Here is a 514863-nt window from a genome sequence, read left to right as displayed (position 1 = left end):
CTTCTCCTCCTCCATGGGTTTCTGTTAAGTTTCTCAGGATCCACATAAGAGTGAACACATATGGTATCTGTCTTTCTCTGTATGGCTTATTTCACTTAGCATCACACTCTCCAGTTCCATCCACGTTGCTACAAAGGGCCATATTTCATTCTTTCTCATTGCCACGTAGTACTCCATTGTGTACATAAACAACAATTTTTTTATCCATTCATCAGTTGATGGACATTTCGGCTCTTTCCATAATTTGGCTATTATTGAGAGTGCTGCTATAAACATTGGGGTACAAGTGCCCCTATGCATCAGTACTCCTGTATCCCTTGGGTAAATTCCTAGCAGTGCTATTGCTGGGTCATAGGGTAGGTCTATTTTTAATTTTTTGAGGAACCTCCACTCTGTTTTCCAGAGTGGCTGCACCAATTTGCATTCCCACCAACAGTGCAAGAGGGTTCCTGTTTCTCCACATCCTCGCCAGCATCTATAGTCTCCTGATTTGTTCATTTTGGCCACTCTGACTGGCATGAGGTAATATCTGAGTGTGGTTTTGATTTGTATTTCCCTGATGAGGAGCGATGTTGAGCATCTGTTTATGTGCCTGTTGGCCATCTGGATGTCTTCTTTAGAAAGTGTCTATTCATGTTTTCTGCCCATTTCTTCACTGGGTTATTTGTTTTTTGGGTGTGGAGTTTGGTGAGTTCTTTATAGATTTTGGATACTAGCCCTTTGTCCGATATGTCATTTGCAAATATCTTTTCCCATTCCGTTGGTTGCCTTTTAGTTTTGTTGGTTGTTTCCTTTGCTGTGCAGAAGCTTTTTATCTTCATAAGGTCCCAGTAGTTCATTTTTGCTTTTAATTCCCTTGCCTTTGGGGATGTGTCAAGTAAGAAATTGCTGCGGCTGAGGTCAGAGAGGTCTTTTCCTGCTTTCTCCTCTAGGGTTTTGATGGTTTCCTGTCTCACATTCAGGTCCTTTATCCATTTTGTGTTTATTTTTGTGAATGGTGTGAGAAAGTGGTCTAGTTTCAATCTTCTGCATGTTGCTGTCCAGTTCTCCCAGCACCATTTGTTAAAGAGACTGTCTTTTTTCCATTGGATATTGTTTCCTGCTTTGTCAAAGATTAGTTGGCCATACGTTTGTGGGTCTAGTTCTGGGGTTTCTATTCTATTCCATTGGTCATGTGTCTGTTTTTGTGCCAATACCATGCTGTCTTGATGATTACAGCTTTGTAGTAGAGGCTAAAGTCTGGGATTGTGATGCCTCCTGCTTTGGTCTTCTTCCTCAAAATTACTTTGGCTATTCGGGGCCTTTTGTGGTTCCATATGAATTTTAGGATTGCTTGTCCTAGTTTCGAGAAAAATGCTGGTGCAATTTTGATTGGGATTGCATTGAATGTGTAGATAGCTTTGGGTAGTATTGACATTTTGACAATATTTATACTTCGAATCCATGAGCACGGAATGTTTTTCCATTTCTTTATACCTTCTTCAATTTCCTTCATAAGCTTTCTATAGTTTTCAGCATACAGATCTTGTACATCTTTGGTTAGATTTATTCCTAGGTATTTTATGCTTCTTGGTGCAATTGTGAATGGGATCCGTTTCTTTATTTGTCTTTCTGTTGCTTCATTATTAGTGTATAAGAATGCAACTGATTTCTGTACATTGATTTTGTATCCTGCAACTTTGCTAAATTCATGTATCAGTTCTAGCAGACTTCTGGTGGAGTCTGTCAGATTTTCCATGTATAATAGCATGTCATCTGCAAAAAGTGAAAGCTTAACTTCATCTTTGCCAATTTTGATGCCTTTGATTTCCTTTTGTTGTCTGATTGCTGATGCTAGCACTTCCAACACTATGTGAAACAACAGCGGTGAGAGTGGACATCCCTGTCGTGTTCCTGATCTCAGGGGGAAAGCTCTCAGTGTTTCCCCATTGAGGATGATGTTAGCTGTGGGCTTTTCATAAATGGCTTTTATGATCTTTAAGTATGTTCCTTCTATCCCGACTTTCTCAAGGGTTTTTATTAAGAAAGGTTGTTGAATTTTGTCAAAGGCCTTTTCTGCATCGATTGACAGGATCATATGGTTCTTATCTTTTCTTTTATTAATGTGATGTATCACATAGATTGATTTGCGAATGTTGAACCAGCCCTGAATCCCAGGAATTAATCCCACTTGATCATGGTGAATAATTCTTTTTATAAGCTGTTGAATTCGATTTGCTAGTATCTTATTGAGAATTTTTGCATCCATATTCATCAGGGATATTGGCCTGTAGTTCTCTTTTTTTACTGGGTCTCTGTCTGGTTTAGGAATCAAAGTAATACTGGCTTCATAGAATGAGTCTGGAAGTTTTCCTTCCCTTTCTATTTTTTGGAATAGCTTGAGAAGGATAGGTATTATCTCTGCTTTAAACGTCTGGTAGAACTCCCCTGGGAAGCCATCTGGTCCTGGACTCTTATTTGTTGGGAGATTTTTGATGACTGATTCAATTTCTTCGCTGGTTATGGGTCTGTTCAAGCTTTCTATTTCCTCCTGCTTGAGTTTTGGATGTGTGTGGGTGTTTAGGAATTTGTCCATTTCTTCCAGGTTGTCCAGTTTGTTGGCATATAATTTTTCATAGTATTTCCTGATAATTGCTTGTATCTCTGAGGGATTGGTTGTAATAATTCCATTTTCATTCATGATTTTATCTATTTGGGTCATCTCCCTTTTCTTTTTGAGAAGCCTGGCTAGAGGTTTGTCAATTTTGTTTATTTTTTCAAAAACCAACTCAGTTTCGTTGATCTGCTCTACAGTTTTTTTAGATTCTATATTGTTTATTTCTGCTCTGATCTTTATTATTTCTCTTCCTCTGCTGGATTTAGGCTGTCTTTGCTGTTCTGCTTCTATTTCCTTTAGGTGTGCTGTTAGATTTTGTATTTGGGATTTTTCTTGTTTCTTGAGATAGGCCTGGATTGCAATGTATTTTCCTCTCAGGACTGCCTTCGCTGCATCCCAAAGCGTTTGGATTCTTGTATTTTCATTTTCGTTTGTTTCCATATATTTTTAAATTTCTTCTCTAATTGCCTGGTTGACCCATTCATTCTTTAGTAGGGTGTTCTTTAACCTCCATGCTTTTGGAGGTTTTCCAGACTTTTTCCTGTGGTTGATTTCAAGCTTCATAGCATTGTGGTCTGAAAGTATGCATGGTATGATCTCAATTCTTGTATACTTATGAAGGGCTGTTTTGTGACCCAGTATGTGATCTATCTTGGAGAATGTTCCATGTGCACTCGAGAAGAAAGTATATTCTGTTGCTTTGGGATGCAGAGTTCTAAATATATCTGTCAAGTCCATCTGATCCAATGTATCATTCAGGGCCCTTGTTTCTTTATTGACCATGTGTCTAGATGATCTCTCCATTTCTGTAAGTGGAGTGTTAAAGTCCCCTGCAATTACCACATTCTTGTCAATAAGGTTGCTGATGTTTGTAATTGTTTTATATATTTGGGGGCTCCCATATTTGGCGCATAGACATTTATAATTGTTAGCTCTTCTTGATGGATAGACCCTGTGATTATTATATAATGCCCTTCTTCATCTCTTGTTACAGCCTTTAATTTAAAGACTAGTTTGTCTGATATAAGTATGGCTACTCCAGCTTTCTTTTGACTTCCAGTGGCATGATAACTACTTCTCCATCCCCTCACTCTCAATCTGAAGGTGTCCTCAGGTCTAAAATGAGTCTCTTGTAGACAGCAAATAGATGGGTCTTGTTTTTTTATCCATTCTGATACCCTATGTCTTTTGGTTGGCGCATTTAGTCCATTTACATTCAGTGTTATTATAGAAAGATATGGGTTTAGAGTCATTGTGTTGTCCATAGGTTTCATCCCTGTAGCGATGTCTCTGGTACTTTGTCTCACAGGATCCCCCTTAGGATCTCTTGTAGGGCTGGTTTAGTGGTGATGAATTCCTTCAGTTTTTGTCTGGGAAGACCTTTATCTCTCCTTCTATTCTAAATGACAGACTTGCTGGATAAAGGATTCTCGGCTGCATATTTTTTTCTGTTCATCACAGTGAAGATCTCCTGCCATTCCTTTCTGGTCTGCCAAGTTTCAGTAGAGAGATCAGTCACGAGTCTTACAGGTCTCCCTTTATATGTTAGAGCACGTTTATCCTTAGCTGCTTTCAGAATTTTCTCTTTATCCCTGTATTTTGCCAGTTTCACTATGATATGTCGTGCAGAAGATCGATTCAAGTTACGTCTGAAGGGAGTTCTCTGTGCCTCTTGGATTTCAGTGCCTTTTTCCTTCCCCAGATCAGGGAAGTTCTCAGCTATTATTTCTTTAAGTACCCCTTCAGCACCTTTCCCTCTCTCTTCCTCCTCTGGAATACCAATTATGCGTAGATTATTTCTCTTTAGTGTATCACTTAGTTCTCTAATTTTCCCCTCATACTCCTGGATTTTTTTATCTCTCTTCTTCTCAGCTTCTTCTTTTTCCATAATTTTATCTTCTAGTTCCCCTATTCTCTCCTCTGCCTCTTCAGTCCGAGCCGTAGTTGTCTCCATTTTATTTTGCAGCTCATTGATAGCATTTTTTAGCTCCTCCTGGCTGTTCCTTAGTCTCTTGATCTCTGTAGCAATAGATTCTCTACTGTCCTTTATACTGTTTTCAAGCCCAGCGATTAATTTTATCGCTATTATTCTAAATTCACTTTCTGTTATATTGTTTGAATCATTTTTGATCAGTTTGTTAGCTGTTGTTATTTCCTGGACGTTTTTCTGAGGGGAATTCTTCCGTTTCGTCATTTTGGATAGTCCCTGGAGTGGTACAGAACTGAGGGGCACTTCCCCTGTGCTGTCTTGAATAACTTGCGTTGGTGAGCGGGGCCACAGTCAGACCTGATGTCTGCCCCCAGCCCACCGCTGGGGCCACAGTCAGACTGGTGTGTGCCTTCTCTTCCCCTCTCCTAGGGGCGGGATTCACTGTGGGGTGGCGTGGCCCGTCTGGGCTACTTGCACACTGCCAGGCTTGTGGTGCTGGGGATCTGGCATATTAGCTGGGGTGGATCGGCAAGGTGCACAGGGGTGGGAGGGGCAGGCTCAGTTTACTTTTCCTTCGGAGATCTGCTTCGGGAGGGGCCCTGCGGCACCGGGAGAGAGTCAGACCCGCCAGAGGGATGGATTGGCAGAAGCACAGCGTTGGGTGTTTGTGCAGTGCAAGCAAGTTCCCTGGCAGGAACTGGTTCCCTTTGGGATTTTGGCTGGGGGCTGGGCTAGGGAGATGGCGCTCGCGAGCGCCTTTGTTCCCCGCCAAGCTGAGCTCTGTGGTTCGGGGCTCAACAACTCTCCCTCCCGTTGTCCTCCAGCCCTCCTGTTCTCCCAGCAAAGCTGTTAGCTTATAACCTTCCAGATGTCAAGTCCCTCTTGCTGTCAGAACACACTCTGCCCGGCCCCCCTGCTTTTGCAAGCCAGACTCGGGGGCTCTGCTTGGCCGTCGGGCCGCCCCTCCACCCCGGCTCCCTCCCACCAGTCTGTGTAGTGCGCACCGCCTCGCCGCCCTTCCTACCCTCTTCCGTGGGCCTCTTGTCTGTGCTTGGCTCTGGAGAATCTGTTCTGCTAGTGTTCTGGCGGTTTTCTGGGTTATTTAGGCAGGTGTAGGTGGAATCTAAGTGATCAGCAGGACGCGCGGTGAGCCCAGCGTCCTCTTACGCCGCCATCTTCCCAGGATCTTGAAGAACTTTTAAAAATAATACCATGCGTGGGGCGCCTGGGTGGCGCAGTCGGTTAAGCGTCCGACTTCAGCCAGGTCACGATCTCGCGGTCCGTGAGTTCGAGCCCCGCGTCAGGCTCTGGGCTGATGGCTTGGAGCCTGGAGCCTGTTTCCGATTCTGTGTCTCCCTCTCTCTCTGCCCCTCCCCCGTTCATGCTCTGTCTCTCTCTGTCCCAAAAATAAAAAATAAAAAACGTTGAAAAAAAAATTAAAAAAAAAAAATAATACCATGCGTGATACAAAAATGCAGATTCGAAGGGGTATATGCACCCCAATGTTTATAATAGCATTATCAACAATAGTCAAACTATGGAAGGAGCCCAAATGTCCATTGACTGATGAATGGATAAAGAAGATGTGGTATGTAGATGTAATCAAATCAAAAAGAATGAAATCTTGCCATTTGCAATGACATGGTTGGAGCTAGAGTGTATTATCCTAGGCGAAATAAGTCAGTCAGAGAAAGATAAATACTACATGATTTTACTCCTATGTGGATTTTAAGAAACAAAACAGATGAATATATAGGAAGAGGGGGGAAAAAAGAGAGAGGAAGACAAACCATGAGAGACTCTTAATGATTGAGAATCAACTAAGGGTTGATAGAGGGAGGTTAGTGGGGGATGGGCTAGATGGGTGATGGAGTATTAAGGAGATGGTTATTATGGAGGGCATGTTATGATAAACACTGGGTGTTGTATGTAAGTGATGCATCACTGAATTCTACTCCTCAAATCAAAACTGCACTGTATGTTAACTAACTAGAATTTTAATAAAAATTAAAAAAATAAAAATATAATAATACCATACCTAACCCCCAGAGAAGTTGATTAAATTGGTTTGGGGTGAGGCACAGGCTTCTTATGGTCTTAAAATTCCCTACGTGATTATAATAAGCTGATAGAGATGAGAATTGCACTTCCAATAAAGTGAAAAAACGTGAAGGCTTTTGAATTTTAAAAAAAGGCAGCTTTTTATAATAGGGCAAAAAGTTACACATAGAAAACAGTATGTTCTGAGGCATCTTGGGTGGCTCACTTGGTTAAGTGTCTAGCTTTTGATTTTGGCTCAGGTCATGATTTCACAGTTCATGAGTTCAACCCCTGGTAAAGGCTCTGTGTGTCATGACAGCTAAGAGCCTGCCTAGGATTCTCTGTCTCCCTCTCTCTCTCTGCCCCTCTCCCACTTGCGCACGCACATGCAGACACACACTCTCTCTCTCCCTAAATTAATAAACATTAAAAATATAAACAGTATTCTCCAAACCATTTGATTATTATACCCCATTAGTAAAATATTTTAAGTATCTTCCAAATATATGTGTATTTATTTTTGTGTAAATTATATATAACACAAATTCTAAAATTTTTAGAATGATATAAATATGACATAAGCAGTATTTCTAAGATAGGTTTTATTTTATTTTTTGTTTGTTTGTTTTGTTTTGTTTTGGAGTTGTGTTTATTTAAGTGATCTCTACACCCCATGTGGGGCCCAAACTCACACCCCAAGGTCAAGAGCTGCATGTTCTTCTGACTGAGGCAGCCAGATACCCGTATTTTACTTTTAATGGTTTAAAAAGCCTGGGGTGCCTGGTGGCTCAGTTGGTTAAGTATCTGACTTTGACTTAGGTCATGATCTGGTGGTTCATGAGTTCAAGCCCCACATTGGGCTCTGTACTGACAGCTCAGATCTGGAACCTACCTTGGATTCTGTGTCTCCCTTTTTTTCTGCCCCTCCCCTGCTCGTGCTTTGTCTCTCTCTCTCAAAATATAATAGACATTAAAAAATTTTACATTAATTTTTTTAAAAATGATACAAAAAACCTTTTTACTCCTTCCTGTTGAGAGCAATGAGACAGAATAGGCTTCATTCTTCTTAAACAACTTGTGAAACAGTAATTTGAAGATCCAGTTTTAAGTTTAATTCATTTCTATACTTGATTTTAATGCATATTATAGTTTAAAAAGATAACTCAGAAAAGGACCCATGAGTCCTTTCACTAAGAGATGTGAATAATTGTATTAGCTATCTAGTGCTATGTAACAATAATATCATGAACTTAGTGGCTTAAAATAACACACATTTATTCTCACTGTCTCAAGAAGTCAGGAATCTGGGCATGGCTTCATTGCATCCTCAGCTTCAGGGTCTTACAAAATTATAATCAGCTTGTTTAGCAGGGCAGTCATCTCATCTGAGGTTCGACTGGATAAGGATTCACTTATGTGCTTGTTGATAGCATTCAGTTCCTGGTGAACTGCCAGATTGAGGGCCTCTTTCTTGCTGGCTGTCAACAGGAGGCCACCCTCAGCTCTTTGCAAGGTGTCCCTCTCCATATGGCAGTTCACAACATGGCAGCTTGTTTCTTACAATCTAGCAAAGGAAAGATAGTCCCCTCGCAAGACAGTTTTAATCTTATGTAATGTAATCACAAACAGATAACCACATGTATATACAGTCACTTTCACCATATTCTATTGGCTAGAAGCAAGTTACAGGTCCCATTCACCTTCAAAAGGAAGTTACCACATAAGGCAGTGAACTTTGGGAGGTAGGGATCATGGGCACCACCCTAGAGTCTGTCTACTACACAAATACCAAAATAGATGAGTGAAAGAGGAAAAAAGGAAAGAAATTTTTCACGGTAACAGACCAACAAATAAATGTAGAAGAGTGATATTCAGAAAATTACTATTTTCAACCATCACAGCAATAAATGGTATAATAAGAATAGTCAATGGATGCTAAAAACCATTGCATAAAAAGATGTCAGAGAACAGGATATCTATATGATCTCAAAGTATCTCCACATGGACTTTCACTTCCAATCATAATTTACCCTTCAGCATAAAACATGTAACACTTTGGGCAAAATATTTGGAACATTTTTCAGATATTGGAAAACAGGCAGAACAAGAGAGTGATCCTTGAGAGAAGGGAATCAAAAGCCGTGAGTTCTATAATTGCCCTATCTCACTGCATGGAGAGAATTTCTTGATACAGTTCAAGGAGGGAGAACACAGAATCCAGCATACCTACTGGTTGAGGAGACAAAGTTGTTTCTTTTTATTTATTTATTTTTATTTAAAAAAATGTTTAGGTTTATTTATTTTTGAGAGAGAGACAAAGAGAGACAGCATGAGCAGGGGAGGGGCAGAGAAAGAGGGAAACACAGAATCTGAAACAGACTCCAGGATCTGAGCTGTCAGCAACCCGATGTGGGGCTTAAACCTATGAACTGTGAGATTATGACCTGAAGCAAAGTAGATGCCTAACCGACTGAGCCACCCAGGTGCCCCACAAAGTTGTTTCTTTTTTTTTTTTTAATTTCTTTAAATGTTTTTATTTATTTTTGAGACAGAGAGAGACAGAGCACAAGCAGGGGAGGGGCAGAGAGAGAGGGAGACACAGAATCCGAAGCTGGCTCCAGGCTCTGGAGCTGTCAGCACAGAGCCTGACACAGGGCTTGAACTCATGGACTGTGAGATCATGACCTGAGCCGAAGTCAGACGCTTAACCAACTGAGCCACTCAGGCACCCCCAAAGTTGTTTCTTAGTAGTAATTTACCTTGTTCTTCTAACCCTTATATTTCCTGTAACTGACAGTTGTAGCTAAAAATTTGCTTAAATTCAATTAAACATTTAGGTAAAAATATTTAATAGGTTTTACTGTGTACTTTATACTGTATCACATCATGATGCCCATAATGTTGGGTTGTTTCATTAATAGTGATTCTAGATTTGTTCACTTGATTAAGTTAGTGATCTCCCAGATCTCCAAATTGTAAAGATAGGGTTTTCTCTTTGCAATTAGCAACAGAATAACCTGTGAGTGATGCTTTGGTAAGTGCAAATATCTTGTTCCCAAAAGCCCTTCACTCATGGTTTCAGCATCCACTGGTTTTTCTTGCCATAAGCAAGTATTTTATGAGTAGAAAAATGGCTGTTTTTACTTCAATTGTTCCTTTTACATTCACTAGCTGACATTTTCCCATAAAGAAAAGCTTTCTCTTCTCTACTGGAATTATCCACAATTCCTCTTTAAAGGTAGGGTAAATGCTTAATTTCTTTTTGTTGCCCATTTTCAGAATAGTGTGTATAAAAGTTTATTTTCAATTAATCCCCTCTCTTTCTCTGTCTCTCTCTGAGCATCACTGTGGACTTATTAATTTTTATTTGTTCAATATTTTAAAAATGTTTATTTATTTATTTTTTCAGAGAGAGGAAGAGGGAGAAGGAGAGAGAGAATCCCAAGCAGGCTCCATATTGTTGGTGCAGAGCCTGATTTGGGGCTCGATCTCACGATCTGTAAGACCATGACCTGAGCTGAAATTAAGAATCAGAGACCTAACAAACTGAGCCAACCAGGCTTCCCTCTTTGTTAAATATTCAAAAATCACAGTCATTATTCTTTTTGATTCTAAAGTAATCCCAAATTTGGCCAATGAGAATTCCTTCAACATGCCTCACGTGCTTGTGATACGTTTCCAATAGTCTTTGAGAACTTCCTTGTTTTCTGCCACAATAAGATAACCCAAGTTTACCTTATGCTTTCCTTGCCCTATACCTGTCATAAACTATTTCTTTAGGAATTGTGGCTTATTTTAGTGAAAGATAGTAATTAGAGATCACAATGTGAGTGCTAGGTATACTGATTACTATTGGAGTTTGTCCTCATTTGGATTCTCCTAAAAGCAGACCCCAAGACAAGGATTTGAGTGCAAGTATTTTCTTTGGAAGATGATCCCAAGAAGTTTAAGTCAGGAAGTGGGGAAATGAATCAGGAAAGGGAAAAAAGCCAGTAAAGGGTGTATTAATGAACACATTGCTGTTGTGAGCAAATGGGGCTCAATCCTGTTGGGAATCCTCTAAGGAACAGCCTAAAACGTGTTCCAGAACCCTCCCACTCAGGGACAGAAACACTGGGATATTTATCCACTAACCTCCATCCCTTATTGTTTGAGGAATTGTCTAGATTGTTAAATCCAAGCACTTGTGTCAGACGTATGACTTCATAAGCATGACTTGAAGTGTTTACTGCAGCTTCAGGTGAACTCCGAGCAGGCAGAAGGGAATATAGAAGAGGGCATCCATAGAATCTACTACAAGCTATAGCTTCTAGGTGCTTTTAAAAGGCAAAGCTGGGAGATAAATTTTTTAAAAAACTGAATCCATACTGATTTCCAATTCAAAATGAACATTATAGGATTTTTGTCTTTATTTTTAAATTTGTATCTCCCTTCTCTTTTACTTGTTTTTGGTTTTCAATACTAATAGTATTTATTTGTTTTATCCTACAATATACATCATTAAATTCAAAATTGCATTACCAATATTACTACCAACATTAAAATTATTAATAACATTGAATATTTCTTTGAAGTTTTTTATCCATTGGATATACCTTCTGATTATATACTGAATGTATAAGAACTTTTACAACTCAATAATAAAGAGATAAATAATACAATTTAAAAATGGGCAAAGGATATTTATGAATAAGCATTTCCCCATAGAAGGTATACAAATGGTCAATAACACATGAAAAGTCATTAAAGGGGGTACCTGGGTGGCTCAGTCAGTTAAGTGTCTGACTTCAGCTCAGGTCATGATCTCATGGGTCATGGGTTTGAGTCCTTCATCAGGCTCTGTGCTGACAGCTCAGAGACTGGAGCCTGCTTCAGATTCTGTGTCTCCCTCTCTCTCTGCCCCTCCCCCACTTGCACTCCCCCCCCCCCCCACTCTCTCTCTCTCTCTCAAAAATGAATAAACATTAAAAAAAAAATTAAAGGGCGCCTGGGTGGCTCAGTCAGTTAAGTGTCCAACTTTGGCTCAGGTCATAATCTCGGGTTCGTGGGTTCAAGCCCCATGTCGGGTTCTGTGCTGACAGCTCAGAGCCTGGAGCCTGCTTCAGATTCTGTCTCCTTCTCTTTTTGCCCCTCCCCCACTCGCACTCTGTCTCTGTCTCTCTCAAAAATAAATAAACATTAAAAATAACAATAATAAAAGAAAAAAAAGAAAAGTCATTAAGGAAATGAAAATCAAAAACAATGGGGAGTGGCACCTGGCTGGCTCAGTCAGTAGAACATGCAACTCTTGATCTCAGGGTTGCGAATTCAAGCCCCATGATAATATACCCAATAATCTTGGGTATAGAGACTATTTAAATAAATAAACTTAACAGCAACAAAAACAAAAGCACAGGGAGATGTCACTTCACAGCCATAGAGTGACTAAAACAAAAGACAGACAATAGCAAGTGTTGGTGAAGATGAAGAGAAATTGGAACCTTCATTCATTGATGATGGGATCATAAAATGGTAGAGCAACTTTGGAAAATTGTTTGGCTGTTCATCAAAATGCCTGGGGGGGCCTGGCTGGCTCAGTCAGTAGAGCACATGACTCTGGATCTTGGGGTCATGAGTTCAAGCCCCATGTTGGGTCTAGAGCTTACTTAAAACTATAAAGAGTAAATAAAGAAAAAAAAAAGTTAAAAACAGAGTTACCACATGATGAAACTATTCCACTCCAGCAGAAACGAAAACATGTGTCTGCACTAAACTCGTATATGATGTTCATAGGAGCATTATTCATAACAGCCACAGAGAGAAAACAATACAAATGTCCATCAACTGATGTATGAATAAACCAAATGTGGTATCTCTATATGATAGAATATTATTTGACTGGAAGAAGGAATGAAGTACTGATATATGCCACAACATGGATGACCCTTGAAAAAATTGTGCTCAGTGAAAGAAACCAGTCACAAAAGACCACATATTATATGAAATGTCCAGAATAGGCAAATCTGTCATAAGCACATCTCATCAGAGAAGTTCAGGCTCAACTCTTCCTCCATCCTCTTTGCTTCTCTTCAATTCTTCTTCCTCACTTCAACATATACCAAGCTATCCTTACCTATGGGAAGCTTGCTCTTATGTTGCCTTGAAACCTAAAGTTTAAAAACATTTTTTTATTACATTTATTTATTTTTGAGAGACAGGGTGAGACAGAGCACTAATTGGGAAGGGGTGGAGAGAGAAGGAGACACAGAATCCGAAGCAGGCTCCAGGTTCCAAGCACGCATTCAGCACAGAGCCTGATGCGGGGCTCAAACCCACAGACTGTGAGATCATGACCTGACCCAAAGTTGGACACTTAACTGACTGAGCCACCCAGGCGCCCTGAAACCTAAAGTTTTAATTCTCAGAAGTCAAGAAACAATTTTTGAGTCTGCTATGTCATTTCCTTCCAGAGGTAGTAAGTGAGGCAATAAGCTCACTGAATGGTAGAAGAACAAAAGGTACAAGGAAATGTAGAAAAATAGTCTCAATTAATTTATTCTCCCACAATTTAGGATTTTTCATTTTAAAAATTTTTTAATGTTTATTTTTTGAGAGGAAGAGAAAGAGAGAGAGAGAGACAGAGAAAGAAAATGAGTGGGGGAGGGGCAGAGAGAGAGGGAGATACAGAATCTGAAGCAGGCTCCAGGCTCCCAGCTGTCAGCACAGAGCCTGACACGGAGCTCGAACCCACGGACTGTGAGATCATGACCTGAGTCGAAGTCTGATGGTTACCTGACTGAGCCACCAGGCGGCCCAGGACTTTTCTTTCTTTGTAATCCAAGTATCTTTTAGAAGAAAATTACTGTTTTCATAGCTAGGAATTAAGAGCATCCAGGTCTCTTGCTGGGACTGAGGTACTTGTACCCTGATGGAAGAGTTCTGGAGGTGTTTCTGCCTTCCTTCTTTCTGTCTGAAAGGCCCAGGTGCATACACTGGACACCTCCTGAGATATTCTGTTCCCAGATTCCCTCTATCCCAGCTCATACAAGTTTCCCTGGATGAATTGGCAGGAGGAGCATCATGTGACTGAGCTGAGGACCATATCTGCTTAAGGACAATCAGGTTCTTGGGTTTTTTAGGGCCCAATGAAGTGGACCCTTATTTTCTCAGGAGCATTTGTATGTCTCTAGGAAGGGAGAACTGAGGAGACCAGTTTAGGAAAGGAAACAGAAAAGACAGAATTTTCTGGTTTTGGAAACAGACAAACCTAAATTCTAGTCCTAGCTGTGTCACTAATCAGTTATATAGCCATGGGAAAATCACTTAACTTCCAAGTTTACATCACTTTATTTCTGCAGTGGATATGACACTGTCCCCAGAGGCCCAAACGAGGCTCAAATGAGATCATACAGTTAAAGGGCTTCATAAACTGTTTGTCCCTATGTAAACATATGCCATTGTTATTGTGAAGATGATTACTTCCTGTATGGCCAAAGTGGCTAGTGAATTTCCTGTACATGGAGCATGCATCTGCTCAGATTCTGGCTGCTATACTGGGTCCCAGGGAAACCATGCTGAGTTTCCATCTTCATCCAAGCAATTTATTTTGTAACTTGGCCCTGTTCATCTTGGATTGGCATTGAACAGGGACTATCCAGGAAGTTCTGCCTGGCTAATCTGGGCCTCCTGAGATAATAGGTTGGAAAATCATCTTATATCATAGAAAAGGGCTTCTCAGTTCTTGGCTCTTGGTTCCAGTATACACACACACACACACACACACACACACACACACACATAAAATTGTGTATAGTGGACACACAATATTATATTAGTTCCAGGTGTACAACATAGTAATTCAACAACTCTATACATTATACTATGCTCACCACAAGTGTAGATACCATCTGTCACCATATAAGACTATTATACTATCATTGACCATATTCCTTATGTTATACCTTTCATCTCCATGAATTATTCATTCTGTAACTGGAAGCCTATACCTCCCACTCCCCTTTGCCCAGTTTGGTAACCACCAGTTTGTTCTCTGTATTTATGGGCCTGTTTCTAGTTTTTTTATTTGTTTCTTGGTTTCAGTTTTTTGTTTTCATTTTAGAGAGAGAGCGCGAGTGGTAGGGGGATAGGGGCAGAGTAGGGGGGAGAGAGAGAGAGAGAGAGAGAGAGAGAGAGAAAATCCTAAGCATGCTCCATGCTCAGCACAGAGCCCAGTCCGGGGCTCAATCCCACTACTCAAGGATCTTGACCTTAGCCAAAATTAAGAGTCAGATGTTTAACAGACTGAGCCACCCAGGCACCTCTTTTGGCTTCAGTTTTTGAGCTATCTGCTTCTGCTTCACTTCTCTCTGCTTTCTCTGTTTCTTGTCCCTGCTTCCCCTGATCATGTTCACAAATGTGGTTTTTAGGCTCTGGCCCAGGCTGTGCCTGGCTGGACAATCAATCATCTATTTAGCCCACTACCCGGGCCCTGTGCAGCTGGCCCCAAGAACAAGGGCTGCCTGAATAATTTGTGCCTTTAATTTCCCTCAAATTCAAAATCACAGGGCAGCTTGGAAGCAGAGACCTCTGGGCTTGTTGCAAGTTGCACAGGAGAACAGGGCATTATCAGCCCTACCCCTCAACCCCCACAAAGTGACACAGATACCCACAGACATGCACACATGAACATATGCACATTGTACACACATATCATGGACATACACAGAAACATGCACATTGATGTGATCACACACACACATACATAAATATACACGGACGCAAATACCTTACAGGTCAGAAGGTCTAGATGGGGTAGGGAAAGTGATTGGCTCTAATTCCCTTTTACTCAAATTCTGAGACAGGCCTGTAGGAACTTTACTCAAAGGACTTGGCATTCTGAGAGATGTGCCTCTGTCTTTGATGAACACTTTCACTAAATGAGATCACAAAAGTAACCAAAATTGTCTTTTATTGAATGTGTCTCTGTGTTCACTGCTGCCCTAGCCCCTTCATATATGCTATATGCCATCTCATGGAGCATCACCACAGCTCTATGCAACCAGAATATTCCAGGCCTCTATGGGTTCAAAAGAAAACATCTTAATATTAATGTCCAATCACATTGGTACTTAGCTCTCATTTTGCCATGCAAAAGCCTTCCTAGATATTCCAAGTAGTACTCAGAGGTGTCTGAGGAATTGAGGGAAATTTGCTTGTATTCTTCTGGTCCAGAAACCTCTTCAAGGAGCCATTTAATTGCCTGATACCTTCGCCAGAATTCTCCAGCAGGCATAGGTTGTCTTCCACCTCTGGCCTTGGCACTACAGTTTATAGTAGAGGAAGGAAAGGAAGGAAATTATCAGCTCCCTAAGTTTGTTACCAAAGCCCCAAAGCTTCCCCAAGTTTGCCCCAAATCTCACAAAGATCTGATGCACACCTAGCTCCAGCCCTTTTGTAGCAGATGCTATTGGTGCCCTGTCTTTACCCTTTGCACCTTATCACTTAAGAACTCACTAATAAACTACCACTAGTCTGCATCTGCATCTCTTTGCATGAAGGTCACTCAGCCCCTGTATTGGGCAGGCTGCAAGTGCACTGACAGGGGTGGTAGTGAAGGGAATTAATACTCCCTGGAGAAGTCCTCAACCAATGACTGATAGGAGTTGGTGTATATATACCCCAGTTCCTTACCCCTGACATGCAGTAACTCTGAGACTTGTATTCTATACAATTTCCTACAGTTTTTCCGTGGGATTAAGCTCTAGTCACTATAGTGATAAATTGTTGGATAATTTGTTCCTTATTGACTTTTCCTTCCCTTTCTAACTCCTCACTTTCCTACTAATGTTTCCTGTACCACCTAATGATCTACTTGTTGTATTTTTGTTTCAGGGTTTGTTTCAAGGGGAATTCAAATTAAGACACCTACTCTCCAAGGAGACATCTGTTCCTCTGGCAAATATAGGGACTAAGTAAGTCTCTGCTGTTCCCTCCATTCATCTCTGACCTCTCCCCAGGGAAACTTTTCATGTGTTAACTCATACACGAGCCCATGAATTCCACCACAATTCAGACTCTAAATTCAGTTTGGGCTAAACTAGGACATCGTGCTATACCCGGAAGTAGAGGGAACTGAAGGTCAGAGAAGGAAAGTGATGTTTCCTTCTGGCTGTATCTGTGCTGAGCTTTGGCACATCTGGTCTTGGTGTAGAGCTAAGAGGCTATTTATAGCTGCTCTTGGGTGGGAGCTTTGAATGTGGAAATGTAGATCACCATGCTGCCCTTAATGCCAGCAGCATGATGACAGGAGGCCGAGACTTTTGAAAAGGCTTTACTAAAAGATTGAAAGTGACACAGGAAGTACACACAGAGAGTAGCATGATATTAGACCATCTGTCTCGCAAATAATAGTCTGTTCTCTTCACCCAGAAACATTCATTTCCATTATAACTCTGAGTTACCTCCATGTAGCATACTGGACATAATCTCTCCTCTTTTGACCTGCTTGGAGGCTGGTCTGCAGGTTTTTCATCATCTGGATACTGGAGTGATTATGACTTTCCCAACTTGTTGTCTCTATCAAAATATCTATTGGCTCAAAACGGCACATAATCCCAATTTATCTACAAGCAATAGAGACTTCCTTACACAAGATGAGGCTTCATCAACTTTTCTTTTCTCAATCCAGTCTCTTGGCTAACTCTGCATACAACGGCTACTGGATATCTGTGAGGCAGCTCTGGCTACTCCTTTTGCTTTGCCTGTAGGATTGTCTCAGTTCCCCCTCATCATCACTGACCAAATGCCCGGATTTTCTAAGCAAAGCTGTAATTGGCTCAGCATTAGGAATCCTCATTCTGTCTTTCATTCACCCCAAGGCTTTGGGGAAGATTTTGTCTTGTATCATAGGGAGATTACAGAATGGTCTTTTCTACCCTTATAAGGTTTTGACAGGTTGAAATTTCACCCTAGAATACATAGCTGTATGGTTGAACAACCAGTGCCATTTGTACTCCTGTCACACACAGAGCATGGGCAGGTTTGAAGGTCCACACTGAGTTCTGGGGAGATACCAGAGAGTGCTATATGCTCCATTTAAAAGCACCTGAGACCTCTTAGCTCTCATCAGCTATTATTATTCGGAAAGTATTGTGGCTGGGGAGTGGCTTACACTAGCCTGGGAAATTGTGTTTATAACTTTCTCTGACAAAAGAACAGAACAGAGATGAGGAAGCCCAAGGGGACTATTTCTGCAGCATTACTAAGAAGCCATAGTTCTCAGAGATACCCTTGAACAGTTGACCCTGCTATTGGGCTAAGCTTGCTATTGCTGTTGTTGCTAAGTTACAGAGACAGAAAATTATCAATGCATGGATAGCTGGTGAGGTTAGAACCATCCAGCCTTGGGCCAAAGTGCAAGTTGAACACATATGTGTACATGTGTAAAGTCAGTTATACTCCACTTCCAGAAAAAAAAATGCAGCCATATTTTTCCCCAAGTCCCCAATTATTTATACGGATCTATTAATTTATTTGTTTGATTGAAAAAAATTGTCCTGTGGCTGTGTATGCGTGTGTGTGACTGAATCAGAAAGAAGATGGGTCAGGACACCTGGAAACCACACATAGTAAGTCACACCTGCCTTGTTCAATGTTCTGCAGACCTGAGAATCAGGATGGGTATGAAAGGACTCAGCAGAAGGCTTCATGTGGTCAGGTTGACATCTGCAGATTCCATCCCCTACAGGTCTTGTATTCTTAAAGTTTTTTAAGGTGCCCAGCATAGTCCTAGTACATAGTAGATGTTTAATGAATTATTTTTGAAGGAATGGATGAACGAATTTCAAGAGCAAGTTTCTTTTAAAAAGTGAATGGAGAAAATGACTAGAGGAGGAGTGAGTTTCAAGGTCAAGTCACCGTTAGCAGAGGAGGACTGAGAACGGAGTTGGCCAGATAAATGAGGTATGACTGTGTTTTGGCCTCAAAACAACCTCAGTTAGCTTGGAGACTAATAAGGATTCTATCCAAACCTGAAATTTCCTGTCTGAACACCTAGTAATAGGAGCAGATCCATCCAGATGTGCTGATTATCCAGTTTTCTTGATTATTTCAGACCAGGCCCAGTATTCAAGGTTTGGCTAAAAAAGCATGTTCTTTCTCACCCAGAAAGCTCAGAAGTTCCCTTAAGATTTTTGAATCCATCGCCTCAGGGTACAAGAAAGCAGTCCTTAGAGTATAATGGTTAGAGTGTTAGAGGAGAGGTTCCCAAGGCAGATAATGACTTCATCAATTTTTTAGCTCTGGTAGCTAATCCTCTTGGCTGTCCAGCAAACTTTTACATTCACCTTCTCCAGCTAACAAAACTTGCTTCTCTTTTAATGGGAAACATATAATGGGTTTGAGCCTGGCATAGGGCTCTGTGCTGACAGCTCAGAGCCTAGAGCCTGCTTCAGATTCTGTCTCCTTCTCTCTCTGTCCCTCTCCCACTCATGTTCCCTCTCTCTCTCTCTCTCTCTCTCACTGTTTCTCAAAAATAAACATTAAAAAAATATTTCAAAAAATAGGAAACATAACTCAGCCATGGCCTGTCACAGTATTCCATCTCCCTGGCTCAGTAATTGGTCCACAGGGGACATGTGACCTAGAAGAGCTAATCAGAGTCCTAGCTTAATCTATATACCGTAAGAGAGAAGCACGTTCCTTTTTGGTGGCAGGTTCTTCTTATCTGAGGTAATGTAAGTCTGGGGCTGCTGGCTACCATCTTTCCTACAATACAGAAAACCTGACAGTTGTAGGAGAGAAACCACGTGAGCGAAAGAGTACTGAATAATACAATTGCCTAGCACTTAGTAGGTTCTTAGAAAATGTTAGCTTCCCTTCACCATAAATGTAATGTAAATTACATTACATAAATGTAAATTCAGTCTTCAGCCAAATCTTTCAGTTCTTGAGTTACCTGGGTAGCTTAGTCAGTTAAGCAACTGACTCTTGATTTTGGCTCAGATCATGATCTCATTTTTTTGTGAGATTGAGCTCTGCTTTGGGCTCTGTGCTGACAGCTTGGGATTCTCTCTCCTCCTCCCTTTCTGCCTCTCTCCCACTCACTCTCTCTCTCTCTCTAGTAAACTTAAAAAAAAATTTTTTTTAAAAAGGAGTTGATACTTTAGGGAGGAAAAAGAGAGTAGCACAGACAATGACAATGCAATATGACAAATGCAATGACAGAATTATGCACTAGAGGCTGTGGGTGGGATGAGTGCAACTTCATGGACAGATGCAGGGAAGGGGAATGAAACTTTGGTCTTCATAGTTTCACGTTCCATCCACAAGGTCAGCACAGCTAAAATCTCCAGGTACCTGTTTCTGGTGCCACATGTAAGTGTCTATCTTCTATGCTGCAGTACAGACTGCTACAGTGTTGACTCCTGCCAATGGGGACTTCTGAACTTTCTCTACAAGTACCTACTTCCCAGAAGACAGAGCTGTCCAGACAGCCCAGGACTTCTGTCCATACTCAGCTATGGCTCTTAAGGAGGAGAGGAGGACCAGGAGGGCTGGTGGTGGGACAGGGAGTGGAACCAGGCAGGAGACAGCAGTGGCTGGAGAGCAGGTGTGGGCAGCCCAGAAGAAATGCAGATATTTGTATAACACCTCCAGAGAGAGCCTGACTCCTCAGCTCTGCAGGGGAGATCTTCATACTTTTTACCAAGGAGATGGGAAGAAACTACACATAGGAAGCATCAGTGTATAAATACCTGAGAAAATGCTCAGCCTCACTAGTGATAAAAAAAAAAAAAAAAACCAAACCCAAACCCACAAATTAAAACAACAATGAGATACCACTTTTCCCCTTTCAAATTAGCCTCCATTTCCTTAAAGTTAACAGGTGTAGGCAAACAGGAACTCCCAGTTACTGCAGGTAAGAGGGCAGGTTGGTGCTCTTTCTGGAAAGCAATTGGCTTTAAAATGCTTACATCATTTTATCTGATGATTTCATTTACCTATCTATTCTAAGGAAAGTTGACATATGAAGGCCATAGTAGACCTTTTTTGAGGTATATTCCCAGCTCATAATGATTCACCTTTCTCTGAAAACAGAGGGTCCTATTCATGTCATCACCCTCGTTATCCAGCCTCAGAAGTGGGGCCTTGATCCATTGGCTACTTTTGACTAGACCAGGGTAGGCACCTGGCGAAACTAGGTTAATTATCTTTCTCACCTAGGAATTCCAATTTAATTTGAGCTGACATCTTGAATGGAAGGAGTATAAAAACTCAGGAATGTGTCAAGGCTATTATCTGCCAGATAGACTGTAGAGCAGAGCAGAGAACATCAGTTTGTAGAGAGAGGAGAATGAAGGAGAGAGAAGAATGTGGAGAGAAGCAGAGGTAAGAGACAGATAAAACTTTCTTCAGAGCATTCTATTGCACATTCTAGCTATTTTATGCATTCCTACCTCTTCATGCTATAAAACACAGCATCCTTATAACAGCTTATAATTTTTCCTTTAAGACAACTTAGGTGAGGGGTGCCTGTGTGGCTCAGTTGGTTAATCGCCTCACAGTTTGTGAGTTTAAGCCCTGCATTGGGCTGTCTGCTGTCAACACAGAGCCTGCTTCAGATTCTCTGTCCCCTTCTCTCTCTGCCCCTACCCCACTTGTGCATGTGCACACACACTCGCTCTCAAAAATAAATAAACATTATTTAAAAAAAAAGACAACTTAGGTGAGTTTAAGTACTTGCAACCAAGCATTATAATAACTTTACAACTAAGGGAATGATTGAGTAAATAATTATACATTTTTGTATGTAGATTATCTGCTATATTTTTTTTTTAAGTAGGTTTCACCCCTGGCACAGAGCCCAATGCAGAGCTTGAATTTATGACTCTGAGACCAAGACCTGAGCTGAGATCAAGAGTCAGATGCCTTGGGGCGCCTGGGTGGCGCAGTCGGTTAAGCGTCCGACTTCAGCCAGGTCACGATCTCGCGGTCCGTGAGTTCGAGCCCCGCGTCAGGCTCTGGGCTGATGGCTCGGAGCCTGGAGCCTGTTTCCGATTCTGTGTCTCCCTCTCTCTCTGCCCCTCCCCCGTTCATGCTCTGTCTCTCTCTGTCCCAAAAATAAAAAAAAAAAAAAAAAAAAAAAAAAAAAGAGTCAGATGCCTAACTGACTGAGCTTCCTAGGTGCTCCCAAAATATTGTAGAAGACTATTTAATGACATGTAAAGTGTTTATTGTGTAATGATAAGTAAAAATACTAGGATATACAAGTTTCTGTGCACAGAAAAAAGTTTGCAAACACACAAAACATTTAGTAGTGGTTCTCTGGGGTAAACTTATTTTTTGTAAGATTTTTATTTTTTTAGGTAATCTCCACATCCAATATGAGGTTCAAACTCACAACCCCAAGATCAAGAGTCACTTGCTCTACTGACTGAGCCAGCCGGGTGCCCCTAATTTTCACTATTCTAAACAATGCTGTGAAAAACATCTTTTAGTTTTAGGTTTTTTTATTTTAAGATTTTATTTTTAAGTAATCTCTACACCCAACATGGGGGTTTGAACTTGCAAACCTGAGATCAAGAGTCGCATGCTCTACTGACTGAGCCAGCCAGGCACCCCTGAAAGATATCTTTAATGCATAAGGGTTTTTTTTCTCCATATTTTGGATTTTTTGCCTAATATCTTTTCTCAGAAGTAGAATCATTAAGGTGGAACATTTCTATGGTTCATGAATAATTTGACCACAATGGTTACTCTAAAGACTGTAACCTACTTCCTTGCCATCTGAAACACAGGTAAGTACAAAGGCCTAACACTGCCTTAGCAGCCAGCCTATTTGCTAATCTAATAGGTTAAAAAAAAAAAAAATAGTACATCTCCTTGTCTTAATTTGCATTTCTTTGGTCACTAATAAGTTAGAACATTTTTCATGTTTGTTAATTCTTTTAATTTCATTCTTTTGTGAATTATCTGTTCCCTGCACTCTGCTCCTTCATTTATTGGAAGCTTTGTGATTCTCACATTGACCTATATTGAATCTGTGTGGAACTAAGGTCAAAATCTGGTGTTTAAAACCATGTAAATTTTTTTAATCAAGATTTTATATTTATTTATTTAAAAATTTTTTCAATGTTTATTTTTGAGAGACAGAGAGAGATAGAGCATGAATGGGGGAGGAGCAGAGAGTGAGGGAGACACAGAATCTGAGTCAGGCTCCAGGCTCTGAGCTGTCAGCACAGAGCCAGACCCAGGGCTCGAACCCATGGACTGCGAGATCATGACCTGAGCCGAAGTCAGATGCTTAACCACTGAGCCACCCAGGTGCCCTGTTAATTAAGATTTTATTTTTAAATAATCTCTACACTGAATGTTGTGTTCAAACCCACAACCCCGAGACAAAGACTTACCTACTCTACCGACTAAGCTAACCAGGCACCCCTAAAACCATGTAAATTGTGTGTAGAGAAGAATCAACATTGTTCAGACCAAAGTTACTATTTATGATAAGTCAATTTGATTCAATAATCAGTTCTTTTTTTTTTTTTTTGGAAGAAACAAACTTTGAAGTCATTCTCAACTTCTCCCTTCTTTTCAACATTCCCTCTTCTTTTTTTCTTACTTTTAATTTAAATTTTATTTTATTATATTTATTTTTGAGAGAGAGAGAGAGCACACGTGAAGGAGGGACAGAGAGAGAGGGGGACAGAGGACCCAAAGTGGGCTACATGCTGCCACTAGACAGTCCGATGCAGGGCTTGAGTCACGAACCATGAGACCATGACCAAATTCAGATGCTTAACTGACTGAGGCACCCCTACTTTTTATTTAAATTGTAGTTAGTTAACATACAGTGCAAGATTGGTTTCAGGAGTAGAATTCAGTGATTCATCACATACATACAACACTTAGTGCTCATAATAATAAGTATCCTCTTTAATACCTGTCACCTATCTCACCCATCCCCCACCCTCCTCCCTCCATCAATCCTCAGTTTGTTTTCCATTGTTAAGAGTCTCTTGTGGGTGCCTGAGTGGCTCAGTCAATGGAATGTCTGACTTTGGCTCAGGTCACGATCTCACAGGTTGTCAATTTGAGCCCCACATTGGGCTCTCTGCTGTCAGCACAGAGCCCATTTCATATCCTCTGTCTCCCCCTCCCTCTGCTCCTCCCCTGTTCACACTATCTCAAAAATAAACACTAAAAAAAAAAAAGTCTCTTGCAGTTTGTTTCCCTCTCTCTTCTTTCCCCTCCCCCTTCTCATATGTTCATTTGTTTTGTTTCTTAAATCCCACTATGAGTGAGACCATATGGTATTTGTCTTTTTCTGCTTGACTTATTTCACTTAGTAGAATACATTGTAGCTCTATCTACATCCTCACAAAGGACAAAATTTCATTCTTTTTGATGGCTGAGTAGTATTCCATATACTGGAATATGGATATATGTACCCACATATATGTATGCATATATGTATGCCACATATGTATGCCACATCTTCTTTATCCATTCATTAGTTGATGGATATTTGGGGTCTCTCCATATTTGGCTATTGTTGATAATGCTATAAACATTGGGGTGCATGTACCCCTTAGAATCTGTATTTTTTTTACCCTTTGGATAAATACCTAGTAGTGCAATTGTTGGACCAGAGGGTAGTTCTATTTTTAGTTTTTTGAAGAACATCCATATTGTTTTCCAGAGTGGCTGTACCAGTTTGCATTCCCACCAACAGTGCAAGAGGGTTCCCCTTTCTCCACATCCTCACCAACACCTGTTGTTTCTTGTATTGTTAATTTTAGCCACTCTAACAGGTATGAGGTGGTATCTTATTGTGGTTTTGATTTGTATTTCCCTGATGATGAGTGATGTTGAGCATCTTTTCATGTGTCGGTTAGCCATCTGGATGTCTTCCTTGGAGAAGTGTCTATTCAGGTCTTTTGCCCATTTCTTCTCTGGGTTTGTTTTTTAAGTGTTTGATAAGTTCTTTTTTTTTTTTTTAACATTTATTTATTTTTGGGACAGAGAGAGACAGAGCATGAATGGGGGAGGGGCAGAGAGAGAGGGAGACACAGAATCAGAAGCAGGTTCCAGGCTCTGAGCCATCAGCCCACAGCCCAACGCAGGGCTCGAACCCACGGACCGAGAGATTGTGACCTGAGCTGAAGTCAGACGCCCAACCGACTGAGCCACCCAGGCGCCCGATAAGTTCTTTATAGATTCTGGATACTAACCTTTTGTCTGATATGTCATTTGAAAATATGTCATTTGAAAATAACCTCCATTCTGTAGGTTGCCTTTTAGTTTTGTTGATCATTTCCTTTGCTGTGCTGAAGGCTTTTTATCTTTTTTTCAATTAAAAAAATTTTAAATTTGTTATTTATTTATTTTTATTTTTGAGAGAGTGAGAAAGAGAGAGAGTGGGGGAAGAGGGGCAGAGAGAGAGGGAGACACAGAATCTGAAGCAGGCTCCAGGCTCCATGCTATTAGCACAGAGTCTGACACAGGGCTCAAACTCATGAACTGTGAGATGAAGACCTGACCTGAAGTCAGACACTTATTAATGGGGCCATCCTGGTGCACCCTGAAGCTTTTTATCTTGATGAAATTCCAATAGTTAATTTTTGCTTTTGTTTCCCTTTGCTCCAACGATGTTTCTAGTAAGAAGTTGCTCAGGCCAAAGTCACAGAAGTTGCTGCCTGTGTTCTCTTCTAGGATTTTGATAGTTTTCTGTCTCACATTTAGGTCTTTCATCCATTTTGAATTTATTTTTGTGTATGGTGTACGAAAGTGGTCCAGTCCTAACACCATTTGTTGAAGAGCAACATTGCAAGACAATTCTTCCAAGACAATCGGTCACTTGTGGATTATCCTTTTATTTATTCCTTGGGTCTTTCTTCTTTTTTTAAAATTTTTAGTGTGTATTTATTTTTTAGAGAGAGGGAGAGAGAGAAAGTCAAGAGTGAGAGGGGGAGGGGCAGAGAGAGAGGGAGACACAGAATCCGAAGCTGGCTCCAGGCTCTGAACTGTCAGCACAGAGCCCACATGGGGCTCTAACTCATGAGCCATGAGATCATGACCTGAGCTGAAGTCAGATGCTTAACCGACTGAGCCACCCAGGTGCCCCATATTCTTTGAATCTTTCTTATCTCTAACTCTGGTACCACCTCCCTAATTCAGTCTTTATAGTAAGCATCTATTGTTTTGTCTGTTAGGCTTTCTTTTTCTTGTGAAAACTGCTCTCCTCTAATTCTATTCATATGGTTCTTGCTGGAGATTGCATGTCTCTATATGACCTTGTGCACATGTTAAGGGTTAATTGGTCCAGGGGCAGTCATCTGACCCATGCTGGGCAAATGAGTTTCTTCTTATCTTTTTATATTTAAGACCAAGAAAGTGAGGTTGATCTCTTTTCAGTGACTGTCAATATTTAATATAAAACATAGAAGCTGTTGTTGGTCATGTTTTCTGCTATATGGATTGAGGAGTAGAGAAAGCTGGATTAGACAAGAAAAAAAAATGTTAATTCAGCATGCAGAGAACAATAATGAGATAAAGAAGGGAGATCTACAGTACTTCAGCTTCTTCCAAGATCCGTTTATTGAACTCCAGTTCAGTTTGTACAATCTGTGAGTTACTTTAGGATCCCTCCAATACATTCCCTTTATCAGTGAGGGATGTATTCAGTTGTAAGTAATTAACATGACTTACCTGTATAGGAATTTATTTTCCTCTTATGAAAAGATGCTTGGAGATAGACATCTAGGTAAGAGCAGCTGCTTCAGGTTACAGAATTTCATAAAAGACTAGGCTTCCTGTTCCACCATCCTCAGTGTGAGGCAAAATAGAGGCTACACCTCCCAAGTAGAGTCTACTGTCTTACCAAGAAGAGAAGGAAAGGATAAAGAACAGAAGACTGAAGGAATAAGCATAGTATCCACATACCCCTGGAAGTAGAACTCTGAAACTTTCTTTTATTCTCTCTTTGGCCAGAGTTGAGTTATATGGCCATCCCTTAAGTACAGATTACCCCACTTGCACTCTAGAAAGGTAAGAATTTTTAGCTGTTACAAGTACTGCTGTCCCATACAAAATTAGAATTCCTTCATGTGGAAGACAGAGGAATGGATATCGGATAGGCAACCAGTGTGTGTTCCATGTTCACTTTTGCTTTCCTGATTGAGTTAGGTTTTGATGACTTGCAACCAGATACTTTTTGACTAATACAGCCTTTATCATCTCTTTCCTGGGTTACTGTATTGAGGTCCTTTAAAGTCTCCCTGCCACTGATTTCCACTTTGCTTGAAATGATGATGCCAATGCAACCAGCCTTCCCAAAGTACATCTCTGAGCCTAGCTATTTCATTGCCTGTTACAGAGGTCAGCATACATTTTCTTTTTTTTTTTTTAATGTTTATTTATTTTTGACACAGCGAGAGACAGAGCATGAATGGGGGAGGATCAGAGAGAGAGGGAGACACAGAATCTGAAGCAGGCTCCAGGCTCTGAGCTGTCAGCACAGAGCCCGACACAGGGCTCAAACTCATGGACCGTGAGATCATGACCTGAGCCAAAGTCGGACGCTTAACTGACTGAGCCACCCAGGTGCCCCAGCATACATTTTCTATAAAAGATCAGATAATAGATAGTTTAGGCTTTGTAGACTAAGGAAAAATTGAGGATATTATATAGGTGTTCACACATTTCCACAAACCTTTATTGAAAAAATTGAGGAGCTCCTGGATGGCTCAGTTGGTTGAGAATCTGACTCTTGATTTTGGATCAGGTCATGATCCTGGGATTGCAGGATGGAGTCCCGTGTTGGGTTCTGTGATGAGTGTGGAGCCTGCTTAGGATTCTCTCTCTACATCTGCCCCTCCCCTACTTGAACTCTCTCTGTCTCTCTAAAACAAAAGCAAGAAAAGCAAGCAAGAAAAGGAAGAAAGCAAGAAAGCAAGCAAGAAAAGGAAGGAAGAAAGCAAGCAAGAAAAGGAAGAAGAAAGAAAGAAAGAGAAAGAAAGAAAGAAAGAAAGGAAGGAAGGAAGAAAGAAAGAAAGAAAGAGAAGGAAGGAAGAAAGAAAAGGAAGGAAGGAAGAAAGCAAGAAAAGGAAGGAAGGAAGGAAGAAAGAAAAGGAAGGAAGAAAGAAAGAAAAGGAAGGAAGGAAGAAAGAAAAGGAAGGAAGGAAGAAAGAAAGAAAAGGAAGGAAGGAAGAAAGAAAGAAAAGGAAGAAAGAAAAGGAAGGAAGGAAGGAAGAAAGAAAAGGAAGGAAGGAAGGAAGAAAGAAAAGGAAGGAAGGAAGAAAGAAAAGGAAGGAAGGAAGAAAGAAAGAAAAGGAAGGAAGGAAGAAAGAAAAGGAAGGAAGGAAGAAAGAAAAGAAAGAAAGAAAAGGAAGAAAGAAAGAAAGAAAAGGAAGAAAGAAAGGAAGAAAAGGAAGAAAGGAAGGAAGAAAAGGAAGAAAGGAAGGAAGAAAAGAAAGGAAGGAAGGAAGAAAAGAAAGGAAGGAAGGAAGAAAAGAAAGGAAGGAAGGAAGAAAAGAAAGGAAGGAAGGAAGAAAAGAAAGGAAGGAAGGAAGGAAGAAAGAAAGAAAAGGAAGGAAGGAAGAAAGAAAGAAAGAAAAGGAAGGAAGGAAGGAAGAAAGAAAGAAAAGGAAGGAAGGAAGAAAGAAAGAAAAGGAAGGAAGGAAGAAAGAAAGAAAAGGAAGGAAGGAAGAAAGAAAGAAAAGGAAGGAAGGAAGGAAGGAAGAAAGAGAAGGAAGGAAGGAAGAAAGAGAAGGAAGGAAGGAAGGAAGAAAGAGAAGGAAGGAAGAAAGAAAGAGAAAAAGAAGGGAGAAAGAAAGAAAGAGAAAAAGAAGGGAGAAAGAAAGAAAGAGAAAAAGAAGGGAGGAAGAAAGAAAGAGAAAAAGAAGGGAGGAAGAAAGAAAGAGAAAAAGAAGGGAGGAAGAAAGAAAGAGAAAAAGAAGGGAGGAAGAAAGAAAGAGAAAAAGAAGGGAGGAAGAAAGAAAAGGAAGGGAGAAAGAAAGAAAAGGAAGGGAGAAAGAAAGAAAGAAAAGGAAGGAAGAAAGAAAGAAAGAAAAGGAAGGAAGAAAGAAAGAATTGAAAATACAATAACTGGGTTTGTTGTTTTTTGGGGTTTTTTGTGGTTTTTTATGTGTGTTTTTCTTTTTGTTTTTGTTTGTAATACAGTTCTACTCATGACGAGGATGGGATTCTTTTTGAGAGGAGCTAACATTTCATTTAATTGGGGTTCAAGATTAGTGTTTTCTATCATCAAATAAATTGCAAATTTTGACCTGTAACATGGTTCTAACAAAAATAGGCAGCAAGCCAGATTTTGCCAATGGCTTATAGTTTGCTAACCCATGGCCTGGTGCCTGAAGCTTCTATATTCTGAAACTTGGTACTCAAAGATTTTCCAAGATTCGGGTATTTACTACTTTTCCATGTATATTGCTCACTACTTTTTTTTTCTTTTTAATTTTTTTTAACATTTATTTATTATTGAGAGACAGACACAGAGCATGAGCAGGGGAGGGGCAGAGAGAGGGGAAGACACAGAATCCGAAGCAGGCTCCAGGCTCTGAGCTGTCAGCACAGAGCCCGACATGGGGCTCGAACTCATAAACCGCGAGATCATGACCCAAGCTGAAGTCAGACGCCCAATGGACTGAGCCACCCAGGCGCCCCTTTTTTAAAAAAATATTTATTTATTTTTGAGAGAGAGAGACAGAGTGTGAGCAGGGGAGGGGGAGAAAGAAAGGGAGACACAGAATCCGAAGCAGGCTCCAGGTTCTGAGCTATCAGCACAGAGCCCAATGTCAGGCTTGAACTCATGAACTATGAGATCATGACCTGAGCTAAAGTCAGATGCTTAACCAACTGAGCCACCCAGGCGCCCCTATTGCTGACTACTTCTATTCACATACTTCACTAGTCAAACTAAAATACTTACCATTCAGTATAAGCCACCTACATTTCCCCAAGTCTACTCCTTTGTTCATGCTGTTCCATCCACAATCTCTCAATATCAAAATAGTTTAAGGTTCTGTTCAAATGACATTTCCTTTTTTTTTTTTACAGGTTTCATCTGAATACATATTTATTAGATAAATATTAGAGGTTGTCACATCATCTACATACTGCTTTGCAAGACTAGAAATTAGGTTTCTGGGGTGGCTCAGTCAGTTAAGTGATCAGCTCTTGGTTCAGCTCAAGTCATGGTCTCACAGTTCATGAGTTCGAGCCCTGCATTGGCTGTGCACTGTAAGTGCACTTGAGAATCTCTCTCTTCCTCTCTCTCTGCCCCTCCCCCACTTGCACGTGCTCTTTCTCTCTCAATCTCCTCTCTCTCAAAATAAATAAATAAAAATTTAAAAAATTTTAAATTAAAAAAATTAATTTCTGAGCAGTTCAAAGTTTGAAATGATTGCATTGTACATAGATATAAAAAGACAGTGACAGTTTCTGTGGTAGTTACTTGAGGCTGCACTGTGGGTGTGTTTATGTGTGTAGGTGTGAATCACCTGCAATCATGATATTAAAAATTATACAAAGTATGAATTTGGTTATAATTTTCTTCTGAAATTCCAGTTTCTTTTCATTATTTCCATAGCACATAGGTGACTAGTACACTGAATCTAAATAGTGCATGTAGATAAAATAAAAACAAAAAAGAGCAAACATTTCTTCCACACAGAGTCAGAGTATGTTACCTGAGACAAATGTGGAGAGAGACCTCACAAACGCTAACAAATAAGATCTAGTTTTTCCACGTTAAGATGGAGTTCTAAGCCTTTTGTTTTGTTCTGTAAAATAAAAACAATACACATTCCAAGGGAAATTAATGCATCTGTTACATGTCTCTTTCTCATTTACATATGTACACACATCCCTTGAGTCTACTGCTGACATCATCCTGTCTAGATGGTCGGATCAAGGGAGCTCTGGTGGGGATGGGGGGTTAAAGCTTCCATTAGGGAGAAAGTATTAGAAATTTCTTTAAAAATAAAATGGCTACAGGGAACATGATACATGTGTAAAGCTTTGAACCAAGAAGAGGGGGTGAGTGCCTGTATTCGGGTCTTCCCACCTGCCAGCTGGCGCCTTGTCCATTTTGTGGAGTGGCAGCAGAAATGTGTCTATGGCCTGGGTGGATCCTTGTCATAGAGAAGTGGCTTGCTGAGACCTTGTTTCTGTTGAGGTTACTTATGGCTCCAAGTAGTCATCCAAAAGGATGCAGCATCTCCTTGCTTGGGGAGGCTGTTGTCACCTGAATCTGTCACCATCCAGGGCTTGCTCCAGCCCTGGACACCTTTCTGCCTCCCTCACCACCTGGCCTGGTTCCAAAATCCTTCTGGAATAGTATGTCCCCAGAGCACGGGCTTCAGGTATCACGGTTCTGGAAAGCTTTTTGCCCAGCTTGCTGCTGGAGGTTTGCAGGAAACCTGCCTCAGGTGCTGAGCCCTGGCTTCCTCACAGATGGTTATGGGAGGTGCCCAGAGCCTGGGCTGTGGGGAGCAGATCGACCCTCTGTACTAGAAAGCTGTGGGTAGGCTGGTGAGCAGAATGGGGACACCCGATAAGAATGAGAAAGGATCCCAGGCCTTTCTGGGAAAAAGTAGCACAGCAGCAAGCAGGAACTACTACTACTACTACTACTACTACTACTACTACTACTTCTTCTTCTTCTTCTTCTTCTTCTTCTTCTTCTTCTTCTTCTTCTTCTTCTTCTTCTTCTTCTCCTTGTCCTTTTCCTTCTCTTCTCCTTCTCCTTCTTCTTCATCTCCTTCTTCTTCTCCTTCTTCTTCTTCTTTTTAATGTTTGTTTATTTTTGAGATAGACACAGAATCTAAAGTGGGCTCCAGGCTCTAAATCAGATGCTTAACCGACTGAGCCACCCAGGTGCCCATATAAGCAGGAACTTCTAAGGGAGGCACTTGTAAGTTTGTCTGGGGCAGAACATTCCCAGATGGCCTAACACAGAGTGTGCCCACCTATCAGGGCTATCAGTCACTGGGCAAGGATGCCCACATGCTGCCTGGCATCTTTAGAGATGGTTCTAAACAGGGGGCAGCCTGATCTAACTCATGGTACAGTCACCCATGTACTTTGTCCCTTCATGTGTACAAACAGCCCTGGTTGCTTTTTTGTTTTTGTTTGCTGGGGTTTTTTTTTATTTTTTATTTTTATTTTTTATTTATTTTTTTGTTTGTTTTTTAAAAGGACTCAGTCCTGTTGTTGAGTCAAGGTATTTTAAAAACACCAGCAAAGGCTATATAACCAGGTCATGAAAATGTTGAATATTATCAAAGACAATAGTAAAATATTCACAAAGATATTTACAAAAGCAATTTTTATTTTTTTTATTTTTTTTTCAACGTTTTTTTTTTTTTTATTTATTTTTGGGACAGAGAGAGACAGAGCATGAACGGGGGAGGGGCAGAGAGAGAGGGAGACACAGAATCGGAAACAGGCTCCAAGGCTCCGAGCCATCAGCCCAGAGCCTGACGCGGGGCTCGAACTCACGGACCGCGAGATCGTGACCTGGCTGAAGTCGGACGCTTAACCGACTGAGCCACCCAGGCGCCCCTAAAAGCAATTTTTAAAATAATTGCTTTGAATACTGAATACCATGCTGTTTGAAAAAACCTCAACAAAGGAAAAGGGGGCGGGGACATTGGCAGCTTTCCTACAGAAAACCTTGTGCCAGCTATCTGATACAGTGATTAGAAATCAACAGCTGAGGCCACCATTCTGGTCAAGTCCAGAGGAGTTCTGGGGACCAGCCACCACAGGGGTAGACAGAGATTGAGATCACAGACAGTGGATGGGAAGTAGGAGACCCCAGACAGCAGCAGGGAGGGGTGCAATGAATTCAGAGATGTGACCCAAATGACCTGACTGCCCTGCAGCATCACAGACCATGCGGCTTAGCAGGACACAGATGATCCCAAAACAAAAGGGGCACCCCACAGGCTGGGAGACTGAGAGAGCAGTAAGCCTGATGGAGTGAAGCAGTGGAAGGAAAACCAGAGGCTGCTTCTGCTCCAGTGAGCAGGAGTGTGGGCAGCTTTGCAGGGCAGGGGGACACAGAGGGAAGGAGAGGTCGGCAGCCAAGTGCAATACAAAAATACCACGTGATGCTGGCAGGCACATCCTGGCACATTTGGTGACAGACCGGGGTGCAGCTGGGGAAGTCTTGAGCAAAGGGACAGATGGGACAGCCAGGCCAGAGAGATGCCTGCTGCCAAGCCTACACAGGTGCTGGAGTCTCCCCTGCCTCTCCACGGGCCCAACTGACTATCAGGGTGGTCAAAGCAGAACTGGGGCAGAGGTAAGTAAGTTTTCCATTAACAGTCTGGGAGAGGTGAGTGGAGGCAGGAAGAAGGAAACAGGGTGCATGGAGAGAAATGGTTTACTTGCCATCCAAGTCTACTGTCCCTTTTCTCAGATGACTTTGTAGCTTAATAAAATTATCATTTCTTTATTTATTTTGAGAGAGAGAGAGACAGAGTGTGCAAGCAGGGGAGGGGAAGAGAGAAGGAGAGAGAGAATCCCAAGCAGGCTTCAGATCCTGACACAGGGCTTGAACCCTCAAGCCGTGAGATCATGACCTGAACTAAAATCAAGAGCCTATGCTTAACTGACTGAAGCACCCAGGTGCCCCTAAATTGTAATTTTTTTTAATGTTTAATTTATTTATTTTTGAGAAAGAGACAAAGAGAGAGAGAAAGAGGGAGAATCCCAAGCAGAGTCCAATGAGGGGCTTGAACTCACAAACCTGATTCCCAGATCATGACCTGAGCTGAAATCAAGAGTTGGACTCTTAACCAACTGAGCCACCCAGGCAACCCTAAATTGTCACTTATAAACAAGGAGTGGCTTGGAGCAAAGTTATAAGTTGCTGTTCCCATCTGACTCCAGCTGGCAGCATCCCTCTGTCCCCCAACTAGAGGCACAATAATTTTGGCTGGGAATGCTCTCTCTCTGTCCCCCCATACCAGTGCTGCCTGAGTCCAGAAGCCGTGGGGCCAGCTTCACTATCTTGGCTCTGAGGAGGCCTTAACCCCCTTTCCCACCAGAGGAATGGCACACCCTCCCTCAAATACAGAATCTTGTCTTTTTTTTCTCTGCTTTCTGAGAGAGTATTTACAGGGTATCTTGGCTTAGAGGTCAGAGGTCAAACCTACAAACTTGGCCCTGAGGGAGTTCTCTTTCCCAGAGGTTTGTGCTTTTCTGTGGTGGGTAATGGTGGTGGTGGGTGGGCTGTTTTAACTGCCACCAACTGTCACTGCTCCTCCAAGGCTCAGTGCCTGCCTTCCCTCAGGCTCAGTCATTTGAAGGAGGCTCTGAGCCAGGAAGCAGGGAGGCAGGGTTACAGTTTAGAAACCGGAAGAACCTTGGGGGGCACTGGAGGGTCCTTTGGAATTAGCATGCAGAGAGGGACCAGGAGGGCTTCCTCAGCATATATACTCTCACCAGGCCTGTTGTCACCATGAGGGTCATCTTTAGAGTATGCTCTGGGCATGGGCCCCAGACGCACACAGCCTTCACAGTGCACTCTCCCACCCCTCTGCTTCGAGAAGGCCACAGTAGGGGTGGTCTGGGGGCATGGGCTCCCAGTGGTAAAGTGTGTGTGGGACAGATGGGGAAGGAGGCAGAGTGGGGAGGGATGGCCGCAATGGAGGGGTGGGCTTCAGTTGTTCTCAGAGAAAGGAGATCATCGTTACTATTGCTTGGTATGTCAGAGGGATCCAAATATGAGAGGAGCTTATCAGGATTTGTGAGTTCTGGGGGTCCCTGGTGGCTCAGTCGGTTGAATGTCTGACTTCAGCTCAAGTCATGATCTTGCTGTTCATGGGTTCAAGCCCTGTATCAGGCTCTGTGCTGAAAGCTCAGAGCCTGGAGCCTGCTTCAGCTTCTGTGTCTCCCTCTCTCTCTGCCCCTCCCCTGCTCATGCTCTGTCTTTCTCCCTCTCAAAAATAAATAAACATTAAAAAAAAAAAGAATTTGTGAGTTCTGGAAAGGAGATCCAGTATGGCTCCAGCATGTCTTCATGTCGGATGCTCCATGAGCTCCAGCCTGACCCTCCAAGGCTGAGGAGGGGTTAAAAGTCAGGCCACTGTGTGTATGGTTGCTGGGAACAGCCTGTTGCAATTGCAGGGGAAACTGGGAAGGAAGAGGAGGAGCCCTACTGTGATGTAATGGAAGCCTTTACTAGCTGCTGGAGTGCAGGATGTGCAAACCTTGTCATATGGAGAGATGGGGCTGGTCAGAACTGCCAGCTTGCGGCAAAGCTTCTTACACAGGGTGACTGAGGGGTTTCTTGAGGGTGGTCATGTTGTTGGGCATGTTTGGAGAGTGGGAGAGCTGTGGCGGGGCCCGTAGATGAAGTCGTTCATAGACATCTGGCCAGGGTTTCCATGGGGGAAGTCAAAGTTGCCATGGCCCTGGTAGTTGTTGCTTTGGTTGTTGTGATTGTTGGAATTGGCACCCTCCCACCCCCTTCTCCGGCCCCAGTTAGAGGCAGGATTGGGTAGGGGGATCTGCTGGGCCCAGGGCTGTGATCATTTCCGTGATGTTGGGCATGATCATCTGGCTGGGAGTCATCTTTAATGTGTAGATCTGATTTGATGGGGATTGGCCCCCAGGTGCATGAAGTCAGTGGGTAGCCAGGTGTGCGGAAGGGTGCCCGTGTCTGCAGGGGCATTAGGACCCAGGGGGTAACTGGTCCCGAAGCCCCTGCTGCTGGAGTCATTGGGCTGGCTATACATGCTCTGCTGGTTGTAGGGCTGAGCAGGCCTGGCCTTGCCCAAGAACTGCTGCTGCCACCCAACAAATGGGGGGAAGTTGAGGTTGGGGTTATTGGTGGTCATGCCTGATGCTATGGGATTGCTGCCTGGATTTATGGGGTTGTTGGTATTGGCCATAGGAGCTGGCTCTGGGATGTGTCGGTTACTCCCCAAACTATAGTGACCACAGAGAGGGAGACGGGAGACTGATTGGTGTTCTGCTGTCAAGGAACAGAGTCATAGGGGAATGGCCCATCACTGTGCGATAGACTGGGTTTCATGGAGCTCATGGAGTTGAGGGAGGGCTGCATGGGGAGTTTCCTGGGGTGGGGGGATTGCCCTGGTTGCTCTTCTGAGAGAAGCAGAGCAGCAGCAGGTAGCAGAGCTCCTTGCACCATGAGGACAGCAGGGTCATGTGCACACGAAGACCGTAGGCCCAGCCACTTTGCTGAGAGGCAGGACAACTGACAACATTTCCTTCTTGAGGTTCTTCTTGAACCTTCAGCAGAAATTGATCCTTTCTTTGAATTCTCATAGAACAGGTGTTGTCTATTTCTGATCACTTGTACATGTTTTATTTTTTATACAAAACTCTGATGTCCCTGAGCACAAGTATCATGTTTAGTTTATTTTTGTGTCTCCCTCAGGATATAGCATGAAGAGATATTCAATAGATAGTTGTAGAACGTAGGATTGGATACTGAGGGAGAATGATTCATATTAGGGGAAATACCCTCTGGAATTCCATATATAAAAAATATTTTATTTTATATGTATATATTTTATATTTATATATAAACCTGTGTGGTAAAACTCTTATCTAACTCACTGCTCTGGATACTCTTTAGTCTTGGTGCTCACCTTTCTTGTCCTTTGATGGATGATTGAGTAACATTAATTCTCATGATTTATATATACTACTTAGATTAATTCTATCTGTTAAGGTTCAGTCAGAGAAACAGAGCCCATGCCAGCAGTTAAATAGAAGGAATTTATTTTAGGGAGCTACTTAAAAATGTATTAGTGAAACAGGGATGGGGAAGCAACTCAGGACTTAGCAACAGCAGGAAACCTCTACCACCTCTAGGGCTGGAGAGTGAGAAGAGTAGGTGGTGTTAATAGATCCCATAACTTGGGATGACTCAGTGGGAACTGAAACCATACAGGCAAAGACTGTCCTGTAGGAGCTGAGGTGGAAGGAAGGGATGCTGGTGAGACCTGAAATTATGGAAAAGTTGGTGATGCTTCCTGTAGCAGAGATCCTTCAACATCCTTCCCACTGACCAAAAGTAACCAGGTTAGGGAACTTTAGATATATAATTCATATGAGCCAATCCTCTGCAAAATAGAGCAAAGTAGAGGAAGGCCAAGAAATGGATTTGAGACTAGTATAGTTAATAATGGCTGAAGTTTACAAAGATGTTCCCAAGTCCATTAGGATTTTTAAAAATCCAACCTAAAAGTTATAAAACGTTAATGACAAAAGTAGAAGTGTCAGGGCTAAATAGACTTTCTTATCCTATTTGCCATTGATTGCTAAAAGATAGGCCACATTTTAAATTTGCTTCATCTTTCAACTATGGCTTTTTGTTTTTCTGGAGATTCTAATAGCTCTTCTTTTTTTCTTGTTAAGAAACTTTTATTTTCTTTACCATATATTTTTAAATTTTTAAGTTATTTTTTTATTTTAGAGAGAGAGAGAGAGAAAGCAAGTACAAGTAGGGGAGAGGGGCTGAGGGAGGGGAGATAAAGAGAGAATCTTAAGCAGCCTCCACGCTCAGTACAGAGCCTGACACAGGGCTCGATCCCACAATCCTGGGATCATGACCTGGGATCAAAAGTTGGATGATCAACTGACTGAGCCACCCAGGCACCCCTTCTTTACTATATCAATAAGATCTTTCATCTTCATAAACATGTATAATTTAAATGGAATTAATTTCATTTTAACTTTTGACTTCTTATTCTAATTTGAACAATTCATTTTAGACCTACTGTACAAGTAAATCCTGATATCTATTTTCATTGTACTTTTATATTAGTCAACTGTTTCTTCCCATAGCTGTCTCTTTCTTTTTGGACTCCTTTATAATTTTTTCTGGAATACACACTTGTATTCAATTATATATATATTTTCAAGTATTTACATGAAAGATCAAGTTTCTGAATTATTACATATATGAAAGTAAAGATGATAAGTTTGATGCCAGAGTTTATTTTCTGAGGAAGATATATAATTAAAATGGGGAGAGGGTTAGCTAACAAGACTTCCCTCATCCAAATACCAAAATAAGGAGTCTAGGCCATGAACTCCCCTGTGCAGATTCTTCCATTTATTCTCAGGATGTATTTTGAAATAACAGGGAAACTAGTGGATGCCTGTGGAGAGAGAGAAGATGCTAAATAGTGCACCTGTTCTATAGATAGTGTTTCAATTACTATCTTAAATTTTTTTTTAATTTTAATCACCTCGTGTTTCAATTAATATCTTTATTTCTGCTTCCCTTTCAATGCTCTTTGCTCTAGCTCAATCCAATTTAGAAATTCTCTGTCTCACAAGTTGATTTCCACCTCCATTAAAAAAATTTTTTTTTAATGTTTATATACTTTTGAGAGAGAGAGACAGAACACAAGCAGGGGAGGGCAGAGAGAGAGGGAGACACAGAATCTGAAGCAGGCTCCAGGCTCTGAGCTATCAGCACAGAGCTCGACACAGGGCTTGAACTCACAAGCTGTGAGATCATGACCTGAGCAGAAGTAGAATGCTCAATCGACTGAACCACCCAGGTACCCCTCCACTCCCATTTTAGACTTTTCTGTGCATGTTCTGGGCTGTGGCTTTCTCAGCTCCAGTTTATCTGTCAATATGATCCTATCTGTAAAAAATGTTTTTGTTTTTTGAAAATCATATACTATAAGGTATTGTTTTGTCAGGTCAAGTTAGGCTAGAGAGTAACCGTAAAATCTTAATGGCTTACAAAAACAAAGGTTTGTTTCTTGCTCATTCTGATGATTCTAGTCTGACTCAAAAGGTTAGGTGTCCTCCATGTGATAACTGAACAATTCCACCTTTCCAATAAGTCTCTGCAGTCACCTGTAGGGAAGGGAGAACATGACAAAATTACACTCTCTCTTTGACACATTGAAGTTTACTTATCTCTATTCCTTTCATAGCTCATTGGTCAGTTCTGTCACATGATCCCACCTAACTGCAAAGGATGATGGGAAATGTAGGGGATCATATGGATATTTAGTGAGCAATAAATGTGTCTTGCACAGATACATGCAAAATAATGTATGTAATATGTATGTAAGTTTGAAGCATGATAAAATAAACCCTAGCAAATTTATCACCCAGCCAAATAGCTAGAACGTTATCAGGACCATTGACCCTGTTAGCTTTGGTCTAGGAATTTGTCACAAACTGGAATTTATTCATTGATCAAATTCAATGAAATTTTTGTTTATTTATTTATTTTTAAAATTTATTTATTTATTTTGAGAGAGACAGAGAGTGTGAGCAGAGGAGGGGCAGAGAGAGAGGGAGAATCCCAAGCAGGCTCCATGCTGTCAGCACAGAGCCTGAGCTGAGGCTTGAACTCATGAAACTGAGAGATCATGACTTGAGTCAATGTCATGAGTGGGATGCTTAACTGACTGAGTCACCCAGGTGCCCAAATTCAGTAAAGTTTTTAGAAATAGAAATTGTCAAAACATATGCTATAGGGAGACTGCGTGGCTCAGTCGGTTGAGCATCCAGTTCTCGATTTTGGCTCAGGCCATGATCCCAGGGTTATGGGATTAAGCCCCACATTGGTCTCCATGCTGGGTGTGGAGCCTGCTTGGGATTCTCTCTCTCTATCCCTCTGCCCCTCTCCCTACTTGTGCTCTCTCTCTCCCTCTAAAAAAAAAAAACAAAACACAACAACAACCCACAAAAAATGTGCTGCAGTAAACACAGCCTCTTGACTTACATTTTCAGAAAGCCAGTGCTGGTTGTGGAACAGATTTGAAGGGGCAATAGAAAGAGGTAATCTATTTCAGATTTCTTTTGCTATTTCAGTTGTACAAATGAAAGATGGTAATGGCCTGGACTAGAGAGATAGCAGTAGAGATAATAAATGAACAATTTTAGATTTTTCTCTATAGATAGACCAAAGAGGATTTGGTGACTGACTGCATGGAGGGGTTAAGAAAGTCAGTGGCATCAAGGATGACTTTCAGATTCTTGGCTTAAGCAACTAGACAGATAAAAGTGTCATTTTTTAGGTGTTAGTTAAGTGAAAAAATATAACAACAAGGAAGGAATGGACTGATTCCAGGCTTGATGCAAGAAATGTGCAAGATTATCATGGGATGTCCTTTTTTCCAGAAAGGAAGAAGACTACCAAAGACTACTGGGGTTCGTCAAAAGAATGAAAAGATACAGGAGTCAACCTAAATCCTCTCCCACTGTCCAAAAAAAGAGGGATAATTTGAACACTAAGAATATGACTAACATGGATTGAAACTATGAGCCCGTAACCACTATAAACCTCCAATACCCATTGGTCTCCTTTGGCGAGAGCAGGGCAGTCATTACTCTGAAAATTGGTGAACAAAGAGAATCAGGCACATATATTGGCTTTTCCATAAAATGAAACGTTAGACTTAGATTCCCTAATGATTCTCATTGTCTCCTAAACCATTAGGTGAATAGTTGATGGGAAAACCTATAGTGAATGGATCAAGTTCGTCAGTCTTATTATCATCATTGCAAATAAGAGCACAATTTATTGTGTGTCTCCTCATAGGATGCAGTGAGAATTACACGGCACCACTTATGAAGTATTTTTGCCAAGAAAAATAAAACCGAATCTCATCAAGCCTCCAGATATAATTACTAATTTACAGGGAAACACTAGGGATAGGGGAATATATAAATGACACCACAAGGATCCAGTCAGCTAAATGTAGAATGTGGGAAATTCTATAGGACAAATAACATGGTTTCTTCAGCAAATAAATGGCATAAAAAGGGGGGAGGGGAAACTTTTATATTAAAGGAGACTTAAGAGATATGTCAATCACATAATTGTGTAGATGTTGCTTGGAAAGAATTTTCAAAACAACTGCAAAAAGATATTTTTTTTGACAAAAGGGGGAAATTGTACACAGATTGTGTATTAGATGATATTAAGAAATTATTATTAATTTTTTTAGGTGTGAAAATGCAATACGGTTATGTTGTAAAAGTCCTTATCTGTACAGATATATATTGAAATTATATACTGTCTAGGATTTCCTTTAAATACTCCAGAGGAGCATAAATAAACAAGAATGACAAAGTGTTGATAATTATACAACCTGGGTGGTAATGGTACTTTGTTTTATAATTTTCTGTGAAAACAAAAGAAGTATGTCATGAGCAAATATATAAAATGCAACTGAGAAACCAAATTAAATAAAAACTGATCTTTGGGTTTAAAAGCATGGTAAGTACTGATAATCTTGACCAGAGAAGTTTTGGTGGAGTGGTGGTAGGGGAAGCTTTTTCTTTTTAAAGTTTATTATTTGTTTTGAGAGAGAAAGAGCACATGCATAAGCAGGGAAGGGAAGAGTGTGGAGGGGGGGGGAAGGGGGAGAATCCCAAGCAGGCTCTGCACTGCCAGCGCAGAGTCCGATGTGGGGCTGGAACTCACAAACCATGAGATGACCTGAGCCAAAATCAAGAGTTGGGTGCTTAATCAACTGAGCCACCCAGGTGCCCCATGTTTGTAAATTTAATAATAAAACAACTTTTAAAAATAGGATGGAGGAGTGGGATTAGATATAGTATATATAGACAAATATTCTTTCTTAAAAAATATAATTTATTGTCAAATTGGTTTTCATACAACACCCAGTGCTCATCCCGACAAGTGCCCTCCTCAAAGCCCATCACCCACTTTCCCCTCTCCCCCACCCCATCAACCCTCAGTTTGTTTTCAGTATTTAAGAGTCTCTTATGGTTTGCCTCTCTCTCTCTGTAACTTTTTTTCCCTCTTCCCCCCGCCCACATCCCCACCATGGTCTTCTGTTAAGTTTCTCAAGATCCACATATGAGTGAAAACATATGGTATGTGTCTTTTTCTGATTGACTTATTTCACTTAGCATAATACCCTCCAGTTCCATCCACATTGCTGCAAATGGCCAGATTTCATTCTTTCTCATTGCCAAGTAGTATTCCATTGCATATATAAACCACATCTTCTTTATCCATTCTTCAGTTGATGGACATTTAGGCTCTTTCCATAATTTGGCTCTTGTTGAAAGTGCTGCTGTAAACATTGGGGTACATGTGCCTCTATGCATCAGCACTCCTGTATCCTGCTATTGCTGGGTCATAGGGTAGTTCTATTTTTAAATTTTTGAGGAATTTTAATGCTGTTTTCCAGAGCAGCTGCACCAGTTTTCATTCCCACCAACAGTGCAAGAGAGTTCCCATTTCTCCACATCCTCACCAGGATCTATAGTCTCCTGATTTGTTCATTTTAGCCACTCTCACCGACGTGAGGTGGTATCTCAGTGTGGTTTTGATTTATGGACAAATATTCTTAGAAATTATGCTGCACAGAGGAGCAAAAAGTATTAGGAGGAGCTGATGGTAGAAGTGGGGACAAGAGAAACTTTAAGTACACTGAAAGAATGATCCAGAACAGAGAGGGAAAATTATGATATAGGAGAGAAGGGGCAGCGTTTCTGGAGTGATATTCTTGAGTAAATGAAAGGAAATGGAATTATTGAAAATAACAATAAACAACAATACTAAAGAAATCTGAACTGAAATTATTAATTTGAAAGTCAACAATACACAGTATTTTGTCATAGGGATGTATGAGATTACCTAAGGAAATTGTATTGAGTAACTAAGATCCTACTGTTGCGTAGAGAGGTCTACCCAACTTGAAAAATTATATAACGCAACAGTTGTCAAAGCTGTCTGGTACTACATTACTAATGGAAGAAAAGAAAGCAGAACTTAATAGAAATTCAATACATAGACTTAAACCCTTATAAAAGTTGAAGTCTCCCTTAAACTATAAATTCAGTGGGGCCAAGAATTATATTCATCTTAGCTTGTTCAACAGAAATAAGGCCTGGCATGTAGTAGGCACTCTTTTAATATTTGCTGAATGAATGAATTAAGGAACAAATAGAGGTAACATGGTAAAATACAAAGAGCATGAGCTCTGGAGATATTCACCAGACTAACATGTATTCAACCATCAGATTAGCTCAATTGTTATTTCCTCAGAGGGCCCTACTCAGCACAATACCTAAAACAAGAAAAAGTCAAATTTGCATTTTTTTTTAGTTTATTTATTTATTTTGAGAGAGAAGATTTGAGCAGGGGAGAGGCAGAGAGAGGGAGAGAGAGAGAATCGCAAGCAGGCTCCACACTGTCAGTGGAGAGCCCAATGTGGGGCTCAAACTCACGAACCATGAGATCATGACCTGAGCCAAAATCAAGAGTCAGATGCTCAACTGACTGGGCCACCCAGGCGTCCCAATAAATCTGCACTTGTAATAAATTTCCAGGTAATGTTGCTGCTGCTCTAGGTCAGTTCTTCTCAACTATCTGAGACTTAAAATATTTTTTTTAATTGCATAGGCTGATATTTTTGTAAAATACAATGAAACAACTTGAAAAACAACCACTGTGGAAGACAGAATGGAGGTTCCTCAAAAAATAAAAAATAGAACTACCACATAATCCAGTAATTCCACTTCTAGGTATTTATCTAAAGAAAATAGCAACATTAATATGAAAAGATATAGGTATCCCCATGTTCACTGTAGTGTTATTTATAATAGCCAAGACGTGGAAACAACCTAAATATCCACCAACAACAGATGAATGGAAAAAGAAGATGTAGTACATATATATTATGGAATATTATTCAACTGTACTTCATTTAATTAAATTAAATTAATTTTTTGACAGAAAGAGAGAGAGAGTGAGAGCTTGCAAGCACAAGTAGAGGAGGGACAGAGGGAGAGGGAAAGAGAGAATATTAAACAAGCTCTATGCCCAGCACTGAGCCCAAACCATGAAATCAAGACCTTGGCGGAAATCAAGAGTTGGATGTTTAACCAACTGAGCCACCTAGGCATCCCCAGTCATACTTTAAAAAGAATTAAATCTTGCCATTTGCAACAACATGGATGGACCTTGAGGGCATTCTGCTAAGTAAAATAAAACAAAGAGAGACCAATACCATGTGATCTTATGGATATGTGGAACCTTTAAAAACAAACTGAAAGCCAGCCAAAAAACTGAGCTCATAGATAGAACAGATTGGTAGTTGCCAGAGGCAGGGGATGGGCAAAATCAGTGAATCAAAAGGCATAAATTTCCTGAGGCGTCTGGGTGCCTCAGTTGGTTAAGTGTCCACTTTGGCTCAGGTCATGATCTTGTGGTTCATGGGTTCGAGCCCCGAATCAGGCTCTGCACTGACAGCTTAGACCCTGGAACCTGCTTCAGATTCTGTGTCTTCCTCTCTCTCTGCCCCTCCCCTGCTCATACTCCCTGTCTCTCTCTTGAAAATAAATAAGCCATAAAAAAAAGGCATAAATTTCCAGTTATAAGATAAATCTGTGGAGATATAATGTATAGCATGTGACTCTAAGTGAGTAGATCTTAAAAGTTCTCATCACAAGGAAACAAATTTTGTAACTATGTATGGAGATGAATGGAGACTGTGATGATCATTTTGAAATATATACAAATATTAAAACATTACCTTGTACATCTGAAATTAACATAATGTGGTATGTCAATCATACCTTAGTAAAAAAAAAAAAAAGGAAAAACTGGAAGAAAATGAAATAAGACAGACATGTAAAATTTCTTACAATTAGATTCACAGACATAATATTACTTTGCCAAAATATTATAAATGTTTTTTTGAGAAATTGCTGTCAGTTTCTTTACTTATCACTTTATAGACCAATAACAGTTTGCCAACTGGCTCATGTCTGAGGACCACACTTGGAATAACCCTGTTCCTGATGATCTCCAAATTTCTTTCTGCTCTGAGCAGTCAAGAATGTTTTTTGTTTTGTTTTGTTTTGTTTTGTTTTGTTTTGTTTTGTTTTGTTTTAAGATGACAACCTTTTTATGTTTGTTATATAATTTCTTTTGCTTTAAGATTTTATTTATTTATTTAATTTTTTAGTCATATCTTTTTAATTTTTATTAAAAACATTTTTTTAATCTTTATTTTTTTTAGCAATTCTTTTTTTTTTTATTTTTTTATTTTTATTTATTTTTGGGACAGAGAGAGACAGAGCATGAACGGGGGAGGGGCAGAGAGAGAGGGAGACACAGAGTCGGAAACAGGCTCCAGGCTCCGAGCCATCGGCCCAGAGCCTGACGCGGGGCTCAAACTCACGGACCGCGAGATCGTGACCTGGCTGAAGTCGGACGCTTAACCGACTGCGCCACCCAGGCGCCCCTCTTTATTTATTTTTGAGAGAGAAAGACAGTGAAAGGGGAGGAAGAACAGAGGGAGAGGGAGACCCAGAATCTGAAGCAGCCTCTAGGCTCTAAGCTGTCATACAGAGCCTGACATGGGGCTCGAATTCACGGACCGCGAGATTATGACCTGAGCCAAAGTTGGAGGCTTAACCAAATGAGCCACCCAGGAGCCCCAGAAATCCTCTTTTTTTTAAACCTCTTGTATTTCCCAACATCTTTAGTTATATCATTATTTCACATTGCCACAGATTATAACATTAATTTTATACTCTGAAATTATAATGCTTATTTTAGTCTCAAGCTGCCATTTGTTTATAATGATGGAGCATCTGTGAGTTTAAGATGCTTTGGAAGTTGCAGGCTTCCTCACTTTCCTTAACCAACTTTTCATACACACACACACACACACACACACACACACACACACACACACACATTTATATATTTATATATACACATACATATTGCAACAACTTCAAATTTATACGTGACCCTCAATCAATGAGGGAGGGCTACATGACTCAGTATCTGCAGGGAATCATATTTAGAGAAGTACATAGTTCAGCAGTCAAAAGTAACTTCAAAATGATGCAAGTCCTTTACAGGCATTGCTTGGGAACTGAGAAGAGGATTTGTAGCAATACTCATTACAGCTCCTCTTCCTCTCTTACCCACTTCCCTCACCACAAAACAAATACTCCCAGCCACCCACACAGTTTTCTTTTCTTCTCTTTGCTTCCTTACCTCCTGTCTTCTACCCTCCTCCCTTTCCTCCCTTCTTATAGCTCTTTCTTAAGTAGATCAACTTAGCCCCTTGAACTAAATTCTAATTCTTTTATCCCTTAAATTATTATTTCTCATTCTCCTTATCCTGCATTCCCAAAGTCTGAAGAAGCAATCTGGCATCCATAAAACTCTCAGGGGAAGACTTGGGGGTGGGAGTGAAGATTGTGAGCATTTGCTTGCTGGTTATTTTCATTCTTTTTGTTTTTTTAAAATATTTTTAAATGTTTATTTTTGAGAGAGAGAAACAGAGCATGAGCTGGGGAGGGGCAGAGAGACAGAGACACAGAATCGGAAGCAGGCTCCAGGCTCTGAGCTGTCAGCACAGAGCCTGACGCGGGGCTTGAACCCACGAACTGTGAGATCATGATCTGAGTTGAAGTCGGACGCCCAACCAAATGAGTGACCCAGGTGCCCCAGTAATTTTTATTCTGTCACATGTATATCTGGCTGAGAGTGTTCCCTGAACTTTAGACCTATTTATCCATCTGGTATATCTCATAGATGCTGCAAAATCAACATGTTCCAAAGTTGTACTTCTTTATAACATCCAGTAAGTGCATTTGTTCAATGTTTCCCTTCCATGCAACATGAAGCAAATACTTGTTGAGTGTATAAATAAATGAGTGAACAAAATTATAAAACTTGCTCTTCCTTCAGTATTCTCTAGGACAATGAAAGACATCACCATCCACCTGATTATTTAAAGTGGAATCTTGAGGGGCGCCTGGGTGGTGCAGTCGGTTAAGCGTCTGACTTCAGCCACGTCACGATCTCGCGGTCCGTGAGTTCGAGCCCCGCGTCAGGCTCTGGGCTGATGGCTCGGAGCCTGTTTCCGATTCTGTGTCTCCCTCTCTCTCTGCTCCTCCCCCGTTCATGCTCTGTCTCTCTCTGTCCCAAAAATAAATAAAAAACGTTGAAAAAAAATTTAAAGTAGAATCTTGAAAATCATCCCTGACTTATCCCATTTTCTTTTTTCCCCTTTCTGGCTACTCCTCAAGTCCTGTGATTCTACATCTTTAATACTTCTTCAGACTCTTCTTCAGTCCCTTCCTCTCTAGCTCCACTACTATAAAACTCTGATCACTTTTGTTTATTCTTTTCTAATAGACTTCTATGTGGTTTTTGGTCTCCACTTTTATTCCCCTCCAGCATATCTGTCCAAGACATGTTACTCATAACTCCAGATAAGTCTGTCATTCCTTTTTATGGAAAATTATACTTCCCATACTTCTGTTGAGGGTTAGCCCTAGGCAGTCATATTCTGTACCACAAGACACCATCTTCCCAATTCGTAGACATTGCTGATTGGACCACGGAGGTACCCCTGACTAATAATGTGTAGGTTATCCAGTAGCTATAAAGTAACTCGACAGGTAAAGTTTGGCCAGTTAGTTTCCCAACCTTAGGCAAATGAATTAGGAAGTAGGGAATGGATCAGACATTAGAAGCAGGAAGTGATTATTTTAAAATTGCATAGAGAGGTCAGTTAGTAGAGGTCATGATCAACACAAAATTTTGGCTAAGTAGAAAATATTGGTAGGCAGAAGTGATGATATAAAGAAATAATAGGATAAATAAACTGATTGATTCTGGGAGGAAAAGCAAAACGCCACATGAATTAAAGCAGTGCTCAACAGGGAAACTTAGTTAAGATAATGACAAAGCATAGAATAAAATGCCCTAAACTACTACTGAAGGTCCTGGAAAAATGCTTCCAGTTCCAAATTCCCTGGTGTCAGCTATACTTTTATTCTTGCATTTCCATAAGACTCCTGTCTTTCTTATTGCCAAGTCTATCCTAATATATTTAATATGGCTTCAATTTACATCTGTAGCTGGTATGCTGCTTAAGATTACATTTGTGATGCATCAGCTTTTCTAACACAACAGATAGTAGAAATCACCATATTAAGTGATAACAGTGGAAGTTTGGTTACATATAACACACATACAAATTTACTGAGACAAGGTAGAAGTGTACTTGTCTATCACATAATAGTACAGAAGGCAAGGATGCCAGCTGTGCTCCATGAGTTCATCTTGGAACTTTCTACATTGCTGCATTGTCATCCTAGGATGTCTTCTCACCCCTTCCCTGTGGTCCAAGATAGATTTTACCCTGACCACTTTCTAAGCAACAGGATAAAAGAAGAGAAAAAAGAAGAAAGGGAATACATGTGTTTTCCCTTTAATAGCATAATTCAAAAGTTGCACCCATCTCTTACGCTCACTCTCATTGGTCAGAGCTTAGTCAGATGGCTGAATGAGCCACCAAGAAGGCTGAGGAAATTTGTCTTTATTTTAGGTGGCCATATGTCCAATAATAGAAAAAGGGGAAAATGGATAATAGGGAACAAGATCTGGTTTTGCCATTATTATAATAAAGAATCTTTGAAGCTGACTCTTAGAAGTAACATGGACCCCTCTGAATCACCTGGGAATCTTTCATGGAAGAGTAGAACATTTTAGTATCACTGAAAGCAGCCTTCTCCAAGAGGATATGTGTAGATTCTCCAGTCCACTAGAAACACTGAGAATATCCTCCCTTAGGAGGATTAGCAAGCAATCCTTCCCTAGGGAAAGGGAGCATTTTGAGTATTTGAGAAGAAAAACTGCTGGTCCCTAGAATGTGGGCTCCTTGGGAAATTTTTCCTGGGACTGCTTATTTTTTTGGCGCTTGATGATGCTATGTATGGGACCTGAGCTTCCTGTGGAAGCTTATAAGTTCCCACAAGTCCTTGTGGGAACTCTGATCTGGGTATCTTTGGCTAAGTTTGGCACTAATGGAATGGAGTTGTCCTCCCTCAAAAAAACATTTGTTGGATTAGGAGGACCTTGTTATGTGGTCTGTATTGGTCAGCTTGGGTTGCCATAACAATATGCCATAGACTGGGTGTCATAATCAACATAAATTTATTTTCTTATAGTTCTAGAGGCTAGAAGTCCAAGATCAGAGTTCCTGCCGATTCAGTTTCTGGTGAGAACTCTCTTTTTCGCTTGTAGATGGCTGCTTTCTCCTTATATAGTTACATGGCCTTCCGTGGTGCGTGCATGCCTGGGGTGAGGTAGAGCAAGCACTCTCTGGTGTCTCTTCTCATGAGGATAATTATCCAATTGGATCAGGGCCACACCCTTATGACTTCATTTAACCTTAATTACTTCCTTAGAGGCCCTGTCTCCAAATATAACTGAACTGAAGGGTTAGAGCTTCCACATATGAATTTGTGTGTGTGTGTGGGGGGATATAAACATTCAGTCCATAATATGGCCCCAGGAAGGAATGAAGCTAATTGACTAATTTAATTCTAGCTAGACTTGACTGTGGCAGTTGGACTGATCTTCCTGGAGTAGGATTTCAAAGATAGTCACAAATTCTTCCCCTCTCTGAATTTACTCCCTCTTGCTATATAACTTTAGTCCCTTCCCACACTGACTTGCTTTGGCAATGACACAATTGCCAACATGACGGTAAGAAAGACCTGAAAAATGCTTTCACATTGAGGCTTGCTGTTTTTTCCTGCTCTTGGGACTCCTATCACTGCTGCCATGTGAAGAAGTTCAAGCTAGCCTGCTAGAGGATGAGAGATATGTGACTTAGTTTCTCCTTTTACCATGGCCGATAGCATGCCAACTGCCAGATGTGTGAGAAAGGCTGTTCTAGATTATCTAGCCACCAGCCAATCCTCAGCTGACTGAAGATACATTTGCAAACCTGGCAGTAACCAGTTAAACTCACGCAGACCGTAAGAGCCACCCAGTTGATCCACACAATTGTCAGCTAAAATCAATTTTTTTTTTGAGGTACAAATTTTGGGGTGGATTGTTATATAACAATAGGTAACCACCATATCTTTTGGAATATAAAAGAACTTTGGAGTTTTTAGATAATTAAAGAGGAGATACTAGACTTCCTGATAATATGACATGAGGGGCCTGTCTGACTAAATAGAAAAGAGAAAAGAGATGTGATCACATTTATACTCTAAGATTATGGAACAGTTTATATTATTTACACATGTAAATACTGGTAGCTTTTAGTTCTAAGCTCTAAGTCAATTTAATCAATAACTCACTGGACATTTTCACTTGGGCATCTCACAGGCACTTAAGAGCAAACACATCTAAAACAATAATAATCACCTTCAAATTTCTACTTCTCCACTGTCCCCTACCTCAGTTGCCCCGCCAGAAACTTGGAAATGTTCTCATCTTCTTTTTCTCCACCCAGATATAATCAATAGGTCTTATTTCTCTACTTTCTGAGTCTCTCTAAAATGCATCTACTTTCTTCCTTCACCACTATCACTCTGTTAGTATTTGTCATCATCACCTCTCTCCTAGATATTTGTAATATCCTCTTAATTTGCATAGGAGTTGCTAGTGGAATGGGTATGATGTGTATGAGAAAGAGAAGACTTGAGGATCATTCTGAGGTCTTGGCCTGAGAAACTGAAAAAAAATGGTTTGTCATTCATTAAGCTGGGGAACACAGGGGTAAGGGTAGTTTTGGGCAAGATTGTATCACATGGTCATCTCTGGCTGACTGTTTGTTTGGCTGTTGTTTTCTATTACTGTCCAATAAATTACCACAAACTTATCAGTTTAAAATAACATACACTTAGGGATGCCTAGGTGGCTCAGTTGGTTAAGCATCTGACTTCGGCCCAGTCATGATTTCACAGTTTATGTGTTCGAGCCCCGCGTTGGGTTCTGTGCTGACAGCTCAGAGCCTGGAGCCTGCTTTGGATTCTGTGTTTCCCTCTCCCTCTGACCCTCCACAACTCTGTCCCTCTCTCTCTTCCTCTCTCAAAAATAAATAAACTTTAAAAAATATATCAAATAACACACACTTAACTCAGTTTTTGTGGATCAGGAGTCTAGGTATGGCTGGGCTGAGTTCTCATCTGGAGACTCAACTAGAGAAGGATCTGTTTCCAAGCTCATTCAGGTTGTTGGTAGAATTAATTTCCTTTGGTTGTAGGATGGAGCACTTTGAAGTTTTTTGTTTGTTTGTTTGTTTGTTTTTCTGGGCTCTTTGGCTCTTAACTCCTAGAGGGTATCTGCAAATTCCTGCCACATATTCTTCTCCATAAGCAGTTCAGAATATGTAGCTTGCTCCTTCAAGGGCATTAGGAAAGTGAGAGCGGAGCTGCTAGCAAGACAGATCCTTATATAGTTTAAAGTAATCAGGAAAATGATATCTTATCACCTTTGTTATGTGCTATTGGTTATAAGTAAGTCATGGGTCCCACCTACACTCAAGGGGAGGGGATCACACAAAGGCATAAATACTGAGGAGGAGACAGATCATGAGGGCCCCCTTAGAGTCTGTGTGCTGCACTGACTTTCCTAGTCCCCATAGTGAAAGGTGAAAAGTTGGAATGAATTCCTGGTCCCTAAGGACTAGACTCAAGGCTGAGTCAGTGGATTCTCCTGCTCAAGACAGTTAATCTGGAATGGTGATATAATTATGAAAAGATTAGAATCCTTTCACAGAGGTGTGTGGCAGCAGCATAGTACATTGTCTGGTGGTAGTGCAGGAGTGGTGGTGACAGCAATGTCCTGAAATTGTTCCTGGTTTTCAGTTTGTAGAGGCCTCTTGTTTCCTGCCAATTTTATAAGCCTGCTTCTTCAATCTCTGTTCAATTCTGTGAACCCTTCTATCCAGCATTCCAATAAATTCCCCTTTAAGTGTAGGATGTGGTGTTTGTTTCTGTGGTTTGTACCCAAGAATGTGGCAGATCCTGTACATACAGGTCATATAGACAGTTGGTGTAACTGTAAATAGTTGATACAGCACAGATTAATAGGAGAAGGGGAGGAAGGCAGAGACTAGATTTTGGATGGCCATGTCAACTATAGTAAGTTTACATTTCATCCTGAGGGTCGTGGAAATCCATTTAACTCTTTTATTTTTTATTATTTTTTTTTAACGTTTTATTTTATTTTTGAGACAGAGAGAGACAGAGCATGAATGGGGGAGGGTCAGAGAGAGGGAGACACAGAATTGAAACAGGCTCCGGGCTCTGAGCTGTCAGCACAGGGGCCCGATGCGGGGCTCGAACTCACGGACCGCGAGATCGTGACCTGAGCCGAAGTCGGCGCTCAACCGACTGAGCCACCCAGGCGCCCCTCTTTCTTTTTTTTTTTTTTTTTTTTTTTAAGTTTATTTATTGGGGCACCTGGGTGGCTTAGCCGTTTAAGTCTCCGACTTCGGCTCAGGTCATGACCTTGAAGTTTGTGAGTTTGAGCCCCGCATTGGGCTCTGTGGTAACAGCTTGGAGCCTGGAGCCTGCTTCAGATTCTGTGTCTTCCCCTCTTTCTGCCCCTCCCCTGCTCACAATCTGTCTCTCTTTCTCTCTGTCAAATAAACATTAATTTTTTTTTTAAAGTTTATTTATTTATTTTGAGAGAGACAGCCAGCGTGAGCCCAGGACGGGGAGAGGAGAGAGGGAATCCCAAGCAGGCTCCATGCTGCCAGCACAGAGTCTGATGCAGGGCTTGAAACTGCAAAGCTGTGAGATCATAACCTGAGCTGAAATCAAGAGTCAGACGCTTAACCTACTGAGCCACCTAGGTGCCCCTCCATTTAACTCTTTTAAACAAAGGAGTAACATCACCTTTAAAAAAAATTTTTTTTTTTTTTTACATTTATTATTGAGAGGCAGAGAGACAGAGTGTGAGAGGGGGAGGGACAGAGAGAGAAGGAGTCACAGAATCCGAAGCAGGCTCCAGGCTTTGAGCAAGCTGTCAGCACTGAACCTGAGGCAGGGCTTTGAACCCACGAACCATGCTATCATGACCTGAGCCAAAGGCAGACGCTTAACCGACTGAGCCACCCAGGTGCCCCGAGTGACATCATCTTATGTGAAGATTCTTGGAAAGGCTTTTTGGAGGATGCGTTTGAAGAGAAAGGGAGTGGATGTAGGTGAACCAGTTTAGAAAGTTTCCCAGTCAAGTGAGACAAGGTAGGACTTGAGCTAAGGTGGTGTCATTGGGATGGAAATAGGAGACAGACTAGATACACAGAAGCAACAAGGACTTGTTGATTACTTAGATGTGGGGGCAGAAGGGAAAGAGTCTAGGATGACTTCCAAATTTCTGGCTGAGGAAACTGGATGGATGATGGTGAGGAACTGAAACAGGGAATACAGGGGCAGACTGATAATAGGCTGTATGCTTGGTTGTGTGCGTAGGCTCTGGTATCTGACAGACTTTGGTTTGAATCCTGGCTTTGCATTTATGACCTATGTCATATTGAGCATGTTATGCAACTTGAGCCTCAGTTTCCTCAGTTGTAAACTGGAAATAATATAACTTACCTCTTGCTTGTGTATGTGTGAATTGAATGCACAGTGTCTGGTATCCAGTAAGTAAGTACTCTATAGTGCTGGCTATTACTTCTCAAAGAGGGTTCAGGGAGGAGGCCCAGAAAAATGGGTGAAGCCTTTAGGAAAGCCTTATGAGAAAGAACTGTGTTCAAGACAAAACAGGAAAAATGCAACATTGTGGCAGACCAGCTAAAGCCAGAAGGAGGAGGCCAGACAGGGCTGAACTTAAGCCACGTTGCTGAGAAGATGAGTCACTGGAAGTGCAGGCAGGGCTGCCCAGGCCACAGCTGGACTGGCTGTGGCCAGGCTAGACTGGGCTATAATATGACTTCATTGTCAGTGGGGAATCATGAGGATTGTTCCAGAAGCTTTTTTGTCCTCCTCTTCCTCCCAGAAGGAATCCATTACTTCTTCCTCTTTTATAGGACTTTCCATACCTTGTCTTACTTTCTGGAAGCAGCAGGAAACAGTAGAAAGGGACAAAAAGTAAGAATCTGAATCCTGTCTAGTTTGGTCACTGATTTGCTGAGTGACCTGATGTATGTCACTTCACCTCGTCCTTATTTGTAACACGAGAATGAGCAAACCTGCATCCAAAGCGCGAAGTGAAGACAGTTGGTGGGTGGTCAATAAAAAGGCATACGTTAGTATTCTATTAATTAATTGCATATTTTGTCTCCTTGTTCCTGTTCCCACTCCCCCTAGATCCTTGAAGACACTAATCAGTTCTAACTCACTTTCAGATCCCTAGCACTTAGCTTGGCCAGGCACACAATTTCATGAATGGATGAATGAAAAGATCAATGAGCGTCCCCAGCCGCAGCAGACGCGCCAAAGGCCCGCCCCCTTCCGCTTTACCCACCAAGCAGGGAGGCCACGGGCGCGTCTCTCGCGACCGTTCGCTGGCGCGTGCGCCGGAGGCCGCGCGCGGCCGGAGGTGGCGGGCGGGTTCCCCGTGCGCGCGCGCGAGGTGGGGAGGACAGGGGCGGGGCCGGACCAGAGGCGGGCGCGCCGGCTGGCTGCTGGCTGGGGAGCCGGCGGCGGTGGTGGCGGCGGCTGCGGCGGCGGGTGGCCGGCCAAGCGTGTGCCGGGTGGGAGAAGACGGGCGGCGGCGATGCTGCTGCCTCCCTAAGGAGCCCCGAGGAGGTTGCTGCGCTTGAAGCCCCAGAAAGCGCGGAAGAGCTGCGAGCTGGGTCGGTGGCTTCGGGCGCCTGCCCGGCCATGGTGGCCGCGGGCGGTGGTTGGCGCGGCAGCGCTGCGGCCCGGGGCCGTTCGGGGCCGGGACAGTCGTGGCGCTGACGCCCGAGGGGCCCAGCCACAGATATGAAGCGGAGCCGCTGCCGCGACCGACCGCAGCCGCCACCACCGGCCGCCTGCAGGGAGGATGGGGCTCAGCGGGCGGCGGAGCTGCCCCAACCCCAGCCCTTGCCGTCGCGCCGGCGAGCGCCTCCTGGGAGGCAGCTACTGGAGGAGCGGACCGGGCCCTCGGGCCCCGAGGTGAAGGAGCAGGTAAGGCGGGCCGGCGTCCGGGAGGGAAAGGATGGGGAGCGAGAGCCTGAATGGGAGCGGTGGGGGAGGGGGATCTCAGGCGGGAAGACTTGGGCTAGGGCATTTGAGGGGTGGGGACTGTGTAGTTCTGCCGGATTAAAGGAAGGTCTGGAGCGGCAGAAAACTGGGGAGTGGAAAAATGGAAGTCATGGCCTGGGGTTGAATGGGAGGGAAATGGGGGAATAGGGGTTTGGAAAAATGGTCCTATGAGCGTTTGTAGTCCGGGATTCTGGATGCGAAGAAGGGACGCTGGAATGTGGCCTGGGAGTAAATGAACTGCAAAGAATAGGCTTACTAAAGGATACTGAGGAGTTAGCCAGAAGGGTAAATAGTACAAAGTAGGGAAAATCAGTATGATAGAGTAAATGTTATCCTATTTCCTAGAGGTTGTCCTGACAGTTATAAAAACAGTTGCCATTCCTAAGCATTCTTTTATTTGGCCATCATTATATAGTGTTGTGGAGTGTGTTCAAATATTCAAGATTCCCTTCGGTAACGATCTATTTCACAAGAAAGCACTTTTTAAAACACCTGCATATGTGCAATTCCAAACCCAGCGCTGTGAACAGAATTTATAGAGAGATAGGCTCTGCCTTCTAGGAGTTTACCACTGAAAACACCTTAATGGGAAAACAGAAAGCAGTGTAAAACTATTCATGGAGTTTCTGAATGGATAGGATGTGTTTGTATAATTTATTAATCAAGCATAGAAATAGGGGATAAAGGTCAGTTTTATGAGGCAGGAGAAGTTGCCACTAGTAGCTGTAGGAGGTGCAGTGAAAGGAGAATATGTGGTCCTTGACCTTGTGCGACTTGCAGAAAAATATTCTGTAGTAGTGAACTCTAGTGACAGCTTTCTCTTTGCACAGCTCTACTTGAGACCCTAGTAAATTCATCCTTGACTCATTCAAGACTTTTATTAGGACTCCTGCCTCTTTTCCATCAGTTCAATAAGTATGTTACTTAGATATCATTCTTCATTACATAGTTTCATTGATGCACACGCTAGCACTTGGATTTTTTTCTACGTTTTGTTCATCTTTTATTCTGCACCCAGCTCTGAGTAGACTGCACCATCCGCTATCTCTGCCCTTGCTTTCAGGCCACTGAACATTGTCCCTGGATGTAATTTCCCCAGTTTTTTATATTGTTTTTTATATTCTCTCCAGTACCTACTTGAAACTTTTATTGTACTTAAAGCTCTGATCCTTTCCTGATTCAGTTTACTCAGTTCAATTGGCCTTATTGCATGGTTCACAAAAGAGTTCAGGGTTATTTGATTTTCCCTTCTTCTCTATCTCACAATTTTATTTGTTTGTTTATTTATCTATTTAGTAAGTAAGAAAGCAAGCTCTCTGCCCAACGTTGGACTTTAACTCATGACCCCAAGATTGGGAGTCACATACTCTACCAGCTGAGCAAGCCAGGTGCCCCTCTAGCTCACAATTTCTGTGTTCACTCATCTTTTGCTTCAATTCTAGAGAAAGAAGTATTCATCCTCCTCTTCAAGGCTTATCCCTGTACTTCTGTCCTTGATTTTATCCTCTCTCATTTAGTGGAGGCCTTTGTTATGTATATTATTTTCTCTTTGTCTTATACCTCAACTAAAAAATGAAACAACAGTTTGCCTGAATTGTGTAACCCACCTAAGCTAATTTGTTTGCTTTGCTTTGCTTTACCAGCAACCCTCTTGGGAAATGAGTTTGTATTCACTGTCTTAGCTTCCTCACCTGTACACATTCCTCATATTACAGTTTGGTGTTTTTTTTTAAAAGTATGTTTATATTTACACCCAACATGAGACTCAGCCCAGGACCATGAGGTCAAGAGTTACATGCTCTTCCAATTGAGCCAGCCAGATACCCCTTATAGTTTGGCTTCTACACTTATACTGTTCCAAAACTGATGTCTTCATGGTCACTAATAACTTTATATGCTTTTTGCTTTGTATGATATTTACTTTTTTATTGAATGTGACTTAAATACAGTGCATAAATTGAAGGTTCATTCAGCCCATGAATTTTTACAGATTGAATACATCCATGTAACCACTGTTCAAATCAAGATGTAGAACATGTCCAATACCCTAGTATGCCCCTTGGTGTTTTCTCCCAGTTATTATGCTTCCCCAAAGGTAACTGCTTTCCCAACCTTCATCGCCATGGATTAGTTTTGCCCCTTCTTGAGCTTTGTATACATGGAATCTCCCGGTTTGTACTCTTCTGACTAGATTTCTTTCATTAAATCATGGCTGTGAGATTCATTTATGTTGTTCCTTGTAGAAATGGTTCTTTTTCATTGTTGTGTAGTTTTCCATTGTGCGAATGTCCACAATGATACTAAAACTTCTTTTTCAAATAAAAAAATAATGCATGGCACTTGTGTAAAGTTTTCATTGTGAAAGAATTATGCAGAGAGATATGTAGCAGTCCCAGGGAACTTTAAATGACTAAATTTGATAGTCTTCAGCCCAGTCTTCATTCTCTCTGACTTCTGTGAACTATTTATCACTGTTGCTCAGGTGTTCCTTCTTGATATTTTCATCTCTTGTCATAACGACCACTGCACTCCTTTTTCTCTGACTGCGTCCTGTGTGTCTTTTTTTGTTTTCTTTTCTCATAAATGTTTCTTGAGGATATGTCCTCTGTTCTTAGCTCTCTCATTTATTGTACTCTTGTGTTTTTGCAGGCCTACCCTATTCATGGCAAGTATTTAGGATGTGAAACAAGGGTCTCTGATCTTCTTTTATTCATGGCCTTGTGTCACAGAACCTCCTTGTAGAGTGATCTGAGTTCCCAAGCTTGACCTTTTCCCTTAGCTCTACATTTCCATTTCTTTCTCTGATGTTTCCACTATAGTATACTCAGCATTTGTGATCTTAACATTGTAATTTTTATAATTTGATAGTGTCCTTGAAAGTCCATAACTTGTAATAATTTGATTTTGAAAAGATAAAAATTTCAGTTGTGTGTATTATGAGGCTGAATGGATTATGTCCATTCAGGGAGTAAGCTTAGCTGATCAACAAGCATTGACTCTCACAGGTGACTTTGTTCTCCTTTCCTCATGACGTGGAGCAATGCTTGTTATACTACATACTAGCTGGTGTTTTGGAGTAAGTTCTGAAGAGGATGCATGACTTGGATCTCTAGAAGATCAGTGGCTTGCTATATCCTTAAAATAGAATTCATTATTTCTCCTTTGAAATGTGCTTTTCCCTGTCATTCCTTTTCCTTGTCATCCAGCTTGAAGTTGTATCCTTGGTGTTTGACTTCCCCTCTCCCTTGACCCCCTAACCCAGATTTTGCTGATTCTGCCTTCATGATGCCTTTCAAATCTTTATTCTCACTGTCATCACCTTAATTAAGCATTTATAAACTTCTGTCTTGGTTGTTGTAATACCTTAAGTGCATTTACTCTGCTTTTAGTCTTTTAACCTCTAATTTATAATGCATTCTGGTAAAAAAAAAAAAAAAAGAACCCAAAAGATTATAACTCATTGCTTACCTGAGTTCCGGTAGTAGATAAATATTTGTTAAATGATCATTCCATTTCTGTATCTTCGGAAACCTTCATTAGCTTTTTACCCATAGAATAAAGTCTGGAGATCTTGGCATTCAAGGTCTACTTGATACCACTTTTTATTCGAAGAATTGGAGTTAGATGCCGCTTCTCTTGTTTCCCCAAGACTTTGCTTTATAAATTCTTTGAGGCCTACATTGTTTCATTTACTGTTGTGCACCTAAGGCCTACTGTGGTATTTGAAACATAGTTATTTGTCTGAATATTTATTAGAAACATAGATATGTGGCGGTGTCTGGCTGGCTGGCTCAGTGGGTGGAGTATGTGACTCTTGATTTAGGGGTTGTGAGTTTGAGCCCCACATTGGGTGTAGAGATTACTTAAAAACAATAAATCTTAAAAAAAAAAAAAGAAAGAAACGTGGTGGTGCTTGAAACAGATATTTGCTCAATGAGCATGCTAATTGGTTGTCAGTCTCTCATCAGAGAAAATACTCCTCAGAGACTGTCTTATTCATTGTATCACCTTAGTGTTTTAACTGGTTGTAGTAGTTGGCGGTCAGTAAATATTTGTTTACTGTTGGGCCCTTTCGTATACTTATTTTAATTAATCATCCATCTGAAAAACTCTTCTCTGCCTCTGCCCATTGAAATTCTACTCAAGGTTCCAGGCCTAGCTCAAATGCTACAGAAACTGTTCTTTGAAGTTATTTTTCTAGGTGAGATCTTCCGAAGAGGAACCTTGATTAGGCTTAATAAATCTTTAAATCTCCTGAAATTTTAGTTCTCAAAAATCTGTGATCCAGAAAGTGAAAGCTTTGGTTCTATGATATTAAATGAAAATGAAAAAATGATTAGAAAGCACATTAGATAGGGACTTAATAAATGCTAATTCTTAAAAAAATTATTTTTAATGTTTATTTTTGAGAGAGAGAGAGAGAGAGAGAGAGAGCGAGCACAAGCTGGGGAGGGGCAGAGAGAGAGACAGAATCCCAAGCAGGCTTTGCGCTGTCAGCAGAGAGCCTGACACAGGACTCGAACCTATGAACCGTAAGATCATGACCTGAGTCGAAGTCGAATGTGTAACTGATAGAGCCACCCAGGCGCCCCAATAAATACTAATTCTTATCTCATTTTGTTTCTATAACATTGTTTTGTCCACTACATGGTATATGGTAGGTTCTGAATAAAGATTTGCTGAATGAGTGGGTGAATGAATTAGAGTTTTAGCACTTTTATCCTTCTGTATTCATTTTGTATTATTTCATTTCTGCTTTTAAGTTGTAAATGGTTAAATGTAAGAACGATATAATTTTTCTACTATAATGCATAGACAGGGCTTTGCTCACATTAGTTGGTAAGTATTTATTGATGAATAGAAAATTCTTCAAATATTTTGAATTTGGGGGGATTCGAATAATAATAGCATGATAGAAATAGCCAATTAAAGGAAATGAGACATTTTTGAGGATGGAAGAAGATATTCCCTCAGCACCATTGAGAAATTTGCAAAATTATTTTCATGGAAATCAGCAACATCTCTTTCCTCTGCAGTATAATGTTAGTACATTGGCAAAAACATAGGAAAGAAAGACAGAGGGGAAGCTGCATATTGTATGTAGGGAACTAAAATCAACTTGGTATTGCTGGAGCATAAAGTTAAAGGCATAGATGGTTAGTTAAGAGACTGAAGGAGCCTGGGTTATAGAAGCTCTTTAGTACTATGTAAACGTGTAATAAATAGGGAAGCAAGATGGTCTTACTTGTGTTTTAGCTGGATTACTTTGGCAACGGTGTGGGGGATAGAATGTTGGACATGGTGATTGAGACATAGACATTTGAGAATTCTTTTGAGTTTCAGTATAGAAAGTTTATTAGCCTTCCCTTGCCTCTTATCCACAAGTATAATGGGTAAAGGCCAGCTCCTGAAAACGTGGTGGCTTTGGAAGATTTGATTTCATCAAAGGTAGTGGGAGTAGAGAGCCTGGGATGGTTGAAGTGGGTTGGACAATGTTCCTGATTTTTCTGTCTCTGTTCTACTGGATGCCTCTTAACCTAATGATCAGCCTAAAGGCTTTACCACCCCAGTTACTGATGGTGACCTATAGTCATGAGTATCAAAGGCAGCTGAATCTTGCAATGATTGTTACCTTCTTCGTTGCTGGTCTTAGCTGCTGTGTGATTCTCTGCTAAATTTGTTACCTAGCTTTGTATTTTCTTGATTAAATCCCTATGGTACCTTGGTAATTATTACTTTTCATTAGCAGGTGATGATTGTTTTTCATCATTAATATACCTACTTGAGGTTCCAAATAAGTTGAAAACTGGGGTTGTTGGATCAAGGCCTAGCCCTGGGTGAAGAAGAAAAAGCCCTCAAGGGAGAGTAGAGGCTAGATGTTATTAGGAGTAAGGACTTCCACAAAATGCAGTTAGTGAGACATAGTTGGCAACCTTTTGTTTTAGCTTTGAGCCTCATTATTAACTCCCAAAGATTCTTTCCTCTTCCCTTTACCACAGCCATGAACGCAATGGATATATAGTAAATGATTGAGGGGAGAAATTGACATCAACCTGAACCTTCTACTTCCATTTTCATTAGGTATATTTCATCCTTACCAATAATTGTTCCACCTCTAAAATCTTTGTTTTTTTTAAATGTAAGATTAAAAAAATATTTATTTTGAGAGAGAGTGAGCAAGCAAATCAGTGGGGGAGGTACAGAGGGAGAGAGAATCCCAAGCAGGCTCTGCGCTGTCAGCACACAACCTGATGTGGGGCTTGAACTCATGAACTGTGAGATCATGACCTGAGCCGAAACTAAGAGATGGAAGCTTAACTGACTGAGCCACCCAGGTGCCCCTAAAATCTTAGTTTTGATCTTACCACACTCTGACCTTCACATCATCCTCCATTTTTTCTATTTCACACTTCTTTTAGAATGTCCTCTTCAAAAATGGTTCAAGGTCTTTGGAACCTCTAGTTGATGTTTTTTTTTTTTTTTTTTAAATTTTTTTTTTTTTTAATTTTTGGGACAGAGAGAGACAGAGCATGAACGGGGGAGGGGCAGAGAGAGAGGGAGACACAGAATCGGAAGCAGGCTCCAGGCTCCGAGCCGTCAGCCCAGAGCCTGACGCGGGGCTCGAACTCACGGACCATGAGATCGTGACCTGGCTGAAGTTGGACGCTTAACCGACTGCGCCACCCAGGCGCCCCAGATGTTTTTTTTTTTAAACCATCTTTTCATTGTCAGTCACCTCATGCTTCGACTTCCCTCCTATTCAACTTAACATTTCATGGGCTATCATAATCATTCCTGTGCATGTACCTCCAGTTTTTTGCCATTTCCCCTTTCTGGCATATGTGCTTGACTAAATTCCAACCATCATTACACCAACTCTGGCTATTCTGCACCTGTGTCTAAGCAGCTGAATGTGGCTGGAGAAAAACATGACCATGGTGACATCCCAGTTTGTGATTAGGAACCTCAAAGAGTCTGTCAGCACTGCCACTCAGTCCTATGACATTTCCCTAGTCCATTCACTCTTAAATGATAGTTTAATTTTTCTCCTCAAATCTCCAAAACTCTCTTTGTTCTCTTTACTCTTAGTTGATATCCTTGTTTCCTGTTTAACTGAAGGGGAAAAAAATCCGAAGAGAACTTCCACAAGCTCCCATTATAAATTACCCAACCTACCTGTTTCTGTACCCATATTCCATGCCCTCTCTCCTATTGCTATGGATAATCTCTTCCTACTCTTACCAAGGACAACCTCTACATCAATTAACAGTTTTCTTCTTGAAATCATTCCTTCATACTCCTGAATCATTAGTTTTTCTTTTCTGTTGTATGCTCTGTATGTTTTGTTCTCATTAATATGGCTATAATATTTATATTATTTTCCATCTTAAAAAAATTTTATTAATCCTACACTGCTCCTTTTTTCATTTATTCTTTGATTCAACAGTTTTTTGTTTGTTTTCAGTACTCTTGGGATTACAGCAGTGGAAAAGGCAGGCCACAAACCCTGCTTTTATGAAGTGTCTATTCTAGTAGAGGGAATGTCATGTTTGATCTTAGCCAAAAGGCCAAGAAATTATAGTAGAGGGAACATCAGGTAATAAAATAAAATATGTACTATGTTATATGGTGATAAGTACTATGAAAAAATAAAGCAAGGAAGGGGGATAAAGAATGAAGGGGAGAGGGGCAGCTGGGTGGCTCAGTTGGTTAAGTGACTCTTGATTTCGGCTCAGGTCATGATCTCACAGTTCATGGGATCAAGCTCTGTGTTGGGTTCTATGTTGGCAGCATGGAGCCTTTTTGGGATTCTCTCTCTCTCTGCCTTTTTCCCTTGTTTTCTCTCTCAAAATAAATATTAAAAAAAAGAAGTTGGGCACCTGGGTGGCTTAGTTGGTTAAGCATCCGACTCTTGATTTCAGCTCGGGTCATGATCTCTGTTTGTGAGATCGAGCCCCACCTTGGGCTCTGTGCTGACATTGCAAAGCCTGCTTGAGATTTTCTCTTTTCCTTTTTCTCTGCCCTTCCTTCCCTCTCTCTCTTTCTTTCAAAATAAATAAACATTTAAAAAAAATTTTAAAAATAAAAATAAGGTAACACGTAGTCATTCCCTTCTTTTTATGCATGTCTTCTTTTTTTTCCACCTGGTACTGTTAACGTGTTTGCTGTTTATTGTCATCCTTCCACATTAGAATATATGGTTCATGAGGGCAGGAATTTGGGTCTGTTTTTCTCACTGCTATATTTCCAGCTTCTAAAATTGTGTATAGAACACTAATAATGAAGCAACAGAAAGACAAATAAAGAAACTGATCCCATTCACAATTGCACCAAGAAGCATAAAATACCTAGGAATAAATCTAACCAAAGATGTACAAGATCTGTATGCTGAAAACTATAGAAAGCTTTTGAAGGAAATTGAAGAAGATATAAAGAAATGGAAAAACATTCCGTGCTCATGGATTGGAAGTATAAATATTGTCAAAATGTCAATACTACCCAAAGCTATCTACACATTCAATGCAATCCCAATCAAAATTGCACCAGCATTCTTCTCGAAGCTAGAACAAGCAATCCTAAAATTCATATGAACCACAAAAGGCCCCGAATAGCCAAAGTAATTTTGAAGAAGACCAAAGCAGGAGGCATCACAATCCCAGACTTTAGCCTCTACTACAAAGCTGTAATCATCAAGACAGCATGGTATTGGCACAAAAACAGACACATAGACCAATGGAATAGAATAGAAACCCCAGAACTAGACCCACAAATGTATGGCCAACTAATCTTTGACAAAGCAGGAAAGAATATCCAATGGAAAAAAGTCTCTTTAACAAATGGTGCTGGGAGAACTGGACAGCAACATGCAGAAGGTTGAAACTAGACCACTTTCTCACACCATTCACAAAAATAAACTCAAAATGGATAAAGGACCTGAATGTGAGACAGGAAACCATCAAAACCCTAGAGGAGAAAGCAGGAAAAGACCTCTCTGACCTCAGCTGCAGCAATTTCTTACTTGACACATCCCCAAAGGCAAGGGAATTAAAAGCAAAAATGAACTATTGGGACCTCATGAAGATAAAAACCTTCTGCACAGTAAAGGAAACAACCAACAAAACTAAAAGGCAACCAACGGAATGGGAAAAGATATTTGCAAATGACATATCGGACAAAGGGCTAGTATCCAAAATCTGTAAAGAGCTCACCAAACTCCACACCCAAAAAACAAATAACCCAGTGAAGAAATGGGCAGAAAACATGAATAGACACTTCTCTAAAGAAGACATCCAGATGGCCAACAGGCACATGAACAGATGCTCAACATTGCTCCTCATCAGGGAAATACAAATCAAAACCACACTCAGATATCATCTCACGCCAGTCAGAGTGGCCGAAATGAACAAATCAGGAGACTATAGATGCTGGAGAGGATGTGGAGAAATGGGAACCCTCTTGCACTGTTGGTGGGAATGCAAACTGGTACAGCCACTCTGGAAAACAGTGTGGAGGTTCCTCAGAAAATTAAAAATAGACCTACCCTATGACCCAGCAGTAGCACTGCTAGGAATTTACCCAAGGGATACAGGAGTACTGATGCATAGGGGCACTTGTACCCCAATGTTTATAGCAGCACTCTCAACAATAGCCAAATTGTGGAAAAAGCCGAAATGTCCATCAACTGATGAATGGATAAAGAAATTGTGGTGTATGTACACAATGGAGTACTATGTGGCAATGAGAAAGAATGAAATATGGCCCTTTGTAGCAACGTGGATGGAACTGGAGAGTGTGATGCTAAGTGAAATAAGCCATACAGAGAAAGACAGATACCATATGTGTTCACTCTTATGTGGATCCTGAGAAACTTAACAGAAACCCATGGGGGAGGGGAAGGGAAAGGGAAAACAAAGAAAAAAAAGGTTAGAGTGGGAGAGAGAGCCAAAGCACAAGAGACTCTTAAAAACTGAGAACAAACTGAGGGTTGATGGGGGGTGGGAGGGAGGGGAGGGTAGGTGATGGGCATTGAAGAGGGCATCTTTTGGGATGAGCACTGGGTGTTGTATGGAAACTAATTTGACAATAAATTTCATATAATAAAATAAAATAAAATTGTGTATAGAAGGTACTCCCCAGATCAGGGAAGTTCTCAGCTATTATTTCTTCAAGTACACCTTTAGCACCTTTCCCTCTCTCTTCCTCCTCTGGAATACCAATTATGTGTAGATTATTTCTCTTTAGTGCATCACTTAGTTCTCTAATTTTCCCCTCATACTCCTGGATTTTTTTTCTCTCTCTTCTTCTCAGGTGCTTCTTTTTCCATAATTTTATCTTCTAGTTCCCCTATTCTCTCCTCTGCCTCTTCAATCCAAGCTGTGGTCGTTTCCATTTTATTTTGCAGCTCATTAATAGCATTTTTAGCTCCTCCTGGCTGTTCCTTAGTCCCTTGATCTCTGTAGCAATAGATTCTCTGCTGTCCTTTATACTGTTTTCAAGCCCAGCGATTAATTTTATGACTATCATTCTAAATTCACTTTCTGTTATATTGTTTAAATCTTTTTTTTTTTTTTTTTTTAACATTTTTTATTTATTTTTGGGACAGAGAGAGACAGAGCATGAACGGGGGAGGGGCAGAGAGAGAGGGAGACACAGAATCGGAAACAGGCTCCAGGCTCCGAGCCATCGGCCCAGAGCCTGACGCGGGGCTCGAACTCACGGACCGCGAGATCGTGACCTGGCTGAAGTCGGACGCTTAACCGACTGCGCCACCCAGGCGCCCCTGTTTAAATCTTTTTTGATCAGTTCGTTAGCTGTCGTTATTTCCTGGAGGTTTTTTTCAGGGGAATTCTTCCGTTTCGTCATTTTGGATGGTCCCTGGAGTGGTGCGGAACTGCAGGGCACTTCCCCAGTGCTGTCTTGAATAACTTGGGTTGGTGAGCGGGGCCACAGTCAGACCTGGTGTCTGCCCCCAGCCCACCGCTGGGGCCACAGTCAGACTGGTGTGTACCTTCTCTTCCCCTCTCCTAGGTGTGGGATTCACTGTGGGGTGGCGTGGCCCGTCTGGGCTACTTGCACACTGCTAGGCTTGTGGTGCTGGGGATCTGGCATATTAGCTGGGGTGGATCGGTAAGGTGCACGGGGGTGGGAGGGGTAGGCTCAGCTTGCTTTTCCTTCCGTTGTCCGCTTTAGGAGGGGCCCTGCGGCACCGGGAGGCAGTCAGACCCGCTGACGGAGGGATGGATCCACAGAAGCACAGCGTTGGGTGTTTGTGCAGTGCAAGCAAGTTCCCTGGCAGGAACTGGTTCCCTTTGGGATTTTGGCTGGGGACTGGGCTAGGGAGATGGCGCTGGTGAGCGCCTTTGTTCCCCGCCAAGCTGAGCTCTGTGGTCCGGGGCTCAACAACTCTCCTTCCCATTGTCCTCCAGCCCTCCTGTTCTCCGAGCAGATCTGTTAACTTATAACCTTCCAGATGTTAAGCCCCGCTTGCTGTCAGAACACGCTCTGTCCGGCCCCTCTGCTTTTGCAAGCCAGACTTGCTTGGCCGGCGGGCCGCCCCTCCACCCCGGCTACCTCCTGCCAGTCCGAGTAGTGCACACTGCCTCTCCGCCCTTCCTACCCTCTTCCGTGGGCCTCTTGTCTACACTTGGCTCCGGAGAATCTGTTCTGCTAGTCTTCTGGCGATTTTCTGGGTTATTTAGGCAGGTGTGGGTGGAATCTAATTGATCCGCAGGAGGCGGTGAGCCCAGCGTCCTCCTATGCCGCCATCTTCCCAGAAGCCCTTAAGTTTTATTTTAGAGAGAGCGAGTGAGTGAGCAAGTGAGGGAGAGTGGCAGAGGGAGGGAGGGGGAGAGAGAGAGAGAGAGAGAGAGAGAGAGGAAGAGTATCTCAAGCAGGCTCCATGTTCAGTGTGGAGCCTGATGTGGGGCTCGATCCCACAACCCTGGGATCTTGCCCTGAGCTGAAATCAAGAGATAGATGCTCAACCGATTGATCTACCTAAGCACCCCTAGCTGTCCCATTTTAACATTGCTACCAGCAATGTGCAAAGGTTCCAGTTTTACATGACCTTTCAACACTTATTATTTTGGATCAAAAAAATTTTTTAGCCATCTTGTGGATGTAAGTGATCTCTGATTGTACTTTTAAAATTTTTTTAAGTTTTTAAAATTATTTTTATTTCTTAAAGATTTTATTTTAAGTAATCTTTACACCCAGTGTGGGTTTGAACTTACAATCCCGAATCAAGAACCATATGCTCTCCTGACTGAACCAGCTAGGTGCCCTTTATTGTACTTGCTTATGTATGTATGTATGTATGTATGTATGTATGTATGTATGTAATCTCTACATCCAACATGGAACTTAAAGTCATGACCCCAAGATCAAGATCATTCTCTTCTGATTGAGCTAGACAGGCACCCCTCATTGTGCTTTTTGATTTGCATCTCCCTATAGGCTAATGATGTTGAGCATCTTTTTATGTGCTTGTTGACCATTTGTATATCTTTGTCATAGAAATGTTTATTCAGGTTCTTTGCCCATTTTTAAATTGGCTTGTTTGTTGTTGAGATGTAAGAGTTCTATATTTATTCTGGATACTAGGATATCTAGATATCTGATATCTGACATCTAGAATCTGATATCTTATCAGATATGATTTACAGGTATTTTCTCCCATTTGATAGGTTGTCTTTCATTTTTTTTTTTTTCTTTTTTTAAGATTTTATCTTTGGGTTGCCTGGGTGACTCAGTTGGTTGAGCATCCAACTGTTGATTTTGGCTCAGGTCATGATCTCATGGTCGCGAGAGCTCTGACTGAGCCAGCCAGGTGCCCCTGTCTTTTACTTTCTTGCTGGTGACCTTTGCACAAAAGTTTAATTTTGATGGAGTATAATTTACCTTTTTTGTTGTTGTTGTTGCTTGTGATTTTGGTCACATCTGAGAAACTATTGCCATAGCCAAGGTACCCATGAAGATTTACCCCTATGTTTTCGTCTAGGAGTTTTATATGGTTTTAGACCTTATGTTTAGGTGTTTGATCTGTTTTGAGCTATTTTTTGTATATGGTGTGAGGTAAGGGTCTAACTTTATTCTTTTGCATGTGGCTATCCAGTTCTAGCTATGCTTTTTCTTAATTCCTGAGACTGATCCATTTAAGTGAGCCTAACCCATTTATTTATTTTTAAAAAATTTTTAATGTTTTATTTATTTTTTAGAGAGAGGAGAGAAAGAACAAGTGAGCAAGCAGGTGAATAAGCAGAGAGAGAGGGAGACACAGAATCCGAAGCAGGCTCCAGGCCCTGAGCTGTCAGCACAGAGCCCGACGCTGGGCTCGAACTCACAAACTGCAAGATCATGACCTGAGCAGAAGTCGGACACTTAACTGACTGAGCCACCCAGGTGCCCCAGAGCCTAACCAGAGCCTCACTCTTTTGGGGTATGGGTGTGAACTTCTTTGGGCCAGTTATTTTCAGTCTTCAGGGCTAATGGAATTACCTGGAAGGCTTGTTAAAGCAAGGATGGCTGGGCCTGACACCCAGAGTTTCTGATTGAGTAGGGCCTGGAGTCTGCATTTCCAACAAGTTCCCAGGTGATGATGAAAGTGATGCTGCTGGTCTGGAGACCACACTTTGAGGATCAGAACCACTGCTTTAGGCAAAATAGAGTAAAAAAGTAATAAGTATCAGGGTTTTATTTTGCTTAGGTTTGTATTCCTAACATACTTTATGGAACATAGTAGATACTCAAATGTTGTTAAAGTGTTTAATTTTGAGAGAGAAAGAGAGAGAGCAGAGTGCGTTTGTGCTGAGCAGGGGAGGGGCAGAGAGAGAGGGAGACACAGAATCCAAAGCGGGCTCCAGGATCTGAGCTGTCAGTGTGAAGCCTGCTTGGGATTCTCTCTCTCTTTCTTTCTCTCTCTCTCTCTCTTTCTTTCTCTCTCTCTCTTTCTTTCTCTCTCTCTCTCTCTCTCTCTCTCTCTCTCTCTCTCTCGATTCGGGCTGGAACCCATGAACTGTGAGATTATGACCTGAGCTGAAGTCTGAAGCTTAAGTGACTAAGCAACCCAGGGACCCTGCTTTAGATTTTAAAGGAGTAAAATGTTATATTTAAAGGAGTAAAATGTTACAGTTACTTTTAGCATCCGTTCCCTCCCCACTATCATTCCTGAAAGAAACCACTGTTAAAGGTGGTGTGTATTTAAATGCTGCATTAATAAGGAAGAAAAACAATCCATTACTAAAGATATTTATAAGTAAGATGAAGCTGTATTTGTTTTTAACTTTTATATAAATTATATATTACTGTATAAATCTTTTTGCTCTTACTTTTTTAATTTAACATTGGTTTTTGTTTTAGTTTATTTTTGAGAGAGAGAGAGAGTGGGGGAGAGGCAGAGAGAGAGAGAAGGAGAGAGAGAATCCCAAGCAGGCTCCACACTGTCTGCACAGAGCCTGACATGGGGCTTGATCTCATGAAATGTGAGTTCTTGACCTGAGCCTAAATCAACATTTGGATGCGTAACCAACTAAGCTACCCAGACCCTGGTCAATATTTTTTTGAGAATTATCTATGTCATGGATCGGGAGACTTTTTCGGTAAAGGGGCAGATAATAAATATTTTAGGCTTTGTCATACTTTTTCATAACTACTCATTTCTGTTGTAGCATGATGGCATACCTATGATAATATGTAAATGAGTGAATGTGGCTATGTTCCAATAAAACTTTATGTATAGACACTGAAATTGGAATTTAATGTAACTTTTATATTTTTCATATTGAGAATATTTCATGAAATAATGTTCTTTTGATTTGTGTTCTAGCCATTTACAAAATGTAAAAACTACTTTTAGCTTTCTGACTGGACATAACAGGCTATGGTTAGGATTTGGCCTGCCAGCTGAAGTTTGCCAACCTTGATCTATGTTAATACATTTAAATCAGTTTCATTAATTTTTTTTAAAGTTTATTTATTTATTTTGAGAGAGAGAGAGAGAGAACAAGCAGGGGAGGGGCAGAGAGAGAGGGAGAGAGAGAATCCTAAACAGACTCTGTGCTGTCAGCATGGAGACTGATGTGGGGCTCGATCTCACGAACTGTGAGATCATGACCTGAGCTGAAATCAAGAGTAAGACACTTGGGGCACGGGTGGCTCGGTCGGTTGGGCGTCCAGCTTCAGCTCGGGTCATGATCTCACTGCTGGTGGGTTCGAGCCCCGTGTCGGGCTCTGTGCTGACAGCTCGGAGCCTGGAACCTGCTTCAGATTCTGTGTCTCCCCCTCTCTCTGCCCCTCCCATGCTTGTGCTCTGACTCTCTCTGTCTCTCAATAATGAATAAATGTTAAAAAAAAAAAAAAAAAAAAAGAGTAAGACACTTAACTGACTGAGCCACCCAGGCGCTCCAAATCAGTTTCATTAATTTTTAAAGGCTATATAGCATTCCTTTGAGTAAATGACAGTTTATCCATTCTTATAATAATGGACCCTTAAGTTATTTCCATTTTCCCTATTATAGTGCTGCAGTAAATATCCTTGTACTTATCTCCTTGTGCCCATGTACAGGAATTTCTCTTGCTGGATATTATTGCCAAATTGTTTTCTCCAGTGATTGTACCAATTTTTACTTTGACCAGTGATGTTTCTCTATGTCTTTGCCAACTCTTGGTTTTATCAGGTTATTACTTCTGGTAATTTGTTAGGTTTGGATGACTTGTCAGTGTTTTAAATATATTTCCCTAATTGCTAGTGAATTTTATTTATTATTTGGATTTATTGTCTTGTGACTTTCTTATCCATATACTTTCTTGTTTTTCTTATAACTCTTTCGTTTTATTTTTCTTATTGTTATGAGTTCTTTATTAATGTAATTTAAATATAATAGGAGAAAAAACAATTTGGACTAGGTGTGAATTCTCTCAGTAGCTTAGTAGATTTGAATATGAAATGAGGATAAGAATGTCTGCTTTGGGGGCACCTGGATGGCTCAGTCGATTAAGCATCTGGCTCTTGGTTTTGGCTCAGGTCATGATCTCATGGTTTGTGAGTTTGAGCCTGACATTGTGCTTTGTACCAACACTGTGGAGCCTACTTGGGATTCTCTCCCTCTCCCTCTCCCCCTTCTGTACTCTCTCTCTCTCTCTGAAAATAAATAAATAAACTTAAAAAAGTTTTTTAAAAAAGAATGTTTTGCAGTGTTGTTTTTGTTGTCAAATCAAGATTTAGAATTTCTCATTTGTACTGGATCTCACTAAATGTTTCTATGTTTATTATTGTGCTTGTTTTTTGTCACTGCTCTAACTATGTGTGGCAAAATATTCCCTTACTTTTGCAGCAGGCCACTTGTTTTGTGATTTTTTTTCCTTTCCTCTTTTTCTTTTTTAGCCTTTTTATTGTAAAATATAAGCAGCACAGAAAAGCAGTCAAAACAAATGTATAACTTAATGAATTGTAAGATGAACACCCTTACAAACTATTACCCAGATCAAGAAAAACAGTTTTGCCACCCATTCTATAAATGTGTCCCATCTCAATCATAGCCCCACCTTCCCTTCAAAAGTAATAACTGTCCTGACTTAAAAAGTAATAATTTGCTTGCATTTCCTTGTAAGTTTGCATCTAAAACATTACATTTTAGTCCTGCCCCTTTAAAAACATGAGATAGGGGTGCCTGGGTGGCTTAGTCCCTTGGGCATTGGACTTTTGATTTTGGCTCAGGTCATGGTCTCACAGGTTTAGGAGTTCGAGCTCCACTTTCAGCAGAGAGCCTGTTTGGGACTCTCTCCCTCTCTGCCCCTCCCTTGCTTGTGTTCTCCCTCTCTCTCAAAATAAATAAAAACACTAGATATGTTTATTTTTTTAAAGAGTATCCATTTTGAGAGAGAGCGTGTATGTGCATGCACCTGCGCACCCGTGTGAGCCCAAGCGGGGGAGGGTCACAGAGAGAGGGACAGAGAATCCCAACCAGGCTACCTACTGTCAGCACGGAGCTGGATGCGTGGGCTCTATCCCAGGAACAGTAAGATCATGACCTGACCCGAAATCAAGAGTCGGATGCTTAATCGACTGAGCCACCCAGGTGCCCCAACACAAGATATGTCTTAAATCTTTTTTAATCTGTAGCTTTCCCTTCCATGTCTTCCTTTTCCTTAAAATTTATACGTAGAAATATCTGGGGCATTTGACCTGTAGGTTTCCTACTATATAACCATGATGCATTTCAAAATGTTTCCGTATCCTTTGTATTTCCTGCAAATTACAACTGGATACAGAAGCTTCATCCAGCCTCAGGTTTAATTCCTTTGGCAAAATTATAGATGGTTGTGTGGTCTTTCAACAGTAGGTGTGTAATCTCTGCTGCTTACTCTTTGATTTTAGCAGTTTTGATGCTCAGTGCCAAGATTCAGTAATTGGGAGTTGCAAAATGGTGATACAATTCTATCATTTTGTTTTCAATTATTAAGTGGAATAACATTTGAGGAGATGCTTCCCCTCATCTACTATTTAGTTCCCAGTGGTATAGTACATGTAAGAAAGGCTTGATTCTTTCCTTTTAAGTTTGCCTGATTTTTAAGGTAATTAGTTCCCTGTCATCTTATTATTCATGTGGTTAGGCATTTAAACCTTTTTTTTTTAAGTTTATTTATTTATTTTTGAGAGAGACTGAGAGCTCAAGTGGGGAAGGGGCAGAGAAAGGGGCACAGAGGATCCGAAGCAGGCTTTCTGAGCCCAAGTCAGAGGCTTAACTGACTGATCCACCCCGGTCAGGCATTTAAATGTACAGCATCTGATGGTTTTCTTGTACTAATTGAATCTCAGATTGTCCTCTTGTCTAGAAACAATTGGTTTCTTAGTCTTTTGGACCTGATCCTAATAGTTTTGATAGTTTTTTTGCAATCTCATGGGTCAAACTGTTCCGGGCTCATTTTCCACCTTAGACCTGGAATTAGCTGTTTTTCTAAGAACTCTTGGTTTCTTTTAATGGGAAAAGGTATTTTAGAACAACTGCAAACTATATCTTAAGGATACTCTTTGCTATTATGTTGGTCATTGTTTCTAAACTTGTCAGTGGAGAGTTAAATACATAAACTACTTGTCAATTAACAGTGTATTTGCAAAGGACTACTCAGATTTTTAAAAAAACTTAATCTCCTGTATATTACATCAGTATTTTCTCTATTTCCTACCTCGAATCATATTCCCAAAGACTCACGGTGTGAAAGAATTAAGTATTGGAGAATGTTATCAAAAAGACATGACTGCAGATGGACCTGGGCTCTGGGAGGCTCCTCACCCCTCCCCTGTCCTTGGAAATAGGTTCCACTTGCCTTTCCTGCTCCCAGAGGCTTCTTCAAGGACATAGCCTTGAGATAGTGATGTAGGATTGAAAACACCTGCATGGTATACACGACTGCACCTAGTTAAGGCCTCTTTATAAACCATGATCTGGTGGGCAGGTGTGGAGATCTATTTGTCTTGCTGCTGCCCAAGGCAAGTCTTGTTATGTAAGTTTCCTTTGGTTATTAATACTGCCACCTACCAACTTGGAGTGGCCTGCCTCTTTCTTTTGTCTCTCCCTACCCCTGAAACAGGGGCCACTTTCAGATTACAGCCTGGAAGCTTCTGAGAGTGTTTTGAACCAACAATTAGAATATCCAGTAATTATGCATTTGCTTTGTCCTACATAAATATATGTCTCTAAAGGCAATTCTAATGTACTACCATAAATGATTAATGAGAACTGTTAAATTTTTTTTGTATATGCTGTCTCCACCTTCCCCTTCCATCTTGTGGTTGAAAATGTGTATCTACATTTTCTTTCTTTCTTTTTTTTTTTATTTATTTATTTTTGGGACAGAGAGAGACAGAGCATGAACAGGGGAGGGGCAGAGAGAGAGGGAGACACAGAATCGGAAGCAGGCTCCAGGCTCTGAGCCATCAGCCCAGAGCCCGACGCGGGGCTCGAACTCACGGACCGCGAGATCGTGACCTGGCTGAAGTCGGACGCTTAACCGACTGCGCCATCCAGGCGCCCCTACATTTTCAAATTATATAGCCATTATATACTGTACTCTCCCTTTGAATGTACATTTATTCATTTTACAAGTGACTGCATATTTAATGCTAATCACATGCTGATATTGCTCTAATTATTTTGATTGTGTAAATCTTGTTTTCTGGTAGATTCCTTAGGAAGGGCCTCTTGGAACAATATTCTCTGAATTATTTTTATATTGGTAACAGTTTTCCTGTGCCCTTTACCTTGAAGGTTAGTTATCCTGGATATAAAATCCTTGGCTCACATTGTCTTTCCTTGAGTATCATATATGCAACCCTGTTTTTCTTTCATGCATTGTTTTTCTGATTTTCTTTCATTTGTACATTTGAACATATTTAAGAAAGGGATTTAAAGTTTACTACTAGGTCTAAATGCTGGGTTTCCTCAGACGTGGTTTCTGTTATTTTGATTCTTTGAATGGTCCATACTTTCTCATTTCTTTGTAGGTCTTGTGATTTTTTTGTTGTTGTTGAAAAATGGACATTTGAATATTGATAACTCTGGAAATCACTTCCCCTTTCTCCAGAGTTTGTTGTTTTAGGTTGTTGAAGGCTGTAGTTGTCCATTTTTCTAGTGAGTTTTCCCAACATTTATTTTTTATTTATTTTTGCAGAAATTATATTCCTTGGTCTGTGTATACTGTGGTACTGTACTGTGGTACTGAAGTCTCTGTTCCTTAGCTTGTGTTTAGATAGAGATTTCCTTGATCACCAGAATCTAAATAAACAAACCTACCTCCTATAGGGTCTTTGCAAACCACTCTCCTATATGGACTTTTTGTTTAGCTAGACTTATAGTGAGCATAGGGATCAGCCTGAAATGAAAGCTTAGAGTCTTTTCAGGTCTTTCTTGAGCATGCATTTTGCGTTGCACTTTCTATTATTATTATTTTTTTAAGTGTATTTATTTAAGTAATCTCTACAGTCAATGTGGGGCTTGAGTTTACAGCCCTGAAATGAAAGGCCTAAGCTCTTCCGACTGAGCCAGGTGCCCCTACCTTGGACTTTCTAAATTACCCTATTTTGATTGTACACATTTTCCAAAGAAACTCTCCCTTTTTCCTCCCAGGCTTTAGGCAGTCTGTTTTATGTCTCACCTTTAATCTTTTGGTCCACGTGGCTCTGGGTGGTCGGATCACCTTACAGTGTTTTTGAGCAAAGCCTCCTGCTTTTCTGCCTTGAGCAGATTCTGAGTTAGGTGAAATAAAGGAGTGCCTTGTGTCAGTCTTTCTGGCAGCCCCCAGACAAGTGAGAACAGCTATAAACAATAATTTGCAAACAAGATTTGTTCTGCTCCTTCTAGAATCGGGGACCAAGGTCCCGCACTAGGACCACCAGCTGATGTCTTCACACTGCTTTAACATCAAGAAGTGGGTGGGCAGGGGCACATAAAAATGCCACAAAGCATTCCTACCATTTTTAAGTTTACTTCTTGATTCAGCATTTTCTTGACTGTAAACCTTTGACTGTTTTCCAGAATTCTGACAAAGGTGGTTCTGATAGTTTCTGCTTGTTTTCCAGTTGTTTCTCTGGGGAGATGTTAGCTTGCAACTGTGCGGTTTTGTTTTGCTTTGTTTTGTTTTAGAGAGAGAGAGAGCACGTGCATGAGTGGGGGAGAGGGAGAGAGAGAATACCAAATAGGTTCCATGTGCAGCATGGAGCCTGATGAGGGACTTGATCCAACGACTCTGGGATCATGACCAGAGCTGAAATCAGTTAGACACTCAACTGACTGAGGCACCCAGGCGCCCCCCCCCCCCCCCCCCCGCCTTTTTTTTTTGTGCTGACATTACTTCTCATTTGGTTTTAATTTTTGTTTCCCTAATGATAAATCATATTGATGATGGTTTTGTATATTCTTTTGCCGTAGTTGCCTCTTGTTTGTTGAAGTGTCTGTTCAGTCTTTTTTTCATTTTTAATTGGCTTGTGTGTTATTGAATTGTGTAAGACCTTTCTATATAGTGAATGCCAGTCCTTTCTAACATGTGTTTTGCAAATGATTTTTCCTTGTGTGTGATTTGTTTTCATTTTTTTAAACAGTATCTTTTGAAGAGGAGCAGTTTTTAAATTTGGTGAAGTCCAATTTATAACTTTGTTCTTTTTAAACTTGTGTTTTGTATCTTATCTACGAACTCTAAAACTTACAAAAATTTACTCTTAAGTTTTATTGTTTTAGGTTTTACAGTTTGATTCATGATCCATTTAGAGTTAATTTATGTCTGTGTTTGATATGCTTGGGGTATGGGTCAAAGTTCATTATAGATAGATAATCAAGCAAAGGTTTTTTGATAGGGATTAAGAGGATGGACTTTGATTAGTGTGGCACCTGGATTTGACTCTCGTTGGGTAGATGAGGAAGAATCTGCCACGAGGTATAGAATTCTCTTTACCTACTGGATTACCAGTCATTTGGGATAAGACAACTCCCAATGAGAGTTAATCCAGGTTTTTAGTCTGGTACAAATGTTTTTAGTTGTGTAGACTTCAGTTTTTCAGCTGTGAATCCTTTCCTTTGAATCCTATCCTAATAGCATAGTACAGTGTAAGCACAACACTAGCATTGTGGGTAAAGTTAGTGTGAGATTTGCTTTGGTATTGTGGAGGAGGGAGATGGTTTTGAGCCAAAAGAGAGAAGTCTCTGTGAGGGCTCCCAGGGCAACAAGCAAAATGGGCACAACTCAGTACTCATAATTAAAAAAGAAAGCAAGAAGCTCCTAGAGTTGGGAAGAAAATGTAGAGATTGTGTAGTCAAGCAATTTTCAGCCCTTTTTTTTTGGACAGTTGGACTTTACCTGGCATATGTTAGATATGTTATTGTTATAATGTTATATAAATAAATGTAGGTTATGTGTAATTTCTGGGATGCTTGCTATAATTCTGCCTTTTAAAATTTTCACTGAAGAATGTTGTAATACAGGTGAATTGACTTTATTGTAGAGTTTACCAAGAACCTGCTTTCATTTAATTAAAGTGGTTGCAAACTTGAGTACTTTATTTAAATTTTAAGTAATTTGTGATACAGTCCTCACAACTGATTGGTATATTTGTGTGTTGGTGGGATCATGTTGAAAGTTTTTGACCTAGTCTGGTGGTTCTCAAACTTTCATGTGCTTCAGAATCACCTGGAGGGCTTGCTAAAACATGGATTGCTGGTCCCCTCTGTCAGAATTTCTGATTTTGTAGGTCTGAGGTGAAGCCTGAGATTTTGCATTTTTTAGCAAGGTCACAGGTCATGCTGGTGCTGTTGGTATGGGGGACCACATTTTGAGAATTACTGCTTTAGGTCAGCTTTCACCTTTTTCAGTATTTCTGGTGGCACAGTCCATTCCTTTTTAAGGTGGCCTGTTGACTGTTAGATAGCTCTTCCTTCTTCTTCTTCTTCTTCTTCTTCTTCTTCTTCTTCTTCTTCTTCTTCTTCTTCTTCTTCTTCTTCTTCTTTTAAAGTTTATTTATTTTGAGAGAGAGAATTTGAGAGTGGGAAAGAGGCAGAGAGAGAGAGGGAGAGAGAGAGAATCCCAAGCGGGCTCTGTGCTGTCAGCTCGGTGCCTGATGCAGGGCTTGAACTCACAAACTGTGAGATCATGACCTGAGCCGAAATAAAGAGTTGGGACAGTTAGCCAACTGAGCCACCCAGGCGCCCCTAGACAGCTCTTCCTTCTAACTAAACCTATTTTATCTGTTAATTTCATCCATTAGTTCTAATTCTGTCCTCAGAAGTTAGAAATTTCCTGTAATGTAAGAAATAGCACTCATGTAGAGAGTTACTCATGTCTCTTGTTTTCTTTCTTTCAGGTTAAATGTTTATAGTTCCCCTAATAGTTATTGGAAAAGTACTATGATCTGTAGTTAATGCTAGTATTTACTATTGTCAGAGCAGTGTTTTATTTGTAAATTGTTTCTCCTTCTGTATTCCCTGTCTTGATAAGCATACTACCCAAGCCAGAAGCCTCTAAGTCTTCCTAGACTCTTTCCCCTCCTTAACTCCCTAATTTGCTTAAGAATCATTTGATTGTAAACACTATAAAAACCAATTTAATCTAGTTTGAGCCGAAAGGAAGAGTTTAAAGGGTATAATGGATCCCATAGAACCTGAAAACATGCAGCTTGGATGGATCTCGTAAGTGACTAGAATGGAAACTAGAGAACTATATGAAGTTATTATGGAAATTAGTAAGGAAGTTCTACCTCCTATATACTTTTTCTTTCTCTGTTGGATTATATGTGATTTTGTATTATTTGCTTCATTCTATCCTGTCCCTTAATGACTTCTTGGGTAAATTTAGTTTTAAAAAGTCCAGGCTAGTTGATTCCATTCATATAAAGATTTCGTATTTATTAATTTTTTTAAAAAAGTTTGTTTATTTTTGAGAGAGAGTGTGAGCAGGGGAGGGGCAAAATTAGAATGAGAGGGAGAGCAAGAATCCTAACCAGGCTCCATATTGTCAGCACAGAGCCTGAGTGAGGCAGGGCTTGATCCTACGAACCCTGAGATCATGACCTGAGCTGAAATCCAGAGTCAGATGATTAAACGACTGAGTCACCCAGGTGCCCCAAGTTTTTCACTTTATATAATCTATTCTGTTGGAAGCCTAGTGCTTGGAAGGGAACACAGTGGGCTTTTTGGGGTGCTTGGTTATGTCTTTTTTTTTTTTTTTTTTTAATATATATCTTGATGCAGGTTACATAGGTATGTTTAATTTGTGAAAATTCATTGAGTTATATGCTTGGATATGTGTACTTTTCTGAAATGACTAATATACTTCAGTAAAAAGAAAAAAAAGACATACTAATTTAAAAGTTAAATTTCAGGGGCTCCTGGCTTGCTCAGTTGGTGGAAATGTGACTCTTGATCTCGGGGTTCTGAGTTTGAGCCCCACATTGGGTGTAGAGATTACTTAAAAATAAAATTGTTTAAAAATTAAATTTCTTATCCAATTTAATTTATATTTGCTTCCCTTTGCAAGGTTTTGACAGGTGAGACTTGGAATAAGAAGGGATGTGATATACTTTTATTTGTTTTTTTCTGTTTTCTGGCTTTTTTTTTTCTCCATGGTATATTATGATAGGGAATAGGGAGATTGAAAAGGCTAGGACTTGCTCTTAATTGGTGCTGCTCTAGTCCTGTATTCGTTGTTCCTTTTCTGGCTAAGACTAATTGTTCATCCATACAGTGTAGCAGGCATCCCAGTGCTGGCTTCCTGATGTAGTTGGTTTGTAAGTTATTTTGGGGATGAGTCCTTTCCCTCTCCCTATTGTCTTCATTTAGGATATTACTTCAGCTTGATATCTTCCAATGCTTCCTTACTCCACCTAAAGCTGCATGCTGGGGTATTGCCTCTGTGAGTGGCCGGCCTTTTTTGGTTGGTTATCAGCATTAGTGCCCAAACCCTGCTTCCTTCCATGCTTTCTCCTTGATGCATAGGTAGTATTTCATCCTTAACACACCCGATGGTGGGAATATACAGTGCTATCTTGCTGTCTTCTCTTTTTGTATTAGTTACTGCTTCCAGTTTCCCTTTCTCCCTGCTAACTTCTGTTATAGTTATCTTGACACACCATTTGCTTTAATGATACAGTGCCTAAATATCCCTCTTCATCATTTTATCCATTTACTACCAATTTAAAAATACTGTTTCCTTGTTTCTTTATTTTATTTTTATTTAACTTACTCTTTTTTTTTTTTTTTTTTTAATTTTTTTTTTCAACGTTTTTTATTTATTTTTGGGACAGAGAGACACAGAGCATGAACGGGGGAGGGGCAGAGAGAGAGGGAGACACAGAATTGGAAACAGGCTCCAGGCTCCGAGCTGTCAGCACAGAGCCCGACGCGGGGCTCGAACTCACAGACGCTAGATCGTGACCTGGCTGAAGTCGGCCGCTTAACCGACTGCGCCACCCAGGCGCCCCTAACTTACTCTTATTTTTATTTTTATTTAACTGTTATTTTTATTTAACTTTTTTTATTTTGGGGCATTTGTAAATTATATTCTGGATAGGCACCACCAACCAGTATTATGTTTGTGAACATGTTTGTGAACCCACCAATCACAGTGTATGACCTTATAGGTTTTTATTTTTTTTAAATCTGAAGAAGGTTGGCATTTTCCCATTCTCCCCGCCCTGTGGCTTTTACTAGTTGTTTGAGTCTTATTCTTCACATGGCAGGTAACATAGATTGTAGTTATTTCTTATGTTTCTCATTTTGTCTTTGTCCTGTCCATATCACTTTGATGTGCTAATTACCTGTATTTGTTTTAGTTTCTTTCATTGAAATGTGAAAGATATGTCTCATTTGCCTTATTTTTTTAAAAATAGTTTCTCTTTCAATGCTGCCAATGAGGTGGATGTTTGCTTCAAAATGTCTGAATCTTGAAGAGAGTTGACATTGCTTACTGAGTGAAGAGGAACAGGCATTGGGATGGAGCAGGATGAGCTGGATTAAAATACAGACAAATGGGAGGAGGCTCTGTCAATGTTTCATATTATCTGTATTTTCTTCGTGGTACTTTAAAAATTTTTCAAAAAATTTTTGAGAGTGTGTGTGAGCTGGGGAGGGGACAGAGGGAGAGAGAGAGAGAATCCCAAGCAGGCTCCATGCCCAGTGTGGAGCCTCACGTGGGACTCTATTCCATGACCCTGCGATCATGCCCTGAGCCGAAATCAAGAGTTGGATGGTCAACTGACTGACCACCCAGGCACCCCTCTCCATAGTACTATTATGCTTTTTCATTGAAACATGTATTCAGCTCCTATTTGACCTATAAAGAAATCTCTATATCTTATTTTAGCATTAATTGAATGTTAGAGGCATTTCTAACCTTGTATATCAGGTAAAGGAAGGTCTGCTATTTATGTTTTTTTTAAAAACTAAAATATGCTTTTCTTTACTGGATATATAGGAAGAGTGAATAGAAGGAGGAAAATAAATAAACATAACTAGACATGTACTCATTATGAATAATACATCCTGTCAAAATGTCTTAACGTGCCATCTTGTGAGCCTTCTCCCCCGTTTTTTCTTTGGCATTTTATTATTTATTTATTTATTTTTATTTATTTTATTTTTTAAAGTTTATTTACTTAGAGAGTGTGAGTGGGGGAGGGGCAGAGAGAGAGGGGAAGAGGGAGAATCTCAAGCAGGCTCCACCCCACCAGCGCAGAGCCTGATGCGGGGCTTGAACCCAGAAACAGTGGGATCATGACCTGAGCCGAAGTCAAGAGTCGGATGCTTAACCGACTGAGCCACCTAAGCATCCCTTCATTTGCATTTATAATCAGTGTCCTGTAGCCTTCATAGCATACCCAAATAGCTTTTACTAAGAAATATGTTTTTGGCTTTAGCTATTGATCAGGAAGTATAAAATGCTGGCACTATTTAACTGTAATGAATGATTAATATAAAGTCCTTATACTTTCAGAAAAGACCTTAAAGACTTTATATTTTACCTTTTTTTCTTTGAAGGAAAAAACTGGACTTAGTCCCCTGCTTTTCAGGAAGCTCAGTAATCCTGACCTGTTTTCATCCACTGGAAAAGCTAAACTTCAACGACAACTTAGTCAGGATGACTGTAAGTTGCGGAGAGGAAGCCTGGCCAGTTCTCTGTCAGGTGAGTAGCTAAATTTTTTTTTTTTTTTTAAAGATTTTATTTATTTATTTTGAGAGAGAGAGAGGGAGAATCCCAGGCAGGCTCTGCACGACTGGTGCAGAGCTCCAAGTGGGTCTCAAATTCATGAAGTGTGAGATCATGACTTGAGTCATATGCTTAACCAACTGAACCTCCCAGGAGCCTCTCTAAATTTGTTTTTTAAGAAATATGGGACTGTGTTGTCAATATTTAACAGTATATCAGTTGACTTGTCATCTTCTCTGGTGGTAGTTTTGTATAAAACACTCAAGGGTAAGGCTGTCTTCCTCTCTTTACTAGTTCCTGGTGGTGTCTCTGAATGGTAGCCTCCTGGGCCTCTTAGTTATCTCCTAGTTGACCACTGTCACTGGTTATTCTCTTTGAATTTGACTTCTGCTTTCTGCTCATTTCTGTAGACTTTACATCCTTTGCTTCTTCTGATTTTCTTTCTTTCTTTCTTTCTTTCTTTCTTTCTTTCTTTCTTTCTTTCTTTCTTTCTTTCTTTCTTTCTTTTTTTAAGTTTACTTATTTTGAGAGAGAGAATGGGGAAGGGGCAATGAGAGAGGGAGAGAGAAAATCCCAAGCAGGCTCTGCACTGCCAGTGCAGAGCCCGATGTGGGGCTTCAACTCATGAACTGCTGTATCATGACCTGAGCCAAAACCGAGAGTCAGATGTTTATCTGACTGAGCCATCCAGGCACTCCTTTCGATTTTCTGCCCCGACCCCCATTTTCAAAATCCTTTCCAAAGCCGGTAGTGCCTCCCTACCTTCCCCATTGAAAAGTCTTTAAAAAATTCAAGAGGAGGGGCGCCTGGGTGGCGCAGTCGGTTAAGCGTCCGACTTCAGCCAGGTCACGATCTCGCGGTCCGTGAGTTCGAGCCCCGCGTCAGGCTCTGGGCTGATGGCTCGGAGCCTGGAGCCTGTTTCCGATTCTGTGTCTCCCTCTCTCTCTGCCCCTCCCCCGTTCATGCTCTCTCTCTGTCCCAAAAATAAATAAAAAACGTTGAAAAAAAAAAAAAAAATTCAAGAGGAAGAAATGATACAAGGAAGTTATAGTCCAAGTGGGAAACCATTAAAATGTGACATAATTTTAAGAAATCAATAGAATATTAAAAGAGAATCTGGCCTCAGCTAAAAATACTAGATTAATAGAGAAGAAACCCCACCATACTTCTTGGCCTAATAGTAAATGGTTTTAAATTTCTTTTTATTTTCGCCCCATTTCAGGGCTATTTTCTTGGCTTTATCTTTGCACTTTTTTATTGGAATTGTTATTTTGCCAGGCATGTATTTAATCACATAAAGCCATTTTTTTGGTTCTTTTCATAGCAGAATGCTATGAATATAAGGATGTGTTACCTTCTCAATTTTGTATGAGTAAACAGAATTTTGAGTTTTGTATCAAAATTTTTTTTAAAGTTTTGTTTCTGAATCAGCTCTTTCTTTTGAGCACCTAACAACCAGAATCCATCACTCTGCTCTGAGATCCCATATCCCTTCTATCCTGTGAGGGGATTGTCTGGCTGCTGGGTGGTACAATATGGGAATGTGGTTGTGTTTGCCTATAGATTTTCAGTTAATCTGAGTTCAGCTTTATGTCTTAACTTTATATCTTCTTTAGTATCTTGTATCTCTGAATACTGAACTTATCTGAGATTTTGCAGGGTAGCCTCATATGTGATTTAACTGCAATTTCCTTTATGCTTATTATACCGTATGTCTTTCTTTGCCCAGTTCCATTGGTTATGATTCACCTATCTGCTTTAGATTTTCCCCAAATTTTATTCATTTCCTTAGTCAATCCCCCTCCCTCATTATAGCCTTTGTTTGTATATTTTACTTCTTTATTTTCATTTACTGTCCTTGGTGACCAAAGATAAAAGTATGTCCTCAGTCAGCCATCTTTAACTGGGATTATTTTACACATTAGCCTTTTGAATCCTTGTAAGAATAATTATAATTTTTAAGTTTTCTTCTGAGTTCTTTCTTTACTAAAAGGCCAGTTGCTCCATTTGTTCATATTGTTCCTTCTTACGTTGTTTGTTTTCCTCAAATTCTTGGCAAACCTTGGTATGCTTCAAGCCCAGACTTGTATATATCCAAATGGGTTTCTTTTGCAAATGTATAAGCCTTTCCCCAGTAAGCCCTTATTTTGAAGGGAGATAGGGCTATGATACTAGCCTTTGTATATGTGGATAGGGTAAGTCAATGATCTCTTTCCTTTAGAATATATAGATGAGGAGTAGGCAGGTCATCTGGAGAACATGGCAACATTTGCAGAAGGAAGGAAAGAAGGCAGGCAGTCTCTACTCTGGCCTTATGGAAGTTTTGAATAGAAAACCATTCTTTTTGTAGAGGGTTTTATGGAAAGGCTTTTTGGTAAAGCATACATTTGAGAACAGGCTTGAAAGATAACTAGATTTTTAAAAAACATTGCATGTTTCTGATTAAAAAAGTAAATATACCATAGGGTACCTGGGTGGCTTAGTTGGTTGAGTCTCCAATTCTTGATTTCAGCTCAGGTCATGATCTCATGGTTTGTGGGATTGAGCCCTGTGTTGATCTCTGTGCTGAGCATGGAGCCTGTTTGGGCTTCTCTTTTTCTCTCCCTCTGCCCTTCCCCAGTTTATACACACACACACACACACACACACACACACTCTCTCTCTCTCTCTCTCTCTCTCTCTCTCTGTCTCTCTCAAAATAAAATAAATCTTTAAAAAAAAGTAGATATACCAGTAATAAAAAATTTGTGTTCAAAGACCTGCATTATTATCAAAGTGAAAAGTTCTTCTTAGTCTTCTATCTCCCTCTCTCCAACTATTTATATATGCTCCATTATATTTAAATATATATTTAAAAATTTATGTAAATATACATAAACTTTTTTATTTTAAAAATCAAAATTGGAATCGTATGCCACATATTTCCTTTCTGCTTTTTATACTCAACAGGAAATGTTGAACATTTTTCTCTTGACTGCATGTTGAGGTGCCTCATTATTATTTAAAAAAATTTTTTTTAACGTTTATTTATTTTTGAGAGACAGAGACCGAGTGCAAGCAGGGTAGGGGCAGAGAGAGGGAGACATGGAATGTGAAGCAGGTTCCAGGCTCTGAGCTGTCAGCACAAAGCCTGATGCGGGGACTTGAACTCATGAACCGCAAGATCACGACCTGAGCTGAAGTTGGACACTAAGCTGACTGAGCCACCCAGGCGCCCCAAGGTGCCTCATTTAATGGGTTTAGTATTTCATTATGTGGAGATATTATAATTTCTTTAAACTATAATGAACGTTTATCTTATTTCCAGTTTTATCCTGGTGAGCATTGCTAAGGTGAGCATTCTGGACTGTTATTTTTTTCATTTTACTGTATTCCTACAAGTGGAATGCTGGATTCAAACATTTGAGTTAAAATTTTAATAAGTTTTGCTAAATTGCCCTCCAAATAATTTGCATCATATTTTGTTGCAATAAAAGGATATGTTGTAGCAAAAACAAAACTAAAAACTCCTTTTGCTCACACCTTTATTACAGCAGGTATTTCCATGTTGAATAGGATTTTGCTAGGAAGAAGAAGAATTTTCAAGTGAATTGGGTGATCAGGATAAAGCCAGGTGAAAATGCAGGGCATACGTGAAGTTGAGTGAGCAAATGGGTGTGGAAAAGAGTTGGAGATGAGGCCAGGAAGATAATCTGGATTTATTGAGGATCTCTTTAGGGTTTTGTTTGTTTGTTTGTTTGTTTGTTTTTGCTTTTTTAAGTAGGCTTCATGACCAGCTCAGAGCCCAGTGTGGGGCTTGAACTCACATGACCGTGAGTACAAGACTTGAACTGATGTCAAGAGTCAGACACTTAACCAATGGAACCATCCAGTCACACCAAGGATCTCTTTAGTTTTTTAAAAGTTTGGCTAGTTATTTTAAACAGTAAGGAGTCATCAGAAATATTTTAAGGCGGGGAATGATATCACATTTGTTTTGGTTAAATAACTAGCAGCAATGTGAAGAACATTATGAAGGAAGAGGTTGAAATGGGACTTGCACTTGAATTGGAAAGTCATTGCAATTCTAGATACTCAGTCTTTGTAAGTGACTTTCTTGTATTCTTTCATTGGGATTAAGGCAGTCAGTCATCCTGGACTGAACACATGGAGTCTAGACAGAGCATTATAGATCCAGTGTTTGTCTTCTGGAAACCGAGGGACCAAACTTGTCTAGGAGAAGCTGCCTGCTTCACTCATGTTGCATTGAGTTGGTGAGAAACTAAGTAGCATGGAAGAGACTGGAAAACTCCTGGCTTGCTAGGTTGGATGTCTGGGTTGGGGGCTGGCATGGTGGTGGATATTACAGAGAATTTTATTGTATTTTTTTAATGTTTGTTTATGTATTTTGAGAGAGAAAGAACGTGTGTGTGAGAGAGGCAGAGTGAGAATCCCGAGCAGGCTCTGCACTGTCAGCACAGAGCCTGATGTGGGGCTTGAACCCATGAACTGTGAGACATGACCTGAGCTGAATGAAGTTGGACACTTAACCGACTGAGCCACCCAGGCACCCTGGAATCTTTTTAACAGTGTATTTATTTTTGAGAGAGAAAGAGAGAGAGAGAGAGAGAGAAGACGGAGAAAGGGAGAGAGAGGATCCCAAATAGGCTCCATGCTGTCAGTGCAGAGCCCGACACGGGGCTTGAACCCACGAATAGTGAGATCATGACCTGAGCCGAAATCAAGAGTCAGATGCTAACCAACTGAGCCACCCAGGGACCCCAAGGCAGTTGGAATTTTTAAAGGGCTACAGATTCTAAAATGGGTATGGCAGAACTTCATTTTGTTTTGAATTGGTATACTTTTATCCACTTGATATCAGTGTGTATTTTCACTTGTTAATTAATAAATAATTACAAGTATATTTTCTGAACCTTGTGTTTAAAGGTAAGCAGCTGCTCCCCTTGTCCAGCAGTGTACATAGCAGTGTGGGACAGGTGACTTGGCAGTCTTCAGGAGAAGCATCAAACCTGGTTCGAATGAGGAACCAGTCTCTTGGACAATCTGCACCTTCTCTTACTGCCAGCTTGGTAAGTGTCAGTAAAGATGGTCCCTTGCTTTATGAACAAATTCTTGATTGTCATTTGTCATGGCCACATTTATTATTTTTCTTTCTAGGATTTAGATAGTTTAATTTTTCAAAGTGAAGTATAGAAAGAGTGGAATTTAATGGAATATATTCTGATTGCTCTCTTATGCTATCACTGGTACTGATCATGTAGGGAGAGTCAAGAAGAAGATTCAATGTGATTGAATGAATGCATTTTTCTGGGAGAGAGCATTCTTCTAGACAGGATTCTTTTTTTTTTTTTTTAAAGGTTTTATTTTTTATATATTTTTAAATGTTTATTTTTGAGAGAGAGAGACACACACACACATTGCCAGCAGGGGAGGGGCAGATAGGGAGACACAGAATCCGAAGCAGGCTCCAGGCTTTGAGCTGTCAGCACAGAGCCTGATGCAGGGTTCAAACTCACGAACTGCGAGATCATGACCTGAGCTGAAGTAGGACCTTTAACTGACCTAGCCACCCAGATACCCCCTTATAAACAGGATTCTTTTTTTTTTTTTTTTTTTTTTTTAATTTTTTTTTCAACGTTTTTTATTTATTTTTGGGACAGAGAGAGACAGAGCATGAACGGGGGAGGGGCAGAGAGAGAGGGAGACACAGAATCGGAAACAGGCTCCAGGCTCCGAGCCATCGGCCCAGAGCCTGACGCGGGGCTCGAACTCACGGACCGCGAGATCGTGACCTGGCTGAAGTCGGACGCTTAACCGACTGCGCCACCCAGGCGCCCCTAAACAGGATTCTTAACCTTGTGAAGTTAGATTGCTTCTGTGTATAGCTCTTTGATATACATATTTAGTACATGAGGATAGGATAAGGTACTGGGCACTTCAGTATATCCTGGATGAAAGAGTGAGCCTTTTCTTTGTCTAGGATTTGTATGATAGACGGGATCTAACAAAAGTTAAGCTGTGTAGTCTGGGCAGTTTTTTCGCCTGTGATTGCATCTTCTACTCTTTTACCTTTAGTGCCTCTGCTTTTTTACTGAAGGTACTCCTTGACTTCCTGCTGAAATCACACTCTTCCCTCTTTCTAAAGGACAAAGCACACTAGTAATTTTCAGGGTACAATAACAGACACTTGTTCTCATTAAAATGTAATCTCACCTGTTCTTCAGGATTATAAATCTTGGGCACATATGGATTAGAAAGCTTTGTCCATTTGTCCATCCTGGGAAGTGAGGATAGGGGAAGAAGTCTTTTTATAGCAACTGGGAAATTAATTTTTGGGTCAGATTTCCTTTTGACCTGAAGTTTGTGACTCTTAAACTACAGGGAGAATCAGGAATTTTTCCTGCTACCTAACTTTTTATTTTGAAATTTTCAAATACAATGAATACCCATATAAACTGACTTAGGTTGACTGATTTGTTTGTAACTTTATATTTGTTTTATCTGTGTGTATTTATGTATATTTTTTCCTGAAACAATTCAAAGCAAGTTACAGACCTTATGTGCCTCACCCTTAAAAGTATTTTTTGTAAGCTCAAGGATAGTCTCCTAAGTAACAATATATTATCAGATACAAGAAGTTTAACATCAGTTTAATAATATCATCTAATATAAAGACCATATTCAAATTTTTTCACTTGTTCTCAACATGTCTATTAAAAGCCTCACGTTGTCTTCCTTTTAACCTCTGGAATGTAAAAAAATATATATATAAATCCATACACTATCATAAAGATTTTGATCCAGTGGGACTGGGGTGGTCCCAGGGATCTGTATTTTCTTTAAAGCATTACAACTCATTCTAATATGTACCCTTTTGAGAACTATTGCCACTAAAATTGAATGTTTTATTTTAAGGTATTGTGTTGCATAGGGAATTCCTGGACTGAGGTTGTTGGAGTCCTAGCCTAGCCCAACTGAAGTAGAGAGTATTCCTGAATTACTTTTTCTTTTTAAAAGCTTATTGAGATATAATTCACATATGATACAATTTATCCATTTAAACTGTACTATTCAGTGACTTTTAGTATATTTACAGATATATGCAGCTATCACTGTGGTCAAATTTAGAACATTGTCATCACTTCAGAAAGAATCCCCAGACCCTTTAGCTGTCACCTCTTTATCCTCCCTTTCCCCCAACCCTATGTAACCAGTAATCTACTTTCTGCCTCTGTACACTTGCCTATTCTGTACATTTCATATAAATTGAGTCATACAATATATGGCCTTTTGTGATGGCTTCTTTCAGTGAGCATGACTTTTTAAAAAATATTTATTTTTGAGAGAGAGAGGTGGGGGAGGAGCAGAGAGAAAGGGAGATAGAATTGAAGTAGGCCCTGTGCTATCATTACAGAGCTGGATGCAGGGCTCAAACTCAGAAACTGCGAGATCATGATCTGAGCCGAAGTCAGACGCTTAACTGACTGAGCCACCCAGGCGCCCCTGGCGTGATTTTTTTTTTTTAATGTTGTATTTACTTATTTTTTTTTAAATTTTTTTTTTTCAACGTTTTTTATTTATTTTTGGGACAGAGAGAGACAGAGCATGAACGGGGGAGGGGCAGAGAGAGAGGGAGGCACAGAAGCGGAAACAGGCTCCAGGCTCTGAGCCATCGGCCCAGAGCCTGACGCGGGGCTCGAACTCACGGACCGCGAGATCGCGACCTGGCTGAAGTCGGACGCTTAACCGACTGCGCCACCCAGGCGCCCCTGTATTTACTTATTTTTGAGAGGGGCTGGGGTGGAGGGGCAGAGAGAGACAGAGACAGAATCCCAAGCAGGCTCCATACTGCCAGCACAGAGCCTGACGTGGGTCCTGAACTCACAAACTGTGAGATCATGACCTGAGCTGAAATTAAGAGTCCATTGCTCAACTGACTGAGCCACCCACATGTCCCTCTAGCATGACGTTTTTAAGGTCTATCTATGTTGTAGCATGTAGCAGTAGTTCATTCTTTTTTTATCACTGAACAATATTTCATTGTATGGATATACCACATTTTGTCAGTTGATGGATATTTGGGTTGTTTCTACCTTTTGACTGTTGTGAATAATGCTTCTGTGAACATTTGTGTAAAGATTTCCATGTGGATATGTTTTGATTTTTCTTGGGTATATACTTAGGAGTAGAATTGTTGGGTTGTATGGTAACTCTCTGTTTAACATTTTTAATAAGGAATTGCTCTTTCCCAAAGTGGCTGTACCATTTTACATTCCTATCAGCATTATATGATGTCTTCACATCCTCATCAACATTTGCTGTTGTCTGTCTTTGGTCTTAGTCATCATAGTGGGTCTGAAGTGGTACCTTGTAGTTTTGATTGACATTTCCCTGAGGACTAATGACATTGAGTACCTTTTAATGTGATTATTGGCTATTTGCAATGTTGTTTTGAAGAAATGTCTATTCATATTCTTTGCCCATTTAAAAAGCTGATTTATTTATCTTTTGGGAGATTCGTAAAAGAACTACTTTTTTTTTTCTTTTAAGTTCATTTTGAGAGAGTGTGTGTACAAAAGGGGCAGAGAGAGATAGTCAGAGAATCCCAAGTAGGCTCCATGCTGTCAGGGTGGAGCCTGGCGTGGGGCTTGATCTCACGGACGGTGAGATCATGACCTGAGCCAAAATCAAGAATTGGACACTTAACCAACTAAGCCACCCAGGTGCCCGTTTCTTTCTTTCCTTTTTTTAATTAAAAATTTTTAGAAATGCTTATTCATTTTTTGAGAGAAAGAGAGTGCAAATGGGAGAGCAGCAGAGAGGGAGGGAGCCACAGAATTCAAAGCAGGCTCCAGACTCTGAGCTGTCAGCCCAGAGCCCGATGCGGGGCTCAAACCCATGAACTGAGAGATCGTGACCTGAGCCAAACTCACAAACTCAGCCACTTTACCAACTGAGCCACCCAGGCGTGCCACCTTTTTTTTTTTTTTTTTTTTTTGAGGGAGAGCAGGGGAGGGGGTATAGAGGGAGTTGAGGGGTGGAGAGAATATGAGAGAGAGAGAGAGAGAGAGAGAGAGAGAGAGAGAGAGAATGAATGAATGAATGAATGAATGAATGAATGAATCTTAAGCAGGCTCCATGCTCAGTGAGGAGCCTGACCCTGGGATCATGACCTGAGCTGAAAATCGAGTTGGATGTTCCACCTACTGAACCACCCAGGTGCTCTATGAATCCTCTGAACTATACCACCCTACGACTCACTCCATCTGTTTATTCTGCCTTTTTTTAAAAAAATTTTAAATGTTTTTATTTATTTTTGAGAGAGAGAGAGAGACAGAGTGCAAACAGGAGAGGGGCAGAGAGAGAAGGAGACACAGAACCTGAAGCAGGCTCTTAGGCTCCAAGCTGTCAGCACAGAGCCTGATGCGGGGCTGGAACTCGTAAATGGCGAGATAATGATCTGAGCTGAAGTTGGATGTTCAACTGACTGAGCCACCCAAACGCCCCTGTTCTGCCTCTCTATTCCCTAAACCAGTTCTTCCTTGGTCCTTGTCTTATTAAATATCACCATTATCCACCCAGTAGTTGAAAGCCAGAGACCTGGAAGTCCTTCTTGACTCCTCTTCTGCCCTTCTTCCCCTCCCTATCCAATCACCCAGAGAGCCTTAGTTCCCAACATCTCCAGGTGGTCTGCTCTTTTTCACCACAGTTGCCCATTCTAAGCCGCATTTATAGTCTTTTTACTTAGGTCATTTTGGTGGCCTTATTATGTTAACACTGTATTCAGTCTTCTTCGTTTCCAGGTCACTCTTCACTCTAAAGTCTGTTAATTCCAAAACACAAATCTGATCATGTTTAGTCTTCTTTCTTTTAGATTTTTGTTTTGTTTTAGCTGAAGTATAGTTGACACACAATGTTACATTAGTTTCTTGTGTACAACATAGCCAATCAACAAGTTAGTAGGTGGGGGGTGCCTGGGGGGTCAGTCGATTAAGCATCTGACTTCGGCTCAGGTCATGATCTCACGGTTCATGAGTTCGAGCCCTGTGTCAGGCTCTGTGCTGACAACTCAGAGCCTGGAGCCTGCTTTGGATTCTCTGTGTCCCTCTTTCTTTGCTCCCCTCCCACCCCTCACATTTTGTCTGTCTCTCTCAAAAATAAATAAACATTAAAATAACTTAATTAAAAAAAACCAAACCTCTGTATGTTATGCTGTGTTTACCAAAATTGTAGCTACCATCTGTTACCACACAATGCTATTGTAGTACCTTTAACTGTATCACCTACACTGTACCTTCTTTCTTTCTTTCAGTTTTATCTTCCAATTTTTTCATTTTGTCAATATTTATGCAGCACCAATGTTTAGCCATTTTCTTGATTAAAGTCTTTCAGTAGTTTCCTATTACAGTTATAATAATGTACAATAATTAGTAATTATTGAATGAATGAGTTTTCATTGAGATTAGCAAATGGGGAATGAGGAACTAGAAACAGAGACCACAGATGGAAGGATTAGGTTTGGATGGTTTTTCTTGTTGGGTTCAAGTAATTTATACCGAGGTTGGCCTAACCAGTGAACTGTACTGAATATTGGCATTTTAATAGGAGGACTGTAAATCTCAAGAATCTTTTAATTGGTAGGGTTTGATTCTCCGAATGAACTTTTGGGATTCATTTTTTTTTTTTTTTTTTTTAATGTTTATTCATAAGAGAGAGAACAAGCAGGGGAGAGGGAGAGAGAGGGGGGCAGAGGATCTGAAGAGGACTCCGCACTGACAGCAGTGAGCCCGATGTGGGGCTCAAACCCACAAACCATGAGATCATGACCTGTGCCGAGGTCAGATGCTTAATCAACTGAGCCACCCTGGCGCCCCTGGGATTCTTTTTTTTACTTTGTTGGCCAACTTGCCTTTACAAGAATAATGCCTTATAGTGTTGAAAAAAACAAAATTCAACCTGAGTAAATTTACAGATGTAATTGACTTTATTAGTTGGTTCATGAATCAGGCAGCATCCCCTCTAGCAAGTAGAAGGGAGCTGTAAGGAGTTAAGCAAGAAAAAAGGTTTTTAAAGGCAGAGAGAGGGCATAGCAAAAAAAAAAAGGAAGAAAAAAAAACAAAGGAATTTATTAGCAGGGAATGCATTGTTTAGGCAAGGTTGCCCTCTTAAAGCGAGCAGAAGGGGTCTATTAGTAAATTTCTGAGTATTGACCAGGAAATTCCATGTCAACAGGTTAAAGGTTACATTCCTGGGGTTGAAACTGCAGTTAGGTATTGGTTTACTGACTTGAGGCCTTAACCTAAGTGACACCATTTTGGGCCTGTGGTTTTCTTTTTTTTTTTTTTTTAACATTTATTTATTTTTGAGACAGAGAGAGACAGAGCATGAACGGGGGAGGGTCAGAGAGAGAGGGAGACACAGAATCTGAAACAGGCTGCAGGCTCCGAGCTGTCAGCACAGAGCCCGATGCGGGGCTCGAACTCACGGACCGCGAGATCGTAACCTGAGCTGAAGTTGGCGCTCAAACGACTGAGCCACCCAGGGGCCCCTGTGGTTTTCTTTTTAACAATAGGAATGATCACTGCAAAGAATGACTGTTTCCATTATCATGTTTCTAATTTATATGTAGCATTATATATGACACATAGTAAGCAATGTATACTTTTTTATTAAATGAGTAAAGAACTTTTTGGGATTTCTTTGCTAATGTTACAGCTGATTGTATTAATACTTGTTCGAAGTATAATGTCTATAAAAGAAGGTTGATTTAATGTGTCAGGACCAGCCTGATATGATCAGGTCATACAGACCTCTATTCTTGTCCTTCTCTTCTTTTAGAGAGAGTGTAGGAAGCAGGGGAGAGGGGCAGAGGGAGAGGGAGAGAATCTTAGGTAGGCTCCATGCTCAGTGTGGAGCTGGACACAGGGCTTGATCCCATGACCCTGGGATAATGACCTGACCCCAAATCAAGAGTTGGATGCTCAACTGACTGAGCTACCCAGGCACCCCTTGTCCCTGCCCTAATAATTATTTCCATCAACTTCTTTGATAAAGACCTAGAAGAGACACTTATCACATATGCTGAGGGCACATTTTCCGTGTTGAATAAGTTCAGTCACAAACAGAAATGATGGTTCAAGAAGAACTAGCAAGTGAGATTTAACAGGGAGAAGAGTAAACTTTTTTTTTTTTTTTTGAGAGTGAGAGTGAGACAGAGAGAGAGCAGGGGAGGGGCAGAGAGAGGGAGACAGAGGTTCTAAAGCAGGCTGCACACTGGCTGACAGCAGAGACCCTGATGTGGGGCTTGAACTCATGAACTGCGAGATCATGACATGACCCAAAGTCAGATGCTTAACCAACTGAGCCATCCAGGGGTCCCAAGAAAAGTATAAACTTTAAACTACCAAAGCTCAAAACCAGATTGAACTTTCAGTTTAATGTTTGAAGACATTTTATCACCCTAAAAGAAAAAGCTCTACCCATTAAGCAGTCACTTTCCATTCTTTTTTTTATTTATTTATTTTTTTTTTTTTTAATTTTTTAAAAAAAAAAAAATTTTTTTTAACGTTTATTTATTTTTGAGACAGAGAGAGACAGAGCATGAATGGGGGAGGGTCAGAGAGAGAGGGAGACACAGAATCTGAAACAGGCTCCAGGCTCTGAGCTGTCAGCACAGAGCCCGACGCGGGGCTCGAACTCACGGACCGCGAGATCATGACCTGAGCCGAAGTCGGCCGCCCAACCGACTGAGCCACCCAGGCGCCCCAGTCACTTTCCATTCTATCTTCATCCCAGCCCTGGCAACTACCAATTGCATTCTGTCTCTGTGGATTACCTATTCCAGATATTTGATGTAAATGGAATCATATAATATGTGATGTTTTGTTTCATTTAGCTTCTTTTATTTAGCATAGTGTTTTTGAAGTTTGTCGACATTATAGCATATATCAGTACTTTATTCCTTTTTTTTTTTTTTAAGTTTATTTTGAGAGAGGGAGTGCAAGTGGGGAAGGGGCAGAGAGAAAGAGAGAGAGATTGGGATTCCCAAGCAGATACCATGCTGTCAGTGCAGAGCCTGATGCAGGGCTCAAACTCATGAACTGCAAGATCATGACCTGACCTGAAGTCAGACGCTTAACCAACTGAGCCACCCAGGCATCTTTCCTTTTTTTTTTTTTTTTTTAAAGTTTATTTATTTTGAGAGAGAGAGGGAGAATCCCTAGCAGGCTCCATGTTGTTCATGCAGAACCTGATGCAGGTCTTGAACTCAAAAACTGTGAGATCATGACCTGAGCCGAAATCAAGTCAGACCTTAATTGATTGAGCCACCCAGGCATCCCAGTACTTTATTACTTTTATGGCTGGATAAAATCCCATTTTATGGATATAACACATATTGTTTGTTCACTCATCAGTTGACAGTTGTTTGGACTGTTTCCACCTTCTGGCTATTGTGAATAATGTTGCTATGAGCATTCATGTACAAATGTTTGAGTTCTTGGTTTCAATACCTTTGGGTATATACCTAGCAGTGGAATTGCCGAATCATGGTAATTCTGTTTAACTTTTTGAAGAACCTTTAACCTGTTTTCCGCAGTGGCTGCATCATTTTGTGTTTTCACTAGCGATGTATGAGAGTTCCAATTTCTCTACATCCTCACTAACACTTATTATTCTCTTTTTTCTTTTTCTTTTTTAAAAATTTCTAGTCATTCTTTTTTTTTTATTTTTATGTTTTATTTTTTATATCTGAGAGAGAGACAGAGAGCGAGTAGGGGAGGGGAAGAAAGACAGAGACAGAATCTGAAGCAGTCTCCAGGCTCTGAGCTGTCAGCACAGAGCCCGACACAGGGCTTGAACCCAGGAAGAGTGAGACCACGACCTGAGCTGAAGTTGGACGCCCAACCGACTGAGCCATCCAGGCGCCCCCAAAAATTTCTAGTCATTCTAATAGGTGTTTAGTGTCTTTGAGGATTTAAGGCTTTCTTTATCATTATATTTTTACTTTAATAATATTTCAGAACTTTGTTGAAATGGACATACATGGGATATGCTTTTAAAAGAATTAAAAATCCATGATACTACTTAGAACCTTTTCTGCTTCATTCTGAACTGTCATGATTATTCTTTAATTATCACCTGTGCCTTCAAAGAGAAATACCCATAGAAATACCCAAATATTGTGTTACCCACTTTTGTGTTCAAGTGATTCTAAACTCAGCAACTTCCACTTTCAGTCTGTATCTGTAGCTTTGCATTTTCTACTGTGAGAGTTGGAGATTTTTGTAGCTATACTGTAAGTTGTATTGAAGTATAATGTACATAGGATAAAGCTTACCCATTTTAAGTGTACAGTTTGATGGGTTTTTCCAGATGTCTACAGTTGTGTTACCACCACCAAATCATGATATAGTATAGAAAATCATGGTACTGAAATTTCTGTCACCCCAAAATAATCCCTTGTGTCTGTTGTTTGCAGTCTATTTTCTCCCCCAGCCCCAGCTCTTGGCAGTCACTGATCTGTTTTCTGTCACTGTGGTTTTTGCCTTTTCCAGGATCTCATATAAATGGAAGCACACAGAATGTTACCTTTTGTGTCTTGACTTCTTTTACTTAGCATAATGGTTTTGAGACTCCTCCATGTTGTTTTGAGTATCAGCAGTTCTTTTTTATTGCTGAAAGTATTCCTTGGGTATGGGTCTAATCAGACTTTGTTTAGCCATTCATCAGTTGATGATCATTTGGATTGTTCCTAGTTTTTGCCTGTTATGGAGAAAACTCCTATGAAAGTTTGTGTACAAGTATTTGTCTGAACTTATGCGTTAATTTCTGTTTGATACATACCTAGGAATGAGATTGCTGGGATGTATGGTAAATGGTAAGGGCATGTTAATTTGTATGAGAAGCTGCCAAGCCATTTCATAAAGTGGCATTTTTGCATTTCTACCAACATTTGCTTCACATCCTTGTCAGTACGAAGTATTATTATTTTAATTATAGCCACCCTGATGGGTATGCAAGCATATTTCATTGTGATTTTAATTTGCATCTCTGATGGCTAATGAGGTTGAATTACTTTTCAAGTGTTTGCCATTCACAAATCTTCTATGATGAGGTACCTGTTCAGATCTTTCGTCTGTTAAAAAAATTTTTAGGTTATCTGTCTATTATTGAGTCTTGAGAGTTCTTCATTTATTATGATATTAGTTGTATATCAGATATATGCTTTCTAGATATTCTCCCGGTCTATGGCTCACATTTTCATTTTATTTCAATGTTTATTTGTTTATTTTGAAAGAGAGCTCACAGGGGAAGGGCAAAGAGAGAGAGAGAGAGAGAGAGAGAGAGAGAGAGAGAGAGAGAGAATATCTAACAGGCTGTGCACGCTCAGCGCAGAGCCTGATATGGGGCTCAAACTCACGAACTGTGAGATCATGACTAGAGCGAAAATCAAGACTTGGACAATTAGCCCACTTATCCACCCAGGCGCTCCTCACGTTTTCATTTTCTTATCAGGGTTTTATTCAAAAGTCTATATTAAAAAACAAAAATCAATTGTATTTCTCTGCTAACAATGAACAATTAGAAATTGAAATTTAAAAATCACTGCTATTTACAATAGCTTAAAAATATGAAATAACTGGGGCGCCTGGGTGGCTCAGTCAGTTAAGCATTGGACTTCGGCTCAGGTCATGATCTCACCGTTTGTGGGTTCGAGCCCCGTGTCGGGTTCTGTGCTGACAGCTCAGAGCCTGGAGCCTGCTTCAGATTCTCTCTCGCTCTCTCTCTCTCTCTCTCGCTCTCTCTCTCTCTCTGCCCCTCCCTTGCTCACTCTCTGTCTCTGTCTCTCAAAAATAAATAAATGTAAAAAATATGAAATAACTAAAGATAAATTTAAGAAATCATTTGTAAGATCAGTACATGTTAACTATAAAACATCACTGAAATTAGAGAAGACCTAAACTAATATATATGACATGTCGATGGATTGGAAAACTCAATGTCAAATGTAAACTCTCCCTATTGATTTATAGATTCAATGCAATCCTAATAAAAACTCAAACAGTCTTTTTCAGAAGGTGACAAGATAGATTTCAAATTTATATTGAAATGCAAAGAGCCTAGAATAACCAAAATATTGAAAAAGAAGACTAAACTTAAAGAAATCACTTCATCCAATTTACTTCTATAAAGGTACGGTAAGCAAGACAATGTGATATTGGTGTTAGAATAGACATGTAGATCACTGGAACAGAATAGGAAGTCCAGAAATAGATAAATGTGCCAAGGTAATAGGGAAAAGATAGTTTTTTTCCCAACAAATGTTGCTGCAACAATTTACATGGGAAAAAAAAGAACTTTGACTTTTATCTCATGCTATATACAAAAATTAAGTTGAAATGGATAAAATAATAACACATGTGAAGGAAAACACAGGACAAAGTCTTTGTGATTTTGGGTGAAGTAAAGCCTTCTTAGAGCACAAAAAACAGCACACACTGTAAGAGGAGGAACAATTTGACCTTATCAAAAAGAAAAATTTTCGCTGTTGAGTGCTAATTTTTACCGGGGTAGGGACAAAATGAAGTGCATCTACAGGAGGGTGGAATAGTAATAATGTCATGCAACATTGTTAACTGTTAAAGAGGTATTAATAGGTTTTGTTGTTTGCATTTTAAAAAATACCACTACCTTCTTTGGAGATAGAAGTCCAGAAGTCATGATAAGTGATATTTGCAAAAAACTCTTATGTGTTTACTTATCAATTTCTATTTTTTCATTCCTACTCAAGAAAATATATTTGAATGAAATGATTGTGAGTGCCTTCTATTTTATAAAAGAAGTAAGTACTAGCTGAGGCTGTAGACAGATATGTTTTTGTCCTGCTGATTAGTAATCATATAGGTCTAGGGAAGTCACTTAACTTTAATCTCTGCTTTCTCATCTGTAAAATCAAGATAATTATGGGGCTTTTCTCATAGAGTTATTAGGATGAAATGAGACTATCCATGTAAAATAACATAGTGCCAGACTTGCCATAAGTATGAACTAAATGTTACTCTTTCTTTGCCTGCCTTTAGGTACCTCAAATGGTAATAGAAACAATTATTTATTTATTTATTTATTTATTTATTTTTAATTCTTTTTATTTTTATTTTTTTTCAATATATGAAGTTTATTGTCAAATTGGTTTCCATACAACACCCAGTGCTCATCCCAAAAGGTGCCCTCCTCAATACCCATCACCCCCCTCCCCTCCCTCCCACCTCCATCAACCCTCAGTTTGTTCTCAGTTTATTTTTTTTTTAATTTTTTTTTAATGTTTATTTATTTTTGAGACCGAGAGAGACAGAGCATGAATGGGGGAGGGTCAGAGAGAGGGAGACAGAATCTGAAACAGGCTCCAGGCTCTGAGCTGTCAGCACAGAGCCTGACGCGGGGCTCAAACTCACGGACCGTGAGATCATGACCTGAGCTGAAGTCGGCCGCTTAACCGACTGAGCCACCCAGGCGCCCCAGTTTGTTCTCAGTTTTTAAGAGTCTCTTATGCTTTGGCTATCTTCCAATCTAACCTCTTTTTTTTTTTTTTTTTTTTGTTTGTTTGTTTCCTTCCCCTCCCCCATGGGTTTCTGTTAAGTTTCTCAGGATCCACATGAGTGAACCCATGTGGTATCTGTCTTTCTCTGTATGGCTTATTTCACTTAGCATCACACTCTCCAGTTCCATCCATGTTGCTACAAAGGGCCATATTTCATTCTTTCTCATTGCTACATAGTACTCCATTGTGTATATAAACCACAATTTCTTTATCCATTCATCAGTTGATGGACATTTAGGTTCTTTCCATAATTTGGCTATTGTTGAGAGTGCTGCTATAAACATTGGGGTACAAGTGCCCCTATGCATCAGTACTCCTGTATCCCTTGGGTAAATTCCTAGCAGTGCTACTGCTGGGTCATAGGGTAGGTCTATTTTTAATTTTCTGAGGAACCTCCACACTGTTTTCCAGAGTGGCTGCACCAATTTGCATTCCCACCAACAATGCAAGAGGGTTCCCGTTTCTCCACATCCTCTCCAGCATCTATAGTCTCCTGATTTGTTCATTTTGGCCACTCTGACTGGCGTGAGGTGATACCTGAGTGTGGTTTTGATTTGTATTTCCCTGATGAGGAGCGATGTTGAGCATCTTTTCATGTGCCTGTTGGCCATCTGGATATCTTCTTTAGAGAAGTGTCTATTCATGTTTTCTGCCCATTTCTTCACTGGGTTATTTGTTTTTTGGGTGTGGAGTTTGGTGAGCTCTTTATAGATTTTGGATACTAGCCCTTTGTCCGATATGTCATTTGCAAATATCTTTTCCCATTCCATTGGTTGCCTTTTAGTTTTGTTGGTTGTTTCCTTTGCTGTGCAGAAGCATTTTATCTTCATGAGGTCCCAATAGTCCATTTTTGCTTTTAATTCCCTTGCCTTTGGGGATGTGTCGAGTAAGAGATTGCTATGGCTGAGGTCAGAGAGGTCTTTTCCTGCTTTCTCCTCTAGGGTTTTGATGGTTTCCTGTCTCACATTCAGGTCCTTTATCCATTTTGAGTTTATTTTTGTGAATGGTGTGAGAAAGTGGTCTAGTTTCAACCTTCTGCATGTTGCTGTCCAGTTCTCCCAGCACCATTTGTTAAAGAGACTGTCTTTTTTCCATTGGATGTTCTTTCCTGCTTTGTCAAAGATTAGTTGGCCATACGTTTGTGGGTCTAGTTCTGGGGTTTCTATTCTATTCCATTGGTCTATGTGTCTGTTTTTGTGCCGATACCATGCTGTCTTGATGATTACAGCTTTGTAGTAGAGGCTAAAGTCTGGGATTGTGATGCCTCCTGCTTTGGTCTTCTTCCTCAAAATTACTTTGGCTATTCGGGGCCTTTTGTGGTTCCATATGAATTTTAGGATTGCTTGTTCTAGCTTCGAGAAGAATGCTGGTGCAATTTTGATTGGGATTGCATTGAATGTGTAGATAGCTTTGGGTAGTATTGACATTTTGACAATATTTATTCTTCCAATCCATGAGCATGGAATGTTTTTCCATTTCTTTATATCTTCTTCAATTTCCTTCATAAGCTTTCTATAGTTTTCAGCATACAGATCTTGTACATCTTTGGTTAGATTTATTCCTAGGTATTTTATGCTTCTTGGTGCAATTGTGAATGGGATCAGTTTCTTTATTTGTCTTTCTGTTGCTTCATTATTAGTGTATAAGAATGCAACTGATTTCTGTACATTGATTTTGTATCCTGCAACTTTGCTAAATTCATGTATCAGTTCTAGCAGACTTCTGGTGGAGTCTATCAGATTTTCCATGTATAATATCATGTCATCTGCAAAAAGTGAAAGCTTAACTTCATCTTTGCCAATTTTGATGCCTTTGATTTCCTTTTGTTGTCTGATTGCTGATGCTAGCACTTCCAACACTATGTGAAACAACAGTGGTGAGAGTGGACATCCCTGTCGTGTTCCTGATCTCAGGGAAAAAGCTCTCAGTTTTTCCCCATTGAGGATGATGTTAGCTGTGGGCTTTTCTTTTCTTTCTTTTTTTTAAAAAAAAAAATTTTTTTTTTTTTAATGTTTATTTTTGAGACAGGGAGAGACAGCATGAATGGGGGAGGGTCAGAGAGAGAGGGAGACACAGAATCTGAAACAGGCTCCAGGCTCTGAGCTGTCAGCACAGAGCCTGACGCGGGGCTTGAACTCACGGACCGTGAGATCATGACCTGAGCCGAAGTCGGATGCTTAACCGACTGAGCCACCCAGGGGCCCCAGCTGTGGGCTTTTCATAAATGACTTTTATGATCTTTAAGTATTTCCCTTCTATCCCGACTTTCTCAAGGGTTTTTATTAAGAAAGATTGCTGAATTTTATCAAAGGCCTTTTCTGCATCGATTGACAGGATCATATGGTTCTTATCTTTTCTTTTATTAATGTGATGTATCACATTGATTGATTTGCGAATGTTGAACCAGCCCTGCATCTCAGGAATGAATCCCACTTGATCATGGTGAATAATTCTTTTTATATGCTGTTGAATTCGATTTGCTAGTATCTTATTGAGAATTTTTGCATCCATATTCATCAGGGATATTGGCCTGTAGTTCTCTTTTTTTTGCTGGGTCTCTGTCTGGTTTAAGAATCAAAGTAATACTGGCTTCATAGAATGAGTCTGGAAGTTTTCCTTCCCCAAACAATTATTTATAACATAGGTTTACTCATGGAAAACTGCTGGATTTGATAAAAGAGAATGAAGAAATAAGAATGAATTCATTTACAACTTTGAGGGATAGATTGTGGTACCTTTAATTGAAATTAGGCATACAGGAAAAGGAACAGGTTTGGGAGAGGAAATTAATGAGTTTGATTCCCAGCATATTGATGACAGGTCATATGGTATAGATATATAACCTCTTAAAAATAATTTATTGAAGGGGAGCCTGGGTGGCTCAGTTGGTTGAGCATCCACTTTTGGCTCTGGTCATGATCTCATGGTTTGTGAGTTCGACCCCACATTGGGCTCTGTGCTGACAGCATGCAGCCTGCGGCCTGCTTCAGGTTCTCTGTCTCCCTCTCTCTGTCCCTCCTCAGGTTGCACTCATGCACGCTCTGTCTCTGAAGAATAATGTACATTAAAAAAAATTAAAAATAATTTATTGAGATGAAATTCCGATAACATAAAATTAACCATTTTGCAATGAAGAGTTAGTGAACATTTAGTATATTCACCATATTGTGCAACCACCACCTCTATCCAGTTATAAAACCTTTCCATCACTCCTAAGTAAAACCCTTTACCTGTTCTTCTCCCCCTTTTCCCTTCCATTCAGCTTCTGGCAACCACCAATATGCATTCTGTTACTGTGGATTTCTCTGTTCTGGGTATTTCCTATAAATGGAATCATATCATATGTAACCTTTGTGTCTGACTTCTTTGGCCTAGCATAATGTTTGGATGGTCTGCCTACATTCTAGTATGTATCAGTACTTCCTTATTTTTGTGACTGAATAATATACTCCATTATATGTATGTAACACAGTTTGTTAATCCATTCATCTGTTGACGGACATTTGGAATGTTTCCACTTTTTGGCTCTTGCAAATAGTGCTGCTATGAACATGTGTGTATGTCTACATGTTTGAGTACCAGTTTTCAATTCTTTGGGGTATATAGCTAGGGATGGAATTGAGGGGTCATATGATAATTCTATCTTTAACTTTCTAAGAAATTGCCAAACTGTTTTCCATGGTTGCTGCACCATTTTATATCCTCACCAGCCATGTACAAGGGTTCCAGTTTCTCCACATACTTGGCCAACATTTATTTTCCATTAAAAAAATTATTTTTTATTATATTGGCCTGGTGAATGTGAAGTTGTATCTCATTTAATTTGCATTTCTCTGATGACTAATGATTTTGAGCATCTTTTTTTCATGTTCTTTTTTGGCCATTTGTATATATTCTTAGGAGAAATGTCTTCACATACCCTCCCTGCCCGTTTAAAAATTTTGTTGTTTGTTTTTTGTTGTTGAATTGTGAGAGTGCTTTTTATATTCTGGATACTAGACCGTTATTAGATGTATGATTTGCAAATATTCTCTCCCATTCTATATTTTTCTTTTCAGTTTCTTTTTTGTTTTAATTGTTTTTTCAGTATTTATCTATTTTTGAGAGAGACAGAGCATGAGTGGGGGAGGGGCAGAGAGAGAAGGAGACACCGAATCCTAAGCAGGCTCCAAGCTGTCAGCACAGAGCCCATGTGGGGCTCAAACCCACAGGCCGCGAGATCATGACCTGAGGCGAAGTCAGACACCCAATCAACTGTGCCACCCAGGAGCCCCATTCAGTTTCTTAATAATATATTTTGATGCATAAAATTTAAAAATTTTGATGAAGTTTATTTATTTCTTTTTTTTGCTTGTGCTTTTGGTCTCCTATCTTAAGAATCCATTGCCAGATCCTAGGTCATACAAATTTACCCCTCTGCTTTCTCTTGAGAGTTTTATGGTTTTAGCTTTATATTTACTTCATAGACCCATTCTGAGTTAATTTTTGTATATGGTATGAACTAGGAGGGTCCAATTTCAGTCTTTTGAATATGGATATCCACTTGTTAGATAGCCCTTTTTAAAAAATGTTTATATATTTTTGAGAGAAAGAGAGTGGGTGTGTGAGCAGGTGAGGGGCAGAGAGAGAGGGAGACAGGGGATCTGAAGTGGGCTCTGCACTGACAGCAGAGAGCCCAATGTGGGGATTGAACTCATGAACCATGAGATCATGACTTGAGCCGAAGTCCAACGCAAATTGAACTGAGCCACTTAGGCACCCCTGTTAGATAGGCTTTTTTGAGTTAGAAATAAAGATATAAAGGAGATCAATTTTAGAGCTATAGATAGGGATTTGGAAGCTGTGGATTAAATCATCATCCAAGAGAGTATAGAGAATGAAAAGGAATGTAGGGGAGAACAAAAACTTTATATGTGAAAGGGTAAGATAGTGAAGTATTCAATTTAGTAAGATTTATAGGAATTTAGATCATTTGCTATCTGCTGATTTGAGAATTGCTATCTTTGGCACTCTTGGTTTCTTCTTTTTTGTAAGAAGAATGAATATGTTTCCAATGCCACCTAGTGTCTTTTCAAAGGTATGAGGGTAATGTTTCATAAAAGATTTTAAAATAAAAGTTGAGAGATTTTCATGAGATTGAACGGGATGTTCATTAGCTTAGTTGCTTCTCAAGAACATCCTCAAGAGAAGCAAAAGACCAGACTGATTATTTTGCCTGAACAAATTCAGAGCTTAATCTTAACTTGGATCGTTAAACACTTTTATCTTGTGTTCTGTGATAATTTGTAAATTTGTAAAGAATTCTTAAGAATTTGTAAGAAATTTGTAAATTTGTATGCAACCTGAAAAAATAGTGGGTTTATGTTTTTAAAAGACATTTATTTTAAAATTGAAACAAATTTTTACTTAAAAATTTTTTAATTTTTATTTTTGAGAGTGAGACAGAGCACAAGTGGGGTGGGCAGAGAGAGAGGGAGACACAGAATTGGAAACAGGATCCAGGCTGGAGCTGTCAGCACAGAGCCTGATATGGGGCTCGAACCACAAATCATGAGATTATGACTTGAGTGGAAGTTGGACGCTTACCAGCTGAGCCACCCAGGCACCCCTACTTTTTTTTTTTTTAAATGTTTGTTTATTTTTGTGAGAGAGAGAGCGAGAGAGACAGACAGTGTGAGTGAGGGAGGGGCAGAGAGAAAGGGAGAAAATCTGAAGCAGGCTCCAGTCTCTGAGCTGTCAGCACAGAGCCAGATGCAGGGCTCGAACCCATGAATGGTGAAATCATGACCTGAGCGGAAGAGCATGCTTAACTGACTGAGCCACCCAGGTGCCCCTAATTTTTTTTTTTTTTTTTTTAACTTAAGCTGGTTGATTAAGGGACTGTTGAAACACATCTTATTGGGGCGCCTGGGTGGCACAGTCGGTTAAGCGTCCGACTTCAGCCAGGTCACGATCTCGCGGTCCGTGAGTTCGAGCCCCGCGTCAGGCTCTGGGCTGATGGCTCGGAGCCTGGAGCCTGTTTCCGATTCTGTGTCTCCCTCTCTCTCTGCCCCTCCCCCGTTCATGCTCTGTCTCTCTCTGTCCCAAAAATAAATAAACGTTGAAAAAAAAAAGAAAAAAAAAAAAAAGGAAACACATCTTATTGAATTTGTTGAGAGTTAGAATACGTGACCCTTTATGTATTTTAGTTTTATGCAAGTGTTTCATAAAATATCATATATGTAAAAAAAATGGTGTTATAAACCACAAATTAGAAGTTATATCTACAGGGGCATCTGGGTGGCTGAGTTGGTTAAGTGTCTGACTCTTGGTTTTAGCTCAGGTCATGATCTCACAGTTTATGAGTTCTGTGAGTCACGCAAAGCCTGCTTGGGATGGATTCTCTCTCTCTCTCTCCCTCTGCCCCTCCCCTGCTCATGCTTCCTCTCTCTCTTCTCTCTTCTCTTCTCTTCTCTTCTCTTCTCTTCTCTTCTCTTCTCTTCTCTTCTCTTCTCTTCTCTTCTCTTCTCTTCTTAGAATAAATGAAAACGTTAACGAATGTTATAACTGCAGGTTTTGTTCTGCTTTTGTTTTAAATCTTGTCCAGAATGTCTTTTAATTGTATTGTTAATGTCATGTATTGCTATACATAGGTGTATTTACAAGTGCTGAGGAAAGATTGAAAAGTACGGATATTAGTACATTCTTTCATGTAAACAGGGTAGATATATTTATTTAGGGTAGATATATATATTTATAGGAGATAAATTTGAGTTGGGATAGAAAAGTAATAATATTTACTAGACCCTACACTTAGATTCATTTGCATGTATTATCCTTTATTTTCTCAAGAACATTGTGAGGTAGATATCATTATCTTAGTTTACAGGTGAGGAAATTTAGGCCTGCAGAGATTTGTTCATTTGTCCATTTATCCCACAAATATTTATGAAGTATCCACTATGTGTCAACACTGTACTAGGTGTCTGGAATACAACATTGTTGAACAAAACAAAGTTAGATGCTTTGCTGTAGGACAGTAAGTGTTAGAGTGGGAATTCAAAAGAGGTCTGACTCTGAAGTCTATTTCAAGACTTGTAAGTGGAGAGAAAAGTCTTTGGCAGGTTGGATTATTTGAATTGTATTTTTTTCCTGGATTTATTAATATTCCATTTTCTGTTTGGATATTGAAGACTTTGATCAGGATTACATATAGGGAGAGTTTTACTTGGTTTTGATTACATAAAATTTTCTATGAATTGAAAGGAATTTCTGTTCTTTAGGCAAATAAAGATGAAAATACATTTATCTTTATTCCACATATTACTCAGGGTCCTGGCAGCAGATAGAAAAAATTATGAAATTATAATAAAAGGATATGGGCAGGGCATCGTGAAATGGCAACACACACATAGTACTTTCTGCTTAATAGTTATCTGGTACTGTTATTAACCCGTACCATTACTAACCCTAGGTATGAAAGGGTGAGGAGAGGAAGTGATCCTTGGACCTAGGGAGATAGAGGAGATGTGCATATAGAAGGCGACCTGATAATGGCATGACTTGTGGTAGTGTGATGCGGCCAGCCTAACTTGACCCTATAGGAACCAACCCAGGAGAATAAATAGCCTCTTTATCTTCCTGTTACCCTCTTTTCTTTCTTTGACCTTTTGCCGGTGCTACCTATTGGCTGTATCTATCTGGACAGAAGAGGGCAAGAGAGCCTCTTGGTATATAGTTTATAATAATTCTGCATTTTGGGGTACAGAGGATGATCCAGAGGGCAAGTGGATGCTATCTTGTACATCTTGCAAGTTTTGAACACTGAGCTTATTTATGTACACTTTTGACTATGAATTACTTTATGTTAAATTACATAACAGTTTTGTTTAAAGCATTGCTAATTCTTTTTCTCATAAGCATATTTTTAAAAATTTTATTTTAAATCCAGTATAACATAAAGTGTTAAATTAGTTTAAGGTGTACAGTATAGTGTTCAACAATTCTATATCTTACTCGGTGCTCATCAAGATAAATGTACTTTTAATCTCCTTCACCTGCTCACCCATTCCCCCTCCCTCACTCACCTCCCCTAACACTGGTAACACTCTGTTCTCTATAGTTAAGAGTCTGTTCGTTGATTTGTCTCTACCCCCCCCCCTTTTTTTTTTAAGTTTTATCTAGTTATTTTTTGAGAGAGAGAGAGAGAGAGAGAGAGCGCGAGCGAGCATGAGGAGGGGAGGAGCAGAGAGAGGGAGAGAGGATCCCCCAGAGCCTGATGTGGGGCTCAGTCTCCTAAACTGAGATCATGACCTGAGCTGAAACCAAGAATTGGATGCTTAACCAACTGAGCCACCCAGGCACCCCAGTTTTGTTTCTTAAATTACACATGTGAGTGAAATCATATATTATTTGTCTTTCTCTGACTGAATGACATCGCTTAGCATTGTAACTCTGTAGCTCCAAGCATGTTGTTACAAATTGTAAGATTTCATTTTTTATGGCTGAATAATATTCCTTTGTGTGCACGTGTGTGTGCATATATATATGCCACATCTTTTTTATCCATTCATCTATTGATGGACACTTGGGCTGCTTTCAAAATTTGGCTGTTGTAAATAATGCTCTTGTAAATAATATTGTAAGTATTGTAAATAAACATAGGGGTGCATGTATCCCTTTGAATTTATGTTTTTGTATTTTTGGGGTAAATAGCCAGTAGTGTGATTACTGGATCATATGTGCTTTCTTTTTTTCTTTTCTTTTTTTTTTTAAAGTTTATTATTTATCTTGAGAGAGACAGAGATGGAGTGAGTGAGGGAGGGGTAGAGAGTGAGGGAGACTGAGAATCTCAAGCAGGCTCCGCACTGCCAGCACAGAGCCTGATGTGGGGCTCGAACTCATGAAACTGTGAGATCGTGACCTGAGCTGAAACCAAGAATTGGACCTTAACCGACTGAGCCAGGTGCCCCTGGATTATATGGTATTTCTATTTCTAACTTTTTGGGGAACCTCCATACTATTTTTCATAGTGGCCGCACCACCAGTTTGCAGCCCTGCCACCAGTGTACAAGAGTTCCTTTTTCCCCACATTCTCACCAATGCTTGTTGTTTCTTGTGTTTTTGATTTTAGCCATTCTGACAGGTGTGAAATAATATCTCCTTGTAGTTTTGATTTGCATTTCCCTGTTGATGAGTGATGCTGAGCATATTTTCATGTTTCTGTTGGCCATCTGTATGTCTTCTTTGGTGAACTGTTCATATCTTCTGCCCGCTTTTTAATTGGATTATTTGTGTTTTAGATGTTGAGTTGCATCAAGTTCTTTATGTATTTTGGATACTAACCCTTTATTGGATATGTCATTTGCAGATACCATCTTGAATTAAGTAGGTTGTCTTTCAGTTTTGTTGATGGTTTCCTTTGCTGTGCAGAAGCTTTTTATTTTGATGTAGTCCCAATAGTTTATATTTGTTTTTGTTTCCCTTGCCGCAGGAGACTTATCTAGAAGAATGTTGCTATGACCAGTGTCAGAGACATTACTGCCTGTGTTCTCTTCTAGGATTTTTATTGTTTTATGTCTCACGTATAGGTCTTTAATCTATTGTGTTTATTTTTGTGTATGATATAAGAAAGTTGTCCAGTTTCATTCTTTTGCATGTAGCTGTCCAGTTTTCCCAACACCATTTGTTGAAGACAGTGTCTTTCCCATTGCATATACTCTCGCCTCCTTTGTCAAAAATTAATTGGCCCTAAAATGGTAGGTTTATTTCTCAGCTTTCGGTTGTGCTCTAGGGATCTGTGTGTCTGTTTTTGTGCCAGTACCATACTGTTTTGATTACTACAGTTTTGTAATAGAACTTAAAATCTGCAATTGTGATACCTGTAGCTTTGCTTTTCTTTTTCAGTATTGCTTTGGCTATTTAGGGTTTTTTGTGGTTCTATACAAATTTTAGGATAGTTTGTTCTAGTTCTGTGAAAAATGCTGTTTTTATTTTAATAGGGATTGCATTAAATCTGATAAATTTGATAGTAAATTGCTTTGGGTAGTATAGACATTTTAATGATACTTGTTCTCCCAATCCATGAGCATGGAATATCTTTCCATTTGTTTGTGTCCTCTTGAATTTCTTATATCAATGTTTTATATTTTGTAGAGAACAAGACTTTCACCTCCTTAGTTAAGTTTATTTCTAGGAGTGGGGGAGGGGCAAAGAGAGAGGAAGACAGAATCTGAAGCAGTCTGCAGGCTCTGAGCTGTCAGCATAGAGCCCAACACATGGGGCTCGAACTCATAAAGTGTGAGATCATGATCTGAGCCAAAGTTGGACGCTTAACTGACTGAGCCGCCTAGGCGCCCCTATAATGTTTGTTTTAAAGTCTATTTTGTCCATTATAAATATTGCTATCCTGTCTTTTTTTTTCCACTTCCATTTGCATGATAAATGCTTTTTATACCTTCACTTCTTATCTGCATGTGTCTTTACATCCGAAATGAGTCTCTTGTAGGCAGCATTATAGATGGGTCTTGCTTTTTTATCCATTTTATCACCTTATTTTTTTTTTTTTAACATTCATTTTTGAGAGTGAGAGAGAGCATTCGTGTGGGGGAGGGACAGAGAGAGAGGGAGACACAGAATCGGAAGCAGGCTCCAGGCTCTGAGCTGTCAGCACGGGGCCCGATGTGGGGGTTGAACTCCCGGACTGTGAGATCATGACCTGAGCTGAAGTCGGACGCTTAACTGACTGAGTCACCCAGGTGCCCCAATCACCTTATGTTTTTTGATTGGAGTGTTTAGTCCATTTACATTCAAAGTAATTGTTGATAGGTATATATTTATTGCCATTTTGTTATTTGGTTTATGGTTGTTTTTGTAGAGGTTCCTTTCTGCCCTTGCTCTCTTCTCACAATTAGCTTCTTTTAGTGATATACTTGATTATTTCTTTTTATTTTTTGCATATCTGTTACCTGTTTTTGATTTGTGGTTACCATTAGGTTTGTGTATAACATCTTCCGCATATTGCAGTTTATATTAAGTTGATGGTCACTTAAGTTTGACCCATTCTAAAAACACTATGTTTTACTCCTATCTCCCACTCCCCCATTTTAGATACATGGTGTCATACTTTACATCCTCTTATTTTGTGAATTCCTTGACTGATTTAAAAAAAAAATTTTTTTTAACGTTTATTTATTTATTTATTTATTTATTTATTTTTTTAAATTTTTTTTTCAACGTTTTTTATTTATTTTTGGGACAGAGAGAGACAGAGCATGAAAGGGGGAGGTGCAGAGAGAGGGAGACACAGAATCGGAAACAGGCTCCAGGCTCCGAGCCATCAGCCCAGAGCCTGACGCGGGGCTCGAACTCACGGACCGCGAGATCGTGACCTGGCTGAAGTCGGTCGCTTAACCGACTGCGCCACCCAGGCGCCCCATAACGTTTATTTATTTTTGAGACAGAGAGAGACAGAGCATGAACCGGGGAGGGTCAGAGAGAGAGGGAGACACAGAATCGGAAGCAGGCTCCAGGCTCTGAGCTGTCAGCACAGAGCCCGACGCGGGGCTTGAACTCACTGACCGCGAGATCATGACCTGAGCCGAAGTCGGACGCTTAACCGACTGAGCCACCCAGGCGCCCCTGATTTTTTATAGATATACTTAATTTACTGCTTTTGTGTTTCCTACTTTTCTTCTGCTTATGGTCTCTTGTTTTCACTCAATGAGTTCCCTTTAACATTTCTTGTAGGGCTAGTTCAGTAGTGATGAATTCCTTTAACTTTGGTTGAGAAACTCTATCTCTTCTATTCTGAATGATAGCCTTGCTGGATAGAGTATACTTAGCTGCAGATTTTTTTCTTTCGGTACTTTGGGTATATCATGCTGTTCCCTTCTGGCCTGTGGAAAGATCAGCTGATAGCCTTATGGGGTTTCCTTTGTATTTAACTTTTTTCTTGTTGATTTTTAAATTCTCTCTTTATCAGTACTTTTTGCTATTTTAATTACGACATGTCTTGGTGTAGACCTCCTTGGGTCGATTTTGTTGGGGTTCTCTGTGCCTCCTGGATTTGGATTTGTTTCCTTCTCCAAATTCAGTAAGTTTTCAGCTTCTTCAAATACATCTTCTGCACCTTTTCTCTCTCTTCTTCTTCTGTGATCTTTATAATGCAAATGTTATGTTGATGGTGTTGCTGAGTTCCCTTATTTTGTTTTAATTTTTTATTATTCCTGTTTCTCTCTCTTCTTCAGTTTGATTCCTTCCTATTACTCTGTCCTCCAGGTCACTTATCCATTCTTCCACTTTCTATAGTTTACTATTTATTCCCTCTAGTGTGTTTTAATTTCAGTTACTGAGTTCTTCATCTCTGATTGGTCTTTGTTATGTTTTCTGTCTCTTTGTTGGGGGTCTCACTGAGATCCTCCATTCTTTTCTCCAGTCCAGTGAGTATCTTTGTCTTTGTGACCATTACTTCAAGTTCTCTCTCAGGTAAATTACTTATCTATGTTTTGCTTAGGTCTCTTGCTGTGATTTTTTTGTCCTGTTCTTTAATTTGGGACATATTCTTCTGTCTCCTCATTTTGTCTAATCCTCTATGTTTCTATGTGTTAGGAAAGGCAGCCATGTGTCCTGCTTTTGAAAGTAGTGGCCTTATGAAGAAGAGGTTCTGTATTCCAGTATGCTGTTTACCAGAAGCTGATGCTTCAGGGATGTCTCCTATGTGTGTTGCGTGACCCTACTGTTGTGGTTGAGCAACATTTACCTTCAGTCTAGTTGTCTATAATGGCTCTCTTTGCCTGTCGTGGACAGGGTTCGGTCCCTGTGTTGTTAGTGGGCCAGTTTGTGGCTGTCTTGGACTTGAGTTGAGTCAGACCAGGTGTTTGCCAGAGGTCTAGTAGCACTAAATTTCAGGATGGTCTCCCTATGTTGTCTCCTGAGAAGCTTTTGTTGGTGGTTGGGGCCTGCAGTCAGATCAGCTGTTTGTTTCTCTGCCCATTGTACCCTCTTCCATGTGTTTTTTTTTCCCTGCATTTAGCGGCGGAGAGTCTGTTCTGCCTGTCTTTGGGTCATTTCCTGGGTTTTTAATACTGATGTGGGTGTTACCTAGGTGTATCTGTGGGATGAGGTGAGCCTAGGATATTCTTGCACCATCTTCCAACGTTTTGTAGTTTTAATTTTGCATTTAAATTCATGATGCATTTTTTAAAAGTTTGTTTATTTATTTTTGGGAGAGCAAGAGAGAGAACATGAACATGTGCATGAGTGGGGAAGGAGCAGAGAGAGAGGGAGGAGAGAGAACCCCAGACAGGCTCTTTGCCACCTCCATGCCATGGGATTTTGATAGGAGTTGGATTAAATGTATTTGCCTCAATATTAGAATAGCTTTTTCATCAATATATTCAATATCTTAAATATCAAATTTACATGAAAAATCCTCACGTTTCTGTCCCCTTGTTTATTTTTCTTTATTGCATTTATCATGTTCTAACATACTATATATTCAATGTATTCATTGCTGTGTTTAATGTCTGCCTAAACCTACTTGAATGGAAACTCCAAGAATTCAGAGATTTTTTTTTCTTTATTAACAGTTGCATCTCTAGAACCCAAATTACACCTGGTACATAGAGGATACTTAATTTGTAGAATAAGTGAATGAAAGGAGTTACTTTCAAAATGATCTCCTGTGAGGTTTGATGGAGGAATCTTAATTGTAAACCTATGCAAATTCTAAAATAGGAGATATCAGAAAATCAATTGTCTTCTTACCCTGAGGAGCCCATTTTTCTTCTATAAAAAGTCTGCCTATTTTGAAGGAATTTTACTTGAGTGAGTTCCCATTTAAGCAACAAATAAAAAAGAATCCTTTGTTGAACCTATCATGGACCACGGAGGTTCCAGGTTCTGTGCTTTGTGCTGTGTGGAATGTCACAGGTAGAGGCTGTGGTAGGTCTAGTGAGAAAATTTCTGAGACTGCCTTTAGGGCTTAAGTTTTGTAACAAAAGTGAATTTTGTCACTGTGCTTACTTTGGTATGTTTACCATGTAAAGCTCCTTATAGCTTTCCATATAGAGTTTGTTATAAGATATTTTATTCACTTTCTGATGAATGAAAAGATAATTTATGTTGAGAACATACATAGATGCAAGCTATCCTGAAATTTATGTATTCAATTTTATTTATTTATGCAGATGTTTAGTTTTAACCTAGTTATTGCCAAAGTATTTTTTTTTTTTTTTTAAGATTTAATGTTTAACTAATCTCTATACCCAATGTAGGGCTCAAACTTACAACCCTGAGGTCAAGAGTTGCATGCTGTACCGGCTGAGCCAGCTAGGTACCTGCCCCCAAATAGTCTTATTAAGACCATATTAATGTAGAGTAGAGAAACTGATGAAGATGTTCTGCTCATCTTTTCTAGGATAAGCAACCCTTTTCCATCTGTTCTATTTAGTTAAATATGTATGTTTTAGCAGAAACACATGTTCAAGTTCCTACCATACAGTTTCTAAGCATGTTACATCCCCTTCTTGGGTCCTAAGTTTATTTAGTTATAAATGGTTTCAGTTAAATTAATACATCCATTTATAAATCAAACTTATTAGAAGCAGGATTCAATGTGAACTGTTAGGGTAATTTTCCTTAGCAGTCCTCAGGTCTAAACCATTCCATTCCTAGCTGTTGTATTAATTAATCTCCTAATTTTTCCTCCTTTTCATGTTAGATATTGTCACTAGGCATAAGTCTCCTAACTTCTGCCATTATCTTTATTATCTTTATCTTCAGCAACCATGTGGACCCTACAAGTATTCCAGCATCACAGTTGCTGGATCTCATCATCATCATTTCTAGTCTACCTTTGTACCCTCTTCAGGACTGGAGTCTGTGCATTGTCATACCACTGAAATGTCCCCTACTAAAATCATAATGCTGGATAAACTTCCTCACTATAGCTTAATGGATTTCAGCTCCTTCATTTACTTACTCTTTTTTTTTACTTTTTTTTAATTTTATTTTTTATTTTTTTAAATTTACATCCAAATTAGTTAGCATATAGTGAAACAGTGATTTCAGGAGTAGATTCCTTAGTGTCCCTTACCCATTTAGCCCATCCCCCCTCCCACAGCCCCTCCAATAACCCTCAGTTTGTTCTCTGTATTTATGAGTCTCTTCTGTTTTGTCCCCCTCCCTGTTTTTGTATTATTTTTGTTTCCCTTCCCTATGTTCATCTGTTTTGTCTCTTAAAGTCCTCATAGGAGTGAAGTCATATGATTTTTGTCTTTCTCTGACTGACTAATTTCACTTAGCATAATACCTTCCAGTTCCATCCACATAGTTGAAACTGGCAAGATTTCATTCTTTTTGATTGCCGAGTAATACTCCATTGTGTATATATACCACATTTTCTTTATCCATTCATCCATCGATGGACATTTGGGCTCTTTCCATACTTTGGCTATTGTTGATAGTGCTGCTATAAACATGGGGTCATGTGTCCCTTCGAAACAGCACACCTGTATCCCGTGGATAAATGCCTAGTAGTGCAATTGCTGGATCGTAGGCTAGTTCTAGTTTTAGTTTTTTTGAGGAACCTCCATACTCTTTTCCAGAGGGGCTGCACCACCTTGCATTCCCATTCATTTACTTATTCTTAAAGTGTACCAGTTCTTAGGCTTATCTGTATCTCTGTTAGATCCTTCTGATTTCTACCTGTTCCTTCATCTTTACTTTCCTCCCTTTTTAGCTTTGATTCCCTGGTCCATTAACTCTTTAACTCTTTAATGTCCTAAATCTTTTGTCCCGTTTTTTTGTCAGTCCATCTGGTATATCAGTCTGATAAAACTTTTACCTTTGTGTTACTGTAGTCTGCTGAAGAAAGCCATACGCGGAGCAGATTGGTGGCCCTGTAAAATTATGATGAATAATGCCAGTAAGTCCTCAGCATTGTTGGCCAATTCTACTTTTTTCTTTAGTTAACTCATCATCTGTTCTCTACATGATCCCTTTCAGATTTCCTTGCTCTTCTCAAGTCTCCAATCTCTTTGCTTTCTGGTTTCCTTTTTTTTTTTTTTTTTTTTAAGTTTATTTACTTATTAGAGAGAGTGTATGTACATGAGCAAGTGGGAGAGTGACAGAGAGAGAGAGAGAGAGAGAGAGAGTGACAGAGAGAGAATTTCAAGCAGGCTGACAGCGCAGAGCCCAATGTGGGGCTTAAACTCACGAACAGTGAGATTATGACCTGAGCTGAGTCAGCAGTTGGATACTTAACTGACAGAGTCACCTAGGCGACCCTGATTTCCTTCTTCATTTCACAAAGAAAATAGCTATAATTTGGAAATGTCTCTAGCCTCTTTACTACTAAGATTACAGATATTTTGTTGCCTGTACCTGCTTTTTGTAATGTTAGAGTGAAAGAAGTATTCCTTCTATCTCTGTTTATGCTCTGACTACCACCTTTTTAAGAACAAATTTTTTTTTTTTTTTTAGAAATTTGTGAAGGGTATGGGGCGCCTGGGTGGCGCAGTCGGTTAAGCGTCCGACTTCAGCCAGGTCACGATCTCGCGGTCCGTGAGTTCGAGCCCCGCGTCAGGCTCTGGGCTGATGGCTCGGAGCCTGGAGCCTGTTTCCGATTCTGTGTCTCCCTCTCTCTCTGCCCCTCCCCCGTTCATGCTCTGTCTCTCTCTGTCCCAAAAATAAATAAAAAACGTTGAAAAAAAAATTAAAAAAAAAGAAATTTGTGAAGGGTAGAAAAGAATTAAATGAAATTAAATGGAAGTTGGAAATGCTGTCTAGATTCTCTATCTTTATTTCTTCATCTCCTACTTATTCTGTAACCCACTGCAGTTGGGGTTCCGCTCTTATCCCACATCTACCCCTACAATTGTTCTTACAAAGGGGACTACTGGCTTTCACGTTTGTAAATTCAAGGGTGTTCTTGGGTCTCTTGGCAGCATTTGTTACTGTTCACCCCTCTCTGAATGCTCTTGGCTTCCTTAATAGCATTCACAGTCTCTATTTTCTCCCATTTCCCTGCTTATTCTTCCTCAGCCTTCTGCAATTTAATCAGTGTCTATAAATATTAATATTAAAAAGTAAGGGTTTATTAGAAGAATGCAAAATTTGTATGAGTTTCAAGAATAAAACATGAAACTTTAAAGAAACCAGGTTGTGGTAGGAAATTTTGCTCAGGGTGCACTCTACTGTGTCATTAGAGATACTGAAAAAGTTTAAGAATCATTGATATATGTTGTTTAAATATTTTTTTAATGTTTATTTATTTTTGAGAGAGAGACAGACTGAGCACGAGTTGGGAAGGGGCAGAGAGAGAGGGAGACACAGAATCTGAAGCAGGCACCAGGCTCTGAGCTGTCAGCACAGAGCCCAACATGGGGCTTGAACTCACAAATCGTGAGATCATGACCTGAGCCAAAGTTGGATGCTCAACTGACTGAGCCACCTAGGTGCCCCAGGTATATGTTATTTAAATTACTCCTTTCAACAATCTTACAAGGTAGATGACTATATTCCTTTTTAACCACAAAGAATGTGAGATACAGAAGGATGGGATGTGTTAGGAAACAGTGCATTGTTTTTTCTTACTGGAAGGCCCAAGTTACAGGAAGGTAGTAGTGGAGATGAAATCTATTGTTTCAGTGTTATGGGGTGCCTTGAATGCCAAGAGGAGGAGTTTTTTACTTAATTTTTTAGATAGTGAGGACTGGTGAAATATTTTTAAGCTGTGCACATTTAGGAAAGAGAGACTGTCTTGGCCAAGGGCTGATTATAATATTAGTTTCAGTGGCCAGATGGCACTTCGACTGGAAGCCTTTTTGTAGATGTCCTGATGTAATGAATTGAGCCCTCTTTGGCATTCCTTTATTAGCACTTTGTCATACTTTTGATAGGATTTCTCACATTGTATCATTACTTGTTTGTATTTGACTTCCCCATTGTATTTGAGATCTTCTAGAGAATTACTAGTTTATGGATAATGTTAAACTTGGTAGTCTTTCCCCATTCCCATCTCAGTGCTTAGCATAATAAATGATTCCTGAATTAGTAAATGAATGAAGAGGTTGAATTTTGAATTTCTGGTCGAAACAGTTTATCATACTGTACCATTTGTATTTCTCAGGACTGATGGATTAGAGACTGATTCCTACTTCCTCTTTGCTGATATATATATTTTACTTAATTAATAAAATCCATTTTGATGGAGAAGTTCTCTGGCTTTAAAAGCCTCTGACTTTGCAGAGACTCATATAGTAGATAGTACACCCTATGCAAATCAGCTGTCCGTTCAGGTCTTGTGTTTGTTTTCCCCATAGACCTAATCCAGCCGTTAGTTGTTTAAAGCAGCAGATGGAAGGAGTCCATGGAGATGTGGATTTATTAGCTCTCACAACGAAAGACCACACTGGTTGTCTAAGGATTAGAAATTTTTTGCTGAATGAAAGGGAGATGAATCCTGCTTTTCTGTGCTATTTTCAGCAGTATGTCTAGTTCTTGTTCTTAGAGTCAGTTTTAAGACCAGAAAAAGATTTTGTAAATAAACCTTCCTTTAAGCCTCAGACTGATGGTACAGCTGCCGTAATTATATGAGCAGCAGCTTGTCTTTTCTCCTTGTTGAGTACAGACTGAATCAGTCTTATAGTTACTGCTATATTTACTCATTAGAGAGTATAACGGCCTGCTTTATATATCTCTATATATACTTTTATATCTACTACGGAGAGTATAACAGCACCTTATGTATCTATTTGTCAAATTAGGAAATTTGGATCAGTATCTCCTGCAATCCTTTGGAGAGTGAATAATTTTTGTAGTATGTCCCATAGTTTGAAGAACAAATGATTGTGAATTGATAAATAATGTTTTAACCCTCTTCCTAAAAATATAGTGCTGCCTTTGCTAACAATTTTTTTTTTTTTTTTTTGTGACTTGTTGGAAAAACCACCAACTTGCTTCACATTACCCATGTTTACTAGGATTCTGGAAATTATTATAAAATTGGAAAGCTTAAAACATTACTTATGGGATGTTTGACAAAATCCTCTCTCATCAGCTAACCTTTCACTCTAGAACTCTTAAAAATATGTGTGTGTGTATATATATATATATATATATATATATATATATATACACACACATACATTATATACACACACACACATATATATACACACACACACACACACACACACACATTTTTAAGTTATAAATTAAGACCCTAGAAACATCTTTAAACTTGACTGGAGTCTTGAAAATGGCAGCCAGTGACCAAAGAAACGATTCTGAGATTAATAAAGCCTGAGTAAAACTAGACTTTTTCATGCTGTGCCCTTTTAGAAGTCTGATGGAATGGGGAGCTTTTCCTGTGACAGTACTATCCAGCAGTGAATAGATGAATGAATTCGTCCATGCTTAGAACATACCACACGTGTACTAGCCCCTTCCAGGACATAAAAGAGCAGGGAAACCGACCTTAGCAGTGATCTAAGCTCATGAAGAAAGAGGCTTTCGTTACTGCCCAAGAAGTGAAGACCAGCATAGCATATCTAGAGATAAAGAAACAAAAGAGCCTGTGACAGTATTGAAAGAATCTGACATTTGCTTTGTCTATACAAAGGATGAAAGGAATTTAGCCGGCTTAGAACAATAACTGGTTTTATATCAGCCTCAGCCTAAAATACAGGCATCAGAATAATATGTTTTTCTTTGTATTTCTGAAGAATTATTATCCTTTTAAAAACGTATGTGAAGTGGTTTTGTTTTTTGGAAAGGAAAACGTGACATGGATTTTAAAAGCTCAGTAGCTGCAGGTGGAGACTCTCTTGTTTTGCTTGCCAAACCTTTTTAATAAGCAATGAAGTCAGGATATCAAAGATTGATTTTTTTTTTTCCCTGGGACCTTTATCCTTTTCTTGGTACTTCAAATATTTTTAACCAAAGAGGTATGCCTGGAAAAGAAAAACAAATGTGAAATATTTTCCCCTGTTTTGGTGGTGATTCAGATTTATCTGTACTGCTGTGAAGAAAGACGTGGCTCTGATGTGAGGCAGAGATTGTCTACTTAAACTGGACTGAGAGAGAACTGATTTAGTGGAGTGGTGGTTAGTGGGTACAGCATGGAGAAAGGAATTGATTGTTTGCATTATCTAGCAATAAGTAAGTAGGCACTAGTAGTTGACTGTCTGGGGAGTGGCTTTTTTTGTCTGATACCTATTATGGATGATTCCAGTATTCTGCGAAGGAGAGGGTTACAGGTGAGTAACAGAAAGCCTTTTTACTGATCTCCTTCCTCTTAGTGTCTTTTGAAAATGTGCTAAATGGATTGCTCCAATGTTATTTAATTCATTTGAAGCAGGGTAGAATGCCACTAAGTTCTTTATTCCATCATGTATAGTTATAATTAGAGAAATTGTCTAAGACCCTTCTACTTTGATTGAAAGAATGCTGCTTGCATTTACTTGTATTAAATGAGTGGTACAATTAAATCAGATCTTTGTAGGATGTAAGTCTAATTTTTAATATTAGACATTGCTGCTGACAGATTGTTTACAGTAAACATATTTTGCTCCTTACCACTGTGCCTGCTTCCCCACATCCTCTGCTTAATTAAGTCACATATATGTGTAATATATATTTGACTCTACACATAGTTTTAGGAACTTTTTAAAATTATCACTTTGCATATGTATGTATATACATACAGTATAGCCATATATCAGAGCCATATATCTGACACCTGTTTTAGGGGCCTTCTCCTCTTTAAGTCTTGGGTCATTTGACACATGAAGAGGTAAGTAAGCTATAATAATGAGGGGAAAATGGAGAGACTGGTCGATAGCATTCAACGAAGTTTCAGTGTCCTTAGCACTAAAAGAATACTTAACCACATTTCTTTTAAATTTTCTGATTAATTTTTTCATGCTTTGTAAAGTAGATCATCCTGTCTTGGTCTTATTAATAAAGAACAAGCCAGTTTCATTTAGTCCAACATTGAATGAGTTTAAGGATTAACGTAGTGAAGATTACACTATAAAACACTGAACTAATCAACCTGTGAAGGTCTCCTGAAATGTAGCTGTTTCTCTTGTTTTTATTTTGTTTGTTTGACATTTGTAAAGCTCCCCCCACCCCCTTTTTTTTGGTACAGAGCACCTTGGGTCTTTTTAATTATCATGAATTAACGTTATTTTGGTTTCTTTAAAGTGCTCAGAAAGAAAACATACAGAATTGGTAAAATTTAGGCATATTATGGTATTTACAGTTATTATATATCTTTCTTATTAATGGTATTGTGAACATTCAAAGCCTACTGGGAGCATTCACTGAATCTTCAGCACTTTCCTAGTATGACTGGGCTTTAGTACAATTGCTTTGATGAATTTGTCATTTGATTTCTTGGGGATATTTTATTTTATTTTATTTTATTTTTTAATTTTTTTTAAATGTTTATTTTATTATTTTTGAGACAGAGAGAGACAGAGCATGAACGGGGGAGGGGCAGAGAGAGAGGGAGACACAGAATCGGAAGCAGGCTCCAGGCTCTGGACCATCAGCCCAGAGCCCGACGCGGGGCTCGAACTCACGGACCGCGAGATCGTGACCTGAGCCGAAGTCGGACGCTTAACCGACCGAGCCACCCAGGCGCCCCACTTGGGGATATTTTAAAAAGTGTAAAGTACTCAAGAAGACCTCTCATAACATACATAAGTCACGTATGTTCCACTAGCTGTTAATAAAATGGCTGGCTCTATAAGCACATTTAATTGCTTTGCCTATTTATATTTTTATTTAACTTTTTAGTTGCCTGGATTCTGAAAGGGAGTCCTCTTTGTTCAGTGGAGGGTATTTTCAATTATTGTGCCTGTTTTGTGTTGAATCCATCATTTTCTCCCTACTAAATGAGTCACTCTCCAGTATCCACTAACCCTGTTTACTGATGCCCTTCCTCTTGAGTCTTTGTTTCTATCTAGCAGGAGTTCCAAATTGCCAGATTACAGACACTGGAGGGTATTTTCTTACAGCCTCCTTTCCTCTCTGCCTCCCCCGATATTTTTTATTACTTTAAAGTTTATTCTCCAAAAGACTGTATTGGAACATTCTGAAATAATATTTGAAAAGCAGTGGTTTGGATTATTTGTTTTAAACAGGTAAATTATAATGTAAAATTTCAAAAGTTAGTTTTAGATTTATGTACATAAACACACAAAAGCTAAAATGTATCCAGTGTACAAGTAATTTACTGGATAACCTCAGATTAGAAGATGAAAATCCAAATGAATGTTTGGGACTTCATTTTGATGAATAATTTAGATTTCTTAAAAGTTTTCCAGTAAATCATCTAAGATACATACAACCCTGCTTTGATCCTTCCAGCTTTCTTTGCCAGGCTTCCTGGGAAGTGGCAGTGTAATAAAAAGTGCATTTATTGTGTGCCTGTTTTGTGCCCTACGCTATACTTAGCGTATATATTATCTCACGTAGTCATCATGATGTTGATGACAGGTAGGTTTTCAGGTGCAGAAATTTTTAAAGAAGGAGCAGAAGATTGGTTCAAATTATAGTTCTGCCACATTCTACCATATTAACCATGGTCAAATTTTGAAAAACTCTTAATGCTTCCCTTTCTGTATTCCATTGTCAGGTTGAGAGTAAGCTGTAGAGGCAAGAAGATCTAATGATTTGTTGGGGGCGATAGCAGTGGAGGCTGTGGGAGATTTTCTGATTGGCTATTTTTTCAGCTATGTGAATCTTAGTAACTTCCTCAAGGACAGACGGCTTGTAAGTGGACAGGCTAGGTATATAAGTCAGGATATGTTGAATTGAAAGTAGCAGAAAACTCGCCTCTGAGTGATTTCGTTATTTAAAAAAGGTATTGACTCAAATATGGAAATCCAGAGGTTGGATGGGGTTCAGAGTTGGGTAATCTAGTGTCTTTTGCTCAGCTTTTCTGCTCTATGTATTGGCCTAATTCTCAAGTTGGCTTCCTACTTATTAGAGAAAGGGCTGTCGTGGTTTCAGCCTGCACATTCATACACTATAGCATTCTTAGGTCCTTTTAGATGTCTGGGAGATTATGTGGCAGTGTCTTTCCTTTAGGCTAGAGGAGGCTCTATTCCTATGTAGGAATTGACCTTGTTTTACTTGAAGAGCAGTTCAGGTTTGGGTCTTTGGGTCAGCTTTCATCCTATTGCTACTTTTGAGGTTGAAGTTTCTTGTGAATGAAAGAAGGTGCTTTTATATTTGCTCTGTTTTCCAGTGATCTTTATGGGAGATGATTTTATTTTAATTTTGAAAGGTCAGCTGACTGGCTACCGTAAATAAATTTTTATTATCAACTCTTAATGCCGTCATTTCAACATTAAGTTTTTGCCTAGAAGGCAGACACAGTAATTGGGCTTCATTGTATATATAGAGAGAACCCAGTTTCCCAGGTTCTGAGTTGAGAGTATTTGTTGTGCTGATAAAGTTATTGCCCTCAGGTGAAAACCGTGTAATGTTTCTCCCATCTCTTTTCTGCTTTCGATGTTCAAAAGTGAGAGTACTTAAAAGTACTATTGTTCAGGGGCACTCATTTTGGAGAACATATGACAACATACTGGGAAGCATTGTTGACAAAGATTTCTTGGGATTTCTTTTATATTTTGAAAACTATGACCTAATAAATTGAAATCCTCATACAAAATGTAATTCTGCTTAGATGGTTGTCTTTAAAAGCAAAGTCTTCAAGAACCAGCTAGATTTCAAATACTCCTTTTCTTCTTAAAAGTTATTTTACTTTTAAAAAGATGACGATAGGGGCGCCTGGGTGGCGCAGTCGGTTAAGCGTCCGACTTCAGCCAGGTCACGATCTCGCGGTCCGTGAGTTCGAGCCCCGCGTCAGGCTCTGGGCTGATGGCTCGGAGCCTGGAGCCTGTTTCTGATTCTGTGTCTCCCTCTCTCTCTGCCCCTCCCCCGTTCATGCTCTGTCTCTCTCTGTCCCAAAAATAAATAAAAAACGTTGAAAAAAAATTTAAAAAGATGACGATATATGGACAGAAATGTAACCTAGTGATTTCCTTCTGATGTTTTTTATTCCTTCTTGCATGAAGTTGAATAAAAGTAAAGGAAAATTGCAATTTGTGCTCCTTAGTCCTTAGTACTGCTAAATGTTTTCATCATGTCAGTAAACAAAATGGTTTTGAAAATTGAATGATTTATCTTATTCATATACCTTCTCTTTTTCTCTCCGCCCTAGATATTCCTATTCTATGTTGTAGCCATTCCAGACTTTCACCTTTTTTGGGGAGGGGTTTATATTTCACATATTTATTTATCTTTTCTTGGCATTTTCTGACACTCCATCCCTGAGTGTCATTCTCCTCCTTCTCTACATATAGCCTCCTGGTCATCTTCACCATGTGGCACGTAATTTTCAGATTCTTACTGTCAATCATGATTACTTTCAAGATCTGTGCTGACAAAGATAATGAGGCCAGCTTCAGATCTTCAGAGTTCCTCTTCTTCCTGGATTTTATTTTATTTTATTTTAGTTTAGTTTAGTTTATTTATTTTGAGGGAGAGACAGATAGTGTGAGTGGAGGAGGTACAGAGAGAGAGAGAATCTGAAGCACGCTCCAGGCTCTGAGCTGTCAGCACATTGCCCGACATGGGGGTTGAACCCACAAACTGTAAGATCATGACCTGAGCTGAAGTTGGATGCTTAACTGATGGAGCCACCCAGGCACCCCATCTTCCTGGATTTTATTTTAACAGTACTTTTTCCCTAAGCAGGATATATTTTGTACATGGAGTTGTTTCACTTAGAAATCTTACAGTAATCTAATGTTGCATCCCCTTGTTGTCTCTGAATTAAATTCCTGCATTCTGTGTAAATCAGAATCACAAATGGTACGTCTGTGAACCACTTCCTGTAGATATGGTTTTTTTTTTTTTTTTTGGCTACCTTTGGAAGTTAAAGAAAAATTGATCAATCTAGTTCCTACTTATCCTTTATATTTTGTTGCTTCATACATTTACTGTATTTGATCATTTCTAAGGCTCACATCTTTTTACTCTCTTACTGGCTCTGAAATTCTGATGTGTTTTGATGGTATGTTATACATTAATTGACAGTTGTTATTTTTGTTTTGCCTTAAAAAATATTTTTACTGATACTAAAATAATGTCATCTCTTACAATTAATAATTTTTTAGATTTTATGAAATACATTATATTACTTTACAGGTCCATGAAAGTATGTATTTGAGTTTGCAACATTAATGTCTCTGTCTAAAGACGACTTTTTTTTTAAGCTCTCTTTTTCTAATGTCTTGAACACCTGTTCCCTTCTTTGCTTATCTTTTAATAAGTTAGTACCCATTTGATGTGTTTCCTTTCTGTATCATTTAAAAATATGGTGTTTTTTCTTTATTATTTGAGGTGTGTAACATTTATAAATTTTCTATTGTATAATTACTTGAATTTTGGGGATAAACCCAACTCAGGCATGATGTCTAATTCAGTTTTTTAAATGGAATGAATTTAACTTATGCTTCTTATTTCATCTTGAGGTAGTTTTGGTAAGGTTTATAAGATATATTCATAGGAGTTTGTCCATTTTGTCTGTTGTTTATTTAGGAAAAAAGTGTTTCTATTATTTGCTCTTGTAAAAAAAAAAAATCTCTGTTGGGGTTCCTGGGTGGCCTAGTTGGTTAAGCGTCTGACTCTTGATTTTGGCTCAGGTCATGATCTCATGGTTTGTGGGTTTAAGCCCTGTATCAGTCTCCACTCTGGCAGTGTGGAGCCTGCTTGAGATTCTCTTTTTCTGCCTCACCTCCTACTTGCATGCATTCTCTCTCTCTCTCTCTCTCTCTCTCTCTCAAAATAAATAAACTTAAAAAAACAAACCAAAAATCTGTTGAATCTGTTCTTATGTCCCTCTTTGTATTTCTGATACTGGGTGTTTTTACTTTCTTTTTTTTATGATCAGCATCAGAAGTTTGTCTGTTTTGTTAGTTTTTTTTTTTTTTTAATTTTTTTTTCAACGTTTTTAATTTATTTTTGGGACAGAGAGAGACAGAGCATGAACGGGGGAGGGGCAGAGAGAGAGGGAGACACAGAATCGGAAACAGGCTCCAGGCTCCGAGCCATCAGCCCAGAGCCTGACGCGGGGCTCGAACTCACGGACCGCGAGATCGTGACCTGGCTGAAGTCGGACGCTCAACCGACTGCGCCACCCAGGCGCCCCTGTTTTGTTAGTTTTTTAAAGCCAACTATCATTTTGCATACTTGGATTATTTGTTGCAAATGGCATGCAGTAGGTTTTTTGGTTTTTGGTAAATTTCTTTACATTTATTATGATCACTGATTTAATTTGAATTTGTTACAGCTCTATTATTTCTTGCATTCCATGTCCTGCATTTCCATGCCTTACTAATTCTTTTCTTTTTCGCCATTTAAAAATATTGATAGAGGCTTTTTGGGTTGTTTTTCTTACCTAATTTTTCTAACTCTACTGATGAGTTGAAATTCAAATTTTTTTTTTTTTTTTTTTTATTATTATTATTATTTTTTTCGACTTTTATTTTTTTATTATTATTATTTTTTTTTTTTCTTTTTATTTTTTTAATATATGAAATTTACTGTCAAATTGGTTTCCATACAACACCCAGTGCTCATCCCAAAAGGTGCCCTCCTCAATACCCATCACCCACCCTGCCCTCCCTCCCACCCCCCATCAACCCTCAGTTTGTTCTCAGTTTTTAACAGTCTCTTATGCTTTGGCTCTCTCCCACTCTAACCTCTTTTTTTTTTTTTTCCCTTCCCCTCCCCCATGGGTTTCTGTTACGTTTCTCAGGATCCACATAAGAGTGAAACCATATGGTATCTGTCTTTCTCTGTATGGCTTATTTCACTTAGCATCAAACTCTCCAGTTCCATCCACGTTGCTACAAAAGGCCATATTTCATTCTTTCTCATTGCCACGTAGTATTCCATTGTGTATATAAACCACAATTTCTTTATCCATTCATCAGTTGATGGACATTTAGGCTCTTTCCATAATTTGGCGATTGTTGAGAGTGCTGCTATAAACATTGGGGTACAAGTGCCCCTATGCATCAGTACTCCTGTATCCCTTGGGTAAATTCCTAGCAGTGCTATTGCTGGGTCATAGGGTAGGTCTATTTTTAATTTTCTGAGGAACCTCCACACTGCTTTCCAGAGCGGCTGCACCAATTTGCATTCCCACCAACAGTGCAAGAGGGTTCCCATCTCTCCACATCCTCTCCAGCATCTATAGTCTCCTGATTTCTTCATTTTGGCCACTCTGACTGGCGTGAGGTGGTATCTGAGTGTGGTTTTGATTTGTATTTCCCTGATGAGGAGCGACGTTGAACATCTTTTCATGTACCTGTTGGCCATCCGGATGTCTTCTTTAGAGAAGTGTCTATTCATGTTTTCTGCCCATTTCTTCACTGGGTTATTTGTTTTTCGGGTGTGGAGTTTGATGAGCTCTTTATAGATTTTGGATACTAGCCCTTTGTCCGATGTGTCATTTGCAAATATCTTTTCCCATTCCGTTGGTTGCCTTTTAGTTTTGTTGGTTGTTTCCTTTGCTGTGCAGAAGCTTTTTATCTTCATAAGGTCCCAGTAATTCACTTTTGCTTTTAATTCCCTTGCCTTTGGGGATGTGCCGAGTAAGAGATTGCTACGGCTGAGGTCAGAGAGGTCTTTTCCTGCTTTCTCCTCTAAGGTTTTGATGGTTTCCTGTCTCACATTCAGGTCCTTTATCCATTTTGAGTTTATTTTTGTGAATGGTGTGAGAAAGTGGTCTAGTTTCAACCTTCTGCATGTTGCTGTCCAGTTCTCCCAGCACCATTTGTTAAAGAGACTGTCTTTTTTCCATTGGATGTTCTTTCCTGCTTTGTCAAAAATGAGTTGGCCATACGTTTGTGGGTCTAGTTCTGGGGTTTCTATTCGATTCCATTGGTCTATGTGTCTGTTTTTATGCCAATACCATGCTGTCTTGATGATGACAGCTTTGTAGTAGAGGCTAAAGTCTGGGATTGTGATGCCTCCTGCTTTGGTCTTCTTCTTCAAAATTACTTTGGCTATTCGGGGCCTTTTGTGGTTCCATATGAATTTTAGGATTGCTTGTTCTAGTTTCGAGAAGAATGCTGGTGCAATTTTGATTGGGATTGCATTGAATGTGTAGATAGCTTTGGGTAGTATTGACATTTTGACAATATTTATTCTTCCAATCCATGAGCAGGGAATGTCTTTCCATTTCTTTATATCTTCTTCAATTACCTGCATAAGCTTTCTATAGTTTTCAGCATACAAATCTTTTACATCTTTGGTTAGATTTATTCCTAGGTATTTTATGCTTCTTGGTGCAATTGTGAATGGGATCAGTTTCTTTATTTGTCTTTCTGTTGCTTCATTGTTCATGTATAAGAATGCAACTGATTTCTGTACATTGATTTTGTATCCGGCAACTTTGCTGAATTCATGTATCAGTTCTAGCAGACTTTTGGTGGAGTCTATCGGATTTTCCATGTATAATATCATGTCATCTGCAAAAAGCGAAAGCTTGACTTCATCTTTGCCAATTTGGATGCCTTTGATTTCCTTTTGTTGTCTGATTGCTGATGCTAGAACTTCCAGCACTATATTAAACAGCAGCGGTGAGAGTGGGCATCCCTGTCGTGTTCCTGATCTCAGGGAAAAAGCTCTCAGTTTTTCCCCATTGAGGATGATGTTAGCTGTGGGCTTTTCATAAATGGCTTTTATGATCTTTAAGTATGTTCCTTCTATCCCGACTTTCTCAAGGGTTTTTATTAAGAAAGGGTGCTGGATTTTGTCAAAGGCCTTTTCTGCATCGATTGACAGGATCATATGGTTCTTCTCTTTTTTTTTGTTAATGTGATGTATCACGTTGATCGATTTGCGAATGTTGAACCAGCCCTGCATCCCAGGAATGAATCCCACTTGATCATGGTGAATAATTCTTTTTATATGCTGTTGAATTCGATTTGCTAGTATCTTATTGAGAATTTTTGCATCCATATTCATCAGGGATATTGGCCTGTAGTTCTCTTTTTTTACTGGGTCTCTGTCTGGTTTAGGAATCAAAGTAATACTGGCTTCATAGAATGAGTCTGGAAGTTTTCCTTCCCTTTCTATTTCTTGGAATAGCTTGAGAAGGATAGGTATTATCTCTGCTTTAAACGTCTGGTAGAACTCCCCTGGGAAGCCATCTGGTCCTGGACTCTTATTTGTTGGGAGATTTTTGATAACCGATTCAATTTCTTCGCTGGTTATGGGTCTGTTCAAGCTTTCTATTTCCTCCTGATTGAGTTTTGGAAGCGTGTGGGTGTTTAGGAATTTGTCCATTTCTTCCAGGTTGTCCAATTTGTTGGCATATAATTTTTCATAGTATTCCCTGATAATTGTTTGTATCTCTGAGGGATTGGTTGTAATAATTCCATTTTCATTCATGATTTTATCTATTTGGGTCATCTCCCTTTTCTTTTTGAGAAGCCTGGCTAGAGGTTTGTCAATTTTGTTTATTTTTTCAAAAAACCAACTCTTGGTTTCGTTGATCTGCTCTACAGTTTTTTTAGATTCTATATTGTTTATTTCTGCTCTGATCTTTATGATTTCTCTTCTTCTGCTGGGTTTAGGCTGCCTTTGCTGTTCTGCTTCTATTTCCTTTAGGTGTGCTGTTAGATTTTGTATTTGGGATTTTTCTTGTTTCTTGAGATAGGCCTGGATTGCAATGTATTTTCCTCTCAGGACTGCCTTCGCTGCGTCCCAAAGCGTTTGGATTGTTGTATTTTCATTTTCGTTTGTTTCCATATATTTTTTAATTTCTTCTCTAATTGCCTGGTTGACCCACTCATTCGTTAGTAGGGTGTTCTTTAACCTCCACGCTTTTGGAGGTTTTCCAGACTTTTTCCTGTGGTTGATTTCAAGCTTCATAGCATTGTGGTCTGAAAGTATGCATGGTATAATTTCAATTCTTGTAAACTTATGAAGGGCTGTTTTGTGACCCAGTATATGATCTATCTTGGAGAATGTTCCATGTGCACTCGAGAAGAAAGTATATTCTGTTGCTTTGGGATGCAGAGTTCTAAATATATCTGTCAAGTCCATCTGATCCAATGTATCATTCAGGGCCCTTGTTTCTTTATTGACTGTGTGTCTAGATGATCTATCCATTTCTGTAAGTGGTGTGTTAAAGTCCCCTGCAATGACCACATTCTTATCAATAAGGTTGCTTATGTTTATGAGTAACTGTTTTATATATCTGGGGGTTCCGGTATTTGGCGCATAGACATTTATAATTGTTAGCTCTTCCTGATGGATAGACCCTGTAATTATTATATAATGCCCTTCTTCATCTCTTGTTACAGCCTTTAATTTAAAGTCTAGTTTGTCTGATATAAGTATGGCTACTCCAGCTTTCTTTTGGCTTCCAGTAGCATGATAAATAGTTCTCCATCCCCTCACTCTCAATCTAAAGGTGTCCTCAGATCTAAAATGAGTCTCTTGTAGACAGCAAATAGTTGGGTCTTGTTTTTTTATCCATTCTGATACCCTATGTCTTTTGGTTGGCGCATTTAATCCATTTACATTCAGTGTTATTATAGAAAGATACGGGTTTAGAGTCATTGTGATGTCTGTATGTTTTATGCTTGTAGTGATGTCTCTGGTACTTTGTCTCACAGGATCCCCCTTAGGATCTCTTGTAGGGCTGGTTTCGTGGTGACAAATTCCTTCAGTTTTTGTTTGTTTGGGAAGACCTTTATCTCTCCTTCTATTCTAAATGACAGACTTGCTGGATAAAGGATTCTCGGCTGCATATTTTTTCTGTTTAGCACACTGAAGATATCGTGCCAAGCCTTTCTGGCCTGCCAAGTTTCAAAGGAGAGATCAGTCACGAGTCTTATAGGTTTCCCTTTATATGTGAGGGCACGTTTATCCCTTGCTGCTTTCAGAATTTTCTCTTTATCCTTGTATTTTGCCAGTTTCACTATGATATGTCGTGCAGAAGATCGATTCAAGTTACGTCTGAAGGGAGTTCTCTGTGCCTCTTGGATTTCAATGCCTTTTTCCTTCCCCAGTTCAGGGAAGTTCTCAGCTATAATTTCTTCAAGTACCCCTTCAGCACCTTTCCCTCTCTCTTCCTCCTCTGGGATACCAATTATGCGTATATTATTTCTTTTTAGTGTATCACTTAGTTCTCTAATTTTCCCCTCATACTCCTGGATTTTTTTATCTCTCTTTCTTTCAGCTTCCTCTTTCTCCATAACTTTATCTTCTAGTTCACCTATTCTCTCCTCTGCCTCTTCAATCCGAGCCGTCGTGGTTTCCATTTTGTTTTGCATTTCGTTTAAAGCGTTTTTCAGCTCCTCGTGACTGTTCCTTAGTCCCTTGATCTCTGTAGCAAGAGATTCTCTGCTGTCCTGTATACTGTTTTCAAGCCCAGCGATTAATTTTATGACTATTATTCTAAATTCACTTTCTGTTATATTATTTAAATCCTTTTTGATCAGTTCATTAGCTGTTGTTATTTCCTGGAGATTCTTCTGAGGGGAATTCTTCCGTTTGGTCATTTTGGATAGTCCCTGGAGCGGTGAGGACCTGTAGGGCACTTCCCCCGTGCTGTGGTGTATAACTGGAGTTGGTGGGTGGGGCCGCAGTCCGACCTGATGTCTGCCCCCAGCCCACCGCTGGGGCCACAGTCAGACTGGTGTGTGCCTTCTCTTCCCCTCTCCTAGGGGCGGGATTCACTGTGGGGTGGTGTGGCCCGTCTGGTCTACTTGCACACTGCCAGGCTTGTGGTGCTGGGGAGCTGGCGTATTAGCTGGGGTGGGTAGGCAAGGTGCACGGGGGCGGGAGGGGCAGGCTTAGCTCACTTCTCCTTAGGTGATCCACTTCAGGAGGGGCCCTGTGGCAGCGGGAGGGAGTCAGATCCGCTGCCGGAGGTTTGGCTCCGCAGAAGCACAGAGTTGGGTGTTTGCGCGGAGCGAGCAAGTTCCCTGGCAGGAACTGGTTCTCTTTGGGATTTTGGCTGGGGGATGGGCGGGGGAAATGGCGCTGGCGAGCGCCTTTGTTCCCCGCCAAGCTGAGCTCTGCCGTCCGGGGGCTCAGCAGCTCTCCCTCCCTTTGTCCTCCAGCCTTCCCGCTTTCTGAGCAGAGCTGTTAACTTCTGACCTCCCAGACGCTAAGTCGCGCTTGCTGTCGGAACACAGTCCGTCCGGCCCCTCCGCTTTTGCCAGCCCGACTCGGGGGCTCTGCTTGGCCGGCGAGCCGCCCCTCCGCCCCGGCTCCCTCCCGCCAGTCCGTGGAGCGCGCACCGCCTCGCCGCCCTTCCTACCCTCTTCCGTGGGCCTCTCGTCTGCGCTTTGCTCCGGAGACTCCGTTCTGCTAATCCTCTGGCGGTTTTCTGGGTTCTTTAGGCAGGTGTAGGTGGAATCTAAGTGATCAGCAGGACGCGCGGTGAGCCCAGCGTCCTCCTACGCCGCCATCTTCCGGAACTCTGAAATTCAAATTTTAACCCCCTCCTGAACAACACAAGGACTTCTTCCCTCTCATCACCTCCTCCAAACTTACATGCTGCTTTTTACAGTATTTTGGGTTTTTTCTTCTAAAAATTCTACAAATTAGATATTTTTATTACTGTTATTTTACATAGTCAGTACTTAGAGTTAATTATGTTTACTAGTTTTCTTGCTCAATATTCCTTCTTGGGTCTTAGACTTTCCTATTAGGATCATTTTTCTTCTTAAAGTATGTCATGTAGACTTTCCTTTAGTATAGGTAGGTTGTTAGTAAATACTTAATATTCATTTAAATTTCTCTATGTTGTCATTCTCTTTGAAAGATTGTATGGGTACCTAGTTATATGCTGATAGTCATTTTCTCTTTAACTTTGTACATATTATTCAGCTGTCTTTTGCTTTCTGTCATTGCTATTGAGAAATATACTGCCACTGTAATTGTCATTCCTTTGAAGTTTATGGGTCTTGTTTTCTGGCTTTTAAGATCATCATTGTTGTTTTGGTATTACTATCATTTACCTTATCTGGAGTTTTAAAAAATTAAGCACATTTGGGTATAGTGAGCTTCCTATTATACGTGTATTCATTTCTGTTACCAGTTTTAGAAATTTCTTAGCCATTATATCTGAAAATATTATAACTTCTTTATTTACCTTTTGCCTTCTGGGATTCAAGTTAGACATATTGAATACAAGTGCTAGACACAAAATAGTATAGACTGTATATTGCATTTAAGAAAATGCCAAAACAGCAGAAGTGACCTATAAAGTTAGAAGTGAAAATGATGGTTTCCTTGGGAAGTGTAGGTAGTAAATAGAAGAGGAGGCACAAGGATGCTTCTGGGTTGATGGTGATGTTCATTTTTTAAAAACTTGGCTATTGGTTACACTAGTGTATTTAGTTTGTGAAAATTTGAGTTGTATGTTTATGTGCACTTTTCTGTATTTCTATTGTATTTCAGTAAGTAGTTAAAAATATTTGTTGTCTTCTTTCATCCAGTGGGATACTGAAGTACATGATGTTAATTGTCATCAGCAGTGGATTCTGAGTGGGCTCTAGAATGTTGTTCTCCACTCCTACCCTCACCCCAAGTAGTGTTATTTATGTTAGTCACACTGTATTGGTTTATTTACAATTTCTTTTTTTTTTTTTGCCATTGTTAATTTTTTTAAGTTTATTTATTTATTTTGAGAGAGAGAGAGAGAGAGAGAGAGAGAGAGCGCGTGCATGAGTGAGGGAGGGGCAGAGAGAGAAAGAGAGAATCCCAAGCAGGTTTTGCGCTGTCAGCACAGATCCCGATGTGAGGCTTGAACTCATGAAACTGCTAGATCATTACCTGAGCCGAAATCAAGAGTAGGACGCTTAACCAACTGAGCCACCCAGGTGCCCCTATTTACAAGTTCTGTTAAGAGGTATATAGTTACTCAGTAATGAGAATGCCTTTTTCTCCTCCCCTTGATTTTGTATGTTAGTTGAGACCTTGTCTCCTAAACCTAACTCAGTCTCTACTCTCAATGGAGTGGAAGGTTGAGCTATGTTTCTTGAAGCCTGTTAATTGCCTTCTCTGGGAAGAGTACTGCTGCTCCAGTAGAAGAGGAACGAATGAATGACTGAGTGAGATTTCAACTAGAATGTGTGAGGGAGGCCCAGAGAGGGAGCTGCCTTAGGCAGAGGTGGCTTTGCCTCAACAGTCATCTCCATGCTGGTGACGATTGATGTAATGGGCAAGCCCTAGCCTTGTGACTCTTGGCTTGCATATTTACTTGTGGGGGTAGTGGTTATTGCCTTTGGACACTTGGCCTTTGTCTTTTCTTTGGAAATATTTTATGGATTTAGTGATTTTGAATAATGAGTAATACGCATAGACAGTGATTCCCCGTGTGAACAGCGCCATCTCATTTTGTATGTAATACCTTTAGAAGTTTGCTTTGTGGACAAGTGAAAAACAGTGAATGGTTATTTCTCTAGAATTTAGTATATACAGCTTTCTTTGCAACTTCAGAATATGGTTCAAGGAAATATGGGAATATCATCTTCAGCAGATAGTATCAAACTATATCAGTTTAAGGGAATAAAATTTTAGAGACTCTAAACAATATATTCTTAGTTTGGGGGTAGAGTTGGTTTTTGGAGAATAGTACCTCATCCATTAGCTTTACAACCTTGCTGCAGGTGGGTCAGATTAGAAAAATGCAACTCCTTATTACTAGTGATAATCCAGACTGTCAAACCTTAAGCTTTTCTTGGTGGGGGATGGGGGAGAGGCATAGTTTTTTTTGTTTTTTTTTTAAAGACTTTATTTATTTTTAAAGCAGTTGTAGGTTTACAACAAAAATGAGTGGCAGGTACAGAGATTTCCCGTATATTTCCTGTCCCCAACATGTGCACAGCTTCCCCCATTAGCAACACCACTTACCGGAATGGTACCTTTTTTTTTTTTTTTTTTTTTTTTTTTTTTTGGCCAAGGATGAATCTCCATTGGCACATTATAATCACCCGAAGTCCGCAGTTTAATTTAGTGTCCACTCTTAGTGTTGTACATCCTGTGGGTTTGGACAAATGTATACTGACATATATCCACCATTAGAATATCACATGAGGGTTCCTGTTGCTGCACATCCTTGCCAGCATTTGGTATTGCCAGTATTTCACATTTGGGACATTTTTATACAAGATGTATAGTGTTATTTTATTTTATTTTTTTTGTTAAGAAATTTTTTTTAATGTTTATTTATTTTTGAGAGAGAGAGAGAGAGACAGAGTGTGAGCTGGGGAAGGGGCAGAGATAAAGAGACACAGAATCCGAAGCAGGCTCCATCCAGGCTCTGAGCTGACAGCTCAGAACTCAAAAGCTGTGAGATGCGGAGCTCGAACTCACAAGCTGTGAGATCATGACCTGAGCCAAAGTCAGACGCTCAACCAACTGACTGAGCCACCCAGGCGCCCCCTCGTTATTATTTTAATTTGCATTTCCCTGATGACATATGATGTGGAGCATCTTTTCGTATGAAAACCTTAAGCTTTTTTTAAATAATTTTTTTAATGTTTATTTATTTTTGAGAGAGAGAGAGAGAGAGAGAGAGAGAGAGAGAGAAAATGAGTAGGGAAGGGGCAGAGAGAGAGAGAGGGAGACACACAATCTAAAGCAGGCTCCAGGCTCAGAGCTGTCAGCACAGAGCCTGATGTGGGGCTTGAACTCATGAACTGTGAGATCATGACCTGAGCCAAAGTTGGATGCTTAACCGACTGAGCCACCCAGACGCTCCAACTTAAGCTTTTAAATGTATTTTCTGTTTTCTTTTTTTAAGTTTATTTATTTATTTTTAGAGAGAGAGCGTGTAAACAGGGGAAAGGGCAGAGAGAGGGAGAGAGAGAGAATCCCAAGCAGGTCCTGTGCTGTCAGCGCGGAGCCTGATGTGGAGTTCGAACTCACCAACCATGAGGTCATGACCAGAGCCGAAACCAAGAGTTGGACGCTCAACCAACTGCGCCACCTAGGGGCCCCTAAATGTTTGTTTTCCTTCCTTCCTTCCTTCCTTCCTTCCTTCCTTCCTTCCTTCCTTCCTTCCTTCCTTTCTCTCTCTCTCTCTCTCTCTCTCTTTCTTTCTTTCTTTCTTTCTTTCTTTCTTTCTTTCTTTCTTTCTTTCTTTCTTTCTTTCTTTCTTTCGTTCTGTGTTTGTTTATTTTGAGAGAGAGGCAGAGTGCGAGCAGGGGAGAGAGATGGAGACACAGAATCTGAAGCAGGCTCCAGGCTCTGAGCTGTCAGCACAGAGCCCGATGGGGGGCTTGAACTCACAAGCCATGAGATCATGATCTGAGCCAAGGTCAGACGCTCAACCTGCTGAGCCACCCAGGCGCCCCTAAATGTTTTTCTTATTCTAACCTTAGACTAACTTTTGTGAGATAGGCAAAGTAGGTATTTTTATTGCAGGTGTTCAGATAATAAAAATGAGATTTAGGAAGGTGTAATCATTGATCAAGATATAGTGAGTGAAATAAGTAGTAGAACTGTATTTAAATATTTTGAGTCTGAGTCCTGAGTTTTTAAATTTTATTTATTAAAAAATTATTTATTTATTTATTTATTTATTTATTTATTTAATTTTTGAGAGAGAGAGAGACACACACACACACACACACACACACACACACAGTGCAAGTAGGGGAGGGGCAGAGCGAGGGAGACAGAATCCGAAGCAGGCTGTGAGCCATCATTGCAGTGCCTGACACAGGGCTTGAACCCACGGACTATGAGATCATGACCTGAGCTAAAGTCGGTCGCTTAACAGACTGACCCACCCAGGTGACCCTTGAGGTTTTTTTTGTTTGTTTGTTTGTTTTTTTAAATAAATGTTTATCCATTTTTGAGAGAGAATGTGAACAGGGGAGGGGCAGAGAGAGAGGGGGACAGAGGATCCGAAGTGCACTCTGCGCTGTTTGCACGCAGCAAGCCTGAGGCGGGGCTCAGTCTCCAGAACCATGAGATCATGACGTGAGCTGAAGTCGGACACTCAACTGACTGAGTCACCCAGGTGCCCTGAGTCCTGAATTTTTTATACTGTGTTGAAATATCTTGTTAATATCATCAAGCTGTCTTTATTGTTCTTCAGACTCATATGAGAACAACACATCTGTCATTTGTGTCACAGTTTATAGAATCACATACTTACATGTGTTATTTTATTTGATCTTTATAAATATTGTTTCTAAGCTTCAGAGGTAGGTGAAATTCCAGGTCACATGTTATGTTATTGAGCCTGATATCAGCCTCACATGAGCCTGATGTTCTGAACTCTATATTTTGTCCTCTTTCCCATGTTTCTTAATACTGTATAATGTAAATAATGTATCACTGAAACCTGTTCTCAGGGTGATAACATGTTTATTTAATGGGACAAGAGAAATAAACTACATTAGAGTTTCATTGGTGCCTCATAGCTGCATATACACTGATTTCCTTGTTGGCTCCTGACAAGATAGATTCACACTCAAGTGTGAGTAAGTGGAGCTAAAAACACCATAATGCCCAGAGCAGGAATAACGGTACATAGGAAAGGGAGGTTTTTGTGCATCCCAGCAGATTTATTTGCTGCCAGAGCTTAGGGGAGAAGATTATATTTGGGGATAATGGTTCTTTTAAGGCCAGTTAGTAAATGGTACTAAAGTAGATTTCTGTGGTAGGATATGTTTTTCTTTCCTAAAAGCATTTTTTTGATGATTATTATAATAGCTACCAGCTAGAAGACTGTCGATAAATAATATGTGATAACAGAGTATATCCTTTCTCTAGTAAAGCCTTTTTGCTGACCTAGTTCCAGTTGATATTTTGAGCATTATAGTGATGATAATGATTAATAGTAAGTACCATTTACTTACTTGATTGATTCAATGATTTATTCATCTAATATTCATTTGGTACCTACTAGGCTAGGTATTGTGTTGGGTGCTAGGAATGTCATTGTGAGCAAGACTGATCTCCCTTCCTCTAGAGCTGACAGTCATTCCCAGAAGACAGACAATTAAGTAACTAACGATAGTAAAGAGTTGGAATTATATAGGGGTAGGCTAGGGAAACTGTGTCTGGGGAGATCTTCCCAGAGGAAATGAAATTTAAGCTAAGGTCCAGGAATGTATAAAAAGAGATAAGGAAAAGCATTCCAGGCAGAGAGAACAAGAGGTGTGAAACCCTGAAGGTGAAGAGAGGGTATGCCCTGTCCCAGAGATCAAAACTCCAGTGAGACTGGGGAGTTGTACAAAGGATGCTGAAGAGGTAGGCAATAGCAGCCAGGTAACATCCTGTAGGCTACAGAAAGGATTTTAGACTTTATCCATTGAGGAGTTTTAAGAAGTGACCCAATCAGTTCTGTATTTTATTTTAATTAGTTAATTAATCTAAAGTTTATTTAATATGAGAGAGAGACAGAGTGAGAGTGAGAGCAGGGGAGGGGCAGAGAGAGACTGAGAGAGAATCCCAAGCAGATTCTGTGCTGTGAGTGCAGAGCCTGATGTGGGGCTCAATCTCAGGAAGTGTGAGATCATGACCTGAGCTGAGATCAAGAGTCAGACACTTGACCTACTGAGCCCCCCAGGCACCCCCGGTTCTGCATTTTAAAAAGATCTTTTTGGCTGTTTGTTTTGTTAAATTAACATAGTATCACTTAGAAAACAGCTACTAATTACATGATATTTATATTTATATAACATTAAGAATCAAGGGGAACACACTAAAGGGAGATCAACTAGGAAGGTGGTATAAGATGATGATACTGATTTGGACTATGGGACATGGCAGTGGAAGTAAAGTGAAATTGACAGACTAAAGATACATGTTTTGGAGGTAGAATTGGCAAGGCTTGCTGAATAATAAATAGGGTTGCAGGGTGAGAGAAAGTGAATCAAGAATGACTCTGGACTTGGTGGTACCATTACTGAAATGGAAAATTCAGGAGGAGGAAGATTGAATAGGAGACTAAGTTGAGGTTTTAGACATTTTAAGGACAAGGTAGTTATATATATTATATATATATTTATATATATAAATATATATATTTATATATATATTATATATATAAAATATATAATTATATATATAATTATATAAAATATAAAATATATATTATATATATATAAATATATAAAATATAAATATATATATATAATATATATGACTATAGAGCTCAGGAGAGAGACCTGGGATGAAGACACATATATGGGAATCATCTGTAAAATGAATATAGAGAGAAGAGTTTCCAGGCAGAGCTTTAAGGATAGTCAATGTATAAGGGTCTCAGATGACGAAGGATGAGTCTGCAAAAGTGTTTAAATAGTGTTTTCAGGAATAGAGCTAACACAGAATGTGGTTTGGGGGAAAGAAAAGTCTTTCAAGAAAAGTCTAGAAGAGTGAATGATACTGTCAAATCCTGCTGAGCATCAAGTCAGAAAAAGAAATGGTGGCCTAAATACAGTGGTTTTTTTACATGGAGACCATTAATCATCTGGCAATAATTTAAATGGAGTGGTAAGGTCTGGGGATATTTGTAGTGTATTGAAGAATGAATAGGAAGTGAGAAGTTGGAGACTGAATGTAGACAACTCATTCAAGAAGTGTGGTTGTGAAGGGAAAAAGGCTTGATATGGCAGTACTTGAAGAAGGGTGTGTAGTAATTAAGGGGAAGAATTTTTTTAAGGTGGGATAGACTTGCATGTGTTCAGAATGCTAATTAGAAGATCATGAAGAGTATGGAGAGCCAAGAGATAACTAGTAGATCAGAGAAGGCTGAGTGGGATCAGCTTGACCTGATGTTATAGTGTATTGTTAGCTACTACCATCCTAGTTTCTAAGATGAGATGATGAATCAGATTTATAGTTACCTGTCCAAATGAGAGTGCTCTTACCTTAGTCAAACTTCCTGATTGTACAGCTTTCCTCCTTAATTTGCTATGAATATTCTCTGGGAAAGGGAGGATTGGGAAATCATTGTTCTTTGGACTACTACCTTTATCTGATTGGAAAACTCTTTTTGTTCCACTTTGCCTTAGGCTTGTCTTTATGGTACCAGGGTGGTTGGCATAGAATGTACTGATCAGGAGCTCTGGGCATCCATCTTGCAAATGCAGACTTTTGTAGAGGTGCACAGAATGGGTAAGGAAGAAGAAGGGATGGATCTCCATGGATGCATTTCCTTATGTAAAAGGGATTCAGGGGTCTCTGGGTGGCTCAGTGGGTTAAACATCCAACTCTTGATTTTGGCTCAGGTCATGATCTCACAGTTCGTGAGATCAAGCCCCACGTTGGGCTCTGCACTGAAACCGAGGAATCTGCTTGGGATTCTCTTTCTCTTTCTCTTTATGTCCCTCCCCTTCTTGTGCTCTCTCTCCCTCAAAAAAAATAAAATAAAAAAATATGGATTCAGAGAGGGGCACATAGGCATTTTGTAGAAATTAAAAATTTTTTTTTAAAATATTTATTTTTAAGAGAGAGAGAGACAGAGTACGAGCTGGGGAGAAGCAGAGAGAAAGGGAGACAGAATCTGAAGCAGGCTCCAGGCTCTGAGCTGTCAGCACAGAGCCCAATGCGGGGTTCAAACCCATGAACCATGAGATCATGACCTGAGCCGAAGCCAGATGGTTAACTGACTGAGCCACCCAGGCACCCTGGCATTTTGTAGAATTTTTATTATTTTTGCCCTGAAATATAACCCACCTAATGTTACCTATTTAAAGTATTCAAGAAGCCAGAATTGTCATGTAAGTTCAAAGAATGGTATTCCCAGTTTTATATGGATTGATTCAGAATAAAGAAAAAGAGGACACACTTCCCTAACTGCATTTTATGAGGATTATGATGCCCAAACTGACAAGGACAGTTTGAGAACAGAAAGTATGTAGGTTAGTCTTACTTATTAACATAGAGGCAAAATCCTTAATAAAAGCCTCCAGACCTAGATGATTTTATTAACGAAAACTATATAATAACTAAGGAAGAGGGGAGCCTGGGTGTCTCAGTTGGTCCGACTTCGGCTCAGGTCATGATCTCACAGTACGTGAGTTTGAGCCCTGCATCAGGCTCTGAGTTGGCAACTCCGAGCCTGGAGCCTGCCTTGGATTCTGTGTCTCCCTTTCTCTCTCTGCCCTTCTCCCGCTCATGGTCTGTCTCTCTTTGTTTCTCAAAAATGAATAAACTTAAAAAAAAAATAAGAAGTAACACCAATCTTACACAAACTCTTTCAGAAAATAGAGGCAGGAACTCTTCTCAGACAATTTTAGAAGGCTAGTATAATTGTGATACCAAAATCTGACAAAAGCATTATAATAAAATCTGGAGACTGTTATCCCTTATGAACATAGGTGCAAAAAATCATTAAAAAAATATTAGCAAAGATAATCTAACAAAGTTGGGTTATACCTAGAAATGGACAGTCCATTATGGACAGTCCCCAACTTCTGGTTTGGCTTACAAGTTTTCCACTTTATGATGGTGTGAAAATGATGAACATTTGGTAGAAACTGTATGTTGAATTTTGAGATTTTTTTTACTTTCCTGGGCTAGTAATAATGTAGTACGATACTCTCCTGTGATGCTGGGCAACAACAGCGAGCCACAGCTCCCAGTCAGCCATGCCACTGATATACCTACAGCCATTCTGTACTCATACAACCATTCACTTTCAGTACAGTATTTAATATATTACATGAGATAGGCAACACTTGATTATGAAATAGACTTTATATTAGATGATTTTGCCCACCGGTAGGCTAATATAAGTGTTCTGAGTACATTTAAAGTAGGCTGAGCTGTGATGTTCAGCAGTTTAGATGTATTAAGTACAATTTTGGCTTATAACATTTTCAACTAATGATGGGTTTATTGGGACATAACCCCATAGTAAGTTGAGGAGGGAGGTCTGCATTAGAAAATCAATCACTGTAATTCATCACATTAACAGAACAGAGGAGAAAAACCCTGTGGTCATTTCAGTATATGTTGACAAAATCAATACTCATTCATGATAAAAACTTTAAACAAATTAGGAGTAGGAGACTTCATCAATTTGATAAAAATTATCTATGAAAAACCTACAGTTAACTTTATATTTAGTGGTAAAATATTGAACTCCTTCCCCCTTTGATCAGATGAGGAACATGGCAAGGATATGTACCACAGACAGTTATATCAAGTGGAATGAGGGGTGCCTGGGTGCCTCATTTGGTTAAGTGTCTGACTTTGGTTCAGGTCATGATCTTGCAGTCAGTGAGTTTGAGCTCCGTGTTGGGCTCTGTGCTGACAGCTTGGAGCCTGGAGCCTGCTTCAGATTCTGTGTCTCCCTCTCTCTCTGCCCCTCCCCTGCTTGCACTCTGTCTCTCTCTCAAAAATAAATATTAAAAAAAAAGAAAGTGGAAAGAAGTAAAATTCTCTTATTCATAGAGAACATGATTGTTTATACAGAGAAATCCTAAGGAATCTACAAAACAGTAGTTACAACTAATAATGAATTTAGCAAAGTTGTAGGATACAACAGTAAATATATAAAAATTGATTGCATTCCTATACTAGAAGCAAGCAATTAGAAAATGAAATAAAAATTTTATTTGCAATAGCCTCAACATATCAACTTAGGAATAAGTTTAGAAAAAGAAGACCTTTTTGCTGAAAAGTACAAAACATTGCTTAGAATAATTAAAGTAGATGTAAGTAAGTGGAGAAATTTTATGTTCATGGGTTGGAAGACTCAATATTTTAAAAAATTTTTTATAATTTTTTTTAATGTTTATTTTTGAGAGAGAGAGAGAACGGGAGTGAGGGAGCAGGGGAAGGGCAGAGAGAGAAGGAGACACGGAATCCGAAGCAGGCTCCAGGCTCTGAGCTGTCAGCACAGAGCCTGATGTGGGGCTCAAACCCATGAACTGTGAGATCATGACCTGAGCTGAAGTCGGACGGTTAACCCACTGAGCCACCCAGGCACTCTGGAAGACTCAATATTAAGATCTCAGTTCTTCCAAATTGGACTGTAATCACAGCAGACATTTTTGTACAAATTAATTTTATTCTAACATTTTTATGGAAATGCAAGCAGTTTAGAATATCCAAAGCATTCTTGAAGAACAAAGTTAAAGGACTGTACATGATCTGACTTCGATACTTAATACAAAGGTGCAGAATCAAGAAAGTATAGCTGGCATAGGATGAAAAAAATAGATCAGTAGAGTACAGTAGAGAGCCCCCAAATAGCCCATTCTATTTTAATTTGATTGTCATCAAAGGTGCCAGGGGAAAAGATGGAGTTTTTAATAAGTGGTGCTGGAATAAGTGGATATCTATATGGGAAAAGAATGAACCATAACCCTGTCTTGCATAATACCCCCAAATTAATTCAAAATGGACCATAGACCTAAACATACAGGCTAAAAACCATAAAGCATCTAGATATAAAATATAGGAAAATATATTTGTCTTCTTGCCATAGGCAAAGTTTTCATAGGCAAGATACTGAAAGCATTAACCACAAAAAAATATTGACCATCAAAATTAAAAACTTTGTGCTCATCCAAAGATACCACTAATGACTTCAGTTAGGCAAGCCACAGACTGGGGGAAAATATTCATCAAACAACTAATAAAGGACTTGTGTCTAGAATATATGAAGAATTCTTTACAACTCAGTAATGAAAAGATAGCTCAATTATAAAAGGGGCAAAATATTTTAGATACTTCATAAAAGAATATGTACTGATGGCTAATAAGCACATGAAAAGATAGATGCTCAACATCATTAGTCATCTTGAAAATGCAAATTAAAACAATAGGATACGACTGCACAGTTACTAGAACTGCTAAAATTTAAAATGATAGCATATATTGGCATGAATGTGGAGCAATTAGAATTCTTGGGGTAAATGTAGAGCTATTCTTGTATTATTAGTTATTATTATTACTATATTAGCTAGAAGGTGGAGCAATTAAAATTCTCCTACATTGTTAATGGGAGTGCAACTTGTTACAGTCACTTCAGAAAGAGATCTGGTAGTTTCTTATACGACTAAATATACACCTGTCCTATAACCCAGCATTTCTACTCTTCTGTTAAGGCATTTACCCAAGACAGATGAAACATAGACCTATTAAAAGACTTGTACAGGAATGTTAATAGCTCAAAACTGGAAATAACTCAAATGTCCATTAGTAGGAGAAAAGATAAATAAACTGTGGTATATTCATATGATTGGATATTGTTACTGTTATATGCAACATGTGGCTTTATTTCTAAATTCATCCACATGCTGAGTGAAAGAAGTTTTATATAAAAAGATTCATACTTGTTTCTTTCTTTTTTTTTTTTTTTTAATGTTTACCTATATTTTTTGAGAGAGAAAGCATGTGAGTGTGTGCACATGTAAGTAGGGGGAGGGGCAGAAAGAGAGGGAGACAAAGGTTCCAAAGTGGGCTCTGCAATATGGGGCTCAAACTCACAAACCATGAGATCGTGACCGGAGCTGAAGTCGGACACTCAACTGACTGAGCCACCCAGGCACCCCCATACTTGTTCCTTTCCTAAGAAGTTCTGGAGCAGGCAAATCTAATCCATGATGGAAAACTGGAAATAAAATTTGGATCTTCTATCCAGACCACTCAAACTTGCTTCATATCAGCAATAAAAGGCTGTTCTGCTTTTTTAGCATTCATGTGTTCACTGGATTGGCATTTTAAGTTTCCTTCAAGTCTTTTTTTTCTTTGCATTCACAACTTGGCTATTTGGTGCAGGAGGCCAGTCTTTGGCTTATTTTGACTTGTGAAATGCCATCCTCACTAACTTTAATCATTTCTACCTTTTGATTTAAAGCAAGAGAAGTGTAGCTCTTTCTTTCATTTGAACACATAGAGGCCATTGTGGGGTTATTAACTGGCCTAATTTCAATATTGTAGGGAGGCTGGAGGAGAGAAAGAGAGCTGAGGGGAACAGCCAGTCAGGGGAGCAGTTGGAACACACATAACATTTATCAGTTAAGTTTGCCATCTTCTATGGGGAAGGTTTGTGGTATCCAAAACAATTACAATAGTAACTTCAAAGATCGCTGATCACAGATCACCATAGCAAATATAATAACAACGTAAAAGTTTGGAATTTTGTGAGAATTAACAAAGTGTGAGAGAAACACATGAAGTAAGCAAATGCTGTTGGAAAAGTGGTGCTCATATACTTGCTTGATTGCAGGATTGCCACAAACCTTCAATTTGTTGGGGAAAAAAAAAAAAAGGAAAAAGCAATATCTATGAAGAGCAAGAAAGCAAGGTGCCATAAAACAAGGCATGCCTGTACTGCAAAATGTTAACAATCTGGGTTGTAGGTATATGAATGTTTGATGTACAGGTCTTTAAATTTTTCTGTTTTCTATGTTTGAAAGTTTTCATACCATACCTGGAGGAAAATGGTGTTACTAGTGTGATGAAATACAACTCTTGGTAAATGAGATGATTTTTTTTAAGTTTATTTTGGAGAGAGGGAGAGAAAGTGTGGATAGGGGAGGGCCAGAGAGAGAGAGAGAGAGAGAGAGAGAGAATCCCAAGCAGGCTTAGCGCTGTCAGTGCAGATCCTGATGTGGGGCTTGATCTCATGAACTGTGAGATCATGACCTGAGCTGAGATCAAGACTCAGACATTTAACCAACTGAGCCACCCAAGAACCCTAGTAAATGAGATTTTTAAAAAATAGGCTGTAATGGCAACAAGAAAATATAAGGTACTTAGAAATAAATCTAACAAAAATATTTGTATAATCCTTACTTGACAAATTATCAAACTTTATTAAAACATATTAAAGGAAACCTAAATAGGGGCTCCTGGATGGCTTAGTCAATTAAGCGTCCAACTCTTGATTTTGGCTTAGGTCATGATCTCATGGTTTGTGAATTGAGTCTCATGTCACATTCTGCACTGACAGCACAGAACCTGCTTGGGATTCTCTGTCTCCTTCTCTCTCTCTCTGCCCATCTCCTACTCACTCGCTCTCTCTCAAAATAAATAACATTAAAAAACAGGAGATAAATAGATAGGTATACTATGTTCTTATATAGTAGTTGTCTGTATTGTATATCCGTTATCCCCAGATCAACTCTCAATTGAGTGCAGTGTCAAAGTTTTTATCTACAAGTTGACTCTAAAATTTATATGGAAGAACAAAGCCCCAAGATTACCTCCCATAACTTTTAAGAATAATAACAATGTGAGTGGACTTGCCTTACAAGTATTAAAATTTATTGTCAAGCTATACCAATTAAACAGTATGGTATGGCACAGAGGCTGATAGTACAGTGGAACAGAATATAGTCAAGAAAGACAGTCCTGCATTTATGAAAACTTAATATATGACAAAACTGACATTGCAACATCATTTAACAAATGACCTGAGATAATCAGTCATATGTTTAGAAAAAAATGTAATAGGATTTCTCTTCTTTCATATGTAAAAATAAGTTCCAGGTATATTAACAAACTTCATGTGAAAAGCAAACCTATAAATCTTTTAGAAGAAAATTCTAAGTAAATATATTCATGTGTCTTTTGTCAGAGATGCAGTTCTTGCACACAAAAAAAGATAAGGAAAGATTGATAAACTTGATTACATAAAAATTAAATCTTTTGGTGACTCCATTAAAAATAGAAGTAAAGGGGCGCCTGGGTGGCGCAGTCGGTTAAGCGTCCGACTTCAGCCAGGTCACGATCTCATGGTCCGTGAGTTCGAGCCCCGCGTCGGGCTCTGGGCCGATGGCTCGGAGCCTGGAGCCTGTTTCCAATTCTGTGTCTCCCTCTCTCTCTGCCCCTCCCCCGTTCATGCTCTGTCTCTCTCTGTCCCAAAAATAAATAAAAAACGTTGAAAAAAAAAATTTTTAAAAAAAAAAATAGAAGTAAAAAAATAAGACTGAGAAAACATTTACAATGAATTTAACTTACAAATAATTACTATCCAGAATATATCCTATAATTCAGTAAGAAAAAAGACAGAAAACTTAATAGAAAAATGGGCCAGGGTATAAATAGCTAGCTCACAGTTGAGGTAACCCTAGTGGTTGATAAACATATAAAACATTGCTTAATTTTACCCATAATTATAGGAAATGCCAGTTAAGACCATACTATGATCAGGGTTGCCTGGCTGGCTGAGTCAGTGGAACATGTGACTCTTGATCTCAAGATTGTGGGTTTTAAAAAAATTAAAAACCATACTATCATCACAGCCATTAAATTAGTAAAACTAAAAAGTCTAAAAACACCAAGTATTGGAGAGTATGTGTTCAACAATTATTTTTTGAGCATCTGCTATATGCCAATTACTGTACTAAGTCATTGAGATGCATTAGTAAATAAAACATACTAGGATCCTTGCTTTCATGAAGCTTAGATTCTAGTCGGGGGAGGATAGAAAATAAGCAATAAACATAATAAGTAAATTACATAGCATGTTAGGAGTGATAAATGTATTGAAAGTGTATTGGTGATAAATTAAAAAGTTATAGCAGAGTAAGAGGGTGATAGGGTGTAAAGTAAGTGATAATACTATGTAGGGCTATCAGGGTAGTAGGTTTCATACTCAGGTAAACTTGAACCAAGATTTTTGAAGGCTGTTAGGGAATTAGTCAAAGAAATATTTGGGGAAAGAGGAGCATTATAGGCAGAATGTGTGGTTTAGAGTAAGACCTTAAGGTAGAGGAATGCCTGATGTATTTAATGGATAATAGAGTCCTGTATGTCTGGATCAAAGTGTAAGGGACAGAGATACTGGGGAGGGGTGGCGGGTCACTTCTAGGTCTTATGTGGATTTTGATTTTTACTCTTGAGTAAATTGGGGAGCCATTTGAGGGTTTTGAGCAGGAGTGTTATGGTCTGACATGTATGTATGTATGTATGTATGTATGTATGTATGTATGTATATATTTAAGTTTATTTATTTGTTTTGAGGGACAGTGCGAGAGTGTAAGCAGGGGAGGGGCAGGGAGAGAGAGGATCCCAAGCAGGCTCCATGTCAGCAGAGCCTGAGGTGGGGTCTCCATCTCACGAACCGTGAGATCATGACCTGAACCGAAATCAAAAGTCAGATGCTGGGACACCTGGGTGGCTCAGTCAGTTAAGCATCCCACTTTGGTTCAGGTCATGATCCCAGGGTTCATGAATTTGAGCCCTGCATCAGGTAAATTTGAGCCCATCTTCCGGTGAGCTCAAGCCCGACTTTGGGCTCTGAACTGACAACTGACAGTGTGGAGCCTGCAAGGGATTTTCTCTCCCTCCTCTCTCTGCTTCTTGTAGGATTCTCTTTCCTTCTGTCTCTGCCCCTCGCTCACTTGCTCGCTCTTGCTCTCTCTCTCAGAAAAAAATAAAAGAGTCAGATGCTTAACCAACTGAGCCACCCAGGTGCCCTGACCTAACTGGCCTTTAAAAGGGACCCTGTTACATTGAAAATAGACTATAGAGTAAGGGTAGAAGCAGGAATGGAGTACCAGTTAGGAGATGATTGAAAGGCCAGGGAGAGACCATAGTAGCTTAGATTGGCAATAGCAGAAACCTAGAGGTTTTTTCCTGACTTTAACTCTTCAGGTGACAAAATTGAACTGAGACTCTTTAGATGAAGTTTTCACACACTTATCATAGCTATCATATATTTTGTTGCAGAAATTTTAATGTATTTAGTAAGTTTTGTTGCTGCCCCGGTCTTTTTTGAGAGTGTTCTATATTGTTACATAATATAACAAGTATATGCTGTTTATCTTATTTTTTTAACATTTTTATTTATTTTTGAGAGACAGAGACAGAGCGCAAGTAGGGGAGGGGCAGAGAGAGAAGGAGACACAGAATCCGAAGCAGGCTCCAGGCTGTTAAGCTGTCAGCACAGAGCCTGATGCGGGACTTGAACCCACAAACTGTCAGATCATGACCTGAGCTGAAGTCGGACATTTAACTGACTGAGCCACCCAGGTGCCCCTATGCTGTTTAATACCCACCCCCCCATTCCAATATCTAAAACAGGACTAAATCCAAGGTTTTTAAGAGATTCTAAGTTTGTATGTCTGTGGAGATATATCTGAAAACTCGTTGTATTCTGGATATATATTTTAAAGCTAGAGCTATTAAGAATTCCTGATGGATGTGATGTGTATGTGAAAAACAGAGGAGTCCAGATGGTTAGGGTTTGGGCTTAAACAACCAGAAGAATAGAAATACCATCATCTAAGATGGGGAAAGGCTGTGGTTGGAATCAGTTTTTGTGGAAAAAATGAGCTCAGTTTGGGACATGTTGGATTTGAGGTGTTGAGTAGGCAACTGATTGGAAGTGTCAGGAATTTGGGAGATAGGTCTGGGAATTGTTAGAGGGGGAGGATAAATTGGTATAATCATTTTTGGTAGTAAGTTTTGGTACTTTATGACTTAGCAGTTCCACATCTATATACTTCAAGAAACTTTTTATAATGTGCATGATGAAACAAGGGCAGGCTATTTATAGGAGCATTGTTCTGATGGAGAAGAAAGACATGCAAAGAAAATTAATTTTGTTTCCTGAAGAATGGATAAATAAATATTATAAATAAGTGACAAAATAAATTTATAGAGTGAAGTAATGTGTGAAAGTGAAAAATAGCCACATGGGTGAATCTCCCAGTTATGATGTTCAAGTCAGCAGATTTTTAAATATATAATTTAAAAACATATAAAACAATACTAATTATTTGTGAATATATATGTAAGAAAATATAAAGACATATGGCAAAGATAAAATATTCAGAATAGTTAAGTGGGGACTTAGGGGAGTGAGACCTAATAAATTTTGAAAGCAAGTCACAGGGACCCAACTGTTCTCAAGCCAGTGGTGAGTATAGTCATCTCTTTGTTATATAATTTTTTGTACTTCTTTGTCTAAAATGTTTCTTTTTTTTTTTTTAATTTTTTTTTTTAACCTTTATTTATTTTTGAGACAGAGAGAGACAGAGCATGAATGGGGGAGGGTCAGAGAGAGGGAAATACAGAATCTGAAACAGGCTCCAGGCTCTGAGCTGTCAGCACAGAGCCCGACGTGGGGCTCGAACTCACGGACCGCGAGATCATGATCTGAGCCGAAGTCGGACGCTTAACCGACCGAGCCACCCAGGCGCCCCTAAAATGTTTCTTAATTAAAGAAAAATTCCATGTCATTCCTTCATATCTCTGACTCTTAATGATAGGTGAATCCTTTCCAATTCCATCGACAGTTAATGGCTGACCCAGTGAATATCTGGAATAATCTCCACTGGTGAGATGGTTCCATCTAGTGGGGAAAATGCTACAAGTACTCTGTGAGATGTTACTTTGGGAAGGAAAAATAAAGAGGTGGTAGTTAACCTGACTAGTCTTTATTTAGAAGACTAGTCACTGAATTTAGAAGATAAGGGAAGAAATTATCATTTGGAAATATTTAGTTTTTACCATTATTAAGATAATGCTGTAGGACATTTAATGCAGACCTGTAGGACTTAGAGGTGTCCTTATTTCTAACTTGTGTTTGTGCTTTGTTTTTCAGAAGGAGTTGAGCCTTCCAAGAAGAGGCAGCTTGTAAGTTGATGATTATTATTATGAACACCTGCTTAGGAATCCTTTCTGGGGACTGTTCTAAGTATTATTTGGAGGAATCTCACTCATGGTGTGTGTGTGTGTGTGTTCTCCTTGTGGACTCTTCTCTGTCAGGGAAGCTGGGGGCCAACTAACTTTTCTTGCTAGGTCAGAACCTCCCCTTTACCCCCATCCCTTCTCACCCCAAATCCTCTCCTCTGTCTCAGTTTTTGCCTAGTATTTGGGAAAAAGCTGCTACTTAAGTACCCATCACAGTTTTATACTTGTGTTTTGGGATTTACCATTTTGTTGTTGTTTTTAACGGACTCAAGCTTTTCGAGAACATTCAGGTTGAAACTCTTAGCATCTATATCTGTCTCATAACATGGGACTAGGGAGAGGCCAACTTTTTTGACAGTTGGGGGTAAGGGCAGCAGCTAAGTTTGGATTCAGGGTAGGAATAAGGTTTTCTTTCACCTGTTTGTTCTATTCTGGCTTTAGGACCAGGGAAATTGGTGAAAATCTTTGTCCCTGGACCTTAATTGCTTTGTATTTTCTTGGCTTGCTTTTTCTCTGAGAATTCTGTTGGGGTAGTACTGCAAATCTGGCTAATCAGAATCATCTAGAATACTTCTTAAAATTCCTCCCCCCACCGCAAGTATTTATTTAAATTCTAGTTAGTTAACATACTGTGCAATTTTGGTTTTAGGAGTAGAATTCAGTGATTCATCACTTACATACAATACCCAGTGCTCATTATAACAAGTGCCCTCCTTAATACCCATCACTCATCTAACCCATTCCCCACCCACATCCCTCCATCAACCCTCAGTTCTCTATTTCTAAAGAGTTTCTCATGGCTTGTTTCCCTCTCTTTATTCCCCCTTCCCATATGTTTATCTGTTTTGCTTCTTAAATTCCTCATAGGAGTAAATCATGTGGTATTTGTCTTTCTCTGACTTGTTTCGCTTAGCATAATACACTCTAGCTCCATCCACGTTGTTGCAAATGGCAAGATTTTATTTTTGATGGCAGAGTAATATTCCATTGTATATGTATATATTATATCTTTTTGTTTTGGAGTTTATTTTGAGAGAGAGAGAGCACACGAACAAAGGAGGGGTAGAGAGAGAGAGGGAGAGAGAATCTCAAGCAGACCCTGTGCTGTCAGTGTAGACCCTGATGTGGGGCTGGAACCCATTAACTGTGAGATCATGACCTGATCTAAAACCAAGACTCAAATGCTTAACTGACTGAGCCACCCAGGTGCCCCCATCTTCTTTTTATTTTTTTAACGTTTATTTATTTATTTTGAGGGGAGGAGAGGCAGAGAGAGAGAGAATCCCAAACAAGCTCTGTGTGTCAGTGCAGGGCCTGATGTGGGGCTCAAACTCACGAACCATGAGATTATGACTTGAGCCGAAATCTAGAGTCCGATGCTTAAGTGACTGAGACACCCAGGCGTCCCATATATCACATCTTCTTTATGCATTTATCTATTGATGGACATTTGGGCTCTCTCCATAGTTTGGCAGTTGTTGATAATGCTGCTATAAACATTGGGGTGTAAGTACCCCTTCAAATCTGTATCCTTTGGGTAAATATCTGGTAGTGCAATTGCTGGATTATAGGGTGGTTCTATTTTTAACTTTTTGAGGAACCTCCATACTGTTCTCCAGAGTGGCTGCACCAGTTTGCTACAATGCTTGTTAAAGTTCGGAACAGATTCTGAACTTATTTGAGTCAGAATCTCCATATTGGGGCCCAGGAAAGCTGTATTCTTATGTACCTGCAATCCACACCCACCATGATTTTGCTAAGATTTGGGAAACTCTTAGGAAATAGTGCTATGATTAAATAGTGGCCTTGAAACTTTTCCATATAGAGCATATAAGGAGAAGGACACAACAGTATTCATATTTATTTATTAAGTGTACTTTATACATCTTATGCATTTTTTGTAAATGTATGAAACACAATGTAATTCTTTCTGTTACTGTCATTTTAGGATTTAGTTGTATAAAAATGCCTTAGTAATTAGTTGTCCTGTGAGATTTTTGTTTATAAAGCCCCTTTGTCTGCTTTATGAAAGCTCACTGTGATTTGACAAGAAGAATCTCAACTTAGGAGTAGGAAACCCTTACACTTTGGTCTTAGCTTTGTCACTTAATCAGCTTTGTAAATGTAGACAAATCACTTTATTTCCTAAACCTTAGTTGTCTTATCTATAAAATGAAGGTATGACCTTTGTTTTTCTCTTTTCTTATAGTTATTGGAAGGATCATTTAATACATGTGTTAGTGCTTCGTTTCTTACAATATTCTCTTTTAAAAAAATGTTTATTTTGAGAGAGAGAGTGAGAATGAGCTGGGAAGAGCCAGAGAGAGAGAGGGAGAGAGAAAATCTGAAGCACACTCTGCACTGCCAGTGTGGAGCCCAATGTGGGGCTTGAGCTCATGAATTGTGAGACCATGACTTGAGCCAAAATCAAGAGCTTAACTGACTGCGCCACCCAGGTGCCCCATTTCTTACAATTTTCTAAGGTGTATTAGTGTTAGAATTCTTCTTCTTTTTTTTTTAAAGGTTACTCATTTATTTTGAGAGAGAGAGAGAGACAGGAAGAGAGAGAGAGAGAGAGAGAGAGAGAGAGAGAGGAGGGTCGGTCAGAGAGAGGAGGATACAGAGAATCCCAAGCAGGCTCTGCACTGACAGCAGATGTGGGGCTCGAATCCACAAATCATGAGATCATGACCTGAGCCAAAACCAAGTCAAACACTTAACCAAACTGAGCCACCCAGGCACCCCAGCTTTAGAATTCCTGTAAATCTATTGGGTTAAATTTGGATACACTTTGGGGCACCTGGGTGACTTGGTTGAGTGTCTGACTTTCGCTTGGGTTATGATCTCATGGTTTGTGAGTTTGAGCCCCACATTGGGCTCACTGCTGTCAGCACAGAGCCCACTTCAGATCCTCTGTCCCCCTCTCTATACCCTTCCCCCACTTGTGCTCTCTCAAAAATAAACAAACATTAAAAAAATAAAAATTATAAATTTGGATACACTTTTATTATTTAAGAGCCACATTCCTTTATTTAAATTTAGTTCTATCTAAATGGAATCTCAATTCCACGCTTTCAAGTATCCGGAGTCTTCTAAAAACTGAGGAATGGTGCTATTAGGGCTCTTAATGGAGTGATCTACCGAGTAGGTATAACATAACTAAAAAGGAGTGGCTTTTCAACATCATGTTCAGCAAATATTTGTACTTTGTCACTCGTCCTTTTTTTTTTTTTTTTTTTTAAGATTTTAGTTTTTTTTTTTTTTTTTTTTTTTAAGGTGTAATGGAAATTTTATTTTTTTTTTTTATTTTATTTTTTTTTTACATTTTTTTTTAATTTATTTTTTAATATATGAAATTTACTGTCAAATTGGTTTCCATACAACACCCAGTGCTCATCCCAAAAGGTGCCCTCCTCAATACCCATCACCCACCCTCCCCTCCCTCCCACCCCCCATCAACCCTCAGTTTGTTCTCAGTTTTTAACAGTCTCTTATGCTTTGGCTCTCTCCCACTCTAACCTCTTTTTTTTTTTTTTTTTCCCTTCCCCTCCCCCATGGGTTTCTGTTACGTTTCTCAGGATCCACATAAGAGTGAAACCATATGGTATCTGTCTTTCTCTGTATGGCTTATTTCACTTAGCATCACACTCTCCAGTTCCATCCACGTTGCTACAAAAGGCCATATTTCATTCTTTCTCATTGCCACGTAGTATTCCATTGTGTATATAAACCACAATTTCTTTATCCATTCATCAGTTGATGGACATTTAGGCTCTTTCCATAATTTGGCGATTGTTGAGAGTGCTGCTATAAACATTGGGGTACAAGTGCCCCTATGCATCAGTACTCCTGTATCCCTTGGATAAATTCCTAGCAGTGCTATTGCTGGGTCATAGGGTAGGTCTATTTTTAATTTTCTGAGGAACCTCCACACTGCTTTCCAGAGCGGCTGCACCAATTTGCATTCCCACCAACAGTGCAAGAGGGTTCCCGTCTCTCCACATCCTCTCCAGCATCTATAGTCTCCTGATTTCTTCATTTTGGCCACTCTGACTGGCGTGAGGTGGTATCTGAGTGTGGTTTTGATTTGTATTTCCCTGATGAGGAGCGACGTTGAACATCTTTTCATGTGCCTGTTGGCCATCCGGATGTCTTCTTTAGAGAAGTGTCTATTCATGTTTTCTGCCCATTTCTTCACTGGGTTATTTGTTTTTCGGGTGTGGAGTTTGATGAGCTCTTTATAGATTTTGGATACTAGCCCTTTGTCCGATGTGTCATTTGCAAATATCTTTTCCCATTCCGTTGGTTGCCTTTTAGTTTTGTTGGTTGTTTCCTTTGCTGTGCAGAAGCTTTTTATCTTCATAAGGTCCCAGTAATTCACTTTTGCTTTTAATTCCCTTGCCTTTGGGGATGTGCCGAGTAAGAGATTGCTACGGCTGAGGTCAGAGAGGTCTTTTCCTGCTTTCTCCTCTAAGGTTTTGATGGTTTCCTGTCTCACATTCAGGTCCTTTATCCATTTTGAGTTTATTTTTGTGAATGGTGTGAGAAAATGGTCTAGTTTCAACCTTCTGCATGTTGCTGTCCAGTTCTCCCAGCACCATTTGTTAAAGAGACTGTCTTTTTTCCATTGGATGTTCTTTCCTGCTTTGTCAAAAATGAGTTGGCCATACGTTTGTGGGTCTAGTTCTGGGGTTTCTATTCGATTCCATTGGTCTATGTGTCTGTTTTTATGCCAATACCATGCTGTCTTGATGATGACAGCTTTGTAGTAGAGGCTAAAGTCTGGGATTGTGATGCCTCCTGCTTTGGTCTTCTTCTTCAAAATTACTTTGGCTATTCGGGGCCTTTTGTGGTTCCATATGAATTTTAGGATTGCTTGTTCTAGTTTCGAGAAGAATGCTGGTGCAATTTTGATTGGGATTGCATTGAATGTGTAGATAGCTTTGGGTAGTATTGACATTTTGACAATATTTATTCTTCCAATCCATGAGCAGGGAATGTCTTTCCATTTCTTTATATCTTCTTCAATTACCTGCATAAGCTTTCTATAGTTTTCAGCATACAGATCTTTTACATCTTTGGTTAGATTTATTCCTAGGTATTTTATGCTTCTTGGTGCAATTGTGAATGGGATCAGTTTCTTTATTTGTCTTTCTGTTGCTTCATTGTTAGTGTATAAGAATGCAACTGATTTCTGTACATTGATTTTGTATCCGGCAACTTTGCTGAATTCATGTATCAGTTCTAGCAGACTTTTGGTGGAGTCTATCGGATTTTCCATGTATAATATCATGTCATCTGCAAAAAGCGAAACCTTGACTTCATCTTTGCCAATTTTGATGCCTTTGATTTCCTTTTGTTGTCTGATTGCTGATGCTAGAACTTCCAGCACTATATTAAACAGCAGCGGTGAGAGTGGGCATCCCTGTCGTGTTCCTGATCTCAGGGAAAAAGCTCTCAGTTTTTCCCCATTGAGGATGATGTTAGCTGTGGGCTTTTCATAAATGGCTTTTATGATCTTTAAGTATGTTCCTTCTATCCCGACTTTCTCAAGGGTTTTTATTAAGAAAGGGTGCTGGATTTTGTCAAAGGCCTTTTCTGCATCGATTGACAGGATCATATGGTTCTTCTCTTTTTTTTTGTTAATGTGATGTATCACGTTGATCGATTTGCGAATGTTGAACCAGCCCTGCATCCCAGGAATGAATCCCACTTGATCATGGTGAATAATTCTTTTTATATGCTGTTGAATTCGATTTGCTAGTATCTTATTGAGAATTTTTGCATCCATATTCATCAGGGATATTGGCCTGTAGTTCTCTTTTTTTACTGGGTCTCTGTCTGGTTTAGGAATCAAAGTAATACTGGCTTCATAGAATGAGTCTGGAAGTTTTCCTTCCCTTTCTATTTCTTGGAATAGCTTGAGAAGGATAGGTATTATCTCTGCTTTAAACGTCTGGTAGAACTCCCCTGGGAAGCCATCTGGTCCTGGACTCTTATTTGTTGGGAGATTTTTGATAACCGATTCAATTTCTTCGCTGGTTATGGGTCTGTTCAAGCTTTCTATTTCCTCCTGATTGAGTTTTGGAAGAGTGTGGGTGTTTAGGAATTTGTCCATTTCTTCCAGGTTGTCCAATTTGTTGGCATATAATTTTTCATAGTATTCCCTGATAATTGTTTGTATCTCTGAGGGATTGGTTGTAATCATTCCATTTTCATTCATGATTTTATCTATTTGGGTCATCTCCCTTTTCTTTTTGAGAAGCCTGGCTAGAGGTTTGTCAATTTTGTTTATTTTTTCAAAAAACCAACTCTTGGTTTCGTTGATCTGCTCTACAGTTTTTTTAGATTCTATATTGTTTATTTCTGCTCTGATCTTTATGATTTCTCTTCTTCTGCTGGGTTTAGGCTGCCTTTGCTGTTCTGCTTCTATTTCCTTTAGGTGTGCTGTTAGATTTTGTATTTGGGATTTTTCTTGTTTCTTGAGATAGGCCTGGATTGCAATGTATTTCCCTCTCAGGACTGCCTTCGCTGCGTCCCAAAGCGTTTGGATTGTTGTATTTTCATTTTCGTTTGTTTCCATATATTTTTTAATTTCTTCTCTAATTGCCTGGTTGACCCACTCATTCGTTAGTAGGGTGTTCTTTAACCTCCATGCTTTTGGAGGTTTTCCAGACTTTTTCCTGTGGTTGATTTCAAGCTTCATAGCATTGTGGTCTGAAAGTATGCATGGTATAATTTCAATTCTTGTAAACTTATGAAGGGCTGTTTTGTGACCCAGTATATGATCTATCTTGGAGAATGTTCCATGTGCACTCGAGAAGAAAGTATATTCTGTTGCTTTGGGATGCAGAGTTCTAAATATATCTGTCAAGTCCATCTGATCCAATGTATCATTCAGGGCCCTTGTTTCTTTATTGACTGTGTGTCTAGATGATCTATCCATTTCTGTAAGTGGTGTGTTAAAGTCCCCTGCAATGACCACATTCTTATCAATAAGGTTGCTTATGTTTATGAGTAACTGTTTTATATATCTGGGGGCTCCGGTATTTGGCGCATAGACATTTATAATTGTTAGCTCTTCCTGATGGATAGACCCTGTAATTATTATATAATGCCCTTCTTCATCTCTTGTTACAGCCTTTAATTTAAAGTCTAGTTTGTCTGATATAAGTATGGCTACTCCAGCTTTCTTTTGGCTTCCAGTAGCATGATAAATAGTTCTCCATCCCCTCACTCTCAATCTAAAGGTGTCCTCAGATCTAAAATGAGTCTCTTGTAGACAGCAAATAGATGGGTCTTGTTTTTTTATCCATTCTGATACCCTATGTCTTTTGGTTGGCGCATTTAATCCATTTACATTCAGTGTTATTATAGAAAGATACGGGTTTAGAGTCATTGTGATGTCTGTATGTTTTATGCTTGTAGTGATGTCTCTGGTACTTTGTCTCACAGGATCCCCCTTAGGATCTCTTGTAGGGCTGGTTTCGTGGTGACAAATTCCTTCAGTTTTTGTTTGTTTGGGAAGACCTTTATCTCTCCTTCTATTCTAAATGACAGACTTGCTGGATAAAGGATTCTCGGCTGCATATTTTTTCTGTTTAGCACACTGAAGATATCGTGCCAAGCCTTTCTGGCCTGCCAAGTTTCAAAGGAGAGATCAGTCACGAGTCTTATAGGTCTCCCTTTATATGTGAGGGCACGTTTATCCCTTGCTGCTTTCAGAATTTTCTCTTTATCCTTGTATTTTGCCAGTTTCACTATGATATGTCGTGCAGAAGATCGATTCAAGTTACGTCTGAAGGGAGTTCTCTGTGCCTCTTGGATTTCAATGCCTTTTTCCTTCCCCAGTTCAGGGAAGTTCTCAGCTATAATTTCTTCAAGTACCCCTTCAGCACCTTTCCCTCTCTCTTCCTCCTCTGGGATACCAATTATGCGTATATTATTTCTTTTTAGTGTATCACTTAGTTCTCTAATTTTCCCCTCATACTCCTGGATTTTTTTATCTCTCTTTCTTTCAGCTTCCTCTTTCTCCATAACTTTATCTTCTAGTTCACCTATTCTCTCCTCTGCCTCTTCAATCCGAGCCGTCGTGGTTTCCATTTTGTTTTGCATTTCGTTTAAAGCGTTTTTCAGCTCCTCGTGACTGTTCCTTAGTCCCTTGATCTCTGTAGCAAGAGATTCTCTGCTGTCCTGTATACTGTTTTCAAGCCCAGCGATTAATTTTATGACTATTATTCTAAATTCACTTTCTGTTGTATTATTTAAATCCTTTTTGATCAGTTCATTAGCTGTTGTTATTTCCTGGAGATTCTTCTGAGGGGAATTCTTCCGTTTGGTCATTTTGGACAGTCCCTGGAGTGGTGAGGACCCGCAGGGCACTTCCCCCGTGCTGTGGTGTATAACTGGAGTTGGTGGGCGGGGCCGCAGTCCGACCTGATGTCTGCCCCCAGCCCACCGTTGGGGCCACAGTCAGACTGGTGTGTGCCTTCTCTTCCCCTCTCCTAGGGGCGGGATTCACTGTGGGGTGGTGTGGCCCGTCTGGTCTACTTGCACACTGCCAGGCTTGTGGTGCTGGGGAGCTGGCGTATTAGCTGGGGTGGGTAGGCAAGGTGCACGGGGGCGGGAGGGGCAGGCTTAGCTCGCTTCTCCTTAGGTGATCCACTTCAGGAGGGGCCCTGTGGCAGCGGGAGGGAGTCAGATCCGCTGCTGGAGGTTTGGCTCCGCAGAAGCACAGAGTTGGGTGTTTGCGCGGAGCGAGCAAGTTCCCTGGCAGGAACTGGTTCTCTTTGGGATTTTGGCTGGGGGATGGGCGGGGGAGATGGCGCTGGCGAGCGCCTTTGTTCCCCGCCAAGCTGAGCTCTGCCGTCAGGGGGCTCAGCAGCTCTCCCTCCCTTTGTCCTTCAGCCTTCCTGCTTTCTGAGCAGAGCTGTTAACTTCTGACCTCCCAGACGCTAAGTCGCGCTTGCTGTCGGAACACAGTCCGTCCGGCCCCTCCGCTTTTGCCAGCCCGACTCGGGGGCTCTGCTTGGCTGGCGAGCCGCCCCTCCGCCCCGGCTCCCTCCCGCCAGTCCGTGGAGCGCGCACCGCCTCGCCGCCCTTCCTACCCTCTTTGGTGGGCCTCTCGTCTGCGCTTGGCTCCGGAGACTCCGTTCTGCTAATCCTCTGGCGGTTTTCTGGGTTCTTTAGGCAGGTGTAGGTGGAATCTAAGTGATCAGCAGGACGCGCGGTGAGCCCAGTGTCCTCCTACGCCGCCATCTTCCGGAACTCTCCAAGATTTTAGTTTTAAGTAATCTCTTCACCCAATGTGGGGCTCGAACTCACAACCTGAGATCAAGAGTCGCATGCTCTACAGATTGAGCTAACCCTGTACTTGGTCACTATTCTACTATTTCTGGCATTTTTTCTTTTGATTCCTCTTATTTGTAAGTTCTCTGTGATTTGCTCTTTGCTAAAGATTAGGTGAAATGAATCAGGGCCTGAGGCAGGTAGCTTCTAGGAGTGTATGCCTTCAATGAATGGAGTTTGCTGAGGAGGACAAAGAGGAGAAGGAGGGGTATCCTGGGAAAATGTTTTTTTATTTGAAATTGGAGGAATTTGGGGTCATTTTACTTTTATTTATTTATTTATTTATTTTTAATTTTTTTTTTTTCAACGTTTTTTATTTATTTTTGGGACAGAGAGAGACAGAGCATGAACGGGGGAGGGGCAGAGAGAGAGGGAGACACAGAATCGGAAGCAGGCTCCAGGCTCTGAGCCATCAGCCCAGAGCCCGATGCGAGGCTCGAATTCACGGGCTGCGAGATCGTGACCTGGCTGAAGTCGGACGGTTAACCGACTGCGCCACCCAGGTGGCCCTCATTTTACTTTTAAATTCAAGGAATATCTTGGTCATTTTAGTGGTATCTCAAGTTAGGCTTATTATAACTGCCTTAAAATATTTAATTGACCAGAATCAGAAATACTTTTGGGGTGCCTGGGTGGCTCAGTTGGTTGAGCGTCGAATTTTGGCTTAGGTCATGATCTCACAGTTCGTGAGTTTGAGTCCCGCCTTGGGCTCTGTGCTGACAGCTCAGAGTCTGGAGCCTGCTTCAGATTCTCTATCTCTCTCTCTCTCTCTCTCTCTCTCTCTCTCTGCCCCTACCCAGCTCACGCTCTGTCTCTCCTTCTCTCAAGAATAAACATTAAAAAAAAAAAAAAGAATCAGAAATACTTTTTAATAAAGTAACTCACATTTAAACAATTGACCATGCAGTAAATGCATACTAATACCTACTACGTGTTGGGCACTGATCTAAGTTTTGAGGCTATAAGATTCAATTAGCTACATCCTTCTATTTAAAAAATTTTTTTTTAATGTTTATTTATTTTTGAGAGACAGAGAGCACAAGTGGGGAAGGAGCAGAGAGAGAGGGAGACACAGAATCTGAAGCAGGCTATAGGCTCTGAGCTGTCAGCACAGAGCCTGATGCGGGGCTTGAACTCAACAAACCGTGAGATCATGACCTGAGCCAAAGTCGGCACTTAACCGACTGAGCCACCCAGGCACCCCTACATCCTTCTATTTTGAGGATTTATTTTTAAGTAAGTCAGAGGTACCTTAATGCCAACAATAGTTTTTTTATCTTTAGTATTGGAGAAGTAGAAAAGTTTCATTCTGGAAGGAAGCCAGAAATCCTGGATACTAATCTATGCTTTGCCACTAATAAGTTATGTGTGGTTTCCACATGAACTATAATTTCTGAGCCTGAATTGTCTCACTTATAAAATGAGGCAGTTGGCTTACCTCATCTCTGTGCTTTGTTATCTCCCCAAATAATTGAAGCTCCATGGTAGCTCTTTTGCACAGAGCTGGTTAAGTCTTTGTAGGAAGTATGCAGTAGGAAGCAAAGGATGGCTTAGCATTTGCAGTAGAGAAGCCAGGAAGGTAAAAACCACAAAACATAAGATGTTTGAGTAAGTTTAATGAATACTTAAAAGTTTGTAGTAAGTGTGGAGAAACTGATGTTAATAAAACAAGTGACTTAGCCATTTGTCCCATTATTTCTTGTCCTTGTAGCTGAATCTGGAAGTTTTAAAAATTACTATAATTGTCTTGGGATGCCTGACTGGCTCAATTGGTAGAACATGCAACTCTTGATCTTGGGATTGTGAATTTGAGCCCCACGTTGGGTGTGGAGATTACTTAAAAGTTATTGGGCGCCTGGGTGGCTCAGTCGGTTAAGTGTTCAACTCTTGATTTTTGGCTCAGGTCATGATCTCACGGTTGGTGAGATTGAACCCTGCATTGGGCTCTGTGCTGACAGTGTAGCGCCTGCTTGGGATTCTCTTTTTCCCTCTCTCTGTCCCTTGGCCTCTCCCTCTCTCTCAAAATAAATAAGTAAACATTAAAAAAAGTTATTATAATTATCTTATGAGTCTTGGTTTGGTTAGAAGGAGAAGGAACTGTTGTATTTATATCCCTGTTTGTCTCTGTTCCATAATGGCTCTTGCAAGAGCAGATGCTACTGTATGCCCATTGCAGGTATAAAGCCTCATTTCCTTTGGCATTTTCTCTATAGTATACTTTATAGGTACAGAGAGATTTGGAGGTTGCATCTAGTCTGGTGTCTTGCCTTTTGAGAGAGAGTCAGGTTCATTCAATAAGCGTAATTTTGAAAGTAGCTGAGCAATATAGAATAAATGAAATTCAGTAATTTTGGAGGCTATGACTCGTTATGCTTTTTTGTGTAATATGATCATTGCATTAAAATGAATAGGAACTAAAAAATGGATTTTTAGATATATGTGGTATCTTGGCATTCTACAAAATACTCTTCCATCTAACAAGTAATCCCTCCAATGTCTCTACATTGGGAAGTAGAAGTATAGCTTAGAAATGAAGAGCTTGGATTTGAGAGGCCAACCTGGGCTTGAGTCTTGCCAATGCCCTTGACTAAGTGTTTCCTTGTAAAACAAGTTACTATATATATGTTTTGTTTTTTTTTTTGCCTCTATTCATTTGTTCATTTGTTTAAATTCATCCATCCATCATATTTATTAAGTTCTTACTATGTGCAGGCACTATTCTAGATACTGGAGGTAAAGTAGGGTTTAAGCAAAGTTTCTACTTCAATCCCTGGAGCAGGGATTGGAATTTTAAATTGTGTTGTCTAGGAATATTCTCATTAAGGTGACATTTGAGCAGAGAACAGAAAGAGTATAGAATGAGTGATGCTAATGTGTCTTGGGCAAGAGTAGTCCATGTAGAGGATACGCATGTGCCAAGGTTCTGAGGTGGGAACATGCTTGCCATGTTGGAGGACAGCAAGAGGCCAAGGTGGCTGTTGGTTAGTGAACAGTGGTATTGGGACTGATGATGGTGGTGGGGCATTGAGAATATGAGGCAGAGGCTGGATTTTGTAGTACTTGTAGGCTACAGAAAAGATTTTGTATTTTCAGCTGATTGGGACAGAAAGAGGGTGGATAATTTTAATCAGAGAAAGATGTGATCTGCCCTAGGTTTTTTGTTTTTTTTTTTTTTTTTAAATGGAAATTTGCTTTACTGGGGTATAATCCACATGTCATATAATCACCATTTAAGAGTATACAGTTCACTGGTTTTTAGTGTATTCACAAGGTTTTATAGGAATTACCACTGTTTTAATTCAGACATCTTTATCACCCCAAAAGAAAAACCCCTACTTGCTAGCATTCATTCCTCATTCTGCATTCCCCCTAGTCCCTGGTAACCACTAATCTACTTTCTATCTTAATAGATTTTCCTATTCTGAGCATTCCATGTAAGTGGAATTATATAATATGTGGCCTCTTATGTCTGGCTTCTTTCACTTAGCATAATTTTTTAAGTCTCATCCATGTTTTAGTTTGTGTCAGTACTTTGTTCCTTTTCAAGGCTAAATAATATTGCATAGTATGTATGTATCACATTTTCTTTATCCATTATCTGTTGCTGAACATTTGGGTTGCTTCCACTGTTTGGCTATTGCAAATAATGCTGTGAACTTGGGTGTACAGGTATTTGTTTGAGGCTCTGCTTTCACTTCTATTTCAGGTAGATACCAAGAAAGGGAGTTTTCTGGGGGTGCCTGGGTGGCTCAGTCGGTTAAGTGTCGCACTCTTGGTTCTGGCTCAGGTCATGATCTCAGTTTTGTGAGTGTGGAGCCTGCTTGGAATTCTCTCTCTCTGCTTCCCCACCCTTGCTGTCTCTGTCTCTCAAAATAAATAAATAAACTTAAAAAAAAAAAAGGAAGGGGAAATTCTGGATCATATGGTAATTCTCTGTTTAACTTTCTGAGGAACTACCATACTGCTTTCCACAGCAGCTGCATCATTTTACATTCCAACCAGCAATACATGAGGGTTCCAATTTCTCCACATCCTAGCCAACACTTGTTATTTTCCATTTTTAAAATAATAATCATCTTAATGAGTGTGAAGTGGTATTTCATTGTGGTTTTACTTTGCATTTTCGTAATTACTAGTGGTATTGAGCATCTTTTCACGTGCTCATTGGTCATTTGTAAACCTTCTTTGGAGAAAAAAATTTCTTTGCCCATTTTTGAATTGGGTGATTTATTCTGAGTGCTTAGTTGTTGGAGTTCTTTATATGTTCTGGATATTAAACTCTTACCAGATACATGATTCGCATATATTTTCTCCCATTCTTTGGGTTGCATTTTCCACTCCCTTGATAGTGTCCTTGATGCACACATAAAAGATGTTAATTTTCATGAAGTGAATTGATTTATTTTTGTTGTTGTTGTTGTCTGTGCTTTTGGTGTCATATCCAAGAAATCATTGCCAGATCTAGTGTCCTAAAGATTTCCTCCAGGTATTTTCTTCTAAGAATTTTATAGTTCTAGCTCTTATGTTTAGGTCTTTGATCTATTTTGAGTTACTTTTTGTTTATGGTATAAGGTAAGTATCTAACTTCATTCTTTTGCATATGAGTATCTAGTTTTCCCAGAATGATATGTTAAAAAGACTGTCTTTACTCCATTGGAGTAAATGTATTTTGTATATTTGACCATATATACGAGCATTTATTTTGGGGCTCTCTATTCCATTGGTTTAAATGTCTATACTTATACTAGTACCACACTTTTGATTTCTATAGATTTGTAGTAAGTTTTGAATCAGGAAGTGTGGTATCAAAGAATTAACTTTGTTCTTCAAGATTGTCTTATTTAGGGCTGCTTGTGATTCCATGAGAATGACAGAAGAGTTTCTCTATTTCTGCAAAAACATCATTAGGATTTTGATAGGGATTGTATTGAATCTATAGATCAACTTGGGTAATATTATCAGATTGACCAATATTGTCTTCCAGTGTGTGAACATAGGATATTTTTCCATTTATTTATGTTTTCTTTAATTTCTTTCAGAAATGTTTTGTAGTTTTCTTTTTCAGTGTACAGGTCTTTTACCTCCTTAGTTGAACTTATTCCTATTTTTAAGTTTATTTATTTTGAGAGAGAGAGAGAGAGTGAGTGCAAGCAGGGAAGAGGGGCAAAGGGAGAATAAGACTTAAGCATACTCCACACTTAGTGTGGAGCCTGACATGGGCTCAATCTCATGACCACAAGATCATGACCTGAGCCAATATCAGGAGTCAGATGCTTAACTGACTGGGCCACCTAGGCTCAGTTGTTTTACTTTCTTGATAGTGACCTCTGATGCACTGAAATATGTAATTTTGATGAAGTCCAGTTTATTTGCTTTTTATTTGGTTGTACTTTTGTTATCATTATCTAAGAAACCATTGACTAATTCAAGGTCTGATTTTTTCCTGGGCCTTAATACATAAAGGTAACTAAGTAATGACACAGATAGAGAGTAATGCTATTGAAAGAACTTACTACTTACAGTTTCTCCAGGAGAAAGGCGCATGGCAGGCCATGCAGGCCACATGAAGAAAGCACCAGATTTGGTTAGGAGGCAGAAAGGAGCAAGGGAAAAGCCTAAAACCAGAGCTTTTATTGGGGTTTCTACAGATAAGGCAAGGGCAGGCAGGGTAGCCCCCTTATGACTGGCTATTTTGAATAACAATGGTGGGTTCTGGACTGTAGGGGTGATTTTTAGTGATCTGGTACTTGGCCCTGAGTGATACAGGGCAGGGGAAATATTGGCTTGATGTGGGAGTTTGATAAATTGGCTTGGGAGTATGGACTCAGGTTTGGTCAGAAGGTTTGTAAGAGGATTTTTGTGTATTCACAAAAACTGGATTGCAGGGGAGATATAAACAAGTTTGGCTGTTAGTTTGGCCCTATGATTAATAAATGCCAAATGGGGGGTGCCTGGCTGGCTCAGTTGAGCATGCAACTCTTGATCTCAATGTTGACTTCAAGCCCCACATTGGGTGTAGAGGTTGCTTGGAAAAAAAAAAAAAAAGGCCAAATAGGCAAATACAGAATCTAAGAAAACGGAACAATGTTGTGATGATTTACCTCTATTTCCTTTTAAGAGTTTTATGGTTTTAGGGGCGCTGGGGTGGCTGAGCCTGTTGAGTGTCCACATTCAGCTCAGGTCATGATCTAATGGTTTGTGAGTTCGAGCCCCGCATCGGGCTCACTGCTGTCAGCACAGAGCCCACTTCAGATCCTCTGTCCTCCCCTCTCTGGGCAACCCCCTCAAAAATAAATAAAAACATTAAAAAAAAAGTTTTATGGTTTTAGCTCTTACTTTTGGTCTTTGATTCATTATTAAGTTTTATATGTGGGGTAAGGTAAGGATTTGATTTCATTCCTCAGAATGTGGATAGCTGTTGTACCAGCTCCATTTCCAACTTTTCTTTCTCTACTGAATAGTTTTCTTAGGTGTTAATGAAGTCACTTCATACTCAGAGTGTGGGGAGAATGGGAGTGAGAAAGTAGGAAAGTACATGAAGTTAGAGAAGCAGGGAAGTGAGAAAGCAGGGAAGTACATGAAGTTAGAAAAATCAGTCAAGATCATGGTAGCTTAGACAGGGTGGCAGCAGCTGAGGTAGTAAGAAATGGTTAGGTTCTGGATATGTTTTGAAACTGACAATATTTGTTGATAGTTAATTTTAGTATATGAAAGAAGAATTGGTGGTGACTACAAGATTTTAGGGCTGCATAGCTAGATGAATATGGTTGCCATTTACTGAGCAAGATGGGGAATATGTGAGAGGAGCAGGGGTGTTTTCTTTTACTGTTCTTGGGAGGAGCAGAAGTGGGAGTTGAAAGAATCAGGACTTTGGTGCTTGATTGACATCCAAGAAAGGGTGTTGATAAGACAATTGTATATGTGAACTGGGGGATCAAGGTATGAAATCTAATTTGGAGATACATATTTGCAGATTGACAACATATAAAAGATATTCAAAGTTATGAGATTGGATGATAAACTCCTTAAATGCTATTCAAATGTGGTCAGGTGACTGGTGGATGGTTATAGAACTGTTACCAATTTGCTGTGAATTAACTACAAAAATTTAGAATAAGCAAGTGATATTGTTGTAACCTTCAAGCATTTGATCATTTTTGTTATTTCATATCTATTGCATTTTATAGTGGTTTGCGATGGATTAAAATTTTCACCTGGTCCTTCACCACAGCTAGTTTGAGCAGCACTGACATGGTGAGTGAGTGAGTCTAGAAAGAACAGATAGAAGGACTGAGCCCTGGGACACTTGAATATTTACTGGTCAGGGAGTGAGAATAATCCATCAGTAAAGAAAACTGGAAAGGAGCAGCCAGTAAGGTTGGAGGAAAACCAGAAAAGAGTGGTGTTTCCAAAGCCACAAGAAGAAAGTATGCCAAAAGCTGCTGACAGGTTATGTAAGATGAACACTTAAGAATTGACCTTTGGATTTAGTAATAGGACATTCCCTATTGGTGACCTTTAGTGAGCAGTATTGGTCAGCAGTGGGTATAGAGCTTGATTCAAATGGGTTCAAGAGAGAGTGGGAGATAGTATTATCTATGTAATATTTGGGTTAAAAATATTTAACTTCAGTCTAATATAGGAAGAAGCAGAGAAGTCCTAACTGAGGGGGCAATCTGTAGAAACTACTGGCCTGGACTCAAAAATGTTGAAGTTGTAAAAGATTGAAAAAAAAAAAAAAAAGACTAAGGATGTATTCTAGATTATTGGAGACAAAAGAGACTTGGTGAATAAATGCAATGCTTGATTCTTGGTTTGATGCTGGATTTTAAAAAAATAATTGAAGGACACTGTTGGGACAATTGAGGACACTTGAATGTGGACTTTTATTCAATAATGTTGTTGTGTCAGTGTTAAACTTTCCTTCCTTCCTTCCTTCCTTCCTTCCTTCCTTCCTTCCTTCCTTCCTTCCTTCCTCCCTCCCTCCCTCCCTCCCTCCCTCCCTCCCTTCCTTCCTTCCTTCCTTCCTTCTTTCGTGTGTTAAACTTCCTTAGTATGATGGTCGTGTGGTGGTTCTCCCTTGTTAGGCTAGGGATTAATTGTAGATGAAGTATTTGAGAGAGGAGGTGTTCTGGTGTTTACAAATGACTTTCAAGTGGTTCAGCTAATTAACCAAAAGTAATTGTGTGCATATGTGTGCAGAGAGAGGAAGAGGAGTAGGGAGAGAAAAAAGCAAATTTAAGTGAAAGGTATATAGAGTTTCATTTAATTATTCTTGCTCCTTTTCTGATATTTTGGGGGAGGAGTAGTGAGTAATATTATTTCAAAGAGATTTGGTGAAAAGAAGATTATAGAATTCAGGTGATAGCTGGAAAAGGTCATGGAGCTTTTTTGCCCTCTTTTAAAAATGTAGATGGGTGATATTACATTATGTTTGTATGTCAATGAAATTATCCAGTAGAGAAGGAAAAGTTGATGTGTGAGAGAGGAAGGAACAATTACCAGGGTGTTTTTGAATAGGCAAAAATGGAAGACACATCTAGGTACATATGGAAATACTGGCCTTAGGAGCTTTGACAGTTTATCCCCAGTAGCCTTGGTTACCTCAGTTTATCTGTAAAAGATTATGCATGTAAAGTATATGGCATAGTGCCTGCAATTAAGCCCTCAGCTCTTCGTTATAGAAGTTAGTGCAATGCCTATTATTAGTAAACTTTCAAAAAAAAAAAAAACCAAAACAACCCAGTAGTTTATTACTGTTTTTATTATTAGCAGGTCATAATTACCTGTTAGAAGCTGTAAATTCTTCAGAAAAACAAATTAGTGTTAAAACCCCAAAATTCTACCTAGTAAATTGGAAGATGTAATGGGCTTTATTAAATGATCAATGAGTCAGACAGCATCCCACCTAACAAGTAGAGGAAAGCTCCAAAGGGATATAGAAAGGGAAAGGTTTTTAAAAGCAGGACAAGGAAGTTATAAACAGAAAAAAGTGTTGTTTATTTGAGGTGAGGTCACCTACCTTTGGGGATGAAAGTATTTAAGTCGGTGGATTATCTCATATTCCCGTGAGGGATGGGGAGGGCACATGTGACAGATTACCCTTATTGGTGCTGACCAGAAAATTCTTGGCCGATAAAGACTACATTTCTGGGAGAGGTTATAAGAGCAATTAGGTTAGGTATTAAGCCTCAGTTTGGTGACTTGGCCTAAATGATATTTAGGGCCTGTAGATTTGTTTTGTTTTGTTTTTTTGATATTAGAAAGATCCCAAACCAAGTTAAATGAACAATAGTGTACCTTAGAAAAGCCACGGGATATTCATGACTGGCTTTGGTCACTTAAGGGAAGAGAACAACTAAATTTCAATATGGGGAAGGAGAAAATCTAGGCCTTCAATGATAAGGGGCTTTGTTGGGGCAAGTTGGTTATGTAAGTTCTCTTGGCCTGGTTCATACCATTTATTTTAGGTGTAGCTCTCTGAAATAAAAATCATTTTCATTTTTAGAAAGCTATTTCATATTTAAGCCCACCTTGATATTTTTCAGTGCATTAAAAAATCTAGTCTAGAATATCAGACCTATCAGACCTAACTCCTCTCAGACCTAGAGGAGCTGATAATCTTGTTGAAAGTATACAGAGGCACCTGGGTGGCTCAGTTGGTTAAGTGCCCAACTCTTGATTTCAGCTCAGGTTGTGATCTCATGGATTAGTGAGATTGAGCCCTACATCTGGCTTTGTGTTGATGGTGATGAGCCTGCTTTGCATTCTGTCTCCCTCTCTCTCTGCTCCTCTCCTGCTCACAATCTCTCTCTCTCTCTCTTAAAAATAAATAAATAGGTGTGCCTGGGTGGCTCAGTAGGTTAAGCATCTGACTTTTGATTTCATCTCAGGTCATGATCTTATGGTTTGTGGGTTTGAGCCCTGTGTTGGGCTCTGCACCATCAGTGTGGAGTCTGCTTGAGATTTTCCCTCCCTCACTCACTTTCTGTCTCTCTGCCCCTCCCCCACATTTGCTTTTTCTCTTTCCCTGTCAAAATAAATAAACTTTAAGAAATAAACATTTTAAAAAAAGTAGACATATCTGTGGAAAAAGAATTGAGAAAATGAAGTTCTAAAGTTATTTTTATTTGTTTTCCAAGCTATGGGAGTATTATATTTTGCTTTTCCTCAATTGGACCAGCACTGAATGGCTTCCCTTCCCCAGTTCTGTGAGGGGGGCCTCCTTTGGCACTTCCTTTCAAATAGGTTTTTGTTTGTTTGTGAATTTCAGCACTGGTAATAATTAGACCCTACACTTTAGGAGTTCAGTGTAAATAGTGTTTATGTCTCTAGTTACCCAGAAAGTAAAACTTTTCTAATACCTATTACAACTTAAAGTAATTTTCCTTATATTTCTTGAAATGTCATTGCTTTATTTCTTTGAGGCTATGAGCAGTTAGTTCAGTGGAGGTGAAGAATGGACTATAGGAGTAAAGAGGTAGCTGAAGCACCTGTCATAGTGTGTGTGTTGATATTGGTGACCTTTATTCTTAGAGTCCTTGGGGATAGTTATCTTTTTGCATTGTTGGCTTACTCATTTGGGCAGTGGACTTAGACATCGGATATTGGATGAAAGTGAATGCCAAGTGTGTGCAATGATAGGCAGCGAGCAGGGAGGAGTTCCTGGGGCTCAAGGATATGATGTGTCTCACTTTGCCCCTGTGAAACTGACATGTGAAACAGTATTATGTACTTTCCCACTCTGATGCAACTTGATGGTATTTGCCTGGATAAATGCTTCTGGAGAATGTTCTAAAAAGAGATACCACCTGCTACACATAGTAAACCCTTTGTGTTATATCTGTGGTGCCTGCTATAGGGCTATGGTTTCTCTGTGAACTTTGAAAATCAGGAAATTTTTGTAGCTTTAAGCATGTTGAAGGCCAGAGCGATAGCTTTGTGCTACACTTTATAGTCTGTCTTTTTAATTTTTTTTTTCAACGTTTTTTATTTATTTTTGGGACAGAGAGAGACAGAGCATGAACGGGGAAGGGGCAGAGAGAGAGAGGGAGACACACAGAATTGGAAACAGGCTCCAGGCTCCGAGCCATCAGCCCAGAGCCTGACGCGGGGCTCGAACTCACAGACCGCGAGATCGTGACCTGGCTGAAGTCGGACGCTTAACCGACTGCGCCACCCAGGCGCCCCTAGTCTGTCTTTTTAAAAAAAAATTTTTTTTTTTAACGTTTATTTGTTATTAAGAAATGGAGAGAGAGCATGAGCATGGGAGGGGCAGAGAGAAGGGAAGACACAGAATCTGAAGCAGGCTCCAGGCTCTGAGCTGTCAGCACAAAGCCCAGTGTGGGGCTCGAACTCACAAACTGCAAGATCATGACCTGAGCTGAAGTCGAATGCTTAACTGACTGAGCCACCCAGGCGCCACCCCCCCCCCACCTTTTTAAAAATTGGGCTTCTATAGGAATTGATTTCACATAGGTACGCTATCTCTCTAGTGGGAAGGCAGGAATTGGCAGAGTTTGGCAGGGATGGAAAAATAGTCACCACTAATTTCCTAGCAGGACCCATTTTGTTGTTAAAAAATAGATATGGTTTGTCAGTGACCTGTGAGTATGTGGACATAGGACTTGAAAATTGAAAAGTTTTGAGAGCCCATTTTGTTACTGTTATTTTTAGAATTGCTGTTGTTATGCTAATCATCCTCACATTTTTATCTCTAGACCTCACAACTACCAATTCACTATAATCTACTTGGATATCACAGAAATATCTCAACTTTAGCATTTATAAAACTGAAGTCATTGCCTTTCACAAAAACCTGCTCCTCTCATATTCTCTAGCTCACTAAATGGTACCACTTCCTGATAGAAAACTTTGTTATTCTTGTTACCTTCCTCTTCCTTATACCTATAACTCCTTTCTATTATACCTCAAATATCTCTTAATTTCCTCTACTTCTTTCTACTACCACTGGTATGTCCATATAGTCCAAGCCATTGTAATCTCTTGGCTCTACTACTGCTATAACTTCCTAACTAGTCTTTCTTTGTCTATCACCAGTCTGTCACCCATCTATTACACAATAGCTGGAAAAAAAGCTTTTTAAAGTGCAGATTTGATTATTAGATGTTTATGTGAACTTGCTTAGTGAATTTTTTGTTACTCTTAAGATGATACCTGAAAGTCTTGACATGGTCCATAAGACTATATACACAATCTGGTTCCTGTCTTTGTCTCCATGTTTTGCACAGTATGTTCCCTGGACCTGGAATGCTCTTTCATATTTACCTTGCTAGCTCCTACTTTCCGTCAAATGTCTGCTTTTATCTCACTTCCTTATGAAAGGCTTTTCTGACCTCACCCTTACCTTGCTGTCCCTAGACTAAGTTGGATTTCCCAGAATGTACTTTTCCCTACTTTTCCTTTATAGCTTTTACAGCAGTTGTAAAGAATTAGTTGTCTGTCTTTTCCCACTGGATGATCTGTTAGTCTGCTTGGGCTGCCATAACAAAACACCACAGGCTTGGTGACTTAAATGACAGAAATGTATTTTCTCAGTTCTGGAGGCCAGATGTCTAAGATCTAGGTGCCAGCAGCATCAGTTTCTGGAGAGGGCTCTCTTTCTGGCTTGTAGATAATGCTTTTTGCTGTGTGCTCACATGGCCTTTTGGAGGGGAGTGGGAGGGGGGAAGGGTATGTGTGTATGAGAAAGATTTTTTTTTCCTGCTTATAAAGCCACTAGTCCTTTCAGATTAGGGCCCCACACTTATGATCTCATTTAATCTTAATTACTTCCTGAAGACCCTATCTCCAAATATAGCCACATTAGGGGTTAGGGCTTCAACATTTGACTTTGGGGTGGTAGGGGTACTGTTTGGTCCATAGCAAATGGTAAGTTCCATGAGGTCAGGACCCATGTTGTATGGGTATACTCTGTCCTTGAGCCCTGGTATAAAGTTTAATACATAGTGGGCAGTTAGGCCTGTTCCTAACATTTGTTTGTCCTGGAACAAGAACATAAATAGAGATATTAAGTTAGATTTTTACGTAATGCTAACAAATTGTAAAATAAAACACCTTCTATTTTCCTATCCTGAGACATACATAGTTTCATAATAACAAATTACAAAAATAATTGTGTGAAGCTGTTGGTTTTTTTTTTTAATGTTTATTTATTTACTTAGAGAGTGAGCAGGGGAGGTGCAGAGAGAAGGAGAAAGAGAGAATCCCAAGCAGGCTGTGTGCTGTCAGTGCAGAGCCTAATGTGGGGCTTGAGCCCAAGAACTGTGAGATCAGGACCTGAGCCAAAACCAAGAACTGGATGCTTAACCGACTGAGCCACCCAGGTGCCCACCCGTGAAGCTATTGATTTTAAAAAATGAATGTGATATTTTGTCTAACTCAATATTAATGAGGCAGATGTTGCAGCCAGTTCAGAGAAGTGAAAGAAACATAGCTTTATATGTTTAAAGAAATGTTGGACTATATTTATAAATGGTTACTAAACTGGAGTTTTCTGTGGGGAGAAGGGAAGTCATTTGAACCTCAGCTCTACAAAATTTATTTATAATATCTATAGACAAGAACTGTTTGTATCAGTATCAATTACCTATAACTTACAGAGTTGGAAAATAGCTGAAAGGCAATAAAAGGCTAGAACAAGTAATGTATTCTCTAAACAGTACATAGTTTTCCATCAGATGATTGTTATCTCTTCTTTGCTTATTCCAAGTTTCCTTATAGTCTCACCCTTTTGATCTAACGCAATCTCAAATATTATTTTTGATCACAAAACAAGATTGGTCTCATTAAGTTTGGCTTGGTTATTTAAATAGGGGTAGCAATAATGTTAATTTTTCATGTTGACCTTTTTAATTTGCTTTTCTGGAAATTTTGTAAAGAATCTCAGGTTGAACTTTAAAAGCCTCTCTTGTTTTTTTCAATTTTTTTTTAAGTTTATTTATTTATTTTGAGAGAGTGTGAGCAGGGTAGGACAGAGAGAAGGGAGAGAGAGAATCCTAAGCAGACTCTGCACTGTCAGCTGAGAGCCTGATGTGGGATGTGAACTCATAAACCGTGAGATCATGACTTGAACTGAAATCCAGAGTCAGACCCTTAACCAATTGAGCCACCCAGGTGCCCCTCTATTATCTGTATTTTGAGTCTAGAAAGCAAGCTTAAGAAATATGCTGTATTATATTTCATCAGCAGTACTGATACATTTGGGTGAATTCTTCTTTTCTCAGTATCCCCCAGATGTCCTAAGGGTCCTGGGCCTTCCAGGAAGTGACCTTCCTTACCACCTAGAAGGGTGGACCCTGGAAAGCTAGGTACCAGGACAGTTTTCCTGGGAGGGTTTTGTAATTACTGGTTCCATAAAATCAACTATAGTTCCTTAAAAGTGGCGTATTATACCTGATTAAATAAGTAAACATCATTCTCAAATATGACATTTCAGGCAAATACTTTTTGTATAACTTTTTTTACAATGATATTTTAAGGGCATTCAGTAAGTAAATTCAGCAAGACTTTCTCAAATCTCACTGGGGAGAGAGTCTTTGAGAAGCATGATTCAGGAATATTGCATTTATAAAAGCAAAGGTTACTAAATTTTTTAGAGTTTAGATAGCTTAAGAAGGAAGAGAGCAGGCTTCCTTGCATATCTAGAAAACAGACATTAAGACAGTATTCCAAACAAATCACTATAATCATCTCTCATTAGTTCATTTAGTCCTGTGTAATTAATTTTCATTTCACTGGATTTAGTTTAGTGGTCTGCTTCTCAACTAAAAAGAGTTCTGGAAATTCTGACTCAGTCCCGTGGAATGGTCTGGAAGTTGTCCAGTTGTTCATGCAATGGTATCAGAAGCCTGTACCCAAGAGTCTTTTCTTTGAAGTGTCAGTAGTTTGAGACACCTGCTACAGTTCTTTTCCAGGGGGCTCTGAGACCATCCTTTATTAAAAAACAAACAAACAGACTTGGCTTCTAGTTTATTGCAGATCCTTCAGACTAGCATCTGTGTAAAACAGAATCTCTCTGTAGATGACAAAGACTTAAAATAGCTGTGGTCAGTTTATACTGGTAATTTTTAAAGGTGAAAGGTCTAATGAGAGTTTACAACATGAATAATGCAGCTAACCAGCAAGTTCTTTCTGTGTCATACAAAAAGAATATTAAAGCCAATTCAAAAACGTTCTAACAAAGTGTCTCTAAGAGTAGTTCTTTTCAAGAACTGTCAAGGAAGACAGTGAATATTATAGCTGATTTCTAAAACATGAATGAACATAATTTTTGCAGAGGAAAAAAATCTTGACATATAACATATAATCTTATGGCATAATATATGTACCAAGGCTATACTAAGGATCTCAAGTAAAAAGATTTAGTAAGTCTGGTATAAGTCCTAGACATCTACCTAGAAGATTCAAAATTTTTTTTTTTAAACGTTTATTTATTTTTGAGACAGAGAGAGACAGAGCATGAATGGGGGAGGGTCAGAGAGAGAGGGAGGCACAGAATCCGAAGCAGGCTCCAGGCTCTGAGCTGTCAGCACAGAGCCCAACGCGGGGCTTGAACTCACGGACCGTGAGGTCATGACCTGAGCTGAAGTCGGACGCTTAACCGACTGAGCCACCCAGGTGCCCCTGGAAGATTCAAATTTTAAAAGTAAGATTGTTACCAAGTAAGCATTTTATTTATTTATTTTATTTTTTAAAGTTTTTTTTTTTTATTTAAATAATCTCTATACCCAACATGGGCTTGAACTCATGACCCTGAAATCAAGAGTCTCTTGCTCTTCCAACTGAGTCAGCCAAGTGCCCTATTAAGCATTTTGTTTTATTTACCTGTTTTTTATTTTTATTTATTTTTTTAATGTTTATTTATTTTTTGAGAGAGAGAGAGAGTGCATGTTGAGGAAGGGCAGAGGGAGAGGGAGAAACAGAATCTGAAGCAGGCTCCAGGCTCTGAACTGTCAGCATAGAGCCTGATGCAGGGCTCAAACTCACAAACTGCGAGATCATGACCCGAGCCGAAGTCGGTCGCTTAACCAACTAAGCCACGAAGGTGCTCCTTATTTTTACTTTTTAAATTTTTTTATTAAAAACATTTTTTTAATGTTTATTTTTGAGAGAGAAAGAGACAGTGCGAGTGGGGGAGGGGAAGAGAGAGAGAGAGAGGGAGACACAGAATCTGAAGCAGGCTGCAGGCTCTGAGCACAGAGCCCAACACAGGGCTTGAACCCACAAACTGTGAGATCATGACCTGAGCCGAGGTCGGAGGCTTAACCTACTGAGCCACACTGGCGGCCCATTTACTTTTTTTAAGTATATTTATCTGAGAGAGACAGAGTGAGAATGGGGGAGGGGCAGAGAGGGAGGCAGAGAATCCCAAGCAGGTTCTGTGCATGGTCAGCGCAGAGCCCAGTATAGGGCTTGAACTCATGAAACCATGAGATCATGACCTGAGCTGAGATCAAGAGTCAGTTGCTTAACTGACCGAGCCACACAGGCACCCCCCAAACATTTTAAATAATAACTCAAATTAAGACTGGAAACACTAAACTCTTATTTCCCAAAATCTGGCAAAACACCATTGGGACTTGTAAATAGAAACCTTATGTATAAAGAGGGCATTGACAAATCTCTAAGAGGAGCTTCCCATAAATTATACAATGTTTAGGATATTTATGTTAATTTTACCTGTCCAAATTTAAACTAGGGAGGGCTGAGCGTCTTTTCTGATTTGAGAACTTTTCTCATGAAACTTATCAAAAGTAAAAAAACGAATCTAATTATTTCTAGTACATTTGAAAGGACACCTTGTGATTTTTCCAGGGATCCTATGGGATATCTCTAAGATAGCTTTAGTTAGTAAAAATACACTGAAAGTTTTATTGTTTTCTATATTTAGGATCTGATTTTGGGAAGGCAAACCTTCAAGGAGTTGTCAGTGAAAATGCTTAAGATAGGAGTGTTGGTGCTTGAGAAATAATACCCAGGTATTTTACCAGGGTGACAATAAAACATTTTAAAATGAGCATTGAAGGTAACCAATTTTAAATAACCACAACTTTTTCATGAGGAGCCTTTGTTTGTTTTCTTAAGTAATTAAGGACATAATTAGCCAGTATAAAGCAAAGAAAATTATTCTAATAAGACACAAAATAATTGCTATCTGGGCATATTACACAGAAAAAAAAAGAATAGCTTTTAATATTGTAGGTGAAGGCGATAAACTGTAAACCAGGGAAATTGGCCCATCAATACTGAACAAACTTAGCTAAGATTTTAACCAGTTCATAGCTTTTCAGACTCGTGGCGTGGTATTATTAACCATGGCAAATAAAATTCTCTTGCTAAGTTTTGTTCATTATTTTCCTTTATATTCTGTAACATATTTACAATTTACTTGAGGACAGTTCTTAGGGGGTCATCAAGGTCAAATTTAATTAAAAAATTTTTTTTTAATTTAATTTATTTAAATTCACATCCAAATTAGTTAGCATCTAGTGCAACAATGATTTCAGGAGTAGATTCCTTAGTGCCTCTTACCCATTAGCCCATCCCCCCTCCCACACCCTCTCCAGTAACCCTCTGTTTGTTCTCCATATTTATGAGCCTTTTTTTTTTTAATGTTTATTTATTTTTGAGAGAGAGAGAGACAGAGTGCGAGTGGGAGAGGACAGAGAGAGACAGATAGAATCCAAAGCAGGCTCCAGGCTCTGAGCTGTCAGCATGGAGTTGATGCGGGGCTTGAACTCACAAACCGCGAGATCATGACCTCAGCCAAAGTCAGATGCTCAACCGACTGAGCCACCCAGGCGCTCCAATGAGTCTCTTCTGTTTTGTCCCCCTTCCTGTTTTTATATTATTTTTGTTTCTCTTCCCTTATGTTCATCTGTTTTATCTCTTTTTTTAATTTTATTTTTTTATTTTTTAAAATTTATATCCAAATTAGCATATAGTGCAACAATGATTTCAGGAGTAGATTCCTTAGTGCCCCTTACCCATTTAACCCCTCCTGTAACCCTCAGTTTGTTCTCCATATTTACGAGTCTCTTCTGTTTTGTCCCCCTCCCTGTTTTTATATTATTTTTGTTTCCCTTCCCTTATGTTCATCTGTTTTGTCTCTTCGTCTCTTCATGTCCTCATATGAGTGAAGTCATACGATTTTTGTCTTTTTGATTGCCGAGTAGTACTCCTTGTATATATATACCACATCTTCTTTATCCATTCATCCATCGATGGACATTTGGGCTCTTTCCATACTTTGGCTATTGTTGATAGTGCTGCTATAAACATGGGGGTGCATGTGTCCCTTCGAAACAGCACACCTGTATCCCTTGGATAAACACCTAAGTAGTGCAGTTGCTGGGTTGTAAGGTAGTTCTATTTTTAGTTTTTTCCCTACTGTTTTCCAGAGTGGCTGTACCAACTTGCATTCCTAAAATGATACTAACATGCAGTGCATTTATCATTGCTATCTTAAAATGAATCAATAAGTAAACATTTAAAAATGTCTCAGACTGTCCAGCCAATCATAGTCAACCCATATAATCAAGAGCTAATAATAATGTTTTGAGGTGCTAAGTTTTGAGATTATTTAAGTATGTTAAAGATGTTTGTGTCCTCCCAAAATTCAGATGTTGAAGCCTATCCCCCAATCTTCTGGTATTTGGAGGTGGGGCCTTTGGGAAGTAATTAGACTACCACAACAATCAATATGTAGAATATTTTTATTACCCAAAACATACCTTGCATGGTTTTGCAGTCAATTCTCCTTCCACCCTTGGCTCCAGGCAACCACTGATCTGCTTTTTGGGGCTATAGATTAGTTTTGCCTATGGCAGAATTTCGTATGTGAAAAATCATACAGTATTGACTCTTTTGTATTAGACTTCCTCATGTTCCTCAAGTACTCCTGTTCATTTTATTTATTTTTTTAAAGATTTTTTAAATGTGTGTTTATTTTTGAGAAAGACAGATTGGGAGTTGGGGAGGGGCAGAGAAAGAGGGAGACACAGAATCTGAAGCAGGCTCGAGGCTCTGAGCTGTCAGCATACTGCCCAACATGGGGCTAGTACTCTTGTTCCTTTTAATGCTTAGTATTTTCTTGTGTAAATATGCCACTATTTGTTTGGTAGATATTTGGGTTGTTTCCAGTTTTTGGATATTATGAATAAAGCTGCTATGATCATTCATGTACAAGTCTTTTTATGGACATATGTTTTCATTTTTTTGAGGTATATAACTGCGAGTGGTCCAGCCATTAAAATAGTACCCTAATCATTGCTACCATCAATGGGAGTAGCTTAGCCATAAACAAACCTAACACAAAACCTGATTATATAGAGGAAAATTAAACTTATAAAAGTAGAGAGTCAACAAAGTTCAGATTGCCACTTAAAATTTACCTTTAGAAGTTAAGAAAAGATATGTGTGGGCAGCCCACATGAGGTACACTTCTCATCTGTGGCTCTGCGAGGTGAATCCATTGGGCATTTTGGTGGAGGACTTGCAGTACTGTTTAACAGGTAATTTTCCAAAAAAGAAAATCATGACTCTTATCTAGATATAAAATGAAAACATTTAAAGATTAAAAAAAAAAAAAAGCCTCATCATTAATGAGGGAATCAGATGTTATAACCAGTTATCAATTTTTTCCATTATCAATATTTATGATTGAAAGTTGGCAAAATATCAAGGATCATAATTTCATTAATATTGTCCCCATATTGATACTCATCTGTTTGAGCAATAAAGTAAAGGCAAGCAATTCATAAATTGTTAAAATGCCTATACTTTTCCTTGGCTTTATTTCAGCAAAATCACTATGTTGTAATTAAGATTGTTTAAAATAAATGGTATTATCTTTATGTCAATTATATCTCAATAAAACTAGGAAAAAATGTTAAATAATTCATCAATATTTTATATTATATATTGAAATTATATTTTGAATATACTATATTACATTAAATAAGATATATTAAAATTTTAAAAATTGTGTTATCTTGATAACAGTGCCAAATTAACTTTGAGGCATTTTATTTCTTAACATTATTAAAAAATAAGTTCTATTTAGAGGGTGTTTATTCTGCTGCAGATGAACCATGAATTTTGCACATAAACTTTGTGATGGAATTTCATAAATAATAGTCATCATGGAAGATATTGCACAATGTTGTAATATCACCTTATAAATTACTGTCACTTTTATTGCAATTTCACCATTTCTTAAAAGCAACGTCTAGGGCCTTATAACATTTGTTAAGGTCTTCTTTAATCTTTTCAGTGCTGGGATATTATAAACAAAAGCAACAATAGCAGTATGTTCATACTAAATCTTAATATGTTGCTGGTTCCAAAGTAGTCTATAGAGATCAGCTTAGGATTATTTGGCAGTGACTCTTCTTTATAGTCATGTATGGTGAACATAATCTAAGGTGGCCCCCATGGTTTCCTTCTCCTCTGGGTGTTCACACATTTGTGTGTTGCTCCTCCCTTTGAATGTGGACACTACCTTTGACTTGCTTCTAACAGAACAACAGAACATAGTACAGGTGATGAGATATCACTCCTTTGACTATTTTATGGTATGTAAGACTCTGTAGTTAGTAGGCTCACCATAGAGACTGTACTTGTTTGATGAAGTAGGTAGCTATGTTGGAAAAGCCCATGTGGCAAGGAACTGCGGTAGCTTCTAGGAGGTGAGATGGCTTTCAGTTGATATCCAGCAAGCAGCTAGGGCCCTCAGTTTTACAACCACAAGGAAATGAATTCAGCCAATTACAATACTGGGCTTAGAAGTGGACTCTTCCCCAGCCTAGCCTCCCTTATGAAAACACAACCTAGGCAACACTGTGAATATCTCACTTTGTGAGACCCTAAGCAGAGGACCTAGCTAAGCTGTGCTTAAATTTTTGATTCACAAAACTGAAATTAATTAGTTTGTTTAAAGTGGCTATATTTGTGATAATATGTTATTCGATAGAAAATGAATACATGATACAGATGTACTTATTACATTTTCTTGCTTTAATTTCTGTATATTGCAATGTCAGTTTCATTATATCTGGTATGTGGAAATTCTTTTGACTAAATTATTTTTAATCTTTTTTTTTTTTTTTAATTTTTTTTTTTTTCAACGTTTTTTTATTTATTTTTGGGACAGAGAGAGACATAGCATGAACGGGGGAGGGGCAGAGAGAGGGAGACACAGAATCGGAAACAGGCTCCAGGCTCTGAGCCATCAGCCCAGAGCCTGACGCGGGGCTCGAACTCACGGACCGCGAGATCGTGACCTGGCTGAAGTCGGATGCTTAACCGACTGCGCCACCCAGGCGCCCCTATTATTTTTAATCTTTTAAAAGGTGAAAGAGCCAAACTGCTAAACAGATTTCTTTCGTTTTTGTCTCCCCATCAAATGGTAAATATTAAGTGTTTAAGTTTGTAAACTTAAACACTCTTTGGAGTGTTCTCCAAATTCTCTTTGGAGAATTACATAATTCTCCAAAAATGGTTGTATCATTTTATACTCCCTCTAGTGATATTGAGAGTTCTAGTTGGCCCACATCCATACTAACACTTGTTATGGTCAGACTTTAAATTTTAGTCATTCTAGTGGGTGGGTAGTGGTATCTCACCGTAGTTTTAACTTGTATTTGCCAGATGAAAAATGATGTTGAGCATGTTTCTCATGTACAAATTGGCTATTTGTATATCTTCTTTTGTGAAATGTGTGCTCTAGTCATTTGCTCACTTAAAATGAATTGTTTAGTTTATTATTATTACTAAGAGATGTTTATACATTCCAGATATAGATCTTTTGTCAGATACATTGTGACTGTATTCCTCCATCTATGGCTTGCCTTTTTCCTTTGAAAAATATTTGCAACAGTAACTTTCAAAGAGCAAAAGGTCAACCTCCCTGGTGGTCTAGTGGTTAGGATTCAGTGCTCTCAAAGAGCAAAAGGTCTTAATTTTTATATTGTTCAGCTTGTGAATTTTTATTTTTTTGTGAGTTCAATTTGTGAGTATTCATCCTATGTACATCCAAGAAATCCTTGCCTGTCCTGAGATCATGAAGATTTTCTCCAGTGTTTTCTTCTAGAAGTTCTGTAATTTTAGCTTTTACATTTGGGTCTTAGTCCCTTTTAAATTATTTTTAACTTTAAAAATTGTGATAAAATACATATAACATTTAATTATACACATTCTCTAGTATACAATTTAATGGCATTAAGTTTATTCACAATGTTGTGCAACTATCACCATAATATTTCTAAACTTTTTCATCACCCCAAGTATAAACTCTGTAGCCTTTAAGAAATAAGGCTTTCCCAGCTTCTGGTGGCTCTATTGTACTTTCTGTCTCTATGCATTCACCTATTACAGGTACTTCATGTGAGTAGAATCACACAATATTTGGCCTTTTATGTCTGGCTTATGTCACTTAACATAATTCATTTTGTCCATATCTTAAGTCAATTTTGGTAAGATATTTTTTGAGTTTTTCTTTTTTAATTTTTAATGTTTATTTATTTTTGAGAGAGAGTGTGAGCAGGGGAGGGGCAGAGAGACAGAGGGAGACAGAGCATCCAAAGCAGGCTCCAGGCTCTGAGCTGTCAGCACAGAACCCGATGCCGGGCTCGAACCCACAGACCGTGAGATCACAACCTGAGCTGAAGTTGGACGCTTAACCGACTGAGCCACCAAGGTGCCCCTTGAGGTTTTTAATTTATGTTATTGGCATAAGTTGTTCCTGGTATTCTCATTCTTTTATTGTCTGTTGAAGTGTTGCGATAGCCCATCTTTTATTCCTAAGAATGGTAATTTGTGTTTTCTCTCCTTTGCTTCTTGATTTGTCTTACTAGGAATTTTTTTTTTTTTTTTTTTTTTTTTTAGAGTAAACTCTACATCCAATGTGGGGCTTGAACTCACGACCCCAAAATCAAGAGTCACAGGCTCTAAACTGACTGAGCCAGCTGGGTGCCTCTGTCTTACTAGGATTTTTATTAATTTTATTAATATTTTCAAAGAACCCACTTTTGGCTTTGTTAATTTTTTCTATTTTTTCTTTTCTGTCATTGATTTCCTTTTAGAAGCATGTCCTAAACCATTGAGGCTGCCTCTAGACCTCATGACAGGGCTCTTCTGTTCCTGCCCACCCCCCCTTTTTTTTTAATTGAGATGTAGTTGACAGACAGTGTTTTAGTCATTGATTTCTGCCTTTACTTGTATGTATTCTTATATTTTGATTTTTAAATTTTAATTGGCTTTTCTTTTTTCAGTTTTTAATCTAGAGGCATAAATTAGTGTAAGCATTTTATTTTATTTTTTTATTAAAAAAATTTTTTTTTTAACGTTTATTTTTGAGACAGAGAGAGACAGAGCATGAATGGGGGAGGGTCAGAGAGAGAGGGAGACACAGAATCTGAAACAGGCTCCAGGCTCTGAGCTGTCAGCACAGAGCCCGACGCGGGGCTTGAACTCACGGACCGCGAGATCATGACCTGAGCCGAAGTCGGACGCTTAACCGACTGAGCCACCCAGGCGCCCCTAGTGTAAGCATTTTAATGTAAGCATTTAAAGCTATAATTTCCTTCTAAGTGCTCATTTAACTGCATACTATAAAGTTTGATATGTTGTGTATTCATTTTAAATTAATCTAAATTATTTTCTAATTTCCTTTGTCATTTCACCTTTGATCAATAGCATATTTAGAAGTGTGGTTTAATTTCCAGATGTTGGGGAATTATGTAAAAATTGTAATTGATTTTGAATTCTGTTGTGTTCAGATAACATACTTTATAGGATTTCAGTCTTTTGAAATTTCTTGAGGTTTCTTTTATGGTCTAGCCTGTGGTCTTTCTTTCTTTCTTTTTTTTTTTTTTTAACGTTTATTTATTTTTGAGACAGAGAGAGACACAGCATGAACGGGGGAGGGGCAGAGAAAGAGGGAGACACAGAATCGGAAGCAAGCTCCAGGCTCTGAGCCATCAGCCCAGAGCCCGACACGGGGCTCGAACTTGCGGACAGCAAGATCGTGACCTGAGCTGAAGTCGGACACTCAACCGACTGAGCCACCCAGGCGCCCCTAGCCTGTGGTCTTTCTTGATGTATGTTCAATGTATGTTTGATTAGCTACCCGGCATTCTAACTGGTGCCTTCTCAGCCTGGGATGTTTCCCCTTTTTCTGGGTTTGCATTTTCGTGTTGCCTTTTCCCAGTGCCTGAAAACTACTGCTTCCTATACTTTGTCTAGTTTTATGGGGCTTTGTAGCAGAATAGCTAGTTTTGTTCTCCTTCATACAGTTTGTCTAGTTTTATGGGGCTTTGTAGCAGACTAGCTACTTTTGTTTCCATAACTCTCATAGTTGCAGGTGAAAGTTTGACAGTCTTAATGCCTAAAATTGAGAGTTTTTTCTTAGTTTTCTCATAAGTGAGAACCTGTATTTTGTTTCAAGTTAATGAAAGTGTCATTTCTACTTTGTCATTTTCCTCCTTAGATAACTTATTACATAACAAAGTTGTTTAACATGACTTTTGTCCCTGTTATAATCTATAGAACTGAGTTATATATATGTATTTTTTTTTAAAGTTAGGTATGATTTTTCTTTTTCCAGTAAAATTAATCATTTCAGTCTTTATTCAGTCTTGCTAGTGACCATTTGTTTCATCATTTTTCAACCAGCTTAAATCTTTAGTCATTTTAGCTTCAAATTTCAAAATAATTTACATTAAACCTGTAAGTTTTTCTCTATTTTCTGTGATCACTTTGCTGTTAAACCACAGGAGGAAAAAAAAAAACACCTTTCTACTTGGCTAAACATTAGATAAATAATACTAAGAACAATTATACATGCATCTATATTGGCATTTACTTCTGTTCTTTGACTATGATGGCTTATTTCCTGTTTATTCAGTCTTTTCTTTAGTGCTAATAATTGTATGTGTGCCTTCTGTGTGCAGTGAAGTCTGTTTACTTTTGTTAATTTTGTTTTTTAATTTAAGCAGTACAACTTATTTGTAGATTTTTTATTTCTTAAGTTCTACTTTCCTGCTTTTTCTATCTCTGTCATGATTATATCTTGTACTCATTATTATAATGATCTATAGGATTTAAAAAGAAAATGTAATTGTATTCAGAGAGTATCAAGTTAGAATACATATATTTTATAGTTTTCAAAAATATATTGCAAACTATAAAAATATGGAATGCTTCCTGAACTTGTGTGTCATCCTTGCCCAGGGGCCAGCTAATCTTCTCTCTATCATTCCAGTTTTAGTATATATGTTGTCAAAGTGAGCACAAGTTTGAATATATTTTTATAAAAATATAAAGTAAAAAATTGAACATTTTCATGCTTTTAAAATTATTTTGTTTTTAAGTATTTTAAATTATTTACCCTAAATTTAAGAATGTTGTGATTTGGGGCGCCTGGGTGGCGCAGTCGGTTAAGCGTCCGACTTCAACCAGGTCACGATCTCGCGGTCCGTGAGTTCGAGCCCCGCGTCGGGCTCTGGGCTGATGGCTCGGAGCCTGGAGCCTGTTTCCGGTTCTGTGTCTCCCTCTCTCTCTGCCCCTCCCCTGTTCATGCTCTGTCTCTCTCTGTCCCAAAAATAAATGAAAAACGTTGAAAAAAAAAAAAATAAAAAAAATAAAATAAAAAAAAAAGAATGTTGTGATTTCGGGGTACCTGGGTGGCTCAGTCGGTTAAATGTCTGACTTCAGCTCAGGTCATGATCTCACATTTTGTGAGTTTGAGCCCCGCATTGGGCTCTGTGCTGACAGCTTGGAGCCTAGAGCCTGCTTCCGATTCTGTGTATCTCTCTCTCTCTGCCCTTCCCCTGCTCACACTCTGTCTCTCACTCAAAAATAAATAAACATTAAAAAAATTTAAAAATTTTGTGATTTCTGGATACATCTGAGTATGTATTTTTTTTTTTTAATGTTTATTTATTTTTGAGAGAGAGAAAGTCAGAGGGAGAGTGAGAGAGAGAATCCCAAGCAGGCTACGTGCCATCAGTGCCTGACATGGGGCTCGAACTCATGAATCATGAGATCATGACCTGAGCCAGAATCAAGAGTTGGACACTTAACTGATGAGCCACCCAGGTGCTCCTAAGTATATATTTTTATAGATAACATTTTAATTTTAGCATTAACTATACAATTATCACCATTAAAAATTAGCCTTTGGCCTTACATATGTTATGTCTAGACCTGCACATAAATAAACTTACTGGTGATATGAATTCCTTAATTCTGCAAAATGTTCCTCAGCTGCCATGTGCTCTGTTATGAATACTGAGGTAAATGATAAATATCTTTAGAACCATGAATTGGAACAGAAAGAAATTAAGTAAATAGTTGTTGGGTTGTATTTAGAACCATACTTGGATTAGACAAGAAATCTATTTTATTCATGTTATCTGAGAGGAGGAAGGATTTGACAGGTTAATTAATTTGTCTTTTTGCTTACTTCTAAGGCCCTTTGCTGTTCAGATACTTTATAATCTCAGCAGAATTCTCTCTGAAGTTTGCAGTTTCACAGTCCATAACAGCAATCTGACATGGTTGTCTTCTTAAAAAATACAAAGGAAGAAACATGTGGGCAACTGTTTTCCTGAGGTTTGAATAGTGTAAGTCATGAGAATGGATTTTTAGGGTTCTACTTTGTCAGTACAGAATTCTAAGTCACAAGTGTGATAGAAGCAACCCATTTCTTTAATGAATTTATTTTTGTGTATTTGTTATTTTGCAGAACTGCTAAAGTGAGAAGCCTGTGGCAGAGACCCTTCTTGCCTGGCCTAAGGATAGTAATGCAGTTGATAAATAGTTGTGTGAACAAATAAGAAAAAGCAGATGTTTAATCTTCCATACCTCAAATTGTTGAATGCTATCCAGTCCCAGGGAAATGTTAAGCCCTCCTAGTGCTGACACAGCCACAGGAATATTGGCACACATGTATTATAATGCCAGTAAGTTTAAAGAAAGTGCTTTGTGTGGGGATGTTAAACTCTGGGAGTAAGAGTGATGCTTTCTTTGGGTTAGATGAAGGACATAAAATATGACTCCCATTCTCTAAAAATCAAATATTTAAGGAGCTCCATGCTCTGCCTCCTCTCCCAATTTATTATTGCACAGCAGGCTAGAGAGAAGTGTATTTGCTGCTGTTGTCAGAATCGTCTGCTGAAAGGTATTTATAGCACAATGGTTCATTACATTGATTCTAGAGATTACCTCAGTTCACCAACTTGGCTGAAGACAGGAATACTTCTGGCTAGCATACATAGTTCATATGTAGGGTAACTAGGTGCAAATATATTGAAGAAAGGGTACTTTCTGCTTTACCACTGGCATGATTTTAACATCCTCGTGCTGCCTTCTTTTTTTTTTTTTTAATAATGAGAATAATAATAGCGCATATATTATAGGACTGTGATGAGGACTACCTGGGTATTATGTGTAGTGTGCTTAGAATAGAGTCTAGTACATAGTAAGTACTTACAAATGTGTAAATGTTCATTGCTGTTATGTCATCATTATATATTACTATTATTATTGTTCAGGAGCATGGGCTTGGGTATTAGAGACTGGACAATGTTGATTAAACTTAAGGCTGGCCTTAACTTAGCCTGAGATGGGGATAGACCATGGTTGGTTTCTTAGTTGTGGAAGTGTGGGCTTTTGTGACTGACCCTGATAATTACTTGTTGAGAGGTTGTAGATTTCAGAGTGTTTCCATTTTCATTAGGACTTCTAGAGAACAGGGGATTCTGAAATAGGAGCTGTGAGAGCCAAGTGATGGACTAATACATGGAAGGAAGAGTGAGTGTCTGTAGCTACTAGGTGGGGGCGAGTTTGCTTGGGTAATTAGAACAGTGGCTTTCAAATTTTGTAGACTCTGACCCCCTTTTTTTAAAAAATTTTTTTAAATAAACTCTATTTATTTTTGAGAGAGAGAGAGAGAGAGAGAGATTGAAGCAAGGGAGGGGCAGAGAGAGAGAGAGAGAGAGAGGGAAACACAGAGTCTGTAGCAGGCTTGAGGCTCTGAGCTATGGACACAGAGCCTGAGGCAGGATTCAAACTAACAAACCATGAGATCATGACCTGAGCCGAAGTCAGATGCTTAACCTACTGAGCCCCCCAGGCGCCCCTACTCTGACCCTTAATAACAAATAGATTTTATATTGCAGCCCATCACATGTGTTTGCCCTTGTATATTTATATGTATTACCAGTAATAGATGTCACAAACATGCATATTTCATAAAACAGTTCTGTGTAAAGCACTCTGATATTTTCTATTCTATTTCATTCTGTTTTCCTTTTAAGAAAATGTTGGTCCTGGGGCGCCTGGGTGGCGCAGTCGGTTAAGCGTCCGACTTCAGCCAGGTCACGATCTCGCGGTCCGTGAGTTCGAGCCCCGCGTCAGGCTCTGGGCTGATGGCTCGGAGCCTGGAGCCTGTTTCCGATTCTGTGTCTCCCTCTCTCTCTGCCCCTCCCCCGTTCATGCTCTGTCTCTCTCTGTCCCAAAAATAAATAAAAAAACGTTGAAAAAGAAAATTAAAAAAAAAAAAAAAAAAAGAAAATGTTGGTCCTGACTTCCTGAAATTATTTTATGAGTTAATAAAGAGTTGTGACCTGCAGCTGAAAAGTATTGGTTGGGGTATGAATTAATCCTTTGAATGTTACCCTAGAAAAGCAGTTTGACATACTTTGTCATCTAGATAAATGAGTTGGCAGGTGCTCTGAAGCAGGGGACCAAGACTTTTGCTTACTCTGGCTCCCTTAGCTGTTGTTGTTTAGCTCTGCTTGATCACTTGGCTTTACCTGAGCACTTGGCTTTCTTCAGGCCAGGCTGTTTTTGTCAGATGGTTTTTTGTGTGTCTGGGCTGATCTCCTCTACAATGGGAGCTAGCTCCTTGAGGGCAAGACCTATAATAATAGCTAACGGTTCTGTAGCACTTCTGTGCTAGGCACTTTTCTGTTTTACATATATTAATCTTCACCACAATCTATAGATAGGTACCTTAATTATTTGAATTCTACAGATAGGGAAAACAAAGCATACAAGGTTAAATAGCTTACACTTCTTTAGAGTTCTTCTGTAGCTTACCTTAATGTCTTGTGTAACATCTGCCATGCAAATGATTTTATTAATAGTTACTGGTTGAAATTAAACCAATACTTTCTGGACTTATTTTCTTAGCTTCCTATGGCTTTTCTCACCACAAACTTATTCAAGTGATTAGAGAGTAATAGAAATTGAATTAAAAATGATGCTAAACTTTGTTTATGGAGGGAGTACAGAGTTTATTTAAATTGGTCAAATTCAGAATTTGAATAATGGCTATGCTTTGAGTCCTAACATTAAGACTATAATACTTCACCTGACCTGTGCTTGGGAATGAATAATGTTGCAGAAATGCCCATGTATTCTTAGCTCCTTAATTTACCAATTTGGGATCTTAATATTCTTTCTTCCAATCCACCGCCCACTGCAACAGCTGTTCTATAGTGGCCCACACCACCAGAGTTAATGGCATTTCTGTCACAGTGTGAGTTTTCAAGTTGGTATTTACAGTTTTGCCAGAGTCTTCACTGCTACCAGGCCTCAGGGTTGGAGGTTGCAACTGACTTGTGGGGGAGGGAGTTTGGTGCTTGTCACTGGGGAGGAACAAGGTGCTCTCTGACGCTCTGATTTGTTACAGGCGGAGTGTGAATGATGTCAGGCAGATCAGAGGACAGCTGATTCATTTGGGATCTGGGACTCCTCACTGTGCCTCATTGCTGCCTCCTGGGCTCTTAAGTCTTTTGCAGTGGGGGTGGGGTGGGGGGATTCTGAATATTATGTTTTAGAAGAACAGTGCTTTAATTTTTCTCTTAAGTTTGGGAAACCTTTGTAAGTTTCCTTTGGCTTATAGACTGCATACCCCTTGTGTGAGAGAACTTCCTGCCAAGACTCCCGAGTGTGAGAGGGCAAAAGCTTGAGTAGCCAGGAAAATGATGAAACGAAGGAGAGAGAGACTGGGAGCACCATGTCTGCGGATTCAGTAAGGAGGCTGGGGTCTCTGAGTGGAAACTGGCACATGTCAGGAAAAGAACTAATGCCAACTAACACACTTTCATTTGCTTGGATAAAGACTCTGCTTTGGAGATGCCAAGAGGGCTGGGCTGGCTTCATAAATTCAAGGTCAAAACACTGGTCCCTGGCAGGGGCCTATGGAGCTTCTAGTTCTGAAAATTGAGTTAGATATCATTTTAGGGGTGCTTAGGTACCTGGGGAACTGGGTTAATGATTAAGATCTTTTTTCCTGCCTTGAAAGCAAATGTGTATTTAAATTTACTGTCAAAGCTGCCTATACAAGCTCTATGAATGTGGGAAACAAATGGAAGTGAAAGTATCTTCTCCTTGGACTAGAGAGGGTATTGTATTTCTGCCCCTGGCCTGTCAGCTCAGGACCTCAGATCTGCCCTTGCAGATCCAAGCCTGAGTCCTTTCAGGTGTGACCTAATTTTATTTGTGTTGGCCAATATAGAAATAAAACAGAAATAGAAGAATACTTAGATAAGGATTTCAAAGCTGGGCAATGGAAGAAGGCTTCCATTTCAGGGTAGCTTTTCCAAGAGCTGCTCAGGCTTATTTAATGAAGAAATGCAGAGTGAATTGATCAGCAAATTAGGGAACCAGGGAATGAAGTGTCCTAGAATCCATTTCATTCATTGATCTGTCTTAAACTGCCTTTGTGTAACTCACAGGGTGGAGGGAATGCACTTCAGATTTTCTTCCCCTGAATGTTAGTGTTTACCTGGAGTTAGTGTGGTATACTTAAATAGGCATACTTCTTCAGTGGGCTTTCTTTGGATCATTGCCTTCTGTGTTAGTGGATGCTCATTGATTGAATTAATGATTCAACAAGACCTTGGAAGACTGGACTTGTTTGAAATATATAATTAGAAGGATTGGCATATGTTTTTAAAATGGTTTATTCTCCTACTTAGACTAAAAGTTAAAGACCATAAAAAAGAAGCTTCATGAACTAAAGTATCATTTAAAGTAAAAAGGACTTGTTAGTAAAACTTTAAATTTTTAAAATTAAGCTTGTAGTTTAAGAAAACATAAGTGGTCAGAATCATGCTCTCCAAATGTTGTTGGTGCACTGCTATTGGTAATCATTAGTGATTTTGAATTTAACTTAGGAAAATTCCCCCTGAGGAGCTAGTAAGTAGTTTCTAAATCACCTTTCCTTTTTTAAACAATCCTTTTTAAACTCTAGCCTCAGTGTATAACCAGTTTGCAGAGTGTTAATTACTAGCCAGTAGAGAATGAGATTTGGTTTTCATAGATTTATAATCTTAATTATATATTCATCAACATGACTAAGCCTCATTTTATGTGATAAGATTTATAACTCCATAAGCAATATTATTTAGGTTAATAAGAACTGTCTTTTCCAAAATAGTTTTTTAAATGTTTTTATTTATTTTTGAGAGAGAGAGAAAGCGGGACAGGGGATCTGAAGTGGGCTCTGTGCTGACAGCAGAGAGCCTGATGCAGGGCTTGAACTCACAAACCCATGAACTGTGAGATCATGATCTGAGCTAAAGTCGGATGCTTAACTGACTGAGCCACCAAGGTGCCCCAATAAGAACTGCCTTATTGTATGTTCTAATTAGCTGTAGCTTGTATACACTAGGGAGTTGAGTTTTGAAATAGTTCCTTAGAAAAGTGAAAATTCTTTTTGAAAGTGAGGAATTAATCCAAAATTAATATTTCTACTTCTTGTAATTTTTATTAATATGTTGAGTTTGTGGAAATTTGTGCACACCGGTAATTTTAAATAATTTTCTGCCTTCTACATTATCATTTTGTATCCTCTTTTTGTGTACTCATCTGAGAAATATGCTGAAGCCAGCTACAGGAATAATTAGTAGTAAATATTTCCTTTGAATATATGTAATTAAAACAAGTAAAATGTCACCATATTCAAATAGCCAGTAGTAACAACATAGGCAACTAACATTTTTAAACAGGTGCTTGTGTGATACCTAAGTTTTTAAAAAATCTTTGAAATGTTGTGGCTAAATATGGTGTTTGTATGGAAAGCCATGCTCCTACTATAGCAAATTAAATGCTGTGCATCTGTCAATTATTTTTCATCATCTGTGACATATCAATCAATGATCAACAAAGTAGAAATCCATATTTACCATCTGTTTTCAGTCTAATGAGGTTATTTACTTAATAGTCTTCCTTAAGACTTAACACATCAAGAGGGCTAGGTTGTTTTTAGGGGAAAAAAGTAAACTAAAATACTAAAATTTAAATAGAAGCAAAATTTATTGTACAGAATTAAATGATGTTATTTAATGTACTCTTAGTCAAGAATTAGCTAAATAAATTGGTGTTATGGTAGAGATAATCTAATTTATGAACTATTAATGTTTTACTTTTACGGACATACACATTTCTCTAGGAAGTTTTAGTCATTGAACATAAAATATTACTTCTTGCTAATTGATGATTTGTAGTAAACTTATAATATATTTCCAGAAGCCAATTCTAAATACTTTGAATACCCAAAGCTTAAATTTTTGGTTTTAATTCTGTGGATTAAGTTTTAGTCTCAATGGTCATTCTGTGCCAACACTACACTGAGGTATGATATGTGAGAATGATTTTTGACCACTATTTTTGAGCCTTTTGCTTAAACTAACCCACTTTGAATATATTTCTTTTTCGTTGAGAAATTATCCCTGACCCTTCTTTTTTCTACTGTGGTACCTTGTCAGAATCTCTACTCTTTGCCGAGGATCTGAAGTAAATCAGCACATGTTTTCACCCACATCGGCTCCAGCTCTTTACTTCACTAAAATCCCATTTAGTGCTGATTGTGCTTTGGCTACTTCTCCTCTTGCCTTTTTCCTGAACCCACAAGTTCACAGCAGTCCTGGCAGTCCCTGTTCCAGCCGCCCACTGCTGTGGAGGTAAGGAAACCTGCTGTGATGTGAGTGTGGCCTTAGTGATTGCTTTTGGCCAAGTAGGTAAAAACCCAGACCTTTCTCCTTAATGATGGGAAGAAACAGAATAAAAGTCACAGAGAAGAGTAAGAGGAATTTCAGAGATTTCTGCTGTATTCAAAATTCAAGAGAAAGTAATATAGCATATCAGTAGTTAAGACAGTTATGTGCCCATTGTGACTATTGGACAGCCCTCTGACCCCTCCATAGGAGAAGCATAGCATGGCAGAATGCTAGAGCTCTCTAAAGGTTAGCTAGTCCAAATGCCACATTTTATACAACAGGAAAACTTGATTCTGAAGTAGGTTAAGTGATTTCTTCATATTGCTGAAAATAACCTTCTTCTCTTCAGTTCTTTCTGTCTTTTCGTATAATCAGCATTTGAGTAATACTATGTGCTGGACGGTGTTTTAGGCATGAAGAACAAAAGAATGAACACAAAGAGGTAAAATACCTGCCCTCCGAGGAGCTTAGATTCTAGTGGAGGGAGACGAATGAATGAATATATAACAGATGGACATATGTGATATGGAGGAAACAGGATGAGGAGAATAGGGAATGTGAGGCATAGGGGTTGACATTTTATATAAGATAGGGAGGATCCTCACTCATAAGTTGACATATGAGCAAAGACCTGAAGGACAGTCACAGAGCTAGAATTAGAGATATCTGAAGGAAGAGTGTTTCAGACAGAGGCAACAGTAAGTGCCAGAGACCTGATCTAAGAGCTTGCTTCATGTGTTCTTTCACAGAATCCAGTGAGGCTCATGTGGAATGAGTTAAGAGGTAAAAAGTGGGAAATGAAGTCTGAGACATACGTGAGAAGCCAAATGGAATAGAGCTTTAAATCCATTACTGGGATTTTTGTTTTTATGTTGAATGACATAAGAAGCTGTTGGAGGGTTTGAAGCAGGAACATGTTATGATCTGACTTAAATCCAAAGGATCCCTGTGGCTATAGTTAGAAGGGTACCTGGGGTGCCTGGGTGGCTCAGTTGGTTAAGTGCCGGACTCTTGATTTTGGCTCAGGTCATGATCTCACAATTCATGAGTTCAAACCCTGCATCAGGCTCTCCACTGACAGTATGGAGCCTGCTTGAGATTCTCTCTCTTTCTCCCTCTCTCTCTGCCCCACCCCTACTCACACTGTGTGTCTTCTTCTCAGTAAGTAAGCAAGTAAGTAAGTAAGTAAGTAAGGCTACTGTACATTCTAGGTAAGACACAATGGTTGTTTGAACCTACAGTGGTACAGGTGGTAAGAAGTGGTCAGATTTGAGGATATATTTTGGAGGTAAAATCTATAGGATTTGTTGATGGATTAGATGCAGTGTTTGAGAAAAAGATGAGTGAAGGATGACTGAGAATTTGAGGTTGAGCAGCTAGGAAACTGGAAGAACCCTGAACTGAGACTGAGAAACTGTAAGAATAGCTAAGTAGACATTCAGTTAAAGATAGGTGAAGTCTGGGTTGAAGATTTATAAGGAATTATCAGTGTATAAGTGAAACAAATGATTAGATTTATGAGATCATCCAATGAGTGTCTATTGATAAGGAAGAAATGTCAGAGGATTGAGCCCTGGGGCCATCTGACTTTGAGAGATTGGGGAGATGAGGAACTAGCAGCGGAGGGACTGAAAAGGAGTGGCTTTTTAGAAATGAGAAGAATCAAGAGAGAGGTATCTTTGAAACCAATCATAATTTTTCAAGAAGGAAAGTGTGTTTGATCAATAGGTATTTGTTAAGCTTTTTGTTAGGAAAAAAAAAGTATTCTGTTTTTGCATCTAAGATACTTCATTTGAGTAATATAGTATATTCTGAACCTAAATTATTTTGCAGCCCCAGGTTTTCTCTTCCCAAAATGACATATTCATAACATTCTTTACTAAATATTCCCATACTGGGGGTGGGAATTGGTATTTCATAGTCCACTGTCACTTCCAGGCCCCTTGTCTTTATTACCTTCTTTCCTCTTTTAGGCTTATTTTACTCACTTTTATCTTTTACCTCTGCTCATTGCTGTCATCCACTAACTTAGTTTTGTTCTCTCTATTCACATTCAAAGTCTAGCACAGAATCAGTGCTTAGTGAACACAGCGATGCACACAAATTGTACAAATCATTACCATGTAGATAAGTCTGTTGAACATCACTGTTATTGAGCAACTGAGAAAATACAAGTTGAAAGAAGAGAAAAATGATTCTAGTAAACAATGTGAGGAACTAAAAATTGAGAGCTACTGGCAGTGAATTTGACCTCTAAAAATAGATGACCCAAAGGGTGCCTGGCTGGCTCAGTCAGTGGAGCGTGTGACTCTTGATCTCAGGGTTGTGGGTTCCAGCCCCATGTTGGATTTAGAGATTATTGAACAATAAAATCTCTTTAAAAAATAATAAAAAGGGATGACACAAGAGAGAGGGAACTCTTTTGCAGTGGCCATATTGAGTTCTCTTTTATTCCCGTGGAGTATAACTATTGTTATGGATTGAGTTGTGTCCCCCTAAAATTCATTTGTGGAAGTTAAAACCCCTAGTACCTGTAATGTGAGTGTATTTGGAGATACGGTCTTTACAGGTTAAATGAGGTCATTGGGGTGGGTCCTAATACAAGTGGTGCCATGTAAAGAGGGATTTAGGACACAGACATAGAGAAGACAGCCATTTACAAGCCAGGGAGTGAGGCCGTAGAAGAAACCCACCCTACCGACACCTTCCAATCTCCAGAACTGTGAGGCAAAAAATGTCTTTTGTTTGAGCCACCTAGTCTATTGTACTTAGTTGTGGTAGCACTAGCAAACTAATATAGCCCTTGAGACTTTTGGCTGCATGGCCTAAAGTCCTAGAAAATAGTATCCTTTTGCTTGGTTGTTAGAACAGGCCCTGCTCAGAATCTTAACCTTCCTTATTGACTGCATCTTAGTGATGTGCTTAGGACCTTACAAATTATCGCCCATAATAATTTGAAGAACAATTACGGCACAGTTTTAAAATGATGCCTATGTATACTACATTTCTGTTTGTTCCTTGATAGGAAAGGATGGATGGGTCTGTTTTAGGCAAGCTTGATGGTGGCTGTTAAATGTCTTAGATGGGTCTGATCAACCTTAAGAGGCATAATAAATATGATCATGATTTGGGTTGAATTAATTAACCTGTAACTTTATTTTAAAGTTTATTTTGAGAGAGAGAGAGAGCAAGGGAGGGGCAGAGAGAGGAGAGAGAATCCCAAGTAGGCTCTACTCTGTCAGTGTGGAGTCCATTGCAGGGATCGATCTCATGAACTGTGAGATCGTGAACTGAAATCAAGAGTCAGATGCTTAACTGACTGAGCCACCCAGGCGCCCTTACCCTATAACCTTTAGTTATCTTGTACATCTTCCAAGAATATGATTCCAGCCTATCGATTGGCATTCAGACATGGGTATTGCATTGTTGACATAACCTGATTTGAAGGGATGCTAGATATGGTCTATGGTGTAACTGGTGTCCCTGAAGAGAGAAAAGGCAATTGTGTTTTTGGCTATTCCCTGGCCCAGCTAGGCCTCCTGGGGATAAGAATTTGGCGTTGGCAACTTCTTGAAACATAGAATGGTTTATATTTTGATTCAGTTTTAAACTGCCATAGACTTTGTCAGCCCTGTAGTTGGGAGGGTTTGCAGCAAGAATTCCTTATTAGAGTTTATATTGGAAGGGTTCTAGCTCTAGTCCACTCCCTACTGTATAGGAATTCTCTTTTTTTTAATTTTATTTTTTTAATATAATTTATTGTCAAATTGGTTTCCATACAACATCCAGTGCTCATCCCAACAAGTGCCCTCGTCAGTGCCCATCACCCACTTTCCCCTCCCCCTCACCCCCCCATCAACACTCAGTTTGTTCTCAGTATTTAACAGTCTCTTATGGTTTGCCTCCCTCCCTCTCTGTAACTCCCCGCCCCCCTTTCCCTCTCCCATGGTCTTCTGTTAAGTTTCTCAAGATCCACATATGAGTGAAAACATATGGTATCTGTCTTTCTCTGACTGACTTACTTCACTTAGCATAATATCTTCCAGTTCCATCCATGTTGCTGCAAATACCCAGATTTCATTCTTTCTCATTGCCAAGTAGTATTCCATTGTATGTATAAACCACATCTTCATCCATTCGTCTGTTGATGGACATTTAGGCCCTTTCCATAATTTGGCTATTGTTGAAAGTGCTGCTGTAAACATTGGGGTACATGTGCCCCTATGCATCAGCACTCCTATATCCTTGGGTAAATTCCTAGCCGTGCTATTGCTGGGTCATAGGGTGAGGAATTCTTTTTTATACAGTGTCTAGTAAAAAGCTATTCAGCCTTCACTTAAACATCTTCAGCAAACAAATTCACTACTGAAGTTTGCAGCTGGTACTAATTCAGCCCTCTGACCCCTCCTGTGTCACATGTGTGAGGCTTTTTGTAGACTTTTACAGCAAAGGACAGGTGTTCTTTTGGACTTCCTCCAAGACTAGGCAGGCTTTGAAACCCCTTTTTGGTAGTGTCAAGATTGTTTCCTGCCAAAGAGAAAGCACTATTTTCATTTTACCAACACCTGCTTTCCTTGTCTGTCTTTTTTTAAACAACTGCTTTTCAAAGTGACTCTAAAAGAGGAACATCTCTAGAACTTGTTCTTATCCTGGCCCTGTTGTGGTCAAATTACTTCACTTCTTTCTGCCTCAGTTTTCTACATCATTAAAATGGGGATAAAAATAGCCCTTCAGGGGTTGCTGTAAGGATTAGATGAGTCAATACATGTAAAATTGTTGAGAATACTCAGGCTGCTATAACAGTTACTGTGTTGCTGTTTTTGTTGGAAAACTCACATGTTGCTGATCCCCACACTTCATGTTGCTTCTGTTAGTTTTCTCATATTCTTATTTTCCCTTGGATAGCTCTAGGTATCACTTATCATTATGTCCTGCCCACGGAAGCTTTGTTACTGGCAGCTGGGTGCTCTTCTGCCCTCACATGCAGTTTCACTATTTGCTACTAAAAATTGGCCAGTTGGGGTACAGCAGGATGTGGACTAAAATGAGAAAAACTCTTTTTGGGCTATTTTTGACAGTGAGGAAAATTCATTAAACTAGGTTTAAAGTGTTTCATTTTCCCTCTCCTCATAGGTAAGGGAAAGAACAGCTTGAGAGTATCATCAGGAAATAGGATTCTCCGATTAAGAAAGGGAAAGTGCTTTTTTTTGTTTGTTTTCTTTTTTTTTTTTTAATGTTTATTTTGAGAGAGAGAGCCACGCGTGCAGATGCACACATGCGAGCGGGGGAAGAGCAGAGAGAGTGAGGGAGAGAGAATCCCAAGCAGACTCCACACTCAGCATAGAGCCTGACATGGGCTCTATCCCACCACTGAGAGATCAGAACCTGAGCCGATATCAAGAGTTGGACACTTAACTGATGGAGTCACAGCCCGTGTTCTTTTGCTTTTTAAATAGAAAGGTACAGTAAGGAAGAATACTAGCTGTGACTTAACCTCAGGAAACTTTGTATAGTAGAGAATTTTTCATAGATCCTGGCTACAGGTAACTCTGAATAAACATATAGTTCTATTTGGCAAGATGCCACAGGCTTGTTCTTGGATTGTTCAACTTCAAGAAGCTGAAGGTTTCTAAATGGCATTTCTGTTTCTGGAAGTAGGAAAATTTTGTTCACTAAAAAACTCTTTTTTAAATGTTGTATTATAGAAACTCTCAGAAACATTACAAAATACAAAGAGTAGTCTTCTATCTTGAGTGTCTACTTATCAGCTCATGGTCAGTATATTATCTCTTCTGCATCTCTGCCTATTCCCCCCAACCTGATTATTTTAAAGCAAATCCCAGACTGTATCATTTTATCTGTAAATATTTGTTCTTATAGACTTTTCCTACATTCTGAATTTTGCTCATTGCATCCCTGAGTGGTTATTTAACATAGTTCTTATGACCTCTGTGTTTCTCATAAACTGGTGGCTTGATCTGATTCTAGTTTGATTTGGGGGGCCAGAGAAGAATACTTAGTAGTTGGTTTGCAGTGTACAATTGTCAGGAGGCAGGTTGTGTCAACTCTTTCCCGTGTTTTGATAGTATTGGCCATTAATAATTGTCACCTTAGACCCATTATTTTATTAAAAGTTTGCAAAAAAAAGTTGATATTCCCATTCCCTTTCCATTTATTAGCTACAATACTTACACAAAAGGAATTTCCTCCTTGTTATCTATTTGTTACCCTTACTCTTGAGTCAGTTTAGCTAGATTCTTTCCTGGGCCTTCATCCTGATGCCTCAGTGTCACCAGTTTCTTTGTCTTGTTTCAAACCTGGTAACTACTCCTTTGTAGTGAAGATTCTATACTCAGAACAGAAGATTTTTGTGTGTAAAGACCCTTGGAGCTTGTCATTTAAGTAGCTGCTAACTGATTGCTAAACTGAAGAAAACCTTGGCTTCCTCTTTTGGCTCCTAGTAGTCATCCTGGGACACCATTTATGTAGACCCTTGTTACATAGGTGCTCCGAGAGGTGAGAACTGATCCAGATAGCAAGAACCCAACAGCCCAGGCAATTGCAAAGATAAATGTTATTTCTTAGGGTTCTTTAGGAGGGGCTCTTGCAACAGCTTCTCTTTCATGTCCCTGGATGCTACAGGAAGAGAAACCAATGCCAATCCTGATTGTCATAGGGGCTCGGGTCAGTCCCTTCTTTTGTCTTGGTAGATAGGAGGTTTGGAACTGGAGAGTTCTGGACACAAATAATTTTCAATGATTTATCAGATAGATAGAGTTATCAAGCATAGAAGAGTTAATTTTCATGGTTTGCCTTCAGGATAAATTCCTAGAATTGCGGATGCTGAGCCAAAGAATAAATGCATATGTAGTTTTATTAGCTATTGTCCAGTTTCCCAAAATAGTGGTTATATCATTATGTATTTCCACCAGTGGGTATAAGATAATGTCTACAGTAGTCTCCTCTTATTTGCAGGGGACCCACCAAATGCCTGAAACCATGGATAGTACCCAGCCATGTATATGCTATGTCTTTTCCTATATGTACATACCAGTGATAAAGTTTAATTTATAAATTTGGCACAGTAAGAAATTAACAGCAATAACTAATAATAGAACAGTTATGACAATATACTGTAATAAACGTTATGTGACTGTGGTCTCTCAAATATCTTGTCCTCACTCTTCTTGTGATGATGATAACATGTCTACATGATGAGCTGAAGTGAGGTGAATGATACAGGCACTGTGATGTAGCATTAAGTACTACTGACCTTCTGACATTATGCCTTCCCGACTATGGGTAACTGAAACTACCAAGACCAAAACTTCCGATAAGTGGGGACTTCTGTTGTATGTCAATTATACTTCAATTAAAAATAAAAAGAAATTAAAAATTAAAAAGCAGGGGGACTACTTTATTTGCTCACAGCCCTGCCAACTGAATAGATTATCAAGCTTCTGAATTATTTCCAATCTGATGGGTGAGAAATAGTATCTCAAAGTAGCTAACTAAAAAGTCATATTAAATTGTTCCTTAAGGATAAAGAATGTATTTCCCAATCTTATGTGGAGGGAATTAGTTTTCCTGTCCTAGGAAATTAAGGTGGAATCATCCATTATTTCATTCAACTGTATACTAGATACTCTGAGTGGGAGAATAGGCCCAAATCGGCAGTAGGAAAGTTCCCAGCACATGGTGGAGTGAGAGAGAATGCTGTTTATCCAGTAAGCTTTCAGCCTTCAGCCTTATTCATTTCTATTACCGCCATTCTGAAAACATTTCAGGTGATTGCTCTGGAGGTTAGCAGCTATTAAAAAAAAATAATTTCAGGGGCACCTCGGTGGCTCAGTCACTTGAGCATCCAGCTCTTGATTTTGGCTCAGGTTATGCATTGTTAGGAAAAACTTTTGTTCTACCCTTTTAGTTCAGTGCCTGGGGGCCTGTGACTTAAACTGACAAAGGAAAGATTAATAGGAGGAAAGGCATACAATTTTTATCAATATTTACACATGTAGGAATTCACAGAAAAGAAATGTAACTCAAAGAACTGGTTAGACTCAGAAGCTTACGTATCCTTTTACAAAGGAAAGAGGATTTGGGCTTTAAGGCATGATAAATTGTAGGGAATAATAGGACATATGTGAAGGAACTAATGGAACATTATGCAGTGTTTATGTTTATGCAAACACATTGTAGCTCTTCTCTCCCAGGTACAGAGGGACACATTCCTCAAAGGGAAATTTGCCTGGTTTCAGGCAGATAATGAGAGGGCAGAGAATTCTTCCCTTTTCTTTTGATTCTCAGTTGCCTTTGGCTTAAAAAAATCCTTTTGCCAACGTAGCGTATTTTGGGGTAGCAAATTCTGGTCACCTCCAGCATCTTTGGCAGAAATATTACGGTTCCTGAAAAAGGATGGTGTGTTCTTCTTGTTGCATCCTATCAGGTGATACAGGCTTTCATTACATCCCATTACTGTGAAATTAACCTTGATCACTTGATCTGCTAGTTTCTCTGCTCTAAGATTATTTTTTTCCCCTCTCTAATTAACAAGTATTTTGAGGGAAATTTCTTGAAATTATGTAACTACCCCACTTCTCATCAAATTTTAACTCACTATTTTTAGCATCCATTGATGTTTCTTGGCTGAATTATTATTCTGTGCCGGTTGCCAAATGGTATTTTTCAAATTCCATCATTTTTTCTGCACTCGTCCATTGGCACTGCACTGTAAAGAAAAGCTTTTTCTTCTCCCTGTTCATTTTTTCTCTCGTATCAGCATGAATTCAATGGGCTCTTATTTTATTTAGTGGGTTGTAATGTGTTAATAACATTATATATTTTGATATTCAAATTGTACCATATTTAGTCAAGAGGAGTCTCTTATGCTGGTGGCTGCTGCTGCTTTTTTTTTTTTTTTCTTAACATTTCCCCACCATTCTTTGAGAACTTCCTAATTTTCTGGCCCTGTAAGACATTCCTGGATGGCTTATTTTGTATCTTCCCTGCTCTAGCCCTTGTATTAGCCATTTCTCCAAAGAACATGGTTCCTTTTAGTGGAGAATGGTATTTAAAAGCCAAGATATGGGTGATAGGCATGGTTGCTGATATTTGGGTTCACTGTTCCTAGAGAATGTGTATATATGTAATATGCATGTGTGAGTGCCTTCTTCCCCCAACCCTCCAACCACTTGGCCATCATCATAATAATCTAATGGCTTCTAGACTGAATTATTCAGGAAAGAAGAGGAGGAAGGAGGATTCTTAGGTCCACTAAGTACATAAGATATAGTCTTAGATGCCTGTATAAAAAAAAAAAAAAAAAGTTTACTGAGATACAGTTTATATACTGTAAAATTCACCAATTCCAAGTTATCCAGTGGTTTTTGATGAGGTTCTGGGGTGACAGAGGTGGGGTGGGTCGGAGCTGATGGTCAAGAAAGAATTCTTGAAGACATCATTGGTGCAAAAAGGTGATTTTATTAAAGCACAGGGAGAGGACCTGTGGGCAGGAAGAGCTGACTTGGACCCTGTGGAGAGACTGGTTATATATTTGGGATTTGGGAAGGTAAAGTGGAGGGAAGTTTCCAATGAGATTTTCATATGCTAAAGAAGACTCACAGGATACTGGAGGCCTAGCTCTTGTCAAGAACCAACCCCCATCACCCCAAAAAACCTCATCAGTTTTTGTCAAATTTGTAAAATTGTGCAGCTATCACCATAATCTAAATTTAGAATATTTCCTTAACCCAAAGAGTTTCCTTCTGCCCATCGTACCACTGTACTGTTTCTCCTAGGCAACCACTTACCTTAGGCAACCACTGATTTGATTTTGGCTGTATAAATTTGCTGTTTCTGAACATTTCATGTAAATGGAATCATATACTTTGTAGTTTGTTTCTGGTTTCTTTCTTTTAGCATAATTTTTTTGAGGCTTATTTGTTGTAGCACACATCAGTAGTTCATTCTTTTTTATTCCTGAATAATGTTTCATTGTATGGGTAGGCCACGTTTTGTTAATCCATTCACCAGTTGATGGACATTTGGATTGTTTCTAGTTTGGGACTATTAGGTGTAAATATTGCTATGAACATTTGCATACATGTCATTGTGTGGATATATGTTTTCATTTCTCTTGGACAGAATCCTAGGAATGAAATTGTGTTGTATGGTAAATTTATACTTAACTTTTTAAGAACCTCCAAACTGTTTTCTGCAGTGGCTATATCATTTTATATTCCCACCAGCGATATTTGAGGGGTTGTTTTTCTACATCCTTACCTGCACTAGATATTTTGTCTTATTGATTATAGCCATTCTATTGGGTATGTAGTGGTAGCTTATTGTGGTTTTGATTTACATTTTCCTGATGATTAGTGATATGGAGCAGCTTTTCATGTACTTTTTGGCCATGCATGTATGTTCTTAAGAGAAATGTCTATTCAAGTCCTTGGCTCGTTTAAAAAATTTTTTTTTAACGTTTATTCATTTTTGAGAGACAGAGCATGAGCGGGGGAGGAGCAGAGAGAGGAGGAGACATAGAATCCCAAGCAGGTTTTAGGCTGTGAACTGTTAACACAGAGCCCCACATGGGACTCAAACTCACTGACCGACTACGAGATCATGACCTGAGCTGAAGTCGGACTCTTAACTGACTGAGCCACCCAGGTGCCCCTCAGGTCCTTTGCTCATTTTATTTATTTATTTTTATTTATTTTTTCCTTTTATTGTATTTACTTATTTTTATTCTTGAGAGAGAGAGAGAGCATAAGTGAGAGAGGGGCAGAGAGAGAGAGAGAGGGAGACACAGAATCCAAAGCAGGTTCCAGGCTCTGAGCTGTCAGCACAGAGCCTGAAATGGGGCTTGAACTCATAAACCGTGAGATCATGACCTGAGCCAAAGTCGGACGCTTAACTGACTGAGCCACTCAGGTGCCCACCTTTGCTCATTTTAAAATCTGGTGTTGTTTGTTGTAGGAGTTCTTTATATATTCTAGACATTAATTTTCTATCGTGTCTTTGATTGATTTTGTTCTGGTCCCTTTTGGATTACTGATTATTTTGAAAAGAGGTATGTTCTTCCTAGTCTAAATGTTTCCATGAAGTTTATGTGGAAGAAGAACCAAGGCAGTGAAGTGGACTGTTTGGAAGTGTCTGTGGTTGATAAGTAAGCTCATTATATTGCAGTTTTTTTCTCTCTAGTTGTTAAGTCTGTGCTTAGGCCTCTACATTATGGTCCCAAATAGAGTTCAGGAAACAAACTCATATAACCATTTAATCACTGTGTCTTTGGTTCCTTAAAACGGTCTTTCACTAATTCTCTTTCTAATTACTTTGCCTCAGAGTTTACCTCATCATTGAGTTTTAGTAATTTTTAAAATTGACATTATATTAGTTTCAGGTATATAATATGATGATTCGATATTTGTATGTATTGTGAGTAATCACTACAATATGTCCAGTTAACGTCCATCACCATACACAGTTATAGGCTTTTTTTCTTGTGATGAGAACATCCAAGATCCCCTCTCTTAGCTCCTTTTAAATATGCAATACAGTATTATTAACTAGAGTCATCATGCTCTACATTAAATTCCCATGACATTCATTTTATAACTGGAAATTCGTATCTCATTTTGCCCCCCACCTCCCACCCCACCTCAGGCAACCACCAGTCTGTTCTCTATATCCATAAACTCAGTTTTTTGTTTTAGATTTAGCATATAAATGAGATCATGTGGTATTTATCTATTTCTGTCTGACTTATTTCACGTAGTATAATGCCCTTGAGATTCATCCATGTTGTTGTACTTGGCAAGATTTCATTCTTCGTTATGGCTGAATAATAATCCACTGTCAGTATATGCCATATTTTCTTTATCCATTTATCCTTTCAATGTCTATAATTTTAATTTATAAGACATTTAATTAAATTCTTTTCCATACCCAACAATTCTTATTTCATTACTGCTAGTTTTGCATTAATCTTTATTTTTAAAATGCTATTCATTTATATTTCTGATAAGCTAAAGTGTTCTGTATTTGCAGGTCTTTCCCAGGTTTCGTTTCTTTCTTTCTTTCTTTCTTTCTTTCTTTCTTTCTTTCTTTCTTTCTTTCTTTCTTTCTTTCTTTCTTTCTTTCTTTCGAGCACGTGCAAGAGACGCCTGGGTGGCTCAGTCAACTAAGTGTCTGACTCTTGATTTCAGCTTAGGTCATGATCTCACAGTTCATGAACTGAACCCTGCACTGGGTTCTGTGCTGACAGTGCAGAGTCTGTTTGGGATTCTCTCTCTTCCTTTCTCTCTCCCCTATCCACTTCCTCTCTCTTGGCTGTTGCTCTCCCTCAAAATAAAGAGCGACACTAAACTGACTGAGCCACCCAGACACTCCTCAGATTTCTATTAGTTGAATTTCGACTTAAAGAAATTCATCTTCCCATTATTGATTGTATTGTCTGACTTTCTTAACATTGGATTTCTTAAAGTGTTTTAACTACTGTTGTGAATGGTTTTCTACATAGTTATTGCTAGTATATGCAAAAATTACAATTTTATATCTTTCCATGCTATCCTCATTTTTTTGTTTTCTCTTTTTTTCTTTTTTCTTTTTTTTACTTTAATTGGCCAGAGCTTCTGGCATTAGGTTTAGGGATAGCAATTAGAGTAGGTACCCTTGTGTTTTTCCTTGGCCTCAAAGGGAATATAGTTTTCCTTGAGTATAATTTTTCCTTTAAATTTTGAGTAAAGATCCTTTTTGAAATTAAGAAAATGTCTTTTGTTTTCTGTTTTCTTGAGAATTTCTTTATATTCAAAGATATATATCAAATACTTTTTCTCTTTATTTTTCTCTCAAATGTTGATACATTTCAGTTGTACAATATGAAAAAAATCACATTTGCTAATATCAGCATCACTCTTATCAGCAAAGTATAAACATTGGGAAGCAGTCAAAATCACGATACAAGTTTTTCAAAATTCTGATTTTTGCTTAAAAGTTTAAATTTATCATTGGCAACAAATACTTTCAGTTGTTTTCCTTAAAGTGATAAGCTTGTTTTGTTCATTTCCAGAAAATGTTTGCAGGTTCTTAAGTCTGAATAACTGTAAAAATGATGTTCATGGAAAAAAAAGTGGCTCACAAACAATGGCATGTCTTCTTCAACACACTTATTGTACTTTGTTAATTCAGCAGTAGTATTTAATGCATAATTAATCATTTTGTCATGTAGAATATTTAAAAGATAGTCAATATTTTTAAAATGTAACCTCTACACTCAACATGGGGCTTAAACTCACAACCCCAAATTCAAGAGTCACATGCTATCCAAACTGAGCCAGGCAGGTGCCTCTAAAGAGTGTCGGGATTTAACGAAATTACTAATTGTTATTGCCGCAATAAGAACATTCTAAGTGAATCTAGTTGTCTCCCCCCACCCCCCGCAAATGAATGGTTGTGAAAAAAACTATGACTACTTTAATTTTTGCTGAGGTGGTTCAGAAGTTTTACCCACTTTGATGTTGTAAAATCAGTACAAATGTTACCCAGTGAAAAAAGCCAAATGATGTCTCAGTGTTCCTATAAAAATAGTTTTGACTTTGCAGTCCTTTTGAAGGGGCCTCAGGGCCCTTCTGGGGTCTGTGGACCTACTTGATCACAGTATTTTTAAAATTAAGTTTGCTAAAATTTTATAGAATTAAAACATATATATTTATAAAGGAAATGGGCCCATAATTTTCTTAGGCTGTTGTTATCTGGCTTTGAATCAAAGTTATACTATTGTTATAAAATAACTTAGGCAGCTCTCTATCTTACTCTATTTTCCTGCACAACTTTATAAGACATGAATTACTTGTTCCTTGAAAGTTTGTTAGTTTTCTCCTACAAAGCTACCTGGCGTGTGGTGGGAGTTGCGTGGAGATGCATAATAAATTCTGTAATGAAAGGTTATACAAAATTCAGTGCCAGTGTGTGGAAACCAACATCTCATTTTGCTCTGGAGAACACAAGGAAGGCTTTAGAGATAAGGAAACTCTTGACTTGAGAAGAGAGGAATTGACACACACTTGTCAGGTAGACCTTGTATTTAATAGAAGCAATAGCATGTGCAAGGGAGTAGAAACATAATGGCATGGACTTGTTTAGCATTGGGGTGTAAAGTGTGGGGAGAGTGGATTTGTAGAGAGATGATAGGTAGGACAAATCAGTTTGGGGCCATATCATGGCATGGCATGCTAACAACTAAGTTAGATATTTACTTGGCTCTGGCAGTTGTCAGAGGATTTTGAGCAGAGGTTTGGGGTGATCATTTGCTGGTTTTCTTTAAACATACTGCTGTAGGTTAGATTTGAACCATGGTTGTACCAGTTAAAATGCACCGTAATCACTACTATCATGTTACTGCTTAATACACATTTCTTCTATCTGGGCAAATCTTCTATCACAACCACCCTCTTCCTGTTCACTTTACATATGTGTAATCCACCCACATTTTAAATTTAGCTTTTATTTTGTCAAATATATGGACATAATTTTAAAAGTCAGTTCTTTAAGTCTTAGAAAACTTGGGTGTTCTCTTACTCCATTCTTACCACTCTTGATTTTTACTTCTTAAATGTAATCACTTTATTTTTTATTTTTTAAAATGTTTATTTCTTTTGAGAGAGAAAGTGAGAGCGCATAAGCAGGGGTGGGGCAGATAGAGAGAAGGAGAGAGAGAATCCTAAGCTGGTTCCATGCTGTCAGCTCAGAGCCTGACACAGGGCTTGATCCCACAAACCGTGAGATCATGACCTGAGCCGAAATCAAGATTCGGGATACTTAACTAGGAAGTAACTACTTTAAAAATTATTTTATCTATATCAATGTTAAACTATTATGAATTCATAATTATTATTCTTGAGTCATTACATGCTATATTCTATTTGTTTTCTTTTATGACTTTTTGTTTTCCTGGGGGTACTAATTATCTCATCTTTGCATTGCTTTATATTCTATGTAGAATTCATTTATTCATTATAAAATTTTCCATCTAAGCTGCAAAGTGCTTCTCTATATCAAATGATCAAATCACCCCAGCATTATTCTTCCTAGAGGCCTCTCACCTTCTGCTCTGGTCTAGACTGATTACTCTCCGGTCCTCTGACATAGTTGTTGTCATGGAATTCCCAGTACCTCTCCACTGTGGGTTCTGAGTTCCTCAGACCTTCTGCCTTCTTCTTAGTTGACTCTTTCATTTTTATGGAGCATAGACACCCAGATTCTTAAAAGGAACCTGTGTCAGTATATGTTGCCTGAGTTCTCTTCCCTGACATGTCTAAGTTTCTTCTTTTTTGGTCTCTGAAGGCCAAGGATTGATTTTATATGCACATTTTTTAGTCCTTTGAGTGCCTGGCATAGAACCTTAAAATTAACTGTCACTGAAAACCACTGTCACAGAGTTTGACTACTGAAAGTGGAGGCCTAGTCCTTCAAGTAGCCTCTGTACTCATGTCTGCTTCACAGAAACAGACCTCTTTTAATCTTATCTATTATGGAAATTTGAGCACAGGACAGACAGCTGGGCTATTTATTAAGGAAGGAGGCAGAAGAGGGTTGTTACTAATGCAGGGTTTAATCTGGATGTTGGACTAACATATAGAGTACAAGACATTTTTGTATTTCCCTTTAACCAGTAACTTTCAAAGAAACTGGTCTGGAAATGTAACTTGGGAATGGGTTCATAATTTGGAATTTCCAAAGAAATATGGAAACCATGGAAACTAGTGAAGACAAACCAAATTTACCACATCTTCCCAGACACTGTGTAATCAGGAGTAACTTTATACTATTTCATTTTACCAGGGCTCTTATTTGTGGAGGGCTTCTGTAGTGGAAGTATACTTCATTCAAAGACAAAATCCTTAGTCTCATTGGCCACTTTCCTTTGATTACCAAGAGATGTACTGCTTTAAAAATGTATGACAGGACCATTCTCTCCCATTCATTAGTTATCCAAATAATAACAACTGTGGTTCAGCCATTTTCCCAGGCATTAGAAATACAGACATGCTTAGAATAAACAAGTTCTGAAGCAGTCCCCAGTCTAGGGCTTTTAAATTTCTCTCCTATCTCTACTATCAGGTTTATTTGTTTAGAACTCTGGGAATGTGACCTACAGTCACCAGTGACAGAATTATCTGGTATGTAGGTGGTGGGCACATTTACTAAGGTGTGGTTGGCAACTCTTTCTTCATCTTGAGACTGGGAGTAGAGACATGTTGCCACTGTCATGTTAGAGAATCTTCCCACTATGTTACACAATTCCAGGGGAGGACATTACACTGATCTACATTTGACCAGGTTCCCCTCTTCTCATGTTTTTGACTTTAAAAGTATCAATTCATTCCAAGCATTCTGGGTGTTTTAATTTTTTTTTTTAATTAATTTATTTATTTTGAGAGAGACAGAGAGAGAGAGAGAGAGGCAGAGAGAGAGGGAGAGAGAGAGAATCCCAAGCAAGCTCTGCACTGTCAGCACACAGCCCGATGTGGGGCTAGAACTCATGAACCGTGAGATCATTACCTGAGCCAAAACCAAGAGTCAGACATTTCACCGACTGAGTCACCTAGGCGCCCTGCATTCCGGGTCTTTTAAATCCATGTGGTGATACCTTGGACATTGACATTTGAGCTTTAGACCTTTGTTTGTTTCTTTTCACTATAAGTTGGTATCATTGCAGGACCTTGTTGCTGAGACTTTTAGGTTTGGCTATTATAATCTGCTACCAACTGAATCATGCCCTTGTTTTTGTGGATACATGCCTTCTGAATTATCTTTTTTTATTATTATTTAAAGTTTATTTATTTATTTTGAGAGAATGAGAGAGCACAAACAGGGGAGGGGGCAGAGAGAGAGGCAGGAAGAATCTCAAGCAGGCTCTACACCACACTTAGTGCAGAGCTCGATGCTGGGCTTGATCCCATGACTGTGAGATCATGACCTGAGCTGAAATAAAGAGTTGGACACTTAACCAACTGAGCCACCCAGGCACCCCTTAATCATCTTTAGAATGGAGCTCCACATTAAGAAAGTCCCAGAGCAAAGAGATGTAAATTACATTAGGTTTCAAAGAATGTTAGTACCTTATTGTGACCTAGGGCAAGCTATTTAGCCTGTCTGTGCCTCAAGTTCCTTATCTGTATGAAGGGAATAATAATATACCTACTCCATAGGGTATGAGATACTACATGTAGTGCTTTAAACAGTGCCTGGTTAGCACTTAATAAATATTAGCTATTATGATTATTGCTTTACATGCATAGCTAAATTCAGTAGATTGTGAAGAAAATGCCAGAGGACCTAATTCTAAAAAAACCAGTACCTGAATGGTGGAAACCAGTGTTGGAACTTCTAAGAAAGGGACTAGTGAGGAGGTGTACTGGTCTTGATTTCCTTTAGGGGAAAGAGGATAAGCCCTTAAGCTTGTTTTGGGTAAGGAGACTCTAAGGTACCATAGAATTGAGACCCCATATATAATTAGGACCCTCAAAGCACTTTGCCCCCAGTGGACTAAGAAAACAGTTTACCCACTGGCATGGAGAAATGAAAATTTCTTTAGTCTCATCTGTGTAAATAGGGCTATTAATAATTTAAAAGTTTCCCTTGAGAATTTTTAACTGTAGGGCTTTTATTCAAGCGAATTTGGGGCCTGGAGTTTATAGTGTATATGTGGCCTAGGAAGTGATTCTAGGTGGTAATAACCTTGACAAGTCTGTTAGAAACTCAAAATTTCATTTAAATGACACACCCTCAAATCACATAGTACAACTTTCCCATAAACAAAGCCATACTGAAAGTGATTTCATAGTACAAAAGAAACAGATCATAAAGGAAACAATTCACCACAACTGAGATTCAATAGAAAAAAAGAAACAGTCACGCTTGGGTGGCTCAATTGGTTGAGCGTCAGACTCTTGATTTTGGCTCGGATCATGATTCCAGGGTCATGGGATCAAGCCTTGAGTTGGTCTCTGCACTGAGCATAAGCCTGCTTAAGAGTCTGTCTGTCTGTCTCTTTCTCCCCCTACCCCAACCCCATGTTCTCTCTCTCTCAAATTAAAAAAGAAAAGAAACTATAAGCCTAAGAACTTTGGAAAATAGCATTATGGATAAAGATTATAAAATAAGTATATTAAAAAAATTTTTTTATTACATTTCTTTATTTTTGAGAGGCAGAGAAAGAGCATGAGTGGGAGAGGGGCAGAGTGAGAGGGAGACACAGAGCCCGAAGTAGGCTCTGAGCTGTCAGCACAGAGCCCGATGTGGGGCTTGAACCCACAAACCACGAGATCATGACCTGAGCTGAAGCCGGATGCTCACCCAGGCACCCCATAAAATAAGTATATTTAAAATGAATAAAAATATAAAAGGAGACACAAGAGAAGAAACACATATATTTAGTAAAAAAGACCAGGCATATCTGGGAAGAATGCAAATTAGAATTCAAGAAATTAGATATGTTGTCATTGGGACAGCTGGGTAGCTCAGTCAGTTAAGTATCTGACTCTTAATTTTGGCTCAGGTCATGGTCTCTCGGTTCAAGGGATTGAGCCCGGCATTAAGCTCCACACTGACAGCAAAGAGCCTGCTTGGGATTCTCTCTCTCCTTCTCTTTCTGTTCCTCTCCTGCTCATGTGTGCACTCTCTTTCTCTCTCCCTCTTAAATAAACTTAAAAATAAACAAATATGTTGTGTCCTTGAATTTGAAAACTTTACAGGTTATATAGTAAAGCCATAGACAAAGTTAGTAAATTTTTTAATTAAAAAATTTTTTTTAAGTATTTATTTATTTTTGAGAGAGGGTGAGCAGAGAGAAAGAGGGAGAGAGAGAATCTGAATCAGGCTCCACACTGTCAGCACAGAGCCCTATGTGGGAGTCAAAGTCACAAACTCTGAGATTGTGACCCAAGCTGAAGTGAGACGCTTAACCAACTGAGCTACCCAGGTGCCCCTATTTTTTTTTTTTTTAATTTTTAAAATTTTGAGAACACAAGGAGGAGAGAGGGACAGAAGGAGAGAGAGGGAGAACCCCAAGCAGGTTCCATGCTGAGCTTGATGTAGGACTCAATCCCACAACCCTGGGATCATGATGTAAGCCAAAATCAAGAGTCAGATTGCGTGAGCCACCCAGGTGCCCCCAAAGTGAGTAAAATTTTATCTAGAGTACAGCACAGAGATGAAAGATGTAAAGTATGAATGAGAGCTAAGAAGTATGGAAGATACAATATGAATGTCCAACAAAATATAAAGAAATGGGGGAAAGGCAGTATTCATAGAGATAATGATTGAGACCTTCCAGAATTGATTAGAAATAAAATAACATCATGAAGCACAATAAGCAGAAATAAATCTCCATCTAGAAACATTGCAGTCAACTTGCAGAACCATAAAAAGAGAGGTCTTAAAAGCAGCTAGAGAACCCTCAAGAATTAACAGAAGCTAAAAGAACTCTAATAAATGAGTTCAGGGAGAAGTTCACCCAAGAAAATTGAAGACAGATATACATACAAATGTTCATAGCAATATTATTTTCAAAAGTCAAAAAATAGAAACAACCAAGTGTCCATCAATTTATAAATGGATAAATAAAATGTGGCATATTCACACAATGGAATATTATTTAGCCATAAAAAGAAATGAAGTATTGATAAATACTACAATATGGATGAATCTGGAAAACATTACATTAACTGAAAGGAGCCAGATACAAAGACTATATAATGTATTATTCCATTTCTATGAAATATCCAGAATAGGTAAATCCATAGAGACAGAAAGTACATTGGTCATTTCCTGGGAAGGGAGGTGGGGGAGGAATGGGGGATGGAGAGTGATTATTTATGGCTAAAGGAGTTCTTTTGGGGCTTCATGAAAATGTTCTGGAATTAGTGGTGATGGTTGCATAGCCTTGTGAGTATACCAAAAACCCCTGACCGATGTACTTGAAAAGGTTGAATTTTGTGGTATGTGAATTGTATCTATACACCAAAGTTAATGGTTAAAAAAAAAAAAAAAAGGAACTTGAGAAAAAAAAATTATTTACAAAGGAGCAGTAATCCTAAGAGCAAGCTCCTTAACAGTAATAATAGGGGGAGCCATAAAACAATAGAATAATGTCTTTAAGATATTGAGAAAAAAGTCACTCTCAGTAAATGGTTGTAGAATTCCATACCTGCTTAATTATCATTGGAAGTCATTGAGCAAAATAAAGACATTTTCAGACAAACATCAAAATTGAGAATGTTGATCAGTATCACATTCTCACTGAAATCATTGCTAAGCGAGATCCAAGAGGAAATGCTGAGCAAAGAAATTGGAAAATATATGAGTAAATCTAAGCAAGCAGTTCTTGTGTAAAACAATAATAATTACTAATTTGGCAATATGAAAGCAAGCTAGACCCAAAATACGGGAGCAAATAATATGTAAATTGAAAGGGAATAGGAAGGAATTGGAGTTAGGATTCTCTAATTTTGTATAGAAGGGTTGAGATATTGGCTAACCTTGTTAAAACTTTAACTTTTTAAAAAAAGAAAATAAAACAGTGTATAATTTCCAAATCAATGAAGCAGGGTTAAAAAACTACTTGATTAATCCAAGAAGAGCTGTCATCTAAAGAAAAAAAAAAGAAAAGGTAGAGTAAGGGGGATTAGGGGAGAGCAGGTCACAGTATCATATAGGGAAACGGGGTAGGTGACATTTTAGTAAGGTCTTGAAAGAGTAAGGGATTTTTGCCATTGTATTGCTGCAGAAAGAGCATTTCAGCTAGAGGGAATAATTAGTGCAATTACTCTAGCTTGTGATCTCCATGTGAAATTAGCCTTTGGAAGGTTTTGGGCGGAGTGAAATAATCTGATTGATGCTTTCACTGTGACTACTTGTGTTGAGAAGAGACTGGGAATAGGAGACAATAGTAAACCAGAGAGAATAGTTAGGAAGCTGTCAAAATAATCTAGGCAAGAGATAAATAACGGATTTATTTCTAACTAAGCAGCACCCTTTATTGACTGAGCGAACACACTTTTCTCCCACTCTACCTTCTCAGTCTTTGTTTTCTTATTTATTTACTCACTTTCACTTTTTAAATTCAGTATAATTTACAATGTTATAATTGTTTCAGGTGTACAATATAGTGATATAACAATTCTAAAAAAAAATTTTTTTAATGTTTATTTATTTTTGAGGGAGACAGAGACAGAATGCGAGTGGGTTAGGGGCAGAGAGAGAGGGAGACACAGAATCCAAAGCAGGCTCCAGGCTCCAGGCTCCAGGCTCTGAGCTGTCAGCACAGAGCCCGAGGTGGGGCTTGAACTGTGAGATCATGACCTGAGCTGAAGTCGGACACTCAACCAACTGAGCCACCCAGGCATCCCATGATACAACAATTCTATACATTACTCCATGCTCATCGCTAATAAAATGCACTCTTAATCCTCTTCATCTATTTCACCCATCCCTCCACCCACCTCCCCTCTGGTAACCATCAGTTTATTCTCTGTAGTTAAGATTCTGGTTTTGTTTCTCTCTTTTTTTATTCATTTGTTTTGTTTCTTAAATTCCACATATGAATGAAATCATGTGACATTTGTCTTTCTCTGATTTATTTCACTTAATATTTTACCCAATAGATCCATCTATGTTAATACAAATGGCAAGATTTCATTATTTTTTATGGCTGAGTAATATTCCATTCTGTACACACACACACACACACACACACACACACACACACACCACATCTTTTTTATCCATTCATCATTCGATGGATACTTGGGTTGCTTTCATATCTTTGCTATTGTAAATAATGCTGCAATAAACATAGGGGTGCATATATCTTTTTGAATTAGTCTTTTTGTACTCTTTGGGGTAAATACTCAGTAGGGAATAACTGGATCATATGGTAATTCTATTTTTAATTTTTTGAGGAACCTCCATACTGTTTTCCACAGTGGCTGCACCAGTTTGCATTCCCATTAACAGTGCACAATGCACAAGGGTTCCTTTTTCTCCACATCCTCACCAACACTTACTGTTTCTTGTGTTTTTTATTTTATCCATTCTGACATGTGTCTGAGGTGGTATCACTTTGATTTTGATTTTCATTTCCCTGATGATGAGTGATGTTGAGCATCTTTTCATGTGTCTGTTGGCTATCTGTATGTCTTCTTTGGAGAAAGTCCGTTTATGTCTGCTTTTTTAAAAGTTGGATTATTTTATTTTTTTGGTATTGAGTTGTATCAGTTCTTTATGTATTTTGGATATTAGCTCCTTATCGGGTATATCATTTGCAAATAACTTCTCCCATTAAGTAGATTGTCTTTTAGTTTTGTTAATGGTTTCCTTGGCTGTGGAGAAGCTTTTTATTTTGGGGTAGCCTCAGTAGTTTATTTTTGCTTTTGTTTCCCTTGCCTCAGGTGATATATCTAGAAAAGTGTTGCCTTGGCTGATGCCAAACAAATTACTGCCTGTGCTCTCATCTAGGATTTTTATGGTCTCAGGTCTCAAATTTAGATCTTTAATCCATTTTGAGTTTATTTTTCTGTGTGGTGTAAGAAAGTGGTCCAGGGGCGCCTGGGTGGCGCAGTCGGTTAAGCGTCCGACTTCAGCCAGGTCACGATCTCGCGGTCCGTGAGTTCGAGCCCCGCGTCAGGCTCTGGGCTGATGGCTTGGAGCCTGGAGCCTGTTTCCGATTCTGTGTCTCCCTCTCTCTCTGCCCCTCCCCCGTTCATGCTCTGTCTCTCTCTGTCCCAAAAATAAATAAAAAACGTTGAAAAAAAAATTAAAAAAAAAAAAAAGAAAGTGGTCCAGTTTCATTCTTTTTTTAATAAACAATTTTATTATTTTTTAAATATTTATTTTGAGAGAGAGAGAGAAAGGGAGAGACAGAATGGCAAGCAGGCTCTGCAGGGCTCAGTCTCATGAACCATAAGATTGTGACCTGAGCCGAAATCAAGTTGGATGCTTAACCAACTGAGGCACCTAGGCGCCTCCAGTTTCATTCTTTTTTATGTAGCTGTCCAGTTTTCCCAACACCATTGTCAAAGAGACTGTCTTTTTCCCATTGTATAATATTGTCTCTTTGTCAAAGATTAATTGACCATATCATCATAGGTTTATTTCTGGGCTTTCTATTGTCTTCCATGGATCTATGTGCCTATTTTGTGTCAGTACCATACTGTTAAGATTACTACAGCTTTGTATTATATCTTATTAAATGTTGAAATCTGGGATTGTGATACCAGCAGTTTTGTTCTTCTTTTCCTTACATTTATTCATTTTTGAGAGACCGAGAACATGAGCAGGGGAGGGGCAGAGAGAGAGGGAGACACAGAATCAGAAGCAGGCTCCAGGCTCTGAGCTGTCAGCACAGAGCCCAATGTGGGGCTCGAATCCACAAACCATGAGATCGTGACCTGAGACGAAGTCAGACGCTTAACCGACTGAGCCACCCAGGCTCCCCTTGTTCTTCATTTTCAAGATTGCTTTGGCTATTCAGGGTCTTTTGTGGTTCCATATAAATATAGGATTATTTCTCCTAGTTCAATGAAAAAAAAATTTTTTTTTAAGATTTTGTTTTTTTAGGGGCATCTGGGTGGCTCAGTCGGTTAAACGTCTGACTTCAGCTCAGGTCATGATCTTGCAGTTTGTTAGTTCAAGCCCCGTGTCAGGCTCTGTGCTGACAGCTCAGAGCCTGGATCCAGCTTCTAATTCTGCGTCTCCCTCTCTGTCTCTGCCCCTCTACTGCTCACTCTGTGTCTCTCTCTCTCAAAAATAAATAAACATTTTAAAAAAATTTTAAAGATTTTATTTTTTTAAGTGATCTCCACACCAACATGGGGTCCGAACTCACAGCCCTGAAACCCAAGAGTCACATGCTGTATCTACTGAGCCAGCCCAGCGTCCCTGTTGATATTTTATAGAGTTTTATTAAAACTGCCGATTGCTGTGGGTAATATGGACATTTCAGCAGTATTTGTTCTCCCAGTCCGTGAACAGGGAATATCTTTACATTATTTTGGGTCATCTTTAATTTCTTTCATCAGTGTTTTATAGTTTGTAGAATACAGGCCTTTTAGGTATTTTATTCTTTTTGGTACAATTATAAATGACATTGTTTTCTTAATTTCTCTTTCTGTTACCTCATTATTAGTGCATAGAAGTGCAACAGATTTCTGTATGTTGTTTTTGTATCCTGTGACTTTATTGAATTCATGTATCCATTCTAGCAGTTTTTTGGTGGACTCTTTCAGGTTTTCTATATATAGTATCATGTCATCTGCAAATAGTGAAAGTTTTACTTCTTCCCTACCAGTTTGGATGCCTTTTTTTCTTGTCTGATTGCTGTGGCTAGGACTTACAGTACTGTGTTGAATAAAAGTGGTGAGAATGGACATCCTGATCTTAGGGGAAAGCTCTCAGTTTTTCAAATATGGCCTTTATTATGTTGGGGTACATTCCTTCTAAACCTACTTTGCTAAGGGTTTGTTTTTTTTTTTTTTATGAATGGATGTTGTGCTTTGTCAAATGCTTTTTCTGCATCTATTGAAATGATCAGATGGTTTTAAACCCTTCTCTTGTTTATGTGATGTGTCAGGTTATTTGATTTGCAAATATTGAGCCACCTTGCATCCAGAAATAAATCCCACTTGATTGTGGTGGGTAGATTTTTTTAATGTATTGTTGGATTTGATTAGCTAGTATTTTGTTGAGGGTTTTTACATCTATGTTTATCAGAGATATTGACCTGTTTTGTTTTTTTTTTTGTAGTGTTTTTATCTGGTTTTATCTGTAGTGTTTTTGTTTGTAATGCTGACCTCATAGAATGAATTTGCAAGTCTAGCTTTTCAGTCTTTATAGGGACATTATCATGGTTGTTACTCTGAAATAACATCTGGAAGTACTTGACCTTACTTAAATGACCCCAAATTCTTCTATATTTTATTGATCATACTTAATGAACCAGAAGTGGCCTTTTCCTCATTCTAAATTCTGAAGGGAAGTAGCCATGTGTTAGCCAGTTACAGAGTTCTCAAGTTTCTAGGAGCACTTGGACTTGTGGGATTTGGGGTTTGGAGAAGTATAAGGAGCCTGCAGACCATGCATCCTACTCTGTACCCTGTATTGCTTCAGACTGGGAAGCAGACCTCCTAAATGAGTTTACAGCAGCTCCTGCAAGGAGGGAGGCAGGGGTCAGATTTGAATACCTGCTAGTAGATGGAAGGAGGAATTTTTGAAGGCTGGGATCTCTCCAAATATGGCCATAATTCGATGGTATCAAAGAGATGGCACAGCTTTAGTTGTTGCTACCACCATCCACTGAGATGACTGTGTGAAGCTTATAGGATGAAATGTCAGGTCTTGCTCAAGTGACCAAGTGACTGGGATAGTACTGAGCAGCAGTCTGGTTTAACAGTCTTTGCAATAGGCAACAGAGCATCAGCTCAGGGGGGCTTCTAGGTTTCCTCCCATCAGCTGAGAGTTAGCATGGCTGATTCTGTAAACATCCAGTACTTTTGTCTTACTGGGATGAAGGAATTAAGACCTCTTCTTTATTTTCTAGGATCCTGGGGAAATGGCCAGAGCCTGTTGAAATGGAAAAATTAGCTGGTTCCTTGTTTTGTATCTCAGCTGAGTCATGGCATCTTTACCAGGGTGTCTGACCTTTTTTTCCCCTGGCAGCTGTCACAGATTTGCCAATTGAGATTATGTGTACCTTCATAAAAAGGCATGTGGCTTGGAAATATGATCTTTAGTGTTGGGGATTTTATTTTAAATTTTAAATAAAATCATGGCAAATGAAGTTAGAATCAATTATCTGTCCCTGCAGTGCCAAGAGATCTCCATTTTCATACACAAGAAGTTTAAACATAATGGTTTGATATATCTTTCATGTGCCAGGTATACAAGTATCCTCTTTTATTTTAATCCTTGTAACAAAGCATATTCATCCACTCATTCATTTAACAAGTACATTTTGAGAGCCTGCCATGTGCCAGGCAGTGTTCTAGGAATTGAGGAATACAGCAGTAAGCAAAGCATACACAAGCCCCTGCCTGGCCTCCTAGAAATTAGATTCTTTTTTTTTTTTTAATGTTTATTTATTTTTGAGACAGAGAAAGAACACAAGCAGGGGAAGGGCAGAGAGAGAGGGAGACACAGAATCTGAAGCAGGCTCCAGGCTCTGAGCTGTCAGCACAGAGCCTGACCCGGGGCTTGAACCCATGAACTGTGAGATCATGACCTGAGCCAAAGATAGATGCTTAACCGACTGAGTCACCCAGGCTCCCCTAGAAATTAGACTCTAATAGGAAGAGAGATAGGGGTGCCTGGGTGGCTCAGTCGGTTGAGCATCAGACTTTAGCTCAGGTCATCTCACAGTTGAGGAGTTTGAGCCCTGTGTCACGTTCTGTGCTGACAGCTCAGAGCCTGGAACCTGCTTCGGATTCTATGCCTCCCTCTCTCTCTGTCCCTCCCCCTTTCTCTGTCTCAAAAATAAATAAATATTAAAAAAAATTTTTTTTATTTAATGGGAAGAGAGACAGCAAACTATGTGCAAAATATATAGTATGTTAGATAGTGGTAAGTTCTGTTGAGAAAATACATTGCGAAAGGGAGATAGAGAGTTTGGGGAGGAGATTACATTTTATTTTTTTATTATTTTTTTTTTAACGTTTTTTAATTTTATTTTTGGGATAGAGAGAGACAGAGCATGAATGGGGGAGGGGCAGAGAGAGAGGGAGACACAATCGGAAACAGGCTCCAGGCTCCGAGCCATCAGCCCAGAGCCCGACACGGGGCTCGAACTCACGGACCGCGAGATCGTGACCTGGCTGAAGTCGGACGCTTAACCCACTGCACCACCCAGGCGCCCCAGGAGATTACATTTTAAATAGAATGACTCGGGGAAAATTCATTGAGAAGACTGCACTTGAGTAAAGACAGAAGGAGGTGAGGGTTCAAGCCATGAGGCTATCTGAGCAAACATAGGCAAAGGAAATATCATTTGTAAAGGTTTGGCATACTCTAAGGAAAGGGAGGAGGCCCATGTATCTGGAATAGAGTGAGTAAAAGGGAGAGAGGAAATGGAGATCCAGACCACATAAAGTCTTGTAGGCTGCTATAAGAGCATTGACTTTTACTCTCAGTGAGACAGGGAGAATTTTAAGCAGAAGAGTAACTTTGATACTGCTTATATTAAAAAATTTAGGGGGTACCTGGGTGGCTCAGTCAGTTGAGCATCCAACTTCAGCTCTGGTCTTGTCCTTGCGGTTCCTGAGTTCAAGCCCCACATCAGGCTCACTACTGTCAGTACAGAGCCTGCTTCAGATCCTCTGTTCCCCTCTCTCTGCCCCTTGCCTGCTTGTGCTCTCTCAAAATAAATAAAAAACATTATAAAAATTTTTTTTCTTAGAACTTTATTGAGGTATGATTGAAGCATAATAGATTATACATGTTTAAAGCATATAATTTGATGGGTTTTGATATGTGGATACATCTGTGAAACCATTATGACAGTCAAGATAACCTATCTATAAGTCCCCCAAATTTCCTCATGCCTCTTTATAATCCCTCCCTTGCCTCTGGACAGGCAACCACTAATCTGCTGTCACTGTAGATTAGTTAGCATTTTCTTAAATTTTATATAAATGGAATCATTCAGTATGTACTCTTTTATGTCTGGCTTCTTTTTACATTCAGCCTATTTTGTGATCTATCCACTGTGTGAATCAGTAGTTCATTCCTTTTTATTGCTGAGTAGTTGTCTACTATATGGGTGTATTATGATTTATCATTCATGTCAGTGGATATTTGAGGTAGTTTCTAGGTTTGGCTGCCACAAATAATAAACAGCATATAGTTTGGTCCCGCTATTTTGTCCAATCTGACAGTGTATGTATAGTACACTTATACTTTATGTGGTTATTGGTATAATTGGCTTAAGTCTATTATCTTGCTATTTGTTTTCTTTTTGGTCCTGCTGTACTTGTTTTTTCCTTTCTCCTTTTTTTGGATTGAGTATATTTTATGATTTCATTTTATTTTCTTCGTTGTCTTATTAACTATACTTTTTTTGGTAGTTGCACTAGTGTTTAGATATAAAATTTTGACTTGTCACAGTTTACCTTCAAGTAGTATATCACTTGACATTTAATGTAAGAGCCTCACAATGGTACACTTCCATTCTTCCCTCCCAGCCTGTGTGCTGTGGCTGTCCCACATTTTATATCTACATATGTATGTAAAGCCCACAGTAAATTATATTTCCTTTAAAACTCAATTATCCTGTAAAGAGATATTAAAAATAAAAACAAGTGATTTATATTGACCCGCATATTCACAATTTCTGGTGCTTTTCTTTCCTTTGTGTAGATCCAGATTTCTATCTGGTGTCATGTCCTTCTCCCTGAAGGCCTTTCTTTAATATTTATCATAGTGCAGGTCTGTTGGTAATGAATTAGTTCTTCTTTTGTATGTATAAAAAAGTCTTTATTTTGACTACCTTTTTGAGAGATATTTTTGCTTGGTATTAAATTCTGGGTTCAGTACTTTAAGATGTTTCTTTACCGTCTTCTGGCTTGCATCTTTTTTTTTTTTTTTTTTAAATGACATCCAAAGTCACACAGCTTTTTTTTTTTTTTTAATTTTTTTTTCAACGTTTTTTATTTATTTTTGGGACAGAGAGAGACAGAGCATGAACGGGGGAGGGGCAGAGAGAGAGGGAGACACAGAATCGGAAACAGGCTCCAGGCTCCGAGCCATCAGCCCAGAGCCTGACGCGGGGCTCGAACTCACAGACCGCGAGATCGTGACCTGGCTGAAGTCGGACGCTTAACCGACTGCGCCACCCAGGCGCCCCTTGCATCTTTTTCTAATGAGAAATCTGTTGTCATTGTTATTTTTGTGCTTCTGTGTATTACATAATTTTTCTATGTGGTGCTATTAAGATTTTATCACTGGTTCTAAGTAATTTGATTATGATGTACACTGGTTACTTCATGTTTCTACTTTTTTTTAAGTTTATTTATTTATTTATGAGAGAATGAGCACAGGAGGGACAGAGAGGAAGAGAGAGAATCCCAAGTAGGCTCCATGCTGTCAGCGTGGAGCCTGATGTGGGGCTCAATCCCACAAACCAGGAGATCATGACCTGACCCAAAATCAAGAGTTGGACACTTAACTGACTGAGCCGCCCAGGCGTGCCACCTCATGCTTCTTGTGCTTGGGGTTCATTGAACTTCTTGGATCTGTGAGTTTATAATTATCATCAAATTTAGAAATTATTCAGCAGTTATTTCTTCAAATATTTTTTATGTCCCTCCCTCCCTTTTAGAGACTCTAATTACTCATCTAGTCTTCTTGAAGTTGTCCCACTGCTCACTTTTGCTCTTTCCATTTTTAAAAATTCTCTTTCCTCTGTTTCATTTTGCATAGTTTCTCTTGCTATGCCTACATTCGCTAATCTTTTCTTTTGCAGTGCTTCATCTCTGTTAGTGTCATCCAGTTTAATTTTCATCTGAGACTCTTAATCTCTAGAAGTTTTTTTTGTGTGTTTTGTAAATATCATCTATAATCTCTCCTTTACATGTTCATACTTTCCTATACCTTATTGAAAATATGAAATATATTTATAATAACAGTTTTAATGTTCTGTTAATTCTATCATCTGTGTCATTTCTGGGTCTATTGATTTTCCCCTTAATTATGGGTCATATTTTCCTGCCTTTTTCCATGTCTAGTAATTTTTTATTATATACACAACTATGAATTTTAGCTTATATGCTGAACATACTCCTTTTTTTTTTTAATTCCATTTAGTTAACATACAATGTAATAATATTCTTGGGTATAGAATTGAATGATTTCAATGTTTCCATACAATGCCTGGTACTCATTACAACAAGTGCTCTCCTTAATCCCCATCACATATTTAACCCATCCCCCCCCCCCCCCCCCTTTCTCTGGTAACCATCAGTTCTCTATAGTTAAAAATCTGTTTCTTGGTTTTCTTCTCTTTTTTTTCTTTTTCCCTCTATGTTCGTTTGTTTTGTTTCTTAAATTCCACACATGAGTAAAATCATATGATATTTGTCTGACTTATTTTGCTTGGTATAATACTCTGTAGCTCCATCCACATCATTAGAAATGGCAAGATTTCATTCTTTTTTTATGGCTGAGTAATATTCCATTGTGTATATATACACTCACACATATACACACCACATCTTCTTTATCCATTCATCAGTCAATGGACATTTGGGCTCTTTCCATAATTTGGCTGTTGTTGATGATGATGCTATTAACATTGGGGTGCCTATATCTCTTTGAATTGATATTTTTGTGTCCTTTGGGTAAATACCTAGTAGTGCAATTGCTGGATTATAGAGTAGTTCTATTTTTTAACCTTCTGGGGAATCTCTATAATGTTTTTGAGTGGCTACACCAGTCTGCATTCCCACCAACAGTGTGAGAAAATTCCCCTTTCTCTGCATCCTTATCAACACCTGCTGTTTCTTGTGTTATTAATTTTAGCTGTTCTGACTGGTTTGAGGTGGTATCTTACTGTAGTTTTGATTTGTGTTAATTTGACAATGAGTGATGTTGAGCATCTTTTCATATGTCTGTTAGCCATCTCGATGTCTTCTTTGGAAAAAATGTCTATTCATGTCTTCTGCCCATTTTTTAACTGGATTATTTTTTGGGGAGGGTGTTGAGTTTTATAACTTCTTTATATATTTTGGATACTAACCCTTTATCAGGTATGTCATTTTTTATTGCTTTCCATATTTTTGAGCCTTGTTCTGGGACACAGTTAAGTTACTTGGAAATAGTTTGATCTTTTTAAGGATTGCTTTTAAGCTTTGTTAGGTAAGACCAGAGTAACACTTGGGACTAATATTTTCTTGCTGCTGTACCATGAATTACCAGGTTTTCTCCTTCTGACTGGTAGGAACACAAACTATTCCTAACCCTATGTATACACTGAGGAATTTTCACCTCCTTCTCTTGGGTAGTTTTTTCAATTCAGGGACACTGACAGGCCCTGTGCAGGTCACCTCCTCCCTGCACTGTTGCTGGGAGGTCTTTTCAGATAGTAACCTCAGGTAATCCCTTCTCTTAGCGATGACTGTCCTGAATTACTACTTGTCCAATGTCTGAAAATTGGTTGTTTTTTTTTTTAATTCAGCTTATTAGTTATATAAGGGGAGAGGGTAAATATATTATTTGTTATTCCATCATGATTGGAAGTGGAAGTCTTTTCTGATTTATATTTTAAAGGGTGTTTTGTTGAGAATAGATGACAAGGGAACAAGAGTGGAAACAGGAATACCAGTGAGGAAGCTATTTTACTTAATTCAAATAAAAGATGATGGTAGCTTGGTCCAAGGTGGTAATGGTGAAAGAAGTAAGAAATGATCAGAATTTGGATATATTTTGATGTTAAGGCCGACAAAATTTATGATGGGTTGATATATAAAAGAAAGAGAAAAGTCCAGAATGACATATAAGGTTTATATTATCTTCATTTTGTATTTTAGAACACCAGAGCATGAGAATTTATGAGGCTTGTTCAAGGTCAAACAGCCAATCTCAAACTCAGATCTTCTAATTGCAAAGTCCTATCTCTTTCTAGTGTACCACAGTGACACTAAGACTGTGAGTAGGATAAGCCACAAGTGCTAAGGGGGTGCGAGGAAGAGAAACATTTTTCTGCTTGAAAGAATAAAGGAAAATTCACATAAAACCTAATCTGAGCTCATACTTTCTAAAAATTGGGTAAAACTGAGTAAGTCAAGGAGGGAAGGGTAACTGTTGAGGGAATAGTGACCTGAAGTACAGAAGTCTCTGAGATATCTTTCTCCTCAGGATTCCTTTGATCTGGGTAAGCTTTTCAATGGTCAGTATAATTTCATATGTACATTCTGTAAAATGTCTCATGTTCAGAACTTGAAGGGTCTAGAGTTTATTTTCTTGAGAATATTTAGATCTTACTTGCCCTTAGAACAAGAGATTGAATAAGCATAGGTATGATTCTTTTTAAGAAAACCCAAAATACAAAACCTTACCTAAGATCCTTAATTTAAAAAAAAAAAATCTTTTTGTTTAAATGCTTATTCGTTTTTGACAGAGAAAGAGAAACAGAGCATGCGTGGGGAAGAAGCAGAGAAGAGAGGAGACATAGAATCCAAAGCAGGCTCCAGGCCCTGGGCTGTCAGCACAGAGCGTGATGTGGGGCTTGAACCCACAAACCAAGAGATCTTGATCTGAGCCAAAGTTGGACACCTAACTGACTGAGCCACCCAGGTGCTCCCCAAAAAAAATTCTTAAAAAAATTTTTTTTAGGTTTATTTAGTTTGAGAAGGAGCACGTGCACATGTGCACAAGTGTGCACATGAGCTAGGGGGAGAGGTGGGCAGAGAGAGGGAGGGAATCCTGAGCAAGCTCTGCTCCCTCAGCACAGAGGGAGGTGGGGCTCCATCTCACAACCATGAGATCATGACCTGAGCTGAAGTCAAGAGTTGGATGCTTCACTGACTGAACCACCCAGGTGCCCCCCAAAATTCTTTACTGTAGGGTTAATTTGAATGACTGTGGTAAGGAGTCCCAATTATATTCCACGTATGATGGGAAGCCATTGGGGTTTTAAAACAAGGAATTCACATGATTTCATCTATGGTTTTTAAAATATTACTATGGCTGAGGTGAAGAATAGACTGGTAGGGGCAGGGGAATGAGTAAGAAGAACAAAAGTGGAAGGAAAATCATTTAGAAATCTTTTATAGAGTTTGGGGCGCCTGGGTGGCTCAGTCAGTTAAGCATCCGACTTCAGCTTAGGTCACAGTCTCACAGTTTGTGAGTTCAAGCCCTGCATCAGACCCTTTGCTGACAGCTCAGAGCCTGCTTCGGATTGTCTCCCTCTCCCTCTGTTCCTCCCTCCCTCCCTCGCTCCCCCCACTCTCAAAAATAAATAAACATTAAGAAAATTTAAAAAAGTATCTTATAGACTTTAACTGAAGTAGTGGTAGTATTGGAAATAGAATGGCTTGGACACAGGATATATTTTTAGGGTATAATTCCACAGAACTTGCTGGTTGTTTTGGATGTGGGTGTGAAGAAAAGAGAATAAACAAAAGAAGACATCCGGATGGCCAACAGGCACATGAAAAGATGTTCAACGTCGCTCCTTATCAGGGAAATACAAATCAAAACCACACTCAGATATCACCTCACGCCAGTCAGAGTGGCCAAAATGAAGAAATCAGGAGACTATAGATGCTGCAGAGGATGTGGAGAAACAGGAACCCTCTTGCACTGTTGGTGGGAATGCAAATTGGTGCAGCCGCTCTGGAAAGCAGTGTGGAGGTTCCTCAGAAAATTAAAAATAGACCTACCCTATGACCCAGCAATAGCACTGCTAGGAATTTATCCAAGGGATACAGGAGTACTGATGCATAGGGGCACTTGTACCCCAATGTTTACAGCAGCACTCTCAACAATAGCCAAATTATGGAAAGAGCCTAAATGTCCATCAATTGATGAATGGATAAAGAAATTGTGGTTTATATACACAATGGAATACTACGTGGCAATGAGAAAAAATGAAATATGGCCTTTTGTAGCAACGTGGATGGAACTGGAGAGTGTGATGCTAAGTGAAATAAGCCATACAGAGAAAGACAGATACCATATGGTTTCACTCTTATGTGGATCCTGAGAAACGTAACAGAAACCCATGGGGGAGGGGAAGGAAAAAAAAAAAAAAAGAGGTTAGAGTGGGAGAGAGCCAAAGCATAAGAGACTGTTAAAAACTGAGAACAAACTGAGGGTTGATGGGGGGTGGAAGGGAGGGCAGGGTGGGTGCCATCCAAAAGGAGGGCACCTTTTGGGATGAGCACTGGGTGTTGTATGGAAACCAATTTGACAGTAAATTTCATATATTAAAAAATAAAAAATAAAATAAAATAAAATAAAAGAACCTGAAGCAGGCTCTAGACTCCAAGCTGCCAGCTCAGAGCCCAACACAGGGCTCAAACACACACACACACACACACACACACACACACACACACACACAAAGAAAAAAGAAAAGAGAATAAACAATGACTCATAGGTTTTTGCCTAAGCATCTGGAGGAATGGTGGTTCCATACAATGAGATAGTACAATGTAGGGAGGAGTAGCAGATTTTAGAAATTCAAGAGCTCTGTTGTGGAAGTGTGAGTTTGAGATGCCTGTTAAGGCATCCAGTTGGAGATGTCAAATGGGCACTTGAATATATGAGTCTTGCACTCACAGGAGAGAGCACAGAGTCAGCAATAAAATGCTGGGTATCATCAACATCAAAGATTTAAAACTGGAAAAACTGGAAAAAAATCATTTAGGGAGTGTGTATGGGGAGAGAAAAAAGATATTTCACATCTGAGCCTCAGTACTAAATTATTTAGAGGTCAGGAAGAGAAGGAACAAGTAAAGGAGAATAAAATATGAGCAGCTAGTGAGAGGAAGAAAACCAGGAAATCATCAGGTCCCAGAAACTAAACAAAGAAAAGTATCTCAGGAAGAGTTACACATATTGGGTTGAACAAAAGAAGCCAAACACACACAAAAATACATGGTGTACAATTCTAATTATAGGAGATCCAGTAAAACAAAATTAATAACATGGTAATAGAAGAAAGTAGTTGAGGGACGAGGGGGTTGACTGGAAAAGGGTCACATGGGAATTTCTGGGGTAATAGAATATTTCCGTCTTTTGTTTTGGATGTTATATGGATGTATATAATTGTCTCATTGAACAGAACACTTAAGATTTATATATTTTATTGAATGCAAATTATATCCCAATTTTTTTTTTTTTAAAGAGGGGGTTGAAACTGCAAATGATGTTGAGAGGTTACATGAAATGAGGGTCAAAATCACTGGTGATTTTGATAACAGTGGTTTTAATGGCAAAGATGGGGATGACTGTTTAGAATGGACTAACAAGACAATAGGAAATGAAGGTGTGAAAGTGACAAGTACAGAATTATCTACATGGACTCTTTCCTAAACAGGGGAGGAAAGAAGTGCACAAGTCAGGGAAGTCTGTGAAAGATTTTCTTTTTATTTTCTTTCTTTTAAAAAAATTTTTTTTAATGTTTATTTATTTTTGAGACAGAGAAAGAGCCTGAGTGGGGAGGGGCAGAGAGAGAGAGGAATACAGAATCCAGAGCAGGCTCCAGGCTCTAAGCTGTCAGCACAGAGCCTGATGCGGGGCCCAAACCCATGAACCGTGAGATCATGACATCAGCCGAAATTGGACGCTTAACTGACTGAGCCACCCAGGCACCCCTCTTTTTATTTTCTTGAGATTGAAGAAATGACAGCATGTTTTTATGATGATGAGAATGGTTCAGTAGGAAGTAGAAATTCATGGCATAGGAGAGGGAGGGCAGTGGAGATGCAGACTTCTTAAGGAGGAGATTCAAGGAGTTGCCTTCAATAGGAGTATGGTCTTCCTTCTGCTGTTGTAGATAAGAAATGTGTACATGGGTACAAATTTAGGTTAGTGGATTTGTAGAGCAGGAATATGAAATATTTTTGTGGGTTTTTTTTAATCTTTATTTATTTTTAATTTTTTTTTTTTTCAACGTTTTTTATTTATTTTGGGACAGAGAGAGACAGAGCATGAACGGGGGAGGGGCAGAGAGAGAGGGAGACACAGAATCGGAAACAGGCTCCAGGCTCCGAGCCATCAGCCCAGAGCCTGACGCGGGGCTCGAACTCACGGACCGCGAGATCGTGACCTAGCTGAAGTCGGACGCTTAACCGACTGCGCCACCCAGGCGCCCCAAATCTTTATTTATTTTTGAGAGAGAACGTGTGAGCAAGGGAGGAGCAGAGAGAGAGGAGACACAGAATCTGAAGCAGGCTCCAGGCTCTGAGCTGTCAGCACAGAGCCTGACGCAGGGCTCAAACTCACAAACTGTGAGATCAATCATGACCTGAGCCGAAGTTGGACACTCAACTGACTGAGCCGCCCAGGCGCCCCTTGTGTTGTTTCTTTTTACACCCAGTTGGATAAAAAGCAAAGTCAGCATATGAGGATGAGATTTGGGGAAGGAGTACTAGAGGTTTGGAGAGAAGGTGCAAATTAGTTGTCTTGGAGAGAGAGAGAGAGAGAGAGAGAGAGAACACATTGCCTAGGTGACTGTAGTATGGTTAATGAGACCCACTTAATGTTTATCATCATAAATATAAAGAGACAGTAGCCAGCATGATTTTGGATTTTTCTTTAGTCATCTTCAGCTGCCTGAGTGCAGTTGTAAAATAGATGGAAAGCTGGGTTTGAAAGTGTTGGGATTTCAACAGGACTGTGGTGTCGTGTGTGTGTGTTGGGCCAAGTTTTAATTAGGACTAGAATTTAAAGTGATTTTTGAACAAAGAAGTTGAAAATATAGGGAGTTTGCTGACGACAGAATGAGTTCATGGGAGGCACAGTGTAAGCTTTTTTGTTGGAAGATCAGAGAATAGAGGGAGACTGTCAAATTGAGAAAGCGAAGCTTGGAGATATGATGGTGACTGAGATAATGAGGGCTGTAAGACATGATTAGATTCGTCCTCATGGTTTCTTAGGAAAGAGTATTTATTATTTCTAATCACAATTGCATTCTTGAGATTGATATCAATCCTTTCAGTAGTTTCTCCTCACATTTCCAATAGTTTTTTTATGACCGTCCACCAGTCCTACAGAGTCTGGCTGTGACCTACCCCCATAGCCTTTATAAACTATTCCTTTTCCTGTCATTCTCCCCTCCTGTCACCCACTTTACTATTTCTTGAACATTCTACCCCTTCCCTCCACTCCTCTATCTTTGTCTTTCTTCAAGCAGTATGCCAGTTTGAGGACAGAAACTTTCTCTTGTTTCTTGTTGCTTCCTTAGCATCCAGAACACTGTCTGGTGCAAAGTAGGTATTTGGTAAATATTTGGATGAATATAAATGGCAAGCTTCCCAAATTGCCTTTCAAATAAATTTATATACAGTTTTCATTGGCAGGTCCAGCATAAGGTGGCTTTTCATCATGCTTTGTTTTTCTCCCAACTACAAGAAAAAGCCTCAGGCATTAACATGTAATGGAAAGAGTTTTTAGAAGGAACCCAGGCCTGTTCTAAAATTTATGGTGAAATGAAAGTATTACTTCATTCAGTGATTAAGCAGTTTTTAAGAAATAAATTTCACAGGTTAAGTTAATGGTTTTATTTTTATGGCAAGAACATTAATTTTTATGAGATATGAGAATGTGACTTGTATTTTTTGTTTTCTAAATCAAATTTACCATGACCATTCTTCTTTAGAAACTATTTAAGACATGGTTGTTACCTTTAGAGGAGCTCCTTGTGTTTTCTTGGGAAGCAAAATCTAAACATTGGAAAAGTGCAGTGGTAATACAAAAGTCAAGACGGTGACAAATTATTATAAGGTGGAACACAATGAATTATGAAATCTTTCTGGGGCAAACAGGATTTGCTGACCTGGTTCAGTTGAAAGTGGTATACTGCTCAGCTCATGTAATGGTGTCACCCTTTTGTTCTTCAATAGCCATTTAAGTTCCTTGAGCCCAAGGTGGGCCCCTGTTATAACTGACATTTGTGTTTTCATTGCAGTTGTCGGACAAGTAACCGTAAGAGTTTGATTGTGACCTCTAGCACATCACCTACACTACCACGGCCACATTCACCACTCCATGGCCACACAGGTGAGTGCTTGAAGGTTAAGAAAGGTGGAATGATAAAAAGGACAGGCAGAGTGAAAAGAGTGGTCAGTGACGCCTAATTTCTTTCCTACTTCTCACTTTCTGTAGTTCAGCACATCACATTGTCATTTCATGTGGCTGACTGAGGCATACAGAATTCATGGGCATGCTTTCTATGGGAGAATGTGTTCAGTCTGTTTTTGACTTAGGTGTTTCTTGCCTTAACCTGCCACCTTTTCTTTTGGTCTTGTACATATCTTGGGGCCAGGTATGTATCCTGGGTGCATGGCCTCTGTTCTGGTATACTGAGAGTGTGTTATGATTCTAGTCATCTGGGGCCATGTGAAGAGGGCTTCATTAACATTTTGTCCTACCATGGCCAGGGGAAGTCCTCACAAAGATGGTTTTCTGCTTCATGGAACTCCTGATAACTTTCTCTCTGTTAGAATAGGATTCAACAGGGGCACCTGAGTGGCTCAGTCAGCTAAGTGTCTGACTTTGGCTCAGATCATGATCTCATGGTTTGTGAGTTTGAGCCCTGTGTCGGGCTCTGTGCTGACAGCTCAGAGCCTGGAACCTGCTTTGGATTCTGTATCTTCCTCATTGTCTGCCCCTCCCCTGCTTATGCTCACTCTCTCTCTCTCTCAAAAATAGACATTAAAATTTTTTTTAAATAAACTCATAAAAAATAGAAAAGGAGTCAACAAAAGTAACCCTTTTGGAAAAGGAGTATGGAGGTTCCTCAAAAAATTAAGAATAGAACTACCTTATGACCCAGCAATTGTACTGCTAGGTATTTATCCAAGAGATACAGGTGTGCTGTTTCAAAGGGGGACATGCACCCCAATGTTTATAGCAGCACTATCGACAATAGCCAAAGTATGGAAAGAACCCAAATGTCCATTGACAGCTGAATGGATGAAGAAGATGTGGTGAATATATATACAATGGAGTATTACTCGGCAATGAAAAAGAATGAAATCTTGTCATTTGTAACTCTGTGGATGGAACTAGAGGGTATTATGCTAAGTGAAACTAGTCAGAGAAAAACAAATATCATATGACTTCATTCATACAAGGAATTTAAGATACAAAACAGATGAACATAAGGGAAGCAAAAATAATACAAAAACAAGGAGGGGGACAAAACATAAGAGACACTTACATACAGAGAACAAACTGAGGGTTGCTGGAGGGGTTAGGGGTGGGGAGATGGGCTAAATGGACAAGGGGCATTAAGGAAGACACTTGTTGGGATGAGCACTGGGTGTTATACATAGGAAATGAATCACTGGAATCTACTCCTGAAATCATTATTGCACTGTATGCTAACTAACTTGGATATTTTAAAAAAAAAAAAAAAAAAAAAAAAAAAGGTTAAAGGATTCACAAGTTGAAATGAAATGAAATTTTCCTGAAAAATATTTTAAGTGTTTGTAAATTGTCCACAGAGCATAGGGCAATATTTCAAGTAAGGATGTATGTTTAGGAATTGAAAGAGAATTAAAAAAAAATAGCATAAAAGTACAGATTACAATAGAAAAAAAATAGAAATAAACATTAAAAAAACAAACAAAAACCACAGCAGTGAAACAGCTCGTCATCAAGCCAGATAAGACAGACCTGTTTCACTTGGGTTGTCTCTTTTCTCACAGTTTACTGTGTCTTTGGAGGAAGGAAAATGAGGGTGCATGTGGAGTAGTTGTCTAAGTACAATGAGAGTCTGGTGGTTCTGAAATTGATTTTTGTCCTTGGGACAAAGGTCTCACTTTACTGGGCTTAAATCCAGCTGTTCAGTGTGCTCATGGCCCTTCTCCAGAAATCAATAAAACTCTCAAACACTAACTCTCATATTAGAAGACACCACAAGAGCACAGGGGGGACCAGGGAATTGGAGGCATACTGAGCCTGTAAAGTAAAGCTCTCATTGTGTTTAGGTATGTTCCCCCTCAAATTGACTGGGTTATGTGCACTCTACACTGGAACTTTGTAAAAACAGCATATATCTCTGACCTGTCCTTTTCATCTATAGAAATAAATTTAGCTTGTATAGACCTTATCCATTATTTCATAACTATAATGTGAATTCTGCGCATGTTACTAGTGTCTGCTCCTCTCTGAGATGATTATCTCTTTATTTAGATTCCTGGCAGTTAGAGTTCAGGACTAAATCTTCCCTATTCAAGTGGCTTTGATTGAGAACATCATCTGCTCTTTTCAGCCTGCCTAGGGCTGTAGACTCTAGCTTTGAGTTAATACGTGTAACATAGTTTGTACTCCATAAATGTGACCTGTCATCATCATCATCTCTCCCCAGATCACTGTAGAAAATCCAGGTGGGCCTCAGACCCAGGGAAGAATTGACTTAAAAGCCCAATTCATGGCTGTAGACTCTCTACTTACCTAGATGTTGAGAAAAGCAGCACTGATTGTTCCATGCAAATCAAACTTCACATTAGATTATATCCTCCAGTCTTAATACGTCGTGATATTTGGGTCCACAGGATGTCCTAAGACCCTTCAACTTTAATTTTAAGTCTGGAATCTGTTGAGTAATGTGAGGCCTGTTGACTGGAAAGTAGGTCTATTTATTCCATACAGTTCAATTTATTATTACATACTTACTATGTGTAAGTAGATTATAACTACAACAAGGTCAGTTTAGTAGGTACTTAGTAATTCTGGAAATAGAACCTTCCTAGTTCGTTGTTGTTGTTTTTTTTTAATTAGTAAACTTTGTTTTTTAGAGCAGTTTCTGGGCTTATAGCAAAATTGAGCAGAAAACACAGAGAGTTCCCATATACCCTGTACCATAGCATATAGCTTCCCCCACTATCAATATCCTGCACCAGAGTGGTATATTTGTTAAAATCGATTAACCTACACTGGCACATCATTATCCCCCAAACTCCATAATTTACATTAGAATTCACTCTTGGTGTTCTACATGACATGTATCTATCATTGTATTATCACAGAGAATAGTTTCACTGATGTAAAAACTCCCTGTGCTCTGCCTTTTCATCCCTCCCTACCTCCAACCCCTGGCATCCACTAATCTTTTCACTGTTTCCATAGTTTTGCCTCTTCCAGAATGTCATATAGTTGGAATAATATAGTATGAGACCTTTTCAGATTGGCTCATTTTACTCAGTAATGCATTTTAAGAGTCCTTCATGTCTTACCATGCCTTGATAGCTCATTTCTTTTTAGCACTGAGTAATAATATTCCATTGTCCAATGTACCACAGTTTATTAACCCATTCACCTACTGAAGGATATCTTGGTGGCTTCCAAATTTGGCAATTATGAATAAAGTTGTTATAAACATCTGTGTGCAGAGTTTTTGTGGACATAAGTTTTCAGTTCATTTGGATAAATACCAAGGAGCTTGATTGCTGAACATGTGGTTAAGGGTATGTTGAATTTTGTAAGAAACTGCCAAACTATCTTCCAAAGTGTCTGTACTATCTTGCGTTCCCACCAGCAGTGAGTTAGAGTTCCTGTTGCTCCACATCCTCACCAACATTTGATGTTATCAGTGTTTTGGACTTAGGCTATTCTAATCGGTTTGTAGTGGTATCTCGTTTCAATTTGCATATCCCTAATGGCATATGATGTTGAACATCTTCTTATGTTTACTTTGAGAGAGAGAGAACTAGTGAGCGCCTGCACAAGCAGGCGAGGGGCAGAGAGACAGGGAGAGACAGAATCCCAAGCACACTCCACATTGTTAGTGCAGAGCCTGACGCGGGGCTCAGTCTCTTGAATGGTGAGATCATGACCTGAGCCGATATCAAGAGTCGGACATTTAACCAACTCAGCCACCCAGGTGCCCCTGAACATCTTTTCATATGCTTACTTGTCATCTTCTTTGGTGACGTGTCTGTTCACATTTTTTGCTTGTTTTTTAATCAGGTTGTTTTATCATTGATTTAAGTGTTCTTTGTATTATTTTGGATCACAGTCTTTTATCAGAGGCCTTTTGCAAACATGTTCTCCTAGTCTTTGGCTTGTTGCCTTATTCTTTTTTGCATAGCAGAAGTTTTTAATTTTAATTTTAATGAAAACCCAACTTAATTATTTCTTTCATGGATCATGCCTTCGGTGTTGTGCCTAAAATGTCATTGCCATAGCCAGGGTCATCAAGGTTTAGGTCTGTGATACATTTTTTTATGAAGGTCTATATCTATTCTTTTTTTTTGCTTGTGCATGTCCACTTGTTCCAGCACTATTTGTTGAAAAGATTGTGTTTTTTTTTTAATTTGTTTTGTTTTGTTGCTTTTGCTCTTTTGTCAAAGATCAGTTTACTGTATTTATGTGGTTTTGTTTCTGCCTGTCTGTTCTGTCTCTATATTGTTCCATTAATCTGTCTTTCCTTTATCCAGTACCACACAGTCTTGATTACCACAGCTTTATAATAAGTCTTGAAGTTGGATAGCATTAGTTCTCCAACTTTGTTCTTTTTCTTCAGTATTGAGTTGGCTATTTTTGGGTCTTTTGCTTCTCTATATAAACTTTAGAATCAGTTTCTCAACGTCCACAAAATAATTTGCTGGGATTTTGATTGGAATTGTGTTGAATCCATAGATCAAGTTGGGAAGAGCTGACATCTTGACAATATTGAGTCCCCCTATCTATGAATATGGAATCCCTCTCCATTTATGCAGTTCTTCTTTGATATCTAACATCAGAACTTTGTAGTTTTCCTCATTTAGATCTTACACATATTTTGTTGGATTTATAACTAAGTATTTCATTTTTGGGGAGTGGTAATGTGAATGGCAATAGGCTTTTAATTTATATTTCCACATGTTCATTGAGAGTATATAGTAAAGTGTTGACTTTTGTACATTAACCTTGTGTCCTGAATTTTTGCTGTAATAGCTTATTAGTTCTAGGATGTTTTCTGATTTTTTTTTCAGATTTTCTCTATAGGCTATCATGTCTTCTGTGAACAAAGACAGTTTTATTTCTCCCTTCTCAATCTGTATACTTTTTATTTCCTTATCTTACTGCATTAGCTAGGACTTCAATTGCAATGTTGAAAAGCAGTGGTGAGAAGGTACCACATGGTGGGAGAGTTTCAAGTTTCTCACCATTAAGTATGATGATAACTGTAGGTTTTTTGTAAGTGTTCTTTATCAAATTGATGAACTTTTCCTTCTATTCCTAATTTGCTGAGTTTTTAAAATCATGAATGGGTTTTGGATTTTATCAAATACTTTTTTTGCATCTGTTGATATGATCATTTTTAAAATTTAAATGTTTTATTTTTGAGAGAGCACAAGCTGGGGAGGGGCAGAGAGAGGGGGACAGAAGATCAAAGTAGGCTCTGCACTGAGAACAGTGAGCCTGATGCAGGGCTCAAACTCATGAACTGTGAGATCATGACCTGAGCTGAAGTCAGATGCTCAACTGACTAAGCCACCCAGGGGCCCCAATATGCTCATTTGATTTTGCTTCTTTAGCTTGTTGGTTTGATGGATTACACTGATTAATTTTCAAATGTTGAACCAGCCTTGCATACCTGGGATAAATCCCCCCTTGTTATGGTGTATAATTTCTTTTATGCATTGTTGGCTTTCATTTGCTAATATTTTGGTGGGGGGGGGATTTTACATCTTTCATGAGAGAGATTGGTCTTTAGTTTTTGTCTTGTAATGTCTTTGCCTGGTTTTGGTATTAGGATAATTGTGGCTCATAGAGTAAGTTAAGTTCCCTCTGCTTCTGTCTTCTGGAGGAGATTGTGGAGTGCTGTTATAATTTCTTACTAAGTGTTTGATTGAGTACATCTGGGCCTGGTATTTTCTGTTTTGGAAGGTTATTAATTATTGATTACTTTCTTTAATAGAAGCCTATTCAGATTGCCTGTTTGTTGCCAGAGCTTTGGTAGATTTTGATTTTTAAGGAATTGGTCTATTTAATCTAGGTTATCATATTTATGGATACAGGGCTGTTCACAGCATCGCTTTATTATCCTTTTAATGTCCATGGACTCTGTAATGATGTCTCTTGTTTAATTTTTCTTTAAAAAAATTTTTTTTAAATGTTTATTACTTTTGAGAGAGAGAGAGACAGAGACAGAGAGCAAGCAGGGAAGGGGCAGAGAGAGAGGCAGACACAAAATCAGAAGCAAGCTCCAGGGGCCAGCACAGAGCCCGATGTGGGGCTCAAACTCACAGACCACAAGATTGTGACCTGAGCTGAAGTCGGCCGCTTAACCGACTAAGCCATCCAGGTGCCCCTAATTTCTAATATTAGTGATTTCTGTCTTCTCTCTCTTTTTCTTAGCCTAGCTAGAGGTTTATCCATTTTGTTGGTCTTCTCAAAGAACCAGCTTTTAGTTTTGTTGATTTTTCTCTGTTGACTTCCTGTTTTCAATTTCATTGACCTCTTCTCAAGTATTTATTATTTCATTTCATCAGCTTACTTTAAACTTAATCTAGTTTCTTAAGGTTTAGGCTTAGATGATTAATTTTAGATCTTCTTTTCTAATATATGCATTTAATGCTATGAATTTCTCTCAAAGCTGTGTTTCATTGCATCTCACAAATTTTGGTAAGCTGTATTTTCATTTTCATTTAGTTGAAAATGTTTATCTTGAGATTTCTTCTCTGACTCATGTGTTATTTTGAAGTGTGTTTTTAATCTCCAAGTATTTTGCCATTTTCCACTTATCTTCTGTTATTGATTACTAGTTTGCTTCCATTGTGATCTAAAAGTAGACATTGTATGATTTCTGTTCTTTTAAATTTAAGATGTGCTTTATGGTCCAGAATGTGGTCTATCTTTGTGAATGCTCCATGTGATCTTGAGAAGGATGTGTGTTCTGCTGTCATTGGATTAAGTAGTCTATACATGTCAGTTATGTCCAGTTGATTGGTGGTGCTGTAGAATTCAACTGTGTCCTTATGGATTCTCTGCCTGTGTATGTAGACATGAAACTGGTGAGTCTGTGTAAATGGAATATACTGTGTAAATTTTTGGAATAAGATTAACACGTTAGTGGGCATGTATGTTTATATGATGTTTGTTAAATATCATCTAATTTTCAATGAGTGTACTGGGATTTAGAGTATGACTTCCTTGAGGCTTTGGAGCAAGTCCCAGGATTCATTCCTCTTTACTCCCTAACACTTGCAGGCTCATCACTCCATCTTCCTTGAATCCACTAGGGCTAATTTCATCATCCCTTATTCCTGTTTATATCTGTCACTACAGGAATCCCCTGGCACCCTCCTTTCCCGTATGCTACATTCTTAATTCTTATAAATTCCAGAATATTCCCTGTTTTGCCCCTTTTTCTCAACCTTCTGACTCTTGAAACCCTTCCAATGTACCTTCTGGAATTTATTATCAGCAAAATCTCCTATATGCTCAATCTTGTTCTTTAAAAAAAAATTTTTTTTAACGTTTATTTATTTTTGGTGGGGGGGCACACTGAGAGTCCAAAACAGGCTCCCAGCTCTGAGCTATCAGCACAGAACCTGACATGAGGCTCGAACCCAGGAGCCAGGAGATCATGACCTGAGCCAAAGTCAGATGCTTAACTGACTGAGCCACTCAGGTGCCCCTGCTCAATCTTGTTCTAGTGGAATCTTGTGGGAAAGGGAAAGGTTAGAATAAGATTGTCCTACAACCCTCTCAAGTGTTAGCTTTTACCTCTCCCATGGCCTTATAGCATTGGGCCTGAAAGGAAGAGAAGATGTCCTTATCTTTTCATTATTCTCTCTCTCTTTTTCTTAATGCCCCCAAACTTTTAATCTTATACCATTAAATTGTATCACTACCCATCAATGCACCTGTAGTTATCTTAGCTCTTGACTCACTATTACTCTTCAGTTCTAACTCCTGTTATTCTTGATGGTTTGAATACATTCGCTGATTTTTCAGTTCTTAGGACTTTTGGTTGTTTGAACTCTTGTTTTCTAGTGAGCTTCTTCTCCATAGTACCTCAGTTACTTGGACTGTTTTAAACTAATTTTAGTTTTATTCTTCCTACTGCTCTCTAAGCACTACCTCTAATCTTTCTACCTTGTGTCATCTAGAAACCTCATCCCCCCAAAAATCAGCATTTGATTCCAGGATCTCCAGTCCTTGGGAATTTAAGTTTGGGATGCCTTCTAGACACTGATGGGGATGATTCGGTGTATTAGGGTGGAGAGTACCTGGAAGAGAACATAAGGAGCCAGCAAAATACCTACCCCACCTCTATGTCCAGTGATATAAAGGGATGTGTGACAGCCAACACTTCTTATTTGAGAGAGCTGCAGGGGAAGCTGTGTGTCTTCATGGGGGCAGCCAAGTTTTTACCTAATTAAATATGTTAAGGGCTTTACTAAATATATGTCCAGGGTGTTTGGGAGTACAAAAGTAAGGATACTCTGGCAGTTGCAGAACCAGTGAGGAGACCATTGCCATTGTCAAGATGGAAGGGAGTGTTAGAAATGGAAAAAATATATGAATATGAGAAAATTTTATGAGATTAAATAAGTAGGAATTAGAGTTAGTTATCTCTAGATTTCCTGGTTGGGTGATTAATGAGTAATGATACCCTTAACTTAAATAAGGAGTACTGAAGAGTAGATGAAAGAGAAGGAAAAAGAAGATCCCAGAAACAAATGTATACATATATGGACACTTGATTTATGGTGAAAGTAACACTGGGCCAATTGTATACCATATGGAGACACTGAAAAATTTAACCCTCTTTTTTTTTATTGTTTATTTTTGAGAGAGAGAGAGAGAGACAGAGACAGAGACAGAGACAGAGACAGAGTGGAGCACGAGGGAAACAGGATCCAGAGCGGGGTCTCTGCTGATAATAGAGAGCCCTATGTGGGGCTCAAACCTATGATTGGTGAGATCATGATCTGAGCTGAAGTCAGATGCTAACTGACTGAGCTACCCAGGTGCCCCAGATTTAACTCTTTCTTCACAGAAATCAATTCAGGTGAATTTTAGATTTTTTTTTTCTCGGTTTCATTAAGGTATAACTGATAAATACAATTGTAAGCTATTTAAAGTATACAACATGATTTGATATACATTAAATTGTAGGTTTAAATGGTGAAAGTCAAAACACTAAACTTTTAGAAAGTGTGCGGGAGAATATCTTAAAAGAGCATAAAGGGAATATTTTTTAAGAACATAAAGGAGAAGGATAATACATTTGACTACCTTAAAATTAAGACTTTGTAGTCATCAGAAGATATTGTGGGGGCACTTGGGTGGCTCAGTCAGGTAAGTATCTGACTCTTGGTTTCAGCTCATGTCATGGTCTCACAGTTCGTGAGTTGGAGTCCCATATAGGGCTCTGTACTGTGTGTGAGGCCTGCTTGGGATATTCTCTCTCTCTTTCTCTCTCTGCCCCTCCTCTGCTCTCTCTTTCTCTCTCAAAATAAATAAACTTAAAAAAAAAAAAAAAAAGAAGATGATGATACTGTGAAAAAGCAAGCCACAAAGTGGAAGAAGATGTTATGATGCTTAAAACTGACAAAGGGCTTGCCTTCAGAACCTTTACGAGAATTCCAGCAAATCAATAAAATAAAAAATAGTATGACTGAAAAACAGCTAAGAGACTTGAACAGGAATTAGTTAACAAAAGCAATAGAAATGGCCAATAAAAAAAAAAAAAAAGAAATGGCCAATAAATACATGAAAAGATACTTTAATCTCTTTAGTAATCATGGAAATGCAAAATAAAATTGCAATGAGACTCCATTATGTGGCCACCAAAAATGGCTTAAAGTGACAAAACCAAGTGTAGATAAGTATATGAAACAATGGTAATCCTACAACACTACTGGTGGAAATATAAATTGGTAGAACCATTTTATAAAAACAGTTTGGCATTTTTTTCATATAAAGTTTTAAAGATAGACAAAGTAGAACATGAGATGTCACTTACTTGTATAATTCCATTTCTTTTTTTTTTTAATTTTTTTAATGTTTATTTTTGAGACAGAGAGAGACAGCATGAACAAGGGAGGGGCAGAGAGAGAGGGAGACACAAAATCTGAAACGGGCTCCAGGCTCTGAGCTGTCAGCACAGAGCCCGACGCGGGGCTCGAACTCACAGACCGTGAGATCATGACCTGAGCCGAAGTCGGACGCTTAACCGACTGAGCCACCCAGGCGCCCCTATATAATTCCATTTCTATGAAATGTCCAGGATAGGCAATTCCATAGAAACAGAAAGTAAATTAGTGGTTTGCCCAGGGGCTTGATGGGAGAGGAGAATGAGTGATTGTTAACAGGGACAGTTTCCTTTTTGAGTGATAAAAATGTGCTGGAAGTAGATAGTGGTGATAGTTGTACAACTTTGTGAATATACTAAAAACCACTAAACTGTACACTTTAAAAGGTTGGATTTTATAATGTATTAATTATTTCTCAATTTTTTAAGCTGTATGAAAAAAACTCAAGTATTTAGAGATGCATACTTAGTTGATAAATCTATGAAGAAATGATTGCCATAAAAGTAAGGGCAGTGATGTTTACCTGTATTGAGAAAGGGGAGGGACTTTGGAAAGATTATGTAAAGGGATTTTGGAAGATGGTATTGTTAACCTGGGTGGTATTTACATAGGAGCTTGCTATATGCTTACATTCCTTTATAACTAGTTAAACTGTGTAAGTGAAGGAACTGGTTCAAGGTCAACTGACTGTTCCCAGTTCTGTTTATGTGTTTCATTATAACTTTGTTTCTCTGGGATGGATGACTACTTGCCTTTGAACTACCTCCTCCGACTGCTAAACTGCTTGGTAAAGTTGAAAAAGCCTACTTTGTAGGCCGCTGTGCTTTCTGTCCTGATAAGATTTTTTTTTTTTTTTTTTTTTTCCCTGATCCATTTCTGGCTCTTTTTATGAAAGAGTTCTTCTCAATAATGTGATTGTTAAGAATTAAATTAGGGTAACCTGGGTGGCTCAGTTGGTTAAGCAGCCGACTTTGGTTTGGGTCATGATCTTGTAGTTCATGGGTTTGAGCCCTGTGTGAGGCTCTGTGCTGACAGCTCAGAGCCTGGAGCCTGCTTCAGATTCTGTGTGTGTCTCTCTCTGCCCCTCCCCCACTTGAGTGAGCGCACGCTCGCGCGCGCGCTCTCTCTCTCTCTCTCTCTCTGTCAAAAACAAACAAAAAATTTTAATGAAAGAATTAAATATTTTCTTCAAAATGTTAACATTCTAACATCTTAATTTTCTTATTTTGTAAAGTTTTTATTTAAATTCCAGTTACTGGGATACCTGGGAGGCTCAGTCAGTTAAGTATCCGACTCTTGATTTTGACTCAGGTCATGATCTGCGGGTCTTGAGATGAAGCCCTGCATCGGGCTCTGCACTGGGCTTGGAGCCTGCTTCACAGTCTCTCTCTCTCTCTACTGCTCATACTCTCTCTTTTTTAAAAAAACAAAAAACAAAAAGTTCCAGTTAGTTAACATACAGTGTAATACTAGTTTCACATATGCAATATAGTGATTCAATACTTCCATACATCATTCAGTACTCTTTGCAACAATTGCACCCCTTAATCCCCTATTTAACCCATCCCCCCACCCACCTCCCTTCTGGTAACTATCCATTCTCTATAGTTAAGAGCCTGTTTCTTGGTTTGCATCTCGCTCTCTCTTTTTTTTTTACCCCTTGCTCTTTATTTTGTTTCTTAAATTCCACATGAGTGAAATCATATGGTGTTTGTCTATCACTTATTTCACTTAGCATAATACTCTCTAACTCATCCATGTTGTTGCAGATGGCAAAAGTTCATTCTTTTTTATGGCCAAGTAATATTCCAGTGTGTGTGTTTGTGTGTGTATGTGTGTATCTGACATCTTCTTTATTCATTCATCAGTTGATGGACACTAAGGCTGTTTCTTTCTTTTTTTTTTTTCCCTCCACTGAACAGAATATTTGGTATACTTTGTAAGAATAGAAAGAATGCAACAGGATTAGAATTTTATAATGTACATTAGATATTTAAAAGTATTACATTTTTCAAAGGTGTTTCCCCTATTTTCCTGTCTTTTCTATTTTCCTCACAGCCAGAAGCAGTAATTACTACTCTCCTGAGTAAGCTTCTCTGTTGTATTGAACAGTAATTGTATCTTTATGTTTCAGGTCCTTAGCATCCCCCCAAACCCCTTTTGCTTTCACTGCATAGTCTCATTGCACTATTTCACGGTAACATTGTACTCTGCTCAAATTCAAAGAGCTTGAACAAAAGCTAGAGGCCCAAGGATTTCTGAGTACTGATTTAGTAGCAGTGCCTACTGGCACAAACCTTCTATTTATTCATAACTGCAATAATAGAAATGAAAGCTACCTTAATGAAAAAGGAACACAGGAATGATATTAAATATAACTGAACACATTTTATTTTTATTTTTTTTAATGTTTATTTTTATTTTTGAGAGAGACAGAGAGACAGAACACGAGTGGGGGAGGGGCAGAGAGAGAGAGAGGGAGACACAGAATCAGAAGCAGGCTCCAGGCTCTGAGCTGTCAGCACAGAGCCTGACGTGGGGCTCGAACTTACGGACTGCAAGATCATGACCTGAGCTGAAGTCGGACGCTTAACCTACTGAGCCACCCAGGCGCCCTACTAAACACATTTTAAATATAAATATCATGTATTTCCTGATTAGTATCGGGTAAGTATCTAAACTATCTATCCCAAATCCTAGTCTCAGAAAAAGGTCAGAGACAATTGCAAGCAAGGTGCTTCATATTATCACGTCCATTTTTAGAACAGTGAGATCCTTTAGAACAATCCCTTTAAGTCTTTATTTTTATCAGAGATTTCCTTTGGTCCTTTTGTTGGCAGTCCGCTTATGTCTGCACCCTTGCAGTCTGCTTTGCCTTTGTTTTTATCATGGGATTTTAGAAGAGCTTTTCTAGGCCACATGTGACTAACAAAGGGGGAAAGCAGAGGGCATATGTATGGCACCAGGAATTCTTTGTAGATCCAGAGCAGAACCATGACGCAGCAAGGGATGCACACCATCCTCCCAGGCTGGAGTTCCCACACCGTGACCACCAGGTCCATGTGAAAAATCAGGCATCGGGTGCATGTAGCCCTTTGAATTCATATTTTTGTGTTCTTTGTATAAATACCTAGCAGTGCAGTTACCAGATTGTAGGATAGTTCCATTTTTTAAAGTTTTTATTTAAATTCCAGTTAACATACAGTGTCATGGTAGTTTCAGATGTACAGTACAGTGATTCAGCACTTCTGTACAACACCTGGTGTTCATCACAAGTGCACTCCTTACACCCCATCATGTTTGTAACCCATCCCCACACCCATCTCCATTCTAACATCTTAATTTTCTCTCAAAACAAGACCAATTCAAATGTTGATTTTATTCTGTTAACAACCATCATATTAGTAATTTTGACTTTTTAAGGTAAAATGAATGTTGTAGAAGTAGAGAAAACCTAGGAAAAGTAGCACAAACTTTTTAGGCCATGGCATCTGGTGGTATAATAAACAATTTCTCTGGTCTTTATCTCAGGTTCCTGGTACAGAGCTTCTAGAAACCTTGGAACATCCTGAATGATAGGAATGTCTTTGTTAGCTAATGGGGCAGTTCAAGGTGGCCCTTTAGGTAGCTTCAAGATGGAGGCTTGGTCACCGGGAAGGAAGACCAATTGCATGTTTAGAAATTTAGAACTTTGGGCCATCCTGGGGAGGGAATTGGAGCCGGAGATTTAGTTCAGTTGTGCAGCCAATGATTTAATCAATTATATCTGTTTAGTGAGACCACAATAAAAACTGTAGATAACAAGCTCAGAGTAGAACATTCTGGTTGGTGAACAATTTATGTGCCAGGAGGGCAACACACCCTGATTACATAAGGAGAGGGCACAGGAGCTCTGCATTCCTTCCCTGACCTTGCTCCTGTGCATCCTTTATAATAAAACTGTAATAGTAAATATAACGCTTTCTGAGTTCTGTGACTTGTTTTAGTGAATTATTGAATGTGGAGGGGGGAGCTGTGGAAACCTCTGAATTTATAGTCAGTATGTCCACAGTACAGGTGGCTTTGCCACCTTCCTTCCCTGAAGATTTATAGTTGGTGTAGGAAGTGAGGCAGGCTTGAGGACCTTGCCCTATCTGTCAGATCTGCACTAACTCTGTGTGGTTAAATTTCAGTACACCCAGTTAGTGTCAGAATAGTATCTTTGAAAAGTCTATTGGAGCCTGGCCAGTTGGAAGGAATGCTTATTACAATCTGTTTATTATTTTGTCAGCTTTCAGATACTGGGAATCCATTATTATTTCCTTTTGAACTACAGAATTTTCTTGCGAGACATTACCATCACAGACACAGGCAAGGGGTTTTGGCTGTGTCCTGGCAACTACCCCACAACTTGCAAACCATTTCCTTACTTTGTTGGCCATATCTGATATTAAAGTGTTGATTTGTGAACCAGCTCTAAAAAGTTGTAATGAACAAATGCATAAACCTTAAAAACTGATAAATTAACAAGTATTTACCTTATTGACACGGGAATAAAGATGAACTATACAGTGCCTTTAGTTATGACAGATGCCATCAACGATTTAGAAATAGGCCAACAGAGGAGAAACAGAGGACATATTCAGTTTAAGACTTAGAAAAAGCCAGGATGCCTGGGTGGCTCAATCGGTTGAGCATCTGACTCTTGATTTTGGCTCATGGTTTGTGAGATATTGGGCTCACAACATGTTGGGCTCTGCACTGACAGCACAGAGTCTGCTTGGGATTCTCTCCCCCTCTCTCTCTGCCCCTCATCCTCTAGTGCTCTCTCGCTGTCTTAAAAAAAAAAGAGAGAGAGAGAGAGAGAGAAAGCCTTTAATAAACTAATTCTGGGTGAATATATTCTGACTTTGTTATGGTCATAAGGAGGCCCTAATCACCTTTCATTTGAGTTATTTGAAGAAACCCCTAACTCCTTTTTTCTTTCTCCTCAGTTCATTCTAAATTTTGAAATTGGACATTTTGTTCCTAATGTATCACTTAGTACTTGTCATTCTACTACCTAGAATTTTTGAATAGCAACATTCTCCCAAGTGGTTCTCTAAAGACAATCCATTTGGGCATGAGGGGAAAATAATAAAACTTCTACTTATTTTTTACAATGAAAATTGAGAATTAAATCAGGTTTTACTAGTACTAATATGGATTGACAGTGGTACTACCCACATTAGACCCTGTGTCACAAAGTGTACATAATATACCATGAGCAGAGTTGAGCCCCTCTATACCCTCAGTCATCATTTCCCTTGATCATATTGTAACATATTGCAGCTTACAGGCGCATTCCCCCCCAGTTTTTGCTATTACTTAAGTCTCTGTTTTTAATTCCAGTATAGTTGACATACAGTATTATATTAGTTTCACCTATACAATATGATTCAACAATTCTATCCATTACTCAGTGCTCATCAGAATAAGTGTACTGTTAATCCCTTCACCTATTTCACCCATCTCCATCCCCGACCCTGGCAACCACCTGTTCTCTTACAGATGCATTTTCACAAAACTTTGTAATACAATATGGAGGGAACCTTTGAAATGGTTTGTGTAAGAAGGAAATTTACTGGTTGTCTTGTGGCAAATTAAAAGAATGGTCAAACTAAATGTTGTAGCAGTTTCGTTTACAAAATGTCAAGTGCTCCACATTTGGTGAACTTTTCTGTGCTAACAAGTGGTTTTTAGTAGTATGCTGCCTAGGAATTGGGGATGGAGGGTGGGCAACAGTGGCAGATGTTCTTAGTCTATCCCTTCAAGGTGAAGGTGACATGTAACAGTGAGTGAAAAAGTAGCTGCATTTTGAAAGAAATTTGTGCCATGGAAAGAGTATTTTGAAAAATGAATTTTTGGATGTGTTCTTATCTGTATGTTATTTTGTTGACAAACTGATGCCACCTATTAAAACAGGTAAATCTACCTCATAAAAACATTGGAAATAACATGTTTCTCCTCTTCCAAATGAAAGGTTTAATAGATTTTGAACCTATTTGTTAAAAATATAATAACATAAACGTTTCTATTCATCTTCAAGAGAAACTGCTTGTTACCACAAGAAGATAGAAATTCACCATCCTTTGGGTGGAATTGAAAAACAAGTATCACCATCTAATAAATAGAGCCAGTAATGGACTTATTCCATTGGGAGCTACGTATCTTTGTGACATTTATTTTTCATCTATAATAAAACCAACTCACAAAATAAATTTAAAACTAAATTGCAAAAAGACCTAAAATTTCTAAAAATATGAACCATCTTCAATTGTACTAGACTCAATAAAAGGAGCAAGAAATTGTGTACCATGAATAAAATTTAACTTACAAAGTTTTTGTTTTAAAGTATATAATTTGATAAATTTTTAAATGTTTAAAATTTTATTTAAATCCAAATTGGTTAACATATAGTGTAATAATGAATTCAGGAATAGAATTTAGTGATTCATCACTTACATATAACATCCAGTGCTCATCTCAGTAGTGCTCTCCTTAATGCTTATCACCCATTTAGCCCATTCCCCTACCCAACACCCCTCCAGCATCTCTCAGTTCTCTGTATTTAGGAGTCTCTCATGGCTTGTTTTCCTCTTTTTTATTTTTCCTTCTCTTCCCCTATGTTCATCTGTTTTGTTTCTTAAATTCCACAAGTGAGTGAAATTATAGGATATTTATCTTTCTCTGTCTTATTTTGCATAGGATAACACACTCTAGTTCCATCTACGTTGTTGCAAATGGCAAGATTTCATTCTTTTTGATTGCTGAGTAATATTCCTGTGTGTGTGTGTGTGTGTGTGTGTGTGTGTGTGTGTGTGTGTGTACATCTTCTTTATCCATTCATCAGTTGATGGATGGACATCATTTGGGCTCTTTCCATAATTTGGCTATTGTCAATAGTGTTGCTGTAAACATTCAGGTACATGTGTCCCTTTGAATCAGCATTTTTGTACCCTTTGGATAAATACCTAGTAATGCAATTACTGGGTCGTAGGGAGTTCTATTTTAAATTTTTTAATTTAATTTTTTTAATACTGTTTTCCAGAGTAGCTGCACCAGTTTGCATTTTTCCCCTTTCTCTGCATCCTCGCCTGCATCTGTTGTTTCCTGAGTTGTTAATTTTAGCCATTCTGACAGGTGCAAGGTGGTATCTCATTGTGGTTTTAATTTGTATTTCCCTTATTATGAGTGATGTTGAGTGTCTTTTCATGTGTCTGTTAGCGATCTGGAAGTCTTCTTTGGAAAAGTGTCTATTCATGTCTTCTGCCCATTTCTTCACTGGTTTGTTTTTTGGGTGTTGAGTTTGGTATGTTCTTTATATATTTTGAATACTAACCCTTTATCTGTTATGTCATTTGCAAGTATCTTTTCCCATTCTGTAGGTTGCCTTTTAGTTTTGCTCATTGTTTCCTTCACTGCACAGAAGGTTTTTCTCTCGATGGGGTCCCAGTAGTTAATTTTTACTTTTGTTTCCCTTGCTTCTGGAAACATGTCTAGTAAGAAGTTGCTGTGGCCAAGGTCAAAGAGGTTGTTGCCTGTTTTCTCCTGTAGAATTTTGATGGTTTCCTGTCTTATGTTTAGGTCTTTCATCTGTTTTGAGTTTATTTTTGTGTATGGTATAAGAAAGTGGTCGAGGTTCATCCTTCTACATGTTGCTGTCCAGTTTTCCCAATACCATTTGTTGAAGAGACTGTCCTTTTTTCCATTGGATATTCTTTCCTGTTTTGTCAAAGATTAGTTGGCCATATGTTTGTGGGTCCATTTCTGGGTTCTCTATTCTGTTCCATTGATCTGGGTGTATGTTTTTGTGCCGGGTGCCATACTGTCTTGATGATTACAGCTTTTTTTTTTTTTTTAATTAAAAAAAAATTTTTTTTTTTTTTGAGAGAGAGTGTGAGTGGGGGAGGGGCAGAGAGAGAGGGAGACACAGCATCCAAAGCAGGCTCCAGGCTCTGAGCTAGCTGTCAGCACAGAGCCCGACATGGGGCTTGAACTCATGAACCGCGAGATCATGACTTGAGCTGAAGTTGGACACTTAACTGACTGAGCCACCCATGTGCCCCAATGATTACAGCTTTTTTTTTTTTTAATGTTTATTTATTTTTGACAGAGACAGAGCATGAGCGGGGGAGGTGCAGAGAGAGAGGGAAACACAGAATCTGAAACAGGCTCCAGGCTCTGAGCTGTCAGCACACAGCCTGACGCGGGGCTCGAACTCACAGACCACGAGATCATGACCTGAGCCGAAGTCAGACACTCAACCGACTGAGCCACCCAGGCGCCCCTGATTACAGCTTTTTCATACAGCTTGAAGTCTGGAATTATGATGCTTCCAGCTTTGGTTTTCTTTTTTAACATTACTTTGGCTATTCAGGGTCTTTTCTGGTTCCATACAAATTTTAGGATTGTTTGTTCTAGCTCTGTGAAGAATGCTAGTGTTATTTTTATAGGGATTACATTGGATATATAGATTTCTTTGGATAGTATCAACATTTTAACAGTATTTCTTCTTCCAATCCATGAACATGGAATGTTTTGCCATTTCTTTGTGTCTTCTTCAATTTCTTTCATAAACTTTCTATAGTTTTCAGCATATAGATCTTTCACCTCTTTAAGTTTGTTCCTAGGTATTTTATGGGTTTGGGTACAATTGTAAATGAGATCAATTCTTTAATTTCTCTTTCTGCTGCTTTATTTTTGGTGTATAGGAAGGCCACAGATTTCTGTACATCGATTTTGTATCCTGAGACTGCTGAATTCATGTATCAGTTCTAGCAGTTTTTTGGTGGAGTCTTTTGGGTTTTCCACATAGAGTATCCTGTCATCTGCAAAGAGTGAAAGTTTGGCTTCTTCCTTTCCTATTTGAATACCTTTTGATAAATTTTGATATATATATATTCCTATGAAACCATCACCACAATCAAAATAGTGAAAATATCCATTATGTCCAAAAGTTTCCTCCTGTCCTTTTATAATTCTTCCCATCTCCAGGCACCCACTGGTGTGCTTTCAACACTTATAGATTAATTTGACTTTTGTAGAATTTTATCTAAATGGAATCATACAGTGTGGTTTTTTGTCCACTTGTCCTTTGCATTTCCATATGAATTTTATTTAAAAAAATTGTTTTCTAATGTGTATTTATTATTGAGAGAGAGTTACAGAGCATGAGCAGGGGAGGGGCAGAGAGAGAGGGAGACACAGAATCGGAAGCAGGTTCCAGGCTCTGAGCTGGCAGCACAGAGCCCGACGCGGGGCTCGAACTCACAAACTGCGAGATCCTGACCTGAGCCAACCTGCTACTCAACTGACTGAGCCACCCAGGCGCCCCTTCATATGAATTTTATTTTTAATTTATTTTAATTTATTTTTGAGAGAGGGAGCATGTGCACACATTGGGGGAGGGGCAGAGAGAGAGAAAAAGAGAGGAATCTTAAGCAGGCTCCATGCTCAGCACAGAGCCTGATGCAGGGCTTGATCCCACGACCCTGGGATCATGATTGGAGCTGGGATCATGATTGGACTGAAATCAAGAGTCGGCCTCTCAACCAAATGAGCAACCCAGGTGCCCCTCCATTATGAATTTTAAAATCAGCTTACCCAAAAGGTAGTTGATAGAAAAAGGTGGTGCATGAGTGAGGGCAGGGGGCATTAGGAAAATCCTGTGCCTTTTGCTCAATTTTACTATGAACCTAAAATGGCTCTAAAAAATAGTCTATTAAAAAAAAAGGCAGCTGGGGTTTTGATTGGGTTGTTCTGAACCTGTAGATCAATTAGGGAAAAGAACTGACTTCTTAACAATATTGAATGTTTTTACATGTGGCATATTTCTCCATTTATGTAGGCCATCATTAATTTATCTTACCATTTTAAAAAATATTTTAAATCTATTTTTAAAATTTATTATTGAAGTATAGTTGCATTAATGTTTTATTAGTTTCAGGTTTAAAACATAGTGACTCAACAATTCTGTACATTAACGCTCACCATAACTGAAGCCACCATCTGTCACCAAACAGCGTTATTATAGTATTGATGATATTCCTTATGCTATACTTTTCATCTCCATAACTTATTTATAACTGGAAGTTTGTACCTCTTAATGCCTTTCTCTTAACGGTGTTTTATATAGCTCTTGTACACCTTTTGACACATTTATCCTTAAGTATTCATGTTTTTATGCAATAAATGCTAGTGTTTTTATTTCTACTTTGTGATTACATAAAGTATAGCTATAAAAATAGCTAGCTATAGCTAGCAAATAGAAATATAATAGATTTTTGTATATTGTCCTTGTATCCTGTAGCCTTGCTAAATTCATATAAGTATTTATTATAGATTCTGTCAGATTTTCTAGACAATTACTTTGTCTATGAATAGATATTATTTTATTTCCTTTCTGATCTCACTGGTTATGCATATATACATATATACATAAATGTTAAAAAATGGTTGTTGGATTTTTATCAAGTGCTTTTTCTGTGTCTATTGGGATGATCATATAGTTTTTGTCAGCCTATTATAATGGTGGGTTATATTGATTGATTTTTCCTTATTTTAACTAACTTGCATTCCTGGAATAAATATACTTGGTCATAATGTATTACCCTTTTCATAATTGTTGGATTTGATTTTCTGAAGTTTCATTAGGAATGTATGCATATAGGGGCGCCTGGGTGGCTCGGTCAGTTAAGTATCTGACTCTTCATCTCAGCTCAGGCCATGATCTCACACTGGGTTCGAGCCCTGTGTCGGGCTCTGTGCTGGTGGCTCAGAGCCTACTTGGGATTCTCTGTCTCCCTCTCTTTCTCTCTACCTCTCCCCCACTTGTGTGCGTGTGCTCTCTGTTAGGGTCAGGTGTAAGGCAGGGTAAAGATAGGAGTCAGAGGCTAAAAAATTTTAGCAAAGGCTTTATTTGGGAACTAAGGTCTCAGGCGAGGTTCTGTGACTCAGGGAGAGAGAGAGAGGAGTTAGGGAAGTCTCGCCCAGGTGTGGTGGGGTGGGGTTTTTAACCTGCTGCGGTTCCAGGTTTAAGTCCAGGTGGGCCTTTTTCTCGTCAGGTCGTGCTGTTGCTCGGTGATTGGTTGACCTCCAATTCGTTCTGGCACACTACTAGGGGCTTTTCGTTGGGTTGCGCTGGCAAGATGGCCGTCCTCTACTTGGAACCTCTACTGTGGTTCCAACGACATCCTAACACACACTCTCTCTCTCTCTTTCAAAATAAATAAACTTAAAAAAAAAAAAATGGGGGTGCCTGGGTGGCTCAGTCAATTGATAAAGATTTCCTTAACTGTTTGGTAGAATTTATCAGTAAGATATCGGAGATTGATGTTTTCTTCTTTCAAAGGTTATTAATATGGACTCAGTTTCCTTAATAGAGTCTTTCATTTAATCCAATCTGACAATCTCTGCCTTTTAATTGGGGATTTTAGACTATTTACATTTACTATTGTTGTTGATATGGTTTGATTTAAATCTGTCATCTTCCTCTTTGTTTTCTATTGTCCCATCTGGTTTTTCTTCTTTTGCTTTTTTTACTTTATTTGGGGTTGGATGGTTTTTATGCCACTTATCCTTTATTGGTTTATGAGCTATAACTCTGTTACTTAGTGGTTGCATTAGTGTGTATAGTATATATCTTATCATTCTATTATACCACTTCACATATAGTATAAGAATACTATTCCGTTTTCCCTCTTTCAACTTTTATGTTGTTTTCAAACTTGTTATTCTAGTATGTTATAAATCGCATACCACCTTATTATTTTTGTTTAAACATTTATTACTTTTTAAAGAGATTTAAATAATAAAACAATCTTATATGTATTCCCATGTAAACTTTTTAGCACTCTTCATCTTTTTGTATAGATCCTTATTTCCACCTGGTATCATTTTATTTGTTCCTAAAGGACTTAAAAACATTTTTTTAAACTTGTAGTGCAGTCTGTTGTTAAGGAATTTTTTTTTTTAATCTGAGAAGATATTTCACCTTGTTGTTAAAAAATATTTTCACTGTTACAATGACTCTTAACTACCCAGAATTAAGCCAAATTTTACAGGTTGTGGACATAGTCCTCCACAAAATTGACATTACTTTAGACACCCAGCTGCAGGCTTGGAGTTCCCAGGCCACCCATAATTCTGACCAACCAGATATAAATTCAAAGGTTCCCAGTACCTCTTGCCATTCAGTAGAACAACTCACAGAACTCAGGAAAGGACTGTACTTACAAATAGAGTGTTATTGGTAGGGGGGAAAAAAGGATATAAATCAGAACCATCACACAAGAGATTCATAAAATGAGGTCTGGGATGGTCTCACATGTGAAGCTTTCAGTGCCTTCTCCCTATGAAGTCTGGATCCATCACCCTCCCAGAACATTGATATGTAACAATATGCAGACTATTAGCCAGCAAACTTACCAAATTTTGGTGTCCAGAGTGTTTATTGGGGTTTCATGATGTTGGTATGATTGATGGACTCATTGAATATGTGATTGAACTCAGTCTCTAGCTCCCCCTCCATTCCTTGGAAGTCAAATTGATAACAAATGGCTTAACCTCTAACCACATGGTTGGTCTTTCTGGTTTGGCCAGCCACCATCCTGAGTCATTTCATTTGCATAAACTATCAGGCCCCACCATGAATAACAAAGACACTCCTCTCACTTGGGAAATTCCAAGGTTTTAAAGGCTCACTCCCAGGAACTGGGGACAAAAGCCACCAAATTCTTTATTACACGATAGCTGGGCATAGAATTCTAGGTTCCTAGGGTTTGTTTTTCCTTCCATGATTCAAAGATATTGCTCCATTGTATTCCTACATTGATTTTAGTAAGAAATATGCTATAATCCTTATCTTTTTTGTTCCTTTCTATATAACACGTCTTTACCACCCACTACCCAACTGTTTTTAAGATTTTCTTTTTATCATGAGTTTTGAGCAATTTGATTATAATGTGCTTTGGTATAGTTTTCTTCCTCTTTCTCATGCTTAGAGTTCTTGGAAATCCTTGGATTTCACATTTGTATATGTTTGTGCAATTTTTTTTTCATCAAATTTAGGAAAATTTTAGCCATTATTTTTTTTTTTTAATTTTTTTTTCAACGTTTTTTATTTATTTTTGGGACAGAGAGAGACAGAGCATGAACGGGGGAGGGGCAGAGAGAGAGGGAGACACAGAATCGGAAGCAGGCTCCAGGCTCTGGGCCATCAGCCCAGAGCCCGACGCGGGGCTCGAACTCACGGACCGCGAGATCGTGACCTGGCTGAAGTCGGACGCTTAACCGACTGCGCCACCCAGGCGCCCCTAGCCATTATTTTTTCAACTGTGTTTTCTGTATCCTTCACTCTCTTCTTTGAGGATTAGTAGGCTGCTTGAAGTTGTCTCATAGCTTAGTCATACTCTGATAATGATGGTGGTTGATGATGAGGATTTGCAGGATTTATTTTCCTCTTAGTGTTAGTTACTTTTGACATGTGTGTGTGTGTTGAATCCCTAACAATACTGTTAGCACCTGGAAGATTCTTTCTGTCCTACTGTGTAACCAGCACCACAGGTATTCCTTGGAAGGGCAGTCATTGTTTGTAGGATACCCATATTCAGGAATTTCTTGAGGCTTTAGTTGAGTAGTTTGGGGAACAAACAAAGGGCATCTAGCTTTACATTCAAGGATCAAACTGAACGTGTTAATTTTTGAGATGACACTATTTTAAAAGAACAGAGATTTGTTTTTTTGTTTTTTTTGTTTTTTTTTTTTAAAGGCTTCAATAATTCTGAGGAGGCCTGACACTTATTGAGTCCTGGCTAAGGAAGCAACTACTGCAGATCATTTCTCTCACATCCTGGTAGCCCATGGTAGCCAGGAGATAGGAATAGATCATAAGAGATAGTCCTAGACACAGAGCATGGGAATCCCATGAAAATGCCTCTTTCTAATTAGTTTTCCCATAGAGAGTGCCTTTATTTACTTTATAATTGTTTTCTAGATTTATTTTATTTTATTTATTTTTTTAATTTACATCCAATTTAGTTAGCATGTAGTGCAACAGTGATTTCAGGGGTAGATTCCTTAATGCCCCTTACCCATTTAGCCCATCCCTCCTCCTACAACCCCTACAGTAACCCTTTGTTCTCCATATTTAAGAGTCTCTTATGTTTTGTCCCCATCCCTGTTTTTATGTTTTTGCTTTCCTTCCCTTGTATTCATCTGTTCTGTGTCTTAAAATCCTCTTATGAGTGAAGTCATATGATTTTTGTCTTTCTCTAATTTCACTTAGCATAATACCCTCCAGTTCCATCCATGTAGTTGCAAATGGCAAGATTTCATTTTTTTTTGATTGCCAAGTAATACCCCATTGTATATATACATCACATCTTTATCCATTCATCCACCGATGGACATTTGGGCTTTTAACATACTTTGGCTATTGTTGACAGTGCTGCTATAAACATGGGGGTGCATGTCCCCCTTTGAAACAGCATACCTGTATCCCTTGGATAAATATCTAGTAGTGCAATTGCTGGGTTTGTTATGCCCAGAATTCGTGATCCCCAAAGACCACTAGGGAGCCGAGTCTGAAGCATAAGAGCCTTTATTCGAGCTTGCTCGAGCTCAATCCCCTACCTGCACCGAAGCAGCGGTGAGATGCTGGGGAGAGAGAGTTTCAAAAGGACAAAGGTTTTATTGGGGCCTAGGGGCAGTTGACGAGGTAATGGCTGTGGCCTCAGCTGATTGGCTAGGGAAGGGTCCGAGTCCTGTTAGGCAGGTGGGGGGGGGGGGGGGTTACTCAAGGGGAGGAGGTGTGGTCAAGGTGAAGGACACAAAACAAGATGGAGTCGGCCAGCGTAGGCCCGCCCTTTCAGGTTGTAGGGCAGTTCTATTTTTAATTTTTTGAGGAAACTTCATACTGATTTCCAGAGTGGCTGCACCAATTTGCATTCCCACCAGCAGTGCAAAAGAGATCCTCTCTATCCACATCCTCACCAACATCTGTTGTTGCCTGAGTTGTTAATGTTAGCCATTCTGATAGGTGTGAGGTGGAATCTCATTGTGGTTTTGATTTGTATTTCACTGATGATGAGTGATGTTGAGCATTTTTTCATGTGTCGGTTGGCCATCAAATGTCTTCTTTGGAGAAGTGTCTATTCATGTCTTTTGCCCATTTCTTCACTGGATTATTTGTTTTTGGGTGTTGAGTTTGATAAGTTCTTTATAGATTTTAGATACTAACCCTTTATTTGATATGTTGTTTGCAAATATCTTCTCCCATTCTGTTGGTTGCCTTTTAGTTTTGCTGATTGTTTCCTTCATTGTGTAGAAGCTTTTTATTTTGAGGAGGTCCCAGTAGTTCATTTTTACTTTTGTTTCCCTTGCCTCCGGAGATGTGTTGAGTAAGAAGTTGCTGCGGCCAAGATCAAAGAGGTTTTTGCCTTTCTTCTTGAGGATTCTGATGGCTTCCTGTCTTAAAATTAGGTCTTTCATCCATTTTGAGTTTATTTTTGTGTATGGTGTAAGAAAGTGGTCCAGATTCATTTTTCTGCATGTTGCTGTCCAGTTTTCCCAGCACCACGTGCTGAAGAGACTGTCTTTATTCCATTGGATATTCTTCGCTGCTTTATTCCATTGGATATACTTTGCTGAGTAGTCAGCACATAATGGAGTATGGTACTTGGTTTGACATGGCCGTTTGTATAGAGACACATTGACAGCTTCTGCCATCTAGGAGCTTCTGAATACAACCCCCCAGGTGGGAGTTAGACCAGAGAAGTATGGCAGTCTTAGGTCCAAGAACTGTTGTAACTAGTGCAAAGGTAACCATAGTTTTTGTTCAAACCTTCTGTCTGTAGGTTAGCAAGTTACAGGGGACTTGTGAAAACTAATAAGGGAAAATGGAGTTAATTCCTATACTGTGAGGAAGTTGGGCATGCTTTACAGACTTGGCCCTTGTGTTTTTTAAGGAATGTTGCTATCCTAAGTCCTCACCAAAGAACTTAAGTTTCTCTTAAGCATGCATTTTTCTGGGTTAGCCTTGGATGCAGTGTGTGGAGATATATGTGCAAGAGACTTTTAGACCAGGAGTCCTGTTGCCCTTTGAGAAATGTTTGAGCATTTTGCCATGCCATCTGCACCAAATGAGTTCTTTAAGCCTTTGGAAAGTTGGGGTAACTTGACTAAGCAGATTGGAGCCTGAGGTGTTCCTAGGAGGGCAGGAAATTGACAAGTTGCCGCTGGAACTAGAATGGATGCCTGAGAGCCACAGATGGTTACAGGCAACTTGGGAACAAGGAAGAAACCTCTGGACTACCAGACTTTTACAAAGAGAGAATCATTAAACTAATGGTAAGCCTGAAAACACAACTATGTGAGTGCTAATTGCCGATACTAGGGGGAGATTTCTTCTCTAAAGGTTGTCACAGTCCTCAGAAACAGACCTCATATAGGCTTTCTTTTCCTTTTCCCACCCACAGGTAACAGTCCTTTGGATAGTCCCCGGAATTTCTCTCCAAATGCACCTGCTCACTTTTCCTTTGTTCCTGCCCGTAGGTAAGTTGATAGAAAACCTCCTCTGTGACAAACATGTGTGGCATTTGGATGAATGTCAGTTAAATGTTGACTTCTTCCTTTGAGGTACTGCCCTTCAAGTGTGTTACCTGGGCAGTCAGCCATCAAAATTCCTTCCCTGCTTTCCTCACCCACGTCATAATCATCTTGTTCACGTTTTGCTTTCTAAAAAGCCCTAGTAGTTGCATTTAGTTTGAATGGACAAGTAGATATAAGAAGTGTGGATTTATTTTTACAAACCTGAACACAAGTCTCTGGTTTCCTGAGGATATGTTCTGAAACATTATATTCTTGACTGAGAGCTATCCTAGTGTGATCAATGAGAAAATGGCCTCTCCTCTCAGAGGGACCCAAGGTTTTACTCTTACTCCTCTTACTCAGCTAATTCTGAGGAGCTGAAAGGATCTTTCCTGGGGGATAAAGAGATTACAGAGTCTTCACTTATCCTCTCATGAATTTAGAAAGATTTGTTGCATTAAAAGGCCATGCTTATATTCCTTCTGGCATTTCACCCTCTGGAAGTGATACAAACTTAATCCTGGAAGTGGTAGCAATCCTGACAGCCCAGCCCATTGTCAGGGCCTCTTGAGAAGTACTGAGCTGGTTGAGATGAGTTCATCCAAACTACATACCATGGCTCCATATAAAATGGAAAAAGCCTTACTTTTCAAAAATTTCTCTAAAATTCTTTCTTGGCAGAGTTCATGTTCTCTGGTTTTATTTTTTATTTTTAAAAGTATTTTTGGTTAGAATCAGCATTTGGCATTAAGTCCTCCAGAAAAATCATGGCTCCAGATTTGGAACCTTTAGTGGACACAGAATGATATTTGCAGCTTGAGGCCAGAGCAGTTTTTATACTTAGACTCCTTTTTAAAAAGAGATAATAGAAAAAGAGCACATTCTTCGAAACAGCATTAACTCACCATTCAAATGAGGACCCAGAAGAAATCCACCCCTTTCCTCTCCACGATTCTCTAGAGCTGAAAAGGACATGGATAGGTTGGGAAAAATTGGATAGCTGACTTGGGTGCTCCTCCTGACCCAGTTGCCTTATTCAAAACAAATATCTAAGTTTGTCCCGTGGACAGATCTCTCCTACCTTGTGTAACTTAAAATTAGTTACCCAGGCATCTATTTAGGAGCATTTCTGGTATAGTAATATGCTGGATTGATGCATTTGTTTTCCTAGTCCAGTTGGAAAGTGTTTCTTCCCCAGACTTCCTATCTTGTGTGTGAACTGTAGCCTCAGATTACATCTGTGCTGAGACAGCAAGATCTGTGACCAATCTCTTTTAGTGGTATTGAGTCATTTCTCATTCATTCAGTAAATATTTACTGAGCATCCAGTATCCCCAGGCACTATGCTGGGTAACTAGTTATGTAGTGGTAACAAAATAACCATAAAAAACAAACAAAAAAACCCACACCATAGTGCCTACTTGCTTGAAACATAGTAGACTTAATAGAGTCTGTGCACCTGTTGTTCCCTTTGCAAGGAATGCTGTTTTCTCAGATCTTCACTTTGTTAACTCTTTCTTGTCTTTCATTTCTCATCTTAAATGTCAATTTATCAAGGAAGCCTTCACTAACCATGCAATATAAAGGAGCCCGCTCATTTTCCATCATATCATCTAGTTTTATTTTCAAACAAGCACTTTTCAATACCTGATATTTTCTTATGTGCTTGTTTTCTATCTCTTCTCAACCAGAATAAAAGTATCTTTAATAGAGATGCCTTAATATGTTGAAAGCGGTGTCTCCTGGTGTATAGGTACTCACTCAGCTCTTATTGTTTGAATGGGTGATGGGGAAGAATAATGAACAAGCAAACATTTATAAACTGTGATAAGCAACATGAGAGGAAAGAACATGATGCTGCATGAAAGCATAGGAAGGGAATGGGGTTAAAGAATATATACGGGGTGGTCATGTAAGGCCTTTCTGAAGGGGTCTGACTTTCAAGGTAAGACCTGAAGGATAAGAAGGAGCCTGCATGTTGAAAGTGAGAATATGGGTGTAGACCATTTTAGGCAGAAGGAATAACATGTTCCATTGGTGCCCTTGACTCTGCTTCATCATCTGGGCTTTAGGAGTAGGATCAGCTAGGGGATTTCTGGGCCTGGTATTACCACTGAGATCCAAATAGTTCTGTGCTGGGTGGCATAAAGTTTGAGTCATGTGCATGGAACATGGAACTCTGGGCTGTCCCCATAATAGGACATAGTAGGAAAAGCAGCTAGGTTTTGGTAGGGGTGGAGAAGGGGACTTCAACCCTGCAAACAGGGTACTCAGAAATTGTTTTTGCTAGGTTGCTAAGGTCTGACTTGAGCCTTGTAGGACCACATGGGTTTGCAATATCACACAAAACACAGATTTGATGAAATGCTAAGGATAGGTCTATCAATCCTACAGTTTCACTTCAAACTTCCACACATTCCTAAACAAAGTTTGCCCCTGCCAAGCATGACCCAGTGCCAGGGGTCAAACAGATCAATCTCTCTGGTTCCATATGATTCTGATTATAATATATGTCTTTTCACTACAGCCATGGCCACAGAGCAGACAGGTAATAGTGGACTTGATGGGGAGAGGGACTGGGAAACTGCTATGCATGGCCAGACAATATGGTTTTTGATGTTGTGCTTGGTGAGAACTGGTTGTGATGAGTCTTTCTGACTGTGGGTATGAACATTTGGCCTTTCATATCTAGCACAGAGGCCCTAAGGGAACCCCCTGCTGGAACCAAGGCTCAGAGCCCATACACTTAGAGGCAAGAATTGCTGAATAATTCCAAGTTTCTGAGCCTAGGAACAAGTCACCCTCATTCCCACAAATTTCCTCAGTCACCGAATGAGATGACCAGGCAGAGGAGATGGAGGCATCCTGTAGTGGCATTTCTTTCTGACTGTGGTAGCCCTTGCTCTTCAGATTACAGAAAATGGCTGCCCTGCAGTTTGTTTGCGTTTCTATCTAAAGAAGGAAAAACGATCTGTGAAAAAGTCTATTTGACAAGGGTTTGGGAAATTCCTCGCTAAATTAGACTAATACTGTCTTTGGTGAGCTCTGTTTTCCTGGAACTGACTTGCTTTCTTGTGTAGAGCTCTTGGGACCCAACAAAGAGGTCAGAGAGAACATCATGTTAGGCAGCCTCCTGGACATTTCTTTGCCTCAGAGACTAGGTTCCAGCAGAACTAGCTGCCTGGGTGGCATGAAGTTTGAATCAGGTGCATGTGGCATGGAACCCTGGACTGTCCCCTTGCAGAATATAGTAGGAAAAGCTGCTGAGTATTGGTGGGGGTGGAGAGGAATGCTTCAAAAGGGAAAGACCTGGCAAGATTGAGTCCTCTTTTTTCTCCTTTCTCTCCCTGCTTCTCCCCACTCCCCTTAACTGTGAAGTCTGGACTAAATCACCCAAATTCCTGGACCTTAGTGTTTTCTCAAAGATTGAGGGTGTTTAACTTCTAAACGTCTTCCATTGCTAATGTTCTAAGGTTCTGTGGGAGCAGCAAAGAAATTTTCTCCATCTTCAGCCAGACCAGGCTATCCCCCCAGGCTTCATAAGAAAAAAACACTTGTCGAACAGCACATCCCATAGTCCAGGAAAGAATCACTTGTCCATGTAATAAAAGCTTCAAACCAGATACCTGCTTGCTCTTTCTCCTCCACAACAAAGCAGATAAGTGGTTCTCTGTGATGAGAGCTTTGAGGTGCATCCTCTCAAGAGCAGCAGGAAGCCCACTCCAAAATCTTATACACAGTCAAGGTTGTGCCACCTCACTCTTCTTTCATGAGGTTACTGTCACTCTTTACAAACATTCTCAAAGACTGGTTTTATAGGCCCTAATGGATCTTAAGTAACCTTGGACTGTTTGCCAATGATTAATTCATACTCAGACACAGATGGTGATCCACTTCTTCCTTATCAACCCAGTGGCCTGGGAAGACCAAAGAGCCTTTCACATGGAGTCCTCAGAAAAAGGAATAGCTGCATTTCAGTGGCAGTTCTCTCCTTGTGGTGATGCCTTTAGCTGGAGCCCTCTGTCATTGCTTCTCTAAAAGTAAATAGGTTGAGAGTATAAAGATTTTTATTTCAGAACCGCAGTATTATATACCAGATGTTCTTATGCAAAGTCACAGACTTCTTTTTAGTCAGAGATGTTTGTCTTTGCAGTGGAAAACACACAACCATAGGCCCCATGTGGGAGAGAAACATGAAAGCATGTACTAGACCGAGCAGTACTGTGTAGAGACCAAGAAGAGCCTACCAGTGAACCAGCTGCCCAAAAAATGCTAATGGAAAGACAGGCAGGTCCAGGGCTCAGGGTGGGGTCCTGTGGAAACTGCCTAATATTCTTAATCTTACATAGGACTGATGGACGGCGCTGGTCTTTGGCCTCTTTGCCCTCTTCAGGCTATGGAACCAACACTCCTAGCTCTACTGTCTCAGTAAGTAGCCAAATCTGTGCCTCTACCTCCGTTACCCCAAGGAAATACTTCCCTACAGATTATTGCTGCCTGTCCTTAAAGTGTGCTGCAAAGTGATTCTCAGTTTTCCCGCCAAAGCCAAACTCAGGTTGTTCGGGATGAGGCTCAGTGGGGCAGTGGTGGCCCTTAACAGCTATAGCCAAATACATTAAACACCTTTGGAAAGAACTAACCAGCATGCTCTCTGGGCATCAATTTTTCCTAGTTGAGTTAGAGGAGGGCTTGAGGATGGACTTTTGCTTTGCCAGACATGGGGGATCCTAAGCAAGAATCTTCCCCCAACTTATTTCTAGACCTGCAACCAAGAGCAGATAGACCCTCCCATGTACCAAAGGCCTGGTGGACCATCCTTCTCTTCTTTCACCTTTTCCTTTCAAAAAGAAGGGAAGGATGATATTTTATATTGAAGTTTGATATATATCAGCAAAAAAAGCTAAGCCTGTCTCTAAAACTTCTAGTTATACTTCTTTTAGAGAAGGTTTAGCCTAAAACACAACAGATGTCATAATTGCTGCTGTGCACAATTGACGGTAAAATGAGTCTTCCTCATTGAGCAAGTTTTAATTGAAGCCAGGATGACAAGGTTGGCAAACTTTTTCTGTAAAGAGCCAAATAGTAAGTATTATAGGCTTTGCAGGCTGGATTGGGCAGCAGGCTGGATGACCCATTCCCCATGTCTTCTGCCATTCTTCAGGTCTTCCTAGGCAGTTTTGATATTCATGAATACCAAGCAGGTAAAAGGAGTATCATTTCCTCCCTTGACCTAGATATTTCTCATAAATTAATCCAAAGATCTCACTGGTCTTTTAGCAGCAGTTAAGCTTTAGATCTCTGCCTGGTAAATATCCCTTTCCCTATAACCCTTTACTCAGATGATGATTTTTTAACCTAAGGCAAGATAAAGATATATATGACATATACCTGTTCAATAAATTTTAATAGACTCAACCCATGGCTGCAGCTTATTTTATTGGGATACTTTAAAAAACCAATTTTATGTCATCTTAGTGGCAGTTGGGTGAAGATACTTTTTGCAATTTCTATCCAAACTATTTCCAAAAATGTGGCCAAGACAGAGCCCTGTGGAGACCTCCCACTAGCTATTTACAGCTTCATGTGATAGCATTCCATGACAGAAGCCTATGCTGGTAGCTCAAAAAAGTTCTGATTTTTCACTTGGTGTTGAGGCTTACTTGTGGCAACAGTTTCCTCAGTGTGGTGCTGCAGCTTTGACTCTAAATGGATTTAGATATTTGAACCTCAGATTCTTCATCAGTTGGTGAACAGAAACTGAGCCAATGGTGTTAGATCTGCCTGCTCTCTTGTCAGGAAAGGGGGACTTCACCGATTCTGGTGCTGCATAGGGCTGTCACAGCAGTTGCTGCATCTGGTGGGATTCCTGTCGTAGCACGGCTCGCTCCCTCAAAGGTCTGTTATGGTTGGCAGTGGGCCCTTGTCTGGAATCTCAGTCATTGGGCCATGTTTGGAATTCTTAATTGTTTTCAAGTCAGCTCCTAGTATCTTGGCTTCCTCAGGACTAAAGGCTCTGAAGGAGTAGAGAGGGGAATCCTACACAGTGGAGACTAAAAGGAACAAAGCAAAAAAGGCCTGATTTTGGTTACCTTTGGGTTCACATTGACTGGGAAGTCCTCTCTGTTCCTGGACTGCACTTAGACATGCCTATAATGCTGTTTTTTAATGTTTTTCCCTTTAGTCATCATGTTCCTCACAGGAAAAGCTTCACCAGTTGCCCTTCCAGCCTACAGCTGATGAGCTGCACTTTTTGACGAAACATTTCAGCACAGAGAGTGTACCAGATGAGGAGGGACGGCAGTCCCCAGCCATGCGGCCCCGTTCTCGCAGCCTCAGGTAAGGAGTCCTCTCTGCCTGCTACCCCAGGACCAATGGAACTCAGCCAGTTTCCACAGCATAGGAATTGGCAGATGTTCTATAAAGGGCAAGATAGTAAATAATTTAGGCTTTGTAGGCCATACAGTCCCTGTGGCAACTAGTTAACTCTACTGTTGTAGTGCAAAAGCACCCACAGACATTCTGTAAACTTTATTTACAAAAACAGGCAGTGGGCCAGATTTGGTCTGTGGGCCATAGTTTGCCAACCCCTGGCACAGCACCTTGGCACAGCTCAAATGAGTTAAGTCCAGTGACGCTCAAGCATATCTGATGATGCTGTCGAGTGGTCCCTCTCTTTTTCCCTTTGAAAGTAGTTAGCAATAGAGGGCTGCCTGGGTGACTCAGTCAGTTAAGCATCCAACTTCAGCTCAGGTCATGATCTCGTGGTTCATGAATTTGAGCCCCGTGTCAGCCTCTGTGCTGACAGCTCAGAGCCTGGAGCCTGCTTCAGATTCTGTGTCTCCTCATTCTCTGCCCCTCCCCCGTTCATGCTCTTTCTCTCCCTTTCTCAAAAATAGTAAACATTAAAAAAAGTAGTTAGCAGTAGAAATATACTTTAAGCTCCATTCAGTAAGAGGAGAGTAATAGTATGATCTGTTCTGACATTTACCTGGCTGCAGAACCCACCGTCCCAGGGTATATGAACTAGGCCAGCTACAAAAGTTGCTGTTGAAGACACTTGTGGCTGACTTAGGGAAGAAGCCAATTTCAGAAGCAGAATTAAATGCCCATCTGAATCTAACTCATTTCCCTGATTCAGCTGGGCTTATCAAACCAAACAAACCGTAGCAGCTGATTTGTCTGTGAATCCTTAGACTAATTCACTCTTTTCTTTGGCATTAGCTGATAAAATTGCACCATAATTCCAGATTAAGGAAGAGGGTGGAAATTAAAATGGGCATGACTTTAATGACTGAGTTCAGCTTTCCAGAGCCCCTGGGAAATAATAAATTGGTTAATATGTTCGGGGTGGGGACCCAGAGGAGCATGGCCTCCCAGGAAGAATCGCCTCAGGTAATGTTGCTGCTATGAGTATTGGGGAATGGGCCGAACAATACCATAAAGACTGGTTTGAATTCATAGACTGATGAAGATGATCACTGGACTGTAGTGTAGAGGATGAGAAACACAAATGAGTGGTTGTGGAGTGTGGATCCCAGTGCCTTTCTTGGTCTCACTCAGAGGAACACCCAAATCTTGGTGTTCTCCGTAATCCACAGGGTAAAGGGTACATTTTAGGCCATTTGAGATTGAGGGGACCACAGTATCTCAGGGAAATCCCTGCTATATTACTCTTTAAAAAAATTTTTTTTTAACGTTTATTTATTTTTGAGAGACAGAGTGTGAGCAGGGGAGGGGCAGAGAGAGAGGGAGACACAGAGTCTGAAGCAGGCTCCAGGCTCTGAGCTGTCCGCACAGAGCCCATTGCAGTTCTCGAACTCACAAACCCTGAGATCATGACCTGAGTCGAAGTCGGACGCTTAACCAGCTGAGCCACCCAAGTGCCCCATTGCTGTATTACTCTTAAAATACTTGGTAATGTATAATGATACAGCAGGCAGATCATGGCCCCACACCAGGGAGGAAAGGCAAAGAGGAACAGTTCTGAACCTAGCTCAGTTGGGGTCACATGTCAGGGGCACCAAAATGGGCAGGACCCAAATATCCATTTGTGTGGCTCAAACTTTGAAATCCTTTAAGAAGATGTAACCCCACGTGGGTCAAAGGAGAACGTATAGAGGACCCAGGCTTATAACACACTATAAGCTGGATTGGCCTCATTTATCCCCCAGGTCAGAGCCCAAGTTAGCCTCATTGGCTCCAGCATGTTTGGGAAAAGATACAGGTATACACTGTCTTCCTTTGGCTGTTTTGGTGGTGGTTTGATTTGATTTGATTCCTAGAACATGCTGGGGTATACTCAATCTACTGGCCAAAGCAAAGAAGACCCAGAGAGTCCTGTTCTGGGGGAGGTCATCCGAGGAAGACCACAGATAGTCTCAGGAGTAGTCTCCTCCTTTCTAGGCCTTTTCAGGCACTGGCAAAGGTCTTTGTGAAAGCTAGGCTTCTTGTAGGAAGGTAGCCTAGTTCCAGATGGCAGCATTTTGAGCTAAACAAGGTATGCTGGGAGCTTCAGGAAAAAGGAAGACTCTAGAAGTCAGTAGTCATTAAGGTGGGAGTGTGTGGGTGCTGCAGACAGTGGGAGGGAACTCTGCAGACATTGTGGGAGTGGGACTCTGGGAATGGTCATCTTTCTTCTTGATAGTTCCATGGCACTGAAGTAACACAGTTGTTTCTTTCTTATTTAGTCCTGGACGGTCCCCAGTTTCCTTTGACAGTGAAATAATAATGATGAATCATGTGTACAAAGAAAGATTTCCCAAGGTAAGGATTCTGAGGAGGGCTGCCCCTGTGGGAAGACTGAGGGTGAGGGGATGGAATGCTCTCTCCATAGGTAATCAAGAAGAGTAGAAAGGTCCCCGGCAGGAGGAGGATACAAACACAAGGCTTCCAGACTGCTGGAGAAGAGGCAGGCAGCAGAGGACTATGAGTCTGGGGCTCATGCTTGCAGGGCCTATATTTCTTCACTCCCTGGAGAGGTATCTAGAGAGAAATGTTAGAAAGATGTTCTGCTATATGTTAGTGAGGAAGGGAAGAACTGGGGACCCTGTTTCTAACCATGCACATCAGGTCTGTAAGTCAGGGTCCCCATACAATGGAATTAGCTATCAGAGAGCACGTTCCTTTGATGCAGATTTCTTAAGCAGAGCCTCATTACCAGGCCCATAGTGTGCACAGCAGACAGGTGTGCTGGGCTGGCAGGAGGTTGGCCAGAGGGAGCAGGAAAGTGGGAGACAGAGTGTTCAAGCAGGAAAATGCTGAAGGAGGAAGGCAGATTACTCTCCTGGGATAGTGGAGAAGTAGGTTTCACAGCTCTATGGTTTGGCTGGAAACCACCAAGTGTATGGAACGAAGGCCCTTGTTTCCCTTTTTGCACACAGCACGCCTATACATTCTGACCTGGTCTTCTCGTGCCAGGCCCTATTCCTGCAGAACACAGCCAGCTCTGTCTGAGCCAGGGACTGACTCAGCCTTCCTGTCCATGACAGCAAGGAGCATGAAGTCCTCAAGCCTCTATCTTCATCCTCTGTCCAGACTTCCCTGGGTCTGTTCATCTGTGTCTAGGGTCTGGAGTGCACAGTTGGTTTCCTACTCTTTTGAGAGTGTCCTTTTTCTAGACTCCAGTATAGTCTTGTGGACACACATGGGTGGCCTAGGGAAATGATATGAAACCCTGTACTTTCCCTCTTGACATACACAGTGAAGCATAGCAGTTAGGAAGGACACACTTTCTGGAACCAGACTGAATGGGTTCAAATCTGCTTCTACCATTTACTAGCTATATGACCCCGGACAGATTATTTAACTTCTCTGAGCTTGATTTGCCTCATCTGTAATTTGGGATAATAAGAGTATTGATCTCATAGAGAGTTTATGAAAGTTAATGGACATTAAGCTTTTCTAACTGTGCCCAGGACATAATAAGCACTCAGTGTGAGCTATTGTTTCTTTGTTGCCCAGTGCCCTGTGGTCTGTGCTTTCTATGCCTTGGAGCAGGCATTAGAGAGTAAGAGTGAGGAAGATAGGCAGAATGAACAGCTAGGAAATCTTTTTTTTTTTTTTTTTTTATGTTTATTTATTTTTGAGACAGAGAGAGACAGAGTGCAAGTGGGGGAGGGGCAGAGAGAGAGGGAGACACAGAATCTGAAACAGGCTCCAGGCTCTGAGCTGTCAGCACAGAGCCTGATGTGGGGCTCAAACCCACGAACCGTTAGGTCATGACCTGAGCTGAAGTCGGACGCTTAACCGACTGAGCCACCCAGGAGCCCCTAGGAAATCATTTTTTTATGCTTGATCCTTACAAAGAAATTTGGGAGTGTGTAGTATTTAAAATGCATCTCCTCCTGCTTAAATGTTAGGTGTTATATTATCATTTTAACATTGCATATTTGTTTCGTATGGATGTCTCCAAGTCATTTATGTAAAGACGAACTGTTAGAAAAAATATGTTAAGATTCCTTTCCTTCTGTTTCCTCTCTCTCTCCACATACTGTGTGTGTGTGTGTGTGTGTGTGTGTGTGTGTGTGTGTGTGTGTTTGTACTTAGATGTGTGTTTATATACATAGTTCTGGGTAGTTTTTCCATAAGCACTTTTACTACATAACTAATTGGCCATTGGGCAATTTTGTTGTAAAGGATAAGGTCGCAAAAAATAAATGAGGGACATTCATTGAAAAGAACACAATGAAACACAAAAAACAAATCACAAAATTAAAAGGCTATTTGCAAACAAAATACACAAAATATTTGTATACATTCAAAATGTATAGTGTAGATTAATTGCAATACAGCACAAATAACTGATTTTATTTTGTTGATTGTATGTAAGCATTTGTCTTCAAAGTCTTTTGGTCATAGTATTATACATTTTGTTTTTGCTTGTTGATTCATCTCCTTGTTTGGCATCACACTTTTTCTTTTTTGACCAAAATTTCATCCTTCATTAAGAGAAGTATCAGTTTCTCTAAATACTTGGGTACATATTTATAACTGAGTTCTGTATTGTTGTGAAAGCCTTCCACACTGTTTGTTCTTAGCATGTTGTCACATGTCGGTTTATAGATGTTCCAAAGTTCTATGGGAAATGTGGGTTCAAAACTCGGTGCCACTGTATAGACCATTATGAAGGCTAAGGTTTATATGATACAAAATGGGAATACTGCATTTTTGGAGAAATGAAACCAAACTGTCAACCAATTATCTTTTTCAGTTATTTTTTTCATACAGCAAAATTGCCTTACGGCCAATTAATTATACAGTAAAAATGTGGCAAAAATGCTTATGATGCAAATACCAGACACACATATATCCACCTAAACACACACTGGAAATCAGAAATTGCCATCTGGTGGCAAAGGAAAGATTAGGCCACGTCCTAGATTGGCAGCTATGAACTTGTTAACTGGTGTGTATTTATCGTTTGACCTGACTGTGCAGTTAGGTCCCCCAGAGGCTTCTGAGCTAAACTTTTGTTCTGCTCTGTTGAAGGTCTGGGTCCGTGAGGAGTCAGGTTCACACCTTCAGTAAACACTCTCCGAGCATCTGCTTAGTTGAGTTGAGTCCTAAGGTCAAGTAAGAGGATCCTGAAATAAATCAAATTCTCTCTGACTTATAATTCCCAGTCTAGAGAAATGTTTAGAAACTAGCAGTGCCTATACACAAGGAGGTCCAGTGGCAGCATGGAGGAATCAAAGACTTCCCAGAGGAGAGACAGGTGATGTGTGAACTGAGATTAGAGGAGTGATAGGAGTTTGCCAGTCAGGCTTGGCAGGTGAAAAAGCTACATACAGGGAACAGCATGAACAGGCATGAAGCAGCATGCTAAAGGGGGAGAGCAGCAAACACTTCCAGGTCCTCAGAGCAAAAGAGCACATCTTCCAAGAAGTGGGGGGAGATAGGCAAGGTCACGTGAGAGAGGGCCTTGACTGTAATGTTTTGACTTGACCTGACGGTGATCTTTTCATATGTCTAGTTGTCGGGTTCCCCAAATGCAACATCAGGAAACCAGGATCACAGAGCTTGTCCTCAGGTTATTACCAGGTCCTTCAGGCTGAGCTCCCAAGTAAGCTGGAACTAGAAGCGAAATGTCACTTTTCCTGCTTTTATTTGCAGGCCACCGCACAAATGGAAGAGCGTCTTGCAGAATTCATTTCCTCCAACACTCCAGACAGTGTGTTGCCCTTGGCAGATGGAACCTTGAGCTTTATTCATCATCAGGTGATTGAGATGGCCCGAGACTGCCTGGATAAATCTCGGAGTCGTCTCATTACATCACACTACTTCTATGAGCTTCAAGAGAATTTAGAGAAACTTCTGCAAGATGTGAGTGTCCTTGTGCTGGAATTCTGGTAAATTCTCTGTGAGGTAGTGGATTATTAATTCCAAGCTAAGATTAAGGCTAAGATTTTGTTTCCAGTCTTCTCAGCCAGCTTGCCCCCACCTCCTTACTCATGTGCAGAGTCCACCCCCGAGTGTGGTTGCTGATGGACTTTGGTTCCTACTCAGTCCCCTGCATTGCTAAGAGAAGCCTGTGTGGTGTGAGGAGAACTCGGTTCTGTGGGGTTTTTCTTTTTCTGATTCTGATTACTCTGCCTGAGGCTCCAACATTGGTAGTGTTTATAAATACCCAAAACAGATGAACATAAGGGAAACAAAAATAATATAAAAACAGGGAGGGGGACAAAACATAAGAGACTCTTATTTTTTTTTTTTTTTCTTTTTTAAATGTTTATTTTTGAGAGAGACAGAGACAGAATGTGAGTGGGTTAGGGGCAGAGAGAGAGGGAGACACAGAAGCAGAAGCAGGCTCCAGGCTGTCAGCACAGAGCCCGACGCAGGGCTCGAACTTACGAGCCGTGAGATCATGACCTGAGCCGAAGTCGGACGCTCAACCAACTGAGCCACCCAGGCGCCCCAAGAGACTCTTAAATATGGAGAAAAAACAGAGGGTTGCTGGAGGGGTTGTGGGAGGGGGGATGGGCTAAATTGGTAAGGGGCATTAAGGAATCTACTCCTGAAATCATTGTTGCACTATATGCTAACCAATTTGGATGTAAATTAAAAAAAAAAAAGAAAAAAATACTGAAAGCCTAAAAGTGGCCCCAGCGGCTGTGGTGGGTTTTTGTCTAGTAGAAATACTGGTATAAGCAGAGCCTTCAGATTGGTTCTGCTCAGCCAAGGGGAAACAGGCTGGGGCTTGTACTATGGGTTTATGTATTCGCTGACATTCTGTTTACATGGTGAGAACTTTGTTAGTAGGGATTTAGGTATTTAGAGACCCGATCCTCCCCAGTGTGAAAAGTCTTCTCTAGGAGGCTAGAGATAAAATAACCCAGAGATGGTCAAGACCAGAGTGTCCAGTGAGTTCTTAACTACTGCTTCATGCTCCAGAGTTTGCTTTCCTGTTGGCCTCTACAAATAGGTGGTCGGATGCCTACCCACTCAAATGACAGTTGCCCTATACTACACCATTAGTACAGTTTAACGGGAAGGACATGTACCTCTTCATGTACTAGAGTATTTCCTAGTCCAGGCCCCTATTACTTCTAGGCCTATGACCTTGCTCTGGGGTAGTACCAACTGAGCTGAGAACCCAGGGCTAATGATCAAACAGGACTTCAGTGTGTTGGTCTAGAAATTAGGAACAGATGCATAGGGGCACTTGTACCCCAGTGTTTATAGCAGCACTCTCAACAATAGCCAAATTATGGAAAGAGCCTAAATGTCCATCAACTGATGAATGGATAAAGAAATTGTGGTTTATATACACAATGGAATACTACGTGGCAATGAGAAAAAATGAAATATGGCCTTTTGTAGCAACGTGGATGGAACTGGAGAGTGTGATGCTAAGTGAAATAAGCCATACAGAGAAAGACAGATACCATATGTGTTCACTCTTATGTGGATCCTGAGAAACGTAACAGAAACCCATGGGGGAGGGGAAGGGAAAAAAAAAAAAAAAAAAAGAGGTTAGAGTGGGAGAGAGCCAAAGCATAAGAGACTGTTAAAAACTGAGAACAAACTGAGGGTTGATGGGGGGTGGGAGGGAGGGCAGGGTGGGTGATGGGTATTGAGGAGGGCACCTTTTGGGATGAGCACTGGGCGTTGTATGGAAACCAATTTGACAGTAAATTTCATATATTAATAAATAAATAAATAAATAAATAAATAAATAAATAAATAAAAATAATAAAAAAAAAAAAGAAATTAGGAACAGGGAGTTTATTTTTTTTAATTAGGAAACACTTGAATCTAGAGACAGATGATTAAAAATGACCATGATTATTACTGTCAAATATTGGAAGATTTCTCATATATAATAGGTAGCAGATTGTTTTCCATTCTCTAAACGGCCTGTTAACCCAGTGGGCAAGTGTTACAGTGAGAAAAGTTTTGATTTAATAGATGAAAAATTACTTCCTTCTACAAAAAATTTTTTTTTCTTATTTCAAGAATAATACTTAAATTCAGACATTGTAGAAATTTGATTTTAGGCAACTAAATTCTCATGCATATCCCTGGCAGCTCTTTGTTTCTGTTCAAGAATAACTTTCCAACAGTGGATAGGAATCTGGGATTGTGGCATCAGGCAAAGGATCAAGGTAGAGTGACTTCCCAGGTTGTTTGTATATCTACGATTGATCTCCAAAAATGCTAAAGTCAGAGCCTTGCCCAAAACCTTCAGGCGTTTTCCCAAACTCCTGTCCCCCTGGGAGTAGGTTGTTTGGTGCAGCAAGAACACTGAATATGGAGTCAGTGCGTTCATCTGCTCCCTAATTTGCTAGGCCCTGGGAATTCAGAAAAAAGTTTGTTACAGGTTCCAGCTCAAGGAATTTGCTGTTAAGTGGGATTACAGACCCACCAACAAGTAAAAAGAACAGCTGTCATTTATTGAAGTGTACTGTGTGCCAGACACTACACTGAGTACTCTACGTGAATTATCTCACTTTTGTGTGTTATACTAATTGTAAATTGGTGAGCACTAAATATTAGAGGTCAGTTCTGAGCACGGAGGAAGATATGCTGACTCTGCATGGAGAGTTCGGGAAACGTTGAGTCTTGACAAGTAGGTGGAGTTCACTAGGGAAAAATTTTTTGTTATTTTTTTCCTTTTTTTTTTTCTCCTGTGAAAGTTATTGTTTCCACATTAAAAAAATTTTTGAGGGGAACTATTTTCTTTTTTAACCACATAATGGTGGGAGTAGGACACCATCATAAGTCATTAACATGTGAATTTTGAATAAATAAAAGCTACAAGTTATATACAAACATCTTAGGCAATAATATTTACAAACCTGTGTAAACAAAACAGATATAAACAGTAAATGCATCATGAGAGTCATCAAAAGATACACAGGAACAACCACTTAGGGTCAATCTGCCCACCAGCAGCTGGCACCAGCCAGCCCCAGGAATCAGGCCACTCTGAGAGGTGTAAAGGAACTTGGGACATTCCAGGAATTGCAGATAAAGTAGTTTGGCATGACTAGGTGAAGGATGCCTGCAGGGAAAATTAGGAAGGGATGGGCAAAGGCTGAAGTGTCTGTGAGGAGCTTAGGTTTTATCATAAAGGCAGTGGGAAAATTATTAATGGTTGTAATTTGGAAAATGGCATGGTAAAATTTATATTTAAAATAATAAACATAACTGTTATTGTAGAGCACTTAATGCATACTAGATACTGCATTATCTCATTTAATTTATCTAATTTAATCTTCATAGCAACACTGTAGGTAAGGTACTACTATTCTGTAAGTCTACAGGTGAGGAAACCAAAGCTTTAAAGAAGCTAGGTTAGCCCAAGGTAACTCATTTCTTAAAAAAAAAAAAAAAAAAATTTTTTTTAAGTTTATTTATTTTTGACAGAGAGAGGGAGCGTGAGCTAGGGAGGTGCAGAGAGAGAGGGAGACACAGAATCTGAAGCAGGCTGCAGTCTCCAAGCTGTCAGCACAGAGCCTGACGTGGGGCTTGAACTTAACCGTGAGATCATGACCTGGGCCAGTCAGACACTTAACCGACTGAGCCACCCAGGCGCCCCAAAGGTAACTCATTTCTTAAGTAACAGAGCTAGAACCCAAACCCAGGTTTGTCTTATTCCAGAGCCTAAGATCATATTTTCAAACATTTAATCAACAAACATTGGCATCTGCTCTGTAAGAGGCACTATGCTAGTCTTAGCATGTAAAGGAAGAACAAAAGACATAGTGTCTCTGTTCATAAGGCTCTACAGTGTAGACGTAGAAACAGACGACTAATTGTAAAACAACATGTGGGGGGCACCTGGGTAGCTCAGTCAGTTGAATGTCTGACACTCAGGTCATGATCCCCAGGATCATGGGATTGAACCCCAAGTCAGGCTCCATGCATGGATTTAAAATTCTCTCTCTCTCTCCCTCTCTCCTTCCCTCTTTCCCTCTCTCTGTGCCCATCTCCCTCTCTCTCCTGCTCTCTCTCTAAAATAAAAAACAAAAAACATGTGGTACCATGGCATGTAAGCAAACAAAACATAGAAGAGGGAGCAGTTAGTTCCTGTTCTTATGTGTTTGGGTGGGGTGGGAGGTACAGGCAGAGGATCTCAGCGAGGGTTCACAAAGTGGCTATTTGGGTTAAGTCTTAAAAGAATAAACAAGATTTCACGTAGTGCCCAGCCTCTCTCTTCATTTCATAACCAGTTTTTTTTTGTAATGGTCTTTATTTGCTAGTTTTCTTTACTAACAACCCATTCAGTCTAACAACCTGCTCAGTCTTCTGCCTTCTACTTTCTCTTCCCACCATCCCACAACACTGTTTCAGGCTAAAGTCAACAAGCAACCAGCTTGCCACCAAGCAACCAGTTGCCGAAGAGATCCTATGGCCTCTTTCCGTCCTCATCCTTCTTCACAACTCTGCAGAGCTCTACAGTGTGAATCTGTCTCCTGGACTTTTCCCCCACTTGGGGTCATGGCACTGTTCTCTCCAGTCTTGCAGTCTTGCTGCCCTTTCACAAATTCCTTTTTTGCCCATCTCTTAAATGCTTTTCATTTGGCTTTGGGGGCGCCTGACTGGCTCAGTCGAAAGAGCATGTAACTCTTGATCTTGGGGTCATGAGTTCAAGCCCCATGTTGGGTGTAGAGATTATTGGGGGGGGAAAAAACCTTAAAAAATACATAAAATAAAAGTATTAAATGTTGATGTTCCACAGGGTACGGCCCTGAGTGTTGGTCTCCTCTTCCTCCTTTCTTCACACGCTCTCTGACAGCCTCATCTTCCGTGCCTTCTATTGTCGCCCATGTGTTGAGGACAGCCACCTGGCTGCTTCTCTCCCTGTTCTCTTTAGCCCCTGGGCAGTATTGGAGCTCCAGTCCACTGTTTATTGGTTCCACTCCTCCACTTCGACTTCCAGATTGGTTAGTATTTTTTGGTTGTAAGTAATAGAAAGCTAACTCAAAGTAGTTTAAGCAGGAAGGAGAAACTAATTATAAAGATGAAAAGGGTGGGTTTTAGAGAATTAAAGACAGGAATGCAACCTGGTCTTAAGGGACCAAAACTAGAAACCAGAAACTGTGGGAAGCTCAGGAAGTGGTGATTCCCCTTCCTGCCATTTTTCTCTGTGCTGCTTTTCCTAGGTCTCTTTGGTAGATGTGGCCATCCCTTTTCATCCAACAGTAGATTATACTCTTCTAGCACACTGATAAATAACAGTTGTCTTTCCGTCCATTTTTAAATTCCTAGGAGAGTAATCCACACTTGTCAGCTGTTGGAGGTGGGATGGAAGGTTCAGCCACATGATACAATTGTAGCTACTAGAAGTCAGAGCAGTTTCCATAAAAAAGATAAAGGCTCCTGGGCTGAGTAAATACCCAATAGAGTATCTAATCTAGGTATCTCAAACTCTGCAAATCCAAAATGGAGCTTCTCCACCTTCCCTTACTTGAACTACTTGTTATATTTCCTATTTTATTTATGGATTCACTGAACTTTCCCTAAAACTGTAGTTGCAGTTCCCTTCTCTTCTTGCTTCGTCCAACCCTCCGCTGTACTCCAGTCATCTACCTCTGAAATGGCCCCAGACTGTGTTTCCTTGATTTATGCCTTTTTTATGCACATTATTACAGCAGTCCATTAATGGGTTTTTCTGCTTTTAGGCTTGTGCTCTTTAGTGCACCATCCACACTACAGCCAGAGCCATCTTTCTAAAATACTGTCTGGTCGCATCACTCCTGCTTTGAAGGCTTTCTATTCCTGACCTTCTGCCTGGGGTGGGGAGTGAACAATGAAACTCCCCTGAGGGTTGTCTCTTGAGCCAGGGTCTCTGTGACATTCCCGGTGTCATGTAGTGTCCTGAAGTTCACACAGTTCCTGTGAGCGGCTTGCTGTCTCTCATGGCACACAGGCCTTCCCCAAGTCCTTCATTTTGCAGAAGTCTCTGTACTACCAACTTGTGTCTCCCCAGAGTCCACTCTGCCCAGCCCAGTCCTGCATTAGCCCAACCACGATGTGCCAGTGGATTGCTTAACCAACCTTTGTCTTCTCTACAGGCTCATGAGCGCTCAGAGAGTTCAGAAGTGGCTTTTGTGATGCAGTTGGTGAAGAAGCTGATGATTGTCATTGCCCGCCCAGCTCGGCTCTTGGAATGCCTGGTGAGTGGACTCCAGAGAAGGTTGGGAGGGGGTGGGGCATACAGAGGAAGTATCCTGCTAACAGCAGAACTATGGTAGTACCGCCGTCATTTCTGCTGCTGACGTCCTTGTTTAAATGTGGTATGCTGGCATTGGGCCCAAATGAGTTCCTGTGAGGAAAATAGTTGGTCCTGAGGGGTATTCATCTGACCCCCACACACTGAGCAGACCCCAGGTGAGTGGGCTTTGGGCGGTGAGGAGCATAGACCAGTTCCATTGGCACAAGTTGAGTCCATCAGTTCATCATGCAGCAGCACTTAGCACCTGCTCCACGCCACACACTGGAGACACAGACTTAAACACAGCAGAGTCCCTGAGCCTAAGGTACTCCCTCTGTAGTGGAGCTGGTCTTTCAGTGCCTCAGGTAGGAGGCATGGAGACGTAGAAATAATAATTACGATACTGCAAGTAGTGTTGCAACTGAGGGAAGTCCAAAGTGTGACAAGAACATGGGGAAGGAAGGAGGTGCCTTAGTCCTCCTTGGGATGGACGTTTGGTGAAAGCTCCTTAGAGGACACGAAGCTTGGGGTGATGAAGGATGATTATGAGTTTGCCCGGGAAGGGCATTCAATGGAGCACAGGGTGAGTGTGAAGAATTGGTGAGGGAGAAACCTGGAGGGTAGGCGGGGCAGCATCATGGAGGGTCAGGATCCCTGCTCCAGAGTTTGGGTTTATCCTGAGGGCCACTTGGAGCCATCAGAAAGTTTAGGTAAGAATGTGATATGGTCAGATTTACTTTTTTTAACCAGCTTTATTAACGCATAATTTATATACAATAAAATACATCATTTTTGATGTATTCAATGAGTTTTAACATATACACACCTGCATAATCACCACTGCAGTTGAGATAGAGAACATTTCTTTCACCTCAAAAAGTTCCCTTGTGCCTTTTGCAGTCAGTCTCTCTCCCATCCCTCACCTCCCACTGCCAGGCAGCCGCTTATCTGCTCTCTTCCATTGTGGATAGGTTTGCCCTTTGTATAGTTTCATGTAGATGAAATTATGTAGTATGTTCTGACTTCTTTCAGCATAATTTTTTTTTGTTTTGTTTTATACATGTTACATGTATCACTAATGGGTTCCTATTTGTTTATGAGTAACATTCCATCAGATTTACTCCTGAGAAAGATTACTGTGGTTGCAACATGGATGGTGAATTGGAAGAGAGGGCAGGATGACCAGGCAAATAGCCAGAAGCAGCAGTTCGTGTGCAGATAGGGGTGGCCTGAGGAGGCCAGTGGTAGGGGCACAGAGAAGAGGCAGATGGAGGAGCTTTAGGGGTTTAGGAGACAGACACTCTGACCAGGGACTGAGGAAAGAATAAGAAGTTAGAAGGACTTCCAGATCTTGCCTAGTAGATTAGTCCAGGTTTTAAATTCATAGGAGAGTAAGATTACTCTCCTCTGGCAGTGGATGTTTCTCCAAAATATTGACACCAGAGATGAGGGAAGCCGTGGAAGCTGGACTTGTGGTCAAGCAGAGGGCCTCTTCCTCAAGAACATGAAGTCCATGCTTGGACAGGGCTTAAGAGTCAGGCCTGGGTTTGAATGCTGGCTCTCTTTCCCTTCCTGTCTCTGTGACCATGGATAAATCAGTACATCTATTTGGGCCTTGATTTCCTCACTGAGGTCATAGAGGTGTTAGCCGGGTTTAGCCCAGAGTGTAGCACTTAGTAGGGACTCAGTAAATAGAATCCTCACTATTCTGTGCTCTGTGCAGACAAGGACTCATGTGCTGTCCACATAGTACTCCGGTCCTAGCACGTACGAGGTGCTCGGTAAATATTTGAAGGCAGGCCTGCACGTACTTGTGCGTGTGTGTGTGATAGTGCCATCTGGCTGGCAGAAGGCTTTGGACCAGGTAAATAGGTTGAGCTATCTTGAAGCCAAAAGCTTTGGTTCTTAGTGTGAAGAAGACAACACATGCTTAGGGTGTCCAGTCTGGAGCTCACCTGGAAGACAGCTTTGTCCCCATTCTCATGATCCATGAATCATGATGTTTCTGGGTATTCGGAGGCAGGGGTGTCCCATCACAAAGAGAAAGTCTTCTTGTTCATCTTCCTCCAGGTATGTGCTGTGAAAACCAAAGCCTTCACTTGTAGCCCTCACCACTGACCACCTCTCTCCCCTGGTACAGGAGTTTGACCCTGAAGAGTTCTACCACCTGTTAGAAGCAGCCGAGGGCCATGCCAAGGAGGGACAAGGGATTAAATGTGACATTCCCCGCTACATCGTTAGTCAACTGGGCCTCACACGGGATCCCCTAGAGGGTGAGCATGCTGCCTGGTGGCTGTGAAGAGGCCCCACAGCCAACAAACTCTAACCTCAGGAAAGCCACTTGGAGAAGAGACTTAGATTGGACACGGTCACAACTCAGCATCAGGGGCCTCAGGGCTATCAGAGGAACCATGTATTCTCTGTCAGAAAACAGCTTCTCCTTCAGAATTGTTCACATCTGCCTGACATTAACCCAATCTGGATTGGCGTGAGGCCAGTTGGGTTGGATTTAGAATGTCAAAAGAGGTCAACAACAGAAGACCACAATTACATTTTCAAAAATGGCTCCCTCCTCTGCATGCTTACCTCCTTGTCTGCCACCTTACAAGTTCTCCTGTGTCTTTGATGTGTCCTGAGACAGGGCTTCACATTGTGCCCCTTCATGAACCCTGGGCTTCTAAGTCCCTGGTCTGTGCTCATCCTGCTCCTGCCTTCTCTGTTCCCCAACCCCATCCGGCAAAGCAGGATAGGGACCAATAGCCCACCCTTGGGCCCTGTTTTTCAGGAATTGTCCTAAATTTGAGTGAAACTTTTTAGAATTTGCCAGGCCTTATGAATGGCACTGGACTTCTAGAAATAGGAGTGGCAGTATTATTTGGCAATTAAGTCCAAAAGCTGTGACTCTTCTGTGGATAGAGCCACAGGAGTACACAGATGCAGGAAATATTAATGCCTACCTTGCACGTACCTGTCACGTGATGTGAGTGGACTACTGACATTGCTGTGCACACCTTTCTCTTGTGCCCTTGCTTTGCTTCTAGAAATGGCCCAGTTGAGCAGCTATGACAGTCCTGACACTCCAGAGACAGATGATTCAGTTGAGGTAAAGAGCTTGAGCTTCTGCCCCAATCACAGAGACTGGGCCCTGTGAAGCAAAGGCCCGTGAGTCCTCTGTGAGAGAATATCTAAAGGAGGGATGGAGGAGTGGGTGGTTGTGCATACTGTCTCAGAAGTCATTCAGCTCCTGACTGAGGAAGAATGGGCTGGGGCCGCGGCAGGACTAAGAGCTGAGCTGATCCTGGGGCTCAGCTTCCCCAGGCACGTGGGCTCTGAGAAGCATGCCTGCCTTCTGCCTTTGCTCTTGTCTTCCAGGGCCGTGGGGCATCTCTGACTAAAAAGACACCCTCTGAAGAGGACTTTGAGACCATTAAGCTCATCAGCAATGGCGCCTATGGGTAAAGGCAGAGGGGAGGGTGTAGCCAGGACTGGAGCTAAGTCAGCCCTTGGACTCTTCCTTCTAGAAGTATATGATACCCAATTCTCTGGGCAGCAGATGCCTCAGGATAGACCCTCTCCCTCTCCAAAGCCAGGAGTCCAGGAGAGACAGGAGTTGATTTTACTCTGACATGTGGGCATTGTTCCTTTCCCAGACAAGGTCCCCACCTCTCTTGGTAGCACTCCCCCTGTAGTGAGCTCTGGGGAAGTCTGAGCTGTGTCCTCAGGACTTGGTGTTATTGGGAAATTGAAGAGCTCTATGGGCAGGGGGCCCACATCCTTTTCATCGATAAGCTCACCCCTGCTCCTTTGTGCATTTACAAGGTGTGATAGGAGGCATTTTGGACACCCCAGCTCTGGGTGGTGGGGAGCACGGCCCAGGTTGCTGAGGGCCCATGGGGGCTGGCCCGGGCTGTGTTTCCCAGGGCTGTATTCCTGGTGCGGCATAAGTCCACTCGGCAGCGCTTTGCCATGAAGAAGGTCAACAAGCAGAACTTGATCCTACGGAACCAGATCCAGCAGGCCTTCGTGGAGCGTGACATACTGACTTTTGCCGAGAACCCCTTTGTCGTCAGCATGTTCTGCTCCTTTGAGACCAAGCGCCACCTGTGCATGGTGATGGAGTATGTGGAAGGTACTGGGGGAAGGGTGACCTGGCATGGAAGCCAAGGCACAACATGAGGCTTAGCCCTGAGCTAGGACCAACAGCTTTGAATAGGGGTGAAGTTTCAGAGCCCAGCTTCCCAATCTCTCTTTGGCATTGGTTTCTGCCTTAGGATCTCAGAGACCATTTGGCCATGGTGGGCACAAATCTCCCTGCCCCTCATAGGGAGAGGCTTCTGGAGCAGTAGCTGCCATGCGGCTCCCCATGTCAGGTGCAAAGAGAGGCATTCTGGGACAAGATGTATCAGCCCAATAGCTGTAGAATCCTGCACCTCAAAGCCTGGACGGTCTCTACTGCTGGCGTCCGACAGGAACAAAGGAGGTAGCAGAGCCACATAGCCCAAGGTTATGTGCTGGGAGGACTGTATCTGGACCCTCAGAAGAAAGGAATGCCATTGGCCTGGCTGATGGCTTGTGAAGGGATCACCCCTTGAGAACACAAAATGTTCTGGGGATGGAATAAAAGAGCATCATGGGGCATATGGGGGAGAGAGAGCAGTTTTGCCAGTGGCCTTCCACTTCCCTTCTCGCTGCTGTGTACAACTTCCAAAGATATTTTGCCTAAGGCTTGAAGTTGAAACACAACAAAACTCCCCTTTTAATTCAGGGTACATGCTGAGAGTTTACGGTGTTATCTTACTGGAAAACCAGAGGATAGTTGTCAGGAAGAAAATAAGTGAACAAATGCTGAAGTCTCGGTCAGATGTGTTTATAATATACAGGACTCATACCCTAAAATAACGCAGCTGCATCCCTGCAAATCCACTCACAAGTATGGAAGCCTGGGTTCCTACCCTCTGTGGCCTGAACAGTGGCCCTGACAGCCATTGGCAGATTCACCGTGCTGCCTACTTGTCTCCACACTCTGTCTGCCCCCATACCAGCGTTGGAAGGGCTAGATTCACAGTCTCTAGCACCAGGCTATTCTGTGAGGCTGTCTCCTCTGGGACCTCAGAGACTATAAAGCCTAAGACCATAGGGAACTGGATCCTTCCTTCATGGTGGCCTGGGCTTGTTGCAGGAGGAGATTGTGCTACTCTGCTGAAGAACATCGGGGCCCTGCCTGTGGACATGGTGCGTCTGTACTTCGCAGAAACCGTGCTAGCCCTGGAGTACTTACACAACTATGGCATCGTGCACCGTGACCTCAAGCCTGACAAGTATGCCCACACTCTTGGTTCCTTGTCCAAGGTCTCTCTTGGATCTCTAAATAGATGGAGGCAGACACAGCATGTTTGAATCTATCCTAGAATGGATGCTAGGAAATAGTGCTCTTGTGGGTGTCCGTCTAGGCCTAGTACTCTAGCCCCTGACCACCCCAGATGCAAAGACCATTGCCAGTAAGTCTGGCAGGCACATAAGACTTCGGTGACATGTAAGAATCACTGAGAAGCTCCACTAAAGAAACCAAGCAGGAACGAAAGAATCGGCACATCTAGTAGATGGATAAACAAGTGTTCTAACATTTACTGGCCTCTCTGGGCCAAGCACTATAATCTGGACTGTAAAATAGTCCCTGGCCTATAGAACATAAGTTTAGTATGGGAACAGAAATATCTGAGTATAGGCTGCTTCTCGGAAGGCATAAGTCAGATGGAAAAGGTGAGAGGAGCTTTCTAAAGCCAGGAAACAGGATTTGCAAAGGCACCCACCCAGGTGTGAGAGAATGAGACCTAGGAACTACAGTATGCGGAAACGGAGATCCTTAATTGGTCAGAGTAGTAAGAGAGAAGGCTGGAGAGATAGGCAGGGATTAGATCATCAGGGGTCTTTTTGTTAGGTTTGGGTTTTATTTTAAAGGGTTGGAGGCACCTGGGTGACTCAGTTGGTTAAGTGTCCAGCTTCAGCTCAGGTCACGATCTCACGCCTGGAGCCTGCTTCAGATTCTGTGTCTCCTACTCGCTTTCTGCCCCTCCCCATTCACTCTCTGTCTCTCCCTCTGTCTCTCAAAAATAAACATATAAAATAAAATTAAATTAAATTTAAAAAATAAAATAAAGGGTCCTAACAAGTTTTCAAAGGGCCTGTTAGCCAAAGCTATGATAGAATGACAGATTTTAGTTTAGGTTTAGAGAGTCCACTGTGCAGTGGAAAAGGTGGTGAGGCTGTTGCAGTAGATCAGGCCCAAAACAACCACACCTGCAGGATGCAGAAGAGAGGAGATAGTGTTAAGAAGTAGAAAGGAAACCAAAAGGTTGGGGTGGGTGGTGGAAGAGAAGCAGGGGAGCAGGAGTCTGGGATGTCGTCCAGACTTCTAGCTCAGGACTAGTGCATGGGGAATAGCCTCTTTTGTGAAAAGTGGCTTTGACACTAGACAGACCTGAATTCAAATGACCCCTTGTTAACTCTGTGAGTTTGGGTCTGTTCATTAAACCTCTCTGAACCTCATGTTCCTCCTCTTAAAAAATTGGGGATAATTTTTAATTATTTTATTAATAATTATTTATTAACTATCAATTAATCAACTGTTTTTATTAATAATAAATTAATTATTTAATTTATTTTTAAATTATTAATACCGGTCTTTGTTGCATTAGTTACTGTGTAAGACCTTTTGGGAGCCAGGATATTTTTATAAGTAATAAACTACTTGTCACAGAACTCAGAGATAACAAAAATCATTTTCTGAGAAGACCACTTAGGCGGTGTGACTCTGTTTTGGACAGGTTGAGTTCATGGTGTCCATAAGACATCTGGGCAGTTAGTAGTCATGAAGCTCATAAAAGAAGTCAGATGCTGATTTGGGAATCAGAATAAAGGGGTGGCAGGGTGAAGCCTTTGTCATGAAATGAAATGGTCCCAGCAGAGTATGTAATGGGAGAACAGAGAGACCATTCTCTGTGAGATCTTATTTCTGGTTTCTCCCAATCAACTCTCCTTTAAAACCAGCTGTGGAGAGGTGCTGGGTGGCGCGGTGAGTTAAGTGGCCAGCTCTTGATCTCGGCTCAGGTCATGATCTCACAGTTCATGAGTTCAAGCCCCGGCATCAGGCTCTGCGCCGACAGCGCAAAGCCTGCTCGGGATTCTGTCTCTCCTTCTCTCTGCCCCTCCCCTGCTTGTTCTCTCTCTCTCTCTCTCTCTCTCTCTCTCTCTCTCTCTCTCTCTCTCTCTCTCTCTCTCAAAATAAATAAGCTTTAAAAAATTTTAAAACCAGCTGTGCACATGGAGCAAGATGATTCACCCCTTTCGCCTCTCCCTGAGTCTGGGTATCGTGAGACACCTAGTGAGAAAAGAGGGCTGGGTATGGCTAGACCCTTGGGATGCGGTTGATCTTTCTGTGGAAGAATGTCAGTCCGTCAGCTGGCTGGTACCTGCCCCCAGCATAGAATACAGTTGAGGGGAGTAAACATTAATGAGTTGGGGGAATGGGCAAAAGGCAGGTTAGTTCTTATGCAGAATGTAGTACTCACAAAGCCAGAGATTTTTTTTTTTTTTTTCATAGGGTCTGGTCTCCTTGATGAAGCTACCCTGCTTATATCCCACAGGAACCCTTTGGAAGCCTGACGGGAAATTTTGGCATATAAAAAATCAGCACTCTTAGAAAACTAGGAAATAACCCTATACTTTTGTTTCTCTGGTTTCCCAGCCTCCTGATTACATCCATGGGGCACATCAAGCTTACTGACTTTGGTCTTTCTAAAATTGGCCTCATGAGCCTGACAACAAACTTGTATGAGGGCCACATTGAAAAGGATGCCCGGGAGTTCCTGGACAAGCAGGTACAGAAGGATAGTTGAGACCTTGGGAGTTGAGTTCCAGACTTCAGAATAAGGGTAGGGGGCCATATACTTAGCTAGATATTAAGACTGGGAGCTCCTATCTTTTCCACCTTTTGGTTCCACGGAGGTATTGAGGGTAGGTAGCACATTTGGAAAATAGGGTGGGCCACAAGAATCATATGGATATAAAATCCAAAATCATCTTCCTCAGGGTTTGGAGAAAATAGGTTGTATAACCATTGTTATTCTCAAAGACTAACCTGAGATTTGTCCTGAACCTCCTATAGCCTCGGTCAAGGGCAAGGCTCTTCTGGAGCCTGTTCTTGGAACACTGCTCCAAGTCTCCACTGGATTATGGTCCAGCTTCTTGAGAGTAGCCTCTGGATGTTCCTTGATTTGACAGTTCAGGTTGTGACTATTTGCAAGTCCCTGTAGTAGTCATGTGACTAACTATAGGGTCTGTCCTTTGAGAGGCTGGAGGGCAGAGGCCAGTTATGGGAACAAGATGCCAGAAAGAGTTGTTAAGGGCTCAGGGAGTGGTTGTTCCAGGCTAGAAGTGTATGTTTTAGTTAGTTAGGAAGTATGTAAATTCACTCCACCAACAGTTCCAAATCCGATACCCTGGGTTCCTGTTGATCTTGTTCTTTAACCAAAGTAAGCCAAGTCTTCCTTCAGAGACTTTCTTCTCCAGGGGTGGGAACATCCCCACTTCTTCAGCCATTATGCCAATGAGCTACCTCAGGATGCTGAGCCAGCCTGGCTTCTCTGTGCCCAGGTATGCGGGACCCCGGAGTACATTGCGCCTGAGGTGATCCTGCGTCAGGGCTATGGGAAGCCAGTGGACTGGTGGGCCATGGGCATAATCCTGTATGAGTTCCTGGTGGGTTGCGTCCCTTTCTTTGGAGATACTCCGGAGGAGCTCTTTGGGCAAGTGATCAGTGGTAGGTACCATCACCCTGGCATACTGGGGAGACAGAGTCTGGATCCACAAATATAATTTACACATGCACCTGTGAGGCTTATGAGTTCTTGTTCTGAATTTGTGTGTATGTGTAGTATGCTTGCCTCTTAGATGCGAATGTGTGTGGGTACGTGTGCACTGTGTGTGTCATGTGGGGCTTGTTCCATTTGTGTTCATGTATCCCCCATATGCCTGTGTTGTGTATGTGTGAGTATACTAGTGTCTGAAGTATAAAGGCAGGGTGAGCTGGAGCTTCAGGACAGGAGAAGTCCTGGATCAAGAGCAAGCTGCGGACTAGGGTATGTGTGACCCCCTAGGAGGGCAGGAACTTATAGAACTTAAAGAGTTGGGTCCTGGGCAAGGCTTTCAGTGGCTCTGGGCTGGGCCCGTTATGCCTCCCTACCCATGTCTTACCATAGAACCCTCTTCTTTATCTCCCCACTCTGCCTGCCTGCAACCTCTGAGACCCTTCTCTAAACCACTCCTTCCCTCTTACCCCCAACTCTTCAGATGAGATTGTGTGGCCTGAGGGGGAGGATGCACTGCCGCCAGATGCCCAGGACCTCACCTCTAAACTGCTCCACCAGAACCCTCTGGAGAGATTGGGTGCAGGTAGGACAGGCCCCACTGACCTTTCTCACAACTTGGAAGAGGGAAGAGGGAGGTTGAGTCCATGCAACCGGGAAGCTCAGGCTTCAGATATGGGCAGCGCATCTGATCCTGAGACTGCCCTGCTCCTGTGAGCACAAGGAGAAAGGTGCCATAGCCGAGGCATTCAGGACTGGCCTCTTGAGGTCTGGGTTCTCACTGGACTTGCTGGCCTGGACTCCACACAGCTCATCCTGCGCCTCGCCCACACCCTCCCTGTCCACAGGCAGTGCTTCTGAGGTGAAGCAGCATCCGTTCTTTACTGGTTTGGACTGGACAGGACTTCTTCGCCAGAAGGCTGAATTTATTCCTCAACTGGAGTCAGAGGATGATACCAGCTACTTTGACAGTAAGGCCACTGGTGGGATGGGGAGAAGTGGGGAGAAGTGGGGATCCTACCTGTTTGCCCAGAAACACCTGTGCACCCTCCACTTGGTACTGGGAGTCACTTCTCCAGCCCTCTGAGGTCTGATAAAGGTCAAAAGGAGGCACCAACCAGGGCCTCTAAAGGGAACTGTCCTGTGTGTCTGACCCAGCCCGCTCCGAGCGCTACCACCACGTGGACTCAGAGGATGAGGAAGAAGTGAGTGAGGATGGCTGCCTGGAGATCCGCCAGTTCTCATCGTGCTCTCCAAGGTTCAGCAAGGTGCGATGGAGCAGGCCCAGGCTGGGAAGGACTGGGAGAAGAGGACCTGTCAAGGAATATGCCTGGGGCAGGTTGGGGGGGAGCATGTGACGGGGCTACCCCTAGGAAAAGAGGAAGAAGGGGCCCAGCCTGCATATGACAGATATCGCAAGAACCGCTCCAGGCCCTGACGTCAGAGATGCCAGGGGTGAGGCCCAGTCAGGCCAGTGGAATAGCCGCTTCCTCAAATATTCATCTGGTATGGAGGAGGGAAGGGGAAAACTGGTTCCAATTCCTGGGTTTCAGGTGCCAAGGATACTTTTAGGAGGTGTGGCTGTTGGGGCCTGTCCCTGGCACAGACTCTGTGCCCACAGGTGTACAGTAGCATGGAGCGGCTGTCCCTGCTTGAGGAGCGCCGGGCACCACCCCCCACCAAGCGCAGCCTGAGTGAGGAGAAGGACGACCGCTCTGATGGCCTGGCAGGGCTGAAGGGCCGAGACCGGAGCTGGGTGATTGGCTCCCCTGAGATGTGAGCACCCAGAATCCACCTAGGGTGGGCAGCATAGCCATTCATTAGTTGTTACAGATCATGGGCGAGATTCAGATGCTGGGGGGCAGTGCTGGTGGCAGTGAGGGGGTATCCCAGGGATGGCTGCTGAAGGGAATGTCAGAGGAAAAAAGTTCTATGACTTACAACTCTTGTGAGCCCCTCAGGAAGCCTGAGCTGGAGGAAGGAGACCACCTGCCTGTCTCACCCTGGGCCTTGTGTCTCACAGATTGCGGAAGAGGCTGTCAGTGTCAGAGTCATCCCACACGGAGAGCGACTCAAGCCCTCCACTGACAGTGCGACGCCGCTGCTCAGGTCTCCTGGATGCTCCTCACTTCCCTGAGGGCCCTGAGGAGGCTAGCAGCACCCCCAGGAGGCAGCAGCTGGAGGGTACATGGCTTCTGACACCCCCATCTGGAGAAGGGGTATCTGGGCCTGTCCCTGAACGGCCAGTAGAGCGGCGACTGAAGCTAGATGAGGAGCCTGTTGGCCAGAGCTGCAGCTCCAGTCCAGGTGTGGCCCAGCAGGTGGCCAGGAGGCCTGGAATGGAGGACACTGCAGGCAGGCAGGGGGGTGAGGCTCCACTGCATTGCAGGTTTCAGTGCTTACTTGGGCCCACAGCTCTGGAGACTCGAGGAGGCCGTGGGACCCCACAGCTGACTGAGGGAGCCACAGCCAAGGCCATCAGTGACCTGGCGGTACGCAGGGCCCGCCACCGACTGCTCTCCGGGGACTCAGCAGAAAAGCGCACCACTCGCCCCATCAACAAAGTGATCAAGTCCGCCTCAGCCACAACCCTGTCCCTCCTCATTCCTACAGGTAAGCCCCCCAGGGAACTAGGATAAAATTCACAGGAAGGGCCCTGGAATCTCTGTGGGCCTTTGGCAGGGTCTGCGCATGGCAGGTATGTCTGTGCGTCGTGTGTTAAGGAGCAGGTATCTGAGAGACTGTGTGTCACTGCTGCCTCCTTGTTAGGAGATGAGAGGTCTCTAAAAGTGTGCATTGGTGTCAGGTTGTGTGTGCATATGCCACAAGGCGAGATGGCACTATGTAATGAGTGCAGGCTCTGAGGCAGAGAGCTTACATTCAGATCCTGGCTCTTGACCTTGACAAAGTTGCTTAACCTCTCTGAGTTTCAAGTTCCTCATCAAAAATCGTAGAACTTACTAGTGGTAGCTCGTAGGGTAATTGGGACGTATGAATACGTACAGAGAGCGTATATGGCCCCTGATGGATACAAGTATGTATTCAGTAAGTGCTAGCTTGCCATCACCTCCTGGGCCAAGGGGGGTGGTTTGGGCATGTGAGGTGCTTTGCTGCTCTTGAGTCTGTGGTGAAGACATCCCTGGGCTTAGTCTCTGCCTGTGACTACAGCTGTGAGGCATCAGCAGGCTGGCCTAGATGGAGCTGGGCTGGAAGTATGGCCAGGCCAGGGTCCTCTGACCTGCTCAGTCCTGTCTTTCCTTCTCCAGAACACACCTGCTCTCCATTGGCCAGCCCCATGTCCCCACATTCCCAGTCATCCAACCCGTCATCCAGGGACTCTTCTCCAAGCAGGGACTTTTTGCCAGCCCTCAGCAGCTCGAGGCCCCCCATCATCATCCACCGAGCTGGCAAGAAGTATGGCTTCACCTTGCGGGCCATCCGTGTCTACATGGGTGACTCAGACGTCTACACTGTGCACCACATGGTGTGGGTATGTCTGGCCATCCAGACCTGTTGTCTCCCAGTTTTGTCATTGTTCTGCCTTCCCCCTATCAGGGCCTGTCTGTCCCTGCTTCTTTCCCTGCCTAAACTATCCTCAGGGTATAAAGTGGGGGTGGGGAACAGCAGAACCAGGCCCCACACTTTATACTCAGGCTCCAGGCTGAGGACTGTTATCTCCCTGGGGCAGCACGTGGAGGATGGAGGTCCAGCCAGTGAGGCAGGGCTTCGTCAGGGTGACCTCATCACTCATGTCAACGGGGAGCCTGTGCATGGACTGGTGCACACAGAAGTGGTGGAGCTGATTCTGAAGGTTAGTGCTGGGTATGCTACCTGATGTGGTCCCCCAGTGACCCTGCCTTATAAGTCTATGACTTACTACGGGGAATTGGGAGAGTTGGGTGCACACACCCATGGCACTGAGGACAGACGCACCCATAGCAATGGGCTTTTGCTGGAAAGCAGCGTCCTCACTGACCAAGGCCCAGGGATCCTTCTGAGCCATGGATAGGACTGAAGAACAAGACAAATGAGCCTCTTCTCCACTTTCCCAACCCTAAACTGTCCAGGCTCTAGTTGGAGCCATTTCCTAATCTGTGAAGTGGGAAGACAGGCCTATGGTTCACACCTGTCAATGTAGGGACAAAAGCTAGAGCTGTGGGGTAGCCATGCCTGAGGGTGAGGGTAGGAGCAAAAATATTCCCTGCCTTAGCCTGGGTTCACGCTCTGTTCCCCAGAGTGGAAACAAGGTGTCTATTTCAACAACGCCCTTGGAGAACACATCCATTAAAGTGGGGCCAGCTCGGAAGGGCAGCTACAAAGCCAAGATGGCCCGAAGGAGTAAGCGGAGCCGGGGCAAAGATGGGCAAGAAAGGTGAGCATGACTGAGCCACCTAGGTGCTCGTGTGTGCTCGGAGCCCTGGCTATTGGGCCCAGTATATGCTGTGCCTTGTGCACCAACTCACACAGCCCTTGACTCTTGTCTCTGCAGCAAAAAAAGGAGCTCCCTGTTCCGGAAGATCACCAAGCAGGCATCCCTGTTGCACACCAGCCGTAGCCTTTCCTCCCTTAACCGCTCCTTATCATCAGGGGAGAGCGGGCCAGGCTCTCCTACACACAGCCACAGCCTTTCCCCCCGGTCTCCCACTCAGGGCTACCGGGTGACCCCTGATGCTCTGCATTCAGGTATGAAGTGCTCCCTGCACATCACAGAGACAGCCCCTGGGAGGTAGGAAAGAGCCTATAGGCCCTCTGTGCTTCTCTGTGGCCCCACTCTGAAACTCCTTCACCCTACCCCCTGCAAGACTCAGCAGTCCTAGGGAGGAGGTGACAGGGGCGGAGGGTGACTTTATTTCTGTAGCCTGGGCTCTGGTTCACTGGCTAGGGTCACCTTGATGATCCTGGGACATTCTACGGGTAGCCCTGCCTTGCCCCTCAGTCACTTCTATCAGCTAACATTGTTCTGCCTTTGTGTGTCTGTCTGTGTGTGCAAAGTGGGAGGAAATTCATCACAGAGCAGCTCCCCCAGCTCCAGCGTGCCCAGTTCTCCAGCCGGCTCTGGGCACACACGACCCAGCTCCCTGCACGGCCTGGCACCCAAGCTCCAGCGCCAGTACCGCTCTCCGCGGCGCAAGTCGGCCGGCAGCATCCCTCTGTCACCACTGGCCCATACCCCTTCCCCACCGCCAGCAGCTTCACCCCAGCGCTCCCCATCGCCCCTGTCTGGACATGGAGCCCAGGCCTTCCCCACCAAGCTTCATTTGTCGCCTCCTCTGGGCAGGCAGCTCTCACGACCCAAGAGTGCAGAGCCGCCCCGCTCACCACTACTTAAGAGGGTACAGTCAGCTGAGAAACTGGCAGCTGCGCTTGCTGCTTCCGAGAAGAAGCTAGCCACTTCTCGGAAGCATAGCCTTGACCTGCCCCACCCTGAGCTAAAGAAGGAACTGCCGCCCAGGGAAGTCAGCCCTCTAGAGGTGGTTGGGACCAGGAGTGTGCTGTCTGGGAAAGGGTCACTGCCAGGGAAGGGGGTGCTGCAGTCTTCTCCCTCATGGGCCCTAGGCGCTCTCCGACAGGACCGGGCTGAACGGCGAGAGTCGCTGCAGAAGCAGGAAGCCATCCGTGAGGTTGACTCTTCAGAGGATGATGCCGAGGAGGGGCCGGAGAACAGCCAAGGTGTACAGGAACCGAGCTTGGCACCAAGCCCAGAAGTGGGCCGGGACCTACCCCTCAGAGGAGCAGGAGAGGGTGAGGAAGAGGATGCCTTCTTGTCTAGGGACCCCAAGAGCCAGGGCTCAGCGGCCCCAGGCCTGTTGACAGAGATCACACTGAAGGATCCTGGAATGGAAGGCCCTAGTGTCCCCCAGAGGAGGCTTGGGATCCCACAAGCCTTTGAGGAGGCTGCCAGCTCCTCATCACCGGCCCCCAGCCTAGATAAGGCTGGACCCACAGACCCTATCCCTCCTGAAGGCTGCTGGAAGGCCCAGCACTTCCATACCCAGGCACTAACAGCACTTTGTCCTAGCTCTTCAGGACTTCTCCCTACCAGTCCCTCTGCTGTCGCCTCGACCTCTGGAGAGCCAGGCCCATGGGCCTGGAAATTTCTTATTGAGGGTCCAGACAGGGCATCCCCAAGCAGAAAGGCAACAATGGAAGGTGGGATGGCCAGCTCCCAGGATTTGGAAACCATAACTCCAGTCCATTCAGAGAACCTGTCTCCCAGACAGGAGGTGAAGTCATGGCCACCTGGTGCCCCTGGGCTGGTCCATCCACCTTGTGAGTTTCCCCGCCAAAGCTGGCTGTGGAAGCCCGAATGTGCACAAATAGAGAAAGAGGAGCCAGCCCTGGGCATCACCAAAGTGCCTGATGCCTCAGGTGATAGGAAGCAGGACATTCCATGCAGAAGCTGCCCTCTCACCCAGGAGCCTGGGCCCAGCCTGCTCCGAAGAGGCCGAGACCCAGCAGGCCCTCAAAAGCATCAGGACTTGGCATTGGTGCCTGATGAGCTTTTAAAGCAAACATAACAGTCGTTTGCCATTTCTTGCACTCAGATCTGTGTAATACATGCTCTTGGAAACCATCTTTGTCTTTTGTTTCTTTCAGTCAACACAAATGTAACTCAAGGTCTTTGTTACTGCTGAGAATAGAGTGGTGAATAACACACTTTTCCACTGTCAGGAGAGGGTTGCCTAAGCCCAATGTGGCTTCCCAGAGACTGCGACGTCTGAGCTCCAACCTCTAGGACAGATGATAGTAGTTTGCTGCGTTAGAAGAGTGGGGTGGATTAGTCTGAGTATCCAAGCAAAAAGTACAGCACTTACCATATACTTGGTATATTCAAGAAACAGAAAACAAAGTGGAAATGGGTCTAGTGAGTTTGGCAAGGGTCATATTTAATGATCTTCCAAGAGCTTAGACTTTCTGTAAGTGGTGGGGAGTTATAGAAGACCCCGTAGCAATTAATATTCTGGCTTTATAGAGGAGGGAACTTGGGTTTTCAGATATTAACATAGCTTGGGCACAATTACAATTAGAACCTAGGTCTCTCCTGACTCCACAACCCATATTTATCTCTTAACTTGGAGTGCTTCATGGCCAGACGATGAGGTAGAAGGAGGTGAAGAGTTAAACTTGGGATATATTTGAGGTACTTGAGGGACATTCAGAAGGTAACTGGATGCATGGGCCTGGAACTCAGTAGGAAAATCTGGATTGAAGATAGAAATTTGAGAGCCATCAATGTATCAATAGTGATACATTGAGGAACACTAGCATCTAAGGCAAATAAAGAAGACTTAGAAACAGCAGCAAGAAGAGAATCCTAAAATCCAAGAGAGGGAAGAGTTTTGAAATGGAGGGAGAAATGTCTTGTTAAAACACTGAAAGCCCATTTGAGGTGAAAATACAGAGATGCCTTAATGTCTGTAGCCAGTAAGCCCTTCCTGGGCTTTTGTCAGATGGACCTTAGCAACGGAAGTAGACATTACCAAGGTGGATGGCCCCCAGTGAGTAGGACTGCATTGGCGGGAGGGTGAGCAGGTGGTGTGGGAGGGGAGAGGACATCTATGGGGCCATTGTATTGGAGTCGTCAGGAGATGGCATCACAGGAGCAGAAAGTAAGGCTGTGGTGGAGTACCTCCATGGTGATGGAGGACTTTTCAAAATGTGGCCTTGCACTAATTGTCCCATAATCCAATGCCCAGGTTTGAAGGAGAGGCGTCCAGAGGACTGGAGACAGGAAAATGCCTCAGGGCCACTGGCTGGGTGCCTCCTGCACCCTTCAACTCTTTGTCACCTTGCATGGAGAAGGCTGTGGCCGCCAGAGGGCGTACCCTGCCTGTGGCGCCAGAGTCCACAAGTAGATGTCTGGCCCCTCAGCCTTCAGTCCCTTCTTGAACTCACTTCCTCTTTCCTTCAGTCATTCATTGGCAGCGGACCCTCAGCCAGCCTGTACTGGACACTGAGAACACAGGTAACTGGTTGCCTGGGGGAGCCTCCCATGTAGATCAGGATCCGGTTAGAAGCACCGTAATACCACAGGTGAAGGAGGTGGGGGCAAGCACATCTTGCAACAGTTTGTGGGAGGGAGGAACTACCTCTCAGGTTAAAAGTGGGGGGTGATTGAGGAAAGAGTAGGCACAGAGATGCTAAGCATCCTGTAATGCACAAGGCAGCTGTCTCAAGTGCCAGTGGCGTTCTCTTTGAGAAACATCACTAGATTAGCCTGAGGGGAGGGGTTTCTGAAAGACAACTGCATGAAAGTGTTATAATCACATTTATGTTTTAGAGTATCACTGGCTTCAGTATATAAGGAAGGCTCTAGTGGAATAAGCAGACCAGAGAGAAAATGATGTAGTGATCCATTATGGTGGTCTGAAATACTAGGAAAACCTTGATGGAAAGTGTAGTAGCTGGACACAGATTTGACAACTACCAGCAAATAGTTGGTAAAGCCATAGGAATAGATGGGGATTGTATAAAGAATAGTTGCAGAAGGAAGAAAACCCAAGACATTGGGACTATCTGAAGGGAAGGAGCCAGGGAAGAATAACTGAAGTGGGGGATGAGATCCTGAACGTGGGAGAAACCAGACCATTTTAGGAATTCTGTGGTTTACCCTTAGAGCAATTGAAAATTAATGGTTTTACACAGGTTCAGACTTGTATTTTGAAAAGCTAACTCTGAAACATTAAAAAGGCGGGGGGCGGGGAGGGATGGCCCCTAGGTGGCTCAGTTAAGCTTCGGACTTTGGCTCAGGTCATGATCTCATGGTTCGTGAGTTCAAGCTCTGCATTGGGCTCTGTGCTAACAGCTTGGAACCTGGAGCCTGCTTCAGATTCTCCCTCTCTCTGTGCCCACCCGCCCCCCCCCCCCCGACTTGCACTCTGTCTCTCTCTCTCTCTCTCTGTCAAAAATAAACATTAAAGAGGGGCGCCTGGGTGGCTCAGTCGGTTAAGCGTCCGACTTCAGCTCAGGTCACGATCTCGCAGTCTGTGAGTTCGAGCCCCGCATTGGGCTCTGGGCTGATGGCTCGGAGCCTGGAGCCTGTTTCCGATTCTGTGTCTCTCTCTCTGCCCCTCCCCCGTTCATACTCTGTCTCTCTCTGTCTCAAAAATAAATAAAACGTTAAAAAAAAATAAACATTAAAGAAAAAAATTTTTTAAAAAGAAAAGCTAACTCTGGTTGTTATGAGAATATATCTGAGGGGGGCAAGAATGGAAGAAGGGAGGCCTTTCCAGTATTAAGGTTAGAGTGAAGCAATGAAGTGAAGGAATGTAGTTGGGGAGAAGTGAAGTCTTTGACATTTAGAAAGTAAAACTGATACGGGTTGGTGATGTTTTGTGTAGACAAGAAACAGGAAGGCCTTGTGGATGACTGCTGCATTTCTGGCTTACATAACCAGATGAATTCTATATTTCCACCCCGAAATGTGAAACAGTAGAAGAGAACCTGGGCTAAGTGGTGACCCTGCATGTGGTATGCTGTGAGGTGCCTCCCAATAGAGGACTGAGCAGGAGAAACAAAGATTTAATTGGCCTAAAGATGGTAGATGAAATCATGGATGTGGATAAAACTGCCAAGGAAAAAGACATCAGTGAGAAGGCAGCCAGAGGAGTCTGAAGAATTAAAAGGAACAGAGATGTAGGAGGAAAACCAGATGCTGAGTCATCATGGAGTCCAGGGGAGAGTTTTTCATGGCAAGTAGTCAATGATGATGGTTATTGAAGACCTCAAGGGAAGCAGCTTCAGCTGGTGATGGAACCTGAACTGAGATGGTGGAGGAGAGGAAATAAAGACAGATTTAGACAGTTTTTATAAAAAGGTTTGGCTTTGAAGGGGGGCAAAGAGATGAAGGGATGTAGGATTCAGTAGAGGTCAGGAAGTGGACTGAGACACACCCAACCATGTTTCAATGTCAACAGATGACCCAGTCGAGAGAAAACAACAGTGAAAGAATTGATAACTGATCATGGGGGATTCCTGAGGAGGAAGGAGAAAATAGATACAAAAATACATGAGGTAAGGTTAGCTTTTAGTTGGAGGAGGGCCAGTTTTGTAATTTAACAGGTGAGAGGCAGAGCAGTCATGTGGACATAGGTTTTAGGTTTGGTGGTAGGAAAGTAAGGGAATTCATAGCCAAGCATAGGTTTTCTCTGGAAACAAAGTTTGCAGTCCCTGTGGGACACTCAAGGCCCCAGTGGAGATATCCAGACAGCAGGTGAAGTTCAGAAGACAGGACTAGGCTGGAGACAGTAATTTGAGTGTCCTATACAGAGAGTGGGAACAACTCAGGATCTGGGAAGATCCCCTATCAGTTCCTAGCATATGGGGAGAAAGGACATAGGCAAGATCATTTAGGGCAATGGACTACCCACTACCCAATCTGATTTGTAATTCACTACACACCTGGGTGGGGCCTGAGAGACTGCATGAAAACTGCAATGTCCTTTGGAAAGAGGTGGTCACATTTTGTTAATTATGTCCCTAACATAGAGAAACCTTAACAAAGTGCTGTGGCAGGAGGGTGACAAGGGCCTTGGGCAACATTTACCCCCAGAATAGACTCTGGAAACACTTTTATTTCTGGGTAGAAAGGTGTGATGAGAATCTGTAAGCTGGACTTTCTAGTAGTTAGGAATGGGGCGAGAAGGAAACAGCTCTCAGATTTAACTTTCTCGGGGTTGGTTTCTGAGTGTCCCTGTGTCCTGTGCTGGATGGAGATGTTGGCATCATGCCTGTTAGGGGCAACTTCCTCTTCTTGTTGAGGGGAGGAGGAGTGCCTTTCGTGGCCCCAGTTCAGCCCCAGGACCAATCTTTTGGTGCTCATGACAGAGAAGGTTTGGGAGTTTCAGGGCTTTCAACACCCTAATCCTCTGCTTGCCTCCCACCCCTAGGCCACCCCTTCATAGCATGAGGACAAAAGGTGCTTTATTGCAATGTTTTTATTGCATTACTGGAGCAAGTTGGCCAGACTGTTCCCTCTTGGGGAAGATAAACAAAAGACTGAAAAGTATCTCCCCCATCACTTTCCCCCCACCCTCCCCCACAACTGCACAGCAATGTCTGAACACATCTGGTGACAAGAACAATTTGCAAAAGTGGTCTAGGAACTACATTATGAACTGTCCCAACACAAGACATATAGTTGGCTTCTTTGTGAATCAGATATTTTTACATAAACTACATGGTTGGGATTTTTTTTTTGTTTTTTTTGTTTTTGACTACATCAAAGACAGTAGAAGAATAGTTTTTCACAAGTAACAACAGGGCACCAAAGTCACATGCTGGAATTTGTAAGGAAACAAGGTTTGTCACAAGTGGCTGCAGCTACAGCAAGGATGAGCAGTTGGCAGCAGAGAGCTCAGCCAGGCCTCCGTCTGCACCCTCTGCTTTGAGGCCACAGAAGCCTTAATAGAGGCCTACTCTGGAGTCTTAACTGGCAACAAAGACCACCTCAAAAACCAAGAATTGTCCAGATGCAATTCTTGGCCCAAGAGGACCCATGGGGCTGGTTCCTTGCAGCAAGAAGAGGGGACCTATGGAAGACACCACATTTGGCTATCAATGCCTTTAGAGCACATGAGGTCCAAGGTAAGTGGGAGGTCCCAACAAGGCTTGGAGATGGAGTAAAGGTGGTATTAGGAAGTCCTCAACCTTGGCCAAATCAGTGGTAAGGACACAGCTAGCCTATACAGTCCTGAGGCCTGGCCAAAATTTAGCATCTGTGATCAGAAAGAGACCAAGAGGACTGTTCTGTGATGAAATCTGTGCCTGGAAAAGATGGGCCTAGGACCTGTGTTCAGCAAGCCTCAAGCTGCTTCCATGCTGGTGGCTGGCTTCCCTAGCCAGAAAAACAACAAGCCCCTCTGGTCTTTGTCCCTTTACTCCCTGCTTCAGTGAGGCTGTAGTTAAGATGCCGAGAGAGAGTCCCAGGGTCCAAATCATGGGACAGGACACAGAGCTACACTCAGATGAAGGACCATGGAGTAAAAGAACTGCATGCTACCCCTCCAAGTGGCTAGTAGACTGGTCCCCTATGCCATTTCCACTGGCTCAGGATCAAGCAAGTCATGTGGCAACTAGTCAGAAAAGATATTTTCCAATTTCTCAAATGATCCCTAAGGCCTTAGTTCCCACAAAGCAACAAATTCAAGAATAAAAAAACAGGGAAGAAAAAAGTGAAGGAATGTAGGACTAAAAAAGAAGAGTCCTTCTCTACAAGCCAGCCCTTATTCGAAGTGTAAATATTAGATGGTGCTAGCTCTCTCCCTACACACCCTTAATGTCTGCCTGAAAAGGAGCAACACATGGTTCAATGTCACAGGCATGTATCCTTACTCCTGTTTTATTTTAGAAGAGACACTTGGAACTCACTAAATTTTAGTACCAGAAAGGAGGGATTTCTTGCACCCAATCTTGAGCACCCAACTGCTTAAGCAGGTTCAATACCAGGTACAAGGCCTAGCAGCAACTAAGCTGATGCTACTCAGTAAAACTTGCAAGATTTCAAGCTGGCAATGTGGAGAAGGGATGTGCAGTTGGCTATCGTTAAGGGCTTAAGTCAGAATGGGACACTGGAGGGAGGGGTTCATTTGTCTGCCTCACCTAATCCTGAAACTGCTATGTAACCAAAGAAAAACCAAAGATATGCCCTTTTCTTCCTATCCTCATTGTTAGTAACTCTGGAGGTCTTTCCAAAAATTGTAAGCTATTTTTGCATCATGGTCCATTCTAGACCCTGTCACCAAGATAAGTGCTCAGGGAAAGCAGTATTTCTTTCTTTCATCCCACAAACTAGAACTTTCCTAGGTAAGCCTTATGTACCAAGACCCAGATATTGGCTGCTTCTGTAGCTCAGCCAGGATGCCTGACTGCACAGCTTTGGACTCAAACAGCTGACTCACTCTGAACCTATTATGGTTCCAGGACTGGCCTGGAGGCAGCTGGACTCTATTTGTTGAGTGAGTGTGGACTGATGGGGGTGGCGCATAATGGAGGTAGGAGTAGATGCCTGCCTCCAACTCTGCTCGCTAGCTTCACTCAGCTGGAAGGTTTAAACCACATGGAGCAGAAGATTCCTGGCCTAAAATCAGGGCCACTGAAGCATGAGGACAGTCTGTGCACATCATCTTAATGGCAGGCTCACAAAAAGGCAAAGTGAAAAACTTCCAGATGGCTTTTACTAACAGTCTAAACTCCAAGCCATTATTTCCTCTCCTTGCAAAAGTTTCAGAAACCTCTGTATGGAAGCACATGGGTGATGTAGATGACCCCCAGCCTCTGGGTCTGTGAATTATTGAGGTCCCTGACAACAGTCTGGCTCCCTTCCTGCTACAACCTTAGCCACCTAGATCTCCCCTAAGCCTTACCCAGCAAAGGAGAGGGAGATGAAGGGAAATTAAACCACGTTTACTGTTTCTGCAGGGCATTTAAACTTGGGGAAGCACATGTAAGACTGTTGTTCTATATCATTATTTGGTATATCAAGCCATCTAAAAGCACTGGATTGCACCTTTTCTTTACTCATACAAACAAGTTACAAAGGTTTCAAACAATAGATCATTCTTTTAAGGAAACACCACACAAGCACCAACTTCATTTTATGATTCAAAGCTCACCATGCCCACAAAAAGAACACTATTCCTCATCTCTGAGAAACAAGGGTGGTGCAGAAGGAGTTGCACTGACCAATTTTAGTGTTTGCTAAAACTAACAAATTCTAGTTTTCCTTTCAAGTTTTGGTACAGAAGTGTGCATTCAGATACTAGTGCTGTCTTTTCCATCAGACCTTAGTCTGGCAACAAATATTATTCTGCTGAGATCAATTTGGTTTCTAAACATAATGCTTCTTTAGAGGAAGGAGCCACTGAGATGCTGATGCCTAACTTGTGTTAGTTAATAAAGTACCTCCAGTTGAAGGTGTTTTTACCCCCTTGACTAAGATTCTCTAAATGAAATCCCAAGCCTCCTCATTTTCCTTTGGTTGTCTTTTTCACCAAATGCCATTCTACCACAGAACCAAAACAGACTTCTTTTTGGGAGGAAGTTAAGAGAGACTGCCAGATCAAAACAGAACTCCCCAAAGAGCCATGCCCCTGCCACATTCTCAGAGTCGAAGACCAAAAGAGGACAAGGACTCTTCAGAGATTTCCAGATATAAACCCCCACCCCCATCAAACCTAATACGTTCTGCTGAGGGTGCCTGGCTAAACAAAACAAAAACCCCAATGAAATAGGCTTTCCAGAAAACAACATCTGCTTCCAGCTCCCTATGTCGGTGCAGCGGCAGAGCGGAGTCTCAGAGAAGCTCAGGCTTCTTGCGCCCCCATCCTGGCAGGCTGCTTCTCGGCCTCTCCACATTCACAGGATCACTTCTTGTGCAAAACAAGCAGTCTACGTAGAAAGAATGCCCTCATAGTCTAATAAAAACTGTAGGAAAAAAATGCTAGAGAGCCACCTCTCTTCCCACTCCCTCTTTATCTGCAGAACGAGGGCATCTGTGCATGGACAGGGTAGGCAAGCCTGACATTGAGGGAGTCGTTGTGCTGAACAAGGGACGTCTGCTGGTAATGGAGCACCAGCTCCTTCAGCGAGCTGTACAGGTTGTAGGGCTCTGCGAAGCCATAGCCCCGAGCAGTACTGTAGATCACACAGTGCTTCACTTCCCCATCGGCACTGCCAAGACACAACACACAAACACCACAGGGAATTAGAGCAGGGATGATAAAGAGACCCTAAATGACCAAAGGTCTGAACAATTTTTCTGCAAAGGAAGAGGTTTAGCAGTAAATTTGTAAAATGTCACATCCATGTGTGTCCCCTCACCCCCCTTACAGACTTATCACAGAGGCACCTTTCACCTCCCACCAAGACATGGCAGAAGGAAAATGGATGGTGGCATATAATCACTAAGCTGTGAAGCTTCGTGAGGCAAGATTGCACTGGAAAGAGAACCTTTTTTTTTTAAGTATACAAATCAGTGATTTTTAGAATATTCACAAAGTTGTGGAAAAATTTCCAGAATATTGTCACTACCCTAAAAGAAACCATGTACTCATTAGCAGTCACACTGTATCCCTCCTCCCCCTGGACCCTAGCAAACACTAACCTACTTTCTGTCTCTATATGGATTTGCCTATTCTGGAATTCACATAAATAGAACACACAATATTGTACAACCTTCTGTATCTGGTTTCTTTCACACTTAGCACATTTTCGAAGTTCGTCCATGTTGTAGCCTGTATCAGTTACTTCATCTTGTGGCCGCATAATATTCTGTCTGGATATACCACATTTTATTTATCCATTCATCGACTGATGGGACAAGTGGATTGTTTCTATTTTTTACTATTATGAATAATGTTGCTCAAACATTTGCCAAGTTTTTGTATGGATTATGTTTTTAGTTCTCTTGGATACAGAGCTAGGATATAGAGCTAGGGGTGGAACTGCTGAGTCATATGGTATCTCTTTTTAACTTTTTGAGAAACTGCCAAACTGTTTTCCAAAGTGGTTACACCATTTCATACTCCTGCCAGTAGTGTATGAGGGTTCCAATTGCTTTACATCCTTGTCAACACTTGTTATTGTCCATCCTTTTTATTATAATCATCCCAGTAGTATCTCATTGTGGTTCTGATTTGCACTTCCCTAAGGACTAATGATGTGAAGCATCTTTTCATAGACTTACTGACCATTTATATATCTTCTTTACAGGAATGTCTATCCATTTCCTTTGGATAAGTACCCAGTAGTGGAATTACTGGATCATATGGTAGTTTGTTTGTTTGTTTGTTTTTTAAATTAAATTGGGCCTAGTATTTTTTTTTCAACGTTTTTTATTTATTTTTGGGACAGAGAGAGACAGAGCATGAACGGGGGAGGGGCAGAGAGAGAGGGAGACACAGAATCGGAAACAGGCTCCAGGCTCCGAGCCATCAGCCCAGAGCCTGACGCGGGGCTCGAACTCACGGACCGTGAGATCGTGACCTGGCTGAAGTCGGACGCTTAACCGACTGCGCCACCCAGGCGCCCCCATATGGTAGTTCTATTTTTGAGGAACCACTGCCATACTGTTTTCCAGAGTAGCTGTATGAATTTGCATTCCCACCAACAATGTATAAGGGTTCCTTTTTCTCCATGTCTTCACCAACACTTGCTGATTCTTGCATTTTTTATTCTAGCCATTCTGACAAGTGTAAAGTGATAGCTCATTGGGGCTTTAATTTGCATTTCCCTGATGATGAGTGGTGTTAAGCACCTTTTCATGTGTCTGTTGGCCATCTATATTTCTTCTTTGCAAAAATGTCTATTCATGTTCCCTGCCCATTTTTAATTGCATTATTTGGGTTTTTTTTGTGTGTTGAATTGTATAAATTCTTTATATATTTTGGATATTAACCCCTTATCAGATATGTCATTTGCAAATGTCTTCTCCCATTCAGTAGGTTGCCTTTTTGTTCTGTTGATGATTTCCTTTGCTGTTTAAAAAGACAGGCTTGGGGTGCCTGGGTGGCTCAGTCAGTTAAGCGTCCGACTTCGGCTCAGGTCACGATCTTGCGGTATGTGAGTTCGAGCCCCGCGTCGGGCTCTGTGCTGACTGCTCAGAGCCTGGAGCCTGTTTCAGATTCTGTGTCTCCCTCTCTCTCTGACCCTCCCCCGTTCATGCTCTGTCTCTCTCTGTCTCAAAAATAAATAAACGTTAAAAAAAAAAAAAAAAAAAAAAGACAGGCTTACTGCAGCATTATTTACAATAGCCAAGATATGGAAGCAACCCAAGTCCATCGATACACGAATGAAGAAGATATGGGAGATACATACACATACATACAAAATGGAATATTAGCCATTAAAGAACGAGATCTTACCATCTGCAAAAACATGGACGGACCTGGAAGGTATGATTCGAAGTGAAATCAGAGTAAGACAAATACTATATATGATTTCACTCATATATGGAATTTAAGAAACAAAACAAATAACAAAGGAAAAAAAGAGATTAAAAAAAAACCCAGACCCTTAAGTACAGAGAACTGGTGGTTACCAGAGGTAAGGTGGGTAGGGGGATGGGTGAAATACATGAAGAAGATTAAGAGTACACTTCTCTTGGTGAATTTTGAGAAATGTATACAATTGTTGGATTATATAATACACCTGAAACTAATAACACTGTATGTTAATTGTACGTGACATTTTGTTTAAATGTCTATCCAAATCACCCATTTTTAAATTGGAACATTTGTTTTTTTCCTGTTAAGAGTTATGATTTAGACATTAGTTGCTTCACAGATATATGATTTACAAATATTTTCTCCTATTCTGTGGGTTTTTTCACTTTGATAGTGCCCTTTGATATAAAAAGTTTTTAGGGGTGCCTGGGTGGCTCAGTCAGTTGAGTGTCCAACCTCAAGCTCTGCACTGGGCTCTCTGCTGTCAGTGCAGAGCCCACTTGAGATCCTCTGTCCCCTTCTCTCTCTGCCCCTCCCCTGCTCATGTTTGCTCTCTCTCAAAAATAAAACATTAAAAAGAATAAAAAGTTTTTAGTTATGGTGAAATCGAATTTATTTCTTTTTTTATTTATTTTTTTAAGGTTTATTCATTTTTGAGAGAGACAGCACAAACAGGGGAGGGGCAGAGAGAGAGGGAGACACAGAATCTGAAGCAGGCTCCAGGCTCTGAGCTGTCTGCACAGAGCCTGACGCAGGGCCCAAACCCACAAAACACGAAATCATGACCTGAGCCGAAATCGGATGCCTAACCAACTGAGCCACCCAGGTGCCTCTATTTATTTCTTCTTTTGTTGTTTGTGCTTTTGGTTTGTAAGAAACCATTGCCTAATCCAAAGTCACAAGGATTTATGCCTATGTTTTCTAAGTATTCTGTACCTTTAGCTCTTACATTTAAGTCTGTAATCCATTTTATTTATATTATTTTTTAATGTTTATTTTTGAGAGAGACCACAAGTGGGGGAAGGGCAGAGAGAGAGGGAGACACAGAATATAAGGCAGGCTCCAGGCTCTGAGCTGTCAGCACAGAGCCCCATGTGGGGCTCAAACCCACGAACCATGAGATCGTGACCGGAGCTGAAGTCAGACACTTAACCAACTGAGAGTCACTCAGGTGCCCCACTGAGTTATTTTTTATATATGGTGTGAGGCAAGGGTCCAACTTTATTCTTTTGCATGGCTCTCCCATTGTTCCAGCTCCATGTGTTAGAAATGACTATTTTCTCCACATTGAATTGTCCTGAGACCCTTACTGAAAACCAACTAACCATGAGTGTAAGAGTTTATTTCTTGTTTCTCAATTCTATTCATTGATCTACATCTGTATCCTTGTTAGCACCTCAGGATTTTTATTACTAAACCTTTGTTGAGTTTTGAAATCAGGATTTCAACTTTTTTCTATTCTTTCAAAGACCATTTTGGCTGTGCTAGATCCCTTGCTCTCTCATGACATTTTGTCAATTTCTGCAAAAATCCAGCTAGGATTTTTTTTTTTTTAACTTTTTAAGTTTATTTTGAGGGAGAGAGCACACGCGTGTGCACAAGCAGGGTAGGGGCAGAGAGAGAGAGGAAGAGAGAATCCTAAGCAGGCTCCATGCTATCAACACAGATCCCAATGCAGGGCTCGATTTTGCGAACTGTGAGATCATGACCTGAGCCAAAATCAAGAGTCAGATGCTCAACCAACTGAGCCACACAGATGCCCCTGGGATTTTTGATAGGGATTACATTGAACATGTAGATCAATTTGGGAAGTTATTTCCATCTTAACAATATTAAGTCTTTTAATCCATGAGCAGAGGAGGTCTTTCCACTTATTTAAGGTGTCCCTTTAAGTTCTTTTAATAACATTTTATAGTTTTAATCCTAGGTATTTTTGATGATATTACAAATGATATTACATGCCTTCTTCATTTTGTTTTCAGATTGTTTACTACTGGTATTTAGAATCCTGATCTTGTAACCTGCAACCCTGCCAAACTTTAGCTCTAATAGTTTATATTTTCTTTACCAGACTGGATGCTTTTTATTTTTATTTTTCTTGCCCAATTACCCTAACTAGAACCTTGTATACAATGATAATTAGAAGTGGTGAGAGTGGATATCTTTGTCTTCTTCCTGACCTTAGGGGAAAGGATTCTTTCACCATTAAGTATATTAGCTCTGGGTTTTTCATAGATACCCTTTATCAGGTTGAGGAAGTACCCTCCTATTCCTAGTTTGTTCAGTGCTTTTTTAACTTGAAAGAGCACTAGATTTTGTCAAATGCTTTTTGTGAGTCTACTGAAATAATCATGTAATTTTTGTCCATTATCCTATTAATGCAGTATATATTCTGTTGATTTTTTTTTAATGTTTGTTTATTTTTGAGAGAGAGAGAGCACAAGCAGGGGAAGGGCAGAGGGAGACAGGGAGACACAGAATCCTAAGCAGGCTCCAGGCTCTGAGCTGTCAGCACAGAGCCCGACACGGGGCTTGAACCCACGAACTGCAAGATCATGACCTGAGCTGAAGTCGGACATTTGAGGATTTCCCAAATTTCTGTTTTTGATTTCCAGTTTCTTTGCATTGTGGTTAGAAATCATATTTTGTGATATTTCAACATACCTCACAATGTTTGAGACATATTAACATTTTAAACATACTCTGAGACTCGTGACCTAACCTATGGTTAGGCTGAGTCTCTTGCAAAGGTGTACTCTTTTTCTCCTTCCTTTAGCCTCAGACTTGACCACATTGAAGTCCACAGCAATGTAGAGCTCCCTTGCTTATGAAAACTACCTGCAGTCAAATATCATGCTGGCATTCATGCTGAGGATGGCTGTAAGCAAAAGTCTGGCAACACAAAGACTTCCACTTGTTTACCAGCCATTCTGCCTACAGTAATCTCCCAATATACCTAGAACATTTGCTTAAGTAGTTTTTTAGGAGATTCTTATAGCAAAATTCACATGATTATGTAGTAGGAAGTCACACATGGAACTCACTCGTTTTTCCATTTTAATTTGTTAATGACATCATAAAGAAGCTTAAGAAGAAATTGCTTAACTCTACAGCCTTCTCAGGCTAAAGACCTGCAGCCAGCAATGCCTGTATTCGTAGGTTAAGGATTCAACTCTGATCCTTATTGCCATTTGGGATAAAAAATTTGATTAGGGGTAGATCTAGATCAAAAAGGAAGCAGAAGGCTTGAACAATACTATAAAACAACTAGACCTCACTGATCTATCCAGAACACTACACCTAACAACTGCAGAATACACATTCTTCTCAAGTGCACGTGAAACATGATCCAGGATAGACCAGAGGTTAGGCCACGAGTCTCAATACGTTTAAAACGTTAATACGTCTCAAACGTTGAGAGATATGTTGAAATCTCACATAATATGATTTCTAACCACAATGCAAAGAAACTGGAAATCAAGCGTCCAACTTCAGCTCAGGTCATGATCTCACGGTTTGGGAGTTCGAGCCCCACATTGGGCTCTGTGCTAATAGCTCAGAGCCTGGAGCCTGCACTGGATTCTGTGTCTCCTTCTCTCTCTGCCCCTTCCTCACTCTCATTCTGTCTCTCTCATAAACATTAAAAACTGTTTTTAAAAAAGGAAACTAATAGAATAGACTTTTCCAAACAAAGTCATAAAATCATCTTATGGAAAATACCCAATATTTTCTATCAGTACCCCAACAGAATACTATTTAAGTATAAAATTTATATAGTTTTTCTTCTGAAGTAAAAACAGTTCTTAATCAAGCCTTACTTAAACTGACACTGAAGCCCAAATTAGACATGAGGAGACTACTAAAGAATTATGTGATCTTTTCAATTGAAGAACTCATTACTTTTCACAAATACCTGAAATCCAGTAGTAACATTGCAGGGCCTAATCTACTTACCATTTAAATTAAATTCCCCCAGGCGTGTCTGGGTGGCTCAGTTGGTTAAGCTCCGACTCAGGTTATGATCTCATGGTTTGTGAATTGGAGCTCCACAGCATGGGACTCTATGCTGACAGCTTGGAGCCTGGAGCCTGCTTCAGATGCTGTGTCTCCCTCTCTCTCTCTACCCCTCCCCCACTCATTCTCTCTCCCTCTCTCAAAAATGAACATTAAAAAAAATTTTTTTAATTTTTTCAAAAAATTAAAATCCCCTAAAGAATTTCAGATATCATTTCTCCTAAAGCAACAAACTGTTTTCCTTGTACAAATATTAATGGTCTAAGCCATGGGTCCTCATTACTGTACTTGAAATAATTTTAACTGAATTTGATGAGGGGCTGAGTTTCTATTAATCAATGCAAAAGTTTTCAAAAGGTTAACCCCCCAGAGAAGACTTACACCACAGAGCAAGCATAACATCCTTTCTTGCTACTCTCACGAATTAAGAATGCACCATCAGGTTTCCCATAAAGCAAGTCCTCTGCTTGTACTCGATTGATATCCTCAACAAACCAGGTTTTCTCATCATAATGGGGCAGGTTTTCATCTTCCTCATTGATAAAATAGGTCCTAAAAATTAAATGTTAAAATGTTATTCTAACAATCAGGTTACTTTATATCTAAAAGCAAACTCATGAATAAGACACTCTTCTAAATCTTTAACCACAAAATGACAAAGTGAAACAATAATTACTTATATGGTTTTTAACAGCTTCATTATTTGCTATGGTGCAGAAAGCACAAAATTCACATGTCTCATCCAATCAGCTGACACATGACTGTCTGAATGAGCAATGCTTATGCACCTAGGTTTCATGTGGCTCAGCAGGTCTCTGACCTTAAGTACTCTTCAAGTAATTCAATTCAAGAGGTGCAAAGTTCTTGATTCAATGTCCTCAAGTGACAATGAGAACCAACATTTAGCATGTATGAAGAGGGCTCATGTCTTATATTGGGAACAAAACCCTCTGACAGAAAGGTAAATAACTTACTCATCAGCATCTTCATTCTTGATTCCCAGCCAGGCATTTAGGCGTTTCTGTCTGACTCCTTTGTGATTGAGCCATCTGCCAGAGGGAAGACACCAGTGTCAGTATCTGTGCCAACTCTGCCCAAAGTAGACATGTCCAAGCCAACCAAATTTCCAGAGTCCAGGAACCTTTTATTTTAACCCATTCCCACTAAGAATGGCCAGAGATTTCCTTAAACTAGTTTCTCCTTAACTTTTCCTTCAACTTTCTGCAAAAAAGCAGAAACACAGGGAGGTACCTGAAATTAGGCACTTACCTCATTTTTCAATTTTCCTTTTCTAGAAGGCCATAAGCACACATACCATAAGCACATATGTACCACCATAAGCACACATACACTTGCACTCAAACAGAGGGTGACACGTGTTTCTGAAATCATTAGTTACATGAGCATGGTGTCACATTAGCAATCTCCACTAAGCCAGAAGACTGAAGTCCTGGATGGCCTACTATATTGAGTTAAACATTCCAAAACAATTTCAAGGCCTATTATTTGCACCTAAGCAAGCCACAAGAAATTCAGGGTGACAATCTGAGTAATTAATACAAATTTACTTTATCACTAGGCAAATCATAGTATTTTTAAATATACCAAACCTACACTTTAGATGCAAAACAACATAAACCATTACATTTAGTTCTTTTGACATGGCCACTGGTCTAAAACTTGAGTATAAAAACTCTTTCATCACCATCCTCCAACCAGGCTCCTGATCACTCAGGTCTCATCATAAACATCATCTCTCTGGGAGGACTGCCCTAATCATCCCAATGAATGCTATCCCCTTGCTATTCTCTATACTTTACCTTATCACCTTCATAGCACTTTCCTGACATTATTTTATATTTTCACTTATGTTTGTCTTCCCCACTAAAATGTAAGCTGCTTTAAAGAAAGGAGTCTGTCCTGTTGTTCATGTCCCCACTGCTGAAAACAGTGCCAGCATCTAGTAGATATTCAACAAATACCTCCCTAAAAACCCTATGTGTCTTTACCACCAGGTGATGATTTATCACACATGATGTGAGCTCTCTTTTATATTTAGCCTACATTATTTGTTAAAGGAGCTTTCAAGGTTTAATTTGCCATACTTATTCATGCCTCTTGGGATGGTATATTTCTTTTTTTTAACTTTTTTTTTTTTTTTTTTTTTTTTTTTGAGACAGAGAGAGACAGAGCATGAATGGGGGAGGGGCAGAAAGAGAGGGAGACACAGAATCGGAAGCAGACTCCAGGCTCTGAGCCATCAGCCCAGAGCGGGGCTCAAACTCACGGACCGCGAGATCGTGACCTGAGCTGAAGTCGGACACTCAACCGACCGAGCCACCCAGGTGCCCCAAGGGATGGTATATTTCTTAATCTCATCACTTTCCAGAGAAAACAAGGGCTTCCATTCATTCCATTGGTCCATGGCATAAGTCTTCTTCTTGGGCCTTTCTTCAGTTTCACTATGTGACCAGAACCACATAAGCTTTCCAAGAGCAGACACACCCTAATTTTAGACAAGGGTACTTCCTTGCCTTCTTTCCAAAGTTCTTCTGTATGCTAGGTGTACTTGCTGGACTTTTTTTTTTTTTTTTTTTTTTTGGCCACAATAGCAAACTGAAATGATCCCTAAAGAGGAGTTACTAAAAACTATTCAGCACAGCATAGTTGTAATTGTTTGCCCTCAAAACTTATCACCTTAAATTTTACTCTACTGAAACTCAACAGCTACTGTTCCAACCTCTAAGCTTTTATTTTCTCCCCACTCTCTTTCTCACACAAAGAAACCCTGAAGCCTACAGAAAACCCAGTCAGAGGTTTTTACTCTGTCTTCTGCCATGAGTTTGAATAAAGTTATGTTACACGCTTGAAAGTCACCCATAAACATATTTCATAACAGTCCATTCATTACCTAGAACAAAACCTATTTTCCTTTTTCATGGATTCTTTCCTTCTATAAAAGTCATTTGTTCTAAAAATCTAACACCTTGTTCTGATGATATATCTTTCAATCTATATTTAAATAATGTCCCTATATCTAACTAAACCATATAGTTTTCCATAATATTAAATAGTTGGGTTTTAACTATTTAAATCCTTAGGTCAAATTATCTTGCATGCCTGCCATCAGCACATTTCTATTACTTGACTACAGAGTTTCATTTCTTAAATATAAAAACCCTTTAATAGACTGTCCTATATACTTATTTGTAGGCCCCCACTATTAGTGTCCTTGTCTATGCCTATGAGGGGTAGTTTCTATTTCTGTGGTTCTATGTAATCAAAGATTCTGGTTTTTGTATGTAGGTGTCACAGATTATGAGTCTGGAGTTCTCTCTTGTGCAAGAGAGTGGACACAGAATTGAATATGAGGAAGGCTAATGTCCAGGAGAAGACAAGAGCCCCGAACAGGGGCTTCATCTCCGTATTTATTGGGCTCACAAGATATTACCCATGTGGTGAACATGAAGAAAACAAGATCTTACACACATGGCCATGGAGAAAACAGTCAGTAATCGTAAACTTGTGTGTGTAAGAAGCAAAGGATCTGAGGGGCAAATGGAGTTTGTGATTAAAGTACAATAGTATTCTGGCGTCAGACAGAAAGTAATTTCACTCATGATCCCATTTACAGTATCTCGCTAGCTAACCTCGGGAGTTTTCACCCCATGGTGGTGGCTTTCCACCCTAAGCCCCATTTATAGGCAAACATTATTTCCCCACATATAGGCAAACATTAACCTGTACTTTTTAAACTACACCACACTGCCCACACCACACCCACCCTCTGAAATTTCCATTTGTATGGACTGGAGTCTAGAATGCTACATTCTGATTTGCCCCACACGCTGACTTTAGGTAAACTCTGGTATTGCCAACTACTAACCAGGATTGCTTTCCTAAATTCTTATAATCTCACTGGCTGGTTTCTTAATTACAAATCTTTTCTACCTCTAACATGTCTAATGCCAGCAGTAATGTGGTGCTGGGGTTTTCTCCCATATGGGCTCAGATTACTCACACAAGGTGCTGATCTCGGATCTTGCGCAGCTGGATCAGGTCAGGTTTGATACTGTTCATTTTTTTATCTATTTCTCGGTTGTCCAAAGCTTGTTTCTTCAAATCTTGCTCTAGACGCATTTTGCTATCATGAATCTCACCCAGACGTGATTTCAATTTGTCATAATTCATCATAATTCTGTGAAAACATTTGACATATTAAGGCTAAACCAGGAACCAAACAGAAGCATTCTATAGTATGAGCATAGTCCTAGTATCTTAGGTGTGGTGGATATTTGTTGTTTTTGCCTGGTCCATATCCATTCTCGCTCTTGGTAATGGCACCTTGATGTTCCCTGTAGGTAAGGGCTCCCTGCCCCCATCTCAGAGTCATGATGAATATTCACACAACCCAGCCTGGGCAATAAAAGTATTCCACCATTACATCCTATTGCCACACTCAGACCACAGTGACTAGTTCAGGAATGAGAATAATACCCGAATTGACCCAATGAGAGTCAATTCTAGGACTTTTGCTAGAACTATTATAAACAGAGATTCTCTCTTTCCACTCAATTGCTAAGTTATAAATATGTGATTCTAGGACTCCCAGCAGCTATACCACCAACCTCATAGGGAAAGCCTGCCTAAGGATGAAGCCAACACAGAGAAAACCTAAGGCAAAATACAGGGTATAAGAGAGAATACTGATGACCTTGTTTGGGCCCTGGATCCAGCCATGACTAAACAAGTAAATCTCTATGTATGATATTCAAGAGGTAGCACAATATAACAGTTAAGATTAACAGCTTTGGAGTCAGGCTGCCTAAGTTTGAATCTCTGCCCTGCCACTTGTGTGGCTATGGGCAAGTTACCTAACCTCTTTGTGCCTTTATCTCCTCATTTGTTTAAATGGGCCCTATAACAGTACCTACTTCACTAAATTATTATGTGAATTAAATGTAGTAATACATCTAAAAGGACTAAACAGTGCCTGGTACATCCTGGTAAGCACTCAGCAGATAATGGCCCTAAGCTTTTCTAGCACACAAAGTTTTGCTGTGCTCTGAAGACAATTTCTGTGTCACTCATTTGTCACTTAATATAATACATGGTTTTATATTCATGTTAAAATTTCTTCTTCAGATACTTTACCTCCCTTTGCAACTGAACCACAAGTTCTTTTCTATTTCTTCATCTTAATAATGCCATTTATTGATATCATATGCCAAGATACATACATACACACACATGCCTTTCTGCAACATAAGTATACATGTATGTGTCTATCACTTGATTCTCAACGCATTTCAAAAAGATATTATCCAGTTTACGGAGGAGGAAATGGGCTTAGAGAATTAAGTAACTTACCCAAGGTTACACAACTAGTAAGTGGTCAATACAGAATCCAAGCCCATGGTTTTAATGGTTTTAACCATTAAGCTATCCTGCCTCAACAGCACTTAGCCCTATTCTTATGCACACAGAAGTTCACTGACACTTTGATACTAGTATGAGAAGTAATTATGCCTTTCCCTTGCAAATGATTCATTTTTATCTACTATCCACTTTTTCTTTCCTCATCCCACTGTTACTTGGCTCGGTCTCCCAATATTCCACTAAATTTGCTATGATAAAGGCTTCCAATATCCTTTTAGTTGCCAGACCCAATATTTCTCATGCTGCACACTCTCTGTGTAATCTCATTCTTAGTATAACTTTACACTTATAACCTTAGTATAACCTACACACTTATGCCTCCCAAATCCTTTCTGTACCTTGAGTTCCAAAACCAAATAACCAGCTGCCTGCTTCTCAGACAACTCCATTTGGTTTCTCACAGGAACTTCAAATTCATTGGTTCCAACCCTGAACTTTCCTCACGTACTTTCTATTTTAGTAAATAACACCATTCCTTAGTCTAAGAAATAATCTAGGAATCCTAGAAATCTAGGAGTAATCTTTGACTTCTCCCACACCTACCATATCTAGTCAGGTATCAAGTCCTCAGTATTTCCATTAATTCCCCCTCCTTTCCTGCCATTGCTCTGGTTCAGGCCCTCACCATCATTTAACCTGATGACCACAAACACTGCAGTCACCTGCAAGAGTCAAGCTGGTCTTCCTGCCCATAGTCTTGTTCAGCCTCCAATTTATTCTCAGACTGCTGCTATTTATTTTCAGTTCAACAAATATTCAGTGAGCATCACCATGTACGTTCAGGTACCATAACAGATGCTGGAGCTATCAGGGAAAATAAGCCACCATCCTTATTTCACCAACAAGCTTGCAGTTTAGTGGGTGTGACATTTGGCAAAGTCACAGTAGGAATCAGGACCAGATACTGTAGGGGTAGGGACAAAAAGCTCCTAAACCAGTCTAGAAAATCAGGGAAATTTTTCTTAAAAAAGTCACGTGTAAGCTAAATCCTAAAGGATGAGCAGGAGTTAAAAATTTGGAAGGACATAGAAGGAACACAGAACAGAGGCAGTTCAATTTGGTGCCATTAGTGGGAACAGCAAATAGTTCCATATAGCAGGACTGTGAAGTTTACAGGGGTAAAAGCAGACACAACAGAGATTATTGGGGAAGAAAAGAAGTCTCTTCTCATTGATGCACTTGGAAGTGTTAGATAGATTTACCGTTCAATTTCCTTTTCATTCCCCTCTCTGCGAAATCGCTCGATATATTCTTTGCTATGCTGTTCTTGTGTGTGACACTGCTCTTCAAATATTTTAATTGTTTCATTAAAAGCTTCAATTGCAGTCCTTTTCATCTGTATTTCCTACAAAGGAGAAAAAGAAAAGACATACACTTTATCTTTTTTTTTTTTTCTGGTAACCTTGGTCTTAAATCTTGTAATTCTAATTACAATTCCATAGAAAATGAAAGATGGCTAAAACAACTCTTACTTATTTAACTCCCACTCTTAATACTTATATCAAAATACATCACTCAAACCCTAAAATAGAAGAAAAAAAAAACTATTACTTGAAATATAGCTGAGATCCACAAAAAGGCCTGAGTTGGTTAGATTAACCCTAAACACTTTCAGATATTTTTTTTTTAATGTTTGTTTATTTTGATATAGAGAGAAAACATGTGTGCACAAGCGGAAGAGAGGAAGAGAGAGAATCCCAAGGAGGCTCCATGCTGTCAGAGCAGAGCCCAACAAGGGGCTCAATCTCACAAACCGTGAGATCATGACCTGAGTTGAAATCAAGAGTCCAATGCTTAACCGACTGAGCCACCCAAGTGCCCTGAACACTTTGAAGACAAAGATAAAATTATGTTTTTGCACTTATTGTAGTGCTGACCCCCAAAAGGCGCTGAAGAAGTGAATGGATACAGTGGAGGAGTCCATACACCAACGTACAAAGCCTTATTCCCAGAAAAGTCCTATAGAGTCTATTTATTCTTATTATCATTTCTAAAACATGTAGTTTTTCTAAACAGATTCACCAGTAGATTAATCTCAGAAGCAGAAAATGAGGGGTGCCTGGATGGTTCAATCAGTAGAGCATCAGATGCTTAACCTCAGGGTTATAAATTTGAGCCCCACATTGGGCATACAAATTACTTAACAATAAAAAAAATCTTAAATTTTTTTTTAATGTTTATTCTTGAGAGAGACAGAGACAGAGCATGAGTCAGGGAGGGGCAGAGAGAGAGGGAGACAAATCTGAAGCAACTTACAGGCCCCACACTGCCAGCACAGAGCCCGACACAGGGTTCAAACCCACAAACTGTGAGATCATGACCTGATCCAAAGTCGGACACTTAACCGACTGAGCCACCCAGACGCTCCCCAAAAAATCTTTAAAAAGAAAAGGAAAAGCAGAAAATGAAAGGGGGAAGAATAGCAGCTAAGTCAGATGCAGAGGAGCATCTGGGTGGCTCAGTAGGTTAAACGTCTGACTTCGGCTCAGGTCATGATCCCAAGGTTTGGGAGTTCGAGCCCTACATCAGGCACTCTACTGTCAGCGCACAGCCCGTTTCAGATCTTCTGTCCCCCTCTCTCTGACCCTCCCCTGCTGGTTTGCTCTCTCTCTCAAAATAAATAAACTTAAAAAAAATAAAATTATATGCAGAATAAGATGAAAAACTAAAAACTTCACAAACAAATGCCCAGTAGGCTAAGCCATTTAGCACTAGGATAAGTAGTCCTATACATTTTGATGAGCTCTGAGGTTTTTTTTAGACTTCAGCATCTGAACTCAGATTCCCCCAAGTCTTCAGAGCGTTAAAATTTTGTAAAATTTATATTAGAAAGTCAAGAAATATTTTAAAGGTCTAGAAAATTGCTATCCTGAATATTTACAGTTTTTAAAGTTGTGGTGTTTATGGGATAATTCCTCAAAACTATCCAGCATTGATTAATTTTAACAAATGATTACCGAGAATCCACTATACAGAAAGTACAGTGTGGTGGTAAAGAGATTAATAAAACATGAAGTCTGCCCTCCAGGTTTCAGAACACACAGGTGAAACAGATTTCCGAACTCTGATAAGGTTTTGTTCCATGTCATGGCAGAGACAATCAAATCAGGGTGAATTACTTCTTTACAGAGGCTTCATGGAGGCTACAAGAACCTTATGATGTTCCACGTGCTTGAAGTTATACATATCTCAAATAGTGCTGTAAACTTATTGGAATGCCCATATCTAAATATCTAGCTACAAATTCTGCAACTCTTAAATTACAGTGGAGGGTCTTGGCTCCTTTGCAAGATCAAAAATTACCTATGAAGCCCTGGCCCTATATCCTTAAAGAAGACACTAATAATTTAGACTTTACTATAACTGGTATTTGTGTTGGTAGGTAAAGCAGCAAAGGGAAAAGTATTTATAGCATTGCCGAAGCAGCAGCTGCCCCATAAACAATGTCACAATACCTACCACAAAAAAACTGTAAATCTACCTATATCTACACCCCTTCTCTCCTTTCTCCTCTCCAGCCCTTCTTATGGTTCCTTCTCATCAGCATACAAACAGGTTCTAGTAACACCACTTTGAAAAAATAATCCCTTAACCCTAAATTCTCTTCCAGTCAATTAAGTTCCTTGAACAAACTATCTATATAGGCTGTCTCTCTTTCCTCATCTCTCATTCTCGCTCCAACTCACTCTTTTCCGGCTTCTGTACCTACCATTCCACAGAGACTGTCTTTCCAAGGTTATCAATGATCTCATTGCCCAATTCCTGTCCCCTATCCCAATCCATCCCTAAATCCTATCAATTCCTCCTAATTACATGTAATCCAGATGTCAAATATCCCCACATGCAATCTATTCTCATCCTGTGCCAACTATGACTCAGGATACACCATCTCTTCCCATTCTCTGGGAAGAATTCACTTCCAACAAAGCAATCCAAATTTTATCTAAGGTTTCAAGAAACCTTAGGCAGTCTATAACACTTATAAATATTAAAACATTTATAAACAGAGGAGATCAATTCTTTAACTTCCCTTTAACACTCACTATCCTCACTGTCCCAGCACATCTCCTGTACTGCTAATAATCACTGGATCTTCCTCTTCCTCCACCTCCCAAAGCCTTAAACCTCATGGCTCTTCTCTGCTCAGCCATCTTATGTCTTTCTCTCAGTTCTCGCACACCCAGATTTAGCCCTCTCCTAGCTTCAACTTAGTGGTTTTTGCAGTTTCCTCCATCTACTCCCATACCCAGCTCCCCAACCAAGGATTCCAAGTCCAGAATGCAGTCTCACACCAGCTGCTCAGAACTCATACTCTGTGGTTAAATCCCCAGTATTACTGAGCATGCGGACAACATGTGGAGCCTTCTTTGCTTCCTCCAGTCATGACAAGAAAGCGGAAATGCAGTTCTAGGGGCACCTGGGTGACTCAGTCACTTAAGCATCTGACTCTTCATTTCAGCTCAGGTCATGATCCTCACAGTTGGTAAGATCAAGCCCCACATCAGGCTCTGAGCTGACAGTATGGCACCTGCTTGAGATTCTCTCCCTCTTTCTCTGCTGTTCCCCAGCTCATGTGCACACCTTGTTGAGATGACAACCTTTGAGCAAAGACTTGAAGGAGGGGAGGGGGTTAGCCAGCTGACTATCTGGGCAGGCGGTGCAGTGGGGGAGTGTTTCAGGCAAGGAAGTGGCCAGTAAAACACTCAAAGGTAGGAAGCAGGTCTAGTATATTCGAAGAACACCAAAGAGGATAGCATGGTTGGAGAAGAAGAGAGAAGTAATGAGGCCAGGGAGGAAGAGGAGCGCAGATTATGCTGGGCACTGTAGAAAGCACTCTGGCTTTCCTATGTGTAAACCGTGGAACCACAGACAGGTGTTAAAGGAGTACTGTGATCCTACCTAGGTTTTACAAGTATAGGTTTCCCCTACATAGAGTTCCTATGAAACCTTTCACAAGCCAAAATGGCATAAAGCAAAGAAACAATTAACATTAATTTACATGGAAAAAATTTTTGCAGCGTTCCCAAACTCAAAAAATAACTTCTCTTAGGCTTTTTTTTCCGAATACCTTAGGACACATCTTACTAACAGGTGCACAAAGTAAATGGAGAGAAGCACAGATGCTCACAGACACAGTTCAAAGCTACAGCGGCTTGATGCTGAGATGCTGAGTGTAGTTCCCGGGGAGGGAACTTGGCAGCACCATTCCCACTGCTTGGGGTGCACACTGCCTTTGTAACAGCTTGATGCAAAACAAACTCTGAATGTTATTGTCACTTTTTGCCTTTTTTTGTAAAAGCAGAACTCTTCAGATTTATTTCAGTTAGTGAAAACAAGTACTAATGTAGGTCTTTCATAAAAGCCAAGTGGTGTAATGAGAACTTGCAAAATGCAGGGCACACCTGCATCTCCTAGCTGCTCTGTTGAGAATTGATCAGGGAGAGTGAAGCATGGATAAGGGCAAGAAGATCAGTTAGGACGTTTCTGGGGTAAATCAAAGTAAGAAATGATAGTGACTTAGATCAAGGTATCAGCAGTGGATGTGAGGAGAAGGGGTTGCATTCTGGCTATATTCTAAAGGTAAAGTCAACAGAAATTCTTACTGGATTTGATGGAAGGTGTACAAGAAAGAGTCTGGGATGGCTTCAAGGCTTTTTACCTAAGAGAGGACATGACTTCTCTCAACTCCGACAGGTAAGGCAAAGGATAGAACAGCCCTGAGTTCAACTTTGTTCATGAATTCAGTTTGACATGTTAAGTCTGAGAGATATCTATTAAACATCCAAATGGAGCTGTTGGAAAGGCAATTGGATATATATGAGTCTACAATTAAGAGAAGTTAGAAGAAGCAGAGACATAAATTTGGGAGTTACCAGCATATAGATCATATGTAAAGCCATGAGGCTGTTTGAGATCACCAGAGAGTGAATAAATAACCAGAAAAAAGAAAAGGCCCAAGGTCAAAGATGAGAAATCAGCAAAGATGACCAAGAAGGAACCACCAGGGAGGTCAAACTCTCCGTTCTCAGTTGTCTCTGCTTATTTCCAGATCTGCAAATTCCATTTATAATTTTTATTATGGTTTTCTGTTCCACCTCTTATCTACAGAAATAATCGTATTGTTTTTGCATACAGCCATGTGTTTTCAATGTTTACCAATTTTTTAGTATGAGATAATGTAAGTGCATAAAAAAATGCAGAGCGTAACAAATTATTATAAAATGAACATTCACTACCAGCAACCCCAGAAATTCCTTATGTATCCTTTCTGGATCATAACTCCCTGTCTCTGCCCACTCTACTTCCCCCACCTTGGTAATAACACTATCCTGCCCTTTATGAGGATCATTTCCTTGTTATTCTTTATGATTTTACCACTTTATGTTCCCAACCAAAATCAAAAAGTTAACGTTTACCTTGTTTTGTACCTTCTATGAATAGACCCATAGAATATGTATATGTATTCCTTCACTCAATATTCTTTGTGAGATTAAACAGTGTTGTATGTTGCCCTTTAAATAAATATACATACACAAATATAGTCATCCATCAATGTTTTGTTTGATGGAGAGAAAAGGGATCAAAACATGCCTTTTTGGCTAATGTACATTGTGTTTGACAAATGCTGTCAGAGTACTTCAACCTTCTGTAGAACAGAGTCTCATCTCTCCCTCTGTGCTTCTAGAGTCAAGCACAGTATCATGCCTAGATGCTACAAAGAAACTGAGTTTGAATTTAGGAGATTTATAATCTAATCTTGGTAATGTTAAAAACTGGTTATGTCCCTTAAGAGAGTCTTTCTATGCTTTAAGTTCCCATCTATAAGATGGAGATAATGGCAACCCCAACTATATTTGAGAGAGAGAGAGAGAGAGAGAGAGAGAGAGAATATGAATGAATGAATGAATGAATGAATGACAAAAGGATAGAAAGAAATGGAAACAGGGAATCAGGAAAAAAAAAAAAAGGTGGGGTGGGGGGACTATACATCCAAAAACATTTACTGAATACATTAGTCATGATATATTTTAACAATAAATGATAGTATACCACATACATTTTTTCCCTACCTTGCTTTTTTTACTTAATGTATCTTAGAAATCACTCAGAATCAGTAAATATAGACTTTATCTCATTTTTTTGATGGTAATAGAATAACTGCATATCATTTTGTTTTTTTAAAAAAGGTCATTTTTGTTATATATATTATTGTTATTAATGTGTATATTATTTCTATTATTTCCTCCTTTCTGTTTTTAACTGTAGTTTTCCCAAATCCTGTTAATTCTATCACCCCAAACATTCCAGCATATTTTTATAAAGTTTTCCTTCAGATTAGTGAGTACACCCACAGCTGAAATCACTGTTCACACACTTCTACATGCTGTTTCCTTTGCCTGCAACTATATCATAAGCATTTCTCAGGTCATTAGGAATTCCTAAAAAGCACATAGTTAGCAGCAGTTGACTCCAAGAAATCAGGACTTTTATTCTGTATGCAATAATTCATAATAATAATTCAGCAATAATTTATACTGAATTTAATAATTCAGCAATAATCTATATTGAATTTAGCATACATATTTATATAACCTTTGTACTTTTTAAAAATCAAAGTTAAAATAATTTCTGAAAACCTATTTTAATAGTTGTATAATGTTCTATTATATATATGTATGATCATTTCACCATCCCCTAATGTTGCCCACTTATGTTGATTCAATCTAAAGAGGCTTCAGTAACTTTTTCCCCATTCTACCCCAAACACTGGCCTCATCACAGATAATTCATCTGGAAAAGCTAAAGGAATACAGAGAGAAAATGAAATTAGCAGGGTAAAAAAAGCATACACACACAGGCACACCAGAGATATAGCTCAAGTATCATGAAGAAAGAAAAAGTATTAAGATCATTCTGAATAACTAATTAATAAAATTCAACCTGAAAATAAAATGGAAGTAAACTTCTCATATAGGAAAATAGACCATTACAGCATTTCTGGCTGTAATCCCATACCTTTTCCCAGTCAGTACTATAGCTCATTCCTAATCTGTAATCCTCATAGGGTAGTATCCCCTAATACCCTGAAGATCCAGTTGCAGTATCTACCTTAACACTGCCCACCATGGACACTACCCTGGAAATAAGATCAGTGGCTATGAGGCTGGAAAAATCAATAATATAAATACTAGGGTCAAACAGGAAACCGTGAGTTACGGTTATACTAGAATAGCTCCCTGCTGACTACACCTTCCACAGATAACTATAAACTATAGACAAAGATATAAGAAACATGTATTTCACATTATAGTCAAATTGTCAAAAGAGAATCTTGAAAGAAGCAAGAGAGAAGAAATGTGTCATGTACAAAGATCTTCAATAAAATTAATAGCTGTTTTCCTGTCAGAAACCATGGAGGCCAGAAGGCAGTGGGATGGCATAGAAATCTTAAAAGAAAAAAAACTGTCAACCAAGAAGTCTATATTCAAGCAGTACTATCCTTCAACTAGAAAAAGAAGAGCAAACTAAACCCAAAGCTAGCAGAAGGAAATAATAAAGATTAAAAAGGTAAATGAAATAGAAAATAGAAAAATAGAGAAAATCGACAAAACTAAAAAGTGGTTCTTTAACAAGATCACCAAAATTGACAAACCTTTAGTTAGATTAAGGGGAAAAAAAGACTCAAATTACTAAATTGTTAAGTTTAAAGGGGGCCATACTACCCACTTTACAGAAATAAAAATTGTTAAGAGAATGCTGCATAAAATTTATGCCAATAGACTGGATAACCTAGATGAAATGGACAAATTCCTAGAAACACACAACTACCAAAACTGACTCAAAAAGAAAATCTAAATAGACCAATAATCAATAAGAAAATTGAAGCAGTAATCAAAAACTTCCCAACAAAGGAAAGCCCAGGATCAGATAGCTTCACTAGTGAAGTTTACCAAACATTTAAAGAAGAATTAACACCAACGCTTCCCAAAAACTAGAAGGAGGAAGGAACACTTGCTAACTCATTCACAAGGCCATCATTACTCTGATCCTGAAGCTAAATCAAGAGACTGCAAGAAAACTACAGAACAACATGCCTTTTGAATACAGATGCAAAAATCCTCAACAAAATACTAGTCAACTAAATTTAGCAGCGTATTGAAAGGGCTTTAACTGTATACGATTACCACATGGAATTTATCCCAGGAATGCAAGGGTGGTTCAACATACGAAAATCAGTCAATACACAACATTAATAGGCTGAAGGGAAAAAAAACAAACCACGATCATCTTAATTGATGCAGACAAAACATCTGACAAAATCCAACATCCTTGCATGATAAAAACCATAAACTAGAAATAAAAGGAAACTTCTTCATCATATAAAGGCCATTGTTATAGATTGAATTGTGTTCCCACATTATCTTATGATCATATCTTGGTCATATCTTGATCAGTCCTAATCCTCAGGACCTTGGAATGTGATCTTACTAGGAAAGAGAGTCTTTAGTGAATTAAAATGAGGTGATACTGGAAGTGGATGGGCCCTAATCCAATGACTGGTTAGTATCCTTATAAAAAAGAAAGCAGAGACACAGAGGGAGAATGCTACTGATAATGAAGGCATAAACAGAAGTGGTATGTCCAACCCAAAGAATGCCAAGGACTGCCAGCAACCAACAGAAGCTAAGAAAAACAAGGAATGGTCTTCCCCAGAGCCTCCAGAAAGAGAGGGCCCTACCAACACCTTGATTTTGGATTTGGAGTCCCTAGAACAGTGAAACAATAAATTTCTGTTGTTTTAGGACACCCAGTTTGTTGTACTTTGTTTTTGTTTTTTGGGTTTTTTAAAAAAAATTCTTTTAATGTTTATTCATCCTTGGGAGACACAGAGTGAGTGGGGGAGGGGCAGAGAGAGAGGGAGACAGAATCCAAAGCAGGCTCTAGGCTCTGAGCTGTCAGCACAGAGCCCAACGCAGTGCTCAAACCCACGAACCACGAGATCATGACCTGAGCTGAAGTTAGATGCTCAACCGACTGAGCCACCCAGGTACCTCTTGTGTGTTGTACTTTGTTACAACAGACCTAGGAAACTAATACAGCTATATATAAAAAACACAAGCTTAACATCATACTCAATGGTGAAATGGGCTAACTTTCTCCTAAGTCATGAACGAGACAAGGATATCCATCCACTTTCTCCACTTTTATTTAACAAAGTACTTAAAGTTCTAGCCAAAGCAATTAGGCAATGAAAAGAAATATGGGACATTCATGGGGCATCTGGGTGGCTCAGTCAGTTGAGTGTCTGACTTCGGCTCGGGTCATGATCTCATGGTTTGTGGGTTCAGGCCCTGCGTCGGGCTCTGTGCTGACAGCTCAGAGCCTGGAGCTTGCTTCGAATTCTGTGTCTCCCTCTCTCTCTTCCCCTCCCCCACTCACACTCTGTCGCTCGCTCACTCTCTCTCTCACAAATAAATAAACATTAAAAAATTAAAAAAAAAATACAGGACATTCATATTGGAGAGGAAGAAGTAAAATTATCTCAAATGACATTATCTTATAGGTACAAAATCCTAAAGAATCCATCAAAAACTGTTAGAGCTAATAAATTTAGCAAAGTTGCAGAATACAAAATCAACACACAAAATCAACTGTATTCTATACACTAGCAACTGTGTATAGAATATTCTGTATTCTATATACTAGCAGGGAAAGTAAGGATATAATCCCATCAACAACAGCATCAAAAATAATAAAATATTTAGGAATAAATTTAACCAAGGAGGTAAGAAACTCATACACTGAAAACTATAAAACAATACTGAAAGAAATTAAAGAAGACATACATAAATGGAAAGACATCTTGTTCATGGATTGGAAGACTTAATATTGTTAAGATAACAATACTTACCCAAAATAATATACAGATTCAATGCAATCTCTATCAAAATCCCAACTGCATTTTTTTTTAGAAACAGAAAAACTCAACCTCAAATTCATATGGAATTGAAAGGGACCTAGAATAGCCAAAACAATCTTGAAAAAGAACGAAGTTGGAAGATTCACACCTGCTGATTTCAAAGCTTATTAAGAAGCTATGTTAATAGTTTAACATATTTTGAATATGGTAACGACATAAGGATAGACATGCAGACTAAGAGAGTGCGCAATAGGAAGCCCAAAAATAAACCCTCACACCTATGATCTATGTCTCAATTCAGTAAATATCGCAAGACCATTCAATGGAGAAATGGTGTTGGGACCACAGTGCAGGGAAAATGTATTTTCACATGTACAACAATAAAGCTGGGACCTTAACTCACATCACATATAAAAGTTAACTCAAAATGGATCAAAGACCTACATTTAAGAGTAAAAACAATAAACTCTTAGAAGTAGACACTGGAGAAAATATGACATTGGATTTGGCAACAACTTCATGAATATGATAACAAAAGCATAGGCAACAAAAGAAAAAAATTGGACTTAATCAAAATTAAGAACATTTGCACATCAAAGGATGATATTAAAAAAGCAAAACAACAACCTACAAAATGGGGAAAATATCTGATAATCATAGATCTGATAAGGGATTTAAAAAAAAAGCTCCAAGGGGGGTGCCTCGGTGGTTCAGTCGGTTAAGCAGCTGACTCTTGGTTTCGGCTCAGGTCATGATCTCATGGTTCACGAGTTTAAGTCTCACATCCGGCTTTGCACTTAGCGTGGAACCTGCTTGGGATTCTCTCTGTCTCCCTCTCTCTGTGCCCCTCCCCACTCACATTCTCTCTCAAAATAAATAAACATTAAAAAAAAAAGAAATTCCTTTAAAAAAAAAACTCCTAAAACTCAACAATAACAAAAACAGTATTACTTATGACTACTAGGGTGGCTATAAAAAATTAAAGATAAAAAAAAATAGTAACAAGTCTTAGAATGTGGAAAAACTGGAATCTTCATGCATTAATGGTAGGAATGTAAAATAGTTTTGCCAGCGTGGAAAACAGTTTGTCAGTTTCTTAAAAGGTTAAACGTAGTACCATATGATCCAGCAATTCCACTCCTAGGTATATATCCAAAAGAAATGAAAGCAGAGATTTGAACAGTTATTTGTACAGCAGGTTCATAAGCAGGATTATTCACAATGGCTGGAAACTGGAAAATGACCCAATGCCATCAACAGATGAATGGATAAACAAAATGCCATATTTCCCTTCAAATGCAATATCATTCAGCCATAAAAAGTGACATTTTGATATATGCTACAACATGTATTTCCCTTGAAAACATTGTAATTAGTGAAGTAAGCCAAAGAACAATTATTATAAGATTTCATTTATATAAGGTACTTAGAATAGGCAAATATAACAAGAATGAATTATGGGGGGTAACATAGGTAAATATAAAATATATGATAACAATAAGAGATAAAAACAGAATGATATAAAACAGGGTTATTATATTTATATGCTACATGACACGATATGAAGTTAAATAACTATGATTAAGAATGCATGCTGTAATCCTTAGAACAACTTCCTATGGGGGAAAAAAAAAGACAGTCATAGCAAAAAAGCCAGATGAGGAATCAAAATGGAATACTAAAAAATGTTTGACCCAGGGGTGCCTGGGTGACTCAGTCAATTAAGTGTCCAACTTCGTCTCAGGTCATGATCTCACAGTTTGTGGGTTCGAGCCCCGCATCAGGCTCTGTGCTGACAGCTCAGAGCCTGGAGTCTGCTTCAGATTCTGTGTGTGTGTCTCTCTCTCTGCCCCTCCCCTGCTCATGCTCTCTCTCAAAAATAGACATTAAAAAAAAAAAATGTTTGACCCAAAAGACAACTGTGAAAGAGTTGTTGAGAAACAAAAAACAGATAAAGCAAATAGAAAACAAATAGCAAAAAAGTAAACATAAACCCAACCATACCAATAATTGTAAGACATACAAATGGATTACACACTCCAATTAAAAGGCAGAAATTGTCAGGCTGGATTTTTTACAAAGCCATACCCAACTATATATTATTATCTATAAAAGATGCACTTTAACTATAATATAGACACAAACAGATGGAAAATAAAAGGACAGAAAGAGATATATCCTGAAAATAACAAGTATATGAAAGCTGTTGGGGATATATTAGAAAAAGCAGACTTTAAGACCAGGAGGATTACCAGATATAAAGAGGAACATTTCATATTGATAAAGGAAAAAATTTACTATAAATACGTAAGCACTTAATAGAATTTCAATACACATAAAGCAAAAGCTAACAAAACTAAAAAGATAAATAGACAAACCTACAATTGTAAGTAGAGACTTTAAGATTCCTTCTAATTAACTGAAAGTACAGGCAAAAAAGAAAATTCAGTAAAGATATGGAATATCTGAATGACACTATGAATCACCTTGACCAAACTGATACTTGGAGAGGACTACACCAACAACTACAAGGGCACTATCCCAACAACTTTACTAGTCTTTGTCAGTGCACAAGTTTACTAAGATAAGGCAGATTAACTAGGTCGTAAGTCAATAAATTTCAAAACACCATAACCTTAATGAATATGTTCACTGACTACAATGAATTGGAAGATATACTAGAAGTAATATATCTAGAGAAGCCTCAAATATTTAGAAATTGAAGAACATATGGCCAAAGAACAAATCACAAGGGAAATTAGAAAATATTTAAAACTGAATAAGGAAAATAACAGTATAACAAAATTTGTAGGATGTACCTATAGCAATGCTTAGAAGGAAATGTATAGCTTTAAGTGCTTATATTAGAAAATAAAGTTTTGGGGGCACCTGGATGGCTCAGTCAGTTAAGCATCCGACCTCAGCTCAGGTCATGATCTCGCGGTTCACCCACTTCAGGTGAGCGGCAGCCCTGCTTTGGGGGAACTTGAGCCCCACTTCGGGGCTCCGCACTCTCTCTGCCTCTCTGTCCCTCACTCACTCGTGCTCTCTCCCTCTCTCAAAATAAATAAATGAATGAATGAATAAATAACTGTAAAAAAAAAAAAGTTTTAAAGCCAGTGAACAAAATTCACCTCAAGCTAGTAAAAGAAGAGCAAATTAAATTGAAAGCAAAAATAAAAATAAAAAGGAAATAATAAAGAGCAGTAATAATAACACAATAGAAAACAAACACTAGAAAAAACCCACTTACTGTTATGTTCGATAAAGGACTCAGGCAAGTTATTACTGCACTGAGGATTCACTATGAATTTAGTAGAATGGACTAATGCCACCATAACATGGACTAATCAACATAGACTAAAGCTTCTGTAAGTTATTTGACGTTCAAATAACCTGTGTTTCAAAAGAATGTGCATAAGAAACCCAGTTAGATATATTTTCTTAGGCCACCAATGACCCAAATACTGCAATGGATAAACTCCCCTGAAGACTTGCACCTTCATAAAAATTCCTAGCACCTTTTATATATTATATAATAACTTAGGGCAAATTAAGCCAATCCAAATGTAACTAAAAAAAATCAAAAACATTTCTAGGAAAAGAACTAGGAAAAAACAGATCTAGGAAAAGAACTAGATTACTCTTCACAATTTTGTTCTATCACATATATAAGATAAAAGAAATATTATTAAGCTTTATGATCCAGAAACTGTGTGGTTAAGACTAGTAGTGGTCTTGGGCGTCTGCGTAGCTCAGTTGCTTGGGCATCTGATTCTTGATTTCGGCTCAAGTCATGATCTCATGGTTTGGGAGTTCGAGCCCCGAGTCAGGCTCTGCAGTGATAGAGGATTCTCTCTCTACCCCTCCCCAGCTCATGGCATTTTCTCTCTCTCTCTCTCTCAAAATAAATTTTAAAAATAAATAAAATAAACAAACAAACAAACAAAAGACTACCAGTGGTCTCATAATTACATTAGTTCCTTCTTCCTCAGAAAACTCTCAAATGTTAGTCGGGCACACCTGACCAAATAACTAGCTTTCTTCACCTCCACTACAGTGTTGTGACCTGCAGCTGCCTTGCCAGTAGGATGAAAGTAGAAGCAGTGTGTACTTCTTCTAGGAAGTAGCCTTAAAAACAGGAAAGTGCTTTCTGTTTCTATTCTTCCTTCTTGTTTGCTAGAATATTGTTGTGATGACTGATACTGGAGTAAGCCAACTTCTACAGATAGCAAAGCATCAAAACAGAAGAACCCTAACCCCTAATGACTGTGGAGTTGACATAATATCCTTGGCACTGCCTATACATGACAGAAAAATAAATTTCTATCCAAAGCCTTTGCTATTTTGTTATTTTTTATCACCTGCAGTCAAACCTTATCCTAGTTAATACTAACTGAAAAAAAATTATGCCCTTAACCAAAGTGATTTACAAATGAGAGAAGAATTTGTATCACTCCAAAGTCTCAAAAAGGTTGTGTAAGATATTAAAACAGCTAAAGATTGTCAGGTGAATTACAGAAAATCTAATGTAACTATAATATTGCATACTTGCTGGACTAACCAACAAAAATATACTAACCTGTGATGTTCTGGTGTATTCCTCATATAGCCTGTCATACTCCTTACTCTTTTCCTGATACTGAGAGTGGTACTCTTGGAGTTTTTTACCTACTGCATCAATGTTATCTTCTTTTACCAATTGATCCTATACAGTTAAAAAAAAAAAAGAAATAAAGAATGTTAAGAATTCTGACACATGAATTTTTCCACACCTATTTATTTTTAAATTGCATTTCTACTATAAGTTTAAGTCACTGTATTAATATCAAGCATCCAAAAGCACTAAATTCTTTTGTTAACACTATTATCAGCCTTTAGATTATATCAAAATAGTTAATATTTTAAAAATTAAGAAATGAAGTATAAATAGGAAACAAACAGAAGTATTTTTATATAAAGTTAGTAAATACATGCAACCAGCTATTAAGGAATAGTAGCCACAGAATAAGTTCCAAAAATACCTTACATATTAAGTAGGAAATTTAAAATGACTACATTTCTTTTTTTTTTCTTTTTTTAAACTGATAAGCCTGGTAAATTAAAATGAAATGATGTTAAAAATGACTTGTTGAATAACTATCAAGAACTAATCATACCTGTTGGTATCTGGACACTGGGTACATGAGCTTCACATCAAGTTTGGGATTGTACTGAGCAAGAGATTCATGATGATAGTGGTTAATGAGCTCCACCACAGAATTAAATGTCAGAGGATCAGAAAAGCCGTATTTACCATCTCGATGATAGATCTTTATTAACTTATTATTGCCTCCCTTCCTGTGAACAAAACAACAACTGTAGATTTTTTTTTCCAAAAATTCTATCAAAGTACTATTTTCATATACATTTCCATATAATTATGTGTGTAAAAGTACATACAATATCTTATCATTTTAACAACTATTTCTTTTGTCTATAAAATATCTTGGTTACTAAAGGTCAATATACCTGACCAGAAAAATAACTAAAACAAAAGTAAATTATATCTTTTGTTTATTTTCTGAATGAATTTTTAAATTTAAATTCAATTAATATTTTTTCAGGAAGAACAGAGATAATCTCTTTAGGACCTAAAGATATGTGATTGTGTGTCTTTGGAGGGAAGCAGAAGTCATTTCTGTATGAAGGGGGATGATAAACATTTGTCACACAGAAATCACCAACACATTCAAGGTTTTATTGTGAATGCCCAAACATAATTAAGCTCCTTGAATGATTTATAACTGAGTAATTTAATCTAGTACCTTGCATTATTTTGTCTTTTATATTTGCTTATAATTCTTGGAAGTGACTATTTATTTAAACCATCACAATAAGTAAATGATTCAATTGTCATTCAACTGTTTTATAAGGTATAGCTTTTGAAGAATCGTTTATATTAGAATGGGGTAATTTGACTCTTAAATAGTTTAGACCACTTTTGTTTACTGAGTCATATCCAATGTTTCCTTAAAGATAATATATAACCAAAGCTTAAAATGGCAGTGTTTTCCAAGTCCCACACAGTATAATCAAACCACAGCAGGTTGATTCATTCTATCAAGCAAAACACTGCACCATTCCCACTCAACTCTTCTTATAATACTTGCAGACTTAATGGGGGGAAAATATGTCTCTACATCTCTTTCTGCCATGCTATTACACATAATAAAAGAGACACTGGGATTTGTCAATGCCTCATTGACAAATGAAAGGTCAAACACAATAGGTTCAATCTATGGATTGATTTAATAATGCTTATAGAAAGTCAAGATTTAGATGGATGAAGAACTATTCCTACAAAATACGTATCGGAAGGACCACCTAATCTTATGTAGTTACTACAGGTGTGTACACCCACACATATATTCACAATAAATACAACCTGGTCTCTCTAGAGAAAAGTAAAAAAGGCACTCATTCGTTCAAAAATTTTGAATATCTGCTATATGCCAGGAACTGTACAAAGTACAGTGCATATAGTGATGAACAAGCCAGACTTCCAATTTAGGAGCATGAGGAACGTATTTCTATCTTTAAGTTTATAAAGAAGATGAAGAATTTCTCATTAAGATAGAATATAACAACAAACAGCTAGATATATCAAATGGTAATACGTCCTACGGAAAAAAATAAAGCAGAGTAAAGGCAAGAGATAGTTCTGGGGGTGCAGGGATTTCTTTTTTATATATATTGCACAAAGAAAACCGCTCTATTCAGGTGACATTTAAGCAGAGTCCTAAATGAAGTGAGGGAACTAGCACAGCAGGTATATAAGGGTCCAAGCAGAGGGAACAGCAAGTGCAGAGCCCCTGAGGTAGAAGCATGTTTGGCATGTTCAAGGAACAGCAAGGAGGCCAATGACACTGGGGCTGAATGAGCAAAAGGGAGAATACTAGTAGGAGAGAAGTAAGAGATGTAAAAGGAGCTCATATCATGTAACAACCTGTAAGCCATCTTAAGGGTATTGACTTTTACTGAATAAGATGGGAAAACACAAGAGGATTCTGAGCCGAATGATACCATCTCTCATGTATTTTAAAAGGCTCACTCTAGCTGCTGGAGTGAGAAGAAACCATTCAAAATGAGCAGGTGTAGAAGTAGAAAGATCAGTTGGGAGACTGTTAAAATAATCTAGGCAAGAGGGATGGCATCCATCCTGAACAAAGACGATATAGTGAGAAATGGTGGGACTCAGAATATATTTTGAAGAGAGAGCCTACCAGACATGCTGATGGCATAGACATAGATGGGTAGAAGAGAGAGAAACAACATAAAGATGATTTCAAGTTTTTTATCTTAAGCAATTAGAAGAATGGAATTGTTATTTATCAAAATGAAGAAGGCTGTATAAAAAGAGCATGTTTAAAGGGGAAAAATATTTTGCTTTTAGACATGTTAAGATTGAGATGCCTAATGAATGTACAAGAGTAGACAATCCAGCAACCTATTTGAAGAATCTAAAGTTCAGGAGAAAGGTCTGGGCTAGAGTTATAGAATCAAGAGCTGTCAGTCTACAGATGTTATTTGAAATGAGTACAGTCAAATAAGAGAAGAGGTCCAAGGTCTAAGTCCTGGGGTTCACCAATGGTTAGCAGTTAGGAAGATGAGGAAGAACCAGCAAAAGAAACCAAGAGAGAGCAATTAATAAAGTAAAAGGAGAACTAAGAACATGATATATATATATATATAATATATCATGTGATATATATATATCATATATATGTGATATATATCATATGATATATATATAATATATATCATATATATGTGATATATATCATATGATATATATAATATATATCATATATATGTGATATATATCATATGATATATATATAAAATATATATATCATATATATGTGATATATATCATATGATATATATATATATTATATATATATATCATATATATTATTTTGAAAGAGACAGGGTGAGTAGGGGAGGGGCAGAGAGAGCGAGAGAGCGAGAGAGAGAGAGAGAGAGAGAGAGAGAGAGAATCTCAAGCAGACCCCACACTGTCCATAAACAAGATCATGAGCAAGCCAAAACCAAAAGTCAGACCTTAACAGACTGAGCTACTCAGGCGCCCCAGCATGGTACATTTTTTTTTTTTTTAATTTTTTTTTTCAACGTTGTTTATTTATTTTTGGGAGAGAGAGAGACAGAGCATGAACGGGGGAGGGGCAGAGAGAGAGGGAGACACAGAATCGGAAACAGGCTCCAGGCTCCGAGCCATCAGCCCAGAGCCTGACGCGGGGCTCGAACTCACGGACCGCGAGATCGTGACCTGGCTGAAGTCGGACGCTTAACCGACTGCGCCACCCAGGCGCCCCGCATGGTACATTTTTAAGAAAGCATTTCAACCCAGAGAAAATGATCAACCAGGTAAATGATCACAGGTTTTGATAAAGAAGGGATCATTAAGTGATCTGGACAAAATGGTTTCAATGGGATGCTAAGGTGAAAGCCTGACTAGAATGGACTAAAGAGAATGAAATAAGAAGGAAAAGAAATGCCAACAGACAACTGTCTTGAGGAGTACTGCTGTAAACAGGGAGCAGAGAAATAGGGAAGTATTTGGAAAGGGATACGTCAAGGGAATTTTCCTTCTTTATTATTCTTAAATGGGAGATAGTATCACATATTTATATGCTGATGAGAATGGCTCAGTAGAGAGATAAAAACTGATGATCACCAAGAGGACCGACAAGATAATTCCTAATGTATGTCCTTGAGAAGAATAGAGGGATTTGGCCCACAAGTAGTGAGATGGATCTTGGACAAAACTTGAACAGTCATCCACTGGAACAGGAGAAAGGGTATTCACATTCAGATGCAAATATGTTGATAGCTGTGGCAACAGGACCAATGGGGAGTTAGGTATCTTCCGACAACTTCAATGTTACCAGTGAAACAGGAAGCAATTTCCTTAGGTAGAAAGGGGAAAATGAGTTGTTCAAAGAAAAAAAAAAAAAAAAAAGAATATGTGAAATTGTCATCTTGGGGGGCACCTGAGTGGCTCAGTCGGTTAAGAATCGGACTTCGGCTCAGGTCATGATTTCACGGTTCATGAGTTCGAGCCCTGCTTTGGGTGAGCACGAGCCCCACTCTGGGTGAGCTTGAGCTCCACTTTGGGTGAGCTCCGCTTCAGGTATGCCCCATTTTTCTCTCCCTCCCCCTCTCTCACTTTTGCCCTCTCTCTCTCTCAAAAAAAAAAAAAAAAAGAGAGAGAGAGAGAGAAATTGTCATCTAGGAAAGTGAGAGAGCAAACAGATTGCAGAGATGCAGAAATTCAGCTAAGCAGTACTAAACGCCCATGTAAGATTAATAGTCATGAATTTTAAGTGAAGCCAGTGAGCATAGTGTATTTTTCTTCACATTCAGCTACTTAGGTATAGGCAAGGAAAAGATAAAGAGTTGAATTTAACAAGTGTAGGAATACAGTTAGGGAACTACAACGGAGGGGAAAAAAGAGCAAGTTTATTGAGGATATATTCATAAGGCTAATTTTAATAATAGACCATGGACTCTAAGCAGAGAGGGAAGAAAGTGAGGACATGAAGGAACTAAATAATGGTCAATTTTTAATTATATGTCTCTCTCCCTCACTATACCCTTCTTAAACAGAAGAATTATGCTATCCCTTCTTGTATTCTACCACCTGGCCTAATGCCTGGCATATAGCAAATTCCTAAAGATTTAACTATCCAGATTTTCTACAATGAATTCTATTTACAATGGTTTACTAAATTGGAAAACTTCTATTTATTTCCTTATCACCTACCCTTTACAGTCTGATTTCACTCTCATTTGAGAGTCACTAACTTTTATTAAATTCAGACTCTGCCTGCCTCCTCCCTCCACCCCAGGCTTAGATTCTTTGCAATGGCTTAAGATTTCTACTCTCCCTACTTTCTTTCCCTACCCATTTAATATTTTGTCCTCCCATTACTTATATGACATTACAGTTTTTTAAATTTTTATTTACTTATTTTGAGAGAGAAAGAGAGAGTGAGCAGGAGAGGGGCAGACAGAGGAAGAGACAGAATCCCAACCAGGCTCTGTGCTGTCATCATAGTGCCCAATGCAGGACTTGAACTCATGAACTGTGAGATCATGACCTGAGCTGAGATCAAGAATTGGACAGTTAGCCAACTGAGCTACCCAGGTGCCCCATTACACTTTTGCCTCAACCTCTTAGACTGTTCTTCCTCAGCTCCTTCCTGTTGGTAAACACAGTCTCTAAAAATACTTGCCTTCAGCCTCTACCTTTTCTTCCCTATATATATTCTTTCCTTAAAATCCCATTTATTCTATGGAGATGGTACCTGAATCTTTTTCTAGTTCTATGCTCTCCTCTAAGCATTAAACCTACATTTCTAGCTCTACTCTAGATACTTTTTCTGGAAGTTCTGGAGCAGCTAAAAACCAACATCTTTCCCCTGTTCTCTATAAAACAACTGCTTCTGACTTGCCTATTTCTATAAATGGCACATTCATTCTAAGCCCAACAGGCTCAAATGAATCATCTTTAACTACTCCACCCCAACCTCATACCTACTCTATTATTAAATCCCTTGGCTCTTAGCTCCATATTGCCTCTTACTTTGATTCCTCAACTCCTTTCCTAGAGCCACTATCCCAGCTAATAGTGTATTCCATCTTTCCATCATATCATTCCCCTGCTTAAAAAACCATTCTTGGGTTTGGTTTTTTGGTTGCTGTTGTTTTTTTGTTTTTGTTTTTGTTTTTTTCACTTAGAAATAAAATTAGGGGTGCCTGGGTGGCTCAGTTGGTTAAGCATCTGACTGTTGGTTTCAGGTCATGATCTCACGGTTGATGGGCCTGAGCCTTGTGTTGGGCTCTGTGCTGACAGCATGGAGCCTGCTTGGGCTTCTCTCTCTCTCTCTGCTCCTCCCCTACTCCCACAAAGAAGGAAGGAAGGAAGGAAGGAAGGAAGGAAGGAAGGAAGGAAGGAAGGAAGGAAGAAGAAGAAAGAAAGAAAGAAAGAAGAAAGGAAGGAAGGAAGGAAGGAAGGAAGGAAGGAAGGAAGGAAGGAAGAAGAAAGGAAGGAAGGAAGGAAGAAGGAAGAAAGAAAGGAAGGAAGGAAGGGAGGGAGATAGAAAGAAAAGAAAGAAAAAGAAAGAAAGAAAGAGAGAGAGAGAGAGAGAGAGAGAGAGAAAGAAAGAAAGAAAGAAAGGAAGGAAGGAAGGAAGAAAGAGGAAGGAAGGAAGGAAGGAAGGAAGGAAGGAAGGAAGGAAGGAAGGAAGGAAGGAAGGAAGGAAGGAAGGAGAAAGAAAGAAAGGAAGGAAGGAAGGGAGGGAGATAGAAAGAAAAAGAAAGAAAGAAAGAGAGAGAGAGAGAGAGAGAAAGAAAGAAAGAAAGAAAGAAAGAAAGAAAGAAAGAAAGAAAGAAAGGGAAAGAGAGAGAGAGGGAGGGAGAAAATTCCTTACCATGGCTCACAAGGCTCTGTGCATCTGTCTCCTTTCCACTTTCAACTTTATCTTCTACCACTCTATGGTTCACACTGTAAGCCAGTCACAGCAGTCTTTGTATTCACTGGATCCACCAAATCTTTCCAAAATTCAGTGTCTTTGCATTTTCTGTTCCCTCTTCCTAGAACACTTTTCTGGCTGGTTCTCACATATCCTTCAGTTTTCAGAGGTCACATCCTCAGAGAGGCCCTCCTTCTCAAAACTATCTTAAATTCCCTTTCCCTATATTCTCTATCACATAACCCTGTGTATTTCTTATATAGCATTTCATATACTGGAAGTTATTTCTTTTTTATGTGTTTGTCTCCTCTCCCCTACTCCTATCTCTACCTCCAAATATATAGAAGACCATGTATAGATAGGAAATGTTCATCATTTCCTTTTCCTAGAATAGTACCTAGAACATTGTGGGCACTCAATAAATATTAAATGATTAAAGAATAAATTCTATTTTTGATCACCATTACTTCTCAATTGATAATATTCTACGGTTTTTTGTTTTGTTTTTAAGTAAGCTCTATTCCCAATGTAGGGCTTAAACTCACGACCATGAGATCAAGAGTCACATACTCTACCAACTGAGCCAGCCAGGTACCCTGACATTTCATAATATCCTAACTCTTTGCTAGTATCTATCCTCTTTTATTCTTTCTATTCAAATATAGTCTGATCATATAATTGCTAAAAAAAAAAAAAATGCAATGGTTCCCTCTGCCTACCTATGATATTAAATGCAGGGGCACTTGGGTGGCTCAGTCCATTCGCCGAACATCCAACTCTTGATTTCAGCTTAGGTCATGATCCCAGGGTCATGGGATCAAGCCCCATATCAGGCTCTACACTGAGTATGGAGCCTGCTTAATATTCTCTTTCTCTCTCCTTCTGCCCTTCTTCCCGCTCACTCTCTCTCTAAAATAATAAAATAAAATTAAAATGAAATAAATGCAAACTCCAAATTTTAGAATTCAAAGCCCTCTTCAACATGACCCTTTTCCAATCATCCATCCCCTACCACTTGGTTCCTCTTTATGGACTTTATCCTCTGGCCAAATTGGGACTGCATCTTTCAAGAACAGGGCACTCTAGTTTCTCACCAGCTTATCTCTGTTCCTATTGCTACCTAATCCTGCAACCTCCCCTCCCACTTTCTACATGCCCAAATCTATTCCCTTCTTCCAGATACACTGCAATGCAATTTCTTCCATGAAGGACACCTCTGTATATCCTCTCAACAAGATATTTCTTTCCCATTTTTTGAATTTCTCCTATTATTTTAGTTTAATTCAAAGCAATTTTCTTATTCCTATTGCCCTCAACACACTATGGCTTCTTTGAGACAAAAATTTTTAACTCATTATCAGATCCTATGCAGAGTAACTAGCACTGAACTATGGATTTTACTAAACTCCAGTAAGACCATCACTTTTCTGTCTAACAAAATCTGTCAGGGCCCAGTTAAACTATTATTTCCTCTGAGAAAACTTCCCTTTACCTTTCTCTCATTTATTTTTTCCTTTCAGATATTCACTGAGTACCTACTACATGTCAGACATTTTGCTAGATACATGAAAGCTTTAAAATATTCTTGCTGGGGAGCCTGAGTGGCTCAGCCAGTTAAGCGTCTGACTCTTTATTTCAGCTCAGGTTATGATCTTATAGTTCACCAACAGCGTGGGGCCTACTTGGGATTCTCTCTCTCTCTGCTCCTACCCCACTTGGCTCTCTCTTCCTCCTCTCTCTCTCAAAATAAATAAATAAATTAATTAATTAATTAATTAATTTTAAATAAAATATTCTTGCCAATGTCCACTGAACAATGGATAAACAAAATGTAGTATACATATGCCTTAAAAAGGAAGAATATGCTACAATATGGATGAACCTTAAAACTATTATTCTTAAAAATAAGCCAGACACAAAAGGATAAATATTGTAGGATTCTACCTTTTTTTTTTTTTTTTTTTTGGTATGATTCTACTTATATGAAGTACCTAGAATAGTCAAATTAAATTCACAAACAAACTAAAACAATGGTTACCAGGAGTTAGGAGAAGGAGTAAGTGGGGAGAACTCAAATATAACACCACAATGTTATATTATGTGTTATATTAAAAGCATTCAAGTATAGTATATATGTGTCTCTCCTATTCCACCATTACACATTGGGATTATGAACTCTTAAGGGTAAAACCGCATCTTCTTATTCATGTCCACATTCCTGGTCCTACCATAATATCCACCACAAAGATAACCCTCTAAATTTTAAAGCTGCCCCAAAATAAAATGGGCTGTCTCAAAGGAAGATGCTAGCTCCCTCTGACTGAAAGATCACATGGAAGCTCAGTGGCCCTTTCTGAAAAATGTTATGCAGAGAATTATTACATCTGCAGAAACCCCAGCTGAACCAAGTAGTATTAACAATCTTCCAGCTGCAGGTCTCTAAGCATAAGAATTCTCAAGGTGGTTCTAGACTAGACTGTCATTGGGACCCCTTTCCAGCCTTTGTTCTTAAACAGTGCTGCAACTTCAGGTAAGTAATACAACTTCTGCAGGCTCTTTTCCTCATCCCAAGATGCAAAAATTGTTGCCTTTAGTTAGCTGCACTTAGGAATCTACCCATCATAAAACAACTTAGTGTGGGATTAAAACCATTTTTCAGATCAGACATTCATCTGTTAGTATTTATTATCCACTGTCTAATGTCTATCCATGATCACACACTAAAGTCTGGAGATGCAACAATGATTAAACAATGATTATCAGAGAACTTAAATTCTATGGGGTGAGATAGACAAGGTGGAAGAGGAAAAGAAAATATAGGAGCAGATTATAGAGAATTAAATTGAGGCAATATATATCCTTGGATGGCTACTTTGGATTGAGAGTTTAAGAGAGTTTAAGAGTTAACAGGTGGCAACTGTGCAGAGATCTGATCGACAAAAAGGAACCACGGATGCGAAGACCAGAAAGAACAGCTATTGCAAAGGCCCTGAGACAGGAATAAGCTTCACTTATCTGAGGTACAAAAAGGATGGTGGGATTGAATGTAGTGGAAGGGAGAGAAGAGGGCAAGATATGAGGTGTAAAAAGTAGACTGAGACCAGGGTGCCTGGGTGGCTCAGTCGATTAAGCGTCCAACTCTTAGTTTCAGCTCAGGTCATGATCTCACGGTTCGTGAGTTTGAACCCAGCATCAGGCTCTGCTCTGACAGCACAAAACCTGCCTGGGATTCTCTCTCTCCCCCTCTCTCTGCCCCTCCTCTGCTGTCTCTCAAAATAAATAAACTTAGGAAAAAAAAAAGTAGACCAAGACCAGGTCAAATAGAATTTTGTAAGTTAGAATAAAATCCAAATTCTTTTACCTTAAGTGCAGTAGGGAAACTCTTAAAAAAGAATTTTAAGTGGGTGCCTGGGTGGCTCAGTTGGTTAAGCATCCAGCTTCAGCTCAAGTCATGATCTCACAGTTTGTGAGTTTGAGTCCCACATCGGGCTCTGTGCTGACAGCTTAGAGCCTGGAGCCTGCTTTGAATTCTATGTCTCCCTCTGTCTCTGCTTCTCCCCCACTCATGCTCTGTCTCTCTCTCTCTCATTCAAAAATAAATTAAAATATCTTTAAAAATAATAAAAAAAAATTTTAAGCAAAGGAGTAATCAGACTCATACCTTAAAACGATCACTACGGGTTGCTGTGCAGAAAATGGTCAAAAAGGGTGGGGAAGACTAGAAATTATAAGATGCTGAGAGGCCTGTCATGAAATGACTGTAAAAGATCAAGCAAGATGATGGTGGCTTAGTGTTGAGTGGCAGACAAGTGTGACAAGATTATGAATATAGATTTGGAGGTAAAGTTGAGATTACAAATACAGATTTGGGGGTAAAGTTGGCAGGATTGTTTAATGATGGATTCTAATGTGTTAGGGAAAAAGAGAGGAAAAAGAGTTGTGACTTGAGTACTGTAGAGATGGTGGTTCTATTTCTGTTTTTTTTTTTTTAATTTTTTTAACATTTATTCATTTTTGAGAGACAGAGAGAGACAGAGCATGAGTGGAAGTGGGGCAAAGAGAGAGGGAGATACAAAATCCGAAGCAGCCTCCAGGCTTGAGCTATCAGCACAGAGCCCAACACGGGGCTTGAACTCACAGACTGTGAGATCATCACCTGAACTGAACTTGGATGCCTAACTGACTAAGCCACTCAGGTGCCCCAATGGTGGTTCTATTTCTGAAAGAAAAAAAAAAAAAAAAACCAGAGAAACAGAGAAAAGGAAAGACTAAAAGAGAAATCGTTTGAGTAGGAGGAGTCGGGTTAGAAATAAAAAATTCTGGGACACCTGGGTGGCTCTGTCAGTTGAGCATCTGACTTCAGCACAGATCATGATCTCACAGTTCCGTAGGTTTGAGTCCCACATCAGGCTCTGTGCTGACAGCAAGAAGCCTGCTTCGGATTCTCTGTCTCCCTCTCTCTCTGCCCCTTCCCCACTTGTGTTCTCTCTCTCTCTCTCTCAAACATTTAAAAAAATAAAAAATAAAGAAATAAAAAGAAATAAAACATTTTGCTTTGACCATGTTAAAATTAATATGTTCCCTAGCTATCTAAATGGCAAAGTCAAATAGGCAATGGGATATATGCATGTGGAGTTCTGGAGGTCAGAGTTGGAGATGAGGTTTATGAATCACCACCATATAACTGCCTGTTAAAGCCATGGAATAGGACAAACTCACCTTGGGAGAATGAATACAGAGACCCAACTCTGAGCCTTGAACACTTAAAATTTAGATACTGAGCAAAGGAGTGGCTAGTCTAGAGTTAGGAAGAAAATCAGAAGAGTGTGATGTCACCACAGCCAAGACAATAAACTGTTTCTAGGAAAAAGTGCCTAGGACTAATGCTACTAAGAAGTCAGGTGAGGTAAAAAGAGAAGTGGTTGTAGACAACATGATACTCTATAGAAAAAACCCAAAATATTCCACCAAAAAACTGCTAGAACTGATCCATGAATTGAGCAAAGTTGCAGGATATAAAATCAATGCACAGAAATCAGTTGCATTCCTTTACACAAATAATGAAGCAACAGAAAGAGAAATCAATAAATCGATCCCATTTACAATTGCAAAAAAACCCATAAAATACCTAGGAATAAACCTAAACAAAGAAATGAAAAATCTAAACACTGAAAACTATAGAAAGCTTATCAATGAAACTGAAGGCACAAAAAAATGGAAAAATACTCCATGCTCCTGGATTGGAAGAATATTGTTAAAATGTGGACACTACCCAAAGCAATCTATATTCAATGCAATCCCTATCGAAATAACACCAGCATTCTTCACAGAGCTAGAACAAACAATCCTAAAATTTGTATGGAACCAGAAAAGACCCCGAATAGCCAAAGTAATTTTGAAGAAGAAGACCAAAGCAGGAGGCATCACAATCCCAGACTTCAAGCTATACTACAAAGCTGTAACCATCAAGACAGTATGGTACTGGCACAAGAACAGACACTCATATCAGACTACAGAACCCAGAAATGGACCCACAAATGTATGGCCAACTAATCTTTGATAAAGCAGAAAAGAATATCCAATGGAATAAAGACAATCTCTTCAGCAGTGACATGCAGAAAAATGAACCTGGACCACTTTCTTATACCATACATAAAATAAAGCCAAAATGGATGAAAGACCTAAACGTAAGACAGGAAACCATCAAAATCCTAGAGGAGAAAGCAGGCAAAAACCTCTTTGACTTTGGCCACAGCAACTTCTTACTCAAGGGAGGCAAGGGAAACAAAAGCAAAAATGAACTACTGGGACCTCATCAAAATAAATAGCTTCTGCACAGCAAAGGACACAATCAGCAAAACTAAAAGGCAACCAACAGAATGGGAGAAGATTATTTGCAAATGACATAACAGATAAAGGGTTAGTATCCAAAAGCTATAAAGAACTTCTCAAACTCAACACCCAAAAAACAAATAAGCCAGTGAGGAAATGGGCAAAAGACACGAATAGACATGTCTCCAAAGAAGGCATCCAGATGGCTAACAGACACATGAAAAGATGCTCAACATCACTCATCATCAGGGAAATACAAATCAAAACCACAATGAGATGCCACCTCACACTAGTCAGAATGGCTTAAAATTAACAACTCATGCAACAACAGATGTTGGCGAGGATGTGGAGAAAAAGAATCTCTTTTGCACTGCTGGTGGGAATGCAAACTGGTGCAGCCACTCTGGAAAACAGTATGGAAGTTCCTCGAAAAGCTAAAAACAGAAGTACCCTACAACCCAGCAATTGCACTACTAGGTATTTATCCAAGGGATACAGCTGTGCTGTTCGAAGGGGTGCATGCAACCCCAATGTCTATAGCAGAGCTATTGACAATAGCCAAAGTATGGAAAGAGCCCAAATGTCCATCGATGGATGAATGGATAAAGAAGATGTGGTATATATATACAATGGAGTATTACTCAGCAATCAAAAAGAATGAAATCTTGCCATTTGCAACCACATGGATGGAACTAGAGGGTATTATTCTAAGCAAAATTAGTCAGAGAAAGACATATCATATGACTTCACTCATATGAGGAATTTAAGATACAAAACAAATGAACATAAAGGGAGGGAAGCAAAAATAATATAAAAACAAGGAGGGGAACAAAATATAAGAGACTTTTATTTTTTATTTATTTATTTTTTTCAACGTTTTTTATTTTTGGGACAGAGAGAGACAGAGCATGAACGGGGGAGGGGCAGAGAGAGAGGGAGACACAGAATCGGAAACAGGCTCCAGGCTCTGAGCTGTCAGCACAGAGCCCGACACGGGGCTCGAACTCACGGACCGCGAGATCGTGACCTGGCTGAAGTCGGCCGCTTAACCGACTGCGCCACCCAGGCGCCCCTATAAGAGACTTTTAAATACAAAAAACAAACTGAAGGTTGCCGGAGTGGTTGTGGGGTGGGAGGATGGGCTAAATGGGTAAGGGGCATTAAGGAAGACACTTATTGGGATGAGCACTGAGTGTTATACATAGTGGATGAATCACTGGAATCTACTCCTGAAATCATTATTGCACTATATGGTAACAAACTTGGATGTAAATAAATAAATAACGTTAATTAGACACACACACACACACACACACACACACACACACACAGAGAAGAAAGAAGTGGCCATTGGTTTTGTAGTCCCTGTAGACTGGAAGAGACAGAAGCCTGACTGGAGCGGTGGGGGCGGGGGGGGGGTACAGAATCAAATGAATCATTGTAGCACACTGATTATTCCTCAGCACAACTAAAAGTCCCAAGGTATTAACTTCTTATAATATCTTTACCAGAAACTCCAAATTTCTAGCATAAACTACATGATTTTTCCTAAAGATAGTAGGTAGAAAGACAATAAAGAGTCAGATAAATCTGGATCTGTACCCATCCTCTGCCACTTACTAGCTATGTGTCTTCAGGTAAGTTTCTTAACCAGGTTAAGCTTCAGTTGCCTCATCTATAAAATGGAAATATGAATAATACCTATCTCATAAGGTTGTTGTGCACGTAAAATGTTTAGTACAAGGGAGCTATTATCATTACTGTTTTCATTATATTTTTCTTTAGATAGTTCCTTTATAAAAAAATCACAGTACTTTATTGTTAATTGTTAAAATTGAATATAAAAAAATTAAATGTAAAAATATCTAATGCCGTTTTCCTAATCTTTTAAAATATATTTGTAAATATATCTTTGTAAATATAAAAGGTGATACACCCACCACTTAGAAAATTCTAATATGCCCATATGGATGGCATGATATAGGCTGAGAATTGCCTTATCTTCTACATATCCTCATCAGCCTAAACTATGTTGAGTTTTACTCTCTGAAGTCTGCATTGAGAAAAATAATAGGATTATTAGAGGGGTGGATTCCCAACATATCATTAATAACCTCAAACTGTGCCCAGGACTTCTTTTTCACTCACAGGTCTTCTTCCTTCCTTACTTTTAGGGATCTTAGCCTTTTTTTTTTTTTTATTCCTTCATAAAAATAAAAATTGTGGCCATTTTCATATAAGACATTTAAATATTTAATGTACAGAGAAAGAATAGTCAGCCAAACAATTAAAAATTATGTACCTAGGGGCACCTAGGTGCTCCCTGGTGGCTCAAATAGGTTAAGCATCTGACTCTTGGTTTCAGCTCAGGTCATGACTTCACGGTTTGTGAGTTTGAGCCCTGCACTGGGCTCTGCACTGGGATCTTTCTGTCTCCCCCCGTCTCTCCCCTCCCCAGCTCGTGCTCTTTCTCAAACTAAATAAACTTAAAAAAACTATATATCTAAATTAACTTCTTTTTAAATGTGTAAATAAACATTTAAATAAATACAAAAATCTCTCTATACCCAGAAATAAATAATGGTAGTAGAACACTAGTCAAATGCTGAAAAATACTCACCGCAAAGTCAAAGTGTAATCTCCCTGCATTTTTGTTGAGGCATCTCTGACCAAGAACGTACCATCTGGCATATCCCGTAATTTGTCATTTACCTCCTCCCTGAAAAACAGAATTATAGAAAAACAAAAAAAATTTAATCGCTGATTGTTCTCTTCACATTAATCGATTAGTTGATTAGTCAACTGTTTTCTTCACATATTACTACTAAGACTAGTTAGGAGGGGATATGTCTAAGGTCACAGAATTATGGGGGCCCTCAGAGGTCATTTAGTTCCTCCCACTAGATATGATCTTTCTGTTTTGATTTTTGGAATTATGCAACCTAAGGACAGGCTATTTGCTTTTTAAACTCTTCCAGATTTCAAACGTCTGTAGGGGATAGTGTTTCCATTAAGCCTTTAGGGCTTCCTTAGGCAAGTCTGAACTTGTACAGTTTCAGGAGAAACCAGCAGCTGTTTAGAAAGAAGGTTATGTTTAAGCAACAGTGGCAGCTGTGTCTGATCAGAAGGGGAAAATTTCACTAAGTTCACAACCTTTCAATATAATCTTCTCCAATTTGAAATTATACTGATGATAAACTCCTCCCGCAGAGTTGGTTTAGAACTTTAAGAATACTAGAACACTCAGGAAAGGAGGGCATAGAAGACTCTTGAGTTACAGACCCACATGGTCTTAGAATGTAAGTTTAAGGGATGACTGGGTAGCTCAGTCGGTTAAGCAACGGACTCTTGGTTTTGACTCAGGTCATGATCTCACAGTTCAGTTAGTGGGTTCAAGTCCTGTGCTTGATTCTCTCACTGCCCCTTTCCCCCACATGCTTGTGCTCCCCCTCCTCTCAAAATAAAACTTAAAAAAATTTAAAAAAAAGAATATAAATTTAAATGATATTTAAATCTAAAATCATTTTATTATATAATTACAAAATAAAAATTTTCTGATCCATTTTAATATAAAAATATATTAAGTCTCCTCCCAAAAATTAAACATAGAATTACCATATAACTCAGAAATTCCACTTCAGGGCATGCACCCAAAAGAACTAAAAGCAGGGACTTGAATAAACATTTATACACCAATGTTCATGGCAGCATTATTCACAATAGCCAAAAGCTGTAAACAATCCAAATGTTCAAAGCCAAATGTCCAGATGAATGAATACATAAAAATGTGGTGTATATACACATAATGGAATATTATTCAGCCTTAAAAAAGAAGAAAATACTGACACATGCTGTAACACGGATGAACCTTGAAGACATTTTGTTAAGTGAAATAAGCCAGTCACAAAAGGATAAATATGGTAAGATTCCACTTATGTGAGGTACCTAGAGTAGTCAAATTCATAGAAACAGAAAGTAGGATGGTGGTTTCCAGGCGCTGGGGAGAATAGGAGGAAAAGGCAGTTAGTGTTTAACGAGTACAAAGTTATGCTTTGGGAAGATGAAATAGTTCCAGAGATGGATGGTGGTGAGGGTTGAACAATACTGTCAATGTACTTTATGCCACTAAGCTGGACATTTAAAGATGGTTAAAATGGTAACAAAGGGGAAAAAAAAGAAATGAGTGGCACTCTGGGAATTAAAGAAAACAGACAAGAGAAAGAGAAACACAAGCATATTAAAGAATACACCATCAGCCTGGAACCTAATTTGACAGAAATGGATAGGTCTTTTCTAAAACAAAATTCAAGAAAAACAAGAAATTTGAAAATTCAAATTCAATATATATATTTCCCTTCTCTAGGCTCAGATTTTTCCAAAACCACATTTTACCCAAAAAGTAAACCTGTTCTAGAGTCCTGTTTCTCAAAATGAGGTATGTGAAGACTACATCAAAATCACCTGGGGAAACTGTTAAATGCAGATTCCTGGGCCCCACCTCAATTGGTTCTTGTGCATGCAAAGATTATGGAACCACTGACTTAGACACAGAAAGGTAAAGAAAATTAAGTACCTGTAACTATCTTTTATCCTAAAACACATGTAGCTATCCTAAATATAGAAGTTTCATTTATTCAGAAATCTATCCTCAATACAGTATTAAAAGTAATGATCACACCTGTAATAAAGATTTTCTTGTCACTTTTTTGGGAAGGACAGCATTTAGAAACTTTTGAAATGTTCTCACATATGATTTTCAAAATGGTAATCTTTAACAACTAGTAGTGCATTAAAATGTTTTATTTTTAACTAATTCTCAAAAATGATTTGTTTTTCAACTGCATTGAATTATAGTAGTATTCTAGTTATTACCTTGAAATATCCCCCCAGTACCATTCTGCATCCTGAAGAGAAACAGAACTGTCCTTCATTCCATTTGTAACAGCTGAAGTCATTGGCTTAGGTGGCTTTGGTGGAAGAGCTAGAAGAAAAATGAATATTATTTTGTAGATGTAAATTACTATTTCTTTTCTAATTTCCTCAGTCAGGAACAGCTCATTAACCAATGTACATTAAGATTCAGATAATTATAAATCAAGTGTTATTTTATATTAAATATTAGCCAAAGAAGGAATCCTTTTAGAACTCTACCAATAACTGCCTAAAATGTGAAATTTTCAAGCTACCTGGGGTTTTTTTTCCTTCTTATAAAGTGCTAACTTTTAATTCTGAACAGATGCCACCCAAAACTTGATCTTCTCTCAAAAGACAGTATGAAGCCCCTTCACCAACAATTCAGCCCAAAAGCCATTACATGAGACTGGTCATGATGGCCAAGAGTTAGTATCAGAGCCCAAAGCAGGTGAAGAAGGATTATGTCCATATAAGGGGACAGCAGCACAGCACAGGATCTCAGAGCCAGAGGAGGGTAAGAAGGAGATCCTCACAGGGACAGCCTGGCACAAGGTGTTAAATAAAGCTAAATGAAATAAGAAGCACAGCAGCACAGGGCCCGGTGGCACAGTGTAGTGGAGACCAAGCCAATGAGGACACAGTCCTCAGAAGTGGGCATACCAGTGCAATGAGACAAAGCCAGATAAGGGTGAAAAGAGTTTCTACTTGGGGGAGGGGAGGCTGGGAGGGGTTGGGGGAATGCAGCAATAGCTGTAAGAGATTAGGTACATACAGAGATATGGACCAAATAAGTAAAACTATTAAAATTAATAAGACCCAGTTTTCTCATAGTCTAAAAAGGAAGTTACAAATATGGAAAAGTGAAAAAATAGAACGATCCCTCGAGTTTGAACTGGAATTGCAGCTATTGATAATGAACTCATGAAATTCAATAGAAAGAGAGATGCAAATGTCTGTACATACTGGGAATGAAATTATTCCCAAGCTCTGTCCTGAGAGGTCCTGAGATCAGCCGCACCCCCAATATGCATAACCAGTACCCATATCTTTATTTCTAGTGCCATCCTCTACTAAAAACAATCTGGGCTCTTTGAAGAAAGGCTGATTCCAGGGCTGGGGCAGAGCAAGAACCAAATGAACCTCAAACATCATGTTAAGCCAAAAAGCAAGCAAGTGCTCAAAGAATGAGGGGCCACGACAAAAAATAAAGGAGCCAACTGAAGGGGCTCCCACTACCAAATAGGAGCATCAATATGAATAATGATAGTAAGGAAATATAAGTCATCAAACAAAATAAGAATCCATGTGTCCATGCAGGCAGATATAAAAAATAAATAAATAATTGAAAAATTAATGAGGAGGATTTACAAAATCTCAGAAGGCTTTCCTACAAAATGCTTATTAGTCACAAAAGTAGAAAGACAAGAAGTGGAGAAGTCTGGCAAATACCACCTTAATCAAATAATCAATTAAGTTAATACCACTAGTAATGATAAAATCTTGGGCCCCCAACAGGATGCAATGAGAAGGATAAAACATCACTTCTGTGATATTCCTGCCAAATACGCACAAACTGAATTTAATCATGAGGAGACACCAGACAAGCCACAATTGAGAGATATTCTACAAAAAAAAAAAAAATGGCCTGTAATCTTCAAAAAAGTCAAGGTTGTGAAAATCAAGAAAGATTGATGAACTGTTCCAGATTGAAGAAAACTAGAGAATTGTGACAATTAAATGCAGTTTGTGACTTTGTTACAAAGAATATTACTGGAGGAAGGACAAAACTTGAATGGGAGCTGAGAATAAGATTGGTGTTGTAATACATCAACGTGAATATTCTGATTTTGTATAGGAGAATGTTCTTGGTGGTGGGAAATACAGACAAATATGATCATTGTGGGGTATCATGTCAGCAACTTACTCTCAATGATTCAAGAAAATAAATTATTTGTACTATACTTCTTTTTTTTTCAATATATGAAATTTATTGTCAAATTGGTTTCCATACAACACCCAGTGCTCATCCCAAAAGGTGCCCTCCTCAATACCCATCACCCATCCTTCCCTCCCTCCCACCCCCCATCAACCCTCAGTTTGTTCTCAGTTTTTAAGAGTCTCTTATGCTTTGGCTCTCTCCCACTCTAACCTCTTTTTATACTTCTAACTTTTCTATAAGTTTGAGATGGTTTCTAAATATTTTTTTAATAAAAAAGAGACAATATAGAGGGAAATGGGGGAAAATGTGAATATATTCTTCAAAACAGAAACTGTTAAGTATCTCTCAATAAGAATGTCAAAAAATTCAATGGTAGAAGAATAGTCTTTTTAACAAATGGTGCTAGGATAACTGGTTATCCTTATTCAAAAGAACACAGTCAGACCCCTATATCACACCATATGCAAGAATTAACTCAAAATGAATCAAAGATCTAAACATAAGAGCTAAAACTAAAAAACTTTTCAAAGAAAACAGGCTTAAATCTTCATGACTCTGGATTAGGCATTAGTTTCTTAGAAACCAAAAGCACAAATGACTAAAAGAAAAAAAACAGATAGACTGGACTTGATCAAAATTAAAATTTTTTGTGCTTCAGATGACATCAAGAAAGTGCAAAGACAACACACAGAACTGCAGGAAATCTTTGTAAATCATGTATCTGATTTTATTTATTTAAAAAAAATTTTTAATGTTTATTTTTGACAGAGAGAGAGAGAGAGAGAGAGAGAGAGAGAGAGAGAGAGAGAGAGAGAGAGACGGAGCATGAGTGAGGGGTGGGCAGAGAGAGACAGGGAGACACAGAATCCAAAGCAAGCTCCAGGCTCTAAGCTGTTAGCACAGGGCTCAACGCGGGGCTCAAACTCACGGACCGCGAGATCATAACCTGAGCTGAAGTCGGACAATTAACAGACTGAGCCACCCAGATGCACCATATATCTGATTTTAAAAACTGTATCCAGAACACAGAAAGAAAACTTAACAAAAAGGCAAATGATTAATTAAAAATGGGCACCGGATCTGAATAGACATTTCTCCAAAGACAATATACACATGGCCAGTAGCACATGAAAAAATAAGATCATCAGCCATCAAGGAAATCAAAATCAAAATAACGGAGCACCTAGGTAGCTCAGTTGGTTAAGCGTCCGACTCTTGCTTTCCGCTCAGGTCATGATTTCACGGTTCGTGAGACTGAGCCCCAGGTGGGGCTCTGCGCTAACAGCATGGAACCTGCTTGGGATTCTCGCTCCCTCGTTCTCTGTCCCTCCCCTGCTCTCTCTCTCTCTCTCTCTCATTCACTCCCTCTCTCTCTCTCAAATAAACTAACTTAAATTCAAAGAAATAAAATAAAAATCACAATAGATATCACTTCACACCCTCTAGGATTTGACTATACAGTTCACCCTTTGACAACAGGGGTTTGAAATGCACAAGTCCTCTTATACACAGATTTTTTGGAAAATTTCTTGGAGATTTCCAACAGCTTGAAAAACTTCACAAACCACATAAGTCTAGAAACATAACAGCCTGAGAAAACATTAGATATGTCATGAATGCATAAAATGCATGTATACAATAGTCTATTTTATCATTTACTACCATAAAATATACACAAATCATAAAAAGTTAAAATTCATCAAAATTTTGTGCCAACACTTACAGATTGTACATGGTGCCATTTGTGGTTGAGAGAAATGTTAAACAAAGGTAAAAATATAGTACTAAATCATAACTGCATAAAATTAACTGTAGTACATGTTGTACTACTGTAATAATTTTGTAGCCATCTCCTGTTGCTATTGCAGTAAGCTCAAGTGTTGTAAGTATCCACTTAAAATGCCCTGTGACACTAATCATCTCTGCATGAACAGTTCATTTCTCTCTAGTGAATTACATATCACAGTAAAAAGTAATCTCCCGTGGTTCTTGCATATTTTTTGTGTTTAGTGCAATACCTTAAACCTTGAATAACACCAAAGGACCCACACAAAGTGCCGCTAGTGATGTTGGAAGCTCCCAAGAAGCAAGTTGGAAGCTCCCAAGAAGCAAAGAAAAGTCGTAACATCACAAGAAAAAGTTGAATTGTTTGAGGTCTGCACTTGCCCACCAGCCTAAAAGACCATTGTTTTTTTAAAAAAAAAAAAAAAAAAAAGGATATTTGTGAAGCCGTCACTGCTGCTATGCCAGCAGATGCAAAAACCTCACACTTTTTGCAAAATACTTTTTTATCCTGTATTGCAAGTGCAGCTTTTATAGCAGGACAGCTATAAGAAAGGCATACCTATAGACTCTAATATTATTCAAAGAAAAGCTAAGTCTTTATATGATAACTGAAAGCAAAAGGAAGGTGAAGGATCTAAAGCCAGAGAATTTAACCAGCAAAGGATGGTTTGATAATTTTAGAAAGAAGTTTGGCTTTAAAAACATTAAGATAACAGAAGAAGCAGCTTCTGCCAACCAAGAGGCAGCAGACAAGTTCCCAGAACCATTAAGAAAATCATGGAGGAGAAAGGAGGTCTGCCTGAACAGGTTTTTAATGCAGACAAAAGTGCCCTTTTCTTTGGGGGGGGGGGGGGGGGGAGGGGCGGGGGAGCCACAAAGGACATTCATTAGAAAGAGAAGTGAGCGCCAGGATTTAAGACAGGAAGGGATTAAAAAAAAAAAAAAAAAAAGACAAGAAGGGATAGGCTAACTCTATCCTTTGGTGCAAATGCAGTTGGGTTTATGATCAAGATCAGGCACCTGGGTGGCTCAGTCGGTTGGGCGTCTGACTTCAGCTCAGGTCATGATCTTGTGGTCTGTGAGTTCAAGCCCCACGTCAGGGTCTGTGCTGACAGCTCAGAGCCTGGAGCCTGCTTCGGATTCTGTGTTTCCCTCTCTCTGGCCCTCCCCACTCACACTCTGTCTCACTCTCTCTCTCAAAAATAAGTAAACATTAAAGAAAAAAAAAAAGATTGTCCTTATCTATATAAAGCTGCTAACCCCAAGCCTTGAAGAGAAAAAATAAATACCAGATACCAGTCTTTTGATTATACAACAAGAAAGCCTAGATAATAAGAACGCTTTTTCTAGACTGGTTTCATCAATGCTTGTCCCTGAAGCCAGGTACTTCCTGGCTTTTACCTTGCCAGGCTTTTACCTTGCCAGGCTTTTACCTTTTACTGGCTTTTACCTTGCCAGTAAAAGACTGCCTTTTAAAGTTCTTCTGATATTGGACAGCGCCCCTGGCCACCCAGAACCCAACAAATCCAACACCAAAAGTGTTAAAACGGTCTACTTGCCCCCAAACACAACATCACTAATTCAGCCTCTAGACCAGGGGGTCATAAAGACCTTAAAGGCTCGTGATGCACAGTAGTCTTTGGAAAGAATTGTCAATGATATGGAAGAGAGCCCTGATAGAGAGAACATCTTGATAGTCTAGAAGGATTACATCACTAAAGAGGCGCCTGGGTGGCTCAGTTGGTTAAGCGTCCAACTTCGGCTCAGATCATGATCTTGGCAATTTGTGGGTTTGAGCCCCGTGTTGGGGCTCTGTGATGACAGCTCAGGGAGCATGGAGCCTGCTTCAGATTCTGTGTCTCCCTCTCTCTCTGCCCCTCCCCCGCTCATGCTGTCTGTCTGTCTCTCTCTCAAAAATAAACATTAAAAAAATATTTTAGAAGGATTACATCACTAAAGATGCCATCACTGTTACAGAAAAAGCCATGAAAACTATCAAGCCCAGAACAATAAATTCCTGCTGGAGAAAATAGTGTCCAGATGTTGTACATGACTTCACAGGATTTACAATAGAGCCAATCAAGGAAATCATGAAAGAGATCGTAGATATGGGGGGGGAGGGGGAAGCAGCGAGTGAAGGGTTTCAAGATATGGATCTTAGAGAAAAAATGCTATCACAACGGAGGAATTAACAGAAGACGTGATGGAGATGAGTGCTTCTGAACCAATGTCAGATGATGAAGAAGAAGATGAAGCAGCAGCAGTTCCAGAAAACAAAGTGACATTAGACAATCTGGCAAAAGGGTTCCAAATATCCAAGACTGCTTTTGACTTCATTTAGGATATGGACCCTTGTATGATACAAGCAACGAAACAAAACAAATGGTAGAAGGATTGATACTGTATAGAAATTTTCAGAGAAATGAAAAAGCAAAAATGTCAGATAGAAATTACTACAGGGGCGCCTGGGTGGCTCAGTCAGTTAAGCGCTCAACTCTTGCCCTCAGCTCAGGTCATGGTCTCATAGTTTGTGAGTTCAAGCCCCGCATCAGACTCTGTGCTGACAGCATGGAGCCTGTTTGGGAATCTCTCTCTCTCCCTCTCTCTCAAACTAAATAAACTTAAAAAAAAAATTACTACATATTTCTGTAAAATTACACCGAGTGTGCCTGCCTCTCCTGCCTCCACTTCTACCTCCTCCTCCACCTCTTTCGCCTCTGCCACCCCAGGGCAGCAAGATCAACTCTCCTTCTTCCTCCTCCTTTTCAGCCTACTCAACATGAAGATAACATGGATGAAAATCTTTATGATGATTCAATTCCACTTAACAGCAAATAATCATCATACTGTACAGTTAATAAACTGTTGTGCACGTGTCTTGATATGAAAACTTAGTAACTGTATAGCAAGAGCTATGACATTTTTGTCATCATTGCCAATCATATTTATGTTTCATTATCAATGCATGAATTGTTATATCTGTAAATAAATGAGTTTTTTCACATTATCTTTTCATTTTTGATGTCTAGTGTAAAAGGTATAACATCTTATAGTATTTTTGTATCATATAATATTAATGTAGTTACTGAAAGACAGATGATTTATCTTATGAACAGACAACATAAACTCACACTGTCAATAAATATATTACAGTACTGTAAATGTATTTTCCCTTATGATTTTCTTACTAACATTTTTTCTCTAGCTTATTTTAGGGTAAAAATGCAGTATGTAATACATACAACATACAAAATATGTGTTAATCTGTTTCTGTCATCAGTAAGGCTTCTGGTCAACAGTAGGCTATCAGTAGTTAAGTTTTTGGGGAGTCAAAATTTATACACAGATTTTTAACTGCACAGGGGATTTGCACCTCTAACTCCCACATTATTCAAGGATAAACTATAATCAAAAAGACAGACAAGTGTTGGTAAGAATGTGAAGAAACTGGAACTCTCATACACTGCTAATAGAAACATAAAATGATGTAACTGTTTTGAAAACAATCTATCAGCTCCTCAAAAGGTTAAACTTAGAGGGGTGTCTGGCTGGCTCAGTCAGTGGAGCATGCAACTCTTGATCTTGGGGTTTTGAGTTCAAGCCCCACGTTGGGTGTGGAGATTACTTAAAAACAAAAAAATAAATAAATATTTTAAAAAGGTTAAACCTAGTAGGGACGCCTAAGTGGCTCAGTCGGTTAAGCATCTGACTTCGGCTCAGGTCATGATCTCACAGTCTGCAAGTTGGAGCCCCGCATCAGCCTCTGTGCTGACAGCTCAGAGCCTGGAACCTGCTTCAGATTCTGTGTCTCCCTCTCTCTCTGCCCCTCCCCCACTCATACACTGTATCTCTCTCTCAAAAAAAAAATAAACATTAAAAAATAAATAATTTTTTTTAAAAAGGTTAAACCTAGAGTCACCATATTACCCAGCAACTTCAATCCTAGCTATATACTTAAGAAAAACAAAATCTACATCCACACAAAAACTTGTGTATCAGTGTTTATAACAGCATTGTTTATAATAGCCAAAAAGTGGAAACAACCCAATATCCATCAACGGATGGATAGGGGTGCCTGGGTGGCTCAGTTAAGCATTCAACTCTTGATCCCAGCTCAGGTCATGATCTCATGGGTTTGTGAGCTCGAGCCCCACACTGGGCTCTGTGCTGACAGTGTGGAGCCTGCCTGGGATTCTCTCTCCTCCTCTCTCCGCATCTACCGCATTTGCTTGCTCTCTCTCTCAAAGTAAATAAATAAGCTTAAAAGAAAGATGAATGGATAAATAAGATGTATATATCCATACAGTGGAACATTATTTGGCAGTAAAAAGGAATGAAATATTCCATAAAATGTATGAACCATGAAAACATTTAGGCTACCTGAAAGAAGGCAGTCACAAAAGACCACAAATTAGAGGATTTCACTGTCTAGAACAGGCAAACTTACAGAGAAAATAAATTAACGGTTGCCTAGGGTGGTATTAAAGGGGAAAGGGGAAGGAGAGCCAATGTGTGCAGAGTGGGGCAATGAAAATGTTCCAAAATTGCTTGTGGTGATGGTTGCAGAACTCTGTGAATGTACTAAAACCTATGGCATTATACACTCTTAAGTGGGTGAATTGTATGCTGTGTGAACTTTATCTCAATAAAGCTGTTCCTTTAAAAAAACTATCAGGCTTCTGAAATTGTTAGATGAAGGAAGAACTTGTTATAATCCATACTTGTTTCTAAATGCTACTTATTTATACCTATCTTGTTTGGAAAGGATTTGATGTGGCTTACAAAAAATAGCTACAATTGGAACTATAATTTTGCAAAATTTAAAATTCTTCTACTTCTCCACTTATAAGAATTAACAGTTTAAACTTGTGCTATACAAAGTATTGTGCTATAGCTATGAAAGGTACAAAGACAAGGTGTTCCCAGCACTCAAATGAACCAACCTAGAGGGAATAACACATAGAAACACCTAACCGTACCACTCGGCAGAGTGAAGTAAATACTATAATAAAGGTAAAAGCAAAGTGTAATGGAAACCCAGCAAAAGGAGCATTTGATTCCCTCCTGGGGAAACTTCAGTTCAAACACTAAGCTTCTCAAACCTAGAACTTCCTGAACTAAGAGCTGTGACCAGCAGGGCCCAAAAAGAACCAATATGCTTCCTTGAGTCAGCAGTGGGTTACACTCTAATCACCAAAAGGAATCACAAAGACTTGGTACTATCTATATCCCTTCTCTGGAAGAGCTCTATGCTAAACTGAGTTGACCAAGCTGCATGGGGAAGATGCTATTTATGGATAATAATAGTTCACTGGTAGCTCTACCACCAACAAACATATAATGACCATTTCATCTATTACAGAGGGCTGCCCAGAGCCTCCTTGTATCTTACTTTTCTTATCTACAGAAATAAGAATGAAATGACTACAAAGCAGTTTCTACATAAAGTTCTTAAAACAACACAACTATAATGAACTATAAGATCGGAAATGAATGCAATACTGGCCTATTTATATATTCTTATCTATCATTATATATATAAAATATCCAATACCTCCTATGTTCTATAAGTGGGGAATTATAGCAATAAACTAGAGAGACACAGTCCCTATACTTACGGACTTTATAGTCCAAAAGGATAAATTTCAAGATAATTCATTATTCCTAAAATCTGAGTATGTTCAATTTATCCCAATTAGAGTCTTCAAACTAAATGTCTTGCCTTCTCTGGTATTTGGCCCCCATCATCACGTAAATTATAGAATTTACTGAACACAAGCAAAACAAAAAAATTATCTTAACCTTGTAATTCTATGGAGACAAGGAGATTTATATCTATATGTTGCTTCCAAATTATGATATTATAAATAATATGATATTATAAATAAGGCTTAAAAAATTCCAAATCACTTAACACTTTAAGTAGGTCAAGTGGAACATATGGAGAGAAAAGCTAATTAGGGTACATTAATGATCTTTTAACCACTTGATAAGGTAGTTCTTGCACTGGTGAGCACTGCAGTGCTAGGTGATGTTAAATACACCTGAACAAATATCTTCCTAAATAAGTATTCATAAAATGCCTAGGAGTTTTATTTCTGTTTAGTAGATGATAAAAAGGACTTTTGTTTCCACTTTCATAAATTATGAGTTTTAAATTTAAGCAACACACAAAGATTTTTTTTTTAATTTTTTTTTTCAACGTTTTTTATTTATTTTTGGGACAGAGAGAGACAGAGCATGAACGGGGGAGGGGCAGAGAGAGAGGGAGACACAGAATCGGAAACAGGCTCCAGGCTCCGAGCCATCAGCCCAGAGCCTGATGCGGGGCTCGAACTCACGGACCGCGAGATCGTGACCTGGCTGAAGTCGGACGCTTAACCGACTGCGCCACCCAGGCGCCCCAACACACAAAGATTTTTAAATTCAATTTTAATATGTAGATATACGAGCAAACATCTACACACAAATGTACATGTTTGCTTTGGTGTGTGTGTGTACATACATAAAGACATCTGGAAAAATACAGAAACTTAATAGTGTATATAACAGGAATGGAGAAGCAGCACAGGAGAGTATGTATGTATGTTTTCTTTAGGTATATTTTAATAAAAACAAAAATGATGGTTATGAGTAACTTTTTATTTTAATTCATTGTGTTTTCTGACTTTTTTTCAGGTTTTCATTTAAATTCTAGTTAACCTAGGGGCGCCTGGGTGGCTCATTCGGCTAAGCATCCGACTTCAGCTGAGGTCATGATTTCGTGGTCCATGGGTTCAAGCCCCACGTGGGGCTCTGTGCTGACAGCTCAGAGCCTGGAGCCTGCTTTGGATGATGTGTCTCCCTCTCTCTCTGCCCCTCCCCCACTTACACTCTGTCTCTCAAAAATGAATAAATGTTAAAACAAATTTAAATTCTAGTTAACCTATATGATAAAATTGGTTTCAGGTATAGAATCTAGCATTTCATCACTTATATGTAACACCCAGTGCTCATCACAACAAGTGCACTCCTTAATACCCATCACCCATTTAGTCCACCCCACCCACCCACTTCCTTCCATCAACCCTGTTTGTTCTCTATAGTTAAGAGTCTATTTTCCGACTTTTTAAAAGAAGTTTCAAAAATTCACTTTGGTATTTTTTAATTAAAGAAAGCATTCAGGATCTACAGCACTATAAAAAGATTATTTCTTTAGTCGTGGTCTATAATTAGTATTTTATAAATGCTATTTATAAATGAACAGTAAAGTATCAAAGTTAAAAGTGCTAAAGTTGATAACTGTAGCATACTGTGGAATGTAAAGGAACATTCCTATTCTTAGGAAATCTATATTAAAGCATTCAGGGGTTAAGGGTCAGGATGAATGTAACTTATTCTCAAGCAGTTCAGAAAAAAGCAGTAGGACTTTATATAATAAACAGAGAACACGAATGATAAAGTAAATGGAATAAAATGTTAGCAAGTAAACCTGAGTAAAGAACATATAGGTATTCTTTATATTCCTATTTTTGCAACTTTTCTGTAAGTTTTAAATTATTTCCAAATAAAATACTTAATTAAAAAAAAAAGTCAGAGTTAGGTACTTATTAAAACCAGGGAGGAATGACAGATCTCAGCCCTAATAGTCCATGCTGGGATTTGACTTTACAAAGGATGGTTTCAAACAAAAAATGGTAGATAAAAGGCTAAAACGACATTCGAATGTATGTCTCCAGTCTGTGCTGGGGGGAGAAGGGGCACATCTAATTATATAAGCATATAGGCCTTTCAACCTTTTAATTCCAAATACTACAAAACTCAGAGCCAGCTATATTTCCCTCATCTCAGGGTGAAGTTTTTTGTTGTTGTTTTTGTTTTTTACATTTATTTGATAGAGAGCAAGAGCACAATCAGGGTAAGGGGAGAAAGACAGAGAGAGAGAATACCAAGCAGGCTCTGCACTGTCAATACAAAGCTCAATGCAAGGCTCAAACTCATGAACTGTGAGATCATGACCTGAGCTGAAATCAAGAGCTGGATGCTTCACCAACTGAGCCACCCAGGCTCCTCTCAGGGTAAAGTTTTAACTAACATTCTGTCTGAAACTCTGACCAAAGACTTTCTTAACTCTGTAACCCAAAATTACAGCACAGTGCCTGATACACACAATAAATGTTCATTCAACAGTGACTGACCTACTTATTCTAGGCCTTTATTTCCTCCATCCACAAAATAGGGCCAAAGTAGTACCTACATCCTATGAGGGTTAAATGAGTCAATACATGTAAACTTAAAACAGTGTACAACACACAGCAACCAAGAAATATTAGCTGTTAGATATAGGTGCTAGGTTAGATGCCAAAGATATTAACAAAACAAACAGTCCAGTGGGCAATTCAAGTAAGTAAAACATATAATTATTGGGCCAAGATTAAACACAGTGAAAGTATTTTTTTTAATTTTTTTTTAAACGTTTTTATTTATTTTTGAGACAGAGAGAGACAGAGCATGAACGGGGGAGGGTCACAGAGAGAGGGAGGCACAGAATCTGAAACAGGCTCCAGGCTCTGAGCTGTCAGCACAAAGCCCGACGCGGGGCTTGAACTCACGGACCGTGAGATCATGACCTGAGCCGAAGTCAGACACTCAACCGACCAAGCCACCCACGCGCCCCAAAAGTATTTTTAAAGTATGATTTACATCTTAATTTTTATTTTTTTTTAAATTTTTTTTTTTCAATGTTTTTTATTTATTTTTTGGGACAGAGAGAGACAGAGCATGAACGGGGGAGGGGCAGAGAGAGAGGGAGACACAGAATGGGAAACAGGCTCCAGGCTCCGAGCCATCAGCCCAGAGCCTGACGCGGGGCTCGAACTCACGGACCGCGAGATCGTGACCTGGCTGAAGTCGGACGCTTAACCGACTGCGCCACCCAGGCGCCCCTACATCTTAATTTTTAAAAAAGACACAGAAAGAAACGGATGCCACGGAACACAAAGTAAGGGCACTGAATCTAGAGAGTCAAGGAAGACAATCTAGTGTCCCAGACTAAAGGAACAGTGTTTATATGAAAGAAAGAAAGAAAGAAAGAAAGAAAGAAAGAAAGAAAGAAAGAAAGAAAGAAAGAAAGGAAGGAAGGAAGGAAGGAAGGAAGGAAGGAAGGAAGGAAGGAAGGAAGGAAGGAAGGAAGGAAGAAAGGAAGAAAGGAAGAAAGGAAGAAAGGAAGAAAGGAAGAAAGAAAGAAAGAAAGAAAGAAAGAAAGAAAGAAAGAAAGATCCAAGACACAATTTAAACAAATGCCTGAAACATGGAGAGAAGAAGGTAGGGAACAGTAGAAGTTCCTTTTAGCTACTTGTCATCTCCTATGTTCTCACCCCAATATAGCTGCCTCCCCACTAACTAAACCATCTTCTCATTCCTCATCATTCCATTATATCCTCTGGGGCTTCCTCCCTGAACATTCTCCCTACATTGTAATTAAACTATTTTATAATTTCAGTATGTTCCCAGAATGTGTTTTTTCCCTAATTCCTAGCCTTCTCTGAAATCTGGCTCTCCCTAAAGAACACTACTAATCTTGAAGCCCTTGTTCTTGGAAGGTTGCTTATTTTCCCACACCTATGTACTCTGGGCTTCTTTCTTCCTTAGCTCTCAATTTTCTTCCTTCATTCACACCTTAAAACTGGTATTTCCTTGATCCACTGTTCATACTCTCATCTACTCCCATAGCTTCAAATAATACCTATAGTCTGACCCCAAAACAGTATTTATAACTACAAGGTCCTTCCTAAATTTCTGACTATGCCACAGAAGACAGTGCTTCTCACACTTCATTAAATTATAAATCACCTAGGGATCTCGTAAAAATGTAAACTATGGTTTTCTAGGTATGGATTGGTGCCTGGAATTCTGCAATTCTAACATGCTTCCAGGTGATACCAATGCTGCTGGTCCAAACTGTAGCAAGAAGCTTACAGATGTCTCTTGGAAAACTTCTATGGGGTAAGGAAAAAAAAATTAGGCAAGTAGATTATAGCAGGTAATATACAGTTGATTAAATACATGTGATTCTTCACTACATCTAAAATCATCCAAATTGGCAATAAAAAATATATATTTATTTAAATTCCAGTTAGTTAACATACAGTGTAATATTAGTGTCAGGTGTACAATATAGTTATTCAACACTTCCATACATCACCCAGTGCTCATTACAAGTGCAATCCTTGGGGCGCCTGGGTGGCTTAGTCGGTTAAGCGGCCGACTTCGGCTCAGGTCATGATTTCACGGTCCGTGAGTTCAAGCCCTGCGTTGGGCTTTGTGCTGACAGCTCAGAGCCTGGAGCCTGTTTCAGATTCTGTGTCTCCCTCTCTCTGACCCTCCTCCGTTCATGCTCTGTCTCTCTCTGTCTCAAAAATAAAACTGAAACTTAAGCCTGAAGGAAGTCCAATAAAAAAACAATCTGAGTGGCATCACTGTACTCTGGGAAGGCCAGAAATTGAAGGCACGATGCATCTCCTGAAGGCAGGAATGAGGGATGGGGCCATAACCAGAAGGACTGGCTGACAGTCTACAGAAAGAGCAGTTAGATCCTTAGTTCTCCACCCCAACCCCCAAGCAACTGGGCAACTACCCCTGCCCCACCCCACACAAAGGCTGCCTGTCAACTCAGGGAACACCAAGCACAGCTGAGATTAGGGGTAAGTCCTTTATTGAAAACAGAATTATCCCCCTTTCCCACCTCAGTTTTCTGAACACTGAACTACCAGCCTTCTATTTCCAGGGAGAAGTCACAGAGATTTTTCTCTGGAGAAACTGACAAGGACCCCAAAAAAGATCTAAAAATATGGATATTTGGGTTACCAATGAAAAAGATATTCATCTTATCAACTTTCACTAAAGGTCTCCAATTAACAACCTGGCCACTGACATGGAACTTCCAATCAGTTTTTTAGTATGTCACTTTTAAATAAGAAAACACTTTATAAAGGAAGGAAATTGACACATCCTACAACATGGATGAACGCTGAAGCCACATCTTCATGAAGACATGAACAACTTAGAGAAATAAGCCAGTCACAAAAGGACAAATACTGTGTTATTTCTCTTATCTGAGGTAGCCAGAGTAGTCAAATTCACACAGAACGAATGGTGGCTGCCAGAGGCTGGGGGGAAGGTGAATTGGAAGTTAGTGTTTAATAAGTACAGAATTCCAGGGGCATTCACTTTTGGGTATTCCCTCTCTGTAAAGAGAGCGTTCCTAATATTCTTTCTTTCTAATCTTATACTCTAATAAAATTTTGCCTGCTGCTCAAAAAAAGAAAAAATAGACTCTATGAAGCCAGCATTACCTTGATTCCAAAACCAGACAGAGACCCCACTAAAAAGGAGAACTACAGACCAATTTCCCTGATAAACATGAATGCAAAAATCCTCGACAAGATATTAGCCAACCGGCTCCAACAATAACATTAAAAAAATTATTCACCACGACCAAGTGGGATTTATACCTGGGATGCAGGGCTGGTTTAATATCCACAAAACAATTAACGTGATTCATCACATCAATAAAAGAAAGGACAAGAGCCATATGATCCTCTCAATAGATGCAGAGAAAGCATATACAGCATCCTTTCTTGATAAAAACCCTCAAGAAAGTAGGGATAGAAGGAGCATACCTTTACAATCTACATATTCAATGCAATCCCTATCAAAGTAACACCAGCATTCTTCACAGAGCTAGAACAAATAATCCTAAAATTTGTATAGAACCAGAAAAGACCCCGAATAACCAAAGGAATTTTGAAGAAGAAGACCAAAGCAGGAGGCATCACAATCCCAGACTTTAAGCTATACTACAAAGCTGTAACCATCAAAACAGTATGGTACTGGCACAAGAACAGACACTCAGATCAATGGAACAGAATAGAGAACCCAGAAATGGACTCACAAACGTATGGCCAACTAATCTTTGACAAAGCAGGAAAGAACATCCAATGGAAAAAGACAGTTTCTTCAACAAATGGTGCTGGGAAAACTGGACAGCGACATGCAGAAGAATGAACCTGGACCACTTTCTTACACCATATACAAAAATAAACTCAAAATGGATGAAAGACCTAAAGGTAAGACAGGAAGCCATCAAAATCCTCGAGGAGAAAGCAGGCAAAAACCTCTTTGATCTTGGCCGCAGCAACTTCTTACTCAACACGTCTCTGGAGGCAAGGGAAACAAAAGCAAAAATGAACTACTGGGACCTCATCAAAATAAAAAGCTTCTGCACAGTGAAGGAAACAATCAGCAAAACTAAAAGGCAACCAACAGAATGGGAGAAGATATTTGCAAATGACATATCAGATAAAGGGTTAGTATCCAAAATCTATAAAGAACTTGTCAAACTCAACACCCAAAAAACAAATAAGCCAGTGAAGAAATGGGCAAAAGACATGAATAGACATTTCTCCAAAGAAGACATCCAGATGGCCAACCGACACATGAAAAAATGCTCAACATCACTCATCGTCAGGGAAATACAAACCAAAACCACCATGAGATACCACCTTACACCTGTCAGAATGGCTAACGTTAACAACTCAGGCAACAACAGATGTTGGTGAGGATGCGGAGAAAGAGGATCTCTTTTGCATTTTGTTGGTGGCAATGCAAGCTGGTACAGCCACTCTGGAAAACAGTATGGAGGTTCCTCAAAAAACTGAAAATAGAACTGCCCTATGACCCAGCAATTGCACTACTAGGCATTTATCCATGGGATACAAGTCAGCTGTTTGGAAGGGACACATGCACCCCCATGTTTATAGCAGCACTGTCAACAATAGCCAAAGTATGGAAAGAGCCCAAATGTCCATCGATGGATGAATGGATAAAGAAGATGTGGTATATATACAACAGAGTATTGCCAAATAGGCAATCAAAAAGAATGAAATCTTGCCATTTGCAACTACATGGATGGAACTGGAAGGTATTATGCGAAGTGAAATTAGTCAGAGAAAGACAAAAACCATATGACTTCACTCATGAGGACTTCAAGTGACAAAACATGAACATAAGAGAAGGGAAACAAAAATAATATAAAAACAGGGAGGGGAACAAAACAGAAGAGACTCATAAATATGGAGAACAAACTGAGGGCTACTGGAGGGGTTGTGGGAGGGGGGACGGGCTAAATGGGTAAGGGGCACTAAGGAATCTACTCCTGATATCATTGTTGCACTATATGCTAACTAATTTGGATGTAAATTTAAAAAATTAAAAATTAAATTTAAAAAAAAGAAAAAATAGGTACAGAATTCCAGCTACATAAAATGAAGAAGTTCTAGAGATGAAGGAGTTATGGTTGCATAACAACATGAATGTACTTAATGCCAAAGAACTGTACACTTAAAAATGATTAAAATGACAAAATTTTGTTATGTATGCTTACCACAATTTAAAAAAAAAAAAAACCACAAGACATTTAAAGAAAGCTATCAAAATTAAAGACCAAAACAAAGGAAGTAAGGAAGTTAGGAGATACACAAAAAAGTGTAACATCTTCAGAAATATAAAAGGAAATACTGCATCCATGAAACACAAGATCTACAATAAACATTAAAGAACAACAGCCCTGGGGTGCTTGCTTCCATTCAGGTCATGATCTCACGGTTTGTGAGTTCAAGCCCCGTGTCAGGCCCTGTGCTGACAGCTCGGGGCCTGGAGCCTGCTTCAGATTGTGCCTCCCTCTCTCTGCCCCTCCCCCGTTAATGCTCTGTCTCTCAAATAAAAACACTAAAGAAAAAAATTTTAAAAAAAAGAACAACAGCCCTTATATATATTAAAAGAATGACAGAGGCTTTTAAAAAAACCTCAATTGACAAGCTGGCAGATAACATTGAGGAAATCTCCCAAGAAGTATAACAAAAAGAGAAAGTAATGAAAAGTAGATGGGGCACCTGGGTGACTCAGTCCATTGAGAGTCCAACTTATTTTTATTAATATGTTATTTTTTCTTTTTTTAAGGTTTATCTATTTATTTGGAGAGAGACACAGCATGAGCAGGAAAGGAGAGAGAAAGGAAGAGAGAGAATCCCAAGAGAGATCTGCACCATCAGTGCAGAGCCTAATGCAGGGTCAAACTCATAGACTGAGATCACGACCTGAGCCGAAAACCAAGAGTCAGACACTTAATTTAGTCACCCAGGTGCCCTGAACGTCCATCTCTTGATTTTGGCCCAGGTCATGATTATCAGGGTCGTGAGATGGAGCCCCGCATAAGGCTCTGCGCTGAGCATGGAACCCTCTTGGAATTCTCTCTTCCTCTCTCTACCCCTCTCCTGCTTGTGCTCTCTCAAAAATAAATAAATATTAGGGGCACTTGGGTGGCTCAATCAAAGTCTGAGTTCAGCTTAGGTCATGATCTCATGGTTTGTGAGTTCAAGTCCTGCATCAGGCTCTGTGTTGACAGCTCTGGAGCCTGCTTCAGATTCTGTGTCTCCCTCTCTCTCTGCCCCTCCCCTGCTTGTGCTCTTTCTGTCTCACAAAAAATAAAGATTTAATAAATAAATAAATATTAAAAAAAAAAAAAGAATTAGAGGATAAACCCAGAAGACCCAACATTGAACTAACAGAAATTCCAGAAAGCAGAAACTTTTAAAATAAACATAAGAAAAAAATGTTCAGAAACTAAGGACATACATATCCAGAATGAAAGCCCACAGCATGTGGATCTCAGGTCAGGTCATAATCTTACAGTTCATGAGTTTGAGCCCTGCATTGGGCTCTGCACTGACAGAGTAGCGACTGCCTCTGTCTTTTTCCTTCTCTCTACCCCTCCCCCACTCTCTCTGTCTCAAAATATATAAACTTTAAAACCCACAAATGTTTAAAAATTATGGCAATTTGGGGTGCCTGGGTGGCTCAATGGTTAAGTGTCCAACTCTTGGTTTTGGCTCCGGTCATGATCTTGCAGTTTGTGAGTTCAAACTCCACATCAGGTTCTGCACTGACAGTGTGGAGCCTGCTTGGGATTCTCTCTCTCCCTCTCTGCCCCTCCCATGCTCTCTCTCTCCCTCAAAATAAACTTAAAAAAAAAAAAAAAAGCAGAAAAAGAGTTTACAGTTGCAAATTTAAAAATAAATAAAAATTATGGCAATTATTAATTCTAAAAAATTATGTAAGAAGAACATGTAATCATAATATACTAATGGCCTATCTGTGAGCACTGGTTACATGATCATAACACATAAATACTAAAGACAATTTATGGGGCTCCTGGCTATCTCAGTCAGTACAGCATGAAAATCTTAATTTCAAGGTTTAAGCCCGAGCCCCACGTTGGGTGTAGAAATTACTTAAAAATAAAATCTGGGGCACCTGGGTGGCCGAGACGGTTAAGTGTCTGACTTCAGCTCAGGTCATGATCTCATGGCTCATGAATTCAAGCCCTGCATCAGGCTCTGTGCTGACAGCTCAGAGCCTGGAGCCTGCTTCATATTCTGTGTCTCCCTCTCTCTGCCCCTCGCCTGCTCACACTCTCTCTCCAAAGTAAATAAACATTAAAATATTAATTAAAAAAAAAATCTCAGGGGTGCCTGGGTAGCTCAGTCAGTTAGTGTCTGACTTCAGTTCACGTCATGATCTCACAGTTTAGGAGTTCAAGCCCCATGGTGGGCTCTGTGCTGACAGCTCAGGGCTGACAGTGTAGAGCCTGCTTGGGCTTCTCTCTCTCTCTCCCTCTCTCTCTCCCTCTTCTCTCTGCCACTCCCTGCCCTCCCTGCTCACTCTTTCTCAAAATAAATAAATAAACTTAAAAATAATTTTTAGGGGGGATCCTAGGTGGCTCAGTTGGTTAAACTTCAGACTTCGGCTCAGGTCACGAAGTTGCAGTTCACAAGTTCCAGACTCATGTCAGGCTCTGTGCTGACATCCTGGAGGCTGGAGCCTGCTTTGGATTCTATGTCTCCCTCTCTCTCTGACCCTCCCCCGCTCACTCTCTCTCTCTCTTTCTCAAAAATAAACACACAAAAATAAATAAAAATTAAAAAATAAAATAAAATCTTAGGCCCCCTGGGTGGCTCAGTCAGTTGAGTGTCCAAGTCTGGATCTTAGCTAAGGTCTTGATCCCAGGGTTGTGTGTACAGGCATGACACCTACTTAAAAAATAATAATAGGGGCGCCTGGGTGGCGCAGTCGGTTAAGCGTCCGACTTCAGCCAGGTCACGATCTCGCGGTCCGTGAGTTCGAGCCCCGCGTCAGGCTCTGGGCTGATGGCCCAGAGCCTGGAGCCTGTTTCCGATTCTGTGTCTCCCTCTCTCTCTGCCCCTCCCCCGTTCATGCTCTGTCTCTCTCTGTCCCAAAAAAAAAAAAAAAAAAAAATAATAATAATAATAATAATAATAAAATAAAATCTTAAAAAGATAAATTAAGAAGCAATTATAATTGTCATATAAATACATTGGAAAAATGAGTAAAGGAGAATAGCATGTATGACATAAGAGACCTAAATCCCCATCTAAGAAGGAATCAGTAATAAAAGTGAATAAAATTAAAATAGAAGTATAAGCACATTATGAAAAATAGGGAGATAAAACTAGAAGAAAAAGCTAAGAGTTAAATGTTGGCTCTGTAGACTAGAAATGGAGGGTAGAGAGGGTAGATCAGGGAACTGCTGGGATTTTGGCGGGAGGGGTCCCACTATAAACCTTGAAGTACCTTTTGACTTTTTAAATTATGAACTTATATTGCTTTGATGAAAATGAAAATCAAATTAAAAGAAACTTAAGAGCTTATCTGATTCTGGCACTTAAAATCGATTTGGTAAATGATCTCACCTAAGCTCTAGCTTCAATGATACGTTTAAGTCAACTCATATAGGCTAGCAAGAGCTGATTGTTACAGTTCCAAGAATTTTGCAAGCCACAGTTATACACAATCATTATTAAGAATTAAATCCTATGAATGCATAATGAAGTTATATTAAAAATAAAGGGGGGGAGCACCTGAGTGGCTCAGTTGCTTAAGTGTCCAACTCTTGATCTCAGCTGAAATCTTGATTTCAGAGTCCTGAGTTCAAGCCCATGTTGGGCTCTGTGCTGGGCTCGGGGCCTACTTAAAAAAAAAAAAAAAAAAAAAAAAAAAAGGGCGGAGCACCTGACTGGCTCAGTTGGTAGAACATCCAACTCTTGATCTTAGGGCTGTGAGTTCAAGGCCTACATTTAGCGTAGAAATTACTTTTTTAAAAAAGAAAGGTAATAAGCACTCAAAATTCATTATTTCATTAATATCTTATTACTATGTTTTACTACCTATCTATAACTGTTGTATTATATAGTAGAAATACTTCATGCACATCTTTTTCAAACTCTGCATTCAGTATAACACATGGGTAGCTTAAAACCAGCCACAGTGGGAGTATTTACATTTCAGAAATCAGCAAACGCTACAGGTCAGAGTTTATTGTTGTATTTATTATCTACCAGGGGTCAGCAAACTATGGTCCTCTAACAGTTTCTTTACAGTGTAAAGAATGGTTTTTATATGTTTTAATCACTGGAAACACACACAAAGAATATGCAACAGAGACCACATGAGCTACAAAGCCTAAAATTTTCACTATCTGGTTCTTTACCAAAAAAAAAAAAGTGTCCAGTCCTGATCTAAACTTAAGAGAAAATATTAATTCAGTATAATAATCTTACTCCATGGCTGCAGCTTTAGTGTAATAAGAAATTAGATGGTGTTTAAAAATAAATATCTTCCTCACCAAAACTATTCCTCCTGTCTACTCTATCCTAATAAAGGGTATCACTGTGCATTTGTCAAACTCCTAGAACTATACACCAAAAAGAGCAAATTTTATAATATGTAATTTTTAAAAACTTTAAGTCACATGTGAAACTTTTTCTTTTTAAGTTTATTTATTTATTTATTTTGAGAGAGAGTGCACACATGCAAGAGCTGGGCAGAGGGAGAGAGAGAGGGAGAGAGAGAGAATCCCAAGCAGGCTCTGTGACATGGGGCTCAATCTCACAAACCATGAGATTGTGACCTCAGTCAAAAATCAAGAGTCGGAGGCTTAACTGACTAAGCCACCCAGGTGCCCCCACTTGTGACACGTTTTAAATGAAGGTGTCTCATTCCAACTCCCTAGAAATTCTGATTTAGTTGATCCAGAATGAGTCCTGAAGTTTTTTAAACACAGCTGGCAATTCTGATTTAAAAAAAAGAACCCTGTTCCTTTTTTTATTTTAATTCCAGTTAGTTAGCATACAGTGTTATATTAGTTTCAGATGAACAATATAGTGATTCAACAATTCCATACATCACTTGGTGCTTATCACAAGTGTGCTTCTTAATCACCATCACCTATTTAACCCATCCCCCCCCCCACCTCCCCTCTGTTATCCATCGGTTTGTTCTCTATAATTAAGAATCTATATCTTTGTCCTTTTCCCTTTGCTCATTTTTTAAATTCCATATGAGTGAAATCATATGGTATTTTTTCTTTCTCTGAATTAATTAGGTTAGCATTATACTCTCTAGCTCCATCCATGTCATTGCAAATGATAAGATTTCATTCTCTTTTATGGCTGAATAATATTCTATTATATTCTATTATATATACATACATACATGCACACACATACATATACCACATCTTCTTTACCCATTTATCAATCAATGGACACCTGGGCTGATTCCATAACTTGGCTATTATAGATAATGCTACTATAAACATCAGGGTGCATGTATCCCTTTGAATTAATGTTTTTGTATTCTTTGGGTAAATACCTAGTAGTGTGAATTGTTGTAGGGTAGTTCTATTTTTAACTTTATGAAGAACCTCCATACTATTTTCCAGAGTGGCTGCACTAATTCCCACCAACAATGTACAAGTGTTCCTTTTTTTCCACATTCATGCCAATCTGTTGTTTCTTGTGTTTGTTAAGTTTAACCATTCTGACAAGGGTGAGGTCATATCTCATTGTAGTTTTGATTTGCATTTCCCTGATGGTTAGTGATGATGAACACCCTTCATGTGTCTATTGGCCATCCAGATGTCTTCTTTGGAGAAATGTCTGTTCATGTCTTCTGCCCTTTTTTAATTGGATTGTTTTTTTGGTGTTGAGTTTTGTAAGTTCTTTATATATTCTGGATACTAACCCTTTATCAGATATGTCATTTACAAATGTCTTCTCCCATTCCATAGCTGCTTTTTAGTCTTGTTGATTGTTTCCTTTGTTGTACAGAAGCTTTTTATTTTGATGTAGTCCCAACAGTTTATTTTTGCTCTTATTTTCCTTGCCTCAAGAAACACGTCTACAAAAACACTGGTACGGCGGCCAATGTCAAAGAGGTTACTGCCTGTGTTCTCTAGGATTTACATGGTTTGAGGTCTCATATTTTAATCCATTTTGTATTTAATTTTGTATATGGTGGAAGAAAGTGGTCCGGGGTGGGGTGGGGGTGGGGGGGGGGGGCGGGTGCCTGGCTGGCTCAGTTGATAGAGCCTGCAACTCTTGATCTCAGCGTTGTGAGTTTAAGCCCCACTGAGTGCAGAGTTTACTTAAAAATAAAATTTAAATTAAAAAAAGTGATCTTCTTACTTTCTTTTGCATGTTGGTGTCCAGTTTTCCCAACAGCACTTGTTGAAGAGACTGTCCTTTTCCCATTGGATATTCTTTTCAATTTGTTGAAGATTAATTGACCATATAGTTGTGGATTTATTTGTGGGCTTTCTATTCTATTCCATTGATCTATGTGTCTATTTTTGTGCCAGTTCCATACTGTTTTGATTACTGTGTAATCAACTTTGTAATGTAATGTAATGTGATATAATGTAATGTAATGTAATGTAACTTGAAGCTTTATAATGTAACTTAAAGTCCTGAATTATGATGCCTCCAGCTTTGCTTTTCTTTTTCAACATTGCTTTGGCTATCTGGGAGGAGAACCCTGTTCCTAATCCCACAAATATACTCTGGCTTCTATCTCTACAGCTTTCTCACTCCAATACTCCCCTGTTCTCTCTAGGAGACCTCCAATTCCTCAAACTCATTACTTTCTATACTATACTGGTCTTCACACACACTCTCTCTCTCTCTCTCAACTAATGCCCTCATTTCTTTTGTCCTTCTTATCCTCCCAACAGCACCTGCCTGGCAAGACACCACCAAAAGCTCAATCCATTTTCATTTTTCTGCTCTTTCCTTCGGTGGTTACAGGGGGTGAAAAAAGCTATACCATTTTCAGTTTGGTTTCACTAGTAATGACCTTCAATCACAAGTAGACCCTCCACATGATCCAAATATCTTTCTCTAGATTTCCCTCTCTCCCATTCTTTACTACTGGTATTTCAAAACTTCTCCACCTTTCTCAAACATGATATTCCACCTCTCTTCACTTTTTTTTTTAATCAAACCCCATTACACCCCCTATATAATAGAGAAAATAAAAATTGTGTGCAGAGAGCTACTTCGGCTTCTTGTCATTCACATATAAATGGTATGCATCTACACCCATTTTTTTTCTTTCCTATCTAAATTAGTGCCTCTATCAAATGCTCTGGATCTCATCTCCTTTTACCACCAGAGAAACTTCAGCCCTCCACCAACCTATTCCTACTCTCTCGCTCTCCTGCTTTACTGGCTCCTTTTCCTACCAGTTTATAAGTATGCCCAATCCATTCAATTACATGTCCCCTGACAGAGTTGTGCTTTTGGGTTATAAGCTCTTTTGAAGAACAAGGGCACCTGGGTGGCTCAGTCGGTTCCATATCCAACTCTTGATTTCGGCTCAGGTCATGATCTCACAGTTCATGACTTCAAGACCCATGTCGTGCTCTGCAGAGACAGTGCAGAGTCTGCTTGGGAATCTCTCTCTCTCCCTCTCTCTCTGCCTCTCCCCCACTTCTCTCTCTCTCTCTCAAAGTAAATAAACATTAAAAACATTCAAAAATTAAAAAAAAATAAACTCTTTTGAAGAACTGATAAAAGCTTTATTCCTTCTCTCCAAAAAAATGTACATACACACAAAATGTGCATGTAATACTGAGGGTGGGGTATCCATAAATACCTGGTTAAGAACCCATATTCTTTAAAAGTTTTTTAAATGTTACTTAGTTTTGAGAGAAATAGAGACAGTGTGAGTAGGGGAGGGGGAGAGAAAGAGGGAGACACAGAATCCAAAGCAGGCTCCAGGCTCTGCACTGTCAGCACAGAGCCCAATGTGGGGCATGAACCCATGAGCCATGAGATCATGAACTGAGCTGGAGTCTACTGAGCCACCCAGGTGCCCTGTTAAGAACCCATGTTCTATAACTTCTGGTCTCTTATCTCCTTCATACCCAAGTTTTTTCAAAAAGCTGTACACTTTCTCTCTCTACTTAAATTCTCTCATGAATCTATTGCAGTCCTGCCTCCCAATCTCACAACTCCACTAACAACACTCTTGCCAAGAGTCAGTGACCCTTTTTGCTAAATTTAGTAGACATTTTTCAGTCCTCACCTGCAGAATTTGATGCTGCTAATAATTCCCTCCTTTTCGAAACACTATCTTTACTCAGCATATGAGACCCTCTACTCCCCTATACTTTTTCCACTTCTCTGGAAATTCCTTCTAAACCTGTCATAAGCAACTTTTCCCAGGCCAACTGAGGTATCATCAGGGATTTATCTTTGGTTGCCTCCTTACCCACCACTCTACAGCGAAGACATCACAGACTGGCAGTCCACAAGGCTGATTTTAATGGTCAGAACTATATACCTTACAAAGCATTTTCTCCCCCACCAACTCCACTCTCAGAATGTTTTGATTTGCCAACACTTAAAAATTAGGGAATTCCACATAAAAATTTTCATTCATAACTTCTCTCAAAAAACAGGTCTGGAAATCCAGAGCCCGTTACCACAAAGAAACATTCCCTAGAGACTCCCAAATACCTAAGGCCAAGAATCAGTTGTCATTTTCATTTTGCTGGTGTAGCATTTTTAAAAAATATTCAGCCTGTTTCCCTCATTGTTACTTATAGACATGCAAGTTTGCAACACTATGCTCTGTATACTTTCCTGGGGTGATTTCATGCTGTAGACCTCCAAATCTTATCTCCAGCCATCCAGTCTAGCCACTGGCTAATTTCTATGTGAATTCATTCTCAGTACCTCTTTAGGGAATCTTCTCAGATATCCCCTTCCACTATAAGGCTAAAGTGCCCCTCTATTTGATACCATAAGTATTTCCTACTTACCCATAGTACTTCTCAATCTCTATAAAAATAATTTTTTTTTTTTGTGGTCCCTACTAGCCTGCAAGCTCCTAGATAGCAGTGTATACTGGTCATCACTATAACCTCTGTACCTAATATAGTGCTGAATCTCCACAAGAATTTTGTAGTTAGTAATGCAATTTCCTGATATACTAATTCACCCTAAGTTTATCAAATCAAACAATGACTAAAAATCCACTCTATAGGGCTTAATAAAAATATTTGGACCAATATTCCTCTTCATTGGGGACATTGTACTACCATTTACTAAATGTTCACTCACTATATCAGACATTGTTCTAAATGCTTTATACTATTAATTTATACCATGTTACAAATGGAAAATTGAGGCACAAAGAAATTAAGTAACTAGCCCTTGCCCGACTAGTAAGGATTAGAGCTGGGAAATTAATCCAAGCAGTTTTGCTTTGCTCTGGATTCTATCACTTTAACCATTTTGAAGACCACTTCTTATTCATACAGAAATGAATGATGCTTTTCTAAGCCGATAATTTACAACATGCTTTAGGAGAGGACTTTGAATGAAAGTGGTCATTTCTTCATAAGTCAACATCTTGAACAAATAAAACAATTAGGAAAATGTTTAAACATGAGTACCAAAATGAAGTTTTGATACTGCAAGAATGTCATGAGCAATTCTTACTGGATGGAGAGTAAAAACTTAACATAAAACGCTATATACACATATTCAACATAAACTTTTAGATTAATTTAGGGGCCTTTGAAAGAATTCAACATTACCCATTAAGTTTTTCTATGTAATAGAAAATGCTGTTTTAAAACTATCTCATTAAATTGTGTAAACTGTTAACCATGAAAATTCAAACCTATTGAACTATTCTAAGAAAATTAATTTGTGGTTAAAATGTAACAAAGAGGGGCGCCTGGGTGGCTCAGTCGGTTGAGTGTCCGACTTCGGCTCAGGTCATGATCTCGCATGAGTTCGAGCCCTGTGTCGGGCTCTGTGCTGATGGCTCGGAGCCTGGAGCCTGCTTAGGATTCTGTGTCTCCCTCTCTCTGACTTTCCCCCGTTCATGCTCTGTCTCTCTCTGTCTCAAAAATAAATAAACATTAAAAAAAAATTTTTTTTTAATGTAACAAAGAATGCTGGAACACTGGACAAAAATATGGCCTATGAATCAAGAAACCTGGGTTCTGGCCATAGATTTGCCATAACCAATTAGGACCAAATAGGGCCTTGGAGTCAACAGCTGTTTGTTTTCTGGCTACTGAGCATCCATGTCCCCTTCTTTGGTAACAGTACCACAATTTCATCTAGTAGAATAACCCTTTCCCTATGTACACATCTTGGTAAATCAAGGTCTCCACCTCTCCCCTAGGCTAAGGGGCTAAGGGAGAGGCACATAATCTGAATAAAGCAAACTAGATCTTTTCTTTCTTTTTTTAAATGTTTGTTTATTTTTGAGAGAGACATAGTGTGAGTGGGGGAGGGGCAGAGAGGGAGGGAGACAGAGAATCTGAAGCAGGCTCCAGGCTCCAAGATGTCAGCACAGAGCCTGCCTGACACAGGGCTCAAACTCACAAACCATGAGATCATGACCTGAGCCAAAGTCAAACATTTAACCGACTGAGCCACGCAGGCATCCCTGGATCTTTTTTCGCAGGACTTTGAAACCTGAGCAAATGATGCAAAAATGGAATGGGACTGGAAGTTCTAGCCAAAGTAATTAGGCAAGAAAAAGAAGTAAAAGACATCCCAATTAAGAAGGAAAAAGCAAAACTATTTCTATTTGCAGATGACACAATCCTAAATATCCAAAAATTCAAAAAATATTATAGGGCTCCAAGATCAACACACAAAAATTCATGTTTCTATAAATAGCAATGAATTCAGCAATGAACAATTGTAAAGGAAATTAAGAAAGCAACTCCATTTATAACAGCACCCAAAAGAATAAAATATCAACCCTCATGCAGTTGGAAATCTGTGTTAAGCCAAAAGCTTAACTACTAATAGCCTACTGTTGACTGAAAGCCTTACTGATAATATAAACAGTTGATTAATACATATTTTGTATATTATATGTACTGTATACTGCATTCTTACAATAAAGTAAGCTAAAGAAAATGTTATTAAGAAAAGTATAAGGAAGGAGTAACAAATTTACAATCCTGTACTGGATGGACCCACATACTTGAAACTTGAGTTCTTCAAAAGATCCATGTATTTGCAAATCATAAATCTGATAAGGGCTTAATATCCAGAATATACAGAGAACAAATCAAGAAGAAAAGTAAGCAACTGAATCAAAAAATGGGCAAAGGACTTGAATAGAATTTTCCAAAACACAACATACAAAGGGCACAGAAGCACATGAAGAAATGCTCCACATCAATAGTCATTAGGGGAAATGTAAATCAAAACCACACTGAGTTATCAGTTCACACCAGAAGAATGGTGGCTATTATCAAAATAATGGAAAATAACAAGTACTGGTAAGGATCTGGAGAAACTGTAACCCTGGTGCATTGCTGGTGCATTACATTCGTAAAAATGGTGCAGATGCTGTGAAAACAGTTTGATGGTTCCTCAAAAAGTTAAACATCAAATTACAATATGATCCAGCAAGTCCACCTCTAAATATATGCCCCAAAGAATTAAAAGCAGAGACTCAAACAGATACCCAAGATACCAATATCCATAGCAGCATTATTCATAATCACCAAAAACTGGAAACAACCCCATTTACATCAGAAGAACAAATAAAATGTGGTATATACATATAATGAAATATATGTCTTAAAAAAGAATGAAATTCTGATAGATTACAACATGAATGTATCTTGAAAACATTATCCTAATAAGCCAGACCAAAAAAAAAGAACAAATATTTTATGATTCAGCTTATATGAGGGACCTAGAACAGATAAAATTTATAAAGACAGAAAGTAGAACAGAGGTTACCAGGAGCTGCAAGGTAGGGAAAATGGGTAATTATTAATCCATACAGAGTTTCTGCTAGGGATAATGAAAAGTTCTGGAAATGGATAGTGGTAATAATGGTGCAACATTGTAAATGTACTTAATGCCACTGAATTGCACACTTTAAAAATGGCTAAAATAATAAATTTTACATTTGTATATATTAGAAAAAATCTTTTAATTCACAACCAGAATCTTTTCATCTTCCTATACAGTACCAAAAAAAAAAAAAAATTCCCAGGGTGATTTTTCACTAAAACAGTCATGACACAGATAAAGAAAGCATTCTTCTCTTGATTTGGTGTAGCAGTTTTCAAAGTATTCCACAAACCCTTGAGAGTCCCTGGGACTTTTTAGGGAATATACAAGGTCAAAATTATTTTCATATTAATATTTTCTTTTTCAATGTGTCATGGTTCAGAGATAGTGTAAAAGCACCTTGGATAAAAATGAATTCAAAGCAGTGGCATCAAACAACTATTTCATCAGTATAAGCACTCTATTCTTCACTATCACACACCTGGAGTTTGTTTGTTTGTTTGTTTGTTTGTTTGTTTGTTTGTTTGTTTTAAAGTCAATGGCCTGGGTGGCTCATCAGTTACACTTCTGACTCTTGATTTCAGCTCAGGTAATGATCTTGTGGTTCATGAGATCACGCCCCACGTGATCTGCACCATTAGTGCAGAGCCTGCTTGGGATTCTCTCTCTCCCTCTCTCTGATCCTTCCCCACTCAGACTGGCGCATGTGCTTTCTCTCTCTCAAAATAAATAACTTAAAAAAAAAAAAAAGAATGCTAAAGACAATGTTTGTATCCCCAGAGAATTCGTATGTTAAATCCTAACTCCCACAGTGATGTTATTTGGAGGTGGGGTCTCTAAGAAGTGGTTAGGCCATGAGGGTAGGGTCTCCATGAATGAGATTAGTGCCCTTATAAAAGAGAACTCAGAGAGCTCCCTTGTCCCTTCCACCAAGTGAGGATACAGTGAGAACACAGCCTGGAAGTGTGCCTTCATCAAATACCAAATCTGATGGCACCCTGATCATGGACTTCTCAGCCTCAAGACTGTGAATAAATGTCTGTTGTTGATAAGACAGACAGTCTACAGTATTTTTGTTACTGCAGCCCAAATGGACTACAACAATGACCAATTCATTATGTTACAAAATCAGGCATGGGTAAGAAATCCATTAAAGTGTAAGACAGACCAATGGATTATAATACAACAGAGTATGAAAAGTTCTTTGATATAGTTTCTGATTCCACATTTCAAATAACCTTTAAGAAACTACAACTTAGAAAGTTTTGGTGTAGTATCAAGGAAGAATTTAAATATTAATATTAATAGATATTAAAATAGTCCTCCTGTTTACAACTATGTATCTGTATGAGGCAAGATTTTTCTTCACAGACTTCAACCAAAACATCACAACAGATTGAAAGAAGCTATGAGAATCCATCTGCCTTTTATTAAACCAGAGATTAAGAGATTTGAAAAAATGTAAACTGGGGCACCAGGGTGGCTTAGTTAAGCATCTGACTCTTGATTTTGGCTCAGGTCATGATCTCACGGTTTGTGAGATCAAGTCCCAGGCTGGGCTCTGTGTTGACAGCACGGAACCTGCTTAGGATTCTATCCTCTCTCTGCTCCTCCCCTGCTCATGTTCACTGGACTCGCTTGCTTTCTCTCAAAATAAACATTAAAATAATAAAATAAAATAAAATTCTTTTAAAAAGTGTAAACCAATACCACTTTTCTAACTAATTTGTTTTGGAAATTAAATTATTTTTTATTAAAAATATGCCATTTATGTTACATGTAACAGTTTTATTATGTTATTTATATATAAAACATTTTAAAATTTTCTCAGTTTTAATTTCTAATATAGTAACAACAGATATAACTCACATAAACAATAAGTACGTAGGGTTTTTGGTAATGTTTGGTTTTCTCAAAATGTTTGAGAACTGCTGATCTAGTCAGACCTTTGTTTCAAAATGGCACTTTTTTCATTACCTCCACTGTTCAGGCACTAAAAGGGTATATGTATAACTGAACTGTACCCTGAAACCAAAAAACAGGGCGGGGGCGGGGAGCGGATAGAATAAAGAAGAGGCTGAAGTTCTGATCCTACAACCTATTCAGAAAGCTGTATTTGTTAAGGAACAAAACATGTTCAGCCAAGGGGATGATAATATGCCCAGGCCAAAATATGCCACTTTGGCATAAGAATTACTTTGAGCTAATGGCAATTAAGAAATAGCAAACACAGGAGGAACTCTGTGCCCTCCTCCTTTCAGCCTAAAAAGCAGGGCATATATTTCCATTTATAAAGATGTCTCCCTCTCCCATACCAGGAAGAGGAGAGTCTTACTCAGTGGAGATGATTCTTATCACAGGTGACAACCAACTTGTGTCCGCATAAAACAAACTTCACTGAAATAACCCTTATCTTCCGTTAGTTTCTCCTACATTTTCTACCCATAGTTTACTGCCCCCACAAGCCTAAACCTCTTTTACTTTGTTTAATCACTTCTCCACAATTTATCACTCTTTCTTAAAATGATATACAAATTCTCACTGTTTGTTTTTTTTAAAGATAAACAAAATGGACAAACCTTTAGCTAGTCTTAGAGCTAAAAGAGTTCAAATAAAATCAGAAATGAAAGAGGAAATGTTACAACTGATACCACAGAAATACAAAGGATCACGGGAGACTACTATGAACAAAAAATTGCCCCCAAAATTAGGCAACCTAGAAATATGGATAAATTTCTACAAATATATAACTTGTCATCACTGAATCATGAAGAAATAGAAAACCTGAACAGACTGATTACTCAGTAAGGAGACCGAGTCAGTAATCAAAAGCCCCCCAACAAAAGTCCAGTACCTGATAACTCCACTGGTGAATTCTACCAAACATTTAAAGAAGAATACCACTCCTGAAACTCTTCCAAAAAACAGAAGAGGGAATTGGGTGCCTGGGTGGCTCAGTCCACTAAGCATGCAACTTCAGCTCAGCTCATGATCTAGCAGTTTGTGAGTTTAACAGTCCCACATCAGGCTTGCTGCTGTTAGTCTGGAACCCACTTCAGAACCTCTGTCTCCCTCTTTCTGCCCCTCCACCACGTGTGCCCTCTCTCAAAAATAAATATTTAACAAAATTAAAATAAATAAATGAATAAATAAATAAATAACATTTTTAAAAAACAGAAGAGGGAAGACATCTAAACTCATTTTTCAAGGCCACCATTACCTTGATACTCCAACTAGACAAGGATACTGAAAAGAAAATTACAGCCCAATATCTCTGATGAAAATAGCCACAAAAATCCTCAACAAAGTATTAGCAAACCTAATTCAACAAGACATGAAAAGGATCATACACCATGATAAAATGTGATTTATTCTAGGGATGCAAGCAAGGATGGTTCAATATGCAGAAATCAATGTGATACACCACATTAACAAAATGAAGGATAAAAATCGTACAATCATCTCAATAGACGCAGAAAAACATCTGACAGAATTCAACATCTATTAATGATAAATTCTCTCAATAAAGTGGGTATAGAGAGAACAAAACTCAATATAATAAATACCTTATATGATAAGCCCATAGCTAATATCACACTCAATGAAAAGCTGAAAGCTCTTCCTCTCAGATCAGAAATAAGATACCCAACTATTCTTTTATATTTTGCTTTTTTTAAATTAGAAATGGGTCATTATATATAATTAAAAAAAAAAAGATGTCCACTCTTACCACTTTTATTCAGCACAGTATTGGAAGTCCTAGCCAGAGCAATTAGCCAAGAAAAAGAAATAAAGGTATCCAAATCAGAAAAGAAGTAAAACAGTCTCTATTTGCAGATGACGATGTATTATATATAGAAAACCCTAAACTCTCCACAAAAAAACTGTTATAATAAACAAATTCAGTAAAGTTGCAAGATACAAAATCAGAACACAAAAATCAGTTGCATTTCTATGTACTAACAACAAGCTATCAGAAAATTAGGGAAATACCATTTACAACTACATCAAAAAGAATTAATTACTTAAGAATAGATTTAACCACAGAGATGAAAGCTCTGTATGCTGAAAACTATAGGGCACTGATGAAAGAAACTGAACACACAGATAAATGTAAAGATTTCCACGATCATGGATCAGAAGACTTACTACTGTTAAAATGTCCATACAAACCAAAGCAATCTACAGATTCCGTGCAATTCCTAACAAAATTCCAATGGCATTTTTCATAGAACAAACAACCCTAAAATTTGTACAGAACCACAAAAGACCTCAAATAGGCAAAGCAATCTTAAGAAAATCACTTCCTGATTTTTAACAATATTACAAAACTAAAGTAATCAAAACAGTATGGTATTGGCATAAAAACAGACACACAGATCAACAGAAAGGAATAGAGAGACCCAAAATAAACCCACATATATATGTCAATTAATTTAAGAGAAAGGAGCCATGAATATACAATGGGTAAAGAACAGTCTCTTCAGGACAGCACTGGGAAAATTGGACAGCCACATGCCAAAAAATAAAACCGGACCACTATCTTACACCATACACAAAAATCAAGTCAAAATGGATTACAGATTTGAGTCTAAGACCTGAAACCATAAACTTCCTAGAAGAAAACACAGGTGGTAAAATCCTTCACACTGGTCTTGGTGATAATTTTTTTTTTTTAATTTGACACCAAAAGCAAAGGCTACAAAAGCAAAAGATGGGACTACAGCAAACTAAAAAGCTTATGTACAGCAAAGGAAAGCATCAACAAAATGAAAGAGCAACCTATCAAATGAGAGAAAATACTGCAAATCATATATCTGACAGAGGGTTAATATCCAAAATATATAAAGAACTAACGTAACTCAATAACAAAAAATAATCTGATTAAATGGGTAGGGGATCTGAATAGATATTTTCCTAAGACATACAGATGGCCAATAGGTACATTAAAAGGTGTTCAACATTATTAATTATCAGGGAAATGCAAGTCAAGACCACAATGAGGTATTATCTAACACCTGTTAGAATGGCTGTTCTCAAAACGACTAGAAATAACAAGTGTTAGAGATGATGTGGAGAAAAGGGAGTCCTTGTGCACTATTGGTGGGAATGTAAATTGGTGCAGCCATTATGGAAACAGTGTGGAGGTTCCTTAAAAAGTTAAAAATGGAATTATTGTATGATCCAGCAATTCCACTTCTGTGTATTTAGTGAAGAAAACAGGAACGCTAACTCAAAAAGGTATCTGCATTCTCATGTTCAATGCAGAATTATTGACAATAACCAAGATATGAAAACAACCTAAGGATGAATGGATAAAATGTGATATATATACCACATTTGTGTGTACACACACACACACACACACACACACACACACACAGAGGAATATTATTTGGCCATTAAAAAAAAGGAAATCTTGCCATTTGTGACAACATGAATGGACCTCAAGGGCACTATGCTAAATGAAATAAGTCAGACAGAGAAAGACACATACTGTATAATCTCACTTACATATGGAATCTAAAAAAAAAACTCACAGATACAGAGAACCAATTGGTAGTTGCTAGCAGGGGGTGGGAGATGGATGAAGGTAGTCAAAAGGTACAAACTTCCAGCTATAAAAGTCACAGGGATATAATGTACATCATGGTGACTATAGTTAATAATACTGTATTTGAAAGTTGCTAAGAGAGTAAATCTTAAAAATTCTCATCACAAGAAAAAAAAGTCTGTTGGGGCGCCTGGGTGGCTCAGTCAGTTAAGCGTCTGACTTCGGTTCAGGTCATGATCTCACAGTTCCTGAGTTTGAGCCTCACTTCGGGCTCTGTGCTGACAGTGCAGGGCCTGGAGCCCGCTTTGAGTTTTGTGTCTCCCTCTCTCTCTGCTCCTCCCCTGCTCATGCTCGCTCTCTCTCTCTCTCTCTCTCTCAAAACTAAATAAATTAAAAAAAAAAAAAAACAAAAACAAAAAAAACCTTTCCTTAAAAAAAAAAAAAACTATTATGAGATGATGCATGTTAACTAGACTTATTGTGGTGATCACTTTGCAATATATACATGTATCAAATCATTATGCTGTACACCTGAAACTAATATGTTATATTCAATTATAGCTCAGCAAAAAAGAAAAAATGGCATACAAACTATCAATCTTAACTGCTTCTTTGGGTTTCCACTTGTTTCCTATGAAGCTTCCTGATATATGAGTAGTAAATCTTTTCTCCTGTTAACCTAGTGTTTGTCAGTTTAATCTGCAGACCCCAGAAACAACCTATGAGAGTAAAGATTTTTTTTCCTCCACTACACTTAAGCAAAGTAGTAGACACCAAAAATACTAGCCATTCATAGGATATTTCAGTTATAACTAAACCAGACCCAAGTAACACATGCACAAACAGAAAGCCATCATCTCTGTATTAGTAAAAGCTCCAAGCACTTCTGGCTTAGTTACTGGTAGTGCAGAATAACTAGAAATGGTGAACAAGTAGAACAGAAATTATCTTTAATTTCATAAAAAGGAAGAAATAAAGAAACCCCTATTAATTTATGTTTCCCTTTTGCAGTTAAGTCATTTAAGCTACTTTTAGTTACTGGTTCTGACCAATCAACTAAAAAGAAAGGAATTTGTAATGCTTTCATATCTCCCTTTCTTTTTCAAATTCTTACATTTGATTCTAATTCTTAATATTTATCCTCCAAATAGTAAATCCTATCTTCTACAAATATCCTTGACATAAAAATTCTCAGTTTAAGAAAAGTATTTCATTTATATAAATGTTTGCTATAGGGTATTGATGTATTATACCTAAATACTAAGTACAGGGGCGCCTGGGTGGCTCAGTCAGGTTGGGCCTCTGACTTTGGCTCAGGTCACGAGCCTGAGTTAGAGCCTTGTGAGTTCGAGCCCCACGTCCACGTCAGGCTCTGTGCTGACAGCTCAGAGCCTAGAGCCTGCTTTGGACTCTGTGTCCCCCTCTCTCTCTTCCCCTCCCCTGCTCTCTCGCTCTCGCTCTCTCTCTCTCTCTCAAAAATAAATAAAACATAGGGGCGCCTGGGTGGCGCAGTCGGTTAAGCGTCCGACTTCAGCCAGGTCACGATCTCGCGGTCCGTGAGTTCGAGCCCCGCGTCAGGCTCTGGGCTGATGGCTCGGAGCCTGGAGCCTGTTTCCGATTCTGTGTCTCCCTCTCTCTCTGCCCCTCCCCCGTTCATGCTCTGTCTCTCTCTGTCCCAAAAATAAATAAAAAGCGTTGAAAAAAAAATTTTTTTTTAAAATAAAAAAAAAATAAATAAAACATAAAAAAAAAATTTAATACTAAGTACGTAGAGTTATCCTGTTAAATATTGCCAAAGTCAATGACATTATCAAAGACACATGACAAACCTGAAATATTTTATTAGATGATAAATTGTGTCTACCTGAATAGAAAGTTTTAATTCTGGTACTCTGACCACATTAGTAGAAAGGTATTTTAAATTTCTGGAAATGTTAAACCAGCTTTGACTACCCACTGCTAAGGGAAACAGGGAATGAGAAAAACAAAAACAAAAACAAAAAACCAGTACATATATTTGTGAATAATCAAATTATAAGGCTTCAAATACAAAAACAAAACTAAATAATTTCATTAGAATAAATTTCCTAAACTCACAATCTATTTTATTTTAGAGGAATACAAACAATTATACTGAAATTAATAGAATACTATGTCAATTATACTTGAATAAAATAACAAGAAGAAAATAAAATAAATTAAAACTATCCTAGATGTTATGATATAATCTTAGATGCAGAAAAATGCTTAGAAAAAAATGACTGGCTGATAAAACTATCCAGAGGAAAATAACAATTATCTTCAGGGGAAAGAAAAAAAATTTATTTAAATCTTCAGCTTTTTGAAAGGCTAAAAATAAAATTAGGAAACGGGGAAATAAAAACATTTTTATCTCTCTAAAAGGGAAACAACTGACAGCTTTAACAAACTTCTTTTTAAAAGACAACGATTAAACACAATTTCCCCCCCCCAGCATCAGTGAGCTGCCACACTCAAATCCAGACTTCACCATTTGGCATGCAGTACTCAATTACTGAACAATTTTGCTCATGCATGGACAAATGCTATTTTTCCCCACTGAAATGATTTATCTGTAGCTGCTCATTAGTAAGACTAACCCCCCCTTCCTATGTCCCAACAACCAACCTGCTTTGTGAGCTAAATCCCAATCCCAAATCAGATGTTGTTGGCAAAACTAATCTCTGAATGAAAACAGTACAACAGCCAATCAGAACACAGACTTCGGATCGTATGTTACTGACGTTGACAGAGAAAACTATGCGGTTTCCAGCAGGTAATTTTAGTTGCGTTTCTTGGCTCAGCAAAATTGAAATATCATCTTATCTTTGGAGACATACGTGATATTTCCTTAAAATTATATTGCTGATTTTTTTCTTTGAAAATATTTTTCTAAAAGACGGTCTCACAACCAAAGTAATGATTTCAACAATTAGGAGAAATAATATTTAATAATTAGTTAATTAAAAGTTAAAAGATTTAGGTTGAAACAGTAATATGATTTTCTCTCCCTCTGTGCTTTTCCCCAAAATAGAAACAGAGCTCCTTCGGATTTCAATTTATTTTGACACTGCCTTTTTTTGCCCACTCATGTGATATAATTTAGGTAAACAGAAGTTTCTTCAGTTAATGTTAACTGCTCTGAAGATATAAAAAATGCTAGGGGCGCCTGGGTGGCGCAGTCGGTTGAGCGTCCGACTTCAGCCAGGTCACGATCTCACGGTCCGTGAGTTCGAGCCCCATGTCGGGCTCTGGGCTGATGGCTCGGAGCCTGGAGCCTGTTTCCGATTCTGTGTCTCCCTCTCTCTCTGTCCCTCCCCCGTTCATGCTCTGTCTCTCTCTGTCCCAAAAAATAAAATAAACGTTATAAAAAAAATGCTAATAATAATTTCTTCCTGAGAGCAATGAATTAATTATATTTTCAGGGACTTGTGCAGCTGGAGAATAGGATGATTATGGTATGATAAGTCTTAGACATGTTCCATTCAAATAAATAGAATACTGTTTCTTACCACTGCTCACAAACACACAGATGGAAATGAATTTTTTTTAACTTATTCTTTTCACAGATTACTAATCACTGGTAAATAAAAGCTACCGGTTTAAAATAAAATCTCCTGGGTCGGCCATAACCTAGCAATGTAATTTTGGACAGTTCTCTTAAACTTTCTTATCTGCTTATCTATAAAATGTTTGATTACATCTACATAGTTCCTCCTGTCCCTAATTTTTATATGAGCCTTTGTAATTGGCCAACCAAGAGAGATAGTATAGTAGGCAGATTTCACTGGAATTTCAGAAATTTCATTAAAACTTTACTGAGTATCACAAGTCATATTCCCAACTAGTAACCTAAATACAATTATGAAGACCACAAAGTTTTTCTGGGTGTTCATAAAAAGAACAACCAGAACCCAAAAGAAAAGCATAAATATTTTTTAATGGGTAATAAAACTGAAGAAAACTGGGATTAGACTTGGAAGTAGGGGAATGGAGAAACAAAACAGAGGAGGGAACACTTTCCAAATTGTTGCATGAGGCCAGGATTACCCAGTGCCAGTACCAGAAAAAGACAATATAAGAGAAGAAAACTATAGACCAATACCAATATCCCTTAGGAAAACAGACACAAAAATCCTCAACAAAATACTAGCAAACCAACTCCAGCAAGACATAAGAAGGATTATATATCATGATCACGTGAGGTTTATTCCAGTAACACAAGGTTAGTTCAACTAACAAAGATTAATCAATATATACACTACATTAACAGAACAATAGAATAAAGGTTTGGTTATCACAATAGATGCAGAAGAAGCATCTGACAAAAATCAAACACCCTTTCCCAAAAAAAAAAAAAATGCTCACCAACTAGGAAGAGAAGGGCATTTCCTCATCCTGATAAAGGGCATCTACAAAAATCCCACAGCTATCATACAAAATGGTGAAAAACTGAATGCTTTCTCCTAAGGTCAGAAACAATACAAGGATGTTTTCTCTTGCCAATTCTATTCAACACTGTACTCAAGGTTCTAGCCAGAGCAATTAGGGAAATAAAATAAATAAAAGGCATCCAGATTAGAAAGAAGTAAAACTATCTCTATCTCTATTTGCACATAGAAAATTAAAAAGAACACACACACACACACACACACACACACACACACACTAGTCAATAAACAAACTCAGTAAGATTGAAAGATACAGAAAATCAACACAAAAATCAATTGAATTTCTATACACTAGCAATTAACAATCCAAAAATGAAATTAAGAAAACAATGGTCTTTGTGATAGCCCTCCCAGAGAATAAAAAATTGAATAGATATTTCAACAAAGAATACAAATGTCCAACAAGCACATGAAAAAATGTTCAACATTATTAGTCATTAGGGAAGTGCAAATCAAAACCACAATGGTATGCACTTCACAACCACCAGGATGGCTATAATAAAAAGAGAGGATAGACTGAAAAATATAAAAATAACAAGTGTTGGTGAGGATATAGAAAAAGTGAAACCCTCATAAAAACTGGCAAAAATGTAAAATCATACATGATTTTACTGTAGTAAACAGTTTGGCAGTTCTTCAAAAAGTTAAAGGTACCATCTGACCCAGCAATTCCACTCCCAGCTATATACCCAAGAGAACTGAAAATGTCCACACAAAAATTTGTACATGAATGTTCACAGCAGCATTCTTCACAACAGCTGAAAAGTGGGAACAACCCACATAGCCACCAACTGATAAGTGGATAAACAAATGTGTTACATCCATAAAGTGGAATGTTATTTAGTCATAAAAAGAAATGAAGTACCGTTACAGGCAACAACTGGTAGAACCTTGGAAACATTATGCTATGTGAAAAAAGTCAAACACAATAGGCCATATACTGTACCATTTCACTTATATGAAATGTCTGGGGGCACCTGGGTGGCTCAGTCGGTTAAGCAACCAACTTCAGCTCATGTCATGATCTCGTGGTTTGTGAGTTTGAGCCTCAAGTCAGGCTCTGTGCTGACAGCCTGGAGCCTGGAGCCTGCTTCAGATTCTGTGTTTCCCTCTCTCTCTCACTGCTCCTCCCACCACTAGCACTCTATGTTTTTCTCTCAAATAAATAAACAATAAATTGTTTTTAATTAAAGGGGAACCTGGGTGGCTCAGTCAGTTAAGCATCCGACTTTTGATTTCAGCTCAGGTCACAATCTCACAGTTCACAAGTTCAAGCCCTGCATCGGGCTCTACACTACAGTGTGGAGCCACTTGGGATTCTCTCTCCCTCCCTCTCTGCCCCTCCCCACTTGCATTCTCACTCTCAAAATAAATAAATAAAAATAAATGTTAAAAAAATTCTTTTTTCAAAACTACAAGGCAACCGACATAATGGGAGAAGATATTTGCAAACAACATATCAGATAAACAGTTAGTATCCAAAATCTATAAAGAACTTATCAAACTCAACACCCAAAAAACAAATAAGCCAGTGAAGAAATGGGCAAAAGACATGAATAGACACTTCTCCAAAGAAGACATCCAGATAGCCAAACGACACATGAAAAAATGCTCAACATCACTCATCATCAGGGAAATACAAATCAAAATCACAATGAGATAGCACCTCACACCTGTCAGAATGGCTAACATTAACTACTCAGGCAACAACAGATGTTGGTGAGGATGCGGAGAAAGAAGATCTCTTTTGCATTGTTGGTGGGAATGCAAGCTGGTGCAGCCACTCTGGAAAACAGTATGGAGTTTCCTCAAAAAACTAAAAATAGAACTATCCTACGACCCAGCAATTGCACTACTAGGCATTTATCCATGGGATACAGGTGTGCTGTTTCGAAGGGACACATGCACCCCATGTTTATAGCAGCACTGTCAACAATAGCCAAAGTATGGAAAGAGCCCAAATGTCCATCAATGGATGAATGGATAAAGAAGATGTGGCATATATATACAATGGAGTATTACTTGGTAATCAAAAAGAATAAAATCTTGCCATTTGCAACTACGTGGATGGAACTGGAGGGTATTATGCTAAGTGAAATTGGTCAGTCAGAGAAAGGCAAAAATCATATGACTTCACTCATATGAGGACTTTACGAGACAAAACATGAACATAAGGGAAGGGAAACAAAAATAATACAAAAACAGGGAGGGGGACAAAACAGAAGAGACTCATAAATATGGAGAACAAACTGAGGGTTACTGGAGGGGCTGTGGGGGGGGGATGAGCTAAATGGGTAAGGGACACTAAGGAATCTACTCCTGAAATAATTGTTGCACTATATGCTAACTAATTTGGATGTAAATTTAAAAAATAAAATTAAATTTAAAAAAATGTTCTGGAATTAGATGGTAGTTATAGTTGCACAGCTTCGTGAACATACTAAAAATCACTGAATTATATACTTTAAAAGGATTAATATTATTAAGGTATGTAAATGAGATCTCAATAAAGGAGAGAAAAAGCCAAACAAATGTACTTTTTTTTTTTTTTAATATTTATCTTTGAGAGAGAGTGAGTGAGCAGAGGAGAGAGGAGAAGACGGGAGATCTGAAGCAGGCTCTGAAGCTGTCACCACAGAACCCAATGTGGAGCTCGAACTCAAAAACCATGAGATTACGACCTGAGCTGAATGAAGTCGGATATTTAACCAACTGAGCCACCCAGGTGCCCCAGCAAAAGTACTTTTAAAATTCCATCTGGGTAACATTAACAACTCAGGCAACAACAGATGCTGATGAGGATGCCGAGAAAGAGGATCTCTTTTGCACTACTGGTAGGAATGCAAACTGATACAGCCACTTTGGAAAATGGTACAGAGGTTCCTCAAAAAATTAAAAATACAACTACCTTACGACCCAGCAATTGCACTAATAGGTATTTATCCAAGGGATACAGGTATGCTGTTTTGAAGGGACACTTGCACTCCCATGTTTATAGCAGCACTATCAATAACAGCCAAAGTACGCAAAGAGCCCAAATGTCCATTGATGGATGAATGGATAAAGAAGAGGTGGTATATATATATATACATACACACACACACACACACACACACACACACACACACACACACACACACAAAATGGAGTATTACTTGGCAATCAAAAAGAATTAAATCTTTCCATTTGCCACTACGTGGATGGAACTAGAGGGTATTATGCTAAGGAAATTAGAGAAAGACAAATATATGACTTCACTCATATGAGGACTTTAAGACACAGATGAACATAAGGGAAGGGAAGCAAAAATAGTATAAAAACAGGGAGGGAGACAAAACGTAAGAGACTCTCAAATATGGAAAACAAACTGAGGGTTACTGGAGGAATTGTGGGAGGGGGGATGGGCTAAATGGGTAAGGGGCATTAAGAAATCTACTCCTGAAATCATTGTTGCACTATATGCTAATTTGGATGTAAATGAAAAAATAAAATTTAGGGGCCCCTGGATGGCTCAGTCGGTTGAGCATCTGACTTCAGCTCAGGTCATGATCTCACACTCTGTGAGTTCAAGCCCCGCATCGGGCTCTGTGCTGACAGCTTGGAGCCTGGAGCCTGCTTCAGAATCTGTGTCTCCCTCTCTCTCTGCCCCTTCCCTGCTCATGCTCTGTCTCTCTCTGTCTCAAAAATAAATAAAAACATTAAGGAAAAAAAATCTTTAATAAAATTTTAAAAAAAAACAAAAAAAAAGATGTGGTATATATCTACAATGGAGTATTACTTGGGAATCAAAAGGAATGAAATCTTGCCATTTGCAACTATGTGGATGGAACTAGAGGGTATTATGCTAAGCGAAATTAGTCAGAGAAAGACAAATATCATAGGACTTCACTCAAATGAGGACTTTAAGATACAAAACAGATGAACATGAGGGAAAGCAAAAATAATATAAAAACAGGGAGGAGGACAAAACTTAAGAGACTCTTAAATATGGAGGACAAACAGAGGGTTACTGGAGGGGTTGTGGGAGGGGGGATGGGCTAAATGGGTAAGGGGCATTTAAGGAATCTACTCCTGAAATCATTGTTGCACTGTATGCCAACTAATTTGGATGTAAATTAAAAAAACAAAATTAAATAAATAAAATAAAAAATAAATTTTAAAAAGGAATCCTTTAAAAAAAAAATTCCACCTAGGGCACCTCGGTGGCTCAGTTGGTTGATTGTCCAACTCTTGATTTCAGCTCAGGTCATGATCTCCCAGTTTGGTTTGTGGGATTAAGCCACACATGAGCTCTGCTCGGACAGTCCAGAGCCTGCTTGGGATTCTCTCTCTCCCTGTCTCTGCTCTTTCCCCTCTCATGTTCACTCTCTATCAAAATAAAAAAATAGACATTTTAAAAACTTTTAAATTCCACCTCATTTAAAACAGCCTTTTTTAGACCTTTTAAGTCCTAGCAAAGAAAAAATAAAAATACATAAGAAAACCATGGGTGTCTGAGTGGTTCAGTTGATTGGCATCCAGCTTTGGCTCAGGTCAGGATCTCACTATTCACGAGTTTGGGCCCCACATGGGGCTCTGTGCTGTCAGCGCAGAGCTCACATCAGATCCTGTCTCCCTCTCTCTGCCCCTCCCCTGCTTGTGTGCACAGGCACTGTCTCTTGCTCTCTCAAAAGTAAACATTTTTTTAAAAATACATAAAAAAGACTAATCACAGAGAGGAGGATGTTTCAATTCAGGGCTTACTTTCAACCTATTACCACAATTTTATATATAACAGAAAAACTACCTGGTTCTAAACCTTTTTAGTTATGTTTAGTTATATGTTCTGGTTGCTCCTTTTTAAGCTCCTAGCCTCACTTTCCTTCCTCTGCCACTGTTTTTCACCTCTCCCAAGTCTCCTTATTGTTCCCCAGGAGCTCTATCTCCTAACATACTTTGTTTCCAAAGGAACCACTACATAATATTTCATTCTTTTTAAAAACAATTTTTTTTAATATTTATTTATATTTGAGAGAGAGTGCGCAAGTGTGGGGGAGGGGCAGAGAGCGACGGAGACAGAATCTGAAGTAGACTCCAAGCTCTGAGCTGTCAGCACAGAGCCCAAAGCAGGGCTTGAACTCACAAGCTGTGAGATCATGACCTGAGCCAGTCAGACACTTAACCGACTGACCCACCCAGGCGCCCCCATAATATTTCATTCTGCATTGTTTTTAAGATTCATTTACACTGATATTTAACTGTGGTTATTTTCAGTGCTACCATTATAGGACTATTCTTTAATGTATTCATTCTATTACTGATGGATTTTTTAGTTGTTTCCAGTTTTTTGCTTTAACAAATAATGTTACGGGGCACATGGATGTCTCAGTTGGTTACGCATCCAACCTTGGCTCAGGTCATGATCTCACAGTTCACAAGTTCAAGCCCAACGATGAGCTCTGTGCTGACAGCTCAGAGGCCTGGAGCGTGCTTCAGATTCCATGTTTCTTCTCTCTGTCCCTCCCCCCACTCGCACTCAGTCTCTCTCAAAAATAAACATTAAAAAAATAATAATGTTGCTATGAACTTTCTCCTAGTCGTCATAGGTACAAACTCTGCCCACTTCTGGAGTTAGCACTGGGTGTATACTTTACCAGATACTGCTAAATTATCCTCTAAAGTGGGGTTCCAATTTGATAACTCCACTCCCCACAACAATGTATGATGAATTTTCATTATTCCACATCTTCGACAAAATGGTGGGATTAAAATATTGAGATTTTAACCTACACTTTCAAAACAACTAAGGAGACTGAAATCTTTCTCATGTCCACAGGTCATTTGTGTTTCCTCTTCTATGAATTTCTAACCCGCTATATATTATTATTGGTTTATAAAATCCTCTTTATACATCTGAATATTAATCCTTTTTACTTAAATGTCCTGCAAACATTATCTCCCAGATGGTATTTTTCATTGCATATTGTCTTTTGATAACTGTACTTTTTAAATTTTGATCTAGACCTATTTATTGATCTCTTCCTTTACAATTCAAATTTGAAATCTTATTGAAGAAATCCTTCCTACCTTCACTTTGATATCATAAAAACATTCTTCCATGTTTTTTCTGTAAGTTTTGCTTTTCACATTTACATCTTTAATCATTAGAAACTTACTTGCATATATGGTGTGAGTAGAAATTGCATTTTGTTATTTCCCATATAACCAATTGTTTCATGAGTATCGTGTATTGTTTAGTCAATCCATCATTGCCTCAGTTGTCTGCAAAGCTCTCACTATCCTATATTAAGTTTCCTCATATGAAGATCAGTTTCTGGCATCTTTTTTCTGGTAATGGCACAGGTGCCATTACCACATTGTTAGCATGGCTTTAAAAGTCATACTATCGGGGCGCCTGGGTGGCTCAGTCAGTTAAGCGTCGACTCCGGCTCAGGTCATGATCTCGCGGTCCGTGAGTTCGAGCCCCGTGTTGGGCTCTGTGCTGACAGCTCAGAGCCTGGAGCCTGTTTCAGATTCTGTGTCTCCCTCTCTCTCTGACCCTCCCCTGTTCATGCTCTGTCTCTGTCTCAAAAATAAATAAACGTTAAAATTTAAAAAATTAAAAAAAAAAGTCATACTATCTGTATAAGTAAATTCTTATTTTTCTTGCCAGTTTGCTCTATTATAAATTTTTGGACAGGACTTTTTACATTACATGAAATACCCTATCATTATATTAAATAGAATATTACACTTATAAATTAATTTGGAAAGAACTAATGTGTTAATGATACTAAGTCTTCCTATCCATTAATATAGTATCCCAATTTAGATCTTCTCTAATGTCTTTTAATAAAATTTTATAATTTTCTCCATAAAAGGTCATATGCATCTTTTGTTGGTTGTGTTCCTAAATACTTTTTCAATTGCTGTTGTTGCCGTAATAAATTTTATCTTTGTAGGGGCGCCTGGGTGCCTCAGTCAGTTAAGTGTCCAACTTCGGCTCAGGTCATGATCTCACGGTTCGTGGGTTCGAGCCCCGCATCGGGCTCTGTGCTGACAGCTCAGAGCCTGGAGCCTGTTTCAGATTCTGTGTCTCCCTCTCTCTCTGCCCCTCCCCCACTCGCACTCTGTCTTCCTCTGTCTCAAAAATAAATAAACATTAAAAAAATAAATTTTATCTTTTTAAATTACATGTGGGGGTGGCACTGGGTGGCTCAGTTGGTTAAGCATCCAAATCTTGATTTTGGTCTGGTCATGATCCCAATCTCAACCATGGGATTAAGCCCTGTGTCAGGCTCTCCACTGAGCGTGGAACCTGCTTAAGATTCTCTCTCTCTCTTTCTCTCCCTCTGCCCCTCTCCCCTGCTCACACTCTGTCTTGCTCTCTCTCTTAGAAAGTAAAAATAAATAAAATAAAATAAAATTACATGTGTTGTGAAAACACAAGTGTCCATCAACAGATCAATGGATATATAAAAGGCAGTGTACATGCATAATGGGAGTATTATTCAGCCATAAAAAGTGAAGTTCTGATATATACTACAATATGGATAAACCTTGGAAACATTATGCTAAGTGAAATAAGCCAGACAAAAAAAGACAAAAATTTATGATTCTATATTTATGAAATACCTAGAACAGGCAAATTCATAATTATTTTTCTAGACTAAGGAAGAGTTTATCTTAAATTATGATTATCCATAAATATTTTATTGCACTCACTTATAGAATTATATAAACCTGATTAGGGTGACTACTATTAAAAAATAAATAAATAAAACAAGTGTTAGTGAATTATGGAGAAATTGGAACCCTGATGCACTGTTGGTAGAATTGTAAAAATGGCACAATTACTCTGGACAACAGTATGGAGGTACCTCAAAAAATTAAAAATAGAAATACCATATGGGGGGCGTCTGGGTGGCTCAGTCAGTTAAGTGTTTGACTCTTGATTTCAGCTCAGGTCATGATCTCACAGCTTAGGAGTTCAAGGCCTGCATCAGACTCTGCACTGACAGCACAGAGCCTGCTTGGGATTCTCTCTTCCCCCCTCTCTCTCTGCCCCTCCCCTGCTTGCACTCTCACTCTCAAAATAAATAAATGTAAAAAAAAAAGAAAGAAAAGAAAAAAGATACCACATGATCCAGCAATCCCAATTTGGTCTATCCAGAAGAACTGAAAGCAGGATCTAGAAGAGACAGACGCCCACGCTCACAGCTGCACTATTCACATTAGCCATTGGTGGAAGGAATCCAAATGGCCCTTGTTGGGATGAATTAATAAACGAAATGTAGTATATATGGACAACGGAATATTAGCCAGCCTTAAAAAGGAAGGAAATCCTGTCACATGTTACAACAAAGATGAACCTTGAGGACATTATATGAAGTAAAATAAACCAGTCACAAAAAGACAATCACTGTACGATTGCATCTATATGAAGTAACCAAAGTAGTAAAATACACAGAAACAGAAAATAGAATGGTTTTTCTGGGGACTGAGAAAAGGAGGAAAAGGAAATTAATGGGTACAGCATTTCAAATTTGCAAGATGAAAAAGTCCTAGAGGTATGTTCTATGACAATGTGAATATGCTTAATACTACTCAACTGCACACGTAAAAATGGTTAAGATGGTAAATTTTATGGGTTTTTTTTTTTATTACAATTAAAAAAAAACCTACATGGCCCTGGAATTGTTTTGGTAGGCAGGTTTTTTTTTTTTTTTATTACTAATTCAATTTATTTTATGGTTAAAAGACTATAAATTGGTTTTTAGATTAGACTTCTAATTTCTTCTTAAGTCAGTTTTGGTAAGTTATTGTTATTTTTTTTTAATGTGCTTTTGCTATTGAAACTACCTTTTCATAGGTCATTAAAATGTCTATATTAATTTTACTTCTTTGTAGTTATCAGATGAGCCCTATTAAAAAGTATCAAGTATTCACTGAAAGCCATAGCCATTACATATGAACTGGATCTAAAAACTATACAAATTACAAAGGTGACTACTTTTTCTTCTTTCAAGTTTATTTATGAGACAGCAGCATGCATATGTGAGTCAGAGAGGGGCAGAGAAAGAATCCCAAGCAGGCTCCCCAACGTCCGCACAGAGCCCTACATGGGGCTCAATCTTATGAACCATGAGATTATGACCTGAGCCAAGATCAAGGGTCGGATGCCTAACCATCTGAGCCACCCAGGTACCCAATAGTGGCTGCTACTTGTAGAAATTTACAGATGCCAATTACAGACATCTTTAAATATAAAAACTGATAACTGTATCTACACATAGTGATCCCTACTTTATGAGTAAAGTGAGATCATTCTTATTAAGTACTTTCTGATAATTCTTAAAAATTCCTTATATGTAAAATGCCTTATATTCAAAAGCCTCTTCCACTGAAACCACAGAATGAAAAGTGCTAAGACTAGAGAAAAAGGTAAGTGGAATTTTTTTTTTAATTTTTTTTCAACGGTTTTTTTTTTTTTTAATTTATTTTTGGGAGAGAGAGAGACAGAGCATGAACGGGGGAGGGGCAGAGAGAGAGGGAGACACAGAATCGGAAACAGGCTCCAGGCTCCGAGCCATCAGCCCAGAGCCTGACGCGGGGCTCGAACTCACGGACCGCGAGATCGTGACCTGGCTGAAGTCGGACGCTCAACCGACTGCGCCACCCAGGCGCCCCAAGTGGAATTTAAACTATCCTACAAAAAGCCCTACTTTTCCCATTTCAGCTCAGCATGAAAGAACTAAATCCTTGATTTCAGTGGCCTTTTAGCTGTTGTATCAAATGAAATGTTTTCTTCCATTAACCAGAATACTCAAATATAAATGATTGTGTAAGGGGAAAAATAACTAGGCAGACAGATTTATATTTATTTTGAAACCTATTCTAGAAGGCCTACCAATGAGTTCATGATTCAACTTGCAAAGTTAGTTGGAAGACATTATTTCTTCCTTTCTCTCCAAAGTAGTCTCAAAACTGATGTACTAGAGATCCAGAAATTATGGTGGTTCCCTTTATGACATCTACCAATAGCCTTGATCTTTCACTAAAAATAAGAAAAGGGGTGCCTAGCTGACTCAGTTGGTGGAGCATGTGACTCTTGATCTTGGGGTTGTGAGTTCGAGCCCCATGCTGGTATGCAGATTGCTTAGAAATAAAATCTTTAAAAGTAATAATAAGCAAGCAAAAAAAAAAAAGGCAAGAATATTTTTTTTCTTACCTGAGCAAAAGGCTTTAGAAACATGATATTCTAGACTATTATAGAGAACCTTTTTTAAACATGAAAAAAGCAAGTCAAAGAGACCAAAAAAAAATACTACTAGCCTACCTGTCCTTCAGTCCAAGTTCAAATATCATCATTTCCAAAGTTTCTCTTCTATCCTATTCCACAATACCTTCTTCTGCTACACTTCTAAAGCACTTGTTGACACTCTTTTGATAGTTATCTATTGCTCATATTATTTACTTCTGAATGTTTTATTTTATTCATTTATTTTAGAGAGCACACCCATGCACTCAAGTTGGGGAGGGACAGAGGGGGAGAGAGAGGTTTTTTTTTTTGTTTTTTGAGAGAGACAGAGAGAGACAGAGTGCGAGCAGAGAGGGGCAGAGAGAGAAGGAGACACAAAATCCAAGCCAGGCTCCAGGCTCCGAGGTGTAAGCATAGAGCCCGACTCAGGCCTTGAACTCACAAACCATGAGATCATGACTTGAGCTGAAGTTGGACGCTTAACCAACTGAGCCACCAGGCGCCCTGAGAATTTTTTTAAGTTTATTTAGAGAGAGCATGTGAGTGCAAGCAGGGAAGGGGCAGAAGGACAGAGAAAGAATCTTTTTTTTTTTTAAATGTTTATTTATTTTGAGAGAGAGAGAGAGAAAACATGAGAGAGGGGCAGAGAGAGAGAGAGAGAGAGAGAGAGAGAGAGAGAATCCCAAGCAGGCTCCATGCTCTCAGCACAGAGCCCAATGTGGGGCTCAATCCCATAAACCACGAGATCATCACCTGAGCTGAAATCCAGAGCCCGAGGTTTAACCAACTGAGCCACCCATGCACCCTGACAATCTCTGTTGTTGTTTTTTTAAATTTATTTTGAGAGAGAGCGTGCACACACACAAGCACAAGTGGGGGAAGGGCAGAGAGAGAGAGAAAATCCCAAGTAGACTCTGCAAAGCTATGGCAGCGCAGAGCCCAATGCAGGGCTTAATCCCACAAACTGTGAAACCATGACCTGAGCTGAGAGTCAGGAGTTAACTGACTGAGCCACCCAGGTGGCCCTGAATCTATCCTCTTTACTGGAAAATAAAAATTAGATCAATACATGAAGAAAATATTAAGTAAAACTGAATATATAAAACAAAGCTTGACACAGTATCTATTCAATAAGTACTATAAAGGACATCTCTGCCATTTATCAAATTTATGACTCTAAACAAGTCATTTTATTCAACTGTAAAGTAGAAATAATAATCCCTGTCAAATGGCCTGCTTTGGATTCTGTATCTCTCTGCCCCTCTCTCTGCCCCTCCCCAGCTTGTGCTGTTTCTGTCTTTCAAAAATAAATAAATGTTTAATAATCCCTGTCAAATGATGGTCTATGTGCTAATAGGGAAGATCAATACTCTCTGGTTTTCAGACTATTTTTTCATCATTTTCATTCACAATCCCTTGACTATTACAGTTGATCATTACTAAACCTTGGTACAACAACATAACGCTGTTTTATGTTTTTATTTAAGAACTCTCTAAACCCCAATGGAGCTTGAACTCATGACCCCAAGATCAAGAGTCTCATACTCTTCCATCTGAGCCAGCCAGGTGCCCACAACATATAACATTTTTATTACCTTACTATTATAAAATAAGCATTTTATAAACTTTTTAATTTTTTTTAATGCTTATTTATTTTTGAGAGACAGAGGCAGTGTTAGCAGGGGAGGGGCAGAGAGAGAAAGAGAGTCTGAAGCAGGCTCCAGGCTCTAAGATGTCAGCACAGAGCATGACGGTGAGGCTCCAACTCATGAACCACGAGATCATGACCTGAGCTGAAGTCAGATGCTTAACCAATTGAGCCACCCAGACACCCCTAAACTCTTCATAAACATAAATTTCAATAGCTACAAAATAGTTTACATGAATGTGTCATAATTTACTTAACTATCCCCTCAATGTTGGGCATCAACCACTCTCTTGTCAATATCTCCACCAAGCTTTTTTTTTTTTTTTTTTTAAACCACACCAGCCCAGTAAATCTCTCAACCATGGGGAATCAATCTAACCATCTGCTTCTGCTGTTCCCACACCACAGCTGCAAATTCTGAAGAAAATCACAAGCTGGAAATTTGTGCCACTACAAATTTAGTCTCTAATCTAACTGAGATCAACTATCCTATTAGTATTTATCTACATGCCTCTAATCAGTGACCTACTCCATTCCATACAGTGATCAGTGACTTCCCCATATCTAAAACCTAACACTGTATCTACCTCCTCTCACAATTGCCCTCTACCAGAAAAAAGAAACCTGACCTCCTCCAATTTTCCAATCCACACTCTTCTTCAAGCCCATCTCTTTCCTTCCAAGTCTTAGACAAAAGTATCTCTCCTCATTCCCTGGGGTCATAATCTCTTCAACAACCAAACCCATTATCTTCCTGGTCCATCAAATCACACACTCCCAGGGGCGCCTGGGTGGCGCAGTCGGTTAAGCGTCCGACTTCAACCAGGTCACCATCTTGCGGTCCGTGAGTTCGAGTCCCGCGTCAGGCTCTGGGCTGATGGCTCAGAGCCTGGAGCCTGTTTCCGATTCTGTGTCTCCCTCTCTCTCTGCCCCTCCCCCGTTCATGCTCTGTCTCTCTCTGTCCCAAAAATAAATAAAAAACGTTGAAAAAAAAATTTTTTTTTAAATAAAAAAATAAAAATCACACACTCCCATATACTCAACCTTATCTCTAATTTATCATCTCCACTAAAACATAACACATGTAGAACTTTTTTTTTATCTTTAAAACAAAAAAATGTTTCTCAGATCTACATCTCTCTCTAGCTACATCTTACTTTTGCTTCACAGCAAGTTTTCTAAGAGTGGTCTATACTTGTAGTCTTTATTTTCTTACCTTTCATTCACTCTTCAATCTGTTGTAATTTGATTTCTACCCCATTCACTAAATATAGTGTTGTTAAGGTTTTCTCAGTAAGAGTCCAGCAAAAACTTTACTATCTTTATTTCACAATCACTTTAAGTTTTACACTGTTAGCCATTTTTTTCTTCTTGAAAATCTTTCCCTGGGTTTCCCAGAGACCAATGTCTTTGTTCATTTCCAACCTTCCCTGATTCTTAGGAGTCTCGAATCTAATCATGTTAACTTAGCATATAATTATTCCAAGAGTTCCCCACCACCTATAGTATAAAGTACAAACTCTTCATTCAGCATGGCATATAAGGCCCTTCATGGTCTGGTCTCCACTTATTCTCCTAAGCTTATTCTATTACTTTCCCACAGGCACCTTTCACCCTAGCCACAACAAAAACACCCAAGCTCATCCAAACATCCAACATTTTCTCATGTATTTGTACCTAGGGTTCCCTGTACTTCACAGAACACCCATTCCTTCCACCCTCTTCTCCACGCCTCTCCCTCACCACACTCCCTTATATCCAGCTACCCTTTTTTTCCTTTTTTTTTTTTTTTTAAAAGGACTCATGTCATGCGTACTTTTTTCTTGAAACCTTCTCTCACATCTTTAGGTCCAAACACTGTCTCTTCTTTGATTCCACAGAGCTTTTCTCAACCTTCTAATATAAAGCTTATGCATTATAGTTTAGCTATTGACCTGTCTTTGTACTAAAACTGTGAGCTCCTTGAGGACACACCTTTTTTTATTTATTTTTTTGCATCATCAGCACCAAGTGTCTCACAGAGAGAAGGTACTTAAATATTTGTTGAATTAATGCATGAGATGATCAGCATTTAGGCTTACCACAGAGAGGAAGTGAATATCCAAAAACAATCATGCTGAAAGTATAGCAGTGGAATTTTACTGAAGGCAGTAAAAGAAAAAAGATCAGCCTAGAGAAACAAATGTTATATTTGAATTTCCCACAGAAAAAGGTAAAACGAGCCACAGAAAAAGAATGATAATCAGTCACAAGGTTTAAACCATTGGTTCTTTTTGCCCAAAATTTTACCCATACTGATCTTAGAGCCAGATACACATTAGAATCAGGTAGCTTCTAGGAAGTGAGATGTGCAGCAGACTCTAGCAAAACTTCTAGCATAAGCATAAGCCCTTCACCTTAAAAAAAAAAAAAAAAGAAAAGTTAGGTTAAGTTTATCTATTTTGAGAGCAAGTGAGCAGGGAAGGGGCAGAGAGAGAAAGGAGAGACAGATTCCCAAGAACGTTCCACACCAGCAGCCCAGAGCCCGACATGGGGCTCAAACTCACAAACCAGCAGATCATGACCTGAGCCAAAACCAAGAGTCAGATGCTTAACCAACTGAGCCATCCAGATGCCCCTTTCTAACATTTTCTCATCACTGTATCACAAAAACATGGACCTTCCAGAAAAGTGAGTACCTGCTATATACCAGATACAAGCTAAGTATTACTTCATTATATGTATATTTGTGTATATATATTTTTATAATTGTTATAAAAATCTTTGTTAATTATTACTACTCCCATTTTATAGATGAGAACTGTTCAGTGCCATACCATTGTTAAGACCAAATTCAAACCAGTGTTCTAACAAAGTAAAGGGGTGCCTGGGTGGCTCAGTCGGTTGAGCGTATGACTTCGGCACAGGTCATGATCTTGAGATTCTTGAGATCAAGCCCTGCGTCGGGCTCTGTGCTGACAGCTCAGAGCCTGAAGACTGCTTCAGATTCTGTGTCTCTCTCTCTCTGTTCCTCCCCTGCTCACCCTCTGTCTCTCTCTCTCTCAAAAATAAATAAAGATTAAAAAAACAAAGTACAATCCTCTTTCCTCTCATGGGACTTGAAATTTTCCAGTTGTCTTTCAGGCATCCCTCACGTCATGTGTAAGGCTAACTTTAAGCTAGCCTCTATGGCAGATGTTGTAGAATATTCAAGATAGGACACTGACCAAGTTTATTCTCTGTTAGTAAGGGTCCTCTCTCTTTTATCTGTACTTCCAATTCCTCATTCATCAAACCCTAAGAAACAGGGTTAGTGAAAGTTTTATTCCCAAATTTACAGTCTATAATGTAGATAGAATAATAGCCCGACAAAGATGTCCACACCCCGACCCCTGGAACCTGTGAATATATCCTATTACATGGCAAAAGGGCTTTGCAGATGTGATGAAGTTAAGAACATTGACAAAGGAAGACTATTTTGTATTATTCATGTAGGCCAAAAAAATCACAAAAGTCATTACAAGAGGGAGGCAAGAGTATCAGAGTCAGAGAAACAGATAGGACAACAGGTGCAGAGGTCAGAGAAAGAAATATGTACTACTGGCTTTGAAATGGAGTTAGTGGCCAGAAGCCAAGGAATGCGAGCAGCTTCTAGAACATGGAAAAGGCAAGAAAATGGATTCTTCTCTAGGGCCTCCAAAAGGAATACAACCTGCTGACATCTTGAGTTTAGGACTTTTAACCTCCAAAACTGCAATATGATAGATTTGAGTTGTTTTAAGCCATTAACTTTATGGTAATTCATTATGGCAACAATAAGAAACTAACAGAGTTTCTACTTATCAGTGCCTGAGAATAAAAGGCAGCGCTAAGCCTATCTTTCTGAAGATTAATTTTTTGTATTTAGTATTTACTTGCCAATCTTTTAATTTTTTGTACCTATTTTTAACATTGTTTTTGCTTATATAAACAAATCTAAGACAAAAATTGTCCACAATCCTTTCATCAATGTTTTCATTTGATCATATGCTAGCTCTTTTCCTCCACCATATTCTATTTTTACATATTTGTGATAATATCAAGGAATGGATTTAATAATCTATATTTTTACTAGTAACATGCCAGAAGATTTTTCCCATTTTGCTTCATTTTTTTCTGAGATCTTCTTACCTGTTCTCCTTTCCAACCTCAGGTAAGCATCTTTTTGCTGCTCCTGCAACATTTCAAAAATACTCCTCCATCAAGTTCTTTGTAATTGCCTTTCACCCTACCTCAAATACCCTTCATTCAGCCATCTCCACAACCCACTCCTTCACTTCCTCCAGTTCTCTGCTCAAAATGTCACCTTAAGATATTTGCAATACATGTAATAGACAACAATATCCAGAATCTTTAACTCCCATAAACAAATAAGACAATCCAATAGAAAAATAGGCAAAAGACATGAAAAGGCATTTCATAAAAGATAATAACCAAATGGCCAACATATGAAAAGATGACCAACCTCATTAGGAATGAAAAAAATGCAAATGAATTTAAACCATAATGATATACCACTACACACTTACGAGATTTGCAAAAACGTAAATGTCTCACAATACCTACGGTTACTGTAGATGTACAGTTAACTGTCATATGCTATTATAGATGGAAATAATTTGGCATTCTCTAGAAGGGCTGAGATACACATATTTTATAAACCAGAATTCTGAATCCTAGATATACCATACAAAAATGCATTCATGTAGAACATATATGCAAAATGCTCACAGCAGCATTTTCCATAATAGCCAAAATAGAAACTACCCAAATGTCTATTAAAAGTAGAAATAGGGGCGCCTGGGTGGCGCAGTCGGTTAAGCCTCCGACTTCAGCCAGGTCACGATCTCGCGGTCCGTGAGTTCGAGCCCCGCGTCAGGCTCTGGGCTGATGGCTCGGAGCCTGGAGCCTGTTTCCGATTCTGTGTCTCCCTCTCTCTCTGCCCCTCCCCCGTTCATGCTTTGTCTCTCTCTGTCCCAAAAATAAATAAAAAACGTTGAAAAAAAAAAAAAAGTAGAAATAAACTGTTCTACAATATCAGATAACAAAAAAAAAAAAAAAAGGAAACTACAGCTACATAAAGACAGTACAGATGACTCAGCATAATGGTGAGCAAAACCCACAAAAGAATAAATACAGTGTGATTCCATACATATCAAATTCAAAAACAGGCAAAACTAAAATATAGCATTTAGGAATACAACTATAAAGAAAAACAAGGAAATAATTACCATTAAAAGTTAAGTCAATGGGAATGCAAGCTGGTGCAGCTACTGTGGAAAACAGTATGGAGGTTCCTCAAAAAACTAAAAATAGAACTACCCTACAACCCAGCAATTGCATACTAGACATTTATCCATGGGATACAGGTGTGCTGCTTCGAAGGGACACATGCACCCCCATGTTTATAGCAGCACTGTCAACAATAGCCAAAGTATGGAAAGAGCCCAAATGTCCATTGAGGGATGAATGGATAAAGAAGATGTGGTATATATATATACAATGGAGTATTACTCGGCAATCAAAAAAAATGAAATCTTGCCATTTGCAACTACATGGATGGAACTGGAGGGTATTATGCTAAATGAAATTAGTCACAGAAGGACAAAAATCATATGACTTCACTCATATGAGGACTTTTAAGAGACAAAACAGATAAACATAAGGGAAGGGAAACAAAAATAATATAAAAACAGGGAGGGGGACAAAACAGAAGAGACTCATAAATATGGAGAACAAACTGAGGGTTACTGGAGGGGTTGTGGGAGGGGGGATGGGCTAAATGGGTAAGGGGCACTAAGGAATCTATTCCTGAAATCATTGTTGCACTATATGCTAACTAATTTGGATGTAAATTTTAAAAAATAAAAAATAGGGGCGCCTGGGTGGCTCAGTCGGTTAAGCGTCCGACTGCAGCTCAGGTCACGATCTCACAGTCCGTGAGTTCGAGCCCCGCGTCGGGCTCTGGGCTGATGATGGCCCAGAGCCTGGAGCCTGCTTCGGATTCTGTGTCTCCCTCTCTCTCCGACCCTCCCCCGTTCATGCTCTGTCTCTCTCTGTCTCAAAAATAAATGTTAAAAAAAAAAAATTAAAAAAAATAAAAAATAAAAAATAAAAAATAAAAAATAAAAAAAAATAAAAAAAAAAAATAATAATTGTGAACAAAAAAAAAAGTTAAGTCAATGGTTTACTCTGGTGCAAAGAAGGGGGTTATAATTGGAAAGGGGCATGATTTTGGCTACTGGGAAGCTGGCCATCTTCAGCATCTTTATCCAGGTGGTAGTTACATAATTGTTCACCAATGTCAGTAAACTAGGCTTATTAGCATATGTTTTATTTCACAATAAAAAGGTTGTATCACCATATCAATGAGGCTTCCTCTGACTAACCAGAATAAAACAGTCATTCCTCTCTGCCCCCCATCCCCTTTCACCAGCAGGGGTTTTTTTCTCTATATTATTAATCTTCACCTAACATACTATATATTTACTTCTTAATTTGTTTGTTGTCATACCTCCTCTACATAAAGCAAAGACTTTGTTTTGTTCACTGCTATATTCCCAGCAATGAGAAGAATACCTAGAATAAAATGCACCTTGGGGTGTCTGGGTGGCTCAGTTGGTTAAGTATCCGACTTCGGCTCAGGTCATGATCTCACAGCTCATGAGTTCAAGTCCCGCGACAGGCTCTGTGCTGACAGTGCAGAGACTGGAACCTGCGTTGGAGTCTGTGTCTCCCTCTCTCTCTGCTCTTCCCCCACTCCTGCTCTTTCTCTCTCTCAAAAATAAATAAACATTAAAAAAAATTTTTAAATGCACCTTTACACCTTTCTCCATGTTCATACAATCCCCAAATAAAACTACATATTTATATCTTTATTTTATAAAAGATATATATATATTTTTTGTTTTGTTTTGTTTTTTTTCAACGTTTTTTATTCATTTTTTGGGACAGAGAGAGACAGAGCATGAACGGGGGAGGGGCAGAGAGAGAGGGAGACACAGAATCGGAAACAGGCTCCAGGCTCCGAGCCATCAGCCCAGAGCCTGACGCGGGGCTCGAACTCACGGACCGCGAGATCGTGACCTGGCTGAAGTCGGACGCTTAACCGACTGCGCCACCCAGGCGCCCCTAAAAGATATATATATTTTTAAGTTCGTTTATTTTGAGAAAGAGCATGCACGAGGGGGAAGGGGTTGAGAGAGGGACAGGGAGAAGGAGAGGGAGAGGGGAAGAGGGGGAGAGAGGAGAGGGAGGGAGGGAGGGAGGGAGGGAGGGAGAGGGAGAGAGAGGGAGAGAGAGGGAGAGAGAGAGAGAGAGAGAGAGAGAGAGAGAGAGAATCCCAAGTAGGCTCCACACTGTCAGTGCGGAGCCCAATGCAGGGCTAGAACTCCCAAACCGCAAGATCATGACCTGAGCTGAAATCAAGAGTCAGACATTTCACCAAATGAACCACCTAGGCTCAAATGTATAAATGTTATTATACACATTTCTTTATAATTTGCCTGTCTTAATCTACAACCTAGCACAGATATTCTTCTAGGTCAAGATATACAGATGTAACTCATTCTCTTTGAGTTGCATAATATTCTACAATATAAGTACGTCACAGTCTATATATTCATACCCCCTACTGATAGACATTCAGGCTGTTTCCAATTTTTGCCATTAAACACAATATTGCAGGCATTCATTTTCAAATTCCCCCTCTCTGTAGAGAGCTTTCATGTTATTCTTATTTCCTGATCTTATACTTAATAAACTTTTTCCTGCTGCTCATTTAAAAATAAAAATATGGGCACCTGGGTGGCTCAGTCGGTTGGGCATCTGACTTCAGCTCAGGTCATGATCTCACAGTTCATGAGTTTGAGTCCCATACTGGGCTCTGCACTGAAAGCTCAGAGCCTAGAGCCTGCTTCAGATTCTGTGTCTCCTTCTCCCTCTGCCCCTCCCCCGCTCACGCTCTGTCTCTCTCTCTTAAAAATAAACAAATTAAAAAATAAAATAAAAATAAAAATATTGCATACATATACTTTTCATGTTGATACTTTCATTTCCAGAGAATAGATTTCTAGGAGAGGAATCTAATTATTATTGCCTTCCACCAATTTTTATAAACCTTCCAAAATGGCTATAGTAATTCATATTTCCACCAATACTGAACCTAACTCATGAATCAAGCTTCCTTGCTGGGGAAGGTGTGGCAGATGCCATGTCAAATCGCAAAAGTGTCAAGAAGCAGCTCCTGAAGCAGCTCTAGAAGCAGGCCAAAGAGACAGATGAGGAAGAGAATGCATCCAACCAGAAACAGAAAAGAGGAGAAGAAACTTGAGGAGCTAAAAGCCAAGACTGCAGAAGGGTCCCCTGGCCACAGATGGATTTAAGAAATTTGGCAAAAAGTAAGGTATTCCTTGTGCCTGAGGGAATGGTGATCCTTAATTCCATTCTTGTTTAAACATCTGGACTCCCTGACATAGCATCTGTTACCCCTATAGCTAGAATAAAGTATTGTCTTAGATGCTGCTGTACATTTAAGAATAAACTTTAGTTAAAAAAAATAATAAATCAATCATAAAAAAAGTTTTCTTATAACTTATGCCCACTTGTGCTGCAGCAAAAGTGATCCTAAGAGGAAAGTATATAGCAATACAGGCCTACCTAAAGAAGAAAAATCTCAAACAACCTAACCTTACACCTAAAGGAACTAGAAAAAGAACACCAAATGATGCCTAAAACCAACTGAAGGAAGGAAATAATAAAGATTAGAGCAGAAATAAATTGACACAGAAACAAAAAAAAGAACATATCAATGAAACCAAAAGCTGGTTCTTTGAAAAGATTAACAAAATTGATAAACACCTAGTCAGACTTATCAAAAGAGAGAAAAAGGACCCAAACAAACAAGATCACAAATGAGAAAGAAATAACAACCAAAGAAATACAAACAATTATAATATTATAATAAACTATATGCCAACAAATTGGACAACCTACAAGAAATGTGTAAATTCCTAGAAACATATATTACCAAAACTGAAACAGGAAAAAAATAGAAAACGTGAACAGACCAATAGCCAACAAAGAAACTGAATCAATAATTAAAAAAAAAAACAAAACTCACAACAAACAAAAGTCCAGGACCAGATCGCTTCACAGGTGAATTCTACCAAATGTTTAAGTCAGAGTTAATACCTATTATTCTCAAATTATTCCTAAAAAGAGAAAAAAAAGGAAAACTTCCAAAATTTCTTCTATGAGGCCAGCATTACCCTGATTCCAAAACCAGATAAAGACAACACCAAAAAAAAGAGAAATACAGGTTAATATCCCTGATGAACACAGATGCAAAAATTCTCAATAAAATATTAGCACATCAGATCCAACAGTACATTAAAAAAAAATCATTCACCATGATCAAGTGGGATTTATTCCTGGGTTTCAAGGGTGGTTCAGTATTTGCAAATCAATCTGATATATCACATTGATACAAGAAAGTATAAGAACCATATGATCGCTTCAACAGATGCAGAAAGAGCATTTGACAAAGCACAACATCCATTCATGATAAAAACCCTCAACAAGGTAGGTTTAAAGGGAACATACCTCAACATAATAAAGGCCATATATGAAAACCCACAGAAAACAGCATACACAGTGGGGGAAAACTGAGAGCTTTCCCAAGATCAGGAGCAAGACAAGAATGTCCACTCTTACCACTTTTATTCAACAAAATACCGGAAGTCCTAACTACAGCAATCAGACAACAAAAAGAAAGAAAAGGCATCCAAATCAGCAAGGAAGAAGTAAAACTTTCACTAGCTGCAGATGACATGACATTCTATATAGAAAACCTGAAAGACTCCACCAAAACACTGCTCGAACTGATAAACAAATTCAGTAAAGTCACATGATACAAAATCAACGTACAGAAATTGGTTGTATTTCTATACACTAATAATAAAGCAGCAGAAAAAAAAATTAAGGAATCAACCCCATTCACAACTGCATCAAAAATAAGAAGATACCTAGAAATAAACCTAACCCAAAGAGGTGAAAGACCTATACTCTGAAAACTATAAAACATTGATGAAATTAAAGATGACACAAAGAAATGGAAGGACATTCCATGTTCCTATATTGGAAGAGCAAATATTATTAAAATGTCTAAGCTACCCAAAGCAATCTATACATTTACTCCAATCTCTATCAAAATACCAACAGCATTTTCACAAAGCTATAACAAACAATCCTAAAATTTGCACGGAATGACGAAAGACCCTATAGCTAAAACAACCTTGAAAAAGAAAAGCAAAGCTGGAAGCATCACAATTCCAGACATCAAGTTATGTTACAAAGATGTCATAAACAAAACAGTATGGTAATGGCACAAAAATAGACACATAGATCAACGGAACAGAGTAAAAAGCCCAAAAATGAACCCACAACTATATGGTCAATTAATCTTCGACAAAGCAGGCAACAATGTCCAGTGGGTGGGAGGTCTGGGTGGCTCAGCTAGTTAAGTATCTGACTTCAGCTCAGGTCATGATCTCACAGTTCACGAGTTCAAGCCCCGCATGGATCCTCCTTCGGATTCTGGGTCTCACTCTCTCTCTCTACCCCTGCCCCACTCACACTATGTCTCCCTCTCTCTCAAAAATAAACATTTAAAAAATTAAAAAAAAAAAAAAAAAAGAACATCCAATGGGAAAAAGACAGTCTCATTTTTCCAAAGAAGACACACAGATGACTAACAGACACATGAAAAGATACTCAACATCATTCATCAACAGGGAAATGCAAATTAAAACTAAAATAAGCTATCAACTCACACCTGTTAGAATGGCTAAAATTAACAACATGGGTGGAGAGGTGTTAAGATGGAGAAGAGGTAGGGGGACCAGGATTTCCTTCATCCCTCAAACACAGCTGAGGTCAAATCACTTGGAACAACCCAGGAAATCAATCTGTGGAGTGGCAGAAGGACCTCTACAGGTGGAGGGAGACAGCTTGGCAGGATGGAGATACTTGTATGTGAATTTGGAGAGATAAAATGGCGCAGGCACAGAGGGAAGGAAACCCCTTCTGTGGAGAGGCTAAAGGAAGAGAAAGATGGAGGGACTCTGGAATTGCAGCATTGAGTTAGCACAAGAGGAAAACCTCTCCAGACCATGGACTAGGCAACAAGAAGTATGGAGAGTTCCAACTTTTATTACAGTTTTAGGAGCTGAAGATCAGAAGTTTCAAAAGTGCACGACTTTCTCTGGACCGGAGCTGACCCTGTGAACACACCTGGGGGTCAGGGGGAGCCAGCGCTGGGGCGTGACAGCAATCTCATACTCGGAGAGGAGTCCCCTTCCTCAAGTACTGTAAGAGGGCTTATTGCCCCCCCAAGAAGAAAAGACCCTACAGGTGCCAGCCAAAGGCCTTTTATCAGCAGGGAGGAGTGGCACTACACCAGAATAGGGTCTGTGCAGGACAGGGACCTTTAAAACATTGGGTTTTGAATCCCAGCCAAGGGCCTAGGAAGCCTAGGAGAACTGTGAAGCAGGGCAAGTTGACTGCCTGAGCTATTCTGTGAGGGCTGCCTGAACAGGGTGGTTTGAGATACTCAGTCTGGGGAGGAGGAGAGATTGGGGTGTCACCATTTTTCTTCCCATCACCAACACAGTGGGACTTCAGGGAGCAGCACAGAGGCCCCCAGTGGAAGCAGACCTGCTTACACCAAACCCCACCCCTCCATGCTTGCTAACCACTTATGTGCTGGAGGAAGACTGACACTGAGCCAACCAGACTGACTCTTCTCCAGACCAGCACAGCCACAGGTCCCAGGCACCAACAGACAACTGTTTTTTGTTTTTGTCTGTCTTTGTTGGTTCTTGTCTTCTTTCTACCCTCTTCTTTTTTCCTTTTGGAATCAGGCTCATAGTTTCTGATTTGTTTTTGGTCAATTCTTATTTTATACCTACACACACACACAAAATTGTTTTTTCTTTTTATGTTTTGTTTGTTTAATCAGGCATTTTTACTCCATTCTTTTTACGCCTTTTCTATATCTTTTTCTTCTTCGTTTTCCTTTCTCTTTCTCTGGATTAAGCCTTATGGGTTTTTTGACTCTCTGCTTGGTCTTCTTTTCCCCCCTTTCATTTTTCTCTTTATATGAGATTGGGCTTCTCCCAACCCTTTCCCTTTTTTCCAGAGTTATTTTGATGAACAAATCAAATTACACCTAGTTGAAGATCCAAACACTCCACCACTACAAGCAAAGAGGAACTTTGCAGGGGACTGACCAGTGAGATAGAGCAACCAAAACCCACCAGTGGAGTGCATGCAACACACTCCAAAAACACTTCCTGAAGTGCCAGGCCCTGGACAGTGTATGATCCCTTTTCAGTGTAGTAGTACTCGCAGGTGCAGGACATATAACAAGCTATTAAAACACATAAAAGACAAAAACCTAGCCAAAATGACAAAACAGAAGAATTCTCCTCAAAAGAAAATTCAGGAAGAAATGACAGTCAAAGAAATGCTCAAACAGATATAAGCAATATATCTGAACAAGAATTTAGAGTAACAGTCATAAGACTAACGGCTGGGCTTGAAAAAAAGCATAGAAAACAGCAGAAAATCTATGGCTGCAGAGATCAAAGACCTAAGAAATAGTCATGATGAATTAAGAAATGCCATAAATGAGATGCAAAATAAACTGGAAATAGTGACAGTGAGGATGGAAAAAGCAGAGGAGAGAATAGGTGAAATAGAAGATAAAAGTATGGAAAATGATGAAGTTGAAAAAAAGAGGGAAAGGAAATTACTAGATCATGAGGGGAGAATTAGAGAACTAAGTGATTCCATAAAATGAAACAATATCCATATCATAGGAATTCCAGAAGAAGAAGAGCAAGAGAAAGGGGCAGAAGATTTATTTGAACAAATTATGGCTGAGAACTTCCCTAATCTGGGGAAGAAAACAGTCATCCAAGTCCAACAGGCACAGAGAACTCCCTTCACAATCAACAAAAACAGATCAACACCATGGCATATCATAGTGAAACCAGCAAAATACACAGATAAAGAGAGAATTCTGAAAGCAGCTAGAGACAAATGGTCCTTAACCTACAAGGGTAGACACATAAGGGTAGTAGCAGACCTATCCATTGAAACTTGGCAGGCCAGAAGGGAGCGGTATTTCAGGAAATATTCAATGTGCTCAATAGGAAAAATATGCGGGGTGCCTGGGTGGCGCAGTCGGTTAAGCGTCCGACTTCAGCCAGGTCACGATCTCACGGTCCGTGAGTTCGAGCCCCGCGTCAGGCTCTGGGCTGATGGCTCGGAGCCTGGAGCCTGCTTCCGATTCTGTGTCTCCCTCTCTCTCTGCCCCTCCCCCGTTCATGCTCTGTCTCTCTCTGTCCCAAAAATAAATAAAAAACGTTGGAAAAAAAAAAATTTTTTTTTAAAAAAAGGAAAAATATGCAGCCAAGAATCCTTTATCCAGCAAGGCTGTCATTCAGAATAGCAGGAGAGATAAAGGTTTTCCCAAACAAAAACTAAAGGAATTCATGACCATTAAACCAGTCCTGTAGGAGATCCTAAGGGGGACTCTGTGAGTGGAAAGCAGCAAAGACTACAAAGGACCAGAGACAGAGACATCACCACAAGCACGAAACCTACATATAACACAATGGCACTAAACCCATATCTTTAAATCACCACTCTGAACATAAATGGACACAATGCGCCAATGAAAAGACATAAGGTATCAGAACGGATTAAAAAACAAGATCCATCTATATGCTGCCTACAAGAGATTCATTTTAGACCTGAAGACATCTGCATATTGAAAGTGATGGAGAACCATATATCCATGTTACTGAATGTCAAAAGAAAGCCTGAGTAGCCATACTTATACCAGACAAAATACATGTTACAACAAAGACTGTAACAAGAGATGAAGAAAGACGTTATATCATAATTAAGGGGTCTATCCATCAAGAGGAGCTGACAATTATAAATGTTTATGCCCCCAACATGAAAGAACCCAAATATATAAATCAATTAATCACAAATGTAAATAAATGTATAGACAATAATACCATAATTATAGGGGACTTTAATACTCCACTTACAACAAAGGACAGATCATCTAGGCAGAAAATCAATAAGGAAATAACAGCTCTGAATGACACACTGGACCAGATGGACTTAACAAATGTATTCAAAACTTTTCATCCGAAAGCAGAATACACATTCTTCTTGAGTGCATATGGAACATTTTCCAAAATCGATCACATACTGGGTCACAAAACAGCCCTCAACAAGTATAAAAAGATTGAGATCATATCATGCATATTTTCAGATCACAACACTATGACACTTGAAATCAACCGCAAGAAAAAATTTGGAAAGCCCCCAAATACATGGAGGTTAAAAAACATCCTATTAAAGAATGAATGGGTCAGCCAGGAAATTAAAGAAGAAATTAAAAAATAAATGGAAGCAAATGAAAATGAAAACATGACAGTCCAAACTCTTTGGACTGCAGCAAAGGCAGTCCTAAGAGGAAAATACATTGCAATCCAGGCCTACCTCAAGAAGCAAGAAAGGTCCCAAATATACACCTAGCCTTACTAAAGAAGCTAGAAAGGTAGCAACAAAGAAAGCCCAAAGCCAGCAGAAGAAGAGACACAATAAAGATTAGAGCAGAAATAAACAATATAGAATCCAAAAAAAAAAAAAAAAAAAACAACAGTAGAACAGATCAATGAATCTAAGAGCTGGTTTTTTGAAAGAATAAATAAAACTGATAAACCCCTAACCAGACTTCCCAAAAAGAAAAAAGACCCAAATAGATAAAATCATGAATGAAAGAGATCAGAACCAACACCCCAGAAATACAATTATTAGAGAATCCTATGAAAAATTATATGCCAACAAACTAGACAATTTGGAAGAAAAGTACAAATTCCTAGACACTCACACCCTACCAAAACTCAAATGGGAAAAAATTGAAAATTTGAACAGACCTGTAACTAGCAAAGAAATTGAATCAGTTATCAAAAATCTCCCAACAAATAAGAGTCCTGGGCCAGATGGCTTCCTAGAGGGAATTCTACCATACAATTAAAGGAGAGATAATATCTATTCTTCTCAAACTGTTTCAAAAAATAGGAACAGAAGGAAAACTTCAGACTCATGCTATGAAGCCAGCATTACCTTGATTCCCAAACCAAAGACCCCACTAAAAGAATTACAGGCCAATATTCCTAATGAATATGGATGCAAAAATTCCCAACAAGATACTAGCAAATTAAATTCAACAGTACATTTAAAGAATTATCCACCATGATCAAGTGGGATTCATTCCTGGGCTGCAGGGCTGGTTCAATATTCACAAATCAATCAACATGATACATCACATTAATAGAAGAAAGGATAAGAATCATAGGATCCTGCCAATAGATGCAGAAAAAACATTTGACAAAATACAGCATCCTTTCTTAATAAACACCCTCAAGAAAGTTGGGATAGAAGGAATATACCTTAATATCATAAAAGTCATATTATGAAGGCTCACAGCTAATATCATCCTCAATGAGGAAAACTGAGTGCTTTCCCTGAGATCAGGAACATGACTGGGATGTCTGCTCTCACCACTGCTGTTTAACATAGTGTTGGAAGTCCTAGCCTCAGCAGACAACAAAACAACATAAAATATGGGGAAATAGCTTCTACTTCCATAAATCAGTTAGAAAAAAGCTTAGGGCAGAAAGCCACCACCACGGGGTGAAAGCGCCCAAGGTTAGCTAGTGAGATATTGTGATGGGATCATGAGTAACTTGTTATATCACCTGCAGGAACTTACTTCCCATCTGGCACCAATGTACCTTAATCACAAACTCCACTTGCCCCACAGACCCCTTACTTACACATACAAGTTAATGATTATTATCTGATTGTTTTCTTCACATTTACCACGTGTGTAAGATCTGGTTTGCTTCATGTTCCCCATGTGTGTAAGATCTTGTGCGCTCAATAAATACGGAGACAAGACCCCTGTTCAGGGCTATTGCCTCCTCCTGGACATTAGCCTCTCTCGTATTCAATTCTGTGTCTGCTCTCTTGCTGGACAAGAGAAGACTCCAGACTCACAGTCTAAAACAATAAAAAGCATCCAAATTGGCAAAGAAGAAGTCAAACTTTCACTCTTCACAGATGACATGATACTCTACATGGAAAATCCAAAAGAGGGGTGCCTGGGTGGTTCAGTCAGTTAAGCATCCGACTTTGGCTCAGGTCACGATCTCACACTCTGTGAGTTCAAGCCCCGTGTCAGGGTCTGTGCTGACAGCCCAGAGCCTGCTTCGGATTCTGTGTCTCCTTCTCTCTCTGCCCCTCCCCAGCTTATGCTCTGTCTCTCTATGTCTCTCAAATTAAAAAAATAAATAAATGTTTAAAAAAAAAAATCCAAAAGACTCCACCAAAAAACTGCTAGAGCTGATACAGGAATTCAGCAAAGTCGCAGGATATAAAATCAATGTACAGAAATCGGTTGTATTTCTATACACCAATAATGAAGCAACAGAGATATCAGGGAATCAATCCCATTTATAAATACATCAAAAACTATAAAATATCTAGGAATAAACCTAACCAAAGAGGTAAGAGATCTATAGAAAACTATCCAAAGCTTATGAAAGAAATTGAAGAAGACACAAAGAAATGGAAAAACATTCCATGTTCTTAGATCAGAAAAACAAATATTGTTAAAATGTTGATACTAACTAAAGCAATCTACACATTCAATGCAATCCCAATCGAAATAGCACCAGCAGCCACTCTGGAAAACAGTGTGGAGGTTCCTCAAAAAATTAAAAATAGATCTACCCTATGACCCAGCAATAGCACTGCTAGGAATTTACCCAAGGGATACAGGAGTGCTGATGCATAGGGGCACTTGCACCCCAATGTCCATCAACTGATGAATGGATAAAGAAATTGTGGTTTATATATACAATGGAATACTACTTGGCAATGAGAAAGAATGAAATACGGCTTTTTGTAGCAATGTGGATGAAACTGGAGAGTGTTATGCTAAGTGAAATAAGTCATGCAGAGAAAGACAGATACCATATGTTTTTACTCTTATGTGGATCTTGAGAAACTTAACAAAACCATGAGGGAGGGGAAGGGAAAAAAAAAAAAAGAGAGGGACGGAGCCAAACCATAAGAGACTCTTAAAAACTGAGAATAAACTGAGGGTTGATGGGGGGAGGGAGGGAGGGGAAAGTGGGTGATGGGCACTGAGGAGGTCACCTGTTGGGATGAGTACTGGGTATTGTATGGAAACCAATTTGACAATAAATTTCATATTAAAAAAAAAAAACACCTACAAATCTTAAAAAGTTACTGATAATCTAATTAGAATAAACAATGCAAATAAATAAACACTTTAAAAAAAATAGCACCAGCATTCTTCACAGAACTAGAACAATCCATCCTAAAAACTGTATGGAACCACAAAAGACCCAAAATTGCCAAAATGTTGAAAAAGAAAACCAAAGCTGGAGGCATCACAGTCCCAGACTTTAACCTGTATTACAAAGTTGTAATCATCAAGACAGTAAGGTACTGGCACAAAAACAGACATAGATCAATGGAATGGAGAACCCAGAAATAGACCCACAAATGTATGGCCAACTAATCTTCAACAAAGCAGGAAAGAGTTATCCAATGAAAAAAAAGACCATCTCTTTAAGAAATGGTTTTGGGAGAACTGGACAGCAACATGCAGAAGAATGAAACTGGACCACTGGACCACTTTCTTACACCATACACAAAAATAAATTCAAATTGGATAAAAGACCTAAATGTGAGAAAGGAAACCATCAAAATCCTACAGAAAAAAACAGGCAGCAACCTCTTTGACCTCAGCCACAGCAACTGCTTACTTGACATGTCTCCAGAGGCAAGGGAAACAAAAGCAAAACTGAACTATTGGGACCTCACCAAGATAAAAAGCTTCTGTACAACAAAGGAAACAATCAACTGATGGAATGGGAAGCTACTTGCAAATGAAGGGTTAGTGCCAAAAACCTACAAAGAACTTATCAAACTCAACATCCAAAAAACAAATAATCCAGTGAAGAAATGGGCAGAAGACATGAAATAGACACTTTTCCAAAGAAGACATCCAGATGGCAAATAGATACATGAAAAGATCCTCAACATTGCTCATCATCAGGGAAATGCAAATCAAAACTACAATGAGCTATAAACTCACACCTGTCAGAATGGTTAAAATCAACAACACAAATAACAGGTATTAGTGAGGATGTGGAGAAAGGGGAACCTTCTTGCACTGTTGGTGGGAAAGCAAACTGGCGCAGCCACTCTGGAAAACAGTGTGAAGGTTCCTCAAAAAATTAAAAATAGAATTACCTTATGACCCAGCAATTGTACTACTAGGAATTGATCCAAAGGATACAGGAGTGCTGATTGGAAGGGGCACATGCACCCCAATGTTTATGGCAGCACCATCAACAATAGCCAAATTATGGAAAAAGCCCAAATGTCCACCAACTGATGAATGGATTAAGATGATGTCATACAAGGGTGCCTGGGTGGCTCTGTCAGTTAAGTGTCCAACTTCTGCTCAGGTCATGATCTCGAGGTTCGTGGGTTCAGGCCCTGTGTTGGGCTCTGTGCCGACAGCTCAGAGCCTGGAGCTTGCTTTGGATTCTGCGTCTCCCTCTCTCTGCCCCTCCCCCACTCATGCTCTGTCTCTCAAAAATAAATGAAAACATTACAAAAAATTAGAAAGATGTCACACATACATACATACGTTGTAATGCTACTCACCAATGAAAAACAATGAAGTCATGCCATTTGCAACAACGGATGGAACTGGAGGGTATTATGCTAAACTGAAATAATTCAGTCAGAGAAAGACATTTATCACATGATTTCACTCATATGTGGAATCTAAGAAACTTAACAGACAATCGTAGGAGAAGGGAAGGAAAAATAAGGTACAAACAGAGAGGGAGGCAAACCATAAAAGACTCTTAAATACAGAGAACAAACAGGGTTGATGGGGGTAGGGAAAATGGGTAATGGGCATTAAGGAGGGCACTCGCTGGGAAGAGCACTGGGTGTTATATGTAAGTGATGAATCACTGGATTCTACTCCTAAAGCCAAGACTACACTGTATGCTAACTATCTTGAGAACACACACACACACACACACACACACACACACACACAGGAAACAACAGGTGTTGGTGAGGATGTGGAGAAAGAGGAGCCTTCCTGCACTACTGGCAGGAATGCAAACTGGTACAGCCACTGTGGAAAACAGCACGGATGTTCCCTAAAAAGTTAAAAATAGAACAACCCTACCATCCAAAATTGCACACCAGGTATTTGCCCAAAGAATACAAAAATACTAATTTCAAGGGATACATGCACCCTGATATTTACAGCATTATCTACAATAACCAAATTATGGAAAGAGCCCAAATGTCCATCGACTGATGAATGGATAAAGATATGGTATGTGTGTATGTATACGTATATAAATATCATATATACAATAACGAAATATTTTTCAGCCATAAAAAAAACAATGAAATCTTGCCATTTGCAACAACATGGATGAAGCTAGAGAGTATTATGCAAAGCAAAATAACGCAGGTCAGAGAAAGACAAATATCGTATGATTTCACTCATGTGGAATTTAAGAAACAAACATAGGGTGAGAAAAAAAAAAGAGAGAGAGGCAAACCAAGAAAGAGATTCTTAACTATAGAGAACAAACTGATGGTTACTGGAGGGGAGGTGGGTGGAGGGGACGGGTTAGACAGGTGATGAGTATTAAGGAGGGCACTTGTGATGAGCACTGTATGCTGTATGTAAGCGATGAATCACTGAATTCTACAACTGAAACTAATATTGCACTGTATGTTAACTAGCTGGAATTTATTTTTTTAATGTTATTCTTGAGAGAGAGAGAGTGAGTGAGTGAGAGAGAGAGGGCACAGAGGAGGGGCAGAGAGAGAGGGAGACACAGAATCCGAAGCAGGCTCCAGGCTCTGAGCTGTCAGCACACAGCCTGACATGGGGCTCGAACTCACAAACCGCGAGATCATGACCTGAGACGAAGTCAGATGCTTAGCCCACTGACCCAGGCGCCCCTTAACTAGCTGGAATTTAAATAAATACCTGGAAAAGAAAAAGATGGTTTCTTCAACAAATGGTTCTGGGAAAACTAGACAGCAACATGCAAAAGGATGAAAGTAGACCACTTTCTTACACCATGCAGAAAAATAAATTCAAAACGGATTAAAGAACTAAATGTGAGACCTGAAACCATGAAAATCCTAGAGAACGCAGGCAGTAACTTCTTTGACATCAACTATACCAACTTCTTTCTAGATATGAAAGAAGATATTTCTTTTTTTTTTCATTAAAAAAAAATTTTTTTAACATTTATTTTTGAGACAGAGAGAGACAGAGCATGAACGGGGGAGGGTCAGAGAGAGGGAGACACAGAATCGGAAACAGGCTCCAGACTCTGAGCTGTCAGCACAGAGCCCAACGCAGGGCTCGAACTCACGGACCGTGAGATCATGACCTGAGCCAAAGTCGGCCGCTTAACCGACTGAGCTACCCAGGCACCCCTGAAAGAAGCTATTTCTAGACAATGAAAGAAGATATTTGCAAAGGACATATATAAAAGGTTAGCATCCAGGGGTGCCTGGAGTTTGGCTTGGGTCATGATCTCCCAGTTTGTGAGTTTGAGCCCCACACTGGGCTCTGTGCTCACAAAGAGGAGCCTGCTTGGGATTCTATCTCCCTCTCTCGGCTCCTCCCCAACTTGAGTGCACACACAGAATCTCCCTCTCTCTGCTCCTCAACTTGAGTGCACACACTGGCTCTCTCAAAAATAAATAAATGTGAAAAAAAAAAATTAGGATCACCTGAGTGACTCAGTTGGTTAAGCATCCGATGTAGACTCAGGTCATGATCTCATGGTTTGTGGGTTGGAGCCCCAAGTTGGGCTCTGTGCTGACAGCTCAGAGCCTGGAGCCTGCTTCAGATTCTGTGTCTCCCTCTCTCTCTGCCCCTCCCCTCCCCTGCTCAGGCTCTGTCTCTTTCTCTCTCAAAATAAACATTTAAAAATTTTTATAAAAAAAAGTTTTTAAAAAGGTTAATATCCAAAATATATAAAGAACTTATTAAAATCAACACGAAAAAACAATCCAATTAAAAAATGGGCAGAAGATATGACATTTTTCCAAAGAAGACATTCAGATGGCCAACAGACACATGAAAAGATGCTCAACATCAGTCATCGTCAGGGAAAATCCAAATCAAAACTACAATGAGATATCAACTCACACCTGTCCAAATGACTAAAATCAACAACACAAACAACAATGGGTACTGGCGAGGATGTGGAGAAAGGGGAACCCTCTTGCACTGCTGGTAGGAAAGCAAACTGGTGCAGTTGCTGTGGAAAACAGTACGGAGGTTCCTCAGAAAGTTAAAAATAGAACTACTCTTTACCCAAAGAATAAAAGAATACTAATTCAAAGGGATACATGCACCCTGATGTTAATAGCAGCATTATCTATCACAGCCAAATTATGGAATCAGCCCAAGTATCCATCAATTGATGAATAAAGAAGATTTTTATTCATCCATAAAAAAAGAATGAAATCTTGCTATCTGCAACAACATGGATGGAGCCAGAGTATTATGCTAAGTGAAGTAAGTCAGAGAAAGACAAATACCATATGATTTCACTCATGTGGAATTTTAGAAACAAAACAAATGAGCAAAGAGGGGAAAAAAGAGATAGAGGCAAACCAAGAAAGTTCTTAACTATAGAGAACAAACTGATGGATACCAAAAGGGAGTTGGGAGGGGAGGGGCAGGATGGATAGGTTAAACAAGTGATGAGGATTAAGGAGTGCACTTGTGATGAGCACTGGGTGATATATGGAAGTACTGAATCACTATATTTTACACCTGAAACTAATACTACATTGTATTATTAGAAATATTACACTGCAATTTAAATAAAAACTTTGTTTTAAAGTTTATTTATTTTGAGAAAGACAGAGACAGCCGTGAGTGGGGGAGAGGCAGAGAGAGAGAGAGGGAGACAGAGAATCCCAAGCAGGCTCCGAACTGTCAGTGAAGAGTCCATTGCAGGGTTTGGAACTCACAAAAGCGGGAGATCATTACCTGAGCCGAAACCAAGAGTCGGATGTTTAACCGACTGAGCCACCCAGGTGTCCTTAAATAAAAACTTTTTTAAAAAGACCATACAAAAAAAGTTATGCATACTTGCTTTCAAAAAGCTGCTTAAATAAGATGAGGCAGCTTAAACATCTGGAAAAAAATTATTTTTTTTTTTTTTAATTTTTTTTTTTTTTTAACGTTTATTTATTTTTGAGACAGAGAGAGACAGAGCATGAACGGGGGAGGGTCAGAGAGAGGGAGACACAGAATCTGAAACAGGCTCCAGGCTCTGAGCTGTCAGCACAGAGCCCGACGCGGGGCTCGAACTCACGGACCGCGAGATCATGACCTGAGCCGAAGTCAGCTGCTTAACCGACTGAGCCACCCAGGCGCCCCTGGAAAAAAATTTTTTTAAGTAAACTCTATCCCCAATGTGGGGCTCAAACTCATGACCCCATAATCAAGAATCACATTCTCTAACAACTGAGCCAGCCAGGTGCCCTACATCTGCAACTTTAAATTGACCTCAGCAACTAATACCCTGGGAGTAGTCAAAGACCTACTGCAAATCTCTCCCACACCTTTAGGAACTCAAAAGCATCTGATTTACTACCATCTGCTCTGGGTTCAAAACCTAAAAGCAATAGAAGGCATTCCCCTTTCCTCCCCCACTAAAGCCTAAGAGAAAAAGAACCCCTCCAAAAGAAAAGCTTTTTTATTTAACCTCTGTCTCACTTTAAGAAGCCATATGATCCAAACCTGTCCTTCCTTCTTAAATTGCGTCTCTTGGTTTATAGTACCATCTCCTAAGCCAGTAAAATAAGTCATTCTAGATACTTTCATTTTTCTCAGGATAGTCTCTATGTCCCTTCAATTCTACTTTTTAAACAACTCTATTTATTCTCAATGCCGCTACTTTATCTTAGGCTTTTGTGGGGGGAGGGGAGGGGGAGGGAGTATATTTCTTTTATTTAATGATTAGAAAATAAAAATACAATCTCCGGTTACAAATATTAAGTAGGTGTGGATGCAGAGCTAGGGTCAGTAGTTAAGACTGGCTAATACAATGTCTCTGTTGCTAAAACAAATTTACAGTGGAAACCTCCATATGAGTCCACATGAATTCTGTGCACAGGGTCTCCATCTCCCTGCTTCTTGCATATTTTTTTTTCGCCTTACGTTTTCATAGCATCTTTCATCTCTACTGAAATACCCTCCTAACCAGTTTTCCTTCTTTAATCTCACTTTCCTCCCATCTATTTTTCACTTTGCAGCTAATATATTCTTTTCCCTAATTGAAATCAGTCCATGGCTCCCCAACCTGTAGGTGTAAGCATTCAGGGCTTTTCATGATTTGGCCCTCACCTACTTCTCCACACTCCTCTACCACCACTTCCCACCTCATACATCATGTTTTAACAAAACTGAATTACTTTCAGTTCTCAAAATACATCAAGTGTTTTAATAACCCTGTGCCTTTTACCTAGGCTGTTCTATCTGCGGTACCCACTAGTAAACCAATCATCCCCTTTGTTTCTATATTTTTCGATTATAAACATAACTTAAAACATTCATTCATATTTAAAACATTCATTCAATCCTGGGCTCCTCTATGTGCCACAGACAGTGCTAGTTACAGGAGTTCCAGCAGTTAATTATGGACTCAGCCCTTATCCTGATGGAATTTATAATCTAATGACTATAATCTAATCTAGTGCCTAAAGACACTAAACTGATAATAAATGTGGTTAAGAATTATAAAGGAAGCAATACAGTATATAATGGAAATGTATATTAGATGAAAGCCAGGAGAAAGGGAGTTATCAAGAGAAATACTACATGCATTTGTCTACATCCTTCTTACAGTCTGAACTCCTTAAAGGCAGGGATTATGCTATCTTTATATCAATAACCAGGACAATAAATAGTAATGTATAGTAATGTGCATTGACTATCTTATAAAGATCACTGCCCTATTAGAGACATCACTGAGGCCAGGTGAATGCAATAATCTTATTGGCCAGGCCTGAATCATGTGCCCATCATTAAAGCCAATGGGTTAGATCAACTCTACTCAAGCCACACTGATTACAAATGGGGAATGAGTGGTTCCAAGAGAAAAATCAGGAAGCTGTTACCTAAATAAGAGGGCAGGAAAGCTAGATAGACAAAAAACAGCAGCCCTTTCCTTAGTGGACACTGTAATTATCTCCTCAAAAGGTATCTAATTCCTTCCCACACTAGTAAGGTATTTATGTGGGACTGACCCCTTCCCCAGCTCCAGGAGTAGGCCATGATTTGACACAACAGTGGTTCTCAAAGTGTTTGCAGACCAGCCAAATCAGTAAACCTGTTGCAGCTACAAATTCTTACAACACAATCCCAAACCAACTAAAACCAGAAACTCTGGGGGTACGGCCTACCAGTCTGTGTTTTAACAACTTCTCCAGGTGGTTCTGATGCATGCTCAAATTTAAGAGCCACTGGTCTAGACAGAGAAAGCTGTAATTAATAGTTGAGATTTTAAGAGTGATCCTTGGGAACATGGGGGTAATCTAATGTCAAGCTCAGGATTTTTGTGTTATATTTGTGGGAACCATCCTTTTTATCCCCCAGAAATTAGGAAACATGTAATCCCAGCAGCCAAAGGCAGTTATCTTGTCCTGGCAAGGAAGCCTGCCTGAGAAAGAAGCTGATAGAGGAGAGAGCCAAGAGAAATGCAGAAAAATAGGACCAAAGCCTGATAGTCTTGATCCAACTATGTCAGGGGCCTTCATTCCCTTAGGACTTTTCAATTACATGAACCTATAAATTCTCTTTGTTTAAACCAATTTCAGTTGGATTTATCATGTAAACTGAAAGTATCCGGATACCCACTACATCAAGTTACACATCTATCCCTAAACACCATAGGGAAAGTAGACTAGGAAATACTGTCAACTGTCTAGCCTCTCTCTATATTAGGGTTGCCAGATTTAGCAAACAAAAATACAGGACACCCAGTTAAATTTGAATTTCAGATAACAACAAACAATTTTTCAGTAGAAGTATATCACAAATATTGCATGGGACATTACATGTATTTTATCCAGCAACTCTACTCTAAATGGTCATGGTTGATCCCTAGCAATCAAAAAAGTAGCTCTGGTCAGTTTCAGTCAGACAGATGTGATAGCTGCTCTTACAGTTTATTACTAGTAGGAGAAAAGACTACACCCAAGTCCTGAACTAATGGCCTGCAACAGGTTTGAACCACCTGATAGTCCTTTTAAAACTAATCAGACTTCTTTCTAAAAGCCAAAACAGGGGCACCTGGGTGACTCAGTCAGGCATCCAACCCCTGATATCTGCTCAGGTCATATTCTCACAGTTCATTTTTCCAGCCCCGCATCAGGCTGCTCTGAGAGTGCAGAGCCTGCTTGGGATTCCCTGTCCCCCTCTCTCTTTGCCCTTCCTTGCTCACCATCTGTCTCTCTCAAAATAAATAAACATTCTTAAAAAGTTAGAATATTACACATGAAAGAACAAATTCTAAAGTAGTATTTTTCAAGCACAAACATTTCCATATAGCATTTCCAAAACAATTCACAAATTTTAAATTTTGATTTGTGATTGGGAGCACCTGGGTGGTTCAGTGGGTTAAGTGTCCAACTCTTGATTTTGGCTCAGGTCATGATCTCGGCTCAGGTCATGATCTCACAGTTCGTGGAATCAAGCCCTGCTTCGGGCTCTATGCTGACATTGTGGAGTCTGCTTGGGATTTTCTCTCCCTCTCTCTCTCTCTCTCTCTCTCTCTCTCTCTCTCTCTCTCTCTGCCCCTCTCCTGCTTGCACATGCACTCTTGCTTTCTCTCTCTCAAAACAAATAAACTTAGAAAAAATGTGTAAAAATAAATTTTGATTTGTGATTGAATTTTCTTCTTAGAAAATTTAAACATGAAAATTAAAACAAAAAACGAAAAAACAATAAATGGCCACCACCTGGGTGGCTGACTCTTGGTTTTAGGTCAGGTCACGATCCCAAGGTCATGGGCTTGAGCCCCATATTAGGCTCTGCGTGGAGTATGGAGCCTGCTTAAGATTCTCTCTCGGGGCACCTGGGTGCTCAGTCGGTTAATCGGCTGACTTCAGCTCATGTCATGATCTGGCAATTCGTGTGTTTGACCCCATGTGGGGCTCTGTGCTGACAGCTCAGAGTCTGGAGCCTGCCTCAGATTCTGTGTCTCCTTCTCTCTCTGCCCCTCCCCACAAATGCTTGCACACTCGCTCTCTCTCTCTCTCTCTCTCTCTCTCTCAAAATTAAAAAAAGATTATCTCTGTCCCTCTGCCCCTCTCCCCCATGTGCATGCTCTCTCCAAAACAAATATAAAAATAAATAAAAACTGTAACAGTAAGTACTTAAGACGACATAGCCACAAGCTCTGGAGGTGTAGCCCTATACCCTTAGACAAGGGTAAACAATTAATCTGGCCCACAAACAGAATGTCCAAGGCTGGATAGTGGTGGATGGTATGACATCATGGTATTGACTTTAGTTTTGCATTGGCTTATGTTTACAGGCCCCAGAGCAGTTTTTATACTGACAAGACACATGTAAAATAGTAGGATGTGGCAGACTGGACCTAGCCTACTGTCTCTTTTATAAAAAAAATTATAAGATAACCCTCTTACTTTATACAAACTTACAAAATATTTGCAAAAAACAACAAATATACCATTTACCAGCAATTTGGAAACTGATCCTATAAGGCTACATGGCAGACCTTACCTTTTAATCCCAAATCAAGTCCTACACATTCTAAATTTAATTGGTGTAACATACTGGGAAACTTAAATCTACATTTTGCCCAGTGCTATGTAAAACTAGCCGAACAAACGTTCAAAAACTTACTACTCACTTCTAATTCTTCGAAATTTCAAAAATGACTTTTACTCAAAACCATAAAATTTTGCTAACAATATTAAGTATTGTACTTTTTCATTATTCCCTTTGTTAGAATAAATTATAAGTTTGAAGGTCCATGTTGATTAATAAATATTATCAACATTTTAAAACTTAAGCCACAAAATGAAGCTGGTTGGGTCCACAGGTCTAAGACCACAAAATATTTGGGAACAGGGTATTTAAAGAAAAAAATACAAAAGAAATTTGATAGCTTGACCTCAAAAAGCTGATCTTGTTTGGGAGAGACAAAGTATACTCACAAAACAATTAAATGCCTTAACATATGATTTTATGTCAAAACAATAGACCATTGCCCCAGATAATTACAGGATTCAGTGCTAGAATTTTTAGAGGAAGAAAGAAGACTTACAAAAGATCCTGATTTGTAGATTGGAGAGGGATGGACACAATCTAACAGAAGATGCAGCATAAGCAAAAGGTTGGAGATGGGAATAAGCAAAGTGTAGTCAGTGGATAGCAAGGAACTGGGCTAAAAGTAAGAATGAGAATAGATGGGGGCACCTGGCTAGCTCAGTCAGTAGAGCATGTGACAATCTCAGGGTCATGAGTTTGACGCCCACGTTGAGGGTAGAGTTTACTTAAAAAAATGACAATAGAGGATTAATAATTAAGTTGGAAATGTAAATTGGTGCTAAAGACCATGTATGCCTAGTTTAAGAATATGGCCTCTGCTTAAAAAAATGGATAGCTGCTAATTATGCCAAAAATTATTTCAAAATAACATTTGAGCAGGATTAACCTGAAGAGTTCAGGATAAATTTATGGGGGAGGAGAAGAAGAAATTAAAAATAGAGCAACCAGTTTTAGGAGGTACTGGTTAAGAACCAGGGTGTTAGCAAGACAGACCTGCTCTGCCACTTGCTAGCTGTGAGGCTCTTGATTAAGTTATTAAACACATCAGAGTCTCAGTTTCCTGTCTGTAAAGTGGGGTAATAATAGTGCCTATTTCATAAGGTTGTTATGTAGCTAACAGAAATAGTACAGGTAAAAATATTTAACACAGCACTTGGTCTAAAATAATTATTCAACAATACTGAACAAATAATTATTCAACAAATTATTCAACAAAAGTATTACCTTCATTATAAATCATTTCAAATGTGTGGTGATGAGGAACCAGACAAGGGCAACAGAAACTAAAGAGAAAGGATGACTTGGAGTGACATTTCCATAGACTCATGAGATGCCATAATTAGAAAAGACCCTAGAGAACTCTTCCAAGAACAAAATGGCCCCAGTTTAAATGTCAGGGATGAAGAAAAAAAAATGGAGCAAGTCAAAAGGTTTTGACTGCAAGATTATTCAAAGAGGTAGACCTGAAGTAATTACATGTTATCAACATACTTTAAGATACAGGCTACAAGTGGGGTGCCTGGCTGGCTCATTCAGAGGAGTATGTGACCTTTGATCTTGGGGATGTGAGTTTGAGCCCCATGTTGGGTGTAGTGATGACTAAAAAAAATAAACAAACAAACTTAAAAAAAAAAGACATGTTACAATGAATTGGGTACAGTAGGTGCCAAACACTGTGCTAGATGTTGATATAGTACATCTAATCCCCAGAACAACTCTGAAAAGTAGAGTATTAAAATTCAATTTTTCAAAAGAGCACTGGCATCTTGCTTCTCAATGCTCAAAGAGGTTAAGTTCTAGCCATATAACCTTGGTAATCATAAGACACAGAGCTAGGTTTGGAACCCATATTATGTTTCCAAGCCTGTGTCCTTTCTACTCCACTCGTGCTGCACCCCCCTTTAAATCAATAAGATTATACAGTATCACACAGACATACTTGTAATTATTTTTCTACCTACCTTCCTAAATATGGTGACCATAAACATGTCCAATCTTTTCTACATTCTAAGAAAAATATAAAGGTATTCAGCATGAAAACAATGATGAGAATGATTTTAAAAAGCATTATTAAATGGAGAATTACCATATTCTAATGAAATATAAGTATACTATAAACTATGTTAAATGAAAGGAATGACTAGTCTTTTTCAATAAGAAATTGTAAACAAATTTGGCATGGCTTTTACATCATTTGATTATACTAACATTTGTCCCACACTACAGTATTATTTTAAAAAGGACACTAACCTCATAAAAGAAATATCTTACCACACAGAGGAGAAGAATTTATATAATATTAGCTCATCAAATATGTTTTCACTCTTATATGGATCCTGAGAAACTTAACAGAAGAAACCCATGGGGGAGGGGAAGGAAAAAAAAAAAAAAAAAAAGAGATTAGAGTGGGAGAGAGCCAAAGCATAAGAGACTCTTAAAAACTGAGAACAAACTGGGGCGCCTGGGTGGCGCAGTCGGTTAAGCGTCCGACTTCAGCCAGGTCACGATCTCACGGTCCGTGAGTTCGAGCCCCGCGTCGGGCTCTGGGCTGATGGCTCGGAGCCTGGAGCCTGTTTCCGTGTCTCCCTCTCTCTCTGCCCCTCCCCCATTCATGCTCTGTCTCTCTCTGTCCCAAAAATAAATAAAAAACGTTGAAAAAAAAAAAAATTAAAATAAAAAAAAAAAAACTGAGAACAAACTGAGGGTTGATGGGGGGTGGGAGGGAGGGGAGGGTAGGTGATGGGTATTGAAGAGGGCATCTTTTGGGATGAGCACTGGGTGTTGTATGGAAACCAATTTGACAATAAATTTCATATATTAAAAAAAAAATTAGCTCATCAAATGTTCAGTTACAGGGAAATACTCAACCACAGAAGTAGAATGACCAACCTGCTAACAGTAAGGACCACATGGTGGCAGGTGACCTATTTATTCAGTGTGTTTCTCAGCAAATATTTTCCCAACCACAGGGCCAGTATGCCAGTTCTCCACCAGAATGTTACTTAATCTACATTTCACCAGGATGAAAATACCAAGTATGCCAGAATAAGCAAGTAAGTTTCCTGAAACAACCTTTTCATCTGACTTCAAAAAAGTCAGAAAATACTTTCCTAGGTTGACCATCAAACTATGTAGTCACAAACTATGTAACCTCTAGACTAGTAGTTCTCAAAGTGTAATCCAGAGACCACTCTGTATCCCCAAGACTCTTTCAGAGGGTCCAAGAGGTCAAAAATATTTTCATAGTAATACTAAAACATTATTTGTCTTTTGCACCCTCATTCTCTCACATCTGTACAGTGGAGTTTTCCAGATACTAAGACCTGTGGTATCTCAACAGATTGAATACAGGCAGAGACATGGGAACTTAGAGGTCTTCTATTAAGGCAGACATTAAAGTTATTTGCAAAAAATCGGGGTGCCTGGGTGGCTCAGTCGGTTAAGCGTCTGACTTCAACTCAGGTCATGATCTCACAGTTTGAGTTCGAGCCCTGCGTCAAGCTCTGTGCTGACAGCTCAGAGCCTGGAGCCTACTTTGTATTCTGTGTCTCCTTCCCTCTCTGCCCCTCCCATGCTCATGCTCTGTCTCTCTCGGTCTCTCAATAATAAATAAACATTTAAAAAAAATTTTTTTTAAAGTTATTTGCAAAAAATGTAAAACAATGCCACTCTTCTTACTTTTGTTTTTTTTAATATAGTTATTTTTACATTAAAAGAAGTTATGTTAACATGTAATGCTTTTTTTAATGAATTAAATTTTTTTTAATTTCTGTTTTTGCTAATTTCTCAGTTTTGTTTTACTGTATTATGCTAATACAGTAAATATCAGTAAATAGCTCTTTGAGATCCTCAATGATTTGTAAGAGTATAAAAGGGGTACTGAGACCAAAAAAATATTGAGAACCACTTTCCTAGACCTTCCTATACATACTTTACCAATAAATGCTTTTAATTTTCTAATTACTACTGAAGAGATGTTGCTGCCGTACAGATAATTTCAGAAATTCTTCTTGATAAGAACAAAAAAAGTCTACAATCTTTAGCAAAAGAATTCATTTAAATAATAAAATCATTTGTTAGATCTTCCCCCCAAAAAACCAACAACAATGTCAAAACTACAGTGCTAGCTAATACACCACTATCTATAAGCTTTGGATATGAGTTTATGATCAGTTGTATATCTGTAATCTTCCAATAATTCCTATACCAGAGACAGGGCTCTTTGAGAAGCCTACCCAGCAACTGTTCTATCACGAAATAATCCTGATTCCCAAATCACAACAGGACTAATCAAGATGCTCATAAGCAATTCTCTGTACCACACTCTTAACATTTCCAAAATAAAAACTTTTGTTTCATCTAAACAGTTCAGTATTTCTATTGCTTCTGAGAAATACATAAAGATTGACATCAAACTCCCATTTGGAGTTTGTCTTACTTACATTGTCAGTAAATTATAGTAGATATAGCAATCCATGCAGTTATTAGAAACCTTTAGGATGTATGGTAATGCTAGTTTTTGAAAATAGGCTAAAGAAACACCTTTGGAAAATAGTTTTTCAGGCAACTGAAAGCAATAATAGGTAAATTATAAACTGCATTTATGGTTTAGTCTAAAATGGAGATGAAAACCATATTTTTAAAACTGTAATATTTGTTACAGTTAAGGGCCCTAAGTCAACAGCTGTCAAAATCAAGTCCTTTAACTATAGGCTACTGCAATAGCCAAGGAATGCGATGACCAAGGACCTTAAGTAGAAAAGCACTTACAGGCTAGAAAGAAATGGTGCTCCTTAGGTATTTATTAATTCAACACATATTTATTAAATTGTCTATGCTTGCAAGACCCTGAGCAAGCTAAGAAGCTCATAATTTGATGGGAAGACAATTCCACTGGGGCAAGTATATGTAAATGCAGAAGCTAGCTACTCCACAGACAGAATGAAAAGTTCTGAGAGGTGCTAGAAAAGAAAGGAAAAGGAAATGATGTCTTCTAACAGAAGGGATCAGGAAACATATATCCTGGCAAAGAAGGCATATAATGTAGACCCTAAACATATAGAAGATTTCAACAAGTAACCAATGGGAGTGAAAAGCAACACCAGAGGAAAAAGCATACATTCAAGAAACAACAAGTATAAAATAGCTTCCACAGAACTTGTGATGGACTCCACGAAGAGACCAGACTGGAAAATTAGGTTGGAAGCAAAAAAGACGGACTTATATGACAAGATAAGCAATCTGGGACTCTTTTTAATAGGCAAAGGAAAGCCACTGAAGCATTTTCAAAGTCATTGGAAGATTTACCACTGGGACGCAAATCATCGGATGGTACTTTAATGATACTGTGGATTGAACAAAGTAGAAACAAGAACAGTTAGTACACTATCAGTCCAGTTCAGGGAATAATAAGAGCTTGATCTGGGATAGACGGTAGGAAAATGAAGATACAAGACATGCTGCAACCTACTCACTAATAATTTACTTAGTTTTAAATGTTTCAAAACCTTAATTTACCACACAAAACAAGGCCGGCGTCCACATTATTTCCATTAAAAACCATTTACATCACAGAAAATATTCCAGCATACTCAAGTGTGCATCCTTTATAAAAAGCTGTTAGGCATAACCAACCATAATCTACATTAAGGTTACAACATGGGTAATAAAGAAGAGCACATGCATATTTCCAATATTCTGAATAGAATCTCTGTATGCAAAATTTTATCCAAGGATGATCATTTTAAAACTCAAAAGTTTATTTCTATGTAATGCACAAAGTTTGGATCAGAATTTTATATGCAACCTTGTAAGACCCACATCACTACATAATTACAATAGTCAACTTTTTTCAAAATCATTTTTGGACAACTCGGCAGATATTTTTCTGAGGCCCATATTTTTCAAACATTAGTGCCTTCTTCATTTTCTCCCCTCCTCCCCACTCACCTCTCCGCCCAACAAATTCCCTTTGTATGTCTGCAAGGCAAGATACTAGGATACAGTATGATTCTGAGGCAGTGTGAATATATAATTCTTATAACAGAAATCTAGAATTATTAACTTTACTTTTTACAAGAGGAACCAATGATGTACTAAATTTCCATTTACATGAATGACAAATGCATCTAATAGAAAGGATGCTTTACCGTTAAGGGGAAACAAAGGGGAAAATACACACAATAGATGGGTGGCAAATCTTACAAACTTTGCAAAACACTGAAAAGCTGCATCTGGATTGCAGTCACAATTACAAAAGCAAATAAAGAAGGCTCCAAAATGAAGGGAAAAGAGAAAAATTCTAAGGAATCATTAAGAGTAAAAAAGGTTGATTTAATATTAGTTTTTATATAGCATCATTCAACACTCTAATTGGAAAAAAAACAAAGGATAATTTACTGCTCACAAGAACACAAGAAATAATTTCTATATACATTCTACAACAGTTATACCTCATTACACTTGCATGGGCTCCAAATCCTTTCAAAGGTTCCAGAAATATACAGTCTTATAATGATTGAGGTTCCCCAATGACACATGATTTATATTGTAAGCTTAGCTATGACACATTTTTAAAAGACATAATCAAGTCATCCTAAACAAAAATAAGGACTCACAAAGGCCCTCTACTTATTCAAAATCATTATGTAAAGCACTATCTATAACTGCAAAAAAGGGTTTGAAAATCTGACAATTAATAATGATAAAACGAGGTTAGACTTTAAAGAAAAAAAATGACCCAACTTTTCCATTTTCTCTTCCTTTTCCTTTCCTACCAGATACACAAAATGTCTGTAAGGGTCTCAGACAAAGCTCTGAACTAAAAATACAGTATATGTATACTTTACATTATGTGTATTTGAACCTATAACATAGATGTACACATCACATATATTCACACACAAAAAAGAAGGTTCCTCCTTTTTTTGCTCTAAGAATTGAAGTTACATTAAACCCTAGCCCATAAATTAAATTACCATAAATTAAAGAGTAATAAAATACTGCACGCAGATCTCTCTAAGCGACTATATTCCGAGAAGAAAAACCTCACGCTAAGACCATGACTGAATAAAAACGCCCAATCCCTGAAAATCACTAACCAGCATTTGGTTTCTGTAAGAGAAAAAAAAAAGGGGGGGGGGGTGTCTTAAAATGAATTATCACATAGGCAACCCAGTTTCAGAAGTTAACGAAGGTAGAACACAACGAATCAAATAAGACGAACGTATGAAACGACAAGCTTTAAAGAATTTCCCTAAAGGGAAAGGCTGACTTCAAGGCTCGGATATAAAGCATCCTATGCAGGTAGAAGATCTTTAAGGGGGGGGGGGGGGGAGGACCGGGGGGTGCACAACAAAAACCTGAACGACACGCATAGGCAAAAAGAAGTAAAAGAAATGAGTCTCTCCTCCCACCCCCACTCCAGCCCCCACCCCCACCCTCGCAGGACAATAGGATCGGGGTCCTAACTGCAAACTTTAAACGGGTAAACCAGAAGCAGTTTTACTGCAGCTCTAACTGCAAATCTGCCCCTCATCCCAAACCTAGAGCTCCCAGGAACACTTCTGCCCTGAAAACATCACTAAGGTCTTGTTATATACCAATCAGACCCATCACAAGATTCTTTTTCTCTCCCAAGTACCTGGAGGATCCATTTCAATATAAAATATCAGTTCTGTCGAATAGGGCATCATCACCTCCCTCCAGTCTGCGTCATCGCGGTCCATACTCCACACCGTATTGTACATCGCGCTGTCAGGGGCAGGTCGTCAGGAAATATATAGAAAGCATATATATATTTTTTTTATCTGATATTTAAAAATCTAAAAATATAGATCTATAAAAGTCCCACACGGAAATGCACTTCGGGGTTTCCAACGGCCGGTACAAGTCCAGCCAACTACCGGGACGAGGACGGGGTCCTCCCCCACTTTCCTCTTACAGCACCCAGCAAGATGCCCCCCGAACTTTCAATCTACGGGCTTTTTCTCCTCAGAGAGGTAAAGAGAGGCTTGGGGGGGGGGGGGGGCAGGAGGGCTGAGGTGTTAGAAAGCTGCTTCCCAAAAATCCTTTCCACACGGTCGCTCTCCGAAGAGAAAAGCTCCCACTGCCTCCAAATCTTTCCTCGGCAGCCACTTTTGTGTCCTTCGAGGGAGGGAGAACGAAAAGGGGGGAAAAAGAACGCGCTGGGAGAAAGGTGAGGAAGTGACAAAGGAAGGCATAAAAAGGGAGTAGGTATTGCGTTCAAGTTTCGGGGTCCCACTGGTCTGCAGAGAGCGATCCCCTCAGGGGCCGGGACTCGGGCTCCGTTCCAGTCAGGCTCGGAACCGAAGCTGCCGCAGCCTCGGGATGGGGGCCCGTCGGAAAGTCCAGCTAGTTCTGCCCGGCTGGCCGCTCCCGCTGGGCTGCAAGCAAGCCCGCCTGTGCCGGCTCCCCTCACGCTCTGCCCTGACTCCAGCCACTAGAGTTTCATTTTAACGGCGCGGAGGGGGACACCCTCCCCCGCCTCACGCTCCCCCGCTGAGGCGCCACCCAACCGCACCCGGCAGGGGGGACAGGCAACTTAACTACTGTTCCTCCCCTCTATTCCGACTCGAAGTACTGGGGATTCCATCAGGTGCCTGAGAAATTGTTCAGAAAACCGTCCTTCATCTCGACTTTCAACTCTCCCCAACGATTTCTGGGCTTTGGCTTCTTAATCATCGATCCTCTCTTCCCCCCAGCCTCAATCAAAATGGTACAGTCCGGGCGCTGGCCGCACGCCAGGAGTCAGTGCCGGGAGCACGCGAGCCAGGCCGGGGGGAAGCTGCGAGAGAAAAGGAGGGGGTAGAAAGAAAGGATAAGGTGCGTGGTGATTGGCTGAGCCGGGTTGCCGGAGCCCGGAGCCTGCGTCTTTTGTCTGCCTTGCTCCAGCGAAGGAGCGGGAGACGGCTGCGCGCCCCAAGTAGGCCAATCAGGATCCAGCCGGCGCTGGCCGGTAAGGCTGCGATTGGTCGAAGCCCAGTTACTAAGCGGGACAAAGGCAGAAGGGGGAAAGAAAAGAAGAGGAGGAAAAAAAAAAAAAAAGAAAGAAAGAAAGAAAGCGCAAACGGCGGTTACTGACAGGCTGGGCGAGTGCTCAGGGGCTCTGGCTGCCGGGAGACAGGCGGGGCTCCCGCTGAGGCTGGGACGGGCCGGACGAGTTGGGGAGGTGGGGGGGAGGGAGACGGGCTGGCCCAAGACACCTCTGCCCGGAGATTGGCCGCGGAGGAGGGGAGCGGACGGAGAGAGGCGCCTGCTGTCACCTGGAGGGATTTGGGCTCCTCCGGTCCTTAGGAGGTCCCCGGGCAGAATCCCTCCCCACAGACCTCTTCACCGTGCTGGGCAGCCCCCACTCCTCGCGATAAGTTGCCATATAAAGAAAAGGTCCCCCAAACCCACTTGCAGGACTGTTACCACTCCGTGAGATGAGATGCCCATGCCCCCCTGTAGCTTTCCCAGGCAGCTACCGGAACCCAATCCCGGCTTCTCCCCTTGAGCGGTTAGACTTTTCTTAAGGAGGTATTTCGCAGTTCCTCTGCGCTTCCCACGCAAGGACTTTTGAACTCAGAGGTAACTCCCCACACCTGAAATAGTGAGGAGCCACAGCAGGCCCCTCAGCTCGAGTGCTCACGGCAGAAAACATGCCTTGAAATTACAGTGCGTCTGTGATTTAAGACAAATCACAGGTGTTAGAATCCCCAGCCAAAAAGGGTTTATTCTGTTTCCCTGACAGACCCCCTTCCACATACACCGAGTCCCTTCCCCACACTTAAAACTATGATAGACTATGAAAAACTGTGACTATTTCCATGCATTTCAGAGACAGCTAAATAACTTGCTGGGGAACACTGAATAGCCAAAAGCAGATTTGTGTCTCCTAAAGGTTATGCTTGGAATTGCCATCCTGCATACCGTACAATACAGTCTGGGGAGGCCAAAAACTGTCCCATTTCCTCTTTACACAGGAGTAACAAAGCCCATTGTGTTTGGGTTGACAACCCGCTTTAAGCCCTAGCAAAACCTCCTACCCTGAATGGCTCTGCTATATTGATTCGTTCCTGTCGAAAAGTTGCCACGTTTCACCCTCTACCTTCTAAAGTGATTCTGCCTTCCCTAACGGTGCTGTAAATTGAGACAGTTCCTGGAAGCAGTCAAAATATGTATAGGCTCTGTATAGAGTCTTGGATTAAAAAAGGGCTAGTAAGACTAAATGGACAAGGTTGAACTGACAAAAGACATCAAGATTCTTACATGCTTTCTTTTTCACATTTCTGAAATCCCAAACATGATTCAGAAGCCAGATCAACTTTGGGGCAGGGCATGTTGTTAATTTGAATGTCCTGAACCATTTCTCTAGGTAGAAGATACTGGAAGATCAGCTCTAATTTGTGGCTGGCTTCCCAGCAGTCTCTTTACTTCACCATATCTGGGAGCCAGAAGTACTCACATGTGATAACTCAAAAGGCAGAACAATCAGTCAAGGGCAAGTTGGTTTATTTTTGTTCACGGGTGTCCCTGTGCATTCCCAAACAAAATGAAGGTGAAGAGAGGAAGTGTGGAAAAGATAATGGCTTTCAGATGTCCACAGCAGTTTTTGCCTGGACCATTTTTCATCATTTAGTGGTGGGGTTTCAATTTCTAATATGCAGAGCAATCACCCAGCCTTTCCCACAGCTAAGACTTTGAGAGATGTAGTAAAGCAGCACAGTGTATAATCTGGTCCTCAACCCTGGCACACAGAGTAAGGCTTGATTCAACCTTGCCACCTAAAATTATATGCTCCAGCTATCCAACAAATAAAGCTTTGAATAGGAGACCTCCAAAAAATAACAGTGATGCAAGAAGCAATGATGAATCAAGGGGAAACACATTTCCTTTGGATGGGCTTGAATCAGTGCCCTGTCATGGTGGGAAGTGCCTGTCATATGATGCTGGCCTTACTTTCCTTCAGTTGAGAAATAAAAGTGAGGTTCTGACTGCATGTCATCAAACCGCCTCAGGCTCTTTGGCAAAGGTAGAGAATGTTAGCTCTGGTGTCCTGGACCGTTTCCATCCTGGAGAATTATATTTGGCCTGGGCGTGGATTAAATTCAGCTCTAAGAGCTCAAACTCCTGGGTCACAACCTGCTACTTTGGGATTTTTTTTCCCCTTTGCCTCCCTCCTTTCTTTTTTTAATTTAAAGTAGTTTTAGATAAATCACAAAATCTGTATGCCTTTATTTATATATAGGAGATTTATATGAAATAGGAGATTGCCTTCAGATTTATACAGGCTTCTTAGCTTATTCTGAAACACTAAGAATGAAAACAAAAATGCCACTTAACTACTTAGAATTAATAGTACCTTTCTGTAGCTCCAAATAGATAGGGTGTCCTTCACTTTTCACCCTGGTATGGTCTTGCTATCAAACTGTTCAAATATGCTCCATTTCCCCCTCTTTATTTCAGAGATGGATGAAATATTTCTCTTGTGCACTGAATATAGGGTATGATCTCAGAGCTCTCTGTGCCAGCAGAATCAGCCTGGAACTCAGCCAAAAGTTCTTCGTGATTAAAGGTGCCATCTGAGCACACAATATTTTTTTAAAAGCCTTGCAAAATGGAAACACACTTTTATTATTTTTTTAACGTCACTAGCTTTAACACCAGGACTGACTTGAGCCTTTAGGGAAGGATCACAGGCCTTAATCCCTCTCTTCTTTCCCCCTGCCCTCTCATCATGTTTCTTGATCAAATGTCTTATGATAAGGCCAAGTCCATACAGCTAAATAAACTCAATAAATGGAGTTCCAAGACAACTCCACGAATCATCAGTTGCAGATTCAAGGACCTCCTGAACCACATGCCTTATAAGTTGGGATACAGCAAGATTTGATGGTAAAGTTTGCCTTTATTTATTTATTTTTTTAGCTTATTTTTTGTAATCTCTACACCCTATGTGGGGCTCAAACTCACAACCCTGAGATCAAGAGTTGCATGCTGTTCCAAGAGAGAGCCAGCCAGGTGCCCAGAAAATTTTGGCTTTATAATGCAAACAATGCTAGTGGATCTTCTAGAAAGACCTCTCACTTGAGAATTGATAGTCATCTCTTGAGATGGTAGTGTCTACAATCATGATTTTCCATTTTTTTCAAAATGGTATTCCTTTTACTTGCTTTTGCAATTTTTTACCTCTCTTGTACATCCCAAACTATGTGATGGGGATTAAGGAGTGCGCTTGTGGTGATGTAGGTAAGTGTTGAATCACTATATTGTACACCTGAAACTAATATTACACTGTACGTTAACTAACTGCAATTTAAATAAAACTTTTTTAAAAAAGGAAAGAAAAAAGAAAATCTCTGATACTGTTAATTACATCATCCCAAGGCACTGAAAAATTGTAACATTGGATGAATGAATGGTCTTCATGGAAGTGGCATTCCTCCAGATGCTGCTAAACTCCTGGGCTTAGGGGGCACTGTTAGAGGGCTTCCTCAGACCCCTCAGCACATGATAATGATCTTCTCTGCCTCCCTCACCCTACTCTGGGTCCTCCCACAGGTTTAGGGGTCACAAAAAATCAGATCTCTCTCTCTAGCCTAACATGCTCCCCTCTTTTTGTCATCTGCCCTTCCAGCAACACAGGGGTCACCTGGATGATCCACATGCTGCTGCCCTAAACTTCCCCTCCATCAAGGCAAAAGCTTTCAGCTCAGCTCTCACCAGGAGAGATAGAGCAAATGAGATCCAAATGACAGGAACAATAGTGTAGGCTGTTTGACAAGGGCAGGGCACAAACAGGGCAGGCAGCTGGTGAGTTCTGTTACCTCATTTAATCTCCATAACCCTGAGGAAGAGGGTTGTATTTTTATTCTCATTTTACAGATGAGGAAATTGAGACCCAGAGCAGTGAGGGGACTTGTTCAAAGCCACTCAGGTACTTAGTAGCAGAGCCAGTATTAGAGCCCCAGGTCCCAACAGTCAGGTAAGTACCTTTTCCACTGTACCACAGCTTGCCTCTCCTTTTCATTCGCTTGGCAAGTGTTAATGGATGCTTCTAAACACTGGGGATACAAAAGTGAATAAGACAGAGTGTCTAACATTGAGTCCAGAGCTAACAGAGGAGGGGCCAACAAAGGAATAAATAATTATAGGCATGTAAGGGCTATAATAGAGAAATTGACAAAGTGCTATGTGAGCCTCCAAAACAGTGATGATCTCTTCCCACATGCAGGTAATAACATCAAGGAGGTGACATTTGAGCTGTCCCAAACTTATATACACCTGCTTTAAACATTTGGTCTGTTTGTTTCTGTTTTCCAAATCTGTAGCATTAGCTCCAAGCCTGAAAACGTTTCAGTGAAAGCTGACCCAAATATCAGGTCACCAAAAAGTCCCTCATCATCTTTGATCAGATTGCGACAACCTCCTCATAATCTTCCTGTCTTGTCCTCCTCCAGTCCATACTCTGCACAGAATGATGGCTCTAAAAAATCTGATCATACTACTTCCTTGCACAAACCCTGCCGTGATTCCTTTTGCCTATAGGCTAAATTTTGAATCTCTCAGACTGGCATTCAAGGCTTTAATGATCTAGCCCCTGTCTACCTTTTCCATCTCTTCTCACACAGTTCTATCCTGTCACTCCTAAGACTAATCATACTGAAGTACTGAATTCCTCAGAACAGGAGAAATTTCTCCTCACAAAACACACTCCACTGTCAAGTGGCAAACTCCCACTTCCATGCATCTGATCACGCAGACTCTGCTCATGCAGCCCCCTGTACTGGCCTCTGCACAGCCCTTGGCACACCATGTTCAAAGTGTCTTTTTCTAGATCTATCTCTCCCCCACCATGAGGGAGATCTTCATGGGTGGAGAATGTGTTCTTGAATCATTAGTGCCAAATATCAGGCCTGGCACACAGTGGGTAGCCAGTGAATGTTCTTTGAGCAAATAAACAAAAATTGTAGAAACTAAACTCTCTAAGAAGTTTCTGGGGCAGTCTAAGTTCAGGTTACCCCGATAATCAGAAAGGATTAGGTCTTCAGCTGATTCCCGTTTATTTAAGAGGACAAAAAGAAAATTTAAAAATTGTACAGTTTTTGGTTACAGAAATCCAAGAGGCAGACAGTGACCCTTCTCTCCTGCTGGCTGCCTCTAGGGTCTTCACCACAGACACTCAGTTCTGCTGCTCTTTTATTTTATCAGCTGTGAATTGTTTGCAAAATTCCAAGCAGCTTGTAGGAAATTCAGGAAAACTCAGCAGCGAGAAGAGAAGCTGGTTTCACTTTCCAACCCAGCTCATTTCTGAAATGTAACACCATATAGGGTTTTTAAAGTATGCTCACTTCCTGTGGCCATGATTTCAATAGTTTGGAACAATTTGCAGTTCATGCCTCCCTTCTGGAATGTACAATAATTACCCTATAATTCCACAGGTCTCAAATCTAAACTGTCTTATATGTTTCATTGTTAGAGGGCAAAATCAGTCCAGTTCCTGTTTTGGACATTTTGGTTTAAAAAATTTTTTTAAATCAACAACTAATAGCATTTTTCTTTGCTTCTATGAACAATAAAGTCACAAGCATCCTCTAGAAGTATTTTATAAAATCGATATGTTAAAACAAGGCCTCCTGCATCCTCCTCTGACACATTTACGGGAGCATCATCCTTGAAATCTGAGAAAACGATGCAGCCTCTGGGGCTTAAGGATCACCACTGAGTAAGAAAAGTACAAGTATAGAATGTGAAAGACCTCATCATTTATATCTTCAGCTCTGGGAATTTGAAAAATGATACACCCACAGTGAAATTCTTTTCATTCAAGGATAGAGACTACCTTGTGCTCTGCTCATCTTATGCTTCTTGCAAAGGAGGCACTCAGTGAGGATCACTGTTATTCCCCAAAATCATTCAGGATCGTGTTTCTCCCCCTCTTGATGCCAATTTGTGAAATTCTAAATTATGTAATGTTGGGGCTAAGTAAAGGTACCTAAGGTGCTGGGGGTATGTATTCAAAATCAACATCTTTTCTTATTGTAAACAAAAAAAAATGTAATTGGTCATCACATACACCAAGTATGTAATATGGTAGTTACACTTAAAGTAGATTTATCAAACGTTAAAGATAGAAGGGAAGAACTCTCCAAAATGACAAGCCCTTTCAGTTCAGTTCACCCAGACCCTTCATAGGCTAGACCTTGTGCTGAGTGCTCAGTAAAACACTATTCCTGTCCTTGATGAGCCCACCACTGAGTAAGAGGCTCAAGTGAAAAAGCAATAACAGTTTCATTGACCCCTATGCTTTCAAACTGGCTAACTCCCTGAGGCTGTAAGATCAGGGCAAGATAGCATCCTTTATTTACCCTCTCCATCAGGTTTCCTCTCCAACAAGTTCACTTTGTTTCCTAGCCTCTTCCTGACCTCCTGGACTGCTGAGTCTTAACTTCACACTCCTCACTGATTCTGTACTTATAGCATGGACTGCTGGCTTGTGTTCCCTAACCACAACTCAAATCTGTTCCTTGTCTTCTTTTTCAGGACAATGGAGAAATCTGGCCCATTATCCTACCCTAACACAGGGCCTGTGGTTGGTGTTTCTCCTGAGTTCCCCCAGAAATCTGCAAACAAGAACCAGACAATACTATACCCATGAACCGCTCTCTCTTTGAAATCTCAACTCTAATGATGCCACTCTCTGACCTTCTTCCACTTCTTTTTTTTTCAAGCACAGACATGAGGGAAAATAATTACCATCTAATACCACTGTAGTGAGTTGAACAGTGGCCCCCAAAAATGATATATACAAATCCTAACCCTTCAGAAGCTCTGAATGTGAACTTATTTAGGAAAAGTGTCTTTGCAGATATAAATTAAAGATTTTGAGACAAGGAGCTCCTGGGTGGCTCACTTGGTTGAGCATCAGACTCTTGATTTTGGCTCAGGTGATGATCACACGGTTCATGGGATTGAGCCATGTGTCAGGCTCATGCTGAGTGTGGAGCCAGCTTGAGATTCTCTCTCTAACCCTCTGCCCCTCCCCAATTGGCTCACACACTCTTTACAATAAAATTAAAAATAAAAAAAGATTTTGAGGGGCACCTGGGTGGCTCAGTCAATTAAGCTTCCAACTTTTGGTTTCAGCTCAGGTCATGATCTCATGATTCATGAGTTCCAGCCTCGCATTGGGCTCTGTGCTGACATTACAGAGGCTGCTTGGGATTTTCTGCCTCCCTCTCTCCCTGACTCCCGCCCCGCCCCGCCCCCCCCCCCCCCCCCACGCACACACTCTCTCTCTGAAAAAAATAATAAATGAACTTTAAAAAATAAAAAATAAATAAAGATTTTGAGATGAGAGCATCCTGGATTTAGGTGGGCCCTAGATCCAAAGGCAGGTGTCCTTATAATGAAAGGCAGAGGGGGCGCCTGGGTGGCTCAGTCAGTTGAACATCCAACTCTTGATTTCGGCTTGGGTCATGATCTCTCAGTTGGTGGGATCAAGCCCCATGTCGGGCTCTGAGATGCCAGTGGGGAGGCTGCTTGGGATTCTCCCTCTCCCTCTCTGCCCTACCCCTGCGTGAGCATACACGCACGTGCTCTCTCTCTCTCAAAATAAATAAATAAACTTAAAAACAAACAAACAAACAAAAAAAGAAAGGCAGAGGAAGATTTGAGACACAGACACAGAGGGGAAGGCAAGATGAAGACAAAGGCAGAGATTGGAGGGATACATCTACAAGCCAATAAACACCAACAATTGCCTACAATCAGACTTTCAGACTTCTAACTTCCAAAACTGTGAGAGGATATCTGTTGCTTTAAGCCACCTGGTTTGTGGTAACTCATTATGGCTGCCCTAGGAAACTAATACACCCACCATAATTTAATTTTTTAAAACATTTTAATATCAAGATGTAGGGAGAATATAATTTCAAAATAAAAAAGCATCTTTCCCAGATAACTCTAAATCACCTTAAACTAAACATGGTGCTCAAACTGATGAAATTTTGTCATAGACTAGCTCCAGTACTAGAAACCACAGTCCCAACCCCAAGGTAGATATTTGTAACCATTTTCTCCCAGTTCCTTCAACTGTGCCTCCCTTCTGTCCTTCCAAAGAAGTCATCCTGCCAAAGCCAAATCCCAGACCAAAACAAGAGTCCTCCGTCTGCTCTTATACGCAGGCAGCTAGGCTTTGGTAAAGAAAAACCAAATTTACCGACTTCACTCTGGGCTGATCTCTGGTGATAACTGGGATTCCTTTTGCTTATCCTGGATCTGCTTCCTCTGACATTCCAACCCTTCACTCCTCATCTCAAATGACCGCCCTCCATCCTCAGATCAGTAAATTTGAGCTGGCCTTTTACTCCACAGAGACCAACAGGCATAATGCCTTCCACCCCTTAAATCCCCTCCAGAGCCTATAAACTGGACCCATCCTTGCTTCCTCCTCTCTGAGGAGGCCTGTCTTTCCTCCAGTAGAAAGTTGATCACCCATTCTGGCCTCTGGATGCCACCCTCTTTAGCCTCCTAAAGTACCATTCTTGTCCATCTCCTATCTATCCAAATGCCTACTTTTGGATGTCCCCAAAATACCTCCAAAATCATCATATCTTAACTCCTTTTCTAGTTAGATGACAGGACCAGAAATATGGGCCAACAGAGAGAACAGCACGTGTAAAGGCCCAGAAGAGAGCATATGTCTCTTAAAGGCACTGAAAATTGTGCAGGCTGGTCTAAGATTGAAGAAGATGGTGAGCGATGAAGCTACAAGGTAAGCATAAAGAGTCTTGTAAACCAAGATAAGGCATGTGTGCTCAAAGCAAGGGAGAAAGGGGGTAAGGCATTGGACATTAAAGAGTTAAGCAGAGAAGTGGCACAGTCAGATTTGCACCTGAGAATCATCATAGATTGCAGAGTAAAAGGGGCAGACTCTGGGGGCATCTGGGTGGCTCAGTAGGTTAAGTGCCGACTCTTGATTTCAGCTCAGGTCAAGATCTCATGGTCATATGGGAGATCTTGTTGGGTCCTAAGCTGGACGCTGGGCATGGAGCCTGCTTAAGGTTTGCGCGCGCTCTCCTTCACTCTCGGAAGAAAGAAAAGAAAAGAAAAGAAAAGAAAAGAAAAGAAAAGAAAAGAAAAGAAAAGAAAAGAAAAGAAGAAAAGAAAGACCAAGAAAAGAAAGAGGAAGAAAAGAAGATAAAGGGGCAGACTCTAAAAACATTTGAAGACAAAATACTATTGAAACAATGTAGGCAAAAAGGTGGAGAGCCCTGTGTATATCTGAGAGACATTTAGAGGATAGAAAAGGCCACACTTGATGAATGATTAGGTAACCAGTATACCCCTATTCTAAAAAATAGATCACTGCAGGGGTGCCTGGGTGGCTCAGTCAGTTGAGTGTCTGACTTCGGCTCAGGTAATGATCTTACAGCTCGTGAGTTGGACCCCGCATTGGGCTCTGTGCTGACAGCTTGGAGACTGGAGCCTGATTCAGACTCTGTGTCTTCCTCTCTCTCTGCCCCTAACCCACTCTTATTCTGTCTCTGTATGTCTCAAAAATAAATAAACATTAAAAAAAATTTTTTTTAGATACATCACTGCAAAATGAGATTACAACCTTTCTGGTTGAGAATCTTTCCCTTTATTGGTAGTATTCTCCTCTGCTTCTGCAGATGATTCACTCACTACCAGGACTCCGTTGGGTGGATCAACCAGCCCCAAGAGCACTGTTTATGGGTTAAGACCTAAGGGTGTGAGTGGATTAATGACCCAGGGTGGTTGGTCAATTGCCTCATTTTAATGGACACATTTTAATACCTCTGCCCAGTTCACCATGATATTCTTCTTCCCAATTTGTACATGACCTGCTTGCCCCTGTCCATAGTTGATGGGACACAGGCTGAATCAAAGTTTCTTTCATAAGTATTTAGGGGCATCAGGGTGGCTCAGTCGGTTAAGCATCCAACTTCAGCTCAGGTCATGATTTCACGGTTCATGAGTTTGAGCCCCTCATTGGCCTCTGTGCTGACAGTTCAGAGCCTAGAGCCTGCTTCGGATTCTGTGTCTCCCTCTCTCTCTGCCCCTCCCCTGCTTGTGTTCTCTCTCTCTCAAAAATAAATAAACATTAAAAAAAATTTTTTTAAGTATTTAGAAATAGTACCTCAAACAGGGACTGGTCTCTCCAGGGGTCTAGACCTATAGCATAGAATCTCTGGAGCTGACTGTGGCCACTCTACTATGAGAGCTGAGTTCAAAGGAAATCAGTGTTAAGAAAGTGAAGAAAAATGAAGGAAATGCTCTGAAAGGGGTAGGGATGAGGAATGGAAAGGACACAAGCAATGGTCAATCTCTTGAGTCTGTGGCTCCCTAATACCCAGCTTTGTCCCTGTCCCTGTTACAGGCTTACCTGTAACCTTTGCAGGGCCCAGAGCAAGAATGTAAATGGAGCTCACATAAAATATGTCAAAATACTTGAAAGTTATAAATCAAGTTAACAAACAATTAAATAAAATATATTAAATCATCTTATCTTGACAAATATACTTTCATACAAAGGTTCTGGAAGACCTTTTTTTGGAAGACCAGTTCAAATTCAGGATTCATGGGTCCTTAGAGTTCTGACAGATACAACATGGCAGTTGGGAGAGAGCAGACTCCCATCTCTTCCCACCCCTGGTTTCATCCTGCACTGTGAAGAGGGCCCTTGTGCATATGTCCAAGCCTCTCCCATCGATCCACAAACAGCTATCCCTTTACCACCCCTGTGGTCTAAAGGTATTGACACTGACATTCCTGTCCATCCTTAGGAGAACAGATCCATGGAAAAGGCCCAATGCAGATCTTGAAACAAGTTTCTTGCGGTCATTTGGGCACAATTCCAAGAGTATGATTAAGAAGAGGGAAGTAAGGGCTCTGGATGAATAAATTTCCTTGACTCCACTGATTTCTCATTGTCTGAGGCTAGGTGGGCTTAGAGCCCTTTAGATCCTGTCCTGGGCCTCCTCTTTCCCAGGTCTATTAGGGGTTCCTTGTATGAATTCTTTGTTTAAACAGGGTCTGACTAGATACTACTACTTGCAACCCAAGAATCCTAACTAAGGCCATTACCTTTATCCTCTGAACCACTGTCCAGTTTTCTCACTCTTTCCTGAAGGGGCCTGTAGTAGTGCCTGAGAGGGCTTTCTCATGAACCCTAATGCTTACCAAGTGGGCCAGAAACAGGGAAGCAGCTCTTTTCATAGGTTCTCCCACCAGTGGTAAGTTATTTTGATCAATCTCTGTGACTGCCTCTCCCTCTTTCAGGTCATACATTATACTTCCAATTAGTCACTTTGAGTTTAATGGGCAGCCCCAAATCCTAAAACAGCATTGTATTTCATTCTTGTCTCTTCTGGCACCACACTCAACATCATATTAGAGTTTATGGGCCTCGCCTCCCATCTGATTTGGGAGTCCTCCAAAATGGGAAGGGTGTTCAAATGCTAGGCAGCCAAAAATGTCAAATTTCTGTATAACCCTATTAATCAGGACTTGAAGCCATCTCCTTTGGAGGATTCTCTGGTCCTCTCCCTTGGGAAACTTTGAGCATTGTCTTTGGGGACAATCCCCATACACATATACTTGGCTTGGGTCCTACCCATCACTCCTCTCTCCAAACTCTACATTCACAGTTAGGGTAGTAATGATTTGCTCTGGACTATACAGTCAAATGCTACCATAATAAGCATGGTACCCAAGGCTTCCTGATAGACCTCTTTCAGATCCTGACTCTCAGTGGCCTAAGTATAGCTAGTGAAGAGAAAGCACCAGCCTGCTCACAGGCCTATAATAGCCAGTTGCCAGAAGCAACTAGCCTAGCACTGGGAAACAAATGAGCAAGTGAGGTGTATGTAGTCTAATACCTGACTCACGTGCTCTGTCTCAGAACTTACCTGTGATTTCCCACTTTTGATCCAGGAACTCTTTTTTTTTTTTTTTAAGTTTATTTCTTTATTTTGATAGAGAGAATGTGAGCAAGGGAGGGGCAGAGAGAATCCCAAGCAGGCTCGGCACTATCAGCTCAGAGCCCAATGCAGGGCTCTAACTCACAAACTGTGAGATCATGACCTGAGCCAAAACGCTTAACCAAATGGCCCACCCAGGCACCCGCCCCAGGAATTCTTTTTTTAATAGTGTTGTACCTCACTATTAGACAAAGTAACTTGACATCCCTGGAAGCAAAGTTAACAAAACTATAAACACTCTCTCATCTTCATTTTTCTAACATAGTACCTCCTCTGATGCCCTTAAAATTGATATCAATGCAGGGGATCAATTGCTAGGACAAGCCTGAACTGAGTAGCTCACCAAGGTTACCAAGGCCATGGACTCCAGCAAGGGGTCAAGGGAGTGAGAGAATTGATTTCCTTCTGGATTTTAAGCTGACTTCTGAATCGGTGCTCTGGGTCTGTCTTGATAATGCCGAGTTAGAAAACAAAAGATGTGTGTAGCCCTGGAAGAGTTTTTCATAAACATAAACATTGTGAATATTACTAGTTTTCCATATTTGATAGGGTGGGACTAGTTATTAATAATGGATATCTTCTCATGGCCTGTGTTTATCCCCATGTGATATTACATGCCATCCTCTTTTATTGAGATAAAAAAAAATGACTCAAGTTGTAAAATCTCCCACATGGTCTAGTATCACCATTGTAATAGCATGACTTTTTTAGGTATAAGTGACAGAAAACTAACTTAAACCAAATGAAAGCATAGTCTTACTTGACAAACAGCTAAGTAAAGGTGCTCAAACAACATTATCAGGAACCAGATTCATTCTCATTTCTCATTCCCTCTGATGTTTCCCCAGGTGGTGCCAAGGATAGTCTCCAGCAGCTGCAGGCTACATTCCATCTGCTTAGCAACCCCATCCAGCAGAGTGCAAGTTTCTCCACAGAATTGTGGGAAAATTCTGGGGGTTAAGTCTCATTGGCCTAGCGTGGGTCACATGCTCACGCCTGAACCAATCACGAGTCCAGTAAGATGGAATGTTCTAATTGGATGGGCCTAGGTCATGTGGCACCCTTAGAAGCAGAGTATGAGATCAGCTGCACCCAAGCTACATAGATTGAGAACTGGGGAGGAGGGGCAGTTTCTCAGAGAAAATATGGGCAGACCAAAACACTTTACTCTTGAAGAGCCACTGTTTATGCTTTTTCAAGGTTTTGGAGAATTTACATATGTGTGTATATGCATAATGAATATATAAATATTACATATAAATGAGTAAATAAAACACTTCAGATAAATTCACATGACCAATCATGTTCTCCAGTAACCTCTGAGCAGTAACAGGAGTTACTGAAATGACCATCCCTTATTTTGGTAGACCTACACAAAATAGATAAAATCCACCCTGTTTATGTCCTCCACAGTCATAGGGATTTTATAATACCTGCTCTGACATCCAATGCTGGAAACAATGGACTCCATAGGAAGTGGCTAAGCCATCCTGTATAAGGAACACAGTGTGCTGGACTATTTTGGACTGTCTATTCAGAGCCAAGAAATCGACACAAACCCAGATCCTACATGATTTTTTTTCTTCACTATCACAAAAGGAAATCTATGGGGTATGAACTCCAAAGATGATGCAGTTAATCAGTAGGTCTTCAAAATGATCTAAAAAATCATCCATCTCAGACAATATAGGCTTCCTGCACTGTTTTCTAAAGAGCCTGGGTTGCCAACCTCAAGCTTTCATTACTTACCCTCAGCCCAGTCAGTCTCCATTCTTGGAGAGAGAAAACTGTTCCTTAAAGCTTTAAGATAGAGGACCCAGAGTGGAAGCAGACAAGTTGGGAATTTTTGGCTCTTCCTTGCCTTGATTTTCCTATGGCTTCCACATCTGAATGAGGGTAGAACATCCCAGATGCTCTGTCCCTGCATACTTCTGATAAACACTTTAAAGAGTCTAGACTTGATCCCTACCAATATACCTAACTCTCCTGAACACTGTGAGGGTCCAACATATAACTATAGATTTTTCACCTCTTCCCTTATCTCCATAAGAACTGGAGCCCCACAATCAGTACTAAAACCACATCTGACCCATTTGATTTCTGTCATGGAGGGTGGCTTGGGTGCTTGCTACTTGTTAATTCATCATCAAACAGAATTTATGACTTGATGCTTTTCTTGGCTGCCCCTCTTCCTAGGATTCTGCCTCCAGATGACAAAGATGGGATCTTCTAGGAGGCCTTGAGCCTCCTGTTTTGAGGGTTGAAAATAGCTCAAACTCCAAGAACATCTTCACTTCCTCTTTCTTTAATGCTCTTCAGCTTTAGGAATGTTATAGCCAGGATTTCTTCTTGGCCAAGAGCCCCTTCACCTCCAACTTCCTCCAGTGTTCTGCCTTTCAGAGGCTCAGAAGTGTCCATTATGATACCCTTTCTCTAAACCTATAGGGCCATCATTAGTGCTTTCATCTGTCCCATTTAGTCCTCATGTATGGTAGTCATTGGAGTCTTTGCTTGATATCTACAATCACCTCAGCTGATTGAGTTTCCTTTACTCCAAGACTTGAGCTGCCTCCCATCCTCCTTTTCCCATGTTAGTTGGAAGAATCTAAAAGACCACTGTGAGTCTGGCAGCTGGAATTTTCCCCAATGCCTTACCCTGGGACAACCCTAGTCCTTGCCTGTTACGCAGGGGACCTGATTCATACTGTTTGGATCTTTGGCTCCTATTTCCTCTGCCTTCTATAAGAGTGTCTCCGCCCCCAATTCAAAAGCAGGTATCTCTTGTCACACTCTCTGATAGAGCAGAGGGGAAAAAATCTGAGCAACTCTGTGGTTATAAACCCTCCAAACTGCTCAATTGGTTGGAACATTCAGTACTTGACCAACTGACACTGAAGCCTCGGTAGCCTTGAAAATGTCCCTGTCACTCAGACGTTCTGCTATCACTGCTCCACATCGGGTATCCACCACTCACAGCATCTCAGCAATGTGCCCAACCAAGAACACACTTTCCTCATGCCAGGGGTGGCCTTCCTCAAAAATACTCCCAACTTTTGGATCCTCATAAACCTCTGTATTAGCCAAATGGAGTTTCCTTTCACCCATCTCCAGTCACTAGGCCAATAATTCTGGTGGCAGCTGGGGCTCTTTCATTAGAGGAGAACTTCTAATCATATCCAAGACTGAAACTCTGTTCCCTGTTATTTCCCCGAGACTGCAAACTAGTTAACATCTTTAGCAAACTTGAGGAGGGCTGTGTTCTCACCGCTCCTGAAGACCTCTTTGGGCCCTCTTTATCTGCTCAAAGACCTAACAGAAGTTCACACAGCCTCTTCAATTTCAGGTTTTTCATGATTCTTTTTGAATCTCACAATTCATAGAGGCTTCTAGTCTATATCTACCTCCGTGTGCAATTTTCTAGTGTTATCTTGGTCACTGTCCTAAACATTTAGTTGGCTTTATCTTTAGTAGTGATGAGTCCATGGTACAGATATAAACTTAAGTTAGATAAAAAGATACACAGATACAGATATACAGTAGCATGTAGAAATCCCAGATAGAACCCCCAAAGCATAACCCACATGTCTTCAGGTCATTTGCCTGTAAAAAAAATGAGATTATATTATTTAATAACCTTTTTATACCAAAAGGTATAAACACCCATTTCCCTACTTATGGGAATTAACCCCACCTCAAAATGTCTTTCAGCTATTTCTGAGGGTCTCTCCAGGGCCCCTTGAGTCCTCAAGAATAAGTTCAAAAGCTAGTCTTCTTGCCACCATACTTTTTCAGCTTTCGTGGCAGATGACTCCCAGGAGTCTCCAATAGTGGCCACAAGCAGGGACCCATTCTGGCCTCCAGGAGAAACAATGCATTCTATCTTGGCTGTTGCCACCTTTGCTGATGGTGCTGGAATCTACCCTCTCGAGGCTGGTATGACTTACTACTGCTGTCCTGATGCCACCTACCTTCCTCTTTCTCTCCTTCCCATTATGTTAGTTTCCCAAGATCTGGGTTATACAGCCTTACTCTCCCCGATATCTCGTTAGAATTGGATGTGGGAGTTGAGGAGGAAGGAAGAATGAGGGATACCTGTGCTCCCCTACCACTCAATCTTCACAGAGAGTGTACTATCACTACTTTGCAATTATTCCATCACGTGTCTGTTTTTCTCTCTAGACCATAAACTCCTTATTTACCACAGTGCATGACTTACATTAGGCTCCTAGTCAGTGCTCACTGACTGAACAGAATATGATGGTAGCTGTACATGCAAAGTACTATGAGGTCACAGAGGAAGAAACAATTAACTTTCCCTGGAGAGGATGCAAAAAGCAGTACTTAAGGCTTGGTCTTGAAGGATAAATAAGCGTTCAAGAGGCAGATGAGAAAAAGGAAGAATAGAGGCTAAAGTGCTATAAGTCACCAAATAGCATAGCAAACAAGACAGAAGTTTATTTGTCTGTCATGGAATAGTCTGGAGGTAGGCAAGTAGTCCAGGTCGAGTAGGACTCTCTATCCAAATGCCCGGCTAAAAACTCAGGGAAATCCTATTACTCAAAGGAATGGGAGAATGGATCTAGCCCCACATTCTGACTTGAGAGGACAGACTATGCAAATCTCAAGAAAAGAACAACTTGTTTGGAGAACAGAAAAGTTCAGGATGCCTGGAAAGTGGAATGTGAGGGGCAGAAGAGCAGGAGATGAGGAGGAGGCACAGTGGAGGTTTGATTGTGAAGGTCCACTATCTATCTCTTGCCTATCTTCTTACCCATCTCCCCACACACACTCAGTCCTTTACATCAGCTTTGGTCTTTTCCCTGTCAGAGTCAGAGAGGTCTCAGGGAACCTCTATGTGGAATATTCTTTATCCCAGATCTTTACTGTAACCTTTCATCATTCAGGTCTCAGCTCAAACGTCACCTCCTCAAAGTGGCCTTCCATGATGATGCTAGTCTAGCCAAAGTTGTTCCCTCCACATCAGCTTTTATTCCATTACTCTATTTTCATTTATTACTATCATTTACCAAACCTGAAATAATGTTGCTTATTTTTGTTTATTGACTATATCTCCAGATAGAAAGTAAATTCTATGAAGTCAGATATATGGTTTGTATTTCTATATAACCAATACCTAGAACACTGCTCCATAAATGTTTAACGAATGCACTTAGTTTAATTCCTTTGTTTTTTCTAAGTTTACTTATTTATTTTGAGAGAGAGAGAAAGAAAGCAGGAGAGGGCAGGGAGAGAGGGAGAGAGAGAGAGAGAGAGAGAGAGAGAGAGAGAGAGAGAGAATATCCCAAGCAGGCTCCACACTATCAGCACAGAGCCCAACATGGGGCTCAGTCTCACAAACCGTAAGATCATGACCTGAGCAGAAATCAAGAGTTGAATGGGTAACCGACTGAGCCACCCAGGTGTCCCTCCTTTGTTATTTTTAATTGTGACTTAGAGAAGCTATGGGATTTGCTTGAAGCCAAAGGTATCTCAGTGTCCTCTCAGTGCCCTTACATGTCTGAGTCACCAACTCTGTCACCCTCCAACTTTGACCCAAGATTCCCACCAAAATAATTGTTTTGGGTTTTAAGTATTTCACAATATTGAATGTGTTCAGCATGCCAGAACACTTATCAGATACATAATTGTTCCAAAAGAATTCACCTTTAGGAATTTTATTTAAAATGTGAGATTAGACAGTTTGGTGTTAGCAAAATTAGCATTGACACATAGATCAATGGAAGAGAATAGTGATCACAGAAACAGTCCCACACATATAAGCTCATTAACTTTTGACAAAAGTGCAAAGGCAATTCAATGGAAAAAGGATAGTCTTTTCAACAATGGTGCTAGAACAATTAGATGTCCACACACCAAAAAAAAAAAAATGAAAAAAAGAACCCCAACACACACCTCACACCTTATATAAAAATTAACTTAAAATGGATAACAGGGGCTCCTGGGTGGTTCAGTTGGTTAAACGTCCGAATTTGGCTTAGGTCATGATCTCACAGCTTGTGGGTTCGAGCCCCGCATCAGGCTCTCTGCTCTCAGCACAGAGTCCTCTTCAGATCCTCTGTCTCCCTCTCTCTGCTCCTACCCCACTTGCACTCTCTGTCTCTCAAAAATAAATAAACATTTTTAAAAAATGGATCATAGACCTAAATGTAAAACCTAAAACTGTAACATTTCTAGAATAAACATAAGAGAAAATCTTTGTGACCTTGGGTGAGACAAAGACTTCTTAGAAATGACATAAAGTACAATCTATAAAATTAGAAAATTGATAAACTAGACTTCCTCAAAATTAAAATTTTCTGCTTGCAAAGGATAATGTTGAGAATAAAAGAAAAGAGAAAATATTGGGAAATCACTTACCCAACAAAGGTCTTATATCTAAAGATTTCTTTCTTTCTTTCTTTTTTTTTTTTTTTTGATGTTTATTTTTGAGAGAAAGAGAACATGCAAGTTGGGGAGGGTCAAAGAGACAGAGAGAGACAGAGACAGAGGATCCAAAGCAGGCTCTGTGCTGACAGCAGTGAGCCAGATGTGGGGCTCAAACTTACAAACTGCAAGATCATGACCTGAGCTGAATTCACTCAACCGACTGAGCCACCTATGTGCCCCAAGGTCTTATATCTAGAGTACATAAAGAACTTAGCAATAAGAAGGGTGCTGGGGGGGTCTCGGTTAAGCATCCCACTCTTTTTTTAACTTTTTTTTTTTTACATTTATTTGTTTTTGAGAGACAGAGCACAAGTCGGGGAGGGGCAGAGAGAGGAGACACAATCTGAAGCAGGGACCAGGCTCTGAGCTGTCAGGACAGAGCCCAACACAGGGATTGAACTCACAAACTGTGAGATCATGACCTGAGCTGAAGTCGGACACTTAACCAACTGAGCCACCCAGGCGCCCTGTGTCCCACTCTTGATTTCAGCTCAGGTCATGATCTCATGGTGGTGAGATTGAGCCCCGCATCAGGTTCCACGCTAACAGCCCAGAGCCTGCTTGGGATACTTTCTCTCTTTCTCTCAAAACAAACTAACAAACAAACAAACATTAAAAAAAAGAATTTAAGGTACCTGGGTGGCTCAGTTGGTTAAGCATCCAACTTCAGCTCAGGTTCGTGACTTGGATCCCTGCATCAGGCTCTGTGCTGACAGCTCAGAGCCTGGAGCCTGCTTTGGATTCTATGTCTCCCTCTCTCTCTGCCCCTCTCCTGCTCGCACTCTCTCTCTTTCTCAAAAAAATAAAATAAAATAAATTTTTAAAATGTAAAAAAACTTTAAAAAAAGAAGTTAGGGGCGCCTGGGTGGCTCAGTCGGTTAAGCGGCCGACTTCAGCTCAGGTCATGATCTTGCGGTCCGTGGGTTCAAGCCCCGCGTCGGGCTCTGTGCTGACCGTTCAGAGCCTGGAGCCTGTTTCAGATTCTGTGTCTCCCTCTCTCTCTGACCCTCCCCCGTTCATGCTCTCTCTCTCTCTGTCTCAAAAATAAATAAACGTTAAAAAAAATTTTTTTTAATAAAATAAAATAAAAATTAAAAAAGAAGTTAGTAATAAGAAAACAAACCACTTCATTAAAAATGAGCAAAATTATTAACACTTCATCAAAGAAGATATGCAGATAGCACATAAAATGATGCTCAACATCATTAACCATTAGAGAAAGTTAAATTAAAACCACAATGAGACACCACTCCACACGTATTAGAATGGCTACAAAGAAAAACAACCCTAATAATACTGAGGGCTGGTGAGAATATGGAGCAGATGAAACTCTCTTACATGGTCAGTGTAAATTTAAAATTGTACAGCCATGGGGTGCCTGGGTGGCTCAGTCGGTTAAGCGCCTGACTTTGGCTCAGGTCATGATCTCGCAGTTTGTGAGTTTGAGCCCCATGTCCAGCTCTGTGCTGACAGCTCAGAGCCTGGAGCCTGGTTTGGATTCTGTGTCTCCCTCTCTCTCTGCCCCTCCCCTAATCACCCTCTGTCTCTGTCTCTGTCTCTCTCTTTCTCTCAAAAATAAACATTTAAAAAATTTAAAAAAATAAAAATTAAAAAAGATAAAATGGTACAGCCACTTTGGAAAACAGTTTAACAGTTTATTATAAAATTAAACATACAATTATCATATGACCCATAAATTCCACTCCTAGGTACTTACCTAAGAAAAATGAAGATTTACATTCACACAAAAACCTGCACACAAATGTGTAAAGCAGCTTCATCATAATCACAAAAAACTGGAAACATAAATATCTTTTAACTGGTGAGTAGACAAACTGGTATATCCATATAGACAAATACTACTCAGCAATAAGAAAGAATAAATTACTGATACACTCAACAACCTAAATGAACGTCAAATGCATTACACTGGGTAAAAGAAGCCAAACCCAAGGGGCATCTGGGTGGCTCAGTTGGTTAAGCAACCAACTTCGGCCCAGATCATGATCTTGCGGTTTGTGAGTTCAAGCCCCACATCGGGCTCTCTGCTGTCAGCACAGAGCCTGCTTTGGATCCTCTGTCCTCCTGCCCTGGCCTCCCCCACTCTCTCACAAAAATAAATAAACATTTAAAAAAAGAAGAGACCAAACTCAAAAGACGACTTGCTGTATGATTCTATTTATATGTTGTTCAGAAAAATATAAAATTATAGGAACAGAAAATAATGACTACCAGGAACTGGGATGAAGGGAGGTATTGACTATAAAAGGGTAGTACGAGAGACATTTTTCTGGATAATAGAACTGTTCTGTATCTTGAGAGCTTGTTTGGAGGTTCTAGCACAGGAGCTCAGCTACTCGTATACTCTTGACCAAAAATCTCTCCTCCTCTATTGGGGAAGGTTGTCCTCTTCCACTGAGTGTGCAGCTTCTGGAGGGATGCACCTGGAGCAGTGAGGGTGGAAGGGGACACCCGCCAAGCTACCCAGATCAGCCAAATCAACGCTGGAGATAAATGGGGTGACAGATGTCGCAGCCAGATCATCCTAACATCCAAGAACTGCTCTGTATCTTGACTGTAGTGGTGGTTAGATGGCTGTATACAATTGTTTAAACCAATGATTCTCAACTGGGAGCAATTCTGCTCCTTAGGAGACATTTGGCAAGGGCTAGAAACATTTTTACTTACCACAACTCAAAGGGAGAGGGGATGCTATTGGCACCTTTGGGTAGAGGCCAGGGATGCTGCTAAACATTCTACAAGACAACAGAGCAAGCCCTGCAGCCAAGAATTATCTGGCCCCAAATGTCAATAGTGCCAAGGCTGAGAAACCCCGGCTTAAGCCAGAGGTCAGAAAGCTATAGCCCAAGGGCTAAATTCAGCCCACCACCTGTCTTTGTATGCCCCACAAGCTAAGAATAGTTTTTAGATTTTTTAATGATTGGGGGAAAAAAATAAAAAAATCAAAAGAAGAATATTTCATGAAAATTATATAAATTCAAATTTCAGTGTGCATAAAGTCATGCTCATTTATTTATGTATTATCTGTGGATGTTGTGGCATTCCAAAGGCAAAGTTGAGTATTTATGACAGAGATTGTATATCTACAAAGCCTAAAATATTTACTACCTAGCTCTTTATAGTTAAGTTCGCTAACCCTTGGTCTATATCCATGGAAATGTACACAAAAATTGGTAGGTTTTACTTACATAAAATTTTTAAAGTGAATTTTAAAATGTGAAATTATAGATGCCTACACTGATTTAGTATGAGCTGTGCTAACACACTCATTTCTGTAAATGTGCATGTCCTTTCTGGTTTTTCTGACAGAAGATAAATAGTGAATAATAGGAATTTATCACTGACTGGGTTCTGATGTGAAATTTTCCTATTTAAAAAAAAATCATATGCACCATCTCTGACCGTGAAGAATCTCATTCAGTTTCCTGGACACAGAGACAGTTCTCCAGAGAAGACATCTGTGATGAAGCAGCTAATACCCCGTGCACTTGTCATCAGATCAGTAACGGGGTCTGACTGGGTCTCTCTGACCGTGAATGCTCCCGGACTGAATGGGGCATTTATCACCCTGTCTCGGGCAAACCAGCTGACCATCATGCACATGGGCCCAAGAGCCTGTGAATTAGCTCCTGTCCATTAGCCCCTGTCCAAACACTCTGGCCCTAGTACTGCAGTCACGTTATCAGTCCCCTTCAGACCCTGGAAGCGTGATCAGGCATGAGCTCCCTGTCTCCTGCCATCCCTCATCTCCACTTGGACAAACCGTCAGTTAATTAGCTAATGTGGGTAAAAATGCTCGAAGCTGAAAAATGCTCAGCTGGGCTATTATGATTATCATCTGCCGGATCCCCTCCCTCTAATTCCTTCCACCCCAGAGTCAGCCCACACGACACCTTGCCGTCTGTGGATGGGAAAATTCCAGAGGAGGTCACTAAGTAGTCACCCATGTTTAAGGCCAGAGCCCCCCAGCCTCCTGATACTGATACTATGCCAAATGGTACCATAAATCCTGAAGCCCAGGGTCTGGCTTGACTTTCCTCATTTAAAGGAATTGCAGCATGGCAGATCTCGGATTCCCCCAAATTATCGAATTTTGGATGATCTTTGATTTCTTTCTTCAGCTAGATAGATCATTTAGAAAGTCAAAACAGCCTTTTGAAAAGATTATGCGGGAATCATAGCATTATCTGCTCCCAGTTTACAGAGATTTAAGCCTGACATTCCTAGGGCCAAAACTCAATTCTCCACATCTCTCAATTCAAGCCGCTTCAAGAACTCCCTGTCCAGAAAGTTGACCCCTGAAGGACAGAGTGATGGCTAGAGTGCCCCAAGCTGCTAAAGTTTCATGCAGTTATCAAATCCCAAAACAGGAAGGTGCCCGGGCAGACACATGTTACTCCTATCCATCTCCCCTTTCTGAAAAATCTTTCTGTGGGGTGGGACTGAAAATAGCTGACCTTAATTGCCAAAGCCCGATTTCAGAAGAGTTAAAAGCATAATTTCATTGTAACCATATTTGGGCGATTCCTGTATGTTCCCTGATGATCCTTAGAGACCAGTTAGAGTATCCTGTTTCTCCCTGCACATCTATCATCCTTCCTCTCCATCTCCATTTCTAAGGTCTCATCAGTTCTCACCGGGGCAGCTGTTATAGCCTCTGCACTGGGTCCCTGCTACCATCCCTTGTATCCCTGTAAGCTGACTTAAGCCCTTCTCTTCTCCTTTATAGCCAGACAGATCATTCTAAAACACAGTCATGACCATATCACTCCCCGCCTAAAAATGTTTAACAGCTCTATATCATTGACAAAGTCCAAACTCCTTAACTTGACAGTAAATCCCTTCAAAATTTTGTCCCTACTTCTCACCTTCCAACACATTATGCTTACACCATACCAGGCAATTCCCCCTTCCCCATGTGACTTGGGCATGCCAGCCTCTGTGCCCATGCTCATACCTTTTTCTTCCTTCTGGAATGTCCTTTCCTCCTCATCTGCATCCATGAAAAACCTTTCTTCAAAGTTCAGCCCAAATGCCACCTCCTCCAGGAAGCCTTCCATAAACTCACCCCTGAAGGGCCACAGCACTTTACCAGTTATTCTCTTGGGCCTGTTTTGCTTTCTATGGTGGTTATTAATGTACAGATGCCCTCTCCCTCATGGAACAATAAGAATATTAAAAAATCCCTATAACCTAGTGTAGCATATAGTAGGTGCTGGTAATCATTAGTGACTGATGAACAAACTGCAACAGACCGATTATAGGTTAATGAAAGCATGAATCAGAGGAAGGGAACTGGGATGCAGGGAGAAGCGCATGTCATAAAAAAAAAGTGGTCAACAAGGTCGAAGACTTAGCTGTCATCTTAATAACAACAGCTTGCAAGCCCTTGGTATTATGCTAAGCATTATCACATTTATTCAACACATCACTCTAAGACACAGGTACTATTATCATCTCCATTTAGTAGGTGAGAAACTGAGGCTCAGAGACACCAAATTCATTGTTTCAGCCACTGGCCTCTTTGTTGATCTTTAAATACATCCCACATACTCCCACTTCTGAGTCTTTACACTTGCTCTACCCTTTGCCTGAAACATTCTTCCCCCAAATGCAGGCAGGGCTGGCTTCTTCCCTTCTTGTAGGTCTCTGATCAAATATCACTTTACCAATGAAGTCTCCTCTGTCCACCCTATATAAAATGGCATATAGTCCCCTGGTTAGGGGCAAAGCCCAGATTTAAAACCAGTTCTGACTCCAAAGCCAGATGACAAGGTAATAGTCATGTGGGTCAAAGGGAATAGAAGTCTCCATCACTAAACCAATCGCTGTGATGATTGGTCAGGCCAGGGTCTCAATGCTCATTCCTGGAATTCAGGGGTGGGGCAAACCCATTTAAACCATATGGACCAAAATAGAGAAGGGATGTTCCTCAAAGGAAAATTGTCCTTTCCACCTCATCTGCATCCATGAAAAACCTTTCTTCAAAGGTCAGCCCAAGTGCCACCTCCTCCAGGAAGCCTTCCATGAACTCACCTCTGAAGTGCCACAGCACTTTGCCAGTTATTCTCTTGGGCCTGCTTTGCTCGAAAAACCTTTCTTCAAAGGTCAGCCCAATGCCACTTCCTCCAGGAAGCCTTCCATGAACTCACCTCTGAAGTGAATGAAGACTATAACCAAAAGGAAGAGAGAATTCCAGGCAGGTAAAAGCAATACATGTTCACAACAATGGCCAAACCCTACCAGTTTCTCAAAAGTAGATGAATTTGCCAGATTGGACCAAATCATTGACCTAGTAGATTTATGTTGCTCTGACCTTCAAGAAACTGCTCAGCACCAAAAAACTGAGATTCCATTTTTCACTTAACAAATTAGCAAGATCTTTGTTTTCAATGTTAACACTTCTGTCAGGGTGATGGAGTGTAAGTGGCAGAACCATTCTTTCTGGAAAGCATTTTGGAAATACATATCAAGATCTCTAAAAATATTTTTTAAAGTTTCTTTATTTATTTTTGAGAGAGAGAGAGAGCATACAAGCAGGGGAGGAGCAGAGAGAGAGAATCCAAGCAGGATCTGCACTGTCAGCACTGAGCCTGATGCAGGGCTGGATGCAGGGCTTGGTGTGGGGCTCAGTGCCAGGCTTGAACTCATGAAGCATGAGATCATGACCTGAGCCGAAATCAAGAGTTGGATATGCTTAACTGACTGAGCCATGCAGGTACCCCTAAAAATACTTTGATCCTCTAACCCAGTAATTCCACTTCTAGAAAAATTTGTAAAAAAATTATATATATATATATATATATATATATATATATGTCATCTGAGGGGCATATAATATATAATTATATATAATTATAATAATGCAAAATACGGATAAAGATTTATGCATCAAGATTTTCATCACAGAGTTCTTATAATAACAAAAAAGAAAGAAAGAAAAAGGGAAAAGAAGGGCACCTGGGTGGCTCAGTCAGTTAAGCATCTGACTCTTGATTTTGGCTCAGGTCATGATCTCATGGGTTCGTCAGATCGAGCCCCGCATTGGGCTCTGAGCTGATGGTGAGAAGCCTGCTTGGGATACTCTCTCTCCCTCTCTCCCTCTGTCCGCCCCCCCAAAATAAATAAACATTAAAGTAACTTGTTTTTTAAAAAAGAGGGAAAAGAAGAAGGAAAGAAAATCTCTAATTGTAAGAATTAGAGATTGGTAAAATAAAATATAGCAACTCCATATAGTAGAAGATTGTGCAGTGACCAAATTAAATGATGTGAGATAGTTCATATAGATTCATTGAGTAAGAAAGCAAGATACAAAATTGTCTACACAGTGTATTAACCATGTAGAAGAAAGCCACATGTGCCCAGAAATGAAAAAGAATAAATATATAAAAATGCTAGTACTGTTTATCTCTACTTGCTGGATGCTTTACATATATTTTTTTCTTCTTACTTGCTTATGTTTTCCACAATGAGCAAAAATTATTTAGACCTTGTTTGAAAGTAACCCCTTCTTAGCTCCTAAGAATTTGGCTGCCCACTTACCATGTCAGTCTGTCTCAGTCATTTGGACACCTGGGGAAAAACACTTGGTGGGTGACAGATTAAGATCAGCAATATTTAGGGGCGCCTTGGTGGCTCAGTTGGTTAAGGGTCTGACTTCGGCTCAGGTCATGATCTCACAGTTCATGAGTTTGAGCCCCGCGTCGGGCTCTGTGCCGACAGCTCAGAGCCTGGAGCCTGCTTCAGATTCTGTATCTCCCTTTCACTCTGCCCCTCCCCTGCTCATGCTCTGTCTCTCTCTGTCTCAAGAATAAACATTTAAAAATTAAAAAAAAAAATCAGCAATATTTTTTGTGTCTTACAACTTTTCTCCCATCATTCACAGGAAGATCAGTTTTTCCTGTATTTGCCAGTCCTCCCTTAAAATCCATCACTTCATCACATGATGCCTCTTTTTTTTTTTTTTTCTAAGTAAAACAAAACCTGGGAATGGAACATAAACTTGTGCTGAACCCTAATATGAAAATGAGTAGGCACTGGGCTTCCAACTGCCAGTGAAGTGCCAGTGCAGAAGGGCTGTCCAGGCTGATGGATGCCAGAGACAGGTAAATGGGCCCCCATTTCAGGCCTGAAATGCCTGCAAGAATTCCAACCTACCACCTTTTGGGTTCTGTGGACACATTCTACCTAGAGGCCCCTCAGATGACAAGGTCTCTCTCACTGCAGGCAATGGCTGGTTGCCAAAGATTGCTGGACTGGGAGACAGAAAACTAGATTATGTTTCTATGACAACACAAATGGTACCACCTCCAGGAAGCTTTCTGTGCCTCCTTCCCTGATCCCCACTGCCTCTCCATATTACATTTCTCCCCCAAGGAGTCATGGCTCTGGGTACTTTCCTTGCTCCTCTTAGAGCAAATGTGGTGATGTGGCAGCTGGTACTGCGAGAAGACATCACACAGACCTTGGTTCACTTCCTGACTCTTGTCACTCAATTCCTGAACCTCAGTTTCCTCAGCTGTAAAATGGAGACAGTAATCTCAGCAGCACACAGAACTGCCCCCATCCCAGAACCTGACAACCCGATCCTCAAGCTCCTGTAACATGATTGTGCCCAAAGAAACTGCCTAGCAGCCCAGAACCACAAGAGAATACTCACTAGGCCCGGCATTGTGGTGGCAGGCACCCCCCCCCCCCCAACCTCCCCACCCAGATCTCCAGCCAGCCGCAGCCAGGGAACAGACAGCCAGCAGTGGCTAATGATACCTCTCCCATCTTCTGGACAGAGTAATTGCCAGGTGGGATGGCAAGACCCCAATTATTAAGGGTCTGTCCAGGGGTGTGGCCACAGACATGTCCAAAACTGAATTCAGCTTCCCCTCAAACGTATTACCCTTCCTGCTCCCTATCTCAGAGAATAGCATCACCCAGGGGACTCAAATTGGAGATCAGGATATGGTCCTCACAACTCCTTCTCACTTATGTCTCTCATTCCATCACCAAGTCCTGTCATTTCTACCTCTCAGATCCATCCATTTCCTCCCATCCCAGGGCTGCTGCTGTGGTTCGTGCCACTACCCACCTCTTCACAGGTCTCCTGGCCTCTACCCTGCACATCTCCTCCTGCCACTGATGAAGATGCCTCAATAGCTCTCAGAAAACCAGCCTCAGTAATTGTAAGTCCCCCACCTTGCCCCAGTTTGGTCCCAGCTTACCTTTCTAACCTCATCTCCACTCCTTGCCTCATGTCTGTAGTTTCCCCAAATTCACTGTCCTGTTTCTCACCTGCCTGTTTTTGCTCATGTCATTCCCTGTCATTAATGTTCTTCTCTTCCTCTCTTTTCCACTGACTAGCTCCTTTTCATATAAGACTTAGCTCAGATTTCCATTCTTCCAGAAGGCTTTTTGCTCCTCCATTCCCCACACACTCCCAAACTAGATTAAGTGTTCCCCTTGTTGCCACTTACTGAGCACTGTTCCAAGCACCTTTGATGCCTTAACTCATCTAATCTTCACAGCAAACCCTGTGTCTAGGCTCTCCTATTACTACTTTACAGGTAAGAGAACTGAAGCTTATAGAAGTTGAAGCAAAACTACCAAGGCCAAATAAGTGCCTAGTAGTGCTGAAACCCAGGTCTATTTACTTTTTTTTTTCCTTAATAAAAAAATCTGCATTGTTCTTTTCTGATTATGAAAGTACCAAGAAAAAGGTAAGAATTACTCTTCTTTTTGTCATTTTGGTGAATTCCCTTGGTCTGGCATGCAGTAGGCAAAGTAAGCGCCAGTTCTCTATGCCTATATATACATGCTGATTTGGATAGCATTTTATATAAACTGTTCACACCCTTCCTGCAGTTTCCTGAATCTGGAGCTCTTGGGAGTGCACCGAGCACCCCCCTCCCGCTTCCATCCAGTCCCTAGTAGTACCAGGCTCTCGGTCCTCTGAGGTGTAACTACAGCTTACTTTCCCGGCGAGATGAGGACAGGGACGGGTCGAATTGGTTCTTAGTGCACAGACCACATCTGTACACAAACCAGAGTCCAGAGACCAGGCGAGGTGAGCGGCGCTCAGGCTTGGGGCGGCCCCTCCCAAGGCCCGGGATTCCCCCTCGCTCCACCCCCACGCTCTCCAGCCCCACACTTTCTCACCTCTGTACCCAAACCTCAGGCCCGGACCTCGAGGCCACGGTCCCGCCCGCCCCAGGTGCCCCCACCCCCACACTCCTACGCCTCGGGTCTTCCGCACCGCGGCTTCCGGCTGCCCACTCAGCGCACCCGAGGCACCCGGCTCGGTTAATTACAGCCCCGCCCCCAGGCCCCTGGCTGCCTCAGCAGCCCAACTCCCTGGCTCCCACCGCGTCCCCGGCTGCAACCGCGGGAGCTGCTAACTGGGAAACTACCGGCCCCGTCCCCCACCCAGTTCAAGGCCCTGGCGCCCTTGGGTCAGGGCCGGAGGAGGCAGGCACTTCCAGACAAGTGCTGGCGCCGGGTGCGTCGCACTTGACGGAAAGGACGCCTGAGAATAAATCCGGAGCGGATTTGCATCACATCAGCAGGGGAGGGCTCGCTGCCACCGAAGTTCCAAAGCGGAGGACGTCCCCGACCTGTCCCGGCCCAGTGGCGGGTTTAGGAGCAGTGGGGAGTGGGAGGGAAGCTGCTTAAAGGGAAGAGGTGTGTGCCCTGGCCGCGAAAGCTGGGGCAGGAAGCCAGCTAGTGGGGAGTAATCTCCTCTCCTTGGCTGGGCTGGACCTCAGCCTGGGCTTGGGTCCTCGTGGAAGGAAGTGGGGACAGGGGTTTTCTGTGCATGTGTGTAACTTGGATGAAAGGAAACAGCGCGGCCCGGACGGTGGGAGAGCCTAGCAATCCCCACCCATACTGCTAAGACTCTCCCAGCCGTGGTCTTCTGAGATCCCCCTACCGCCGCGGGAGCCCCTGTATCCCGGTGACCTGAACCTCTGTGACTACTGTGTGCTCATAGAGCAGACAGTCCTGACCTCAGGTCCTAGCCTTGGCTTAGACTATAGGCCATCAGACTTCCACTCCACCCACATGGCCAGTCTTTGCAGGGCAACTCATTCATGTCTTTCTGTGAGGCTGCTCATGCTGTCTCTCAGCCACAAAGTCTTTTACCCCTTTTTATCAGCTAAAATATTGCTCCCTCTTTAAGCCCAGCTCTAAAACCACCTAAAGATCTTCACTGAAGCCTAAGGGTCAGTGCCCCTGCCTCTCTAGGCCCCCAGTGTACAAAGTCTGGACTTCTCTTTTAGCCCTGACACTTCTCTTGTGTATCTACCAAGCCTGTTTTCTCTGTTAGACTGCAAGTTTTCAAGAAAAAGAGTCAGGACCGATTCAACTGTGTCCTCAGGGCCAATGGGAGTGTCTGGGACTTGGTGGGGACAGCACTGGCTGCTGTGTGATCTTTGGCAAGTCCTCTCCCTTTCTGAACTTCAAACTCCTCCCTCACCCTTACAGTGAAGGATTTGGATGAAACCGTCCCCAGGGTTGCCTCCAGCTCTGACCCTGTGAGCCAGTGACTTCCTGGATCCCCAAGCCTCATATAATGACCAATATTGGGAAGGGCAGGGGTCAGGGTTCCATTTGAAATTCTTCCACTTCCACTTGAGTCAGTTAACAGAGGCAACTGTAGGAGCCCCTGGGTGACTCAGGGAGTTAAGCATCAGCCCTTGGTTCAGTTCGTGATCTCATAGTTCGTGAGTTTGAGGCCTGCATCGAGTGAACAAGAGCTACACTTCTCTCTCTCTCCCTCTCTCTCCGTCCCTGGCTCACTTGTGCCCTCTCTCTCTTAAAAAAAACAAAACAAAACAAAACAAAAACAAAAAAACAGAGGCAACTGTGCAAGGTTGATGAAGCTTAGGAATCCAAAAGTTTCTAGGAACTTCAAGGAGGTGAGTCTAGTGACAACACACCATGATGCTAACCCAGCTGGAAAGTCCCCTGCCCCCAAGGTTCCAGGGGCCTGACAACCAGTGCCAGCAGGGGTGGGGGTGTGTAGTGGGGGTGGGGGTGTGGGGTTGGTTAGGCCATCCCAGAAAGTGAAGAATCCCCCCATTCACAGCCCCTCTCCAACCGATACACACTATCTCCAGGAACAGTGGCAGCAGTCCCTTAACCCCCTGAAGACCAGCCCAGGACCACCCTACTCTCCACTCCAACCCCTTACACACCCACCCCACCCCAGCTCTCTCCAATCTGAGTTGAGAACACCCAGAGTCCCCAAGAGGAGACTCAGTTCAGCTCTCTCATAGCACAGGCTGTCAGCCCCTATTGCACACTTCCTTAAAAGGAACTCCTTAAATTCGGGGTCAGCCACATGGATTACCTTCACTTTACCCGTTGAAGCCACATGGATTAATGCTAATCTGAAAACACAGCCCTCAAATTAGGACAGACCTAGCTGAGTTTCCAGTCCTCCCTAGCTGAATGACCTTAGGCATGTTATTTATCTTCTTCGAGCCTCAGTTCCTTCATCTATAAAATGGCAGCAATGATTTATATACACAGTGGTTGTGAGCAACCTATAAGATTTATAAAACACCTGTCATAGGAACTGACATATGTAGGATGGCAAATGTAAGTATTATTTATATTCCCTATTCCCTCCATTTTCCCTGAAGCTGCCTGACCCTTTCTCTGGAAGCTGGGAATGCAGACGTCTAAAATGGAACTGATCTGGACAAAACCAGGACTATGAAATAATAAAACCTGTGCATAGGACTCAATTATAGACTTCAAAAGAAAGCAAAGGATGTTTGAGGGACACAATTTGCCAAAGGTCATATAGCAGATGGAGGTAGGTAGAATGGCAGGCAAGCAGGGAGAGGGAGGCAAATGGGGATGTGGGCCGAGGTCGGGGCTGAGGTCGGGGCTGAGGTATTGAGCTGAATCCAAGGACTGACAGCCGAACAAGAGGGTCTCCAACTGACATTGCCCTGTTTCCCATGCCCAGAAGGGCTTGGCATTTGCCTCTCTCTGGAACTGCTCCTTCTGGGTTCCTGAGTTTGCAGTAGTTTCCCAGAAATGCTAGGTAAATATCCCTGTTGTTTACTGAGTTCCCATACTGACAAGAGTCCCCATACCAAGTGCTGCCTCATCTTTGGCTCCTTCTTCGGAGATACTTCTCCCAGCACCACCCCAGGCAGATGCCCTCCACAAGGTCCCTTACCAAGGCCTTGCTAGGGGCTCTGCACCCCACCTACCCCACAGCATGATCTTGTTCACGGGTCAGCATCTTCTTTAGAGAGTCTGCTCTTCCCAGCAGCCCCAAGAAATTGTGGTATATGAAATATTTTCTACTTAGTACTTTTCTTCCCAAAAAAGTCAGACGTGGCTTGCCATTCCATTACTAACCTTTGAAAATGTCTTGGGGCTGGTGTTATTCCCACTCTTGGAGAAATCGGAGGCATTGTGGCTGGTGTACTTGCGACTTGATAATTTTTTCTCTAGGCTAGGTTTTCTTCTTCTTCTTCTTCTTCTTCTTCTTCTTCTTCTTCTTCTAGTTCCCCTCTCTCTCTCTCCCCCTCCTGCCACCCCACCCCCCTCATCGTCAGGAACCAAGATATGTCCTCTTGGAAGTTGTCTGTTCTGTCTGGTTTATTACAGGCTTCTTAATTTAGGATATCCTAAGCTCATATGTCCTGAGCTCTCCGCCTCCTTCTTAGTGTTCATGTGTGAACTCCTTTGCCCATCCCCAATGGGGGAACCTCTAGTTTATTTATTTATTTTTTAAGTTCATTTATTTTGAGAGAAAGAGAGAGAGAGAATGGGCAGAGAGAGGGAGAGAGAGCGAATCCCAAGCAGGCTCTGCACATCAGCACAGAGCCCCATGTGGGACTCAAACCCACAAACTGAGAGATCATGACCTGAGCTGAAATCAAGAGTCAGAGGCTTAATGGACTGAGCCACTCAGGTACCCGGGAATCCTCTAGTTTAGACATTCACCTGAAGGTAAGGATTTCACTAATTGATTTCTCAAGACTTCTAATTCAAGGATACTCTAAACTTGTGATCTGGGAGTCAGTGATGCCAGAATTCTATATTCCTGATTCTGTAACTCAGATTTCACCATGCTAGAATTCTGTGATGCTAAGATTCCATGACTCTGGATTCTATGCATTTAGAATTTTATGTTTTTTTGTGTTTCATGAATTTGTCATTGACTTAGTGACAATAACCAGGATTCACTTGTCCTGGGTTTCTGTGTTTGTTTTCCACAGGATGGAAGTCTCAGTTCTGGGCTCCCTCCTCTGAATTCACTGAAGGCAGGGAAGGAGATGATTAGATAGGTAAAGGTAACATTCCCACTTCCCCTGGGGCTTCAGGGCAGCCCAGCATACAGTCCACCTCCCTCCCCCCAAGTCATTTGGGCTGCAAGTATTTGAGTGTAGCAGGAAAAGCAGGCTCCTTTGCAGCCCTTCCACCCAGCTTCCTTTCCTCCCTGGCCTGCCCCGCCCCAGGATCCGGGAAAGAAAGTTAACTGGGAGGCTGGCCCGGTCAAATGGGCAGAGGGGGAGGGAGGGCTGAGTACAGGGCAGGGCAGGTAGCCAATGAAGTAGGTATGGGAGATTCCCCAGGGAGCCCTGTAGCTTTCTCCGAAGGTGAGGAAGGAACAGAGGACGGAAGTGGGGGTGTGGGTGAGGGTACTGGTCAGGGTGGGGTGACCGGTATTGCATTGTAAGGCTGGAGCTGGGCTTCCTGCCATTGACCCATTGGTGACAAGGGACCTCCAGCCTGGCGCCCTGGGAGTGGTCTGGTCTGGTCCCTACCCATTAACTTTGTGTTTCTGTGCCTGACTCAGACTCCCAGGAAAACCCAGAGGGCAGAAATTGGGGATGGGGAACCTGATCCTCCAGGGGTCCTTCCTGGGAGGGCCACCTGAGGCCAAGAAAGGGGACAGGATTTTCCAAGGATCACACTAAGGTTTGGGACAGAGCAAGGACTGGAATTCTGAGCTCCAGCTTGCAGCCCAGAGCTGTTCTCCCAACACTCCAAAAGGTCCCAGTTTTACAAAATACTCCCACAACAGGACAGCTTGGGCGGACTCTGGGATGGAGGACGGGCCCGCCCCCAGGCAGCCTCCCCACAGCTGTCTGGACCCCTCCTCCAGCCCCCAGGCGCTTGGCTGAAGCTGCCAAACCCGATTTTCCGGTGGCTGCCCAGAAGCTGGCTGGAGCGGGAAGCCTTCTCTGGGCCGGGACCCCTCAGGCCACTGTCCTCTTCCTCCTGCCCTTCTGCCCCCACCACTTGCTCTTACTCGGAGCTGTGCCACCACCACTTCCTCCTCTGTCAGCCAGCAGTCTCCCCTGCCCAGCACCAGGAGGTGTGATCCAGCACTGCCCCTCTCTGTTTCAGTTTTCTCATCTGCAGATGGAGGACTAAGGACTGGCTTGATTCCCAGGGATCAACTGTGAGGAGGCTCCAGAACAAAGGGGCTGTGAATAACAGTGGCTCCCCACTTGGGTGGTGGGTTGGTGCAATGTTGGAAGCACAGCCTGGGGTGTGAGAAGGAAGCTCTGTTCTGGAGTGTGCTTTTGGGGTAGAAGGTGCAAGGTAAAGGAGGGTGCCCCTCTGGTGTCCTCAGGCTATCTCATGAGACAGAAAGAGACAGAGAACATCCATCATCCCAGACTGAGTCCCCTTGTTACTAATGTTCAGAGTTCTTGCCACAGTTTGGTGGCAAGCCTGTGTGGTCTGTTTAATGTCTGTCTCCCACCGAGCTGTAACACCCACCAGGAAGAACTCCTGCTGTCTTGCACACTGCTCTATCTCCAGAACTTGGCACCCTCCCTGGCACATGGCAGGCACTACTGCCTGAGACAGAGTTTCAGACTGAAAAGCAGAAGAAGAGGCACCCTAGGGGCTGGAGACCAGCCGGGTGTGCTCACCTAACCAGGCTCCTGCTCCAGGCTGCCACATGGCCCAGGCCTCTTCCTCTGGGGTTCTCAACCTCCAGGGAGCCCTGCTGGGGTGGGAATGAGTGAGCTGTACCCAGTCATCCAGGGGTCACCTAGACTGGAGTGGTGGGTGCCCTCTGGCTGCAGCTGCCTCTGGGAGCCTGGAGGGGGAGGGGCCGACAAGAAGCCCGTCATTGCAGAGGGAGCTAAAAATAGCCAGAAGAGATGATGTCATCAGGTTCCCACAGCTCAGCACCCCCCTCACTCACACACATACACACACATCCTCACAGACACAGATACACACAGACACAAGTGTGGACACACACACACACACACACATACATACACACAGACACACACACACACACTCTGCTAGGGGAGGGAAGCTTCTGGGTTCCTGGGCTGCAGGGGCAGGGAAGTCTGGTGAGTGTGTCTGCACGTGTGCAGGTGTCTATGTGTGCCTGGGTTTGCATGAGTGTGATTGCATGTTTCTATCTATATGCTTATGTGCTTGTCCAGATGCATGCATGTCTGTGTGTTCATTTGTAGGCATGTGTATGTGCTGTTACATATGCCATGTGGGGAGGGCCATGTGCATTAGTGTCAGTGTTTATCTCTGTTTATAAGTATGTACTTGCATGCACCTGTGTTTGTTGCTTTGTGTGTCTGTGAGTCTACTTATATTTACATGTCTGCATATGTTCATGGACTGTGGCATGTGTCTTTATATGTGTGGGCCCCTCTGTGGACCTTGGGCACTAGCCCAGCCACCTTCCTGCCTCCCCCTTCCCCCCACCCCAGCCAGCACTGTCTGGGCATGATGTGTTAGTGAATTCTCTGCCGCTTCCTCCTCTCAGGTCCCAGTCTCCGGCAAGCCTTAGAGTGGAAGGACACAGACACAGTTCATTTTTTCCTCACAGGCTTCTTAAACCCCAGGAGGCCAGGACAAAGCTCTCAGACTTCACTCTCACCCCCACCCCGCAGGGAAGGGAGCCCTGGCATAAAGTGACACACACCCAGGCATAAAGTGACACCTCAGAGACCGAGTCCCTCACAACGTTTCCCACCACTGAGACACAATTCCATGGAGATACACCCCACAGAAATGCAGCTACACCTGATGACACATGGGCACACACTCAGAAATCCAAATGGAAAATCCCCAGGCCAGAGTGCTTAACACCCTCCCCCTTTCTGGACTCAAACTCAGTCTTGCCCCACCCCTAACCACCGCAGCTCAGCTGACAGTCCTGGAAAACACTGGCCTCGGGGAACAGCTAGGGGGCTGAAGGTGACCAGTCCTCCTCAGAAGCAACCCTCTCCTCCTTCAGGCTGCCCCTCACTCTCTCTCCTGACCTTCATTCCTCTTAGCTGAAGCCTCTGTCTGGCACACCAGTAGCCTTACCCTCGACACACAGCCGGCCACAAAGTCACAATCTATTGCAGAGGCACACTCAGCCACAGGTCTGCTCAGACTCCCATCTCCACACACACTCAGACACACACACCAACAGCTACTTCTGCACACTGGCCATCATAGGCACAGAGCCACATAACATCTCACATTCAAGCACTCGTGGAGTTACACTCAAGTAGTGAAATCTCTTTCATCCTATCTCTTTCTGATCTGTGGCTCTACCTCCCTCCTCAAGGATCTGGCTCCCTATAACTTCCAAGATGTCTATGGAGACCCTTTTCCCTGTGCAGTGCAGGAAGGATCCCTACCTCCCAGGGCAGATCAAAAGCTGAGGCCAAAGATGGAGAAATGGTGTGTGTTGCCGACCTTGTCCTGTCCTTCCATTGCCTAACTGTGATCCCTGCTGTTGTCACTAAAGCCCGCCCCTGGGAGCATTCAGCCCCAACCCTGCCCTCATACCCTGCTGCATATTTATCTGGAAACACCTTGGAATGGAGTAAGGCAGTTGGAGCAGAATTGATTGTATTTGTCTGCTGTTAACCACCCAGGGCCCTTAGGAGATGCAGGTCCGGAGACAGCCAAGCTTCTAGACTAGTTTCTGGACATTTCTAGAAGATCAGAAAGCTGCCAGGTTGACAGAGGTGTCTGAGAACTAAGGAGAAGAAGGAAAGGGAAGAGTGTGAGGAAGACAGCAGTTCTGGAAGCTCTACTGCTCTTAGATTCACAGTCTCCCAAGCCCTCTGCTTTTAGTCAATATGCCCTCCATTAAGGCTCTGAGCCTTTAGGATGTCTACTATCAAGACCCCACCATACTTTTGGGGTGGTATTTCTCACAGAGTGTGCCTCCTAGAATGCCTATGCGGGGCTAAAGTGGGGGAAAACTAATGGCTCTGTTTTGCCAACCCCCCCACCCTGCCTCAGGGCCCTTGGCTAACCTGGTGGTGGAAGGATCCACACACTGGTGGTGGTGACGGTGTGAGTGTTGTTGATATCTGTGGCCAGGGTGGCAAAATTGGTGGCTGCAGTGGTAGGAGTTCTGCCTTGGGGTTTCTGCCGATACCTTCTACGGCTACACTTGAACATCCTGGGAAATCGAGGCCTAGGCCAGCCCATCCCTGGCCTGCGGTAGCGGAATCTTAAGCCCCGGGGCCGAGGGGCACGGGCAAGCTGAGAAGGGCCCATGGGCACAGGGAGCTTCTGTAGTATGCCTGAGGGCACTACTGGCCAGGGCAGCTGGGGCCTCTATGACATAGAGTCTGCATAAGGGCGGTGCTCTTTATTATAGGTCCTGGTCCCCAGCCCATCCCCATGGGTCAGACTTCCTCACAATTCTCTCCACAGGTCCAGCCCAAGGGCCAGAAAACCTCAGCTTGGCCCCTAGGGAAAAGGAACTCTGAGTAGGGGAAAATTACTCCCTCACTTTCTCATTTATCCGCATTAACAATATTAACAATATTTATTAAGCATTTACTGTGTGTCAAACAGTACTGAGCACTTTACAAACACTATCTCTTTATTTATTTATTTTTTTTAATTTTTTTTTCAACGTTTTTATTTATTTTTGGGACAGAGAGAGACAGAGCATGAACGGGGGAGGGGCAGAGAGAGAAGGAGACACAGAATCGGAAACAGGCTCCAGGCTCCGAGCCATCAGCCCAGAGCCTGACGCGGGGCTCGAACTCACGGACCGCGAGATCGTGACCTGGCTGAAGTCGGACGCTTAACCGACTGTGCCACCCAGGCGCCCCAACACTATCTCTTTAATCCCACAAAGTTTAAACTCTATCATTATTCCTATTTCATATACAGTCGATTCTCATTATTCATAGTAGTTAATAAAGTCGTCACCACAAATAGTGCATTAGTAAATTGAGCCAATGCATCTACAGGGTTAGATTCCTACCAGTCTCTGGTCACAATTTTTTCGTCAACTGATCAATCAGAACATGACCTTGTTTTATGTGTTTCTGTTTAAAGACACCTAATTCAGGGGTGCCTGGGTGGCACAGTCGGTTAAGTGTCCTGACCCTTGAGCTCCGCTCAGGTCATGATCTCAGTTTGTGAGTTCAAGCCCCCACATTGGGCTCTGTGCTGATGGTTCAGAGCCTGCTTGGGATTCTGTCTCTCCCTCTCTCTGCCCCACCCCAGCTTGTGCGCACTCTCTCTCTCTCTCTTTCTCTCAAAATAAATAAATAAACTTTTAAAAAAAGGTACCTAATTTAAAATATACTGTTGAATCATTAACATTGAACTCATAGCCAACACCACTATAGCTTGTACCTGGATGACATATCATATGTCCTCTGTAAGGCACATCACAGGCTTCTTGTGCTTAGCAACACTAGACAACACTTCAGCATTATTTGATAAATGGCAAAATCATCAACAAAACACAGAAATGCATAAAATGTGATACTAAATAGCCCACAAGAAGAACATGTGTTTATATTATAAGAGGTGAAACAAGAAGGTAGAGTATCCTCTTGTTCAACCTCAGCTGAGAACAAGAGAATGAGGCAGCTAAAAATTTTTACAAATGTCCATGAATGACCACCAAAGTGACACGAGTATTGGTTTGGGGTTACAGATGAATTTTAGTCAGTAGGCAAATTCACAGATATGGAAGCCATGAATAATGAGGATTGACTGTATAAGGAAACCGAGGCTCAGTTAGGTGAGGTCACACAATTAGAGACAGGGAGGGGTTCAAATCCATGATGGCTCTAGGGCCCAAAGCCCAGACAGTTAACTCTTGCTGTTCTGCACTCATTTATTCATTTAATCATCCAGGAGATGTTCACTAACAACTTCATATGTGCTGGGCTCTGGGGATGTAGATGGAGGTGACATGGCCCCGATTCTTCTTGAGTGGGAAGAGAAAGCCATGTGGATAATCAGTGCAGGTGGAGGAACAGCTAGGTCCCCAGGGGATGTAAGTTGCATCAACCTGGGGTTTATTTCCTTTCTTGTAGGTGACAGTGTTGTCAATGGTTCTGCCAGGCCTTGCACTGAGTTGTTGTGGGACTATGGACTTGTCCTTTCTCCCTCCACACTCTCTTTCCCTCCTATTTCACCTCTAGTCCTCCTTCCCAGCCTTTGCCGTTGCTCTGTTCCTGCAGGAGCCTGCCAGCAGATTTTAGGGTCCTCAGCACCACCCTATACAGCGTCACACCTACCTACTCCCCCTCTAGCCTCTTCTCTTGCTATCCTCAGTCTTAGAAAATGGACCTTTCTCCCATCAACTTCTAGCCACTACACCCATAAACCCACTTTGCCCTTGGCCTTCTTCCTCAAGTCCCAGACCAAGGCCTCTTCCTCTGCTCTTTCTGGATGTCAGCTCTTCCTGCCTTCTCAGAGATTCTATCAATATAGACAGTCTGCTTGGTGGTTAAGATACAGACTCTGGCACCAGGCTGACTAGGGTTGAATCCTGGCTCTGCCACTTATGAGCTGTGTGATCATGGCAAGTGCCTAACCTTCCTGTGCCTCTGTTTCCCCGTATTTAAAAAGGGGATAAAAGAGAATCTATCTCATAGAATGGTTGTGAAGAGGGGGAAAAAAGACTATATATGTAATGCATTTAAAACACGATCTACACAACTATTAGTGTCATCAGCCCTCCTCTCTGCCCTGTTTCTTCACTGCCTCTTCCCATTATAAAAAAACAAAACAAAGTGTCAACTATATTCAAATTTTTAAAAAATTTTAAAAGTCCACTTCATCCAACTCATACCCCCTCTGGTAATGACTCTTCCCACTCTGACCTCCCACTCTGTGGTCATTCTCATTTGTCCCAGAGTGGTGAGAAAATCTTATTTTAAAACTCTATATAACTATTCTGTTATACAGACCAGGACACAGAGGCTTGAAACTGAGTCTAAGAAGGGGCGCCTGGGTGGCTCAGTAGGTCAAGTGTCTACCTCTTGATTTTGGCTCAGATCATGGTCTCACAGTATTAAGCCCCATGTCTGGCTCTGCGCTGATAGCATGGAACCTACCTGTGATTCTCTCTTTGCTCCTCTCCCATGCTTTCCCTCTCCCTCTCTCTCTCTCAAAATACATTTTAAAAATAAGAAAAATAAACGAGTCTAAGAAATGCCCCTGGGGTTGCACAGCTAAGAAGCAGTAGAACCAGCATTGGAGTACCTGGTCTGAGTGATTCCAAGGCCAGAACTTCCCCAGCACCTCAAGGTCGGGCGGCAGCATTAGAGTGGAAAGTAGGACCAGCAGCGGAAAGAGGCAGGCAGGAGTTCAAATTAAACCCTGAGGGATTTTTGTAGAACGGGATTGCTGAGCCTTCAAATTGGGGTGATGTTTTTGTGGGACCATGGTGCCACCTGCTGGCAGAAAAGAAAGGGGTGCTTAACGCAGATTGCTTAGAATACTGGATCGCAGCGGAGGCGGGGGGCGGGGGGGAGCAAGAGAAAGGATGGGAAGGGAGCCGAGTAAGGAGGAAAGAAGGGAGGAGAAAGATGGGGAAATTGAGATTTTGCAGAGGGAAAAGGACTAGGAGTCATTTGCTGCTCAGAAGAGGGGGCAGAAGCTACTAAACCTTGGCCATTTCCTTGAAAGTATAGATGTGCTTGAGTGTGTGTGTGTGTGTGAGAAACAGAGACAAAGAAACACAGAGAGACTTAAAGAATGTACCTCAGATGTTGCTTTGTTGTTTCTTAGTTGCTGGGATCCGTCCACACATAGGTCAGAGTATGTGTGGGGCGCCTGGGTGGCGCAGTCGGTTAAGCGTCCGACTTCAGCCAGGTCACAATCTCACGGTCTGTGAGTTCGAGCCCCGCGTCAGGCTCTGGGCTGATGGCTCAGAGCCTGGAGCCTGTTTCCGATTCTGTGTCTCCCTCTCTCTCTGCCCCTCCCCCGTTCATGCTCTGTCTCTCTCTGTCCCAAAAAAATAAATAAAAAACGTTGAAAAAAAAATTATTAAAGAGTATGTGTGTATGCATGTGTTTGTGTGCACGCTCATGAGAGCTAGTAGGTGTTTATGTACATACCTCTGTGTGTGTATACAAATGGCAGCTTGGGCAGAGGTGTGCGTGCCTGTGAGCACACAGGGTGTATGAATGTATCAGCAGATGAGGGCTAAGAAGCATATGTACCCGGTGGTGGTGGAAGGCACCCAGAAATTCTGTGAGCTGCTTGTTTACCCTCAGATTTCTCTTCCTTCTTCAGATCAGGAAAGGTGTTGCTGCGGTTGGTGTTGCCAGGCCGACGAGGCCCGCTGCTCCAGTGGCTGTGGGGACAGATCTCCAGGCAGCAGGGGGCAGCAGGGCAAGAGGAGGCTGAGTGACTGCTGGGTGGGGCAGACGGGAAGGCAAGCAGAGGAGGAGGCCTTGAAAAGCCCTGCCCCGCCTACAGGTGAGCAGTGGTGTGAGAGAGCCAGCCCCTTCTCACTGCCTGCCCACTCAAGTGGCAATTCCCTGGAGTTGCCTGTCCCCTCTGGAGCCTCAGCAGATTCTTCTTTCAGAACTCACTACCAAGAGCCCTGAACAGGTGATGGTATAGGATAGGGATTATCTTATAAAGTGAAATCAACCTGTAAACAGGTTTGGGAAGCTGGGAGGCCAATGGAGAGGGTCCGGAAAGAGTCTAGGGCTGGGTTGGGAGAGAGATCCAGGACACAGTGGTGCCAAGGAAGGACATGAAGTAATCTGTAGTGTGGGGGCTAGGTTTGGGGCGCCAGCGGGGAAACCTGGGGTGTTAGTATCTCAGAATGTCAGGTGCTGGTAGAGGTCTGGGGCAGTACAAAGAGGTAGGGGTGTCAGGAGGATTTGGGAAAAGTCCTGAGGTGTCAGAGTCTAGATTCAGGGGAATTTTGGTGATTTATGGGTCCTGGATGCTGGAGTCTGCTATGTCAGGGTCCAAATGGCAGAGCCAGTCCAGGGGCCAGTGGAGGCACGTGGCACTAATTCCTAACTCACACTTGTCTGCCTCTCAGGAGCCACCATGCAGTGCTTCAGCTTCATTAAAACCATGATGACCCTCTTCAATTTCCTCATCTTTGTAAGTATGGGGGTTGTGGGCTCTTCGGGGCTCCCTATAAGAGTGGGTCACAACCTAAACAGAGCCCAAGCTGGGAAATAGGACACTGCTGTGTCCAGACTCTGTGGTGCAAATTTCCCATTATGATAGGGTGCAGAATTCTCCCCAAATGCCAAGTCCTGGTCTCAGGAGCAGCCTGGCTGCTACACAAGTTGGGGAGGAGAAGCGTAGGAGAAGGTCCTCCCTTCCAGGAAGCTTCAGCCCAGATTTAGCGCAGGGCAGTGTAGGCTAACAGGAGCGATTGTCCCCTTTTATAGGGACTGGGGGCCCAGTGAGAGGGAGAAGTTTGCCCAAGCTTACCTAGTGATCAAGGAAATTCAGTGGCCTCTGTAGGACAGGCAGCTGAAAGGAGAAATGCCTGAAGACCTCAGAGCAGAGAGTCGGCCTCAAGCAGCCTTTATTCATTCAACAAACCTCAAGCAGCCTTTATTCATTCAACAAACATTTATGTGCTAAGACTGTGCTAAGTGCTGGGGTGAAAGGTGAGCAAGCCCTTTCTCTGCCCTTGAGGATCTCAGATCCAGCAAAGCAGATAGGCAGACGGTGGCAACGTACTGTGTCTGGCCTTAGCAGAGGGGCTATGGGAGCCCACAGGAGGGGCCTGAACCCTGGTCAGAGAAGACTATCTGGAGGAAATAGGTGAGGCTGGGAATTTGCACTGGGTGAGGAGGTTGTAAAGCATGCAAAAAGACCCAGAGGCAATGAAATTGGATATTGTTCAGAAAACCAGGAACAGATTGTATAGGGCATGTTTGAGGAAGCTGAGTAATGAGGCATGAACCCTGGAGATGGTGGTGGAGATGGGGAGAGATGGACAAAGACAAAGGCCTCAGATGGTGGCCAAGGGGCAGAAGGGGGGCAAGGCAGACAGAGGTTTTGGAGGTAATGTCTGTGGTTCTGGTGTGAGCAACCTGGGGGATGTCCCACAGGCAGCTGCATACCCAATGGGGCTGTAGCTCTGGTTGGAGCTGGACATGGATATTTGGAAGTCATGTGACCACAAATGGTCAGTGAAGCCACTGAGTGGGTAAGAGCACTCAGGCAGAGTGACCTCTGAGAAACCCAACTTACAAGGATTATGTGGAGAAACGGCCACCAGGAAGCAGATAGAGAAAGAGCAGTGGAAAGAAATCAAGGAGAGCACAATCTCAGAGAGATCAGAAGGGCATGGCACATGAAGTGTCCACCAGATTTAGCACAGCATGGCACCACAGACCTTGGAGCCACACTAGAGTGGCTTAGAGTCAGTGAAAAGTGAGGAAGTAGAGACAGGAAGTGTAGATGGATTTTTGGAGAAATTGGGCTAGAGGTGAATAACCTGACTCCAATATGGTCCATGCTTTGGGCTTTTAGCTTCAGGGCACTAGCCTTTATCCATATATCTGGAGAAGGCAAAGGGATCCCAGCAATATGGAGATAGTAGGGGCTCCGGTCCGAGGGGGTTAAAGGCAAATCCGGTTTGGTTTCTGGCCTCTGTTGGTCAGGCTTTGCCAGGCTGGGCAGGGCAGGGCAGGTCTCAACCTCCTTGAAATTTGACCCTTGTAGGCTGGGAGCCCAGCTCTCTGTCCTTGGGCAAACATGCCTGGGATCCAGCCACAATCTGCCACCTGGTTCTAGCCTCAGTTTCTATAGCTCGGCACCAAGGTGATGTCAGGCTGATTCATCTGCTAATACTCTGGATCAGGATGGCTTTGCTCTAAGAGGTGTGGCGTCTGGACAGTGTACCTCCTGCCCAGTCTGGGCCTCAGAATCCCCTGAGGTTTGAGGTTGAGCAAGAGAGAGCCTCTAAAAGAAACCCTGGCTGTACTCCCCCTCTGGTGCCTCAGTGAGGCAAAGAGAGGTCTAGGTTAGATGAAGGGCAGGCCTGGAGTTTGATCCTGGAGAGGGGCCAAATGGGGCCTCAAGGTAGGTGTCCCTTCTCCCAGAGTCCCTCTCCAAGGTTGGAAGCAGGTGTAAACCTCAGCCCCACCTCTGTTGCCATGGTGACTGTTGAGCCTGCTCAAGCTACAACCCCACTGTTTCACCTATCAGAAGACAGAGGCGTTTCACTCTGCAAGGAAATGGGGTGGGGGTGGGGCGGGGATACCCTGCTGCCCTCACCTGCTTGTTTTCACTCCTAGCTATGTGGCTTGACCCTGACAGCAGTGAGGAAAAGTCTTGCCCTTCTCCCATCCTGTAGATATTTCTGAACCCCTGATCCCATTTATATCTGCATAGGTGCTGGCTATGGGTGGCCCAGCTCCCATTTTTCTGGCTCTACAGAATATTTTCCTCCGTGCAGGATGAGTTTTTAAGACTCCTTAGCCAATAAAGGGAGAAACTTTCTCATTTCCCATCTTCCTGACTCAACTGCGTGGTAAGGAGCTGCTTGCCCACACTGTTTTATGGTCTGCCTCTCTGTCCCCAGCTGTGTGGCGTTGCCCTGTTGGCAGTGGGCATCTGGGTGTCCGTCGATGGGTCATCCTTCCTGAAGATCTTCGGGCCGCTGTCATCCAGTGCCATGCAGTTTGTCAACGTGGGCTACTTCCTCATCGCAGCTGGTGCTGTGCTCTTTGCTCTTGGTTTCCTGGGCTGCTACGGTGCTCAGACTGAGAACAAGTGTGCCCTCATGATGGTGTGTCAAACCCAGCTCCATAGGCCCATAACCGAGACCCGGGGCCCCCTCACCCTTGACACCAGGCTCTGGGGATCCCCAAACCGTGCTCTCGACTCCAGAGGCCTCAGCAGAGGGGGCAACTGCCTTGTTTTAATGGGTGGTGGGTTACAATAAGTGAGGCAGGAGGGACTGTCTCTAAAATTCAGACCTCTGTTCCCCATTCAGTTCTTCTTGATCCTCCTCATCATCTTCATTGCTGAGGTTGCAGCTGCTGTGGTTGCCTTGGTGTATACCACCATGGTGAGGAGTGGGGATGGGGCAAGGGGGAAAGATCGGGAAAAACCCTGCAAGTGGGCTGTGGCCTGTGAATGGCCACCTTCCCTACCAGGCCCTAAGCATTGACCTGCCCCATCCAGGCTGAGCACTTCCTGACGTTGCTGGTAGTGCCTACCATCAAGAAAGACTATGGTTCTCAGAAGGACTTCACCCAAGTGTGGAACACCACCATGGCAGGGGTAAGGTGGGCTGGGGGAGATTTTGGAGTGGGGAGAAAAAACGAGGCCCCGCTGACCACCCTTCCCTCCTCATTTCCAGCTCAAGTGCTGTGGCTTTAACAACTACACGGATTTTGAGGGCTCTCCCTACTTCATGAAGAACCATACCTTTCCCCCGTACTGTTGCCTTGACAATGGCAATGGCACAGCCACAGAACCCTGCACCAAGGAGAAGGCTGATGACAACATTGTACAGGTGTGGTATGGAAGGTTGGGGGCTGCTTTAATGTCTTCAAAGTGCTGAATGAGGGAGGGGTGCAGCTGCTGACTATAGCCCCTCTCTTCCCTCCCCCAAGGGCTGCTTCAATCAGCTTCTGTATGACATCCGAACCAACGCAGTCACTGTGGGTGCTGTGGCAGCTGGAATTGGGGGCTTGGAGGTAAGGGGCATGAGGAGGTTGGGGCAGGATATCCCCACTGGATCAGGGTGCTTGACCCATCTTGGAGGCCTTGCAGAAGGAGACAGACTTCTAACAGAGCTTCATGTAGAGTGTCTGGGAGGCAGGAGACTGAAGCGTAAGGACCCTGATCATATCCCTCATCTCTACCTATTCCTTTCCCACCAGCTGTCAGCCATGATCGTGTCCATGTATCTGTACTGCAATTTGAAGTAAGTCTGCTTCTGCCTCCGCCACTGCTGCTGCCACATAAGAACTGGGAAGAGGCATCCTGGCACTGTCAAGCGGCAGTGTTTGGGCTGAGGACAGGATCTAACAGTTTCATTTGGGCCAGAGTGGGCCCAGCCTTGCTGCTCTGGACTTGGGGCCAAATAGGGGACCACCCCCTTCCAGCTGTGCCTGAGTTTTCCTTCCAATGGTGGGGTTGCGGTCAGAACCTCTAAGGCAGTCAGTTCTCCTGCCCATACTTCCAGTCTGTCCCTTAAACCCTTGACACCCTTTCAAGCCAACGGGGGCTCTCAGTGATCCCAGCAGCCCCGCTGCGGGATGAGAGAAAGGCACCCTAAAACATGGGCACATGCAAAATCAGCAGTCACCAGGCGGATGTGTAGAAGGCTCTTCAGAACTCATAACCCAATTAAAATGTCTCCGTTTGGAACTCTTTTCGCGTATCCTTGGAGAGGCAGGCCCATCTTGCCTCACTTGGCCTCAGATTCCTATGGGGCTGGTGACTCAGAAGGCCCCTGGAAAGGTCACAAGGGTGGAGGTAGATGCCTATTTTCCCCCTTCATTTGGATTCCAGGCCTGGGAGGGAGCCTAACAGGGATGACCAAGAGGGCACTCGGGGAGGAACTGGGGGCTGGGCCAGTCTGCCTTTCCATAATGTCGGAGGACTTTGGCCTGAAACTACCCCCTCCTGGGTGGGGGCAGTGGACTGGAAAGCTATGAAAATAACAAGCCTGTGCCCAGGTGGGGGTGGAGAGACAAGAAATACTGCCAAGGCAATGGGAGGGTCACTTCTTAGGCTCTGGAATCCCTCCAGAAGCCCCCATCAGAGGATCCAAGCTGCCTACCCTTCTCACTCAGGCAAAGCCCATACCTGTCCTTGCCTTCGGGATTTTAGAAAGAACTTTGTTTATTTTGGTCTTGGCTTGCCTCTGGGACTCTACAGATCTGATCTCTTAATCTTAACCACCCCCAAGCTCTAGAAACTGTGCCTAGAAAGGCCAAGTGACTTGTTCCACGTCCACAACCTTCCCTGAAGGGCTGAGCCTTGACTTGGGCCCAGACTGTCTGACTCCAGAGTCTGGTGGGGTCCTGGCTGATGTGGAGTCCAATTTACCTGAAGGCCAGAATATCCCAGACATAGATCTGATTGCTGCTGAACCAGGACGGACAACACTAAGGAGGGAGGCTACAGCCAGCAAAACCCAGACTAGCAAACCAGTCCTCCTTACTCCCCACCTGGTTTTCCTAGGGCAGTCCAGAACTATTACCCCTTGCTGAGCCCACGAAGGAACAGCAACCTGGACAGAACCACACAGTGCCTGAGAGTTAGTCCCAGGTCCAGATCAGGAGCCTGCTGGGGGGCTGGGCAGGGAGAGCAACTAGTCCCTCTCCCCACCTTCATAACCTTACCATCTCTCACACACCACCCTTCCCCAGGTACCTACATGGAGGCTGCAGGGGATTTGTTTGCTCAGGGCGGGCCTCCACCACCTCGTGAGCTAACTGCTCCTCAACTTGACTGTTGTGGCACCTCAAGCACTATCTCTAGCTCCAGCAAACACTGAAGGCGTCAGGGTGGCGAGAAATGTCGGAGCACCTGTGCCATGGTGGAGGGAGGGGTAGAGCTGATAAAAGGGCAGGAGTTCTAGTCAGTTCCTGCCTCCCTGGCCAAGGCTCTACATAAGGCACTCACCAGACTTACCTTGAACAGACTCTGCAGGCTGACCCATCTCAAGAGGTGTGGTCTACACTAGATCCCTTAAATGTCCTGCCACCTGCCTTAGACTTTCTTATCCACTCCTTCTAGACAGTCCTATCCATTTCCTGGTGCTTCTATGACTAAGTTAGATCTTTCTAACTTCTTTGGATCACTGGCTAGGTGAGAATCTGATGAAAATGATGGCTTTTCAGGCTATCTGGGTGGCTCAGTTGGTTGAACATCCGACTTCGGCTCAGATCATGATCTCACAGTTTGTCAAGTTTGAGCCCCACATCAGGTTTGCTGCTGTCAGCTCAGAGCTGCTTCAGTTCTTTTATTCCCCCCTCTCTACCTCTCCCTTGCTCATGCTTTCTCAAAGATAAACATTAAAAAATAAGAAGAAACGGGGGTGCCTGGGTGGCTCAGTTGGTTAAGCATCTTACTTCAGCTCAGGTCATGATTTTATGGTTCATGAGTTCGAGCCCCACATCGGGCTCTGTGCTGACAGCTCAGAGCCTGGAGCCTGCAGCCTGCTTCAGATTCTGTGTCTCCCTCTCTCTGTCCCTCCCCCACTTATGCTCTCTCTCTCTCCCAAAAATAAACATTAAAAAAAATTTTTTTAAGAAGAAATTGATAGCTTTTCTCCAGAAAAATTTATAGATATGGAATCTGCTTACAAAGTACCCAAAGGGGGGCGCCTGGGTGGCTCAGTTTGTTAAGTGTCTGACTTTGACTCAGGTCATGATCTTGCAGTTCATGAGTCTGAGCCTTACATCAGGCACTCTACTATCAATGCAGAGCCTGCTTATGATACTCTGTCTCCCTCTCTCTGCCCCTCTCCCACTTGCTTGCTCTCGCTCTCTCTCAAAAATAAACAAACATTAAAGGGTGCCTGGGTGGCTCAGTTAGTTAAATGTCCGATTTCAGCTCAGGTCATGATCTTGCGGTTCATGGGTTCGAGCCCCGTGTCGGGCTCTGTGCTGACAGCTCAGTGCCTGGAGCCTGTTTCAGATTCTATGTCTCCCTCTCCCTCTGCCCCTCCCCTGCTCATGCGCTCTCTCTCTCTCTCTCAAAAATAAATAAAACATAAAAAAAATTAAAATAATAAACATTAAAAAAAAAGTACCCTAAGGACCACAGATCCTTGTTCCTACAACTCCATCTTCAGCCCAGTCATAGCCTCCTGAATGATGCCACCCCAGTTCTGTTTCACTCACTTCCTTTCCAACCCCCCTAGACTCACCTGCTCTCCCATCACCTCCCCTAACCGCAAGTATCCCTTTTGCTCTGTTGCTTCATCTCTGGAGACCGGTACCTAAACAGACAAGCTAGGCAGGTTAACTGCCTAATGGGAAGAGGCTTGGGGTGGCTTCTGTAAGCTCAGCCCCAAGTACAGTGAGGCTAAGGTCAGGCTCAGCTGTCCTAAGGTGGAGCTTAGGGAAAAACCTTGGTGTTTGAGACTGGGGCATCCCCTGGTGGCCAAATGGTGCCAAATGGAAACTAAACTCTGTGGAGGACAGTAAGGAAAACTCATTATCCATCATGACCATTCTCTCTCCTACCCATCTCTCTCTCTGTGTCTCTCTCTCTTCCCCCTCCCTGCCCCCCCCCCACACACAGTCACACCATCATAAAACACATCCCCAGAGGTTTTCTCCTTTTTTAATCAATGACCACCTTATCCAGCTTTGGAAACCTGGACAGAGAGGAGGCTGAGAAGAGGCCTGGTTCAGTGTCTGAGGGTCTCTGAGTGAGTCTGCATCAGTAGGTGGGCCCCAGAGGGCCTGTCCATGGGTTGGGCACAGCAGTTTCCTGAGTAAGAGCCAGCCCCACCCTCAGGGCAGCACCCAGCCAAGAAAGGAATCAAGGCCCTCCAGGCTTCAGCCTTTTCCCAAGGTCCTCAGGACAGTCAATAAATAGGTTAGATTCTGAGCCAGGCTTGGGAGGAGGGAGTGTGCAAAGGGCAGGATCAGCTGCCCAGGGACCCCGATGATTCCCAGGTACTATCCTGCCCCTTCCCACAAGGAAGTAAATAAATAGACCTCCAACTCAAGAACAGGGGCGTTGGAGCAGGGGAAGCCTCCCCTTGAGTTAGTAATTAAGTCTCATGTTAAAAACAAACCAGCCCCAATCCCTGCCAGTGTCTACAAAATCCTACAGGATGGGGTGAAGGGCTAGCCTGCCTGGGGGTACACAGTACCCAGCCCTGCAGGGTCCTGGAAGAGGTCTCATGTCTGTTCTGCAGCTCCTGGGGCTCCCTCTTCCTTTGGGGGTGGCTCCAGGAAAATTGGGATGATGGATGGTGGCTTCTTCACCCTGGAAAGATAATTTGAAAATGTATAGGGAAAAGGTAATTAGCTATGCCTGCTAATCCCACTAGACTCTCATGTCCCAGGGCAGAAAAGAGTCACTCACGAGTAGGGGGAGGCTGGGACGCCCACCACCAGGAAGTGATTCTTCTTCCGAAACAATCTCCACAGGCCCCGGTGGTTGCCACGCACATCCAGGTCCCAGATATGGAGGCACTGGTAGGAGTGGGACAGAGTGAGAGGCAAGGGTCAGAGAGCTGTGGGGAGGGGCCACTGAGGACCCTTGGCTCAGCCTCCAGCCCCTCAACAGTCTCAATTTGTAAGAGGTAGCATCTTCTAGAATACGGAATTGGACAAAGGGTTTGAAAGAGGGGTTCCCAGAGGGTGAAGAGAAGGTTCTGAGGTAGAAGATTCCAGAACAAAGGCTCCCTGTATCTGGTGGGGAGGAGTAAGCCTGGGGTGGGTATGTTAGTGGGGCACCTTGGCAAGCTGGGTCCAGGTGATAAAGTCATCATCTTTCTCCATTCGGATGAAGGCCACATAGGTGTGGCCCTCTGTGTCTGGCAGGAAAGAGTCTTCACAAGGGTTCTTGCTGTGGTCCAGAACCTCAGCTTCGCTGCAGCAGAGGGTAGGGGAGAAAGGCCAAGACAGAGCCTGCTTCATGGGTGTGTTTTACAAGGCCCTGTGCTTAGTTTAAAGCTCTGCTATTGCTGTCTTGAAATTCTTAATTTTTCAACAAGGTGTCCTGCTTTTCATTTTGCAGCAGGACCCAAAAATAATGGGGCCAAGACCCCCAGTATTTGCCTCCTCACTCCCTGCCATATATCCCTACTGCCATAGGCCATACCTGAGCAGCCTGTGAATTTCTGCTTCATAAGCTTCCTTCTTCAGACTGAAGGAGAAGGAAAAATGGGTCAGGGGAAGGGGTAACCCCTCAGGTTCCAGGGGCAAGGCAAGGGATTACATGGGAATTGGGTGGCAGCAAGGCTGGGGTAAACAGCAGGCCCCAGGGTTGGAGGGGAATATTGGGGATTGGTCATCAAGGCTCCTAGATATCCTCCCCTCTGCTCTGTCCCCATCCCTGACCTGTCCACGTTCCTGAGCTGGACACCTGGAACCGTGTTGAACTTGTGCTTCTTGAAGTAGGCCTCCTAAAGTGGGTGTGAGGGTGAACATCAGGGCATTACACTGTCAGGCCCACACCCGCCCATTGACCCACCACATAGCCACAAGGCCCACAGATGAAGTCCTGGACCCACAGAGGTCCCCCTAATTTCCCTCCATCTTCCCTATCCTCCTTTTTGTAGCATCCTTGGCCGGCTCTCATAGCCTTTTTTTTTTTTTTTTAAGTTTATTTATTTATTTTGAGAGAGAGAAAGACTGTGAACAGGGGAGGGGCAGAGAGAGAGGGAGAATCTCAAGCAGGCTCTGCACTGTGAGTGCAGAGCCCAATGCAGGGCTCAAAGAAACTGTGAGATCATGACTTGAGCCAAAATCAAGAGTCAGATGCTTAACTGATGGAGCCACCCAGGCGCTCCTGCTCTTACTAGCTTTAATTTCAGCTCCCCCATTGCTAGAGACCTCATGCCCACACCAGCAGCTCATGCTCCTGACCCCTGGGTTAGTCCCTATTCCCAGTGGTTCTCCCCGGGTCTGCTGTTGTAGAGCCACAGAAGCCAGAAGCAGGCCCTGTGGGGACCAGAGGGCAAAAGGCCAGGCTGAGCTGAGACGGAGGAAAGTGCTAAGACCAAGGTACTGAAAGTGTCAATGCCTGCCCCTCTCTGGGAGATGAGCAGGGTCTTGTATAAGCCAATCTTTCAGGGTCCTTCTGGAATCTAGGAGGTTCTAAGCTGACCATATGTTCCTTTGGGCTGGCCTGTCTCAATGGATACTCTTGCTTAACCCTAACCCTTTGGACACAGCCATGTAAAGCATGGAGGCCTGGGGACCTCCCTGTTCACTTTGGGCTGAGGCTTGGGCCCCTCCACTTGCAAGGACAGGAGAGGGCAAAGCTTCCAGGGCTGCATAAGCGCCTGGTGGCAGAAATCCCCTCCCCACACCCACAGTCGGGTGCTAAGAATAGTAATAATAAAAAATATACGAGCTAACCCTTATATAATGCTTGCAGTTCAAAGCATTTTACATATATTAACTCATTTAAGCCTCGTAACCTGGAACCCTTGTGATAGGTAGTATCTTTATCCTCATTTTACAAATAAGGAAACTGAGGCCAATGAAGATAAGGAATTTTCTCCAAAGTTAATAAGTGGCAGAGCTGGGACTGCTCTAGAGTCCATGTTCTTGCTCTATCTACTATTCTGTGCCCACCTCCACAATATCCCTGCCTCCCACTCACGTGGAAGTAGCCATTCATGTTGAGGCCAACAATGCCGAAGTGGTAGGATCTGGAAACATCAGGGATGATGCACTCTCGGCCTCGGCGTTGTTCAGGCATCCGCATCCACATGTCCCAGTCCCAGAGCTGGGGGCATGGAAGATTATAATGGTTAAGAGGTTTGGAGCTGGGAGGGGACTCCAGCCCACTCACCCTACCCTGCCAGGGCACCTTTTCCGGTGTGGGCCACTTGGGCTCAAGCTCCTCCTTATACAGGGACTTCCTGAGCACCCAGCCCAGGCCAGGCATGGTCTCCACACGGTACAGCAGTGCTGGGTCCTCAGCTGTGTGTTCATATCCCTGGGGACAGGGGTGTCATGGTGGGAGGTATCAGCTTGGTGCTTGTGCTGTACCAACACCCCAGCTGACCCCTGGCCACTTGGCTTACCTGGTCGTTCCAAGCAGAGATACAGTACAGGCTGTCATCCTCTTCTAGTAGGTGGATGGACTGGCTCAGGAAACTGAGACAGGCAGGGTCCAAGGGTTCAGGGAAGGACAAGGACAAACCCAGTCACACAGTGATGCTGGAGGAGCTAGAGATGGGACTCAGGAGTCATGCCTGCTTGTCCCTTTCCCCAAATCCCCACTGTCTCTATCCATCCTTCTACTCTCTACTCCAACCCCAACACCTGCTGTCCTACCTTTGCAGGCTTTCCCCCCACTTTTAAGCTTATTTCCCTCAGAAAGCTCTCCCAGACACCCCACTGTCTTCTTCCCTGGAGACCCAGTTAAGCAAAGAGGCCCAAGGAAGCCTATAGGAGCTGAGTGGAGAGGTACTTATGGAAGGGCACTCCCCTCACCTGAAAAAGTCCACAGCAATGTCCAGGTCCTCTTCCAGAACCACGGCAAACCTGGCTTCCTGCAGGGGGAGGGGGACAGCATGACCCCAAGGGGGCCTTTCCCATCCTGTGCCTCCTCCACCCCCATCTTATTTCTCAAGCAGCACTACCCCTGTTTTCCAGATCAGGAAGCTGAGGTCCAGAGAGGAGAAGAGCTTGCTATATAATAAGACCAGACCTTATACCCATGTTTCTCCTCCCTAGGTCCAAGGACTTTGTCCTTACTACTCACCGGAAACAGGTTGAAAGTGGCAGTGAGGCTGGCTTTGTAGTGCTGGGTGGGGAGCGGAAAGAGGGCACGTGAGCTTTGGGGTGGATGGCAGGGTCAGGTGTCTGCCCCTTCCATCCTTGCCTAGGCAGTACCTGAGACACACGGGCATTCTTGATGCTGATAGGAGTGTGCTGGATGCCCCTTAGACCAAACAGGGCCACCACATCCATTGGCTCCTAGAAGGCATGGCCACTGGTCACCATGTGAGCCACCTCCCCCTGCCCACCTGGCAGGCTCCGCCATGCCAAACCATTCACATTTCACAGCCCTTGCCTCGGCCGTCTCTTGTGATCATTGCTACTCAGCACCCACGGCCCTGAGCTCTGCTCTTCCCATAGCCCCCAAACCCCACTCACCTCATAGTAGCCATCGATGAAAACTGTTATCATCTGGGGAGACACCCCCTGGGCTGAGAGTAGAGAGCGCAGCATCCTGGGGATCCCAGGGATGGGTTAGGTCTCTGTCACCCAACTCTGGGTTCCCCTGTGCTTATAGATGGGTCCACATCCCCCTGTTCACCCACATGGGTGAATGGGCGTAGAATCTGTTGCCTTTCTGCCCACCTCAAGAGTTCCTCCTGCAGGCAGATAAGCTTGAGGGTCCCACTTGCTAAGCACCCTCCTGTTCAGTGCTGGATACAGCCCACTCCCAGGCTCACCTGTACAAGTAATTGGGCCGGTTCCCTGCAATCACAGCCACAGGCACATTAAGGACCTTGTTGTCTGGGAGCTGAGGGAGAAACAGCTTTTAGTTCTTGCCTCACTCCCTCTTCACATTGGGATCCCCACCTAGGGAAGAGTTCTTTGGGGAGAAGGCGACTCCAGAGTAGAGAGGGAAAAGGCAGAGGGTCTCCCTGTCCTGGCCCTCCCATACACTCAACCCACATCCAACTCCAGGCCTTTGTTCACATGGCCTACTCTTCCCCCCAACAGGATGCCCCCCCGTCTTTCAGAGCTCAGCACAGATCCTCAGGTCCTGGTTCCCTCTCAGACTGAGGTAGGGAAAGCCCAACCTGGCTCTTTCCTAGGGCCTCTGGCCAAGTTGAGAAGGAGTCCAAGCCTCACTGTCTAAGGCTGCACTCACTGGGTCAGGGCTGAACTCGATGGGTGTGGGGTCCTTGCAGCTGCACACACTCCCATAGCCCTCAACTTTGCTGCAGAAGCGCCGGCGGCGACGGTTCAGCTCTGTGTCTGCCCAGTGGCACTCAGCCTCTGAGGGAGGGATGGGGTCAACAGGATGAGGCATGTAGGGGCAGAAGACCAGTGTGGTTTACAAAACCCCAGGCACTCAGTCAAGAGAATAAAGCTCCATTAAGAGGACCCAAATCCCCACCTCCAGCCCAGGCACTGCCCTGGAGCCCAGACCCCACTAACCCCACCTTCAGCTGAGCTCAGCGGCACATCTGTCTTCAGCAGGACTGGGTCCCCCCAGGAGGAGAGGGCAGGTGACTTAGAATGTTTCTCCCCAAGGACAGGACCTAGCAGGGGGCAGGAATGAGGGGCAATGGGGGCCCAGGCTCCAGTTTGAAAGCTTCTTCCCAACTCTCTGCCCACTTTCATCCAGCCCACCACTTCTGGCTCCTATTTGCCCCCAACCCCACCCCATCTCTTGGTGTTCTGTTCCTTCCAGACCCCTGATACTTTAGGGTGGATGGCCCATGGTGCCGGTACCTCCTTTCCGTCCCACGAAGGCCCAAGTGTCCCTCCAGCCCAGGGCAGGGCCAGCCTGACTGCCCAGGCTCCTCAGCAGAGCCTTGGCCGTGTCCTTGAGGTGGAAGGAGCCCTCGTCCTGGGAGAGCAGAGAAAGTGGTCAGCCTGCCTGCCATGGTTCTGGGCGACCTGGCTTCATGGAGCACTCGCTATGTGTCAAGCATCACACAAAACCTTTTATTTAAATTAACTCGTTAAATTATCCCAACAACCCTCTGAGGATAGTAACCACAGTTAAGAAAACTGAAGGTTTAGAGAGTTTCTGAGAATTATCCAAGACGGCCATGCTAGTAAATCCTTACCATGATCCCATACAATCTGCATCTCTCCGCTCTTTTCCCACCACTCCCCTCCCCTCCCTTAGTTTGCTCCAGCTCCACTGGCATCCCTGCAATTCCTCAAGCATGCTAAGCACCTTCCCACTTCAGGGCCTTTGCACTCGTCAATCTTCTTCTCTAGAACACTCTTCCTCCAGATAGCCACCTGGCCCTCTCCTTACTTCCTCCAGCTTTCTGTTCACATGTCACTTAACAGACACCTTCCCTTTCTAAAATGCATCACCCATTATTCTGTCTTCCCTGCTTCACTATCTTCAGTAAGTTATCATTTCCTGACATCACACGTTTATCTGGCTTTTTTGTTGTTGGTCTTGCCCCGCAGAATGTAAGCTCCATAAAGGTTGCTTCTGATTGTAGCTCTAGCACCCAGATCAGTGCCTGGCATGCAGTAGTTGCTCAATAACTATTTGCTAAATAAAAATGACAAGGCTAAGATTGGAACCTGTATTACCTTCCTCCAGAGGTTCTTCCCACTATGCTTTATGAGGGGTATAGAACCCAGGGCCATGAGCAAAGTTGGAATTGGGGGCATTGGGAGAAGGACCAGGGCAGAGTCACTGACCTTGACAGTGCAGATGAGCACTCGGCCAGGTGCCACCATGTTGAGGAACAGCACCATGGCCTCATCCTCATGAGGTGAGTATGTGTCAAACACACGCTTTGCCATCACATGGCCCTGGCGGGGACATACCTCTCATGAGTTAATGTCACCAGCAAGGTGGGCTCAGCTTCAGCCCTCCAGGTCCCCCACCCCTAGAACCTCACCGTGGCCTGGTTGAGAACGATGACATGGATGCCCCGGCCTTGCTCCCGAGCCTCGTCCTCCAGCACCTACAGAGTGGCAGAGACAAAATCCAACTCTTCATGGTGGCATTCAAGGTCTCTCTGTCTTATGGGAATTTAAAAAATCAGCTGCATGAAACCTCTCCTCCTGCCTATGCCTCTGTTAACAGTTCTTTTCTGACCCAGCCTGAATGCCACCTCTTCCAGAAAACCTCCTTAAGTTATCCATTAGAGAGATCAGATCTTTCTAGAACCCTCCTCTCTACGGCTTTCAGACTCTTAGAGCCCTAACGTCTCTTCCTCGTGCTGGAGATATTATAATCCATCAGATTAAGCCCCTCGAACTGGGGCCAGCTCTGATTACCTCTAGGTCCCCAATGCCTGGAACTAGGCTGAGGTCAAAGAAGGGACCAGAAAGCAGTTATGGGATAAGTCAATAAATTATCTACCTACTGATACTAACGATCACTTTGCATAATATTCCACTACATGCAACACATTTCACATACTTTTCTTTTAATCCTGACAAGGAGAAATCATTAGTCCCAGCCTTTAGATAAGGAACTGAGGCCTCCAGAGCCACATAGTTTGAAAGTGGCAGAGATGCAGTACCCACTTAGGCAGTGGATCCCAGAGCCACGGACCCACACCCTGAGTAGAATACAATGACTGTACACCCGACACTGGCCCACTTACCGTAGTGCCATCCACAGCTACATATACTTTGCTGCGGCTTGAGTACACCTCCACATCCAGAACCCGTCGGGGACCACTGCCCCTGCGCCGTGACGGCTCTAATCGGCCCAGGGCCTCATCTGTAGAGGTGCAAAGGTCAGGGAGATGGTCTTTCCAGCAGCATCTCATCCCTTGGGATCTGCCTACCATTTCAGCTGTGAGATCCCGGGGGACCCCTCCCCCACCACCACTCCACCTCAACAGCCAATCCCATCCTCAGCCTGGCCCCACCATAGTCTTGTTCTGGCTCCGAGTCTCCATTGGCCTCACTGATTGCTCGACGCGTGTCCAGGATCAACTTGATGTTGACAATGACGGTCACCAGTAGGAAAAGCACTGCCCCTGTCTGAGAGGAGCGGTAGGGATGACTAAAGAGGGGCACCCCCTCCAGATCATTGAGGGTCTTCCTGAAAGGAGGGCCCTGGCTGCAGTGAGGACACAGGGAGATCCTGGGGCCTCTTGTCCCTCTGTCCACCCAGTTCTACTCCCCCCAGCCAGGGTCCAGTTTCACAACCACCTCCTCCTGGGAACCACCCCTGACCCTTCTCTCTTCATCAGGGCCCTTCCTACCCAGAGCTCCTGTATTCTTCCATTTGAGGCCCTGATTTCCTTGGTCCCCTCCACAATTAGTTCCTAGAGATGGAGCCAGTCCCAGAGAACCAAGCTGGGGATCAGAAGACCTGGGTCTTAGCCCTGACTGCCTGACAGGTGTGTGTACCCCTGGGCAAAGCCTTCCTGATTAGACTTCAGGTCTTTGTCAGAAGCCTAGGAGGTTGTACTTGGGTTCTGATTCTAGAACTCTGGGCCCATACCACCACCTCGTAGCGACGTGACACAAAGAGGTTTCCTCTCTAGGAACCTGCCGCCCCTTTCCAGGGTTGGGGGTAGCCAAGGTAAGTCCCAGTGCCAATAGTCTAGGCTAGGGTAAAGCTGGGAGGGAGCCCCTAGGAGGTTTGGTACATTTCTATACCTGACAGAATCTCCGCAGGGCCCGCTGGTTGGTCAGTTTATACTTCCAGGTAAGATACCAGCTCCGCTTCTTCCGAGCCCCAAAGGGCTTGATGAGGGAGCTGGGCTTCCAGTCGTCCATGCCGGATTGGGGAGTCACCACTGTCCTGGCCAACCCATGCCTTCAGGAATCTGAGAAGACCAGAGGGTCACATGGAGTAAGGTGTTCCTCCCAAAGTCTGATGCCTTCTAGGGAGACCAGGGAGGACCTCCCAGCAACGCTTCCCTGAAGACATCCACGCTGTGTGACCTGAGAAAAGTGGCTCAACTTCTCTGGAGAGGAAACCTTCAGAGGGGTCAGATCACCTGGAAACTCCCCCTGGGGCTGGGGTAACTGACACAGCTGCTCGGGGACCTTCCCCCCCGCCCCCCGCGCCGGAGAAGGGGCCAAATAATCGGCTCTCGAGGTTTATCAGCTTCTAAAAGGGCCAAGCTCCAGGTCTTCCTAGTCCTGTTGTGGGCAAAGGGCGGAGACAACCCCCTTCCCCAGCCCCCAATCCTCCACCCCCTTGCGCCCTCGCCCTCTCCTATCTGGCCCCATTCTTCTCCTCCCAGGGCTCGGGCCGCCTGAGGACTCGGGAGACCTGCCCCGGCCGCGCCACCCCTCCCGGACTCTTGCCCAGAGGCACTCACGGCTCAGGGGGCCCGGGCCCCACTCGGGCCCCTCTCGGGCCCGCACTGCTCGGCCCGGCGCGCCGCGGCCTCCGCCTCCTCCATGCCGTTCGCGGCCCCGCCCCGGCCCGGCCCGGCCCGCCTCCCCGCTTCCGCCGCCGCCGCCGCGGGGTGAGAGGGCGGCGGGCGGCGCTTAGGGCGGCGGAGACGAGTGTCAGCAGCCCGCGAGTGCCGCGAATATTCAGCAGCCCCCGGCTCGCAACCAGCGGGCGGGGTGGCTGCTGGGGGAGAGCAGATCCGCGCCCCCCCCCCCCCACTCCCGATGTCTTGGTCCCCAGCATCGCCGATGGCAAACTGGATTAAAGTCGGAGTCCTAGAGCTTTGGACTAGACCACTCGGGATTCCAGGGTCATAGGGCCTACAGGCCTCGGACACAGCTACCTGCTCCCCTTGCTTGGCCAAGGCTGCATGCACCTAGGTCTAGGGTATGCAGGCCTAGGGTATGCGTTTGGAGGCTGAGGGGAATTAAAAACCTGCTTCTACCACAACCCGAGACCTTGGGCAAGTCACTGAAAGTCTCAGCCTAAGTTCCCTCATCTGTGAAATGCTTACTCTATATGATGCTTACTCTATGCCAGTCACTGTTCAAGCACTTTACTTCCATCAACTCATTGAATTCCACAACCCCATGAGTTAGGTGCTATTACTAATGAGGCCCAATGTCACAAAGCTGGGAGAGCTAGAATTCAAACCTAGGCATCCCAGCTCCGAATTTTACTCACAACCCCTGCCCTATACTGACAAGAAAAATACAGAGTTGTTGTGAAGGTTTAATGAGATAATACATATAAAGCACTTAGCTTAACATAGTAATTCTCAAACTTTACCTTGCATCAGAATCACTTGGAGGGTGTCTTAAAACACAAATTGCTGGGCCCCATTCTAAGAGTTTTTGATTCATAGTCTGGGGTAGAGCAGAATACTGCATTTCTAACAAGTTTCTAGGTGATGGAGATGCTTATTTGAAGTGAATGGGTAGCTATGCAAGTTGTAAGCAGAGGAGCAATATAGTCCCATTTAAGAGAAGCTTTACTGTTTTGTGAAGACTGTTTTAAAAGGAAACAGAGGAAGCCAGACCAGTTAGATTTTTTTTTTTTGAGCTCTCCATATTCCACCTGCTCCCTACGTGGTGGGATGGTATCCCCCCCCCCCCACACACACACCAAATGTTAACAGTACTTATCTTAGAAGCTAAGATAATAGGTGATTTTTCCTAATAAGTATGTATTAGAGAACAGAAGAAAATGCAACACATTTTATTAGCATTTGAAAAAGATGTCCCTCAGGGCTCCTTCCTGATCTTCACTCCTCAATCTCACTTTCTATGGAAGATCATATCCACTCTCTTGACCTCTGTAACCACCTAGATTCTTACACTCATATCTGCAGTCCTAATATTTCCTGAGCTCCAGGCTGACCTGTATCTAATTGCCTGCTGGACATCTTCACAGGCCCCTCCAACTCAATGTGACCCCTGCTGTAATCATCTCTTCCCACTCTTAGATCTCTTTTGGGGTTCCCTTCCTTGGTGAATGACAGCAGGAACAGCTGAAATCCTCCTTGACTCCTCATCTCCAACAACCAGCCGAGGTGTCTTTACTCACCAGCATACTCTCTGCACCACGCGCAATGGCTAGCAAATGGTAGATGCTCCATAATATTTATTGAAATCACTCGTTTCCTGAGCAAATACTCATGAATGCCACTATAAACAAATAAATGTAACCAGTCACCAAGTCTTGTCAGTCTTACCTCCTTTGTGGTGTAACTGTTCTCCAGTCTCACAACCTGCCCCTCCCTGGTCCAGGACATTTCAGTTTCTTCCCTTCCAACCAGGTTCCTTGACTCCAGATTTGTACCCCTCCAATCCTTTCTCCTTGCAAAATCCAGAGCAGTTTTCCAAAAAGGTAAATCTGGTTTTTAACCTCTGAGTTAAAACTCTTCTGTGGATCAAGAGATATCAAGGAAAAACACATTACTTAAGGTTACAAGGTAACCATTAGATGACCTAAAAATAGTGATAGAAATATTTAGGGTCAGTGGAAGAAGGGAAGTACAGAGTGTGAGATAAATCTATATTTATCATAATAGAAGTCAGTAGATGATATTTAAAATTAATAAATAGTACTGTATAAGCATATGTAGAGTTATGTGTATAAACACCAGAAAAAAAAAAAAAAGCTGAACATCATTGTCTTTGGGGTGTGGGTATAGAGGTGGGAAAAGATAAAGCAGGGTTTGCATTGTAAATCCTGTGACCATGGGCTGAAATAATTTGTATTAAAAACCCAAATCAAGCCAAAACAACAACAAATAAAGTTTTTCATGGCTCCTCATTGCTTATAAAATATAATCCAAGCACTATAGAACTATCTTCTACAGTTCTACAGCAGCATGGCCATCGCCTGGGAGCTTGTTAGAAAAGAAGAATCTCAGACCCCATCCCAGATCTACAGAATTACAATCTGCATTTTAACAAGATGTGCAGATAATTCATATGCACAGTCAAGCTTAAGAAGCATCAGTCTACAGGATCTGATCTGGCTGGCCCATGTGGACCTTTCATCTTTCATACTGATTACTTCTCAGTGGCCAGAAGAACGTTTCTTTCTTGTTTGTTTGTTTGTTTGTTTGTTTGTTTGTTTAGAGCAAGCAGGGGAGGGACAGACAGAAAGGGAGAGAGAGAATCCCAAGCAGGTTCTACACTGTCATTACAGAGCCAGATATGGGGCTTGAACCAACAAAACGTGAGATCATGACCTGAGTCTAAACCAAGAGTCCCTTGCATAACCAACTGAGCCACAAGGCACAGAATGTTACTTTCTATTTCTTTAATCTAAACTCAGTGGCTGGGAGGGGTGGTGGTGGTGCCTGACTGACTCCCTCTTGATCCCCGGTTGTGAGTCTGAACTCCACCTTGGATGTAGAGATTACTTACAAACAAACAAACAAACTTAAAAAAATAAATTCAGTGGCTACACTGAAAGTGGTGTGTGTGTGTGTGTGTGTGTGTGTGTGTGCAGGTAGCTAAATTCTGACCACTGTTTTAGACCCAGCCCTTCTACTCCAGGAAGTCTTCAAAAACCTCTGCAGATCTCTTAATTTCCCAAATTCCTGAGGATGCTTATTTAGCCTTTGTTCTGCAACACTTACGGGGCGCCTGCTGTGTACCTGGCTAGATTTAGTTGGAAGAGTGGGCAGAAGGCACTGAACTCTCCTAGCGCCCCTTCAAGTACAAATCCAAGTACAAATCGCCGACCCCCACCCATTCCAGGGCCAGACGTTCAGACGTGAGCACAGCCCTCGACCGACACACACACATACACACGCACACGCACACGCGCGCGCGGCTCTGCGCTGCTTTTCTGAGTGTTACGGCGCCCTTCGACCGCCCCCGCGCGGCGCGGGCGGGGACCCACCGGTTCCGCTCGGCGCTAGCCGCGGAGAAAGGAGGACCCCTGGGAACAAGATCCCGCCGTCGGGTCTCCCAGCACTTTTAAGCGGTAGGCCGGCATGGAGGGGACTGCGGAGTCCCAATCGCCTGACCTTCGAGATGTGGAGGGCAAGGTGGGCAGGAAGACCCCTGAAGGGCTGCTCCGCGGGCTGCGAGGCGAATGGGAGCCAGGAACCTCTGGCGCCCTGCTGCTCCCGGGGGCGCCCAACACGGGCCACGGCCTGGGGGACAAGATCATGGCGCTGAGGATGGAGCTGGTGAGTGTGGGCTCCATGGGCCAGGGGATGGAATCCCCAGCTAGGGCTGAGGGACAGACTTATGCCCCCAGAGTTGGACAGGAGAGGAGAACATTAAAATTCCCCACCTTACTCCTCAGGGTCCCTTCCAGATCAATCCTTAAACCCTGCGGTCTGTTAATTGCCCCTCCCAAGGGTAAGTGGGGTGTTGATGGGTCCTGAAGACTTGAGGTGGGAGGCATGGGCTCTAGGAAGTTTTTACTGCCAAATAATTGGGAGGGGAGAGGTGAGGATTGGGAAACACTGAGAACCTGGCACAGCCCAAATCTCCTCCACCCCACCCCTCCACCAGGTGCCATCTACCCCCCGGCCACCATTAAAGGGCAACCAGTTTCTTCTCTTCCTGCAAACTGGGTTGCTCCTCTGAGGCCTCAGTGTTCATGACAGGATTTAGCACAGAAGAGATCTGGGTGAAAACCTCCTGGACTAGGGCCACTAAAGACATCCTCCCTTCCTGCAATGTTCTCCCACCCCCACTTAAAATATTTGGAAGTTCCTAGAACCTGAGCAGTCAGAGTAGCAGCACCATCAGCATTGGCTCCATCATCTCCGAGCCCCCCAAGGATATTTATATTTTATCTGTAACTTCTTGGGGAGAAGAGAAGGAAACAGGCACCCTCCCCCTCCCCTGTTGCTGCTGGTCTAGATTCAGAGCCAGAAGGGCATCTGGGGCTGCCTAGGCTCCCCAAGGCCCTGGTTCCGGTGAAGGGGGTGATTCACACCTGCCACCACTTTGCAGCCAGTTCTGGGGATCCGAAGAATTTTCTCTGGCTTAGAACCAGGAGGCCATGGTGAGTGTGTCAGTTAATAGGTTTTCCTGGAGCCCTACTGTCTGCCCAGTTCTGTGCCAGGCTGGGCTGTGAGAGAGCAGAGAAGGAGGGCATGGGAGCTCCTAGACAGCCTGCAAGTCTGAGAGGAGAGCCTTGTGGGCAGAGTAATCAGGGAAGGCTCGTGGGGGAAGGATTCGAATGCCATGTGTGCACTTGGCCCTGAAGGTTGGAGGTGAGTGCCAGATTCTTCAGGGCAGGGCTGTGACTGCCCACCTAAGGGAGGGGCTCGAATTTGCCTCATTGTACAGAGTGGTGCCAGGTATCATGTTGAGCACTTTACAAAATATTCGCTTAATACTCACAGCAACCCTATTTGGCAAGTGATCTTTTATAGATAAAGAAACTGAGGCACAGAGAGGTTAAATAACTACTCAAGGTCATATAAAAAGTAAAATGCAGAGCCAGGCTTTGAATCCAGATGATCTGCCTGCACTTTACATTTTTACCGTTGAGATCTGCTTTGTGCCAGACACTTTAAAGACATTTTATGTCATTGAAATGAGAAGAGCAGTCATCATTCCTCCATAGGATGAAGCATGCTTGCAGGTGTTCAGGGGCTTGCCTGGGCTCACTCAGGAGCTCCGTGGTGTAAACTTTAAGGGGGTGCATTTAACTTCTGATCAGGTCTCTGCATTCTGTTTTTAAAATTTTTTAATGTTTATTTTTGAGAGAGAGAGAGAGAGAGAGAGAGAGACAGGGTGTGAGTGGGGGAGGGGCAGAGAGAGAGGGAGACGCAGAATCGGAAGCAGGCTCCAGCCCCAGCTGTTGGGCACAGAGCCAGACCCTGGTAATGACGTGAGCCTAAATTGGAGCTTAACTGACTGAGCCACCCAGGAGCCCCAGGTCTCTGCATTCTTGACCCAGCCTGGTCTAGGACCCTAGGCTGCCCATTAAAGGCACAAAGGAGGGCGCTTGCTTGGGGGCCCAAACAGTGAAAGGTCACTACCTACCCCATTCCTTTCTCTCTCCTTGGTCAAGGTGTCATTGATATATTTGCGTACTCTGCCCTGCCCACTGGGTTGCACCTAGGGAGGACAGGACAGGGCAAGGGGTTTCCTTTGGAGCAACTGGTGGCAGTACTGGTCCAAGCCCTCTAAGCACTGTCTTTCAACTGTCCCTCTCCCAGCAATCCTGCAGGGAGGGGACAGGCCTGCTCTTGAGGCCAAGGTTATTCCTGCTTCTAGGCTCCTTTCCTCTTGGTTCCCTCCCCCTCTCACACGTTGAGTGAACCAGCCAGAGTCTGGGGTATGTAGGAAAGGAAAACAATAGCAACCTTCCCTACTTAATCCACCCAAAGAACTGTTGCCCCCACAGAGCCCCCACAGAGCAGCTTGAGAAAAAGCTTCAGGCAAGAAGGGGGAGAAGACCTGGGTTCAAGTCCTGGCTCAGCTCCTGAATCATTTTGAGATCTTGAGCAGGGCCCTGACTTTCTTTTGGCCTCAGTTTTTCTGCCTCTTGGAAGATGAGAGGACAGGAGCTTGTGGGACCAGATGGTCCTAGTAAGAATAGTCTGAGAATCTCAATCTGTGGCCGGGGAGCTGGGCCTGGAATCTCCGGGCTTTACCCCAGGGCCTGATTTGTATTGAGTGATGAGGGAGCCATACTTGTGACCCCAGGGCTGGGCCGAGAGTCTAATATGTATGTGTTAAGTGGGGGAGTGGGGAACCTGAATCCCCCTGGGAAGAGAATTGGATTGTGGTGGCCTTTAAGGCTTCATCTCTCTGAGCTATTTATACCTTTCTGTTTCCAAAGAGACGGTGTGGAATGAGTGTTTCTTTTTCTGGCAAGAAAAGCCTTGCTTTTTTCTATTCTGCGGAGTGATGCTGTCACAGTCAGGGAATCCCACTGTCACAGAACTCATTTTTCATCAGCATGGTAAAACCCAACCCCCTGAATCCTGGAGACCTCCAGAGGGGCCAAGGATGGTAAAGGCAATAGAATCACAAAGTCTAATATGACCTAGGCTAAGCACCATAAATGAACTGTGCAGGACCTGCTCTTGGGGAGCTCACAGTCTGAATTCACAGGAAGGAGGGAGAGAGACTAATAACTCTGGTACAGGACCATAAGTGTTATTGGAACACAGCATGGGCTTCCTGGAAGAGTTTTCATTAAGGAGTGACATGGTCAGATTTGTACTCTGGAAAGGCTACTTTTTTTTTTTTTTTTTTTATGATTTACTTTTTAAGTAATGTCTACATCTATCATGGGGTTTGAACCCTCAACCCTGAGATCAAGATCCTTACACTCTACTGACTGAGCCAGCCAGGCACCCCTGGAAAGGCCACTTTGAATTGGAGGGGTTACATGCTGTTTACTCTGGTTGGAATGTCTCTCTCCACCGCTTAGTCTGGCTAAGTCCTACTTAACCTTCATGCCTCGGCTGATGTGCCTTATTCTAGGAAGCATTTTCTTACCTCCCTTTGTTGGGTTAGGGCCGTCTAGGTACCTGTGACCCTCTATATAGCAGTTGTTTCCCCTAGCATTTACTACATTGAATTTTTAGTGCTTGTGTCATTGTCTTATCTTACCCATAGATTGTGAACTCCCTGAAGCTAAGAAATGGTGTCTTTTCTTCCTTTAACACAATGCAATGCCTATAAGAAACACCCAGTAAATATTGTTTCATAACTGAATGGATTAATTACATCGTGAGGAAGAGCAGGGAAGACTTCCTAGAGGAGGTGGCATTTGAGGCTGGGGCTTGAAAAATGAATAAAGTCAGTGGGAATTCCAATTCAAGATGGCAGATTGAACACATGCATTTACCTTCATTTCCTTCTGAAACTTCACTAAAAAGCCAATAGAAGGATTATTTTAAAGGCCATGAAACCATTATGACAACAAAAATAGGAGAGAAGATGATAGGAATAAAATTTTGGAAGCTAAAGAGCAGAAGGAAGACTTGTAACTTAGTAGACCTGAAAAAAAAAGCTGAATTTCAAGCTAGCAGCAAGGAAAGCTGAAAAGCAACACATTTTGCACTACAGAAACCCTCAAAGGTCACAGGAGTTGGAAACACTGGGTATTTCTAGAACTGAGGGGCACAAGCGAAGCTGAAAACAGAAGGGTGTGTGAATGTCTGTTTAAGAATCATATTCTAAGATGGGGCGCCTGGGTGGCTCAGTTGGTTGAGCGTCCGACTTCGGCTCAGGTCATGATCTCACAGCTCGTGAGTTTGAGTCCTGCGTCGGGCTCTGTGCTGACAGCCTGGAGCCTTCTTCAGAGTCTGTGTCTCCCTCTCTCTCTGCCCCAACCCACTCACATTCTGTCTCTGTCTCTCTCAAAAATAAATAAACATTAAAAAAAATTTTTTAATAAAAATTAAAAAAAAGAATCATATTCTAAGATCTCCTCCCTAACTGGGCAACCAGGTGCCAGCCACTTCTTTATCCTAACAGAAGATTGGAGATGTAAGTTTTGGAAAAGAATAGTACAGAAGGAAGGGAAGAAGGGGAAGGAAGGAGAGAAGAAAGGAAGAAAGGAGGAATTATAGCAGGAGAAGCATTTTTAGTATGAGAAGTTTTATTTAATACATCTAGTTTGGTTTTGGACTAGGGCTGTTGGTTTCACTGTTAACTTATTTGTCCCCAGTATGAAACAATTGAAGATAATCTTCTTTATCATATGTCAATAATCTGTATAGTCTGTGGCATTTCAGTTGTTCATGTTTATATCTCTTTATTTAAAAAAAAATTTTTTTAATGTTTATTTATTTTTGAGAGACAGAGAGAGAGAGAGCATGTGCAGGGGAGGGGCAGAGAGAGAGGGAGACACAGAAGCTGAAGCACGCTCCAGGCTCTGAGCTGTCAGCACAGAGCCCGATGTGAGGTTCGAACTCACAGACTGCAAGATCATGACCTGAGCAGAAGTTGGATGCTTAACCAATTGAGCCACCCAGTTGCCCCTGTTCATATCTCTTTATTGAAACTGCAAGTTTCTGTTAAGTAGGGACAGTTTCTCCATTATCTTTGTAATCATTAGACAACTCAGGAACCAAATAACCATCTGTTTCATTGAATTAGAGTTGTGATATTATTCCAAAGTCACAAATAATTTCAGGTACAGAATTTTGTTCTGTGCTTATGCCATGGTAATTAGGTTTACCATAGTAATATGTAAAGTTAAATAGCTACCATTTATGAACTAATACTTGTCAGGCAGTATCTTGTGCATGTTAATGCATTCCTTCCATTTATTTTTATTTTTTAAATGTTTATTTATTTATAATGAAGGAGAGAGAGCAAGAGGGGGAGGGGCAGAGAGAGAGGAAGAGAAAAATCCCAATCAGGCTCTATGCTCAGCACAGAGCCCAACACAGGGCCATCTCATAAACCATGAGATCATGACCTGGGCCGAAATCAAGAGTCAGATGCTTAACTAACTGAGCCACCTAGGGACAACCTTCCGTTTTTTAAAATAAACTTTTTAATTAGATAGTGTCCTCGGTGCACCTGGCTGGCTCAGTTGGTAGGGCATGTGACTCTTAATCTCAGGGTTGTGAGTTCAAGCCCCATGTTGGGTGTGGAGACTTTTTAATTAAAAATAAATAAGTTAATTAATTAAATAAAAATTAAAAAAAATAGTATCCTCATTTTACAATGAAGAAATGAAGGTTTAAAGGGGAATAAAAATTCCAAAATCATATGGTTCATTAATGGCATAACTGGAGTTTGAATCCAGATCTGTTTAATTCCAGTGCCTATATTTTTCTCAGTGTACAAATACTTGGTTATATTCTGGTTTATCATTCTAGATGTAAAACAATCATTTACTGAATAATTCAATAAACATTTATAAATTGTTATTAAAAAAAAAACACATCTAGAACCAAAGGTCTCCAGATTGAGAGACAACAAAGTTGAAGGCAAGAGGGATTAAGTAAAAATGTATTAAATGTTATGATATACCCTTCTAGCATTTCCCCCTACTTGGCAGCTTTCCTTATATTCTCAAGATGGGTATAATATGGTGAATATGGTGAACCTGAGAGAAAGTAACCATAAGAGATACTGACTCAGGGCTAAGCCAAATAGCCCAGCCAGATAATTGCCAGTTTGCAACCAGCTTTTTAGAGACCACTCTGAAGTATGAGCAGCTACTAAACACTGTAAGAGACCTGATGAGACCCTCTAACTGTACAGATGTAGATAAACAGAAAAAAACAACTTGAATGAAATGGAGATAATATTGGAAGATGAGAACTTATAAAAAAAATCATTAACTATATCCCTAAAAAGATAAGATAATATTGCAGCCATATCAGGAAGCTATAAACAGGAAAACATTCAGAGAACTAGAACAACTCTTAGAAATAAAAACATGATAGGAAAATATGAAAAACTCCAGTAGAAGGGTTGATAATGTTGAAATATTTCAGAAACTAGAACAAATATAGAAAAAGATGGAAGAGGATTAAAAAAAAAAAAGAGAGAGGATCCGTCCAGGACACCCTCTATTCAAATAATAGGATTTCCAGAAAGATCATAGAAATAGTGGAGGAGAAATCAAGAAAGAAATAAAGAAAATCTCTCAGAACTGAAGGATATGAGCCTCGAGATTAAAAGGACCCATCAAGTGGCCAATTCAATGTATGAAAATAGACCCACGCCATGGCAAATTATTGGGATAATTTAGAACACTGGGAACAGGGTGCCTGGGTGGCTCAGTTGGTTAAGCGTACAACTCTTGATTTCAGCTCAGGTCATGATCTCACAGTTCATGGGATCAAGCCCCACTTTGCTAGCACAGAGCCTACTTGGGATTCTCTCTCTCCCTATCTCTCTGCCCCTCCCTCACTCATACTCTCTTTCTTTCAAAATCAATAAATAAACTTAAAAACAACAAATAAAAATTAAAAAAAAAAAAAACATTGGGAACAAAGAGAAGATCCTAAAAACTTCCAGAAAGAAAAGGAAGATGGATACATACAAACAATCAGGAATCATAATGGCATCATACTTTTAAGTTTAACACTGGAAACTAAAAGACAATGGAACAATGCCTTAAATCCTGAGGAAAATTTATTTTCAACCTGGAATTCTATACCCATCAACTGTCTATGAGGGGAGGGGAGGAAAACAGCGTTTTAAACATGTGAAGCTTCAACAAATGTACCTCCTATGTAGATTGTTGCAGGAAGCTACTGAAGGAAAAGCACCACACACGCAATAAAGGAGTGAATCAAGAAAGAAGAAGACATAGGATCAGGAAACAAGGGATCCAACTCAGGAAAGAGGCAAAGGGAGTCCCTAGGATGAGAGTGAAGGGGGATCCCTGGAGGATAGTTGTGCAGCAGGTACAGATTGGGGCAGATCAGAAGGCTCCTGGGGCGCCTGGGCAGCTCAGGTCATGATCTCATGGTGCATGAATTCCATCCCCACTTGGGATTCTCTGTCTCCCTCTCTCTCTGCCCCTCCCCTACTTGCTCGTGCTCTCTCTTTCTCAAAAATAAATAGATAAGGGCGTCCTAGTGGCTCAGTAGGTTAAACATCCAACTTCAGCTCAGGTCATCATCTCACAGTTCATGGGTTTGAGCTTCAGATTCTGTCTCTCCCTCTCTCTCTGCCCCTCCTCCACTCACACGCTGTCTCTCTCTTTCAAAAATAAATAAACATTAAAAGTTTTTTAAAAATAATAAATATTAGAAATTTTATATATAAAAAAGAAGGCTCCTGAAGAGCTGTCTCTAAGAACATGGAATAGATGGAAGATGTGATATGTTTAAAAGCCTTGAGAGGAAAATTCAGACAATTGGGAGAGGGTTTGAGGCTGACTTACTGATGATTATATAGCAAACTAAGCAAAAGAGTAGTAGTAGTGTATGTAGTAGTAATAATATGATAACGTAATAATTATGTAAGATGATATATATCATTTATTATTATTCTAAGGCATAATTACAATAATATTATTCTAAGGAAAACATGAAGTAAGAAATGAAAAGTAGCCATAGTAAACTGTACAACTTGGCCGCGAATAGCATTTCCAAATCCTAATAAGGTAAATACTGAATAATTCATTTTATCGCGTATGTTGGAATACAGAGAGAAAGGTGTCTGTATGGCAGAGGATCGGGGAGTAGGATGAAAAAGTTAAATCCTTAACCTTCTATCGTATGGGAAGGCAGTAGAAAACACCTAAAACTTAAAAGTCAGTAAGTGGAATGTTATTTGGAGATTAGAATCTAAGTGCCAAAATAAGCAGATAAAAAATGAATAATGGTTGTTTCTGGGAAGAAAGATTTAGGATTAGGATGGGGGACTATTACTTTCATGATAAATCTCACAAAACTCTTTGTGTCTTTAATCTATGTGCATCCATTACTTTGCCTAAAAGGAAAATTAAATAAATATGAAATCAGAAAGTCATGTGTGACGGGACTGGGGGGCTTCCAGGGAAGTATGCTAAAAGTGAAGCTGGAGAGACAGGCAGGGGATGTATTATGACAGCTTTTGAATGCCTGCTGCTAAAATATTTAGATTTTATTCTCTAAGAGCTGTGCAAAGCCCAGAAAGTTTCTTGAGCAAGGGAGGGACAGATTCAGATTGGTATTTGTGGAAGATAACTTAGGGGATCTGAGGTGGGAGGGACCTAAAGATTACCTGGTAAGTCAGATTTACTCCCAGTACAGACACCCTAGACTAGTGTGTGGTGAAGAGAAGCCCTGCATCTGTAGCCAACAGGATTCTGACCCTTTGAACAACTGCTACCCACACCCTGAAGGGACTGTGGGGCCAGGTGAGCTCCCTCTTTATTCCCCAGCTCCTGCCTCCTTTTGGCTCAGTCTACTTCCTAATTAACACCAGACTCCCTATCAGGTTATTCTTTGATTCTGGACTGGTTCAATAGTTAATGCCCTATTCTATGAAGTTCAAATCTCAGTGGGATCGGATTTCGATACTACACATTTACTGAGACCTAACTCTGTGTCACGCACTGTGTTGAATACTTAAATTTTTTTTTAACGTTTATTTTTGAAAGAGAAAGAGAGAGACAGAGTGTGAATGGGGGAGGGACAGAGAGAGAGGGAGACACAGAATCTGAAGCAGGCTCCAGGCTCTGAGCTGTCAGCACAGAGCCTGATGCGGGGCTTGAACTCATGAACTGTGTGATCATGAAGTCGGATGCTTAACGGACTGAGCCACCCAGGTGCCCCCAGAACTGAGATTTTATTTTTTTTTTAATTTTTTTTTTCAACGTTTTTTATTTATTTTTGGGACAGAGAGAGACAGAGCATGAACGGGGGAGGGGCAGAGAGAGAGGGAGACACAGAATCGGAAACAGGCTCCAGGCTCCGAGCCATCAGCCCAGAGCCTGACGCGGGGCTCGAACTCACAGACCGCGAGATCGTGACCTGGCTGAAGTCGGACGCTTAACCGACTGCGCCACCCAGGCGCCCCCAGAACTGAGATTTTAAACTGCAATCTGCGGCATCTGGGTGGCTCAGTCTGTTGAGCATCCGACTTCGGCTCAGGTCATGATCTCACGGTTCATGAGTTCGAGCCCCGCATCGGGCTCTGTGCTGACAGCTCGGAGCCTGGAGCCTGCTTCTGATTCTGTGTCTCCCTCTCTCTCTTTGCCCCTCCCCTGCTCACGCTCTGTCTCTCTGTCTCTCAATAATAAATAAACGTTAAAAAAAAATTTTAAAACAACAACTGCAATCTGTCTGCTTCTAAAGCCCACACTCTAAATCAACCATACTTCTATCCCCATGCTTCTTAAAATTGAGGCATGGTTGGTTGGACCACAAAGTGGGGTCTCTAGAAATATTTGGGAAACCCATGGCTCTGAAGCTCAGACTGATTCCTTCTCCTACTCCCCCAGGCTTACCTGCGAGCCATCGATGTGAAGATCCTGCAGCAGCTGGTGACTTTGAATGAGGGCATCGAGGCTGTGCGCTGGCTGTTGGAGGAGCGGGGGACATTGACCAGCCACTGCAGCAGCCTCACCAGCAGCCAATATAGTCTGACAGGCGGGAGTCCAGGCCGCTCAAGGCGAGGCAGCTGGGACAGCCTGCCAGACACCAGCTCCACTGACCGGCTGGACAGTGTCTCCATCGGCAGTTTCCTAGACACGGTGGCCCCCAGCGAGATGGATGAACAGGGCCCCCCTGGGGCTCCCCGTCCTGAGATGGACTGGGCAAAGGTTATACCCAGTGGGGACAGGGCCAGGACTGAGGTGGACCTGACAGCCACCAGGCTAGGGAACTTGAGGGCTGTATGGAAGCCCCCAGGGGAGGGGCTCCAAGGTGGACCTCCTGAACCACTAGAGGATGAAAGTGTTACGCTTGGCTTTGAGGCCCACTGGTATTGGGGGCAGTGCCAGGATGATGTGACCTTCTTGTAATAACTTTCCCGTCCTTTCATATTTCTATAACTCTTTCATCACTAGGTCCTGGTCTCCCTAGAAATTTATTCTCCCTTATTCTGGGTCTAGGAGGAGGCTGCATTGAAATCCAGTTACCGTGGAAACCTGGCCTTACCATCCTTCTGGCCCCTAAGGAGGCTCTGCCTTTATCCTTCAATTATTGGGACCCTAGAGCTATTTACATAGATACAATGACTCTAGAGGCTTGACCTGTAGCTTCTGGTGTGATAGTATCTCTTCCCCTTCCCCCTGCAACTACGTAAGGATTTGAGGGATTTAGGACCCATAGGAGATCACTGATGAAGGGATGGGGGTGTAATTACCTCACCCAACATCTAGGAGTCTTGGCCCCTCTCTTGGCCAAGATGGAGAATTGTGGAGGGACATGGACATTCAGAGCCAACCTTCCATGGATTGGCCCTCCTAGAAGCCTCTGGAGTTGGTAGAACCATCCCTTCCTGTCTGGTGAGTGATGTCATTTCCTGCCAGGATGGAATAGACTTTCCTCTGTACCAGTCTCTTAGTGGTGATAGGGCAGTATAGGGTTGTCTGAGCCCCTGCTGCTAAGTGAGACCACACCATTTATTCTCCATACCGTTACTTCTTGCTAGGGGGATCATATCACCCCTCCTGGTAGGAAAGCTTCTCACTGTCAGATGTTTGTGTTCCTTTTCAGAAAGGTTCTTACTTTTTAAATTGGGTGTTCTCATTTTGTTCTAGGGGGTCTCACTTCCTCTGTGACCACATCCCTATCTGATGCCAGTATTCCTACATCTGTGCTTTTAGGGAGGGAAATTCAGGGGCCTCTACCCACGGCTCAAAAGTTTGTTTGGCCTGCCCTGCCAGTCCCCTGTCTTACCCCTTCCCTGGGTTGCCCCCATTTTTGTATTCTGGCTCCAAAACTGTCTGCCAGGAGGTTTAGCCTTTGTGTCTCCACACCTTCTCAGTTTCCACTTCCACTTCTTCAGGGCCTCCGGCCTTTTATATGCAGATGAGTCCCCCATCTACCCCCCTCTCTCCCCATTGCTGATGGGAATCAGAGGGAGAAGAAGCTTGAAGAGCTCTGGGGGTGTATCATAATTTCCAAAGAGGGGAGGTATCTTCTCTGATCCTGTGATTTCCCTTCCCCCATCCTGCCCCGGACCTTCTACCATTTGGTCACAAGGATGCCTGCCAGAGGCTGAGACACAAGAAATCTCCTTGTCTGGATTACAATGGGAGTGTGGGGGTGTGGCAGGGAAAGACAGAGGCTCTTTGGTCCTAAGCCCCACATCCTATGAGGGGCAGAGATAGAGGGGAAGGCTGCTTTCCTTCCTCCCTTAGAGCAAGCCCTAGACCCCTGGGACCTGAGGTGGGAGCAGGGAACTGGCTCTGAGCCTAGGTCCTAAGGCCCTAGTGAATTACAGCAAAGAAGGAATTCAAGGAGGCTGCCAACCTGGGGCCCAAGGAGAGGACAAGTGGGGGTAGTGGGGGGGGGGTGCAGTTGTGAAAGAAGGGCTGTGGCTGATGTCAGAGAATGAATTCTTGGAGATTAACCCTTTGAACCCCAGCTAACTGCCTATATGTTGGTCTTTGTTTTTCCTGGGGCCTGAAACTAATCATTGGAAGGCAAAAAAGAGAGAAAAGGATGTCAGGTGATCCTTGCCTATTTGCTGTGCCTTCCACCGTGGAGGAGGAGCTTCCCCAAGTGCTATAATAACTCCTGCAATTTCTCTACCTTTTGTTCTATGCTGGAGAAGGGAAAGAAGACAAGTTAATCTCCACTTTCCCTAAATTTCTCAAGTTTTGTTCTGCAGCTCCCACCCCAGTCCTTTTGGGGCAATGTGTTCATTCCATAGCTCCCCCCTAAGGACTCGCTCTTCTCCCATCCCCTCAAAGTGATCAGAAACTCTAAAGCATATTCTTAGCCTTTCCTCCTTTGCTACTTACCAGCCCTCTCCTTAACACCTCTTCTGGTCTTGGGGCTCCTGACTTCCCCTTAGGGTGGCAGTTCAAATGCCCTTCTCCAGTTCCTACTCTGTTGCCATTTTGTAGCATGCCTCGGGTAAACTACCTTTTCACTTAGAAGCTTTGTGTTCTTTTTTGAAGCTTACTTGTTTGGTTAGGCTACAAACTTCTGAGCTGAAGAGGATGTGCGCCATCTAGTGGCCATTGTGTGCCATAGCCGGGGTAGCTGCCTAGAATCTCAAAGCTCAAGTATAGCCTTACAGAACACTGGACCTTCAGTGCACAGACAAGCTAGAGAGACAGGCCTAGAGAGGGCAGAGATTTGCCCAGTATCACCCATAGTAGATCCAAGGCAAGACTCTAGAGAACCCAGATTTCTTGCCTGTCTGCCCACAGTGCTGTCACTTGGCTAGACTGTTCCCCCATTCCACCCAGTTAACACCACCCAAAGGACAGAAAGCAATTTTTCCTTGTGTTAATATTTAGGTTCTTAATCCTACTCTAGAGAGGCAGCTCAGGGTTTAGAGAAAGTGCTATAGGCTCTGAGGAAAGAGAACCTTGGACCTTGACTAGGTAAAAGCTGCATGAATCTGGACTGCAGATATAAGAAAAATCATCCTGGACAAACCCTTTTCCTAGGGAGGGCCAGTAGGCCCAGACATTATGGAGGAAGAGCTCAGCATTTCAGACCTGGAGGTTAGAAGTAAGGTGGGGGTGGGGAGCTTTGAAATTAGGAAATCCGGATGGATCCTGTGGAGTTGGGGAGCTCCGCAGGTCTAGGGAGTACAGCACAGTTGGATAGGTACAACTGGGTAAAGGCAGAGATGAGACTGCTCCTGGAAGCTGCAAAAACAATGCCTGGGAGGGTAAAGGGTGGTGCTGACAGGATGAGCCCATCGAGGAGATATGAGACCTTGGGAGTGGGCAAGTGTAAGAGCCTGCATTTAGGATGGAGCAGTAAGGTTGAGTATTGGACTGATTGGAAGCTCGGTGGCAGCTTAGATGAGAAATGCTTGGAGCTTGTAGCAGACAGGCTCACTGTGTGTATGGGTTCCAGGCACTACTTGGTGTTCAGTGACACCTGTTGAATGAATGGAAGAACGAATGTGTGTAAACCCACAAGGAGATATGACTTGTTTTTTTTAAAAAGTAGCTAATTAGGTCATAGTAGGTAATATAAATATTATTCTATTTAATTCTTAGCAACCCTCTAAATAATGCATTATTAATCATGTATTGTTGCTTAGATATATGTTCATGGTGAGATAGGTAATAAATCAACTATAATAGGAACCTGGGTCAGTCTGGCTGCAGGGGCTTCCCAGAAGTCTTTGATTCCCCACTCCCTACTGTCACAGACCTTACTCCCCTAGGAGAACAGGTTATGCTGCCTAGCAGCAGGGCTAGTATGCTAGTTTCCTCCTGCTGCTATCATGAATTACCACAAACTTATTGGCTTAAAACGACATAAATTTATGGGAATGCAAGCTGGTGCAGCCACTCTGGAAAACAGTATGGAGGTTCCTCAAAAAACTAAAAATAGAACTACAATCCAGCAATTGCACTACTAGGCATTTATCCACGGGATACAGGTGTGCTGTTTCGAAGGGACACATGCACCCCCATGTTTATAGCAGCACTATCAACAATAGCCAAAGTATGGAAAGAGCCCAAATGTCCATCGATGGATGAATGGATAAAGAAAATGTGGTATATATACACAACGGAGTATTATTTGGCAATCAAAGAGAATGGAATCTTGCCATTTGCAACCATGTGGATGGAACTGGAGGGTATTATGCTAAGTGAAATTAGAGTAAGACAAATATCATATGACTTCACTCATATGAGGACTTTAAGAGACAAAACAGATGAACATAAGGGAAGGGAAATGAAAATAGTATAAAAACAGGGAGGGGGACAAAACAGAAGAGACTCATAAATATGGAGAACAAACAGAGTTACCGGAGGGGTTGTGGGAGGGGGATGGGCTAAATGGGTAAGGGGCATTAAGGAATCTACTCCTGAAATCATTGTTGCACTATATGCTAACTTGAATGTAAATTTTAAAAAATAAAAAATAAAATTTAAAAATAAATAAACACTAACAAAAAACAAACAAACAAAAAAATGACACAAATTTAGCATCTTACAGTTCTGGAGGTCAGAAGTCTGAAATCAGTTTCACCGGGCTAAATTAAAGTCTGTATTCCTTCTGGAGACGCCAGGGGAGAATCCATTTCTTTGCCTTTTCTAGTTTCTAGAGGCTGCTTGCATTCCTTGGTTCATGGTCCCTTCCTCTATCTTCAAGGTAACAGGATAGCATCTTCTCTCCTCTGACCTCTTCTTCCATTCTTTCATCTTCTTTAATTCTGTCTTTTGAGGATTATATTGTGATTACATATGCTTGTGATTATATTGGGCCCACTGGGATGATCTAGGATCATCTCCTCATGTCAAAATCCTTAATTTAACCTCTTCAAAGTCCCTTTTGTCACAAAAGGTAAAATATTCACGGGTTTTGAGGATCAGAAAATGAACATCTTTGGAGTAAGAACCATTATTCAGCCTACCAAAGGCAGAGATGGAAGGTGGGCAGATGGATGCACCCAGGCTCAGAATGAGCCTGTATGCTTTGTCCAGCCTCCCTCAGCCTGGAGTGAAGGGTGGTGGGAAAGTGGTGGCCAAGGGGAAGGTGGCCAGGTCCAGGCCCCATGTCTGGAGAATGGCAAGTGCCTCTTGCATCATCACTACCAGGCAGAGCTGAGATTAAAGGGAGAAATTCTCAGTTTAGGGAATTTTCAGGCTTGACACTCTCCTAGTGAACATGGTGGAGGGTTCCAGCAAGCTCTGTCTTCAACACTGCCTCCTCTCCAGAACCATTCTGTGCAAGGCGGAAGGTAATTACCAGCGAACTAGGCTGGGCTCTCTTTAGAAAGGGTAGATTTGTTCTCTCCTTTTTAAATTAGTTTTTATTCCTTAATAAGTTAAACCATGCTCCTCATAGCGTGATGAACTCTCATCCTCAGTTGATATTAGGCCCCTTTATTGCTTTATTTTCTTCTTTTGATCCCTGATCCCTGTTCTCATTCCTCTTCCTGACCTAGGCATATACTCTGATGTGTTTAGTATGTGTTCGGATATGTTTGTATCTTTAAAAAAATAGATAATTGTGCGCTTATATGTTGAGATATATATATATATATGTGTGTGTATATATATATACACACACATATATATATATATATAAATGGTATTATTTTACAATAAGCTAACTTCCATAACACATTGCCCCATATTTCAGTGATTTAATACAATAAACATTTCCTTTTCACTTACACAGGAGCACAGGTATTCCCGCTTGGACGGCTCTCTTCCCCTGGCCATTTCAGGTTTGAAATGGCTCCTTCCATTTTCAGGTGGTGATAGCCTGATTCTGTGTCATAAAATTCCTGTCAACTTTTTGGCAAATTGTTTTAACATCTATTAATGACCATTTTATAAATTGGTTATTTTATTAGAGATTACAAAATGATGCCTTTTCTAGTAATATTATTCCCTCTGTTATTCTAATTCTACACATAAAACCTTTTTCACATCCTCTAGGACCATTTGGTTAACCTAAAATAAAGTTTATACTAGAATAGCAAGATGAATGCTTAAATCTCTTCCCTTATCTATCCCTTTTAAAGTAGTGAATTGATCCCCTAGCAACTTAGAGTTCGATGATCTTGTTTTGTTTTGCTCTCACTTTGTTATTATTGTGAATTTGTAGTTTTTAACATATTTAATGTCTTTTAATCACTTGCAGTTACTTTTTGTTTTATATCACATAAAATTTAAAACATAGACACAAGTAGAGAAAATAGTACAGTTGACCCTTGAATAATGGCATAGGTTAGGGGAACTGACCCCCAGCGCAATTGAAAATCCACATGTAACTTTTGACTAAAACTTAACTGTTAATAGCATACTGTTGACTGGAAGCCTTAGCAATAATATAAGCAATTGATTAATACATATTTTGTATGTTATATATTTTTCTTACAATAAAGCAAGCTAGAGAAAAAAAATGTTACTAAGAAAATCATAAGGAAGAGAAAATATAATTACAGCACTGTACTGTATTTGTAAAGACAAAATCCGGGTATAGGTGGACCTGCATAGTTCAAACCTGTGTTTTTCAAGGGTCAACTGTATACTGTATACACCCATGCACATACACATACATATATACATGTATGCACAAACATGCATATGGTGAAATACCTCATGAGTACATATTGATACTTTCGCTTCAAATTCAAGATTAAAGAGCTTTTACTCAATTTCTTGTCTAGCTTCTTTTTTCTGTACCAAGAATCCTGGTTTTCAAGGACATAGGTGATAATAGAATTAGAATAATCCATAATTACTCATTTCTTTTATCTCCTATACAAAGCACTCTCAGAATAACAATATTTTTAATTTTATTTTTTATTTTTTAAAATTTACATCCAAATTAGTTAGCATATAGTGCAACAATGATTTCAGGAGTAGATTCCTTAGTGCCCGTTACCCATTTAACCCCTCCAGTCACCCTCTGTTTGTTCTCCATACTTATGAGTCTCTTCTGTTTTGTCTCCCTCCCTGTTTTTATATTATTGTTTCCCTTCCCTTATGTTCATCTGTTTTGTCTCTTAAAGTTCTCATATGAGTGAAGTCATATGATTTTTGTCTTTCTCTGACTAATTTCACTTAGCATAATACCCTCCAGTTCCATCCACGTAGTTGCAAATGGCAAGATTTCTCAGAATAACAATATTAATACTACCACTGATATGATTACTGAAAACATTAAGGAAGTATTTTGCAAATGCGTTTCCCATTCTCTACATTAAAAAACTTTGTAGTAAGTCTGTATTTTCTTCTTCTTAGCCCTTATATAGTTTTAGTTCCACAAGTAATCTTATAATTAATACTCATCTCTAGTCTTTGAGTCATTCTACTCACTTTTGTTGTCTGAAGCTGATTTTCTTTTTCTTCTTCTTTTTTTAAAAATTTATTTATTGTGCGTGTGTGTGTGTATGTGTGTGTGTATGTGTGTGTGTGTGTGTGTGTGTGTGAGAGAGAGAGAGAGAGAGAGAGAGAGAGAGAGAGAGAGAGAGAGAAGAGAGAGCACAAAGTGGGTAGGGGCAGAGAGAGGGAGAGAGAGAATCCCAAGCAGGCTCTGTGTTGTCAGTGGGGCTTGAACTCATGAACCATCATGAGTCATGACCTGAATGGAAATCAAGAGTCAGACACTCAACCAACTAAGCCACCCAAGTGCCCTTGTAGCTAATTTCTGGTCAGATTCCTCAGGTAGGGCACTTGACAACAGTATTCTTTGAGATCTTTCATGTTGATATGTTTGTGCCCTTTATACTTATAAAGTCTGTTTTGCTAGGTTCACACTTTTCTATCTTGAGTCTCTTAAATGTTCATTTTCTTCTGGCATAAAGTGTTACTATTGAAGTCTAATGATCATTTAATTTTTTGTGTGTATGGGGTGCGTGTATTCAGATGCCCAAAGGATTTTTTTCATTTTCTTTACAGTTCAATCATTTTAGGGGTGCCTGGCTGGCTCAGTTGGAGGGCATACAACCTTTTTTAAAATTTTATGTATTTATGTATTTATGTATTTAATTTGAGAGAGAGAGAGAGAGAGAGTATGTGCGCACAAGTGTTGTTCCCATCCTAATACATTTTGATTCAACTTCAAGCAACTTCTCCTCAGTGTGGGGCAGGGTACTAGAAGGCAGCCCTGGTGGGTCAGTTTTGACAGTTCATAGGAGCCAGACCTGCCCCAGCCCCTTAGAGCTTCTCACTGCAGGCCCTCTGCACTCACCTGCTATTTTAGACAGCAGATCCCTCCTCATTTCATTTACTGTTCTCAAATGGCCTGTCTTGATTTCAGTGAGTACCTATAGGCTTGTTCAGGTTCTCCTGTTCTTATTCTGTCAGAGGCCATTCCTTTATTTTCTTCTTTCTCTTGCAGATGCTGATCCTGCATAGGTCTGGTGGCTGTTGGTGGTTTGCTCCTACTTGCTTATATTTGGGGGCTGTGGAGATAGCTTGGTCTCCAAATTTTGTTGTAAATGTTGTCCATGTTTTTTTCTTTCTAATTTTACTCTCTAGTCCCTGTGTCGATTTTTATGTGGGGATCTGAAGAGATAGAAAAACTATGGTGTCACCGTTGCCATCATCTTCCCAGAATCCTCTCCCTATTATCCTTTGATGTCTGTAAAATCTGTAGTCACATCCTCTTTCATACTTGATATAAATAATTTGTGCTTCCCTGTTTTACTCTTGATCAATGTTGCTTGGCGTTTACCCATTTTATTAATATTTTTAAAGAACCAACTTTTGGCCTTGTTAATTTTCTCTATTGTTTGTTTTGTACTTCATCAAATGTTACTCTAATCTTTATTTCCCTTATTTTATTTTGGGTTTAATTTGTTCATCTTTCTCTAGTTTTTTAGGTGAAAACTTAGATAATTGATTTTTTAAGCCTGCCTTTATAATATAAACTATAAATTTCTTTTTTTTTTTTTTAAATTTTTTTTTCAACGTTTTTTTATTTATTTTTGGGACAGAGAGAGACAGAGCATGAACGGGGGAGGGGCAGAGAGAGAGGGAGACACAGAATCGGAAACAGGCTCCAGGCTCCGAGCCATCAGCCCAGAGCCTGACGCGGGGCTCGAACTCACGGACCGCGAGATCGTGACCTGGCTGAAGTCGGACGCTTAACCGACTGCACCACCCAGGCGCCCCTAAACTATAAATTTCTAAGCACTGATTTACTTACATACCACACATTTTTTATATATTTTATTATCATTCAGTTAAAAGTGTTTTGTGATTTCCTTTGCTATTTCTTCTTTGGCCTATGAGTTAATTAGAAGTATAATGCTTACCAAATACTTGGGGCTTTTTATTTAAAAACATTTTTTTTATAATCTTTATTTATTTTTGTGAGAGAGAGAGAGACAGAGCCTGAGTGGGGAGGAACAGAGATAGAGGGAGACACAGAATTGGAAGCAGGCTCCAGGCTCTGAGCTGTCAGCACGGAACTTAATGTGGGGCTTGAACTCATGAACCGCGAGATCATCAGTCAAATGCTTAACCACTGAGCAACCCAGGTGCCCCACTTGGGGCTTTCTAGAAAGCTTATTGTTATTGATTTCTAATTTAAGTCCAGAAAATATACTCTGTAAGGTATCAATTTTTCAAAATTTATTGGGACTTTTTTATGTCCGGAATATGACCTTTCTGGGTGAATTTCCATAGCCCCTTGAAAAGAATGTGCATTTTGCAATTGTTGTGTATGATGTTATGTAAATGTCAATTAAGTCAAAGTATTTGATAGTATTGGTTTAGTATATCCTTGATGAATTTTTATCTGCTTGTTCCATCAACAGATTAGACAAATAGAAAACAAATAGCAAATGGCAGTCTTACAGTGTAAGTGCATTTATAATTGCACTGCAATTAAAAAACAGAGAATAGGGGGGTGCCTGGGTGGCTCAGTTGGTTAAGCGGCCGACTTCGGCTCAGGTCATGATCTCGCGGTCCGTGAGTTCGAGCCCCACGTCGGGCTCTGTGCTGACAGCACAGAGCCTGGAGCCTGTTTCAGATTCTGTGTCTCCCTCTCTCTGACCCTCCCCCGTTCATGCTCTGTCTCTCTCGGTCTCAAAAATAAATAAACGTTAAAAAAATTTTTTTTAAAAAACAGAGAATAGGGGCGCCTGGGTGGCTCAGTCGGTTAAGCGGCTGACTTTGGCTCAGGTCATGATCTCGCGGGTCCGTGAGTTCGAGCCCCGCGTCGGGCTCTGTGCTGACAGCTCAGAGCCTGGAGCCTGTTTCGGATTCTGTGTCTCCCCCTCTCTCTGACCCTCCCCCGTTCATGCTCTGTCTCTCTCTGTCTCAAAAATAAATAAACGTTAAAAAAAATTAAAAAAAAAACAACAACAGAGACTATAAGTCTGAATAAAAAAGCAACATCCAAATATATGCTGTCTACACGAGATGCATTTTAAATACAAAGATGTAAATAACTTGAAAGTAAAACTATGGGAAAAAATATCCCATGCAAACGCTGATCCAAGGAAATGTCAGGCAAAATAAATTTAAGACAAGGAGAATTACTAGAGAAAGAGACATCTCACAATGATAAAAGGATCAATACATACGTGGTTTACATGTAAGCCACGTATGCACCTAATAAAAGAGCTTGCAAATTATGTGAAGAGAAGAATCGGCAGGAGAAAAACCAAATTCACAATCCTATTTGGAGTTTTGTTTTTTAAGTTTGTTTATTTACTTATTTACTTATTTATTTGTAAGTAATCTCTACACCCAACGTGGGGCTCAACCTCATGACCCTGAGGTCAAGATTCACATGCTCTTCCTACTGAGCCAGCCAGGTGCCCCCCCTATTTAGAGATTTTAACACCCCTCCCTCACTGATTGATAGAATAGGTATTCTACTCCTTTACAAAACATAGAAATCTTGCAGCAGCGTGGGTTCATTTTCCAACTTTGGTCCCGTCTTTTGAGCTACTATAGTCAGATGTACTATATCTGCATGTGTTGTTAACTGCAGAATATGGCTTATAGTGATCATTTTAACATGTAATAAGCATTTTAAAGAGATTAACAGAAGAAAAAAAATTTAAGCCAGACTTTTATATTAAACCACAGTATTAGTTTCCTATGTCTGCTGTAACAAATTACCACAAACTTAGTGGTATAAAACAATGCAGACTTACTACTTTACAGTTCGGGAGGTCAGACAGTTTTGGAGGTCAGAAGTATGAAATGAGTCTCAGGCTAAAATCAAGGTGCCAGCCAGGTTGCATTCTTTCTGGATGCTCTAGGGGAGAAACTGTTTCCTTTCCTTTGCCAGGTTCTAGAGGGCATCTGCTCTTTGACACAGACTCTTCTGCCTCCCACTTCCATTTATAAGGATACTTGTGATTTCTTTGGACCAGATAATCCAGATGATCTCTCCATCTCAAGGTCATCTGATTAGCAACCTTAATTCCCTCTGCAACCTTAGTTTTCCTTTGCCAGGTCACCTATCATATTCACAGATTCTGGAGATGAAGCCAAGGACATCTTTGATAGGCCATTATTCTTCCCACCACACCCACCTATTTGTCATTTCTGGTGATCTTCATTCCTTCCTACAGATTATTTGGTGTAATTTTCCTTTAGTCTAAGGAAATTTCCTTAGCATTTTTTGTAGCACAAGTCTGGTGGTGGTGATTCTCTGTTTTTGCTGACCTGAACTTGTATTTATTTTGCCTTCATATTATTTTTAAAAAATTAAAATTTATTGAGGTATAATTTACATATAAGAAAATGAACCTACTTTAAGTATATAGTTTGATGAGTTTTGACAATGTATACATGCACGTAATCATTATTACAATTAATACATAGAACATTTTTATCCTTTCCAAAATGTATCACCTGCCCCTTTGCAGTTAGGCTCTCTCCTACTCTGGTTCCAAGCAACCACAGATCTGCTTTGTGTCAATCAAGATTAGTTGCTTCTTGTTTCAAAATTTCATATAAGTAGAATAATAAATTTTTAATCTTTCATGTCTGTATTTTTTTGTTCAGCATCATGTTTTTAAGATTCATACATGTTGTATTTATCAAGAGTTTGTTACTTGGTACTGCTGAGAAGTATTCCATTGTATGAATATACCACTATTTGTTAATCCATTCACCTATTGATGGATATTTTAGTTGTTTCCAGTTTGTTTTTTTTTTTGCTCTGAATTAAGATTATGTGAACATTTATGTACAAGACTTTTTGTCAACTTTTTTTTTAAGCATGTGTTTCTTGAATAAATATCTCTCTTGAAGAAATACCTAGGAGTGTAATGGATAAGTTATATAGCAAGTATAAATTTGTAAGACACTGCCAGTGCTTTACCATTTTACGTTCCAAAAGCAATGTATGTGAGTTTCAGTTGCTCTGCATCCTCAGCAACCCTTAATATTGTCAGTCTTTTTTAATTTGAGCTCTTTTAATAGGTATGTAGAGGTATCTAATGTGCATACATTTTCCTTTTTGTCTTTGAAACTATTAATAACAGCTGCATTAAAATTCATGTCTGCTAATTTTAATACCTGTGTCATCTGGGGGGAGGTTTTTATTTTTATTTTTTAAGTTTATTTATTTGGAGAGAGAGAGAGAGAGCACATGTGCCTGCTCACA

The 514863-nt window shown here is 40.7% G+C and overlaps 7 protein-coding genes, 3 long non-coding RNA genes and 1 other non-coding gene across 22 annotated transcripts; 5 read left to right on the top strand and 6 right to left on the bottom strand.

Annotated features, from left to right (window-relative positions):
- Window positions 1–54001: 54001 nt before the first annotated feature.
- Window positions 54002–290327, top strand: MAST2 (microtubule associated serine/threonine kinase 2). Of its 7 annotated transcripts, XM_058717552.1 has the most exons (31): window positions 54003–54461; window positions 81056–81200; window positions 86151–86293; window positions 149399–149430; window positions 191640–191834; window positions 229552–229643; window positions 256120–256195; window positions 258759–258779; window positions 260581–260659; window positions 262413–262567; window positions 264919–264994; window positions 268343–268552; window positions 274750–274851; window positions 277030–277162; window positions 277931–277992; window positions 278262–278344; window positions 278810–279018; window positions 280069–280207; window positions 282634–282766; window positions 283542–283707; window positions 284238–284339; window positions 284602–284724; window positions 284912–285021; window positions 285375–285529; window positions 285777–286060; window positions 286169–286366; window positions 287020–287243; window positions 287442–287564; window positions 287989–288125; window positions 288243–288436; window positions 288746–290327. In XM_058717552.1, the coding sequence occupies exons 1-31, from the start codon at window positions 54276–54278 to the stop codon at window positions 290269–290271; spliced, it is 5613 nt and encodes a 1870-aa protein (XP_058573535.1). In that variant the 5' UTR covers window positions 54003–54275; the 3' UTR covers window positions 290272–290327. The 7 variants fall into 7 exon arrangements, with proteins under 7 accessions (XP_058573534.1, XP_058573535.1, XP_058573537.1 ...); XM_058717554.1 differs by lacking the exon at window positions 191640–191834 and having other exon boundaries at window positions 54004–54461; XM_058717551.1 differs by lacking the exon at window positions 258759–258779 and having other exon boundaries at window positions 54002–54461; window positions 285777–286366.
- On the bottom strand, window positions 184045–184150 carry LOC131505798 (U6 spliceosomal RNA). Its single transcript, XR_009258572.1, has one exon. It is a non-coding gene; the product is annotated as a U6 spliceosomal RNA (small nuclear RNA).
- Window positions 242401–242643, bottom strand: LOC131503721 (UPF0729 protein C18orf32 homolog). The gene has a single exon (XM_058715368.1). The coding sequence runs from the start codon at window positions 242641–242643 to the stop codon at window positions 242401–242403; it is 243 nt and encodes an 80-aa protein (XP_058571351.1).
- Window positions 290328–297250: 6923 nt separating the features above from the next.
- Window positions 297251–429794, bottom strand: PIK3R3 (phosphoinositide-3-kinase regulatory subunit 3). 2 transcript variants are annotated; one of them, XM_058717562.1, is made up of 10 exons: window positions 428963–429794; window positions 343315–343423; window positions 341063–341161; window positions 326230–326410; window positions 325653–325778; window positions 311352–311494; window positions 308732–308908; window positions 305685–305759; window positions 305092–305262; window positions 297251–298423 (listed from the first exon to the last, which is right to left on the bottom strand). In XM_058717562.1, exons 1-10 carry the CDS (start codon window positions 429066–429068, stop codon window positions 298225–298227), a joined length of 1386 nt encoding a protein of 461 aa, XP_058573545.1. In that variant the 5' UTR covers window positions 429069–429794; the 3' UTR covers window positions 297251–298224. The 2 variants fall into 2 exon arrangements, with proteins under 2 accessions (XP_058573545.1, XP_058573546.1); XM_058717563.1 differs by lacking the exon at window positions 343315–343423 and having other exon boundaries at window positions 428963–429062.
- A 321-nt stretch (window positions 429795–430115) lies between these two features.
- Window positions 430116–437219, top strand: LOC131504802 (uncharacterized). 2 transcript variants are annotated; one of them, XR_009258156.1, is made up of 3 exons: window positions 430116–433572; window positions 434209–434308; window positions 436867–437219. It is a non-coding gene; the product is annotated as an uncharacterized LOC131504802 (long non-coding RNA). The 2 variants fall into 2 exon arrangements; XR_009258155.1 differs by lacking the exon at window positions 434209–434308.
- Window positions 437220–466635: 29416 nt separating this feature from the next.
- On the bottom strand, window positions 466636–467369 carry P3R3URF (PIK3R3 upstream open reading frame). The gene is made up of 2 exons (XM_058717565.1): window positions 467066–467369; window positions 466636–466782 (listed from the first exon to the last, which is right to left on the bottom strand). Exons 1-2 carry the CDS (start codon window positions 467310–467312, stop codon window positions 466739–466741), a joined length of 291 nt encoding a protein of 96 aa, XP_058573548.1. The 5' UTR covers window positions 467313–467369; the 3' UTR covers window positions 466636–466738.
- A 2928-nt stretch (window positions 467370–470297) lies between these two features.
- On the bottom strand, window positions 470298–478116 carry LOC131504801 (uncharacterized). Its single transcript, XR_009258154.1, has 3 exons — window positions 477660–478116; window positions 471287–471432; window positions 470298–470467 (listed from the first exon to the last, which is right to left on the bottom strand). It is a non-coding gene; the product is annotated as an uncharacterized LOC131504801 (long non-coding RNA).
- TSPAN1 (tetraspanin 1) lies at window positions 471490–476387 on the top strand. Its single transcript, XM_058717564.1, has 8 exons — window positions 471490–471632; window positions 472078–472142; window positions 474589–474795; window positions 475003–475077; window positions 475194–475292; window positions 475372–475527; window positions 475628–475711; window positions 475898–476387. The coding sequence occupies exons 2-8, from the start codon at window positions 472086–472088 to the stop codon at window positions 475943–475945; spliced, it is 726 nt and encodes a 241-aa protein (XP_058573547.1). The 5' UTR covers window positions 471490–471632; window positions 472078–472085; the 3' UTR covers window positions 475946–476387.
- Window positions 478117–479302: 1186 nt separating the features above from the next.
- On the bottom strand, window positions 479303–488789 carry POMGNT1 (protein O-linked mannose N-acetylglucosaminyltransferase 1 (beta 1,2-)). Of its 3 annotated transcripts, none has more exons than XM_058717559.1 (22): window positions 488677–488789; window positions 488006–488175; window positions 487267–487381; window positions 486997–487115; window positions 486283–486348; window positions 486080–486193; window positions 485141–485258; window positions 484849–484947; window positions 484554–484681; window positions 484129–484199; window positions 483827–483902; window positions 483563–483646; window positions 483432–483473; window positions 483161–483219; window positions 482749–482821; window positions 482532–482660; window positions 482322–482447; window positions 481052–481116; window positions 480813–480857; window positions 480446–480581; window positions 480072–480181; window positions 479303–479972 (listed from the first exon to the last, which is right to left on the bottom strand). In XM_058717559.1, exons 2-22 carry the CDS (start codon window positions 488123–488125, stop codon window positions 479885–479887), a joined length of 1983 nt encoding a protein of 660 aa, XP_058573542.1. In that variant the 5' UTR covers window positions 488126–488175; window positions 488677–488789; the 3' UTR covers window positions 479303–479884. The 3 variants fall into 3 exon arrangements, with proteins under 3 accessions (XP_058573542.1, XP_058573543.1, XP_058573544.1); XM_058717560.1 differs by having other exon boundaries at window positions 487306–487381; XM_058717561.1 differs by lacking the exons at window positions 488006–488175; window positions 488677–488789 and adding an exon at window positions 487606–487644.
- On the top strand, window positions 487844–490451 carry LOC131504800 (uncharacterized). 2 transcript variants are annotated; one of them, XR_009258152.1, is made up of 4 exons: window positions 487844–487928; window positions 488237–488339; window positions 488599–489140; window positions 490219–490451. It is a non-coding gene; the product is annotated as an uncharacterized LOC131504800 (long non-coding RNA). The 2 variants fall into 2 exon arrangements; XR_009258153.1 differs by having other exon boundaries at window positions 488237–488373.
- Window positions 490452–492015: 1564 nt separating this feature from the next.
- On the top strand, window positions 492016–505904 carry LURAP1 (leucine rich adaptor protein 1). Its single transcript, XM_058717550.1, has 2 exons — window positions 492016–492426; window positions 502122–505904. The coding sequence occupies exons 1-2, from the start codon at window positions 492229–492231 to the stop codon at window positions 502641–502643; spliced, it is 720 nt and encodes a 239-aa protein (XP_058573533.1). The 5' UTR covers window positions 492016–492228; the 3' UTR covers window positions 502644–505904.
- The last annotated feature ends 8959 nt before the right edge of the window (window positions 505905–514863 follow it).

The sequence above is a fragment of the Neofelis nebulosa genome, chromosome 2, assembly GCF_028018385.1.
Source record: "Neofelis nebulosa isolate mNeoNeb1 chromosome 2, mNeoNeb1.pri, whole genome shotgun sequence".
In the NCBI taxonomy this organism is placed as follows: Eukaryota; Metazoa; Chordata; class Mammalia; order Carnivora; family Felidae; genus Neofelis; species Neofelis nebulosa.
This window is presented reverse-complemented; position numbering and strand designations above follow the sequence as displayed.

What these genes read in the sequence shown, in the direction of transcription:
- MAST2 (XM_058717551.1), top strand. Translation starts at nt 54,276, where the DNA reads ATGAAGCGGAGCCGCTGCCGCGACCGACCGCAGCCGCCACCACCGGCC. An exon ending in ACAAAGAAAGATTTCCCAAG is followed by an intron (nt 264,995 to 268,342) that starts GTAAGGATTCTG and finishes TTTTATTTGCAG; the next exon opens with GCCACCGCACAAATGGAAGA. An exon ending in TGGTGGAGCTGATTCTGAAG is followed by an intron (nt 287,565 to 287,988) that starts GTTAGTGCTGGG and finishes TCTGTTCCCCAG; the next exon opens with AGTGGAAACAAGGTGTCTAT.
- LOC131503721 (XM_058715368.1), bottom strand. Translation starts at nt 242,643, where the DNA reads ATGGTGTGCATCCCTTGCTGCGTCATGGTTCTGCTCTGGATCTACAAA.
- PIK3R3 (XM_058717562.1), bottom strand. Translation starts at nt 429,068, where the DNA reads ATGTACAATACGGTGTGGAGTATGGACCGCGATGACGCAGACTGGAGG. An exon ending in GATTACACTTTGACTTTGCG is followed by an intron (nt 326,411 to 341,062) that starts GTGAGTATTTTT and finishes TTTTGTTCACAG; the next exon opens with GAAGGGAGGCAATAATAAGT. An exon ending in CAGTGTCCAGATACCAACAG is followed by an intron (nt 325,779 to 326,229) that starts GTATGATTAGTT and finishes TTAACTGTATAG; the next exon opens with GATCAATTGGTAAAAGAAGA.
- P3R3URF (XM_058717565.1), bottom strand. Translation starts at nt 467,312, where the DNA reads ATGGGCCCTTCTCAGCTTGCCCGTGCCCCTCGGCCCCGGGGCTTAAGA. An exon ending in GTGGATCCTTCCACCACCAG is followed by an intron (nt 466,783 to 467,065) that starts GTTAGCCAAGGG and finishes TCTTCTCCTTAG; the next exon opens with TTCTCAGACACCTCTGTCAA.
- TSPAN1 (XM_058717564.1), top strand. Translation starts at nt 472,086, where the DNA reads ATGCAGTGCTTCAGCTTCATTAAAACCATGATGACCCTCTTCAATTTC. An exon ending in TCTTCAATTTCCTCATCTTT is followed by an intron (nt 472,143 to 474,588) that starts GTAAGTATGGGG and finishes CTCTGTCCCCAG; the next exon opens with CTGTGTGGCGTTGCCCTGTT. An exon ending in CCTTGGTGTATACCACCATG is followed by an intron (nt 475,078 to 475,193) that starts GTGAGGAGTGGG and finishes TGCCCCATCCAG; the next exon opens with GCTGAGCACTTCCTGACGTT.
- POMGNT1 (XM_058717559.1), bottom strand. Translation starts at nt 488,125, where the DNA reads ATGGACGACTGGAAGCCCAGCTCCCTCATCAAGCCCTTTGGGGCTCGG. An exon ending in TCGAGTTCAGCCCTGACCCA is followed by an intron (nt 484,200 to 484,553) that starts GTGAGTGCAGCC and finishes TTTCTCCCTCAG; the next exon opens with CTCCCAGACAACAAGGTCCT. An exon ending in TCATCGATGGCTACTATGAG is followed by an intron (nt 483,647 to 483,826) that starts GTGAGTGGGGTT and finishes CATGCCTTCTAG; the next exon opens with GAGCCAATGGATGTGGTGGC.
- LURAP1 (XM_058717550.1), top strand. Translation starts at nt 492,229, where the DNA reads ATGGAGGGGACTGCGGAGTCCCAATCGCCTGACCTTCGAGATGTGGAG. An exon ending in TGGCGCTGAGGATGGAGCTG is followed by an intron (nt 492,427 to 502,121) that starts GTGAGTGTGGGC and finishes CTACTCCCCCAG; the next exon opens with GCTTACCTGCGAGCCATCGA.